The 576,716-nt window shown below is 43.9% G+C and overlaps 6 protein-coding genes and 2 long non-coding RNA genes across 13 annotated transcripts; 5 read left to right on the top strand and 3 right to left on the bottom strand.

Annotated features, from left to right (window-relative positions):
- Positions 1-94,302: 94,302 nt before the first annotated feature.
- Positions 94,303-121,467, bottom strand: GDF6 (growth differentiation factor 6). The gene is made up of 2 exons (XM_081919803.1): positions 121,027-121,467; positions 94,303-97,852 (listed from the first exon to the last, which is right to left on the bottom strand). The coding sequence occupies exons 1-2, from the start codon at positions 121,376-121,378 to the stop codon at positions 96,909-96,911; spliced, it is 1,296 nt and encodes a 431-aa protein (XP_081775929.1). The 5' UTR covers positions 121,379-121,467; the 3' UTR covers positions 94,303-96,908.
- Positions 121,468-143,155: 21,688 nt separating this feature from the next.
- Positions 143,156-149,918, bottom strand: UQCRB (ubiquinol-cytochrome c reductase binding protein). Its single transcript, XM_081919919.1, has 4 exons — positions 149,857-149,918; positions 147,568-147,639; positions 146,768-146,934; positions 143,156-143,813 (listed from the first exon to the last, which is right to left on the bottom strand). Exons 1-4 carry the CDS (start codon positions 149,873-149,875, stop codon positions 143,736-143,738), a joined length of 336 nt encoding a protein of 111 aa, XP_081776045.1. The 5' UTR covers positions 149,876-149,918; the 3' UTR covers positions 143,156-143,735.
- Positions 149,919-152,741: 2,823 nt separating this feature from the next.
- On the bottom strand, positions 152,742-167,754 carry MTERF3 (mitochondrial transcription termination factor 3). 2 transcript variants are annotated; one of them, XM_081919799.1, is made up of 8 exons: positions 167,623-167,754; positions 164,703-165,043; positions 163,277-163,429; positions 162,119-162,308; positions 156,225-156,372; positions 154,346-154,417; positions 153,299-153,460; positions 152,742-152,989 (listed from the first exon to the last, which is right to left on the bottom strand). In XM_081919799.1, the coding sequence occupies exons 2-8, from the start codon at positions 165,028-165,030 to the stop codon at positions 152,795-152,797; spliced, it is 1,248 nt and encodes a 415-aa protein (XP_081775925.1). In that variant the 5' UTR covers positions 165,031-165,043; positions 167,623-167,754; the 3' UTR covers positions 152,742-152,794. The 2 variants fall into 2 exon arrangements, with proteins under 2 accessions (XP_081775925.1, XP_081775924.1); XM_081919798.1 differs by lacking the exon at positions 167,623-167,754 and adding an exon at positions 165,605-165,986.
- A 237-nt stretch (positions 167,755-167,991) lies between these two features.
- On the top strand, positions 167,992-206,601 carry PTDSS1 (phosphatidylserine synthase 1). Its single transcript, XM_081919766.1, has 13 exons — positions 167,992-168,229; positions 175,406-175,497; positions 180,625-180,669; positions 182,038-182,162; positions 183,659-183,817; positions 186,442-186,593; positions 189,385-189,526; positions 190,702-190,814; positions 193,167-193,232; positions 197,572-197,671; positions 198,623-198,691; positions 199,632-199,701; positions 203,256-206,601. The coding sequence occupies exons 1-13, from the start codon at positions 168,051-168,053 to the stop codon at positions 203,363-203,365; spliced, it is 1,422 nt and encodes a 473-aa protein (XP_081775892.1). The 5' UTR covers positions 167,992-168,050; the 3' UTR covers positions 203,366-206,601.
- On the top strand, positions 186,600-188,147 carry LOC309374746. Its single transcript, XR_014170710.1, has 2 exons — positions 186,600-186,777; positions 187,923-188,147. It is a non-coding gene; the product is annotated as an uncharacterized lncRNA (long non-coding RNA).
- A 69,794-nt stretch (positions 206,602-276,395) lies between the features above and the next one.
- SDC2 (syndecan 2) lies at positions 276,396-341,632 on the top strand. Of its 2 annotated transcripts, none has more exons than XM_081919891.1 (5): positions 276,396-276,979; positions 334,357-334,468; positions 336,577-336,719; positions 338,374-338,515; positions 340,366-341,632. In XM_081919891.1, exons 1-5 carry the CDS (start codon positions 276,920-276,922, stop codon positions 340,527-340,529), a joined length of 621 nt encoding a protein of 206 aa, XP_081776017.1. In that variant the 5' UTR covers positions 276,396-276,919; the 3' UTR covers positions 340,530-341,632. The 2 variants fall into 2 exon arrangements, with proteins under 2 accessions (XP_081776017.1, XP_081776016.1); XM_081919890.1 differs by having other exon boundaries at positions 276,770-276,979; positions 336,577-336,701.
- Positions 341,633-355,991: 14,359 nt separating this feature from the next.
- CPQ (carboxypeptidase Q) lies at positions 355,992-517,730 on the top strand. 4 transcript variants are annotated; one of them, XM_081919788.1, is made up of 9 exons: positions 356,293-356,324; positions 380,830-380,904; positions 382,557-383,016; positions 391,296-391,503; positions 410,157-410,364; positions 453,346-453,457; positions 473,234-473,325; positions 490,011-490,212; positions 517,279-517,730. In XM_081919788.1, exons 3-9 carry the CDS (start codon positions 382,587-382,589, stop codon positions 517,437-517,439), a joined length of 1,413 nt encoding a protein of 470 aa, XP_081775914.1. In that variant the 5' UTR covers positions 356,293-356,324; positions 380,830-380,904; positions 382,557-382,586; the 3' UTR covers positions 517,440-517,730. The 4 variants fall into 4 exon arrangements, with proteins under 4 accessions (XP_081775913.1, XP_081775914.1, XP_081775915.1 ...); XM_081919787.1 differs by lacking the exon at positions 380,830-380,904 and having other exon boundaries at positions 355,992-356,324; XM_081919789.1 differs by lacking the exons at positions 356,293-356,324; positions 380,830-380,904 and adding an exon at positions 373,569-373,690.
- Positions 517,731-530,607: 12,877 nt separating this feature from the next.
- Positions 530,608-558,601, top strand: LOC309374757. Its single transcript, XR_014170716.1, has 3 exons — positions 530,608-531,117; positions 556,621-556,712; positions 557,912-558,601. It is a non-coding gene; the product is annotated as an uncharacterized lncRNA (long non-coding RNA).
- Positions 558,602-576,716: the final 18,115 nt, after the last annotated feature.

Raw genomic sequence — 576,716 nt, 5'->3', positions numbered from 1 at the left:
TCCTGGTTTCTGATTTGATCCTGGAATGTCCCACTTTTCCTTAACACGTCCCTGTTTTCATTGGAGAAATGTTGGAGAATATGGAGTTACCATACCCCCGAGTCATCTGAAGGCAATCTTGTATAGGGAAGGGTTTTTTTTAAATGTTTAATGTTTCGTTTTGTTTTTATATATGTTGGAAGCTGCCCAGAGTGGGTGGGACAACCCAGTAAGATGTGTGGGGTATAAATAGTAAAATTATCATTATGGAATGGAGCGTCTCTATTTTCATGAGAGAAATGTTGGAGGGTAGGTGAACACACATTGCTTCTGCTGTGGAAGAATGCCTGGCGCATGAAAGCACATAAACGAGTACAGGGTTTAGCTCGAAAACAGCTTGCGATAACTCAAAATCCCTATTTTTATTAACTAATTGTAGGCATCTATGTTAAGCCTTGAAACACATTTCTGGTCCCCTTGTGCCTTGTTTCCCAGATAGTAGCACCTGGAAAAACATACAGCAAGATTTTTGTAACAGATATGAGTTCAGACAGTAAGGAAAGGACTGTATTATATTACCTCCTTTTAAACTTCTGGCAATGGAAATGGAATCCAGTGGTTGGTTCTCAGGCAAAGGAATAAAAATGCCACAGTCTTAATTCAGAAGAATAAATTTCACGATAGGTACCTGTTTCCCATGATAACAAACTGGTAACCATTTGCTGAGAAACTGTAGACCATGACTATTCTCTGACCTTAAGTCTCATCTCACATTCTTGAATTTGGTTTTTCAAATCACACACACAACCACCAGTCAGCATTCTGTGGCCAATGGGCATTCTAAGGCTCATGAGGCTTAGTTTTTTTCCAGGGTTGGGCAGGAATAATGGTGGTGTCCCTCTCCTTTTTGTTGTCTAAAGGTTTTTAGTACTTCTTCAAATCTTGGGGTTCCTTCCCCAAACTAGCTGATATCTTCCTCTTGCATGTGTTGTCATTTTGGCTACATAAGCAATGACACATTCAGCAGGACCTCAGAAATAGAGGGGGGAATGTTAAGGCCACATCCACATACCATACATTTAAAGCACTTTAATGGTAATCACTTCCACCAAAGCATTATGGGAAATGTAGTTAAGAGTGCTGGCCTCGCAGAGCTACAGTTCTCAGGATGCTTTGGGGGAAGCCATGACCGTAAAAGCACTATAATAGTGTTTTAAATGCAAGGTGTGATTGTGGCCCAAATTTATTTAGCGGTAAATCTTATCCCCCCCCCCCACGGGTTTTGCTTTCATCTGTATTTTATAAAATGGTGTATATTCTTATTGATACACTTACAGGATTGTGAGAATGGAGAGAACTGCCAAATTTTTGGTTAAACAATAAAATGTTGATTTGATTCATTTTGGACTGATTGCTATAGTATTGTACGAATGATAGCCATCACCCATGAACCTGTTGAAGATTCATTCCCTGTGATTGCAGTCATGGGATTGTTGTCTATCACATGACAATGTATGTTTTGACTCCACAGAGTGGGAAGTGACGGAGACAGGATGTTTGTGTTACTGTGTTCCACGAAGTGGGACTATGGTCGTTTGTTCTCTCTCTTTGCTGTCTGATGCTAGAGAGAGAGGGAGTCATGTTGCAGTGCTACGTGTGTGTTTATATGTAAATAAAGTAGATTAGCCAAAATGCTGAGTTGCTGAGTTCTCGAACTGCAAAGACTCTGCGGATCCCTAAGTGTGCCAGTGTCTGTTAGCATCAATCGTTGTGATGTTCAGGCTGAAGAAAGCTTTTGAAGCTCCTGAACGAATGACCAGGAGGGAGAGAACATGCCAGTCGGGCATGTGTCTCTACCAGGGTCCTACTCGAGTGTAGGACGAGCTCCTGACAGAACCTGGTCTTTCCCCTTGTTCTAAGTTTACAACAAAACACTGAAAATGTGAAACACAAGAAGTTAATTCTTAAATTGTTTAATGCTAGAAAAGTTTTCTCAGATTTGACTTCCCCACAGGAACCTGGATATGTTTATTTAAGAAAGAAATGCTCAGCCAAGGTAGTTTGAAATTTTCAGGGAAATATTCTCCATATGCTCTATAATTAGCTGTTTTATGAAGCTGCTCCATGTCTGCATATTGGCATAAATTGCTAAAGTGGGGATCCCCCTCCCCCTATTCATTTATTCTTAAAGTTGTACAACATTATTTTATTTTTTCAATGTGTAAACAGCTCAGATTATAAAACTTTATAGTGGCGTACAGAAAAACCACAAATAAATATAATACCAAATATAACACCGAAAATGATACAGTTAAAACAACAGCATGAGGGCAACAGATGATCTGGGGCACCAGGTTGGGGAAGGCTGGTCTAGATTAACATGTTGGAGTAAATCACGTGCTGGTTTACTGGGTTTGGGGTGTTTGTGTGTTTTGGGTTTTTTTGCTGCCTTTCAGAAATATTTATTTATTTATCATTTTGATTTATTAGTTGCTTACCTCAAAACAGCCTCTAGATGACTTACAAAAAATTAAGGTGCAGCACAAAAACGAAAGGAATGCATTGCAGAAAACTGCCTCAAAAGTAGACCCAACAAAACTCCAGCAGCTGAAAACAGTGCTAGGATATTTGGTAAGACAAATAACCTGCCCTGGGACTACCTGGTGAAGTGTGGGGTGTAAATGCCTATAAATAAATGCACAACTCTTTTATTTATGATGCATTTCTACTTTTTTGCTGAGGAGAATTAGTGATTAACCCCTCCTGTCTGTCCACCGATTCAACTTAGTAAATTCTCACATCACCAAAATATTCTCTGGGTTGCAATGGAGATTTGGCAAGTGGGAAAAGGTTCACATACCCCTTTCCACCCAACAATTTCCCCAGCAAATGCACTCAGCATTCAATTCTATTACAATAGAAATATCCTCACCCATTAATACACAGTTCCAATCTTTACTGCCTGGGGTTAACAAAAATCTGATGCTGAAGAAATGAGTGCGGGATGTTGGGAAGGAGAGGAAGATATATGAATGATTAAAATATCAAAAATGAAAATCAGTGTTTTCGAAACCTCCAGAGCTGGAAATAATTAGAAACTGGCTGGTAACTGTCAAATATCAATAAATGAAGGATGCAATTTCTAATAACTCAAACATAAAATATGCTGATAAGTTAAGAAGGAGCCATAAGGGGAAAGAAAGAAGAGAACAGGGAACCGAAATCTGTTAGCAATTATTACTAGTGCCAGTGCAGTTCTGAAGGAGTCACGTTTAGTCTCCTCAATCGCTCCACCCATTCTAAGGACTTTGCATCCAGCTAGCTCACAAGAAGTGGTACCCACCAGTCCTACAGGCAGTCAGAGATCCTGGAACATTTTTGAAATATGTATTTATGTTGGAGAGGTTGCACAAGCCCAGGTATCACATGCAAAGCCCTTTGCAGCAGCAACTGATCACCCTAGAGACTGTGGGGCAACTTTCCCCCTAAGTAGTGACATTGCATACCCTGCAATCATCAGATGAAGGACAGTCTAGGAATACAATTAGTAAATAAACCATAGCAGCAAAATACCACAATATGCATGGAGATAAAACAGCTGTCTAAACACATGCATAGGATTAAACTACTCTGGGGTGAACTTGCACCAGGATCAATCAATTTATTGCAGTCTCTGTCACACATCTGCATTTGATGATTAATAAGATGGAGGGCACAAGGAGAAGGGGACGACAGAGGACGAGGTGGTTGGACAGTGTTCTCGAAGTTACCAGCATGAGTTTGACCAAACTGCGGGAGGCAGTGGAAGACAGGAGTGCATGGCGTGCTCTGGTCCATGGGGTCACGAAGAGTCGGACACAACTAAACAACTAAACAACAAGAAGAAGAAGAAGAAGAAGATTTGGCTTGGCAGGATGGTACAGATGGCCAAGTTATCCTAGAACAGACTTCTTTCAAATGTTGTTCGACTCCCATCAGCTCCAGTCAGCATCACCCACAGACATGGATGATGGATCGATGTCCTAAACACCTGGAGGGCACCAGGTTGGGGAATGCTACTGTAGAGTGAAGGACTGCATGAATACTGTGCATAAACTCTGACTATTGGTTTCTCGGGTGGTTGGATACGCACAAAGGTAAGCTACAACTTGGTAAACTGTTGTATATCAATTTCTGTTTTTCTCACTTCCTCTTTTTTCAAGTCTTCAGTCCAGTTCTCCAAATTTCAACATCAGTTTGCAATTTGTTAGAAAAAAAGAAGTCCCTGTGAAAATGCCCCGGCATTTTACTGCGAATTTCTCTTGATACCCTGCAATTTTGCCTAATGCACACGTTTTTGCAAATGTAGTTTCCCTAGTATAATGCATTTTGTATGTAAACTTCACGAGTACATGCATCAATAAGCTTTTAGTACACACACACAAAAACTGGAGAACTGCATTGCAAAATTCAGAGAAGTGTGAATTTCAAAGGCTGGCTGTGTTTCGGTTCGCGAATTCATTTGGAAAGTGCAAATTAAAGGTAAAGGTAAAGGGACCCCTGACCATTAGGTCCAGTTGTGACCGGCTCTGGGATTGCGGTGCTCATCTCACATTATTGGCCGAGGGAGCCGGTGTACAGCTTCCGGGTCAAGTGCAAATTAATCGCCTTTAAATGCACATTGAACCAAAGTTCTCCCCCAACCCTATCTGTAATCACTATAATGAAAAGCAGTTTCAGCCAGCAGAGGCTGGTCTATTAGGGGAAATGGGGCAGCTTCAATTTACCCTCAGCCAGACCCCACCTGCCTACCTTCTTACTTACACAACCAATCCACTGGGCAGCAGCCCCTGTCAGCTTCCTCCTCCCTAGTCTCAGTGTTGCCCTTGTGGACCTTGACAGGGAGGAGGATGGGGGCAAAACTAGAATTGGTTGGCTCTTCCTCATTGGCTATTGTTCTCCCTGCCAACTGCCCAGTGGGCACCAGCACCACTGCAGCTTGGCTGTGAAGCACATCTCTTCCATGGCAAAAGTCCCAAGTTCAGACCCCGACTTCTCCAACTGAAGAGCTCTCAGGTTGCAGTGCTGAATCCCACCCAAAATCTTGGAAACCCCTATTGGCCAGGTTAGATAGCACTGGACTGAATGGACCAGACTGATGGTGTAAAGTGGCTTTGCATTTTTACACACTGGTCACATTCACACCATCCATTTAAAGCACTTTGACACCATTTTGACCATCACAGCTTCCCCCCAAAGAATCCTGGGAACTGTAGTTTGTTAAGGGTGCTTAGAGTTGTTAGGAAGCCCCTCACAGAGCTGCAATTCCCAGCACCCAACACAAAGCTCAGTTCCCAGGATTCTTTGGGGGAAAGCCATGACTGTTAGCGTGGCTTTGATTTTTTTAAAAAAAGAGTTTTTGAATTTTTTTAAAAAATAGATGGTGTGGTTGTGAACACCATCATTTCCCTTTTTTATCCATCCCGAACTGGTGGATTTTATAAGTGTGAGGATTTTACTGCATGGAGGCTGCTTCATAATTCTCCATCTTGCCATTTTTACACATGATAAATTCCTTGATATCTGTGACTAGGCGATAATCTACCAGATCATATGATCAATTACATTTATTTTTTTGCCTCCTGACCTCCACTCTCCTACTCTGCCCCAATTCCACCGGGGCCACTTCTAACATTCCAAACTGCTGAGCAGCCTTCAAGCAGCCATCATTTAAAAACAACCGGCCACAAATTGTTTCCTCATTTCTCTGGATGTATTGAATTTTTTACTTCCATCCTCCTTCCCCCCACCCCCACATAAACTTGCACACATACACCCACACACAAATCCGTCTCCCCAAATTACACAAACCTGTGATCCAAGAGAAAAATTATCAGCAGTGACCAAATATATACAATTTAGAATTTGGAGGTTTTTACTAAGGTGGCAAGAACCTCCAAGTGCCCAAGGAAGCAAAAGGACATGCAATAATCTGCACTAGTCCTGACATGCTATCGTAATGACTCCACAACACCACCACCGTCATGTTACAATCCACACAATAATACCAGAAGACTGTAAATCAAAAGGACAGAGTAATCAGTGGGGTTATGCTAGACATACAGTTGCTATTAGGGGAGGTTCTGCAGCTCAGCAGTTGAGCACATGCTCAACGTGCAAATAGTCCCAGGTTTGATCATCTCTAGGGAGGGCTGGAACCCCAGAGAACATTTGACCCTCCAGATTCTGAAGAATTACAACTCCCATAATCCCTGACCATTGGCCATACTGCTTGAGGCTGATGGAAGTTGGAGTTGTGGGAGGGGTGACTGCGGTGGCTCTCGGCAGCTGAGGTGGGAGGAGGACTGTGGTGGGAGGGGGAAAGGTGGCAGCATGCTGAACAGAGGGGTGCCCCAGATTTGGGTGAGAAGGTGTTGGGAGGGCATGTGCTCCTACATTAGTGAGTTCCCACTTCCATACTTGATGGTGAGTGGTGGCATGCAGCCAGGTAAGGGAGCGGCCATTTTAACTTCCCACAATGCCCTGGAGCAAGGGTCACCAACCTTTTAAGGCCAATGGGAAGTTTTGGAATTTTGAAAAGCTGCCAATGGCACTAGTTGCAAAATGGTTGAGTTATGAAGAGAGAAAATGGATGCGGGGGGGGGATTAACACAAAATGGATGTCACAACGAAAAGAGTAAAAAAGAAAAGAAAAAGACAGGACCACAAAATGATGTGGGCATGTCCTCCACCAGCTACCTCATAGGGTATTTCATTTTAGGGGTGAAAAATGCTAAATTTCTTCAGTGAGGTGTCTTAAAAATATGCTTTTGGGTGTGAGGAATTCAAATCTGCTATTATTTTTGTAATCGCACAACATTTAGCTTGGTAAGTCTACATTTGATGAAGAAGCACATAAACTGCTTTCAGAAAACCAAAGAATTTTAAATTTACCTTCTTAAAATGTCAGATAATGCTAAATAATAATAAAAAATAACAATAATAAATACTAATATATAATATTAGTATATAATGTAACTGGAAGTACTTGGCGATTATATTTAGTGCTTTCTATGTAATTTTAGGGGACGCAGGTGGCGCTGTGGGTTAAAGCCTCAGCGCCTAGGACTTGCTGATCGAAAGGTCGGCGGTTCGCATCCCTGCTGCGGGGTGCGCTCCCGCTGCTCGGTCCCAGCGCCTGCCAACCTAGCAGTTCGAAAGCACCTCCGGGTGCAAGTAGATAAATAGGGACCGCTTACCAGCGGGAAGGTAAACGGCGTTTCCGTGTGCAGCTCTGGCTCGCCAGAGCAGCGATGTCACGCTGGCCACGTGACCCGGAAGTGTCTCCGGACAGCGCTGGCCCCTGGCCTCTTAAGTGAGATGGGCGCACAACCCCAGAGTCTGTCAAGACTGGCCCGTACGGGCAGGGGTACCTTTACCTTTACCTTTACCTATGTAATTTTATGGGACACAGGTGGCGCTGTGGGTTAAAGCCTCAGCGCCTAGGACTTGCTGATCGAAAGGTCGGCGGTTCGCATCCCTGCTGCGGGGTGCGCTCCCGCTGCTCGGTCCCAGCGCCTGCCAACCTAGCAGTTCGAAAGCACCTCCGGGTGCAAGTAGATAAATAGGGACCGCTTACCAGCGGGAAGGTAAACGGCGTTTCCGTGTGCGGCTCTGGCTCGCCAGAGCAGCGATGTCACGCTGGCCACGTGACCCGGAAGTGTCTCCGGACAGCGCTGGCCCCTGGCCTCTTAAGTGAGATGGGCGCACAACCCCAGAGTCTGTCAAGACTGGCCCGTACGGGCAGGGGTACCTTTACCTTTACCTTTACCTATGTAATTTTATGGGACACAGGTGGCGCTGTGGGTTAAAGCCTCAGCGCCTAGGACTTGCTGATCGAAAGGTCGGCGGTTCGCATCCCTGCTGCGGGGTGCGCTCCCGCTGCTCGGTCCCAGCGCCTGCCAACCTAGCAGTTCGAAAGCACCTCCGGGTGCAAGTAGATAAATAGGGACTGCTTACCAGCGGGAAGGTAAACGGCGTTTCCGTGTGCGGCTCTGGCTCGCCAGAGCAGCGATGTCACGCTGGCCACGTGACCCGGAAGTGTCTCCGGACAGCGCTGGCCCCTGGCCTCTTAAGTGAGATGGGCGCACAACCCCAGAGTCTGTCAAGACTGGCCCGTACGGGCAGGGGTACCTTTACCTTTTACCTTTATGTAATTTTACAAACATTTTACTTACCAAGCAAAACTAAATTTTATTAACTTAACCAAAATATATTTTGAATTCCCAAGTAATATTACAACTTTTTCGCACCTCTCATTGAAAAATTCAAACACACCATAACATATCAGCCACCATCATCCTCGCTCACAGAGAGAAGCTCTTTGTTCCACTCTCCTTTTCAGAATAAAAGGGAAGGTAGATGTCCAGTCATGGTGTCAAATGAAATGTGGGCGGGTTTAAGGGTGTGTGTTAAATGTGGGAGAGATTGAACCAGTGCAAATAGGAACTGAGCAGGAAGAACAAAATTTCTTTCATATGTTGTGAACCTTTGAGGGCATATTTGCGGAGCCATTTTGTGGGTGCCACATGGGACGTACTTGTGGACACCCTAGCTCTCATGGGAGCCAGGCTGACAACTCCAGCCTTGGAGCTACTCCAAGTTGCCTCACACAGGGAACTCAGCAGGTAGGCACCAGCACAGAAGTGGGCCCTGCTAGTGTGTCGAAGCCCCGTAAGTTGTCCTGGGAAGCCACATGTTGGAGCCCAAGTGCTGAGGTACCCATTGCACAAGTACAGGGTCCCTAGCAGAGATTCCCTTGCTGTTTTACATCAGGGTGTAGCATGAGGCTGTGGAGCATAGGAGCAATAACAAAAGCACTCCATCCCTTGCAGTCTTTAAAATTGACTTTGGGAGTTTTTCGTAAACGTGTAGGAGAATTTATATTTTGTTTGCTTTTCACTGAGCATACACAAATCTTTGGTTGGGTACACAGTGGTCTCCACACACACAAACACACACAAAGCGGAGGCGGGAGGGGGGAACCACAGTCTCCGAATGAATCTGCTATATGTCAAAGTATGATCAGCCACATTTGTTGGCTCTATGTATAACAGGAGCTGGATCATCAGCGAGATTGGCTCTGCGCCCAGGGTAGCCGAGCAAGGCTCACATATACACAGCCTTTCTCGTTAATGCTTCCCACTCGACTCCTTGTCCCCGAGTGCGGGGCCTCCAGAATAATTTAAATCAATCTTGTTTGGGATGCTAAGCTTTAAGGTGTGTGCGCTTATAAATAAGAACATATATTATGGTCATTTTAAAACCTTGTGTCTGTTCTAAGTTGAGCCCAGTCTGAAAAGCATTAGGTAGTAATACAATACAGTCTTAGCTTTCCTGGGCTCCATCACTTACTATCTTGCTGAGATGATCCCACCAAGCTGATTAAAAGGGTCTGTGGTTGATGCTGCTGATACCTTCCCACCTGAGCATATCCCTTGCACATACACACAAAAATCTGGCATGGAAAAACAGGGCTCGTCTCTAACTTTGACGAAGTGACTTGATGTTCCCAGTTGAGGAGTTCCCGTCTCAGGTTTCTTGCAAATAAACAAAGCACTCCGCCGAGCTTACGGAGTATAATGTATCGCTATCACTGCTCCATTATGAGGAGAGTGTTTTGCCCCTTTCCTACAATCATATATCCCAGACTGCAAAGCAAAATGTACACTCGTGCCGTTGCCAACAGATTAACGCATTTTGCAGTGAATATATGATTCTCTGCCAAAATATTTCCAAGAGTTCAGCACAAATACAAAACTATCATCGAAGTCTTCAGAGTCACATTCATTTACCTTCTCATGTGGTGAGCATCTGCGGCCGGCTGGCTGGCTGGCAGTACAATGTCTTTGCGATGTGGCAGGTTGCCAGCCCAGCAATACACTTGTAATTGTGTTTCCTCCTAAAAGTTAGGGTTTCTCCCCCACCTCCACTTCTCAATGTTCGTCTTAAATCTTGCTCAAGACTCCTACATTTCCTTGTTCACTCTCAATTAACTCTTAAGACCGAGGAGCAAATTCAGCCCTGGAGAGTTCTATGGCAGTGCCCTAAGTTCTTTTGCATATTTATCTTGTTCCTTGTGGCCCAACCAGGACCATCAAGGGCTTGGCTTAGATTTTTTAAAAAATAAAAAATCAGGAGACTCTGAATTTTATCTGACCCCCAACTTGGTAGCCCACAGTTAATCATTATTAGATCCAGTTTGTGGACTATTACAGCAAAAGCAAAATCCAGAATTTGAAACATGTATTAGAACAATTCTAATATTGGGTTTTATACTTTTGAATTATGGTGCTGGAGGAGACTCTTGAGAGTCCCATGGACTGCAAGAAGATCAAACCGATCCATTCTTAAGGAAATCAGCCCTGAGTGCTCACTGGAAGGACAGATCGTGAAGCTGAGGCTCCAATACTTTGGCCATCTCATGAGAAGAGAAGACTCCCTGGAAAAGTCCCTGATGTTGGGAAAGATGGAGGGCACAAGGAGAAGGGGACGACAGAGGATGAGATGGTTGGATGGTGTTCTTGAAGCTACCAGCATGAGTTTGACCAAACTGCGGGAGGCAGTGGAGGACAGAAGTGCCTGGTGTCCTCTGGTCCATGGGGTCACGAAGAGTCGGACACGACTAAACAACAACAACAAATATCGGGTTAAAAACAGAAACTTGCAGGCTGGATCCAGATGAAGTTATTTCCATTTCATACTCACTGATGTCACATTAATTGCAATGGGAGCTAAGTGCAAACGAAGTCTGAATACAAGCCTCTTTAACAGCTGCAAGGTGTTAATATTTCCATTAATATTATGTCAGCAGTTTAACAGGAGAGGTTAATGAAGACATATGGCTATTTCTGCTTCAAAACACAGATTCAAAACAGAATTTTCATAGGATTTGGGGAGGGGGAAAGAATCCCACAGTATTTTTGTTTTTGTGTGGCATAGCTTAAAAACATATTTAATTGTACACAAAAGCGTAGGTCGAGGAGATAAAACACAAGTCCATGCCCAACACCAGCTTAACCTCATGGAAACATATTGCCATGTTTCTTTAGTAAGTGTCAAAACAAATGTGTTTCACCAGGGCTCTATACAAATTTAATCAATAAATAATAATAACAACAAATGTTTGTAAAACAGCAATGGTAAAGTGGACACAGTATCTTTGCAAGGAAGGAGGGTAGGGAGAAAACTAGAAAACCTTGGACATGCTTTCATTACCTCGTTGGCCACACTTCTACAACATTTTTGGTTGTCAAACAGCCAGACTAGGTGTGCGGTCCACCAGTCACCACTGTATAGTATTGCAGCAGGAACGTTAAAGTCACAGGTCCCAAGCTAAATACCTGGTCTTGTGTTGCCCAATCTATTGAATGACATGAAAGTTCAGTACCACAAGGTTTGCTATATAGCAGTCTCAGTGAACTGTGATGTCTAATACAGCAATTCTCAGAACATTTAACTCGAAAAGAACTTGGGTAGGTTGCCAAATTAACAGATATACCTATAAAGTCTTCCGTATCTGCAGTCCACTTCAACCTCCCATCTATTCTGAATAAATCTTCCACGATGTAAGATTATTAAAAACACATAAAGAATCTGTTTAATGCAGGATCCAGAGCTGTATGTCTGGATTGTTTCCAAACGACATGTATGTGCTCTTGAAATACACCCACAGAGGATTAAGTACTTCAAAGTTCTATTGCTTGCATACTCCCTGACCAACGCAAATTGGCCCGTTGTGAATCATCTTCTATATTTCATAGTCCATAAAATTCTTTTGTAATGTACTTTCCTTCTGTGAAACATGGAAGCTACAGAAGTTCACTAAGCAGCGTAAAGAGTGAGTTCTTTAAAATGAATTTCAGGTTAGAAAGAAACAGGTTTTGCATGCGCTTCTAGATGCAATCTGTTTGTGCATACAGGTTCTTCCTCAAAAAATGATTCCAGGACCTAGAAGTATGTGCATGACCATCTTCTACTACCAAAACCACTCAACAAGTGGTTGGATGTATCTTAGAGTTTGGAAGAAGAGGAATTTGAATTTGGTATCCCGCTTTATCACTACCCTAAGGAGTCTCAAAGTGGCTAACATTCTCCTTTCCCTTCCTCCCCCACAACAAACACTCTGTGAGGTGAGTGAGGCTGAGAGACTTCAAAGAAGTGTGACTAGCCCAAGGTCACCCAGCAGCTGCATGTGGAGGAGCGGGGAATCAAACCCGGTTCACCAGATTACGGGTCCACCGCTCTTAACCACTACACCACACTGGCTCTTAACGCTGCTCATTTGCTTTTGGGGGTGAGGGTATATCAGGAGACAGACTGATTTGAAGCATCTCCTTCTGTGACCTTCTCAATAGGTGAACAGCACCGACAGTCAAAGCACATTGCCAAACATTTCTCTGGTAGGAGAGACTAGCTCTATGAAGGATGGAGGACAGTAATCAGGACCAGAGGTCTTCCTTGCATGACGCCCACCCTATGGAAAGTGAGGGGTATCAGGCCCGTTCACTGTGGCATAGAGCAAAATGGAGTTGGCAACCCCTGAGATATACCATGCAGTCCTTAGTTTTTGTTTTTAAAAAGAAAGACATTCAACATTTAATAACTAGCATGCAAAACACTCTTTAAAAGTGCCACATACATTTGCAGCACAAATAACAATATACTAAACGTGTGTGTCACATCTCTAGACGGTCACAGAGCCAGGGTTGTTTGTTGATAGCTCTCTGTAACAAAAGAGTAGATTGGCTTAAACATTGCCGTCAGTGAATTTTCATCATTTTCTTCCTTCTTTACAATAATCTTATGTAAGATATGCATGCCTGTATAATGCCCATCCTCAAGTGTCCTTTATTTCCTTAGAGACCCTAAGAGAAACTCAAAACACCCAACTGAGTCTGCGCTCTTTAAAGAGGGTGAATTCACTTTTTGCTTAATTTTGGAAAGGGCTTCATAAATATTTTGTGTAAGTAAAACTGCTGACTTTTTACAGAAAAGCATTATATGCACTTGAGTTCATGCACTCTAAGAAAGCATTTCAGAATCATAAACAACTAGGGTGAGGTCACTCCATGGTAAAATATATACTTTTTAAGTCCACAAATCCACAGAAACAGCAGAACGTTGCTATTGCTTAAAGCTGGTGCTTTAAAGTTCGCTGCATATATGGAACGGCATACAAATCTTTGACAGTAAACAGATGGAAGTGTCGAAGTGCATACACAAAAGAGCTGAACTTTCAGCTCAGACACACAGTTAATTTGAATTGTCCTCAATGGTAGCAACAATTTGTTTTGGCCTGAAAAACAATCCAATATGACTTGGAACTAGCCAAAGCTAAACATTTTAAAATCCCGATGATTTTAATGGAAGAGTATTAAGATGTAGAAGTATTAAGACCTTAACCAATGACATCATTTATAGACTTAATTTTTGCAGGATTTTGTACCTTATCTTCGTTGGCTTCTGCTTTAATCTTCTCTATGGTTGTATTCACATAGTAGTTTGTTTCATTTCCCCAGTGTAAGGTTAAAGGCACTTCCGGGAAACTAATGGGGTACAGAACATGTTTAGTCCTCATTTCTGGGTTATTTGATTCCAGAAAAAAACCCTTAAACTGAAAAATGTTGGGAGTAAAGTAGTGAAATTTTGGGGGTAATGTGGTGCATGGTGTTCTGTCCTGTTGTTTTCCTGGGGGAACGAAAACACACATGCATAGAAAAGTTTCTGGAGTAGCAAAGTTGTCCAATGGCATTCATTGCTGTGTTACACCACACCCACTGGTGTGAATGAAATTTAGAATGACATGCTGGTATATTGGTCAAAATGCCACTACAGGTCTTGTATTATGACAGGAACTCCAGAAAACAAGAAAGAAGCACTAGCATTATAATCAGGAAAACTAACGCAGTATTTGGCACATCTGAATGCACTATAAAGCCCCATAAGATACTGTCTTATACTGAGTCAAACTACCAGACCATTTAGCTCAGTGTTGTCTATACAAGCCTTATTAGCTTGGCCCCCTCAAGATGTTTTGTACTATGACTTCCATCAGACCCAGTGAGCATGGCCAATGGTCAGGGATTATGGGAGTTGTAGTCCAAAGCATCTGGAAGGCTCCTGGCAGGGGAAGGCTGATCTACACCAATGGGTGTAGATTCATACCAAGATTCAAACAGGTCACTCAAACCTCAGTCCTACCTGAAGAAGCCAGAGATTAAATTGGGAACCTTCTAAATGCAAAGGATGTGCTTTACCATTGAGCTGCGTCCCTTCCCCTCATGGCTTCTTTGCAATGATCATTTTCAGGATGGGCTCCAATAACGGGAAGTGAATACTAGGCAAAGTGGGATCCATTGCTACAAAAAGATCATACGGCACTTGTTAATATTAAAAATGAATTATGACATTTATCTTATTTAGTCTCAAGACATTCTAATTCATTGTGTTACTATCCCCAGATAGGACAGTTTGGCATTTTTAATTTGTAAAAACAAGCAAGCAAGCAAGCAAGCAAGCAAACAAACAAACCAAAAGGGTATTTCCCAAATAGTAGTAACAAGGGAGAAAGAGCCCTTTTACAGAAATCTATGATCTGCTCTCTCTTCTAGGCAGGCATGCCATAAAACAGAAGAGAACTTCCTCATGGAAATGGGATCATAAACATGGTTAAGGGTAGCTTTGAATTCACACACCTCTAGCAAATATGTTCTTGATTTATAAAATTCATAGGGGTTATTTTAACAAAGATTGCCAGATGGAATGCATCACTGAAGATTTAATACAAATTTGTTAAACATAATAGAATTTAAATACACTACTTAATGATATTTTTATTTAAGGAAGGCTGAGTGAAAAGCAGCCCTGGTTTTCCTTTTGGCAGAAGCTGCTGATAAAGCAAAAGGGAGGAGTATTCCTACACATAGCTGCCAACATTTCCCTTTTTTAAAGGGAAATTCCCTTATTCTGAATAGGATTTCTCGCAAGAAAAGGGAAAAGTTGACATCTATTTTCCTACAATGTCAAGAGTGGGGGAACTTCTCTGATGGGAAAGCAACCAGCATAGAAATCAGTCCTTTGTAGGGATGGGAAGAAATTCAGCTTGGTTAACACTGCAAGGAAAATTTACCTTATAAGCTCTTTCCAAAACAATATGTGAGCCGGAACACAGCTGTCCTTCGAAATTCACACTTCTCTGAATATTGCGTTGCTAGTTTCCAGCCACGTAATGTGTACAAAAAAGCATATACCAAAGTCAAGTGTGTCTAAAAATGTATATATTTTTGAAAATCACATAACAAACCACAGTTCCCAGGATTCTTTGGGGGGAAGGCGTATGCTTTAAATATATGGTGCGAATGTGACCCTGGAGGAAAATGGGAGCTGCCACAAAAATGCCAATCCCCCAAAGGGTAACCGATTTTGTTGACTGCCATTTTCCCCACAGAATGTGTGGAAGCGTCACTGTGTCCATGACATTCTGAGAAAATAAAGTAGAAGCCGCCTGGAGCTCATTGCCGAAGCTTTTTCTGTTCCACCAGAAGAGAAAATAGCTTCCGCCCTGCAAATGATTGATGAATGGATATGAATGGGAGGAATTGAAATGACTGTCATCACTGTTGACAGTCATTTTGTAATAAATGGAAATTGAACTGAATGGGCCACATTTGGTTCAATTTCTCATTTTCTTACACAACGAATGCACAAAAAGGTAAGAAGAAAACTTGATATCTGCACCAGAGACTGACCAGACTCTATAGCATTGGGGAGCTACTCTACAGCATTCTCCTGTTCCCTTTTCTGCCCCAGGGCTGTTGTATGTCACTGTCTATTGTATGATGGACTGTAATCCAAAAGCAGCAGGCCTGCCTGCCTGCTCCTACCCAGATCTCAAAGAGGACAGCATAGAAAGCAGGACAAAATCACACAGTAAAATTGTCCTCTTGGATATTTATTTATTTTTTTAAAAAAATAAAATTCAATTTTACACTATAAATTTGAATTCAAACATTAATGATAGTCATCAACGTTTAGGATTCCCTGAATCCTTAGATTTTCCTCCACCCCTCCATGATTTCCATTATCAAACTTTTTCTACTGCATCATATAATTTCTCCATTTTTCTTAAAAGAATCCCTTTTTACCTTAGCTTTTAATACATTACAAGTGTTACTCAAATCCTGCCAGTTTTTAGTTGTTTACAGTGTTCTCTTAAGTAACATATACTTCCCCCCATTCCTTATGAAAGTTTCTATCTTCCTGGTTTCTGATTTTCCTGGTCATTTTCGCTATTTCAGCATAGTCCATCATCTTCATCAGCCATTCGCCTCTGGTCGGGATTTATCTTCTTTCCATCTCTGGGCCAATAGTATCCGCACTGCTGTCGTCGCATACATAAATAATCGTTTCTGCTCCTTTGGTATCTCTGCATCTAAAATTCCTAGTGAAAAAGCTTCTGGTTTTTTCACGAACGTTATTTTAAACATTTTTCCCCAGCTCATTATATATCATTTCGGAGGGACACGGGTGGCGCTGTGGTCTAAACCACAGAGCCTAGGGCTTGCCGATCAGAAGGTCGGCAGTTCGAATCCCCGCAGCTCCTACCCACCTAGCAGTTTGAAAGCACATCAGAGTGCAAGTAGATAAATAGGTACCACTCTGGCGGGAAGGTAAACGGCGTTTCCGTGCACTGCTCTGGTTCGCCAGGCTTAGTCATGCTGGTCACATGCCCCAGAAGCTGTACGCCTGCTCCTTCAGCCAATAAAGTGAGATAAGCCTCGCAACCCCAGTGTCGGCCACGACTGGACCTAATGGTCAGGGGTCCCTTTACCTTTACTATATATCATTTCACAGAATGCTTTCATTATTTTGCATGTCCACCACATATGGTAGAATGTGCCTTCCTTCTCCTTACACTTCCAACATACATTTGAAGCAGTTCTATACATTTTTGCTAATTTTGTTAAATACCAACGATACATCATTTTCACATAGTCCTCTCAAATATTGTGAGCTTACGATTCATTGTGTGTCAAGGCCCCGAACCCTCCCCCATTTGTGGGAATAAAACAAGATTACACCAGTAGTTTAGGTGAATGGGCTAAAAAACCCAACAGCTTTATTGGTTACAGAATGTGAGTGGTATTGGCTTTAGGCATTGGACCTGAACCGACTATATCTGACTCCTGCCAGCTATGCAGGAAGTCTCACAAGGGTTAACCACCTGTAGGGGGAGCCCTGCTGATCCACATAAACTAGGAGCTCCCCCAGGGTCACCTCAAAGGTCATGCCATGGCAAGCCATCCCCCCCAGCCAACCGGATTGGCCGGCTGTGGCCATGACGCGACTGGGATTCCCCCTATGGTGCAGAGAACTAGCCACTCCCCCCACTGGATGCAGGAAGAGTCTGAGACCTGACCGCAACCCTGCCCACCTCAGAAGGTGACCGGCTTTCTGGCAGGGGACCAGACCATATTATTTGCGGCCAAACCCTGTTTTGAAGTAGGAACCTTCTTTGGCTGGAATCTTCTGGTGGGGGCCTATTGTTCATGTTCAACAGAAAGCTCTCGTAAAGCTTCAGTCCAGGGAACTTACTAAGAGAACTGCGTATTTCATCCAATTTTTGCATGGTGTTGTGTCTGTGCACTGAATGACAAGATTTTTTTAACCAGTTCATCATGTGGGTTTTCTGGCCATTTCAGACAGATAAATGTTCGGAGTAAAACTGCAACAAAGGTGTGTGAGAAACTGTTGTTGTTGTTGTGGCTGAAAAATCTTTCACTGATTCCATCAGCAAGAGTAGTCCATATGACCTGCCCAAACATATTTCTGTTACTTAGATCAGAGACAAAAAGAAACCCAAAACACATTGGAATTGAGAAAGATACCTAAGTTTTCCATTGCTTAATGAGAAACTTTTGGATTTTAAAAAAGAAAACTTTCTCTTTATGTTATTCATTAAACATATCGCCATTAACTGCAACATAATGGCACCAGAAATGAAATTTAATCTGCTACTCTTTTTTTTAATCATTCAGTAAATAAAACTGACCTTTCATTGTTGCTTCAGGCTTACAACAAAGTCATCTTAGCTTCAGGCTTCCAATGAGAAGAAGGGAAATCTATCTAACTGGGCAGCTGTTTGGGATCCTACATGAGTACAGCATGGTGTTATCATCACCATCACATTCGGTGATAAATACTTCAATTCCACAAAGCCACAAAACTATCCAAGAAAAAGAGATTGCCCAAAGCTTAAGGAAAGAGACATACTGTACTTGTTTTGCCTTTTGATCCTGAAACCATTTAGCAACCTGTTTGTTGAACATTTTTCATGATTTGCTGGCTCAAATCTTCTGCAGAGGTTAGATAACCAATCTTTATTGAGAATTCATTCTGATTTTTTTGGTAGGGAGGTTATACAACAGAGAGCACCAATCCTGATTTGTTTGTGACTTGCTTGTCTACTTTATTATGCACTTTTTAGTACATGCCCTTTCCTAACTGGAAAAGTTAGTTTCGTACATGTCCTTTCCTAACCCATTGTGTTTCTGAAAGTGGATTTGCTTATTTATTAAAAAAATTATATCCCGCTTTTCCCCATCTAGATTTCAAAGCAGCTTGCAACAATAAGATATGCCATATACACAATTTAAAACATAAATTAAACCTCCAAAATTTGAAGCCTCGAGAATATAAATTTGAAAAAAAATAAACATCTGAGAAGCATTCAGAGTGCAAAGGTGTCCCGTGATAAAACAGGCATTTGAACTTGAAAGGATAATCTGGGGATATTAAGTTTGCCTTATAGTCACATTTCTTTCTTATATAGCTTATAATTTAACACACGTACATACACATTGGAACGGTCCGATATCATATGGCAAAACATTTGAATAACCTCCCACAATGCTGAGTACATTAAATTTGTTGTTATTTAGAGCTTAGTCATTGCAGATGCCCGCTACGATTTCTTTTATCATCCTTCACTTTTTATTTTCAAATCTAGTGCCTACATTCAAAAAGCTGCATTTTGTTGTTTGTTTGTATTTATTTACATTAAATCTATATATCATTCTTCATCTGAAGATCACAGGGCGGCTCACAACATAATAATACATCCTGGGATCAATATGATGAAGGGCAGGTATGTATGAATACAACAAAATAAATACATGTGAAACTGGGGTCATTTTCTTTTAAAATTGAGATATATATTTTTAGTTGAGCCTAGCATCGAAACATTAAAAAGGTAAAGGTAAAGGACCCCTGACCATTTGGTCCAGTCATGACCGACCCTGGGGTTGCGGCGCTCATCTCGCTTTATTGGCTGAGGGAGCCGGCGTACAGCTTCCAGGTCATGTGGCCAGCATGACTAAGCCACTTCTGGCGAACCAGAGCACTGGAAATGCCGTTTGCCTTCCCGCCGGAGTGGTACCTATTGATCTACTTGCAGTTTGACGTGCTTTCAAACTGCTAGGTTGGCAGGAGCAGGGACCAAGCAACGGGAGCTCACCCCGTTGCAGGGATTCGCTAAGTACAAAAGCCAGTGGCTAAGTTCTGATTTGCCCTCTTGCCTGGAAGGTGTAGATCAGGTTGGTTTGTATAGGAATTGACCCAGAATGAGAAGGTATTTATTTACTTCTTTAGTTAATTGTGCCTTTCCAACATATGGTGCCCAACACTTATACATTAAAGTAGCCCCAAAAATTTTCCCAATGGAAAAACAGAGCCTGTTTCTTTCCCTGTTTTGGATGCAATAGTTTGCTCAGTGCAATCCAACCAGCATTCACTGTAAGGTTGTATAGTTCATAGTCTCGTGTGTTTCAATTTTGTGTTTTAGTGTCTCTTTTACATGCTTGCATGTCGATAAGAGATACTAAGCTCAAGAGAAAAGGTGCAGATGACAGTTTGGATCTGAATGAATACAAGTATGTTTTCTATCAGATTTTGTAGAAACCTTGTATTAATTTATCAGACTCTTTTCTGTTATCTCCCCCCCCCCTCCAAGCCAACCCAAAGCATTTGTTACTTTTAGCTATTTACAGGCGATATTTCAAATTACAAACAAAGGCTATTTCTTGCTCCAGCTCTTTGGGCAAAGATGCTTACAATTTGCTTCTGCAAGAGGGATTTTCCTGAAAGGTTAAGAAAAAAAAACTTTCAGTAGAGATAAGCATAGGAAAAAAACTCAGTTTGGAAGATAAACAGCTGAACAAGTATGAGTGTTTACATATGGATGTTAGAGTATATATTTGCACGACCAAAGGCTGGAGTAAACAAATGAAATTTATTAGCGTTGCAACTTTGCAACAGAGATTTTAAAGTGAAATTGCTATGTGGAAATGCTGATACAGGGGGTCTCAAATCTGACTAAAATAATTGGAGAAGTATTAAAGGTAAAGGTACGCCTGACCGTTAGGTCCAGTTGCAGACGACTCTGGGGTTGTGCACTATAGGCTGAGGGAGCCAGCATTTGTCCACAGACAGCTTCCGGGTCATGTGGCCAGCATGACTAAGCAGCTTCTGGTGAGCCAGAGCAGCACACGGAAATGCCGTTTACCTTCCTGCTAGAGTGGTACCTATTTATCTACTTGCACTTTGACGTGCTTTCGAACTGCTAGGTGGGCAGGAGATGGGACCGAGCAATGGGAGCTCACTCCGTCGCAGGGATTCGAACCCCCGACCTTCTGATCGGCAAGCCTTAGGCTCTGTGGTTTCCTCCACAGAGTTCCTGGGAAGAAGCATTGGTTGTTACAAACCACTTGGAGAATTTCAGGTGTCTGAAGGGAGTAGGGGTCTCCTAACAACTCACAGCGCCCTTAACAAACTACAGTTCCCAGGATTCATTGGGGAACATCATGGCTGTTAAAGTGGTATAATAGCACTTTAAATGTATGGTGATATGGCCCTTAGACTGGATATGTGGGTTTCAATTCCTGTTCGGCTACAAAGCTCACTGCAGTGATGGACTTTGGGCTTTCAAATTTCAGCAACGCCCTGTGTGATGCCAAAACTCAGTGCCCCCGTCTCTCACCCTCTGTTCTAAATCACTGTTGTGGTGCTCCCATCAGCATCCTCTTGGCTCAGCACCCAGTATAGCTGAACTGGTTGTGCTCCACTAAATCTGCCTCTGCTCACTGGGTTAGGTAAAGGTAAAGGGACCCCTGACCATTACGTCCAGTCGTGGCTGACTCTGGGTTGTGGTGCTCATCTCGCTTTATTGTTGAGGGAGCCGGCGTACAGCTTCCAGGTCATGTGGCCAGCTTGACTGAGCCACTTCTGGTGAACCAGAGCAGCGCACGGAAACGCCGTTTACCTTCCCGCCGGAGTGGTACCTATTTATCTACTTGCACTTTGACGTGCTTTCGAACTGCTAGGTTGGCAGGAGCAGGGACTGAGCAACGGGAGCTCACCCCATCGCCGGGATTCAAACCGCCAACCTTCTGATCGGCAAGTCCTAGGCTCTGTGGTTTAACCCGCAGCACCACCTGCATCCGAACTCACTGGGTTACCTGGGTCCAAAATCTGTTTCTGTCTTTCTCTCCCTCTTAACCTCATTCAAGCTCAAGGGTTAAAAAGGACAGGCCATACGTGATGTCTTCAGCTCCTTGGAAAAGGAAGAACATAATAATAATAATATTTAATACAAGAATTAAAACAAAAGATAGCTGCAGAGAGAAGCAGCCAGGGATCGGAAAACATCCTAAGGAAGGGTTGTGGTCTGCATGGAAGGTTTTTAACCAACGTGCAGCTTTCCTCGAATGATTGCAAAGATCAGTGCTGTGAACTTTTCAAAGGTCATTTAGAGATTTTGTGGAGCTTATCTGTCAAAGGCCCCTTGGTTTTCAGCCCCAGCTTGTGTTTTTCATTTATTTCCACTTTTTGTTAGCATCCAAAGTGAAGATTTTATTAGACGCAAATGTAGTGAAGCGAGGATTAGCTATTTTTAATTTGCAACAGGAAATGCATAAAGTACATTTTTTACAACAAGCCAGAGGTGCATTCTGCAGGTATTAGTATCCAGGGAGAATCTTGCATACTCGTTTCTTTGTTAATACTTTTTATTGGAGGACATTTTCATAACTTCTAATTGAAGTGGAGACAGCAGGCTGTAGATGCTCTGCATCTGTAACTTGGGAAAATTTGCCACTTAGCACATTACAGCATATATGTGAATATTTAATAGCTTGTCCTAAATTAGTCGGCGCATGCAAACTTTTGTGTACAATTACTAGGATGAGGGAGACTCCATCTTGTACTTAATATACTTTTAAATCTGGTTCCTATTACAGTTGCTACTCCATTTATTAAAGTTTACATGTCCAAACTGAGGCTGCGGAGTAAAAACAGAACAGGTCCCCCTATAAAATAGTAAGTGAGGCATTAGAGCACACGCCGCAGGAGTATTTAGATAATAAAATCATTTTAAAGAGTGTTGCATCCAGAGTAAGTAATCCGTCCTGCGTTTGAACAGTCTCAATTGAATTGCTATTGCTTGAGCACCTATCTGTTAGTAGAAATAACTTGGAACTCTTAGATCACCAGGAAGTGTTCATTTTTTAAAAAAAGCTAACATTTTACATATTAAAAGAGCATTATAAAACAAAACATCCAATATACACAGTACCAACAATATAATTTCAAACAGAAATGTTCAAACAGAAATTCAACTTCTACAAGAGCTAAATTCTTGTTCTCTAAATTTTACTGCATGAGTGCATTTTATCATAGGGTGTTGTTGTTGTTGTTTTTACAAAAACGCCCCTAAAAGAGCCAGGACAAAATGCCACATTTATGAAATTCTCCCTGGACATCCATTCTGCCTTTGATATCCTGGTAATGTCCAGGAAAATCTGGACGTATAGCACCCTATTTTATCATGAACAATTCTATAATCATACAGAAAATTTTGTGTGGGCCACCTAATGATGTATATATGGGAATAGACTCCCCCACCCCTGTACAATTCCCCCTGGGACAGATGGTGCATCATCAGACCCTAGGAGAAATTGCTCTGTGAACATTCAGGGCATGTGGCAGCAAGGAGCCCTTTATAGCAGCCATTCAGGCTGTGAGCAGCATGAGTTTTAATTTTAAAAGGGGGTGGGGGAAGAAGGCAGTGCAAAACCCTTGGACCAACTTGCAATTACCGTACTTTTATATTTATTAATTATTCTGTATTTTTAAAATATTGTGCAATTGATTTTTATGTTTTGCAAACCACTTAGAAGTTCACCTGGACATGAAGTACCAGTGGTACCTCTGGTTACGAACATAATTCGTTCCGGAGGTCCATTCTTAAGTTGAAACTGTCTTATCCTGAGGTGCGCTTTTGCTAATGGTGCCTCTTGCTGTGTGCACACCTCTGGTGTGCGACTTCCATTCACATCCCGGGGTAAAGTTCGCAACTAGGAGCAACTACTTCCGGGTTAGCGGAGCTCGTAACCCAAAGCGTGTGAAACCAGAAGCGTTCATAACTGGGGGGGGGGGTGCAGGGGACGACCACATAATGGAATCTGCCAGACAGCAGAGTCTGCAGAAGGACATTGATCCAATTAGGGTCAGGATCCACCCAGATTGGAACACTTAGGTCTACTTTGGGATTCGAGGAGGAACATTCCTCCTTCCTCCCTAGGCATGTCTCAGCATTACTTCCAAGGGCACATTCTTGGGCAAATAAAGATGGCTGCTCCCATCTGGGGACAACCATATCCCTTTCCTCACCCTGAATGCCCCAGGGGAAAATGTAACATCAAGGTGTAAGGCGGTGTTCATTTTCCCCTTCCCCCTCAGAATAATAGACCTATATTGAAATGAATGAACCTAACATGGACATTACTTTCAATGGGTCTGTTCTACGTAAAAGCACAGCTAAATGCCATTTGTGGTGTTATTTCCAGGGACATTGTGGCACAGGTAGTGCTTTTTTTTTCTATATAAAAAAAATGTTTAGGAGTTCTCTCATTTTCCTACTCAAATTGAAATACAGTGGTACCTCTGGTTACGTACTTAATTCATTCTGGAGGTCCATTCTTAACCTGAAACTGTTTTTAACCTGAAGCACCACTTTAACTAATGGGGCCTCATGCTGCTCCTGCGCCGCCGCACGATTTCTGTTCTCATCCTGAAGCAAAGTTCTTAACCCGAGGTACTATTTCTGAGTTCGCTAACCTGAAGCGTTTGTAACCCGAGGTACAACTGTATTCTATGTTTCTTCTTAAGTGCATTATACCACTCTAAATATTGACTGTTTCTATCATCAGCAAAACTGGATTGCATTAACTTAAACATTTTTTAAATGCAATATTGATTCCATATGATGTTCATAAAATACAGCTCTAGTGCCAATGGGATTAGGGGAGGAAGCTGTTTTTCACTTATACAAACGGTGAATAGAATACACAAGTAAAGAAATAAAATTATTCAGCATTAGCAAGTCTAGAAAAATTGAAAAGTCCACTGCATTGATACTAGACCTTAGCCCAAAGGCTGAGAAGTGACATGCAACAGCCCCCTCAATGTTGTGCGCAACTCAGAGCCTCTGTTTCACAGCCAGAGTACCAAGGCTGAAAGACAGTGGCTTCTGGGAGGTGATTAAAAGCTAATTCCTGCCCATCAAGCTGCTGTTAAAGGCACAAGAGCAGACTGGGTTTTTTCCCCTTGTAAGATGGCAACGTTATCTACAAGTGAAGTGGTATTCCAAACCTGACATTTAAAGGAGACCGCTATTCATTCCAGCTTGCCTTCTGATTTTGTAGGTTCTTCTAATAGTATCTCTTGTCCCAATTATCTGAATTATTTTCAAAGGGATATGTATGACCTGGTAGAGACAGAGATGTTTTCTTTCCTATGTCCCACGACCACTGTACATCACAGTTGTGCCCTTAAACATGAATCAGGACATGTGGGGTTAATTCAGCCTCTTGGATGCTTTCACCAAAGAAAAAGTGTTGTCTTTTCAGGTTCAGAAATTGATGGTGAAAAGGAAACCTACCACATGCAGCAATCTAGGATATGATATGTTTCCCTTGAAAGATACTCCAAAACAGACATAAACCAGAGACAGACACTGAGCTATGTTCTGGAATGATTCCATTAAAGTCAATGCACCTTACTCTCCAACGTGTCCCAATAAAGATTTATCAGTGAAGTAATGAGAAAAGTATCCAGATTTGGGTCACAGTAAGTACGCAGCCCTTCTAAAGCAAACTTTATTACCCAAGTCATTTTGAAGCTAAGGTAACAATGCTTGATAACCCGAGATTTGCTGCAACACTTCATAATGGATTTATTTATTGCACATTTATGTTTTAGCCTCAGATTAGCACTTTATAGCCAAGTGGGGATTTCAAAGTGGAGTTCCCACAACCAAGCTCAGCACTCAGGCTGCTACACTACACTGTTTAAGGGCCAGGAAGTTGGGTACGCTTCTTTACGGATCTCAAGAATGGCATCTGTTTGGTGGGTTTGATCATTTGGAAATGGGTTTAATCTTTATAACCAATGAAACAATTAAAAGCAGTTTTTCCAAAATATAATTCCATTTGATTGGCACCGAAACCTGCTTATAAGTTAAATACGCTTTAGGGAAAAGATGTGGAGCCTTACAATTTATTTACAAGAACGTTGTAAGCAGGTTAAAATATTAGCAGGATTTTAACCACACTTGTAAACTAACGGAAAGTATGGATAATTTTGGAAGGATAAAAACTGGATACTATTGATATGCAGTTGTTAATAATATCATTAGGACCCATGGAAGGGTTGGGGGAAAGTCAGGAGATTCAGAGTAATCTCTATATTTGGATTTTGAATTGGTTTTTGTTGTATGTTTACTTTAAAAAAAAACATTTTAAAATAAATAAATAAATAAAAAATATAAGCTAAAGTTCCAAAGTTGACTTATTCCATTCAGTTCCATGAAACCACAGAGGGATACAGGCAACATTCAACTTATACAAGGGTTACATTCCAGGGATGGCACATAAAGTGAACATTGTGGATAGTCAAAACACATTGAGTGCAATGGCAGGTGGAATTGCCAAAGCTCCCCCCACCCCTTCCTTGCCCCCTTTTTACTTTTTTGTTTTCGCCGAGCGTGAAAAGCTGAATGTGCACAAGTTAAATTGGCGTAAGTTGCGAGCTGCCTGTATAACAAAAGAGAGCTTTAGATCAGAGAAAGGAAACATATGGTCTTCCAGCTATTCTTGGTCTTCAACTCCAAACCTGATGGTCAGAGATGGACTGGGTTATAGGGCAACAACATCTGGAGAATCACAGGTTCCCTACCCTTGCCTTAGATGTGAGCCTAGGACTTGCCTATCAGAAGGTTGGCGGTTCGAATCCCCGCGACGGGGTGAGCTCCGTTTGCTCGGTCCCAGCAGTTGGAAAGTACGTCAGAGTGCAAGTAGATAAATAGGTACCGCTCCAGCGGGAAGGCAAACGGCATTTCTGTGCACTGCTCTGGTTTCGCCAGAAGTGGCTTAGTCATGCTGGCCACATGACCCGGAAAAGCTGTCTGTGGACAAACGTCGGCTTCCTCGGCCAGTAAAGCGAGATGAGCGCCGCAACCCCAGAGTCGTTCGCGACTGGACTCAACTGTCAGGTGTCCTTTACCTTTTTTTGCATTTCAAATACATCTGCCTTGAGAGAAGCATAACATAACACAAAAGCCTGAAGTCCAAATTTAAGGAAGAAAAGAACTTTGAAGCAGTCAGAATTCTGATGAAGCAGAATCAGTAAACATTTTAACTCTCCCTGTGCCCCACTTTGACCTGGTATTTTAATATCCAATAGCTGTCTCCCCCCCCCCCCTCAATGGGATCTTCAACATTTATTTAATTTCATCTTTTGGGCTGGAGGCATCTATTAGATTGTGAGCCTGTGGGTGGGGACTGCCTCAGCATCACTCAAGCAAACTCACCCTTTCCAGTATCTTAAATGATTCCCTTGCTCCACAAATTATCTATAGGCAATTCTTTCAAGTGCCAAGTGGAGGAATGTGGTTCCAAATATGCAGCTTTCATCTTCTGGCAAAATTTCCACTTGTGTTCAGTCTTGATCTGAGGATTGCCTAAATCTTGCCAGGAAGACATAGATTGTTAATGAACTAAGCTCTTCAACAGCTGCTCTAGGAATCGGCACATTTTCACGGAGGGCGGGGGGTGGATTCTGTGGTTTTTTTTCTGTTTAATGGCAGTATCAAATGAAACCAGGGGAATTTGGTCCAAAATAACTGAAATGTCCAATTCATCATTGAAGGCTTGCTCCGTGAAGATATAGCTACTTCAGATCCTGTACATATTTACTTGGAAGTCAGACTTGCTTAGCTAAAGGGGACTTACTCCGAGTATAGCACTGCAAGCCAGTCTATGCATGCTTAATCCAATCCTGGTGAGAATGGTCAGGATTACAGCCATGCATGTTTACTCAGAAGTCCAGAAGACCAAGGGTAGGGATGGGGGCAGAGTTCACCAAAGCTGGGCTTCAAAGCGCACTCCTCTAATTTAATCTGCGTGAATCTTGACTTGATCATGGGTCCACTTCAGAATCGGCAGTGCTGGTAATTTTTTTACCCGGCAATTCCAAGGCTTGCAACTCTGCCTCCATTTCTCAAAAAATAATTGTTTTAAACTTGTAACGTAGGCCATGCAGCAACCCACAGTCTGGCGCCTATGGGGGCAGCCATGTTTTTCCCCCTCAGAGGGCAACAGAACATTATCACATCCCAACACTTCTAGGGAGGCTTGCTACCTGGTGACAAAGAGGGGCACCAATGCTAAGCACCCCAGGCTATGGCTTGCTGCAGGAGTTTTCAACCCGTGTGCCGTGGCATCCTGGGGTGCCTTGAACAATAGTCAGGGGTGCTGCGGGCAACACTGGCCTCTGTCCCTCTTTCCCTCCCTCCCTCCTGATGCCCTCTTGCATCTCCCAAAGGCTTGCACAGCTGTTTGTTGCAGCAGCCCTGGCTAAAGCTCCCTAGGTGAATGGTGCCTCTGGGGCTGACCAGGGGGGTGCTTCCCAGGCCCCTGTGGGGCAGGTTGAGGAGGCACCTCTCTTTGGGCCAGGGGGCCAGCTCAGAGGCCAGGGCAGCAGCCTGGAGGACTCCCAAGGAGAGGGGAGGAGAGAGGAGGCTAAGGGAACACCCCACATGGGAGGGGGTTCAAAAAAGGGTGAGGCTGCCAGCTCTGCAGGCAAGGGGTGACATAACTGGGTTCCTGAGCCCCTCAGGGGTGTCACAGAAAGAATGTAGTTGGTCAAGGGAGCTGTGGACTCAAAAAGGTTGAAAACCTTTGGCTTGCTGCCTGACCTATTTTTAAATGTTTGAAAGAAATCTATTTTTTATAGAGGTATGGAGGCAGCGCTGTAAGCCTTGGATCACCTCATAAATACTTTATCTTTTTTAAAAATAGTGTGTTTCCATGCAGATCTTTAAAGGATTTTCAGTTATATATGCATATGACGTTTTGTTCAAATCCAAGCCCAGTGGCAGCACATGGCATCCTCTGGCAACTGCTAGGGTGTCAGCTTTTTAAAATGCAGCTAGGTTTGGGAGCACCATTTTAATTTCCCATAGAATATTCCTGGGGTATCTTGGAGAAATAAAAATGGCAACTCCCAGAGTGGCTGGGACAACCCACCCAGTTGGGTGGGGTATAAATAATAAAATTCTTATTATCCAGCACCAGTTCAGGGCACTGCCAGCAGATCTTCAGAAGTAGGAAATAAGAATGATGAAACGAAAACCAAAATAAAAGCAACAGTAGCAAAAACAAAACCATCAGAGAAAACAATTTAGCCATGCATTGAATACACCAGAAAACTCTTTCTGCCTCATGTGTTGCAATCAGGTAAAGGGGGAAACGGTAAAGGACCCCTGTATAGTTAAGTCCAGTCAAAGGTGACTATGGGGATGCAGTGCTCATCTCGCTTTCAGGCTGAGGAAGCTGGCGCTTGTCCACAGACAGCTTTCCGGGTCATGTGGCCAGCATGACTAAACCGCTTCCAACGCAACAAAATACCGTGACATAAGCCAGAGCGCATGGAAATGCCATTTACTTTCCTGCCACAGCGGTACCTATTTATCTACTTGCACCGGCATGCTTTTGAACTGCTAGGTTAGTAGGAACTGGGATAGAGCAATGGGAATTCACTCCATCACGGGGATTCGAACCGCCAAGCTTCTGATCGGCAAGCCCAAGAGGCTCAGTGGTTTAGACCACAGTGCCACAAACATCTCTGTTGCAATCAAAGGTATGTTAGTGGGTGCAAAACAACTGACCTGCATGTACAAGGCCCCTACACCCTATCACACGAGTGAGGAACCTCTGGCCCTCCAGATGTTCCTGGTCTCCAGCTCTCATCAGCCCCAGTCATTATGGTTGATGGTCAGGGTTGGTGGGAGTTGTAGCTCAGCAACATCTGGAGGGCCACAGGTTCACTGCTCCTACACCCAGCAAAAAGAAAGGGAACCTCTAGTAATGGCTATCAGTATATTCAGATGTTAGCTAATTGACTAGCATCAAAGTCCTGGTCTTATTCCCAAGTTCAGAACCTCAAACAGGGACATGTGCCAGTAGTACTCCAGAGACGTCCATTTAATTCTTGGCTGTTTACCTTGGAAATGAAAACAGAACTTTCTGAGCTGCAATGTGCTAAAAATGAGGGCATTGCTCTTTAAAACAGCTGAACCCTGCAAAAGAATGAAAACCCAGCAGGATCTGCAGGTGACTACATAGTGCTGAGCCAGCTAATAGCAACATTGGAGAGCAGCCAAGCCTTGCTGGGCTCCACTCTATTAAAAATCCATGTCACTACTCCACATATTGAGGTGTTTCTTTAACACCAGGGGCTGGAGTCTTCAACCTCTTTCTCTGGAGTTGCCTCACCGAAGTCAATGAAAATATCCCACCAGAGCCTTGTACAAGTGATGTACAAAGTGCATTGCTGGACTCTGAAAGATAAGGAGAAAATCAGGATATTCTTCTGATGGGGAATTAATGAAATTAAACCATTCTGTTTTTCCTTCTAACCTATGACCTAGGAGTGCTCATTTTCTCTATTATTATTTTTTTGTATAACTTTTGTATACCTTGTAAGATTATATAACAAAAGAGTATTGGAGAAAAGTTTAATTGAATTCAATGAGGTTTACTTCTATGAGAATTGAGGATTCCCCCCCCCATGCAAATCTATTTCCAGGAAACTTAAAAACATACACAACCTGTGCTGTTTTTCTAGAAAAAGAGGTGTTGGAGCTCACCATGAACTTCTCCCTTGTTCTCTTAGAACGTCAATGGTGATCACCTGAGAGGTGCCAGAGGTGCCACAGAATACTACGATGGGTGTGTTGTTGGTGTTAGAAATTATTTCGAAAAGGAAATAAATGCATTTTAAAATTAAGAAGAGCCTGGTGGCCCTTCTTGCCCAGCATCCTATTCCCACAATGGCCAATCAGATGCCTGTGGCAAACCTGCAGGACATTTACAGCATTAAAATCTGCTCCTAGGACATGTTTACCTGGAAAAAATATACACTAAGCTGAAGTGGATGTGCAGTCCAAAAAAAAAAAATTCCATTGAAAATTCCAATGCGCTCAATGAAATCTATCTGTTTCTTTGTTCCATGCATTTGTACTATTCCTTGCCCCTTCACACATTGGGACCAGTGTGGTGCAGTGGTTTGAGTGACAGGTTCAAATTCCCACTTCACCATGATGCTCACTGGGTCACCTTGGGCCAGTCACCAACTCTTCACCTATCCCACCTTACAAGGCTGTTGTGAGAAGAAAATGGAGGAGCAGGAGGACTATGCACACTGTCTTGACTTCCAAGTCTGCTATTTCCTCATAAGTGAATTTATTGCAGCTTTATTTCCTAGAGCTTAGGATCGCTTGCTCTGGATTTCTTTGGGTGTGTGTCATACAAGGAGGGTAAACAGATTGCTCTTTTAGTTAGTTGGCTGGGGGTATTCTTCTGCCTGTCCTCTCTCTTTGTTTTCCCCTGATTTTCTGATAAAGAACAAAATGTGAACAGCATGACACATTGAAGCAATTTTGCTTTTTTTTTATAATAAAAGGCCTGTGCAAAAGGAGAGTAACTCTTTAAACTCTCTCTAAAGGACAGCTGGTTGTGGATTGCATTTGTGAGCATGCATGTACGTGAATTTTCTGCTAGTATTGTAAATTGCCATAATCACCAGCAACAGAGACCATGACTAAAATTGCAATGCAAATGAGGACCAGCAGAGTGCATCTTGCCTTTCAGCAGCTGCTGAAAAACAGCTAAAGCTGTCAAAATCACCTCTTCCAAGAGTTGCACAAAGATTTCTGAACCCCCCCTCCAAAGTGTGCTAAAGTAGGTCACAAGGAGGGAAAGGAGACTGGATAGATGTGTGTGGATGGATGGGAAACAGGGATCGGAGAGGAATTCTATTCAATCTGCATTTCAAGATGAACTTAAAGATGAAACCACAGATTCGTGGTTTTTGAAACAATACACAAACATTTCAAACATCCTTTGAAATTCACACTTCTCCTAACACACTTCTCCAGCCAAGTGATGTGTACAAAAATACATATACTAGCATAAAGTGTGTGTGTGTAAAAATAATGCATTGTATTAAGGAAAATTGCTTTGCAAAAATGTGTACATTAGGAAAAATTGCATGCAAGAATGGGTATACTGTGAGAAATTCACACTAAAGCACTGGTGAATTTTCATGAGGGCTTTTTTCAAAAGAATTCACAAACTCAAATGTGCAGAAGTGAACTTAACAATGGAAAAATGAGAAACTGGGTAAAACCTAAATATTTGCTCATCCGTAATGGGAAATGTTTAAGGAAAGCAAATATGGCAGCGATCTCTACCCCTTCTATTTCAGATCACATGGAGAATGTTTATCTTTGGTTATTATGAAAAAGCAACCACAGCAAATGGTCTTAAAAAGGCTCATTTTTCATTGCTCATATATATCTAAGAGCAGGAAAAGGAATCTTGCTTTTCTTTCAATCCCTGCAATTTCTTTGCCTTCCCCATATAGAAATTTGAAATAGCACCTGTGGAGAGACTCTTTTAAAGATGTCTTTTAAGACATCTTAGTGGTGGGGATAGGAGAGAATTATGGTTCCTTTGGGGGGGGGGTTTAAAGCAAAACTACCTAATCCACACTTTCCGAGACAATATGCAAAGTGGAACACAGCTTTTCTGAATTTTGTGGCACAGTTCTCCAAGAAAACAGTATGTTAAAGAAAAGTGTCCATAAAAGGCATATTATTAGTGAAAATAATATAGAATGCATTCTATCAAGGATAAATTTCTGGCAAAAATGTGTATATCAGGCAAAGTTGCATACAAAAAGTGTAATATTATGAGAAGTTTACACAGAAATGCAAGTTTTCACAAGGACTTTTCTTTTAAACTTGCAAGCTGATGCAGAATTGGGGCGAATGGAGCTTGAGACTGGAAAAAATGAGAAACAGAGAGAAACAGAGCTCCAATGATGTACCTACCCCTACGGGGGGCAGGTTGCTTTCTGAGACATGGGGGCAGCCTCATCCCATGCAAGCCCAGTGTAAGCACCCAGCACACTCATGAAGACCCAATCAGCATTTGGAGTGGTGTTTTGAATTGGTAAATATTTTATTGGAAGGCAGACACCACCAAATCCCACTGGAGATGACAGAACGTAAGCCTTTAACTGTGCCATTTAGCTGTATTTATGTAGATGAAACCTAATTTCTGCTGGTCTCTGTAAGGGTGAACTGTGTAATTAACGTCACGGTGGAAGGGATGTGTTTCATTTTCGAGATGCTTGGTGGTTTGTAGTGACAGCAGCTCAAATCTATTTATGCTGTCCAGTCAAAAACATGGTCGTTTCAACTTTTTAAGAGCATGCTTTTTTAAAAAAACATAATTGGTAAATGGAAATTTTGACTTTCTGCCCAGGACACCATGACAGCTTCTCCTTTACAAAAGAAACATCAAATAATAGGATAATAAATCCCTACTTTTCCTCTCTAAACAAGTGTTGCTTCAAGTTATGCTTGCAGTTGCTTTCCTCTCACCGTCTGGCCAAGTTCCTTCAGATGATTGTATCTATTTAATGAAAGACTTTCAGCTCATCTATCTCTAGCCACACTTTACTGATTTCCATTTAAACATCATCAGCTAGCCCTCTAATGGATCGTGACTGTTTTGCCTAGCAATTGAACTGTTTTATTTTATTTTTTTCATTTTGAAAGCTCGGGTGTTTATTTGAACAGCAACGAGCTATTAGCCAGGCAGCCACACAGAAGGGAACGAGGTGTTCCAAAACTAACTCCCAGACATTTTGCATATATGCTATCCTTACAGAAACACATGCTTGTGTAAAGGAAACTAAATTTTGCTCACATTCCAAACTGGGAAAAATTTCAGAGTTTGGGAACCTGCGAGCCAGAATATTAGCAAGTACAGCGGTACCTCGGTTGTCGAACGCTTCGGAAGCTGAACATTTCAGTTTTCGAAAGCTGAAAACCCAGAATTAAATGCTTCCGTTTCTGAACGCGCCTCGGACGTCGAACAGCTTCTGAGGCACGTTTCTCAATTTTCTCAGTGGAATTTGCTGACCGCCCATTGTGCCTCGGTCAGCAAAGACGACTCAGAAGTTGAACGGTCTTCCGGAACGGATTACATTCCGACAACCAAGGTTCTACCGTACTTACCTTAATGAACATACCTCACTTGTGTTAAAAGGTCTGCCTGGCTTCTGTTTTGTTTCCAGGATTAATTCATGGTACCAGTTTCTAGTAATAAAACCATTCCTGCCCTAGGCCCAGGGTATGTATGGGAAGGGCTGCCTTTTGCCATACAAACCATAGGACATCTTTGAATGCTGACCTGCCTATGCTACCTCTGCCTTCCAAGGTCAGTAAAACAGTAGGGAAATACAAGGTATTTTTATGGAGGTGCTGTATCTTAGAAACACCCTCCTCGGGGAGGTATTTGCCTCATGCTCTTATCATTTAAGTGTTAAGAGAAGGCCATTGTATCCTGTCAGGCTTTGGGGACTTAACCCATACTTACTGTTATTTTGCTACTTCTGCTTTTTTGTACAATTAATATTTTTGCTGGTTGTTTTGGGGAGCCAGCAAGCATGTTGAGCATGATGGATGTAGAAGCAAGTTCAGCGTATCTTAGAAACTAAACATTTGACTGGATTTTCAACATTTTCGGATTAATAGTAACAAAGACGTCTAGCATTTACGTAGCATTTTGAGGTGCTCAAAGCACTTCATATAAACCATCTCAGCAAACTTTGCATCTCTCATTTGCAGCCTCATTTGTAACGGGGGATTAAACTTATTTCACCATCTCTTTGCCAGATTCTTCTTGATATACTCAGCTGGGTCAATTTTATCATGCAAAAAAGTTTTTTTTTTTAAAAAAAAATCCCTTTTAGCTTTGATACCTGCAGTAAGATTTCTTTAGGCAGACCCAGTGCCATCACTGCCTTGGGCCCCATTTTTAAAATTAAATTGCCTTTATCTGTTTTGGTGCTCTAGTGCTGAGCGGCTTCTGGCTGCCATCTTGGATTTACCTCAAAGTGATCCAGAAGTTAAATGATTCCAGAAGCCTGTGAGGAGTGGGTGGGAAAGATATCATCTGCCACACAAACATGGCACACACCATGAACTGGCCACCCCACCCCTACCCCAAAAGGGTAGGTTTGAATTTTGATTTCATTTGTTTTATTAGTGGTATTGGACTTGTTTTTGTGGTAGTGGTTTGTTTTTGTGGTAGTGGCTATCTTACACACACACACAACTCGAGTGACATCAATCTCTGGAGCTTTGGGGTACAAACATACCCACCAACATGCCCCAGAGTAAAACTGGGATGTGTGTTTTTCAAGGCCGACCTGCCACACAAGACACATCTTTCAAGGCCGCAATCTTGCAGGAACCAGGTGACTTGTGTGAGAGCACAGTGCCCCAAAATGGGATGTCCCACTTAAATTGGGACAGTTGATGAGTATGGCTGCAAATCTGAGATGGAGTAGTTCTAGGGGAAAACTAAAACATGGTTATTTTTAAAGCACTGGACCAGGCCATTGAGAGGGGTGGATGTGGTTTACCAATGAAAGGAGGACCCAAAGATGGCATTTAGCCACTGCACCCTCAGTTCTGGCCCCCTTGATCTCTGCAACATCAGCATTAACATCTTGTATCGTAATCCAGCACCATAGTAGCAGTGGGATATCCTGTCCTAAGGCTTATTTGCTGGCCCAGCTGAAGCCTCAGACAAAAAAAAAATCCCATTGTAGTATTAGCTGGTAAATTATCTCAGAAAGTTTTTGTGAACCTAGATCCTGACAAGTAGGCTCAGCCTCTCCTTTCTTGCCTCAAGTCCAAACCACCCTTCTTCTGTTTTCATCATGTAATCTACTAGACAGTCACCTAAATCTGCACTGTCAAATTTCCTTTTCCTTTCTCCTGGTTTTAAACAGGCCATTAACTAGCCTCATAGATCTATGGCATTTGCAGGATTAAAACAGGGACCACACCGGCCTTTCTCATTCCTCAAGTTCTTTGCTCTGCAAGCTGGGATTGGGGTACGGGGAAACATACCATAATGAATGTTTAAAAACTATGATTCCACTGAATGTCAGAAGCTACATAATCCATTTTAATGTGCATTATAAATGCTTGGTCTTCCTCCCCCCCTTTCCTTCTTGAGTTGTATCAGTGCATTATATAACCTTACGTTTACACTGTAATACCTAATATTTGTTCTTAACAGCAAAGGAGCCAAAGGAGCATGTTGTTATAGCTGCACATCTCTTCTGGATTTTGGTGCCAAGAACCTTTTAATCCCAGCTCCGACAGCGACTCCCCCTGTGGCCATGGATTTAGCACTTAACCTCCTGCCTGCTCATCCATCTGTAAAATGGGGGTAATAGCACTTTTGTCTTTCATTTAAAAAAGGAGAAGAAAAGTTGTGCAGATTAATTAGCCAAAACTGTGGTGATTTTTAAGCACCTTGATTTTACAACATTACAGTGGTACCTCGGGTTAAGAACTTAGTTCATTCTGGAGGTCCGTTTTTAACCTGAAACTGTTCTTAACCTGAGGTACCACTTTAGCTAATGGGGCCTCCTGCTGCCGCCATGCTGCTGCCATGTGATTTCTGTTCTCATCCTGAAGCAAAGTTCTTAACCCAAGGTACTATTTCTGGGTTAGCGGAGTCTGTAACCTGAAGCATATGTAACCTGAAGCATATGTAACCTGAGGTACCACTGTACTGAATTACTACTACTATCATCATCATCATCATCATCATCCTGCCTTTTCCCCAGACTGAGATTCAAGGCATCTTACACAAATTAAAATAACACAGATAAAATGCAAGAAAGCTAAAAATGTATAAAATATCATCATTAAAAAATAATTAAACTGGCTATTTAAAGAACATCAGAAGATTCCCACTGGATTAGGCCAGACCAAAGGTCCATCTAGTCCACATTGATAGGCTTACCAGATGCCTACAAGAAACCTCCAAGCAGAATAATGAGCCCCCAAGCCCTCTTCTTCTGTTGTTTCCCAGAGACCGGTATTCAGAGACATTCTTCCTCTGTTGCTGGAGGTAGTAGACACCCATCCTAACCAGTAGCCATTTTGATAACCTCACCCCCCACAAATAAATCTAATAATTTTTAAAAACCATATCTAAGTTGGTGGCTAATCACTATATCTTGTGGCAGTGAATTCGTTTTCGTCCATCCCGAATGATCTCTCACTATTCAGCTTCATTCGATCACTCAAGATTCTTTGTCATTTATCGTTGCTAGAATTATAACCCAGGAGATCGCAGTGCCAGGGATAAGAAAAGAAGAGTTGTTCTATTGCCTGGGAGGTCATTTCCTAGATCACATGGAGAAGCCATTTTCAATGGAGCCCAACAACAGAAGCACACAGCTGTATTGAGGCAGCACCAGGTGTTGAAATTTTGCACCCCTAACAATTTGCTCATGGGGCAACTGCCCCCGTGGCCCCTTCACACTATGCCACTGGAGCCATCCCCTGACTGGTTGTAAGTCAGAATGCAGGCAAGTGAGGGCAGGATAAGGGCAGACTGAGGTTGATGGAGCAGGGCCCCATGTGCCTTAAAGGATCATCCTCCATGCGATATGGTTTGGTAACCAACGAAGAGCGCAAAGCTGCCATCTGGACAATCTCTTAATATAAGAGAATATACTTTCTTCTAGGATAGCATTTCTCAAGTCTTGCCACCTAAACTTAGTAATATGGATCCTGGCCAAACCTGCTGGTATTAAGTCTTTGTTTAATCTCCATTACAACTGAGACCTAGTGAGAATGCTTTAACTCTCAATTCTGCAAAGCAACATAAAACCAGAAATTTGTTTTGGAAGGAGCAGCAGTTCAGAGAGAAAAGCACTGTCCACAGCTGGCAATAGAGGTTTTTCTCCGCAGTCTGAAGTAAAAAAAAAAAATGATATTATACACATACCAAAACATAAACACATTGTAAAGTGCACTTTCAGTCCAGATTCCAAACACACTGAGCACAGCATGATTTAATGGTGGATAAACTCAGAATAATGTCCCAAGGGAAGGAATTGCAAGATCCAGAATGACAGCTGCTATCATTCCAGAACAAGTAATTGTTTATAGATGAATTATTTGTCATGATTAATTATGGAGTGACATGGAAATCAAATGGCTTCCCACTGCCAAATTTGTTTTCAGTTTCATGAGGCACAGAATGGGATGTGGCACGGACAGGGACAATAATGAGAAGTTGCTGAATTGAAAGGCTCTCCCGATGCTTCTCGTATATCCTAAAATTTGTCACAGCCAATGAGGTCTTGTTTGGTCCAGTGACTTGTGAACTGAACACGCAGTTCAGGTTCTACTTCTACTATGAGTTTACGTTTTAACTCCAGCTCTGCATTTGTAAGGGAAGGAAAGATATGCTGCCCCTAAGATGTTCAAGTGAGGTGGAGAAATGCAGTAAAAGATAATAAAGGGCTTTGTTTTCAACCCCCTAGACAAAGGGCAGAACTGCAAACATTATGTGTGTGAAAAAGCAGAAAGGAGCAATGAATGGGGGTGGATGCAGAAAAGAGGCAATGGGTTGAGTTGGCCTAGCCTATTTCCTGGCCCCACCCTTCAGATGTCGCTCAGACTGAGTATAGAGATGGATGGTTCTGTCAATCTCAGTTTCTCTTAGCTTCTCATTTTTCCAATCTCAAATTCAGTTAACCCCATTTCTGATACATATGCAGAGTTATTATTTTTCTAAAGTCCACATGGAAATTCACATGCATTTCCTATTGCATCCCCCCCCCCATGCAAATTATCCTTATTTTTGTATATGATTTTGCCTAGTATATGCATCTTTACAAGTAGCTTTGCCCTAATAGAACACATTTTGGGGTATATCATTTGCATTTGGGTATGCATTCTTTGGTTGGGGAACTGCATTGCCAAATTCAGAGACGTGTGAATTTCAAAGGAGAGCTGTGCTTCAGTTCACATATTCAGTTTGCGAAGTGTGAATTTTTTAGCTACAGCAAGGGGGGCACCAGTAGGGGGAGGAAATATACATGTGTATTTCAATGTATAATTTTGCATATAATTAGCTGGGCTTTAAAAAAATAATGCATGAGCAACTCAGACAAATGTGGATACTTGATGGAAGGGGTGGCCCAATGCAGGCAAGCTTAAGTGGCTTGAAACCACTAAGTTCTGTGACTAAATCCATTTCAAATGTGCTTTTGTGTGTTTGCATCATTTACACAGCATGCTGCCCAGCATGATAGCAATATTACTGGGGGTTGCGTTTTCTCCGGGAAGGTGAAAAAATGCTTTTAGTTTCCTTTAATTATCAGGGACTTGGAGAGTAACAGTATCTAAAGAGCACAATACACACAGCTTTCCATTCCTCCCTGCTGGTCACCCTGTTAGATGACCGAAACATTTCATTTGGCCCTTCCAGGCTTCCATATAGCTTTTCATGAGACCACGTGGTCTTTTGTCCAGGCAGGTAATTGAATATTGAAAGTGATTCTCGATGCATCAGTTCAGTTCTGCAGATATGGCTACAAGAACCAACTGTCTCACACAGGGACGGAGGAAGGGGGTGTGGTGGGGCACCCCGGGTTTCACCACTGAGGGGGGTGACAAAATGCTGGGCAGGACTCACCGCAGGGCCTGCAACGCGCCCGAGCCATGCGTCTCTCCTGGGAGTGATGCGGTGGCTTGGGCGCACACAGACTCTGCGCTGACCCAAACAGTCCGCCCGCTGCCTCCCCCCCCAGCTGTAGTGGGGCTGACTGGGAGGAGGCAGGCAGTTTTCGGAGGCTCCACAGAGCATCCTGCCCTGGCTCGCCCTGCCCCATGGGCAGCTGGCTCTGCCCCGGGCATAGGGCACACGCACCGCCCCAGGTGCCCGATTGGCTTGCTCCGCCACTGGCTCAACATCCTATAATTAGGTCAGGATCCAGAGAACCAGAAGAATGGCTGTCAGCCAAGCTAAGTCCCCTCAAGTTGCCATAAAAAGAGGGAGAAAAGTGTCAGTATCTTCCCAACAAACTTTTCAAGTAGAGGTCTGAAATCCAACTCTGAAGAGATTACACTTTTGACTAGCTGTCACAAGTACAGGACCAAAATGTATTTAATGTCTTCAGTGTGGCTGTTTGACTAACGAAGACCAGAAACTGTAGGCAGGCCTCTTGTATCACTCTCTCCCTGGAGGGGGGGTGCATTGAAGATTATTTTTTGGAGGCTGGTAGTGCAGTAAGTGTATTCTGATGCTCTTATGTCACAGCTTGGTGATACATATCTCTTCACAATTCAAGCATTCACCACTTTACTAGCGTCTCTCTCTCTCTCTCTCTCTCTCTCTCTCTCTCTCTCTCTCTCTCTCTCCCCCTCCCTCTCTCTCTCTCTCCCTCCGCAGTGAAAGTTTGTACGTGATGACCCTGCCTGTCAACTTCTTTTGGATATGGTATTTGCCTCCTTTTGATGTTTCTTTCGGAGAGCCCATTTGGACGTATCATCTTGTGACGAGCGTCAGATTTAGGGAAACCTCCTGGCTTTCGCTGATAAAGGCAGTGAACCCCAAACAAACAAGCTCTCCGCCAGACTGGACTGCATGTAATATTGGGAAGGATAAAGAGAGCTTAGTTTCCTAGCATAAGTGGAAGTGAAGCGTAAAAATTGAGCGGGGCTTTTAGTCTTTTGCTGATCGATTAGATAAAGGCCTCACAAATCCCATTCGGGAGGTTTCCACCTTACAGTCTAAGAAAATGAGAAAGCGTCTTCAGATCTAGAGATAATCAGTAAGGGCTAACTTTCAAGCAAGAAGGGACTGTAAGAGAAGTAAAATGCCAACAAGTGAACTGTAATATGACAAGGGTAGATGGAATGACCACCCCACTTTAGATGCGTTCTTTATGTTTCCTTTGCTATTGAAGTTTCCTTATACTAGACATGGACCTTCATGGCCTGGTTGACCCACATTCTTCAGAGACTGCAGCCCTAGTTTGCTCAAACTCATGTGGTCTTAAGACCCCCAACATTCACAGGTGTACAGGCTCCTCTTCAGAGCTTTTCATATTTAACACAAGGGTCTGAAGAGGGTTTCTAAGTTTGCTTGGTTTAGCATGCTTGGACGCTTTTGTTTGTTTGTTTATTATTTGTTTATCAATTGAAATCAGTGCTGTCCTGAATTGCAAGTTTTACACATCATAAAGCAGAAGCAGACATTAGACTAATAAATGTAAATAATTAATATAATAATAAATGGTGTGGGCCTCCTCTCTACCCCATAGCACCGGTGCAGAGAGGCAATTCCTCTAAGCTTCAGATAATCCATTCTTCTTTCTTTGGCAATCACTCGTAGCCAAGTAACATTGTCTTCCATAAACACTGTTTTAAAAATGAGTCCGTAAGTGACTGTGGAGGCCAATTCTGGATCCACACGTCCTTCCACAGTGGGGGCATTGGTTTCCAGGCGGGAGTTGATCACAGTGTGGATTTGCCAAGCATTCCTTCCTCTTACCATGTTTCTCCCTTGTGAGTTTGAGTGTCTTCAAAGCCCATAACACCTTTGGTAAAGGCTGTTCTCCAACTGGAGCGCTCACAAGCCAGTGTTTCCCAGTTGTCAGTGTTTATACCACATTTTTTAAAGATTTGCCTTGAGACAGTCTTTGTTGACCACCAGCATTATGCTTTCCATTTTTAAGTTTGGAATAGAGTAGTTGCTTTGGAAGACAATAATCAGGCATCTGCACAACATGACCAGTCCAACGAAGTTGATGTTGAAGAATCATTGCTTCAACACTGGTGATCTTTGCTTCTTCCAGTACACTGATATTAGTTCGCCTGTCTTCCCAAGTGATGTGTACAATTTTTCGGAGACACCGTTGATGGAATCTTTCGAGGAGCTGGAGATGACGTTTATCATGTGGTCTTCTCCATACCTTGGATAGAAAGCATTTTTAAAAAGAGCCTCCTAGGAAGATCTGGGATCTTGCATTAGATGTTCTTTTCTGCCCTCCACACAGATCCCAGAGTGTTAATTTGCAAGTCTTTGTTCCAGATAGGGTAGAAATTATGGCACGTTTCACATTATCAGTCATTTAAAACAGGCAAGTCCAGTCTCTGGCTGCGGTTTAAAAATATTTATTGCAAACAACGGGGAACACTTAAGAGCCATTATTTTCAATCTAGATGACATTATGTTTAGCATCCATTTCCTCCAACTATGAAAACACGCAGCTTGTGGAATCTGTCAGCTCTCCCGGCAACCCACATGGATTTGAAACGACACCTCCCAGTAAGTAACTCAAAACGTGGAGGGGGGGTGGTAACCCAGCGCAGTATCCCAACGACCTGTTTTACATTACAAGGATTTGCTGCAGAAATCTGACATAAGAATGACAATGTAGCTTTGGGGAGGATATTAGGTTACACAGCACTGACTACAGGTCTTGTTTATAGCCACTGTCAAGACCGCACATTGTTTTGTTCTAAAGGAAAAACACCTTGAAGAAGCCAGATAGCTACCACTAAGTTATAGGCATAGGATTATCCTTTCAAATACCATTTTAAACTTCCATAACATGAATTGGCTGTGTGTGTGTGTGTGTGTTTCACAATGGCAACGAAATGAATTAAAATTTATTATTACAGTCACAGACCAGTTCTGGCTCACTTACAATATCAGGAAAATCATAAAACACAACAGGAATACAGTGGTACCTCAGGATGCAAATGGGATCAGTTCCAGAGCCCCGTTCACATCCTGAACAGAATGTAAGATGCGACAGCGCATCTGCGCGTGCACGGGTTGCATTTCGCCGCTTCCGCACATGCGCATGACATCATTTTGACTGTCTGCGCATGCACGAGTGGTGAAAGCCAGAAGTAATGTGCTCCATTACTTTTGGGTCAGTACGGAGCACAACCCAAAAATACTTATCCTGAAGCGTATTTATCCCGAGGTATGACTGTACATCGAATTGTAATTGGGTATAACAGAGACAGGGGACACAGGTGGCGCTGTGGGTTAAAGCCTCAGCGCCTAGGACTTGCCGATCGAAAGGTCGGCGGTTCGAATCCCTGCTGCGGGGTGCGCTCCCGCTGCTCGGTCCCAGCGCCTGCCAACCTAGCAGTTCGAAAGCACCTCCGGGTGCAAGTAGATAAATAGGGACCGCTTACCAGCGGGAAGGTAAACGGCGTTTCCGTGTGCAGCTCTGGCTCGCCAGAGCAGCGATGTCACGCTGGCCATGTGACCCGGAAGTGTCTCCGGACAGCGCTGGCCCCTGGCCTCTTAAGTGAGATGGGCGCACAACCCCAGAGTCTGTCAAGACTGGCCCGTACGGGCAGGGGTACCTTTACCTTTACCTTTATAACAGAGACAATACAGATATAGTGGCCGTTAAAAATATATATTAAATCTTGATCACTAAAATATTACTTAAAATTGTCATGGCAACAAAATGTGTTTTAGGCAGTGCTTTTGAATGCATGATATCCTATGATTAGGAACATTCTGTCAGATAAAACAATCAGCAAAGGCTTTCATTTCCATCAAACATCCTCTCTTGCACGATTAACCTCGGAATGCAAAGCCCGTGCAAAGGGGGAGTTGCCTGCAAATACATTTCCATTTATACAATTCCGCTTCTGTGTATGTATCAGAAATTCCTTTTCTGATGGTTAGCACATATTTAATTGTAGCAGTAGATCAGGATTGCATTTGTTGCAGTCCATGCCTTCATTCAAAGGTCCGAACAGAGTGTAGTTTGCATAGAGCATGAATGTTCTCCAGGCAGGTGACCTTTGTGCACCCCCCCCCCCGATGAAAGGGAATGCACCACCAAAAAAGAAAGCAAAATAGTCCCCAATTTCTTTTGGGAATTATAGGGACAGCACTACCTAAACTGTATAGAAATGTATTTATGTGTGCTACTACAGCAGGAATGCTACTTGCCCAAAGGTGGAAAGAGGCAGAAGTCCTGGCAAAGGAAGAATGCATACAAAAAACTTATGGAATATGCAGAAATGGCGAAACTTACTGGAAGAATAAGAAATCAAGATAGCAAACTTTTTATAAAAGAATGGAAATGGTTTATTGAATGTTTACAGATAAACTGCAAACAGATAAAAACATGAGCAGAATTATTGTAATCTGAAGTTTCATAAGAGTATATATTTGAAGTGGATAATTAAACGAGCAAATTAAATGAATGTGGATATGCAGAAGATATTAAAAAATAAATTTAAGGAACCACAGAAAGAGGGGGAAGGAAGTTGAACTTTGAAATGTTAAATTGATTGTAAAACTAATGAAATGTATAAACAAAAACTTAAAATAAAAAAGAGAGCAAAATAAAACTGAGATTTGAATAGCCTTTGCTATTGCATATATGTTGTTGTTGTTTTGTTGTTAATTCATGTCCGACTCTTCGTGACCCCATGGACCAGAGCACGCCAGGCACTCCTGTCTTCCACTGCCTCCCGCAGTTTGGTCAGACTCATGTTTGTAGCTTCGAGAACACTGTCCAACCATCTTGTCCTCTGTCATCCCCATCTCCTTGTGCCCACAATCTTTCCAGCATCAGGGTCTTTTCCAGGGAGTCTTCTCTTCTCATGAAAAGAGATGAGAAGACTGATAGATAGATGATAGATAGATGATAGATAGATAGATAGATAGATGATAGATAGATAGATGATAGATGATAGATGATAGATAGATAGATAGATGATAGATAGATAGATGATAGATAGATAGATAGATAGATAGATAGATAGATAGATAGATAGATAGATGATAGATATAGATAGATAGATAGATAGATAGATAGATAGATAGATAGATAGATAGATAGATAGATGATAGATAGATATGCAAATTCAGAAGAATGGCTGCAATGGAACTAGAAACTCAACGCATCTTACCATAGTGGGGAAGAATGCAATGTTTGCTGAATGTCTGCTCAGTCTTCTGTCCAAGTACAAACTGTTGATGGGAAGATTCCTGTTCTCCCTTCTTAGAGTTCTTGATCGTTAAAACAGACTTTGACCAGACAGTCCTTCAAAGAGAGAACAAAACACTGCTAAGTAGGACAGATGACCAGCCTATGTGTATGCATGATGAGAGACCCTGTCTACTGCAGGGTTCCCAGCTAGGAACAGAGAAAGGAACATAGGAAGCTGCCATATACTGAATCTGAGCTAATTGGTTCATCTCGCTCAGTACTGTCAACAGTAACAAGCAGTGACTCTACAGGGGTTCAGGGATGAGTTCTCTTCCAATCCTACCTAGAGATGCTGCGGATTGAACCTCGGATCTTCAGTGTGCAAAGCAGATCTTCTACAATCAAGCTACTATCCTTCCCCATGACAGTTGTGTTGACAAAGTGTCCACTCAAACATGCTGGTTATATGATGATCTACAAGTAGAATGCTTGATAATGCCGTGGCATTTGAATGAACAACACCAAACTTACAGGCAGCAGACGACTTGCTTCATCTCCCACTGAAATGAATGGGGAAATAAAATGAATGGGAATTGTGTGAATGAATCAAGGAGTTCTGAATCAGGTGTGACTGCCTATTCCTGTGTGAACCTGTTTATAGACTGTGAATTCATCTGAGGTCCTTCTTTGAGTCCTGACTCCTAAAGAAGCATGGAAGGTGGTAGAGAAAAGGCCTTCTTTGTAAAAGCCCACCATCTTTGGAGCACTCTTTTTAGAAAACACACTTGGCACCAAATTTGCTATTAATTCAGCACCAGATAAAATTGCCCCCCTTTCCTGAGCATATGGCCAGCTTTAATTATATTGTTGTGGTTACTCAATCCAAGTTTTAGTGCGTGTTTTAATAATTGTTACTGTACTGATAGTGGGCATTACTTTATTGGTTTTTATTATATTTTATTGTATTATATGTTATCTTGTAAATCACTCCCAGGCTTTTTTTGCTTTTTCGTATAAAGCAATAAACTAAATCAAGCAAATGAAAACGAATGAAAGGTGAATGAATGAATAATGAAATGCATGAATCTTTTAATAAGTCACACGTTAACAACTAAATTAGAAATAAAATTCTAATTTGGCATATTCCTGTGTGTTCCCGCTTTTGAGATGGATTGTGTTACAGGCAACATGGCAGCTTGCTGGGGAGCTGACATGTAGGTTAGATACTTTCTGAGCAGGGATTGTTTACCATGCATTTAAGGCCATCCAGCATCCTATGCTATTTTCCCCAATGGAGTATTAGATTCCACTTCTAGCAAAGGATGAAGCCCCTTTTGACTGGGTTCACCAGCCAAGATGGACACTGCTTCTCCTCATATAGGTGGTCCCCACTCTTCTGCCAAACTTCAGCAGGCAAGAAACCAACTCAATAAAGAAGAGGGAGCCAAGCAAACAAAACCTTGGGCTCCGGTTTTGAGCTTTAACTTGCGGCCTACAAATCAGACCAAAATCCAATCCATTGTGATTGCAGTGTGGGTGGCACAGCCGTCAGAGGGGGCATAAGTTATCTTGGTCCCTAACCCATCCCCATTATTTCTCATGTAAGCCACAAACTCCTTCACAAATCCATAACTTTCTCTCTCATAGAGATGTGGCTTTGCTTTAACCCACCTCACCCTCATTTTTTAAAAATCTACCCATTAAACACACACACACACACACCTTAAAACCCAGGGGTTGGGAACATGTGATCCCCCCCCCGGCAGATGATGCTGTACTCTAGCTCCCATCATCCACAGCCAGCATATCCAATAGTTAGAGGTGATGAGAATTCCAACAAAATCTGGAAAGCCAATGCAATCAACAGCTTGGCATGTCCTCAACAACCCCCAGATAGTCAGCACCCATAGGACATACCTACCCTAATAACTTCTGCTGGCAGGGTAGAGATATCTCTGGCTCAGTCCCAAAGTTACCTGGTTGCATTACTCTATTCTCTTTTCAGCAAAGGATGCCATAAGACCCCTATTCAAGGTGTCTTTTAAAAATGCCTAGTAGGGCTTTCAGTCTTCAAAATAAAGCCATTTTTAAATATGTTTAAATATTTGGCTCTAAGATGAGGACATTTAGATTTCAGTCCTCATTCTCCTTATTCCAGAAAAAGTCTTCCTGACAGCAGGACTGGTGGGTTTTTGTTGTTGTTTTTTTGGGAGGGGGTACAGATGGAAGGTTGCTAGTTTATTGAGTGTTCAGGTGTTCTGTCTCTTTTTATTTCTTTTCTCTTTTTTAATTCTGAGATTTATATATAAATTTTTAAGAAGCTTTAAACTATTATTGAGGCTCCACTTAGAGCATTATTTTGACCATAAAAATTTCACTGTGTGATCAGAAACACATGTAGGGGAGTATTTAGAAGTCAGCACACACCCTAGCATGATTTTATGGGAAACATAGGAATGCCCCTCAGAGTAATTGGAAGGCGGAATGTGGAAGTCATTTTTACAGGAGAGCAGGGGCAATGCCTCCTGTGGGCACGTCTCGGGCAGTCAAGTGAGCATAATATCAGGAAGCACTTCTGCTAATTGAAGGAATTCTCATGTCCGAAGCCTGTTCTGTTGTTTCCTCACCTTCTCCCCCTTTTTAAGTTTCAGCTCAAACTATCCATATTTCCTCAGAAAGAAGCCCCAGAGCCTAGGACTTGCCGATCAGAAGGTCGGTGGTTCGAATCCCCGTGATGGGGTGAGCTCCCGATGCTTGGACCCTGCTCCTGCCAACCTAGCAGTTCGTAAGCACGTCAAAGTGCAAGTAGATAAATAGGTACCGCTCCGGCGGGAAGGTAAACAGCATTTCCGTGCGCTGCTCTGGTTCGCCAGAAGTGGCTTAGTCATGCTGGCCACATGACCCAGAAGCTGTACGCTGGCTCCCTCGGCCAGTAAAGCGAGATGAGTGCCACAACCCCAGAATTGGTCACGACTGGACCTAATGGTCAGGGGTCCCTTTACCTTTTCCCTTTGAAGATAGCATCATTTTCATCATATATGTCAGTAGCAGATGGCACAGTGGGGTTGCACTGCTCCTCTGACCTCCCTCTGGCAGAGGGCAAGGTGGAGGTGAGGTTGGTGCAGTGCAGATGCATCAGCAGAGGCAATCTGGTGCTCCTATTGGTGCATTTTCACTGTGCTGACTTTACCATTGCCTCGCCCTCCTCCTCTTGATCCCGGTATGCTGTAGCAACCCAGCCCAGTCAAGTGAGTAGCATTGCCCTATCACACCACCCACTACCGGAACCCCTTGCTATGCCACCCTGAGTTCTTTGGAGGAAGAGTGAAAACAAGAGCAATAACAACTTGCAACAAGCAACCAGAGTTTTCTAGGGTTTCATCATGCAAGTAGATAAATAGGTACCACTGTGATGGGAAGGTAAATGGCGTTTCCATGTGCTCTGGTTTCCATCATGGTGTTCCGTTGCACCAGAAGCAGTTTAGCCATGCTGGCCACATGACCCGGAAAGCTGTCTGTGGACAAACGCTGGCTCCCTCGGCCTGAAAGCGAGATGAGCGCCGCAACCCCATAGTCGCCTAGACTGGACTTAACAGTCCGGGGTCCTTTACCTTTACCTAATACATTATTTTTGCCACTGACTTTTCTTTGTAGGGACTCATTTCCTTGTAGAGATACTTTGGTGCTGTGTAAAAAGATGAGCCAGCCCCAGCTTTTTGACTCCATTATTTCTAATATGCATGCATTAAACCTTCCTGCCAAAATGTTCAAGCAGCAATTACACTTCCCTGCCTGTTCTGCCCTGAGGTTGTTTTTCCATCTAAATGGGACACTTTGACTGACTTGCCTGTGCTTGCTTCGGGGAATTCTGTAAACCCACTAGAAGCAATTAGGCCTCCTCTTGAGACTGGGGGGTTTGGTCAGAGGCACGGTGGGCCTATTGTATTGGTTAAAATGCTGCTCTGTTTTCATAGTGTATCCCAGAAAGCAAAATCTTCAGCTTTTTTGGTCATCAGTGCATGACTGCAGAAGAGCTGGACTGGCTCTTTACCTACCACCCCTTTTTGAAGCATTTCTTTTTACATACATATTGGAGATGGGGAGGGGGGAGATAATTTGTTTCAATGCACATTTAAAGGCAAACTTACCCAATTCACACTTTCTGAAACAAAAATGCACACAGTAGGGTGAAGTATGCATAAAATGCATCCATTAGTGAAAGTAACATAAAAATGCATTATATTAGGAGAAATTGCTTTGCAAAAATTATGTCCATTGGGAAAATTGCATTAAAATGTTAACATTAGGAGAAAGTCACACCTAAGAATGAATTTTCATGAGGACGTTGTTTTCAAAGGCTGCTCTGGGCTTTCTAGAATTTTGGACTATCTTGTTAGGCTGTCTGAGTGAGGGACGGAGGAATTGGACAATTACAATTTCTCTTGGTTTTTCAATTGTTCCACTGTTACGTTTGGTTCATATTTTAGTATCAGTTTGCATTTTAAAAAAAAGTTTTTGTGCAAATCCATCAGCATTTTATGAAACGTTTATCCTAATATACACCATTTTTGTATGCAATTTTCCCTACTTTACACATTTTTCCTAAAGTAATTTTCCTGAATGTAATACCCATTTGCATGTTATTTTCATGAAAGTGTACATTTTCATGCACCTTTTTCTCTGACATGTGCATTTTTGCACATATTCTTTGCTGCACAAAATTCAGAGAAGTGTGGTTTTTCTGGGGATAGCTGCATTTCAGTTCATGCATGGTTTGGGGAACTGCAAATAAGGTAGGTTCGCATTAAAATGTGAATGAAATGAGAATCCTCCCCCATCCCCTGTGTGTGTGTGTGTGTGTGTGTGTGTAAGGGGAGCTTTCTCGGCTCTTTGATCCCAGCCACAGAGCTGTCTTTTGATCTTGCCCAGCACTGCAATATTTCACAGCTATATCCATCCAGCACAAATGCTTTGGACCGGATGTGTGGAAATGACACCATGAAAATCTATGGCTCCAAAAACCATAGAGAGTGCAAAGATCCAGCAGCATTTGGCCTGCTGACCAAGCATAACATCCAATATTGCATCCCCTGGCATAGAGATTTAGGATGGGGAGGGGAGTTTGACACCATGAAAATCCCCAGAGAAGAAACCTTTGGCAGGGTTTAGATCCAGCAACATCTGGTCACCCCCAAGGTTCACACCCAATTTTTTGTGTGTGTAAGAAAGAAAGAAAGAAAGATTAATTTCATCATGTCGATGTGTGTAATCAGATCTTTTAAAAATGGCTTCAGATCCCGGACAAAATGTTCTGTGCTAATAACTGGTCTTGCACTGCCGAGGTTCCCTTTGAAGTACCAAATACAGATACATGATCCCATTTAGTGACAGCCCTTTAAATTACAGGCTGCTTAAATCCATGAGAATGCCTCTCATCTGTTCCATATTTCTGCCCCGCTCCACTGTAAAACAAAGCCGCACCCAGCGCTGTCAGCAAAACACTGTCCCAGCCCAGCCGTTCCTCTCGGAATCTGATAATAATGGCTAACGTTACCTCGAGAGAGAGAGAGAATCTACAGGCAAACATGTCATGCAGAGCACAGCTTGACTAAGACCAGATACATGCCACTGGTCATAAAGGGTAAACACTTAAGACATTTAACCCAGCTGAGAGGTACTAAATGGAAGGCAGTGGTCATCTGGCTTTTGAATCACCTAATTGACATGTCAGAAAATAAGCACTTTATTGACAGGATGTGATTGCAAAGAAAAGTCATTTTTCATTTAAAGAGCCAGATACTTCCCCCTCCTCTTTCTTGCTGAGCCCACAGCGATTAGCGGACACTTTGTTGTGGGACTAAAATGGACCAGGCTATATATACACATTACTTGCTGAGTTGCTTCTTCTTGCTACCATTACTAGCGTTCTAACTTGCCTGCAATGAATCAAAAGACCCATCCAGGCTTCTCCTGGCTTTCTTCTGATGTTACGTGAACAATTGCGGCTCTTTTCTGCTCGCCATGGGTGCCACATTTAAGCCATGCGTGCAGGCCTGTTCCAGGCCACTGCCTTCACCACAGTGAAATGGATAAGTGTTTACTCCAGATTGGAACTATTGAAACAACTGCTTGCCTTTTAGGTGGACGGACACCTCACAGGTCTGGTATGAGAGGCACGAACTTGTGTAACAGTCATCTGAAAAAAGGTTGCAATGCTCAAAACAAAAGCTTTCCACCAAACCAGTGGTTACATTCCAAAGATCAAGGTGTTCTGCTTGGAACACTAAAACCAGGAGCCCTGCCCAGAATTGCAAAGGACTGTGCTGAAGCTGCTCAGTGCAGAAGGGCACACACTTTGCACCTTCCATTTCATTTCACTTTTAATTTGTATACCACCTTTCTAAACCCAAGGCGGTTTACAGCAACAAAATACACAACAAAGAACACACACCTTATAATGATCTGATCCAATACAGAAAGTTATAATAAAACATAACTTTTAAATGGAGTAATAGTCAATAATCTAGTAGAATATAATAGTAAAAAATAAAATTAAACCTCAAAACATCAGCAAATAATAATTAAACAGAAATTAATTGCTAAACCATGATCAATTAAAATTATAGTAACTATAAGTCACAATGCACAAAATACCACAACGCATACAAAACCATGCTCAGAGGCACACTCTTAGGTGTGTGTTTCTTTAAATATTTTCTTATCAGGCCAGTTCTCATTTATACATCTCTGTCTCAGTGGTTTCCCATGTTGTAGGGGTGCCATATTTCAAAAAGTAAAAACCAGGACACTAGGAAAGTTGAACTTTTTATTAGACAAATCCCAAAGCTGTTGAGGTGTTTTTTGTTTTTCACAAAAAACCTACATATTGTACATTTAAAGCACCCTTATACCACTTCAGCAGGTATAGAGAAACCTGGGAACTGTTGTTTGTTTCCAGGAGTCTTTGGGGAAAGCCGTGATTGGGGGAAGTGGAGTAACTGTGCTTTAAGTATAAGGTGCAGATGTGATGTGATCTTCATGCAAAGATCTCAACACAGCTGTATCTTTCACGTACTCTCAGAGAGGACCAGCAATCTCCTTTGTTGCTTGCTGTTACTTCCTATGATCTAAAGTGAGCCTTGGCATTGGAGTCAATAACCAGAACCCTCACTCCTCAGACTAAATTAGTTTATAGCTACAGTACATTCTCTGGGTTGTGTTAAAAGGGCCGAGGGAAGGGGTCATCAAGGAAACCTCTGTCAGGGAATTCCATCCATTCAGAACAAACAGAAGCAAGGGCTTTGCAGAAATCATACCACAAACTATTAGTATATTTCACCAAGCTGCAACTGCAGCATGCTGAAGAGGCCAAGGTTAGGTATGTTGCGTTCATTATGGACTACCTCTCACGAAAGGGCTGTCCATATTCCTCCACCTCCCCACCCCCCTTGTGTTGAATGGATGCATGGAAGTTGCGTTGAATGAATGAATGAATGAATGAATGAATGAATGAGTGAATGGAAACTGGATCACACCCATTCCCAACACACTCACTGGACATGCCCCTCAGCCACCACATGCCTGGCATCTGTGTGGAAGACTGTGTGCACAAATGTATATGCATGGAGTTACTCCACACAAGCATGCCGGCCCCTTTCACACTAACTCTCAATGGGCCAGACATTGGTCCAGTCCGGTGGGAGGCTCTGCCAAGAGAGATTCAGCAGGCACCTTCTGCTGTGACCTCTGCATACCTATTGAAAACCTTCCTATGCCGCCAATGAAGGCAATAGCCTTCTGCAATAGTTAGCTGAGCTCTGGTTTCAAAATGTTGATATGGTGCTTATCGTTTTATGCACTGTTGTTGTAAACTGTTCTGATATTTTTTATGCAGGTTGGCATGGTCAGGCCCACTGGCAGGAGACCTCTGGAACCTGCTTCTCCTCTTCATCTGCCTCACTCTCTCTTTCCCTCTGTCAAACAAACCACAATGGTGGTGGTGAGAAGGAGGCGGAGATGCCTGCTGATTGGCTCTGCTTGAAGAGAACAAACAGAGAAAGCAGAGAAGCAGCCAGGAAAAATACAGAAGAAATAAACAGAAAGGAAGGAAGGCTACAGAACATAAAATGAGGCTGGAAGCGGTGTGTCAGGGGCAGCTCATCCTGTTTCGCCGCCTGAGGCAAAATGGGAAAGTGCAACCCTGCACACACACACCCCGCCAATCAAAGCCTTGTTTACCAGGGTCATGTGGCTGTGGCTTCCAGCGAGATCTCATGAGTTAGCCCCAGGAGAGGTGTCATACAACCTTCCCATGACCCCCGTTAGTGACGCACTCTGGAGGCCTCGGCACAATTTTGCAGGGCTCTCACAAGATCTTGCTGGAACCCAGAGACTGCCGCCACTGGGGGCGGGCATGCCTGTGGAGGTGCCCTTGGATTCTGCTGCCACCTGAGGTGGTTGCCTCAGTTTGCCTCATGGACGGGCCAGCCCTGCTGTATGTAGTTGCCGAAATGTGATCTAAAAGATATTGACATTGTTTCTAAGTTTTGTCAGGAGAAGCTCATGCTTTGCAAGACCGAGACTCAAATTCGGCTGGATTTCATGAGAGGCAATGCTGTGCATTTATCACCTAACTGAATTGGGCAGTTTTTAATGTGTGAGATTTGTTACATTTGTGCATTTTTTTTCATATCATCATTAAATATCTTTGTGGTGCCAGGGCACATAAAGGAATATTTGGGACCACAAATGGAATATATAAGGAACATCAGCCCTCCAGAGCCTCCATTTACGGTAATTGAAAAGTTGGGTGCTCCGCTTACAGCATAATTATTATACGAAAGAAACCACAAAGAGAGCTGGCCTTCCAGTGACATGCCCGGGGGAGTCCTCCCTCTCTCGGCAAATCCAGGTGATAGAGTTTACATGGCAGCGCTTAATGCTTAGTAAAAACCATGTATGGAATGTTGATAAGAAATGAGGCTGTGAAGTCTGAACATAATTCATTGCCGACCAGTCTGTTGCCTGCAGTAAAAGATGCAGCAAGTTGACTGCGTTGATGTGCAGTTGTGGACACTTCATATATAGTGAAATCAGTGATATTGAGCTGTTTGTTTGTTTTCCACCAGAACAACACTCACACTCGGACAAATTTCCTGCATTTTTGCCCAAAGGCTATTTTAAAGAATATTCTCAGCTCTGATCATGCTTACACCCATTTAGCTACATCAGATTTGATTCTGGTTTGGGGCTGTAATCAATCAATATGGAAAACAGTAGGTGGGAGATGAAATATGTATGAAGCCAAGCAAACAAATGCTCCGATTTCTGGAGGAAATCCCCCTAGGACACTTCCCCCTCTGCAGGGTATGTGGCTTTAGTGGAGCATTCTCACGCCATTTAATCTGTTTTCTGAAGCAGGTTGGCAAAGATGTGAAGAGCATCAGCAGACCACACCAAGCCATTGTGGACCTAGGTGTAGAAGAGACAGAAGCAAGTGGGGTGCACATACAACTATGCAACATAAGACACAGAACAGCAATATAGTGGTACCTCGGGTTAAGAACTTAATTCGTTCTGGAGGTCTGTTCTTAACCTGAAACTGTTCTTAACCTCAGGTACCACTTTAGCTAATGGAGCCTCCCGCTGCCACCGTGCGATTTCTGTTCTCACCCTGAAGCAAAGTTCATAGCCTGAGATACTATTTCTGGGTTAGCAGAGTCTGTAACCTGAAGCGTCTGTAATCCGAAGTACCACTGTATTGGGATTGAATGAGACAACTTTATTGATAAACATGTCGGATGGTTTTGGCATAGGCATTGGGCATGTATCCTGAAAGCAACCAGCCTGACAGCTGGTTGATGGTTGAACGGGATCAGTAAGGGTACTGAGAGTTGTTCTGAGAGTTGTTTGGAGACTCCCATTCTTCTCACACAGCTACAATTCCCAGGGTCCTTCAACAGTCAAATCCTGCTCCCGGGAACTCTGAGAATTGTAGCACCATGAGGTGAATGGAGTGTCTCCTGGCTCTCAGCACATTTAGCAAACTACCGTTCCCTGTTTGAGGGAAACCTTGATTGTTTAACATGGCATGATGCTGCTTTAAATGTATCGTGTCAACGGAGCCAGTGTTTCAAGTGATAGCAACCCCTTCAAAGCAACCTATAAGGTTAAACTCTCTTATTTCTAAATAAGGCAGAAAGGCATTACTATATGCAAAACTGAAGCTACCACGATGTGCTTCTCACTAGTCAATCTCTATAAATGAGAGGCTTTGGTTGAGCATAGACAGTGTACAAGCACATGGCTTGACACGAAGGAATGTACTCTCTCTGCTTCCATTCCACAAGTCAGTGTACAATGATCTGCCTGCCATAATTGGAGAGGAAGGGTCACCCCAGAGGTCATAGGTTTAGAAGGGTGCTACTTCAAAGACATTTATCTCCTTTACAAGACCATTAAGCCTCTGGTAATGGTCTATTGTCTTTCATCATCTCAACCTCTTCACCTGCTTGTTTACTTTTACCCTAAGTTCAAAATACAAGGGAGGGTGGAAGCAGGTGCTTGCCAGCGCATGTCTTGAGAGGCCGGCCCTCTGTGTCGTTTCCAAGGAAATTGTTCGGGATTCTCGATCGGGAGGACTGATTTAGCGTTTGATCCCTCGGGCGACAGAAGCACCCTCGTAACTTGATTGGTGGCAAAGAGGGTTGATTTGATCATCGACATCCATGGAGTCTGGGCAGTATCAGAGCTTTCACCTGCTGCATAAGATCAGGGTGAATATCTGAATGGGTTTAGACTCAAAGCACAGGAGAGCAGTGGCTGAATGTCTGACTTGTGTGACTCGGGCTTGACTCTTACCTGCGTCATGAACTCACGCGATGGTGTTGGGCAACTGATTGTGTCTCAGCCTCCATCAGCCGCATGGGGATAATAGCACTGACCTGTCTTCCACACTGATCTCACAGGCTGATTGGAAGGATTGCAAAGGTCAAAGGCAGGCATGATGCTGGACATCTAGAAATCAGATCTCTTGCTTTCGTATATACTATTTGCCTATGGGAAGCCTACAAGCCAGGCAGGAGCACAATAACACTGAGGGGTGTTTGTGTGGGTGTGCCAGACTACTGTCAATAAGCACGTCAAGATGAACTCATTGCAAAAGGTAGGTTAGATTGAGAGACCATGACTAGGCAAGGTCACCCAGTGAGTTGTGAGACTGAGCAGGGATTTGAACCCAGATCTCTCATGGCCAGAGTGCTAACCTCAACATCAGATTGACTTGAGCTTTCCATTGAAATAAATAAATAAATAAATAAATAAATAAATAAATAAATAAAGTATTTTTTATTAAAGATTTATTGGTTTACAAAAGTATGTGCAATGTCTCTTTTTTCAAGTTATATTTTCTACAGGTCAATTTCATTTGTTGAGACGTTAGTGTTACATTAGGAAGAAAAAGCTGGGAAGAGGTGGAGAGGGCCACCGTGCGTGGGTCCATTGCAGGCTTTTGAGTTGGAAATCTTGGACACAGAATGAAGAAAAATATATATTGAAGAATGGAAATATTTTGCAAAAAAAAAAAATCATGGTTGTGTTAAAATGTATGCAGGATTTGAAGTATAGTAACAGATGAGAATTCTGGCTTAGTAATTTATAATTAACTTATTTAATGGGTAAAATAAAAGTAATGTAGCAGCTTTAAAAGGTAAGAAAAGAACACCATGGAAGGATGGATGGGAAGTCAATGGAGATGAGAGGTTTGTTCTGATGGTCGTTATAATAATTTGTAAAGTTTGGAAATTGAATTTTTAAAAATGTTTTTAAAAGGGGAAGCTTGGACACTGCACTTTTTGCTTTCATTGAGATAAGATATCTATCTTTGAACATTAAGCCGTGTGCCCAAATGCTTTTGCTGTTTGTTCCTAGGGTTGGGTTTTGAAGGGAGGTGGTTGGGTTGAAGAGGGGATGCTTAGCTCTGGAATCCAGTCCCTCCCCAACCTCAGTCCTGGCATCTCTTTTTTCTGACTCACTGTGGGAGGCATTTATTCCGTGGTATTTTATTTTTAATTGGGACTTGCAAAACATGCCCTTTGTCCCACTGGTAGGCAAAGGAGATCAGTCTAGTCTGTGTCAGTTGCTTGGCTTTTGACAACTGCTGCTAGCAACAGTTGTTCTTTTTAATTTCGATTAGCACGTCCCTAGTATCGCAGGGAGCCAAATATAAACGTAGCAAAAGACGCAAGATTATCTGGGTGGTGCTAGAGGGAGGGCAGCTTCTGGGGCCCACGGCTCCCCCTTCTGTAAGAGCAACCAGCTGTCATGGCTATCACCCCAATCACATCATTTGGGCAGCACATCTGGGGACTCTACATTCAGCTGAAGAGTATGGAGAATATCCTTAACAGGTCCAGCTGAAATGTTAGGGACACTTTCCCTGTTGCATTCCACCAGTGCAGGGATCAGAAGATAGGGAGCTGCCTTCTTCTGAGTCAGGCCCCTGATCTATCTAGTTCATACAGTGGTACCTCAGGTTACAGATGCTTCAGGTTACAGACGCTTCAGGTTACAGACTCTGCTAACCCAGAAATAGTACTCGGGTTAAGAACTTTGCTTCAGGATGAGAACAGAAATCGCACGGCGGCTACAGGAGGCCCCATTAGCTAAAGTGGCACCTCAGGTTAAGAACAGTTTCAGGTTAAGAACAGACCTCCAGAACGAATTAAGTTCTTAACCCGAGGTACAACTATATTGCGTAGCCCAGCTGACAGCAACTCTCCCTGGTTTCAGAGGGAAAACGTTCACATGCCTGCTGGGTTTTGAACCCAGGACTTTCTGTGTACAAGCAATTCCTCTACAACGGAGCTATGATCCTTGCCTAGGTGGGGAACCTTTCTCAGTCTGAGCGAAGCATTTCTTTCTGGGACCAAGTAACAGAGGTCAGTAGGGCGCAAGGCAAAAGTAGCTAGAGCCACAGATGCAGCTGGGATAGCTCAGTTTGGAAGAGCATGAGACACTTAATCTCAGAGACATGAGTTGGAGTCCCACGTTGGGCAAAAGATTCCTGCACTGCAGGGAGTTGGGCTAGATGACCCTTATGGTCTCTTCCAACTCTACAATTCTGTGGTTCAATGTGCACACCAGTCCATCCTGCATCAGCGTAAGCGAGAGGCCTTATCACAGTGCAAGGGCCCATTCCAGGGAAAGCACCTGGGGGCAGTGTTGAGCAAGGCTGGTGAGAGGTGTGGCCTGTAAAGTGGGTATGGTCACAAGGGCCAGATAAAAAGCCCTGGAGGGCCACATTTCAGCCAAAAGCCCCTCACCCCTGCACCAGGTAGGGTGGGCACATAGAAAAGGAACCAGCCAATGGCTAAAGACACACATCTTTGCAATGTTAGAATAGTCGAATAAGGGAAGCAGGACCTTTTCTGGAATTCAGGTTGTATATGCTAGAGGAGGACAGCAGGTAGACATGTTCCTTATGCTCTGAAGTCCTTCAGGCTGTTTAGCCCAGACACAGGATTCCAGCTCCCTGAAAAACTTCAGATGGGGCAGATAAAACGTAGCAAGCTATACTCAGAGAAAGACAATGCACATTTCCCCACATTTTTGGCACTAGCTTATAACCCCATTTGGAAGACACAAGCAAGCTTTTACGCATTAAAAATGCTGTGTTTCAGGACACCAGTCACTAATTAATATGTAGTGCATGCTTGGTCAGTGTTTACGTAGCCAAAGGTAAGGCAACCTTTATCTTTCGACAAATATCTTTATATATGTATGGTGTGTGTATATACTGTGTATGTAAACAGTTCGACTGAATCACAAGCTTTTTAAGCGACCGACCAAGTCATTCTCGCTGGCTCCACGGTTGAAGGAACTCTCCTACAAACAAGCTCTGGTTGACAAATCGCTGTTGTGTTTACTTTGAATAAGGCCCAGCTACATTTAGTTCCTTACTAGCAAGCTGTTTCTGCAGCTCTGAGTCAAAGACTGACATCAGGCTTGTATTCAAAGCGATAATAAATATAACATCGCAAAATGATATAAATCCATAGCTGCACACTTCTGAATGTTTGTTCAGGAACCTAGTCCTTCCAAAAAGATCTGTGTTGACTTAAGAAAAGTTGCACTGAAGAATTATTGTTGATATATGCAAGAAACATAAGCCATCTATCAATAAATGAGTCCAGTTGTATTTGTTCACAAAATACCCAAACTTGTTCATGTAATTTGTCCATCAAGGATACCTCTCATACCCCTTGGGTATTCCTTGGGTATCACTGAGTGCAAATGGGTATCATTATTCCATTTGTGTATACTTTATGAACAGCTAGCTGATTTGGTGCCCATCAGACATTTGCGGTTGGATCAAAAGAACCCTTTGACTGGCACTGCACATTCAAGGATGTTTTGGGCTTGTCTTGCTCAAAAATACTCCACCATATCAACTTGTTTGGACATTCAGAAGGAGACTGTGGTTGAAAGGTAGAAAAGCAAGGATTGCATAGGGCACAGCCAACCTTTGGGTACACTTAGAATATGTTTTTGGAGGAATTTTGGTCCAAATGCCAAGTGGTTTCTTTGAGAAAGAAGACATTGTGACCAACATGCATTACCTGCCAAGCCAAAGGAACATCTCCTTCCATTTATTTCCTCCCATCCATGTGCATTAAGATCATCAGAGCAAACTTGCCTGCAAGTTCCTCTGCCATCTAAAGTGTGGTGGGTGATCACTCCAGTTTTAGAACCAGTGGGGTTGACAGAGCGCTTTCCAGATTAGCCTTCTGGCAGCAGATGAAACCCCTTTTATTAAAAGCTTTAAATTAAATTACATTTTTAGCTGGAGTCCTTGTCCTCATTCTTTATTTTTATTTTGCAGATGGCATTTTATTACATTTTGCTCAGAGAGCCTGGCTGTGGAGCAGGACATAAATTTGATAAATATAAATACCCACTAGAGGGAATTGCTGGCACGAGTCACCTACATTTCAGAGAAAACAGATTCTGTTCTGCTCATGTCCTGGTATTTCCCAGTGGGAAATAATGTCCTTCCTCACATTTTGCAAACCCATCCATTCACCCTGCCTATTTGGCAACGAGAGCAGTACAATGCAAAGTAGAAACCAGAAGTGCATAGCACTGACCATAAAGTTTGGCTCCTGATTTGGTGATTGGACTGCCTTAGTCCAATCTGTGTCAAAGGCTGTCTGATTTTGCTCAGGGTCCAAGTCTGCTTGGGGGTAAAGGTAAAGGTCCACCACCCCTTCACTACTGGGAAATCACAAAACCAATAAAACTCCCCTCCCCCCCTTTTTTGGCAGAATTGGATGAAATTTGCAACCATAGTAGCCCCCTGGAATCTTCCAAATGACATGCAAATAATGAACATGTGTTGGAAAATTTTACATTTTTATTTTTTATTTTTTAAAAAGGAAACAGCTATAACTTTTCAATTTTTTTGTCAGCACGTATGGTAGATACTCCTGAAGGCATGTGTCCTGCCAAATTTCAGAAGGAAAGATGTAGCAGTGTTCTTGCAAGATGTAGCAGTGTTCTTGCAAGGACAGATTTTACTGATCAGGGATATATGATAAAGAGATCGCTTAATTTACTTCCGTATTTTGTGGACAATTGGTCTGAAAATAGTACAAATAAGAGAGGTAAGAAGCCTGACAGATTGCAGGCAAATAGGTCTTGTGATTATTGTGCTAGGAACCTGTTAAAGTTGATGGGGAGGTAGAAGTGAAAGGGAGTTGTTTTTCTCCCTTGGTTTATGTTTGAGGGCCCTGATCCAATGGCATTAGGATGGTGCCCCAGATAGTCCTGCGTGCAGGACAGCAGGGAAGTGTTTTGATCTGAGGAGCAGGTTGGTGTGTGTCTGGAAAATTCATGGGTAATAATAATAATAATAATAATAATAATAATTTATTCATACCCCGCCCATCTGGCTGGGTTTCCCCAGCCACTCTAGGCAGCTTCCAACAGAAATTAAAATAGAATAGTCCATCAAACATTCAAAGCTTACCTAAACAGGGCTGCCTTCAGATCTCTTCTAAAAGTCTGGTAGTTTTTTTTCTCTTTGACATCTGGTGGGAGGACGTTCCACAGGGCGGGTGCCACTACCAAGAAGGCCCTCTGCCTGGTTCCTTGTAACCTCACTTCTCACAATGAGGGAACTGCCAGAAGGTCCTTGGCACTGGATCTCAGTGTCCGGGCTGAACGATGGGGGTGGAGACGCTCCTTCAGGTATACAGGACTGAGGCCGTTTATTGAACGCACGTAATGCAGGGGGTTGCCTGTACCTAAAAATCACTTGCTGGGACACACTAAGGTGTGTGTGTGTGAAAAAGATACATGAGAGAGAGAGAGAGAGGGTTGAATAATATAAGACAGACCGTGGCTGAATGAAATCACTTTAGACAGACTAAATAAAGACTACACTGAACTTAAAGCAAACTCTTCAGACCAGAACTATTCTAAGGGGAAAGGGGCACATGACTCAAAAACAACAGCAAGATTAAATCAAAGGAATAAATTTAAAAGGACTGAAGGTTTTGAAAGGAAAGAGTGGGTGGGGGGGAGGGAGTGGGGGATGGTTTGGACTTAAGAAAGATGACAGCCTTGCTCCAAATGCTTCATCAAAAGAACTCTTTTAGCCATGTTCCTGCTCACTAAGAAGAGAACTTGCAAAGGAAGCCCCACAAAGTGTTTTATTCGGGAGAGGAGCAGTATCCCTGCCACATAGCCTAGTCTGAATACTAAGAGGAACGGCTGCCTCATGGATTTGGTGTATGCGCAAAATGGAATGTGACCTGCGCACAGAAAGGGCCACTTTGAGCCACAACAATTGCGCCAAAAATGCACTGTGTGACTCTGTCCCCCCCCCCAATCCCACTGCAGACATACAGATATATTTAAGGCTGGGCACTTGCTAACAAAGGGACCCAAGACAAGACTCAACTTGTTTAGAAATCGAATGACAAACACAGAACAGGCATCTCTTGGTCAGCTTCTTTGACAGCTATCCTGCCAGTCTGGCTTACAGCGTTTTTGAAAGGGGAGAGGGAACTAACGTTGTCTGTGGCATAAACCTGAATCAGACGTTGTTTACTGGCAGCTTATGGAACAGATGAGTTTATGGATCCAAAAATGCAGGACAATTTGCTTTTACTCACCTGGTGAGCAGATCTCTTTGTGGGTGCACACTCATGCATTTCCCTACATTAAAATCAGTGGAGGTTTCAACAACAATTCTGAAAAGGGAGCACCTAGGAAAATAAGAAAAGTCCTTCTACATCAGCCAAAGGCCCAGCTATTCCAGCATACTGCTTCCCAGGGATGCCCATGGGAACCCCACAAACAGGACATGGGGGAAATTGCCCTCTCCTGCTGCTTTTCTGCAGTGACTGGCATTCCAAATCATTGGTACCCTCATTCCTTGTGAATTTTATTATTATTTTAGATGCTTTGTATACTGCCTTTTGCACAACTCTCCCTCTATGCACACACACTTTAAAATAAGCACAATCCTGTCAAAACACATGGCAACAGATACTGAAAAACAATTACTAATATCAGCAGCAATGAGCTCTCCCCTCCAAACACCCACCCCTAAAGATATATTCTAAATAGTCAGCTAAAATATATAGGGAGATGGGGCCAGATGTCCCTCAGACATTTTACAAATGAGGAGCCACCACTTAAAGTGCTTAAACTGAATTGGTGGCCATCGCTGTAGCACCTGAGTCAATGGAGTCAAGTTACAAATCATAGCAGGTTCTTTTTGCATTCTTATGGCACCCTTGACCACAAACCAACTCTGCAAAATGAAAGTATTGCACCCAAAACAAGTCTACAGTGTGCCCCCTAAGAGCTCGTCTGCTAGTACGCACAAAATTAATATTCTACACCAAGGAAAACCAATATGGTGCTTACCAGATGTTTTGGGGCCAACTCCCAGAGCCCCTGGCCATTGATGCTGGCTGGAGCTGATGGGAGTCCTGGTTCACAACATCTGGAGGTCCTCATTCTGTGCTGCCTTTAATATATAGTACCCATATAGTACCCATGTTGGGAAAGATTGAGAGCACAAGGAGAAGGGGATGACAGAGGACGAGATGGTTGGACAGTGTTCTTGAAGCTACTAACATGAGTTTGACCAAACTGTGGGAGGCAGTGGAAGACAGGAGTGCCTGGCGTGCTCTGGTCCATGGGGTCATGAAGAGTCGGAGACGACTAGACAACTAAAGAACAACAAGAACAACCCATATAGAAACATATGACTGCGGTTGAGCAATGGACCAATAGAAGCAACCTTTAAAGAAAAAAAACTGCAAGTAAAACAACCCCAAATTTAGTTGTAGAAATACATTTTGATCCGGCAGGAATAGCTAAAGCACAAGTTTTGCAAATCAAGCCCTTTCCAGTTTGTTGTTGTAAAATAATCTCTGGCGAAGACAAAACCCAAAATGTGTTTGGCTGTGCTCATTGAATCAAGTGGCCATCTAAAATTAAAATCGGGGACAGTCTGATCTGCACAACTTTTGCTTCAGCGCTCAGCAGTCCTAATATAATCAAGTTTACTCCTGCAGACAAATCTGGGACTTTTCAATTTGCAAATTATTAGTTACAGCTTGCATATATCTAAAGACAAAAACTGAAATGTGTTTGGCAGTTCTCATTGGACAAAGTGGCCAACTAAGATTAAAAATGAGGGCTGTTTGATCTCCCTGATTTGCTTTCGTAGTTAAGCAATCCTTATACAACCACATTTCCTTCTACAGACAAATATGGGACTGTTTTATTGCAAATTATGGCTTTACAGCTCATTTATATCTGGAGAAATGTCTTTCATTAACATTATAGGTTTTATTCCATAATTTCTACTGTATATTTTATAATTTATATGGATACAGTATTAAAGAGAGTGGTTTAGATTAATGTTGTGTGTACTCCCAGATCAACCCGTATTGATGGCAGCCTTTATGAAATCACTTTCATATCAATGGAACAGATACATTTTTGTGCTTGTCTGCAAAGCTGGGATGTGTTGTTAATGTAATATTATTAAATAATTTCTGAGTAGACATGTGTAGGATTGTGCCAGCTGTTAATGGCTGCTTACACACCTACATTTAAAGCACATGACTTCCCCTAAAGGATCCTGGTAACTGTAGTTTACACCCATAGAACTACAGTTCCCAGCTTCCTTGGACTACAGTGCCACAGCACTGAAGCACTGGAAAGAGGAAGCACATAGCCTAGAAATAAATAAATATGTGGGAAGGGATAAAAAGATGTGTGGAAGTCAGGTGCTTCCTGGGATTATTTTTTCTCTCTTGAACAAGTTCGTGGGAATTAGGGGGTTGGACTAAATGACCTTTGGGGTCCCTTCCAACTCTATAGTACTATGATTCTATGAATTTACTTATTGGAAACTTTCTGAATTCACACTTCTCCGACTTTTGCAATGCAGATCTCCAGCCATAGTGTGATGAGGTGTTCATATAATTGCACATATTCATGGACGTACCATGAAATGTGCATTATATTAGTGAAGATTGTTTTTGCAAAAAATGTGTACGTTAGGAAAAATTGCACTAAAATGCTAAAGGGTTTCCACAAGGACTAAAACAAAACAAAACAAACCCTGATAATGGTAATGTGGAGAACTGAACATTTAATAACGGGGGTGGGAAAATGAGAAACTGAAATTGAAATATTAGCCCATTCTTAGACTCAACAGGTTTAAATAGAAGAGTTTTCCGCTCCATGCTAAGTTGTGTGGGTTTGGCAGCTGGTGGCGTTCTGCTTGGCCATTAGATAAGACAGCTATTTTGTGCTCTTTTGTAGACTAGTATTTGCCCAGGGCTGACCTGCATTTGACCTGCTGAGCGAACAGTGCTTTTCGCCAACCATCAGAACGTTCTCCAAATACCTGCCGGCTGCCTTGAGACAAAAGCCAAGCCGCGTTTTTGCATGGTGGGATGAAAAAGAGAATGCAGCTCATCTTTGTTAAAAGGCTCTCCTCACAGGCCGGTGCATTTCATGAGAGGAGGAGGCGGGTAAGGTAAGAAGACTGCACCTGTCATGGAAGAGTGCGGTAAGCAAACAACATTCTCCTGCGCTGTTCAATAGAATTACTCAGGTTCCTTGCATGACCCTCTTACTCAGCTCCCCAACGCTAGCTGCCTGACAGATCTTGCAAGGCTAAAAGATCAAGCTGGAAAACTGCCCTCTTAATATACCGTGCAGATGAGGTAGGTGACCCTTGACTCCCGCCCATTAAGTTAGCAGTTTGAGCTTTCGCTTTTTAATCTGGACACTTCCTCAATAGCTTTACGTGGTTCGTACATTCATTGTACGTGCAGAAAATTCACTTGAAACACTTCCTTGCTCCACACGGTCCAAAAATGCTCAACATTCATAATAATAATAATAATAATAATTTTTTATTTATTTATACCCCTTCCTTCCCTGTTCAAAAAAACCGGGCTCAGGACAGCTAACAACAAATTTAAAACACTTAATTATAAAAGCAGCATAAAATACAGTATAAAAACATGAGTAACAATAAAATTCAATTTAGGGGAAATAAGCATTAGATAATCCCCAGGGCTAGCTGGCTGAATTGGTCCTACTTGGGCCAGCGAGGAGGCCAGGGGATAATAACCTGTGGAGTCTCAGAGTGCGTGATCTTCATAAAAGGGGAGGAGGAGGGAAGGGAAGAGAAATAAAAGATCAGGCGGAATTCAAATTAAAGGCCAGGTGGAATAGCTCTGTCTTACAGGCCCGTTTGAAGGAGGTTCTTCTGCAATCTGCCCAAGGACACCACACATGGTTTCCCCCAAGTCACCGAAGACCGTGAGAATACCAGTTGAGATGCTCTTTTTTATTATACTATTTTCTTGGGATTGTTAAATTGGCTGAAGGAAAGAAAGCTGCTATCAGGTCATGGACTCAGCTTGACAACAGGCTGAACCAAGATCTGATTCTGCCATCGGTCAAATGAGCCAGAATCAGGTGAGATGGTCATGAAGGAGCTGGAGGCACCTGATACCAGATGAGGCATGCAGGAACCAGGCGTCAGAGGTAGAAGATATGGCTATGGGCAGACTGAAGGTCAAGTGCTAGATTGAGAAGACGGACAAGGGAAGCATCTGCTTTGCTAGCTCACTTGGGCTTGCCAATCGGAAAGTCAGCAGTTCGAATCCCTGCAACGGGGTGAGCTCCCATTGTTCTGTCCCAGCTCCTGCCAACCTAGCAGTTCGAAAGCACACCAATGCAAGTAGATAAATAGGTACCTCTGTGGTGGGAAGGCGTGCTCTGGTCCATGGGGTCACGAAGAGTCAGACACGACTAAACGACTAAACAACAACAATGAAATTGAAGGTGTGAGCCAGGAAGGTAAAATGCTCATAAAGTGCAACGTCGAGGCAGGGGAAAGTATGTTAACATGAGCTGAAGACACACGTTTGCATAATCAAGTGTGTGTTTTTTGTTTTTTTAAAAAAGAGAGATTGAAAGTCCTGACAAAGGTCAATGCAAAGCCTAAGGTGTAAGGAATTGCATAATATTTGCCCAGACTGTTTTGACTGGTAGTCAGATAATATGGGAAAGAACCTGTGCTCACTTGTTCTGCAGACTCCGGAGCAAGAATTGTCGATTTAGCTTTTTAGCATGCCACTCTGACGCTAAGCGATAAACACTACACCAGGAGTGAGGAGCCTGTAGCCGTCCAGATGTTGTTGGACTACAGCTGCCATTAGCCCTGGCCAGCACGGATGAAGGCCTGGGATGAAGGGCATTCTAGTCTAGCAACATCTGGAGGGCCACAAGTTCCTTCACTATATTGATGTGAAGATTGGTACTTACATGTATTCTGTCCCTGTTACATGCTAATATTTATTTGGGCTCTCTGCACATTGTATGAATCTCTTTGCAAGGCTTTTTGCTCATGACATTTCCCAAACATCGTCAGGTTTGTTATGAAAGGATGTGGAGCAATAAGACCACTGGCTTCTAAATGGTTTTCACAGCAGAATAAGGCCTGACCCCTGAATTCCAAGTGACAAGTGAAATGTACTAATGACACATTTTAAGAGTTCTACTGCAACAGATCTATCTTTCCACACATTTTAGGTCATAAGTACACACATGTAATCTTTCAAACACTGCAATCTCTAAACAAGGTCATAAATTGAGCAGGTCAATGCATACAGTGTAAAGGTGATATTGTATCTTCTGTACTGGAAGTGTGGAATAATATTATATTAAAGACATTGCTTATATTTTAAAAAAATAGCGCACAGTAATTTATGCAAGAGAATCATTTGGCGTCAAGTATTTCCTATACACTGTTAGCCTTACTCAGGACAGACCCATTAAAAATCAGGGATACTCAGTGGGTCTACTCTGAGTATAGAACAATTAGATACAACTCATAGGAAATCTGAAAGCTCTGGGAGCAACTCTATGCACAAGAATCTGGTGTGAAAGAAGCCGGTGTAAATTAAGACATCATAAAGTTACACCCTGTTCAGCTGTTCTGTCCAAGCCTGGCAGAGGGGAAACATGTCTTTAAAACAGTGTTCTATGCCAGGTTGCCAGGTCATGTGACTTAGCTGAACAGGCTTAGGATCTAGCCTAAGTTCTCTCTCTCTCTCTCTGGTCCCAAGCCTGCAGACTGCTCCCTTTTGGGGGCTCACACTGGCCTTGGATCAGCCAGCTTTGACTGAGCCCCAGCTAAGCTAGGATGAATTTACACCAGTTTATCTTCAGCTGAGCCAGAGAGCCGCTGAATCCTAAACTGCTCGTCCCCTTGGATCTTGCCATAGCTTTTCTTCCTCAGTGCTTTGGACTACAGTTGTATGCATGCTTACTTGGGGGACACATTAAACTTGGGACTTCTCCAGACTATCTTTCTTGCCACATTTCTAGGCAGAGGACTGAGCTTTAAAGTGCTTTCTTTCCTTCCTTCCTTCCTTCCTTCCTTCCTTCCTTCCTTCCTTCCTTCCTTCCTTCCTTCCTCTGCTGCTTTCCCTGTGAAAACCCACTCTTTACGGCTGAATTGGAATGAATGGCAATCTGCAGAAAACACAGATTGCTGTTTGTTCTGATTCTTCATTAAAGAGCAGGTTTTCCTAGGGAAAGTGACAAGCAAAATTTTTAAAAAGCTCTTTGACACAGAGCTGTAAAGCATGGACATATACCTAGGAAGCGTAAAGACAAAAGTAAGTGTGGATAAGCCCTCAGTGGGGATTTTTTCTGAGTAAGCAAGGACAGGATTGTACTGCAGTTTTCTTCCATGCACCAGATCCCTTTACAACACAAGACAAATGGTAAGGTTTTTAAACAGTACCCAGGAAGTTGCAGCCCTCACAAGCCACTAATAACCCATAGGTTGGAAGAATCTTGTTTTCCAGATTCTTCCTTCTAATAAATTGAATTAATCTCTTATAATCAACTCATATTTTAATTACTCATATTTTCAATATCTCATACTCTCTAATGCCCGCCTCCCAAAGAGGGAGGATAATCTTCAATTAACATTTTTGCAAATGAATTCACAATAATTTCTAAATAATGCACTAACTGATACCACTAACATGGTTAAATGGATCTGTTTTCTTTTTCTTTTGGTGATTACGCGGGTGGCAGTGTGGGTTAAACCACAGAGCCTAGGACCTGCCGATCAGAAGGTCGGCGGTTCGAATCCCCACGACGCGGTGAGCTCCCGTTGCTCGGCCCCAGCTCCTGCCAACCTAGCAGTTCGAAAGCACATCAAAGTGCAAGTAGATAAATAGGTACCGCTCCGGCGGGAAGGTAAACAGCATTTCCGTGCACTTCTCTGGTTCGCCAGAAGCGGGTTAGTCATGCTGGCCACATGACCTGGAAGCTGTACGCCAGCTCCCTCGGCCAATAAAGATGAGCGCCGCAACCCCAGAGTCGACCACGACTGGACCTAATGGTCAGGGGTCCCTTTACCTTTACTGTAATGTCACTGGGGAAGGTCTTGATAAATGGTGCTGGATTGTAAACGTGTTTATGTGTGTGTGCCTCTCTTCCCTTCCCTTGAAGAATTAGAGGCGCTTTTGCTATAGAACTATTAACCAGCCTTAGTACAAAAACTTTGTGGTACTATACTATACTTCTTTAAAATAAATAAATATATGACTGTCTTTTCTGGCCCCACAGCCCAATTCCCAGTAGCTGTGAAAGAGGCTCTGCTTAACTCTCCTTGGCACAGAGGACCTGCAAGTCTAGCTAGGGTGCTATAATAATCAAAATCCTATTGGGGGCATGGGTCAAATGAAATGCGATGTATGTGGGTGTGCCATCTTCATGGGATTTGGGTGTGAACTTTGCATACTGTTCCTGAAAAGAAAACTCCAGAGGAACAGCTGCAGATTGGCAACCAGGGGTGAGGTTCCCTTAAGTTTGGTTGTACAAATCAGACCATGTAAAGTGCCCACGTTTCACTAAGGGATAGGGACTCTTATTTGGAAGCAGATCTGGATGATCTTGGGGGGGGGGAGAATATTTAGATTCATAAATATTAATACTCCAGCCATTCCTCATGTTTAGGATGGTCGGGTGGGGTCAGGGAATGGCGACTTTGGTGCTATTTGGGGGCAGGAATGCTCAGGGAACAGAGAGGGGCAGAGACTGGGTAAGTATCTGCATCTGGGGAGTGGATCCAGCATGAGTTCCAAGCATATGCTCAGATAGAAATGGCCCACAGGCTTCTGCATTCTCCTTCCCACTAGCTAAACTATTAAAATGAGACTTTTGCTGAGGGCGATCCAGCTATGTTAAGATATTGAGCCAATCTACTGATTTGTATTTTTCCACTTGTTTCATGAACACCATTTTATGATTGGTTTGATTCCTACGCAACAACAGCAGCAAGGATACTTCTCGCGAAGCATTGGAAAACTCAGGATCTACCCACACTGGAAGAATGGCAGATGCAACTGATGGACTATATGGAACTGGCTGAGATGACCGGCAGAATCCGAGACCTGGGAGAGGAGACGGTAGAAGAAGACTGGAAAAAATTCAAGATTTAATTGCAAAAACATTGTAAACTGTATGAATGTTAAGCAGGATGCTTGATTATAAACAATTTGGCATCATCAAAATAGATGAAGTGAATTAGGAAGATAAGTTAAAATGTAAGAAAAAACAAATTTTTGGATAATTATTTGGCTAAATTTAATTTTTCAAGGAGTATAACTAAGGTATCTAAAATTTGAGATATAACATGGAAAATCAGACAGTAAGGATGGAAGTAAGGTGATAAATTGCTGATTTAATTTTATAACGTGGAAGGTAGGAGCGGGAGATGTGAGGAGGTCCTAAGGAGATAAGAAAATATGTCATGTTATGTAATAATTTTGTTTGTTTTTTATATTGTAACTTAAAAATTTCAATAAATATTATATATATATATAAAAAATATGATTGATTTGATTCCCACAAGAGGCCGTGATGGACAACATCTTGGACGGCTTTAAAAGAAGTTTGACAAGTTCACAGAGGAGAGGGCTATCGATGGTTACAAGCCACGATGGCAGCGATGCTTTTGCATGCCAGTTGCTGAAGCCACAGGAGAGAAGAGTGCTCTTGTTCTCAAATCCTGCTTTTGGGTTTGGCTTTTTCGTTCGGAACAGAAAAGGGCAGCCAAAATGATCAAGGGGCTGGAGCAAGTTTTCTTATAATGGAAGATTCCAGTGTTTGGGGGCCAGGTCATATCTACACCACACATTTAAAGCATATGGCTTTCCTCAGAGAATCCTAGGAAGTGTGGCTTACACCTTAAAGGTAAAGGGACCCCTGATCATTAGGTCCAGTCACAGACGACTCTGGAGTTGCGGCGCTCATCTCGCTTTATTGGCCGAGGGAACCGGCGTACAGCTTCCGGGTCATGTGGCCAGCATAACTAAGCCGCTTCTAGCGAACCAGAGCAGCACACGGAAATGCCATTTACCTTCCCGCCGGAGCGGTACCTATTTATCTACTTGCACTTTGACGTGCTTTCAAATTGCTAGGTTGGCAGGAGTAGGGACCGAGCAACGGGAGCTCACCCTGTTGCGGGGATTCGAAGCCGCTGACCTTCTGATCGGCAAGTCCTAGGCTCTGTGGTTTAACCCACAGCACCACCCGCATCCCTTGGCTTACATCTTACAGAGCTATAATTCCCAGGACCTTTAACAAACTACAGTTCCCAGGATTCTGTGGGGTAGGCCTGCACTTTCAATGTATTTTGTGGGTGTGACTGGAGATCTCTAAAATTATTCATGGTGTGCAGACACTTTCCCTTAATATATACACTTTTGCAAACATTGGCTGGAACATTGCAAAATTCGGACAAATGCAAATTTCAAAAGCAATCTGAGTTTTGGTTTGCATATTGTTTTGGAAAGTCCAAAATTGATAGATTATGGCATTAAATGTGTACTGGATCGGTGTTTTCTTCCATCCCCCATGGAGACCTTTCCCTGGTAGGAATGTTGGTAGGAGCTGAATTTTGTTCATTGAATTTTCATCTTGAAGTCTGGTTTTTAACTGATTTGCATTTTATGCTGTTGGAAGCGGCTTTGAGACTTTTACATTAAAAGGGACAAATAAATGCAATAACTAATAACTACAACATCCTTCTGCCCACTAAACTTCACAGACTGATTCTAGCTTTGCTTCCCTTCCCTCTCAACCCCTGCACCTTGCCAGACTTCGAACAGGCTTAATCTGAACATCTTCCACTAGATGTAAACTGTTAATGGACACCAGTATGTCAAGATAAATATTTGGCTCTCAAAATATTACTGAAGTACACCTGGTCTAAGTGGGTTTTGCATTGATTCAGCCTGTAAGAGACATCACACAGGAAGCGTTTAACTCTCCTGCTTGTCCTCTTACAGGGCTTCCAGCGATTTTATGCAACAAAATGTGCCCATTTCCAAAAAGAGAGAGGGAGAGAGACAATAGAGTACTGTAGAGTGTAATAGAAAACAACAGCTAACATTTCATGGAATCAAGTTATTTTGGGATCTGATGCTGATAATCAATTTGGGGTGCAGTCTGGCGAGTATCCGATGCAAATGTATCCAGCATTTTTTCGCCAACTGGGAGCAGTCAAGAAATGCAGATAAGTTAAAGTGCACTATCAATGAACCATTCATGAACTCAGATAGTGCCCTGCTTGTGTACAAAGTAGACACAGGCAAACCTTTCTGCCTGTCATTCTGGATTCTTTTTTTAATTAGCAGTTGTGAATCACGCTTATACGGTGTGTCAGGTACTAGGGAGGGAGCTGTGTGCCTTTTGCAAATCAACTTCAAGTCTACTTAAGAGGGGGGAAATCCCCTGAAATACAGGAAGGACTCTGGATATCATTCCATCTGCAAATAACTGAATTCCATCCAAATGATAATGTGAACCCTTCTCATAATTCAATCCATTAAAAATGGAGACATTGAAAGTCAAGCCGCTTTTGGGCTGCTATTTGAAACAGCTGCTAGAGCAATATCTCCCCTCCATGCTTTTAAAATTAATCTAAGCTTTGTGACTTGCCGGATGATGAAGGACTGGATCGCATCCAGGGTTATGCCATGACTGAAAAAGGGCCCCTTTAGAGGCAAACAGAGCAGTCCTTTGCATGACTACTCAGCTGTAAGCACCACTGAGTTCAATGGGACTTACTCCCTGGTAAGTCACTCAATGGGACACAGGTGGCGCTGTGGGTTAAAGCCTCAGTGCCTAGGACTTGCCGATCGAAAGGTCGGCGGTTCGAATCCCTGCTGCGGGGTGCGCTCCCGCTGCTCGGTCCCAGCGCCTGCCAACCTAGCAGTTCGAAAGCACCTCCGGGTGCAAGTAGATAAATAGGGACCGCTTACCAGCGGGAAGGTAAACGGCGTTTCCGTGTGCGGCTCTGGCTCGCCAGATGCAGCTTTGTCACGCTGGCCACGTGACCCGGAAGTGTCTCCGGACAGCGCTGGCCCCTGGCCTCTTAAGTGAGATGGGCGCACAACCCCAGAGTCTGTCAAGACTGGCCCGTACGGGCAGGGGTACCTTTACCTTTACCTTAAGTCACTCAAGGATTTCAGCCTAAATTGCCTGAAGATTTGGCCCTGTGCTTCTAAGCTGCAAAGAAAACCTGCTAGCAGACCAGCAGCTGAATTCATCTTAACTTATTTCTCTCTCTTTTTGTATTGTGCATGCTTTTTGGGTAAATACAATATTCAGAAGCACATGAAACAAAGGTAGCTAGATTTCTAGACCTCTTAAACTGCCATAACTGGGTTAGAGAGCTTGAGCATCAAGGCATCAATCTCATTTCAAACAGTAGGCAATACCAAATGTTTCAAGGTGAAACCTGGAAAGCACCTATATTAATGGAAGGAGCTAAACACTGTCAGTTTTTGACGATTATAGACGGAGGGGGGGAGGGTGTACTGGAAAACCTCAGAAAGCAATGCATGAGAAAAGAAGCACAAGAAAACAAGGGCCCCTCCAGACTGATATTATAATATGCATGCATTTTGTAACATGTTATTGACACAATACTAGTGTATTAGTGCTAGATTTATTCTACTTCAGTTTGTTCTGTGGTGATCACCCAATCCCACCCCTCTCCCCCATTATTGCTGTCTGGAGCGGCTAAAGCGGGACAAAAGCAGGGCAAAAATAATCCAAACCATTTGCAGAATAAAAAGTTAAGGGATTTCAGCAGGAAGTGACGAGATTTGAACTGAAGTATTGAAAGCAGGATGAGTGTGACCACCCCAGTAGCATCATAAACACAAATAATCATTAATGCACAATAAAAAGCATGTGGGGGGGGGGGCAAAATAAATAAATAAAGGTTGCTATGTACTACCCAGGCAGGGTTTGTTAAAAGTGGCAGGCCCAGTGGTTTGACCCTAACTTCCACAGCCAGTTGTGTGGGTATTGTTCTGCAATTCATTGCAAGCTCAGAAGAGAAGAAAGAAGAAGTGGTTTTATTATTTATACTCCGCCTAATGGCTGGGTTTCCCCAGCCACTATGGGCAGCTTATAGCATAATTCAATGTTCAACTGTATTAAAACAACAAATGCAAGGTTCTAGTTGTTATGATTGCACAGATAGGTTTGAAAGTGTTGGAGATACTCCCAGTCCACACATATTACAGCAGGTTGTTGTGTACTTATGGCTCCACACAGATCATGGACTAGTTTTTAAAAGAGTACAATGGTACCTTGGGTTAAGAACTTAATTCGTTCTGGAGGTCCAGTCTTAACCTGAACCTGTTCTTAACCTGAAGCACCACTTTAGCTAATGGGGCCTCCCGCTGCCGCCGCACTGCCACCGTGCGATTTCTGTTCTCATCCCGAAGCAAAGTTCTTAACCCGAGGTACTATTTCTGGGTTAGCGGAGTCTGTAACCTGAAGCTTCTGTAACCCGAGGTACCGCTGTAATGGTTATTAAAGATTTTCGTGGGTTACAAAAGTACGTGCATTGTCTCTATTTTCATTGACTATTTGAGGAGTAGAAAAAGAGGCGGAGTCTGGGTCCCTGCTCCCTCCACACGCCACCCAAAAGGAGGGCGGGAGTTATCACCTTTGATCTGAGTGACGCTGCATATGAAGGATGGGATCAGGAATTAGGCAGGTCCTGCCCTATTTTTGCATGCAGTCTCTGATCCACTCAGGGAATTCATAGAAAATGCATTGCCTATAAGAAATTACATAGCCGCATTCATGAAGCACAGTTATTTAATTATAAGAGAGGGAGGGTCTCAGCTGAACCGCAAGACCCTGTACAACAATGGAGTCCTTACTCCTCAGTCCAGAGCCCATACACACCTCTGTGCAACTGCAGAACTATTAATTTTCCATGTAATACCACTTTGGCGAGCACGAAACCAGCTGCTGAAATATGTCTATAATTATTGACACATTAGCACCTTGCGAATTAACACCATTAACACCTCCCAAATCATCTTTTTACACCCACTCGGGCAGGAAAATGTGGTCACGTTTATGTCCATTGTGTTGTGAAGCCAGCACAGTTGGGGGAAATGGTAATACTGAGGAATGTGGCAATGGCTGCAAAGGCAGAAGTTTCTTGGCCCAGAGAAGAGAACCTAAACTTACGCAATGGATGAGAAATTGATATGAATGAGGCCCATTCAAGTTAGCTTTCATTTGCTGCCATGCCATGAATAACCAAGGAGTAAGAATGGACCTGTTTTCATTGTCCCATTCATATCCATTTGTCATTCATTATTTTTTTTGTGGGGGTGGTGTCTTACTTTTTCTAGTGACAACAGCTGGTTTTGGAGCCCCCCCTTCTTGTAGCAACTATTTTATTTTCTCAGAATACCGCAGATTTTGCATCATTCTGGTACATTCGCGGGGGCAGAATAGCAGCTACCAGTGAGGGGGGGGCATCTTTTTGTGTGTAGCAGGAGGCACCCACCCCCAAACCCACCTGAATGCCCTGGAATGATGTGGTGCAAGGCATTCTGGGAAATCAACTCACCCTGATGCCACCATTATGAGCAGTGGTGAAAAAAGAGAGTAAAATCCATTAAAATTTGCTACATCTTTTATTGTGGCCAGTGTATCCTGTGATTGGTCCAGCACAATAAACCTGCCTGACTTGTTGTACTTTTGCAGGATATTCCAAACCATAATATCAGCATGTAAGAGCATCAACAAGACAGAAATCCCTCGAAAGTTCAGCTTGCAACATCACTGAAAAATGGCGCTGTGGACCAGACTGTGGCATGGGCTCAATGCTGGAAGATTCAAACTTCATCTCCAGAGTTTCCTGCCTTTCTGTGGATTGGATCAACACCAGGGCAGATAAGGAGGTTTCAAGGAGGATTGGGTACCATTCACCACTCTTCCACGACTCTCCTTGCAGGAGGAGCAGTGCAACTTGAAAGGCTATGCCCATTGTATAGACAGGCTCAGCAGCCACATGGAGCAGCAATCCTCTATCCTATACCATTGCAAAGGAATCGTGGGGACACCTCCCTCAATGCAGCTGCTTGACGAGGCGCCATATTCTGGGCTGGCCCCGATGGGGCAAGAGTTCCAGTAGACTGGATCATTTCATAACCAACCATTGTCCAATGACACTGAAGTCTGCAGAGTAAAAATCACACGAACCATGATTGAATATGGCAGCACCCTGGGGGAATGTGTCGGCCAAGGCATTTTGGAGATCCCAGTGGAAGCACAAAGGAATTTGATATCAGGAAATGGGAGCGAACTGTGTCAAGACCTATGGGGGGAGGGAATTATCAACTGATCTTAGACTGTCACTCTAGAAATGGGAAAAGGGGGAATAACTACAAGCTCTAAGTTGTTTGCTGGAACCCTAAGAGGAAAGCCATGCCAGGAGTTATTAAAACATATTATTGATAGTGACTACTTAAGCATTTGTACAGAGTGGGCTCTTTATCATTCAAAGGGATTCACACCATCCTTACAACCAGGGCTGTCTTAAGCAAATGTGGCACTGGGGTGCAAAGATCCGTCTGGCACCCCCCCCCAAGTTGCCCAATCCCTGGCTCAGCATCTCGCTGGCTTGGTTGCCCCCAAACTCGCGGCGCAGAGCTGCCCGCAGCAGAAGAGCCCACCGCAGCACTCCGACCGACAGGTGGGCTCTTCCCCAGACTCAATTCTTGGGCCCCGGACTCTCGGCCTGGCACCCCTGAGAGCCTGGCGCCCGGGTGCCCTGCACCCCTAGCACCTATGGGTAAGACGGCCCTGCTTACAACCAACTTGCAAAGCTGACCACCATTATTATTCCCATGTTGCAAATAGGATCTGAGACTTGCCTAAGCCACTCAGTGAGTTTATTTCTCATTTGATCCAGGCATTTCCCCAGCTGACACATTTATTTAGTTGTTATTTAAAAGACTGTTGTTTTCTTTCGCTTACTCTTTGGCCAACAAAAGGCTCCAGGGTGGCCTACAAACCACTTTAGAAAAAAGACCCTGCTCTCGGGCATACAATCTAAAAAGACACAGCACAAGAGGAAAGTGGATTGGGAAGGAGAAGGATATAAGCAAGCTTAGTTACAGGTTGTTCTAATGGAACCTATAAGAAGAGGCAACACCCAGAATTGCTGGTGATTCAGCCATTGCCAATGGAGTGGTTGTGTTCTCCCCTCCCCGGCCACAGCCTGATGTGATAATATTATACTTTATTTCACATGTATAGACAAGTGCCAGGAAGCCTAAAAAACCCCAATACCATCTATATTCACTGTCTTTATTCTTGCCCCATATAAAAAGTAAAAATAATCTAAAATAGCTTGGATTCAGAGTTTCCATGATAATCCACGGGTGCAGCTGCATGTCACATGCCTACAATTTTAAGCAGGTTTCCCACTCATTATAGTGATTTGGACCCTAAGTTCTCAAGAGCAGAACTTTACTGATGGAATACTCCCACTGGTGGGAGACAGAGAGGGAGACCAGATTTGCCATCTTCTTCTCCTTCCTCCTGCAGCCCCATTTACCTCCTGGAAATTGAATTGGAGGGCTGTGAGATCTGCCAAAACAGGTGGTGCGGGAGTTTGGGTGTGGGGGGTTGGTGAAAATCCTCTCTTTCCATGCCCCCTCCTTCCTACAGCAGGTGCCTTCCTTGAGTCCTAGTTCCTTCCGTGAACATTGCATTAGTCCTGACGTTCATGCAAGGGATGCCCTGGACCCAAGCCAATAAGCTTACAAGTCAACAAAAAGGGATCTCAATCAGCCTTTTTCAACCTGGCTCCCTCCACATGGGAGTTATAGTCCAAGACATCTGGAATCATAGAATCATAGAGTTGGAAGAGACCACAAGGGCCATCGAGTCCAACCCCCTGCCAAGCAGGAAACACCATCAGAGCACTCCTGACATATGGTTGTCAAGCCTCTGCTTAAAGACCTCCAAAGGAGGACACTCCACCACACTCCTTGGCAGCAAATTCCACTGTCGAACAGGTTGACAAAGGCTGGTCTCTGTTTAGCTGTCTAAAGCTGAAGACCACAGAAAGTTCCTTCTTCGTGATAACATATTACGTAGCTCCTCTTTAGTGCCTACCTAATGACCAAATTGGCACCTCGGCCAAAGCGTTTAGCACTTCACGGTCCCAGTTGTTCCAGCAAAGTTAAAGCGAAGCAACACACCAACCCCGAACACAGCACACATCACAGTTTTGTGTTGACATTGGCAGAGCTGAACTAGTCCATCAGAGGAGAGCGGAGGGGAAACTGATGACATCACTTAGCCCTCACCCTTACACAGTGACCCACATCAAAGGCATTTTAATCACTGCCCAGAGGAATGGACATTCTAGAAGGCAAAATGAATCACATTTCAAAGTCCTCTGAGGTCAGACGCAGCTTCTGGCAAATCCAGGGGAGAGACACGATGTGGACAACCTCTCTTTACAAGCAAACCCAGAGAGACTGTAATACTGACAATTCATGTGAAGGACTGCCCCAAAGGGGTTAGCCAGAGTCCTTCATGATGACTGATTAATGAGATGTGATCAATGGCTCCCCAGAGACCCCAATACATAGATTATCTTACTGTTAACATGTCTGGCAGAGGGGGAAAAATTGTTATAAAAAATTCTTAGTTTAAAAATGGCCAGGGCTGAGTTGGGAGATCAACTTGGTTGCTTGGCCAAAGAACCCATTGTGTAAGCAGACGACAATTCCATTCAGGGCCCCACCATCATTTTTTCCATGTTCCAACTGCAGCCTTCCACACTTCTCCCTGCAAACCACTCTAGGGGATCCTGTGACCCTCTAAATCTAGTTCATAGGACTGCATAAGGGATGACCCTACCTCTGCAGAAGAGCAGCTGAATTGCTGGATCCAAGTCATTGCCTTTGAAAGCTATGATATCAAAAATAGTTCCCCCTCACTATATGTCATGGTCCAGTTCACGGGCAATCGAAGTCCCGGCAGGGGACGTCAGGACCGAGGGAAAGATGGTGGGGTGGGAGCAGGAACAGGGGTCCAGAAGCCAGGAGTCAAGAAGCCAAGGGTCCGAGGATCAAGAAGCAAGGAGTCAAGAAGTCAGGGGTCCAAGAATCAAGAAGCAGGGAGTCAAGAAGCCGAGGTTCAAGGGTCAGGAAGCAAGAAGCCAAACACAGGAAGGCAGGGGGTGCATTGTTGCGGGCAAAGAGCTGAAGGAAAATGCTGACCTTATATCCCTTCCCAGCTCTTGCCACCAAGTGCTGTGAGTTACCAATCGGCCTCACCTGTGAGGCTGCGCCTTGCCTCTTCGGAACAAACTTAGGAAGGCCCCAGTCCTGCAAAGTCCTGTTGGTCACAGGGCCTGGCTGCTGCGTGCACACCTGACACTATATGTATTTGCAAAGATTATTTTATAGGAATGGTGTGTAAAGCTGCAAAAGTATTGGATTATGGAAAAAAATAGAGGGCAGAATGTGCAGCTTCGTAGGGAAATTGTAGCTTCCCTTGTGCTCCCGCTTAAAAACAAACCAACCTTAAACTTAACAGATGAAAGAAACAGTTCATAAAATAGATGTTGTTTCTGAAACTTTGGCTGACTTTGCTTGACTGAAAGGCCATCTGAGATGGTAAGGAATCTTCACAAACATTCCAGTCACTCAGACTTTGTCTAAAGGATGTTGCGTGAATGAGACTGGCATATAAGTGGAATATGTAAGTAGCGTGAATGGGGATGTACATATATGGAAATGGGGGTGCAAATGATGTCAAGCTTCGGCTGGGTAGTTTGGTGTTTAAAAATAAATGATAGAAAAAGCAGAAGATTTTATAGTCTCCACCTCAGTTGCACAACTGCAAAGGTGATTAATTGTCATAAAATTGCCCGGTCGTTTTTCAAACCCAACCATGGTGTTTGACACACCAGCTTCTTCTGGTAGCAAATTCCATGAACTGACAACACGCTGTGCAGAAGAAATTGTTCCCTGCATTTCTTTTCTCTTCATTTACTGGTCATTAATTTACAGCCTTTGGGAAATTAGAAATATGCACCATCATGTGCAAAATTCCAGTTTTATTTGTACCTTTGCCATAATATGGAACACATTTTGCTCATTTAATGAAGTCCCAGATTGGCTTGTCTTTGACAGGAGCAGCAGGAGTGACAGAGTAGTTCGGAAATCATTTGGAAGAGGAGAACAAAACGCCAGGTGTTAAATGAGCAGACGGGGATCAGAGGGGCACAGTGCGGAGTCTACCTGCCCCAGCACAAACCGAAAGGCGAATTACCCTAGATGAGGCCTCCGCAACTAGTTTGGGTTTCTAAAATATTTTTAATTAGCTCTGTCTATTAAATGGTCAGATGTCATAAATATGTCAGAAAACCAATCAGTGCATTTGAAATACTTCCTAACATCGTAAGGATTTTCGTTGTTAAAATACAATAAAGAGAATGCAGCATTCCTTAAATACATTTGTTCTTAGTCTTTTCTCTCTGCAAAAGTTTAAATAGTTTTTAAAGGCAGTTTTTCATTTAAAAAAGCACACTGGTGCAGACAAGTGAAACATCAAGCAAAATGTTGCAGTTTATCCTACCCTTCCTGCTCAGGATACTTATAATATTTATTATTATTATTAACTTACATCCCACCCAACTGGGTAGCCCCAACCACTCTGGGCAGCTTTCAACAGAATATAAAAACACAGTGAGACATCAAACATTAAAAACTTCCAAATACAGGGCTGCCTTCTGATGTCTTTGGAAAGTCATGTACAGTGGTACCTCTGGTTACGTACTTAATTCGTTCCGGAGGTCCGTTCTTAACCTGAAACTGTTCTTAACCTGAAGCACCACTTTAACTAATGGGGCCTCCCGCTGCTGCCGCGTGATTTCTGTTCTCATCCTGAAGCAAAGTTCTTAACCTGAGGTACTATTCCTGGGTTAGCGGAGTCTGTAACCTGAAGCGTCTGTAACCCAAGGTACCACTGTAATTGTTTCTTTCTTTGGCATCTGATTGGGAGGGCGTTCCACAGGGCAGGAGCCACTACTGAGAAGACCCCCTGCCTGGTTCCCTGTAACTTCTCACTGTGAGGGAACTGCAAGGAGGCCCTCAGAGCTGGACTTCAGTGTCCAGGCTGAATAATGGGGGTAGAGACGCTCCTTCAGGTATACAGGGCCAAGGCCATTTAGAGCTTTAAAAGTCAGCACCAACACTTTGAGTTGTGCTTGGAAACGTATTAGGAACCAATGTAGATCTTTTAGGATGTAACACATAACATCCCCCAAGACATTCTGGGAACTATAGTTTTCCCCTCACAGCTACAGTTCCCAGCATCCTTAGCAAACCCCATGATTTGGGGGGGGGGTATTGTGCTTTAAATGTGTGTTGGGTGTGCTTCCATCGTGAATGTGCCTAAGGTTGTGTTTTCATGCTACTCCTAATGATTTCAGTGGGCCTTGGGCAGGAGAGATCCCTGCCTTAAAATTCTAACCTTCTTTTTGAAGGGCAATCCATTCAAAGGCGCTGTCTAATTTCTTAGGAAGGGCCAGGCATTTGATGGGTAACAAATGGGAAAAGTCAACAAGGGGAGAGTAGCCGGAACTGAAAGGAGGGAATTTGAAGTGCTCTCACCGGCAATGCAAACACTTGAGAGCTCTTGCTCTTTCCATTGTGCTAATTGTTAGAGGAGGGTATGCTAAGAGATGCGTGAGTGGCTGATATTTCAAAAGCAGAATCGGGCTCTTACTGCAGGTTTCTCTAAGAATCTGCCAAAGGATATTACAGTTTCCCTTATTTCTAACTAAGTTCCACCACTTTGCTTTTCCAGCACATACTATTTTATCGCCAGCATATTTTATAGAAGACTTGGTTTGGGAGGGTTGCTTGGAATGCTTTTGCAAACAATTCTCCCGCAAAAGCATTCTGTTATTCTGGGAAATCTAACTGAGATGGCATCATCCTGTTTTAGAAACACTGCTGTGTTAAGTAAACTTGACCTGTAGCACCAAAGCATGAGTTTTTCTTTTGTGACATCAGACCATTGAAATGCATAGGGGAAGATAAATATATATATATGCCTTCCATAGCTGAAAGGAGGGGAATTAACCATTTTAGAAATAATTAGGCCATTAACTTTGCTTCCTGTCTAACAGAACAAAACTGGGACTGAAATGTAGAATCTAACAGCTTTAATGGCCTTATAAAAATGAGATTAAACTCAGAAGCTGTATGAGTTGTAAAGACTATCATGAATTACTTGTGGAGAGGGGAAACCAACTCCCACATCCCATTTAATAGGATGGTTCTTATTTTTGCAGCCCTTGCCAAATATAATCTTGGGTACTTTGTTAAAATTATGCTAAAGTTGCCACCTTTTAGGTTTTAGCAACCTACAATAGGTATCTCTGATCCAATGGTTTTTGCACGTGGTGTGGAGCGAAGTGAGGGGCAGGTGTGGCTTGTCAACCTGGGAAGATAACGCATCTAGGAGAAGGAAAATTCTGATCCTAAACCTCTGCTGCTTTGTGGGATATCTTCAGGAGAAGAAAAGGCTAAGGAGTAAGCCCTACACAAATCTGGAGTGGAGTCCCTAAGATGGTTCTTTTATCTTGGCAATGCTGCCCACCTGAGAGATGCCGGAACTGAGTTCTGGTGAGTTCCTGCTGGGAAAAAAGCCATGATTGGCTCACTCATTGCTTTTATTGTAGAGCAAAAACAGACAGTTTTCTGTTTGCAGAAAACCACACCTTTAAGAGAAAGTAGCATCCAGAAGAAGAAGAAGAAGAAGAAGAAGAAGAAGAAGAAGAAGAAGAAGAAGAAAATAATAATAATAGTAGTAGTAGTAGTAGTAGTAGTAGTAGTAGTAGTAGTTTATTCTTTATACCCTGCCCATCTGGTTGGGTTTCCCCAGCCACTCTGGGTGGCCTTCAGCATATATAAAACATAGTAAAACATCAAACATTAAAAACTTTCCAATACAGAGCTGCCTTCAGATGTATTCTAACAGTTATGTACAGTGGTACCTCGGGTTAAGAACTTAATTCGTTCTGGAGTTCTGTTCTTAACCTGAAACTGTTCTTAACCTGAGGTACCACTTTAGCTAATGGGGCTCCCGCTGCCGCCACGCTGCCAGAGCACGATTTCTGTTCTCATCCTGAAGCAAAGTTCTTAACCCGAGGTACTATTTCTGGGTTAGCAGAGTCTGTAACCTGAAGCATCAGTAACCTGAAGTGTCTGTAACCCGAGGTACTACTGTAGTTCTGTATCTCCTTGACATCTGAAGGAGACAGTCTCTCTCCCCTACTGCAAATAGGCTCAATGTGTATTTAGAGCTTCATCTGAATTGGCCTTCTGGATAATTTTGGCTCTTGCCTGTTCTTGTTTCCTTTAAAAGACAGAGAAGTCAGTGAAGATGACCCATTAGTGTCAGGGCAAAAGGATGCCTACTCACCCCCACCCTAGAGGGAACATATTTTAAAGTCCTTTTAGGTGCTACTTTAATGATCTGTAGTCTATATTTAAACACTGGGCCACTGCACCGGTACATCTCAGCTATTCTGAAGAGGAAGAAGAAAAAGTTCAACTCCTTATGCAAATCCAGCAGCTGCGCAGCAAAGTAAAGGGAAAAAAATAACAAAGAACCCAACCCAGCAACCACCACCTTAAACCCCCAAAACTATTAGCTACTGGCAGAAAGCCAACAATCCATTAATGACAGCCTGGTATCTCTCCAGGAATGTAAAATGTTGAACTGAATAAACATTAAAGCAGGAAGCATTCGGTTTCTGTCACTAAGCGAAAACTTCAGCGTGATCCTGCCCCAGAAGAGTTCAGAAGTGGGCAAGAAAACTTTGTGGAGCTGATAAAAGAGCTATTTGGTACCAGGAGAAGCCGGCGAGGTGTATTCTTACTCTGTCTTCAGAGGCATGATGTATGAGGTATGATACTTTTATTGGATCAAGCCCCTGGTGATACATAAGGAAGAGAAGAAAGAAGAACATCAGCTGAGAACGTCGGCTGAGAACTCGCAACAACAGATAATGCTTTGTAATTGCAGCACAGAATTTCCGGGCACTTTCTATTACAAGAAAAGAGCAAAGGCAGCGAGTTAGAAGACAGTAAAATAATAATAATGCAGAGCATAGAGAGTATTTCTTCCACATGAGAACTTGTACTAAAACAAACTCAGATGAAATATAAGGCTGTCAACCAATTAACAAAACTCTGAGGTGTGTTTAAATGGCCTGGATTTGATTTACATCGAAATAAATATCCATGTTGCAAAAATCTCAATAGGTGCCTTTTTGAAAGAATGAGATAATCCACAACTCGATGTACAAAAGTAGAAGTGATGCAACAACAACAACAAACAGACTATTTTGGCTAGCTCACCCAAATGCTGGTTTCTATAGGAATCCACTAAGCTTTAGCTGAGATTCCTTCATTGCAGGGGGTTTGACTAGATGACCCTTGTTGTCCCTTTCAACTTGACAGTTCTATGATTCTATTATTATTCTTCAAAACTTCTGTTCATTTCATCGTTTTCGCTTTATTTCCTAAGTTATGGTTGTTGTTGTTTTAAGATTCAGTATATTCTTAAGTAATAACTCAATCCTAACCTTTCCTATCCAGAAGTAAGTCCTGTTGAATTCAATGGGGCTTACTCAGAGACTTTGGTCTTTCAAATTTCAGCGGCACCTTGTGCAAGGCCAAAATTCACACACACACACACGCTTCTTGCTTTCCGTTCTTTGTGTGCACTGTATCATAGTTGTGATGCCCTACGGTGCACCCCTCTGCTTGGCACCTAATGCGGGGGAAATGGTCACGCTGCCCTAGATCCATGTCTGGCTAACTCCCAGGTCAGTGGGGTTAGGCTTGCAGCTTTACTCCTTAGCTGTCATTCCATTACATTTCTTTCAGTTTTGAGCAGCTAGAAAGTACAAACTGAAAGTACCTTGAACTACCAGGGCCCATCCCAAGTGGCGTTTTACGTTTCTTTGTTTTGCAGGTATATTCTGTCACATGTCGTTGATGCAATAATAATAATAATATAATAATAATTTATTATTTATACCCCGCCAATCTGGCTGGGTTTCCCCAGCCACTCTGGATGGCTTCCAGAAAAATATTAAAATACAATAATTCATCAAATATGAAAAGCTTCCCTAAACAGGGCTGTCTTCTAAAAGTCAGATAGTTGTTTATTTCCTTGACATCTGACGTGCGCTACTACCAAGAAGGCCCTCTGCCTGGTTCCCTGTAACTTCACTTCTCGCAGAGAGGGAGCCGCCAGAAGGCCCTTGGCGCTGGACCTCAGTGCTGGATGCCAGTGTATCAGTGGTGGATTTATACCGGACTGTATAAATCATTCAGCTTTATTAAACATTCTGCAGTGCTTCCCCAATGTTTCCTCATTACTGCTGAAGTGTAGGTAGGTTCCCACAAGGCAAGGCACAGTGATAAACAGCAAGAACATTTATTGAACTAACAGAATTGACAACAGGGGCAAAGCAACTGCTTATATACATTTCTGAAGGCCTGGGCCACTCCCACTCCCAACGTGATTGGCTGTCTAAACTCACAAGCTGCAAATCATGACTCAGAGTTTAAGGGCCAATGGCAGAGGCCCAAATCCTGAAAGGTTCTGTGATTGGATATCATGTATCGAATCGGAACACAGGGGGTTCAGAATCCTTAGCCCAGACTCAAGCTCAGGCAAACACAGACCGCTGAATATGTAACAACTGCCATCCAGAGAAGCAATCTTGCACTGTAAGTTGGGTGGGGGGAAGCCCACAAGATTTTAAAACCTCCACAACATTTGTGGTATGAAAAGTTATAAGATTTCAGCAGAAAGCAACAGGACATGTACTGATTGGAAAGGAAGCAGAATGTCTACCTTGAAATTTTTACAGGCACAAGCAGTGTTGAAAGCAGAATCAGAGGTGGATTTAGGGGAGAACTACTGGTTTGCCCAAACTGGGCGCTGAGCCGAGAGGGCGCTGCAGGGGGCACCACAACAATGACTTAGAACAGAAGATGAGAAGCAGGGCAAGGACAAATTTTGGCAACACACAGGGCACCGCTGAAACGTGAAATCCGCCACTGGCAGGATCACATATCACCAACCTGATACTATCGTGATCAAAAATCAACATGTATCCATAATAAGTAGGACATCTGGAGGAGCCAAGGCTAAATTAACTGCCTCCTCCTTCCAGCTCTGACAGCCTTCAAAATTCCTCACAGTAGCTTTTTCTTCATTGCTCTTCATGGGATCTATGGATATGTTCCCATCTGCAAGGAACTATAAAAAGGTAAAAGGACCCCTGACCATTAGGTCCAGTCATGGCCGACTCCGGGTTTGTGGCACTCATCTCGCTTTATTGGCCGAGGGAGCCAGCATACAGCTTCCGGCATACAGCTTCCGGCGTACAGACTCCGGGTTTGTGGCACTCATCTCGCTTTATTGGCCGAGGGAGCCGGCGTACAGCATGACCAAGCCGCTTCTGGTGAACCAGAGCAGCGCACAGAAACGCCATTTACCTTCCCGCTGGAGCGGTACCTATTTATCTAATTGCACCTTGACATGCTTTCAAACTGCTAGGTTGGCAGGAGCAGGGACTGAGCAACAGGAGCTCACCCCGTCATGGGGATTTGAACCGCCAACCTTCTGATCGGCAAGTCCTAGGCTCTGTGGTTTAACCCACAGCGCAACCCGCGTCCCTTTGCAAGGAACTATAAGCAGGAGCAAAATGTCTGTGTCAACAACCTTCATGCGAATACTTCGGGAAAAAGAAGAACCACGTAAACATAAGTGGGGTGGCCTGTACTCTGTGCTGAAGTCTTTCTATCTTTTGAGATTTCACCAGCTATCGCTCACTCACTTTCAAGCTACCCAAATAACTAGAAACTTGCTTTAAAATATGCATGCTTTTATGTGGACAAATGCTCTCAGTTATAGGGGAGAACAGGCAGCAGTAGTTTGGGCTGCACTAAGCAAGGACCAGAAAGCAAGGGAAGGGAGGACTATAGGAACAAATCTCTGAAGGAGCGAATCATCCAGACTCTGGAGGTTTAGAGAGGAAGGAAATATTTGCCATTCTAATGTACAATTGTCAATGGAATTATTGACCCAGCTGACAGAAGGCTGCTTTGGGGTCTCAGCAGAGTTTGGAGTATTATTCTGTGTGAGATTTTTAAGGCTTGGCACTAGTGCACAATTAATAGGCTTTTACTTAACCGATTAAAGAAACCTCAAAAGAGCTAAAAGTATAAAGATAGAAAATAAATATTTTCTCAGTACTGTGAAAACAATTTTCTTTAAAGAAAGAGAAAGAATAGGCAGCCAGTGGCCCTGTCTAAAATGAACAGTCATGGAACAAGTGCAGCATTATTCACCAAGAACTGCATCAAGCAATCTTTCCCTCTGTGTAAATAATATCCACACTGCTTATGCCAGTGTAAAAGCTCCTTTAAAAATATTCATTATTGGTTGTAATATTGCTTACACACTGGAATGCAACACATGCTATCAGCGACAGAGACATGCCAATGTTCATTTCAGAGATCATGCAATATGGAGCCACCTGTCTCTTCCCTCGGGTCACGCACATATTTCTGAAACCACTGCTTTCCACTGCCTTAAAAGGGAGAATCTCTCTTTGATTTTGAGGAAAGAGAGTGGAGCAATTACGCTGTGCGTGTTGTGTCAGGCTAGGTCAGGTAATGGCCCCCGCGGTATGCGCGAAAAGTCTCCAACGCTCAATGCACTGTTACAGTGTCTATAAATTGCTGTCCACCAACAGCATATGCTTGAGGAGCTGATACAATACAACACAGTGCAATCAAGATGCTCCTTCCTCAGAAGGAAATCCCAGGTACTGCCATTCCCACCTCAGAGAAGCAAATGAGAGTCAAGAACACCCACGGGGGGCGGTGGGGTTAAATGCTGAAGTGCAGGCATTCAGAATGACAACCCCATAGCTACATCCTTTCTAAAAAGGAATATAAAAAGGAATAAAAAATATTTCTTTTTACCAATGCAGACATTTACAGCATTAATACCAAGCCAACTGCGCTCTCTCTCTCTCTCTCTCTCTCTCACACACACACACACACACATATTAGGGCAAAGTGTGCATTAAAAATTACTTACTTCTTTCATTTATTTCATAACATTTATACATTTTATTTATAATTACTTATTATTTATTACTTTATTGTTTTACATTTGTAATTTTAAAACAATAGACTTATTGGCAAAAACAGCGAAAAGCAACTGCTTTTCTTTAAAAAAAATAAAAACAATGATAAACTGAAAAGAGAATACAAATTAACATTCCACATATCTAATTAGGCTTGTCTAAACAAAATGTTTTTAGCAGGTGCTGAAAAGAGTACAGTGAAGGCACCTGTCTGATGTCAACACCCCTGCACATTTTCAGCTTACACTTCTTTACAAACTAAGTCAAAGTGCTGGTTATGACCTATAAAGCCATATATGGCTTAGGCCCAGGATCTCTGAAGGACTATATTCTCCCGCAGGCTCTGAGATCTTCAGGGGGAAGCCCTTCTCTCAGGCCTGCCCACCATCACAGGTTTGCTTAGTGAGGACAGAGGAGAGGGCCTTCTTGGTGGCTGCCCCCATAAGTTGGCACTCTCTTCCTAGAGAGGCTAAACTGGCTCCTTCCTTGTTGTCCTTCCTCCAGCAGGCGAAGACAGTTTTATTCTGGCGGACTAGGGAACTGGCTAGGATTCTTTTTTAAAAGGAAGAGCTTTTAATTGTGCTGTGCTGCCTTTACTATTTGTATTTTCATAGATTTGTTTTTCTATTGATCTTCAGATGAAGGGTGGTGTACAAATAAATAACAAACCCTTAATTAGAGTTTAATTGCTTTTAAAACTTTTATCTTTTATATGTCTTTTATCTGTGTTGTTCAATTTGTGTAAGCTGCCTTCAGTCTGAGTTTGGGGAAACGGCAGGATAAGGAGGAGGAGGAAGGGAGCGAGGAGAGTTTTAGTTATAAAGGATACATACAGGTTCAGTTTATTAGAATGGGTAGGAATAAGTCTCTAGGCCTTCTATTTATGGAGAGACTTTTTTCTTTTTATTTCCTTGTTTCTGAAAACGCAAAGCCATTCAATGCATATTCATACATCTCAATGCATAATAATTGCTCTGTAAATTAAAACTTTCCAGCATTATGGCCATTCAGTACAATGGTTTCCTCCCTTTACCTAATGGGAGGGCCGGCTCTGGAACATATTTTACATCCCTAAAACAATTTATTCCACTGGGGAAACAGTTTCCCAAGTTATCACCCAGTGGTTAGGTAACAAGCCCTTCATTTCAGCACCTGGGGTACACCAAGTAACAAATTGTGAATGCCAAACCACAACATCTCGTATCTTTTGTGTGCCGTATACAGTGCCTCATGAGCACATATTTTTGTGCCCAGAGTCAACAGCTACATCTTTTCTAGGTGTGCCTCAATATTACACTTGGTTTCAAGAGGGATTTGAGTGACAAACGATCCTCAAATATCAGAAATGATCCTGCCCTCACACCGTCGTATTACTTTACCAGACAGAGAAGCCTCTCCCTTCCAAATTGAGAGCAGGCCTTCAGTTTGATGAGGTGGGGGCATGGGGAGGGAAACTGTTATTTCCTTCTAAATCATTCTATAAGCCTGTTCCATTGCATCCTATCGCAGCCCGGCTGCAGGGAACCTAACACTGCATAAAGCAAAAAGTGATCTTCTGCACTTGGGGCACCTTGGGTGACACATTTAAATGATTCTGTCTCTCTACCGACTGACCTCCCAGGTATTTCAGAGTGCCAGAGCTTGGCAACTCCTTTCTAGCCAATTTTGTCTAGCCCAGTGACATATCATCAGAGTTTTGTGTCTATGTTATTCTGCAGGGGCATAGACAATTTACAGGAGGTGGTACAGGGTGCAGAATCCAGCTTCCTAATAATCTCTGTTCTCAGTTTGTAATCTATATGAGAGAGACAGCATGGGGGTTTTTTTAGCCCTTATGGATAAACAGATGTGCTTGAAAGTGGGTAGGCTATTTCTGCTAAAATCTCAAAACCACTAAACACCCACTGGTTGGGGATGGAGTTTCAGGGTATTCCAGAGTTCTCCACTACCAACAAAACTGGAATAAAGTATGCAAAAGGGTAACATGAAATATGGGGGGCAGGGGGGAATCACTTTAAAATGTGCAGATCTGCTTAATTTGCCTAACAAATATGGGTAACATCCAGCTTCTCTTGGCACTGAATATGAATTTCCTTGGCACAGAATTTTATTGTGCAGATTGCATGCATACCTTGCTTATCGCGCCTTTTAAGGGTCTTCCTGCAAACCCCAGAATTGCTAGCACCCCCTGCCGAATTCCTAGCTTGCAGCACTTTGCTTACCCTGACCTCCGCCAGAAGCTAACGCCTGGTTCACGGAGAAGCATGGGTGCAGATCCTTCCGACGTTACACTTTTGTGTACTCGAACAAAATCAGAAAATAGCCCTGAATGCCAGGCACGCGGGCCAAGGCAGACAGAGGAGGGGAGACGTGGAGAGTATGAGCAACAGCCAAATGCTAGGTACCGTATTTTTCTCTCTATAAGATGCACCAGACCATAAGACACACCTAGTTTTTGGAGGAGGAAAACAAGAAAAAAAATATTCTGAATCCCAGAACAGCAAGAGGGATCGCTGCGCAGCGAAAGCAGCGATTCCTCTCGCTGTTCTGGCTTCTGGGATAGCTGCGCAGCCTGCATTCACTCCATAAGACGGACACACATTTCCCCTTACTTTTTAGGAGGGAAAAAGTGAGTCTTATAGAGCAAAAAATACAGTAAATGTTCAGAGCAACAGAGGTATTCAAAGGTTGGTTAGCAAGGGGCAGGTCACAAAAGCTAACCAAAGCATTGCAGGGATCAGCAAGCAGAAAGGAGGGCATAGGGGAACTAAGTTGGAAACTCAGCAAGCAGGCAGCATGCAAAAAACAAACCCAACAGGATGGTAAAGACCAGCAAGGAGGTGTAGCATGAGAGGTGGACCTGAAGCAAGGGGAGGGGGAGAATTTACATACATCTCTTTGGATATTTGGAGTTAACAACAGAGGCTGTGCCAGTTTCCTCCTTTATGCCTTTCAAATACCTACCCTTTTCTTTTGGTCTGTCCTCCTGTGGCATCTATGAGATGGACTCTGGCAAAGCCTCTCCTGTTGTTGACATTGGGGAGCCTATATCTCACCTTGCGGTGGGGGGAGAATGGAATGGCCAAACTGCAAAATAGTGTCTGAAAGGTAAATGTTAGAGGCTGGATGGGAAAACTTCAGGGACAAAATTTAACCACCTCCCTCTCTCCCTCCATCACCTAGTCCTACAGGTGCCTCCTTTAACCTGTTGGGTACCAAAGAATGAAAGGACAGCCATATTTTTTTTCTTCATGTGCCACAATGCAATTAGGCAAGTGGCAATATCCGATTTCAAGCTCAGCAGGTCTTTCGCCCTCTTCTGGCCAGCAAATGCACTGCATACGTGTTATTTCGGCATGCTCAAAAATGTTGAATTGAATGGTGTACCTGAAAGAGAAGATATATTGCTTTGCATCCCAGACAAAGAGAGAGATCCTGTTTGGGAGTTCCTCCATTAAATAAATCTATTTTAATTTATCATGTATCATAGAATGGGTTTCTGTAACATAGAATGTATACTAATAGGCTTGTAAGCTCTGTTAGTACTTAGGCTTGAAATTCCCCGGCAGGCCATCTCCTTTCCCCTCAGATATGTCAACTTATGCAATTTATTTCCTTAAAAGAAAAGCTACATTGCATTTTTTAAAATAAGAAATGAAGGTCACGATCCAGCAGATTTGAAGCACGTTTCCATTTCCCACCAAGAACATTTCCATTTAATTCACCGGGGCTTTGAAGTGCTCAGTTTGGATGTGTGGTGACAAATCTTTGCTGATTTCAGACATTAGGAACAACTTGTGCCTCCTCCCATCCACCCAGTCTAATCAGCCTTCCATCCCTGCTTATGGAATCAGGTGATTTAATGCATGAGTTGTTCTAAACTTCCACTAAATTTTGGCACAGGCAAGTTTACACTGTACTGCAGTATGCAGGTTCTACACAAGGTGGAACATGAAAAGCAACCCTTGCACCTTGTACTGTGTCAGATGATTGTCCCATCTAGCCTAGAACTATTTTTATTTTTACTCAAATTGGTGGAAATTATCCCAGCTCCTTTTCCCAGGCGCTATGGCAGATGTCCAAGATTTTGCCATGCCTCTGAGTTCAGGCCCCTCCCCACAGGCACAAACTGCCCATCAGGGATGAGGAACCTATGGTCTTCCTGATGTTACTGGTCAGGTATTCCCACCAGCTTCAGCCAGCATGGTCAATGCTCACTGCACCAACCTTGCCACCCCCTTATCCATCTCTCTCCCAGGAAGCACAGCAACACGGCTGAGAGAACAGGTGAGCTGTGTTACCCCACCCCACTGGCCAACCATCTGAAGGGCCAATGGTTCCCAATCCCATAGGTTTGACGTGAAACCAAAAGGTAGTTAGATCCCATGGACCAAAACTGCTCACATGAATGCTTGTTCATCAGCTTCGGCTCATACTAAATGTTAACTCATCAGGGCATGAATTCTAGGTTTGCACTACATAGAGAATCCAGACCACTGGGCATGAGTCAGCCCCTAGTGGTTTTATTGGTGCTCTTCTTCTTTTAAAATGTAGAGGACCCCTGACAGTTGAGTCCAGTCACAAACGACTCTGGGGTTGTGGTGCTCATCTTGCTTTAGTGGCCAAGGGAGCTGTTTCCGCAGACAGTTTTTCCGGGTCATGTGGCCAGCATGACTAAGCCACTTCTGGCAAACCAGAGCAGTGCATGGAAACGCCATTTACCTTCCCACCAGAGCATTACCTATTTATCTACTTGCATGTTGACGTGCTTTCGAACTGCTAGGTTGGCAGGAGCAGAGACCGAGCAACGGGAGCTCACCCTGTCATGGGGATTCGAACTGCTGACCTTTCGATCGGCAAGCCCTAGGCTCAGTGGTTTAGACCACAGTGCCACCTGCGTCCCTTCTTCTTTTGCACACCACCAAAGCACGCCTGGTATTTGCACAATAGGTCCAACACTAGTGTCAGAAACAGAAGAAAGTTACCTAAGTAAAGTTAGCGAGAAAAGACCTTGAAGACAAAAAATTGTGTTAAAGGGAGTGCTCATTTTTAAATTCACTTCTCTGCTCCATGTAATGAAGGCATGAACATTTAACTTCTAGTCAGTTGGAGCTGTGAAGAATGCATTGCTGAAGGGATGGAGACAAGGCTGTCACACCTTGGTACCATTCAAAATCAGCTTTTCCTGCCCACAGACCTGAATCCACATAGCTCGTGTGGAAAGGAGGAACGGTCCACAACGAATTGTCTTTCTTTGTGAGAGAAGACAAACACGTTTGCTCTCATCACATTTATAATCTAAAAGGCCTTACTTCTACGCAGCAGGTTTAACACAGAGAGCATTAGGAATGTTTAAACTCCATTGAAATTAGTAAGATTTAAATAATATTCACTTACATCTACTGCCTTCAAGTAGGATAAAGAATGGCCTACCTTCTCCATACAGAACGGCATCACAGCTACAGAAGCCCTGGTGTGGACACAACACTAAGCCACCTCCAAACACAGCTGCCTGGAGCTGTATGTGAATTGTACTCCAAAGTATCTAGAGGGCACCAGGTTGGGGGAGGAGGGTTCCATCCATTTCAAGCAAGCAAGCAAGCAGATGCATACTGTTCTTCCTACCTGTGCAAAAATGTGCTCCCTCCATTTAAAGCACTGTGGCACAAACCGTATGTAGAAGAGCACTGCAACTTTCCACCGCAAACTCAACAGTGTCTGAGTTATGGACAGTTGTGCTGCTGTTATTAATATAATGATCATTGTGAGGCAATATTTCATGATGCAGACATGTTCACCTTTCCCCTCCCCCTTTGTGCTGCATAGAATATAATGTATTTTAAAAGTATCAAACACAGCTGCCATTTATATGCTGCTTCTCCTTCTTTTCACTGGGATTACCCAACAGATGTAGCTTCCACTCTTCATGAAATCCTTCCGTATTTTCAGAAGTTACCCTTAAGAAGTTCTTGAGAATATACATTAAAAGGGGGGTTTAAATCACAAAGGTCTGTGAATGTTGTTTTTTAATTGGTGCCTCTTTCAAGTCGACTAATAGATTTTAAGAACTGTAGCCAACATCCAGATATGATTTGGGGGGTTTTTTGTTTTTAATGCACGGGTATTTAATCAAAATAGAACAGAAAAAGCAACTGGCTTCCAGGGAGGAAAGAGTTTAATAATACAGTTGTGGTTTAAGTACCATCCAGTAAAAATGTTCTGAATATTAATTTACCTTAAAGAGTGTTAGGCTCCGTACACACTTCGTAGCACAAAAGTGATATTTTTTCTCAATCAGGAACTGTTCATTCTTGTCCACAACATGTCACTTTCAAACTACTGTAGATTCTAGATCCTGCTATCCGCAAGGGTGGGTGTGGTTACCTGATAAGACATTTGAAACCCCTCCCCTTGTTTAGGCTAACCCCTCCTTTTCTTCCCTGCACATGCCCCGGGTGAACGAAGCAGGAAGTGGTGACTGGAAACTTGATAATATATGCCAACCCATAGCATCACTGAACAGGTGTAGGGATACACATCCACACCCACTGCTGGGACTGCCTACAGCTGCTTTCATCTATTTGCAAATGAGCACATTGCACAGCAATGCAGAATCCATCCGCAATGAGCTTTTATTTCCAGAACAAAGCCAGTTTCTCAAGAAGAGCTTTTCAGGGGCAAAAAAATATGCAACAGATCTAAATTGTGTGCGGACTACATGGGGAGGGGGAAGCACTGTCTCCATTGGTTCTTGAATAAAATGCCATGGGTACGCAGCCTTACGAGTTGCATATTATTTGGCGCACAACCCAGCAGAAAGTTCTCCTTCAGCTTCCCTGAAATAGGAACTGCGTAGCAGTGTGAGAACAAAGGAAGTTGCTTAATACCAATGGCCCATTTTGTTCAGTATTGTTCACAATGACTGGCTGCAACTTTCCAGGGTTTCGGACAGGAAGTCTCTCCCAGTTCCGCCCGGGGATCAAACCTGGAAACTTCTGCAGGCAAAGCTGATGCTCTACCACTAAGCTACAGGCCTTCCGCAGCAAGGCATGCAGACCTTCCCGATGGATTGTGCTCTTGCAATGTAGTGAGGTAGACAACAGAAAAAAAAAGAACTCTCCATTATTAACATGGAATTTTAACTCTTGCAATAACATTTCAAGAAGGGGAGGGGAACGATAATATTACAGACATACAGCTGAAATATTGGATTAATGCTCAACTCTGTACAGCTCAAATATAAACTTTTTTTAACCCAAAAAAAAATTAGACATTTGAGTGCATATCATGTTTTGGACATTTAGGGGGAGGGGGAGAAATGAATGTTGTTTGCCACCATTTCTGCACTTTGCAGTCTGTTTAAATAAACAAGTATTTACAGCTTCAATACGAACAACAGTGCATCCAAACCAAAGTGTGCATTAAAGAACAATTATTGCTCCTGACCGAGACTTTCCTTTATTAACATCATTATATTATTTATTTACTTATTTACTTTTTTTACACTTGTACTTCTCTCCCCCATCCCACCCCTCACCCCCCGGCCATTTTGCAGCTCTGTGAAGTCAAGATATAGTCTAACCGCTCTAGAATTCACCGGAGGAAGGAATCTCCCCATGGACTTCAGAAATACTTAGAAGTGCATTATCTTCTACGTCACGCCATTCTTCGCGGAAGGCTGGGAAAGAAGGCAAATGTTCATAGCGACGTGCTTGCTCTCGGCATCACTTTGTGCAACTGTGTAATACTGCTGTAGCTTCCTGCAAGGCACCTGCCTTCTCCTGGAACTTAATTCAGCTACCTGGCGAAACTTACCTTGAAACTAAAAGGCGTTTCCAAACCCATCTTTTTAAAAAAGGGGGGCCCATCTTGTGTGTGCTTTCTTTAAACTCCTTTCACAGCTTTTCATTACTAGGATCTAAAGCCCAACCTCACTGGTAATTACAGTTTGGCATTGCACTTTGGGGGGGGGAGGGGTGTCGAAGGCTGTTTCAGCCGGCTAAACTTGCAAAGCTACAGAAAGGAGAATACTTCCTGATGTTTCTGGAGGAACATCAAGCCAGCTCTGTTCTGCACTGGCTCTTTCCCATTTCTCCTCTTATAAAAGAAAGCCTATATCTTCAGACAACGCAAAGAATACAATCTGACACTTAACAGGAAGTATTTGGCATTTTCTGTTCCCACGGCCCCTTTCCCCACGGCAATCCCCTAGGCCTCAGCCTCCTGCATTCATAGAATTGTAGAGCTAGAAGGGACCCAGTGGATCATCTAGTCCAACCCCCTGCAATGATTTATTGCCTGCTGATCTCTCGACAGGAAGCGTCTCTGAGACAGGTGCTTTCCTATCTGCCCACCTGGGTAAAACTACAATCTGGAAAACAAAACCATCCAGGCAGTTTGTAAGCATGTGCTAAGTTACTTGTGGAGGATGGAAAGTGGAAGAGGGACGTGAGTATCCTGGGATGGGGAAGATATCAGCCACTATGAGCATCACTCATGAAAGCGGCTATCACCGTTTATCACAATACTGATCTCCAAGGCACTGCTGATCTGGATTCCCTTTCTGGTCCCCTCTGCTTCCCTGCACCCCCTACTCTGAGCATCTCTAATTTGCAGGTAAGAGGAGATCAAACTAAAGTGACCCCCATCTCTGGAAAAACTCTGCCTGACCAATACCCCTCCTAATATCAAATACAGGGGAGCAGACTGGGGCCAGCTACTCCTAGCCACAGAGCATCAGAAAGATGCCCACTCTCCTCCTAGCCTTTGCCCCCCGTTTTCAGAAGGAGAGGAGAGCTGTTCTTGCGCCTGGCTTTCCTCGCTCCTTAAACTGCCATCTGCTCCGTCTACCAAAAGGGAATCCTGAACTTGGAAAGCTGATGGGCAGCAGGGAGGGGTGGGAGCAGGCACAATTTCTAGCAGGCCTCTTCGCCTCTCCGCCCCGACGTGGCTACCCCTTGACAAGTGCACGGAGCGCTTAGGGGGAACGGGCTTAGCAGGGCGCAGGCGCGCTCCTCAATCCCACTCCTGAGGGCTTCCCAGGCCCGCGCGGCGGCGGCAACTGCAGCGGGGGCCGCCCCGTCCAGCGCCTCTTTTGCTTTCTCCTCCCTGCGCAGGGCTACCCCTAGCGAGTCCCTCGTGGGCGCGCTGGCGCTCTCTCTCCCCAAGTTCCCTGGTGCTTCTTTTTCTTCCCTCCAGGGGGAGACAGAGAAGCGCGGCGCTACCTGCACCCGCAGGACTCGACGACCATATCCTCGTACTGCTTGTAGACGACGTTGTTGCCCGCGTCCGTGTACAGGATGCTGATGGGCGTCAGTTTGGTGGGCACGCAGCAGCTGGGCGGCGTCGAGCCCGGGTCCATGGAGTTCATGAGGGTCTGGATGATGGCGTGGTTCGTGGGCTCCAGGTGCGAGCGCAGCGGGAAGTCGCACACGCCCTCGCAGTGGTACGCCTCGTACTCCAGAGGGGCGATAATCCAGTCGTCCCAGCCCAGCTCCTTGAAGTTCACGTGCAGGGCCTTTTTGCTGCACCGCAGCCGCGCTTTCTTGCCGTGCCGCTTGCCGTGGCGGTTGTGGAAAGCCGTGCGCCTCATCCGACGGCTCTGCAAGCGCAACTGCGCGGCGGCCGTCGATTCCTGGGGAGGCGCGTGCGCGCTCTGCTGCTGGGCTCCCCTTTCGTGGCGCAGCTCGGAGAAGAGGTTCTTCCGACGGGACTTGGTGAAAACCACCAGCAGAGCCTTCTCCTGCTGCGCCCGAGCGCCTCGCCCCAGACCCAGATCGCGCAGGTCCAGCAGGGGCTGCTGGGCGTGAGTTCGAGTCCCCGCGACGGCGCGCACCTCAAGGCACAGTTGCTGCGGCGGCTGCTGCTGCTTTTTCCAGGGCTGGTGAGGCTGCAGCGCCTGCCACACATCAAACACCACCCAGCCGCCCCCGGCCTGGGCCGACGCCGCCTCGTGCAGGCTCCAAGTCCTGGAGTCCAGGAGGCGGCCCGACAGGCAGGGCGAGACCTGCACATGGGCCAGGCCTGTCTGCGCCTTGGAGGAATGATCGCCAGCGGCTTTGCGAAAGAGCCGCAGCTCCGCTCCCACCAGCTCCTCTTTGTCGGAGAGAGTCGATACATCAAACAAATACTTCTGTCTCCTTAAAGCGCTGGGCGAAAGATCGTCTGCAAGATAAAACGCATAATTGCAGTCAGTTTCACCTCTGAAGCGGGAACGTGCGCGGGGTGGGGAGGAGGCGGCCCTTGCCCAGGTAGAATTGACCTCTTCCAGCAGCCTGGCTCGGCACGAGAGAGAAAGGGGAGCGCGGAGTTGCTCCTTTGCACGCTGCTGAAAGACGCCGGGCCCTAGAGGTCCCTAATGGAATCCAGGGGACTTCTTTCCTAAGGGGGGGGGGTGGGAGGGCGACGCAATGGACTGCCACTCAAACCATGGAGTTGTAGAATTGGAAGGGACCAAGAGGGCCATCTAGTGCAATCCCCTGCAATGCAACCTGGGACTTGAACCCACAACCCAGAGCTTAAAGAGCCTCACACTCTACCAACTGAGATAGGCTGCGCATGAGTTAACGCAACTGTAGATGGCATTTATCTGTATAGCCCAAAGAGGAGGGCTAGCTCCACTTTTTTGGAAGGCAATTTCTGTTGCCTCTTGACATTTCAAGGTGTTAGGGAAGCTCTTAAGTGGCTTTCCTTGCATTTCGAATCACAGTGCTTTGGTGAGTCCTCACGGCCAGTTATTGTGGTTGCTGCTTGTGGGTACCAGCTTTCTGCCACATCCACATATTGCCATCCTCGTCAAAATGCTGCCCTGTATTATTTTCCCACTTCATCCCGATTTACCATTTCCATGGAAAAAATTGTCTACTCCGGATTAGGGAGGATGGGAATGCAGGAGGCATTTGATGAGGACAGTATCCTGTGGCTGCTGCAGAAAAACTTGGCCTGAGCATTTATTGCAATTGCTGTGTAGAAGGTCCCTTATCTTTCTCTCAAAGGTCCAAGCTAACAGGATCCCCCAGGGCAGAGAGACTGGGTGGGCTGCAGTAGCTGCTAGTGGATCCCCTGCTGTTCCCCTAAAACAAAACCAGGAGGATTGAGGGTAGATCTGTAGTGCTGGGGATCTGCTCTCTGTTGTTGCCTTGCTCTCTTAAGAACCTGGGATCTTCTGCATGCAAAATAGATGCTCTACCACAAAGCCCTCTTCCTTTGTTTTATATTGTGTATATTTTAAAATCACATTTCTTTTGTTTTTCCAAAACCTGCTTATATGTGTGCACACGTGGATTACATCCACCCTGAGACAAACCTGGATTTCTTTTTTTTTACACATATTGTGTACAAAGTGTAGGCTGTGAAAAGCAAACCAGATTCAAACCTCTCCCCCCCCCCCCCCGCACCTTAGCTGCTTTCCAATAAAAAAGGTTTACAGGCCAGCAAATACAAAAAAATTCCCCCAGCCTCTGGGTTTCCCCCAAGAGCTAATAAAAATCAGTATATATTTCAACAGTAAAAGTGTCACCACACAGAGCCTGCTCTCGTGAGCTCTGCACTGCAGCTCAAGCTGGGAAAGGGAGGCTGAAAGGGCTTGCAAGAGACCCGGTTATTTATTGATCGCGAAGGTCACTACTAGTATTCCTAATCAGTGTGTTTTTACAAGCTAAAGGACCTGGTTAAAAGGTCTTGGGAAGACGGGTGGGGTGGAGAGGAGGCGCAGGAGGGTGATGGATGGGAATCAAGACCTTCCAACTTGCCCGTGACAGGAAGAATCAATTTCACATTGGCGCCCCCACCCCAAAAGAGAGAGCCATAACCCTTCCAGCTAAAATTGGCTCAGGGTTCCTGCGCTCCTTTGAGCTATGCATTTCACCCATAGGCAGGAGCTGACACGTTGTTTGGGATTGCATAGCAGAGGAATAGGGGAACCTTTTCCAGACCAAGGGCCACATTTCCTCATAGGCAGCCTTCGAGGGGCACATCCCAGTGGTAGGCAGGGCTAGAGGCAAAAAGTGGGAGGAGCTACAGAGCTGACTCTTTCCCATAGGTAGGCAAACTAAGGCCCGTGGGCCGGATGCGGCCCAATTGCCTTCTCAATCTGGTCCATGGATGGTCCGGGAATCAGCATGTTTTTACATGAGTAGAAGGTGTCCTTTTATTTAAAATGCATCTCTGGGTTATTTGTGGGCATAGGAATTCGTTCACCCTTGCCAAAAAAAATATATAGCCCAGCCCCCCACAAGGTCTGAGGGACAGTAGACAGGCCCCCTGCTGAAAAAGTTTGCTCTTTCCTTTGCGAGGGCTACATTCCACCCTAACCTACAGGTCAGAGGTTTCTGCACCCTCTCTGTGTCTCTTTTCCACAACCAGGAAAGCAAAAGGCATGATCCACAGTTCAAGGACACACTCCCATCAAGCAAAAGGCACTGAAGGAGGGATACCATACAACTAGTTAGGGGCGTGACCTGGGAAAAGGAGGGTGCCCCAGTGATGGGCATAGCTTGGAGAGTATCCTAGCTCCTGAGGTCTGGGAGGCCCTAGACCTGAGGTTCCCCACCCTTAATGTAGGATAACAAAAAGATTTGCAGCAGCGTAGATTCAAAGCATATTCACCTATTCTAGCTTTACATGCCTGGCCTGGTGCATATTTACTCAGCAGTGTGTCCAACCGAGTTCAGTGGCCCTTACTACTGAGTAACTTGGACATGGTTTCAGCCCAGTGGTATTCAGTTGTATTATTCTAAGGAGAGGATCATGGCAGCATTCTGGATGGAAGTCATCGTCCATATCATCTTAGTCCTGAGAAATCCATAAAATTCTTGGATACTCACACTAAGTCATAATCAAATGTACTTGGGCCAGGTGTGCCCTGCTGGTGGCCAAAAAGTCTGGTGTTGCAACACTGGAAGGAAAGTATATCTCACTGCATTGCTCAGTGGTCAGAAGACTTAGCATAAGAAAAAGATACTTTTAGCAAAGAGAACAAACACTTAAACATTTTGGGTCCATACTTAGAATTGTTTGCATGAAGCACATGCCCAGGAGAATAGCCTCTGCTGGAAGCTATTCACCCCAAACCTTTTGGCCCCAGCACAAAATTCTGAGAGGAGCACTGCTTGGCACAACGCCCACATGGCCCACCCTTGGGCTGGCTAAGCTGGGAGGTGGAGCTGTCAAGCTGAGAAGATGCGCGGCCACCAGCAGCCATGTGCCTCATAGGCTCCATGCCCAGTTGACCAATCCACCAGGGGGTGCAACACGTGCCCTGTTCTGGCCACCAGCAACCCACACTACACCACTGGAAGGGTGGCAGGGAGAGAGTGGGGTTTGGATAGAGATAAATACCTTGCAAACACCTTGCCTCTCGTCTATTCTTCAGCTGTGTAGTATGTGAGAAACAGAGGGTGCTGAGCCCTCAAATATTCCATAGCTCTGCCCCACAAGGTATTTCACTCCTGATACCATGAAGTGAGAGCTGGACCATAAAGAAGGCTGATCGCCGAAGAATTGACGCTTTTGAATTATGGTGCTGGAGGAGACTCTTGAGAGTCCCATGGACTGCAAGAAGATCAAACCTATCCATTCTGAAGGAAATCAGCCCTGAGTGCTCACTGGAAGGACAGATCCTGAAGCTGAGGCTGCAATACTTTGGCCACCTCATGAGAAGAGAAGACTCCCTGGAAAAGACCCTGATGTTAGGAAAGATGGAGGGCACAAGGAGAAGGGGACGACAGAGGATGAGATGGTTGGACAGTGTTCTCGAAGCTTCAAACATGAGTTTGACCAAACTGCTGGAGGCAGTGGAAGACAAAGTGCCTGGCGTGCTCTGGTCCATGGGATCACGAAGAGTCAGACACGACTAAACAACTAAACAACAACAACCATGAAGTTCAATATGTCACAAATTTAGAAGAGATATTTTGCAAACACCCATATATCATCCACTGAACTTTCTGTAACTGAAAAAGGTTGCTGATACAATTCTATTCATCTTAAAGCTACAGTAACATATATCACCATGGTTGTGGGTGTGCGTGCAAAGTGGGGGGCTGGAAAGAGCAGGAGGCATGAAAAAGGAGGGGTCTGTCTGTAAGGGAGAGTTGAGAAATGGAGGAATGAGGAGGTAAGGAAAAGGGGGTGAAGGTGATAATGTGGTATGTATTTTTATTGGGGGGTTTTTAAGATAGAGTAATATGGTATATATGTGCAAAGGCTGGCTATGCAATAGGAGAGAGAATAAGACATGGTAAATGGAGGTGATCTGTGTGCAAGGGGGTGCTGAGAAAAGAGGGAGGGTGAGAAAAGTTTGTGAAGGTGGAAATGGGAGTGCAAAGGGGGTTGCAAAAAAGGAGGCAGGAGGAGGAATGGGAATAGAGTTGAAGATGCCAGCAGAGGCATGAAGGAATATGCAGAATAGGTGGGGATGAATGCTTAGAAAGTCCCCTTGGCTTGGGGAAATGTTCAATGGGAACTACTTTCGAATAAACACGATTGCAAGTTTGACTCTTAGTCAAGAGTGGATTTGATGGCAAGGCAAAGTGCTTAGGACAGGGATGGTGGGGAACTTGTGGTCCTCCAGCATCATCTGCGACCAGTGGCCATGCTGGGCTGGGGCAGATAAGAGTCCAAAAAAACAACCACCACAGGTTCTCCATCCCTACCTTTGAAGTTCTTGTTCAGTACTGGTGGGTGGGTGTGTTGCTTCATCCATCCAAACCCAGAGTGAGCATCTAGGCAACACGCATGTTGCACTCACACAGGTAGGCATACAATCGCACACACTTAACACAGCACTCTACCTCTCTCCCCTTCTGCTTTCCCCTCAGCTCACACACCAACCTCAAGGGACTTGTGTGTCACGGTGGTAGCAATACTAGGTAAAGGTAAAGGGACCCCTGACCATTAGGTCCAGTCGTGACCGACTCTGGAGTTGCGGTGCTCATCTCGCTTTATTGGCTGAGGGAGCCGGCATACAGCTTCTGGGTCACGTGGCCAGCATGACTAAGCCGCTTCTGGTGAACCAGAGCAGCACACGGAAACACCGTTTACCTTCCCGCTGGAGCGGTACCTATTTATCTCCTTGCACTTTGACGTGCTTTCGAACTGCTAGGTTGGCAGGAGCAGGGACTGAGCAACGGGAGCTCACCCCGTCACGGGGATTTGAACTGCCAACCTTCTGATCGGCAAGTCCTAGGCTCTGTGGTTTAACCCACAGCGCCGCTGTGGTAGCAGTACTGGTGCATGGCTATTTTGAACCCCAGGCAAAGTAACTACTTGCACCCCATCCCCCTTCCACCCCAAATAGTTAACTTCAGTGTTCAGAAACAGATGTATTGTAGAAATGATTAAATTCTTCAAAATATGAAAGCAAAATGTCATATATAGCGTAAACTGACCTGTATAATGCTGTGTTCTTTAAAGGCCTCTGAGATCTGCACTCTAGGCAGCTGCAAACTTGGGTGGTAGCTAACTATCCTTCTAGTCTTCCTTTGTTAGCCCCACCCATTCATCATTGCCACGCCCCTTTTGGCCACGCCCCTTCCTTAAAGAGACATGGAGTGAAATTTAGTTGATAAAGGGAAATGCATGTACTGAGTGGCCCCATTACTTGCTCTTCTTTCTGAAAGGAAATCACTCGCCATCTCTCTCTTGCTCGCTCTCATTATAAGAAATCCTATCAAGTTAAAAGCAAAGCATACGGTCTTCATCCCTTACCACTTCTAAATCTTTTTTCACCGGTAGACATCTGCTGACTTTCTCCTCCTTGGCTTGAATAACGAAAACTCGACCAATTCATGCAGGGTAGGGCTATCGACGGTCGCTAGCCGGGACAACTAAATACAGTAAAACTTCCATGTTCAGAAGCAGTATACCTTGGGACACTCGACGCGTGGGGACCGCCACCTACACGCCCGGCTTCTGGGCTTCCCAGAGGCATCTAGTACGAACAAGATAAATCTGAGTCCGATCCAGCAGAGCGATTATTGCATCATCCCGGTATCAAGCAAGGCGATTATTACGTAATCGCCTTGATTCAACCGGCGAATTGCGTTTGTCATTAGCAACAATAAACCTCCCCTCACGCCCCCGCAAAGGCATCTGAGCTTCCCTACCTCGTTTTGAAGTGAAGCTATGCTCATTAAGATCAAATGGCAGCGGGTGGAGGAGCGTGGCTATGATAAACTGAGATTAGAGTCTAAAACGACCTAACCAGCCCCATTGCCCGGGAGGCAACACCACGCCGCTCCTCCTCCTGTCTGACGACTGCACCGACAACCATTTCCCTCCGCATCTACCACGCATCTGTCCCCAGACAGGGACAGGGGTCCCCAGATAGGGGTGGGAATATCTCTTGTCTTAAAAGCCTGGAGGGCAGCTGGCAGTCAGCTGGGTCCCCAGCAGTTGTTGGACTACAACTCCCATCGTCCCTGACCACTGGTCCTGCTAGCTAGGCATGATGGGAATTGTAGTCCAACAACAGCAGGGGACCCAAGCTTGAGAAGCACTTGTGTAAATAACACTGAGCCCAATGGGCCGATGAGTCAAGCACCTTTCTATGTCCCTGTGGATCGAGACTTCCTTCCTTCCTTCGTGGCAGCATGCGAGGGGCCAGCAAGCTGCAGGGCGCTCTGAGGTCCCAGGTTCAATCATTCCAGGTAGGGCTGGGAGAGACTTCCTGTCTGAAACCCTGGAGAGCAGCTGCCAGTCAGTGTAGACGGTATTGAGCTCCCTCGACCAATGGTCAGACTCTGCATAAAGCAACTGCCTTTTCCTTCACCTACCTCACAGGGTTGTTGTGGGGTTTAAATACGAGGTGAGGGAAAGAGAGAGAGAAAGAACCATGTAAGGCGCCTCAAGCTCCTTGGAGAAAAATAGTGGGGTAGAAATACTACACACAGAGCACAAACATACATATATGCTAGCAGAGAATCTGGCTGTAATCCGAGATTTCCTTGGGTTATCCCTCTCCGTAGCAAAGCCGCTCAGACGAGGATTGGGAAGAGCCCCGGGGCCACTGACTGAGTTCAGCAAACGTTCCCTAAGCCCCATGAATGAAAGTGGGAGTAATCCAGGGCCCAGGAGCAAGGGAGAAGAATTCGAATTTCCAGTCTCCAGACGGTGGGCACAATCGTACACACGCGCCCTCCAGATTCGCTTTGGCGCCTCTGTTGAATTGGCACTAACCGGAGGTGAGGAACTGGGCTGCAGGCGCACCATTTTCTAATGCGTTTATCGATTGGCCGGTTAAATTAGTCGATAATCCGCAAACCCCTAGAATAAAAATGGGGTCGCTTTCTTGGGGATAAATGTCATCAAAGTCCAAGGGAATTTGCACAGAATTAGGACCCAGCCGGCAAGGCGCGTTTCGATTTATTCAGACGCGAAGGCCTTTGTTTTCTGCTGTTGTTTGTTCCCATTAAAACAAGGCGACAGGATTTATCTATCATTTCAAGCCAAACCAAAGAAAATCCCAACACCCAACACATCAAATCTGCAAAAGGAAGGTCCAAAATTAATATATATTCACATACACACGATGAGATGCAAATGATGGTGGGGTCTGTCCTCCCACATCCTCCAGTTTAGTTAGAAGTCTCGTTTCAGCCTCTGTGGAAACTAGCCGTTTTGACTTCTGGCTGGCTTGGTTTGGTAATCCCTCAATCCGAATTAATCCCTTCCTCAGTGGACGGTCAAGAAAGTGCTTCATTAAAGTGAGGGAAGATTTCAAAGGCCACACCTCACCTCAGGCACATCAAGGGCTCAAAAAGCAATTAAAAAGATAAATAAATAAATTTTAGAAAAATAAATAGAACACGGCCGTAGCGAATGCCAGAACCGACGTAGCCATTTCAAAGCGCATAGCGGAGGAGTTGCTTCAGAGACGGACAAGCCAACACAGTTCCGTTCCCTTTTCATAGAACCAGAGCTGGGACTTCAAAGGTCACGTAGTCCAATATTTCACCCAATGTGAGGCTTGGACCCACAGTCCTGAGACTGAGTCCCATGCTCTACCAACTGAGCTATCCCAGGACGGATCCACAATTGAGCCAAGACTTATGTAAGATGCGCTGCAAAGCGCCATAAGAACGATTTTTTTAAAAATAAGAAGAATGAGCAAAATCTTCTCTGCCTGTTGGTTTATTGACAATCAGATACGGGGAAGAAGAAAGAGGAAGAGGTGTTTGAAACTTCAGGAGCAAACTTCAGGGTCTACACACTCCAACCCTCAACCGAGGGAATCTCTGCTTTGAAGTGAAAACCGTGCGATCCTTACCCAGCAATTTCCAAACCAGCTAATCTGAGGTTGCAGCCGCAAACCAACTCACTCACCTAGGCAGAAAGCCCTACCCAAGGGAACGGGTCTCTCTCTCTTCCCCGCTTAGGATCGGCGCTGCAGCAAACGCCGGAGTCGCGCCTCTTCAGCTCCCCGAGATTCCGGCGCCTTAAATTAAACTGGAAACGGGGGCGTTTCTAGAAAGGAAAAGTTGCTTCTTTCAGGAAAGGGTGGGGTAACCCTCCGCCCTCTCCCCGGCTCGCTGCGGTTGCTCCTAAACGGAACTAGAGCTCCGTCCTGAACTGTAATACGATCCCCGTCCGCCCTAATAAAAGAGGGGGGCGGGATCCAGACTCATTGATTCCTTGGGGGTTTTCAGGCTGAATTACGTCCCACTGATTTCAGTCGGTTTGATTTACGCAAGGAAGTAACTCAAGGGCGGCGGCCCGAAACATAGGAGATTTCTTGGGTGGATTCCTATTTAGCCTGTTTCATTATTCCCTCTCTTTCCCACATGTTCAGGCTGTGAGTGCCGCTGATTTATGGAGCCCAAACGGCACCGTCTCCGCGCGCAGGAGCTTTCAGCAGGGTCGACGAGTCCAACGCTTCGCAGAAATATATATATATTGGAGAGCGTTGGAGGGGTCCAGGAGGGGACCCCAAAACAACCCCAAAACAACCGACTGATCAAGGAATGCAACAATCGGAGAGAAGGGCGGAACACGGGCTTGCATTGGATTCTAGGCGCAACGTTATTTTTCCTAAAGTCTCGCTTGCATTGGGCAACGATGTCCGAGTTACATTCTCTCTCTGCATCCCTTCCCCCTCTGGGTTCAACTATTTTGGACGCCCCAGACCTCGTCGAATTTGTTGAGCAGTTCCTTCTGTTGGGTTCATAAAGGCGTGTCGTCTGAAGGGAGGGAGGATTTGCAGCAGATCTACTCGGAAGCAATTCCAGAAAAAGTTTCTTGTCCATCCCTATCCAGGTTTCTCAGAGACTCAGCAGCGCTTTTTACATCTGCCTAAGGTTCCTTCCTAAGCGTGGGTAGGATCGCGCCCACCATTTCTGCGCTCAGATAGCTTGGCTTCCCAAGTAAGCGTGTTTCAAAGAAATGAAGTTAAAGCTGCGAGCCATCCTTTGGGAATTAAGCGGGAAGGGATCGGAATTCTAAGCGACCGTCAGCTCGCTTGCTGCGTTTCAACCAAGTACTCTTTCAAATACGATTTAAAACCAAAAAAACACGCGATGCTGCGGCTTCAAAGCACTTACGCTCTGAACCAATTCCCTTCGCGTTTGTTTGTAGATAAGACTACACACGCGCTTCTACACCGTGTGAGCCTAACCTCTTCTGATCAGAGGAAAATCCCACTACAGTCAGTAGATTTCAGGATCCTAGGACCGCAGTTTTACGAGAGAGTAAGCCACGTAGTCTTTGGCTGGGCTTACTTCTGAGTGAACGTGCTTAGGATAGGGTTGCGCGGCTTATAATTGAGTGGACTCTTTCTATGCATCATTCATTTCAATCAAAGTTCCGGAATCTACCACTATGAGGTGAGCAGCTTGGGGCAAATTTCTAGCTCCCGGAGGATCTTGACCCTTCCTAGGAAAAAGTCTCTCGGGGTAATTCTAGACAGCTCCCTGGATTCTCAGTCTAACAAAAACGGCGCCTCCTTTTACTAGTGGAGATATGGGCGGGCAGCATTGGCCCGCGAGGCTGCTGTCTTTGAGCTGCAGTCGTCGAGGAAGCCTCGTGGGACTTCTTTGTGAGTAAGCAGACCTCTGGCTCCATGGTTAGAAGCCCTACAATTAAATCAGGTTAAACATTTTAAGCTTGCTACCTCTTTCCGTTCCGGTTGCCCCTCCCCGATTCCCTCCTGCCTCACCGCCTCCTCCTTGGCGTGTCAGGTGATTTCTCGCCCTCGAAAGGAGGTTTTTCTTTTAAAAAAAATAAAACAAAATCGAAAGGCGTGCACTGAGATGCATCTGGTGTGAAGCGGCTCGTCTCTCCGCCCCCCTCGTCTTTTCGCCGAGATTCGTGCAAGCCACCAGTATTCCCTGGAGATGGCACGCCAAGGCGCTAGTCCTCAAGGCTTTATCTTTTTCTCTTTACCAGAAGATTCGGACGACTGTCCCGTTCCTCCCGTCTGTCCCCAAGCTAGGCTGAAGCGCAAGGAGCGAGGAAAGCACCCTAGCTGTTTGGGAGGCCCATGGAAGCCCCGCTCTTCATTGGCGGCTGAAAGCCCCCGTCGAGGACCCTCCTGGTGGCTGGTCAAGAAACACCCGCAGCCTGCACAGTAACAGCCGTGACAGCCTAGTCTTGCGCCTCGGCCCGTCTGAGGCAGAGCGAAACGGGCCTTTTCGCCTTGGGTGGCATTGTTTTCCACCCGAAGGAGAGTTGTATAATATATATTACTCCAGGACGGGTTTTAATTAACGGTGCGCTCCGGTCATTTAACCGTCTTGGAAAGCGCACGTCGAAAAGGGAGGGCGCCTCGCCCTCCTAACCGAAGTCTCCACCTTCTCCAACTTGGTGGCTCCTCCGGATGTTTCAAGTGGTTGCCCAAACTAGGTTGGAGGCTGCTGTGAAGCCTTGGCACCCGGAATGGGGACTCTCCAGTAGTTGTTGGGCTCCAATTCCCATCAGCCTCAGCTGAAAGGAACACCAACAGACAAGGATGATGGGATATGTAGTCCAACCAAGGCCATGTCATACAACAGGAGCCCCCCTCTTAACTGCATTAAATACACCAGCATTCGCGAATTCTGCTGGATGCGCTTAAACTACAACTCCCATCATTCCTGACCATCTGCTGTACTGGCCGGGGCTGATGGGAACTGGAGTGCAATGCAACAGGTTGGGGAGGCTGGCATAGACTTAGGGAACATCAATCCAAGTACTGTAATCCTTCAAGCCTTGATAGATTTAGCCCGGACAGCCTAATCAGCAAGCCAGCGTCTTCGTGGAAAACCAGAATTTAAACTCAGTTAACCAGCCAGGTGTAATCGAAGGGGTGTGTGTATAATCAAACTATTCCCGTTTCGGACCGTTTCAGCACCTGAATCTTCCACGACCGAAAATATATATGCCACAAGAAGAAATTAAGGAAGAAACGGAGAATTGGGATTTTTCAAACCACAACCCGCAACAGGGTTGCATTCACTCTTGGAGTAGACAAATCGAAGTTAATGGACGTGACTAGCTTGGGTTCATTAATATCAATATGTCTACTCTGATTGGACTTAGCAATGTTTACAACCCGTATAGTGTTTTGCCAAATACCAATGCGCGGTTGAGAAAGATGGAGAGGCTGGGAGTTTAGACCGCTTTACAAAATCAGATTAAAACGATCGAGGTGGCAGTCAAGGCTGCTGCGATCAAACGGTGCTACGGAATTCCCTGGGCTTCTGGGCTTGGGACGGCGCTGCACTGCACACGAGTGAAGAACAGCAGGCCATTACCTGGCGAAGCGAGACACCTGGCCTTCCAGATGTTGAAGGATGGCGACTACCATCATCCCTGACCCCTGGACATGCAGGCTGCCGGAAGCGGAAGCTGGAGTCCAACCATTTATGGAGGTGAATGGCTCACCCAGCGCTAGATAGGTCCAATTGGCACTGTTTTCCCATTATATTAAATGGGGACGATCATATGAGAAACTGGCCACAGCCAGTTCGAAACTATTTGTTTACTCCCTGGACTATAATGGGACTGGCTCCCTAGTAAGTACGCATAACACTGCGTTTAAAGATAAGAAAGTCTCCTTTCCAGCCATTTAGCAGGGCTTCACTTTTTATTTTAATAACATGTATACAGAGCTTGATTTTAGTAAAACCTTCAAGGGGTTTACATTAAAATAATCAATAAAAGCAATTTTAACTTAATTGAAAGCATTAATGACAATTCAAATTAACGGGGTGGGGAGATTAAAGCACGTCTACGTGTTGTGCCCTGGTAAAAAGGTAAAGGGACCCCTGACCATTAGGTCCCGTCGTGGCCGACTGTGGGGTTGCGGCGCTCATCTCGCTTTATTGCGCCCTGGTAGGCTTGCCTAAATGAAAATGTTTGAAGCAGGTACCCGGAAGTGCCGAGGGAAGGCGCCTGCCTGGTGTCAACAGGCAGGGAGTTCCAATGTTTGGGTGCTCCCACACCAAAAGCAGGCTTTCTTCCAAGTGTGGTCTGAGTAGCGTTTATGTGGCGCCTCTAATTGTGCCCCTTCTGCAGATCCAGGTGGTCGAGTGGGGAGAGGCGATCCCTCAGGGAAATCCAGCGGCTTCCTCCCGCTCCTCCTTCTCCACTGCTTCACTTCAATTGCCTGAAGAAATCCCTACAATTGCTGAGCCCAGGGAACGCCTTTAAAAAGTCTCCGCAACTTTCTGGCGGGTAAAGTTGCACTTTGTCGAACTGAAAGGTTGTCAAGATAAAACGGGTCAACTTGCGTGTCACTAAAAAGAAAACTTCTCGAGTGACTAAAAGAAATAATATGTTTTCTGACGAGAGCATCCGCCACTCCTTTAGCTCCCAAATGCAACATGAGACTGCAAGCTTCCGTTGGATGTGCACGCTCTTTACTCAGAAGTAAATCCCATTATTTTCAGTGGGGCTTTCTCCCAGGCAAGAGTGTAAAGAACTGCAACCCTGAAAAAGCTGTTGAGAGTAAAAATACGAGAGAGATGGCCCACAAACTGCTGTTTTATTGTCTGCAACGTGTTCTTGGCTCAATAATCCTCCTTTAATGGTGGGTTTATTCTGCTTGATTAGACAGAATCATAGAATTGGAAGGGACCCAACAGTCCATCTAGCCCAAATACTTGCAATGCAGCTAAAGAAGTTTTTTCTGCCATGCTTCCGCAATGCTACCACCTTATTGCTGTCCGGGGGTGGGGCAGTGGGGTGCGGCGCGTCGACAGCAAGACAAAAGTGGACTTTTGGAGTGAAATGTTATAGCAGGAAGTGTTGCAGGAAATGCACTGGTGGGAAATGAAGCAGTATGACCCCCCCCCCTCAGACTTTTGCAGGAGCAAATAGCATTGAGAGGGGGATCCCGTGCAGCCGCCCCATAGAATCAGGAGCAGAGCGTCATTAATGCGCAACAAAAGACGGCTGATAACATGGGCGTAGCTAAGGGGGGGGGGTCAAGGATTATACAAATCTGAGGTTCTGAGTCCCCCCCCCCAACAAAAATCCTGGCTATTCCCATGGCTGGGAAGGCCGAGAGGGAGAATAGCTGTGTCTATTCAGCTTCCACATGTGATCACTGGAGCAGCTTTGGTTTCCCCAAGATGGTGAGAGAGCTCAGAGTCAGGCCCCTTGAACCCAGCAAACAGACCAAGGAGATTCAGCAGCGCGTGAAATAATTCCCCTTTCCCTTTTGTTACCTCTCTCTCTCCACATCCTTCCCAACACACACAAACATACTGTTGTGGCGGTGATAGGTAGGAAGAGGTGCCCGGGTTCGCCCTGGAGGTGGAAGGAGAGACGGGTCCTCCCTGCTCTCCTGCATGGAGCCACCTAAGCTAGAGTTCTAACTCAGGATCACGAGCAACCCGGAGAGGTAGGCAGCGCGGTGAAGTCTGCCTCGAAGCCCCTCGCCGTCCTAAGGAAATCCCCAGTGGGATGAGGAAGGTCGAAGTCTGACGCACACAGGAACAAGTGCATCTTTCCTGGAGCCAGATGGGTCCAGAGAGGAAGCCACTGCAGTGCCTTCCGGATGTTGTTTAACTCCCATCATCCGTCCTCCTTGGTGCTGATGGGACTTGGAGTCCAAGAACATCTGCAGCGCACCAACTTCGGATGCAGCGCTAGGCTTCGAGCGAAAAGAACCGGGTTCAAATCCCGTGCTTGGACCCAAAACATGGACTAGTTAATCATTTCTTCTTCCTCTCTCTGGGTTGTTGTAAGGCTTAAAGGGGAGGAGGGAGGAACCTAGTACAGTATAGGCACAACAGGTGCAAAATGAAAGTGTGGGTGTTGGATCACCCCTCCCCCGACTACTGGCTATCCTTGGGCTGATGTGAGCTGCCCAGCAAAATCTGGAGGGCTATAACTGTCTGGCACAAAATAATGTACACGGCCTTTCCAAAGCTAGGGAAGTGGCTAAAGCTTTGGACCAGGAATTCTCAAACAAGCATTTCTCGTCCTGACCTCCTTCAGGAAGGATATACACCTATCGCCGGCACGCGTAAAATGTGGGTCTCCAAGGGCCGCTAAGGGAGGAAGGGAGAGATAGGATAAATTCCGCTTATTCCAGCCAGTCTGAGCAGCCACTTCCCCTTGGCTGAGCCCAGGAAGCTCATCTGAGAGTGAATGGGGATATATGACACTGCAGTCCCGCATACGTGCTTATGCTTGTTTGGTTTTCTTCCTCTTGTGAACCGCCGGGGGATCTTCGGATGAAAGGCGGTGTAGAAATTTAAAATAAAAATAATACTCAGAAGTTCTATTAATGGCAGTGGGGCTTATTCCCAGGTAAGTCAGCACAGGTCTGAGGCTGAGGCAAGAAACAGCATTGTTGTTATTACATTTATTTCATTATCACAGAGTTGGAAGGGATCCCGATGATCATCTAGTCGAACCCCTGCAATGCAGAAATCGTTTTGTCCAATGTGGGTCTTTAACGCACCATCGCGAAATTAGGAGTCTCATGCCCTACCGTACCGCTTCATGCCAAAAAATAGGCTTCTGGGCGGTTTACAGAATATAGAAAGGCACTTCAACGTCGATGCAGGTGACCATATTATAATTATTATTAATTTATATTGCGCATTGTAAAAACCACTGAGGCGTGTGATCATAATACTGTATATATTTGCTTGTTGGCTTGCTGCTTCCTCCCACAACAAACTTCTTCCGTGGTTTCTGATGTATAAAAACCGGTTCCATAAACAGCAGCAGGCTACGGCAGTCCAAAGACCTCTGCAATATCAAACCACCACTCGAAAGGCGATGGACTCTCCTTCGTGGGAAGTTTTTTAACAGAGGTTGGATGGCCCTCTGCCAGGGATTCCTGCATTGCAAGGAATTGGACTAGATGACCCCTGGGGGTACTTTTCAACCCTGCGATTCTATGAAATCCCTACCTCGATCAGCATTCTGTTCCCAAGCCTATGTGCCAGCGAAACCCCCAAGTGAGACGCAGGAGATATAGCGCCCTCCCGCCAGCAAGCTCTAGGGCTCCTAGGACGGGGCTGTTTTCCTTGGGGCACCTGCGCTTCCTTTGTGGAAAGACATTTCCACGAACACACCCAGTTTACATCATAATGAGAACTCGGGAGCGAGAAATCTTCCAAACTGAGGTCCTAGGCCAATCCGAATCAAGGCCAGCTATTGCGATGCTACTGGGCAGACGGATGTTACAGTGAAGAAACGAACCTCCTCCCTGCGTAAAGTGCTGCGTTTTCGCCTCTCTTATCCTCTACGTTTCCCCGCTTCCCAGTACTGTGGTGGATTCAATCCCCAGAGCAGAATCCGAAAGGCAGGCAAAGTTTTGGATACATAAATAAGTACCACGAGCCACGTGGCTGTAGGATCCCGTTCTGCCGAGTCTACCGCGCTTCCCCCTTAAAATAAAAAAAATACAAAATCAGGTTGCCTCGGGCTTAGACTTACAAATCTCCTTCCCCGGAACAACAGGCCTGGAGTGATCCCAGACCAATACCGTCAAAGAGTAACACAGAGCAATTTGGATCCAAGCCCTCCCGATCTCACCAGAGGTGCCTGCCAAACGCCTCTAAACCCTGAAGACATTCGTTGCAAACAAGTTATTTAATTCCCCGCCCCTACACCTAACCAGATGTGTCCGCTCGCTTGCGCTTCCTTCCCAAAGAAAGGGGGGGAAAGCGTCCTACCGAGTTCAGCGAGGCTTCTTCCGAAATAAGTCTGTCTAGGGCGGCATCTTAAAGTTAGGTGCTTTCTTGGGAGTAGCACTGAACTCAGTAGGGATTACTCCGGAGCAGTGGCGTAGCGTGGGTTGTCAGCACCCGGGGCAAGGCAAGTAATTTGCGCCCCCTAACCCGTGGATTTGCGCCCCCTAACCCCCAGATGTTGCGCCCGGTGCGGCCGGCCCCCCCTGCACCCCCCACGCTACGCCACTGCTCCGGAGTAAACACGCTTAGGAGGGGGGGACACAACAGTACTGTCCTCATCCCAGGCGTTTCCTGCGTCCAGACAATATGCCTCCAACTCAGTTTAGTGCTGGCTTGCTGGGGGGGGCGGGGGGGAGAAGGACCCCCAGGCTAGTCCCCCTCCCTTCATCCCGGGTCTTCTACCTCTTTGCTGGGCCAGGGAGCGCAGATTGGAACCGTCTGCGGCGCTCCGGCGCTCCGGCCGTCTGGTCTGCATTAGCGGTTTGTTGTTTTTGTTTTGTTTTTTTATAAGGGGCTCAAACAAATCGAATACAAGGTCGCCCCATCATTAAAAGCGGTGAATTCCCTTCTTCCCCATTAAAATACTTCCCTGCTTGTATTTCATTCGCCTTTCGCCGACCACAACACAGCCCCGAAGGCGCGGCCCGGATTGCGCTTCCCTCGCCCCGGCCGGCCGGCGGATGGTCCCACCTAGAAACCCGCCGCTTTCCGTCAACACGCAGCCCGAGAGGAGCTGCCAGAGGGACCCGCATTCCTCAGCCGTGGCAGCCCAGCCCTGCTTCCCACCCCGCAGGGGTTGTTTTCGAACTGCGGGCCTCCCCGCCCCTCGAAAAACTTCCCTTCCCTCTCGCCTACCCGCAAATCCCCCCGAGGGATGTGAAAGACGCGTCTACGAAGAACGGAGGGAGATGCCCAGCTCCAGCACAGCCGCGCTTTGCGGCCTGCTTGCCTGCCTTCTCCTTCTTTTTGCAGGAAATATCGCCACTAATTTGGAAACACACACGCGAGAGAAAGAGATACACCCACCCACCTCAAGGCTTCAAAACCAGCATCTTCCTCAAGTTCCACACCAGCAGCACTGCAAAACCAGCACGTGGGCAGTGTTCACACGTGACGCTTGATGCCCCAGTCCACCTACTGAGGGGCAAGTGGGACTTACCTCCGGGTAAACGGGCAGAGGCAGGGAGTCTCCCACTGCTGCTGTTTGCTTAAACCTTAAAAAACAAACTCCATTTCCCTTCCCAGTTCTCCAACGTTCACACGCGTGTCCTCCGATTCAGAGGGAGAGGCTATAAGAGGCGTCACAGCAGGGTTACCACGGGTGGTGACCTGCAGATGCTGTTGGACTGCGACTCTCACCATTGGGCCATGAGAGTTGGAGTCTAACAGCACATGGGGGCGCCACCTTGGTGACCCCCGAGGATAAAATACTCAGGTGTAAAAGGTGGTCAAACACGCGGTCCACTTCTCTTCTGCTTTGTGCAGGGATAGGGTCTGCATGTGGGTTGTATCCAAATCCAACCCAGAGAAGACCTGGAATTAAGGAACCTAAATTGGTCAGATCTATTCACTTCAATGGGTCTACTCTGAGTAGGGCGAATATTGGACACCGTCCTTGGAACGGAAGGGGAGCCTCAAAGAAGCTGGGGTGTTTTTTTTAGTGTCCTGCTTATGAAAAGGGTTGTGCCACGCTCAGCCCTCGCTAAGTCCTCTCGGTCCCTTTGCTGAAACCTGCGGATCTTCCTGTCTCCGGCCTGGCATCCCGATCCCAGACACACGGAGGTGCCCGCGGCAGATGGACCTGCCCTGCAGCCCGTGTGAATCCTTAAGACTCTCGTCCAAGGCAAACTCAGCGAGGCAGAGAGAACCGTGCTCCAAAACGGAGATCCACGACTGTAACCAAGACAGCGCCTTGAATACGAATACAAATATGTATTGAAGTGGCATAAGCTTCCGCCAGCTAGGATGCACTCGGCCAGATGCACGGAGTGTAGCGTGCTATCGTGAGTTACAGGAATACATACACGTGGAAGGAGTGCGTTAGAAAGAGGCAACAGCGAAGTCAGAATGAAAGGAAGCGCAGAAAGCAGAGACGCAGGGAGCGTAACCACTCACAAAACTGTTGCTGCTAATCCACACGCATTGGCCAATTCACACGTGAGCAGGTTTACTTGTTTTTGAAACCACGCAGCGTGCTTTCCAGCCTTATATTCACTTGCGAGGAAATCAGTTCGACGGAACTCACGGACTTCGGCTGCGCCGTGAGAAACTAAAGTCACAGTCGCGGTTGCTTTCTTCCAAGCAAGCCTTATTTCTGATGCGCCAGGCACGTGTGAACTCCGTGGAAAGAAATGGCTTATGGATGTCGTGTCAGTGGGCATTCCCAGCACCCACGAGCTTCCACTGTTTCCAACCTGCAGCCCTGCCGCTTGTTTTTAGCATATCCCTGGTCAAGAATATACCAAGCGTTTAAGAGCCTGCCTGCCTGCCTGCACTTCCCTCGCCTTCCACAAATCCTGGGATTCCCAAGCCCTTCTTCAAACCCCTGAGCCTCACCCGCCTTTCACCTTCCTCGGGTAGTAAATCACAGCGATCACTCGCTCTCAGGCAGGCCTGCCGATTTCTCACCCCAGAGCCTGAGCTCTGAGCCCCCATAGAACTAAATGGGATTTATTTCCCCCCAAGAATGTCTAAAGAGTTCTCAAGGAAATATAATGATGATGATGATGATAAAGTGCCTTTGCGGTTCACCCCTCAATCCAGCGGCAGTTCCTAATTGTTCTGCTTTATTGTGGGGTTTCTGAACGTGGGGAGAGGGAGGGCGGCGGCGGCGGAGCGAGCCAAGCACCATCTGCGTTTTAATGAGTTTACTTCACGCGCCAACAGTAATTTTCCTACATACAGCGAGGTCCTGTCTGATCTTGCGACCATAACTGGGAGGAGTGGTGAAAGGGGATGGGGGTAACCGGGCTTTATGGTAAGGGGGGAGGAGTTAATGCTAACTATCCCCCACTTTCCCCCCTAACACGTAACAACAAAAATAATAAAGCATGTGAGCCAGTGGAGCCCTCTCCGATTAATAAACTATTCTGAAAGTTCTGCACCGAAGGAGGAGGGTTTCTTTTTTTTAGGGGGTGTTATTTTTTTAAGTAACGCCCTTCTAAAAACCACCAGCGAAGTCCTAACCGTGCCATCCTAGATCTACGCAGGTCCCATCGATTTGCAGCCGAAATCACTCTGGATTTATCCCCGTGGAAAGGATGGCTGGGGCGCGCTCCTGAGGGTGTGTATTATGACTCTCTCTGGCCCTCATGGGACGCTGCGCTGGGAGGAGAGACGAGACTTAGGATCGCTTCTCTTCGCTCCAAGCTCAGCTGAAAGCAGAGAAGAACCCCATCACTCCGCGTTACTGATAATGACTTGGGAGAAAGAGAACAGTTTCTTTAGCCAGATCCACAACAAATCACCCTAGTCTCCAGCAGAGTGAAAGAAGAAAGGTGGGTGGGATTCGTGGGAGCGTCGATTTCTATAAAAATAAAAAAGGAATCCATTCCAGCCACTCTACTGCCTTTTCGTTTAAAGTGATATTGACCAGGCGAGCCAAGACCGCGGCGATCCTTAAGGGAGGGCTTGGAGGAGAATTATTCCGCGTTAGGGAAATGGAAAGTCTGTAGCTGCGCGTCGGGCAGGAGTCCTGCAAATCTTTGGAGAGGAGTGCTCCGGAGCTGCTCCTGCTGCTGCATAAGCCCATCTCAGCAATTAACTGGAGGACGGGGGGAGCGGGGAGCCCACAGGGAGGTGGGCTTTGAAAAAGAAAAAGGGGGGAGCCCAAGCGGGGGTCGCCTGCCACTTCAGAGGAACGGAAGTTCTCTTGAAGTCCTCCCCGTCGAGGGTGCGCCATTGGCTGGCCCGCCTTCATTATGGGAGACTAGACAATCTTTGATATGTTATGACATGAACACTCAATTAGATCACTGAGTTGAACTACTCCAATCAGGGGCTTGATGCTAAGCAACCCTCAGAAGGTCCACCACGAGGTCACAGCCTGTGACACATCAAATCAAAATCAATGGGGACGGCGGGGGGGGGGACGAATACTTTCCTCCTCCTCCTCCTCCTCACCCCCGCCCCTTCACCAAACCATGGCTCCTCCTGGGGGAATTGCTCTCCCGATTGCTCTGCCACCATCGCCCGCCTTCCCTCGGAGAAAAATCTCCCAGGAGGGCAAAGTGAGATCCATCTTTGGAGTCACGTTTTCAGGGTCCTCTGTAGCCTGCAAACTGTCCCCCTTCCTATCCCTTTTGTTTAGAAGGCAGCGATTTAAACTGGAGAGGTGTGTCCCAAGTTGGCTGTGGTTTTTGAAACAAACCACATAAAAAACATCAAGGAAGGGTGGGGGCCCGTTTCCTAGCTGAGAAGCGAGATAATCTCTTTTAAAATCAGATAGCACCCTATTCTCCCCTCCTCTCCTTAGAAACCCATTCTTGGTGGGGTGGCGAGCGAGAATGGAGAATTAAGAAGCCGCTCAGGTGCCACCGACCAGCTATTTTTAACCGAGGCTGCCAGCTAAGGCCTCCTTTAGAAGAATTGCTCTCAACGAACGAGCAAACACAGTGCAAACAAATATGCCTAGCATCAATCTCTCGTTATGGTGGTGGTGGGGACCCGGCGGAGGAAGAGGCGCAAGTAGGAGCGCGCTTAACTCTTCCCGTGAACCGCAGATGAGAGTAATCTCCTGGGCTCCCCTTCCCGAGTGAAAGCTACGAATCTCTGACTCATGTTAAGCTTGCGGTCTTGCCGTGAGAATGGAAGGGAATCGCCTGGGGTTCCCTTTTCCTATTCACTTTCCGATTGCCCTTCGAAGCAATAAGGAGGCAAGAGATTTAAACCTGAAGACAGGCTGCGAGATACCTGTAAGGTAGGGAGCAACGGCTGGTAAGGAGCCGGGATTTGGGGGTGGGGGAGAGAGAAAGGAAAAATGGGGGGGGTGTAAACAGTTTAAACCCCGGGGAGGGGGGAAAGTAGTGTAAGTTAAAATCCCCCAGTAGGAAAATAAATAACGTTTTAAAAAAAACAAAAACAGAAGAAACAATTTACTCCAGGAGGATAAAGATGGCCATGGAGCATATAGGAAGACGCTGAACAATGCCTGGAAAGTGTCCATGCCTCATTAGCCGGTCTCGGGGTTGTTATGTGGGTTGAGGGGGTGTTTCAAGCCCCCCCCCCTCATTAATTGCTGGCGTCCCCATCTCCTTGGGGCAGAGACCTTTAAAGGACAGGGGAGCTACTCTGATCTTTTGAAACGAAGCGCAAGCTTTTAGTTCATTCCTTCTATTTTGCTCTTTTTTTAGCGGGAGGGAATCAGCTACCATTTGCAGCCGGCGGTTTTGATGTTTGCTCCCTCCAAGGCTCAAGAACCAGCCCCTGGCTCGGTTAGGAGGGCCCGGACGAGGCAGGCAGGGAGACCTGAACAAGGATGTGGGTCGAGACCTGACTTTGGGGAAAGAGCGTGCTAAATGGGAAGGGGTGGGGCGTGAGAGAAGGAGGGAGAAGAATGCGGGAATGACCGAATTTACAGTCATATTTTTGGATCATTTATGATCCCCAGAAGGATCCTCAGAGATTTCGGAAAGCGGGACGGGGACCATCCATTAAAGGCTTAGAGAAGCGCATCACCTACAAGGGAGTGAGGTGGGTGGGTGGTGAAGCGATCTTTATCTCCCGAGATCTAGCTCGACCTGAAGATGCTGCGGTTGTACCCAGATTTGTTTGTTTGGGTTTTTGTGGGTTTTTTTAAAAGTGGAGATGGCGGGTTTTTGTGGAAAATATACGAAGTATGTGTATGGGGCGGCGGATTCCCACGGAGGCTGCCATGCATTAGGGAGGGAGCCCTATTCAATCCGGTGGGATTTGCTCAGCAGTAACCGCGTGCCGGATGGGGTCGAAGGTCCTTTTTATTTTGCACCGGTTTTAATATTCATTGTGGCTAAATGATTCTGATTCTGTGGGAGCTGAGGCGCGCCTTCCTGGCGGTTAGAACCGAGCAAGCGCTGACCCTCGCGAAGTTTTATTGGAAACTGACCGAAAAAGAACAATTCTCCCCGCTCCTTAATTTGTTTCATACAAAATCGGGCCCGGTGGAGGATAACCCCCCCCCCCTCCACTGGCTCTGGATTTCCACAAGGAAACCGGGGGCCGCGAACACACAGACACATCCCCACCCGCCTTCGGATTACTCCGGATTCCGCTGCGCTTTTAATCCACCGAACAGAAAAATTCCCGTAGAAACGGCTTCCTAACAGAGCACCGAAAAGAAAACGCGACCCAGAACTGCAGCTCATCCCGATGGGGAAAAAAGCCTGCGAAACATTTCTGGCAGATGAGAGAGGCGCTTCCGTCGAAGTCCGGGCGCTTTAAGGTTGGATCAAGTTTGGCAGAGGCCAAGACAGCAGAAAGAAGGGAGAAAACTTGCTCCAGAAACAGAGCTCTCCTTTCCCTGTTTATTTCTGAGACACCGGCGCAACGGAGAAACCAAACGCGAGCGTTTGTCCCCAACCCAACGGCGATCCCCCGGTGGAGACCACCAGACGCCGCTTTCTCAAAGGGGCGCCCCAGCCTCTTGTGCGCCTTGGACTCTTTGGAGGGACCCACCAGAGTCGACGGGACAGACGCCCCACGAAGCGCGCAGAAAGGCGGAAGGGGTCCCACATCCAAGCAAGGCACGTGCTACTCCAGTGCAAGTGTCCCGGAGTGTGTGTGTTCACATCGAGACGCGTGTGGGACCTCCTATTCAGACTGAACTCCAGAAGGATGCTAGTGGCAGAGCACAGCTGTCAACTTTTCCCTTTTCTTGCGAGGAATCCTATTCGGAATAAGGGAATTTCCCTTTAAAAAAGGGGAAAGTTGACAGCTATGCACAGGAGCTGAGAGGGATTCGGGAGCCTGAAGGAATGACGGGGAAGCCGGGGGAGTGCGGTCGGATCGGTGCCCGTTTGGGAAGGAGGGAACGGAGGGGCTGCAGGCTGTAAGGAGAGAAGATGGTGCGGGGAGAAGAGATATTTCGGGGGGGGAGGGAGGAGGAGACGGTGGATCGGGCCCGGGAAAGTGTCAGAAGGTGGATGGGGCTCGGGGAAGGGTCAGAAGGTGGATCGGGCCCGGGGAACCCGCCCGAAGAAGCTGCCCGTCGGCTGCGCCCCGTCGGCTTACCTCGCCCCCTGTCCACGAAGCTGGTGATGGTGTTGGCGGCTTTGGAGGACTGGAAGAAGGTGGCGTTGATGCCCAGCTTCTCGGCGATGGAGTAGGTCCGGTAGAGGGAGAGCATGTACTCGTGGGGCTCTACTCGCGGCGGCGGGGCCCAGGCGGACGGTCCCTTCCGGGCGGCGGCGGCGTCTCGGAGCGCTTGGCCGTCCTGTGGGCTCCGCATGCCCTGGTGGGACTCCCGGAGAGGCTGGCTGGGCGCGTCGTCGGCGGGGATGGTGGCCTGCTGGCAACAGGGCAGATCCCCCCAGAAGAAGCAGGCGAGGAACACGGCGGAGAGCAGAGCCCGGGCCGCATTCATAGCGAGCGAGCGGCGGCCCCGGAGCCAAGCGCGCGCCCGCTCCGCCCAGGCGAGTCCCTCGCGCAGCGCGCACAGCCCAGCCCGGCGCAGCTCCCTCTGGCCGTCTGCGGCGCGGCGCTGGCTGCGAGAGAGGCCACAGCCCGGCCCGGACACGCCCCGCGACACGACACGCCCCTCCCCGCGCTGGATACGCCTCCTCCCCCGCCCGGGAGGGGTTTTGTGGGGGGGGGGTGAGTGTGGGGGGAGCCGGACGCTGCAGGAGCCGGAATCTCCTTTGCGCCACCAGCCGCCAGGACTCAGCCCCGGGGGCGAGGTGTGCCTTCCGAGCATGTGCAGAGTGCAATGGGCGTAGCCAGGATTTATGTTGCGCGCGGGGGGGGAGGAACCTCAATTAGTTAACTATTTTTATTGATTTACTTGATTGAAGGAGGGGAGCTGCCCTCCTGCCTCTCCTGAGCCCCTGGCACTGTGTGATCCTCCCGGGGGGCGGCTGCTAGGCGGGGTTGAATTCGGATTTTAGGAGCCAGAGTAGGCCGGAAAGGAGATTATCTGGCCACTTCACCGTCTCGATTAGGCGCGTTTACTAAGCCATAAAAAGGTTAGGCTGGGAGATTTGTTGTAGTGAAATAAGGAGCTGGCACTCTGCACATGCTCAAGCTCATTTCTTTGCCAGCTTTTGCTTTGTATGTTCTCCTTTGTGAGTTTTGGCTGAAACGATTTCCTGGAAAGGGGGGGGGTTTAGGAGTAGAAAACTTCTGATTGATTTTTCCACCAGCTACACAGTTGAGACAAGAGCTTGAGTGGAAATTCGGACTGAAAGAATGGCATTTCGCTGTCCGTTTAAAAAAGAAGTTGATTTTTTTTTACAATTGACATGCTCACCCATGAAGTATACCCCAAACCCTCCTTCCATATTGGAACCAAGGAGGAGCCAATGGAAGGAGAGCTGTTCTTAGTGGTTTCCAAAGTTACAGAATACATTTCTGCCCCCTCTGGACATTGGGCAGAGTCTGAGCTTGAGCCCGTTTTGAATATGCTCTTTCCCACTGGTTCCCCCTCTCCCCCAACAGACAATTCTAAAATTGCTTAGGGCCTTGGCAGATCACTTAATGATTTTTCTGCCTGCTGGAGCGATTGGAATGTGCTATGCTAAATGCTCTGTTATTTTAATTTTTTATTTATTTATGATTTATTTATTTATGTAACAAAGTTATACACCACTGTTCATAAAAAAAAATTAGAGCAGTTTCTGGTATGTAAAACCATAAAATTAAAATCATTTAACAAAGTTGAAATCAAAAATCGTGTAACTATTTTGGAAATATGTGTTCTTAATTCTTGTACAGATAGGCCTGATGGAATAGAAAAGTTTTTGGCAGGTGTTTATAAGTTGGCACAGAAGGCATATGCTGAATCTCTGTTGGCACAGTATTCCACACTTTGGCTAATGACACTGAAGCCTTGACTTCTTGTTATTGTAAAATGAGTGTCACCAATTCAGGGTACAACCCAAGTTGCTTCTTGTAAGACATTATAAAATAATTGTATTTTATTACTTTTGTTTCTTTTGCTTGCATGTTTTTGTATTGCGGTTTTAATCCCATGGACTTCAGTTTGCATGTGTGCTCCAGGGAAACACCAGAAACCATAGTTTGGGAAACCTGCCTCTAATCACCACCTGCTTGCTGGCTAGGCATTAATGTTTTCCTGTCTGCAAAACATTTGTTGTGTGTACAGATATAGCTGCACACTTCGAGCAAATTATCACATGCAGTGCTCCATATATGTTTGCTTTTCAACACATATCCTGGAATTACATAACTGGACATCTCAAGCACATGGGACAAGTGTTCAGGTCTGCCCTCATCACTGCAAAATCAGTATTTAATGTGGCTGTAATTTAGCTTATGTTGGTATATTGTTGCTTTTATGTACTCGTAAAAGATCAAAAAGGATTTTCAGTGCAACCTGCTCTGAAATTGCTCTGCGATGAAGACTGAGCTAAAAATGCTTTCAGCAAATAAAATATATAGGTTGCATGCAAAAGATGTGGTTTCCATGTATTTTATTTTATTTTTTAAAACTATGGCGCTTTTAAAGGTGCCCTAGGGGGACTTTGGGTGGCTAGGATTGGCTCATATCAGGGATCAACCATTCCTCCTATTTCTGAGAACTGGGTTCTAAGTACCGTACATTTAGCCCTCTATTCTCTTGGTAGCTTTGAGGAAAATCATGTTTGCAGAAGAAAGAAATTATAGTACTTCTTCATACTGTGCATAGTTATATGGGACTTGCTACCACAAGAAGCTAGGGACGCGGGTGGCGCTGTGGGTTAAATCAGAAGGTTGGTGGTTCGAATCCCCGTGACGGGGTGAGCTCCCGTTGCTCGGTCCCTGCTCCTGCCAACCTAGCAGTTTGAAAGCACATCAAAGTGCAAGTAGATAAATAGGTACCGCTCTGGTGGGAAGGTAAACGGTGCTTCCGTGCGCTGCTCTGGTTTGCCAGAAGCGGTTTAGTCATGCTGGCCACATGACCCGGAAGTTGTACGCCGGCTCCCTCGGCCAGTAAAGCGAGATGAGCGCCGCAACCCCAGAGTCGGTCACGACTGGACCTAATGGTCAGGGGTCCCTTTACCTTTACCTTTACCACAGGAAGCTATACAGTGGTACCTCTGGTTAAGTACTTAATACATTCCGGAGGTCCATACTTAACCTGAAACTGTTCTTAACCTGAAGCACCACTTTAGCTAATGGGGCCTCCCACTGCTGCTGCGCTGCCGGAGCACAATTTCTGTTGTCATCCTGAAGCAAAGTTCTTAACCTGAAGCACTATTTCTGGGTTAGCGGAGTCTGTAACCTGAAGCGTATGTAACCTGAAGCATATGTAACTCGAGGTACCACTGTACTTCCTCTAGGATAAACGGCAGCTTTCTAGTCACTGGGGAACAACGTTGGAATTGGGCTATTGTTCAGAAGTAATGCCATGCCTCTGCTATGAGCAGGGAGATAGTTCTTATCTATTTTCATTGCTCCCTATTCCCTACCAGTGCAGTCGGCCAACCTTTGACCACTTGTCAGTGCCTAGTTTGGTGGTGCATGCTTGCCCAACCTGCCCTCAGCGTTGGCTTTATAGATTTTTAGAAGAACAAATAATGAGTTTGGTAAGAGCACCCGTGTGTGTGTTTGTGTGTTAACCACAGCCTTGACCAACTGTCCTTTCACTAGGCAGAGAGAAACCGTCTCCCCTGAAGAAGACAGGGCTTCATGGTTGTTGTTTTTTAAAAAAAGTTTGTTTAAATTTTTATCCACTCTCTCATCCCTGAAGGCTTTGGTGTAACTAAAGTTTAAAAAGCAAAGTCAGCTCTAAACGAAGCTTTCTAGAAACAGTCCGCCTGTAATTTCAGTAAAATCACTCGTATCATGTCCCAGGCTGTTTCTGCACATTGAACTTCTGCAATGACACTAGAAAGCTGGAGATTTGGTAGGGGATACTGAACTAAGCATTTGGAGAAAATCCAATTTATTTTCTTTCCGGAAAAAAGGAGAAAGTTTCTAGTTCTCAAGGCTGAGAAAGTGCAGACAATGGTTCAGTGGGATTGGGACTGAGTGGATGAGTCCTCAGTTGCCATGCATAGATTCTTAACTCTATATAGAATGCTTATGCAACATTATTATTATTATTATTATTATTATTATTATTATTATTATTATTATTTATATACCACCCATCTGGCCCATTATCATTCATTGTAGAGTACCCCACAGTGTTGTAAAGTAATGATCTCATCAATTTTTTGTTGGGTTGAAACTCCCCTTGCACTGGAGGCTGATGTAGACAGAAACTGCTGTGTTTCCTAGACTGTCCTTTCTGACCTAACCTGTGCTGACCTTCCTTCATTTCCTACCTACTTCCTCTTTATTCTCACCTTGGGAGAAGAGACATCCTTTTGTGTCTCTCCTGCTGAAATGCAAGAGCAAGCATAGATCAGGGCATCACCACCTGAGGTAGAGAGAACTGAGATCTTTCCTGTCATTCAAGCATGTATTTCACGCAGCAAACATAGCTTTCTTATTTTCCGAAAGTCAAGAGTCTCAGTGTGATTATACCCAGGATAAAGTGTGCTCCTCCAACAGGGATCCAGCATTTACGTAAGTTCAACGTTTGCAGAGTGTTTTAACTCCAAACGCCAACGTTTTCAACATAGAGTGTTGGACTGGGACCTAGGAGACCAGAGTTCAAATTCCCACTGAGCCATGAAGGTCACTGAGTGACCTTGGGGCCAGTCATTGATCCTCAAGGCTCATCCACACTTTCCTTTTGTCCTGGGTTTTCTAAGCATAGGTCTGTGTCCCAAGTGCTTTTTATTTTTTTGCCTGGCCGTGTTCCCCAGGAAAATCTGACTTGTACAGTGGAATTGGAGCGAATTTGGGTTGGTTGAAGAGGAGCTTTTCTGCCTGGCATCTAACCTACCTCACAGATCTACCAGTGAGCTAAGCGAAAAAGACAGTCACTTAGAACAAAAGAACAGAGCTCCTCTGAATTTAGGGCTGTAGCACCCTCCCATTTACTCGACATCAAGTGCACTCCCAGCACTGGTTTGGGAAGCAATGTTCCTATAAGGTTAGCCACAATCCACATCTATCCTGGTTTTTTTTAAATGAAATATTGCATTTTTAAAAATTGTTATTAAACTTTTCTTAGTTTACAAAAATATGTGCATTGTCTCTTTTCCCAAGTTGTGCTTTCTACAGATCCATTACAGTGGTACCTCGGGTTACAAACACCTCAGGTTACAGACTCCGCTAACCCGGAAGTAGTACCTCGGGTTAAAAACTTTACCTCAGGATGAGAACAGAAATTGTGTGGTGGTGGCGTGGCGGCAGTGGGAGGCCCCATTAGCTAAAGTGGTACTTCAGCTTAAGAACGGTTTCAGGTTAAGAACGGACCTCCGGAATGAATTAAGTTTGTAACCAGAGGTACCACCGTACATTTGTTGGAAGACATTAGTATTGCATGCAGTATTCGGTTGGGAAGAAGAGGGTGAAAGTGGGGTGGCGGCAATGCTTCTATTTTTCTACTTAGTGTGTGTGTGGGGAGGTTTGTGCCAGTGTCACTTGTGTTGGTTCTCTTTCTATTTGCTTGTTATATTTCCTTGGTGGTGACCAGTGGCGTAGGAAGGGGGGGTGCAGTGGGTGCGGGTCACCCCGAGTGTCATCACTGAGGGGGGGGTGTGTGTGACAAAATGGCAAAAATATGTGCTTTTGAAAAAATAACTCCCGCGCCCACCGCACGCCCCTTCCTACGCCACTGCAGAAGCACTCTCCTCTCGAGTAATTTCCAGAAACCAGAAGCATTGCTGCCTTCAACTTTGCAGGCAGAGCACAGCTGTTATGGCTAGTAGACTTCCACAGCCCTCTCCTCCATGCGTCTGCCTAATCCAGAGGTGTAGCTAGGTGAGGTGGGGGGCACTGGGCACCACACCATGGGGCCTGCAGTGTGCCTGAGCCACATGTCTCTCATGAGGGGGAGGCAGTGGGCCTGCAAGCTCCACACTGCTTTTTTGAGCAGCGCAGGGCTTGTGTCTGCCCACTGCCTCAGCTGCCTTGGCTCGCCCCACCCCCATGGGCAGCTCGCTCCGCCCCCCAGCTGCAGGGCATGCGCGCTGCCCCAGGCACCTGTTAGAAAATTAGTAAATTTACTTGTTAGTAAATTAGTCTGGGAATTTAATTAATGTTTCCATGAGCATAGACCAGGGGACAGTAAATAGATAAAAATACTTAACTAAAAGTAGAAATTGTAGAAAGATTTTGACAGATTTTTCAGAGCACTTAGGGGGTTAAAATAAACTAATTTAAAACAACTGTTGCTGAGACATTTCATTTTGAATCTGCTAGACAGAATCAGACAGAGGATGGTGACAGATGGGTGGCCTGCCCACCCCACAACACAAATCCTGGCTATGCCCATGGATATTTCAGTTGTTACATTTCACTGGACGTTGTATTGTATTGCTAGATCTTACATTGATTGTAACCCACCCTGGAACCCTGAAGAAAATGAGAAAATGTTGCTATGCACTATTTGCACAATTTTATCACATGTATTTATATACAGAGTTTAAACTATGGTCCTGTAAAGTATTGACAGTTTATCCCTGAAAAACCTGAACTCGGGGGAAATGGCACATTCTTTCATATCCAGTTCTCCAAGAATCACTCACCTACCACTGTCCTTCCCTTGAACACATTTCAATGCAGAAAATCTCGAATGTTTGTCCTTCACATACGGTATTTATTTCATTCAGTTAACTCAGTGGATTGTTATGTAAAGCTCTAGGGACAGCGAAACGGTGACAAGAATTTCAGCTGGTAGAGTTATTTACCATGTGAACTAACAATGTTCTTGAACTCCACCCAGCGAGTCAGGACCACTTCTGAACTGGATCTCAAGACTGCATTGTTTCGGTTCCTATTTCCCAAAGGGGAGGGAAAGAAAACTTTCTTATTTGACCGTACAGTAACTGATTTTGTTCTTGTCCTGCTGCAGGTGTTTTTAAATAGCAGGAAGAGCTCTTAAAAAGCCATTTTAAAAAAGGATGGTTAGATCAGCCCACAAATCAGTTAAACCGAAGTCAAATATACACCCTTTAGCGACCATTTGGGGGCCTACAAGAACTTGGAGCTAGCCATTCTTCTGCACCTGCATTGCCCATTGAGTTCAGTGAAATGTAATTGGCACACAGCAGGGATGTTGAACTGTGGCCCTCCAGAGGTTGTCGGACTACAACTCCCATGATCCCTGACCATTGGCCATGGTGGCTGGGGCTCATGGGAGCTGGAGTCCAGCAGAGTGTACATGGAGACAAAGATTTGGGATAGTAGGTTGTATCCTGTGCTGGATTACCAAATAGGCAGAGTAGGCACCGGCCTTTGGGCCCCACGCCTCTTAGGGGCGCCGTGACAATGGATCAAAATTGGTTTATTAAAATTGTTGGCTGGTAAAATAAAAAACTTATTAGGAGATAGTTTGCGAGCCCCCCACCCCGAGATTTCGACTGCGTAGGGGCCTCTACAGGGTTAATCCGGCACTGCTGTTCCACTTGCATAGGAGACTTCTGTTTTCGCAATGACACATCCTTCCCTTGCAACCTCTGCTTCAGAGGGTTTGGGGTCCCTCCAGAGAATATTTGGGGGGCTTAGCAGAGTGAGGAGAGGAAAGGGGGTTCCTGTTGCATCAGTGGAACACAGCATTGGATGTAACCCAGTGCCTTCTCCCTGTATCTGCCATAGAAATGTCATTTTATACAAGAAATAGCCCTATTGATTGGTTTCAGGGTGAGAGATGGCTATCCGCTTTGTCGAAAACCTAAACACCGAAGCAATAAAAATAGGAAATTTCACACAGGGGATCAACAATGCTGGAAAATTATAAGCATGTGCTTACTTTGCATGGGATCTCATTTATACTTTTATTTACTAGCACTTGGGGAACAAGAGAGTGCTCCGCTGCAGTGTTTATTTACATGTACAGAGAATGTCACACTTCCCATTAATTTGTCATAATTTGTATTTCTGCTTGGAGACTCCAGCTATGTAAACTCAACCCCTGGTTTTACTATCATTTGTAATTTACCCAGCTGTTCGGCTAACTCCAGAGGCCGCCCACTCCTGCAGCCGATTCCCAAAATGAGGCATTATCTCTAAAATTATGGTGTAATCACTTCTCCTGAATCCGTTGCTGAGCCTGTGCTTCTTGATTCCTTGGGGGTTGTAAGTCTTTTAGAGCTTAACTTCGGAGCCTGTTCTCACAATCACCCCAACGTCTGGGCCCAGAGGAAGAAAGTCAAGCCGTTCTGGCGGCTTCAGTCGGTGGCAAGGCTGTTGTGTACATCTGCGGCAAAAGGGGCGAAAATATACAGTCAGTCCATCGCTGGTTTTTGGCATGCTGCTGAAGTAGATGACTCATCTACGTATGTGCCTTTGATTCTTTATTTATTTTAGTTGTTAGTCATTATCAAAATGACAAAAGGGTCTGTTAAAATGGGAAAAAAATCCATGCTTTTAACCAGTTCTATTTTATCTAGAAAAAGAGGTGCTGGAACTCACCACAAACCTCTCTCTGCCTCTCTTAGAATGGCAATGATGCCTACTTGAGAGGTGCCGGAACGCAGTTCCGGCTGAAGAAAAGCCCTGCTTTTAACAATATAAAGACATAATTAGACTCCAAGGGGCCAATTCTGGAGCAAGAGTCGCTGGGGTGAGCAGTTTAGGATGCAGCAGAGCTCCAGGTCAGCTGGGCTCTGCTGGTGGCAAATCTCCAATCTTGGCTCAGCTGAAGATAATGGCAGTGTAACTTGGGTGGAGCTGTGGGTTACACCACTGAGCCTAGGGCTTGCTGATCAGAAGGTCAGCGGTTCGAATCCCTGCGACAGGATTGAGCTCCCGTTGCTCCTGCTCCTGCCAACCTAGCAGTTCAAAAGCATGTCAAAGTGCAAGTAGATAAATAGGTACTGCTCCGGCGGGAAGGTAAACGGCGTTTCCGTGCACTGCTCTGGTTCGCCAGAAGCGGCTTAGTCATGCTGGCCACATGACCCGGAAGCTGTACGCCGGCTCCCTTGGCCACTAAAGCGAGATGAACTCCACAACCCTAGAGTCGTCTGCAACTGTACCTAATGGTCACGGGTCCCTTTACCTTTAACTTGTTCATCCCATCTCAGCAAGGGCTCTGCTGACACAGCTGAGGCCAGCGTAAGTTCCAGAAAAGGGGCAGGGTGTAGATGTTGTGGGGGCGGGATTAAGCCCATTCAGATCAGTCATGTGATCTGGCAACCTGGCACAGAACACTACAGTATTTCATTTTTCTTCGCCACACTTAGGCAGAGCAGCAGCAGCAGCCCAACTGCTGAATGGGATTTGGATCTGGTGTGACTTTATGTCCACATATGTGATATTAAGCCGCTTTGAACTCAACAGGTCTTAATTTTGAGTAGACAATATATAGCAGTATTGGCGAACCTGTGGTCCTCCGGGTGTTGCTGGGCTACAACTCCCATCATCCTGGGCCATTGGCCATGCTGGCTGGTGGAGAGCTGTAGGCTTCCCAACTCTGATATAACAAATTGGTTTGTATATGTCAGTGTTTCAGCCTGGTTGTTTATCTTCAATGAATCATGCCCATTCCAGTAGTGGAATAACTTATCAACTATATTCATATTACATTGACATTTTCTTTTGCCCTCTAACATGCATAAGATTATTAAGTTTCAAACTCTTCTACAGTCGCCAATTTAATTTCCCATTGTATTTTTCTTGGGATTTCCATTCCCCCACCCTTTTAAAAAAACAGCTGAGTTATAAGGATTCAATCCAGTGCCATAAAAAAATGATCTGCAGTATTGTCTCCTTAGTACATGCTTCTTTCATGACCATAGGGTAGGGGCCTTCTCCAAGCAAACACTGTGACAACGGCAGGCTCCAGATCAAGCTATCAACATTATAGAAAACATACAGTGGTACCTCGCAAGACGAAATTAATTTGTTCTGCGAGTTTTTTCGTCTTGCAAATTTTTCGTCTTGCGAAGCACGGATTCCCATAGGAAACAAAAAGAAAAGGAAAGGAAACAAACTTGCAAGACGTTTTCGTCTTGCAAAGCAAGCCCATAGGGAAATTCGTCTTGCAAAGCAACTCAAAAAACGAAAAACTCTTTCGTCTTGCGAGTTTTTCATCTTATGAGGCATTCGTCTTGCGAGGTACCACTGTATCTGCAAGATACAGATTTATCTTATTTTTATTTGCTAAAAAAATTCTGCACTATATTGCCAACATTAAGGGGGGAAATGTCATATGGCAGTGAACAGCATAAAATCGACAGTAAAATTGCATTCATTAAACAAGTAGAAAATGTGGCACTGGAAAACCCAAGATTTGCCCACACTGGAAGAATGGCAGATGCAACTGATAGACTATATGGAGCTAGCAGAAATGACTGGCAGAATCCGAGACCTGGGAGAAGAGGCTGTGGAGGAGGACTGGAAGAAATTTAAGGATTATTTACAAAAATATTGTAAATTGTATGAATGTTAAGAAAGATGTAAGATTATTAACAATATTATTAACAATATGGCACCATTAAGCTAGTTAAAAGGAATATGAAGATAAATGAAAATATGAGAAAAGATAAATTTTGGATAAATATTATGCTAAAATTAACCTTTAAAGTTTGGGTAAAAAGGTAAAGGTAAAGGTACCCCTGCCCGTACGGGACAGTCTTGACAGACTCTGGGGTTGTGCGCCCATCTCACATAGTTTGGGTAAAACTATCTAAAATTAGGGACACAAACTATCTAAAATTAGGGACACAATATTGGAATATTAGAATATAAGAATTGAAACAAGGTGATAAATTGCTGGGTAAAGCTCGAAAAACTTGGAACGCAGGAACGAGAGATGTGAGGAAGTCCAAGGAAGTGAAGAAAATATGGCTATTGTAAAATTATATGTCATTTTGTTTGTTTTTGCTATTGTATTGAGAAAATCTTTAATAAATATTTATTTAAAAAAAAGAAAATGTGTCACCAGTAGGAGATCAGTTTGATACATCAATGCACTACTGTACATGCTTGCTTTATGTTCACCGGGAGCACATTCCAAGGGCAGGTGCCACCACACTAAAGGCAATGTTTGGTGGCAGGGCTTTGTGAAGAATCAGCATTATGAGTTACATGCAGAGAACACACCACATGGACACATAGGACAAATATTCATTTTTTTAAATGTATGTGGATTGCATCCTATAGACAGTGGGGGGCAAAGTATACACTGGCCGATGGAACCATAGACTAACTTGTGGCTCCAGTAGCACAAGTGCATTATAGTTGTTCATGAGTCTTCATATTAATCATTTCCAAACAGGTGGACTGCATGGCGAAATTATGTCACTAGACCTCATGATTCTTGTAAAGGCATCTAAAGGCACAGTCCTAACCCTAGATCCACCTGGATGAGTTAGGATCTACTGGATCTGGTTCCCAGCTATCCCAGCAAGCCTGCCTCAGCCAGTGATATGCTGGCTTAACTCCCCCATTGCAACTGGGCTGAGCCCAACAAATTTGATGCTGAATAAGGGTCATTGCAGGGGAGTGGTGCAGGCTGGAGCAGGCAGTGAGGACTTATGGTGAATCTTAACTCTGTTCAGATGTCAGGGACCATGCTGAGGAGGGCACTGAGGAAGAATGGTGGGAGCCACCCCTCCCCCTCCCCCTGATCCTGATCCTGAATCTTCCCAGGAGCAGGAGGACAGTATAGATTTGGAACAGTGGTTTGCAGAGGGGCATAGTTCAGAAGGCAGAAGCTGGGAAATACTGGATGGGGAACAGCTAGCAGAAGAAACACTAGAAGACAGAGAGTTAACAGGTTCACAGTCTCTGGATAGCATTCACCCCCCTTCTCCAAAGTCACGGAGCGCTCAGAAAGTGTCAGAACAGAAAGCACAGCAAGTACCAGCTCAGATTACAAGACGTAGGAGTGACATAGACTAATAGGGATGGAGAGGGGAGTGTCCTTTAATTGGGAGCACCGCCATTTCTAGGAGATGTGTTCTTTGTTCTCTCACTGTGATTATTAAAGATTCTAACTGGTAAGGCGTTCCTTTCATTTGATCTCTTATCTACTTCCATGGGGGGAGGAAGCCATTCCCCGAAGCCTGACATCAGCTCAGGCTCATGGTCTGGCAATGTGGAGGAACTTAACACTGGCAAAAAGGATGGTGAAAGTTCAACCACAGAATGGAAGTCAATGGGGAGGAGAAGGGAGGTTCCTAATCCTCGGAAAGGCTCACCTTCTCATGACACCCACCCTGCTCTGAAAGCACGCTTGAGATCTGGCATAAACCCTGGCCAATCACACGGCAGCTCATCTCACATCCTGCATCCGGTGGCACAGCAGGCAAAGCAAAAGGGCTGTGTGCTTGGGAGAGGGGCACAGGGTACCTGGTAAAAGGTACAGTGGTACCTTGGGTTACAGACGCTTCAGATTACAGACTCCGCTAACCCAGAAATATTACCTCGGGTTAAGAACTTTGCTTCAGGATGAGAACAGAAGTCGTGCAGCAGCAGCAGCGCAGGGGCAGCAGGAGGCCCCATTAGCTAAAGTGGTGCTTCAGGTTAAGAACAGACCTCCAGAACGAATTAAGTTCTTAACCCGAGGTACCACTGTACTTTACACTAGAAGGACACAACCAACAAACACTAGGCACTCTTAGCAGTTCTCAAACAAGGACCGCCCACCAGAGATGGGAAGCAAATGAGACCTTTGTGGTGAGACCTCTCTCTGAAGTTTCTTTCCACAACATGAAAGCAGCAGCAGCAGCAGCAGCTGCATGTTGGAGATCCAGAAACCGCTCGCACACAGCAGCTGCCACAGAGCCTAGCAGCAAGGTTGTTATGTACTAAGCGTGGATCCTAGAACAATAGGCAAGGAGGATCCTAGAATGCAACAACTGTTTGGCTTGCAGGAAAAGACCAATCAGGCTCCAGGAGGAAGTTAATCAGCCTATTAGGCTGGTAGGATCATAGAATGCAACAACTGTTTGGCTTGCAGGAAAAGACCAATCAGGCTCCAGGAGGGAAGCAGAATCAGCCAATCAGATGGGACTCATTGTAAATAATGTATATAAAAGCCTGAGGTTTGGGGGGCAATTCAATCACTGTTTTACAAGCTGCAATAAAGAGCATGAAATCACTACAGGACTCCGAGTATATTTCAAAGGTCATGCCAGGAAGCAAGGGATCCCCAAAGAAAGGCCAATTAACATTCCCATTCACATAATGAGGGCTGGTGGCACTCACAAGCACCCCCTAAATTTGCCCCAGAGCACTATCAGGTCCTGGCATGCAGGTCCCTGTGGAGGAACACCAAGGCTACTGCCATTGCCTTCCTGGACACAGAGCAGTGGTGGGAGGGTGAACCTCCAAGGGAAGAAGGCTCAGAATGCAGGGTGGGCTGACGATGAGCGGTCAGAGGGAGAAGATTGGGAAGAGAAGGAGGTGTCGGAAGCTGAATAAGTGCCAGGTTTTAGTGAGCAGGGAGAGTCTGCGGCAGAGAGAAGTCTAGAATCAGGAGAGAAGGGAGGCAAGAGGCAGAGATGAGTCAGGCTGATGTCTGGTCTTCCAAGTTGAATAGAGGTATGAAGCAGGTGCACTAGCGAAGTCTCAGCTTGCTTGGGAAGGACCTGGGAGAGAAGGAGACTTAGGCTGCTGTGGGAAGGCAGGGTCCTTCAGCCTCCATGACTGCCTCATAGGGGCAAGACCTACCGAGAAGAGTTGCTGTGCTCATTAGGCACCACCGCTTCTGAGCAGACCTGGTTTATTCTGATAAAGAGTTAACTCCGTGTGATTTATTGCTGGCTCGCTCCTGACAGCTGCCACCACCAGCTGCCAGCCTTGAGCACTACACAATATGGAAGTGCTTAGCAGGGGATCTGCACTGTGGACACTGAGGACACACAAGGAAAGTGCCAGTTGTATGCTGCTGCAACCACTAACCCTCATTGCCATCCCCACGTCTGATTGCCTAGCAGACACATAGCTTGGAGAGGGCGGCAGCAGCATTTGCACTACTGGTGGTTATGGTCCAATACGGAGAGCCACAGTCGCAGAGTTGCACTGAGCAGAAACACAACAATCAAGCTAAAGCTAATAGCAGCATTTTGCTTTTCCCACCTCGGTGCTCGTTTTGTGTCACAAGCTCCTTGAAGTTGTGTCCCGTGTTAACACAAACATAGTGATTCACTTTCACTTTCCAGGTCTTTTTTTTAGTATTTAGTTGATGGGGAGCTCCGTTGCACAGGTCCGTTCGACTGCTGGTTCCCAGCGCTGATCAACAGTGTGCAAAGTGTGTCACATCTGGATGTACTATTTTCTCCCTTTTTATGCATTGCGCAGTAGGAAGGATATGATTTGAGACTGGTGGGTTCACAGCACCACCCTGTGGACAGCAGGGGGGAAAAAACCTCTACGGGTGCAACGGCTACAAGACTCGCCTTGCATTTGTGTCTATTGCGTTTGGAAGCAGCCCAATCTGTTTCAGATCTGCATGTTGTTGTTTCGGTTCGATTCATTATTTGGGTCCAAGTGTGATGTGCTAAACCCAAAGCTCTTGTTTCACGCCTGTTGACTACAATGGCAAATCTCCATAAACCTTTTATATTTCGTCCCCTTTCACTTAAGAGGATGAAAGCTGCGAACAAAGGCGCTTCTCCAGAGTGGATTAATCCCACCAAATTTCAGGCATATCCACCCAGGAGTTTCTGTGCAGGAAATCTTTAAAGCTATTATTATTATTATTATTATTATTATTATTATTATTATTATTATTGATGAAAAGTCTCTTAAGTTTCTGAATATTCCTCCAGAATCAGATGGAAACTGCAGGTGTGGCTGCCTCTTCCAAAGTGATTAGGCCTGCCATGTTCCCCATTTCTCACCATCCCTGACCACTGGCCACCTTGGCTGGGATTCATGGGTGTGGGTGTCCAGAGACGCTTGGAAGGCCACAGGCTGATTCCCCACCCCACAGATGAATAAACCATCTTTGGATCTCAAGCTCTGAGTGCAGTTAAAGGGGAAGGGGCTCCCTTGCAGAAGGGATATACTTGGCCCCATAAACAGGATTTTAATACTTGTCCCGCAGCTTGTTTTGTAGGTACAGTGCTGTATGCTGGTAAAAATGTTATCACCACACAGTAAAAAGGAAGCAGTAAAGAGAGACCCTGATTTGTTTCCCAAGCATTTAAAGAGCTACAGATTATTATTAATTTTTTGGGGGGGGGAAGGAGGGGAGCCACTCTTCTTCAGCCAAAGGATTTGGCAAGAGTAAAACACACAAAATGTAGGGAAGTGGCCAAAATAAGTGGGAGGGGTCATTTCCTCAACTGATAGGAAAAGGCCAAGCAATTAGCTAACCCCCTGCCTGGATAATTTAATTCAAGAGTATTTGGTGTAGTACGGAAGGGATCCAGTGCAAGGATTTTGCTTTTAAAAAGCATGTAGCATTCTCCACATCTAAAAGAAATCCTGAAATAGATTTGAATTAAAGATTCAAAAAGAAAATCTTTGCCACAAGCACATTATTGCAAAGCAATTTTCCCTGATAGACACATTTTTGCAAAGTGTTTTCCCCCTTATATAAGGCATTTTAAAGCATTATTTTCACTCATTATATGCATTTTAAATACATACTTTAGCCTAGTATATGCATTCTCTACATATTACTACTTGCCTGGAGAACAGTGTTGCAAAAATCAGGAGTGCACATGTCAAAGGGTGGTTGTTTTTCAGTTCACATATTGTTTCGAAAGGTGTGGATTAGGTCAGGTGCCTTTAAATGCAAATATAATCAAATTTCTCCCCGCATCCCTATCGCCACCATAGAGGCCTGAATAGATCTGTGCCCTTTCCTTTTCCAGAAGCAAAGCACACTTTAAAAGCAAAAATAGGTATTGAGCAGTTGGGGTTATACACATGCTGGTATTGTTCAACATTGTGCTTGTCTGCAGCATACTCTGGCAGATTACAAAGTCATTATTGGTAGAATTTCACTCATATAGTGCTAGATCATCATCTCAAGACTTCAGGATGAAGCAAGATGAAATCAAAATTAGAATTACCATTCATTTAAGAGCCATAAATCACTATGAATAAAGAGGAGCACAACAAGTAATGAGAAATGCCATTAAACCATAACAGAGATGCTAATGTGATATGCCAAAGTCTCCCTTCCCTGTAAGTATGCAAAATTAACTCTAGCCAACAATGACTAGAACAAGCGCCAAGCAACAATACTTGCATTTGCGGCACTGCCCTGATCTCTGCAAGCTCTGTTTGTTTTCAGGGTGGGCAAACCATTTCCATTGTAATGATAATCAAGAGGGCCAAATGCTGTTCTGAGAGAAGAACCTAATCCAGTATCTATAAAACAACATGAGCAAAGAATACGTTCCAAGAAAGCGAATATCAGATTAAATTCCACTTTACCTCTGTAGGTCTTGGCTCTAGAAAAAGTGTTTCAAGTTACTGCTTCCTTTAGGCAGGTCCATTGGCAAAATTCAGTGATAAAAATACAACACCCTGCAGTCATTATTCCCCGTGTTGGATTCTAACTGATGAGAAAGCTCAGTAGTGTTTGGCTGGGACACTGTCCAAAACCCAATCACCTACTCCACTGCAGCAAAAGTTTGCAAAGGGACAGCCTTTGAAACACAAAACCATCATTTTGCTTGTATTGATGTTAAACAGATAAAATTGACTGAGAAATAACACACAAGGAAATACAGCTACAAGTGAGCAAAGTAATAAAACCCAGGTCTGTGCAAGGATAAAGCTGGCCAATAGTTAATTATTATTTTTTACCCCCACTGTTTTTCAGAAAAACAGAAAAAGGCTCCCAGAGCAGCTCAAAAATACCAGTTCCTAGTAGCTCCAGCTACCATGGGCCAATGGTTTGGGATGGAGTTATAATTCCACTCCTGGAAGACGACAGGTTGCCCATCCTAGTTTTTTTAAAATGACATTGGTTCTCCACCATTTCAGGAAAGAATTATCCCCAGCCCCAGTACCTGATATAATAATAATAATAATAATAATAATAATAATAATAATAATAATAATAATAATAATTTATTATTTATACCCCGCCCATCTGGCTGGGCCCCCCCAGCCACTCTGGGCGGCTTCCATAGAAACCAGGAAACACTAAAATATCATACATTAAAAACTTCCCTGAACAGGGCTGCCTGTTCTATCTATATCTAATATCTAATTTGGCTGGCAATTCCAGGTCCTCTAAATCTGTATGCAGAGCATATAGAGTAACATGGAGCTGTTGGTCCTTCCCCTAAAAATTCTGTATCTGCTATTGCTAATACCATCAGGCACAGAGCAAACCAATTCTCACAAGCCCAACCACCTCTTGTCAGCCCGGCAGCAAAGGAGCACTTCAGGAACATAGAAAGCTGCCTTATTATACTGAGTTATATCACTAGTCCATCTAGCCCAATATTGTCTACACTGACTGGCAGCAGCCCATGATTTCTATCTACATAGAGCTTTTTCCCTTATATTTCCCAAATATCCAACACTGTGATGGGAAAGCTAGCATTTAAAAAAAATAAAATACAGCAAGCATGTTAGAACATTTAACATTTGTGTTTTAACATCTCCAGATTTTATTAGGTGTTCTTTATACAGTCATCTGGTCTGTTTAAAGATTGAGCAGTAATATAAAAGGAAATACAGCTACAAATGATTGAAGTAATAAAATCCTGAAACTAAATAGTATCTCATAATTCATTTTACACAGCATATATTAGGTTTCATTACATCAGTACATGACTTAGTAGTAAATTCCCCTCGGGGCTATAAACCTTTAAGAAGCTGTCATCTTGAAATTATATATATTTAAAAAAGAATAATTGAAGAAGTGCTTTATTGATCTATGGTACAACTCCATCTAGTGCCAGGGTGAAGAATTCTTCTAAGCTATTTTATTGTTTCCATTCCAAAACATGGCATTTCTTATTCTTACTAAACCTTAGAATGGTGGATTAGTCACAAGGCTAGTAAGCCAACACAGTCAGTATTTTGTCTTTCTGCTTATCTGAACTGATGCACATTTTGGTGCCTGCTCAAAAAACAACAACACAACAGCAAAATTCTCACACTTACCTTCCTGACATGGGAATCTAACTGAACATACAGATCTGTGACTGCATTTTGAGTATTCAGCTAAACAGCTTCGATGCAGTTTCAGATGTGTTTTAGTTAACGGTATTTCAGGAAACATGGGGAGCTGCTTTACTGTGTCAATTATTTGCACTGAGAGGCAAAGGCTGTCCAGGGTTTCAGGCAGAGAATTCCCCAGCCCTAACTGGAAATACCACGGATTGAGCCTGGACCTTTCTATATTCAAAGAACTGACTCTACTGCTGATCTACAGCCCCTCCCCTATTATTAATAGTTACTAGGGCACTTTTGTTATTATTCATTTCTGTACTGCAAACTCATGAAATCCCTCTCGAAAAGACACAATACTTGAGCTCTGCACAGATTTAGGTGCTTGAATTCAGATCTACTCTCATTAGTCAGTTTTAGAGAAAGAGGGGCCAACTCAAATCTTCTTTCTCCCATAATTTACTTCCTAGCACTTTGTCAAAAAGGAGTTTGTGTGGGAGGGAGAGAACATTCCTTACCTTTACAGACCCTGTTTTTATGCAGTTGGCACTGATATGGGTTCAAGAACACAGATGTACTGACGTCAAATCTACTTTACCATCAAAGATCAATCACCACCAGTCAAGAGTTCAATATTTCAATTAGACAAGGGATGTGGGTGGCACTGTGGTCTAAACCACTGAGCCTCTTGGGCTTGTCGATCAGGTTGGCAGTTCAAATCTGCACAATGGAGTGAGCTCCTGTTGCTCTGTCCCAGCTCCTGCCTACCTAGCAGTTCGAAAGCATGCCTGTGCAAGTAGATAAATAGGTGGGAAGGTAAACAGCATTCCCGCGCGCTCTGGCATTCATCACGGTCCTCCCTGCGCCAGTAGCGGTTTATTCATGCTGGACACATGACCTGGAAAGCTGTCTGTGGACAAACGCCAGCTCCCTCAGCCTGAAAGTGAGACAAGCACCGCAACTCCATAGTCGCCTTTGACTGGACTTAACTGTCCAGGGGTCCTTTACCTTTACCATTTCAAAACAAAAAAAATTCCTTCCAGTAGCACCTTAAAGACCAACTAAGTTAGTTCTTGGTATGAGCTTTCGTGTGCATGCACACTTCTTCAGATACACACACGAAAGCATGCACACGAAAGCTCATACTAAGAACTAACTTAGTTGGTCTTTAAGGTGCTACTGGAAGGAATTTTTTTTGTTTTGATTATGGCAGACCAACACGGCTACCTATCTGTAACTTTACCATTTCAATTAGGTATGTATTTATGTATGTATGTAGTTATGTATGAGCAGTGGTTCTGGGGAACACTTAAAAAGGAGAGGCAAATTACAGACAACCAAGGCAAACTCTTTCCATTCAGTCTATGGAGAGTTTCTTAGTTTTATTAGGGTAGAAAGGACTAGCATTTGATAGGACTAAAACTGCAAGTGATAATGGCGTATCAGGGTGTAAAAACTATGCCATCAATGAGTTTTAGAGAACACTACATGTGCACACATGTGCACACAGGATTATAAGACATTTATTTGGTGGGAGGGGGGAAGGAAACTAATCCTTTAAATTTCTTGACCACACCTATTTTTCTCCTCCAGTTGTTGTTGGGATTCCTATCAGCCCAAGTCAGTATAGTCACTAGTCAGGGATTATGGGAATTTGATTTAAACATCTGGATGGCACCAGGCTGGCTACACCTGTGCTAAAATAACCCCTGCCAAGAGAGAAAACTGGTGGCAAAGCAGAGGGAAGGGAGCTCAGGTCCTGCTTTCAGACTTCCCATAGGAATCTGGTCAGACATTGAGAGACTAAGATGCTGGACTAGATGAGTCATTGAGCTGACCCAGCAGACTCTTCTTACATTCTGAAAGGGTTGAGACCCCTCTTTCTTCCCAACCATTCTTTGCTCTAGATCTCTTTATACACTTTGTCTGAATTTGCCTCACCCAAAGTAAAGTGCTGCTACCTTTGAATTCAGTTTCGGCCAGAGTCTTTCAAGAAAGAATTAAATAAACCCACAAATTATCTTCTGCAAGTTTTATTCAATTGCTCCCATTATGCCTCACCAGATTAAGACAATGGGGTATACGGTGCTGCACTTAGTAAGATTTCCCTTAAGGGGCCTTTCTGGGGGGGAAATCTTCAATTTTACAGCAATTTTGTAATTCAACGGAATTCTGTCCTCATCATTTAGAAGTTTTCTCTTTCTGTGCTGAGGACAGAAAAGCAGTTCATTACAGAAAGGAAATGGAATCGGGGAAGCCCTTGAACTGCCCGCTGCTGGTAGGGGACAAACTTTACCTAGGAATTGCAAATTCAGATGCTCCTGTTTCTAAGGCATAAAATTGGAGCATTTGGTGAATCAGAATTAGTTTCTTCTAACTCTTGAAACATTTTGCTACAGTTACTCTGTAACTGCTATGTAGATGAGTTACTCTGTATTCTTAAGTATGTTTCAAAACATAGCCAGATTATGTGTACTGTACTTCTAGTCTTGGAAAATGGTATGTCTTTTAAAAGAGAATCTGGGTAGATTAATTTTGTATTCAGCACACGGAGGCATGTAGAGCTTATGAAAGTAATCAACAGATGGGGAACTGGAGATGTCGACAACAGCCAGCTTGCACCACAGAGCACATTTGTGCATAATCAAGAAGCAAGGAGGAGAGCCTCATTAGTCGCTTGTACCTCTGCTTTGCCAGCTTTTGCTGTAGCATCTGAAAGGAGGACTCAGTTCACTTGCTCTTTGACGGATCTATGAGCCCCAGGGACCACCTGCAGCTCAGCAATCACAAACCTCATACTTCTTTATTTCACACTAGCAATCTGATTCTCCAAAGGAGAAAAGTGCTTTCCTGTAGCTTATAGAAAAAACAGTTATATAATACAACATAGTTTATGAACTATTGCACGTGGATGTGTTTGTGTACAGTGCTTTTTTTCTAAAAAAAATATGTTTAGGGGTACTCTCATTTTCCTTCTCATATTGAAATACTGCTCCTCAATGAGGCCAAACTTAAATTCACAAAATGTTTAGGGGTATGAATACCCTTGTGTCCCCCCAGAAGAAAGCACTCTCTCTCTCTCTCTCTGTGTGTGTGTGTGTGTGTATATTATGAATGAGAGAACAAATCAATATTATTTATTTTCTGCCCATCACCAGAAGGTCCTAGGGCAAGTTACAGGAATATAAAACACAGCATTAAAACAGTTTAAAACACATCACAACTAAAGTTTTATATACATATAAAGTATCAAAGGCCAGGGTAAAGAAGCCACAACACAAGGGCTACATCCAGTGCCGGATTTACATATAAGTTAAACAAGCTATAAGCTTAGGGCCCCACTCTCTTGGGCCCCCCCAAAAAAATTTAAAGGAAAAAACACTGGATGTACATTTCCAAAATATAAGATAAAAAAAACAAATAAAATAAAACCTACATACAGCAACAGTGTTTTGTGTTGGCTCCTATGATGTAAGTAATGGGCCCCAGCTCCTAGTCTGCTCCCTAAAATATCACTGGTTTGCTCATATAAATTAGGTAACGTTAAAGGTACCCCTGACCATTAGGTCCATTCACGGATGACTCTGGGGTTGCGGTGCTCATCTCACTCTATAGGCCGAGGGAGCCTGTGTTTGTCCGCAGACAGCTTCCGGGTCATGTGGCCAGCATGACTAAGCATGGCAAACCAGAGCAGTGCACGGAAACGCCGTTTACCTTCCCGCCGGAGCGGTACCTATTTATCTACTTGCAATTACCATATAGCATATATTCAACATGAAAAACAGCGACAATTTGTTGTTGACAAAGAACAGCTGGACATATAAAAGGCCCCGTTACCTTCAGTAGCCTAGGGCCTCATCAAACGTAAATCTGGCCCTGGCTACATTTAGCAGGTGGTAAGGTGGTATACGTGCCTCCATATGTAGAGTATTGAAGGAACTTTTAGTCCAGAAGTGTGCTCAGGACTGTATACTTTAGTAATTCAGCATGGCTAAAGTATACTAGGTATGCCTTAGTAATTCAGCAAATAAATCCAAGTGACTAATTCAGGTTAAATGAGGCAATTGCTTTTATTTAAAGATTGGCAAGAAACACAAATTCCAAAAGCATCTATTAATGCAGCGTTTCATTTGTTTGGGTAGACGCGATAGGGATTACGTAATCTCTATCTAGTGTTGCTGCTGCTGAATACTTAAGTGTGTCTGCATTCCCACCTCCAGAGACAAGAGGCGATGATGGCTATATAGTCATTCTGCAGATGGGCATCCCTTTTAAGAAATGAATCAGAAGAACAGAAACAAACAGCAAAGGTTGTTGCTTATCTACCCATCCAGCTGCAGGAAACATCTGTATTATGACAAAAAGAATTACTCAAACAGCTGGAATGAAGATCACAAATCACCATGTTAGTATGCAATGAAGCTGAAAAGACTTGAACCAATTCCTTGCAATTTAGGAGAAAGGATTCCAAGTAGATTTGGTAATGTTTATTTTAGGTGGATGAATATTAAGTGAGGAAAGATTTACATGAGATTTCTCCACACCCAGATTTTCTCAGTAGACCCCTACCTGAACAAAATAATTTAAAACTTAAAAGAAAACATTTTTTCTCAAGTGCATTGCAGCAGCAGCTATTTCTTTTCCCACTCTTCTCTTTCAAGTCTTTCACGGATGACTTCTTTCAGATATGGCTCAAGATAATGTTTGTCCTAAAAAAAAAAAAAAAAAAAGAAGAGAGAGAGTTAAGGATATTGGACATTTCATACTGGCATCTTTTTGTAAGAGCAGCATCAGCAGTAACATGGATTATCTGATACTTCACCACCATTTTAGGAACAGAGCAGGCAGACCTAAATTTAAAATGCTTAATCCATAATTCACCAACTGGTCTCTCCTGCTACAATTATTACTTGTAGAGTCATTTCCCTAAATTTGTGTGATTAGTAATGCATCTGCCCTAGGAAACATCTTATCGGTTACTGAAACTGTCATACAGAATCAGTCTAACTTTTGAGTCTTGCGTTTAAACATGTTTACAATTAAGCCCTGAAATAAGTCAAACGTCTGTTAAGAAATCTTTCATCACCAAAAATCAAGAGCTTTGAGGGTGCTACTGACTCTTAACAAATTTATCATAGCACAAATTTCCATTGACTAGAAGACTAGTTCATGAAGGCTTTTGCCATAATAATTGTTAGTTTTTAAGTTGTTACTGGATTTGTGTTTGCTGCAGCTAGATTTGCAAATAACATTGATACACCTCTAGACATCTTTCACTCAGTACAGTGGTACCTCCGGTTACGTAATTAATTCGTTCCGGAGGTCCGTTCTTAACCTGAAACTGTTCTTAACCTGAAGCACCACTTTAGCTAATGGGGCCTCCTGCTGCTACACCGCCACTGCGCGATTTCTGTTCTCATCCTGAAGCAAAGTTCTTAACCCAAGGTATTATTTATGGGTTAAGGTAAAGGTACCCCTGCCCGTACGGGCCAGTCTTGACAGACTCTGGGGTTGTGCGCCCATCTCACTTAAGAGGCCAGGGGCCAGCGCTGTCCGGAGACACTTCCGGGTCACGTGGCCAGCGTGACATCGCTGCTCTGGTGAGCCAGAGCCGCACATGGAAACGCCGTTTACCTTCCCGCTGGTAAGCGGTCCCTATTTATCTACTTGCACCCGGAGGTGCTTTCGAACTGCTAGGTTGGCAGGCGCTGGGACCGAGCAGCAGGAGCGCACCCCGCCGCAGGGATTCGAACCGCCGACCTTTCGATCGGCAAGTCCTAGGCGCTGAGGCTTTAACCCACAGCGCCACCTGGGGAGTCTGTAACCTGAAGCGTACATAACCTGAAGCGTCTGTAACCTGAGGTACCACTGTATTGTACAGTGGTACCCCGGGTTACAGACGCTTCAGGTTACAGACTCCGCTAACCCAGAAATAGTACCTCGGGTTAAGAACTTTGCTTCAAGATGAGAACAGAAAACGGCAGTGGCGTGGCAGCAGTGGGAGGCCCCATTAGCTAAAGTGGTACCTCAGGTTAAGAACAGTTTCAGGTTAAGAACGGACCTCCAGAAAGAATTAAGTTATTAACCCGAAGTACCACTGTACTAGTTGTTAGCCAGCAATGATCTCCATTTCACTGTCTTCTCCTCTGTAAAGCATGCCCAAGCTGCAGGTCAAGCTGTTGGTGGCTAGGCTATGTGTCATTAAAGGTTTTGGTTACACTGCAACTTTGCCCCATATGCCGTTTTTTTTTTTTACTTTTTCTTATATAAGTAATGGGTGGCATCACTGGTAATGGGATGAAAAACTGTCTGAGGCAAGCACTGCCCTTTACCCCTGGTGATCCCAGTGCTTGGTGTGAAAAGATTTTGTCCCTTAACAACTCTAATCTATATTAGAACTACCTTACTTTGTTTTACAGATTCTTATGGGGCAGATTATGACAAAGCTTGACTTTCTCTACACAACACTGCCCTTGGATACTATATTTTGCTCATGCTCAACTATGACAGAACAGAGAACCATTAAAAATATATATATATGGAGACAGAATTATAACCCCTCCTGCAAGACTCAAGGTAGATAATACTACAAGTCATGTATAAAGTACCTGAAGGTTTATGCACTATTAAGTTTCATAAAATTACGTTTTACTGCACCAAACCTGACAAACAGCAGATTAATAATGAAACAAATATATCCTCCCAAAGCAAGACGTGATCAGGAGGGAAAACTTGATTTCTATAGATAAGTTGTTCCAACCACATTATGTTCAAAGATGCATTCAGTTATCATGATCACATGCAAGTTTCTGGCTGTGATCTAGATCTGTTGGGTCTTTTGGCAAAAAGAAGTGAGTGAAAAGTGTGAGTGTTCCCTTATCTCCTCCTCCCAGCCATGTTTTTGTGAAGAATCACAGAGTAGGTTTTCTGCAAGTTCTATTCCCCTCAAAGTTCTGAACTGAACCATGAACATTCCATCCACCCAGAAGCTAATCTACAGCCTTAGATTAGCATCACAAGAGTTAACCAATACTCAACTCAATTCATCAAAGTAATTATCAATATTATGAACAGACACCATTCAGTGGTTTAAAGTCATACTTAAGTCAGTCATGCTTTAATACAATGGAAATCAATGGGACTTAAGTCATGATAAATAACTTACTTGATTTCAATGGGACTAAATCATGACTTGGTTAAATCCAGTATCTTATGTTGTCTGACAAGGAAACAATGATGTGGGATGGAAAATTTCTCACTACTACACTTTTTCTGTGGAAAGTTTTCCATTTCTAAAAAAATGCATTATTTCATAGTTGGTTACAATGAATGGCTAGACCAGCAAAATTGGGCAGTTTCAAATTATAATTAACCCTTTTCATGTATTTATTCTCAGGAAGTGTGCATGTATAATTCTCTCTCTCTCACACACCTACTTACAAACCGAAGTGTTAATTAAAATCCAACTATACTTATTGAATATGCTAAGCTACATCCTAATTGAGTCTTTAGGGCACTGAAAGATTTGATACAAAGATTTCCAGAAAACTCCGATTAATGGGAGAACATAATATTTATGCTGAACATAATATTTATGTTAGCTTACAACCAGCCTTCCCTAGAAAACTGGGTTGACTCTTATTATATGGGTATGCAACCATACCTCTTCATATTTTATCCACTGTTCTTTCGGAAGTATTTGTTGCCTCATGGACAAGTCCAACGCTCTCTTGATGCGAAATAATCTCTCATTACGTACATCTTCAGGAAGTCTCCTTATCGCTTCTTTCACATCTTCGTTTTCATACACTGTATCATCTCGCATAAGTCCTGTAGCAGAAAGATGTTTCTCATGTTAACACAAATGAAGATCAGTAGAGATTTTTTTTAATAAAAAAAAAACTTTTTTTTGTAGGAGTAACAAGACCAATGGCATCTCTCTTCACTAGCTCTAGAAATTAATTTTTAGCAGCTTATTAGCTCCAAGTGCCTGGAAACATGTATTTTAGATGAATGTCCATAACTCACAGAACATCCCACTGATAAAGCTGCAAACTCCAAAGCAGTAAATATATACCCAAGTCAGGCCACTAACCAAGAAATGATAGCTCGACCTGCTCCAGACCATTCTGAAGCCATACATAGGCTATTGCAGGCAAGAATATTGCTGGCAGTAGCATGTGCCCTTGCTGCACTTTCAGCAGCACCCCCACCCCCTAACACCTGCCAGAAGTGCTTTTCCAGTCATCAATAATTTTATTACTCATGCTAGTTACAAATTAGGTAGCTGATAATAACAAAAATTAACACACTCAGTCACAACACCAAGAAGAAGAATTCAACGAAAGATACTAGCAGAAAGTGGACAAAATGCAAGATAATTTTCCCCCCACAACAAACAGACTCCTCTTAGTCAGGTTCCAAACCAAACAACTTCAACAGTAAAGGGCTTCCAACACCTACCAATTTTGTTGAATCCAGCTGCACTGTAATACCATTTGCGAATACTATCAAGGAGACGACCGCTGGCTGCAGCTGGAAGTATTAATGACCACTGTTAGTTCAAGAGTATAACTGGCAGAGGCATTTATTCAAACACAAAGAATCTACAGTATTTTAGTTTGTTTTTTTATAAACATGCAACACTTGTAATAAACAGAAAGTAGGAACAACAGTTTGGATGCTGTGCACTTGTCAAAGGGATGTAAAAACACAATGCTACTCAAAATATCCATGAAACAGCTATGCAACAGCAGATGAGATGAACGTTTGCTTAGTTATGAGCCCCACAACCTGCACCCACCATCTACTGTGCATTAGCAGCTATGCAACAATCAACAAATCATGAAGTAAAATCTGGCCTCAATTGCAAGCAGTGTCACTTCATGGCTTTTCTCAAAACAATAAGCATTTTAACATGTTTAGTGCCTTCAAGAATTACTACCCCTTTGATCAGGGGTCAGCAACCTTTTTCAGCCATGGGCCGGTCCACCATCCCTCAGACCATGTGGTGGGCCGGACTATATTTTTTAAAAAATATATGAATTAATTCCTATGCCCCACAAATAACCCAGAGATGCATTTCAAATAAAAGCACACATTCTACTCATGTAAAAACACCAGGCAGGCCCCACAACTAACCCAGAGATGCATTTTAAATAAAAGGACACATTCTACTCATGTAAAAACATGCTGATTCCTGTACCGTCCACGGGCCAGATTGAGAAGGCAATTGGGCCACATCCGGCCCATGGGCCTTAGGTTGCCTACCCCTGCCTTTGAAAGCTGACAGTATATGGCTAGATTCATAAATAACATTGTACTATGTGCACTACAAGCAGTGTTCGAAACTCCCATTGTTCTAGGTGCATTTTGCGACAGTGAATTTCATTAGTGCAAGCAGTTGCTGAGCTCTGGGTGCAGTACTGTGCCTGAGATTTCAGATTAAAATTGCAGAGTGGAAGGAAAGGAGAAACTTTTTCTGCCTCCCCACTTCCACCTACTCTCTGAAGACTGGAGAAGAGATGCTCTTAAGAATATTAGGGGGGGTGGGCAGGGGAAGGACTAGACCATGTGAAAAATAAATATAATATTTTAGCTGCAGTTCATTCATTTTCAGCTTTTTATTATTGTTAGTTTAAAAAGTGTGCCTAGACACTTCATTGTGGCGCCCATAACCTAGGTATATGGTGCTATTTAGCTCCTAGCTTTCTAACACTGGCTGCAAGCTGGGGAGGAGACACATCCATAAGGATGCATTGTGTTGCAATTCACAAGCTAAAGGAGAGTGACAGGTTTGCTACTTGCTGCTGTCCTAGAGGGCTGTTTGCCACATGTTTGTTTCAAGAGACAAGGGTGGCCAAAATGAAACTCCCAAATGAGCTTTTCATTCATCTACTCTTTGCTTCCCGTATATCCTTTGATTACTTAGAATGAGGGTCCTCATGGGACAATTACAAATTGCTACTGGTGCACAGCATGAAGCGTGACTATAAACAACTAAATCAAGCTTTTTGGGCAGTGAGAAGATTCACCTACTAACCTTTTGCTGGTTATGTGGATAGCAAGGGGGGCAAGGGCGATGAGGCGGACCTCAAAGCAGCACATGAATAAGGGTCCCACAAGAGGAACACCCTTCCCTACGGAAACTCTTAATATGCAACCCTATTGCCTGCGTTGAACCCGACGTGGCTTACTTCTGAGTATGCCCTTAAAGGATTACAACATGGGTAGGCAACCTAAGGCCCAATCACCTTCTAAATCCGGCCCATGGACGGTCTGGGAATCAGCGTGTTTTTACATGAGTAGAATGTGTCCTTTTATTCAAAATGCATTTCTGGGTTATTTGTGGGGCCTTCCTGGTGTTTTCACATGAGCAGAATGTGTGCTTTTATTTAAAATGTATCCCTGGGTTATTTGTGGGGCATAGGAATTCGTTCATTATTATTTTGCAAAATATAGTCCGACCCCCCCCCCAAGGTCTGAGGGACAGTGGACCGGCCCCCTGCTGAAAAAGTTTGCTGACCCCTGATTACACTGTGGTAAAAGCCACAACCGCTTGGCACGCCAAGAGTTAACAGCAAGGCGCCCCGTGTCCTCTCCGTCCCCACCAGGCAATCATAACCTCTCGCACACGCCCCAGGTATTACTGGCGGGCCCCCTCGACCATTTTCTTTCACCGGGAAGCTTCCCGCCCCCCTCCCTCCCCGCTGCAGCCCCTTCACCACCGACTCTTCCCTTCTCCTCACTCACCCGGTGCCCTCGCCGCCATCTTGACGACCTCTGAGGAAACGCGCGCCGGCCTTCGGGAAAAACCCACATTCCCCCCCCCTTTCAGATCACGTGCTCGCAACCCGCCTACTCATCCACTGCGCTCCCTGTGCTGTCACGTGGGTTGCGCGCGCCTGTGCGTCCCTACGCTGCGGCTGGACCGTAGGGAAAAAAAGCGCGGGATGTGATTTTCTGTTGCGTGGAACGGGCGCTTCCTGGTTCGTTCTGATGTGGTTTCCCCGCTTGCGATTTCAGAAAACGTGAGGGGACCCCATGGAAACAAAGCGCCGCAACTGGAGAACATCAGCCGTGGGGGCGGCAGGCTTTATTAGGCCCCAGTCCACGCCAGTCTCGCCCCCCTGCCCCATAAACCGTGGCCACCTGCCTCACACCTGGCAAGGGCAGGTGCAGATGTAGCTGGAAAGGAGCACTGGGAGCTTGAAGGTGATGGCGGAGGAAGGAAAGTTAGGTGTTGATTTGATTCTAGCCATAATTAGCCCGCATGCGCAGCTTCTTTGGAAACAGCGTATTTGGCCAACTCTGCATTTCACCTTCAAAATATTGCGCCGCAAACGACTGGTTGGAGCCCTGCCTGCAAAGAGAACCACCGACTTCCCCATAAACAGTTTCCGATAGGGCTTTGTTTTCTTAGCTGTACTTACTATGCAGCTATGTTTTTACTAAACAAAAAAACCCCAACCCAAATAAGAATCAAGCTACACTGAGAAAAGCATTTTAAAAACCAAGAATTCCAATAGCTTACTATTTTCCTGTGCTGTTGTTAAATAAAATTGGAGGAACTCCAGTAAATGATGAGGGTGGGGTGAGATTGCAGTTCCATTAATGCACTCCCAACACCAGGGGTTGAATGCTTGAAATAAGGAGTGGTGTGCTACATACCCAAAAATGTTCCTAGAATAAGCACCCAGTAAGCAGACCCATAACAAAAGCTGATGCTGGTAAAAAATTAATGAAGGAAATGAGCACACTGAAAAAGCCATTCATCCGTGGGTCTTATCCATTGCCTTTCTTCATTGCTAATATAAAAGTAAGGCCTTTGATTGGTAAATTCTCCTGTTGCATTCCAGAAGACTATTAATTCCATACCTGAATATTAACTCCTTTCCTTTTTTGGAGCTAACTTTCACAACCATATTAATAGTTATTAACTGGAACTGCTGAACCTTGTTAGGTTCAACTTACATTTCCCAACCCACTTGTAAAATGCAATGTCTCTCACCACCTTACAGTTCTCAAAAAAATATAAACATGAGAAATAGTTCAGTGTGTTTCATGTGTACCCTTGGCATCATCGAGAAAAGTGTGGAAACAAGACTTATTTTCTGAGTTGGACCTCCACTCCGTTAAATGAATATTGCCAAGTACAGAACTGACTAGCATGGCAAGGAACAGAAATTATGTACTGGTCCTTAGAATGTGCTATGCAACCAGTTTTGTGGTTATACAGCAGTACTACTGGCACACAAAAGACACAAAGCCCTGAAATAAGATTTGTAAAATAGCTGATAAATAGAAAGCCTGGCCAATTGCCATGGCATGACCTATAATTAAGATGGCCATAGTTACTGATGTTAACTACAGATTTGGGGCCATAGTAATACTAATACTGACCCATTAGCATTAGTCTGCCAAAAATCAAAAAGCCTCTTAACAAAATGTAGTTAGGGTTCCAGTTACTCCTTTTTATCCCCCTTGATTTCTACGGGCAGCTCTCACTTCTATTACTGGGAACATTTAAAAATATATTCTGGGTGTGAACTGGGACATGGCCTATCCAGACAATGAGGTGGCTCTTTCTACTTTTAAAATTAAGTTTTTATTTCTCTGGCCCCCTTTTGCAGCCACTCCTTTCCATTCCCCACTGATCTGGTTTTCATGTGGTGGTTTTTTTTTTTTTTGGCTGTCAACATTTTGTGAGCAGCTCATATTGGACTGGATAGCTCAGCTGGTTAGTGTGACGCTGATACTGCCAAGGTTGCAGTATAGGACAGCTGCATATTCCTGCATCACAGGGGGCTGGACTAGATGACCCTCAGGTCCCTTACAACTCTACGATTCTAAGACTAAGCAACACTATTACTATGGCCAAGTAGAATGAACACTGGCCTTCAAGTCAAAATTATATATGTATTTTTAAATTAGCCAGTCAATGTATTTTTTTAAAAAATGATGTGTTGTGTTTTTAACACTGCACACTGCCATGACATTTCATGATATGGCAGAATAGAAATACTTTTATAATTATCCTTCTGATTGGTTTGTGGCAATATCTACCTTTTACAAATAGTCATACCTCGGGTTACAGACGCTTCAGGTCGTGTGTTTTCAGATTGCGCACCACGCCAAACCCGGAAGTACTGGAATGGGTTACTTCCGGGTTTCGGTGCTCATGCATGTGCAGAGGCACAAAATCGATCGCGCTTTGCGCATGCGCAGAATTACCGAATCGTGACCCGCGCGTGCACAGATGCGGCACACTGCGAATGTGCCTCCCGCACGGATCACGTTCGCAACTTGAGCGTCCACTGTACTATATCTGCGCTGGGCTGAACTCTGTGCACCTATATATTAGTTGTGCCCTCTTCTAAATAAGTTTGTATTTTTTAAAGGATTTTTTATTGGGTTGTTGTTTTTTGGTTTAACCAAAACTTAACAGAAAAAACCTCCAACAAATTCCCTCCCTCTCTTTCTCACCAGCAAGTCGGTAAGTATTATTGTCTTTATTCTGGGTCTTCTTTTGGTATTTTGTCAGCAGTACAAAATATGCCTGTTTGTATATTTTTAAGATGTAGAATTAGATGTAGGTTTTCTCAACGAAGTTGTCATTTTTGCCACAAAATATGCAATTAAGAAAAACATCTTCAGATTTATTTTATTAACAAAGTTTTTTTCTTTTCTTTTACAGTGTTTTCAAGAAAATGCAGAAGTCTTCTTTTTCTGCTTTGGCAACTTCTGTGCAGAACACATCATCTGGCAGGGATACCAGTTTTTCTAAGGAGATATAATTGGGCTGTTTTGGATCATATTGTGCTCTTCCAATGAATTTAAGAAACATGTGTCTTTCTTTGATTCGTAGCAGCTTTGAATTAAAAACCTGAAATGAAAACAAGATCAATGCTAATCACGGAAATTGCCAAGACTGCCCTCCTATGTACACTTACATGCTAGTAAGACATACTGAAAACTGTAGGAGTAACCTGTTAGCTCAAACCTGCCCACATTTACTATGTGGCATTTAAGGCTAACAATCATATCAGCAAACTGATGCCATTCTACAATATATTAACCTAGGCCTTTCCATCACACAGTCTGTAGACGACAGAACTTTCCCTTCAATACAGTTCCCAGTTTTCAAACTTCTTCCTATGACTGCAGTTAACTAGGTAGCATCCAAGAGTCTCACCTGAGGAAAATGAACCATCAGGCTGTGGGGAATGCCCATGACGTTGTGCACGTAGTCAAAGATCTCCGTTAGCTTCCTTTTGCTTATACCTAAATTCTTGGGGATTCTGTGTGCAATATGCCGAATTTCATTCTTACTAAAACCAAGTTCCAGCTCATACACCTGAAAAAGAGTGATTGTGATGAATTCGGCTAATGTAGCTTAAAACACATTGGGAAAGAGGGAAATATGTTGATAAGTGATGAGACACAGGAGAGAGACTTCTTTTTATTGTATTGTAGGCTGAAAACTTGCAATAAAATTTCAGGTAAAAAAAGGAGAGGCACTTCTGTAGCAACCTGGAAGCTGCCCAGGCAGCTTATAAAAAAAGAAGAAGCAGAAGCACGAAGCCTCCATCACATTTGTGCAAACTGCCAGGCCTGAAGTATTGTCCATAGTCCCATACTTACGAGGCCACCACAATTCTTTTCCATAAAGCCTGAAGTCCTCTCTTGCACTAGAGGAACACGCATAACTACTAAATTATATTGGAAGTCTAAAATTGCCATTTTTACTCACGAAAAAGTTCTAATGATCCCTGCTTGTGCCTAAGTCTTTAAAATGCCATTTTGTCATTTGTCCCTTCAAAAACCCGAATAAAATGGCACAAGGAGTTTTGGGGGATACTTTGATGACCCTTAGGATCTCATGTCACATACGGTGAAGTAATATCGCTGAGCTGACTCATGCCTCCTCATTCCACTGATTGATGCTTTCCGTCATCAAGAGACACCCTAACTGAATCAGAGTTCCAGTGCTTGAGCAGTAGAACCAGCGGCAATCCTTCTCTAGGATTCCAGCATCCACTTCAACAACGTTTTTAAGTAGCAGATTATAAGACCAAGTTATTATTCACGCTACATTTTGCTACCTGACAAGTGTTAAGTAGTCCTGCCGCGTGTGCAATCGTATCTAGGCTGCTGTACTTCTTATATTTCCTGTTACATCTCTTAAAGCTTTTCTAAGAGCTCAAATGGGTAACTACTCTAAGATACTATCCTAACTTACCTTCAGGTTTTCTTTAATAGGCTCAAGACTGCCAGTCAGTAACCTTGGAAGACGAGTTACTACATCTCTGGTCTGTATTTTAAATACAAGGAAGGAAAAATAGTAAGGAAAGTAATGTGTATTAGATATTATCTGCTTAAGATAAAATAAATTTGTATTTGAATTTCTTTATTGGACATTTTTTAACAACACTGAATTATTCTACTTGAAAAGGCGTACATTTTCCACTGGGTGAGCAAAAGGCCCTCAATATGTGGCATTTTCCCTGCACAATAATGTGTGAAGATACTTATTTATACTAATATGATTACAGTCAAATTTCTGCTTACGTCCACCTCTGCTTGCTTTCATTTTGCCCAATGTCCACGGCAAACCTGGAAGTATCCGGCGGGGGTTGCCGCCATTCGCCCATGTGCAGAAGTGGCGATCGCCATTAACACATGCGCAGAAGTGGGCAATTGCCACCCGCACCTGCGCACAACAGCGCCTCTCCCAGCGACCTGTTTCGACCTCTGGAATGGATTATGGTCGCAGGTAGAGGTTCCACTGTACGTGCAATCTTGGGAAGGTCACTATTGGAGCAATGCTATGCACCTCTCCGCTGAAGTAAGCCCCACTCTTCAACAGGACATACTCCTGGGTGTGTACAGTATTTTAGCCTGTGTCTCAGGATCAATGAATATACAACTATCTTTCCTTCATATATATACTGTAGGGTACTGCATGCGTCAGGGGTCGCAAAGTGCCCACCTCATAGCCAGAGGGAGAAGAAGATAAGCCCTGCAGTGCTTGGTAGAAGTCTTTTTTTCTTTTTGCTTTGTTTCATGGTCTCTGACCAAGGAAAAACTGAAAGATCACCCAAGCCAGCGATGCCACTAATTAATGGAAGCCCAAATTAAGGAACAGATCCAGCCTGGGTGACTCTTTACAGAGAGTTTCACCCTTCATGCTGCCTGCAAAAATGTATCCTGAGGATCCAGCCACCACAGGGAAAGGCTTGAGTGGGGTGGAAGGAGTGCTGGTGTATTCAGACAGCTTCCCTAAGGCTGGCTCCACTTGCCTAAAAGCCTCAGCTCTGTAAGCAGAAACTCCAAAGCTACTTTCTAGAGTTCTGTTTGGGATTGTATGGTTTTTGGCTCTGCCCAGTCTTGGGTTGCTGTTGACCGCCTTCCACTGTTTGCGTTGTGGGTGGGGTATGGCAGCTTTAGGGAACATCAGGTTTCTCCTCTTTAACTAGCCACAGAAGATCCCGGCACCCTCTCAATATTCTGGGGGCTACTTTTAAGATACGTTCTGCCGCAGGCCAGCCACCTATGCTGCACCCATGATAAGTGTGTGTATTTGACAAAACAATTTCAAAAAGGCTTTCGTAGGACAAGTTCTCAACATATTGTGTAGCTCAGGCATGGCCAAACTTGGCCCTCCAGATGTTTTGGGACTACAACTCCCATCATCCCTAGCTAACAGGACCAGTGGTCAGGGATGATGGGAATTGTAGTCCCAAAACACCTGGAGGGCCAAGTTTGGCCATGCCTGCTGTAGCTGAACCTCCATTCTGTGACCTTGTTGACTGAAATTCCAAGTCAATTATTTATCTGTTAGCATAGGCATTATTCCATATAAAATTAGTATTTCAGGATAACTAGCAATGAACTTATACTGGGTGTTCCTCAAACATCTGGATGAACTAGTTTGAACTGTCCGCACAAGGTAGTATACTTTATATATGGTTCTAAGAAGATAATAGTATTTTAGAAGCAGTATTTTAGGTCCCAGTAATGCGAGAGATATTAGCTACCTGCTTGTAGAGTTTGTTTAGTTATTTTAACAATAGGCCCTCTGGCCCAATCACCATGACCCAAGTGAAAACAGAAGGCACCTTTTGTGAATTGAGTCCAAGTTCTTTTTGGAAGAAACCCAGCCTATTATCCAGTCTTTCCACAGAAAAGAGGAGTAAATATGGAGCCCCTGAGACCATCTGTGCAATTGCTTCCTTGCTGAATTTTTTTGATGTTAGATAAGCTACCCTGGAAGAAAGAAAGATCCAAATTAAAATGAAGGAAATAAGAAAGGTCATCATTTATCCAGCTCTGCCAGTTCCTCAGCGGTATGTTTCAAAATGACGGATGTTTTAATAATATTAACAAGCAAAGCTGCCAAGAAGAAGGGTGGAAAAGTCTGCAGGTATGACAAAAGCAAAATACCGTGATTTCCAATTAACGGCAAAGAAAATAAACACTCTTGGTGCAAAATATTTTACGCCTGGATTAATTTAATGATTTCCAGCTGTACTTAAACAAAAATTATGTCAAGACCAGCCCACAATCTTACTATCCAAAATGGCTTGCACTGAAAGAAATGTCCACTTTCACAATCAAAATTGGCAATTTAATGAAGGTGATCTGATGAACTAAAGGGCATCTTTAGAAGAAGAAAAAAGTAATCACAGGAACAATCCTAAACATCTACATCCTACACCGACATACAGGTGAAGGAGAGAAGCAGATCAGGTTAGCTGCCACTACTGTCAATGCTGCCTGCTAAAGACTAGGCCCTTAAAGGCTATGATATGCCTATTTATTCGGAGGGATATAATCCTAGGTTCCCTACCACAGTATACTCCTCTTAGCCATGTCTTTTTGTTTCCACTGAGAAGGTGAAGGGAGCTGAATGGAACTAGTTGTACGTTGTGAAATTCTCCCTGTAACCGGGGAGAAGGGGAGCCACAGAGGCAAGATAATCTGAGCTGAGTGGCAGAACATCTGCCTTGAACACAGAAGGTCCCAATTTCAACCCCTAGTACATCCAGGTCGAGCTGGGAGAGACTGCCTATCTGAAACCCTGGAGAGCTGCTGCCAGTCAGTACTGACAATACTGAGAGCAAGATGGATAAATGGTCTGACTCAGTTATAAGGCAGCTTCCTATGTTCCTATGACTTGTTCCCTCCGACCAGCAGGGGGCAAGCTTTTGCAGATGAAGGGCCACATTGCCTTATGGGAAACCTTCTGCAGGCTGTGCATCAGTGGTAGGAAAGGCCAGAGGCAAAAAGTGGATGCAGCAATCCATGCAACTCTTACTTGTGTATAGTAGGGTACATGATAGCTCAGTTGGTAGAGCATGAAACTCTTCATCTCAGGGCCGTGGGTTCAAGCCCCATGTTGGGCAAATGATTCCTGCATTGCAGGGGGTTGGAATAGACGACCCTTGTGGTCTTTACAATTCTAGCATTCTACGGTTATATAGTACTCTACTTTCCAGCGATCTAAAAATCAGTGGTTTGCATTTACAACTGCTGCCTCTTCATTCAGGCAAGCAAGAAATATTCCACAGTTCAAAGACACATTCCAAGCAGGGCAAAATCACTCCATGAAGAAACAGTGAGGAATGTGTCCTATGGAGAATCCCGAGGGCCAGATATAGAGAGCTCTGGAGGGCACAACCAGCCCCTAGGCCTGAGCCCCGCCCCACCTCAGACCATCTTAACATTATGCTCAGATTGTGAACCCCTTTATGGACAGAGACTGACGAAATGTATATTAGGTACCCTTACCCCATGGAATAGTGGGATACAAACCAAATCAAATAAAGTAACACCTATTAATTTAAGGGGTTTATTTCAGATAGGACAGAGCTACATATTTAAGAAATTTATACCCTGCTTTTCTCCGAATGTCTCAAAGCAGCTTACAAAAGATGCAGAATAAAGCATACAATATCTCATTGGTGGCTCAGTCACAACACTAGGAAGCCTGTGCACACCTAACTAGGAGCACAGGGTCTAGAGACATACGCTGAGTTAGGCAATGCTAAACAAATTATTTTCAGTGTAGTCTACCAGCTGTTGCTTCAGCCCAGGTTTACAAAATACCACATCCTGCTTCTATTGCATCAGCTTATGCTGCCACTACAGGAAGATACAAAACATTTGCATACTACTGCATTTACTTATCTAAAGAGCTATCTGAGTTTAGGCAAACATCATTTAGGGTCTGTTATCACAGGAGCAAGAAAGGTGCCTTTTGAAACCCTGGCACGATGGCTGTTGCCAGTCCATTTAGATAATACTGAGGTAGATGGACCAATGGTATGAGCTGGTATAAGGCAAATTCCTCTGATCCTAATTTTAACTATTAATTTGGTAGCTAACAGATATGAACACATTTTGCAGCAGCACCAGTACAACTGCACACTAGATTTTAAACCTGCTGAGATGCCCCAAATGCCTAAACCCAGCCAATTTTGAATCCTTTTTTTCCTGTTAATTGCATTCTATGTTCTGGAGAGGTATGTAGGAACTACAACAAAACAGAGCATTGTGGAGTGCTCCTCTTCAGGGTTCCACCTGTCTGCTTTAGATATACCGTATTTTTCGCCCTATAGGACGCACTTTTTCCCCTCCAAAAATGAAGGGGAAATGCGTGTGCGTCCTATGGGGCGAATGCAGGCTTTCGCTGAAGCCTGGAGAGCGAGAGGGGTCGGTGCACACCGACCCCTCTCGCTCTCCAGGCTTCAGGAGAGCCGCAGCGCCAGTGCCACAAGGTCGGGGGACAGCGGGGAGGCGGAACGCCGCCATCCCGCTGTCTCTCGATGTGGTTTGGAGGCTGACGGCGGGGAGACGCGTGCTTCTCCCGGCCGCCAGCCCCGCAAGCTCCGGGGACAGCTGGGAGGCGCAGCGCGTCCTCCCTCTGTCCTCGGACCTGATCTGCAGGCGGGCGGCGGGGAGAAGAGCGCTTCTCCCCGCTGCCTGCCCCGCAAGCTCCGGGGACAGCTGGGAGGCGCAGCGCGTCCTCCCTCTGTCCCCGGACCTGATCTGCAGGCGGGCGACGGGGAGAAGAGCGCTTCTCCCCGCTGCCTGCCCCCGCAAGCTCCGGGTACAGCTGGGAGGCGCAGCGCGTCCTCCCTCTGTCCCTGGACCTGATCTGCAGGCGGGCGGCGGGGAGAAGAGCGCTTCTCCCCGCTGCCTGCCCCCGCAAGCTCCGGGGACAGCTGGGAGGCGCAGCGCGTCCTCCCTCTGTCCCCGGACCTGATCTGCAGGTGGGCGACGGGGAGAAGAGCGCTTCTCCCCGCTGCCTGCCCCGCAAGCTCCGGGGACAGCTGGGAGGCGCAGCGCGTCCTCCCTCTGTCCCCGGACCTGATCTGCAGGCGGGCGGCGGGGAGAAGAGCGCTTCTCCCTGCTGCCTGCCCCGCAAGCTCCGGGGACAGCTGGGAGGCGCAGCGCGTCCTCCCTCTGTCCCCGGACCTGATCTGCAGGCAGGCGGCGGGGAGAAGAGCGCTTCTCCCCGCTGCCTGCCCCGCAAGCTCCGGGGACAGCTGGGAGGCGCAGCGCATCCTCCCTCTGTCCCCGGACCTGATCTGCAGGCGGGCGGCGGGGAGAAGAGCGCTTCTCCCCGCTGCCTGCCCCGCAAGCTCCGGGGACAGCTGGGAGGCGCAGCGCGTCCTCCCTCTGTCCCCGGACCTGATCTGCAGACGGGCGACGGGGAGAAGAGCGCTTCTCCCCGCTGCCTGCTCCGCAAGCTCCGGGGACAGCTGGGAGGCGCAGTGCGTCCTCCCTCTGTCCCTGGACCTGATCTGCAGGCGGGCGGCGGGGAGAAGAGCGCTTCTCCCCGCTGCCTGCCCCCGCAAGCTCCGGGGACAGCTGGGAGGCGCAGCGCGTCCTCCCTCTGTCCCCGGACCTGATCTGCAGGCGGGCGGCGGGGAGAAGAGCGCTTCTCCCCGCTGCCTGCCCCGCAAGCTCCGGGGACAGCTGGGAGGCGCAGCGCGTCCTCCCTCTGTCCCCGGACCTGATCTGCAGGCAGGCGGCGGGGAGAAGAGCGCTTCTCCCCGCTGCCTGCCCCGCAAGCTCCGGGGACAGCTGGGAGGCGCAGCGCGTCCTCCCTCTGTCCCCGGACCTGATCTGCAGGTGGGCTGCGGGGAGAAGAGCGCTTCTCCCCGCTGCCGGTCCCACAAGCGCCTGGGGGGAAATAATTTTTTTTCTTTATTTCCCCCCAAAAAACTTGGTGCGTCCTATGGGCCGGTGCGTCCTATGGGGCGAAAAATACGGTACTCCATTATATTCCCCTGACTCCTCTCCCTTCAACAGTCACCTAACATTTCATGGCCACTAAGCAGAGTAGACTCATTCCTTAGTAGGGCCTTTTCAGGGTTTCCCATCCCAGTTTTTCCTCATCCTTGAATAATTTTTCTTCTTCTGCAGATCTTGCGGTTCACCCAAGCCTGTAAACACTTGTGTCATGCACAGGTATGGTACTCTTTTGGCTACATAAAGATGCACACTTGAAAAATGTTTCATGATTAGTGTACATATTTATGAAGAGATCGTATTGATGCCTCATTCTTGAGAGCCATCATTTCACTGCTCCAGACTGTCTGAGTAAGATATTGTGTGAGGCTTATGCTGGGTCAATACAATTACTCAACCTGTCTGGTACATAAAGCTTTTTATTGCTCAGCTTTGCATTCTTTCTCTGAAGCAGATACTGGCAATTGCAAAAGTGACACTTTCACTTTAGACAAATAAGTCTATGCTCCTGTTCATTGTTTTAACTGCATTATGTTTAGGATGAAAGGACTTGGGTAGCGCTGTGGTCTAAACCACAGAGCCTAGGGCTTGCTGATCAGAAGGTTGGCGGTTCGAATCCCCGTGATGGGGTGAGCTCCTGTTGCTCGGTTCCAGCTCCTGCCAACCTAGCAGTTCAAAAGCACATCAAAGTGCAAGTAGATAAATAGGTACCACTCCGGCGGGAAGGTAAACAGCATTTCCGTGCGCTGCTCTAGTTTGCCAGAAGTGGCTTAGTCATGCTGGCCACACGACCCGGAAGCTGTCTGCGGACAAACGCCGGCTCCCTCGGCTTGTAAAGCGAGATGAGCGCCGCAACTCCAGAGTTGTCCGCGACTGGACTTAACAGTCAGGGGTCCCTTTACCTATGTTTAGGATGCGCTGGCTTAATAGGCTGAAATCTTCTGTTCATCAGACTGAACAGTGTGGGTGTCTTTCAACCAGAACCGTCAATTAATAACAAGCCTTCAAGAGGAAGGGTGAATCAGGAGAAATGCATTTCTAACCAACTTCCTACTTTCCCCATTTATTTTCTACCACTCCACCCTGCCCAACAGCCTCTAGGAATAATTCCAATGACAAAGAATGTTTGAATTTTAATTCCACTCCCACAACACTATTTTTTGTGTAGTTGCCCCTACACCTAGGTTCATGTTTACGACACAAGATTAATTCTAATCCTCCTTACTTGAGAAAGCTGTCCTTTAGCTTAGCTGGTGTCTACATAAAGCTAAACTGTTCTGACAACTGCCATGTTCAGAAGAATGTCTGTAACAAAATTCTGCAGTTATGATTCTAAATACTTTGCTATTTCTGTTGAAAACAGACCAAGTATCTCCCACGCCCAGCTTCAGAAAATGTCCCAATGAAAGCAAAACCTATGTATGAAAATGGTTTGCTCATTTTGGGACTCCATTTGGAAATAATCATTTTCAATAACGGAGTCTGACCACCTTCTGCATAGCATAATCAGCATCTGCTGATGCTGAACACATGAAATTGTGGAATAGGATCACCAGCTATCCTTCCCCTACTACAACATTTGAGTGAGAAGGACAGCTTAAGCAGACTATACAAAATCCCTAAAGCAAAGTAACATATTTCAGGAATACACACATTAAATATATGAATATTTCAGGCATGTAGAAAGATGAGAGATGATAGATAGATGAGAGAGAACAAGATAACAGATTGATGAATACAGAAGTCATTTTACCTTGTCTTTAGATCTTCCACTTCTTCTCTGAAAATATAGGGATTTCTTGTGATAAATGGTCCAAGCTGCTTATCTTCCAAGCCAACATCCTTGAGAAACAGGATGATGTTTTTTATATCTTTTTCAAAGTCCAACTTGAGAAGTAGCTGGCCTGCAGCTGAACGTTTTTCCACTTTGGACAAATCAACTCCTGCAGCACATTCAAACATAAATTTAGTGGGATGCTTAATGAAAAATTCTGGATTTCTAATAGTGTAAGAATGTACAAGTTCATGCAAAGCGTCTTTAATGCTTTTTTATGGTATGTAGCAATGTTATCTAGTGTTGCCAAAAGGAGCTATGATACAGCAGCTATGTACTACTGAGGATAATGGCAGAATGGACTCAAAGGCTGCCCTCAAGTTTTTACTTACTGGGGTTTTAAAATCTGCAACAAACAATCATAATTGTGGACTGATTGAATGGGTTGGTTTCACTCTCTAGAACAATTCTCTGTGGCTCTCCGTATGTTGTTGGACTATAATTTCCATCATTCTCAACTACTGGCCATGCTGGCTGGAGCTGATGGGATTTGGAGTCCCCGCCTGGAGAGCCATGCATTTCTCAACCCTGTTCCAGATGAAGCCATTCAGAAAACTGCTGTCATAGGCATCTTGCAATTCAACACAGTACTTTTGCAAACCTGAAGCTGCAAATCTTACGGTCCACGTAGCTAAAATGAAGCCGTTCTAAGCAAGTTCTCATTTTTCACCGATTCCTCACAGTTCACACCGACCTGCTTCCTGCCCTTGAAAAACGTGAAAGATGCTTTTGCAGTGCTTTGCATTTTCCTATCTGCACTATACCCTTCTTGCTTTGTGGTCTGTATTTTTGAATACAGGGATAGCCAACTTGGTGCTTGGACCGCAACTGCCCAAGCACTACGGTCAGTGATGATGGGAGCTGCAGGTTCAGCATCTGAAGGGGACTGCTACCTCTGCTCTATACATTCTGCTGCTATCATGCTGTGCATGCAAAACCATTTTTTGCCATTTTACTGTATCAAAAGCAAATAATTTGCACAGCAAACTTTGTATGCACAGCATCATGATCTAGGAAGAGAAGGCTGAAGAGTCTTTAGCATATCTTGAAGAACCTGCCCGGTACAGCTATGCTTACCTAAAAGCACCAGCTTCTGCAGTGTTTCTGAATGATTGACATAATCTTGAAGCGTGAATGATTCAAAAGGAAGTGGTGGCTCAGCCCTGATCTGAAGAGCCTCGTCTTCCGAAACTTCCTCAAAAGGGGATGAAGGCAAAGTGTCTTCTAATCCTGAAGGTCATTAAGGAAAAAGAATCATTGAGAAAACAACAGATATAACATTTTCTCTCTCCCTGTGTGCGGCGTTTACCTTCACAGAGGCCAGGGGGAATATAATTCTACTAATTCAGGGAAGGAAAATTGCACAATTTAAATTTAGAACTAGAGTGATCATCAGCTTTCTGACAGTGAGATCTTCTGCTATGCAACAGTTACCGAGAAAAAATGAGCATAAGAACAGAAAATAGACACTGAACTTTGAATGGGATAAGTTACTGTCACATTATTTCATTATTGTGGACAATTCACAAGTGTTCACTGATCCTATTGTTCCTGTTTGTCTGACTTTCAACAGCAACTGGTATATTACTGTTCAAAGCAACAGAAGAATAACAACAGCAGGTGGAGCCCTGGAGGCAGACAATGCATAGTTATTGAGGAGTCCTATCCTATGTATTCCAAACAGGGATGGCTGTATCTGCCATTTTTAATTTCTCTCAGTTTCTCATTTTCCAATCTTAAATTAAGTCCCCTGTATTTCTATATCAGTTTACTTTTTTTTAAAAAAATCCTCATGATAATACACATTGTTATGTACAATTATGCCTAATTATACACATTTCTGCAAAGGAATGCTGCCTAATATAACATTATTTTCTCCTATATAAGCATTTATACACACTTTGCCCTAGAATATGCACTTCTGTAAACATTATTTGACAGGAGAACTGCATTTCAAAATTTAGAGAAGGACGGTGTGAGGAAGGACTGTGTTTTGGTTCATGTATTGTTTCAGAAAGTACAAATTAATTATGTTTACCTAAATGCGAATTGAATCAAATTCCGCCCCCTCCCGTCCCCAATTCTAGAAGGGTAGCAGACTATAATTTAAAGGTGAACATATAGAATGCTGGTGTGCAAGGGACAAAAATCACAGGGACTTCACTGTTCTCTTGTTGTGCTGCCATGACCTAAGCCATGGTTGGCTTAGCATTACATTTCAAACCTGGGCCCATGGTTTGTCTCTCTCCAAGCAGGCCATAAGCCATAAACCAGGATTTGGATGCAAAGCTAAGCCAAACCATGGCTTAACTTCCAGCAGTGCAGGAAGAACTGAGCCCTTAAAGAGTTCACTTACAAACAATAATTTGGAAACGCAATCCAATAATTCCAAGCCTCTTTACAAGCAAGCAAGCAATGCATAAGAAATGAGGTTAAAAATCTAAATTTTAGATATGGTGTTAGGAGGGTCACAACCTTCATCCTTATTTTATTTGTTACATACCTTCTTCAAGCAATGCTTCAGTATATGAACTGGATATTATTTCAGTTTCTGGTCTGTTAACTAAGGATGAATTATTATCTGGACTCTGATACAGTTCAGTGCTTGAACTACAGAATCGTAAATGGTTATCAAAAAGTACAGTCTTAGAGTTCTTTGACGCTAGTTGACATGAGTATCTGTAAGGACAAAACAATGGCAATCCGGATTGTTGAAGAGGAAGTGTCCATGTTTTGACAGTTTGTTTTCTTAGCTGTTTTGCACTATTCACAACACTGTTTTTCTTTAGCAAGGGGCAACATCTGGATATCTGTCGAGTCAATGAAGCCATCTTAGTCAATATTCTGTCAAAATTGAGAAAGAAAATGGTCAAGGGAACATTCAAACCAATTTTGTATGAACAAAAGTTTACACAGGAACAATGAATGAATTCGATTAATATTTAAGCAGAACTGAAGTGCATTCAGTACCATTTTGCAAAAGTATTATTTCACTATGTCTACCATATAGCAAAGGTCTAAAGCATCCATCCCCAAACTACTGCCCTCCAGATGTTGGACTACGAGTTCCATCATCCCTAAGCATAAGTCATACTGCCTGTGACTGATGGGAGATGTAGTCTAAAACATCTGCAACATGTCAAGCTAGAGAAAGCTGATATAAAGCAATATAATATTACTGTCATGCTGCATAAGTGTAGAGTAGCAATACTTTCTTGGAGATGTTTTTGGAATACTCCAACAATCTTTGAGTCCTACACAGCAGCAGGGGTCCCACTGCCAATTCTGGAGCCTCCTGGCTGTGCTACTCTATCCAGCTACTTGCTGTCACTACCCATTTCCCTGTCCTTTCTCAGCAACAATAGGAAGGAAAAAGAATAGCAATAGCAGCCTCCACTCACTCGCCCTCCATTCCTCTGGGTAGTGATACAGATCAGCTCCAGAGTGGGTGGGAGGCAGCGGCAAGCAAACGGATACTGGCAGGAGGACATAGATCCATTCAAGAAAAAGTGCCCACTGAGGACATGAGTACCTTTAGAACTTGCCCAAACCTCCCCGCACAGAACCCCTGGAACACTGCTATACCACAAAACATAAAACAGAAGAACATGTTAGCTTAAAATACCACAATTTTACATTATTTCAGGTTTGTATATCTCCCCGTGGGGAGTAAGAATTGACTTCAGTAGTCAAGCAAAGGACACAGACACACTCTCTCTCTGGCTTGTTTATGTGCCACAAATAAATTATGAACTCTGGTGCATTTAGGCTGGCTGGCTAAGATGACTTTCTGCCTGGGGACTGCTAAAAAGAGAAGACTGCTTCCATCATAAGTCCCATCTGCACAGCCCCACTCCACAACCTTGGATTCGCAAGTATTGTGGGGGTATAACTCCCATCACCCCCCGCCCATGATTAAACTGGCTGGAGATGACTGGAAAAGTTGCACCAGGATTGTGCTAAGAGCTGCTCCCTGGCATGTATCAGGGAAGAACATGGAAAATGCTCTCTGAAAAAATCCCTAGATTTGGTTGTGATATTAATTTGAGTGTCTTTTTGTAAACTGCTGTAAGTGACTCTTGGGGTTCCAAAGAGGGGCACAACTAATCTACGTAGATAACTGCTTGCGTCAGAATTGCAGCTTTAACATCTATGTAAATACGGACAGAATTGGGCTATACATATCCTATTGTGCTCAATGACCCTTGCTCTCAAGGCAGTGTGCACAGGATCCTACCTTCATTCTCCCAGCATACTGCTACATAGCCTTATGCAGTTTATCTGGAGAAGGGCCTTAGCTCAATGGTAGAACCTTGCATGCAAAAGGCGCTAAATTCAATTGCCTGCATTCTCCAGGTGGAGCTGGGAGAGTGTAGACCAGCTGCTCTCAACTTTGAGTCCCCAGATATTGTTGGGACTATTGTCTCATGAAGTGCCTAGAGACAGATAGGTGGACTGCATGTCCACAGCATTGACCAAAGGAGAAATGACTGCTGGGAGGAGTGCAGAGAGAAGAAACCCCATGGTGTATTTGAAACTGGACGCCTTCATTTGCCCAAGCTGCAATAAAATACATCTCTCCCATATTGGTCTGGCACTGTAACTCTCAAACTGTTTGACTTTACTCTGATGGTGCACTCTTCCGTTGTCTCTCAAGACAGCTGGTTGCCAACTAAATTGCAACAACAAAAACAACAACTATTTTATTATTTATACCCTGTCCATCTGGCTGGGTTTCCCCAGCCATTCTGGGCGGCTTACAGAATATATAAACCATCATAAAGCATCAAACATAAAAAAACTTCCCAATGAAGCCTTCGGACGTCTTCTAAAAGCTGTATGATATGATAGCTCAGTTGGTAAAGTATGAGACTCAGTCTCAGGGTGGTGGGTTCGAGTCTCGGGCTAGGAGAAACATTCCTGCATTGCGGGTGTGTGGATGTGTGTGTGGACAAGTTGACCCTCAAGGTCCCTTCCAGCTCTGCAATTCCTTGATACCATTTCCATCATCCCTGACCCCTAGGTCCTGCTAGTTAGGGGATGATAGGAGTTGTAGTCCAACCACCTCTGGGAACCCAAAGTTGAGAAAGGCTGGTGTAGACAATACTGAGCTAAATGGACCCGGCAGCCTGACTCCGTACAGGGCAGCTTTCCACGTTTCTGGTTGCAAACCCCACTGAACCCAGAGCCTGGGCTTTACTTCCGAGCGAAGCATGCAAACTGACTGAGCCAGAGAACCGAATCGAGATGAACCGAATCAAGAGGCCCTTCGGGGACGCAACAATAGAAGCCGCCGTTCCAAAGGGGATTCCTCGAGGGGAAGATGAACTCAGACCGGCGCTGAGTCCGCAGGGTCCAGCCCCTCGCCCTCCCCGAGGCCCGGCTCTGACAAAGCCGTATCGAGACCTAAGCGAGGCGTTTACCTGGCGTCCCGCCGGCGCCGAGTTGCCCCTGTCAGGAAAGTCCCCGGCTCGCCCCAGCCATGCAGGCCCTCGCCTGCCCCGGCCTCGCTGCGGCGGTCGCGCTTCCCGCTCGGGCGAAGGCCTCTGACGCGCGGGAAGGAGGCGAGGCTCCCCAGCCGGCTCCTCCCCGCGGCCTGCGGCGGCCCAGCAAGGCCCGTCCCTCCGTCGCGCCTCCTCTCCCCCCGCGTCCCCTCCTGGGGCCGCCGCGGCGCCGCTGCAGCAGCCTGGCCAGCCGCCCAGCGCGCTCCCTGCCGTCTTTCCACCCCGCGCCGGCTCCTTCGGCCGCGGTCGGGCTGAGGCGGCGGGAGCGGGGCGCCCCCGCGGTGGCCGCCGGCGAGGCGAGGAGGAGGCGGAGGAAGAGGAGGAGGCGGCCGCCGGGCGGCGAGGCGATGGCGTCGTACATGGGCAGCCGGACCCTCAGCAAGGACGACGTGAACTACCGGCTTCACTTCCGCATGATCAACGAGCAGCAAGTGGAGGACATCACGCTGGAGTTCTTCTACCGGCCGCACACCATCACCCTGCTCAGCTTCACCATCCTCAGCCTCATGGCCTTCGCCTTCACCAGGTGGGGGAAAAGGGTTGGGGGGCGGGCAGCGCTGTGGGGAGCCGTGTTGCCCCGAGAGGAGAAGCTCCCTTGGGGGAGAAGAAGAAGAGGAGCCCCCTCGGGGCAAAGTAGGGGCTGCGGTGGGTGGGGATGGCGACGGTCAGCCCTGCTGAGGCGGAGAAGGGCTTGGTCCTCTTCACCACCCGAGTGAGGAAATCTCTCACGAGTCCAGGGAAGAAAGATGGGTTGCGGGTGCCATCGGTTCTTCCTATGCACGTTTATCGAGGTGTAAGTTCCACTAAGGGTGTTTTTTTTTTAACCCCTCAAAAAATTAGGCAAGCCCCCCCCCACCCGTCCGTTATCTGAGAAAACACAGAATCGCAAAAAGTACCATTTTCCTGATGAATTTGCAAATGTGTCAGAATCAATGGAAGCAGCAGAAATTCGTTTTCCTTATAACCCTGGTGTTTATTTGCTTACTTATTCCCCGCATCAATCAACAGTTCAAGTAATTGATTCTGAAAGGCATTTAAATAGGTAGCATATTCATTCATAAATGTAAATTCGTTCGTTTTCCCCAGATGCATCAACCCAATTGATGGATTCAAAAAGGTATGGAAGATGAATTTGTTTATAATAAAGAATTCATTCATTGGTTTCCCCAGTATAACTAATGATCAACCACCCAGCCAATCAAATTGAACTAAATACAAATTGATCCCCCCCCCAGTAAACTCAGTTGATGTAATCCCTAACAGAATTAAAATGAAAACTTTAATTCCTGCCAGTGTAATATATTCCTGTGTATAGAATCAGCGTTACCAGTTGCAGACTTCAATGAAATCCCTAGTCCCTAAAAGTAAAGCTTTTTATGTATGCAGTTAACTTGTTTGCAGTTTTTTATTTATATTTATTATATGTACTTATTCATCTTCTTTATAAGCCAGCGAGCGTGAGCAACAAATGCTATTCAGAACCACAGCCAGCTCCAAAAGATCTGCACACCAAATGACGAGAACACACACAACATAATTGGGCAACCCCAATCCACAGAATTTATCCCAACAAAGCACTATAAACCGCCTCCAATAATGCTAAACCTAAGGAATCTGAATGCAATTATGAATTAGGATGCAGAAATCCTGCTAATGGTCCACTGCATGGAGCCTGTTAAAATCAAATTAAGGGCCCATCAATAAGTCCTATATGTAGAAGGCCCAGAAAGCCCGGCACAATGAGTCTCTACAGACAAAGCTGGGAAGGCAAAGATAGAAAACTAATGCATTGCTATGCCTTGCTGTTGGGCTGTTCTAAATACACCAAGCACTAAGGAAGGAAAGCAAGGAAGCTTACAGGCCAAAGCAGCTGATTCACGTTCCTTCACTTTCCATGGGGTGCCAGCTCTTCAGTGACAATGTAGCACATGTGGAGATGCCACTGCAAAGAGGAGGCAGGCTGAGGAAATCAATGCTGGTTAGAGGAGCATTACTTGTGGACCCATTGCGGTAACTGTGGTCCCTGGGGATCTGCAGCCCACAGGTTGGGAACTATGGCTCCAGTAAACTAGGCGAGAAAGGCCTGAGAGTGAAATATGTGGAGCAGAATCAGAATACCAAGTTAGGCATGAGAAAGATCCTTCTAACTGGCCAGCTATCTAGAAGTTCATTTAGAATCATACGTTGTTGGACATGGTAATTTAATGTATGCTCCCTTTATGTAACTTTGCAAATATGCTGGGATAGGTTTAGTAAACAGAGAACCTTCTGAAGTTTTCATTCCCCACCCTGTTCTTGTCAAAGCATGCTTCTAGCAATTACTTTCCTCTCAAATTCATAAAGCTACTCATGGGAAAGGTTTGTTTCTTTTTTAAGTATCTTACAGCACTAGCTGGCAGGTGTTTTGAATTGTTTCCCTAGGGCAAAGTACAAGTGATACACTTTGTACAAAATTATTGGTCACTTACTGAGCTGTCGGGCTTTCTAGATAAATTATAACTCTTCATTTATTAAATTGGAGGTGGTTTTAGGGCCCTTTCAATTTCACAAAGTTTCTACATGGAGTTGCCTTTCATATTAGAATTAGTGTCAAACTGCAGCATGTAGACCATAGCACATAATAGTTTTCCATCTCTTTATGTAGCTTTGTGTGCCAATGGATCGCTGTCACAGTTTCACACTATACATAATGCAGTGAAAAAGCCATGAATGCATGTGATCTGTGCGTACACCTTTTGTACTAGTTTCAGGGCTGCTATACTATGCTAAAATGGGATGAAGTGACTATAAATAGTAGGCATCAGTTTGCAGGAGAGATGGGAGATGCTAATTAAGAACCCTAATGGATGTGCATTGCTCATATAGCACCTTTCTGAAAATAGTTGAGCTGAACTGCTTCCCCCCAAAAATACAGGAGGATATATAGACACAACTTTCAGTGCATGGTTGCGTTATGCTGGTATAGTTTGTTTCAATTAAGCATAAGTTTAAGAAGATGAATACATCACCAGGGTACATTATAGGTACAGATGATATACAGAGACTCTTTCCATGAGTCTGGCTAAGACCAGCAGCTAATTGGCTCCTCTAGTCCCAGGCTGCGAACACATATTTAAAGCACATTAGCCGCCCCCCGTATCCTGGGGACTGTAGGGTCATGGGAATTTGAGGAATGAACTAGAGTTCCCAGGATTCTTTGGAAGAAACAATGTGTTTTAAATGTATGGTGTATATACAACTCTAGAGTGTCTCAGTCAACTCCACAACTATTTTATGTGGCTGTATCATATAAAGAGATGATACTGTGAGCCCCTCTTCACTGGCCCGGCTGGGACCAGCTGCATTTATTTAATTATAAAAACTATTTATATAATGCTGTATCATAAAAAATAGCAAAGTGTTTACAACAGTATCTTCATGCAATAAAACCATGCAAAAATTTGAATTTGGAGACCGTCTATTTACTATTACAGGAATATATATTTTCTTAATTGCCTGCATAAGCTTGCTGACATAGAAAACTTCTCAGCAGGCATTTAAAGGTTAAAACAGAAGGCACTTGCTGAAGCTCTATTGGCAGAGGATTCCACAGGAATTAGCCGGCTTGGTTATTGTTGCTGTCAGATGAATCTTGCCAACTTGGGGGACCAGTGATGCTCCTGCAGATGATCTCAGTGATCAAGCTGGAGATGTAAGGGTTCAGGTTTCTTCCCTCACATAACTACTTCATTTATTTGCTTATTCCTTCCTCTCCCTTGTTGCCCTTTCCCTTTTGAAATTTCTTTAAATGCCTGTTGCTTTTCTCTGGGGAAAAAAAAATTCAAACCTTCAGAATGTTGTTGAAGACAATTCTAGTGATATCCTTTTATGCAAATGAACTTTCCAGACCATCCTCTCTTAGTGGATTTTCACCTTTCTGGTGATAATGTGTGTTCTGATTTCTTGGATTTTACTTTATTGCTGATGTTTGGATACACGGTTCCTATGTCCTTCAGAGAGACTGCCACGGCTTCGTTGTCACTACTTGTTAGTGTTAATAATAGGGGTGGCCAATTTTGGTCTGTTTTTCTTTTCTGTATGAATGAAACTGGGAAAATATTTTGCTATACCTTGATTAAGTTGGGCAGGGATCTGGTGGCACAAGTCTGAGTTTCCTACCTATGCCTAGAAGCAACTGGCTAAAGTGCTGGACTGGGTGGACCAATGGTAATACCCTGTAGGACCCTTCTTAAAAATTGTGCCCAGATCTGCCAGTCGGCTATCCCTAGAAGCTTAGATTTAGATTTGCAAAGGACCATGGATGCCATGTTGTCCAGCCCTCTGCTTAATGCTGGATTCATCTTCTTGCCTTCCCAGATGGGCAGCTGTCCAGCTGTTTAAACACCTGTGAATCAGGGCCCATTACCTCTTGAGCAAGTCTGTTCTGCTGTTGAACTGCTTGTACTGTGAGGGTGTTTTTTGACGTTTTGTCGAAATCATGTTTCTCTCCAATTTCCACCCACTAGTTCTGGTCATGTGCTTTGGTGCTACAGAGGCCAATTCTGCTCCATTGCAACAAGTTTGCCTGATGTTTATTGTTCCAACCATTTCCCTGCCCTGATGTTTATTGTTCCACGCCTGTGCCATGCACCACAGAATCCCTGGCAGAGAGGTTGCACGATTAAGGAACAACCCGAAGCACCAGGGTATTAGCCAAAGGCAGAGCTCGGAAGCAAAGATGTTTCCCCTCCTGTGTTTGCCTCATAAAGCAAATATGGAGCAGAGACGATGACGACAAATTGCTAACTTACCAGATGCATTGACATCTAATTTGTCTCTAATTTTGGAGGCTGAGAGTGCCTAGGCTGATATTTCAAGCTAATTTACATTATGCATTGTAATAGCACAAGACTACCCTTCCAGCCACACCTGTCTTGATGTGATGGTATGACCACATATCAAGATTATGCTCTGTTTTGATTCATCATCAGTTATGGAAGGGGAGCAGGGGCGAGTTGTTTTACTGTAGATCAAGATGATAATCTAAGCTGATGATTTGGCATTGAAACAGTTTGAACTGGGTTCCTCCATGCATTTCCCCATCTTCCTAAATCGCCTCATGTCCAGGTTTTTTGGTAAGCCTGAAGTTCCTGTTTAACCGTCTCCTCTGCTTCTGTGGCCCTAGAGCATATGTTGCTGAACTGCTACACCCATCATCTCTAACTGTTGGCTTTCTTGCTTCCCGGTTGGAGTGTCCTGAGGCTGCTTTCTTTTAAAACAAAGCATTAGGGAAATGTTAACCAACACCTGCGTGCAACGCTAGTTTGGCCCTGTATCACCTTTTCCGCCTCAGATTACTTACATTGGGTGCTAAACAAGGACGTGACAGAGTGAGTGTGTTAGCAGAAATTCAGAGAGGTGTTCTTAAGATGAATGCAGCCATGGTCATGACCTCTTTTTTTTAAAAAAAATTTGAAATCTTGCCTATGTCTTATGCACGTTGCTTCAAAGAGCTTAAATATGTGTCATTGTTCTATCTCTTAATGTAGCTGAGATGCCTGAACCTGTATCCCTTGGTTACTATTATAAGCATTTGGTGGCCTTCATTTCTGTGAGAATTTTCAAGGCGAAACTAAGTGCTAATGTTAATAACAGTAATAGTTTTGCTTTCTTTGAAACCCTCTATATTCTTCCTTTATCACAGCTTGGAGGTGGTTTGCAAAATCATAGAACAACTATAAAGCAAAGCCAAACCTAGTGGGGAAAATATAACAACAGAAGGGGGAAAAATCGAAATAGAATAAATCTACAGGTTGAAAGCAGTCGTCTTCTATTTTTCCTTCTTTCAAGGTGTAAAACACAGATGAGAAAAGTTTTTTATTTTTATTTAAATAGAAAGCACTGGAATTCACTGCCATAGAAGATGGCATTTGGAGTGCAGTTCTTTCTGATTAAGTGTGTGAGAGCTCATAAAGATAGTCCCCATTTTTGTTATTTATTAAAAGAAATTTTATATCTTGTATACTGATTTAATGCAAAGCTGGGGTTGCTTGGAGCCACAATCATTTTCTATAGAGAAGAGCTAGGGAAGAATGTAAATTCAAGTGCTGGATTGCCCTTGCCTAACTCAATGGTAGACAGTCTTTTTGGCACATATGATGCAAATCGTCCAAAACATTATGGGGGTTGTTTATTTTACAAATTTATGAACTGCCCCATAGCCTACAAACATTGAAGCGGAGTGCAACAAGATGAAAATGATACACACACAAAATCTAAAAAACCAATAAAGCTATTTCTACAGATGTACTATTAATATTTCACAAATGACTGGGTCATACCCCAGGGAAAGCCTTCTTATCTGAAATAACTTTTGCTAGGCACTTGAACATTATGACACTTGGGTCTAATTTCAGCTGGTAATTGACTCCCGAGGGCTGGAGCTGTGATACTAAGAGCCCAGTTTCTAGTACAAACTGAGTGCACCTCTGTGGCATGTCTTAAGTCTCAGAAGTGCCCTATATGAGGAACACAGTGACCAGGCAGGAATACTCCTGGGGCGAGGCAGCCCCTTAGGTAATCTGGTCCCAAGCTGTTTAGGACTTCAAATGCTAAAAGCAAAACCTTGAATTGAACCTAGTAGCATATTAGCAGCTAGCACAGCTCCCTCAGCAGAGGTTTTACACAGTGTCAGTGTGGGTTCAGCCCAAGGCAGGCGCCACATAGAGTGCACTGCAGTCCCATAATCCAGTCTTGAGGTTACCAGTGCCAAGACCACAGAGTCCAAACTGTTTTAGTCCAGGAATAGCCATAGCTGTCTTATCAACCAAAGCTGGTGAAAAGAAGGCTTAGCCTAGACAATGACATGTCTGGGAACACCCCCAGGCTGTGTATCTGTTCTTTCAAAGGAAGTGCAACCCTGTCCAGAACAGGTAACGAAGCTTTCTGCCAGACATGGGAACCTCTTTACAACAGGGTCTCTGTCTCGCCAGGGTTTAAATTCAGTTTGCTGGTCCTCATCCAGCCCTCCTGTGTACCCAGACACTGATCCAAAGGCTTCCCAGCCAGTCCTGATTCAGATGTTACAGAGAAATGGAGAAATGTGTTATCAGTTTACTGGTGACACTTTGATCTAAATCTCCCAATGCTCCCAGCAGCTTCATATAGCTGTTAAATAGCATTGGGGACAGAATAGGCCCCAAAGGAACCCCATAATACAAATGCAAGGGCGCTAAAGGGCATTTCTCCAATGCTACTCTCGGGAACTGATCCTTCAGGTAAGAAAGGAATAGCTGTGAAACAGTGTCCCCCCCCCACAGCTTAAGCCTGCAACATATGGGGGGGGGGGACTGCACCTAAAGTCCAAATCACATATGGTCAAAACACATTACATACAATAGTGGGTGGGATTACCAAAATCTTTTTCCCAGACACCCGCCCTCTTTAATATTTTTAGATAAATATTTTTTGCCAGGCTCATAAAGCTGAATGAGCACAAGTCAAATGTGCAGAAGTTGCAGGCTTACTCTATTAGAAAATGTTTGTATTTTATGCTTTATTGCTGTGAACAACTTTGAGCTCAATTTAGTTGTTGGGAAAGTAGCATACAAAGATTAAATCAAGCCTGCTATGTTCAGTGGAATTTACTCGCAGATAAATGTGCATAGAATTGCAGCCTGAATCTCCTATGTTGTTGTTTTAATTACCAACTTTTTCGTTTTAGGGATGATTCAACCCCGGAAGACAATATTTGGAAAGGCATCCTTTGTGTGATCTTCTTCTTTCTAATCATCAGTGTTTTAGCCTTTCCGAATGGTAAGTAACTCCACAAGTATTTCTGTGCTGGTTTTTTTCTACAACTCCTTTTGCAGATAGGAGAGCAAGGTAAACACAAAGGTGCTTGGGGGCTTTTGGAGCAAACTGTTTTATGGGTACTCTGGTTTAATAGTCTATTGTTTTCTCTGAGAATGGTCCCAGTCTCTCTTAGACTTTCACCTCGATAAGGGATGGTCCCTGGAAGAGCATCTTCTGCAGTGCCAAGCTGCAAAACAAGGCAGTAACATATACTCCAGAGTATACTCTTGAAAAGGAATGAAAGATGAGTCTAATTTCCGTGAGATACTAGTAGAACATACATTGTTGGACAACCATGCAATTGCAGTTAGTAAATAAATAAAGTCTTGCATGCTAGAGTTCTCTTGACGGACACAGCGTATGCAGTTTCAGGGTAAAAAAAGGCAGCTCCCATAGAAGAGCCTTTCCCAACCTGGTGCCTGCTATATAGCATGAGCCTCATAATTTCAGGGTTGTGGGTTTGAACCCCACGTTGGGCAAAAGATGCCTGCAGTGCAGGAGGGGTTGGACTAGGTGACCCTTGTGGTCTCTTCTAATTCTACAATATGGTTTGGACGGTAACTGCCCTAATTTATTTACTGGCTGTGGCTGATGGAGTCCCATTTGGACGACCCCAGTTTAGGGAAAGCTGAGATAGAGGCTTTTCTGTTGTCTTCTGTTGATGTGTTTTAGTTATGTTTATATGCTTTATTTTATAAATATGCAAGTGCCTCTTGATACCCTTCCCAAAAAGGGATGTTCTTGCTTTCTCCCTTCCTGTGCTGTGGGTGCTGCTTTCCTGAAGGAGAGGTGGTAGGAAACAGCTTTCTGGGTGGGGAAGGTGTTTAACAACTTTCCCCCTACTTCCCTACTACAGCAAAAGCCAGTTTGGAACAATATTTAACAGAAATAACATGCATTTTTATTGCTATCTTAAAAAGATTTCCAATTAGGGCATTTTAAAATTGAAGCAGCTTTGTTCCATCTAAAGAAAATGAGTTCAAAATTTCTAAATCTTTTGTTCTTATGATTAGTCGTGTGAAACAATGTGAGCCCTTTCTTTGACCTCTTCAGCAAAGAAAATGAATTTTTAAAAGAAAGAGGGGAAAAGGCTACACATAATTGCATGATAATCGAGGAGGTGCTCTGATATGGGGTGGTTAAATGCAAATAGAAGGTGTGATCGCACACATGCCTACCTGGATGTGAGCCTCCTTGCAAATCCATATGCCCTGCTCGAAATAAATATGTTTAGCTCAGAGCAAAACAATTGTGTTGTTTCATTTTCTTGTATAATGTGGGGGTAACTCCTTATGCTGAATCAGGTCAATGGTCCATCTAAATTAATAGCAGCATTTCTCCCAAGATTTCCAACAGAATTCCTTTCTGCACCTATTGGCACTTTAGCTGGAAATGCCAGGGATTAAAACTGGGATCATTTTATATGCAAAGCATGTACACTACTGTTGAGCTGTGGCAACTTCTGAGTTGAAACTGAAGAAGCTCAAGGCAGCTTCCTATTAGCCTTGAGACACTAACAGCTTGATTTTTTAATGCATGCTTACTCAGAAGTGAATCTCACTAAATTCCATGAGGACTGCAGCCTGAGATATTCTTATCAGTTTCCTTTTTCTACTGGACAGTGATTGATCAGCCCTTGCCCCCATGTAAATGTATCCCTCAAGATGCCACTTATTTTAGTGGCAAAAACAAAAAAGGGAGGGGAATAATAAAGTAGATACAGCACTGGGGTGGGCAGAGAGGTTTACACCTCTCTTCCCAACAAAGGACCCTAATGGGGAATGGAGTTGTAAAACACCCCTCCCTGGTTGTTGGATCAATTGTTCAGAAAGCAGAGAGGGAATGATTACCTGGATTAGCTGAGCTGGGGCAGAGAACACCTGTGCAAAAGTGTGGGATTGGGCGCACCCCCTTTTGGCCACCTCTGTGTCTGGTATGCAGCCCCAGAAGGTTCTTCAAGTGTAAATGTGACCTTTGGGCCAAATAGAGGTTAGCCACCTCTGGACTAGGCTAACTTGCTATGCAGTTCATCCCACAAGCATGGTATTTTTAAATTTGAGACCTGGGTTCACATCAGAAGGTCCATACTGCAACTGTTATCCCTGTTTATCAACACTCGATTAAAAGAGGGTGGTTTGTACCTAGGTAAACTGCTGAGAGAGGAAAGGGAAGTGGCATCCCATAAATCTTGCTTAACTGAAACCCAGTATTCAGTTTTTCAATACCTTGCGTCTGCCTCTCTTACTGGAAACATTAGAGTGATCTCATTGTGTCTGGTATGGGAATAGATAGTAGCCGTGGTCATTATCTGCAGCAGATGGTGACTGGCTTTCTTCCAGTAAAAGCAACTGTGTATAGTAACTGTTTGGTGTGAGTAAAGTTGATTGCGCTCTCTGACCGAAGCTATAGCTGAATTCAGTCCTGGGCATTTTTGGCAAGAGGCAGAATATCAGGGAATGCTTGCACAGGGAGATGGAGCTGCTGCTAAGAGGACTTGTTCCCGCTCCTCTGCGACTGGCTCAGTTCCCTTGCCCTGATTGTCAGTACTGCCTTGGTTACCAGGTTACAAGAGAAGCATTTAGCAGCAGCCAGAATACCTTCCCAGTGTGGCGCTGTTGCTGGGGGGTTTCAGAGAAGCATCCACTCCATCATCTGAACTGCTGATTTATCAAACGATGTCTGATACCCTCTAGGAATAATTGGGATTGCACTGGGCTACATTTTTACACAGAGGGCACTGAGCTATAAGTTACAAAGCCAGGCACCTGATCAATGCAGACATAAATAACTCTAATGCAAAGACTGCAAAGTTGAGCAGATGTGTGCCTTCGGACACCTCACGTTAAGCTGCTTTGAGCCATATAATCTGGATTTGTATTTGATCTCAGTAGCGTCTCTAAAAGGTATTGATTTCAGTGGTGTAGCCAAGAGGAACGATTTTCCACCCGAATTCAACCTGTGTGCATGGCACTTGATATCCTTTGTGGTATCTAATGACTGGCTTGCTGGAAGTTTTAAGTGGCCTGCCCGGCGTGCCCTTCCTCCAGTTTTGCCAGTCACCTAGTTCCTTTGCTACATGAATTCACACTATTTTCATTCAAGCTCCTGTGTACCCTATTTGGAACAAACCGCAGAATAGGAAAACTAGCTTTTTACAAAGTGACTTGAAAGTAAACCTCAGAAACAGAGAAGATAAAATGTGAGGGCTCAGGACTAAAGTACTGTCAGTCTTACAGCACAATCCCAAGCATATTTACTCATAAGTAAGTCTCATTGTGTTAACAGGGACTTAACTCCTAAGTAATTGTGTTTAGATTTGCAGCTTTAAAATAGTACATATATTCTGTGATTGGGCCTCCAGGCTTTCATGGGGATCCTAGATTAGTAATCTGCTTTGAACTGTATCACAATCTTGTGCTACATACAGTCTTGTTCCTTCTCTCCATTTCTTAGCAGATTCCAATAATCTTAGTTGGTTGGCTAAATAAGTCCCTAAAATTTGATAGGTTGATTAAAGTCGTTGCACTTAGATTTGTTCCAAGCAGTGGGGTTTTTTTTTTTGTAAAAAAGGAGGCACTGGTACTCCAGCCTTGTTACAAGTGTCATGGGTGCCAGCACAAAATGGCTGCCATAGGCAGCAAAACAACAAAAGGTGACAGTACTCCATACTGATGAGTATGGTTGCAAAAGGAGAACTAGTTCCAAGGCTTGTTAAACATCTGGAGATGCAAAAAGGGGTTCTCCTTGGACAAGCCTTGAGCAAGCAGTTGTAGATGGGGGACTCCTTATTGAGTGACCCATGGCTTTTAGTTGCTTTCCCTATGGGATGAATTCCTGGTTAGATTCCAGGAATCTAACCTTAAGTCCTTAACCACAAGTTTCAAGATGTTGGAAATAATTGCTTTGGATCCCAAGATAAGTTAACTCAAGGAAGTTCACAGAAGGAAACTTTCCTGTCCCCTTTTCTCCCTTGCAATCAGCTGCAATCAAGGGCAGCCTCCTTGAACAATGAGGGATGAGGGACAGGGTCTGCTGAGAGAGCTCTGAATTATCCATACTATGCACTGGTCTGCCCAGTTTGGGGCAATTCTTCCTTCTCCTAGCAGCTCCCTACACCAGGAAGACTGGAAGCTTTCATTCTGCTCTGCGAACTTCATTGAGTTACTGGCTTGGATCCTAAAATAATGGAGCTATATGCCCCAGTGTTCCTTAAGCAGCCTCCATAATATATGTAAAAACAGTTTCCTAGATACACTCACATTGGACAAAGAAATGGAGCTCCCGCTGAAAATGCAGGCAGGCAGGGGCAAGCTCAGTACTTCATTCCATGGGTCAAAGTATATGTTGGCCACAGCTGGGGATGCGACTTGAATGGGAAGGACGCAAAATCTGAACATGGAAAGTACGGTAAATGAAAGGATGGCAACCCCTGGCCACATTCCCAACTCTGGAAATCCTGGCTTTCTTGACAAGGGCCTCTGTAGTGGTGTATATAATGCATCTCTGCGCATAGAGTACACAAAGACATGCAGTGTGTGTATTTGTGTGTGCTGGTACGCACACAGTCCTCACAATATCTCCCTTCCTCCTCGACAGAACCATCACACACTCAAACATTTCACTTGTAAATTCATAATTTTCAGGCCCGCACATTCACTTCTGCCTTTCCCAATTGCTAATGTATCCCAATTCCCTGATGTGCCAGCACTAATGTTCCCACTACCTGGGAATTCCTGGTGGCAAGCATTGATCTTCCTGCAGATCCTCATCTGCTTTTGGGTATGAAGTTGGGCACTTACTTTTCTGTTACTGTTTTCACAACATAGAGAGCCTTGTTTTTTGGATACCGTGGTAATTTCTACAGTGTCGCCAACAACAAGTTCTTGAGGATCTGTGTCTTTATCCAGATATTAGTCTCAGTAGTTCCTTTAATGGCTTTAAATAGAAAACTTGATTTGTTATAAAGCTTGCTCAGGATTGATCCTTGGTTGGCATGGTTGCATTTCCTTCAGATTATGTTTAGATGACCTGTTGCAATTCTTTCTGATCCATCAGTTTGCTGTTATTGAAAAACATTTTTTTCTACAGGGCCTTTCACTCGTCCACACCCTGCAATATGGCGTATGGTTTTTGGTAAGTTATTTTTAAAGATGTGCTTTCATGCTATTCCAGAGCATCAAAAAATAGTAATTCATTACCTGAAAATAATACTGTATTTTTCCTGCCATTCTGCTAAGAGCAGCAAGAACAAAACATGTTACACATAAAACCAGCAGCAGTAGAACTAAGTGGTATGCATTAAATGCCTGTTGCAACAGAAGTGATTTCAGTTTCTGGCGAAAGAGTGAGCTCAACAAATAAATAATTAGGAAAACATTCCCGAGTCAAAGAATCACTACAGAAGAAGGCTCCCATCTCTAGTGCTTACTCACCAAATCTCCCGAGATGGCACTAAGATCAAGCCCTCTGATGTTGATCAGAATTCCTGTGACTGCAAATTTAATTGGTATTGCAAAGGACACTTGGTCATGAAAACTCAGTTTCGACTTAATTGTATCTGCATGCAAATACACTGGAGTTTTGGAAAGGGAAATTGAGAATGGAACAATGGCGGGAGAGCAAGATGCAAAGATTCATTGGTACCCAATCACTTCTCCCCTTGGGGTGGGGTATAAATAATAAATCATCATTATCATGGCAGTTTCTAGTGCTCTCAGGAATGGGGTGGTTGGAAGGTACAGCAAGTCTCCCTTCTTTCAGCATCTTAATGAACATTTCACAACCATGTTAATATTTAATGTATGGAAAGATTTGGAGACAGTTCTCAAGTGTTCCAGAATTGCTTTGGAAAATGGGACTCTGCCTCCTAAGGCACTGAGCAGTATTCTCAAAAATGACACCCTGTACAACTATAATCTGTTGACATGTGGAGCAGCTGTAGCTATTATGATTACAGCTGAATTTCCAACATGAATAGTTTGGATGCCCTTCAAAAACCTACCCAAGGTTGCATCTGCTTTATGACTGATGGATTAATAAACCTCTTGGCTGCCACGGGATGCTTAAATTCCTCTTTGAGTGTGACCTGTTTAACCATGACGGTGGGGTTAGAATGAAGTAACAACTTATCAAGAACTGCCACATTCTGGAGGGTTGTGAATAAACTATGGTGGATAAGTTATATGAAGAATCTGGGTTGTACCTCATGGTCCAATACTCATTTGTCTTGCTCCTTTTTCTTTACATGTGAATGCAACATTTCACATTTTCACACATGTACCTCACAGGTGGGGGGGGGGGAGATTTCCAGCCATATGGAATTGTATGAGAAGAATCTTCCGGAAGCTGCTTAATTATGAATACTTCATTATCATTCTTTTGTTTTGATTTTATTGATCTAAATTATTCCATTGGCATTGATATAACATGGTTTGTTTGTGTGATTTTAGTTATTGCTCTTCAAACAAACATTTTGTACATCTGACTTTGGTTTTCCTACAGGTTTGAGTGTTCTCTATTTTCTGTTTCTGGCATTCCTGCTCTTCCTTAACTTTGAGCAGGTGAAATCCGTGATGTACTGGCTCGATCCCAATCTCCGATACGCGACAAGGGAAGCAGACATCATGGTGTGTATTGATGGTGTTGCAAGAAAATATATTCGTTCCAGAGTGGATATAGTGCTACCATATTGCTGTGTTAGAATAGCATGCATTATCCCTTTGAAAAGGGATAGGAATTCTCCAATCCTCTCTGTAAGAAAGTTCAAATATCATGCAATAATATACTAGTATCACAGAGTTGGAAGGGACCCAAATGTCATCTAGTCCAGTCCCCTGCAATGCAAGAATTTCAACACGTCCCCCATCCAATTTGAAACCATACTGGACTCTGCTTAGCTTTGCAAATGGGCTAGCAGTTTTGTTGCTGCACCACTAAAAGATACTGGATATGGTTGGGAGGTTGAAGCATCTTCTCTAACAGGAAGGTTAAAGTTTTGAGGCCTTTTTAGCAGGGATGTGGCATATGAGAGGGTGCACCGTACAGACATTTCTTTCTCCTTGCAAAATGCATCTCTCTTGGGGAGGAGGACTTCTCCCCGCTTTCCAAATTGGGAGAGAGTCGCAAAGAAATGGCATAACCTGCCTGCCACGTTTTTGCGCAGTGGTGTGAATTTTCATTTATGAGTCTCTTCACGGCCTTCTTGGCTGCAGCTTGAGTACAGTTTTTTGTTTGAAAAACAGCCCTTCTTCCTGAGAACAGTGACATCAATGTGCAGTCCGTTCGATTTGGCTGTGTGACTATGGGTGGTATTGAGCGAAGTCCTACTTTGACCCAATTTAGTCATGTTCATTATTTTCAGAGGGTTCACTTTGCATAAAATGTAGTTGACTATCACTCCATGTCACTGAGGGCAAACAAAACTTGTTCGGACCAAAGGGGTATTTATAGGTGTTCTGTATTGCTCCTTGAGTAAATAAAGCAGAGCAGGTAAATGCATGCTTATTTGTTTAATTTACTTAGGTTGCAGAATTTGCCCCCCTTTTTTGGTTAAAACATAGAATATTCCATATCTGGCAGTAATTATCCCTAATGATGTAGAAAACAGAATTTTTATTATGTTTCATTCAGTCATGTACTGTGATGAGGACCAGTAGAATAATAAAAAATATTAGGCTGCAATACTATTTAGACTTATCTGGGAGTAAGTCCAGTTGAACTCAATGGGGATTAATTCTGAGTAAACATGTACAGAGTTACATTGTTAGCCATTCTCGAAGGATCATCATGTTCATTATTACAATCCAGCATTATAAAAGCGTACACTTACCTTTTGTTCACTTGTGTATTTTAATTAAAGGATATTTATGTTTTAATGTGTGTGCAATTTGTTTTTATACTGCAGCCTGCATAGAAACCTATTTTGGCATTAAATGGTATATAAACTAATGATAATACAAAGCTAAGCTATAGCGGACCATAAGACAAATAAATAACATTCTCTGATAGTCTCTGATATTGTAGTCTGAAGTTTTATTTCTTCTGAAAATGTTTCCAGAATAGACTTGTAACTTCTGCTTCTCTCTCTCACACACACCTTCTTCTTTCTCCAAATCAACAACAGGAATATGCTGTGAACTGCCATGTTATTACTTGGGAGCGAATCCTCAGCCATTTTGACATATTTGCTTTTGGACATTTCTGGGGCTGGGCAATGAAGGCTTTGTTAATCCGTAGCTATGGGCTGTGCTGGACTATTAGCATCACCTGGGAGCTAACTGAGGTAGGTTGTGTCTTCTCAGTGAAGAGTTTTTTATATCCTTGGGGTGGGGAATGACTGATGTGGCTTTCCTAGCAGCTTGTCCACATTGCAAACATAACACAAGTTTATTGTCTGCTCCTTAAATTTGACACACATGCTAGATGTGAAGCTTTCCTCTTGCACACAAGTGTCTGGAATCGCCAAATCAGATTTATTTCATGTTTAAGTCAGTCTATCTGAGTAAGTTATTTACTCAATTACTTTGAAATATACTGGATGAATACAGTGGTGCCCCGCAAGACGAATGCCTCGCAAGACGAAAAACCCGCAAGACGAAAGGGTTTTTCGGGTTTTGCGACGCTTCGCTAGACGATTTTCCCTATGGGCTTGCATCGCAAGACGAAAGCCCATAGGGAAATCTCGGGGACCTTTTTTTAAATGCTGGCGGTGGGGAGCAAAGCCTTTTTCCCCCCTCCGGACTTCAGAAGAGGTCCAGGAAGGCCGGCGGGGGCGAAAGGCTTTGCTCCCCACCGCCAGCATTTTAAAAGCGGTCCGGGATAGCAGGGAAGCGCTTCCCGCTATCCCGGACGGCTTTTGAAGGCAGGCAGGGGGGGCAAAGACTTTTGCCCCCCCGCCCGCCTTGGGAAGAGGTCCTGGACCTCTTCCCAAGGCGGGCGGGGGGCAAAAGTCTTTGCCCCCCCTGCCTGCCTAACCGGGGGCTTTTAAATCGCCCCGGGACTGTCCGGGGCGATTTAAAAGCCCCCGGACGGCTTTTGAAGCCTCCCCCCGCCGCCCGGCATCGGGGCATCGTCCCGATGCCGGGCGGCGGGGCAGGAACGCCTCCCCCCACCGCCTGGCATCGGAACCATGTCCCGATGCCGGGCGACGGGGCGGGAAAGCCTCCCCCCGCCGCCCAGCATCGGAACCATGTCCCGATGCCGGGTGACGGGGCGGGAAAGCCTCCCCTCGCCGCCCGGCATCGGAACCATGTCCCGATGCCGGGCGACGGGGCGGGAAAGCCTCCCCCCGCCGCCCGGCATCGGAACCATGTCCCGATGCCGGGCGACGGGGCGGGAAAGCCTCCCCCCGCCGCCCGGCATCGGAACCATGTCCCGATGCCGGGCGACGGGGCGGGAAAGCCTCCCCCCGCCGCCCGGCATCGGAACCATGTCCCGATGCCGGGCGACGGGGCGGGAAAGCCTCCCCCCGCCGCCCGGCATCGGAACCATGTCCCGATGCCGGGCGACGGGGCGGGAAAGCCTCCCCTCGCCGCCCGGCATCGGAACCATGTCCCGATGCCGGGCGGTGGGGCAGGAACGCCTCCCCCAGCCGCCCGGCATCGGAACGATGTCCCGAAGCCGGGCGGCCGGGCGGGAAAGCCTCCCCCCGCCGCCCGGCTTCGGGGCATCGTCCCGATGCCGGGCGGTGGGGCAGGAACGCCTCCCCCAGCCGCCCGGCTTCGGGGCATCGTCCCGATGCCGGGCGGTGGGGCAGGAACGCCTCCCCCCGCCGCCCGGCTTCGGGGCATCGTCCCGATGCCGGGCGGTGGGGCAGGAACGCCTCCCCCAGCCGCCCGGCTTCGGGGCATCGTCCCGATGCCGGGCGGTGGGGCAGGAACGCCTCCCCCAGCCGCCCGGCTTCGGGGCATCGTCCCGATGCCGGGCGGTGGGGCAGGAACGCCTCCCCCCTGCGCCCGGCTTCGGGGCATCGTCCCGATGCCGGGCGGTGGGGCAGGAACGCCTCCCCCAGCCGCCCGGCTTCGGGGCATCGTCCCGATGCCGGGCGGTGGGGCAGGAACGCCTCCCCCAGCCGCCCGGCTTCGGGGCATCGTCCCGATGCCGGGCGGTGGGGCAGGAACGCCTCCCCCCACCGCCCGGCATCGGAACGATGTCCCGAAGCCGGGCGGCAGGGCGAGAAAGCCTCCCCCCGCCGCCCGGCATCGGAACGATGTCCCGAAGCCGAGCGGCGGGGCGAGAAAGCCTTTGTCCCCCCTGCCTGCCTTCCCAGGGGCTTTTAAATCGCCCCGGACAGCGGAGAAGTCCTCCGCTGTCCCGGGCGATTTTAAAATGCCGCCCGCCAGAAGAGGTCGGGGGAAGGCGTTTTCCATAGGAACGCATTAATTGATTTTCAATGCATTCCTATGGAAAACCGTGCATCGCAAGACGAAAAACTCGCAAGACGAAGAGACTTGCGGAACGAATTAATTTCGTCTTGCGAGGCACCACTGTATAGACTTCAGTATTACTATATAGTATGTGCAGCTTGTCTCAGTTATGTTCCCTAAATTAAAACCAGTAGTGTAGTACTTCCTCCTAAAATTTGTGTCTCCTGTAATATTAAATCTTCTAGTGGAAAGGCAATATTTGCAGCACTGATTTTACAGTGCAACCCTATGCATGTCTCCTCAGTAAGCTTTTGGAAACACACAGCTGTCACTTTAAAGGGAAAGCATAATAATGCTTTTTCACCAAGAAGCCATCTGAAGCTGTAGGTTTATAGACTTTGGTCAGATTCACCTGTCGTATGAAAAATATTTCCTGTAATTTCAGCACCTGTAACTTATGTAAAAGTCACATTCTTATGTTAATGAGATACGTTTGTCTGAATGAATTTCTTACCCAGAATCTTTTTGCTGTATTCTGCAGCTGTTCTTCATGCATCTGCTGCCTAATTTTGCTGAATGCTGGTGGGATCAAGTCATTTTGGACATCCTGCTATGTAACGGGGGTGGCATCTGGTTGGGCATGGTAGTTTGTCGTTGGTTGGAGATGAGGACCTATCACTGGGCGAGCTTCAAGTAGGTCTCAAGTACAAGCAAATAACCATTGTATTAACGATACTGCAGTATGAAAACTCTGAAATAAAATGTAATGTTTGGTAGATTGTGAATTGTGGAGGTTGTCCCATTGCAGGCTGCTAAAATATATTTATGTTGATAATTCTGAATCCCTAAGTTGGAAATGCTAAATACTTCCTTGATTGTGAAAATTTGTAATACAGGGCTATCCCAAATCTAAAACCTCATGTTAGATTTAATTTTGTAGCCGGGAAATCACAAGGCATGTGGCGCTATAGACCCAGGACTCAGCTATATTGGCATGTGCATTGTACATGCATTATAACACCATGACACCAGGTGGCGCTGTGGAGTTCTGTTTTTGCCAACCTGATTCCTCATACAAAGTTTACAATGCGTTTAACTGAAACGCTTCTTTGATGTGTCTGGATCCAGCCCCAGTGTATTAGAGGCGGCATGCGTCTGCATAGCACTTGCTGGGGAACATGAGTGTGGAGAGTGCTGTTGCATCGCATAGGCCTCTGGTTGGCCACTGTGAGAACAGGAAGCTGGACTAGATGGGCCTTTGGTCTCATCCAGCAAGGCTGCTTTCGTGTTCTATGTTCACTGTCTTGGGTGATTCCTAAATTGGTATTGGTGCTGCGATTTATTTTTAAATCCATTTCCTTGGCAATGTTGGTGGATCATGACATTATGAATGTGTTACAATGTTATTTCCATTAATAAGCAAGGGGAGAGTCTGTGATTGTTCATGGTCCCTTGCGTTCACATTTGATTTCCATCAGCCTCTGATTTTACCTCTAATGGTGCAATCCTGTGTACATTTACCTGGAAATAAGCCTTACTGAACACAGTGGGCGTTACTTCTGAGTAAGCATTTGTAGGATTGCATTGTTACTCGTGTAACCAAAATATATGGTTCAACTCTCCAAAGCGACACCCATATAAGTATGGAACATACACCTTACTTCTATTGTCTTACTCAATTGATAAAGTCCAAGTAAACCTCTCCCATGGTTTTTAATAATATATAGTTAATATTTCAGAACTGGAGCGTGAGGGCCAAACTTCTGAACAGTAAACCATTTCCTGATACTTCTTTTTATAATGCAGTAGATGAAAACTGTATTTTAAAGGCCTCCCATTTCACCCGCTTGTTTTCCTTATGAAACTTTTGCCAAGAGCATATTCCTAAAACGATTTTCTTTCTGTAGACCTCTCTGAGAAAAGAGCCTCCATTCTAAATTTTGATCCTGTACTCCTTAGGAGTGGGGATTAGGAATGTTGTAGTTTTGCACTTAGCCATGTGATTCGGACCTTTAATCTAAGCTGACCTTTCTGCATGCCTTACATACTTAGCACTGCTGTTTTTGCTGAAGATAAAGGAAATAAAACCCACTATCATTGCTGACAGTACCGTATTGGCCTGACTATAAGCCGCACCTTTGAAATTCAAGGCTTATTTGCGGGTGCGGCCTGCCTCCTGGCGCTACCGGTGCTGGTGCTCGGCTCTGAATATAAGCCGCACTTTAACTTTGCAGAGTCGGAATTTGGGGGGGGGGGGAAGTGTGGCTTATATTCGGGCCAATATGGTAATTAAATCCACTGGGTTTGTTGCTAGAAGCCAGCATCAAAGAACCCCATTCATGCACAGTTAGGTTTCCTGTTCCCCATTAGCTGCACCTCTTACTGTTTGCCACACACCATGGCCAGTAACGACCAAAATGTTAAATAAAAGCATAAAGTGAAAGAAAAGTAGGACTGTTTTTTTCAGTTGCACCTCACTACCTGTGACCCAGATATTGTTGGACTTAGCTGGCTGAGTCTGATGGAAACTGGAGTCCTACAATAGACAGAGGGCCACAGGTTCCTCATCCCTGATACACACTCATGGATTCATTTATCCAGCTAACAGTTGATTAATCAATAATCTAAATTAATTTGATGATGTTTTGATTTTACCAGAACATTGGAAGTCACTTTCTGTGTTACTTCCCGGTTATTATTTTGAAATGAGTACAACATTACGATTCCTTTTTTTGTTGTTAATTTGATTTGTGTTCAGCTCTAGCTGTGAGGGAGAGATTTACTCTGAACATCATGGGATATGGGGCAACTCAGGAAGTTGTGAGGGGTGTTTCTAAGCTTCTTAATCTGGTGCTTCTGAGAGCCTTACGCTTTCTTTCACCTCATGGGCTGCTACCCCAGAGGGTCTCCCAACCTTCAGGAACACTGTAAATACCAAAATAAAATAAAATTGTTTGGCTGGTTCTGGTTAGTAAAAGTTGTGCTTTTATGCTTATTTGCCCTTAATTAGAAGCATGATAATTAAATTATTAACATTAAATAGGGAGGTCTTGGCTCTCAGATCTTTCAGACACTTTTCCTCAAAGAAGTGGTTTTTTGTTTGCTTTTTTGCTTTTTTGAAAGCTTGGTATTTTGATAGCATTGGAAATTAAGGGATGTTTCCTACTAAGTTATTCTCCAAGCAGACTCTTAAGTTATCCATGTCGATTAATTTAAATGGGTCTACTCTATGCCTAACATAGGCTATAACCCCCAGTTCTCAGCTTTGTTGCATTTGAGGAGCAAATCACGCATGTGGAAAAGTTTGCTTCTTCTGATCGCAAACGTTTGTTTGCTTAATTACAATAGGTCTGCTTCTTAAATGCACCTTTCTTGTTACAAACCCCAGTATGATAGAGCTGTGTTATTTTACACCATTTGATACATAGCAATGCAATGTTGATTTCCTTCTCTTTTTTTTACTGTTGTCCTTCTCTGCTTTCAGGGACATTCACACCACCACAGGTAAAATCAAGAGAGCTGTGTTACAGTTCACTCCAGCAAGCTGGACCTACGTTCGCTGGTTTGATCCCAAGTCTTCATTTCAAAGAGTGGCTGGAGTATACCTTTTCATGATTATCTGGCAGGTAAAAACAACAACAGCAAACCTATTGAAAAGAAAGCCCAGGGAATCTCAGCTTGGGTTGACTGGATCAGGCTGTTTCCTTCTTGCATTAGTTTCACCTGTGTTCATTCACAAATCTATCCCTTCTCCTTTCTGCAGCAATGCGTTGTTGTTTTTTTAAAAAATCCATATGAAAATATGGATTTGAATTTTTATTTTAACACAATTCATTATCATCAATTGCACTTATTAATTGCTTACTTATGAAAGGTAACTCAAAACGGCTTACAAAAAAAGTAGCACATAAAGTAAAACCAGCATGAAACCTAAACAGTAAAAACTAAAAAAATCCAATGTTTATAAAAAAAGCACTGAACAAAGCCAGATTTTTTTTAAAAAAACTTTCCGAATTTTAGCTGTTGACATGCTGGCTTAAGCTTATGGAATTTGGAATCTAACAATATTTGGAGGGTCACAAGTTCCCTATACCTGTGTTAAGAGTGTAATACCAAGACTAGAGAGAACCAGGTTACAAACTCCCACTCAGCCATGAAGCTCACTGGGTCACTCTGGATCAGTCACTGTCTCCCAGCCCAATCCATTCCACAGAACTGTTATGGAGATAACATGGGTGGAAAGAACTGTTTGTGCTGCCCTTAGCTTCCTTGAGGGAGAGTAGCATAAAAAATGTTGTAATCAAACTATATGATATGACAAAACTGCCTGGGGCCTGACACAGAAAATCCAGATGTAGTCCTCAGGGTGGTAAAAATAAAGACAAATCAATTTAATCATTTACAAGTGTGATACTTTTTATTGGTACTACAAAATCTGCTTTCTCATGCTATATAAAGGTAGGCCGGATGCAATTAAAGGATACTTTTGCAAAGAGAAGTAAATTGACTCCATAGTTGTACACACAGAGAGAAAAGTGAAGCAGTACGTTTTATCTAGCTCCCCAACACAGGCATTTAAATGTGTTGATTACTTTCCCAAAGAATTTAATTCTTTTTGTGGAGTTCATAATTTACTGTTCCTTATGGGGACAACAATTCTCCGCAGGCCACCAGGAGTGCCATATGTTTATTGTCCTGGAGCAGAACGTAAGCAGTTGCTAAGAAGTTGCATCTGTCTTATTTGTCCAGGATATCAAATGTTCCCAGCTTATTTTCTTCTTTCTGTTTCTTCTTCTTTTAGTTGACTGAGCTGAACACATTTTTCTTGAAACATATCTTTGTTTTCCATGCAAGTCACCCCTTAAGCTGGGGTAGGATCCTCTTCATTGGAATTATCACAGCGCCCACTGTGAGGTACATTTTGTTCATTTAATCTTCCTCACTGTAAAATTGCTGGGCAGCAGCTGGGGACCTCGAAAAGCCTAGCTCAGAGATGGGGAGCCAGTGAGGCCCTACAGATGTTGCTCACCAAGCCAGCTGTGGTTGGTCGGAGTTGGAATCCAACAACATCTGGGTGGTCACAGGTTCCTTGCTTTTGCTCCAGCCCACTTACTTTTGGAGATTTAAAAAAACTGGTTTGGACGTAAAGCTAAACCATAATTTGGTGTTACACACATGAGCAGCAACAAGCCTCGTGTTCATGTCTTCCCTCCCGAATGAGAGAGAGATTGGAAACATCTGCCTCTGCTTTTAAACTAACCAGGGTGTTCCATTATGTCCAAACCAGGGAACTCTGCTTAGCTTAAAACAAGCCACTGTTTGATCTTGACTTGTTTGAAAAAGCCTCTCCTCCTTACAGAGGGGAGGAGTTGTGAGCAGGAGCCGTTTCCCACGTTGGCAGGGGGCATTGCAGCCCCTTGCCCAGCTGGCCTGGCTGCCGCCCCACGCCCCCAGGTAGCCAACCAACCAGGTGGAGGCTTGGGGGTGGGGTTTTGCCGCTCAAACGTGGCCACAGCAGCACTTCCCTTTCATTCCGCTGCTGGTTTTCGTCGGATCACCCACCCACCCTCCCTTTAGTTCACTGCTTGGTTCTTGACCCTGCTATGGACCTGTGGTTGGTCGCCTTGTTTGGCCAAGGGGCCTGGTAGGAATTTTTATCCAACTGGCCCCTTGGCACTAGACACTTGGTTTTTCACCTACCTCGTAGCAAATCATCACAACTTTTAGGTATTGGCGGTTAGGCATTGGAATATGTTTGTGTATTGGAGGGCAGGGTGTGGCCATCGCCTACCCCTCTACTTTATGGGTATTCCGGTAAAGGAATCCGGCAGTCGTGGATCCTGTCTGACGCCCTTGCTGGTGGCTAGGGCCATGGCACGACCCCCGGTGACATCAGGGGGAGCTTTCAGTTGTATTTGCATCAACAGGCTCCCCCTACTGGTGGTTAACCCTTGATAGACTCACCCCTCCCCAAGGGGGTGGAGTCATGCTCTGTTGTTTTATCCAATGCCTAAGCCAATACCTCTCACATGCTGTAATCAATAAAGTTGTGGCCTTTTTTTAGCCCATTAACCTAATATACTGTGTCCATGTGTCTTTCTTATCCCCAAGCGGGTGACGGGTCCTTGAATCACAAACTTGATCTTGACTTGTTTGAAAAAAGCCATAGCTCAAACTAACCAGAGTCTGGAAAAAAGAAGCAGAGCTTTTGATCTCCTTCTCACAGCTTTGCCAAAGGAGAAACGGAGAGCCCATGAGCCCCAGATTCACTGCTGTTAAGGTTTAGGGCAACCTTCCTCAACCCGGTACTCTCTCAGGGATTGGACTATGAGTTCCATCAGTCTGTCAGAATCGGCAGTGGTCAGAAGTGGTGGCACTTGCAGTCCAAAGTCCCTAGAGAGCATTTGGTTGGGGAAACCTGGCTTGGTATGTCCAAAAAGGGCCATAGGGCATTCCACCCAATTGCTCACTTAGACACTAATACAATTAAATAACAACAAGCATGTCAGGGAATGTAAAATCACCTGTAAAACAGCAGGTGAGATGACAGCAAGTGTGTTAGGCAAATGTATATTCCAGATGTTCAATAATTCCTCGCCCCCCTGGCTACAAGCCTGAAAAGCTTTTAACACAATTCTGTTTCCCATTCAACAGATTTCCATGCAGTGCAGTTTTTTGTTGGAAGTAAAACACATTTTTATTCAGTGGGGCTTACTCTCTGGGTAAAGGTGCAAAGGATTACAAGTCTTAGTTCCCATTGTGTCCTGAATCGCTTCTTAATTTCTAAACTCTGATTCCTTCTTTCCTCAGCCAAATCTCACAGGAGCTCAATTTCAAAAGGAAAAAAGTAGGAGAAACAACTTACAATATTAAAATAGAGACAGTTGGCAGAAAATGCAGACATGTCAATCTAAGCTTAGGGCTGTGGCTGCTTTGTGCTCCTTTGTGTGGCTTCATTCAGGCAAACAGACATTCCACTGACATGCTAGCTGACTTTTCTGCCCCCTTTCTCATCCTCAGTTGTATATAGCTGACCAAGTTTCAGTCATTGGTTTACAATTGTTGCATTTACTTGATCTCCAAGATAGCAGTAGAGAAGTTTGAGGTAGTTCTCGAATATGGCTGAGCCTTTACCGTGTTCCAAGTAATTGAGCTGCTTTCTCCAAAAATTGAATATCAGCCCCCGCCCTGTTGTTTTTGCTAACTATAACCTACATGTGCAACTATCTGTTTCATTGAAATTTTCTCCTCTGTTTTTACTTCTAGGCAATACTATGCTTATCTCACAGACACACAGTGCAAAAGGGTAGGAACTCAGTGCTGGGTGTTTGGGTAAGTTTTTGTTGCAGTTGAAAACATTGAGACTGTTGTAGTGTTGACTCAATGAAAAGAACAACTTTGCATCCCGAAAGCTTTTAATTACACACTCCGTGGGGGGAATTTATTTGTTGTTCTTATATGCTCTCTGTGTAACTCAGGGTGGCAGATATAGGGATGCAAGGTAGATTACTATCCTGGCACTGACCAAGCCTGCTTGACTTCATCCAAGTTGCTGCCCCACAGCTGCATCCCTTGGCAGCTCTGCCAGCACATCAGCCACATTTTGGGGGACTGCTAAACATGTAGAGGCTGTCCTGGGGACCAGGAACCCTGGCCATTCATGCTAGCATTTTAGTAATATTTCAATAATGGGACGAGGGTGGCGCTGTGGGTTAAACCACAGAGCCTAGGACTTGCCAATCAGAAGGTCAGTGGTTCGAATCCCCGCGACGGGGTGAGCTCCCATTGCTCGGTCCCTGCTCCTGCCCACCTAGCAGTTCAAAAGCACGTCAAAGTGCAAGTAGACAAATAGGTACTGCTCCAGCGGGAAGGTAAACGGCGTTTCCGTGTGCTGCTCTGGTTCGCCAGAAGCGGCTCAGTCATGCTGGCCACATGACCTGGAAGCTGTCCACCGGCTCCCTCGGCCAATAAAGCGAGATGAGCGCCGCAACCCCAGAGTCGGTCATGCCTGGACCTAATGGTCAGGGGTCCCTTTATCTTTACCTTATTTAATATAAAAACGTAACATAACTCTGGGGGGGGAGGCAGTCTCTCTCAAAGCTCTATAGATATTAAAATTCCCAAAGCCCTAACAGAGCTGAGCATTCCCAGCACCCTTAAGAAACTACAGTTCCCAGAATTCTATGGAGGAAGTCCTGTGCTTTAAATGTGCCTTAAATGGACAGTGAGCACACAGACTCTGTTGGTTCTGTTTGTGGCACTCTGTAACATGAATTCGGGGGGGGGGGGATGAGGCGGAGCATATTGACGTGTGAAGAAATCTGGTTTGGTATGAACTAGACAACCCCCAGGCTATTTCCAGCTTTCTGTGATCCTCTGGAACCGATTGTTTTCTCTCCTGCACACAACATAAGAGAAAAGGAAACAAATTGGTGTAGAACATCCAAGCCTTTCAAAGGAAGGTTTTCAGCTCATGAGGTTACAAAAATAGCAGCGTTCAGATCAGCATAGTCTGCCCTTGTTAAGAAGGTCACGCTGAGCTAATAGGCCCTGAGGGACTTCTAAACTGCTGCTTTGTGCCCTTGGCAAATTTAAACGGGCTAATTTAATCAGTTGACTTGGCCATGCCTAGGAACATTCCCATGTCATCACTTACTTCATGCCAGATCCATCCTCCAAGTCTCATTCGTAATTTTGCTCCACTTTTGGCAAAGAAGAAGAAGCCTGCTTTCCTAAGTACTATTTGTTGAACAACACCACCGGCATTAAAATTAAACAGAAAAGGGGAGGCAGGGGTTGCCTTCTACAAAGTTTAGTGGGCTCTCAGAGTGGAGACATCAAATTCTCTTCTGTTTGTTTATTTATTTTACTTAAATAGCTCTTTAAACCACCTTTTTAGGGTCATTACCTTTCCAACGCAGTCCAACATAATAACGAAAACCATATTACTAAAATCACATGAAAGAAACACAGCCAAAATCAGAGCAGCAGATAAAAGAGTTATTAAAACACAGCACCAAAATAAAAAATCATCCAAACGCTGACCGGAACAGAAAAGTTTTTATTGGCCCCAGACTCTGGGGTATTAAGAGCTATTACCAGCCCCTTACATTGGACCTGGAAATACATAGGCAGCCAAAGTTACTAGTGTAACATAGGTGAAATTGAAGCGTCCAGCCCCTCGAATTGTTTTTGCTGCTGCATGTTGCACCGTTTGAAACTTCCAGACCGGGTAAAGCAGAAACCCCACATACAGTGAACGCTTGTGTTGCAAACGTGATCTGTGCAGGATGCACGTTTGCAACCGCAGCGTTCACAACCCACAGCGGTGCATCTGCACACGCGCGGGTTGCGATTCAGTGCTTCTGCGCATGCGTGACCCCCAAAACCCGGAAGTAACCCATTCCTGTACTTCGGGGTTTCGGTGGGTCCATAACCTGAAAAAATGCAACCTGAAGCGTCTAAAACCCGAGGTATGACTGTAGAGTGTGTTACAGTAATCCAGACTTCATACAGCTAACGCGCAGGGGACTGAAGCAAGGTGCGACTAAGTCAAATGCAGGAAACATCCATTCTGCTGCAAGTGCCTTAGACAAATTCTGAGCTAAGGGCTGAGAACCACCTGTGCTACATAACTTGCTTTTACTTGGCAGTATTCTGTGCTTATTTTGGGCCAGCTCACTCATTTCTAAGTTGAAAGATAGACTGTAGTATATCTAGACTAAGGTTTGCTTTGTTGTCATTTTAGAATGTTTTGAATGGAGCCTGATAGTATATTGCTGTAGTTGTATTCTCAGAGTTCTGTTGAGTACAGTGGGACCTTCAGGTAGTCTATAAGGATTACAGCCATAACATTTAGAGAAGAAGTGGAAGAAATAACTTGGCACCTGGATTTGGGGGCAAGTCTTCCACCCGTTTCTTTATTACTTTAACACCTTCACTGTATGTGCCCCTTGATATGTTAATAGAAGGTTGGTGGGAATGGGACAGATCCCTACCCCAAAGGTCTAAATTTTGGCATTGGTGTGAGGAAGACAACAAAGGGAGGGGAGGGAATGAAAGCAATTGGCAAAAGTTTTTAAAAAAAAAAACCAGACAAGAGGAAAGAGAATGTAAGAAAGGTCTGAATTAAGAGGTCTGTCTTATTTCTAAATAATGGCTGTTGAATTTCCAAAAACGTAAAGATGCACAAGTAAGATGCACCCGTGAATACTTGCGCAATACTTAGTAGAAGTAAATAGGACTAGAGTTCCCATTTTTTACTTTTGGCCATAGCTCTTTGATTGCCTAATGCTCTCTGTTACAAAGCAGGGGCAGGGAGTTGGATTTTAATCCTGCATCAGTTCAGATCGTCTCTTGGTTCAAGGAGCTCAAGACACAAATAAACAGTTAATGTAACAGACAACTTACTGGTATCTCACTTGGTTTTTCTTTTAATGTGGTAAACTGAATTTTCATCTATCTGGCAAAAGCTGCTTAGTGTCTTGCCAGAAGGATTAGGCTCCCTTCCTTAATCGTAATCTTAAACCGTAAGTTAAATGAACTTGCTCATCCAGTGAAATCCTTGTAAAATACACTTAAGGGAGAAAAAGAAAGCTCTAAGAGAAATAATGGCCATTATGCATGTGTGCACACAGTATGCTTAAAAAAGAAAGAGAGAGAGAGAGAGAAAGAAATGAAATTCCATAATTTAAATTCTTTATTAAGAAAACCTGGTTTTTGAAACCCATATAATCATGCAAATTTCTCCTGTTTTGCATAATTTTATTCTGCCACTTGTACTAGATCATCACAGAGAGAAGCAAGGATCTGTACAAGACCTCCATCGCTAGAAACTTTATTCAGATACCCCTCTGGGTTTTGAAATCATCATAAACATGAGAATTAGAAACATGTTCATTCTTTTTAAAACATTAAAACAGGGGTAGGGAATCTGTGGTCCTCCAGAAGTTGTTGAAGTGTTTATTTGTTTATTTATTGAATTTATATACTGCCCTGTACCCGGAGTTCTCCCATCACCCCTGCCATTGGCCGTGCTAACTGGAGCCACAGGTTCTCCATCCCTATTATAGGCTCTGTGGTTTAGACCACAGTGCCACCCACGTCCCATATAATGGGGCATACTAGGAATTAAACCTAGGACTCCCTGCATGCATAGTATGTGCTCTACCACTGAACTGTGATGCCACCAGATACTACTTTTATTGACTTGACAGAAGCTAGTCTCTTCTCTCATGGCATGTTCACACATCCACAACATACTATTATGTTGCCACCCACCTGCTGATAATACAGAAATGGAGGCACATGTAATGCAAATTACCATTCTAGCCCATGTACATTTTTTACATTTGCATTACAAAGCAGCTCTGACAAAGATATAAAAATGCTCTAAGGGGTTGTTTATTAAGGGGAGCAAAGTTGTTACCAAAAAATGGAAGGAGTTTTTGTTAAAGGGGGACGGAGCCTGACCCAAGGTATAGGATTTTAAAGGCTTTCAAAAGTGAGCTGTATTATGGATGGTCCTCAAAGCTTATTTAGCCCCCCATAACATGAGAGCAATTTATAAACTAGCTCACAAAATCATGCAAACACCCCCGCCCCCCACTGAAGATATCAAAGCATGCTCTTAAATTAAAAACAGCCTGTACTTCTTTTGTCATTCCCTCAGAGTTATTGGTTTCCTGGAAGCTATTGTGTGCATCAAATTTGGTCAAGACCTCTTCTCCAAAACACAGATATTATATGTTGTGTTTTGGCTCCTTTGTGTGGTAAGTGGCTCTTTATTTTGCACAATGCTTTGCTCCTTAGGTCTTCCTCTTTGGTACGGCAACCATGTTAGTTGCCATCTCTCTTTGGTCATTGGCTAAATGTAAGCCACAATCTACCCATTAACACAACTTTGTGACCAGGGCTGCAATGTTTAACCTAGACGCATTGCTTAAAAATAATAATAGAAATGGCGGATTCTTCCACCAAGAAATCTATCCCTGGCTGCTGCTCTGCTGGCGTAGTGAAGCTTCTGCCAAATTCTATAGCCAGGGATGGATTTTTTATTTCAACCCAAGTGTCTCACGCTCTTCTGGGCAGCCTTTCGGGGACCACGCGCCAATGGTGTGTGGGGCCAGAGGAAAAATGGACAGAGCATTCAATGTGAATTTTACCATTACCCAGTAAGCTCTATCCTCTCTATCCTCCATCCAGACAAGAAAAAAAGCATTCACAGATTAGAGTACATATTCCAGCCAGGCCAAAACACTGAAGGGTGGTGTACAAAGCAGGACTGGGGAGAGGTGTGTCGCTTGAGGAGAGTCCCAAAGGGAGGCCTGGAGAAGTTCCTCCTTTACCTCACAGGCCAGAGATTCCTAATATTTGCTATCTCCTCTTAAGCAGCAGGCCTCCGGTGTAGAATTCAACCCTAAAATTCATATGCATAGTTGTGTTTTGGTTTGTTTTTTTTAATTGGGTGATAGCCCTCCCTGTTCATAGTGGTAGTGTAAAATAAAAATGTTTGTAGTATAAATAGGTACTTATGTATACACTAGGAAGAGAGGCTCAGTGTTCATCAACATTGCTCACCTCCAACGATGCATTATAAGTCATCCTGAGGCAACTTGTTGAAAGATGGGGTGCAATGCCCTGAAATAATAAAGGAATTAATGTAGAAGCTGGTAGGTTTTGACTCTTCTCCCTCCTTTTCATCCCTTTTCCCAATGTTGTAGGCCGTTACTACTTTCCTTTGTTTATATGGAATGGTTTGGTATGCGGACCACTACGGACAGCGAGAAAAGGTAATGCTTAACTGGGCACAAGGCACATTTTGAAAGATGCTTGTGTGGAAGCCATGTTAAAAGTCTATTTTGCCGGAGCTTGGTGAGGGTAAGGTGTCAAGATTCTAAGGTCCGTTCTTGGACATAGAGAAGAAATTACCCCCCAAAAAGCATTTTATTATAAGAGCATTGATTTTGGTTATTTCTAATGGGTTGGGTCCAGATTTTGCCTTCTGCAGACTGAAAGTCCTTCAGTCTTTAGAAGGCTTTTGGTCCAGTGGACTCAGGATGCTGAACTCAGTGGTCCTTTCGGCTTGATGCAGCAGGGTTCTTGAGCTCTGAATTGTAGATCTAGCCAGTCTTATTACTGAATAGTAACTTGATTTTGCAACACCTTCCCTCCTCACTAAACGGGTGCTCTTACCTCATGATTTTATGCACCTCAATAAATCCTACGCCACATAGATGTGGGTGCTCTGTTACCAAAAAGGATGGAAATGATCCCTTCTATCATATCCCTGCTGACTTGGTACTGAGCACCATGTAAATGGGGAAAAACATGGCATTTGTTCATGCATAAATTTAAGAAGCCCGCTCTTTGCAGGAAGACTTGCATTGCTTAAGCAGAAGTCAGACCCAACTAACTCCCTACTGTGTAGTCATCCCTATCATTCCAGTCTTACAGCTGGAAAAGCAATTTTTTAAATTGTCATTGCACCTGGGCGGAAGGGCAGATGGGAATGCCAAGCAGCAGGAGGAGGTTTGGGTTACATAACAACCCTCACCTGTATAGCCCGGTGTGTACGTTAGGAAGAAGGCGCGCGAGGAAAATGCACCGTGTATAGTGTTTGACCAGTCATCTCTGCAGTTTTCAGAAAGCACGTTTAATAGAGTTTGGAGGCAGTAAGTGTAGATGATTGCAAAGGTGGAAACCCCACGATGATCCTCTTTGTCTCCACAGACGCTGTCAGAAAGTGAAGACAGCTCATACATCCCAGATGCTTCCTGGCTTAACTCTAAGTTTACTAGAGGTACTGGTGGTTTGTATGGTACATTCTGTCCCAGCCAAATAGTCCTTGGAGATATATGGGTGTGGGTGTCCACTCTCTCTCACACACAGACATACAAACATCTCCCTCCCCACCCACCCTAGTTGTTTCCTTTTCAGCAGCTTTATTGGCTGAATTCTCAAGTTGGTTTTTTAATGGCCCTCAGATAGATAGATAGATAGATAGATAGATAGATAGATAGATAGATAGATAGATTTAGTTTAATAGACCACCTTTCAGCAGCATGCCAGTACACAATAAAGATGATGCCTAGGAAAATGGGTACCCCAAGTGGCGTGAAGCAGCAACTGGGCTTCGCAGGTCTAGCATTAGCCTTAAGATTCCAGGGCACTTAGTTCTAGGGCACTGAAGATTCTGGGGCACTCAGTGCTTTTTGTAGCCTTCTCCCTGGTTCTAGGGTACGTAGGTGGCATTTCCAGCCTACAAGGGCCAAGGAGCTGTGACGGGAGGCTTCACCACAGCAAGGACAGGCCTCATCACCATGGCACTGATGAAGTGGCAGCGAGGGAGGGGTCACGTGCCAGAGATGCTCTGAGGGCGTGTGCCCTTATACTAACGCCGGCACTTATAAGCCACCTCAAAGACACGCAGGCAAAGGATTGTGAACGATGGCCTTGCGTTTAACATTAGAAATAATTCACGCTGGAAACGGTAGCGCAAAAGAGAATAGATGAACAAAGGGAACATCACACTTGCCTTGAGTCTGCATTGATCTCTTAATGCCTGCTTACGCGTTGAGGCTTGCTCTCTCTTCTGAATCAGAGGGATGGAGCACCTGTGACGCTCCACTTTTTGCTGGACGGCTCCAGCCATCGTGGTCCACGATGAGGGACAATGAAAGCTGTAGTCCTCTGAGGGCCCACACAATCCCCATCCCAGCTGTATTGTTAAATTGGCTGGGATCGAAGGAGCTTCTTCAGATGCTCTCCAACGTTCATGCCCAATGGAAGTTTGTCTTTCTTCTTTGAAGAAATACGTCCTCATCCCATTTTGTGAGTTGGGATGCTACAGGGTAGGGCTGCCATTTGAGAAACCCAAGTTCAAGCCCTCTTTGGTATGCAGATCCATTTGTCTGGTTCCTTGGATCTAGGCCCCTCCGTCCTTATGTCAATATGGAGTGGGGGATGAAACAAAATTACTGTTAAGCATTTTAATAGCCCGCACTTTATATAGCGGTTGTTCTTTGTCATGAATTGAAATTTTAGTGTAAATGAAACACTTGTTTCTATATACATATAAAGAGAGAATTTTTATTAACACAGATTTTTCCTTCTGATTTTCAACATGCTTTTTAAAGCTCTATGTAATCTTTTTTTTATATACTCGTGTTTCTTCTACGTCATATGAAAACACATTTTTCTGTACTATGATCTCTTAATACAATTTCCTAGCAATTCCTTTCCCCCATCTTTTAAAAACTTTCTTGAAATCTATAAAAATTCTAAACAAAAACTTTTCTTACAAAATATTACAGTGCTGAAAACATTTTTTTTTCTTTATATTTTTCAGCTTTAGTGGCATATTCCATTTTGGCAAGTGGTTATATAAATTAATAAATGATGATAATTGGTATATTTTATTTAGGTTTTTGAAACATACCAGCATGTTTCTTTCTTGTGTTCAGTTGTTAAGGGGATCAAATTAAAATTGTCTAAAACTGAATCGTACATGCTAACGGGCATCTCAGCTCTCTGACTCGCAGCTGAAGTAGCACCACTGACACAAAAGGGACAGATTTGGGGGAACCACAAAATTTGCAAAAGTTCAAGAAATATTTTTGAGGTGTGAGGGAACTCTAAAGAGGAGAAGCTCTCCAAAAAGCAGCCCAGGGAGGGCTGAACATGCTTAGTGGCCACAGAATGCTTTTCCTTTTCCTTTTCTCTCCTTCTCCCCCCGCCATTTAAAAAAATGTATTTGTGCCCCAAATACTATTCTGACACTCCATCCAAGGTATATTAAACATGTTGCCTGGATGTTGGGGATAAGTTTTTTTTGTTGAGTTTCTTTCCTTTTCCACTTTTGGCTCCAGTGTTCCTTTTCCTTGTTCCCTAATTTTTCCAGCATCATCTGTGTTAAATTGTGTTGTTTTATCTTTTACACTTTTCTGTCAGATAATGCCACCATCTACTTCTTCCTTGTTTTCCGTTGCCATTCTTTAATCTTAATAAACGGTTGGATTAAACTAACAGACCCTCACTTGCAGAAGCTTGCTCAAGGAATTCTGCTGGTGCAGCGGGGCTCCCCTTCCTCTCCTTCACCCCCCCAAAAAAAATTGGCTTTGGGGCTGTTAGAAGAATCTCCAGAACAGTGTGCAGGGAGGAGCAGGGAAATTGCTCTTGCCACTGGAGCAATTTTAGCTCTGCGGTTGAATTCCTCCCAAAGCTTCTAAATGTTAAAGCTTCTAAATTTGGAACCTGGGGTTTGATCGGCTGCTTTGGAAGCCCAAGGCGAAAGTCTCGCCTTCAGAACTGGCCGCCTCCTTATGCTACACACTGCAGGGTGACAAAAAACAAAACAAAACACACACACACACAGGTTGAATGCTGTCATGTGTTGAGAAAGAGGTCCCAGCTGATTGTCATCCCATGTAGGCACTTCTCACCCAGGAGAAGTGGCCAAAAAAACTGTGGCCTCATGATGGCCAGAGTTCTCCATTCAGGGGTCCAGGTAGGCACGGTCAACTGCATGACAAATGTGTCCTGTTAGTGTGGTTTCCTTTGCAGCTGTGGATAAATGTGGAATCACACAACTAGAATTCTACTGCTTGATTCCCCTGCAAAGAAGCTCGCCGCAGTTCCTGGGGGTTTGGCTGAGTAAAGAGTTTGTTCTGCTTGCTTTCTTCTCAACCTTTCTCTTTATCTCTTCCCCATCCCACCAACAGCAGTGTCCCATCTGCTTACAGTTGTGCATTGCTCTCATCTCCTACCCCTCACTCTTGAAGATCCTCAAAGTTCACATGCACACCCACTAGATTTTCATAGGGTTTGGGAAGCAGAGTATGGAGACCAGGATCTCACCCACAGCTTCTGCCTTGCAAACCTATAGATTGTTGTTTCCCAAACTTGGTCTCCACCTGTTTTTGGACTACAACTCCCATCATCCCTAGCTAGCAAGACCAGTGGGCAGGGGAAATGGGAATTGAAGTCCAAAAAAAGCGGGATACCAAAGTTTGTGAAACACTGGTCTATAGAGTTATCCTGCTCCAGAGTCCTGCTCCAGTACCTAGTGTTTTCATGTGCTAGCTAGCTTGATATCAAGACTGAAGAAAGAGTTGAGACAACTATATTACATTGTAGGTAAACGGTTTTCTTAACAGATGATATAATTTGGGGGACATAATTTGGGAGTTAAGCCACTAGATGGCATACCGGTTTCAACTAAAATGACTCAGGATGCATTAATAAATCCAGAGATTTACATTTGCCAGTAAGAAAAGATGCTCTTTAAAATAACCACATCTCACTTGTATAAATGTGTGTGTGTGTGTGTGTGTGTGTATGTGACTTGCTTGTTAGGAACGGAAGACAGTCCGCCCAAACACTCCAGCAACAGCGAGAGCCATTCATCTAGGAGGAGGAATCGCCATTCGAAAACAAAAGTAACCAATGGAATTGGCAAGAGATAGAGAGACAGACAAGAGAGAAGGAGAAAGAGAGAGAATCAGTTTCTAGATTTGTTCCAGAAGTGTGCCTCTGAGAGCAAAGAAGCAAAACTGGGCCTGGTTCTGAACTCCCTGCTGGAAGGTCGACAAGAGAATAGGCGGAGGAGACAGGGGGACAACATCTTCAGCAACCAGAGTCCTTGGACCTTGTTAACATGGAGCTCATCCGTGTATCGCAAATCATTCGCTGCCGTCACTTGCCATCCATTGGCTCAGATCTTCTGCACTTGACACTCAAAACCGTAGTAATATGTTTAAAGGCAAAATAGTTGCTTGCTCCTGAAGGGTTCCTGTGATAGTCTTTGTTCAAGTAGTGTGTGGGTGCCTTCTGAAGGCCTTTCTTTAATTGAGGACGATAACTCCAAGTTAACTGGCAACCAGTTGTTGTTTTTTGTTCGTTTTTCAGTTGTGGGCTTTTTACATTCTTGTTCGTTTTCAACAGAACCTTTTTGACTGAAAGATGCTCTGGCACCTAAGTTTTTCTGTGCTGTTAGATTTTTTTCAGGAAATCAACAGTTCCATATTTCAGTCAGCAGGGTGCTAAGTATTAGAAAGTACGTTCATGATTTTTGTTCAGGTCATTTTTATAATTGCTAAATGTTCAATGTGTTCATGACATTCGGTTACACAATCAGGGCTGTGTCGGCCCTTGGCAAGAAGACAGGCCCAGAGCCATTGGCACATACATATATATATATATTGTTTATTTTCTAACATCTCCAGTTTCCTGTATGTTTATCATCACTTCAGCTACACCGTTCTTTTCTCTTTAAAGGCCTAAGCTCCCAACAGCAGCAAATTATCCAAATTATAAACCAAAATTCATGCTTAAAGCTTTGCAAATCTCTACCTGGCCTAACACAGCAGCTTCCCCATGGGTGATACAATGCTCTTTGTATTATTGTGGTCTAACATTAAAAAAACCAACCCACATTTATACAAACTAACTCCACTTCTTCCAGGGGTCAGTTTTACAGAATGCTTCAGCAGTTTTTGTTCCCTGGTGTTTTTTTTTAATCCCCCTACCCATTGGAAAATTGGTCTCACGGCATCATTCCCAAGAAATGAAATAATCATAATAATGAAGTATTGAACCCCCAGATCTTAAGCTGTTGGGATTAGGCCAGTTTTGCATAGATTCTGCTTTCTGTGTTTAGTTGGTCTTGATTTGTGTGTGCCAATCACGTTGTGGGGCTACTTACTCCAAAAGACATGGCTAAGGTGACTGGTTAAGTGAGAACCCACATCCTTTCCATCACACTTCAGCTGGGAAGAGCTGCTTGCTGTGATAATGTCATGGGATATGCACTGCAAGATATGAAGCAAAGTGACTGTAAATAGAAAAAAGACCACCATAATCCATGACTTCTTATGTGCCACAAAGGATCAGCTTTTTGAATGCGCTCACTATGCAGCTGCTAATCCATGGAAAGCTCTGTTTTTCTTTTCAATCATGAATGTGCAAACTCTTGCATCAAAAGCTGCTATATCCTATTTGCTGCAACTGTGCTAAATGTTACTGGCCTGGGGGAAAATGTACATGTCTGGAACTTTCCCCGTTGACAAATGTTGGGTTTCTTGATCATATTTTGAAATATGTGTACTTTTACATCTGTGTATTCTTAGCATGCTGCATAATTTCCAAATGGGTTGTTTTTTGGTTTGGTTTTGGTTGATGCTCAAGGTCACTTAGTTTTCTGTCTTAATCCCTTTAGAGTCAGTTACTCAAGAGAGACCAATGTGTATGTGTGTGTTTTTCTATTTATGCAAGACCAAAGTCAGAAAATGTTAGGGCTCTTCCGAATGAACATTTCACACTGTTCAGTTTAGTGTTAATAATGCCCATTCTTCCAAAGAGCCTGTCCTGTTTTGCAGAGCCTGCAACACATAGAAATATGACTGCTGGAGTCAGTAATAAAATTCCCACTCACACTGGTAGAGATGTGGCCCTAGTTATAATACAGTGCTGCCAAAAGCCATGTTTGTCAGCTGAAACTAGTGCTCACATGCACAGTTAATTATATGCATAGATAGAGCGCACATGCAGATCTTTGGCAAAATCAGTGTTAATATTTTACTGTGGCTGGAAGACAATGCACCTTGTGTTCACTGGGGCTTTTCAGCCTCTCTCTTCCAGCAGTAACTCCCTGATACACCCTTAGCACCCCCCCTTCCCGAAATGCAGGTCCGAAAGGTGCAGGGACCATGTGGAGGCTGGACTGCTGCTGGAAGGGGAAGCCAACATCATCAACATAATCTGTGTGCACACAGATGTACTTTAGACACACACTTTGAATCCTGGTCTGTGTACTTTTTCCATTGAGGAATTTAAAAATACCTTGCATGAGTGAACTCAGAAGGTGGACAGTCTTTAATCCCCATAGAAAGGAAAGCATCCTATAGGAATGTTTCCATATTGGTAAATATCATCTGTGTAAAAGTCTTCAAGTATTGCGTGAAATGCAGGATTTTCTGTAGAGCCATCACTTATCCTATCTCAAAGTGGCACGTACACGCTCAGTTCAGAGTGACGTGTGTGCTCTATGCTTTCTGTGGAAATGGAACCTGGACCACTAGAAAAACGCAGGTTTTCATCAGGTCCCAATATGCGATGTGGTCAGACTCAAATGTTTTGTCCCATAACCACTGAGCTCCACACCGGGGCTGTAGCACTCTCACCCTTGAGTTGGGAATTCTGGAAGGAATGTATTTGCTCCCATTTATATGCTTTGAGACTTGCTTTCTGCCTTCTTCATGTCCCCCTCATCCCACCGTTCTCACTCCCCCAGTTGTGTACACTCCAGTTTGTGGTGGCTGTTTTTAAATTAATCATTTACTGTGTGCTTATTGAAAAAAGAGATAGGTTGACCTGGTTCTGCTGGAGACTGTGCTGTATTTTCAGTCAATGATGGGGGAGCCCTAACTTTCTGTGGCACAGCCCAAACAGTGGCAACCGGTTTATAGCATTTGCAAAAAAAGCTCTGATGCGAAGAAGCTTATACACACACACACACTCGAGGCCAAGAGTACAGAAAAGTTACCCACCCAAAGTAAATCTATTGCTAGCTGCCAGTATTAAACCAGGGTGGAGCACTGTTATGTATAAAACGACAGTATCTAATGAACACATGGAATCTGGTTTCAACTCTGCTTTTGGTTACTCGCCTGTGAAAAATAAAGCCCCGAATACCTGGGATTAATTTGGTGCTGGTGTTTTTTTTTTAAATTAAAGCTGTGATTGTGTGTTTTTCTTCTGACTACAATCTTCAAGCAGAAAAGGCTATGTTGTGTGAATTATCATTGTCCCTACCGGAAGTGGACATGGTTCATCCCTTTGTGCCCCTCACAGTAAAAAGGAAATCTGAATCTCTAGTACTGCAGGCTTGATAATGATGAAAATGAAAATTTGACCCAAAAAAGACTTCTTGCTTCTAATGTACTCCCACGGTTGGCTAGTTCAAATTTCTTCTTGAAGTTTGGGGTGCCGTTGGCTGCTTTGCTCACACAAGGGGGAGCTCTTTAGCTCATTCTGTATCCAAGAATCAGGTTGATGTTCTGGTATAAGGCTGTAATCCTTAGCTTTTCACTTTGGGAAAACAAATGCATGGGAAGGAATGAAAATTATAAACACTGCATTCCTGTTATCAACTAGTATCGAAGTACCAAGTACTGCAATGTCCATATGGAATTAATGCATTATGAAAAGTAATTTTTTTGCATAAGATTGCAGATGAAAGCAGGATACTCTGTAGCTTCAAGTGTGTGTTTATGCGACATAGAAAATCCTTAATGTGGTGTTATTTGGAAAATGATGTTAAATGAGATGACAGAATTTTTTTAAAAAATAAGAATTGTAGCTGAGGAGTAAATGTAAAGGGACCCCTGACCATTAGGTCCAGTTGTGGCCGACTCTGGGGTTGCGGCACTCATCTGGCTTTATTGGCCGAGGGAGCCAGCGTACAGCTTCCAGGTCATGTGGCCAGCATGACTAAGCCGCTTCTGGCGAACCAGAGCAGCTCACAGAAACGTCGTTTACCTTCCCGCCAGAGTGGTACCTATTTATCTACTTGCACTTTGATATGCTTTCGAACAGCTAGGATGGCAGGAGCAGGGACCGAGCAACAGGAGCTCACCCCGTTGCAGGGATTTGAACCGCTGACCTTCTGATTGGCAAGCCCTAGGCTCAGTGGTTTAACCCACAGCACCACCCGTGTCCCTAGCTGAGGAGTAGAACACCAAAAAAGACTAAATTTTCACCAAAACAGTTTTATTCAGAACAAAATAGTTGAACAGAAAAAATCAAAGTAGCAGACCTATAATTGTTGTTTCAGAGGTCTCCCTGAAATCTGGATATGGGAAGGAAACTTGAGGAACAAACTCCCGAGTTCCCATCAGTCCCAGCATGCATTGCCAATGATCAAGTATGATGGGAGTTGTAGTTCACCAAGATCTGGAGGGCCACAGGCTCCCTATCCCTGTGTGACAGACTGCTTGCTATCTGTAATTGGTTGTTTTTTAGTATAAAATCCATGCAATTCTGCGAAAATAGATTCTGCTTGTCAACAGAATTCTGCCACTTCCTGTTTTGTCTCTTGATAGAAGGTCTGGTCCGTTTGACCGAACAGGATCGGTTCTAACCCTTTGCCTGTAGACCGGACAATACAATTCAGAAAAATACTCCTGGATGTAGTATTTTAAAACTGATTTTGTTTCTCCTTGTTTTAAATACAAAATCAATGTTGGAGCAATAATGGGTTCCTACCATAAAACATAAGGGGTGCAGTTTTCTGCACATTTTCTGTGTTGCACTGTCTTTGTGAGTTTGTATTTAATACTTGCCCGTAATGGGCATTTGATTTCTATTCGCAGTTAATGGAGGCAAATTACCTGAAGCATCTGATTTGGAATAGGAAGGGCTTTGGACTGAGCCAAGTGTCTGACAAGCTGTACTAAACAGTTCTTGAGTTGCTTGGACAAGAATCCATTGGCTTGACGTAGCCACAGCAGCATTAAGTACATACAGAGAGCAGATTGGATTATTGTTTTTTTGGGGGGGGAGGGATTAATAAGAGGAAAAACAAGAAACTAAAAGCAGGAAGAGTCCTGCTGGATCATTTAGCCCAGCAGTTTCTTTCAATTGACAATATTAAATTGCATTTGGGGTCGGGAGTGGACTTAAAACGATGTTGAAACTGAAATCAATACAAGCATGAGAGTTAGTTTCAGCTTTAATGCAGTGATTCATTGGTGGCTGCTTTGAGATGCAGAAAGCCCACCTCTCTTCCCCGTTTAAGAGGGAATGCTTTGGGACGGAGTCTCGTGTTAAGAGTTTAAGTCACGTGTGCAGAATCAGACCCATCATTATGGCTACTTCAAATTTCCATGCACACAAAAGGTCTCTATCCAAGATGTCCCAAGGCATTTTGTATGGAAGTATGCAATGTACAGCCCACATTACAGTACAGACCGTTATTGCGGCTCATAATAGCTGCCATTAGGCTGTGAGTTAATTCCTGCTACTGCAGAGTGCTCCTTCCTTGCCTTATTCTGTTATCACCCTTTCCCAATCCGGTGCCCTCCGGGTATTTTGAACTATGACCCCTGATAGCATGTGAATGCAAACACTTGCAAGGGGAAGCAAGTTGGATACTGCAATTTTCTGAAGTAACATCAAACACTGGCAGAAATGTTTATTGTACCTTTTCCTGCACTCGGTGTCCTACTGCAGCGCTGACAGTCTCACTTGGGATTGTCTGTCCCAGTGACAGCTGACTCATAAGGGTAAGTGTGGCATCGTGCCCATTTTTCAAAATGTCTTGGTGACCTTGCTTGACAAGAAAAGACATTACACACTGTTGGCAGCTCCCCCTGACTTAAACAAAAAACAAAATGCAGGAAAATGAAAAGAAGGGAAAGTACCACTGCAGTCAGAAATAAAAGTTAAAGAAACCCCTGGGGAAAGTTGTCAGTGAAGGCGTTTCCTCCATAGCTGGGCTAGAGATCAGAGTCAGATCAGTGGGAAAACACACACACAAGCTTTTTAAAAAAAGAAACTGGAGAGGACACTCAACAGAATACTGCAGTGGGAAGTGCTGCTGTTCAGAATACCAGCCAGTCAGCTTTCCCCCCTTTTCAGGATACTCCATTTCATTCCTGCTCACCCTCCAACAGTCAAGCTAGCATTTTTTGGCAACTGGAAAAAGAAAAGAAAAAACTCAAGAGAAATGTACAGTGGTACTTTGGGTTAGTAACTTAATTCATTCTGGAGGTCCGTTCTTAACCTGAAACTCTTCTTTACCTGAAGCACCACTTTAGCTAATGGGGCCTCCCGCTGCCGCCGTGCGATTTCTGTTCTTATCCTGAAGCAAAGTTCTTAACCCAAGATACTATTTCTGGGTTAGCGGAGTCTGTAACCTGAAGCGTCTGTAACCCGGGGTACCACCGTAAGTGGTTGTTCCCACCTACACCCACCTGTTTTGCACAACCCTGTTAGGTAGGTTAGGCCGAGAGAGAATGATGTTTAACTAGTCCAAATCAAACCTATCCATTCTTAAGGAAATCAGCCCTGAGTGCTCACTGGAAGGACAGATCCTGAAGCTGAGGCTCCAATGCTTTGGCCACCTCGTAAGAAGAGAAGACTCCCTGGAAAAGACCCTGATGTTGGGAAAGATGGAGGGCACAAGGAGAAGGGGACAACAGAGGACGAGATGGTTGGACAGTGTTCTTGAAGCTACCAGCTTGAGTTTGACCAAACTGTGGGAGGCAGTGGAAGACAGGAGTGCCTGGCGCGCTCTGGTCCATGGGGTCACGAAGAGTCGGACACGACTAAATGACGAAACAACAACAACTAGTCCAAGGCCACCTAGTGAGGGGTTGAACCTGTCCAATCTTGGGTTTAGTCCATCGCTCTCTTGTTACAATCACGTTTACAGTGCACTGAGTGGCCCCCAGACTATGAGTTCATTTATATGCTGCTTTTCCACATTGGGCTGTGCCCAAAGCACCTTATGACATCCCCTTATTATCTAATGCAAAACACTGTTCCCCGCAAAGAGGGATTGCTTCTTAAAACCCTCTGGGGAATGAAGGTATCCTAGCAACTCTTGGCATCCCTCAACAAACTACAGCTCCCAGAATTCTTGGGAGTGGGAGGAGAGCCGCAGCTCTTTAAAGTGCCATCATGGTGCTTTAAATTTATGGTATAAAGGTAAAGGGACCCCCATCTCGCTTTATTGGCCAAGGGAGCCAGCGTACAGCTTCCGGGTCATGTGGCCAGCATGAGAAACCAGAGCAGTGCACGGAAATGCCGTTTACCTTCCCGCCAGAGTGGTACCTATTTATCTACTTGCACTTTGACATGCTTTCGAACTGCTAGGTTGGCAGGAGCAGGGACAGGGCAGCGGGAGCTCACCCCATCGCGGGGATTCGAACCTCCGACCTTCTGATTGGCAAGTCCTAGGCTCTGTGGTTTAACCCACAGTGCCACCCACGTCCCATAAATTTATGGTATGGATGCAGCCTAATAACAGCTGTAGGGCAATGCTGAGGAGGGCAATGGGGGTGAACCCTCTTCTGCAGCCAGAAGCTTCCAGAATTCCCGTCTGCTAGTTCACAGGTCTTCTGAGCTCCATACCTGCCTGTGAATGGATGGCAGGAAGGGTGTACTATGAATTACAGATGCACCTGTGAGCATATTCCTGCAGTAGCAAAACTGTTCAGTGGCGCTAGTTGGTGTTAGGGCTGCAGGCCACACAATAACTTCCCCATCTGGCACGAACACTGTGGCCTGTGCTTGAACTGTCCTTAAGTTCGTCAATGCTCCCTTTGTACTATCTATGTTATGATTTGGGTGTTTTTTTTCTGCTGCATGTGCTGTAAAAGCAGGCGTCGTCAGAAGGTGCGGAAACTCTGCCAGGGAAGGAAACATTGTAGGTTCATAATTCATACTTGCACATCGGAGCTTGTTTTGCCACATCTGGAATGTGCTGGGACCAGCGCATTCCCTTAGACCGCGTGTGCAATAATCCCCACTCCCACCCATCTCTAAAGTATCGGGAAAAGGAAGGGAGCGACGGGAAAAGGGATGGAAATATTGTGAAAGTGTCCAAAGTGTCCAGGTAACTTTGTGGTTTAGAGCAGACACTGCTGCAGTCTACAGCTGCATACATACCAAGAATCCTGGGAGCTGTAGTTTTAAGGGCACTGGGAACTGTAGCTTTGTAAAATGTAAATATCTCTACAGGCGCAACAACAAAACCTTCCTGTCTCCTGTGTCTTTGAAATAAGGTCCTTTTTGCATCTCCAGCAAATTTCAGCCACCCTGAAATGTCCTGCATTTCATCAGCACACCAGACACTGGAATGAAGGAAAAAGGAGCCTTGCTTTCCAGTTAGAATCTCATGGGTTTTCTGGGCAGTCCCATTGTGCTATAATGAAATAACATTTTAAAGCACACTTCACTGGGCACTTTCACTGAAGGATCTTAAAGCACTTCTGCAAACGATGAATTACGTTGCGTAGACTGGCACCATTTGGCAAGCCGGCTTTGGAGGTCTGCCTTGAAAACGAACATGCATTAGCTTTGGGATGAGCGCAAAGCCATGCAGAGCATAAAAACAGAATCCAAAGGTAAACGCTAATGTGATTTGTTTTCCCTGCTGCAGCTGCACCAATCTCCTCCGTCTTGCCCTGCTGACATGAAAGAAGATTCAGCTAGTATTAATAGACCTGCCTTGGCTCCCCCAGAGCTAAAATTCCCAGCACTCTTCACAAACTACAACCCCCAGGATTCTTTGTGTGTGGAGGGGGTGCTTTAAATGCAGGGTTTGCACACAGTCCCTGTCTGCACTTCCCAATAGAGAATCCACAGCTTAAATCCTGGAGAACTACTGCTGGTTAGTGTTAGACAAACCTCCTGCAACCTGGCACCCTCCAGATGTTTTGAACTACAGTTCCCATTAGCCCCAGCCAACACAGGAACAGGAGCTAATACTAAGGCGAACCAGCAGGGCCTAAGCCTGGCAGCAAATAGGCTGTGTAGGTTCTGAGTGCTGCCATTTGTCCCTGGCCAATTGGAAGTGGCCATTTACAATACTAGGAAGGGGCCTTTGGGTTGGGCACAGGCGGTTTAAGGATGGCATGACCCTTGCAGTCACACTGGGTGCCAAGCAGCAGAGGGTGCCAAAACAATGCTTTAGAACGGACTGTGAGAGACAGGAGGGCGCAGAATTTCAGCGTCACACAGGGCACAGATGAAATTTGAGAACCCAAAGTCTGCCACTGGGTTGCATGCTTATCATTTTCTCGGTGCTTTTTTTCTAGAAAAAATACCGTAATGTTTAGGGGTACTCTCATTTTCCTACTCATATTGAAATACTGCCCCGTTTAGGGGTATGCGTACCCCTGCGTCTCCCCCAGAAAAAAGCGCTGCATTTTCTACAGATCAGTTTCATTTGCTGTGAGACATTAGGGTTACACTAGAAAGAAAAGGGGGAAAGAGGTGGAGGGGGGAATGGTGAGTGGGGTGGGGTCGGGTGGCAATGCTTCTTTTCTACTTAGTGTATGTGTGGGGTTTTGTGTCAGTGTCACTTGTGTGGGTTCTCTTTACTATTCGCTTGTATTCATTTGGTGGTGAGAGAGGTTGTGGCCCTAGGGTGATTGTCTTTGATTGGCTGTAGTGAACTTTCCTTTTCGTTTTGAGCAACAAGACTGTGGCTGCGAGTTGTGAAGTGTTTCCTGTCATCACACAAAATCTGTGTACATACATTTAAAGCACAATTACCTTCACCCCGCCAAGAAATCCTAGGAACTTCAGTTTGTTAAGAGTGCTGGAAACTAGAGTTCTGCAATGGGTCAAGTCAGTGGCGTAGCGTGGGGGGTGCAGGGGGGGCCGGCCGCACCGGGCGCAACATCTGGGGGTTAGGGTTAGGGGGCGCAAATCGACGGGTTAGGGAGCGCAAATTACTTGCCTTGCCCCGGGTGCTGACAACCCACGCTACGCCACTGGGTCAAGTACAGTTTCTAGGATTCTCTGTGTGTGCACTTTAAATGTACGGTACATGTGCTGCCTGGCTCTTTGAAATGACTCCAGCATTGGGATGTAAGGCAAAAAGGAAACAGCTCCCATCTTGGCAGAGGGCAACCCAGTACTCCCTGCCTTTAGGCTGGAAAAGTTTCCTTAGCCTGATGTAGAGTAGAAGTATGCCACTTTAGGATTATAACAGAGCTCCTGGGTATTATTTCTCAGCCCCGGAGCTTCCAAGCTGAGCTGATTCCCATTCTTGCAAAGAATGCAAGATCTCAGATTATTTTTACCCTCTCAATGAAAAGAAAATGAGCACAGGAGGAGAGAAGGAAGAAGGAGAAGCCCATCCGATTGAGTACCAGAAACAATCAGCTGTATTGTCAAGTTGCGCCAGCTTTCTTTCCCTCCCTAGCTACAGCATACGGAGGATGAGCTGCTGGTTAGAATTAATAAATATTTTTCTTGAAGTTCATTGCCAGCTTGAATTCCGAAGCAGGGAGCGAGGTATTGGGCTCTGTAGGAAAAAGGTGGGGAACATCCGGCTAGGGCCTGAATGTGGCCCTCGAGGCTTCTTTACTTGGCCCTTGGAACTCTGCACAGGTCACACACCCTCATTGGCTCTGCTGTATGCCCTCTTCAAGTGCATTTCCTGGATTGGAATGTGCTACTGAACTTGATGGTGCTTCTTGCTTGGCTGAATGGCTTGTATGCAGTTGGACTTTAGCATACTGTACAAATGCAGGACTCACACCTGTTGCCCCGCCCTCTTTTTCCTCTGTCCCCGCCCCTTTTGCTTCTGGTCCCACCCAGCACTCCCATGCAGCCCCTTGAATTTGCCCACGGGGTGCAGCCCTTGCCTTGCCCTAGGAGAGCAGGGGGCAGGGAATGGTTGCATCTTCAGTCTAGCTGCCTGCAAGAAGAGGGCGAGGGCAACACTCTGTTAGAGTAGGTGTTACCCATGGGACTTTATGCAAAATTCAGCCCATGTCCCACACCAGCACGGACCTTCCATGTGGTGCGTTTCTGCAAATGCAACTCTCACCTACCTGCAGGAGCCAATCATTGTTGCAGAAGCAGAGAAACCCGCATTCAGCCCATGCATGAGAGCACACACAATGCTTCTTCAGCCACCAAACGGATGATTGGCGGCATGTATTCTTCTAATAATGTTCTTTTGTGTGATTACATTATTTAGAACATGAAGCATGAAAGAATTTTAGAGATTTCTGACTTTGTGATTAGAAACCTTTGTGATGCAAATGGTCCTTTGCACAGCTTCTCATTTGGAATGTGATAAGAGCCTTTTCCCTGCTCTGAGCGCCAGTATTTCAGCTGACAGTTCTGGTAGGTCACAGTCATGTGGAGACCACAATTCAAGAATGCGCTGGCCTGTGGCCACTGTACTTTAGCAGCAGCATGAATTATTCCCTTTCTGCAACTAACTTAATACTGTTGCACATAAGTGGCTCTCTCGCAAACTGAATTATCGCTGCTCCTTACAAGCACAGGGCACATTTCCTCTTGGCATCTGCTTACGGTAAACTTTTGCATCTGTCTGCAATTTGCCTGTTGTCCTGCCTTGCCATAGATACAAATAATTCAAGCTCCTCTTGTTTCTGTGTTTTTTTAAATGTTGGCCAAGCGCTCCTTATGCACACCAGATGATTTCCTCCGGTGTCCTTCTGTTTGAACTGAATTTGCAAGTAAACAAGAACCAAGTGACTTTTCTCCAAGGTCAAAATGTTTACTGGAATGCAGAACAAGAAATTACTTTTTCTCGCAGTGAGGGAACCGCCAGAAGGCCCTCGGCGCTGGACCTCAGTGTCCGAGCTGAATGAAGGGGGTGGAGACACTCCTTCAGGTACACTGGGCCGAGGCCGTCCTATGCATGTCTACTCAGCAGCAAGCCCCACTAAGTTCCTGAGGCTTACTCCCAGGTCAATGTGCACAGAATTGCAGTCTGACATTCCTATACATGTCTGCTCACAAGTAAGCCATATTGAGTTTAGCAAATTTGCTGCCAGTAGTTTTTAGGATAGCAGCCTGAGTCTAGACATTCCAAGCGCCCCTGTTTTACAGGAGCCATTCCTGTTTCTGATATTATCCCGTAATGTCTTGCTTTTTCTCAGGACACCCCTATTTTCATCAGAGAAATGCTTGAGGTTTGTGCACAGAATGTTATTGGTTTATTGAACCCATGACATCAGCTTTCTGGTTGTAAATGCTACAAGCTGAGTTTCTGCTAAGGACAGTTTAGTAGTGCTGTGTGTTTCACCTGTGTCTGTTTTGAGAGTTAATTTCCAGCAAAACCAGCAAATAAATGCATATGCTCATTTATTTTCTGAAACCGAAAAGGGGGAAATAATTTGTCTTCATTGGGCTCTTGACAATTTCAGACGAAGAAATGTGTTAAACCTTCTTGCTCAAAAGCAAAGAACTTTATCACTGCCGAACAGGATTAACGGTTGTATAATCCCTTTACAACACCTACTAATCTTCTAACTTCAGTGCACATAAATTTTAAAAAAAGAAAGAGAGGAAGGGATCAATGTTTTTCTTCTAATTCTAGAGCAGCCACATTAACTCATTAAAACGCTCATCTTAAAAGATGCATAGAACAAAGACAAGCGGAAGATGTATAATTAACCAATGTTAACTACATCACCATGCTTATATTTGTTAGTTTCCCCAGAGTGGCTTTCCTAGTGCCCTTTGTTTGTTTTTTTAAATGTTGTTACTGCATAGATAAACCTATGAAAGGAAGCTGAAAGAGAATATTTTGTATATTTCTCCCCATTTATGAATCACTTCCCATGAAGCATCTCAGAGGAACCAAACAATAAAAACATTAAAAAATTGTGTATTAAAAGAATTTGATTTTCAATACAGTTACAGACTGGGATAAAAATTTCCACATAAGATGCTTGTTGGACAACGAAGGTCTTCAATGAGCACTGAAAATAGACCTATGGTGGCATGAGCCGTCGCCATCTTGAAAATGGCAGAGGGAGAAGACCAAAGCACGTGTCTCTCTGTAAAACAGACAACTACAGGATCATAAACATGACCAACAAATAGGAAAGGATCTCATCCAATCTGAAAGGAGAACAAAAGTACCAGGACCCAGAAAACCCCGTTTCAAATATTGCTGAAGCAATGAACTTGCTAGGCTGTCTTTGAGAAGCCATTCATCAGGGGTTTGGGGATAATACTACTGGTCTGCCTTACAGGGTTATTTTAAACACTATATAGAAAAGCTTATGGAAAACAGTCCTCTCATAGTTTAGATAAACTATGAGATGATGGTAGTGATTTTGTTGTGTTTATTTAAAATATTTATATCCCATCTTTCTGCTTCCAAGATGGCTGACAACACATGACAATTAATACACAATAGGCAGTGGTGGGTTGTGATGGCTCTGAGGGGAAACAATGATGGAAAAGCTTTATTCCTCAGGCTTCAGATAGATATGGGGAATCTGTGACCTTCCACTGGCCACAGCCTGCAATGCCCACTGGTCCAGGATGATGGGAGTTATATTCCACTAACAACTGGAGGGGCATGGGTCCCTGGTCCCCCAGGGACAACAAGTTCCATTATCCTTGGCTATTGGCCATGCTGGCTGAAACTGGTGGGAGTTGTAGTTCAGCAACAACTAGAGGGTCACATGTGCCCCATCCCTGGTTTATTCTGGCAGGTAGTAGCTCTGCAAAGTCTCAGGCAGAGACCTGGCTAAGCTATAATATCTCTTTCCGATGCTGTATCCACTGAAATCAGGACGGGTGGGTGGAGATAATTAATAATAGACATGGTCAGTTGTCTGTCTGTCTTAATCATACGGAACTGTATGTTGTTTCCCATCCACCGCCCCCCTTTGAAGGAGTTCTTGAAGGCTGCTGTTAACAAGCTGTTTTGCTGTGTATTTGCTTCTCTCACAGCCAGTAGCTCTGGAAAACCTTTCTTGAGCCTCCTGATCAAACACTACAGCAGAACAAAGCAGGCAGGAGTCACGGGTGGGCCGGGTGGGCTCTTTGATTTGTGCCATTTAATAAATAAAATAGTTCCTTATCCGAGAAGGAGCTAACCCAATTGCAGTAGTATAAATAATGATCTGCATTTGGGGGGGGGGCACAACATCCTCAATCAAGTTGTAGTTGCGTGTACAAGCAGACTCATGTAGCAGGTAGTCTCTCAAGATGAAGATTGTAAATGATAAACCATAAAATAAATAAATGTTACCAGTGGTCAGTGTTTTGCTCTCCTGTCTGAACCCCTTAAACTAGCCTGCTGTCCTCCAATTTAGTTCCCACAAGAACCGTGTGAGGTAGGTTAGCCTGAGAGATACGCAATGGCCCCAAACCACCCAGTGAGCTTCGTGGGCAAGTGAGGATTTGAATCTGAGTCTTCATCTGACACTAACCACTACATCCCCTCTTTCGTTTCCTCGGAAGGGTGGCTATTTTTTCCAGAGTGTGCTTTTTTCAGTGTGTGTTTTTCAGAGTGGTGGTCTTACCACAGTTTCATTTTTCCCTCCAAAACTAAATGCCTGGCCCATCATAAAGGCAGTGAATGCTCCATCGCCTCTGTCATAGATTTAGCTCAATCTGATCCAGATGCTTATTTCAGCTTGCTTCTTACATACCTTTGAGGTCTTTCTATTTAACTTTCTAAAAACAAATGAATTTGCTTATTGGCTGATATTCCTTCAAGGGGAAGAAATTGCCTCTCTGATCGATAGGGTTTCCTTACCACAACAAGTTCTACTACCATATTGCCATTCTTTTAAAACTATATTGCTGGACTTCGAAGCTGAGCCAGTTGTTCAAAGAGTTTACCTTGGTTCTTGGCTTAGCACATGCATATTAAATTTATCATGATTATTGGATTTGCAATATGCATGGCTCCTCTCATGACTTTTGCTTAAACTATAGCTGAATGTTATTGAAATGTCAGTATTACTTCCAGTTTCCATCTGCGCATGGGTGATGCATTGAAGGTGGGATTGGATGCATTCGTGGGGAACCGTCTAGTCTAGAGGTGACAAATTGCTGGCCTGAAGGCCTGATCCAGACCTCAAACCCCTTTTTGTTTTGCCAATGGCACTGGCAGCAGGAGAAAAAGAACTAATGGCTATAACGGCTTGCTAGTATCAGTGGCAGAGCCAATCCAATGCAGTGGGATATGGTGGGGATCATGTAGGTGGCAAAGGATTAAAACCCACTGTCAGAGGCTCAGGAGGAGAGGCACAGGGAAGAGAGGAGATGGAGAGCGAAGGGGAAGAATCCGAGGGGAGCGTAGGAGAATATGACAGTGGCCCAAGGGATTCCATGAGTCTCTCCAGCGAATCGGAAGATTCGCAGAAGGGGGCGCCAGTGGCCAGGGGTAGAGGGTTCCCAAGGGGAACGCCCCAGGAGCAAGGGGGGAGCAGGGACTCCCAGAGCAGCAGTTGGAAATCAGGACCAGCTTCCCCACCAGAGCATAGTGAGGGGGAAAAGTCCCAAGTATCAGGGCCAGTGGATTCCCCACCAGGGGGAGAAGATGAGGCAGGGCTGACCACGCCTCCATCGGAGAGTCGGACAACGGAGGGGAGGTCAGATCCGGCCAGTATTCCGGAAGAGGGAAGCAGTGACAGGAGTAGTGTAACGGTTAGGAGGAAGGTCACTGGTTTGGCGCGAGAAGCAAGTTCAAATGTACAGGAGCGCGGGACCTCAGAGGAGGAGGATTGGGAGCCGGGTCCCAAAGCTCGCCGGAGGCAGGGGGAGGAGCTAAGCGACTCAGCGTCAGAGGAGTCTAGAAAGGGGAATGCACCAACGGGCAGAAGGACCCAGAGGAGGAGAGAGCAGCGGAAAAGGTGGAGCAGGGCTAGGATATTAAACTGGTGTCAGAGGGGAGGAGACTCAGACGGGACTTCGCCGGTCTAGGGTTTAGGACGTAGAGCTGCGCGCTGCGGCTTTGAAATGGAAATTGAACTTCAATAAAGACCTTTGTACATAAACACAGCCTGGCGTTGGTCCTCTGTGAGCTGGGACCGAGGGGCAGCTCTGACACCCACTTTCCCCAATATCACAGTTTTGACCCAGCTTGCTCCTTAAATATCTCGCACACCAGGGCTAAAGAGGTCAAGAACAAAAACATGTTTAGTTTGGCCTAAAGTTGATGCAACTTGGGTTTAATTGCTCACCAGATGACCCAAACTTATCATATTCCCTCAGCCACCCTACCTGATATTGTTCTGAGGTTAAAACAAGGGGTACCTACACAGCATCTGGAATAAAAGATGGGATAAAAATGTGAAAATACGGATGTAGCCTGATGGAAGCAATTTTAATCAACAAGTTGTATGAGCCTTGATGGACTAACTAATCGATTGATTAAATCTGCATATAGTTAAGGGAAACACAATAGTTTGGAAGCAAAAAAACAACACATACATTTTTGTGTTTAGGCGATCCACATGTGTATTCTGGAGGAGACATTTCTTTGTGTCAGGGATTAGGGAGTATGCCTCTTGCAAGAAGCTACTTTCATCTGTAGATTTTAGACTTGTTTGCATTAAAACAATTTCTTTCTTTAAAAAAATACAGTGGTACCTCAGGTTACATACACTTCAGGTTACATACGCTTCAGGTTACAGACTCCGCTAACCCAGAAATAGTACCTCAGGTTAAGAACTTTGCTTCAGGATGAGAACAGAAATTGTGTGGCGGTGGCACGGCAGCAGTGGGAGGCCCCATTAGCTAAAGTGGTGCTTCAGGTTAAGAACAGTTTCAGGTTAAGAACGGACCTCCAGAATGAATTAAGTACTTCACCCGAGGTACCACTGTTACCTGGGGACATCTTCTCAGGCAATGGGCAAAACAATCTGAGAGGGTGGGAGAGGAAGAATTGAAAGCAGACAACCTGCCTAAGTTTATTCTGTGAACCGCCCTGAGATTTTATGATGAAGGGTTCTATATGAATCTAATTAATCATCATCATCTAAAGTCCTGGTGAGCGTGTGCTGGCATGATGGACATTTGGGAAGGCACATTATTCCTTTTTTTAACCATCAGTTCTGTATTGCAATTTCCCCTCCCATTGATCCCAAGGTTTATCCAGCAGATCAAAAGCCATCCCCAATCTTTCTCTGACCCACACCAAAATGCCCGCCTCTGCCCTTTCCAACGGAGCACTGGCAGTGGAGGATCAATGGCCACAGAGGTGCAGCTGGCAAAAGGATGCCTCCATGGGTAGATTTCCTGCTTTCCCATGGATCTCTTTCTCCACCCACAAGAGGGAGAGCCATCATATCCTGTTGCCCCTGGAATGCCCTATCGGGAACCACTTGGCCATGATGCTCTGCAGGTAACCTTGGGGCCAGTAACTGGGTTGTTGTGGGGATTAAATGAGGAGGGGGGAGAATCATCTACACTGCCTTGCGCTCCTTGGAGAAAAGTGTGGATATGAATGAAATATATAAATAAATAAAATAATTAAAAACTGATGCTGAAATGTGGAGAATTGAACTTCAGTCTGGAAAGTAAGAAATTAACAGATCCGTCTGTTTCTACTCCACTCAGTGAATAAAATTGGGATTGTAACTTGGCTGGGCTGTCTTCATTCTATATCTCTTTCGCTGGACTGCATTGTTTCCCAATTGTGTAATCAAATTTTCAGAAACTAAAAACTAAGAAAGAGCCTATTAATGTCCTATTAATCCCTTGCCGTCTACCCACACACATCCGTTTCTCAAGACCCGTTTTGTAAGTTTCATTTGGTCTTGTTTTCTGAATGGTTCAGAGTGTGGCTTGACTTTTATTTCACTGGGAAGCATGACAAACGAAAGGAGTGACCAAAGCCACTTTAATCACAAAATGACCTCACCATACTAGGAAATGTGAGAACAGTACATGACCACTCAGACCCAAACAGTTTGCCTTTGTAAGATAGCATGCTTGCCAATGTGGCAAAGGTAATGTTGTCCTTAGGATCTTTCAAGGCTCGAGTACTTAATGTACTTAATGCAGCCGCAGCCCCAGATCATTGGACTAAGCGGAATGCAGCAAACACCTCTAGCAGCAAAGTGATTTTGTTTGTGACTCCAGCAGCGCATGTATAATGTGTGAGCGTTTCAGAAAAGAACAGCAATTTTTCTCAGCCAGCCTGGGCTCTTTCCAACGTCTTGCTCAGTGGGGCAGACCAGCAAGAATCACAAGCCAGCAGTGGCATTGCTGCTGCATACAGGGACGTGGAAAATTTAGGCAACACCACTTCTTGTGCCTGACAGGGATGCTGCTTGTGCCCAGCAGAGATCTTGCTGGGAGGTCCTTGTTCTGGCTCTGCCCCACCAGGTGAGCCACTCCTGATTTTACTGTATTTTTCGCTCCATAAGATGCACCTGACCATAAGACGCACCTAGTTTTTAGAGGGGGAATGTAGGAAGAAAAAATTCTTTAAAGGGAGTGCTGAGCAGAACCTGTATGCATCCTCAGGGAAAAGCCCCCAAGCGCTGCACACATGCTCCACGCGGCTCTTTAAAGGGAGCGCGGCTCTTGGGAGCTTTTCCGGGAGGTGAGGGAAGGGACAGAGTGCAACTAAGCCAGAAGCTAGAACAGTGAGAGGGAGCACAGCGATCCCTCTCGCTGTTCTGGCTTCTGGGACAGTTGCAAAGCCTCTTCAGGGCAGCAGGATGAAGGCTCCCCATTGCCCTGAAGAAGCTGCACCCAGCTAAGCCAGAAGCTAGAACAGCGAGAGGGAGCGCTGTACAACAATCCCTCTCGCTGCTCTGGCTTCTGGGATAGCTGCGCAGCCTGCATTCGCTCCATAAGATGCACACACATTCCCCCTTACTTTTTAGGAGGGAAAAGTGCGTCTTATATAGCGAAAAATACAGTACCTCTTGCATACGCATGTTCCACCGAGAATCTGCTTCTCCCAATCCAAGAACTCTGCAGATGTATGAGGTGGAATGCCTCCATTACTGTGTTCTGTGGTGGAGCAGGGCCACACTTGTTCATTTCTTGCCATTTTTGGCCACTCAACCCCGCAAGCGCAATTAAAAAGCAAAAGGAGCTTGTTTGAGGCACGATACAACTCAGGAACACAAGGAAACTATCCAGAGCACTGTTTGCCTTGTAGTTTGAGGTACGCACAGATCCAATGCACACTCCTAATAACTACCCAAGAGTGAGGCCCGTTGTGTATATGCCGACACCTGAGGGGACACAGCAGAGACTTTGCTAGCTTTTCACTCCTTATCAGAATGACTTAAGAAGCTGCAGGAGCTGCAAGGTAAATCTCAATCTCAGGATGTTTCTGTCTCCCCTACCACAAGGCAATGTGAATGTATGGAGCTGCCTAATATTGAGCCAGCCCATCCCTCACTCACTATTATCTATTCTGACCGGCAGCAAATCTCCAGGGTGTTGGCCAGAGGTCTCCCCACAACATCTGCTACCTGAACCATTTAACTGGAGATGCTCTGCATGCAAAGTATATATTCTATATCATTGTACTGTGGTCCCTCCCTCTGTGTGTACACTGCCTGGATTGTTTGGCTTGGACATGGAAAAAGCCAAGTTCAAGGCCCTGCTAAAATCTGAAGCCAAAGGGAGCCTTGAGTAGCTCCTGCCATTTGGACTAGAAGTGCTATCCTTTATCCACATGACTTTAGAAGACCATTAGACAAATTCATGGTGTAGTAGCGACGATGGCCATTGTCAGGGTCTGCCACAAGGAGCCTGTCATGTGGGTATCTGGTTGTGCCCTTTCAGATTTCTGTGGCCGGGGCAGCTGCCCCGGAGGGCCCCTCCTATGCTACACCACTGTGTTGTGCTCATCTCTAGCTTGCAGGCTTCCCAAAGGCATCTTGTTGGCCAAGTAAAGACCAGGATACGGCCTGGGTGGGACAGTCTGATTCAGCAGGCTTGTCTAAGGTTCCTAGTTCTGCCTCTGGTGTAACACAGCCTTTGTGACAAATTGTCCCCTCCTAATTCCCCTTTATGAGTCAATTCCTGTCCCTCTGGTGATGGGCTTTAATTATTCACTTCCTCTTTTTCTTTTTCATGTCTTGTAATATGGTACTATAAAAATGGGAGGAAACAAGCAATTCAACCTACCCAGAGGGGAACAGAAACCGACTAATTCATTACTAGTGCCACGCCACACTGAACGGGAAGCAATTAGAGGCAGAAGATGCAATGATGATGCTGTTAATTAAATGCGATAGCAACCTATGCGGAACCAGACCTGCTTCTGAGTAAACATTATAAAAGCATCTAGGTCCTAGGAGCAGGCATGCCTACATTAAGTGCAACGTGAAACTAGGATTTTAATTCTGTTTAAGCTGATTCTGTTAAAGAAAAGCCTCAGTGACACAACAGAGCCATCATGTGAAGAAAGCAACTTCACAAGGTGTTGAGTCTAAAGTGTGACTCTAAAGTCCCCAAAGAATCCTAGGAGATATAGGAGAGTTGTTAGAAGGCCACTTAACAAACTATCTATATCTATTGATATCGATATATTTATTAATATCGATATCGATATATACTGTATGTATATTTGGAGGGAGAGCCATAACCGTTAAAGTGACATGAGTACTTGAAATGTATGCTGTGGGTACAAATTAAGTTAGCTAGTACAATGTTGCAATTGCAACCTCCAACAAAATGTTCCCTGTTCTAGATACCTGTCACTGGATTCCACAACAACAACAACAACAATTTATTGTTTGTACCCCGCCCATCTGGCTGGGTTTCTCCAGCCACTCTGGGTGGCTTCCAACAAAGATTAAAAATACATTAAAATGTCACACATTAAAAAGTTCCCTGAACAGGGCTGCCTTCAGATGCTTTCTAAATGTCAGGTAGTTGTTTATCTCTTTGACATCTGATGGGAGGGCGTTCCACCACTACTGAGAAGGCCCTCTGCCTGATTCCCTGTAGTTTTGCTTCTTGCAATGAGGGAACCGCCAGAGGGCCCTTGGCGCTGGACCTCAGCATCCGGGCAGAACAATGGAGGTGGAGACGCTCCTTCAGGTATACTGGGCCGAGGCCGTTTAGGGCTTTAAAGGTCAACATTCCATTGCCCCTCTCCTCCAGTTTTCCATTTCTCCCAAGTCACTCAGCGTTTTGTGGCTACTGAGTGCACACTTTAGTCTTCATTGGGCAGTTTTTAAGAGTGTTCCCCCCCACTGGGGTAGGATTGCTGATTAAAACATATTTTTTTGGTACTTCTGCAAACCTTGCGGTTCCCTTACACCTCTTAAAACCTCTCCGCTGTGTATGCATGCTGCCATTTTGGATGCAAAAGGACTGGCACACATAGCCTGAACACTGGAAATAGAAGGAATGACCACTAGCTGTGCTATTCTGCCCCCCCCAAAAAAAACCCTTTATGCGCAAGCAGATAAGTCTTTAGTCCCAACTGATTTAAACTGAAAATTAGCCCAAACTTTCTCCTATTAATATATATACAGTATCTTTTGAATGTAGTCTAGGGAGAGAATTGTGCCCCTCCCCACCCGAATGGTGACAGTTTTGCAGTAGGAATGATTTATGCTAACCACTGAATGCTCTCATCTGTGTCATGCGGAGCACTTGGAATAATAAGTGGCAGACATTAGTATGAAGCTTGATTGCTTCGGAATCTTCAAGTGATTGAAAAGTTGTTTTTGTTGTCTCTGTATGTGTGCTTTTATTCCTGTTACTGATGGCAATGAATTAGAGGTACATTACAAGCCCAGAGTGTAGGTATCTTGTTTGGAAAGAGGAAAAAAAAGAAGTCTGGGAGACCACAGGAGATTGCTTGGTCTGAAATAAATGGAGCTATTATCAAAATCTAAAATCTTCTAAGATGAATTACCTGCTTTCAGAGTGTTTTTCCCTTTCTTCTTCTTAAAACCCACTGCCCTTTTCAAAGAGGGGCTGACGTTCTTTGCCAAGCCTCTAATAACCAAGCCCAGAGGGCTTTGATGGAGCCTATGGACTTTGATAAAAGTTGTGTTGACTTTCTGGAGATCTGCTGCCAAACTGAAGTGGCTGTCCCACACAGCCACCCCCCACCTCTCTAATGCAAAAATGATGGATGTTTTCACGAGTGACACTTAAATAGCTTTTCCTCGTTTAGTTTCTTCCTTTGTCTTTTTTGCTTCTGTAACAGACATCTTCTAGATTGTGTACAGTCAGCCTGAAAAGGAATTTCCCCCACCTTAATTACGGTACACAACACAAGTAGTGCAATAGAAGCTCAGTATCGTATTCCATGGTGTGGATGAAGTGCCCTTTGACATGGCTTACAGCTACTGATTGGATCGTCTTGGATGCATTTGCTTTCTATTGAGCCAGGCCATTAGTCCATCTAACTCATTACAGTGGAACCTCAGCTTTCGAACGCCAAAAACCCAGAAGGAACTGCTTTGATTTTCGAATGATTTTTGGAAGCCAGACATGCTACATGGCTTCCATTTTGAGTTTCCCTATTGTGGAGAGGCTTCCATATTGAGTTTTCAGTTTTCAAACATTTTGGAAGTCTAACGGTCTTCAGGAACGGATTACGTTCAAAAACCGAGGTTCCACTGTATTTGAAAGCAGTGAATTGACCTAAAACTATCACTTTGCTCCTATAGCACCATCAGGGCTTTTCCCCCCAGCCGGAACTCAATTCTGACACCTCTCAGGTGGGCACCATTGCCAAGCGAAGCGTTTGTCGTGAGTTCCAGCACCTCTTTTTCCAGAAAAATAGCATTGAGCACCGTAAAAACACTAACAAATATATTATGGCATAAACATTTGTGCCAGTGCGTTTTCTTGCATCGCTTGCAACTGATGAAGCTTTGCCAAAATAAATTTGTTTCTGTTTCAGAAACTACATAGATTCTTTGTTGTTTTTGCTCTGGAAGTTGTTAATTGACCTAATAAACGAAAGCATCAAGGGACTAATTGTCTGGCATTCATTATTAACAAGTTTCCTACTTTTGAGATCCAGGCACCAGAAAAAATAATCCAACAAAGGGAGACAGATAATTGCATGATCATTGGGGGTGGGGGAAGAACAGCCCCTAAAGACAACATTGGAGAACAAATTCCTTGGAGACAAAGATAAGAACCTTCTAAGCCTCTCAATTGCTATTTTAAAACCTCTTTTAAAGGAAAAGATTATGCTGCTTTGGAAACAGTACGCTCCATTAAAATGTAAAATGGCTGCGAAGATATGCCATAATATGTTAATTTTTTTTTGTTTTAAGGCTAGAGAGCACCTGCTTTTTCAAAACGAGTGTCAGTTTTTGCTTTCAAAGTGTGAGTTATTCAAATCAGCTAAACAAAAAGGAATCAAAGGCTAATGTGTGATAATTACATTTAATGCTTTCCCACTCTGGTACCTAACAAACATTTACAGCTCTTGGATAGTGTGTGTTTGTGTGTGTTGGGAGATTAGGCATTTAAATTGGCAGATCTCTTTTGTCCATGGCCACAGGAAGTCAGATTTCATTCCCAAGTGCCTGGGTTTATCATGCTATGTCTCATGTGTAATACTGAGCTAGTAGTGAGCAGGCTTGTTTGAAACTTCCTGCACTCTTAATGCTAGCCTTGATGCACTCTTGATGTTAGGACGTGGGTGACATTGTGGTCTAAACCACTGAGCCTCTTGGGCTTGCCGATCAGAAGGTCAGTGGTTTGAATCCCCTCGACGGGATGAGCTCCCATTGCACTGTCCCAGTTCCTGCCAACCTAGCAGTTCAAAAGCACACCTGGGCAAGTAGATAAATAGGTACCGCTGTGGCAGAAAGGTAAACGGCGTTTCCATAATGGTTTCTGTAATGGTGTCTCGTTGTGCCAGAAGCGGTTTAGTCATGCTCGCCACATGACCCAGAAAGCTGTCTGTGGGCAAACTCCAGCTCCCTTGGCCTGAAAGCGAGATGAACGCCGCAACCCCATAGTCACCTTTGACTGGACTTTACCTTTTACCTTTTATTCAGATGTTCAGGAGGGAGTGTGCTGAAGTTCTCCACTCAGCTAGATTGAGTTTACACACGTATTGGGGAGGGTGCCACACTTTTTTGCATGTGTATTCGATTCCCTGAAAATAGGGATGGAGAACCTCATGTCTTGGGGACTAAATACAGCCCTCCAGACCTACATACCTGGCCCTTTGAACCCTACATAGGCCACCTCTCACACTGGCCCAACTTTGCATCCCAAATATTTTTTCCTGGCTGCAGTGTGCCCTTGAACTCTGATCATGCTTCTTGCTCATCAGAATGGAAGGGGTGTGAGAGTCTGTGCAGAAACCAGCCCACCATATTTTCCTGGGATTGCCACTGTTCAGGAGGAATTTTAAAACATTCCAGTTTAGCCAGGCATTTGATGGCTGAAAGATGGCTGGCAACCCTGAAATCATTGGCTGAGAGGATGTTTTTAACTGTTTCTTGAATACTTTTAAGATAATAATAATAATAATAATAATAATAATAATAATAATAATAATGATTTTTATTTATATCCCGCCCTCCCCAGCCGAAGCCGGGCTCAGGGTGGCTAACAACAATAAAATAATACAACATTATAAAATTAATTCAAATCAAATTGATGGCAACCATTAGGCTAGAGTTCTGGGAAGATTGCCAAAGGAGGGAGTCAGGCTGTGCCCTGGCCAAAGGCCTGGTGGAACAGCTCTGTCTTGCCGGCCCTGCGGAAAGATGTCAAGTCCCGCAGGGCCCTAGTCTCTTGTGACAGAGCATTACACACACACACACACACACACACACACACACACACACAACTTTATGTGTTTGCTCCTTTGGGAGGAAGAGCAGGATATAAATTGAATGCATGCATGACTAGAATTGGTGCCCTCCAGACGTTTGGGAAAAGCCTGGCCATGCCGTCCGTGGCTGCTGGGAGCTGTAGTTTGCTGAAGGCTGTTCCAAAAGGAGCTATTTAATAACAGGGACAAAGAATTCTATGTGCTGTATCAGAAGACAGTTTTAAAAGACCACATCTTTGTCTACACGTGCAACAATAATCTGATGCGATGGAAGAAAGTGCTCTTCAGGCGGTTGTTTTTATTTTTGAAAACAAAGAGGAGGGGAGTTGCCAAATGTGTGACTCTCCCAAGCCGGAGAAGCTATTGCTCTGTTTCAGTATGGATATATTTTGGTCATCTTATTCTCATTGTCTCAAAAGGGGAGGACTGTCAGTTTTTGCTCCTTGCACATACAGAGGTTGTGTCAGAAGGAAGTTTGGTAAACAAGTGGGTGGACTTTTTTTTTTTAATTCTTTGTCACATGAAAGATCGGTTTCTCTCTGGGATTCAATAATACTCTCTCAAGTTCTGGAAAAATATATTCTTCCTGGATATCTTGATTACGTCCCCCGAGTCGGCATCAGCTGTTGTCCAGATGTTGCAACCCTTCCTAAACTGCCCTCTCTCGCTGCAGATGAGATGAGATCGGATTGGGAATAAGGAATGTTACCCTACCAGCCAGAGAGCTCTGAGTTCCCGGGAACTGTTTGTTTTTGTAGCTTAAATGCATGAATTTCATTAAAAGTAAAACTGGGACAGATGCATTGAAAACCTCTTTTGTGCACAGGGCTGCTTTCATTAGCTCTCCTGACGCTTGAGAGCTGCCAGCACACCCATTATGCAGCTACATGTTTTCAGAGTTTTGCATTTTGGGTATGAAACAGCATATTGGGCCCAAACTTCAGCCTGCACCAAGCGAGCTCTGCAGTGCCCTCAAATAACCTCTCTTGAATAAGGCAGGACTGAGCAAAAGCTCTCCAAACCAGTCCTTCATATTACTTAACATTTGCACTGTGTGTTCAAACTGCTTCAGACGCATTATCTGCAATAACCCTGTAAGGTAGGACAGTGTTATTTTTGTCCTTATTCCCACCCATACTGTTGTGTTATTATTCCCCTCCATGTTACTGATAGGTGAAGAGATGCTGAGAGATGCTGGAGATCATTTCATCTGAGTTCTTGGGAGAGATGAAACTCTGAGCAGAGGCTTCCTGGTTCATATCTCTCTACTGCACCAGTCCATGAGAGAAGCCTTTGATCTGGTCTGGAATGTGGGCAGATTCACAAAAGCTCGTATCACCTTCTGGTTCAAGGTGGGATGATTCATCTTTCTTGGAAAGAACTGCAGTTTTGATATTGCTATAGCCAGCACTGATGATGCGCGATGGTGGTTAGCAATAGGCATGGATAGCGATGGGCAAATTTTGATTTCTCCCAATTTCTCATGTTTTAGTTCTGGCACTACTCAGGTAAACACCATTGCCATTCTAGGAGAACAGGGAAGGCGTTCATGGTGAGTTCCACCACCTCTTTTTCTAGAAAAATAGCACTGATCACACCAGTTCCTGTCACTGGGTTGTATCCGAAGCTGTGCCAGCAGACTTCTGCTGACACAACAGGACTCCCTCTGTATATTTCCAAAATCTGCTCCAGAGTGTCCCCCAACCCTGAGGAACAGATTTTGAGGCTGGAGGGGTCAGGAGAGGAAGTCTGGGACACCAGTGGAGCTTCAGCATTCAATACATCTGTATGTATGTATGTATGTATGTATTATAGTCTTCTAATGAAGCAAGAATGAACATTGCCTGAAGGGGTATTAATGTTAAGTAGAATATGCAGAACCAGGAGAGACACTTATTTAATTAATATATTTAGATCCAGCTTTTCTCTCAAATTCTACTACATGACAGATATTTGAAGACCACCAGCATGTCCTGTTCCCCCCACCCCCACATCTTCTGTTCTCCAGGTTAAAGATATCCAGCTCCTTCCACACAAGACTTGGACGGCATCGGCACCATACATTTAAAGCACTCTTATACAACTATAGACAGCCATGGCTTCCCCTCAAAGAATCCTGGGAGCTGTAGTTTGTTAAGGGTGCTGAGAGTTGTTAGAAGGCCCCCAATCCCCTCACACAGCTACAACTCCCAGAGTTCCCTGGGAAGAGGCATAGACTGTTAAACCACTCTGCGAGGGAAATCGAGGGCTTTTAACAACTCTCAGAGCCCTTATCAATCTTCAGTTCATAGGATTGAAGCCATGACGGTTAAAAAGGGGCATAATAACACTTTCAGTGCCTGGTGCAAATGCGGCCTTGGTTTCTGCCTTCACAATCTTTGTTGTCCACCTTTGAATATCCTCCAATTTGTCAGTGGTGTCCTGAAGTGGGCACCTGATGTGTATCCTTATCTGGTGCCCTTTTGAGCTTTATTTGTAGTGTCAAAACCAGGTGAGGTTGCTTTTGCCACCCCTCACTTTCAAGCTGTGTCTAGCTAGGGCGAGACCCAGCTCTACCCTGGCAGCAGCTCTCTGTGTCTGCTTGTTACCCTGAGGAATGACCTCTGAGGAGAAATTTTTGCCTTGGAATCCACAGCTATTAGGCCTGCAACTTGTACGAAGGGTTGCATGTGCGCTATATTATGGCATCTGCGTTCTATTATAGCTGGAGGGGAACTCCCTTGTGCTTTTTGGCTGGCTTATTAAAGCCTCCTCAGTGTAATGAATTACACTGGTTGGGCATTCCTCCCTTTAGCTGTAAAATTGTTTTTCAAATCAGCATGATGGTTTTATGAAGCGTTTGGTTTTCATACAGAGATGGATTATTTTTATGAGCCAGAGGCCAACTTGGTTAGGTGGCTTATTTTTATTTTATTTTTTGCTTCATGCCAGGCTGGGGGTAACAGAGGGTTTCATTCAATGCTTGCTTTGATTTGGGGGAGAACCGTTGCCTCTGCACCAAAGCCAGGTGGTATGATAAATCTGTGCTAAGACGGTTTGGGGGCCTCAGGGGGGTGCGCTCAGAGAAAAGGATGCACACTAGATGAAAACAGGCAAGGCTGGATTCAGGGGCAGGTTGAAGGATGCCCAGCTCAGAATCTGTCTTGGACTCATGATGAGACTATCCCTGAAACAAAAAGCACAAATAGTTCAAATGGCAGAAAGAAGGAACACATATTTTCAGATCCAAGCTTGGGAAATGTTTCCCTGGCTTACGGGGTAGAAATCCAAAACACATGCAAATTGAGGGTGGAAATCATGAAATGGGCTACCAAAGCAATTTTAAAAAGGTATTTATTATTTGTTCATCTGGGAAAATGGAATTCCTGCTGCCTACAAAGGAGGTGTATATGGGTGGTAGGCTCGCCTAACAGTTTCAGGGCATATATCTCAGAAGACGTCTAAAGAGACACCACTATATCTGAGCTCACAAAGGTTACCTAGTGCTTTGAAGATGGAGTCCTTGAGTCAATAGTGCTCAAAGCTACCCACGATATCTGTTTGTACCGTTTGTTTGGGCTCTTGGACCAGGGATCTGAAGAATATGTTCAATATCTGAAATTTAGAGGAAGAAGTCCAGGCCATTCAACAACATATCACATCTCTCTCTCTCTTCCTCTTTATTGGGGGAGCACCCCCACAGACAGACAGACATACAGACAGACATAAATAAATAAATAAATAAATATCTGCAGCCCTGTTTCTCCATACAAGATTGTCAGTCAGCATTCATAAAAATTGGATCCCTAACTGATTTGTTCGCCGCCTCGTTCACCATACTGGAAACAACAGAGATCTGGCTTGATAAAGGGCTGGTCCACACTTCTGCTCATCCTGTGCTTAGAAAGCATGGGTCCTGGGGGTTTCCCCACTTGTCCCATGCTTTCTGCTGCTGCTGCTTGCGTGAGTGTTGGGAAGACCGCTCCCTCTCCTGCCAACTCCATCCGGCCTAGGGGGCGGGGCCTGCACTCACCGCCACAGCATAAGAGGCCTGAGAGAGGCCTCCGGGACACGACTGCTGCTGCTGCTGCTTGCCTGAGTGTTGGGAGGACCGCTCCCTCTCCTGCCAACTCCATCCGGCCTAGGGGGCGGGGCCTGCACTACCACTACAGTTTAGAGGCCTGAGCAGCTACCGGCAGCAATGGACAAAATGGTTTTAAATGTTTTAATCGCTTTTAATTTGCAGCATCTTAAATGGTGGTTGTTGTTTTTTAGAATATTATATTATTTCATTATTTTATTTTTGCTTGGGGTGGGAGAAGCACTGAGTCAGCACTATTGTTCCTTGCTTTGTTTTGTTTTGTTCTGTTTTGTTTTATTATTATTATTATTCTGTTAAATTATTATATAGTTTGTATTTTGCCTTTTAAGGGGAGGGGTCATGGCTGCCTGGGAGTGGGCCTCAGCCAATAGATTGGGTGGGGCAGGTTCCACAGGGGGGGGGTGTATTGGGACACCCGATCTCAGTGATCACGGGCAGGAGGAGGAGTTATGCTAAGACCAGACCATGTCATTACCGAGGAGGCAGGTTTAGTCGTTGTTTGAGGACTATCCCTGCCTCCAGGTCTGGTCCTGACCGGAAGGATACAGTAATCAGCAAGGGAAACCCACATGACCTGAAAGTGTTGCTGTGCAATGCCAGGTCAATGATGAATAAAACCACTGCCATCCACGACCTGATTGTGGATGGAGGATTTGACCTGGCATGTGTGACAGAGACCTGGTTGGATGAAGCAGATGGGCCTGTCCTTGCCGCTGCTTGCCCACCAGGTTTCTCTTACGCACAGCAACCCAGGTCATGTGGGCGGGGAGGGGGGGGGTTGCAGTGATTTTTAGGAAGTCATTAGTCTGCACCAGGTGTCCTATTGGGAAGACCCAGTTTTCTGAGTGCATGTTCTGGAAGTTGGGCAATAGGGGCAGTACAGGATTCCTACTGGTGTACCGACCTCCCCGCTGCACCAAGGATTCCCTGCCCGAGCTGCTTCAGGTCGTGGCGGATATGCTCCTGGAGACACCTAGCTTGGTTGTCCTGGGGGATTTTAACATCCATGCCGACACGACCTTACAAGGAGCCGCTCGGGACTTCGTGGAAAGCATGGCCTCCATGGGGCTGTCCCTGAATAAGTCTGGCCCAACTCATAGCCACGGACATGCCTTAGACTTGGTGTTTACCTCTACGGATGTTGGTGATCTGACATTAACTAAAAGCGAAACAAAAGAAGTGCCATGGTCAGATCACTTCCTGGTGCAACTGGACTTCTCCGCAACCCTTCCCCTCCGCAGGGAGGTGGGACCGATTTGGATGGTCCGCCCCCGCCACTTAATGGATCCAATTGGCTTCCAGAGAGTGGTAGGGGATGCTTTATCCCAAGTTGATGGCCTTTCAGCTGATTCCCTGGTGGCCCGCTGGAATGCGGAGTTAACCAGGGCAATTGACTGTCTGGCTCCGAAGCGCCCTCTCCGATTGCATGGAGCCCGGACAGCCCCGTGGTTTTCCCCGGAGCTGAGGGTGATGAAACAATCGTTGAGACGGCTAGAGCGCCGGTGGTGGAAAACTCATTCTGAATCAGACCGGACACGGGTTAGAGCTCAACGTCGAGCCTACCAAGTGGCAATGGCGATGGCGAAGAGGGCCTTCTTCGCCGCCTCCATTGCATCTGCAGAAAACAGCAGCAGGAGACTTTTTCAGGTGGTTCGCAGTTTATCGGAACCACCTGTACCACCGGGGCCTGGTAGGGACCCCAAGATCTCCTGCAATGCTTTTGCAAAGTTTTTTGCAGATAAAATCGCTCAGATTCAGAAGGAGGTAGACTCCACTGTGGGAGCAGGGCCAGGGCGGGAGAGTGCTAGAGTTCTGTCTGGTCCTGTTATATGGGATCAATTCCAATCTGTTACCTCCGAGGATGTGGACAGGCTGCTTGGACGAGTGAAACTGACCACCTGTCTCCTTGATCCTTGCCCATCCTGGCTGATAAAAGCGAGCCGGGAAGCGCTGGGCGATGGGCTCTGCGGGGTGGTGAATGCTTCCCTCTGTGAGGGAGCCTTCCCAGACCCGCTGAAAGAGGCGGTCATTAAACCGCTTCTTAAAAAAACATCTTTAGACCCGGCCAATTTGGCCAACTATCGCCCAGTCTCAAATCTGCCATTCTTGGGCAAGGTGATTGAGCGGGTGGTTGCTGAACAACTCCAAGCACGCCTGGAGGAAACGGACCATTTGGATCCCTTCCAATCGGGATTCAGGCCTCACCATGGGACTGAAACTGCCTTGGTCGCGCTGGTTGATGATCTCCGGCGGGCTAGGGACAAAGGTGAGAGCTGTTTCCTAGTTCTGCTGGATCTCTCAGCGGCCTTTGACACCATCGACCATAACATCCTTCTGGACCGTCTAGAGGGGCTGGGAGCTGGGGGCACTGTCATACAGTGGTTCCGCTCCTTCCTCCTGGGCCGTGTCCAGAAAGTGGTGGGGGGGTGAGTGTTCAGACCCCTGGGCTCTCACTTGTGGGGTGCCTCAGGGTTCTGTCCTCTCCCCCATGCTTTTTAATATCTATATGAAGCCGCTGGGAGAGATCATCAGGGGGTTTGGACTGGGTGTTCATCAGTATGCAGATGACACCCAGCTCTACCTCTCCTTTAAATCAGAACCAGTGAAGGCGGTGAAGGTCCTGTGTGAGTGCCTGGAGGCGGTTGGAGGTTGAATGGCGGCTAACAGATTGAGGTTGAATCCTGACAAGACAGAAGTACTGTTTTTGGGGGACAGGAGGCGGGCAGGTGGGGAGGATTCCCTGGTCCTGAATGGGGTAACTGTGCCCCTGAAGGACCAGGTGCGCAGCCTGGGAGTCATTTTGGACTCACAGCTGTCCATGGAGGCGCAGGTTAACTCTGTGTCCAGGGCAGCTGTCTACCAGCTCCACCTGGTACGCAGGCTAAGACCCTACCTCCCCGCGGACTGTCTCGCCAGAGTGGTGCATGCTCTAGTTATCTCACGCTTGGACTACTGCAACGCGCTCTACGTGGGGCTACCTTTGAAGGTGACCCGGAAACTGCAATTAATCCAGAATGCGGCAGCTAGACTGGTGACTGGGAGTGGCCGCCGGGACCACATAACACCGGTTCTGAGAGATCTGCACTGGCTCCCAGTACGTTTCCAAGCACGATTCAAAGTGTTGGTGCTGACCTTTAAAGCCCTAAACGGCCTCGGTCCTGTATACCTGAAGGAGCGTCTCCACCCCCATCGTTCAGCCCGGACACTGAGATCCAGTGCCGAGGGCCTTCTGGCGGTTCCGTCATTGCGAGAAGTGAGGCTACAGGGAACCAGACAGAGGGCCTTCTCGGTAGTGGCGCCCGCCCTGTGGAACGCCCTCCCATCAGATGTCAAAGAGATAAAGAATTACCTGACATTCAGAAAACATCTTAAGGCAGCCCTGTTCAGGGAAGTTTTTAATATGTAATGCGGTACTGTTTTTAACACTGATTGGGAGCCGCCCAGAGTGGCTGGGGAAACTCAGCCAGATGGGCGGGGTATAAATAATAAATTATTATTATTATTATTATTATTATTATTATTATTATTATTATTATTATTATTATTATTATTATTCTAGGCATGGGCCCCACCACTTTCCCCAGGAAAATGTGCTCTTTAGCGCTGAATCAGAACAAACATCAATCCGTGGAAAGCCCAGTTAACATTAGCTCCCATTTAGCAGTAAACTTTGGGTTTTCCTGGGGGAAAGTGGCAGAACAAACAGAAGTCTGGAGGAGCCCTTAGTCCCTAAAAGCTGTAAAGCCACTGCCCAGTTAGTGGGAAGAGCTCTCCATATGTTCTCTATATAGTCATGTGATCTCTAGCCACAAAAATTTCAGACATTTGTTTCACACCTTTTTCAGGGCGATGGCTGCCCTTCACCATGTCAGTGTCAGAGGCCTTGTCTGAAAGCAGTGGCAGACCTGGGAAACTCAAAGTTCAATGGCAGCCTGCGCAACACCCAAATTCAGTGCCCTCTCGCCTCCCATTCTACTTCATAGTTACAGCACCCCCAAGGCTCCAGGCCCACTGAGACCAAACTGGTCACGTTCCCCTAAATCTGCCTCTGCTGTCAGCTCTGTCAACTTTAACCCATAAATCATATTTGTCAAGCTTGCTTTTTAGGTCCCATGATCTCCACAGCATGACCTTTCAGGAGGCAGTCCTTGTAAGAAACACGTTCAGAATTTTAACATTCACTGGGTTTCATTCAGTGTTTGCCAAACTCAGAGCAGACCCACTGAAATTAATGGACATGACTAACTTAGGTTTGTGAATTTCAACCAGTCCACTCTAGGAGAACATAGTTGGATACATTAGGTTGCCATATTTCAAAAAGTGAACAAACAAACAAACAAACAAACACAAAAGTTGTTGAGATTTTTTTTGGGGGGGGGGACCAAGATGTTGAGATCTTTTTAGACTTCTGACATGGGTTGTGCTATACGTCTGGTTTTCCCCGGACATTTCAGCGATTTCCACCCGGACACTGTTTGTGATTGCAACCCAATAGGTGCATTCAGTAAATGTTGGCAACATTTCTGAGATCCAGTTGCCATTTTCAAATAAATATTCCAAATACAGATAGCCAAATACAAGCAAACACTTCCCATGCGCAAACAACACTAACAGCAGTGAGAGACAGTCATTGCTTATGTTTTAACTGCTTACTGGTAGCAAATCCTAGATAGGACCTCAATATCTTTTGGTTCCAGAAAATCCAAATGGCACCCTTTCAATGCACCAAACAAGGGCATCAAGAATCACAAAGTTCCTGTTCATTTCAGTGGAGCTCACTCAGGAGAACCTCTCAGTCTTTTTTGCCCCAAGAGTTAGCTTCGTCTATCTCTAACCTTATAATCCACGCAGTGCCCTAAATCTGTTGCCCAACAAGGCAGCCATGTCATCTTGGTTCACAGCAAGGCTGCTTCTGGGGGGTGTTGTCAGTGACACTACCGTGTAATAAATCCAGTTGTTGGGAAATATTGGCCAAATACTCACAGCCCCTACCAGATCTTTAATGTTTGGAATAGGATTTCGTAATTCCCTTTCTCAGTTTGCAGCCCAGTTTAGGCTCTCCTTTCAATCAACAGCTGAAATGCACCAAATCAAATAACAACAATGGATATCCAGGGCTTTCTATCATAAAATTGCTGCTGTGATGCATATTAGAGGCATCTACGCCACTAAGAGCTCTCCAGCTGTACCATAACTTCTCATCACTTACACTGGATCCCTCGGGTAGCGTCGCACACAAACCATGATAGTAGTTGTTGACGTTAATGCTTAACACAGGTCAAAACAATCTAACCCGACTTTTTTTTTTGGCCAAAACAGGCTTAATAATTATTAACTGCACTCTGAGTTATGAAGGAACGAACATTAACTAATAACCTTGAGCTACTTTAGCAAACATTTATTTAATATCTCTTTTGTAAATGTCTGTTATGAGTGCTGTTTTATTTGCTTAGGAATCCATCACGGATTCCCAGTTGAGTTGTGCCTACATAGGATAGCAGAAGGGCACAATGATAAGCTGTATCTAGAGTCTTTCTCCACAACCCCATGTCTTTTGGCTATTTTTGTGCTATATATAGAAATGGACATGCTCTGAGTCATAGAGCAAAGGCTCTGTATCATGGAGGTCATTCTGTTCCCTAGATGGAGGTGAGGTTTGCCTATGTGGCTCTCTAGATATTGTTGGACTCCAAATCCCATCAGCTCCAGCTAGAATGGCCAATGGTCAGGTATGATGGGAGTTGTAGGCCACATTCACACCATATGTCACCACTTTGAGCAGTCACAGCTTCTCCCGAATAATTCTGGGAGCTGTAGTTTGTTAAGGGTGCTGAGACTTGTTAGGAAACCCCCATTCCCCTCACAGAGCTACAATTCCCAGAGTTCCCTGGGAAGAGGGATTGACTGTTGAACCACTTTTGAGAATAGTTTGACACAATGCCCTCCGGAAGTTGTGGACTGCAGCTCCCATTATCCCTGACCATTGGCCATGCCAGCTGGAGTCCACGGCAGTTGTAGTCCACGACTTCTCAAAGGCACCATGTTGACTATCCCTGAATTAAAAAATGCCTGCCCAAGGAAAGACATCTTAAGAACTCAATTACATGTGAACAAAGAAGGGGCCAGATGGACTTCCCTTGGAGGTTCTGCTACTCATGTCCTCATCAACAGCACCTGGCTGGAAAACAACAACAAGGACCTCAAGAACAGAGCGAAGATCTCATATAGGTTCATATGGGAGGAGGTGATAGGCTGGCCATGTGTCCAACTTGGCAGAGGACCATCCTCTATTCTAAGGGCTGTCCAGTCCAAGCCCTATTTATAGATGTAGAACCATAAGATGGGAATGTAGGAGGAGCCTTGAAGTTGCACCTGTACCTGCTGGACAGCAGGCTGGGAAAACACCTGGTCACAGTCTTCCCTGCTATGGAATTACATTTCTCTTCAAATTGTACTTATGATTTCTAAAGTTTCATCAATAATATTTGCATATGCAACTTTTATGCAAACCTGCCTCCTCTTTCTTCATATATATATATATATATTGGGGGGTTGGGGGTAGGGGAGGTTAATGCATTTGTTACCCTTTTTTTGATCCATTTGTAAGTGGCCACCCTAGGGTGGGGGGTGATTTTTCTCAGATGCCCTCAGGAATTTGTTTGCATGCTTTTGCTCTGTTGGATTTGGTGTTTCCGTTTGGAATCCACCTCAGGGGCTATGCCAAGAAGCGAGACAATACAATAAAACCTGCTGCTCTGAGCTCCTTGGAAGAATGGTGGGTGATACAAATGTGATAGACAGATTACCAAAAGCATGGGCAGTGGCCATCTGGCTGCATCCTTTGCCTTCAAATCTGAAGCATAATGTAAATTACAGCCGTTTCTTCTTGGCACAGAAGATGCGGTTTGCAGTTCTAAGTTATGTTTTGTCTGTCTCTAACCAAAGCCAGGCCGTGGAGTGTTCAAAATAAGCAGCAATTACATCAGTGTTCAGGAACAACATGACTTTTGAACAAAGCAAGCATTTGAAATAATATCTTTTAGCCCTTGTAGTTTGTTCTTTATTTGCGTTTGATCCATCTGTTGCTTAAAATAGGTCTGCTGTGAGATGTAAGGAGTTATGAATAGCAAAAATTAAAGAGAGAGCAAGAAGACCCTTTGCTTCCGAGTGCCAGAGTCAACCAAGAACACGAGCTATTCTCCTTTCAAAGGAGAATTCATTTTGCTGTTTTCCTGATAGTTACTTGTGCTGCCTGGGAACTTCAGGAGTCTTGAGTGAGATGGCTGCCTCAGGGGGCAGATGCTAGAGGGTATTTGGCTCTCTGATGAACATCCATCATACTGCAAAGGAAAAATCAATTTGCAGGGGAGAAGCAGTAATGCAGGAACTGCTTAACCATTGCCTTTGCACTGCCATTTTCCCAGGAGCTTTGCTTCCAGCTGTCTTCTTCTTCTTCTTTAGTGATCCCTCATAGCCGAGTAAGATTGTCTTCCATAAACACAGTTTTAACAGTGACTGTGGAGGCCAGTTCTGAATCCACACGTCCTTCCACAGTGGGGACATAGGTTTCCAGGAGGGAGTTGATCCTGGTGAGGGTTTGCCAAGCATGCCTTCCTCTTAGCACGTTTCTCCCTTTTGTCCTGACTTCGAGCATCTTCAAAGCCCATGACCCCTTTGGTAGAGGCTGTTCTCCAACTGGAGCACTCACAGGCCAGTGTTTCCTGGTTGTCAGTGTTTATATTCCATTTTAAAGATTTGCCTTGAGAGAGTCTTTGAACCTCTTTTGTTGACCACCAGCATTACACGTACCATTTTTAAGTTTAGAATAGAGTAGTTGCTTTGGAAGACGATAATCAGGCATCCACAAAACATGACCAGTCCAATGAAGTTGATGCTGAAGAATCATTGCTTTGACACTGGTGATCTTTACTTCTTCCAGTACACTGGCATTAGTTCACCTGACTTCCCAGGTGATGTGTAAAAATTTTCAGAGACACCTTTGATGGGATCTTTTGAGGAGCTGGAGATGGCATTTGTAAGTGGTCCATGTTTCACAAACATACAGTAAGGTTGGTAGTACAATAGCTTTGTAAACAAGCATTTTGGTTTCCCTGCAAATATCCCGGTCCTCAAACACTTTGCACTTCAATCAAACAGCTAGGTGCCCTAGCTAGGGAAACAGGGGTGCAGGGAAGAAATGATGGGGATGTAAGGTTGAGGCACTCCATCTACTTCAGCCATCATTTCCCCACTAATTTGATGTTTGAGGGAACCATTTTGACTGTACCCAGCAAAGGAAAAACAAGTCTTGAGTTTTTGGAACTGTCTGGAAAAAGCTGTTGTTGCATTGAGGGAACAGACAAGTTATGGAAGAAGAAGGAGGAGGAGGAGAAGGAGAAGGAGAAGAAGAAGAAGAAGGGCAGGCTGGATGTTTCTTTAGGCTGAGGCTCAACTTGTGCAATAAAAATGTATGACATAAACACCACAAGCTTCCAGTACTTTTCTCCTCACGGGGAAATGGATAATGTAACAGGCTACCTTGGACCTTTTACCACTTAAGAAATCCGGGAACATCAACTGGTAGTTGCCTCATTCTGCTCAAACAGGGCTGTCTAATATTGACCAAGTTCTGGCTATTTAAACAGTGGTGAAGCTGTGAGCCAAAACAGCCATCGCTGGAAATAAAAGTATTACATGTTGTTCCCAGTCTCCAGGCCAAATGACCACAACTACTGTTCCTTCATCACTGAACTCGTGGGCATTGTAGTGCCAAGTGTGTTGTAATTTCCAGCTCCAATGTGAGAGGCAATTGGTCCATGAGTTTGTGGAAAGGGAACTTGGAATAAGGGGACATGATGCTTTCTTCAATTCATCTGTGTGTCACTGTTCAACAGGTGAACCAACTCCACTGAAAAGCATTGCATTGGAGGTGACTTTGGATGATACAAAATCTCTGTCTCTGGTTAAATTTGTGATAGCTTTTTCACACATTCAAGTTAATGCTTGATGTTGCTGTCTTCAAGTGATGAATATGCTTAGCTGAGTCAGCCCAGTGTCTCTATTAAAAACAAAGCCAACTTCTCCACCAATAACTATAGCCCCGATCAGTTGCACAAAATTCATTGCTCAAATTGAATTGAAATCAATGAGGTCTAAGTTAGTCACAATCACCTTGCCCCTTGATTTCTGAATGGGACTCAAACGTTACAAACATTCCCAGATCAGGGACATTTTTGTCTTATATTCTTAAGAGAATTTTCACAAGCAGTGCTAAGAGCGTCTTTCGAGTTTGGTTTGGCACTCTTGGCAATAGTGCCGAAGAATTGATGCTTTTGAATTCTGGTGCTGGAGGAGACTCTCGAGAGTCCCATGGACTGCAAGAAGATCAAACCGATCCATTCTGAAGGAAATCAGCCCTGAGTGCTCACTGGAAGGACAGATCCTGAAGCTGAGGCTCTAATACTTTGGCCACCTCATGAGAAGAGAAGACTCCCTAGAAAAGACCCTGATGTTGGGAAAGATTGAGGGCACAAGGAGAAGGGGACAACAGAGGACAAGATGGTTGGACAATGTTCTTGAAGCTACCAACATGAGTTTGACCAAACTGCAGGAGGCAGTGGAAGACAGGAGTGCCTGGTGTGCTCTGGTCCATAGGGTCACGAAGAGTCGGAAACGACTAAACAACAACACGAAATAAGAAAGGAGAAATAAGAAACCAAATATGCATTCCAGTGGATCTTCATGTTAATGGTGTTTTCATTGTTACAGACTTGTAATAATTTCTATCAAAATTCTGGAATGTGTTATTGATGCCTCTGGCCCCCTTTCTGTCTCAATATTTCTAACCTGCTTTCTGTGGTGATTTTGTTTATGCTTGATTTCCCATTTAACAGCAAAAGAAATGTATTCTAGTCAAGGCAGGTTTCCCCACTTTGCAGATCTGTTAATACTGCAAACATGGTTTAGCAGTCACATGTGAAAATGGAGCTGACCAGATTTCCACTTGCCTTTCCGCATCACCTCCCACTCTCCAAATGCTCTTTTTCTTTTCTTAAGTTTTGCTTTCATAAGAGTTCAGTTAAGAGCAGTTAGCAGCTTATTATTCTATTTATTTCCTTGTGCCATTTAGTAGCTGCTTCAAAATTGGTCCTACCCCAACAGAGCTATTTGCAGAAAAGAGCAACATGGCTTCTCGCCTGGACACGCTTCAAGTGTTGACCTCGCGAGGTCAAGTCATCCTGGACAAGCTCCCATTAGGCAGCAATACCTTTTTCTAGATCTGGACACTTGCTGAGGAAAGGATACACAGTCCAGAAGTTTCCATGAGGTCTGGCAAAAAAGAGAGAAGTTGGCCCAGTAATCTTAGATAGAATCCCTTAAAACAGGACTCAAGAATCCATTGACCTCCAGATATTGTTGGACTACAGATCCCATCACCCCTGACCATTAGCGTTTCTGCTTGGGGCTGATGGGAGTTGGAGTTCAGCAAGTTACATGTGCCCAATTAGGTGCATGTTAGGTGCACCTGATGAGACGATCAAGGCCTGATTGAGAATTAAACAGGAGTCAAACGTCCAACTCCTTTATTGAGTTGCTTCATTTCTGAAGCCACAGTTCTCTTCAAGCTACAGATTTCAGCTCAGAGCCATTCCTGAACTGGGGAGGCTGACCCCTAGTTGGCAAAGACCATATGCTCTTGAAATTAAAGGTAAAGGTAAAGGTACCCCTGCCCGTATGGGCCAGTCGTGTCCGACTCTAGGTTTGTGCGCCCATCTCACTTAAGAGGCCGGGGGCCAGCGCTGTCCAGAGACACTTCCAGGACACATGGCCAGCGTGATGAAGCTGCTCTGGCGAGCCAGCACCAGCGCAGCACATGGAAACGCCGTTTACCTTCCCACTATAAAGCGGTACCTATTTATCTACTAGGGGTGCTTTCGAACTGCTAGGTGGGCAGGAGCTGGGACCGAAAGATGGGAGCTCACCCTGCCGTGGGGATTCGAACCGCTGACCATGCGATCGGCAAGCCCTAGGCGCTGAGGTTTTACCCACAGCGCCACCCGCGTCCCATGCTCTTGAAATTACAGACATGCAAACAGAGAACCTTTCCAAGCAAACAATTCATCCTGCAGAAAAACTGTTCTTGGCATGTAGCACTTTCAACTACAGGCAGCAACCATTTCATGCGGGGGTTCCACCCTGGCCCCCACGCATGTTGGTAGAGCACGTATAAGTGCACCCCACCCCATTCTGCCCCATTCTGCCTTGCACCCCCATTCTGCCTTCTTCCAGGTCCTAAAGGACCCACACATCAGTGATCATGTGTCAATTGGCTATGTGTAAAATGTCCATCGCTTGTATGTTATCGTGTGCTCCCCCAGGGATGGTGCCAGGGAGAAGAGGGAGAAACATAGAAAAGCAGCAAAGCTAGTCTAGCCCAGAACTCTTTCCCCTTTACACCTGGCTTCCAAAATGCTGAGAGTATCATCATCAGCACCACCACTGCCACTGGGAGAGTATTACATCCTGAGTTTAAGTGCTGGGAGGACTGTGGAAATGTTGCCTTTTAAGGAGCAGGCAAGGTTTATCTGCAATCTTAGTGTTATGATCACATATAAAAGATCCTCCAGTCTGTGATTTAGACAAATTCATTTGCAAAACACAATGAATAGAATACTGCATATGGATCAATCTTCAGGTTGGGACAGCCTTGTGCTGCGAAACTATTATGGTACATTAGAAGAAACACCAGACATATTTCTAATTGGGAAGAATTGAGGAGTGTCATGGGTTTAATTCAGACAACAAGTATGTTTCATTTTGGCACCGCACATTCCTATAATCAAATTGTCTGAGGACTGCTGTTCACGGCAGACATATAATGTGAATAAATATTCTTTGTTTCCTTTCAGGGGGATTATGTTGACGGTAATATTCTGCTTTAAACCTGATCATACATTCTCCCTCTTATTATGCAAGCTCTCAAGGGCATCCTAGAGTCATGAATTAAAGCAAGAGGCCTAATTAGATCCTATTGTGGCAACTAAATATTATTTGATCTGCAGCAACAACACAGAGAATGCAACTCTCCAGCTTGTTCTGTCTGGCTTTATTAAATCTTCTTTTTTCCAGAAATAGGCATAGTTTACGCTTAATGTTTTTGAGTTAGCACCTGAATAAAGTAAAAGAAACCAATCTATACTTTATGGTAGCAAAACTGAAAGGAAAGAACACAGCATATTACACTATATCTGTACAGTTAATATTTTCTTCCTTCCGTGTGTAAATCTATCACACATGTCTGCCTGCAATCACATCCAGCTGGTTAAATAGTAAACAAAGGCTATATTTTTTAATAAAAGTACAGAGTTCCATTTGCTGTGAGTGAAGGTTTTGCAAGTGTTTGAACAACTGCATATGACTTGTGGCAGTGTGGGTTTTTATCTGAAGTACATTTCAATTGTTTCTGTAGCAGATGTGAATTTACTGGTTGATAGTGTCTCTGGGCAATTTTCGACTTTAAAATGTTTGTCATCTAATCGGGGGATGACATTATTTAGATAACAGATCCTCTGTGATGCATCCACACAGCCGGCAGCAAAACATAGCTGAGAAAGGAATGTTAGCTGAACATGTCCCATGTGATGGGAAATTATCCACATCTTCCAAGACAGGGCTCACCGTGTTTTGGGAACACAGGAAGCTGCCATATGCCAAGTCAGATTGTTGGTCCTTATAGGCCATTATTGTGTACAATGGCTGGCAGCTGCTTGTCAGGGATGTGCCTGAATCGAACGCCTGGGAAGAGTCTGACTCTGGAGATGAAGAAATGCAAGTACAGAGGGAGCCAGAGTCTGATTCTGGAGATGAGGGATTGCAGCCACAAACAGAGCAGGAGTGGGTTAGTTCCCCCCCCCCCTTCATCAAGAGTTCCCAGACTCAGATAGAGCAGCAGACTCGGGAAGCTCACAGGCAGATGGAGGGGAGGAGATAGATGACATTGAGGGGGTCGCTATGCAACCAGGAGGGAGGCAGTGTTTGGAAGGATCTTTGTTTGATAGCTGGGGGGGGGGGAGTTCACCCACCTTATCTCCAAACCAGAAGAGCTTAAAATGCAATGGAAGTACAAGAGAGGAAGGACTGGACTTTGGCGTCCTTCGTTCTGCGAAAGGGGTGCAGACTCAGAGTGACCAACTCGTAGCAAAGTGCGGTAGGCTCAGAGCCATGCGATGGATGTTTATTGTAAATAAACGTACCATAAAAGTGCCAAAGACTCATTCATTCTTATTGGGGCTTGCTTGCCTGCCTGAGATCATTAAACTGCTCCACAGAGTTTCAGACGGAAGTCCTTCCCATTCGTACCTGGAGATGCTGGGAGCTGCACCTGGGCCCTTTTGCATGCTAAGTATGTGAACTGAATTATGCCCTTTCCTCTTTTAGCCCTGGAACCTGCTTTTATTGCCAGGGGACTCAGACCAAGCCCATGAATGTAAAAACAGTTTTATGCAGGCCCAAAGTCCAGGTCACCTCTGTTGATATATCCTCAGTACGGCTGCAGCAAATGTCTGCTGCATCAACAGAAGTATAGTGTCCGGATCAAGGGAAATAATAGCCCTGTTCTATTCTGCCTTGGTCAGACCACACCTGGAGTCTTGGACCCAGCTCTTGGCACCACGATTTAAGAAGGATATTGGCAAGCTGGAATGTGTGCAGAGGAGCGCAACCAAGACTGTCAAGGGTCTGGAAAGCAAGACTTGTGAGGAACGATTGAAGGAGCTGGGTATGTTTAGTCTGGAAAAGAGAAGTCTGAGAGCAGATATGATGGCCATCTTCAAATATCTTAAAGGCTGTCACATGGAAGATGGAGCAAGCTTGTTTTCTCCTGCTCTGGAGGCTAGTCCCCAAACCAATGCATTCAAGTTACAATAAAGACGATCTCAATCCAACACCAGGAAGAACTTTCTGAGAGTAAGAGCTGTTTGACAGGGGAACAGACTCCCACAAGAGGTGGTAGATTCTTCTCCCCTGGAGATTTTAAAGTAGAGGTTGGATGGCCATCTGTCGTGGATGCTTTAGTTGAGATTCCTGCATTGCAGGGGGTTGAGCTAGATGACCCTTGGGTCCCTTCCAACTCTATGATTCTATTAATTAATTTTTTTATTATTTTAAAACCCTTCCTTTCTTCTGATGCAGGACCCAAGCTGGCTCAAAATTTTAAACCGATACAAATAAACATGCACAATAATAGAAATACAGTGGTACCTCAGGTTAAGTACTTAATTCGTTCTGGAGGTCCGCACTTAACCTGAAACTGTTCTTAACCTGAAGCACCACTTTAGCTAATGGGGCCTCCTGCTGACGCCTCGCTGCCGGAGCACGATTTCTGTTCTCATCCTGAAGCAAAGTTCTTAACCTGAAGCACTATTTCTGGATTAGAGGAGTCTGTAACCTGAAGCGTATGTAACCTGTTACCTGAGGTACCACTGTAATTTTTAAAATTAGATAAATAAGTAACCCCATTAAAAATAGCACTTAAAACACTTGCAAATATTTAAAAGCACACGAAAAGTGGTGTGGAGAACAACACCCACTCTTAGAAGATTCTGCCACAACGGCCAGTTGGACTAAAAAGGGCCTACCCCTCCTGACAGCACATAAACTATCCAAAACCAGACAAGTGGCAATTTGTCAAGAAACCTATAAATCTATTTTGGCCATTCTTAGCCCATTCAGATAGAATCTTTGCCATTCTCTCTCATTTCAGGATGCTGTTCTAAGATAATGTCACTGTCGGTGAGCTGTTGGAAGTAATTTTCTTCCTAATTTTAGGCCACAGAGGTAATAATGAATGAATTAACTGGATTATTAATATTTGGAGGCCTTGCCTCCTCCTTTAGCTGCATAAGTGAATTCAAGCATAGCCCAATTCCATTTAGTTCCAAAGTATCTCATCCGCCTTTGTTTTCCAGTAACAATGATGATTTATTGGCGCCATGCTCTAGATCTTTCAAAGCGCAGGTCGCTAAGCAAATTTGCCCAGTTTGGGATGATCCAGTCTTCAGTCACTTTGGCTCACTTGGGGGCAGAGTGGTTGGGTGGCACTTTATATGCTACTGGAGTAAGGTGAGTAGCAATCAACACAGGGCCTTTTGAGTAGTGGCACGCCAGTTACGGAATAAATATGTGCAGATAGGGGCTCATTTCATTCAGTTAACTGAATAGGCTGACATCAGAAGTGTGGACAGAGGGGCACACTGAGTTTTGGGGTGTGGACAGCTAGTGCAGCCTTGCTCCCCTTTCATGCATGCAGTGAACACACAAGAATTGGGGTTGGATTCTGAGCAGGGCTTTCTTCTCCTTCAGCTGTACTTTTCTGACACTTTGCTTCCTAGGGTGACTGCTCTAAGTAGGAGTTCACTGCATCAGGGGTATCAAAGATCTAAGAAGAGAGAAGGTGTCTTAAGAAACAGCATGGATGTGAATTGTCTTGTCCTAGGGGAACTTGAAATACATGTCTAAACATAATACGCTGTTGCACACCACCTCAATCTCCGAGCAGTGTGAAATTCCTGGACTTCTAGGCCCTGGGTCTGTGTTTCCTTTTGGAAATGAGGCACAGGGGAGAGTGTGGCGTCTTTATGATATATGGTTTATTTACGCATATCTACAACCTGAGCCTACAATGGAGGAATTTGCAGCATCAGCACCCCCAAAGGATCTTGTTTCTCCCATAGCTGTAGCCAGAGGTGCCAGCTTCTCAAGTTTATTGAAGGGGCCCAGCTCCTAATGTCCTGACGATGTCCTGTGAACATTGAGGGGCCCCGGCCCCCTCAAAAGAAATATTCAGGGGAGTGGAAGTGCTTCGGGCCCCAGGAGTTGGTGCCTATGGCCATAGCCTTGGATTCAAACAGAAACATTGCTCTGTCTCTCCCTCCAGCTTGCTGCTTTATGTCTAGGTCACATTACTCCCACTTTCAGCTCTAAACTCAGGCTTTGTCCTCCTAACTACCTCTGAGCTGAGGGAGAGCCCCCACCCATTTTTCATTTCAAGCAGAACCTCCTTTCCTTTGTTCCCCTTAATGGCCCATCACCCAGGCTATTACCTCCAGACAGAAAGCTAGCGTGGATTATATTTTAACACTTGCTGGATCCAGGGATTGGAAGGATCTCACATACAGCTTTCTTCCTCCCCCTCTGCCCCCCACCCCAACTCATAACAATACATTCCACCTTAGCAAATGAAGGGAGGGTGGGAATGCTACTTTCTCTTGCAAACTCAGCTAAAATAATTTTTCCTAACACTGTTTGAACAAGTGTGATTTTTATAATTTCAATGTTTGCTTTGTACTGCCGTTCTGGTGGTGGTGGTGGGGAATGGGGCGAGGGGTTGTGGTTCACATGTATTTTGAATAGCAAAACAGAAGCGAGTTATTTACTTTTCTGATTAGGTTAACAGCTTTTTGTGGAAAGTGCTTACCAAACCTAAAACAAGTTAACATGAGTGCAGTGCACAGATGGCCAATCATTTGGGGTTCTTGGAAGAGAAGGAGGAGAAGCCGGTGGGTGAACATCCTGTTTTGTTTTTGCCATGAAAGGGGAGAGGGAGGAAATGACAGGCATATAAGGCGTTCAGATATCAAAGATTCTCCTCATCAGATAAATAAATAAACCCACAGAGCAGCCTGCAAGAAACCTTGCGTTTGTACACGCAATGTTTCAAAGTAAGTTGTATATGTTGCTAGGCATGAGGAACTGTTGCAGCAGAGCACACAGCAAACTGGGAAGAGCAGTACGGTGGTACCTCAGGTTACAGATGCTTCAGTTACAGATGCTTCAGGTTACAGACTCCGTTAACCCAGAAATAGTATCTCGGGTTAAGAATTTTACCTCAGGATGAGAACAGAAATTGTGTGGTAGTGGCGCGTTGGCAACGGGAGGCCCCATTAGCTAAAGTGGTACCTCAGGTTAAGAACAAATTCAGGTTAAGAAAGGACTTCCAGAACAAATTAAGTTCTTAACCTGAGGTATCACTGTAGTTGTGGAAGAGGCATGGGCCATACTCAAAGCACTATAATGTCGCTTTAGAAGAAGAAGAGGAGTTTGGATTTGATATCCCGCTTTATCACTACCCTAAGGAGTCTTAAAGTGGCTAACAATCTCTTTTCCCTTCCTCCCCCACAACAAACACTCTGTGAGGTGAGTGGGGCTGAGAGACTTCAAAGAAGTGTGACTGGCCCAAGGTCACCCAGCAGCTGCAGGTGGAGGAGAGGAGACGCGAACCCAGTTCACCAGATTACAAGTCCACCACTGTTAACCACCACACCATGCTGGCTTTAAGCAGTCATGGCTTCCTACAGAGAACCCTGGGTTCTGGAGGTTGTTAAGGGTGGTGAGAGCTGTTCAGAGTCCCCTTTTGACGTCCCAGAGCTGCCAGGTGCGCCATCTTGGGCCCCAGACTCTGAGTGCCCAGCAACACACGATGTGATATCACGTTATTACGTCACTTTACATGCGCACTGTTTGGCTTCCATGTGCTGCTGCTGTTCTCCAGCACCGCCGTGGGGCCAAGGTCTGCCTCCACCACAGGGCCTCTGTTGGGGCCTGCCACTGCTGCAGCCACACCCTAGAAGCACGTCTATGGGTGCAGCAGGCCCAGCAGAAGCCCCACAGAGGAGGTGGAAACCCCACTTTAGTCACCGCAGCGGTGCTGGAGAGTTGGAGGTAAGGCAGCAGTCAGGGGTGATGGAGGCCAGGCACCCACAGTGAAAATTTTTTGGGTGCCCAGGCACCCAGGGCCCCCTGAAATTGGCGCCAATGAGAGCTGCAATTACCTGAGTTCCCTGTGAAGAGGGATGGCTTGTTCAACCATTCTGAGAATCGTAGCGCTGTGAAGGGAATAATTGTAATAATTTTGGTATATGCACTTTGATACAGCTTCATTAATATATTCAAAGGTTTATCTGAACTTTTACTGTTGTTCTATTTTAATTTGATTTTAATTTTTTGTAGCATTAGAGCATGTTCTACGTTAAACATTTGAAAGTATGAAAATGAGTAAAAACTATGTTACACACACCCCCCGCCCGAAAAAGGGTATAAATATGTTCAGGTGTACTGTCTCTCCATGGCATGTTTTATTCTTCAAAGGAAAATTATTGAGTTGAAATATATAGAAAATTTGAAGTATAGTATATTAAATAGTCTGTAGCAGATTCCATCAGGGGAATCATATCATTAAGCATTTTCTTCTTTTTACCATCTCCTTCATCTGGGAAAGTAATCTGTATTTTCATTTTTCTTTCTTTTTCTAAAAAATATGGTAATTAAAGTTGTACTCCCACCGGAGATCCTTTTTAAGCAATAGGACAATGGATTTGAGACATGTAAAGCACCCCATTATAAAAGACCCTGAAATCAAATGGCCTGAAGACAGGTTTTTAAAGCTCCTTTTCCATGTTATTCCCATGCAAAAGGACAACCAGAATTAGGGGGGGGGGACCCTTGTACATTGCCAAAGAGGAACAAAAGAGGGCACCAACCTGCGTAAAATTTGTATATGCTAACTGATATGCGTAGATGTAACTCTGAAAACTATAATTGTGATTTTAATAGAAATAAACAGCAGCATTCTGGGGGGGGGGGGATGGAGCAGCACTAGTAATGTTGGCATCGCTGCTTACCTGGATGGCACTAGGGTAGGATGGAGTAGTGGTGAGGTTGGGGGCTGCATGGATACAGTGGTGGTGCATCAATAGAGCCTCCATCTTCCTGCTACTTTGCCCTGTCCAGGTAAACTGCCATGATGCCGCTGTCAGAAGGGCTTTTCTGCAGCTCCACCTCACCTTACTACACCTCACTACAACACCATTACTAGAGACACAGCTGGACCATAAAGAAGACTAATCGCCGAAGAATTGATGCTTTTGAATTCTGGTGCTGGAGGAGACTCTTGAGAGTCCCATGGACTGCAAGAAGATCAAACCTCTCCATTCTTAAGGAAATCAGCCCTGAGTGCTCACTGGAAGGACAGATTGTGAAGCTGAGGCGCCAATACTTCGGCCACCTCATGAGAAGAGAAGACTGATGTTGGGAAAGATTGAGGGCACAAGGAGAAGGGGACGACAGAGGACGAGATGGTTGGACAGTGTTCTCGAAGCTACTAGCATGAGTTTGACCAAACTGTGGGAAGCAGTGGAAGACAGGAGTGCCTGGCGTGCTCTGGTCCATGGGGTCATGAAGAGTCGGACACGACTAAACGCCTAAACAACAACATCTCACCATAGCAGGGAAGTCTGCAGGCAGGTGACCTGTGTGTCTGCTCTTAACTATTATTTCTGTTTGGGGGAGCTGTGGCTCATCTTCAAAGTGCTAAACCATGGTTTAGTGTTACATGTGAATTCAGCTGTTGTACAGCAGCAGAAAAAGAGAGAAGAAACTGACATGAACACTATGGATATTCTATGAGTCCTAACTGTTATTAGGCTGCATCCATACCATAAATTTATGGGACGTGGGTGGCACTGTGGGTTAAACCACAGAGCCTAGGACTTGCTGATCAGAAGGTCAGCGGTTTGAATCCCCGCGACGGGGTGAGCTCCTGTTGCTCGGTCCCTGCTCCTGCCAACCTAGCAGTTCAAAAGCACGTCAGAGTGCAAGTAGATAAATAGGTACCGCTCTGGCAGGAAGGTAAGCGGCGTTTCTGTGTGCTGCTCTGGTTCACTAGAAGCGGCCTAGTCATGCTGGCCACATAACCCGCCAGCTGTACGCCGGCTTCCTCGGGCAGTAAAGTGAGATGAGCGCCGCAACCCCAGAGTCGGCCATGACTGGACCTAATGGTCAGGGGTCCCTTACCTTTAACTTAAATGTATAAATTAATACACCCAGTCCGCAAGTCCAAATTTCATATCTAAATGAGATCAACAGCAAGGACCAACTTTGGTCTGTCAAATTTCAGTAGCGCCCTGTGCAAGTCAAAAATGCAGCACACCCCCTCACTTCTTGCCTTCTGTTCTGCTTAATTAACTACATCATAGTTGTGACGTCCTGCAGAGCCTCCTAGACTCAGCGCCCAGTATGGCACAACTGGTTGCGCTGCCCTAAATCTGCCGTTGTCAGTAACTAAAACCCATGTGTTCAGATGTAAGAAAGGATAGTGAGTACCCCCAGACATCATAAGGATGTCACAAAAAAGGGGACAGAATGTGGTAGAGCAGGAACAGAGGGGAACAGTCTTATGCGCACTCTACATGCGCATGCAGGTGTCCGGATTGTAAACCCCGCTCAAAACTAGGATGGCCTGTATGTGAACACTGCCCAGTGTGTTTTAATTATAAACATTCCTAAGGAGGATAATGGATCTTCATGTTTCTTACATTTGTGCATCACTTGTCGTTTTCACCAGGACTCATGAAGACCCTTCACCTCTGAGGAGGGAATTCTTGTCAAGATTGCAGCACTGGGCAATCTTCATATCACAAGCAACTACTTCCAGGCACCAGCTTCAGGCCTTCCTCTTCCTTCGCTCACCCAGTGTCTGCTAGGCAATTCATCGGAGAATAAGCTTGTGTGTTTTTCTGCTCAATGCCTTCCTTGCTTCCTTTGTTGACAACCAGCCTGATGCTGTTGTGGCTGGCTGCCAAACCTAACAGTATATACCTGTCTGCATGCTGGTTTTATTTCCTAGGCAGGTAGACAGATAGGTCATCACTAAGGAAGATGTCCTCCTTGACTGCCTTCAACTATATCTTTTGATTGGGCTATGAGACGGCGCTAGGGAGCCTTGGGTACCTAACCCAAGGTTACCCAGTGAGATTCATGGCCAAGTGTGGATTGAATCCTTGTCTCCCAGGTCCTAGTCCCACACTCCAACCACTACACCACACTGTCTCCCTGTCAGGCCATTGGTTCTTTTGCTGTTCGCTTTCCTCCCTTGCTAACGTTGGGAGAGAAAGGGGGGGTAGCTGTGCTTTGAAACAGCTCCACAATGGAGCTTGTGCAAATGGCTGGGGTGTTAAGACACGACGTAAGTGCAAAATGGTGCTATTAATGCCGGTACTGCATTTCATTGTCGCTGGGGTAGGAACCTTGGAATGTAGGAAATGCAATTAAATCTCTCGCAAACACTAGTTCAGATTTCATTAAAAGATAACAGTTTGCAATGTTATTTTGTAAAGAAGAATAAGAGCCAAGGGAATTTAGCCCAGCCCAACCAGCTCCAATTCTCCAGATCCCCACTTAAGGGGGTGTAAATATCCATATAAAAAGCTATTTATGGGGCAGGTCCGCTGAGAATAACCACAGATGTGGTGCTTTGAGCTAGTTCTGTTCCCAATACTAGTTTACTGTTTTTTAGAGGTGATAGAATCCTGCAGAGGGCTCTTTGCTGGCTTGCCTTATTTAGAGCTTTATTATTTATGAGGATTTGTAGAAAAAATTACACTTTCTTTGAAGTTATTGCTCCAAAACTGTTTCCCCTTTACTTTTTGAAAAGCGTTTCCATTGTTGCCCCAAATGGAAGAGATTAGGATTTGAGGAGGTGCAGAAGAGGGCAACCCAAAATTATTCCTTATGGAGGAAAGGCTAAAAAGCTTTGGACTTTGTGTAGGAAAAAAAGAACTCGCTGGGCACGGCAGAGATTTATAAAATCATACATTGTGTGGAGCACCTTTGCCTGACCTGATGGCTTCCAGATGTTACGAACGACATCCCATCAGACCCAGCCAGCTGAAAGGCCATAGCTGAGTTACCACTGAGCAACCACCTTGCATGCAGAAGGTCACAGGTTCAATCCCCAGAATCTCCCCATAACAGAGGCAGGAACTTTGTCTGAAGAGCTGCTGCTGAAGAGCTGTAGACAGTACTGAGCCAGACTGAACAATTGTTTGGCACAGTATAACACAGCTTTCCCTGTTTTGAATCTCTTTTCTATATGTATGCGTGTGAATTTTGGTTGTCCCATTCCAGCAAGTGAGATCCATGCACGTAAGCAGGTCTTCTGCATGATACATTGCTGATGTGGAAGCATGTCTGGGTACACATTCCCCATCTGCACTGTGATGCACAATGCGCCAGCATTATCCTCTTTTAAAAATGAAAATAGTGTCGCTGGCTTGTTCCTGTAATCACGGCTGCCCGGAGCTGTGCAACGTCACTGGGACATACACACAAACTGTGGGGTGCACACACAATATCATCATGCCCCCTGGTGTGCGTGTGTGACATCACCACACCCCTCAGTGTGCCTATGTCAGTTGCACATGTGGCATGGCGACGTCATAATGACATTGTGCGCATGCTCCCCGTGGCATCCATGTGCGGCCGCCACCACACTTTGTGGGTGCCTGGCCCCCTCATTTAAAATGTTGTGGGAGCCATGGCACCCAGGAACCCTGGGAGCTGGCCCCTATGGGAGCGCGCATCTGTACCCAGGGCCACTGGTTGTGACTTGTGATTAAATGACCACAGGTGGACCTGTATCTTATTTATTTTTTGGTTAAAGGTGGGAAGAGACTGAAAAAAGACTGAAGAGAGAAAAACTGAGGCATCTGATCAAGGCCTGTATTTTTAAATGAGCTTAAATGTTTTTATGCCAGGCAGAAAACCAGCTGGCTAAGGACTTTGGCAGATGTTTATCCTCCTGGACAAGGGCCCCCCTGATTTATAGTAGGAGCCAAAATTCTCAAAGTTGTAAAAGGGAATTATAGGCTGGGAGCAAAAAGGTTACACTGACCCCACATATTACAGAATACAATCAAGCTGCAAAAACACTAATTAAGAGTTAGTAAATAGTAGAATTTATTGTTTAACAGAAAATAATACCATGTGCCTCCCATTAGAGACTTTAGCCACATTTTCCTAAGGTTAAAGGGCAAGAGCTAATGGGAAAAGCAGCTGGCCAGGAAAGGAGGGTGTAAATTGAAGAGGTTTTACTTTGAAAAGGATCTATGTTAATGTATGAGATTTGTTGGCTTATATGTAATGATGCAAAGGATTTAGAAAGTAAGAAATGTTAGATTCTTATTTCATTGATGGTGTGTGAGAATGTGAACCCAAGATCTCTGTTTAAGACAAAATGTAAGACAGAATGAGCATCAGTTTTAGCCATCTATTTTGGAATGGAGGGGCAACAAGGGCAAAAGGTGATCTGGTAATTAAGGTGCCTTGTTGAGGCAAATGTAAGATATATGTCTACTTGTCTGCCATTTATAGATAGAAGGAAATATAGCTCTTTGTCTCCCATAAAAGGTAATAGGAAATGGGTGTATCTTTTATGATTGGTTCTAGCAAACAGCCAATAGGAATTTCAACCAGGCTGATTGGACAGAGGCAGCCAAAGGAGGAGCAAGGGGGCTGGGTTGAGGAAATATAAGTGCTGGCCATCAGGGCTGGAGCATGGGCAGAGCTTTGGTAACCATATACCACTGTGCCTATCATTTATTTGTCTGACAAATAAATTCTTATTTTAATTTCTCTATTGCTGCATTGAATATTTCATTCCAGCTAAGCGTTAACCACAAGCAGGGTGCTACAAAACAACTACCAGACTTTTAGAAGACATCTGAAGCCAGCCCTGTTTAGGGAAGCTTTTAATGTTTAATAGGTTATTGTATTTTAATATTCTGTTGGAAGCTGCCCAGAGTGGCTGGGTAAACCCAATCAGATGGGCGGGGTATAAATAATAAGTTGTTGTTGTTGTTGTTGTTGTTGTTGTTAAGAAAAGCAGCACTGTCTGATTAAGCAATGCCTTGCCTTTGTAGGCCTAATAAAAGACAGATACACTCAAAATACATACCCTTCAACATTCCTCAGATGAAAACAGGAATATTTCTCATTCCCCTCAACTGATCCTTCTCAACACCCCTCCCCCATTTTTGTGACCCTCCCCCAGCAGAGCATTTCCTGTCAGAAAAAGGGTGGGTGCCACAGAGCACAAACACCTGTGCTGCTGCCAACTCTCCTCTCGTTCTCTGCAGCCAGGTCAGACATGACCTGGCAATGGAGCTGCTGTGGTCAGGTGCGCCTTGCCACTGCTGAGGAGGGCCGCTCTCTGCCGCCGCTGCTGGGCGCGGGGTGTGCCGTTCACTCGCCTGCCATTTTGTCACCCCCCCTTAGTCATGACACCCACGGTGGGCCACACCCACTGCACCCCCTTCCTACGCCTCTGCCACCACCGTCCCGAGAAAACCCCTTTATCCTGATTTGATTCTTTATATATACAAGAAGAAAAATGTACACCAATATATATATGTGTGTATACACACACATACACACAGTGGTACCTCGGGTTAAGAACTTAATTCGTTCCGGAGGTCCGTTCTTAACCTGAAACTGTTCTTAACCTGAGGTACCACTTTGCTAATGGGACCTCCTGCTGCTATTCAAAAAAGTGCCAGTTCCTCCTCCCGCACAAGCTTGGTGCCAGCAGGGGAAATGGGGACTTTCCAGGATCAAATCAGAAGCTGCTGTGGCTTTTGTAATTCCGGGACTGTCCCTGGAACATCGGGACACTTGGAAGGTATGAAAATACCTGTTTTCACCCCATACATTTAAAGCACATAGTTTCCCCCAGGAGCCCTGGGAACTGTAGTTTAACCATCACAGAGCTATTCCCAACACCCTTAATAAACCACATTTGCAAGAATTCTTTGAGGGAAGCTATGTGCTTTAAATGTATGGTGCAGTTGTGACCATAGTAATCTATTTGCTTTTGTAGGTTGCCTTAGAGAAGCCTGTGTTGTTGCCATATTTCCATTTAAAAGCAGGGAAGCATGTACACATACACCCACACCCACACCAATATGCAATGTTTAGATGGATAAGCACTGAGTATCTTAAACCCTAATCCCTTAGAGTGTTAACACTTAATGGAAAACTATTCACAAATTAGCCCAGGGGTGCTCTAACCTAGATAGATAATCACTGGTAAAATTATGTTTTCCTGTACTGAGACAAATGAAATGTACATGGTGGCTCCTTGGAACAAGTAAAAACAAAACAGCAAGATCAAGTCTTGGCATATATATTTTTTTGCTCTTCAAGAAAAGAGATTCTGGAGATAGTAACAATTGGCGATTTGTTTTGCAGGGGAGGATGGGTTGAGGAAAGAGTAGCATCTCTGTTTAGAAAGTGAGAGACTGAGCTGTGACAGATGGTGTTATTCTGGAAAAGAAATTCAGTTTTAATTAAGGTTTTAATAGTGTGAACCAGATGTTCATCCTGTACTTTATCTTTGAAAAGAGTTGGGAGAATGCCAGGAAGATACATGTGTGCATCACAGATCTAGCATCACAGGTTTCGCCTCAACTAGGAACCTCTCCTGTCCTTTGTCATTTATGTGAATGAAAATAAACTCTCCAGCAATGTAAAATATCAAGTTAGCTGGGCACCTGGATTTTCCGCTGTCAGAAAGTAGACTGGCTTTGTGATCCAAGATTCTTCTGCAGAATTTGATGATAAAGCCAAGTCCGCTGGATCCCTCCTAGGGGTGGCAGGTGAATTTCAGGTAGAGACATTAAGAAGGTTTATGATCAGCTAAATTTGACCATTAAGAAACACAGGAAGCTGCCTTATGCTGAATAGCACCTCAGTGCAGTGAGAGATTTTACTTTCTTGGGCTCCATGATCACTGCAGATGGTGACAGCAGCCACAAAATTAAAAGATGCCTGCTTCTTGGGAGAAAAGCAATGACAAACCTAGACAGCATCTTAAAAAGCAGAGACATCACCTTGCCAATAAAGGTCCGTATAGTTAAAGCTATGGTTTTCCCAGCAGTGATGTATGGAAGTGAGAGCTGGACCATAAAGAAGGCTGATTGCCAAAGAATTGATGCTTTTGAATTATGGTGCTGGAGGAGACTCTTGAGAGTCCCATGAACTGCAAGAAGATCAAACCTCTCCATTCTGAAGGAAATCAGCCCTGAGTGCTCACTGGAAGGACAGATCGTGAAGCTGAGGCGCCAATACTTTGGCCACCTCATGAGAAGAGAAGTCTCCCTGGAAAAGACCCTGATGTTGGGAAAGATTGAGGGCACAAGGAGAAGGGGACAACAGAGGACGAGATGGTTGGACAATGTTCTTGAAGCTACCAGCATGAGTTTGACCAAACTGCGGGAGGCAGTGGAAGACAGGAGTGCCTGGCGTGCTCTGGTCCATGGGGTCACGAAGAGTCGGACACGACTAAACTACTAAACAACAACAACTGGAACTCAATGGGTAACTTTGACCCAATCGCCTTCTCTTAACCTAGCCCACCTTACAGAGTTATTATGATGCTGAAGTAGAGAAAGGGGGAAAACATATACTGAGCTCCTTGTAGGGCACTATAAGCAAATAATGAACAGTGTTTGAAACACAGAGCATGGAGCATATGATTTGGATACATATAAGCAAACACATATGCACTAGGGACTGATGCCCCTACTTGCACCACTTCTCAACCCCATCTACCCAACAACCCTTTGCCAATCCTCCTTCCCTCACACCTGGCCAACTCCTCTTCTTCTCTGCTCCTGCTCCTCTGCTCCACCTCTCCTCACAATGTGACCCAACACCCTGCTCCACTGCTTGGTTGCTTGCTGGAGGCCATGTGAACTACAGCATGACTGCAGCCTTACAATTTCATTATATAGCAAGAGATATTCATATAGCACATTGTTGCCCTACGGAATTTGCTACTGCAAGATGTGGTGATGGCCACCAACACGAATGGCTCTAAATGGGGATTAAACAGATTTGTAGAAGATAAGGCTATCCATTGCTCCCAGATTTTTTCGATGAGCTTAAATTCAATTCTGCCCACTTTGAACATACTTCTAGGGAGTGGGGGCTTCCATGGTGAGTGAATAACTTAACACACAAGTCCTTTGATCTGTTATTTGTTCCTTCTAGTGTACTGCTATGTTCTGTGAGATAGGCTTGAGGGGGAAAGGACAAGGACCTTGATTTTGGGGAAACCACATCTTTATCTCTGCAATTCCTGAATCATAAATTTACCTTAAAAGAGACTTTCATTGCCTGTGTGAAGTCTGGTTCCCACTTACAGGAAGGTGATAATTAAGTATTTCTTGTAAATAAAAAGATAAGCATGCTAATCTTTTCTGCAACTATTAGAGCCAGGATGTTAATTATTCTTTCCAGGACATGTCTGAGACAAGAGCTTGTGCCATGGTCTCAGGTAGTTCACGAGGGGCATCTTTTACAGTATATTAAACTTATGCCAGCTGTGCTGATGCCATGATCCATTGAAATAAATCATATAAACAGCCCAGACATGTAAAAACCATGTAAAAAACCCAGACCATGTAAAAATGCATCATTATTCCCTCTCCTCCTGCATGTGACATAACGTTTGCCATTTTAAAAGGGTTTTTAAAAAAGTGCTTAGTATGCCAACTGCTTCTCTGTTCTGTTACATATATATCCAAAGCACCGTAAATGAAAATTGTGGCTGCAAGGCTGCTCCCTCTCCTACAACAATTCTCTCCCAATTGAGAACATTGTGTCTGCTTAAAGAGCTCCACTATAAAACAAACAAACAAACAAGCAGTATATATTTGGAGGAAGGGATTCAAGCACATACTGGGAATTTAGCTTTGCACAGTTCCTCCTCCAGCATGGTGTGGTGGTTAAGAGCGGTGGACTCGTAATCTGGGGAACCGGGTTTGCGTCTCCGCTCCTCCACATGCAGCTGCTGGGTGACCTTGGGCTAGTCACACTTCTCTGAAGTCTCTCAGCCTCACTCACCTCACAGAATGTTTGTTGTGGGGGAGGAAGGGAAAGGAGATTGTTGGCCACTTTGAGACTCCTTTGGGTAGTGGGTCTCAACCTGCGGGTCCCCGGATGTTGTTGAACTACAACTCCCATCACCCCTATCTAGCATGGCCAGAGAAGATGATGGGAGTTGTAGTCCAACAACATCTGGGGACCCACAGGTTGAGACCTACTGCCTTAAGGGGAGTGAAAGGCGGGATATCAAATCCAAACTCCTCCTCTTCTTCTTCCTCTTCCTCTTCCTCTCCTCCTCCGCCTCCTCTTTCGTAACCTCGTCCTGAGCTGTAGAGGGACTTATATGTTAGTACCAACATCTTGAACTTGGCTCAGATCTACCCGTAAATCCCCATGCAATGTTAACAAAATGCAGGCTCTCTTCTCATGTGTATCTCATGCATGGGGTTCTAATGGATGGAGGACAGAGTGGGGTGCACCTTCTGGCCCCTGCCCTCAACATCCTGTGCCCCATGCACAGGTGGTTGCCAACCAAGGCTGAGCCTAACCTTTCCCAAAAGGAGTTTAGGAAGAGAACAGGTAGTTGGTCTTCATCTGCTGCTGTCTTCAAATTTGTTGTCATTGTTTCCAAAACGCAGGTAGTCATTTGCTTTATTGTGTATAATTCTGCAAGCGTCTTGGTGTTTATGTGGACAGAAAAGCTGCAGAGAGGGGGAATAAAAAAGTCAAACTGAAGAAATGTTTGAGAATGGCTGAAGGGAAAGCTTAGCAAGGAGCTCCATTCTCTCCTATTGAATCTGGTTATGTGTTTCCACCACCCCTATATTTTTAAAGCACATGGTTTCCCCCAAGGATTGCTGGGGAACCATAGTTTAAGGGTGCTGGGAATGGCAGCTCGGGGGGGGGGGGAGCTACAGTTTCCAGGATTCTTTAGGGAAAGCCAGGTGCAACAAATAGTATGGATGCGATCTTCGTTAAATGAAGCAGCATTTACCATACTGAAATGGAGTCTTATTCGGAGACCTTAGAACTGTTTTGGTTCTATCTTTCAGGGATTCCGCCCCCTTCAGTGGAACAAATGATTTGCTTTAAAAACAGCAGAAACAACAAACACAAACACAAGCAATCCTTTCTCACCACTTTGCAGAAACTGTTTTCGGAGGTAGCAAGGGGGGCAGGGGGGAACTGACCAGGAAATCACAGGAGCCAATGCTCCGTGAGTCATCCTGAAGCTTCTGTCCTGCTCCCTTTTCCTTCTGCCAGCCAAAATCAATATATTTAACATTTGCATTTCATTACACGAGGCTGGAAAGGTCAGTGTTTCAGGGTTGAAGGTTTCTTCTATCTTAGAAAAGATTGTGGCTAGTTTGGAATCTGACTTATGGTCTGGGAGAGGGTTCATTGCACCCTCCTTACCTGGGGAGAAATGAGAGAAGGTGGGAGCAAAAGCTTCTTCTCTGCTTCCCACTATCCAATGCAAACAACACACCAACAGATGATAAGATTCCTATTCTTTTGTAGCATAGTCACAAGGCACCAGAGATGTACAATAACATGCAACATGTTTATGCAGATCCAGCCAAGAAAATCTTAACAAAAGACTTAAAAGCTTTTAAACAGTATTGTGAGCTCAGGAAAAAGCCGGTGTTTGAACACTATCAGTTTTGGCAACTCCAGTTGGATGAAACCGAAGAAATGGATCGTTTTGTTATGCTATTAAGGTGCAGAGCTCATGAGTGTGAGTTTGGAACATCAGAGGATGTAATGATAAGGTATAAAATTGTTTTCAGTGTCCCTGATTACAGGTCAAAAGAGAATCGTGGAATCGTAGAGTTGGAAGCAATCCACAGAGCAATCTTATCCAACTCCCTGCAATGCAGGAATTACAACTAAAGGTTCCCTGACAGATGACCAGCTAAACTCTGTTTAAAAATCTCAGGTGAAGTAGAGTCTACCACCTTCCAAAACTTCTTTAGTACACTGATTTCATCACACGTGCTCAACCAATAGACGTTTGTGGACTTCAGCCAGTGGCGTAGCGTGGGGGTGCAGGGGGGGCCAGCTGCACCGGGTGCAACATCTGGGGGGGCGCGCTCGCACTCGCAGATCTCTGCCCCTACCTGGCTCACTCACTCTCTCTCACTGCAGTGCTGGCTGTGCGAATCCGATGCGAGCCGCCGGGTCGCCGCCCACTGTGGAGGGGGTGGGTGCCAGGCGTGCGGTGCAGAGAGAGAGCGAGGGACTATCTGGGGGAGGGACAGTGCAGCGGCTGCCCAGCGCAGCGCTGAGCGCGGGAGAGAACCACACCAGCCCAGCCCAGGCATCAGCAAGAAGAAGCTGGCAGCGGTGGCAGGTTAGGGGTTAGGGGGCGCAAATTACTTGCCTTGCCCCGGTTAGGGGGCGCAAATTACTTGCCTTGCCCCGGGTGCTGACAACCCATGCTATGCCACTGACTTCAGCTCATGCATACCCTGCCCCTTGCAATGGCTCAAGAGTCTCCAGTCTCTGTCCACAGTCAGCCAAAGGAGCATACAAATTCATCCATTGCATCAGCCAGCAAGGTCATCTGCAATGTCAGCAGTTTGGCACCAGTATTAATGGAGTAATAGGAGAACCTTTGTTATTGAGAAGATGCAACGTGACAGTGGGAGGGACTAGTCCACTAGTGAGGTACAAAACCCCCTGCAGGGCTGTGTCCTGAAAAACAAGTGGCGTGTGCATGGCAGTTGATTGGTGGTTTTCTAATATGTCTACCGCTAGAGAGCTCTTTCTCTGTAGACTTCAATGCAGAGGACCTGCTGTGTTCTGGAGAGATTCTGAGGGCATGTGTTAGGGTGCTGGTCCGCTCACACGGGATGTTAGGCAGGGCTTTTGAGCCTCGTCATTGTACTGCATGAACTGAGAGCGCACCAGAGGAATACTTCCAAGAACAAAGAAACAGGAGAAGCTTCCTTATAATGAGTGAGACCATTGGACACCTAGCTCAGCGTTGTCTGCAAAAATCGGGCAGAGACTTTCCAGGGTTTAAGAAAGGGGACCTTTCCAACTCCACCTGGAGATCGAACATTGAACCTTCTGCTCTCCCACTGAGCTATGCTCCTCCCTCCCAAATAGTAGTAAGTGTGGAGGACAAAGTAGGGGAGGTCAGTTGTGATGGGGAAACTGTCTTGCAGGTAAGCTTGTCCACCAGGGCGAAACTTTTCATTGAGGCACCCTGGACTTCCCCAGAACACAGTTTGAGAACGCCTGGCTTAGACAAAGCTTACGATCAAAAAGAAAGGCAAAAGAGAAGCGTGTCCAGCCCCTCTTTCATGTCTCAGGAGATCTTCCTCACTCCATCCTCAGAGACTGTCATCTTCTTTCCCCACCCCCAGAACTGCTGCTTCTTCTTTTATCGTTATCCTCCCATTTCCTTCCGCAATTACAAAGCTCTGCAAAGATCAAAGTCCTTGTGACCCTGAGTTTGCACAGTCTTTCTCTTTTGTCACTGGATGGTGGCCAGCTGGAGCGTGTTAAAAAAAAACCCCACACATCACTGGAATATGCTCCAAGTTCAGACTTTTAATAAAATGCTGGAATAGATGCTGATGCTGATTGGCTGATACCCAGTGATGGAACCCTGCAAAAGGGAAGTCATCACTTTGATGTTAGCAGCTGCATCGTTTTTGTACATAATCATTCTTTTCCCCCATCTCCCCTGCCCTGTGGTCCATTTATTGAGGATGCAGCATCTAGCCCTGTGCTGAGGGACCTTTGAGAGTTGTCTCCCTCAATTTATTAGCATGTTTGTTGAAACTTGCAGATGTGGGGCCCCCACCCAGCCCAGCATCCTATTCTCACCGTGGCTAACCAAATGCATAATTAATTTCATTTGAAGATCACAGGGTGGTTTGCAGCACAAAACTACAAAATGAAAACATGATTGTGTGAATAGGCCAATGGCCCACTAGTAAGTTTCTTTAGGATCAGAAACCCTAAGGCCAGATTGCATGCCGTCCTTGGATAGGGATAGTCCCATGACAAAATCGGCCTTCCAATTTATGGAAAATTTTCTTCCCCAGTGAAACAGGCTTCTGTTTTTCCGCCACATTTGCAGAGCACTTTGGAATTTATTTAGAATTTCTTCATTGTTCCAGGAGATGTGGGGTTCAGTTTACCTTATCCTAGGAAATAGCTGAGGGTGGCGTATATGGGTTTTTCTTCCCCTTTCTCCAGTGATCTGTAGTTTCTGTTCCCTGCGCTTCCTGAGCTGGAAAAAAACCAAAACAACCTGTGGAAGAAGTAACCTCATGACATCTTTCCCTCAGTTTTAGATCAAGTGCAGGAAGGCTGGCTGCTGAGCGGCTGAGCTTGGTGTGCTCACTGGTTGTGTTTTTAAAGGAAAACCTTCATTTTACCTTTAAAAGAAAAGAATAGAAAATCATTCCACACTGATTTATTTAATAGTAAAAAAAAAAAAAGCTTCAGTTTGGGGGGGGAATGACTGCCACATATCAGTGCAACGGAACTGGGGGTGGAGACAGGAGATGGAACTAGGCTTATGCCTTGGCACATACCATCACGACATTCAGGTGAGAAGAAACAAAAGAATTTGACAGCTAGCATTGTTCATCACAGGTGGCTCTGCTTGGAGACAAAGTTAACGACAAGTGGACTCAGGAAAATAATTGTTACTTGAATGACTGATTTGTGTTTGTGGGTGTCATGCACTTGAGGGGGGCAGGAGTGCAGATATTTGCCCCTTGCGGGCAAAATTTCTAGATCTGGCACTGCTGTTTTCATCCAAGAGTCACAGCTGCACAGGACATTATAATAGGCTTCTTTTATCTGTATGCCTTTCAATTCCCCCCAGCTTCACAGAAAAGCCTCACTTTTCTTTTCCCGAGATCCCCCACTGTTGATAAATATCACCGGCTATTTATCTCTCCTTTGCTGTTTGATTCATTGCATTCGCAAATTTGGAGCTAATTCCTTGTATGACAGGGCAGCTAATGAGTTTGTCTCCAAGACTTGGAATAGAATTTTAAATCCTTTCCATGGACTCTTAAATCCTTTACAGCCATTAATGTCTTATCAGTGAGAGTCTCATTGAACAAAAGGTATAATTCTTAGCTCATGCTGTGTTAACACCAACTGAATTCAGCTCAGTTGCTTCTGCTACACAAAACGCAGGAGAGGGAGCCTGTTCTGCAGGTCATCACTGCTGAATATTACACTTTGAAGTATTTTTTCTTCATTCAATTAAGAACATTGGCTTATAGGGAAATCTGAATCTCAAAATGCAGCTATCCCTACTGCCTTTTCATCATCAGACTGGATTTAACAGTCATTCATTCTTTGAGGACCCAGGTTGGAATTCAATGTACTGCTAAGTTAAAGTCCCTTGGCAATGTCCTAGTTGCGCTACTAAAATGGGTTTTGCAAGAGGAGGCACAGGAAGCCAGCATAGTTTTCATGGCTGCTTGTGCAACAGATTTTTGTAGTGCTGATACTTCCTGTTGCACAACCAGTTGCACAATAAGCTTCCACTAATGCAGCTGTTGCACAGGGCTTCATATTGCACAGCCATTATTCTCACCCTTATGCTTGTGGAACAATCCTTACCCTGACAATGCATGCTAAATTATTGCAGATATTAATATTATGCAGCATGAAGCAATTGGATGCATTAAATTTGACTCCTTTCAAAATAAAAAAAAACCCTGTCCAGACCCATGATTATGATTCAGACCTTTACTAACCAGAACTTCTTCAAAACAGGTATAAAAGCATTATTGATACACCCAAATAATTCCATAAAGGATAAGCTTATTCAAGCATAGGTTCTTCTTCTTAAATATATAACGTAATTACGATCAGGCTATGCAGCTCCTAGAGAGGCTTCATTATCACACCCTTCTCTCACTGTACCTGGGAAATAAGACAAAGGCAACTCACCTTCAAAATGGCGAATTTGCAATTGAATACCTTAATCATGTGCTATAAGGTTAAACACTCACATGTAAGCTAGCAGAGAACACCAACAGTTAATTATCAACTCAGTTAAAAGCTTAGAGAGAGCTTCAGTATAGCCTGGGTTACAATTCTTAAATTATCTTACTGTTGCTCTGTATGCAGCAGCCATTTCTCATTTTGCCACCTGAGGCGAAACAGGATTGTGCTGTGTCACTGCAGCCTTTACTGCAGCATCTGTTGCCCAAGATAGCTGCCTCTTCCCACCTCATGAAGAGGCCTAGCCCGGCAGTAGCTGGCAACCACCTCAAGCATTCTGTGCATCCAGGTCAGGGCTCTGTTCCTCCCTGAAATCTATTGAAAGTGCCACGGCTCTTGTGCTTTTGAAGCCTCAGTTTCATTGACTGCTCACTGATACTTTAGAGGTGTCACTCCTAACTCCCTTCCTTGTGTGACGGCTTCACCCTGTGACCGTTTGCAAAACTACTGCCTAATGCCGGAGAGAAAATGAACTTAACAAGGACAGCGAATATTGCAGTTCTTTAAAGCAGCGCAGGCAGACAATCTCATCTCAGAGCTTCGAGTCATACTTCAAACTTTTTGATTACTCACAGGATGCACAATCAGAGGGTAATAAAAATGCATACGGCTATATCGCTGACATATTTATTTATACACATGTGCACACAGAGGAGGCAGATGCAATGCAAATGGATACAGATACAAAAACAACACAAAAAGCTGGAAACCTTGAAAGAGACTAGTGGTCCCTCGGTAATGGAAAGCGTGTCTGAGTGGAAGAATCCTGCTAAAGAATATATTTAACTCAAGCAGGGAGAAAATACTCCACCTACACAGTATATACAAAAAAGTTATGAAATGCAAATGCGGCTTATATAGAACATAACAACCTACATTTTTTCACTTGTAAAAGGAGTACACCAAAGGACACCAGCAGGCCTGCAGGAACAGTCTTTGCAAAAGAAAGTTTTGTCAACTCTGACCACTAACGTTCTAGGAATAGGGGCATGGGCTCTGGCTGTCAATTTGCTAACAGGCCAAGTTAAAGGCATTTCTGTTAGTATATAAACACCTGAACAACTTGGGACATGGTTATTTGATAAACCACCTTCTCCCATATTGCCCTATTTGGTCACTGAAGTCACTGGAAGAGGCTTTCAAGGTTTGGTACAGGGGATAGAGAGTGGTGATTAATCAAACACCGCCTGGTGCTTTTGCTGCTTTCTGCAGGGAACCTCTGGGCTGTGGACCAAATTAAACCCAGTTTGACCTGAAAGGCCATTTCCCCCAAACTATGTCTGCCTGTCCCACACCTGACATCATATATGACCTCAGGTGTTGGACAGGTGGAGATGTTACAGGATCAGCTGCATGACCAAGTTCCCTGTGGGGAACTTGATTTCCACAAGCAGAAGATACCAGTCATCAGCTGATGGTTGATGATTCGATGCCCATTGGATCAGTTGTGTGACCAATTCCCTTTAAGGAACAGAGCTCAACCTCCATGTTCTGCTCTGATGTTTGCTCTCTCTTCCCCCGTCATCCCACCTGGCTTTATGGCATTACAATGAGCTCAGAAGCATTACTTTTGCTTTCAGCAGATGCTTGTGTGCCTCATTTTTTGGGTGCATTGATAATCAAGGTGTCTTCAAGTACCTTGTGCCATCTTGTAGAGATCTCAGCTTTCCTCTGACAAGCCCCATGCTTTGCCTTGGGATTTGGAATTCATCCAGATCTGATCCATACCCCTAAAAACTCTGCAGAAAGGCTTTGGCACCAGCCCGTTTTGCTTTGGGCAAAATCTGCTTCACTCCAAGGTAGGCTGCTCCGTACCAAAAAACAAGCAAAGCAACTCAAAAACAATGAGGAAACTCATCTGCTATATAGATAGTGGGTTTTTTTTAAAGGCATGTTTAAACTTTCAGTTTTCCAGGATCACCTCTAGCTAATCCTACCTGACTCCAAATTGCCTACAAGAAAATAAATGGAGGAAGCTACTATTTAGAACAATCCCACGAGCAATTTTGTCTTCTCCAGTTAATCCTTTCTTTCCACACCTGCTAATTCAATTTCAAATGCTCACATTTCTGTTCTTTTTAAAGCCCAGAGAACATTGCTGTTCTGGAATATTTTTAGAGTTAAATGTTTGCATGGAACAGACAGGCGGCAGTTGAAATGTTGCAATACAGACGTCTGTTCTAATAATTTTGGGACATTCTAACCTGTTTTCTAATACAGTGTTCCAGTTTCGTCTTGCTGCAGAACTCACAAAGACCAGTGCAATAATAATAATAATAACAACAACAACAACAATAATTTTTATTATTTATACCCCGCCCATCTGGCTGGGTTTCCCATTAATGCATTTCAGATAATTAATTACCCCATCAGCTAAAAAATTAACCCAGCACTTTGTTCTGTTCCTCTTATTCTTTGCAAAAGTTATGAAAGGAAACTGACAACCTCTTAATTTCTTTTAATGTGGTTCCAACTCCAGCTCTTTTCCATTCCCAGCGGAAGGAAAACCACTGGTGGTACAACAAATGTTGACTAGTGCCAAATACATTTGCACTGCCTCTTTTATTGCTGTTGCAAGGCACTTAGATCTGCTCTTTACACATCTCCAGATGCTGCTGGCCAAGAAATCTCAAGGCTGGTTCATGGATTGAAATAGAAATTTCCTCAATTGACCTTTTGTTTCCTGTTCTGGCTTAGGGCTTATCCACACTTACCTTTCCTTTGTGCTTTCCAGTCTGTGCTCAGCATCCTAGCACCCTCCCACACTTTTTTTTGCTCTGGAGCTTTCACTGTGAAAACCCGCTCTTTAAAGCTGAATCGGAGCAATCGGCTATTCAGTTTTCAGCGGATTACTGTTTGCTCCAATTCAGCTTTTAAAGAGCAGGTTTTCGCCAAGAAAGCTCTGGAGCAAAAAGAAGGGGCGATTGGACATGGAGCTTTAAAGTGTGGGCTTGTGTTTGAGTGAGGCAATAGGTAAGTGTAGGTAAGTCCTTAGATTAGGATTTCTCAAACTTGGGTATTCTGCTGTTTTTGGACCACAACTCCCATCATCCCTAGCTAGCAGGACCAGTGGTCAGGGATGATGGGAATTATGGTTCAGATACAGCTAAATACCCAGGTTTGAGAAACCCTGCCTTAGATATTCCACCTTTCCTTTCCTTTTGTATCACATGCTCCCTTAGAATGTAAATCCTGCAGAGTTGAATGGGGTTTACCCCCAAGTAAATAGGTAGTTATTTACAGTGGACCCATTGCAGTTTCAAAGGTAGGCCGAGCATCAGTCTGAAGCATCCTCATCTGGAGGCCAGGGCCTCTATATCCCAGGACGGTCCATAAACACACCTTTTAAATTTAATTTTTATTTTTGATGGGTCTGGAAGCTACCATGAGCCCTGTGCAGATGTTGTGGAGAGGGTGGTTAGAGGATGATGTGGAATGGAAGAGCAGGAGTCGAACCTGGGGGAAGGTCCTATCGAGTTGGGGGATGGGGATCCAGAACCCTGAGAAGTGCCAGACTCTGGGGAGGATCCCAGCGGCTTAAGAGTGGAGACCTGGGTCCAGGGGAAAGGGCTGATCAGGTTGTCATGAGAACTTCCATGTCATCAAGTTCAAGTGCAATGTCCCCACTTGCCAAGGTGGTGCAGGCAAGGGAGAGCCAGTGTTGTGTAGCGGTTAGAGTGTCAGACTAAGATCTGGGAGACCTAGTGTGGCGTTTGCCCTCCTATGTGTGTGACATCATCCTGGGTTCATAGGGAAAGGGCTAACTAATTGTAAAATTAGTTTCCGAGCACAATTCAAAGTGTTGGTGCTGACCTTTAAAGCCCTAAACGGCCTCGGTCCAGTATATCTGAAGGAGCGTCTCCTCCCCCATCGTTCTACCCGGACACTGAGGTCCAGCTCCAAGGGCCTTCTGGCGGTTCCCTCACTGCGAGAGGCCAAGTTACAGGGAACCAGGCAGAGGGCCTTCTCGGTAGTGGCGCCCGCCCTGTGGAACGCCCTCCCATCAGATGTCAAAGCGATAAACATCTACCTGACATTCAGAAGACATCTGAAGGCAGCCCTGTTCAGGGAAGTTTTTAATATGTGACATTTTAGTGTATCTTTCATCTTTGTTGGAAGCCGCCCAGAGTGGCTGGGGAAACCCAGCCAGATGGGCGGGGTACAAATAATATATTATTATTATTATTATTATTATTATTATTATTATTAAATGACTAACCAATGGGAACCCAGGGGGCAGAGTTAAGGGTGTATAAGTTTAAGCACAGAGGTTTTTAGTGAGTTAGAATTGTTGAGGAGACAGTCTGGAGTTAGGAGAGACAGAGAAGATAAGTCTGTGGGTTGGGCTAGTCTGGTGTGAGAGAGTGAGAGAATTTGTTAAGAGGAGTCAGTCAAACAGTTGAGATAATCAGTCAGAAGGTATTAGGAAGGTATAGGCCGGTAAAGAAACTAAAGTTAAGATACTGACAGGAATATTATCTGAGAAACCGTAAACTTGTTAATGTTTGTAAAATAAACTTGTTTTATTTGGTTCACTTTTAACAACTGACTGGACTCAGTGTTTTACCAGAGAGTAACTGGTTAGTGGCAGCGGGGAAACGAGCACAGTGGTGGCACAGGGATCAATAGACCGTTAAACGTCCGGGGACCCTGTGTGATCGCCACACCTAGGTTCAAATCCCTAGGTTGTGGGAATTAAATGGGGGGGGGGGGAGAACCATGTGACCACTTTGAGCTCCTTGGGAGGAAAAGGTGTGGTAGAAATATGATACAATGCAATAAGGACCAAGTGCTGCCAATGTTCAAACTTGAATGGGTTTGCGCACATAGTAATGTCAAGGCGGGAGTCGTGCGCAGGTTGGCAATAGCTCACAAGATGCCAGTGAAGTTAACTCTTTATTCAAAGAAACAGAACAGTGCAGCCCTAGTGAGAACAGCACCTCTTCCTAGTAGGTCTTGCCCCAATGAAGCAATTGCAAGGACTGAAGGTCTTTCTCACAACTCTCTATTTCCCCCCACCCCTGGTCCTTCCCAAACAACCTGAGACTTCTTTGCCTTGGTTGTCTTTGCTTTGCTTTCTTCATACTTCTGTGGGTTCTGGGAGACCAGGGAGAGGGGAGCTGGTCGCAACAGGAGGGGAAAACTCCCTGGCTTCTTCAGCAGCCTGTCTGATCTCTGCCTCTTGGCCCCACTCTTCTACAGCCTCTGCTTCTGCACTGCTCTCTGCCACAGCTTCTTCCTGCTCACTAAACCCTGTTGCCTCTTCAGCTTCCGACACTTCCTCAGCACAGTCTGCTCCCTCTGACCACGCATCACGATCCCACCACCAATCCCCTGGCTCTAAGCCTTCTTCCCTTGGGGCTTCCTCAGCTGGTTCCTCCCACCACTTCTCTGTATCCAGCCCGTCCATGACAAGTAAGTACATTTAAACATGACTGGCTGCATATGTGTAAGGACTTTCACAGGCCCTGCCATGTTTAAATCCATCCTTTGTCTATGCAAAAAAGAAAAGAAAAGCGAGGACCACAGACCTTGCTCTTTGTGGTGCTTCTAGCTGTGCTTCCTTCCCTGATCCTGCCAGTCTGTTCCCTGGCTTTCTGCCCCTGCCAGTTCTGCTTCCTGCTCCTCTCTGCACACCCGTCTTTCACCTCTCCAAGCTGCCTCCTGGGAGCTGACCTCGGCCTGCCTCTCTGACCGATGAGTTTGCCTTGCAGTTCAGATTCATGTCTTGTCTGGACCTGCAGGGTAAAAGGGCACAGGATGCCTCTGGTACATGACAGCAGTTGCCCTGCTGAATTCTCAACATACACAATATGCTTTAATACAAGAAGCTGCCTTTTGTCTAATTAAATCAGACCACTCTAATCATCCAAACCTGTGATTGCCAAACACTGCAGGGCTGATAAGAGAGACAGAAAGAGATAACAGAGTGAGGAATGAAGGAGTGTTTTTATTTTTAATATAGACAAGAGCAGCACAGTGATTAATGGCTGAGTGTCTGGATCACGAACACCCTAGGCAGACCTCCTGCTTTGTCTTGGCAACACGGCTGTGTCACCAGCCTCTGATTAACCAGCCACTGTTGCTCTTGTTGCACATTTTTGTTTACTCCTTTGTGCTGCATCTTCCCCAGGCCTCCATCCTATAAAATTCAGGCAATGGCAGGAACAAGTGGCAGCAGCTGAGAGCCGCCATTTTGATGTCCCATAAACTCCAGCCAACATGGCTAATTGTCAGGACTGATGGAAGTTGGAGTCCAGCAACTTCTGAAGGACACAGGTTCCCCATCTCTGATGCAGGTTGTCAGTTACAGTTTGCACATCTTTACTTGGGACATAAACATTGTTCTACCAGTATTCAACACACATTAAAGAGGGGTTTTAAAAAATTATTTCCTCTACTGTGCACATACCTGTGCACCATTTTCAGTTGGTGTCCTCTTTTCCTCCCCCAAAATCTCTTTAACACACACACACAGTGTTCCGAGATTACACCACAGTTTGGTGTGACTAAGAAGAACCTAGATGGAGCAGGTTTAGGTTTTAATGTTTGCCAGAGAAGAGGTTTAGCCTCAAGTGCACTTCCATAAGAATGAATGGTTGCCATTTTCCTATGAAGAAAGCAAAACTGCTGTATTTTGGAGAATATCTCTTGGGCCGGTTGGTGGGAGAGGTCATAGTGTCTCACTGGCCAGCTTCCACCAGCCTTAAGTTGGGCATCGCCTGGTCAATAAAGTGTTGACCTGCCATTGTCTGCCTGCTTCAATGGGCGCTTGGAGCTCTGAGTATCACCCAACAAGTGGACCGATCTACTGCACCAGGCAAAAAAGAAAAAAAAGAAATAAACCTTCTTGCATCTAGCAAGCTGGAACATCAGGACCATGTGTCCTGGCTTGTCCACCAAACTTCTAGTCAACAGCTCATGGAATACGACCAGTGCTTTTTATCTGGGGGGGACGCAGGGGTATGCATACCCCTAAACATTTTGTGAATCTAAGTTTGGTCTCATTCAGAGGCAGTATTTCAATATGAGTAGGAAAATGAGAGTACCCCTAAACATTTTTTTTAAGAAGAAAAAAAGCACTGAATACGACCATCATCGACCGTGAACTGAAAATGCTCAACACTGATGTTGCCACTCTACAGGAGACAGGCTCACTTTGAATGGCAACCTCCAAGAAAAGAACGACACCTTTTTCTGGCAAGGAGAGCAGCCAGAAGGACCACATATTCAAGGTGTAGACTTCGCAGTGAGGAACTCCTTTCTGTCTGTGATAGAACTGCTGACTGAGAGCTCAGAACACTTGCTTTCCCAACCACCTCCAATCTGGTTGACATCTTGAGGGCCTCCAGTCTGGTCCTGATGATCCCACAAACCAATGACCAGTACCTCTTATCTGCTGTAGACAAACTACAAACCAATCTCCTATGCTTATTTCTAACCCAATCCCTTCCTTGGTTCAGAATTTTAACTGTGGGACCTATTAGAAAACAAATATATATTATTTTCTTGATTTTTCTTTGTTTCACTTCCACCAAATATAGGAATGATCCAATTTCCAGCAAAGATTGTTTGTAACAAAAACCAGTGTCCAATGCCATTAGTGCAGCAATATAATGGATTTTTTTTCATAGATTTAAAAACACTGAAAAAGAGGTATTAAAAATAAAACTCCAGTCATCTTATTGTAAATTCCAATGCCTTTACATCTTTCAAATCCTACAAAATTTAATAATACTTTGTAAGTAATCCTTTAATTCTAATAATTTGCCAGTCATTTTTCAACAGAGATTAATGTCCATCATTTGTTGAAGTAAGCTTTATCTTAAATGGAACTATTGAAAAAAGGGAGCGAACTTTTCCATTTAAAATGCACACTTCTGAATAAATAAGAGTTGTTCAAATTCAGAAAAAAAACTGCTGGGATTGTACCATTTTAGAATGCAAATGGGTTATCACATGATTCAATGCATGTGCGCACACACAGCCTTAAAAAGCCCTATGCATGAAAAAGGAAAGTGGTATGTTAAGGAGAAGTCTAGGAGGAAATAACCATTCTACCTGAGAGAGGGACGCGGGTAGCGCTGTGGTCTAAATCACTGAGCCTCTTGGATTTGCTGACTGGAAGGGTGAGCTCCCGTTGCTCTGTTTCTGCCAACCTAGCTGTTCGAAAGCACACCAGTGCAAGTAGATAAATAGGTACCGCTGTAAGGCAAACGGTATTTCTGTGTACTTTGGCACCCATCACGGTGTCCTGTTGCACCAGAATCAGTTTAGTCATGCTGGCCACATGACCCGGAAAGCTGTCTGTGGACAAACGCCGGCTCCCTCAGCCTGAAAGCAAGATGAGCGCCACACCCCATAGCTGTCTTTGAGTGGACTTAATCATCCAGGGGTTCTTTACCTTTACCTACCTTTCTACCTGAGGGGTTCTCACAGTGGCAACCAGATGCCTATGGGAAACCAGCAAACCTGACCACAAGACCACAAGTGCTCACCACTGCCGCCTGTGGGCGCAAGTTCCATAGAACAGTGCGCAGCGTGAAAAAGGTAATTGGCATCTTCCTGGGGACAACACGACTCCAAAATAGCCTATCCTGCTCATCACCTGTTGAAGGTGAGGCTCTCAGAGGAGGACCTTATTAAATGATTATAATCATTGAGCAGGTTTAGCTGGACGGTCCTTCAGGCTAGAACCCTTAGATAGGAGGAAGTTTTATCCTTTGGGGAAGTCAACTAGGTGTTGCAGCCAGTGGTGGGTGGAGCCAGAACCCTAAGTGGGAGGAGTTTGAAACAAAGCATGGATCTCCCTCTCACTCCATTAACACAAGTCTGAACTGATTGCTCACAGAGGGCCACATGCAATGGGGCTAAGGGCCAAATGCAGCTGGGAATAAGAACCATTAGACTCAACGGATATACTGTGGTACCTCGGGTTAAGAATTTAAATCGTTCTGGAGGTCCGTTCTTAACCTAAAACTGTTCTTAACCTGAGGTACCTCTTTAGCTAATGGGGACTCCCACTGCCGCTGCACCACTGCTGCTCAATTCTGTTCTCATCCTGAAGCAAAGTTCTTAACCCAAGGTACTATTTCTGGGTTGTTGTTGTTGTTTAGTCGTTTAGTCATGACTGACTCTTCGTGACCCCATGGACCAGAGCACGCCAGGCACTTCTGTCTTCCACTGCCTCCCGCAGTTTAGTCTGGGTTAGCGGAGTCTTTAACCTAAAGCGTCTGTAACCCGAGGTACCACTGTACATGCAACGGAATTGTGCTTTTATACACCCAGTTCCCAACCCCTGTAAGGCCATATAATTATGAATATGCACTTTGCTTGATTTCTGGTAGATAAATACTGTAGCAACGTGCAAGACATCTTACTGCTTTGCCTCAGGTGGTGAAACGGGCTGGGCTGGTGCTACAGTAAGCTGAGGCTTCCAGGTTCCAGCTATCTTGCAAGATCTCGCCAGAGCCTGGGAGCCACCACCACCATTTCTCTGGCAGCGAGGTGCCTCAGATTCTGCCGCCCAAGTCAGCTGCCTCAATCTGCTACATGATAGGCCAGCCCTGTGTAGCCCAAGCAAGTTTCCTGAGACCAGAACTTAATAGCTGTACAATATCCCAAGGCCAAGGTAAAAGGTAAAGGGACCCCTGACCATTAGGTCCAGTCGTAGCCGACTCTGGGGTTGCGGTGCTCATCTCGCTTTATTGGCCGAGGGAGCAGGCGTACAGCTTCCGGGTCATGTGGCCAGCATGACTAAGCCGCTTCTGGCGAACCAGAGCAGCGCACGGAAATGCCGTTTACCTTCCCGCTGGAGCGGTACCTATTTATCTACTTGCACTTTGACATGCTTTCGAACTGCTAGGTTGGCAGGAAGGGCCAAGGTACCTGTTCATAAATTTCAGGAACAAGTGGCAACCTGAGGATTTGCACTGCACTGCTTCCTTCTCTCTCTCCAGGGGTGCCAACTTGAATAAAATATCTTTTTTGCGGGGGGGGGGGGACGAGAACCAGGTGAGCCCCACCCAGCATAATCGATCGCATGACGTGGCGCGCACACATTATTTTGAACGGCAATGCCCATCAAATATTTTATTGCTGGGGAGTGGGCTTCTCGCGCGCGCGCGCCTGAGCTCGTTTCTCCCGTCTGCACGACGCTACTCAGTAAAGGAAGACAGGAATCCGAGGCGGGTTGGACGAGGGGCGCTGGAGAGTGCGCGCGCGCGTGTGTGGAGAGAGCGGTACGTGGTCAGGGGGCGGCGGCTCTGAGGGGGGGATTAGCTTGGCTTTGCGAGGGACCAAGCAGCGCCGGGGTTGCCGCCGCGGGGCCAGCGCGCCTCCCCTCCCCTCCTTCCCACTGGTTGCGCGACCTGCCAATCCGCGCCGTAATCCTGCAGGAATTTCCCTCAGGCTTCAACTAGGAGTCGCGCTCGCACAGCCCTGGGAAAGGAAAGCCGAGCGGAAAAACGGCGAGTTAAGAGCGCGGCTTGCGACGACGACCGCCGAGGCTCCGCTCCCTTCTCCCCGCGGACAACTCCGGCGCCTCGGCCAAACTTTGTGGCGTTGCCCTGCGCGCCTCTCTTGGCCGGACCCGGCGCGAGGGAGAGAAAGAGGGACGGGCTTGAGTCCGACGAAGCGGCGGGGAGGCGAAGGCGAGCGAGCGGCGTCGGCAGTCCGGAGCAGCCCACCAGCCCAGCCCCTTCCCCTTCTGCTCCCCACAAGCCAGCCAACTCCTCCCTGAAGCGAGCGAGGAGGAGCGGCGTCTGCAGGAGCAGAGACCAGGGAAGAGGGGGAGCCCGCGAGCCCGTCGCTTCTGCCGGCGAGGAGGGGGGAGGAGGAGGAGGAGGAGGATTACTCGCAGGACCTGCCTGGGAATCTCTCCTCTCCAGCGCGCACTCTCCTTTTTTTGTGGAGGGGGGGACGGGTCCTTCGAAGCCGCCGCTTGCAACCCCGGGAATAATGTGGAACGTGTGGATACTGCTTGCTTTCGCCTCGGCGGCCTGCGTCTCGGCAGAGACGGTACGTCCCTTCTTCTTCTTCTTCTTCTTCTTGCAAAAAAGATTTGTTTTTGAGGAGTGGGCGGGAGGGAGAAGCGGAGCAACCGTGGGTCGAATCGATACTGGCCCCCTTCGCTTTCAGTCGCATTCCATGCAGCCGGCCACCCCGCAAGCCTTGCAGCCAACCCCGATGCCCCCTAACTGCTGCATTTTGGTCAACTGGTTCCGATAAACAACAGCCCCCCTCCCGCTTCGTGCAGGCAGCGAAGCCCCGCTTGCTATTTCAGCGCCTGCAGAAACTTCGCTTCACTTTCCCCGCTGCGCTCGAGGATTCTTTTTCCTGCCCTCCCCGCTCCGCTAGTTAGTGCTGGCAGCCAACAGCACGGAATGTCACGCTGGCCCCATCTGAGATGGGGGGGTGTCTATTTTGGAAAAAGCCCCCCCTTCTCGATTCTAGAAGCCCAGGGGTCGGCCCCGATTTGGGGAGGGAAGGGGTGGGGGCGACGGCTCAATCGGGAGGAAGGATGAGACGCCCCCGCTGTTCCCACATCTGCTGCGCAGAAGTTTTGCTGAGGTCATTCGCAAAAGATCAAAACTTTTCGAGCAGAAAAGGGGCACTTTGGTCTTTCGGCTCCTCGGTGGTGATATGCGAGACTGGGGTTGGCGGGTGGGAGGAAAGGAGAGAGGGCAGCCCATTGTATGTCACCAAGCAGTGATTTTCCTGGAATTGGGGCCAGGCTGTTGCATTGAAGGATGTTCGTCCTGAAGAGGCATTTGACAAAACCTTGTGCTGCATTTCTGATGCTCAGTTTGGGTGGTGGTGCCTCCTTTTGTTTTTTTTAATAAAGTACCAAAAAAATTGTCCGAATATAATGGTTTAAACCGAAGTGCAGATATGGGAAAGCTTTATAAATGCACCATAAAAAGGCATCCCTTTTTTTAAAAAGTGGGTGCATGAGACAGGAGTGTGACTGCTTTTTTAGCACTGTAGAAAAAAAGTTTGTAATTGATTCAGACCTCCGATGCTGCGGCTTCAGTTTGTTCACTTTGCCTGGAAGACTCAGGAGAACATGATATGATGGTGATTCAAATTGTGATCATTGTTTTTTTGCGGGGGGGGGGCAGGGGTGAGAATCCCAGAGACAATCTTTAAGTTCAGCTTGATGGATCGGAAATGAAATGTGGATTTGGTCAGAAGCTCGCTATATGATAGCTTCTCCCTACCCAACAAAAAATAAATAAATTATAAGCAGACTTAAGAGTTACATCCATCCCCAGCAAAGCTTTCTGGTTGGACCTGTGGGATTGATAAGTTGCATAGATCGTTAGAATGGAATTGGGGAAATGTTTTCCCTTTTGAGGTTTGTTTTGCAGTTGACTAACAGGCTCTCTTTAAGTTTAGAAACCAGCCAGGGATTCCTCTGGGCTGTAGCTATGGTGCTTACCCAGGGTGCCTGGAAAAGGCTGGTTGTTTCTGTTCTTGCCTTCTGCCTCTGACATATAGTGGAGTTTAATTGTTGACGATAAGACATTTAAGAATCGAATGCCTTTCTGGTCCTCGTGCAATCAAAAACTCTTCTTTCCACCCCCTTGCATGGAAAAGTGAGGAAAAATCTTTTACTCTTTGCAAAATAGCTCGAATCCCTACAGGATTCTCTTGCTGAAAGTGCTTGTATCCCTCGAGAACTGGGAGGTTCAGCTGCAGATCTTGAACAATATATGTTGTGGTCTCTTCCCTCATCACTTCAGCATATCTGAAACTCCTCATGTAAAAAGATCTTGGGCTCTTTTCTGGCTGTGTTACATCCTCTTCCCCGCTCCTCTCTTTCTGGTGTTCAAGGTTAGAAGTACTTCAGCATACCTTGAATTTATGGAATTTGCAGTTAGCACAGAGTTTCCCTATGGAGTAGCTTGTTTGCATTTCCTATTCCCCTTATGCATAATACAGGCTTCAAAACTACTGAATAATAATGGTGAAGCCAAGCTGAAATCTGATAATAATATGAGATTTCCCCCTCTCCTAAGGATTTTGGTGTGGGTTTAGTATCTTGTTCTCTGCTCACACAGGGTCTCTCTCTCTCTCTCTCTCTCTCTCTCTCTCTCTCTCTCTCTCTGCTTGCTTGCTAGGGTACTGTTAATGAGGGGCGGGGGGGGGGGGTCCTGCCTCTGCTTGGCTTAGTATCATTGAGAAGCATTCCAGGCAATCCTGTATCCTTTCAGAAGTTACAGTGAGGATAAAATAAGCACGTCTCTGTGGTTAGAAAGTGTATATAGGAACTAATTGTGGAGATTGCTGATTTCTCCCTCCTTCCTCTTTAAAATGTTTTGGATGTCTTTGAGCTGCTCGACTTTGCTGTCATGCGTTTCCAAAACCGGTAGCCTGATAACGAATATTCACATAAGTTTTCTGGAGTTAAATAGGACCTTACAGCCAACTCCAAATTAAATGTGCATGGGATTGCAGCCCTAGGAATACCTCCACCAATACATATGACACAGCCTGGACCAACCACATGATGGAGTGAGTGTGCATAGGATTGCAATTGGACAGCATGCCTACTTTGTGGGTTAGCCCAGTAAACTTGGTGGAATTTACATTAAGGAAACTCACTTAAGAGCCGACTAAATGTGTTTATTACTGCATTGCGCCCGTCTCCTGGCCTGCATGCAATGATCTGATCATCTTAATTGGCGACGTCTTTCAGTGTTTGTTTTCTTCATAAAATGGGCATGGTATTAATTGGTAGTAGTTGCTCCACCCCCCCCCCCCATTTGATCAATGGCAGTACAGTGGTACCTCAGGTTACATACGTTTCAGGTTACATACGCTTCAGGTTACAGACTCCGCTTACCCAGAAATAGTGCTTCAGGTTAAGAACTTTGCTTCAGGATGAGAACAGAAATCGTGTTCTGGCAGCGTGGCGGCAGCAGGAGTCCCCATTAGCTAAAGTGGTGCTTCAGGTTAAGAACAGTTTCAGGTTAAGAACGGACCTCCGGAACGAATTAAGTACTTAACCCGAGGTACCACTGTATAAGAACAATTGTTTAAATGTTTGTACATTAGGATTTCTTCACCACACTGTTCAAATAAAATCTAAACCTTCATAAAACCTTCATTTTCCAGTTAATGCACCTGCTAATGGTGTCATTATCTTGGGTTTCTCTGACAAAAGGTATTCATGAAAGAGCCACTGCAATTGGCAGTACTTTCATATTTTATTTTATTTTTTGCATTAAGTTCTAAGTGGCTGAGATGGTAGTCGTGCTGCTTTTGTCTGGATGCAGTAAGACTGATAGAGAAGGATGGTGTTGAACCCCATCGTATTGAAAATCCGTGAAGGCTATAAAGAAAGGAGGTCCAACCCCACCATTGATAAAGAGGCATAGGCATGCATATATCCACAAAGTGCCTTCATTACATTAATTGGGAAGGATAGCTCAGCAGCACAGCTCAAATCTAGTCTTGGACTTACTGAACTGTGAATGTTAAGGAAGAGTTTGCATTGCCCCTGTCAGTCATCTCGGCGAGTCCTTGGCTAGCTGGTTCTACTTTTCTTGATGAACTAAAGGCTGCACGCATTAAGCATATTTACATAGAAGTCTCGTTGAGATGAATGATGCTTCTTCAGAGTAAATGGATGTAGAATTGATGGTGCAAGTGAACAACCCACTCTGCATGGTCTTCTTCTACCCAGCACAAGCACTTTACAATTTTCTCTGGAGCTTTTTAGGCTGAAAACAGCACCATGTGGATTTTCTGCAGAGACTACATCTGAGCTGACTGTACACATGCAGCGTTGATTCAGCGATGCTATAGCTGCAGTGTTAGTTCTTGTTTCCAAATGTGTAAATAGATCATACCATTTCCAGCTCAGATGTGTGCTTTCCAAATCCATCTGATACAATGCAATGCAATGGCTAGAGTGTTAGACTAGACCAGGGAGACGAGGGTGAAAATTCTCAGCTGGCCATGAATCTTTCTGGGTGACCTTGGTTCCATCACAGTCTCTCAGCCTAACCTACCTTCTCAAAGGGTTGTTGGGGTGATAAATGGAGGTGTGAGGGGACGGACCCATGAGCCATGTATGCCGTCTTGAGCTCCTTGCAGCAATGGAAGGATATAAACGTGATAACAATTCAACAAGTCATAGAATTGTAGAGTTGGGAGCAATCTTGTACATCTCATACAACCCCCAGCAATGCAGGAAACACAGCTAAGGAATCCCCAGCAGATGGCCACCCAACCTCTGCTTAAAAGTCCCCAATGAAGAGCTCACAGCCTCCTGTGGAAGTCCGTTCCACTGTTGAACAGCTCTTACCACCAGAAAATTATTCCTAATGTTTAGTCCTTTCTTGTAACTTGAATCCATTGATCCAGGTCCTACCCTCCAGAGCAGGAGAAAACAAGCTTGCTCCATCTTCCATGTGACATCCCTTTATATATTTCTCTCTCTGCCCTTTAATTGTTTCTTTTCGGAGAGGTAAGTTCTCATCAACAGTTTCCTGGAAAGAAAAAAAAGGTGGTAGAAGTAGAGATGTTTTATTTTATTTTTGCTGTCCCCCCCCCCAAAAAAAAGACATGAGGAATTATAGACACTGTGGTATGTTAAATGAAGGGGGCACGTTTCACAAGGAAAACTGCATAAGGTTTTTAGTAAACAACAAAGCCATCAATTGTGGTGACCCAGTTGTGGCTCCTGGCATCTTACCCTTAAACTATGTTTGGATGTCTTGAAAACATTCCACGTTGCCACCACAGATCATTTGCTCCAGTTGCACAGTAGTCCCAGCAGGTAATAAGGTGATTTTGTCAGCCATAAATATATAGTGCAGTGATGATGTAGCTGTTCTACTGATGGATGAAGATTCTTAGAACTTATTCTTAGAACTCTCACCTGGGTACCAGAGATCGTTTTTTGTCTCCTCTTTATGGTCAGCGCAGCTAGAGTTATGAAGGGCTTAGACTTCCCCCAGATATTCCAGAAGAAGGGCAATAAACAAACATGGAATTACAATTCAGCAGATGTTCTTACCTGCAGGACCTTCTTTTTATCTAGTTCTAATAGAGGTTCAGAAGCGGACGACAGAGGATGAGATGGTTGGACAGTGTTCTCGAAGCTACCAGCATGAGTTTGACCAAACTGTGGGAGGCAGTGGAAGACAGGAGTGCCTGGCGTGCTCTGGTCCATGGGGTCACGAAGAGTCGGACATGACTAAACGACTAAACAACAACAACAACAACAATAATAGAGGTTCATGGGACGTGAGTGGCACTGTGGGTTAAACCACAGAGCCTAGGACTTGCCAATCAGAAGGTTGGTGATTTGAATCCCCACGACGGGGTGAGCTCCCGTTGCTCGGTCCCTGCTCCTGCCAACTTAGCAGTTTGAAAGCATGTCAAAGTGCAAGTAGATAAATAGGTACGACTGCGGCGGGAAGGTAAACGGCGTTTCCGTACACTGCTCTGGTTTGCCAGAACCTACTTAGTCATGCTGGCCACATGACCCAGAAGCTGTATGCCGGCTCCCTCAGCCAATAAAGCGAGATGAGTGCCGCAACCCCAGAGTCAGTCACGACTGGACCTAATGGTCAGGGGTCCCTTTACCTTACCTTTAATAGAGGTTCAGTGCAGATCAGCAAGATGTGCAAGATTCAGGCTGAAGACAATTGCATCATAGACCAAACTAAGCCTCCTGATGTATATTTTGCACTAGGAGGCTTAGTTTGGTCAGAATCAAGTATGCACTTTCAGAGTTAACGCTGAATACAGTACTTGTGACAAGTGAGCCACTGCTAGCGGGCTTTGAAAATTTGTGTCCCAGGCCTTTTAGACGAGGGACGCATTGGTCTCAAAATGTGATTTTGATTTTTCCAGCTCTCCTACAGGAAAATGGGAAGAAGGAATGGACTGGAGTAGGCTAGAAGATGGTATGACTAGCCGCAAGCCTGAATAGGAGCATTCTATGCTGCAAAAATTTGTTGCAAGTCCCACTTGAACCAAATGGAGATGCCCTAACTGTAGATTTCCTTTAACCAATAGGGGTTTGGACTAGGTAGGCAAATAGACCCATCCAACTCTGACTCCTTTTCCGAGCTAAGAGGAGAGGCCTTGTTGGTCTTTAGAAACAGTGATGTGACCTAGTCGTCTGTAAAAATTATCTTGGATTGTATATGTAATGTGTGCACTAGCAACAAAGCACGGAGAAAGACTAGTATTTATGGGATTCCATGGTGGTGTATCAGTTGCCTTGAATGTGGTATAATGAAGAATATAAACATTTTAAATAAGCAAAGTAAATAGTGTCTCGTTAATAGCATTTCTTGCACTTTCTCCCTTTTTTTCTGTGAGAGTTTGCAAAGAAGAACAGCCACCAGGCTATGCTTATTTTATTTAAGGTTAACTTCACTGCAGCACGCCTATAATGAGTTATTAATTAAATTATTATATTTAAACGGCTATTTAATTACCCTGGAAAATGAGTTAACTTTTCCTGGTCACCAGTTCAAATGTTTTCCTTATGGCGAATAATTATGTTGTTGTGATCCGGAGACTGAATAAAAGAGCACTTGTGTAGCTGCTGAAAAGCACTCTGTCATCTTATTAGATGTGACTGTTTCTTTTAAACAGGGTTGTGTTGTTCTTTGAAGATGGAGAGGTTGTTTTAAGTCCCCTGTAAGGCACTGCTTGCATGGAAGTCATAAAGAACCCCCTTTTTAAATGTTTGCGTCTCATCTTCAGCCGCAGCAAATAATGAGTGAGCAATTTGGGTTTGGTTCAAGACACATTGCTAAAGTGGTATAACATGGTTTCCTGTTGTAGCTAGTATGGGAGAATTACTTCAGGCTGTTCTGCAAACAAAACCTTGCCTAGTTGTGTCCTTAGTTCACAAGGCAAGCGAGGAGTTTGCGTCTGTAGCGCTGGTAATTTATTCCTAGACCTACATTGCACAACATAGTCTTCCTTGTTGACAGCGAAACACATTTTGCACCCCTTTTGAGCAAAGAGAGATTAATCCTTGATGATGTAATGATAGTTACGGTTGCTTTCTGAATTCTATAGTCCTGAGGAACAATAACATAATACAGCAATACTCAAAATGACACAGGTTCTCCGAAGCGACCCTGGGGAGAATGACTGTGCAGAGAGTTAAACCTTAAGGGATCTGCTTCCAACAAGCAGTGTGAATTATTTTTGTCTGGTTCTGAGTTTGCTTGGGGTGAAATAAGATGATGAGCAATATATGCATAATATTGCACAAGCAATCTGTAAAGAACAAACTGCACATCAAATAAATAAAACAAAAATATGGTTTTCTTAAAACACTTGTAAGTACATTAACCCAATTGTTTCCAACCAAAAGTGAATTAATTTTGGATGGCATTATTAACATTGTGTTGGACTTCCTTGTTGAACACAAATACACAACACTGCATTCTTTTCTTCCTTCCTGCTCAAAACAATTCTGTGGTGTCTTGGAAGATCTGTAATACTGAAGGTGGCTATAAAATAAAAGATTTATTAACATGTGCACAGTAGGATGGTTAATATCTTTTCATTTATATCAGGGATAGGGAAAATTGTTCTGAGGGCCGCATAATGTTTTGGGGGCCACATGGCAGTGGTGGGTGGGGCCAGGGGCGAAAGTGGGTGGAGCAACCAAACAAGCGTCATTATCAGAGTTCAGGGACACATCCCAACCAGGCAGAAACTCTCAAGGTGTGTGAGAAGCAACACTGGTGAGGGGGTGCCACCTGGAAATAGTCCCATGGGCCATATTTCGAGACCCAGAAGGGCAGCATTTGAACCCTGGAGCTGTGTTCCCCTCGATTTACATGAACCTTCACCATTGCATCCCTATGGCAGATACTCAATATTATGTTGCAAAATAAACAGTAGTGTTTAATGATCTAACTGACTTGTATTCACGGATTCTCATCGGTATGCTTTCTCCTCACACCATCTCACAAACAATTGGTCCTGGCACTTGGGTTGCTGAAAAGGACAGGAAGCATGTTCTTCATCCTGGGTATGTTGCAGTCTGTGTGTGGGCTTGGCTACCTCTTCCGACGAAGCATGATATTCAGTCATGTAATTCTCTGGAGAGCTTTTTTTAAAAAAAGAAAAAGAAAAAAGAGCCACATGGATGGCCATATTGGAGAAGGGAAGGTGCTCTTTCTATCAGCTGTTTGGCTCAAAATCCTTCCTTTCCCACTCCACCCACAGCAGGTTAAAGTACACGGTCCACAGTATGTATGTAGTTGAGCCCTTCCTTTCACAGTTTTTAATCTCAGCACTGGAGGTAAGGCATCCAGATTGGAGGCAATGATATCAGAGTACAGTGGTACCTCGGTTTAAGAACAGCTTAGTTCAGGCCTCCTCATCCTCGGCCCTCCAGATTTTTTTTGGCCTACAACTTCCCTGATCCCTAGCTAGCAGAACCAGTGGTCAGGGATGATGGGAACTGTAGTCTGAAAACATCTGGAGGGCCGAGGTTGAGGAAGCCTGGCTTAGTTTATGAACAACTTGGATTAAGAACTCTGCAAACCGGGAAGTAGGTGTTTTGGTTTGTGAACTTTGCCTTGGAATAAGAACATGCTTCGCTTCCTGTTGAGTGTGTTCCATTTGTAACTTGAGTTGCTATGGGAAAGCACGCCTTGGTTTAAGAACGGACCTCTGGAATGGATTAAGTTCGCAAACCAAGGTACCACTGTAGTTTGCAGTGCTAGGACTTCACGGTGTTGAGTGTGTGGGCCAGAGGGGTGGGACGAATGAGGAAGCTATTAGCCATCCCTTCCTGCTCTCCACCTTCCTAAGTTCTGCAGAATCGGAATCAATAATAATACTCTATCTTTACCTGTAATGACTCTCTTTTAATTTCGGTATTCATCATGAAAAGATTGTGTGTCTCACTCTCTGTGTTAGTAAGATTCAAAGGCATAATTTCTGAATGGTTCTGACATTTAGGGCCATGATGTCCCTGCTGCTATTGGAACCTTTGCTTCTTGAGGCAAACTTTACATAGTACGTTTCTCATACACATATTTTTTGTAAAACGCTTAGAGGTTTTTTCTACAATCAAGCAGTATATAAATTTTAGGAAATAAATAGGTTTTGGTCATCTCCAGGTATTTGCTCTTCAGATGTAGGTAGAGTTTATACAAACATAAAAGCAAGAGCTACTCTACTCTGCTGTTGAACACTGTGTTGACTTTTTCATTGGGCTCTACACAGTGAAATTAAGATTTCCTTCTGGTCAATCACTATCAGCTCAGACACCATCCATGTATATGCATAGTTAGGTATTTCAGTCCCAATGTACCGTATTTTACATTTACATTGAACAGCATTTGCCAATTAGTGTCAATTCTTCTGGAGCTCTTTGCAAACCCTTGCATTTTTATTACCCTGAATAAATTGCTTTCCTATACTAACGTTAATAAGTTACCTTATTGCTCATTCTTAACTTTGGATAATTTACATATCTTTTAGAGATAGCAGCGGGGAGAAATTCAGTTTGTTTTGCCCAAATTCGCATTTCCCACAACAGTACACAAATTGAAATGCATATTAGGGAAAGTATTGGTGAAAATAATACACAAAATGCTTTGTATCGGGTGAAATTGCATTCAAAAATTTGTATGCTAGGAGAAATGCACACAGTTTAACAAGAATTGTTTTCTTAAAAAAGCAAATGTGACACAGAAATGTGATGAACTGAATTTAAGGTTAGAAAAATGAGGAACTAAGAGAAACCAGATTAGACAGATTATCAATCCTTTTGGGGATATCCCACTGTTTACATTCTTCCCTTAAATTGTGAGAGTTATCCATTTATTCCTACTCTCCGCTTCCTGTTCATTAACCACTTACATAGGGCATTCCACACGACTGCTAAGTTTGCCTAGGAGCCTTTGGTGAGAGACTTTGTCAAAAGTCCAAGAGCACAACACTTAACGGATCAGCTTTATCCACATGCTTCTTGTTGTTGTTGTTGATGATGATGATAATAATAATATTTTTATCTATATGCATTTACACACACACACACTTTACCCTCCAATATGCATTTCTGTACACATTATTTGGCTGGAACACTGCATTACAAAACCCAGAGAAGTGAGGATTTTGAAATATGGCAGCTCTTCAGATCGCGTATTGTTTCCGAAAGTGTGAATTGGTTAGATTTGCCTCTAAATGCAAACTGAATCTTAATTTCTCCCCCACCCCAGTGTGCACACATCACAACTTATTTCTTTGGCTATAGCAGAACACTTATTTCCATCCTATTTTCAGCTGGGGTGGGGACCCTGAAGGTGCCAGGGAAGGCCTGCGGGTACCATGTTGGCAACTCCTACTCCATGGTTCCCAGAGCATGCTTATTAGGTTTCTTATTTGGACGTAAAAGTGGAACGGAGCTGTTTTAAAAACAAAATGTAGCACTGGGTGTTCAACCATTTTGGAGAGAAGCACGTTCATGGGCTTCAGGTCTCTTGCTGTGTATCCTGGACTAGGATTTGGAAACATTTTGTTACTGAGTCCTGATGACAGAACGATGGCTGTGACGGAAACATCTTAATGTCTGTGACAGCATTTTTATCCTGCGTGCTCTTTAAACACTTCTGCGTTGTGCCGCGTTTGAATTCGTGGAGAGAGAATGGAATCACCACCCCGAGGCAGAAAGTTTGAAGTAACATTGCTGCTGCTTTTATTAGCTCAATGAAAATTTCATATGTATCCCCCTGCACTCAAATACTGTACACAGCTTCCAGTCTTTGATGGCTTTGTTTATAATTTCTCCGGCGTAGACTCTTTGATTATTTCTTAGCTGTGAGGCTTGGCATTTCAACTGTAATGTGCCGCTTTAGAGAAAGGAATCGCGCGAAACATGCTGGAGACTGAATGTCTGTGGAGCCCTTATTTGGCGGAGCATATTACGTTTGCTGAGCTTGGCATTAGCTTTATGTTTACACTCCGGCTTTCATTTCAGGCAGCCTGTGAATCCACAATCCAGTGAAGCTGAGGGATGGGGATTTGAACTGATTGACAATCTGGTCCTGCTCATGTTTCCTTTCGGTGCTCAAGCCCAAAAGTAGTGGGCCCTTCTCTGTTGTGGCGCCTTGGTGGTGGAACTCTCATTGCTCCCTAGATGGGATTCATGTCAGGAGTTTTGCCCATTATGGCGTAAGTGTCACGGAATCACAAAATATTATTATATTTCCCAATTCTGAAAATGTGGCCAACCCGGTCCAGCATTCCTTAAGACACATTAACACTCTTCTGTGAAAGGGGGTACAGTTTAGGGGTAGCCAATTTAGCAGCCTCCATCAGCCCCAGTCAACATGACCAGTGGTCATGGATGATGGAAGCTGTAGTCTTAACAATATTTGGTCACAGGTCCTCTCTACCCTTCTGTTACGTTCTTACCTGGATTACAGTGCAAACATCTTGTTCCTTGTCACAAAATATTCCACAACACAAATCCTTCCCTCAGTGGTAGTCCAGGTCTAGAAAAAGTGTCCTTGTCTACTGAGTCCTTGTCCAGGACAACTTGACAATCTTTAAATTGAGGAAAGTGTAGGTGAAGCACGAATTTCATCTGGCTTTTGAAAACTTGGTTACGTTTTTGTTGTTGTCCGCTGGTTTTTTATGACGAGGGCCTGCTCGCCATAGGAAATAAATCAGTCTCACACCAATGATATATTGAATAGGCCTAGCCAGCAACAACTGAGCTGAACCGAGCTGATCAGGCCCTGAGCATGCTCAAACTGCTGCGGCCTAGCATTTTATTATTTCACAGAACATTGTATCAACTCAACAGTAACAGACAATACCATATAAGGAAAATCACACCACTATCAGGGTATGCTGTATAAACCAATCACAGGCTAGCATGAGGTGTCCACACGCTGATCATGCCTAACACAGCCTGCCCTGCCAAAAGGTCAGGCTGCAGTAAATTTCCACCCATGTGCCCATTTTCCCTATAGGTAAAACCAACCATATTCCCACATTTTTGTGTTGGTTTCTTTAGAGACTTTGATTGGGTCAGTAGGCCCAAATGTCTTTATCTAATCCATGGCAGTGAGTTATATAGTGGTACATCCAGTTGGTGACGGGATCCATTCCAGAGCTCTGGTTGGATCCCGAGGTTTCTGCAACCGGAGGGACTGCTTCTGTGCATGCGCGCAGTGCGGTAGAGCGCTTCTGCGCATGTGCGCGTGGTGAAACACTTCCAGGTTTGCCGTTTTCGCAACCCGAAGTTTACGTTACCCGAGGGTAACATAAGGCGAGGTGCTACTGTATTCAGATTTGTTTGGTCCCAAGGGAGGCTTGGAACGGTAGGGATGAATTGTAGTCACTTGCTTGCTTCTAGTTAGCAATACCTTTTAAAGAGCTAAACTATACTTGGACTATTTAAGTCATACATCTAAATTGAAAGGCAGCATTCTCAAGCAAATGCTTGTTTTGTGAGAATTTAGGCCACAATGCAAAAGTGAGTGCTTAAGGATATTGAAACCTATTACAGCATAAGGCCTTCTCTTTTGGATTTGGGCTGCTTTGCACAATGCATTTTTGCTCAACAAGTGCACTTTTTATAGGCGGGAAATAGTGTTGCGGAGCAGAAAATTCAGCACAATTGAAACTCTGGTGCTTTTTCCGCAGCAGGAGCAGCAAAACCATAGCTGGAGTAGTATTTGCCAGTGTTGTAAGCTTGTGAAGTAGGGGGACAAATTTGGTTTGGTGCATGATTGCTTGGGTAGGTTAGACTCAGACAGTGACAGACCCATGATCACCCAGTTAATTGCATGGCTGTTGACAGATGTTAATCCAGGCCTCCAAAAGGCTCACGATTCTGTGACTGCTGAAGTGGTTGGGGGCACTGCTTCACCTGACCTCCCATCACTGCAGAGGTGAGATCAGTATGATACAAAAGCAACAGTAGAGTAGCCTGGCGTTCCTGCTGGTGTGTTTGCACCACGCAAACTTCTCTGCTGCTTTGCCCTCTAGGTATGCTACGGTGGTGGCAGGGGGTCAGTTAAGTAGCCCTACCAACTGTGCAATTGTCAGGATGTCCTAATAAAATGCTGCTTTTTCAATATTGCAGACTGTGCTATGTACTATAGGTGGTGTTGCATGGAGATTATTTCACCTGTTCAAGCATTTCTGCTTGACTGATGGAATGATTTTGCTTTCGTTGTAGAACAATGCATCCCTTATAAGTAGGGAAGGAATGAAAATGGGGTGTTCTTATGTTCTTATTTGGCTTATTGTAATAGATTTGAGAACATGGACCGTGTATGACTGGTGCAATTATTGTGAAACTTAAGTTATAGGGTTTTTTCCACTGTATCATTAAAATATCAATTTTAAAGTGCTTGCTTTGCCAGAATCTTCTTTGAGGGGAAAATAATAATCCGAAAAGTCATGAACAAATACCACAATGATCTGATGTAGGGGTGGGCTAAAATTAGATCAGGGTGTGCTGGTACCGGTAAATCTCTGGGTTATTTGCAGTAGGTTAGCAAGGGTTTCTGAGCCCAAAACATTTTAATAAACCAGCATACATGGCTTTTCCACCTAAACCAAGCTGCTAAAATGAAGAAAGGTAACCAGCAGTAAACTTTGATGCGAAGGAACAGTGAGTTCAGTTCAGTTCTGTACTGCAAAGAAATTCCTGGACTCAGAATGTGTTCAGAGACACCCTGTTCAATTCTAATAGGTTGTCATTTGCACCTGACTCTGGTTGATAGATCAAAGAAGCCCTGATAAGCCCAAAGACTGCTCATGCCTAATCTAAAGAATACAAAGCTGGACTCATTTAAAAGCATATTCTATACCTTTCCTGGGCAAGCCTTCATGGAATGGATGGAAGTTTGCAAAAACAATGCAGAACTCCCATTCGTTTTCCTGGGCCTTGCTTATGAGGTGTGCCTGGAGGCAGTGTTAGAAGCTCAGATATCTAAGCTAGGGGCCAAATGGCTCCTTAAACCAAGGTTTCAGTCACCAAAACAGAATGTCTAGTTGCCATTTTGAGGCAAGACAGCTCTAAAGTCTTATTTTTCAAATGATGGACTGACTGTGATTGATTCTCAGTTAAACATCTGGCTAGTTCAGAGGACAACCTTGGGCTAGGTTAAGAACTTATGAGAACTTGAAGAAAGGTGACTAGATCCAGGGACAGTCCATATATCTGTTGGCCCTATTCCTACCTCTTTTTCTTAATGGTGGCATGGACTATTCATAAAATTCAGAATATTATTCAGGGCAGTGGGGTGCGGTAAGTGTAGAGAAGCTACAACAGTTAACTATAGCGTTGTTTGCTGCTCCTGCTCAGTCTGCACAGAAAAAGCATTTTGGTTCTTGAATTTCATTCTGATTATGCAGATAAAATATAACTGATAGAATTCTACAGGATGGGGTATTAGTGTGTGAAAACAGTCCAGATCCCCAGACATGCACCTCTAGATGGTGGAGATGTCAGGTGCTATCCTGGCCCCCAAGCATCTTCACTTGGTAGCAAGTGGCCGATAGCCAGCTGCAAAATGCGCCTGGCTCCTGGCTAATTTCGAACACTGCCTGAAGGGTTATGCCCAGTTAGTATGAAAACATTTTTCTGTTTGTATATTTTGAAAGAAAGAAAGAAAGAAAGAAAGAAAGAAAGAAAGAGCACTTAAATGAAAGAATGCTTACCATCAGCTGTGTTCACATGGCAGTTTATTCAGTTTTTATGGCTTTCCCCTAACAATTCATGTTGTGCAAGTCTAGTGCTCATTTCTGTGTTCGCTTCCTTGCTTCGCATTTGTAAGAAATCAATATTTTATTGTGGTGGCAATTAACACTGTGGAACTCCCTGCTTGTTTACATAAGGAAGCTGTGTTTGCTGTACTCGTGTGTGTGTGTGTGTGTGTGTGTCTGCTTACAACATTTTTGCTTAGGCAAGCCCATCCAGACATGTACATGATGACAAGTGTTTTAACCTGGTTTTTAGCTTATAGTTGATTTTAATTATTATTTTTAAAATGATTTCAGTAGGGGTTTTTTATTTAAAAAACTTTTAAAAACACAGATATTATTGTGTTCAAGATTTCGTTACAGTCAAGTAGTGTATAAATCTTGCAAAATAAATAAATAGGGTGGAAGCAACATCAAACTTCCAGCCTCTTACTTTGAGGGATGGAGAGGTTCTGCGTACCATTTAAGAAGCAAGCCACAACCTCTTGTTCTGGTGATAATTAGTACTATATGAATTTACCTCTTAATGCTGTTGCTTCTAATCCAATGAAAGGCATTTGATCTGCATTCTGGGCACAGCCTTCCAATGGAGCCATTCAGGGAAGTCCTGACCTACTTTCTCTGAGGAAAGTGGGCAAGTCGGCCTTGCCCTTCTAATTTGTCGGGGAAGGTTTTGAGGTAAATTCTTCCCGGCTTAAACGCTCACGCACAGAAAAACTTTGCTGTAGAGCATCATTCACAGGCGGCAGCCCCTTGCTAGGCTAAGCGTTAAATATAGCATGAAGCTTAACAGAACTTACCTGCAATTAAGTAGTGGCAGTCTCTCATTTGGCGCTCCGCAGTTGTCAATTAGCCTTTATTACGAGAGATTTGTTTGCTAGAGGCTTTTGTGAATGGAGGCTGTGCCCTAACTGTGGTTCTTGCTCACAACCTGATTTATTTATTTTTAAGGATGTAAATTTGTGTGTGCCATTGCAGGGATGCTTATTTTAAAGTTGCACTCTTTCTTTCTTTTTCTTTTTCAAAAAAAGAGCCCCCCCCCACATCCCTGCAAGACAGCGACTAGATTCTAAATTCCTCTCCCCTGTATTAGTAAAGTGGAGGTCCCTCATTCAGATCATAGAATCATAGAGTTGTAAGAGATCCGCAGCCTGCAATGCAGGAATCTCAGCTAAAGCATCCATGACAGATGGCCAACTTCTGCCATCCAACCAGATGTGCTTGTCTAAGTAGGCAGAAGGAGAGAGGGGGAATGAGTCCCATGTGGTGGTTGGATCTAGGGGAAGTGGTGCCTGGTTCATCAAGGTAAATGGGGTACTGCTTCACCACCAACCCCATTCTGCCTCCAGCCAGTCCCCACCCATCTACCTTCTTCCTTACATCCAGGGCAGGGACTACCACTGGCTATTAGCTAATAGCTAATATTCTGCTAATAGTCCCAGTGCTGCCCCATGTAGAACTTAGCAGGGAGGATGTAGAAGTAGAGTTGGTTGACTCCAATTGTTGTTGCTCCGCCTATCAATGGCTCTGGCTCCACCTCCTTTTGGCATCCCTGTCTTCTGCCCCACTAGTCTCAGTAGACGCTGGTCATCATTGCCTGGGGGCACTGTAAATTTTGGAAAGGAAAAAACCTTGCATTGCTTAAAAAAAACACACCCAAGAATAGAAGACATTGTGGAATTGTAGGCTTTGGAGAATGAGCTGCAGCAGTTGAGGGCAGACCACTTCACAGATAAGGATGGGTACACACACTAAGTGGAACGGGAGTGAAGTGAGCTACATGTCTCACCACATGTCAGAGAAGGATACGCTTGTATTGCTCCTCAGACAAAACCCTGCCTCTTTTTGTCTTGTCCTTCAGTCCTGGCTTGTCCTTCGGTTTTGACTTCTGGCTTGTCGCATGGCTTCTGATTCCCAGCTCCTGGTTCAGTTCAACCTGCTGCCCATGGCCCAGCTCTGGAAGGCAATGACTCTTCAAGTCAAGGATGGGGAGCTTGTGGCCCTCCAGATCTTAACTCCAGATCTCAACTCCCATCAGCTCCAGTTAGCATGGGCAGTGGTGATTGGGATGATGAGTATTATAGTTGAACAATATATGAAGGGCCACAGATTCTCCATGCTACCTGAGATGCCATGGATTGGACCTGGGACCTCATCTCTCTTATACAACCTGCTACAGTGTATGTTTAAGCCCTCTGAGCACTGAGATGTGTCACCTACATATGGTTTAGATATGCAGCTTTCATTTTCAAGTTTGGATAAGCTGCATATTGGCTAGCATGGGATTGAAGTGGAAAACATATGCTTCTACTTGTTTAAATATTGGTATGGATTTTGGGCAACTTGAGTCTGCTGATGAGTAATAGCAATAAAGAGTACTTAAATAACAAGATTAAAGTCATCATCTGGAAGCCGTATGCAGCAGATGACCCCAAACCTTTTGAACTCAACTGGTAATCATCATCATCACCACATTGTTATTCACATTCTTGAGTGTGACTCAGCCATACGTTTCTCTGTGTTACTGATTGGACATATTCATATTGTATTTATGTGGATTTGTATTGTCCACTGCTCAGATATTTTTAGGATTGAGTTGTACATAAGTTTCTAAGTAAATTAATAAATATGGTGGACTCAAGCTGTATAGGGATTTGTAAGTTAAAGCAAGCGTTTTGATTTGTGATGCTTAGTCATGCAGAATAGATTGCTGCTTCCATGTCTCCAACTGAAAATTGCATCATTCTAGACCAGGTGGAAATTCCAGAAGTCTTCAAAAGCAGTTCTACATTGCGTATAGGTGGGCAGTGCACTCAAAGTTACAAAGGCACCCGTTGATTTCAGCTGTTTTGTTCATAGAATCATAGAGTTGGAAGAGACCACAAGGGCCATCGAGTCCAACCCCCTGCCATGCAGTTAGTTAACCTCTCTCCTTAAAACAAAAGGACTTGCCAAGAGGTCAAATTTTCCTGCATCTTTCCCATGTTTTTATTAAGAAACTACAAATACCCAAGCATTCTATTCAAAATGCTGGCATATAAGCTGGGTATAAGAGTAAGGTGGCAATATTGAGAAATCAAAAGTTGTGCATTCATCCTGAGGGCCAGATTAGAAGGGAGCTCTGTTGGGACCAAACTACATGTTTCACATTACTGAAATGTGGGTTCCTGTTTGCTTGTTGCAGTGGCCCTGGGATTCCAGTTAGGAAAGTGGTATGGCAGAGAAGAAGTTCATTATGAACAAAGCACTTTCATTCACAGATGCAATGAAAATAAATGTCGGTTCCACCTGCTTGCTTTATCCTCTTGTCAGATGTTTGACTTTTTAATACCTCAGTCAAGGTACATTGGGTGGTCCTGATAGCACTGTGGTATCTGCCATTCAACACTGAAAGATATAAAAGAATGCTCTGTGTGTGTGTGTGTGTGTGTGTGGCGCACGCAATGTGCAGTAGAACAAACCACCCAAATCCTGGCTTCTGCTGAGTCAGTTGCACACCAGTCACAGGCACGTAATGTGTCTGGAACATACGGTCCAACCAACTCGGGCCTCCTGCCAAGCTGTCTCGCTAGGCAAGGGAGAAGAGAGTCTCCGTGGCACAACTCTTGACGGATTATCTCCAGATCAGCAGCTGCTGTCTGAGAGCTTGCTTATGCACACCCTGCATCATGAACAACTTATTAACCCTCTGGACCCACTGAAGGCATTGACACTTACCTATAAATAGTCTTCCTTGCTTTCCCCCCCTTGCCTTTCAGTAGACGAATTAGAGCAAATAAAAAGGTTGCAATTCAAGGATTTCTCCAAGGCAGGATTGACCTACATATTCAGCACTCCTGGTTTTCTTTTCCTTAAAGAAGTTTATATGTTTGCAAGGTCCACAAGTAAGTTTGAATAAATATGTCAGCTTGCTGTGAGTCAGACTTCACTTTATAGGCATGAGCTACACAGAGTTGTGCAAAACTGCCAGTTGAGTGAAAGAGAACTGAACATATATTCCGTTGAATCAGGAACCGCAAAAGAAAATTGGATGCACACCTGAGTGTTAATGCCATCTATCTGCACTGAGTTGCTTTTCAGTAGGCTGTACAGTCAAATCTGTTGCTCAGTCTATGTTCTGGTGCAACTAGGAATGTATAAATAGTGCCTTTTTTAAAAGTATGACTGCATCCAAGTCAGGGTGTTTTGAGTTCTCACACCAAGTTCCTTGTTGAGTTTGCTGATTTTGTTGCTATAATTTTAGTTTGTCATGGTTTTTATTTTGTGGTCTATATATGGTTGATATTGCTGTTCATTTCGATGTAGTTGATATAAGGCAGTCTTGTGTAATACTTGCTTATTCAGTAGGTATGATGTAAATGTCATATCTCATTCTTTTAATGCTGAAAAAAAAATCCCAGTGCCTAGGATGCTGGCTGAGGCTGCTGGGAGTTGAAATTCAGCAACATATGCAGTGGCAGAGATTTCCCATCCCTAGGTTAAGATCAAAGTTCAGTTTTGGGTGTTTTCCCTCTCCTCCAGCAACCCTGTCCCACATTATTCAGTAGCGCTGCTGACCCCTCCAGAGGAGCTTTTCAGTAGATGCATTTGGCTTCCTGAGCAAGGACAGAACAGGAAACGCTCCTTCCGTGAACCTCTTCCAGTTAACTTATCTTGGGATCCAAAAAGTGCACTGTATCTCTAGTTTTGGTCCAGCATTGCTGGACGCCTTCTTAGTACTTTTGTTTAGATTTCTTTTCAAGGCTGTCCAGAGGACTTGGGATGGGTTTACACAGGGGATGCTATCAACTGTACAGACATCTGTGTTACATAGGTTAAATGTCATAGCTTCCCAGAAGAGCCCTGAGAATTTTTGAGCTGTGATCCAGAACACTCCCATGAGAGCTACAGTTTTTCCTGTTTCCTGAACTGAGGAATGGGAGTCAAGCCAGTTTAAGACTGGCTCATATTACGTGGTGTGCCCTTCTGTTTCACAACAACTCTCTTAGGATGAGTGATAGCAAAACATCCTAGGACTAAGCTATGAAATTTGTTGCTGGAAAGCCACTTCAGATGGTACCTTTTTCTTTATGAAATGTATTTTCGCTTGAAATATAGGACAGGGATGGGCCTTCTAGAAATTTTCGGCCTATCCAGCGATGATGTGAGTTTGAATCCAATAACGTCTGGAAGGCTCCGTCCCCGATACAGCACAAAACTATTTGCTTTATTGTAAATTGCCTAGAAACATAGCCTCTTCCTTTACTTATGCTCACTGCGTCTTGGGAAGGCTGTGTCTCCAATTTGCGTGTGTTGTTTAAAAATGCATTTTTTATATTGCTTCATTTACTTAAAAAAACATAGTCTGGTCCCGTTCCCTCCCAGTTTGCACAACTAGACCCTAGTCAAAGATCCATCATGGTTGGGAAAACAACTTAACATTGTCATGAATCAACTTGCATTCTTAGTTATGTGAATAGTGTGAAATAGTTGTTTTTTGAGGAAACTGTGCAACTTTGTTAATCAAGGGCAGGAGGAAAAGCCATCAGTGCTCATTAATAAACAGAAGAAAAACAGCCAAGTTTTCCAACACAGGATTCAAATTAACACATAGCAGGTCCAAGTACGAAGTGAAGATCAGCTGGGTCCTGGCTCTTAGCCACAAGACCAACAGCCACTCCCACCCCGGCAGAGAATGCCCTAACACAGCCTTTCTCAACCTGTGGGTCCCCAGATGTTGTTGAACTACAACTCCCATCACCCCTAGCTAGCAAGGCCAGCTACAACTCAGGGATGATGGGAGTTGTAGTCCAACAAGATCTGGGGACCCATAGGTTGAGAACCGCTGCCCGGGGGCTTTTAACCTCAGGGCCATGTGTCTGAGCCCCACGTTGGGCAAAAAGATTCCTGCATTGCTGGACTTGATGACCTTTGGGGTAACCTTACAATTCTGTGGTTCTATGGAAGTTGCTCTACTCCCACCCAGCGATAAAATTTTGAAACTGCTTACTGAGTCTCTGCTGTAGTGCCCAGCCTATTTAGAGGATACCTATGGAATATATTAAGTTTTTTTTAAAAAAAGCCACTGCCCTTATCTTTTAATGATAAAATTATAACTATCTGTATCTCAGAGAGAGAGTCCTAATATATAACATACCTTTCACATATTATTTATTAAATCTTTTTATATTACCTTTGTAAGTACAGTAGAGCATATATTTAGGGAAAGTGGAAGAACCGAACTGGAACTTGCTGAAAAAAGTGAACTGGAACTTGCCGTTTCAAAGGATCTCGCTTTTCGAACTGAAGATGGAAAGACACAAACAGGTCAACACGTTGCACCTTTTGTCCGGATGCACCGCTGCTCCCGTTCCATATAGAACCCTCGTTCTGTTTATTTATGGAGTGTTCAGATTGCCAGGGCACCCAACCTGAAGACTGTGAAAGCGGTGCAAGGCCTGCCAAGTGGTTATCGCGAGCCCTTGTGGTTGGCAGGGAGAGGAGGGAGGCGTGCGTAATCCTTGTTAATGCTGTTAACGTGCAGTAGGTCACTGCTTTAGGGAGCTTTGCTCAGCTTGCTTACTTGGGAGTCTTGGCTTCTCTTGGGAGATGTTAACCTCCTCCTTAGAGAAAAGGAAGAAAGAACAAAGAGATCAAAGAGGAGAACAGTCGAAATTGATTTTTTTAAATAAAAACCTTCTTTTGGGGGGGGGACATGCTCGGGAAGTCGCAGTGGTAAAAGCATTCTGCATGTTGGCAGATCAGAAGGTGCTTTTCATAATACATCAACTAAAGAGGAGCAGGCGTCCTGGGAGAGCTGTGTTGCGTTCTTGGTCAAACATTTAACATAACATGTATAAATATTTTTCTCCCCAGATAGACAGCAGAGTGTTGGTTTCTCATTCCCCCCCCCCCCCCGCCAATGCCTGCTTTCAAGTAGGATGCTTGTTACTCCCTTTCCCACATACAGAGAGAGCGAGAGAGAGCGCTTTAGGGGATAATCATTCAAAGAAACTATGTGGTAGCAAAATCTGAAGCATGTTATTGTTACCCTTATTATGCTTATAATATGTGAAGTTTGGAAGACAGCACTCTTGCATGGTACTTACACACGATACATTTAAAGCACATTTAAATGCACCTCCCACCAAATCCTGGGGACTATAGGGTGTAGGGACTTGTGAAGGGCAAAGCGGGGGGGGAGAGGTCCCCCTTTGCCCACGCCCTCTCTGCGCAGTAGGCTCACGCGCAGAGAGGGGTGGCATAGGATGGGGGTAAAAAAACTGCTCTCCTGGGGAAAGTTTAAGGACCGCCCACTCCCAGATTCTGCTAGCAACTGAGCAGACATGGAATTGAGTCGGTCTGCATTGTGAACATTTTGGACAAATAATAAAGCCTTGAAAAGACCAACGGGGAGTCTTGCCTGTTTGCTCTCGAGCAACCATGCCGGCAATTATAACAATATGTAAGCAGCCTATGTCAAAGTGAACAAGGTTTTTGTGGGGTGGCTAGCAGTCATGGTGGTGGTGGGCAGGTTGGTGTTTCTCTTGAGAGCATAATTTACCAGGCAGTATTAGAATAGTTCAATCTTTTGAGATCACTTGTAGCTGCATGGTCCTCTAGCCCAGTAGGGAATGCTGCCCATCAGGCTCTGTTATCAAAGGGGCTTCTACGACGGGGCAATGCAGTCTGTTCCACTTTCAAAGACAGCTTCTACTCCCAAGAGGTTGTTGCTAATGTTTCTGGAAATTTGAACAAGCAATTTTGGGGCTTACCCCCTGGAACCACAGGAAAAAAAATTGCTCCATTGGTGGCCAAAATACTTGACCAGCTGGACTGTTTGTGAGGAGCCAGAATACCATGGTTATTGAATCAACCATTGAATCCTTGGAAGTGGCTGGGTATACTGCTTTAAATGTCTACTGCAGATGGTTCCTAGGTCTGTGTTCTCCAATGTGTATACATGGGTATATATTATCCAGAGTGTGTTTTTTCTGTTTAGAGGTGCTGATGTATTCTGCAGTGAGCACTGAGTGCCTTGAGCTGCCTTTAAATTGCAGGCCTGTTGATACAAGATAGATTTTATGAAGGAAAGCAGTATATGGACTTCCTACTTTTTATAGCTTCTGTGTTGAGTAGCTAGTAGATTTCATCTAATTGTTTACATTTCCTTGGTTTTTAATTTGTTTTGAAGAACATTACATTAGCTTTATAGTAAAATAACATTGATCGGTTCCAGAAAAACTTGTAGAGTGTTACACGCTTACGTCAATCACATCTGAGGGGGGAGGGGAATTGAGTGGGGACACTGTCAATTAACTGAATCATTGAATAGACACCACCAAGGCTTCAGCTGTGGCATAACCTCTCCATAACTGAGCATGAGCAACAGGAGTCTTACATTATAAAGTCATTTATATTTGCATAGTTGACATATGGCAAGAGCGTCCAACAGGTAGATTGTGATCTACCTGTAGATCAGTGGATGTTCTGTGGTAGATCACAGGTAGATCAGTGGCTCCCCCCAAAGAAGCTCAATGACCTGAACCCCCCAAAACAGGGATTTCCCTCCTAAAAAAAGTTCAGTAACTTTGACCTGAACCCCTAAAAAATGGGCCTTCTTCCTTCCTTTAAAAAAAGGCTCAACAACTTTGACCTGAACCCAGCACTGGGGGGCAGATCAGTGCCAGTTTTTAACTCTGTAAGTAGATCACAGTCTCTTGGGAGTTGGCAACCCCTGATATATGGGAACTATATCTTATCAAAATGATCATGCTTAGTTTAGCATCTTCACAACGTTCATGTTACATTATATGTTTGGAAAGAGCCAGATCCCAAACTTTTCCTTGCCAATCCCTGAATGTGCAGTGGTAAAACAGCATTGCAGTTATATCCTTACATATAAGGGGAAGGTCTAGAATAGTGTGTGGTGACAGAAGGGCCAGAGCTGGGTTATTATTGGAAACAACATAAAAAAACGCTTTGCTCCAAACCCAAGGTTTTAAACAGGAAAGAGTGCATCTATGTGCCCTTTTCTGTGTAAATGTACAATACACACTATTTGTGTTATTTAGCCTGAGGTTGGAGTGTTCTTTGTTGTTTTTGACATGCCCGTAGCCAACAAGTGCTCCGTCGGTCAAGGACAAGTCTTTCAGTATGTGAATTCAGTGGCTTTTCAATGGAGATTGAAAAGGTTCATTCCCTGAGACAATAAAATAGTTTTTCTTAGACTGGGTTCTTGTGTTACCTTGGTGGTATGAGAACCACAGCCGCAGTGATCTTACCTTCGCCAACAATGTAATGCAAGTCATTATGGGCAATGCTGACAAGTTAACATAATAACGCAGTGTCTTAGTCTTCTTATGTAAGTCTTCTTTTATTTCTGCATTAAATGCTAGGATGGCTTAGTAGTATTTTACCTTTAAAAAAAACGTTTCAGGTTTAGTTTAGGTGGTTGTTGAAAGAAAGAAAAGACCAAGGAGCAGGAAAAAAACGGTGAACTAGCATACTCTGATAGCAAAGCATTCTGCAAATAATAAACCATGCATTTAAATCACACGACTCCCCCCCAAATAATCTTGCAAGCTGTATTTTAATGGCATTGTACTTCTGTGAGGTTTAAACTACAGTTCCCAGGATAATTTGAAAAAGACCATGAGCTTTAAATGTAGGGAGTGTGTGCAGCCCAAACTGGGCCAGAAACACCGTTAATACTGCAAATCTCAGTTGCAGAGTGATTTTTAAAAATGGAATAGGATTCCAGATGTGGTGATCAACTTCTTCTGTATATTTCATCTCAACCTTCATCTCAAAAGAGCATTTGAGCCTGGTGGGAATATGTTCCTGATCTCATTAGCCATGTTTAGACACTTAAGAGCAAACAATTCATTTAGTCTACAGGTGGAGGCACTGAGGGTCACCAGCTTACAAAGTCATGTCAGGGACCCCAGCTTAGTCCACGAGGCCATTTCTCCCAAGCCCCACACCTGAGATTATATGATGTCGGACATGAGACAGCTATATTCCTGGCTGCAAAGGGACAGTCAGGGGTGTGACAGTGTGCTTCTGATTGTTCCTCATTAACTATGGCTTGTATTCAGCACCTTTTCAGTTTGGGCACCAAATACAAGCCTTGTTGGGATTGGTTTGTTTGAGAGCTGTTGAGTTCAGCCAGCTTGCTTTTGGCGCCCAGTTCTGGATCTGGTCAGCAGACCTTTGCACCTATTAATGTGCTCCTTCCCCTTTCCACTTCCATGGTTTGCTCCAATCATAACACGGGTTTTATTTGTAACTGGGATTTAAATTGAGTTTCCAGACTCTGGTGACAAGGGTAACCTAGGTTCTTGACATCAACCATAGTTGTTTATATCAGCTGCTGTTACTTTTATCCCACTGTTCTTCCAACCTAGGTTCTTGACATCAACCATAGTTGTTAATAGCAGCTGCTGTTACTTCTATCCCACCAGCCTGCCCTCTCCTTTCGTTTTGCCCCCCTCCCAACAACCCTGTTATGTAGTTTAGACCATGAGAGAGTGACAGGCCCAAGATCACCCAGTGAGTTCCATGGCTGGGTAGGCATTTGGATCTCCCTAACTCTAGTGGAGTGCTCTAACTGCTACACCATGCTGACTTAGTTTTAGCAGCAATGCAGAATGCAAGGCAGCACTGTGGTAAAAGGAGATAATGGAAAGTGAGTGAAAGGGGTCTCAAAGGAGAGGGGAGAAAGGTATGGTGGAAGGATCATCAACCATTGCTAGGACTTGGTGCACTTACTCAGTTGTTACTGGAGTTTGACTTAGACAAATCACTTACCCTGTCATTATCTGTAATAAGTGGTGTGTTGTTCCGCCCCCCATTTTTTTAAATAGGTTTTCCACATTTATGACAAAAAAGACATTACAAAACACATAACAAAGAAAAACACTTTACAATACAATAAACTAAACACAAAAAAATTATTTCTTCAGATATCTTATTCTCATAGCATTAATAACTTGACTTCCTCGCATCCCATTATATCACCTGTATGACAGTTCTCCAAATTCATATTTCTAATAAAATTGACTCCTAACATTTACTAAGTCCTTCTCCTTTATTAATAAGTGGTGTGTTGGGTTACAAATATATTTTTAGATTTCTTTGAATTCTGCCGTTCAAATGATTGAATGGAGTAGCTTGCAAGACGAGAGGGGACTGCTTTCAATAAGCAGTTACTTTTGTGCTCTTTCTCCTCGTTCACAATTTTTTTGGGAAGGTGTGTGTGTGTGTGTGTGTGTGTGTGTGTGTGGAATGTGCAGTCACATAGCAAAGAAAAACATAACCTGGAGGTATGCTCCCTCCTACCCCTTCTCTGAATATAGGACTCTGTTTCGAACATGAGAGGAGACATTTTAAAGGTTCTGTTGGGTTGCTATGTGTGGAATGTAATAGTTCATGCATCAAAGACTCTGAAATGGATCCAGGTGCATGACCGGCCGTTGCTTTTTCTAAAACGAAGTACTGTGAGCAAGAAGTTGGGAGCGACAGAAAAGCATACAAAATGAGCAACTGGAAATTTAAACAGCCCATGCTTTAATCTTAAAAACTTCCTTACTTCTGTCAGCCTGTGTACCTGTCAGTCTTAAGCTTTTGTAGTACAAAGCTGTCTTGTGGTTGCATGGGGGCTAATTCGACCTTTTGCTCATTGTCGTGTTTAGCTTTCATTTAGAATTTTGTCTTTGCTCTTAATTTTTTTAATGCACCCAGATCCTTCCCAGAGTACAAGGACTGAAAATGTGCTGGTTTAGCCTCAGACACCAAAAGTCATAGAATCATAGAGTTGGAAGAGACCACAAGGGCCATTGAGTCCAACCCCCTGGTCAGCACATGCAAAAAGAGCTTGCTTTTGGACAGTCTTCTCTGCACCCAATTGGTTCCCTCCAAATGTTGTGGGACTTCCAACTCCCAGCACGATGAGGCGGTGGCACTCACCTGGCTTCCTTACATCACTACTGCTTACTATGAGGCAGAGGAGGAGACGCTGTCAAGGTCAGCACGGTGCGAACACACCATCAGAGACCTGGGTTGGCTCCCACCATTCCTTTGCATCCAACCAGTCCCTGACACATGGCCACTTCTGATCATGGGTACCCTGCACATTTCTGCATATTTTAATGAAGTATTAAATGTCTTATTTATTGCTGAAATATTCTAGAAGGCTATAGGAAGCAGGGTGCTTTACTTCAGAGTGAAAAGTAGGTTCTGGTGCTGAGATTTGTGTTTAAACTTGCTTAAAATATACCAGCTACCTATGTTGTCTGTGTGCTTGAAAACATGACTTTTAAAAAAAATAAAACTGGAGAGAAGTTTATTTAGAAATACTGCTAGTTTCTTGGTCTTTTGTCTTGGAATGGCAGTCTGTGTGAGTTTACAAACTTGAAAAGAAAATCTGCATAATTGGCCAATAAAATCATCCCATGTGATAATTAAAAACAATCCAATAAACACTTAAACAGAAGCAGTATGCAAGAGGCTGGATGTAGCAATGGACTGGAAGAGGGCCAATAAACTGAGACTCAGTGCAGACAACTGCTGGCGTGTAGTACTCTTGGTGGATGTTTCAATGTCCCAGCCAAATGTCATTCTGTCTGTTCCGGAGGGAACTGTTCACACCATAAAGCAGGGGTGGCCACCTCCCAAGAGACTGTGATCTACTCACAGAGTTAAAACTGGCAGTGATCTACCCCATTTTGGGGGCTTCAGGTCAAAGTTGTTGAGCTATTTTTTAGGGAGGAGGAAGGCCCATTTTTTAGGGGTTCAGGTCAAAGTTATTGAACATTTTTTAGGAGGGAAAGCCCTGTTTTGCGGGGTTCAGATAAAGGTTGTTGAGCTTCTTTGAGGGGAGCCACTGATCTATCACAGAACGTCCACTGATCTACTGGTAGATCACGATCTACCCGTTGGACATGACTGCCATAAAGGACCAGCGTCACAGTTTTGGGATACTCATTGACCCAAAGTATTCTGTCTGCTTGCTAATGTGTCTTGCTTTGGACTTGTTTGCATGTTGTTTTGTGAGGGCATAATTCTTAAGGCAACTGAAAATTAATTCAGTAAATGAACTAATAACATAGTCCATGGAGCAAGACCTCATCTAATGATCTAATGGTGCTAGGGTGTTAACTGAGATCTCCAGAATCTTTGGGCCTGATATAGCATGATTCTGTAGCTTTGCAGAGGAGGGCACATACCCCCAGAGCCAACTCTGCAATGTGGCACAGAGCGAAGCAACCTAGTTCTAGTGGCACCTGGAGCTAGAGAGATAGATGAAGGCAAGAACTGTTTTCGAAGTGCAAAAATATCCCTCCTGCATCAACCCAAAGGCTCATCTACTCCAGCATCTTGTTCTCTTGATGGCCAGCCAGATGCAAGCAGGACCTGAATCCAGCAGCACTCTCCCCGTCTTCGATTCCCAACATTGGTCGCCATTGAATGCCTCACCTTCCTGCATGAATTTGACTAATCCTCTTTTAAAGTCATCCAAGTTAACGGACATCTTCTGGACTGTAGTGGGATGTGGTGAATGGCACAGCAAGGTTTTTTATGAAATGTTGGGCCTGGGAGTGGATGGGCACCTTTTCGGTTCCTCTTCAGTCAGCAAAATGTCTTAGGCCACAACTTGCATGCGCCAGGCACCTTCCACTGGAGCCCTTCAAGGGACCTTCTGTAGCAAGATGGACCCTTTGGAACAAAGGACTGAAATCAGAAAGCAAAACGCACACACATCTTTATTCGTGTTCAGTAAACAGATTTACTCACACACACAACTCTACAGATCCTGACCACAAGTTTTACACGGTTCCTCCCCTTAGCACGTGGCCTTGCAGAATGTGCAAGTACTTTCGTGTTGCAAAACTGCAGTCCTGCCTTGGCAACACCATTATTGCACCTAAACTATGTATGCCCTAACTCCAGTTCTTCCTGCCTGAGAAAAACAACAACTAATATTAGCCACAATCAAAATTTGCCAGGAAAGTAAGTAAAGGTTTTGAACATCAACAGGAGAGAAGATTTGTCTTACCACTTTTATGGGGTTAAAAAGCATTTCCTGATAACCCAGACAGTATATACATATATATTTTTAATCTCAAAAGGTTTAGTAAACTTTTCGGAGATATCTGAAGGCAGCCTTGTATTGGGAGGTTTCTAATGCTTTATGACTGTATTATATTTTTAGATATACTGTAAGCCGCACAGAGTGGCTGTATAGGTGGGGTGTAAATAATAAAATTATTATTATTATTATTATTATTATTATTATTATTATTAGGTGGTATATTTTGTGTAAGAGTTAGTTGTGATGTTACAATGCAGTCTTGCATCATGTGGGTACTGATATGTGTGCAGTGCAATGCAGTGTAATTATAAAAAATATTTTACTAGTTTTCTTTTATTAAAATCTAGTTGAAGCTTTTGAGTGGAATTCATTGTGTTCTGTGAAGCCACTTGGTCACTGTTCTAGAAGGATTATTGGGGATGGGAGGAATTGCCTTAGGCAATAGATGGTGTGTTGGAGGAAATAGATGCTGTATTTCCTCCAGGTAATATTAGATTGTAAACCTTTTTGTTTGTGTCTGCATGCCTCTGGGCATTGTATGGTAAGCTCATCTGTCTCATGTTTTGTTCCCTGATCTAATGCACCCTGCCTATTATCCCCCGTTTTTTTGACCTGTGTACAGTCTGAATGATGCAAATCATAAGTGCTTCTATTGCAGCCTGATTCTCAACAAGACAAAAACCCAACTGACTTTAAGTAGGACTTGTTTCCTAGCAATTATGTTTAGAATTGCAATCAAAATACTGAGCTGAAATTGGGAGAAAATGCCATTGAACACAGAGGGACTTATTAAGTAAACCTCTAAAGCAGGGTTTCCCAAACTTGGGTCTTCATCTGTTTTTTGTCTAGAATTCCCATCATCTCTGACCACTGGTCCTGCTAGCTGGGGATGATGGGAGTTGTAGTCCAAAAACAGGGCAAAATGGGGGGGGGGATTATGATTAGTAAGAAGTGATGGGTCTTCTGCAGGTGAGGCCAAACTTAAAAGTGGTGTGAAAGAAATGTGTGCATTTAGTACTTCTGCACATTGCCAGAATCAGAAATGCATTGCGTCGCCATCCTCTCCATATAGCAGAATCCAGAGAATCCATATAGCAGGAATCCAGAGACAGGGTGTATGGCAAGCTGGTATTCCAATGCTGCAGATGTAATGTGATGCTGGTTACATATTACTCCCCCCACCCCCTATGAGCGTGTTTTGTGTGTCCAACATAACACTTCCTTAAAAAAGAAAAAGAACTTGAGAAATGTTGTTCCTGGGCCAACATATAGTTCTGCTACAGAAACCTTAATAGGGCTTAATAGATGAAAAATGCATCACAGTATGTGAGCTGAGTCTAGCTTCAGATATCTGTGGTTTTGGAGACTGAACTCCCTGTAACATTAGAGCATCCAGTCCACATGTTGTGTATTCCAGTTCTCTAGAATCTGGAGCAGTACCACCAGTCCAGGTTTACACAAAGCTCAGAAACTGTAGAGATCAGGGCCCTGAGGAAGATGCAAGGGAATCGATTTCTGGTGGACTTTTCTCATGGTGCAATATGTGTTTGAATCTGTTCTGAACAAGGTGTTTTGGTCACCAGCCTTTGCGCAGAGTATGTCGTGGATACCCCTCCCAATTTGGATCAATGCCGTATCACTTTTACTGTTCTTGTTTGATTTGAGTTGATTTAATATGTGTATTCCTGTTTTCCAACAACAAAAGTTGAGCTGAAAGCAGCTCACAATAGCATGAAAAACAATACCAAACACAATAGCATATAAAGCAAACAACAACAGATTCATCAAAACAATTACTACAACTCAATATTAAGTCATAGCAACTGATGGTATTGTCAGGATACTACATAATACCATGGGACCTTATTCCAGTTGTGGGTTATCAAATGTGTTCTTCACCATGAGGTTGTAGTTGTGAGAGGGGAAGAATGGGGATACATTTGCAAGTCCCACCTTTTCTGAAGCTGTTCTCCATGTTTTGGAGAGTTTCTACAAGCACAGCACTTTCTTTGCTGCAGCACCTCTGACAGGGTGGTTGAGGTGGCTCACATATCCTCTCCTCCCCCCCCCCCCAAGCTTGCATGATGAAAAAGATGCCTAAAGAGGGACTGACTTGGTGTGATGTTAATTGCACTGAATTGTGCAGAACTTTCAGGCAGAAGTGATGGTGAGTTATGAACAAAAGGAGAGCACTGCACATTTCAAGGGATGCGGGTGGCGCTGTGGGTTAAACCTCAGAGCCTAGGATTTGCCGATAAGAAGGTCGGCAGTTCGAATCCCCATGACGGGGTGAGCTCCCGTTGCTCGGTCCCTGCTCCTGCCAACCTAGCAGTTCGAAAGCATGTCAAAGTGCAAGTAGATAAATAGGTACCGCTTTACAGCGGGAAGGTAAATGCATTTCCGTGTGCTGCTATGGTTCTCCAGAAGCGGCTTAGTCATGCTGGCCACATGACCCGGAAGCTGTACGCCGGCTCCCTCGGCCTATAGAGCGAGATGAGTGCCGCAACCCTAGAGTCGGTCACGACTGGACCTAATGGTCAGGGGTCCCTTTACCCTTTTTACACATTTCAAACCCACACATTATGTTTGCTAATAAGTCATAGTGAAGATGCTGTAAGGCTGTTAAAGGGTGCTTATTCATGTCTGTGTATTTGTGGTTTTTATCTGAACCACATCCATGAGTTAAGTGTTTGAACGCTTGTGGGCACAGCAGGATGGGGCAGTAAATAATGACTGCGAAATCATTATTTTAAGTGCAGAGTATGATCTGCATGAACATTTTAAATTAAGGATGAACGATTCAGTCTGTTTCTGCATATATCTGAGAATACATTTTTTTAAAATTCCCATGAACATTTGCATTTAAATGGATAGTTGAATACTTCTAAAGCATTTTTTTTCTTTTAAAAAAAGTATTTTAAAATGCATTTTTGATGCACGTTTAAACCCAATAACAGTTTTTGAACATGTGGGAGGTGAGAGTATCAACTGATAGTGCAAATGCCAACCCACACAAATGCATTTAAATGCAAAACTACCCAATTCACACTGTCCAAAACAAAATGAGAATTGAAACACAGGGTCCTTCAAAATTTGCACTTACCCGAATTTTGCAATGTAGTTCCCCAGCCAGCAGTGTGTACAAAATTCATATACTAGGGTAAAGTGTGCATAAAAATGTATATGTTCGTGAAAATAACATTAAAATGCATTGTATTTAGGGAAATCACTTTGCAACAATGGGTTTACTAGGCAAGATTGTATAGCAACATATTACGATATATTTGCTGATGGATTTTCATGAGGACTTCTTTCTTTAAAATAACAATCACAAAATGATTTGGAAATGTGGAGAACTGAATTTAGGAATGCAGGAGGGGGGCCAATAAGAAATTGAGAGGAAGCAAAATGGACAGATTCACCCATCCCTATCTTTGGCCATGCTGGATGGGACAGAGGCCATAATCTCTGGGAGACATCAGGTTGGGCTATGTTGATATGGACAATACTGAACTAGATGAGCTACTGATATGACTCTCTGCAAGGCAGCCTCTCTCATGGGTTAACTGAGTCTTGCCATCTGGATCTGTAGAGGTTGTGCCCTGGAAAATTATATTACTTTAAGTGCATATTCGAGGAAATGAGGGAAATGTTTCAACCTAGTATTGAAGAATGACTGATTGCCTTCTTACTTCCAATCATGGAGTATATTTCAGCTTGCACAAAATGTTGCTGCTGATGATTAATATGACTTAGATGTTAAGAGTCCATGCCTCTCTGCAGCTGAACCCTTAAATTTTCAAGCCTTATGTAGGTCTTGCAGTCTGCCATGGTCTCAAAACAGTAGTTAGAAGGACATTTTGCTGGCTTTTGAGAAGAACTGGTAGCAGCAAGTTGTTAAACCAAATTAGTTCCAAGAAGAAATGGGATTTGGCCTTCCTGCAAATTTCCTTAGAAACTTTTGTGTTTTCTAAAGTGTTTTTAGGACACTGGAACAATAAACCAAAGTTGAATCATGTGCTGGATTTCATTGTTGGCAGCTGAAGGGTTTGGTTGCTTTTGAATGCTTCTGGTTGGGGGTAGTGCAGAATGAAAGGCTTTATGATAAAGAACTAGGAATGTCCTAAAATAAATAGATGGATAATTCTAAAATACGTTAGGCTCCAAGTTGGCTTTTATTAATTATTCTGAAAGACAAGGCAATGCAAAGCAAAGCAAAATATTTTGTATGAGTTAGACCCTATTAAAAGTGTTAAGGAAGTGTTAGAAGAGATAGAGCAATTTGGACAAGTGGCCGGATTCAAATTAAATAAGACTAAAACGAAAATAATGGTTAAAAACATGGACCAAGAGATAATAGAAAGAATTCAGCAACAAACAGATATGGAAGTGGTTAAGAAAGTTAAATATCTTGGGATTATATTAACTCCCAAATGTGTTGATCTTTTTCAAAATAATTATGTACCAGTTTGGAACAAGATGGGGAAGAATGAAGTTGTCATTTTGGGGAAGAATTGCATGTGCTAAAAATGAATGTGCTACCAAAAATGTTGTTTTTATTTCAATCAATACCAGTAATTAAAGGTGTTACGATATTTAAAGAATGGCAAAGAGTATTATCGAGATACGTCTGGCAGGGCAAGAAGCCTAGAATAAAATTTAAGATTTTAACGGATGCAAAAGATAGAGGAGGCTTTGCCCTGCCAGACCTAAAATTATATTTTGAGGCTGCATGTCTTTGCTGGGTGAAAGAATGGATAAAGTTGGAAAACTCAGAACTTTTGGATTTAGAAGGCTATGATAATAGATTTGGTTGGCACGCATATTTATGGTATGAGAAAAAAAGAGTGCATAAAGGTTTTGAAAATCACATTTTATTTTCCGAGGCTCGCTGATTGAAGTATGGAATAGGTACAAAAAATTATTAGAGTTTAAAACTCCATTCTGGCTGTCGCCATTGGAGGTAATGAGTGTTAAGAAGATCAGTATGACGGGGAGTTGGATTACATATGAGAAATTAATTATAAAAGAAGGAAATAAATGGAAATTGAAGCCATACGATGAAGTTAAAGAATATGTGTTCGATTGGTTACACTACAGTACTTCCAAGTGAATTCAATGTTTAAAAAAGAGATGCTGGAAAGAGGTTTTCAAGATGAAAAATCTAGATTTCAAAAGGAAATTGTGAATAATGATGTTAAAATTTTATCAAAAAAATGTATAAATTATTACTTGAGTGGCATACTAAGGATGAAGAGGTGAAAGTTGCAATGATTCAATGGGCCAAAGACTTTGGTTATAATATTCAATTTGATGATTGGATAAAATTGTGGAAAGAAGGAATGAAATTTACTGCGTGTACTACAATAAAAGAAAATGTTATGAAAATGTTATATAGATGGTATGTTTCACCAGTAAAACTTGGAAAGATGTATAAAGTGAGTAATAAATGTTGGAAATGCCAGGAGAAAGAAGGAACATTCTATCATATGTGGTGGGAATGTAAAAAAATGAAAGGTTTCTGGGAAATGATTTATAATGAATTGAAAAAAAATGTTGAAATATACCTTTGTTAAGAGACCAGAAACGTTTCTGTTAGGAATACTAAGAAATGACATAAAAGAGAAGGATGAGAAGTTGTTTTTATATGCAGTAACAGCAACAAGAATTTTGGTGGCACAAAAATGGAAACAGGAAGAAATCCCGACGAAAGAAGAATGGAGAATGAAGTTGATGGAATACGCAGAATTAGACAAGCTAACGGGGAGAATTCGGAACCGGCGAGACCAGAGATTTACCGAAGACTGGAATAAATTTACAGAGTATATTAAAAATATATGTGAAGGCCAATTAACGTTTGTAGGTTTTCAAGAAGCTCTGTGATAATAATGGGAAGAAATATTGTTTTATAATAATTGTTAAGATTAATTTGGTTAAAAAAAAATACAGATGGAAGAAATGTGAATAATTGTGATAACATGAAAAAATTCCAGATAGACTGAAGGAAGTATGAAAGTGGAAAGATTAGAATTGGATGTATATTTGGAATGGAATGTTTTTTCTTTATTGTTATATTTGAAAATTTTACAAATAATAATAAAAAAGAAATGTTCTAAAATATATATATATATTTTGTATGAGTTATCTGTTTCATTATACATTTGTTGCCATGCAGACACCTATGACTCTGCTTTTGGGGGATGTTTGGGGGGGCTGCTGTTATAGAGGGGGGGACATCGGGGTTGCTGGCTTTGCGTTAGACTGTATAGCTCTACACTGCCACAGAGTGGTGATTTGTCAAAGGCCCCATTGCAGTGGAACCATGGAGTGGGTTGGGCATGGGGGGAAGGGGTGAAACTGGTGGCCCAAGGAGAGTAAGGAGACATTTGATTGTTTACAACTGATATGGAAGAACACTCTTCACTCTTGGGAGATCTTGCCTCACTGCTTGGTGTTGAATTATTACTATTATTTCATTTACTAATCACTTATTGTGAGGCATCCAGAAGCGATATACACTATAATACAGTGGTAAGTTAAGTACTTAATTCGTTCTGGAGGTCCGTACTTAACCTGAAACTGTTCTTAACCTGAAGCACCACTTTAGCTAATGGGGCCTCCTGCCACCACGCCGCCAGAGCCTGATTTCTGTTCTTATCCTGAAGCAAAGTTCTTAACCTGAAGCACTATTTCTGGCTTAGTGGAGTGTGTAACCTGAAGCGTATGTAACCCAAGGTACCACTGTACTATGGAAAGCAGTGCAGATATGAAAACAGTTAAAACAGTATCGAAAACAACAACAGCATAAAGTCAGTTCAAATCCATGCGGATACCAACTGAGATATAGGTCTCTGTTTAGATGGTTTGTTGAAAGAAGAATGCCTGTATGGTTTACAGTGGGAGGGAGTTCTGAAGGATAAGTGTTTCCACACTAAAGGCCCAATTCTGGTGTTGTGCAGAATGGACCTCTTGATATGATATCAAATAGAGGATTCCCTCTTCCGCAGAATGCAGTGATCAGTTGTTTTTTGTTGTTTTTTTAAGGTATCCTAATCCTAAGCTTGAACCTAGCCCTAGGTTGTTTCAAACCTAAAATTCAGGTGACAATGCATGTCTTGTTGAATGATGCAGTTTCATTGATCCAGTTTTCAGCGATGTTGGGAAGTTTTGAGAAAATAGTGGAATCTAGTGTTTTGTTTCGTTAAACAATTTTAAATAATGGTGGTTTAGATAATTGGGTGGTTTTTTTTGAATTTTCATGAGATTGTGTGAGATTGTATGCTGCTTTTATGACATGTTTCGGCTACGTTTTGCTCCATACCTGCTTAGGCAGTATATAATTTCCCACTGTGATGAATGATAAGCAATTTAAAGCTTTGTTTGTTTGTTTAATGCCTTTGTACTCCACCTTTTGGGGCACATTGCCCTTGCAAGACGGCTTACTATTTATTATTATTAAATCATATAAAACATCACAACACAGCAATACTTTTAAGTACCGTTTCAAAGTTAAACCTTAGCAGCTGTGAACAATTTTCCAGCCCAGCAAATTAATTAGCTACAGATCAGAACAAAAATATAATTCAAAATTAAAAGCCCGTAGCCGTTTTTTTCTCCCCAGCACAGCAAATTAATTAAATGTGGAGTCACAATATTTTCAAAGTTCTTTTAAAAACCAGCAATGCTAAAGCCATATGTGCCTCCCTGGGGAGGGAGTGACAGAAATAATCATAGCATTTAATTTGATTTTGGGTAGTTTTAGCCAACCCTTAAATACATGCCCATGTCCATTTTTGACTCTCGTAAGTGGCATTATGCTTTGAATATATGTCTGCGCTGTACATTCTCTGTGGACTTTGAGGATTTCTCCAGGCAAGGCTTTGAGTTCCAAGATGGAGGCCATGTTTCATCAATACCAACTGCATCTTACTCGATGACTACTAATGCCAATAGCCATGCTCTACCTCCATTGCTTTGGAATACCAGTTGCTGGAAACCACAGGAGGGGAAAGTGCTGCTGTGCTCACGTCCTGCATGTGGGCTTCCCAGAGGCACCTGGTTGGCCATTGTAAGAAAAGGATGGTGGACTAGATGGGCCCGACTCTTAGGAAGTTCCGAATGCCCATCTCTAACAAGATTTTACTGTGCAATTCCATTTCTGCAAAACTGGACGAATCTATGCAGTAAACATAATGTTGTTGTTGTTGTTTAGTCATATCTGACTCTTTGTGACCCCATGGACCAGAGCACGCCAGGCACTCCTGTCTTCCACTGCCTCCCGCAGTTTGGTCAAACTCATGCTGGTAGCTTCGAGAACACTGTCCAACCATCTCATCCTCTGTCGTCCCCTTCTCCTTGTGCCCTCCATCTTTCCCAACATCAGGGTCTTTTCCAAGGAGTCTTCTCTTCTCATGAGGTGGCCAAAGTATTGGAGCCTCAGCTTCAGGATATGTCCTTCCAGTGAGCACTCAGGGCTGCTTTCCTTAAGAATGGAGAGGTTTGATCTTCTTGCAGTCCATGGGACTCTCCAGAGTCTCCTCCAGCACCATAATTCAAAAGCATCAATTCTTTGGGGATCAGCCTTCTTCATGGTCCAGCTCTCACTTCCATAAAAAACATAACGTTACTAAGAACAAATAGTTGTGACTTTCTCCTGCCTCACTGATGGAATTCTGTGGTTTGAATTTCTAGCACATGATCTATTCAGGGATTCATCTTACGCTGAATGAGGTTTGTTTTTTTTAAAAAAACTAACTTGTTCAACAAACTAGAACAAATATTGAACAAGACTCACGTGGATTTGAGGTTACCTCTAATTCGCTTTGTGGTTATGCTGAATCTACCCTAGTTCAAATGACATACATATTAATAAGAAACTACTGAAAGGAAACTTTTGAGGCATTTATGATCAGTCACCCTATAATAAATTTGTGGCAGTGGGACAATGATGTGATGGACAAAAATGGCCAGTTGTCCATCTTGTTGCCGGCTTATGCTGAGATCATGGATGTGGTTTGTCTGGTGATCATGGAATTTACTTGGCATATTACAGTCTCTGCAGCTTTCTCCATTTATGAATGTTGGGGAGCAGATATGGCTATCAAATATGGCTATCCCCAGGGATAACAGACAATCCTAATAATTGCACATTGCATTAAGCTGCTGCATCCTGCTGCTATTCACACTTCAGCATGCGAAAGTTCCCTTACAAGCAATGTAAACCTTGGAACTGTCCTAAATCCTAAATATAAACAGCAAATATTTTAGGAACTGACACATGGAATGATGTTGGAGACAGAGAAGATTGTGTTGTACAGAAGGCAGCTGTTGTGTTGGTTCTTATCTGCAGCTGAACAGGGGTCTCTAAGGTGCTTGATTTCATGTCTGCAAACTCAACCAGTTTTTTCTTTTTCTTTGAAAAGGGATACAAGGGAAGTAATGAAAATGATACCATAAATCAGACAATTGCCACTGAGTCATTGTTGACTCAAAGACATCTTGCTTTGGGACCCATTTGGATCCCTCAAAAATCCTTACTCAAGAGTGATTTCTTCATTGTGTTTTGACTTTTTATTATGGAAATACAGCTGTTCTGTTCCCTGCCTAGAAACAGTGACCCAAAAAAGAAAAATAGATTGCTTCATAGATCAACCAGTGAATATGAACCCAGCTCTGCACAAGTTACTTCTTTGGGTTGTTGCCCATCTTTGCCAAACATTTGCAGGCATTTGGTGTGATCCAGACGGACTCCCATCTAATTAATCTTGTTTTCCATGGTGGCCAGCCAGAAGCCTCCATGGAAAACCCACAGGCACAAAATTCGGGGAATGCTTATTTATTTAAAAAAATATTTATAGTCCACTTTTCTGCTTGAAAACAGGCCTCCAACGTGGTTGGCCGTAAGTGAAAATGAATACAGTATGATCGCATCTTACACACATTTAACTTGTGAGGTTTCAACCATGCATGGTTGAAGTCTGGCTGGTTAAAATTCTGCAGGTTAAATGCAAGTAAGGTGGGCAGCTTAAATGTTATCATCATGTGGGATTTTGCAGTGTAGAAAGAGCTTTCAGGCTCTGTCTTGCTTTGGGAGGAAGTCCCATGGAGTGCGTGGGCGGTGAAATACTCCTGTGAGATCTCACAGGGCCATCCAAGTTCCCATGAGCACCCCATGACTCCCAGAGCCAGTGGGTTGAGTGGGGCTTGCCTGGTAAGCAAGGCAAAGAGCTTAAAAGCTCTCTGCCCTACTTGTGGGGCCAAGGCCCTTTTGGTGTGCTGGCTCCAGAAGACTAGAGATGCTTGCATGTGGCCAGTTCCATGGGGGCAGGTAGAGTATGCATATTTTCAGGTGTACACAGATCCCTTGGAACTGAACGCCTGCATAAGAGATGGCTTGTACTGCCTATTACACATAAGATTTGTTTAAAAGGCAGTGTTGACTTACAAAATCTCTGCAGGGACAATGAAGGAAAATGTACTCTCTCCTGGAAGTTGCTACTGTTCTGACCTTTTCGGTTGCTGGTGTGCTGGTCCCAGGGGGAAGGTTACCGTTGGCGTAGTCAAAGTCCGGTCCTGGGTCACTAGCCTGGAAACAGTTCACAAGGAGCGGGGCGAGGTCCGAAGCAGGAAGCCAGGCGGGGACAGGAACACTGGAGGGTCAGGTCTGGGTCCGGGCAGGAACAGGTACTCAACAATGACGTTGCTCCCACAACCTGGGACCGGGCTGACTGGCCTTTATCTTTTCTGAGGCCAGGGGTGGTCCCGGCCCCCAGGAGACCCGCCTCTCCTGGCCTTAAGGCGAGCACTCCTCCTGGGAGAAACCAGTTCCCTTCGCCTCTCTGCCCTGAGCCTCTGCAGTTCAGGAGAGGCTGAAGGCTTACTGGGCCCAGGGGAAGACTCACCTGTAGGCACTGAGTCCTCAACCACCTCTGGAGCCAGAGTGGATTCACCTGGTGCCTGCTCCTGAGGATCCGGCACAGGTGCAGGCGCTTCAGAATCAAGGCCCTGCCCCAGTTCAGCTGACCCTGGAGGCGGGGACTCCTGTGCAGGCTGGGATTCCTCCGGTTCAGCCTCTGAATCGGATTCCCAGGCCATCACAGCTGGTCTTCAAAAGTTCCATGGAGACAATAGGAGAGTGTCACCCCCTCAAAAAAAACACGTGTTCTACTTAGCAAAATGGTGTTGCACCAAGTGCTTTAGTCCCTGGGTGACAATCTCCCCTTTGCTTCCGTGGAATTGGTATTCAGAAGCATGCAACATCTGAAGCTGGAGATAGCATATGACTAGTGAGTCACTGCTACCCTATTTCTCCATGAATTTATCTAACAATATTTTAAAGCCAAAGCTGTCTTCAAGATTCACAGGTCCTTGAGATGGCCCTGTTCAACCTTCCCTTGATAGAGTGCCTTCCTTCCTTCCTTCCTTCCTTCCTTCCTTCCTTCCTTCCTTCCTTCCATCCATCCTCCCACCCTCTCTTCTTTTCAAAAAGTTGAAAAGCATATAGCAGTGGTCACCAACCTCTTCAATATATGGGACTCTACTAGCAGCTGAAAAGGCAGCACACCAGAGGTTCCCCAATGCTATTTTACAGGGTCGAGTTTTTGTGATGAGAACACTAGAGACCATTTGCTGCCTTTTGCAATGAACAGTTCATTAGAAATGAACAGGTTGAGTCCATCAGGAGGAAGCAAGCATGCGGGTGGTACTAGCAACACCAGTCCTACTCCTTAGTATATTTCTGAGCTGAAGCTACTTCTGGCAGCCAGTAACCACTCAGCAACTTCTTCTAGCAAGCTTCAAACTCAAGCCTGTGTTCCTTTATTTTCTTTTTTTTCCCTGGCCAAGCTCAGGACTGTAAGAAATTGTTCCTTCTGCCCCCAGGCAAGTAAGGTGTGACATAAATTCTAATGCCTTCGTTATCACAGGATATCAGAAGCTATTAATCAGGACCACATTGTGCTCCATAACCTGCCAAGCTCTACAAACACTTAACAGAGGAAAGCAGGGCTGTTTTGCATAGCCAAATAATATGCTTTCAGCAATACATTAAACTTTCTAGGGATTAAATTACAGCTTGGAGTTAGACCCAGTTTCTTCTCTTGTGCTGCCTGGTGGGCTGTTTATCTCTCCCCCCACCCACCCACCTGCACCTGAATTGCAATGCTAACAAAGATTTCACATATCTCTTTTTTTCTAGTTGCAGTCCACAACAATAGCAAATACGTTTCATTCGAATGCATGTGCAATCCCCTTCCCTCCCTTTCGAACCAGCAGAAATTAGCCCTGGCTGTTTACACATCAAGCCCTTAGGAGGTTAATGTACCGCATAAATACTGCATTTATCACAATTTTGCCTCCTGTCTGGTAATAAGTGTGAAATATCTTCCTTCAGGAGTTGCAGTCATTCCCCATCCCCCGTTGTGTACACAGCCAGATGCCACCTCTCTATCCAATTTTACTTCTGTAAAATATTTCAAGGTGGGCTTTTTGGACAAGGAGTGGTGAGTCTTGATAGTTCAGCCCATCCATTTCCTTTATTTATAAGGAATTGCTCCCACACTTTAAGTTTTGTGATGTGTATTCAGTGTTCGCAATAATCTAAAGAAGATAGGACTCTCACAGAGAAGGTATGGAACTTGTTCTTCTAGCTCAGTGTTTCCCAAACTTTTTTGGGCAACGGCACACCTGTTTACTGAAAAAAAATCTCACGGCACACCACCATTAAAGCCCCGCCCCGTGACGTCAGCGCGCAGCGTCACGCCGGGAGGGACACACGAAAGTGAAAGTTTTTTCCCTCCCCCTTGCCGGGGAACCTCCAAGCTTTGGGGGTGGGAGGAGGCAGCAGAGCGAGGGACTGAGGGACGGCGGCAACTGAGGCGGCGGCGGCTGTTGTGGTGGTGGTGGCGATAGCGGGCGGAGGAGGGGGCGGCGGCGGGGCTTGAGGAGCCGTCGCCGGGAGTTGCTGCTGCTGTTGTTGCTGCTGCTGCCCGGACATGCCGGCCTCCTCCTCCTCCGCTGTCTCGCGCTCCTCCCTTTTGCACGCACTGCCCCGCCGCTCGGCACCACCACCGCGGAGCCGCCCCCGGCTCGACGCGGATCCTCGCCGCCGCCGCCTCTCACCGCCCGACTCGCCCGCCTCCCTCCCACGGCACACCAGCCAATGTCTGACGGCACAGTAGTGTGCCGCGGAACACCGGTTGGGAAACACTGTTCTAGCTAATGGCCATCTTGATTATTTGAAAGTGCCAGCATGGCGGCCTGCTTTTTCTTGTTACTCCTTGCCCATTATTTTGTCTTGGACGAATCTAGTTTTGACACCAGATTCTTTGAGCCCTCCTCCTTGTTTCTGATACTTTAATCAGGAAGGATGCTGTGATTCCTTCTCTGTCCTGAGGAAAGTAATCTGGTATCTGTAACTTCATCTGGTGGGCCTTTAACTCTTTTTAATCTTTCATCTGTGGATTGAATTTGTTGGAATTTGGGACTAAACTGGCTTCTCCATAGTCACATTCTCATGTAACAACAAAAGAAAGCTTTTGGATTATTGTGGTTTACCATGCCTAAGTAGGGTGCTAGTGCAACTTCCCAATTGCTTGGCTTCTCTGTTGTATCCGAATCGGTCATTGTTGATTTGCTGTTTTCTAACAAACTATCATTCCTAGCCAACGATAGGCAAGGATTTGTTGTTGGTTTATGGGCCATGGCTTGTTTGGAAGAAAACAACAACAATCCTTGGCTCAGACATAATGGGTAGCCAAGGTTTCCTTGTTTGTTAGTTCTGCTAGTGGCAGGGGGGGAGTGAAGTGGAAATGATCAACCTCCATGCAGCTCATTCATGGTCAACCATGACAGTGAGCCAGAATCATGCAAACGTGGCCTGTATGTTAACCTGTTTTTTTGTAAAGTCTACAACAGAGCTCAGTGAAAGCCCTGGAGCTTTGACTGCCTAGTTTCACAGTCCTACATCATTCCACTGGACCTAGGATTGTTCTGTACACTGCCAATCCCCTCCCAATAACAGCAACCTTTATGCTAACATCCTTAAAAAACAACAACACAATTTAGTGCTGATGACTTTGAGGTTGAATCTGAATTCGTACCTTCTGCTACTTGTTTGACATCGTCCAAGAGGTGGTGTCAGGTTTAGAAACAGCATCACATCCTTTAATAGACAATTCATATTGTGGTTTTCTTCAATTTCCAGCTTCCACTGGTAGGAATTAATGTGATGGCGTTTTGCAAAACAAAAAATGAAGGAAGTGTTCCTGTTCTCACTTTCCTTTGTGCTTTTTACTTACCAGCTTGTAGCTTTGCTTAGGAATGTGGGAAGCTAACTTACAGAAAGTCAGATAATTGGTTCTTTTATCTTAGTATCGTCTACACCTGTTTTCTACAACCTGGCACTTTCCAGGTATTTTTGGCCCCTTCTCCTATCAGCCCCAGCCAGTGTGTCCAACGGTCAGGGATGATGGCAGTGTACCAGGACGTGCACTGACTGGCCAGTTCTCCAAGTGTGTTTCCTAGCTCTTCCTGGAGATGCCTGGAATTGAATTCAGGATGTTATCGCTGGTGCTCTCCCACTGAGCTATGCCTCCTCCAGAATTGCAATGCCTTCCTAACCATGTCTACTCAGAAGTACTATTGAATTCAGAGGAACCTAGGAAGCAGCCTTCTACTGAGTCAGAACTTTGGTCCTGCTGGCTCAGTATTGTCTACATTGATTAGCAGCTCTCTGGGGCATTCAGTCTTTCCCAACCCTACCTGGAGATGCTGGGGATTGAACCTGGGACCTTCTGCAGATGCCTTTCCACTGAGCTCCACCTTTAGGTAAAGGTAAAGGGACCCCTGACCATTAGGTCCAGTCGTGGCCGACTCTGGGGTTGCGGCGCTCATCTCGCTTTATTGGCCGAGGGAGCCAGCGTACAGCTTCCAGGTCATGTGGCCAGCATGACTAAGCCGCTTCTGGCGAACCAGAGCAACAAACAGAAACACCATTTACCTTCCCGCCAGAGTGGTACCTATTTATCTACTTGCACTTTGATGTGCTTTCGAACTTCTAGGTGGGCAGGAGCTCGGACCGAGCAACGGGAGCTCACTCCGTCGCAGGGATTCGAACCGCCAACCTTCTGATCGGCAAGTCCTAGGCTCTGTGGTTTAACCCACAGCGCCACCCGCGTCTCCTGAGCTCCACCTTTACTCACAGATAAATGCAGTTAGGATTGCAGCCTAAGATTTGACAATCAGCTTAATTTTCAAATAATGCTAGAGTTTGTGTTTAATGAAAACTGATCCAGAAATGATTTTTCTCTTATAAGCCTAACTTGGACATCAAGCTTTAAATATATGCACAGATCGAACAACCACGTTGCCAGCCTGCTTCTGTTTAAGCAGCTGCAGAAACTGCATTCACATCTTTGTGAAAATAGTTTGCATAGACTTTTCTCTGCAACAAAGCAGCATTCCCCACCCAAAGCTCATGCTTTATACTAAACGACCCTTTTCACTATTCACTATTCACCCTTGACACTTTCACTATTAATGAAACTTCCTAAGGATTGGTTACTTTATCAACTCCATTTTTCATATTTGCTGCTTTATTGAACTTTATATTCCCCCCTAATGTTCTTCCACTGTTGTGAGATGCTGAATGAACATTCCTCCTGTTTCTTGAAGCATCTTGTCTTTGTTAAAGGATAGTGTTTCTTCATTTCATTAAGCTTATAAGAGTTTCTTAGTACTGAATGAAAAGAATTGTAGGTATTTCAGGAATCTAGGAATAGCTATTTCATAATAAAGGACTTAAAAGGAAGGTTTTTCTCTCTCTTTATACTCTGATCACCCGCTTTCAAAAAACAGAGAAAAACTCCCCCCTTCTAAGATACAGCACGGAGCTCTTACTATTCCGTGCTAACATTTGATATTCTGGTTTTACAAGCTCTAAAGCTAATTGTCTTCACTGAGAGGTTGAAATGGTAGAAATGCATTTATTTATTTTTTGGTCTGCCATAACCCTTTGCAGACTTCAAATTAACTTTGGAGAAGTTCAGTTTAACATGAAGTGGTTGCCTTTTTTTGTACTGTTGCAAAGTACTGGAATTCTAATTGAAGGTGCATGTTGTGCTATATAGATAAGGAGATGGAGATGACACTTGCAGCTTTATCTAAACCCATAGATAAAACATATAAAATGTTCCTTTAAACAGACTAGTAAGATTAATGTCTTGACTTCTTCAAAGTGCTCCAGATAAGAAATTATACAAATAATTTCATCAAAATGTGACTGATTTTGCAGAAATCTCTTATGCTGATGTATTGAACCAGAGAGCAGACATTATTATTGGTATTAGTATTAGTATTATTTGTAAACCACCCTATACTCGTAGGTCTCAGGGTGGTTCACAACACAAAGTTACAGTATACAAAGCACAAAATACAGAATAAAAATAATCAAAACATATAGACAGTAAAACATGGCTTTTCACTTGGCGAGCTAACGCCTTCTCCTGCTCCTATTCCGAGTCATCCTCCAGAGAACTCCATATGGCTTTTCACTGCTGATTCTTGCACCGCCCATATCTTCTGTGACCATCAGTTGTCCATTTGGCGAAAGGATCTCATCTCTTAAGTGAACCTTTCCACATTTCCATGCTAGTCTGTTTTTCTTCTCCTTACCCTGGCAGAGGAAGTGCGCTGAGACCTACACATGGAGTTGGTATTTCCAGGAGGCCAGAAAAGACATTTACTATCACTGCCCTTCCCGACATTTCCCTTTTGCTCCTTTCAGCCTTCTCTGGAAAAGGTTCCCCATCCCTGACTTAGATACTACAGGGTTATTTTTGTTTGTAGGTACAGAAGTCTCCCTGCTTTAATAAAAAAAAATACTAAAAAATCCCACAGGTGTGTATTGGTTCATATGCAGTGGCAAACTATGGCTTGCATTAGGTGCTGGGCTGCCATACAAACTATAGCTGGTGCATTCCCCCTTTGCCCCTCACCTTCCCTGAGAATTTCCAGGTGTTGTCCCAACAGTGGCCTCTGAGTGCAGAAGAACATCGTACTCTGTGCTTTTAGAGGTGGGGTGGAAGTCCAAACCACAATTGGCCAAACTTTACAGTTTACAAACAGTTTACAGTTACAGTTTACAAACTATCTTCAAACATTATTGGTTTCAGATCCTGGTTTGGTAACCTCTCAGAAACCACAGATTTTTCAGTTTATCAAATGGTGTAAGCTCAGACAGTGTGGTTTGGCATTAGATCAACGTCGTGAGTGAAAAGGCTACTGATGTTATACAAATCGTTCCCTGCAGTGGCAGAGCACAACTTGTAAACATGGCAAGACGTTCAATAAGCAGCGAGTGCTGTTCAAAAGTTGAGGTTTTTGGTTTTTTGCAAGTATCTTCATTTGTACTTCTCCAAACTTATTTTGTCAGTCTTGCAGCAACAACAACAAAATCAACAAAAGTTCCTAACCTATAAGATTCCCATTGGCTTGGAGGAAGGGAGCGGGGCAGTGATTGTCACTGATCTCCCTGCAAGCGCCTGAAAATCTGCACTGCAGGGTTGGTGGATTCTTATGAGCAACATGAGAGTAGCACTAAGAGTTGCAGGAAGAGGGAGAAATCAGCCACAAAATAATCACCTCTCCTGGAAATGTGATCAAATCGACCCTTTCTTTTCCCTTTACATTCATATCAAAGCAGTTTTGTAAAATAAATAAATTGTTCCATAGGACACAGGAGACAGAATATACTGAAGGGGGAACAATCTGCAATTCAGGGAACAAAGCATTCAAAAAAAGGAAAATCGGGACTGCTCTTAGTAGTACATCGTTAATAGCTCAGTAGTGCAATTTGCTTTTTTATTTTTTAGAAAGGAACTGCAGTGAGAATCTTGTTTCCTGTAAATAGCTGCTTTGGTCCTTCTGTGAGATTATTTTTTGTTTTGGGCAGCCTCCTTGCTTAAACAACTTTTTGAAAATAATTTGAATGAACAACCCTGGAGCTCTTGCTGCACTAATGTTTTATTTGATTGGAACATTGTCCCTGAGTTGGACATTCATAGCAACTGTCAACAGAGAATACACAAAAAAGTGGTGGGTTGAGAAATGATTCCAGATGTGGGTGATGAGATCCTTTTTTCCATGCTTTGATCCAACGCTAATTGTTAACTAAGTTGGACATCTCTGTGTCTGTCTGTGTGTCTGTTTGTCTCTCTCTTTCTCTCTGTATGTATGTACTTTCACTGCAGCTCTGTTGAGTGTCAGTGTGCTACACAATTGAATTAGTCACAGCTATTCTGCGTCCAGTCAAACAGCCAGCAATATTATTCGTCTTAGAAGTTCTATTGTTGCATCTAATGGTGCCTTCTCCCCTCAGCAACGTAGGAGCCCATTCCACTTTGTTGGTGAACCACATAATCCAGCACTACTTAACTATAGCATTACATATGAAACAGATTTGTAATTGATGGTTACATGATAGCTAAAATATAATTCTACGTTCTTATGGGTTTGTATTTTTAGGTACTACTTGTGTCAGCACTGACTACAGAGAGTTCTTTCTTTTTTTTTCTTTCTTTTTTAAATATATTTTTATTAGTTTTACATATTGTATAAGAACAGATAGAAAAACAAGTAAGAAAAGAAAGAAGAAAAAAAGAAATATAAATTTTTCATTTTTCATGATCCTTTTTTTCATAACTACTGGACTTCCCCACATCCTCCCGACCCTGCATTATTTATAGTACAAACTTCAGCAATATGTTAACTTATTTTCGAACTTAATGTAACTTTCATTTATCATGTTACCTCATATCCTATATCCTATAACCCAATTTTTGTATACTCTAATTTTAACACAATAAAGTTGTTTCATTTTCTGTCTCTGACTCCTTGCGCCTTAATTTCCATTTCATTAATTTACTATTTCTGAAGCTGTACTTTCTTAAAGAAAATGCATTTTAACATTCATACAACTTATAGTATTTTTGCAAATAGTCCTTGAATTTTTTCCAGTCCTCCTCAGTTGTTTCTTCGCCCATGTCTCGGATTCTGCCAGTCATCTCGGCCAGTTCCATATAGTCCATCAACTGTGTCTGCCATTCCTCCAGCGTGGGTAAATCTTGTGTCTTCCAATGCTTTGCAATCAATATCCTTGCTGCTGCAGTAGCATACATAAAGAAAGTCCTATCCTTCTTTAACACTCTCTGGTCCACAATGCCCAGGAGAAAGGCCTCCGGTTTCTTGGGTAAGGTACAGAGAGTTCTTTCTTTCCACCCCCCCAGCCTTATACATTGATCACCAAGGGTGTTACTATGTACTTAAAATACTCAGGACACAGGTCTCTGTCACAAATTTGTTATACATATGGATACAGATTTAGGCCCCTCATCAAATTACGATTGTCAGCGGCTACTGTCCTAATGGCACTCCACACATTTTGCAGCATATCTTGCCATCCTATAAGCAAAATTCTGTTTTAAAATGTTTTAAAAGGAAGGGGAAAAGCAGGAGGTGTGGTGCCCAATGCAGAAAAACCTAGAAGTCATAGTTCCATTTTAAATGTCTGTGTTGGTCTTCAATTTTCAGCTTTGGGGTGGGGGCTGTGGTGAGAGGACTGCCATTATCAAGTTCCCGGCTTCTCGCCTTTTGCGTTTTAAGTTCTAACAAATATAAATTACCTGGCAGTGTCATGATCGAGACGTTAAGGGGAAGAAGAGGGCATAAACAGCTTAAATGCTTTAAATTATAGAAGCACAGCAAGATGAATGTTGTTTTCTCTTCAGAGCCAGTGATATGATTAGAAAATTAGAACGTTTGTTTGCTAACTGCCAACTCTTGCATGCCTTGTGCGATAAGCATTGCACCTGAGAGTAGCAAGGCTTAAATGTTTAAGCATTTTGCTTTTGAAGTGTAGTGAGTTAGTGTTCTACTTAGAAACGGCTCTGTTTTGCTTTGGTGGCACAGGATAGATTCTTGGTACTCTTTCAGTTGCTTACATTGCATGAAGACCAGGCCTGGGAAGGAGTTCAACATAGGCAAGTTTCTTATCACTAAATATTTGGTAAAACTGGAAAGCTGGATCTGCTGACTATATGATGATTCAGTAACCAAGCATGTTAGAACCCAGTTTTGCATATATAGTCAAGCGTCACTATCACATGTGACTTTCTCCTGGCCTTAGTAAGAATGAGCCTGCCATGTAGGTCAGGGATGGGGAACATGGAGCCCTCCAGATAGGAAACTACATGACCGACTACATAATCCATTGATGACCCAGGCTGTGATTTATGGAAGTTGAAGTCCAACAGTATCTGGACTGCCACAGAGGTTCCTTTATCCAAGGCATCTCTTTCAGTCTCCAATCCAACTTGAAAAACTTAACAAAGCAGAACTCTGTGTGATCTCAGACTAGAACAACAGATCTCTTAATGCCATTAGCTATGTTTGTAATATATGCAACTGTGGTTATAGAAATAAAGGTGAATTTCTATAGCTGTTTTCTGTGGCATTTTAGAAACATTCACATAGAAGCTTAATAGAAGTTGTGTTGTTTTGTGACATCTGTAATAGCCACTGATTAAGATGGTGCTTTTCAAAAGTAATTCAATTCATTAGCTATGCAATTGCCTGCTTTTCTTCAGAATACATAACTGCTAAACATGCTGCATCTCTTACACTTGTTTCTCCATGTATTTTTCCATCAGCTGGAAAGGTTTGACAGTGGTGGATTTGTTTTTATATATGTATGTATGTATTTTTGCAGAACCTTCCCCACTCCATCTCCAGTGCCTATTGATTAGCAGCTGCTTGCATAAGTGCCCGGGGTTGTTTGAGAAAAGAACAAACTGTGTGCTTTAAAAAACAACATTCCTTGGTGTGAGCTTCTGCAAGTTTCCAGGGGGGCTGCTTTGCAATTTGACCACTTGGAGAGATTGCAATTAATTGCTGCTAGGCTGGGGCAGTGAGGCAAGAGGGAAGGTTGTGATGTGAAGAGTTATCGGCATGCATGCCAGCAAGGTTACCCTGACAGCTTTAATCATTCAATTGCATTCTCTGGAGCTGGAAACGAAGGTCCTCTGGAAGGTAGAAAATGGATCTGAGAGTCAAAAGACAGAGAAATGCTTCCTTAGCCTTTAATAGCAATTAATTACAGGGAAATGCATTCATAAGAGGTATGTATGTATGTATGTATGTATGTATGTATGTGGAAAGGATGTTGTCCTCAATGGTACCAGCATCTCACTGCATGAAAAGGATTAAGTTTGGCACCTGGGTCTTCATTAACAGATCGTTCTCTGAATTTACCTTTATGTGTAAAACACAGGCTGATGTTACAGTGGGTGAAAAATGCACACCCACATTTTGAACTATAATGGAGAATTAGCCGTGCATGCTTCCTTCTATTTGGGACTGAGACTGATGACTGCGCTTTTCTTTTTTTTTCTTTTTTCTTTGTAAAACATGCAGAATTGCTATGCTAATTGAGGTAAATCCATCTGTGGTTTGGCTGGCTGGCTGGCTGGCTGGCTGCCTTACTGCTGCTACAGTTAGAAGAACAGCTTATCTATTTAAAAACTTAAACGTGGAGTGGCACTTCAGGGTTTGAACTGGAGATAGCTTCTCGGAAGCAGCTATTCTGACGTCTTCAGAGCTGAGTGCTCCCACTCCATCCACGTTGGAGGCTGAGCTGAGAGCATAATAAATATGGTGGCAGCAAAAGACCCCAGTCTTCATATCCAGGATTAGGGTGTTGCTTTTCACAGTGAAGCTGAATTCCCCCCCCCCCATCTTTTTTGAATTCTGATGTTGGTTATATTGTGCAGATGGGAGTCTTTGTTGAGATTTCCAGAAATGCATGCTGTGCCTCAAATGCCTAGGCATGCACCAGATATAGTAGACAACTCAAAGGATGAAGGGTGTTTGATTATTATTTTGTTTGGTGGTGGGATTTAAGCAATTAAAATTGTGCTACTTAACAAGGTAAAACACACAACAAGAAATGGTTTAGGAATGGAATTTAGCTGCCTCAATTAAAAAAAATAATTCAGTGCCTATATTTATTTTTATATTTTTTAAATTTCTATACCGCCCTTCCTCCGAGGATCACAGGAAAAGGAATGTTTTTGATAAAACTGTTACTTCTACATGACAGGAGGTGGCTTCCAGAGATGGTACTGCTTGGATATCTACCATATTTTTCGCTCCATAAGACGCACATTTTTCCTCTTAAAATCTAAGGGGAAATGTCTGTGTGTCTTATGGAGCGAATGTGTGGTCCCTGGGGCTGGGGGAGCAACCCGGGCTTCCCCCGCCAGCCCGGCCAAGCTCGGGGAGCAGTGGGAAGGCTGCACGCAGCCTTGCCGCTGCTCCCTGACATGCGCTTTGGGGCTGGCGGTGGGGAAAAGCCTAGCTTCCCCCACTGCCAACCCCACAAGCTCGGGGAGCAGCGGTAAGGCTGCTCCTTTTGCCTCTCCTTTTGCTGAAGCCAGGAGAGTCCTGCTCTCCTGGCTTTGGCAAAAGGAACCTGAAGCCTCCGGAGCGCAGCGGGAACTCCCGCCACGCTCCGGAGGCTTGGGGTTGCCTTCACTGACGGCGAAGGCAATGTGGGAGAGGGAGAGTTGTGCAGCGCCCCTTCAGCGAAGCGGGAGGAGAAATGGAAGGGGCTCCGTTTCTCCTGCCGTTTCGCTGAAGGGGCGCTGCGCAGAGAGGGGGAGAATTTTTTTTTTGTTCTCCCCCTCTAAAACAAGGTGCCTCCTATGGTTGGGTGCGTCCTATAGAGCAAAAAATACGGTAATTGCTGGTGGAGCCTTTAGCAGGGGATTAGACAAATTAATGGAGTGCTAATGACCATTAGTCATGAGGGCAATATGGAACCGAAGAATACCAGTTGCTGAGGAGCAACACCATGGAATGATTAGTGCTTTTGGAAATTGCTTGTGGGTATCCCAGAGACATCTGGCTCTCCACTGTGGGGAACTGGATAGTGGACTAGGTGGTTTGCTCAAGCAGTGTTCTTCTTTTGTTCTCCTGGGAAAATCTGCATGTGTGCTTGAGATTTCTCTGCTTCGAACTGTAATCAAGAACTTTCTCTATGTTTATTTAGAGCATGAGACTCTTAATCTCATGGTCATGGGTTCGATCTCCACATTGGGCAAAAGATTCCTACATCTTGCAGGGTTCGGGACCACTTGCATTCTACAGTTCTGCTATTCAAATTGTATATGGCTAAACCGGTTAATATGTCTCCGTAGGAACCTATTCCTGTTTAAGAATCTTTCTCTTTTGTGTGCAACAGAGACAATTTCCTGTAATTTCAGTTATCTGGGTCTTTCCGTACTCTCAGTGGCTGAAGACAGTCAAGCCAGTTCTTTCCTTTCTTTCTTTTAATCTGCAATGAAAGTTCAGAGCCTCCAGCTATGTTTCTTTTTTTATTATTTTATTATATATACACACAGAGAGTTGGGAAGAAATTCTTCATTAGATACAAAGAGCGTGAATAATCTTTCTGGCATCTACTCTGAATGTTATAGTAACTGCACTGGTAAGCCAAGCAAGGCTGCAGTCCAGAGCACAGTTTTCATCTCCAAGGCTGCGCTCTCATTGCCACAGGCGGATGCCAGAGTTTGGAATCAACTGCAGATGCACATTACAAATGCTGACTTAGTATTGTTTCGTGCTTACATAAGGAAGATCTGCAAATGTCCTTCAATACTATAAAGCATTTTTATATAAGCCGTGTGTCATTTTAAATTACAATAAACCCTCCTGTCTAAGGGGTGGGGGGAGGACTAAAACAAGGTGTCCTGTTCAGTTCAGCACAGCAGTGCACTGCAAAACCCCACATTCGTTGTCATTGCAGCTAGAGTTATTCAAACAGAACTTCATAGGCCATATTGCCCCTTTGCAGTGTTGGCAGGGAGGTTGACTGAGTTACGAGGCTCTGCGCAGGCAGGCAGACCACAGAAAGAGGCCTTCCAAAATCTTCCCCTCTGGGTATTGTTAAACTCCAGCTCCCATCTGCCCCAGACTCCATGGTTAATAGCCAGGGATGATGGGAGTTGTAGTCCCAAACATCTGGAGAAAACTGGATTGTACTAAGACTTCTGATGCTACTGGCTTTATCCCCCATTTCACATATTCTGGACCTAGCCTAAAGCTTTATATATGTGGGCATGGACTTGTACATAATAATAGAGCAGGGTAGCTCTCTGTGTTAAAACGTCTTCTGCTCCTTGAGTTGCAGCCCTACAAGCGAACTTGGCCACTTTTATTTTTTTTTTAAGGGATGTGTGTTTCTTTGAAAGTATCCACAGAAAAGCTCTCTTGTTTCCTCTGGGTCAATAAAACTTCCTCCTTGTTGCTTTCTGCCGTAGCTTTGCTGAAATAAGATATCACTATGGAGTCCTGCGAAATAAGTTTGTATCTATTCCATTGCCTTGTCAAGAGAGAAAATGTCTTTGAGCACCATGAGATTCACTAAGCCTCTTTAGCCAAAGGGCATCACTCATCCTCCATTAGAGCAGAGAAGTTTTTTTAGTGCGGGCAAGAGCTCTGTTGTGTCAGGCACCATCTAAAACACATTAACAGATGCAACTCATGTCTTAAAGACCTCTGCAATCTCCCTCCCTCTCTCTCCCCTAGGTTCATTTGGGTACCAGGAAAAGCATGGGAGCGGAAGCAATGAATTTTTAACTTGCTTTCTGAGGACCATTCAGCACCCTCAGAGGAGCGGTTTTTTTCAGGCAGATGTTCTGGGTTGTTCTCTTCCCCTCCTGTCTCACTTATTGGAAAGAGTGCTAGGCAGAGCACACAGAATCTGGAGCCAAATTCTTAGTAGGAAACCATCCATTGTGGAAGGTTACTCCCCTGGCTTTGGAGAGGCCAAGACACATGCTAACTAACAGAAGGACGATGAGGCTCATTGTTTAGAGATGTACATACTTCAGTGCAGTCTTCTAAACATTGGAGGCTGGTGCCTATTGGGATTACTGGGGTGGAAGGCAGGGAGGCCAACAGTAAGTGGAGCCAGAGCCAAAGACTGGCAGAAGCCACTAATTCTAGTTTTGTCCCCATCCTCCTCCTTGGTAAGCTCTGTAATGGTAACACTGACATTATGGAGAAGGAAGCAAGTAGACAGAGCTACTTCCTGGTCTGGTCGTAAGTAAAAAGACAGGTGAGGACCGTCTGAAGTTGGTTGAGCAGTTCCCCATTTGTGTTAGTGGACCAGCCTCCACTACTTCTAAATAGATCCTGCTAGAAACCAGGTTTTATCAGCATTCATTCATTGAATTTTATGTATTATTTCATACATATGTGTGTATGGAACGCTAAAGCCCCAAATCAAGATATTATCCTTAAGAATACATGTCGTGGCATACAGTTACTGTTTAGGTAGCAGGAATTGACTTTGGGAATCATGGTGGACCAGTGAGAAAGCAAATTGGATTGGATTTGGTAGGCACAGTTTTTTATTATTATTATTATTATTATTATTATTATTATTATTATTATTATTATTATTATTTTAAGAGGGCCCCTTCCTTTGGTGATTTTGTATTGTACTTGATAAGCCTTTACCTCACTCTGAACTGACTCTGTTTGACCTTCATGACTTAATTACATAGCAAAATCAGGCTGGCTATGTAATGGTGTGATGTCACGGATTCAGGAAGGAATTGCATCACCGTGTAGCCAATTTAGACAGGATATGCCATGTTGCGGCATCATGACAGTCACCACACGCTCCCTGATTGGGTGGCACTGCCAATGTGACTAACCTGGGGGGTGGGGTGGGAAATAGGATTTTGTAAGTTAAAATTAAAAAGCCGCATAACCAGCAGATAAGAGGAAACAATGGCAGAGAACAATGGCAGAGTTATTTTTTAAAAATAACTTATTGACTTTATACCAATTTTAAACAGTGGTGACTTTTTGACACAGACTCCTGAGCATTCTAATCCTAATAAGGATTGTGTGAATTTCTCTAGCTTCTTTCACGGAACTAGGCTCCCTAGTAAAACAAAACAGCTATGTGTCTCTGAAACATAATATATATCTTTACAGGGTTGTCCTCAGTAGGTTGACCCACCGTGGGGTTTATTCTACGGTCAGTACACACAGTGGTGGTTTTTTGGTTAAAAATAAATAAATTGAGGTGCTCATATCATATGTTGATAAAAGTCCCTTTTGTGACAGTAAAATAATGGTTCCCGTGGGCAGCAAATGAAGAGGTGGCAGCACTCTGAGAGCACACATACGATGCCACCTTTAAACTATATAAGGCTGCCTGCTGAAGATTTGAAAGGCGCATGAGTGCTATGCCACTGATTATGTAGCCCTAAAGGAATCAGTGGTTCTGCAGTATAAGTGCTTCCTATATTTGCTTATCATAGTCTTTCCCCAGCTGTTATGAAATGGTGATTGGGATGCTTTTATTTAGATACACATGCAAGATGAACCGGGCGCAACATCTGGGGGTTAGGGTTAGGGGGCACAAATCCATGGGTTAGGGGGCACAAATTACTTGCCTTGCCCCGGGTGCTGACAACCCACGCTACGCCACTGCTCTGATACACCTATTCCCTTCTCCCTTTATATCTGTGGTCAGAGAAGATGCCTTTACCTTGACTGTGGGTCTAGGGTGACACCATTTCTGTAAAACTACTTTAATTTTTTAATTTTGTTGATGACTTGTAAACAGCTAACGACTCCCAGATGTGCAATCTAAACTCAGCACATATTTGAGAGGAGAAGCAACCTGTATTTAGTGCTTAGTGGACATTAATCTGCTTCGCATCCCCTAGATTTAGATTTATTCCTGTTTATTCAGTAACCAGACTGGGCTCCAATGATCATTGGCTTGTAATATGTGAAGAATTTAGGTCAGAGGATTTTCCAGCATTATACTCTTAAGAATATCAATGTAAGTGGGATAATAATTGATGGACGGGAATGCAATCCCTGTCTGAGTATACTGAACAGAGTTTCTGTGGCTCTTGCACGGGGCCTGCGCTCACTGCCCGACGCTAAAATCATACACAGTAAGCCTGCAACTTACACGAGGGTTACGTTCCGGAGACCACACCTCAAGCAAAAATAGCATGTAGATGCAATGGTGGATGGGATTGCCGAAGTCTCTCTCTCCTCCCCCCCCCGAATCCCACCCCCTTTTAAGTATTTTTGCCATGCACGTTCAGCTGAATGCACACAATGAAATGCATTTAGATTGCGATCTAACAGTTCACACATAGGTGGGAGTAAGTTCCTCTGATCCCAGTGGGAACTTATTTATAGTAGGCATGCATAGAATATTGCTCATAAGTTCTTGTCTGGATCTTTGATGTTTAATAAGCTTAGTCCATCATGTTGTTTTTATGTGTTAGAATATGAAAGTCCATTTCCAGTGATCAAGAGCTGTTGCTTATTCTGACTTGACCAGGGAGCACTAGCCAGTATTTCTCAGTTTTTGTCCCTTTTCTCATTTTTCTAAAACCATTTTTTCTTGCACAAGTGCATGTTCAAGTTGCCCATATGAGATTCCACCTAAACTGCCTGTCAACCTCCTGTTTCAGGTTGTAATATATGAATGGGCCTGCTGGTTTTTAAATGATTCAAAGTTAATAACTGGGAGCTTTGTCAGTTCATTTTGAGGGAGGATGTATAATACCTCTGCCTATCAGAAAGTATGTGTTTGACTGCTGATCTTGTCATTGGTTGTGTTTATGCTATTTTTAGCGAGGTGGTGTTGGGTGTGAATTTGTTGGCTGCCTTGGAATGAGATCTGAAAAATGAGTGGTAGGCTCTCTACCCTTGGTCCTCAGTAACTGGAAGCGGCAAACATAAATATTTCCCGAAAACAGTTTGGGAATAACTCACTTTATACTGAGCTCTGTTATAACTGCAATTAGATCCTGTGGTACCATTATAAGCACTATGGAGACAGATCATTCCCTCACTAACCCTGGAGCATCCAAATCCCTATATCCTTGAGCCCCCAAATTATCTCCACTAACTAACCCACCTTGGAGCTGCCAAAAATGATTCTTGCAGCTGCTTACCTGGTTCTTGTTTGGAGACTGGATTGAATGAGAGACATCTTTCTCCTGGAGTATTGTTGTAACAGCAGCCCAAAGGTTGGTAGCCCTGGGAAATGTTATTTTCCCATGGCTACTCATGTTCAGAAAAAACAGGGGGAGGAAGTAGTTTAGCTGAAAAGAGATTTTGGGAGTCATAATGCTTGCCTTTTATTTAATGCAAGCATAACAAGTCCTTGTGTTTCATATTTCAAGCCAAGAAAGTACAGACTTTGACAACATGTCTAATAAGATCAGTTTAAATTAATAAATCTTGGCTAATGGAAACGGGAGGACATAGCCTCCATGTTTACCTCATCTTTCGTTAAACCCAGTTCAACAATGGCCGTGAAGGATATTCTTATGGCACTTGTTTTAACACTGTTTCCCACTACTATTTATTTTGACGTTTGCTCCCTCCGTTCATTTAATGATATACTGGGATGAAATTACATTAGAAGTTGTGCTTGTGTTTCATGAAACAAAGAACTAACCATGCATTTCGCCATCATTTCCAGAGAGCAGCATTGACCTCCGATAAAGACCTGTACCTTGACAACAGCTCCATTGAAGAAGCATCAGGAGTCTATCCAATTGACGACGATGATTATACTTCGGGTTCAGGCTCAGGTAAAGCAATGTTGCATAATAATAAATGTGTTAGGACCGGACATGGCCTTTGTCCTACAGTTCCATTGTACAGCACACACTTCACATGCAAAATGTGCCAGGTTCAATCCCTGGCTTCTTAAGAATGAAATAAAATCAGGTAGCGAGCAATGGGAAGCAGAGTAGTCATTACTGGACTAGAAGAGTCTGACCATGTTCTCTTCCTGTGTTCCCTATGTTGGTCTCCACATGTTGGGTTGATACACTCAGGTCAGCTGATATGTGTGAAGCGGGCCCTTGATCAACAAGAACATGAAAAAACCTAATCTGAAAAAACCTAATCTGTAGAGTACAGAAAATTCAGTACAGTGGTACCTCTGGATATGAATGGGATCCGTTCCGGAGCCCCATTCGCATCCAGAAGCAAACGTAACTAGCAATGGCACATCTGCGCACACATGCGTCACTTTTCGCCACTTCTGCGCATGCGTGTGATGTCATTTTGAGCGTCTGTGCAAGCGGCGAAACGCTCTCCGTTACTTCCGGGTTGCTGTGGAGCGCAACTCGGAACGCGCTCAACCCGAAGCACATTCAACCCGAGGTATGACTGTACAGGCAGCTCCCAAATTATGCAGATGTTACGTTCCAAGGCACCATGCATTTAAGTGAAACTGTGTATATTTGAAACACCCTTGAAAAAGCCTTCAAATACCCCCTTCCGCCCCTTTTGGTGACTTTTTGGGTCACTTTTGGCTTCGGCGCAATGCACGTGTACACAATCACACATATATTGGATGTGCCTAAAACAGTCGTTGTTGACTACCTGCTGAATCTGTGATGCTGTTTATGATGAAGATTAGAATCCCCATGTTGTGTCTGTATCATTTAGTAGGATGACCTTGGTGACACGCTGCATTTAAAGGCCACGGAGAATGTTTGGGCAACAAAGAAGTAATTGTGGCTCAGATGACACCAATTTTTGCCACAAGCAAGAGCATTGCATCTCATTAGCATATATCAGTTAAAGAGTATTTTTTATGGAGAGCATAATGTTGTTGATGGGCTTGGGGGCGGGGCTACCTAGAGTGATGGAGATATTGAGTGTGTGGCAGGGAACAACAAACAGCTTTCAGTAGCTACCCTTTCCATGCTCCCTCCTGGATTGTGAAATTTCATGTGCATTTCTATAGTTATACAGTAATCCTGAACTTTTCTGAAGCTTCCTGTTGGTTGAATTGTGCATTTATGTTTTCCGGAGTTGAGATATCCAGTTTTAAACGCTGATATCCAGTTGGATTTATTACATGTAAATAAGGGATAAGACAAAAAATGGGATTTGGTTCTAGATTAGACACCGAGGAATTAAAAAAGTGGTTGCACCAGGCTGCTTGATTAATATAATTCTTTCCCCCTGCCCCAGTTGAATGTACTGAAGTAATGGAAAATTAAACTAAGGAAGCCAAATACTACCGAGCAAATCTCGATGAATTAAATCAGTTAGGTAGATAAAAGAAAATGTCACGAGTGTTTGGATTTCAGTGCAAAGTAGTTGCTACATAATCGGTCAGATAACTATCCGGTTCTTTTTACAGCTGAATAAATTACACAGTAAATGTTTAGGACCTTTTTGATTAGCCAGCTGCTGAATATGTAAGGGCTGGTCCCCACAAACACCAGATTACATTCTTAAACTGTTCCTGGGAGGGGGGGTGTCACATGCTTGAATGCTTTCCTATGACAACAAACCCTCCTGCAGATCAGGGACATGGAGAAATGTGGCTGGACAGTATGGCCCAGTATGGTCAATGGTCAAATCTGGAGGGCCATGGGTTCCCCTTCACTGCTGTAGATAGGAAACCAGCATGTTGTGAAGAGTTCAAGTCATCTTACAACAGGGTTGTTGTAAGGACAAAATGGTTGGGGTGAGGGGAGAACTATATGCTACCCTGGAGCTCCTTGGAGGAGAAGCGCCAATATTTATTTTACATTTTACTGCGATGTTGATTTTTTTTAGAAAAGTGTTTTTTTTTAAAAAAAAAGAGAAATGTAAACAATCTTTAGGGCAGCACACAAATATCGGCAATAAACTAGAGCAGAGTGTTTCCATTCATATTCTTCTTATACTTCAGGGGCTGAAGAAGAAGAAGAAGGCGATAACACGCCAATAGTGGTACCATCAAGAACTCTTCCAAAGATGCCACCAACTAGCGATGCTCCCAGAACTGAGAAAACCACGCTGAAAATGCAGACCAAGGTACCTACGCAAACAAAGGTGTGTGCAGGGGAGGAGCCTCTTGCTGGTTTTTAAAGCTGCCGTGATAATAATTTAACCTTAAATGCCATCTGATGTATGCTTTAAGAGGATTTACTAGGTTTAGTGCAAAGCTGTGGATTAACCATAAAGACAACTCCCTTGGATATCATATCAGTCTATTAGGAGAAACGCAGAGCTTTGGTCTTCTGTGCTGAAACGTGTGTACCCCTCCTCTATATCTGAGAATATATTGGATGCTACTCTCTCGTAGAAGGCGCCCGGTGCCCACAGTTTGGCAGGGTTCTTCCCCAGTGCTACATTTTCCTCCTTGAGCATCCTCAGGCTCCCCAATGTGTTAGTGCCTACAGCTCAAATGGGGAAGCTTGGTGACAAGTGTAGAATCCCCAGCCTTGCATTTTCTGCTGCTGTGCAAAGTAGCAAGGAGAAAGGGAGTGGGCAGGAGACTCTGTGCTTAAGCCTTGCTCTGCCCACTGCTTCCCCTCTTTTAACCCTTAACCCTATTCCAACCAGCTTCTCCCCCCCCCCCCGTTTTTTAGTGTGGAAGGGAGACAGGTGTGTAAGGAAAGCAAAGGTTAGGGTAGGGTTAAGTACTGCAAAGTTATGATTCTGAGTTTCATCATAAGAGATACTTTCGAAGGCCTGAAACTTGCAAAAAAAAAAAAACCATAGTGGAGAGTTTTCAGTAACTACCAAAGAGTAGGGCAAGCTGCTGTAGTTTCCTGCATCCGGGGCACCCAGTTAGCATCACCGAGCAGTTGGCTATTCCTCTTATGGACCGTGAATCCTATCAGAATGTGATTGTTTCTTCCCTTACGAATTCTGACACTCAAAAGGGTTTTACACAGGGCAGCCAAAATATAAAATATCAAAAGGAACCGATGGCCGCTAAAAGCTTTGTTGTAGGGCTATTGGCACACTGGGCTTTGTACAGAGTTCCCTCGAATTAACAGTGGAAATGTTTTTGGGTGCGGCTTAAATTGTGGGGAATAGGCTCCTTGTTTTCAAATTATAGGAACAAGAGTATGGGAAGTTGCCTCTTACCAAGTTAGATCATTGGTCCACCTAGTTACAATATGCTGTCTACACCAACCTTATTTTCCAACTTGGTGTCCTCCAGCTGGGGCTGATAGGAGTTGTAGTCTAAAACAGCTGGATCACACTAACTGGCAGTGGCTCCTCAGGTTTGAGAGAGGGGACTTTCCAACCTTACCTGGAGATGTTTGGGATTGAACCTGGGACCTTTCGTATACAAAGAACATGGTCTTCCACTGAGCTACAGGCCACATTATGTTACACAGTTAAAGGATATTTAAACAATTAGACTACATTCATTGCACCATGTAGCAACAAATCTATTTGATTTTATTCTTATTTCATAAGCAAATCTATATAAGCACACATTGATTCGTAGGAGTTATTTTGAGAAAGGGGTCTGAGGCTTCTAGTTAGAAATTTAGGAGGCAAATTCTGCCCCCTCCCCCTTTCAGGTTCTCAAGAGAGTTGAGCTAAAGGTGTCAAGTGAGTAGGAAATGTATATATTACAGAATTTGAATGCATAAAGGGTAATGGTTTCTGTTACTGCTGCTGCGGGTTGTTGTTCCTCCCTCTGAACTGACTCTGTGCCATCGTTTTCCCACATCTTGTGCTACAGTCACCTGAAGAGATTGATAAAAAGAGGATTCTCCAGCCTGACACTGAAAACAAAAACGCTAAGAACGAACCAGGTGAAGACACCGACGTATTCACCCAAAAACACTCAGAAAACCTTTTCCAGAGAACAGAAGTATTGGCAGGTGGGTGCCATATGTTCATAAGCTGCAGAATAAGGAGCTTCCTGCTCTAGTTTGAAGCCAAGGTATTCACTGTCTCTGCAGCTACTCACATAGCTGTTAGGAGTATTGGAGGACTGTTGCTTTGAGCACTTCCTTCCCACCCTGCGGTATGATGCAATCTCCCCACTATTTTTCTCTTTTGCTTTTTTTTAAATAATTTTTTTATTAGTTTTCCAACACAAATAAAGAACAAAACAATACACACACAAAAACAGACCCAAAACATATAAACATGTATAATTTCAAAAAACTTATTTTCATAACCTTACTTCTCGGACTTCCCCTTACCTCCCCTTTTCTGCATCTCTGTTTTAAAAATTTTTCAGCAACTCTTCACACCAATTAATTAATTGCTTATTTTCTCTTATTTCTTCTAACCCTTAATCGGTTACAGCTGCAATTCTATATTTTCCTTTCCCTTGACATTTTAGCATTCATCAATTTTACAACAGTTTTTCAGATATACTTTAAATTTCATCCAATCTTCTTCCACCGTCTCTTTTTCTTGGTCACGGATTCTGCTGGTCATCTCCGCTAGTCCCATGTAGTCAGTCACCTTTGTCTGCCATTCTTCCAGTGTGGGTTATTTTTCTCTTTTGCAACCCAGGAACTGTTTCCATTTTATTGCTCTTTTCCTCTCAATACCTTGCTGCCCTTTCCTTAGCATCTCAATAATGTTTACACCAGGACATTCACCTCCTCCTCAAGGGATGAAAGAAAAAACAAATCTCTTTCACCTGATGGGGTTTTTTTGCAAAGGGGATGGGGCTGCTAGAAGCATTTGAGCTTTGCGAATTCGGATACAAACGAACCCTAACCTGCACCTCACACAGACAAATGTGAGGATCTGAACACTGCCAGCCCTTTGGGTTTCACACTTCCTCAAATTTTGCAATGCAGTTTTTGGTTCAAAGCCTATAGAATTGTGTTTAATGGTGGCACGTGTTTTCAGATAATGTTCAGAAACGGGCATTTTGAGAGAATGTGTGTTGAAAATACATATTGAGCACCGTCCCTAGAACACCCCTTTCTTGGCCACTGGTGCACCAGTGGAGGGGAAATGGCCGCAGTCCTTTCCACAAGTGGTGGATCTCCCTCCCAGATGGTGGGCCTCTGAGCTACTCTCTCTGGGACCAGAGAGTTGCACCCTTCATGCCTTGCTTGTCTAGTTTGACTCCAGGGCTGCAATTCACACATGCTAAGAAGCAAATCCTTTCGCATTTTGCAGCCAAGTAAATATATTTTGGGCTGGGCTTGTCAAGCCTTCAGGAACATTTTAGAACGTCCCTTCCAGAACCTTAACAGTTATTCGGCTATAAAATAATCTGGGTGGCTCTTAAGAACCTGGATGGGTTATAAACACGAATTACATATTTAAACTAAACTGAATTAAAATGTTACAATGGCAGTGCTCCAAGGAGCCATAGTTGGCAGTGCCAGAAGCAAAAGTAGGGGGAGCAACATTTTTGTTAACCCTTTGTACAGTAGAATGGTTTCTTCGCACACTTGCACACTCCTCCCTCTTCAGGCAAGCAAACTGCATCATTCAGGGATGCATTTCAGCCAAGCAGAACCCTCATGGAAACTGCAGAGCAGGACCAGTGAGGGGCGTGGCCTGGGAAGAGGAGGTGTGGCAAGGGTAGGAAACCTCTCCACTTGGTTCCCAGGCTTGAGACCTGTTGCTTTGAAATGCCATTTTGAAAGGTTGGGATACTCAGTAAATGATGGTGGTTGTTTTTTCTCTTGAGAGGGGACAACTTGGAGGCAATACACTGCTCCTGGTGAAACTGCTGTTCTTTTCCCTTCCATAGCTGTTATCGCCGGTGGAGTTATTGGTTTTCTCTTTGCAATCTTCCTTATCTTGCTTTTGGTATATCGCATGAGAAAGAAGGATGAAGGCAGCTACGACCTTGGAGAACGCAAACCATCCAGCGCCGCCTACCAGAAGGCACCTACTAAGGAGTTTTATGCATAAAACTCTTAACTTAAGTGTCTCTGTTTAAGAGATCACTGAACTTTTTAAATAAAGCTTTTTTTTTTTTTGCATAGAATAATGAAGAAACCTTTTTTTTTCATTAAAGAGCCTTTATGGCACCTTTATGATAAAAAAAATCCCATTGTATTTAAAACTTTTCATGTATTCCTTTTAAGAAAATGTAAAGTAAAATCTTAACATTTTGCAGTGTTCTGTGAATAACAGTGGCAAAACATTATTTTATACAGCCATTGATGTTCACTGAATCATTTAAAAACTTTATGCATAAATGAAAATGATTGTTTTTATCCTATGGTTCAATGAAAGTTGTTTAATTTTTGTCAGCATGTCTGATTGATCTTACAAGTTAGTTTTTATTTCATTAATTTATCTGTTTCCAAAAAAATAAATAAAAATAAAATGCCTTTTTGTAGTTGTCATGGTGCAATTTGTCTTCGGATAACTCAGATAATGGTAACTCTTAGTGTAAATGTATTTTTTCAGCTATGTAAACTTTAACCTCCACTTTGTATAAATTTTAGTGTCAGAAAATCCATTTTACACCTTGCTTTGTTTCTCAGTGTTCCTGTAGCTTCATTGAAACTTACAGCAGCAAATTAATGTGTAAAATTGGACTATTACTGCAAACGATGTAGTCGTACCCGTACAAAAACAAATCTTCTTTATGGGAGATTTTGCAGTAAGCTACTGACAAGCCTATACAAACCCAAAGACTCTTAACAGTATTCCAAGATGTTGCTGCAAATTTCTATGGCCACTGTTGGTTAATTTTTTGCAATTTGAAGGTACGAGTAGGAATTGAAAAAGAATCCTTTTTTTTAATTGTTCTTTAAAAAATGCATTTAAGTTGTAAACGTCTTTTAAAGCCTTTGAAGTGCCTATGATTCTATGTAACTTGTTGCAGACTGGTGTTAATGAGTATATAACAGTAAAGAGAGAGAGAGAGAGAGAAAAGAAAATGTTGGTATTTTATAAGCACAGACAATTCTAATGGTAACTTTTGTAGTCTTACATGGATAGACATAAATTGTAATTTGGGAACATAAACACTACTGAATAAATCATGTGGCCTAATACTGAAATATTTCATTGTGGACTTTATTTTGTTCTCTTTCGTATAATGGCGACTTCATGCGCCATGCTACTAATTGCATCTGTTATATGATAAAAGGATATGTTGGAAACAAAGGTCCCCAAAGGTTGCTAACAAGAGTTTCACGGGAGAAATAGCTCTGTTTATAGCCTCATTAAAATGAAAATGTACCTGCAGTTGTTAATTTTTTTCACATTGGTGAAATGTTAAGTGCTAATCAATATGGGCTACTTCTTTAGTGCTCAAATTCACATGAATATAAAGTTTCAGTTCTCCATGTGCTCAAATGATTCCTCCCATCCATGTCTTGCCCTTGAAATAAGCAATATGGATATGTTTGCGTGCCTTGAAAAGTAACAGAATTATTCCACATCATTATCTCTGTGGTGGGGGTTGAGAATAGCTGGCCAGAACTGTATGTTCAGCGGCCACCATTTCTCCAAAGAAAAGGATGCAAGGAGAGGGAAGAAATAGCAGGTGGGAAGGGGGATGTTTGCATCCTTCCTTTTCTACAAAGGTGAGTCAGGAAACTAGACCCTCTCCTTTTGCCTGCTGGTGCTTCCCTGGAAATCTGTGCAACCACACAACTCTTTGCATGGGAGAAGTGGCCTCCAGGCGCCTGAGTCCCACTGAATGTGCTTTGGACATCATGCCAAATGTGGTGCTGCAGAGACCACACAGAAGTGCCACGTCCTACACAGTCTGTATAAGATGGACAAGAACAAGGAGGCATGATAGGGCTTAGTGAAGGGACAGTAAGGATGAGGAACTTGTGGCCCTCCAGATGCTGGGCCCCAGCTCCCAACAGTCCCTACCCATCATGGCCAATGGTCAGGGCAGGTGGGAGGATGTTTTCCATCAATATCTAGAGGTCTACCCTGTCCCCAATTCCAGGGGTAGGGAGAAAGTTAACCTGCAGTAGATAGCACAGAACTGCTGAAGTTAATGTGCACCGAATAATGATGTTAGTCCTGATCATAGGTCTCAAATATGACAAGCTGGAATGGTGTTTGCTCTTTTTAAGGTGCAAAAATTATGTTTTGCATCCTATAGCAGAGAGACTGAATGCCGCAATAGCAAGGAGGAGCTTCAAAAACAGATTTAATAAGGAAGTGGAGCACTGCAGCCTTAAAAGCCAAGCGCTTTGAGGTTCATGTGGAAAGTGGGTGACCAAGCCAACATATAGACTAGGAGAAGATAAGGAGAAGAGGGTATGTCAAAGAGGCAAGAGGGTTTCATGAGACGCAAAGATCTGACAGAAGAGGGGAGGATGTAACCTGAATAAGGAAGTCCAGTGAAGAGAAGAGTGCAGTAATCTGGGCAAGAGAAAAAACCAAAGTACCACACACACACAAAACCCCCCTATCCTCTTTACAACTTGTACATTCAACGTAGGGCTTTGAGTCTCTCTGGATTGGCTTCTTTTGCTGGTACAGTGTGTAACAAATCATTGATGGAATAGAAGAGAAATGGTGTTCGATTTATGCAGGACCATCCACACATTGTTCTGCTTTATTAGTTGTTCTGCAATGCTTTCCTGTTATTAACACGTTGTATTTTGCATCTGGAGTGGAATTCTTGCTCTATAGCACAACAAAAGCAGGATAGGGAAAAACAACCCCAGGACATGGGTGGTCTGAAAAGTTGCAATGTTTTGACAGCAAGCCAAGGAACATTCCCTGGTTGGAAATGAAGTGGTATGTACAATCTCAACTTTCTGCAGTCCCAAGCAGTATTGGAAGCGTGATTGCGTAGAATCAGCTGGATACCGTCACGAGCGCAAATTACAATGGATGCACAACAGAAAGGGTGCATGGAGGGGCATGATGTCCCTTGGAAGGGTGTGATATTAGGAACTCGTGTGGCAGGAGATTAAATTTCATTTTACTTTGCATAATGGAGTAGCTAGTCCCATAAAATCTCACCATTTGGCCTAGCAAATAACACTACGCTTGGTTGTTTGCAAGAGACCGAGTGGCAGCCTTCCTGCTATAGAAAATTATTTAATAAGTTTCTTGAAAGCTAACTGAAATACTTTGCACGCTTCTTTTGATTTGCCACAAGCTGAGCCGCTTGAAAATGGTGTTCAGCAAGTGTTCATTAATTGCACAAAATGTAGTGAAGCGAAGCTCACGAAACAACAGCTGCTGGAAATAACGGCACCAAGATGAAATTTTGGCAAAAAGCCTTTGCTGCTACCCAAATGCCAACATTAAGTCTACTATACCCAAACATAGTTATTTCATTTGCATGGTCTGATGTAAAGTCTTCTGCATAATTCCAGGCTGTTTACAGGTTGAATAGGCCAAATATTAAATGGGGAGTATTGCACAGTCAGAACTAAAGCATCTACTTCTGCAATCTACCCCCACCACATTTGCAATGGGAGACGGGTAGACTGGATGAAGGGACAGCATCACTCTTCCTGTGCTGAACAGGTGAGCAGAATAGCCAATGGAAACCCCCCAAAATGAGGCATTTGGGGTGTGGGTGGGGAAGAGCTAAACCAATCTGGGATCTGCTGCCTCTCTGACTGGCATGTGGAGCAGAACTGTGGATGCAGAAATGGCCCCAACAGAAAGTGGCTGGGGTGCAAGGATAACGGTTGCATCCTAAATATTCAACCTCCTGTTTTGAATTTTCAACTTTTTAATACTTCAAATAATGCAAAAGATGTCTTTTCCCAGTATGGACTATGCTTCTAAAGGCAATTTTACTGGAATGAATCTTCCCTGTGAGTTGGATCCAAAAGTGCCTTGTGCAAGCAGAGGGGTGATTCCTCTGGGCCCCATTCCATACCATTCCAGGAGTTCCACTGACCCATCAGCAGATTTTCAGAGTCAGAGGAAGGCATGCAGTGCTTCTCTAAAGCCAACCCTACATGCTTCCTACAGGCCAAGTTTTGTTGTCATGGTGAAGAATTTTATACTCTTGATCTTCAGTCTGCTTACTAGTAGACGCTTCACAACTCTGCTGCTAAAATACATATACAGTGGTACCTCTGGTTAAGTACTTAATTCGTTCCGGAGGTCTGTTCTTAACCTGAAACTGTTCTTAACCTGAAGCACCACTTTAGCTAATGGGGCCACCTGCTGCCGCTGCACCGCCAGAGCACGATTTCTGTTCTCATCCTGAAGCAAAGTTCTTAACCTGAAGCACTATTTCTGGGTTAGCGGAGTCTGTAACCTGAAGTGTATGTAACCTGAAGCGTATGTAACCTGAGGTACCACTGTAATTCCGGATCCAGAGAACTCTCTCATTTTGGTTCAATACTGTATCTGAAACGATGCATGAGGGGAAATACTCCTTTGTGTGCTCCGTAAGTGATTCTTTGTAAGTGGGAGTGCCTTTGTTAAGTTACTCAAGCCATTGTATAGATTAACTCAATAAATAAATTTAAATGGCAATAGTATGCCATAGAAAGGGCCCTACCCTGGATGAGGACTCTTGTCTATTAAATTTAGATCCCCCTTGTTCTCTTTTTACATGCCCAAGGCAGCAAACAGGATGAAAACAAAGAATATTAAGATAAAAGCACATCAATAAAAACAGTGAAAGCCATCAGCACCGCATCACACTTTCTTGTCCCAGTGAAGACAGCAGGATAGCAAAGAAACACAGAGTGTGGGGTCTCCACTGTACTGAGTGATACAATAGTCTTGTCTGGATTCAGTTTCAGGAAATTCTCTTGGATCTTGGGCCAAGCTGTGACTTTGAGTCAGAAGAAAGGACAAAACATGGTTGCCTTCTGTTCTTCCCACCCATCTTGCAGTGTAGTCATTGTTTTGTACTGGATTCAAGTAAGCTGACTGAAGCTGAATCAAGTGACAATTAAAATGATGATGAACCCACTGAATCTTTCAGGGAGCATGGATTAATTATTGTTCTTGCCAAAATGACAACAACTTAACTTTCCAAGTATAATTCTTGGTAGGCTTAAATTAATATTTAACCATTCTGCTCCTGTTGCTTATTACTCTCAAATTCGTTGCAGAGCTACGTAATTTAATAGAAAGTGGGTGGGCGATACAATAAAAGAACAAAGTACAGTTAAATTGAGGCAGTTTCCTGCGATGCAGAAAAACATATTGTTGGATGGTTTTTAGATAGTAACACATATTGAACACGCCTTTCAGTGGACTGCTTGGTCATTTTTACATTGTATTTTTACAAAACAAGTTTTATTACTTTCTGTGGTAGACACTATATTTTCTTACACATATGCTTCCAAATCCATGTCGTGCTCACCTTTTGAATAATGTGGACAGTTCCAATTGCTCGTTCTCAAAAAGGATATTGTAAAGCTGGGGAAAGTTGCAGGAAAAGGGGAAAGAAAATGATCAGGGGGCTGGAACAATTCCTCTGTGGGGAAAAGCTATAAATAAAACCTTTGAAGGTTTTTATTTTAGCTGAAAAGATGACTAAAGCAGGGGGTTATAATAGGTTATACCATTATGCATGTTGTGAAGATTTTCTTTCTTTCTTGTCAGTCACAATACCAGATCTCAGGTCATCCAATCAATCAGATTGCAAACCAATTCAGGACAGACAAAATAAATAAATAAATAAATAAATAAATAAATAAATAAATAAATAAATAAATATTAAAAAATTGTCCAGTAGCACCGAGACCAACTAAGTTTGTTCTGGGTATAAGCTTTCTTTCTTCAGACAAAAGAAAGTACAGTGGTACCTCGGGTTACAGACGCTTCAGGTTACAGACTCTGCTAACCCAGAAATAGTACCTCAGGTTAAGAACTTTGCTTCAGGATGAGAACAGAAATTGCGCGGTGGCAGTGCAACAGCAGCGGGAGGCCCCATTAGCTAAAGTGGTACCTCAGGTTAAGAACAGTTTCAGGTTAAGAACGGACCTCCAGAACGAATTAAGTTCTTAACGCGAGGTACCACTGAAATTCTTCACCAAACAACTAAGCTATGGACAGGGTTGGCCCAAACATTTTGGCAGCTGAGGCGAACCACAAAATGGCGTGAGGAGTGAAGATCTACCTCAGGAACACTGGTGGGAAGAGAGCAGCAGCACCTCCTATTCGCTAGGAGGAGGTGGCAGCTCTGGCATTTGTTAGTTGCTTTATGCAGAAAGCTCTCAAAGCAACTTAGCAAGATAAACTAGATAAACTTCAATATACCTACCTCTACTATAGCTTCTTAGGAGTTGGTAGCCATTTCCCCTGTTGGAACGGTACATACTTGTTAATTTGGACCATGATCTTGTCATAAATTCTTAGCAAAACACTTTCCATTGAAAATGTCAATATCTTTCTTACAGAAACTTACTTTTCAGTATAAACAGACTTTTTTTTTTAAAAAAGTATCTATTTATGCATGAGTTATTAAGACCATAGGGATAGGGTTAGAAAAATACTCCTGTCAAATCGAAGTAACCAGCCCAAGAAGACGTTATCCATTCTGTTGTGTGCATGTGAGTAGGAGTGAGAAGAGCAATCATTATCTAGACTTTTTAATGACTCAAATTGGAAACTATTTTTCATGGGAGATCTCGTGGATCTGGTGTGAGAAATCGGCAACATTGAACAGCAAAACACTACATACATTTGGTCACAGTTTAAGGAATCAAAGTTACCATATAACTGCCATTAGCATTAAAAAGAACAGGCCGAGCTTTTCCACAAGCTTCCTTCAGCTTATAACTGTGACTCTGGAAATTGTCACTTCCATTTTTCAAGGAACCACAGCTTGCAATGTTGTCCAAACCCTGCCTGTTGCGAAAAACATACGGTGCAAATTATATATTTATATAAAAGTCTAGTGATTAACAGATGCCTCTCTTCTCTTGGCAGATCATATCTCTCAATCCAGATGGAAACTAAGGACATCTGGATGGTGAAAGAAGGACAGTAACTTGTTAAACTATTCCCTTCAGGAACTATTTACTTACTGGTACTGGGCATGTGTTTAGCATCATCCATGCCCTAACTGTGCATGCCCTAGAGTTTCCATAACCTTTCCTTCAGTTCTTTCTTTTCTGGAGACAAGAGTGATTCAGCCTTATACTGTGTTTTAGGGAGATTGCATGTAGCTTGATCCAATGCTATTTTGTTCCTAAAGGGAATAAAATCCAGGGAATCTAGGTTGAATTGGGCAAGCTTCTCTAGAATGGTAATTCACAAGGTACTGGCGTACTAGGTCAGGTAACTTTATAGTGTAGCCTGACATTAAATATCTTAATTAAAAAAATCAACAGCACACTCTTTATATCTGCCTACTTTCAACCGTTACTTTAATATGATGCATTTTCAATAACAGAATCCCACACAGCCTTCAGGTTTTAAAACAATACAATGAACAAAGTCCCAACACCATCTCTGTAAACTGACTAATAACAATATTTCATTGTTATCTTAAAATTCGGAATGCAAAAATCTGGAGTGAAGTTTGGCCAGATAAAATCATTAAAAATCATTTTGTGTGTGTAATATGGTCCCTGGATTCATGGGCAAAAAACAGTGCGTTAGAACAGATACAGGATGGATTCAGTTCAGAAGAGTCAATTTGGTTTAACCGCTATAAAAGGTCATCCCAGTTTATTGGGAAATTGGTTAGTTGTAGCTTTTTTGTCCCAGTTGTGCAGTTGTGATATTTGCTGCTGCCAGGAAGAAAATCTGGAAATCCTTTCCTGGATTTCCTTTACTGAGTAAAGCCATTGCACAACACATCTTCTCTTCATGAGAGACTTGTTCCCACAATGAATCCTCTGACAGGATTCCCATGACATCAGATTCCTGAAGAGTAGCCTTGTGAGCTGCAAAAATGCATAAAGTGATGCTGCACGTCAGAATTTAGCAGATTTATTGCAGCAGGAGAGTTCAGAGGTAACACGAGTAGGAGGTGGTGCACAAAACCTAAGTTTGGATTCTGTTTGCGTTTGACAGCAAGCCTGCCCAATTCAATATGCAAAATGAAACACCCTAGAAATTCACACTTCTCTTAATTTTGCAAGGTAGTTCTCTCCCTACATATGTAGTATCCATGGCTGAAGTATCTTTGACAGATGCCCACTCAACCTCTGCTCAAAAACCTCCGATGAATCTTCATCCCTGCCTTGTTGCTGATGTAGATCTTTACTTCCCCTTCTTGGCAGGGAGGGGACAACCTTACTGTGGTTTGCCTCAGATGCCAAAGTATTTTGGTCCAGCCCTGGTTTGGTCCCCCAGATGGAAGCAGAGGATAGGTTATTATGCAGAGGATGGAAGCAGAGGATAGGTTATGGACTCTCCTTGCTCCAGCAAGTGGCTGAGAGGATGAGGCTTTCAGTTTTACTGTTGTTTTGAAAACAAAACGATCCAGGGGATGGAGAAATTAGGAAAGGTTACAACATTTGGGACCTCTTGGTTTAGAAAACAAGGCAAGTAATGGGAGACATGACAAAGGTGTCTAAAGTTATACACGGTGTAGAGAAAAGAGAAAAGTTCTTCTCCTTCTCTCAAAATATTTGGGACATCGACTTGGCCACCAACCTGGATGGTTTCAAAAGAGGATTAGACAAATCCAAGGAGGATAAAACCATCAGTGTCTGCTAGTTACAATGGCAATGTTTTGATCCCAGCATCAATAGTAGTAGTAATAATAATAATAATTTATTATTTATACCCCGCCCATCTGGCTGAATTTCCCCAGCCACTCTGGGTGGCTCCCAATCAAATGTTAAAAACAGTACAGCATTAAATATTAAAAACTTCCCTGAACGGGGCTGCTTTCAGATGTCTTTTAAAGATAAGATAGCTGCTTATTTCCTTCACATCTGAAGGGAGGGTGTTCCACAGGGTGGGCGCCACTACTGAGAAGACCCTCTGTCTGGTTCCCTGTAACCTCATTTCTTGCAATGAGGGAACTGCCAGAAGGCCCTCGGCGCTGGATCTTAGTGTCCGGGCTGAACGATGGGGGTGGAGACACTCCTTCAGGTATACACGACTGAGGCCGTTTAGGGCTTTAAAGGTCAGCACCAACACTTTGAATTGTGCTCGGAAACGTACTGGGAGCCAATGCAGATCTCTCAGGACTGGTGTTATGTGGTCCTGGCGGTCAGTCCCAGTCACCAGTCTAAGAGCTGCCGCATTCTGGATTAATTGTAGTTTCCGGGTTACCTTCAAAGGTAGCCCCACACAGAGCGCATTGCAGTAATCCAAGCGGGAGATAACCAAAGCATGCACCACTCTGGCGAGACAGTCCGCGGGGAGGTAGGGTCTCAGCCTGCGTACCAGATGGCGCTGGTAGACGGCCGCCCTGTACACAGAATTAACCTGCGCCTCCAAGAGACTGTATGGCTCTGAATATCACTTACAGTGAATCACAGGGGGGAAGAGCGCTGTTGGGCTCATGTCCTGCTTGTGGACTTCCCATAGGCATCTGATTTGCCTCTGTGAGAACAGGATGCTGGACTAAATGGGTCATTGGACTGATCCACCAGGCTCTTCTAACGTTCTCATTAGCATAGAGAAAGAGTAGTTTACTAATCCATGGCTGTCATTTAACCCTTACACAAAATGGGTTAATAGGGCTCTTTGTATTTTTGCACTCTCCTTGGGAGTTGTGGCTATGGGGCTGTCAAGATGCGCTTCAAAATTTACCACTCTAACACTGGTCCAACTACATTGTCTAAAGGAATGACTAGCGCTGAATGCGTTTATCTTCTGCATTTTCAACAAAATGGTTCTTCTATCACCTTTTTCTTGGAGGAACATCACCGGCCAAAGAACTCATTAGTTGAGGCTGTTGACTGCACACTGCTCCAATACTTGCAGCACGGGCGAGTTCCCAACTGGAATTCTGAATGACGGCTTGGGCTTTCCTGACACAAATGCCTTCTCAAATGTTCATAGCATGCTACAGCTTCAATACTCTAAAGAACCATGGAACTGTCAAGTACAAGAGAGAATAGCACAACTGTGTGGCATAGATTGTTCTTGGCAGCTGGTCTGCAGCTGTAGAATTTATTCCTGAAACCTATCACTGTGATATCTGAACATCTGGTGATTCTCCCTCATCGCTCCCTTGCCCCTAAAACCCAGCAAACATCACATCGCTTAAGCTATCTCATATGTCTTAAGTTCCTCTTCCTTCCTGCCTCTGTGGAGGTTTTCATATTTAATTGATGGAAAGTGAAATGAACAATGCAAAGAATTTGGAGGAAAAGCAGCAACTCCTGCCTCCGAATAACAGCACCCAAGACAATAGGATTTCACTGATGCAACATAAAGCCCTACCTTGTTGTTGCATTTTTTAAAAAATTGCTGATACGGTAGGCAGAAGAGTCATTGCATGGAGAGATGAACGATCTCATCTGCTATGCAAGCTCACTAGAGACACTGAGATGAATCCCTGTTTTATCTGGACTTCCAGTGACTTGAAACATTCAAACTCCCTTTTATTCTTTCCAGGGCAGGTAATTTTGTACACAGGAACAAACCTGTGAAATTAAGAGCTTGCACAAAGGAATGGCGTGAGTTTCCTTAATGGAAGATTTGTTGCACCTTCCATTTGAACGTGAAGCAATGGGCAGCTCAACTGGAAAGCTAGATAAAGCTAGATAATAATAATTTAAAAAATAAAAATAGCCACTTAGTTCAGAACTCATAGAAAAACCGTTACTAGCTTAACAGGGTCTCTGTTTCCAGTTTGTAAAGCAGGAATAATATTAACCTACTTCACAGAGGCACTGACAGGACAAAGGAGTGGAAGATTATGATGTCCTAAATGCAAACAACAGACATTGAAATACAATTGCTGTCATGAACTGGCAGGACAACAGGGAGGAGGCAGAGGATCCCAGCGAGGGGTGTAGCCAGGACTGGGACACACTGGGGCAAGCAAGGGATGGGGAAGGAGAGGAGGTTGGTATATGAAGTACTCACAGGGTGATGGAGGATGATGGGGGTCAGCACACAGAAACCAGAGCAGCAAGAACCATCACCAGAGCCAGAGGGGCCCACAAGGCGGGTTCTGAGACCTAGGGAGCAGCAGGTGGGATGCTCCAGGAAGCTGAGGCAGGCTAGGGCCCAAAGCCCAGCTCTCTAGCTGGCCAGGTGGGGGCTCACTAGCTCTGGAAGGAGGTGTGTGATTCCTCAGCTGGAGTGGGCTCAGAACAGGTGAGGGCCACATGCCTCATCAAGCCCAGGTGCTAGAATCAGCATGCAAAGTGCAAAAGGGAAGCAGAGCTGAGGTGCTGTGTCTGCTCAACTGCCCATGTTGGTGGACCTCAGCTTGGATGCTCCTGGACCTCCACAGGACTGTACTTTGGGTTTGATTCTGGACTGTATCCTGACTGCTGGCCTTCGGACTTGAATTTACCCTGAACCTTTGGACTTCACTTGTGTGGACTGACCTCAAATTTTGGACTTGGCATCCTGACTTACTGCCAGGTAGGCCAGGGGTTCAGGAAAATTGTGCTCTAAGAAATGTGAATCACCAAAGCTGCTCTTCTCTGGCCTACTGTTATGGCCTGTGGCTCTTCTGGATGTGGTTGAACTCCAATTCCCATCAGCCCCAGCCAACATGGCCAAAGATCAGGAGTGATTAGAGTTGTAGTCCAACAACTTCTAGGTGACACTTATACTGCTTTATCAACTGCCATTCCCCTTAAAAGAATCTTGGTGACTACAGTTCCCATGATTCTTTGGGGGGAAGCCATGGCTGCTAAAGTGGTGTAAGAGTGCTTATACCTGCTTTAGTGACTAGGAACTGCACCACTTTTCAGAAACTGAAGTGCAGTGTCAGCACGTTTTCTTGATACTTCCCATTTTCCTACACTAAAACTGCAAAGGTTGAGTCACTGAATCAGAGGGAACCTTAATCTGAATGGTTCACTGAATTCATTATGGTGCTGACTGTATCGCAATATACCTGCTGATGTATGAAAAACACACAAGAGACCAACATCTGGGGAGGAAAACGGGTGAGTGCGTCTTAATGTCACTGACAGATATACCAAGGAAGTCTTCTGGTAATTTCATTAAGTTTTTCAGGATAAATACATATCAGTTAAAGTCTAAATCTGGGTGGAGCAGTTCATGAGGACTGAGTTTTAGGAGCATTTCCTAAGCAGAAGCTTTCTTTTCTTTCACTTTTGGAAAAATGTGGTGCTCCAAAAGAAATGACACAGAAATTCAAAGGAATGGTGGTGGCAGAGTAGGAAAATTTGCCTGCATAAAAAGCAACCCAAAACAAGTTCAAAATGGTGCTACTGTAAACCTTCCAGTCCTACGTTAATTCAAGTGACCCCAACTTGGTGCCCTCCAGATGTTTGGGACTACAGCAGTGGTGCTGATGGGAGTCCAAAATTTCTGAAGGGGGTCAGATTTGGGTATTGTATTTTTTAAGCTTATCTGCAGATATTGAACCTGGCAGCTTTGTGTATATTCCAACATCCTTTTTGGTTCCTTTTTCTTTTCTCTGCTCCATGTTCTAATCCCCCAAGTAGTAAATGATTTACTAGCAAATTATTATGCCAGAGATTTACTATTTTAAGTTAATTATTTCTATTTTGAGTGCCAGGAGGCCCCAAGCCTAACGAGTTAAACACTACAAAACATGTACCGGTACATGATACCATTTCCAGAATCCAGGTGTCTTGGGAAGAGACTCAGCTGTCTGGACTACCGCCAGCTAAATAAACAAATAACAAAAGTGGACATCATGAGGTGCCCAGAACTTTATCGCTTCTGAACTGTCCGATACATTAAGGGAAGGAAATTCCCATTCACCTCCCCCTCAAGGGTGAAATGTGGAGGGGAAATACACTGTTACAAAAGCCATTATAAGCTGAATCCAGTCTTTCTGCCTATTGTCAAGTACAGAAGCAAATCCATCAGCTTGATTTGGGATTGGGACCAGCAAATTGAGAGGTTTTCTTTAAAGATGACAAAACGGCCACCCCTGAAACTAATCCCCAAATTCTAATATTGCTGACTTTCCCAATAGGGCACAATTGCTTCCCTCAGCTCTGCTGTGAGCCGTTTTTTCTCTGGCCTTCTGCACTTTGTGATACCAGCAGCAACTGAGAAGTCTCAATGGAGGCCTAAATTCCCCGTCCTAGTGCTTTGAATGCTCTGTCTCATGTGCCAAGGATTCTGGGAAACATCATTTCCCAGGGTACCTGGCATCCATACTAAGGACAAAGGTGTCCTAGAAAATTTGCTTTCCCAGGTGACCTGGCATTTAATGGACTAGGGGGAGAGGGAGGCATTCAATGTACAATCTAAGATGAATAACTTCTTTGTAGGAAATGCTCCTCAACTGGTGAGGCTGCTGAATATTACAAATAGGGCAAGTTTGTATTCCAAGACAGGTATAACTACATTCTTTGATGACTTTACTGGAAGAAATCTAGGGGGTGGGGAAGAAATCTAGGCAAAGCATTTGCAATGTCCCCTTTTCACAGATAAGCAGATGCTGCAGGAGAGCAAAATCCTAACCTCCTTTGTGACTTTATTTGTGTGCACATAATTCTTTTTTAGTTTTAAGCTTGCCCAATATCAACATACCTATGTCTGAAAGCTTGTAGGTTTGTAGCATATATTATTTGGCAAAGCCACACAAGGAGTCTCTGCCTGGCAGTTGACTAGGGAAAGAAAGGTGAGGTTCACTGAAACAAAACTTTTGTGTGATGCTTTGAAAACAAAAAACAAAAATGATCATCAGTGAGCTAGATTGTTTTAAAGAGCTGAATGTAACACTGTCTCTGCGACCATCAAATGTAGTTATGTTTTCCACCATTCAAAAGAGAGAAGTTTGTAAACAAAAAGAAATACAACAACAAAAATGACAGATGGCCAGATTATGACTCTCCTCTTAATGAGACAGGGAGGTAAAATCAAAGGTACCAAAGGAGAGTGCAAGGAAAAAGTGTGAGGTGGAGGAAAGAATTGACAGATATGTTTTCTAGGGCCCCTCAATGAGCCCAACACAAGGGCAGTTTTTTTTCTATTATTACTGCAAATGAAAGCTCTGTCACCAGACCCAAAGGGAAAGAAACAGAAGCGAATAGATGTGAACATATTACAGTCACGAAGAACTGAGAATGTGTTTTCTGAGTGACAGTGAGTCATTCAATCATCTCTGTACTTTATCGCCTTACGGATAGATGCTCTGTGACATCTTTATAAACTGCGAGTAATAGGAACTCAGGCTTGAACATAAGAGGATCCTGCCAATGTCCCATCTAGTGTAGTCTTGCACCCTGTTCCCATAGTGGCCAGATGCCATGGGGAAGCCCCAAAGCCCAAGAGCACTCAGCTGCCTTGATGTGCATAGCCAGAAATGATGTTGGGAGGGCAGGCTTCATACTGGGGGGTGGGGTGGGTGAATCTCCTTCTTAGGGGGGGCAGAACCTCAGTTAAGTATTTTTATTGATTTACTTGATTTAGGGAGGCAGCTGCCCCCCCCCACTACCCCTATGCCTAGCATTAGTTTCAGATCAGATTACATGCAACCACCGCAGTGGCGCATCTCATGGCCTGCAAGTCTGTCAGAGCCACATGTCTGGTGCCAGTGTTGCACCAGCAGGACTTGGCGCAAGGATGAGCGGGAGATGGCCACTGAATGCCAAATGTATGTACTTCAGCCCACATATTGTTCCTTACCTGCTTCTATTTCCAGTGGCGTAGCGTGGGGGTGCAGGGGGGGGGCCGGCCGCACCGGGCGCAACATCTGGGGGTGGCGCGCTCGCACTCGCAGCTTTCTGCCCCTACCTGGCTCACTCACTCTAGGGGGCGCAAATTACTTGCCTTGCCCCGGGTGCTGACAACCCACACTACGCCACTGTCTATTTCTAGTCCTAAGCAATTCAACCTTTTCTTTGGATGACTAGTTGGCCGGTGTGACCAAAGCTACTGATTAGTGTTTCCCAACCTTCGGTCTCCAGCTGTTTTTGCACTACAACTCCCATCATCCCTAGCTAGCAAGACCAGTGGTCCGGTATGATGGGAACTGTAGTCTGAAAACAACTGGAGACCCAAGGTTGGGAAACACTGAACAGTGGTACCTCGGATTAAGAACTTAATTCATTCTGGAGGTGCGTTCTTCACCTGAAACTGTTCTTAACCTGAGGTACCACTTTAGCTAATGGGGCCTCCTGCTGCCGCCGCACGATTTCTGTTCTCATCCTGAAGCAAAGTTCTTAACCCGCGGTAATATTTCTGGGTTAGCAGAGTCTGTAACCTGAAGCATCTGTAACCTGAGGTACCACTGTAGTTGCTTCGCAAATACGCTGCATGGGAGATGTTGCAATGAACTGCTTTATCCGAGCTACCTTGCCGTCTTATGTAACCTTGCCAGCTCCTTTTTTTTTTTAGTTTATAACTTCCTTCTCCCAAGACTCCCGCCCGGGGCCTCGCACAAGCTCTGCACAGGCCTGGTCTTGATGCCTTTGGTGCTGGGATCATTAAAAAAGAGAGAGCTTGGTTTGTTTTCTCCTGGCAACACCCCACTGAGGCGAGGGGCTCCCTGGTCCTCCTCGCCGGACTGTGACCAAAGAGCCTCTCCGCAGCGCACGAGGCTGACGTCTGTACCCGCTGGAGAGGCAAATGCTCCTGCTCAGGCAGGGCGAAAAGCGCCTCTCCGGTTCATTCAGCTGCTGCTGCTGCGCAGGGGACGTGGCCTCGAGCTCTCCTCTCCGCCACCCGCTCGCTCGCTCGCTCCAGAGGAAGGTTGGTGAGCAGCCCCGCTCCTCCCCCGCGTTTTCCACGGCAGGAGGCCGCTCGGGAGCCGTTTTAAGGCCGGAGAAAGTAGCGTGGTTGGCAGCCCGGCTGCGCACGCTTGCGCGCAGGGAGGGCCGGCGCTTCTTGAAGCGCCCCTGCAGAAACTAAAAAAATGTGTCCTGAAGTCAAGGGAGCGGATATTCTCACGGGGGCGGCTCGTGGTTCCTTGAACCAGGCGGAAGCTCCGTATAGGATTTCTCCCCTTGCTCACAATTCAGCCCACAAAACGGGAAGGAGGGGAAACCTTACCTTACCTTCTTCTGCAACTTATTATTTGTCTAAAGGGAAAGGGACCCCTGACCATTAGGTCCAGTCGTGGCCGACTCTAGGGTTGCTGCGCTCATCTTGCTTTATTGGCCAAGGGAGCCGGTGTACAGCTTCCGGGTCATGTGGCCAGCATGACTTAAGAGCAGCGCACAGAAACGCCGTTTACCTTCCCGCTGGAGCGGTACCTATTTATCTCCTTGCACTTTGACGTGCTTTCAAACTGCTAGGTTGGCAGGAGCAGGGACCGAGCAACGGGAGCTCACCCTGTCGCTGGGATTCGAACCGCTGACATTCTGATCGGAAAGTCCTAGGCTCTGTGGTTTAACCCACAGCACCACCCGTCCCATAACTTATTTGCCTAGTAGGAAGGGGTAGCGGCGGAGACTATGGAGGGTGTGACTGTGCAGTTGAATGGATAGATTGTATTGACGACTTGCTTTTCACCTTCCAGAGGAGCTTATTGATTATCTTTAAGCATTGTGTGTAGTGGAGAGACGAGGAGGAGGGGTGATGTTTGCAGCTTCCTGGTCCAGCTCCGTGTCACGCATTTCCCTTCCTAGGATGAGTTGCGCTTGCCATACCTTGCATGGTCAGTTTAATTCTGCTGCTGTGTTTTTAATTAAAGCCAATTACTGAACCTGACAGGTGCGGGTGGGGGACAACCCAAGGGAACAGCAAATTGCAGCCAGTATTCTGATGACTGCTGGGAGATCTACCTCTAGATATTCAGCACGATTAAAAGCATTTCATTAAAATGTACAGCGTTCGTTTGGGCCACTTTGAGGAGCTGGCGCTGTCAGTGGCAGGAGATGATGAGTGAGACAACGTTTTAGGTACTCTTCCACCATTCTTGGCCCCACTTTCCAGCTACTGCTCATTGCTAACGGCCGGGACCTCTGGAGTCACTGTCCAATAACCAGGGCTTCCTTCCTGCAAGTATCGGAAGCAGAACAGGAACCACAGATGACAGTTCTTGGGAGGAATCTAGCATTTCTGGTAAAGTTGCTACCGCTTATTCCTGATTCTGCTCCTCTAATAGTAGTTTGGTACAGAAATTTCATGGAGTTTCCCCCACTATTTATTTCCACCCACTGTCAGTAGGGCAACAATCCGGTGCACACTTGTTTGGAAGTAAACTCCACTGAACTGAGTACGTTTCTGTTCTCAGTAAAGTATACCTTGCATTGTGTTGTGGGCATACCAGGGTTTGTCTATGTGACTGTGTGCTTTGTATGGGCTGAGCGAACAGGACTACCAGTTTAATAATAATAATAATAATAATAATAATAATAATAATAATATAATTCTGGGCAACTCCCAATCGAGTGTTAAAAACAATGCAGCATTAAATATTAACAAACTTCCCTGAACAGGGCTGCCTTCAGATGTCTTTTAAAGACAGGATACCTGCTTATTTCCTTCACATCTGAAGGGAGGGTGTTCCACAGTGCGGGTGCCACTACCGAGAAGGCCCTCTGTCTGGTTCCCTGTAACTTCACTTCTTGCAATGAGGGAACCGCCAGAAGGTCCTTGGCACTGGATCTCAGTGTCCGGGTTGAATGACGGGGGTGGAGACGCTCCTTCAGGTATACAGTTTTTTTCTTGGCAGGCTACATTATTATTATTATTAGTAGTAGTAGTATACTGCCCTATACCCAGAGGTCTCAGAGCGGTTCACAGAAAACACAGCCTTTAACAACTGCATGCAAAACTAAACAACTGCATGCAAAACTAATATTCACTAGGGAAAGTTTTCCAACACTGCCTCTATATCAGAGATGAGGATCCCATGGCTCCCTACATGTCACTGGACTACAACTCCCACCATCCCTTGCTGGTGGAGGGATATGTACACTTAGGGATACAGCAACATTTGCAGGGAACACGGAAGGTCTCTGTGCTGGGCAAACTTACCTGAGCAATGTTACCTGTGAGTCTCGAATCTGCCCAAAGGCAGGGAAATGTTGGCGCCCCTATCTCGTATTTGACAGATATTCCTCTAATACACATATATAGTAGATTGGGTGGACTTAACCAAGTTCTGGGTTGCACATAGGCTAATTTTTATCTGCATCAGTTATAACTTGCATGTATGAATCGGCTCCAAAGCCAAAGAGATCTCACATCAACCTCAAACAGCAAGAGTTTAGTGGCATACTAATTTTGGCACAAGCCTTTATGGGCCAAACTCTGCTCCATCAGATGATGATTTTATTTGAACTTGTTAGTTACTTCCTACACAGAAAGCTCTCTCAGTGACTTACTATATATCTAAGAACATAAGCATAGGTAAAGCTACCATGGTGCAAGGGGCTTCCCTTCATCTGCAAATTCTGATCCAGAGGGTCCTTTAACCATCTGTGACTATTTTGAGGGTGCAGGGAGGGCTTCGTGGGTGGGGGAGAAGAGGAAAGGGAAGTTCTGTTGCACAAGTGGAAGTCTGTTGCGCAGGCAGAAGGGCAGGGTTGGATATTATTCAGTACTGTATATTAAGAACACATTTACACAAACCGCATGCAATTCATAAAGCAACCCCAATAATAGCAGCAGATAGATTCAGCAGTATAACTAATACTTGAAACATTATCCTCCCTCCCTCCCCCCCCCCCATAAATGCAGTCACACATATATGGCTGGGCTGTGAGAAGACTTGTTATTGTAAAGTAAAGCCGGAAGAGCCAGCCATGCAGGCGAGATGTGTGTCACATGCAGAGCCCACATGAAAATTAGATTCAGTCGCATAACAAAAGGAGTCAATCTTTTCATCCAACTGGGTGTTGGCTTTTCCCAACTGTTAATGAATTGGCAAACCAAGATGAACAGCGTACATAATGAATGCATTTTTGCAGTGAGCTAGGCACTCCCAGCCGATACTAAACCCAACAATGCCAAATTCTGCAGATTATTCCAATTTAACAGTTTCCCACTGGGGTTTCCTTTTGGTGCCCCATTCTTTTTTGAGGGGGGGGAGATAAAGTATGAGCATAGCCAGAATGTATTGAGAGACTGAAATGTCCCCTCACCAGTTATCATTTCTAATGCCCATTTATTATGTTTACTCTGCAGTGGGATAAGTCCTTGATGTTAGGCTGATGTCATTAGGTTCTGTTGCAGTGTCTTTCTTACTAGCTGTGGGGGCAGAACTAGCACCAGGTTGGGGGGGTATCTGTAAGGATGGGCAGTACAGTGGTACCTTGGGTTAAGAACTTAATTCGTTCTGGAGGTCCGTTCTTAACATGAAACTGTTTTTAACTTGAGGTACCACTTTAGCTAATGGGGCTGCCTGCTGCCGCCATGCAAATTCTGTTCTCATCCTGAAGCAAAGTTCTTAACCCGAGGTACTATTTCTGGGTTAGCGGAGTCTGTAACCTGAAGCATCTGTAACCCGAGGTACCACTGTAATTCTACCTACAGCCTGTTTAAGGGAAGGCTCACCAGGATAGCCTGTAGATCCACAGAGGGGAATGTGTGGCCCTCCAGATGTTCTTGGACTACTACAACTTCCGTCATCCTGGAACATTAGCCCTGCTGGATCGAGCAGGTGGGAGCTGAAGCCTTGCATTGCAGGGGGTTGGACTAAATGACACTTCCAACTCTGATTCTGTGAACATGTGGAGCACACAGGTTCCCAATTCCTGCTGTAGATCTGTGATGATGCAGTGGAGAGGCATTAGCCTGGAGGGACCTGAAACTATTCAGCAAACAGATCTGGGGGTTGAAGCTGACAGCTCCATGGCAATTTGATGTGCAGCAGTAGTGAAACTGATTGGCAGTAGAATCTGGACACAAGAAAATACTTCACACAATGTGTACTAAAGGTATGCAGATCACTGCCCCTGTGTGTGGTGATGCTGGCTGTTGGCTTCGGTGGCTTCAAAGGGAGTTAGATTCATGAGGGATAGCCATTATACCTAAGGAGACCCAAACAGGAAGGCTTTGGCCTCTGTGATAAGCTTCAAAGCTTTCTAGAAGCATCTATTTGTCCATGGTATACTAGACTAAATGGACTCTTGGTTGGATTCCTCATGGCACTCTTAAATGGTGTTCTTAGGGTTGGTCCAAACACACGTCTCTCTACAATTCACATCATAACAGTGTGCAAATAAAGCAAACTTTGGGCTTTATTCAACTAAATGATTGTGCAAGCAGAATGACTTCCACTTGTGCAGTGGGGACTCCCCACCTCACGGCTCACACGTCACGTGTTAGAACAGATTTAGGAGTGGGGAGGAGGAGAGCGGTGAGGTCCCATTGCACAAGGGCAAGTCATTATGCTTGCACAATTATTTAGTTGACTACTCGGATTTTTCTCTCATTTTCCTGCTCAAGAAAAATTACATGATCAGGAATGCGCGCGCGCACACACACACACGCACACACTTTAGAATGCAGCTTCCATGTCAGCTAAACAAATCTAGAGACTCTTAATAATTAGACAAACTGCCTTCTTTCCATGCAAATGGTGCTGAGCTGGTTTTCCATTTTTTTCACATTCCTTGCCTGAATTGCCCTTGCTGAAAAGGTCGGTACATCCGATGTCGCAATTTGTACAGGAAAGAACAAAAATACAAATTCTTTGCTTCCCAAGCTTATTGAAAATCAATGGCTTAAATTTTGCAGAGGAAGGAACATAGCTGGAGGCAGAGATGTCTTAGTAAATTATACATGGGGAGAGGGAAGAAAACAAATAGCAGGATATTGGTGGGTTGTTTTTTTTTAAAAAAATACTCCCAGTGTCTGCCCTCCTGGCCTGTCCTTTGACCTGTTGTGTTGACAAGAGCACTGCATTCTCTTGCACACTGAGCTCCACTATCCTCTTGTCCTGGGATCAAGGGCATCTTTCCGTCTGACCTTTCTCACATTTGTCATTGGTGGCGAATGTACCAGCAGAAAACCACAAGTATCTCATTATTAATGCATTAATATAAGCATTCTGACGGATTTCCAGGTTTTATTTTGAAACTCTGGGTTATTTTTGAAATGGAACTTGGCTGCTGGCGCCATGGGAATAAAATAACTGGCAAGTCACTCCAAAGGCCCTGTTTTGGATCAAGATTTTATTTTCCCCCTGAAATATTCACAGCACTGGCGGTATGCTGATGAGCACTGGTGTCGTGCAGCAGGGCAGGGTTCATAGAGAAAATGTGTGAACTCCTAGGCTGAAAAGGTTTGCCTGAGAACTGGTAGAAGTTGAAACAGAAAGCTGTGGTTGCAAGCAGAGGATTTGGTGTGGTTGATTTTGTGGAGACATGACCGAAGCTCTGAAAATGTCACTGTACGCTGTGCATTTAGCGAATCAAAGCTAAGGGATGGGAAAGTTGTGTAAAATTCATGGTCTATTCAGCTGTTTAGGATATAGTGCATTGAAGAATTAACAGGGTCTTCAGTAGGGCTGGGCGATATAGCAATATATTGTTTCTCTGTGTGTGTGTGCTATGCAAAACTCACAATGTGGGGAAAACCGTGAAACCAGCCAATGCCTCTACAGAGCTCCATTATTATTTCAGACATTGTGATATATAGGTATATTAAAACATTTAGCTGGTGATGTGTCACGATGTTGAAAACCAGATATTACCCATCCCTAATCTTTGGTTAGAACAAAATGCTGCTGCTAGGTTACTCATTGGGGCTGGCTTTAGGGAATATATCTCACCAGTACATAAACAGATACAATGGTTACCATCTGTTTCCAATGCTGGTCATTGTCTATAAAGCCCTAAACAGCTTTGGACGTAGCTGTCTGGAGGATTGCTCCTACTGAATTAGCCTGGTGGAACTTTACAGTCGCAATTGGAGCCCCTCCTCCAAGTCAGGTAGATGGAGACCAGAGAGAGAGAGAGAGAGAGAGAGAGAGAGATGACTTTTCTCATTTGTTGGGTTGCCCGCCCTTTCAAAAAAGAGGAGAGGAAATGCTTAACTCCCTAAAAGAACCCAGATTGGCATAGCATGTGCATATCTCATTTAGATGCATTGCTGAAGCTATAGAATTAAACAGAAATATTTAAGCAGAAATATAACATGTGACTATACAGTGGTACCTTGCGTTACAGACACTTCAGGTTACAGAAGCTTCAGGTTACAGATTCCGCTAACCCAGAAATAGTACCTCGGGTTAAGAACTTTGCTTCAGGATGAGAACAGAAATCGCACAGCAGCGGCGCAGTGGCAGCAGGAGGCCCCATTAGCTAAAGTGGTGCTTCAGGTTAATAACAGTTTCAGGTTAAGAACAGACCTCCAGAACGTATTAAGTTCTTAACCCGAAGTACCACTGTAGAGGGAAAGGCTATATGACCAGAAGACCTGTGTTTCTGCTCAGTCTGCTGTCCGAGTGCTAAATGTTGGTGGGAAGACTTCAAGGAACCTGCTCTCCTCCTTTATTTTTGTACAGTTCTTCATCTTTAAACTGGATACCAGGCAGATCTTGAAATGGGACTTCTTAAAATAGAGGACTGCTCTCTATAAAGTAGGACACAAGGCCACACTCCTGGACATGGAAACAAAGTCACTCCTCTCAGGGGGACACTCATGGCTCCCAGTTCTCTGCATATTCACTCAGATGTAAGTTCTTCTGAAATAAAAAGGAATTCATTGGGTGTAGGAGTATATCCTTATGGAAGTTTTCTTACCACCTTCCATGGGGCCTGCTGGCCTGCCCATAAAGTGGGGGTGAGGTGATTGCCTCAGGCAGCAGATCTGTACACTGCCATTGACTCAGGCTGGCCTTGTTTTTCCTTGCATAGGGACTACGATTAGCAGCTCTGAAACCATGCTTCCAGTGTGTGATGTTTTGCGTGTACAGACCCAGAAACCTCCCCCTAAATAAATTCACACTTGACTCAAAATTTTGGTTTGGTTTTTGGCAGAATTTCGGCCACAACTTTATTGATTACAGAAAGTGGCTGGTTGCATAGGCTCTGGTTCGCCTAGCTCCCTGCCATGCAGGTAGCGCTGAGCCAGGGCACCAGCATAGGTCAGCCTAGGGAGGACATCTGGATAAGCGGAGAGCCAGGAACAGGCTAACTCCACCACCCAAATGTCTCCCTGGACTCGGGCATGGGCACAACCCTCTCACAGGGGTTGACCAAACCATCGCGTCCCTGGATTCCTTTAACGGAATACCATTCACATAGGGATGGCGAGAGCGTTCTCCCATCCCTATCCCCGAACCAGAGCCTATCTGCAACCTTACAAGTTGTGACGATTTGCTACACAGCAGGCGAAACCCAAATGGCAACAGCCAATCAGCCAAGTGGGGAAAATTCCTTCCATGCCCCTGTCCCAACAACAGACGACACACGACGGCATAGCAAGGTCAAGCGCAACAAGCCCTAAAAGTAGGGAGAGGTGGGCAGGTGTTCCGAATGCATGCGCTGAAAGAGGAAGCTCTGGGTCATGTGCATGGGCATAAATAGGTCCCTCGAACTGTTTAGACTGCGTCCCATTGGCCAGATTGCACCCAGCTTCGAGGGACCTACCAATCAGGTGTTGTGGCTGACCAATGTACCCACTCACAACACAGGGTGTCGGTTGTCCAGGTCTCACCGCAATACGTGCCCTCTTTAAGGGAGGATCCGATTTCACCTAACATTTTAAGTAATAATATATTTCCTTTTCCTTTTTACAAACCACCCCTTTCTTTGTCTCCTTTGAAATAATTCCCACCCCATCCCACTTATTTCTGGGAAAGCAGTATTTTACAGATGCTACTCCCTTTAGTGTGAAATTAAACAAACCGGAATTCTAGTTTCTGAAATGCCAGAACGTGCATCATGCATGATGTCAGGCACACTTGAGAGCAGGGCAGATATTTCTTAGAACAGTAATTTTGATTTATTCTGGCAATTTACAAAGACTGTGTTTGCACCTGCACCATAACTTTGAAAATACTGCCGCCGTCCTAGACATATTAATGTTTGCATGGAAAAACATGCTTTGGAAGTTTATCACGAGCTAAAACGTCCCTACTAAGTGAGTTCTCCATTGTTCTCATGAAGAAAGCGCTGAAAAATGGCTGGCTTGGCCTACGTGTGAGTAATAGGGGAGCCTGGTCTAAAGTGAATTAATTGTTGGTGTGCAAAGTGCAGTTATATATGTGCAGCTGAATTCTCTCGGCTGTCCAGATAGCCACAAGCAACTAATTTAAGCTTCCACCCTCTGTTGATGAATAACTGCTTGTTTTTGTACAAAGCAAAGCTTTTGGGTCTGTATCAGGTGAGGGAAGCGAATTTCAGTATTCAGAGCTCTCCTGTTGAATATTCATGGCTGAATAACGTAGAGTCGTTTCAGCCGCTAGACCAGCACCTTGCTCAAGCTAAACAAGTCTGAGGTGGGTCATTGCCTGGATTCAGTGGCAGATGTGATGGAACTGCTACGAGGTCACAGAAGCATGCCCAAGTTGTTCCGGTTTTCTCTGCATCTTGCAAAGATATTACCTAAACTTAGGTATTGTGGTTTAGCATGCAGTTTGCATATCACTAACACTGAAAAGTGTCTGTGGTTCAGAAGGAGTCCCTGCTGTTAGTTTTTAATGACTCCATGCCACTGTGCATTCCTCAGAAGTAAGCCCCTGATTTCCATGGGGCTTGCTCCCCGTTAACTATGTGCAGGATTGCAGCCTGACTCGGCTAGTCTGAAAGGTGTCACACGGGACCGTTAACAAGAGACCCCACAAAATTCCAGAGCTGTGGCATTATGCTTTTGCTGAGAGGCAGTGGGCACAGCCTCCCAGTCACCCTTTGTACCCCAGTTGATGGCAAAGTCTAGATAGCAGTTGGAGCTAAGTGTACTTTCTTGACTCTGTTTAGGTTCACGTCATCCTTACAGCCTGTGGCGTTTGTGGTTGACTTTCTTTTTCGTCTATCTGAGCTTCCCTCCCATCTGCGGTTTGCTGAGGCAGCTGTGTGATTGCCAGGTGTACGTTTTGGGCTGTGTTTCTTTCTGGTGGCGGAATAATTCAATGCAAATGAAGTATCTTGAGAATTAGATTTGGAAACGTTCCCTTGACAAAATACACTTTTGGAAACACTATTTCATTAAAGCTTTGGTTTAACTCCAGAAAGGGCATTAAAGGCGTAAATCTGCTCCGTCGATTAAGAGAGCCAAATATACAGGGAGAGGAAAAATGGTTTCTCTGCTCTTACACGTTCCTTTTCCTATTAAACTTGGAAGCTTCAGGGCAGGGGTAGCTGGTGTGGTGCCTACAGATGTTTTGGACTACAACTCCCATCATTCCTGTCCATTGACCTTGCTGGATGGGGCTGATGGGAGTTGAGGTCTTTAACATATGGAGGGCACCACATTGGCTACCTCTTTAGGGAGTGCACATTATGGACACAATTTGAGGGGGGAAATTGTTTGGGGGGAGTGAAGGGATGATAAGGACCATTATTTAAAGGACCAAGTACTGTAGACCTCCCTCCAAGTGTCCCTATTTTCTAGGGACAGTCCCAGATTAACAAAAGCCATCTAGGTTTCTGTTTTGATCCCAGAATGTCCCAGTCTTCCTTGGGATGTCCCTATTTTGATCAGAGAAATGTTGGAGGGTATGGAATAGGATGTCCCTACCAGCAAGGAGGTCTAGGTAACCACTGTTCTCTTCTTCCATGGGGCTGTTCCATGACAGATCACCACACCCTTACAACATCTGTGCTACTGACTTTCAGACTTTGGGATTGTTGAAATACACACAACAACAAAATGAATAAATTTGTCTCAAATCAATGCAACTCAAATTAGGTTTACTAGGCCCAATTTTGAAGCAATGTGGACTAAAGTCTCTTCTAGGGCCCCTCTGGGATTAGGGGCCCTAGAGCTTAAGCTCCATTAGTTTCATTGTAGCTCCACCCCTATGACTGGCCCCTGAGACTCCCAAGGTCATAGGTAGGCAAACTAAGGCCCGGGGGCCAGATGCGGCCCAATCGCCTTCTAAATCTGGCCCGTGGATGGTCCGGGAATCAGTGTGTTTTTAGGTGAGTAGAATGTGTCCTTTTATTTAAAATGCATCTCTGGGTTATTTGTGGGGCATAGGAACTCGTTCATTTTCCCCCTTCAAAATATAGTCTGGCCCCCCACAAGGTCTGAGGGACAGTGGACCGGCCCCCTGCTGAAAAAGTTTGCTGACCCCTGCCCAAGATCATAATCCCCACAGACAACACTTTCCACCAATCCTGTTCCATGCGTTCCTCAAGGGCTTTTTGCCTGGCTGAAATGCGCCCTTGAATGGCGGCAATGCCTCATGCTTGCTTGGAAAGAAGATGGGAAGGTTTTTGTGCCTCTGGCTTTTTTGCACAGTTGGAATATAGCAAAGTTAAGAGTCACTCTCCCTTGTTTTGCTCACCTTGGCTTCTGGCCCCTCCATGCAGCCCTCTCAGGCTGGGAAAAAAAACGTTATCCACCCCTTCTGTGCAGAATGTAAATTGTGTCTGAAAGCTGGGGGAGCAGATGTGGTAATGGGAAATATTGTGTGGTGGGGACCTGCCACTAGCCCCCAGAGTTATTTCTTGCGTTTCATGTACCAGAATCCAGGTTCCTCACCATTTGTTTACATCTTCGCAACAAAAGGACAAATCTGGCATGTCTTTGGAACATGAGGAGATGGCTCTATCTGGCCTGCTACCTGTCTCTGCCAGATGGCCCATGCAAGCCTTGGTCAGGTGTTCCTGCCTCAAAGCGAAACCACCCTCGGAGATTTATGGCTTGAATACAGCATCAGCAGCCGTTGCAGCGCACAGCTCAAGAGTCCTGAACTGAGGCCACTGGGACATAAACAGGGAAGCAAATGGCATGGCTTCGTAGTCTGGCAGCCAGAAGGAGGAACAATTTATACTTTATAGGACACATTGTGATTCAATACCTTTATTTTCTAAAATAAACATTTTCTTGTTTCAAAAAATGAGAATGTGGCTGCTAGTATTCTAAGTGGGAGCATATTTATCTGCTTATTTCATTTGTATCCCGTACGTTCAATGTAAATGTATGTTCCCAGGGTAGAAACAAAAAAGCACAATGTATTATTATTATTATTATTATTATTATTATTATTATTATTATTATTTAGTAATCAATAAAATATAAAACATGCAGTTGACAAAATAATAATAAACATTTGCAAACTAACCCAGCAAATTAAAACAGCAAATGGCAGCAGCCCATTCAGACAGAACTGGGGTCCCCACTGTGGTGCCTGTGGGCATTGTGGCACCTTCAAGTGCCCCCCTTGTGCCTGCCAAGCCCCCCCCCCCGGTCTCTCCTTTTATTTTTTTGATTAATTACATTTTTATGACTTCAGATAGGGGTAGCTTACTTTTTTGCCTGTGTTTTGTTTTGGATTGGAAATAGGTGTTTGACCTGTTGTGGGGGGGCGGGGCGGGCAAGGAAGGGTAGTCCTGAGCATCATTTGATTCCCCCCCCCCCCGTGAACTGTATTTTGTGGCGCCTGTGACAGTTTCTTGTTGGTGGCATCCATCTGTCTCAAGAGACAATGGAGTGTGCCTCCGGGGGTGAAGTCAACGGCACCAAAGTTACCAAAAAGATCACTCGGTTTGCCTGTGTCCCCTTACCAGTCTTTTGTATACTATTGCCTCTATGGTTTGGAAAGAGGTTGAGACTATGGCATAGAACTAAAATATGAAAAACAGTCCCTGGTATGCCATCCTGAGGATAATTCTGAAGTCCTCCAGCTGACGAAGAGCTTTAAGTCAGAATGAACTTTCTCAGAGTTGAACTGCAGTGCTGGCAGTGTAATGGAAGAGTCAATGACTAATTCATTCATCTACAGATAGGTAGCCATGTTGGTCTGCCATAGTCAAAACAAAAAAAATTCCTTCCAGTAGCACCTTAAAGACCAACTAAGTTAGTTCTTGGTATGAGCTTTCGTGTACATGCACACTTCTTCAGATACCTCTTCAGATACCACTTCTTCAGATACCAGGTATCTGAAGAAGTGTGCACACGAAAGCTCATACCAAGAACTAACTTAGTTGGTCTTTAAGGTGCTACTGGAAGGAATTCATTCATCGTTATGAGTGCCTTCTGCTGCGCTTCCTCTACCTTACTCAAAAAGGGTCCTCTGCCGTGCTAAAATGGGGTGTTTTCGCAGGAATTAAAATGAGCTAGAATCGGCACTTTAAAAAAATGAAAGTGCTTTTTGAAACAATGAAGAAAACCACGCTTTTAACGTCAGTTGTGACTAGCTGAGGTAGACTGTGGCACAATACCCTCTGGAAAAAATCAGAATGGGTTGAAAGCATGCATAGAAAATGTGGTGACAATGATCACTGAGAACCTGATGGGTTGAGTCCAATGGGATTTAGCATTGCAAACTGCTGAAATTTTTAAAGTAAATTGGTATCCTTGATAACAAGGACAAAAGGATCCTTAAAAAAAGTGAGTAAATGGCTTTTCTGATGGAGTGGAGGGCTGGGGGAGGGGGCTCCTCCGTGGCAGAAAACAAACATTGGGCCAAATGAGGCATTTCGGAACTGGGCCAGAAGTGGGACGTTGTTGCACAGTGGGCTGCCCAAGAGTGAGCATTGTTGCTGCTTACTGATAGAGATGAGTTGTGTAGGGTTGCCATATTCCCAAAAGTGAAAATCTGGACTAAGTTGTTGACCATTTTTGGAAACATCTCTCCCCCCCCAAAAAAAACCCCCACAAGTGTTTGGGCTTTTTTGGATTTTAAAAGCATTTTTCTTTAAAAGATTGCCCTAGTTGCCCTAAGTCCAGTTTTTCCAGGACATTTTGCCGATTTGGCAAAAATCCAGATGTATGGCAGCCCTAGAATGGTGGGAAAGTCAGTATGGTGTGGGCCCGGTGACAGGAATGTCTGCTTGACGCCACCCCCACGCCAACTGCGCCTCCTGTGTCTCACCTCCTTTTGTTAAATGACAGCGACACTCAGATTTGGGAAGCCAGGTGTGTGATGCTGCCGCTCACGCAAAAATTATAAAATTAATGTTGTATGTGACTTGGTTGCTCAATTTGGACTTTTTGCATTTTTTTAAAATTAAAAAGTATTGCGACTTGCTGTTGTTTTTATTGATTATAGACAAGTAATGATTTCTTGTAGCTGTTGGGAGTGAATTTCCGCATATTATTTGCTGATGTAATGTGTAATATTATATTCAAAATGGAGCACTGAATGTTAATTTATCCAAGTTGTTTCTTTTAAAGTCATTTTTTTTTATTATGGCTTATTTGCATTGCATTGGATAGTTAATAAGATAATAGAATTTGGGGTTCGAAGGGACCATAGCATAAGGTTACCAGATTTTTTTTCAATGAATTGGGGGACACTTTTCAACTTCAATGAATTTTGTATGGGGACTGATTTGTAAATCCGGGGACTGTCCCCGGGAAACGGGGACATCTGGTAACCTTACCACAGCAGGTCATCTGTTCCAGCTCCCTGCAGTGCAGGAATCTTTTGTCCAACGTTTGGCTCGACCCTGAGAGATGTGTGATCCTTGCTATGTATTTTCCTGTTTATTCGCCTTGTAAGCACCTTGTGTATAAAGGTAAAGGGACCCCTGACCATTAGGTCCAGTCGTGGCCGAGTGTTCATCTCGCTTTATTGGCCGAGGGAGCCAGCGTACATGTGGCCAGCATGACTAAGCTGCTTCTGGCGAACCAGAGCAGTGCACGGAAAGGCCGTTTACCTTCCCGCCGGAGTGGTACCTATTTATCTACTTGCACTTTGACGTGCTTTCGAGCTGCTAGGTTAGCAGGAGCAGGGACCGAGCAACAGGAGCTCACCCCGTCACAGGGATTTGAACCGCCGACCTTCTGATCGGCAAGCCCTAGGCTCTGTGGTTCAACCCACAGCGCCACCCACGTCCCATCTTCAAAGGGAAGATGAGAGCAAATTCGAAAGCACATCAAAGTGCAAGTAGATAAATAGGTACCGCTCCGGCGGGAAGGTAAACAGCGTTTCCATGCTCTGCTCTGGTTTGCCAGAAGCGGCTTAGTCATGCTGGCCACATGACCCGGAAGCTGTACGTAGGCTCCCTTGGCTGATAAAGCGAGATGAGCGCCGCAACCCCAGAGTCGGTCACAACTGGACCTAATGGTCAGGGGTCCCTTTACCCTTTACCTTACTTTGATGTGCTTTTGAACTGCTAGGTGGGCAGGAGCAGGGACCGAGCAACGGGAGCTCACCCCGTCGCTGGGATTCGAACTGCTGACCTTCTGATTGGCAAGTTCTAGGCTCTGTGGTTTAACCCACAGTGCCACCTGCGTTCCCACCTTGTGTATAGCGGTACACAAAAGCGGCATACAAATTCAAAGTGAAATGAGACGAAACAATGCTCTTGTCATGCCCCACCCTCTGCCAGGCAATGCTCTCCACTTGTGGAGGGGCAACTGTATTCCATTCTATGCCCACATCTCCAGCTATCTACTGTGGTAAGGGTGTGTGTGTGTAGGATTGTGTTCTTATTCGTTTTCCACCTTTTTACTTCAACCCAATCTTTTCTCCGGCCTTAATTTCTTCATCCTTCAGCCACAGCAGAGCATCTGCAGTTGTTGACCCTGCCTTAAGTTTAAGCTTTGATTTTTCTCAAGCTCCTGGGAAGGGGTAAGTTATTAATTTATGTGTCTGACTGGTAGACAGAGGCACTTATGCCCAAATAACCCCCAGGGTCCATTGGTCACAAGAAGGTTCTGCATGGGGCTATAAAAGAAGAGGAATGTGGGTCTGAGGATTAGGGACAGTCTATAAATTCATTGCAAAATAGCCAGCTTGTCCGCTTCTGGCATCAGCACATCTGAATGGCCTGTTAGTTGATAATAAATCACAGCTACCGACAGCTATTCTGAATGCAAGGTCCACATGGTTGAAATAAAATACCTTTTAGTCCCAGTGCTTAGCCTAAAGAGCATATTGCTTCTGTGCCAATGGAAAGGGAGAAAGGATCCCCTCCCCATTACAATAGAATGCAATTCAAATTATGTCACTCCATAACTTCAGACAGCTGGCAATTGTCAGTCCACCATGTGTCTGGAGGAATTCAAAAAGGGTCGTTCATATCTGATAGCCTGGAAAAGCTACCCAGCTTCTCAGCAATATCACCCAATGAAAACTGGCAGAATTTCAGCTGCACACAGTTAATAGATGGAGTAGCAATTGTATATATTTGTGTGTTTATATATATATAAACAGGAATAGAAGAATTAACATTGCAGACCTTACCAATGAGGATGGTAGTTGAGGAAACTTTGCTTCAAATGACAGATTCCTATCCCATCCCCTGGAAGTGCATACACTTAACAGAAAGCTTACTTTGCTTAAACAAACATTAATTCCTCCCACAACATTCACTGGGCATTCAGACTGATTTAGCATCACTTATCCAACAGGACAGGAAACAAGCCGAGATGTGGGCTCTGAGGCTTCTGCTGTTGGATGGCAGGCTTTGATCCACAGAGGAAACTGAGCATGCTTTCCTCCAGACAAGCAGACTAATTGAAACGTAGTTTTTACACCTTTGAAATACGGGGTTTGTCTTATCAAAGTGGCACACCTTAAAAAGCCAGCTAATTCCCATCACAAATGTTGATTCCTTTGTTCACATCCCTCTAGCTCTGGTGGCAATATCCATGCCACTAATGTTACATTAGGGACGTGGGTAGCTCTGTGGGTCAAACCACAGAGCCTAGGACTTGCCGATCAGAAGGTCGGTGGTTCGAATCCCCACAATGGGGTGAGCTTCTGTTTCACAGTCCCAGCTCCTGCCAACCTAGCAGTTCAACAGCACGTCAAAGTGCAAGTAGATAAATAGGTACCGCTCCGACAGGAAGGTAAAACAGCGTTTCTGTGTGCTGCTCTGGTTCGCCAGAAGCGGCTTAGTCATGCTGGCCACATGACCTGGAAGCTGTACACCGGCTCCCTCGGCCAGTAAAGCGAGATGAGCGCCGCAACCCCAGAGTTGGCCACGACTGGACCTAATGGTCAGGGGTCCCTTTACCTCTTTAATGTTACATTTGGTTTATATGATTTTTACGCCTTATGGTGCGGTTGCCAATGTACCCCCAGGTACCCACTGAGACCTTCTCCCTCCCCACCCCAAAGGGGTTGCAGACTTGATGTTATACAGAAGTAGGAAAATGAAGTAACCTGCTTTCCTGACTTTTGCGGAAATATTAACCAGCTCCCTCACAATTTTGTTCTCCAAGGAATATTCAAGTTCCAGGAATGGTCTGACAGAGGATCATGACTTCCACAATTATAGCCCTGTGTGGCCTTGTTGCATAAATCTAACATGGGCACAGCCCTTAAACTCTTGTTACATCTTAAGTAGTTTTTAAACCCAGGAGTGATGTCTGGGAAGACAGCCATGTCCCAAAAACAGAATGCGTAAATCAGGCCAAGTATTTTCCCCATCTCCTTGGAGATACACAACAGGGTATATTTAATTTTAAAAAAAATCATGTTACTTAAACCAGCATATCGAGTCAAAATACTTCCAAACTGACCCTTTTTAAAAAAAGCCTTGTTGTTTAACACTGTTGTTCTGAATTCACCTGAAATCAACAGAAATTACCTGTCCTGAACAATGTGCGGCTTGTTATTTACAGCGTCTGGTATCAGGTTTGCTCCAGTGAGTATATGGATAAGTATTAAAAAAATAAAACTATCTGGCAGCATCTTACAAATGGTAGTTATCCCACTGTTTTCCAGCTCAGAGGAGAAACCTAAGTAGAAGTTATTCATCCATTCTACTGGCAAATTAAAAGAGGAAAAAACCCGGCAAATTGCATTAAAAGAGGTGTTTTGCCATTTCTAGGAAAGCTTCCCAGCAATGTTCAGAGTTCATTATCTGCAGCGGAACTGCACAGGGAATGCTGCTTGAGGGTGCCCGAGAAATGCCTTTGTAACTGCTGTTTGATTTGACAGTCTGATTGTATTCGGTTTCCCTAATTCCACAGGGCTGGCCAAGCTGCCGGTGCAAGAGCTGACAGATAGTGACAGCTCCATGCTCACTGCTGTTTCGAGAAACTTAGGGAGATCGCATTACAACTTTTGACTCCAGAAACTTGCATTTTCCAGGGTAGATTGGGGTTGAGAAGCTATGCTTCTTGATAGAGAAGGCTGCTTGCTGCGCTGCTCCGTTTTAGTATTCACTTGACAAGCAGAAGGGTTGCATGTTGATATTTTGCAACCGTTGCTTTCTTCGCTCCAGGCCTGAGAGTGGACATCTCCAAGAGTAAGCAGGAAAATAAACAAACAAGGTTTTTAAGACAACCATATTTGTACATCTCTTGTTCTAGGTCAATTCATTTTTTATTTCTTTCATCACTGTCCTAAGTAGGGCTGGGCTTTATTTTGATAAATCGTCCAAAACCTGTCTCAAGTCATATTGTGATATTGGTTTCAAGGTTTTTGACCTGTCAATATATTGCAAATTGTTATTTGTGTGTGCTACGAAAAACTCACAACGTGTGAAAAACCATGAAGCCAACCAATGCCTATACATAACTCGATCCTTATTTCAGACATGGTGATATATCAGTATACAGTGGTACCTCGGGTTAAGAACTTAATTTGTTCCGTTCTTAACCTGAAACTGTTCTTAACCTGAGGTACCACTTTAGTTAATGGGGCCTCCCGCTGCCGCCGCATCGCTGCGCTGGTGCACAATTTCTGTTCTCATCCTGAGGTAAAGTTCTTAACCCGAGGTACTGTTCCTGGGTTAGTGGAGTCTGTAACCTGAAGCGTCTGTAACCTGAAGTGTCTGTAACCCGAGGTACCACTGTATTGCAATGTTTAGCTGGTGATATATCGTGATGTTGAAAACCACATATCACCCAGCTCTAGTCCTAAGCATGTGCTTGGTTAGGAGCCAGGAGCAAGGCCGACCAGTTCCCCCATTGAGATGGGCCCAAATCTGACCCTCCAAGCCCCCACCCAGCCGTACCCCTTCTTTGCTCTGCTGTGGGCCTCCCCAAGTGTTATTACAATGTGTTCATAACTACAACTATGGGGAGGTGTAACAGAGAGGGAGAGGTGTTGCAGAAAGTGGTTTGCCAAACTGCTCTCTGAAACGCGTCCCATCCTCCTTTAAAAGAGGCTGAGCGTGGGGCGGGGTAAAGGGAAACAGGTTGTTCAGGTGTAAAGAGATGAGGGGTCAACCAGGTGTGGGGAAAGCAGGGTTGGCAGGTAAGTGGGATTGGCAAACAGGGGTGGCAGCCCCATATTTGTGTGTGTGTGTAAACGTGTAGACGTGTACACACACACACACACACAAATCAGCTTTGGGAGTTTCCGTGAGGCAAAGCTGACCAGTTCAAAATCCATTGAAATGTATAGCAGAACACAACTCTGAGCCCCAAACACAAAGAGATAACTCTTATTGAACAAGTATGAGCAGGCTTTCAGAAATACCTCAATTTCTTCCGTTTTCAGCCTTTGCTGCTCTATTTCCATCACAGGAAACAACCCCATAACTTAAAAACAACAACGCCATAATTCCTCTTATATTGCACATTCAGCTAACCTCTGAGCCAACTTTTTCCACAGCTGTCATAACAAGCTGACTGTTAGATGCTACTAACTGTACCAGACGCCCCCGTGTACCATGCAAGTTTCTTTCCTTTGCCCCAGGGCTTTAAAAGTCTAATCCGATGTTATCCAAGCCACCTCATGTACTCCCAGGTATATGATTTCCTGTATCCCTTGGAGGAGAATCAAACGGAAAACATCGTTAGGAAATTATTAGATTATTCACAGATTTAGGAGACCTTTCTAGCAATTAAGTGGATATCAACCTGAGCCTATTGTTTCTTTTCCACATTTCCTATTCGGCATCATGAATTAGCTTCTTTTGATCTGCAAACGTCAACAAGGATTTCTAGAAATTCTGTATAAAAATAGAAGCATTGCTCAAGCTTTCTTCATTTAGACTGTCTCCCCCCCTCTCTCGCTCTCTGCGCCTCTGTCTCTTTCCATTTAGCCCATGGTTGATGAAGAAGCTCCTAGGTAATTATTTTGATGCTTTGATGTCATTTTTGTGTTCTGACACTTAAGCTCACATGCTTAAATTTTGTTTTATTTATTATTATTTTTTTAAAAAGTTATGGGCACCATAGTTTAAGAAGGATATTGACAAGCTGAAAGGTGTGCAGAAGAAGGCGACCAAGATGATCAAGGAAGGGTCTGGAAACCAAGCCAGTTGAGGAACAGTCAAGGGAAAATTGTTGTTTGGCACATGTTTGCAGCCTTTATGCGACACCGGTTTATGCTAATTCATTTCCTCCAAGGTCTGATTTCGACATTTCGCGTAACCCTGTTAATGTTTTTCTCTTGTTCAAATGTTTTTTGTCTCAAAGTTCGCTTCCCTATCTTAATGTGTGTGGTTAAGCATGTTATCTCCCTATCTTGTATAAACTATGGAAATGACAGGTTTCATGACTCAGACTGGGCTGCAGAGTGGGTGTGGCAGGAGGACGGTCCTGAGAAGCTTCGTCCACCTGCTGCACTATGGTTAAGAGTTCAACCAAGGCTACCAACCAGTGTGGTTTGGGCTTTATTACTCAGGAAGTCTGGGGTAGCTCAGCTGATAAATCATGAAGAAGAAGAAGAGTTTGGATTTGATATCCCGCTTTATCACTACCTGAAGGAGTCTCAAAGCGGCTAACATTCTCCTTTCCCTTCCTCCTCCACAACAAACACTCTGTGAGGTGAGTGGGGCTGAGAGACTTCAGAGAAGTGTGACTGGCCCAAGGTCACCCGGCAGCTGCATGTGGAGGAGCGGAGATGCGAACCTGGTTCCCCAGATTACGTGACTACCACTCTTAACCACTACACCACGCTGGCTCATGAGGCTCTTAATCTCAGGATTGTGAGTTCGAGCCCCAAGTTGGGCAAAAGATTGCAGGGCATTGCAGAGGGTTGGGTGACCCTTGTGGTCCTTTCCAACTCTGATTCTAAGAAAGCCATAAACCAGAGATGGGGGAGGTTTACCATTCCCAAAGGCCACATGTGCATCTGGGTGGCATTTCAGGGCCACATGCCTGTGATGAGCAGGCTGGAAAGTGGACAGAGCAACGCATGGTATACAGTTCACGAGTTTCTACATGGCATGTCCCTCCTCATCCTGCAGGCAAGAGCCCTTATCAGAGATCAAGAACTCATTTTGGACAGGCAAAACAGCACAGGGAGGGCTGGTGAGAGGTGCTGGGGGAAGTCCCAAGACAGAGAGGTCTGGAGGGCTGTGTGTTTGCCCTCTCCACAGGTATGAGCTTCCTTATCTGCACAAAACCTTGGGCTGGGTTGCTGGGCTCCCCTTTCAGTGTAGTAGCAGGAGCAGTAACAGCTAACAGGTGTCAGCTGACGCATGCCACTTCTGCTCCCCCACAATGCATTGCCAGTTGGGGGCACTGTGTGTGTGGAACGGCAGGCGGTAGCTAGCTAGGGGACCATTAAGAATACAGTGGTACCTCGGGTTACATACGCTTCAGGTTACAGACTCCGCTAACCCAGAAATAGTGCTTCAGGTTAAGAACTTTGATTCAGAATGAGAACAGAAATCGTGCTCCGGTGGCGCAGTGGCAGCAGGAGGCCCCATTGGCTAAAGTGGTGCCTCAGGTTAAGAACAGACCTTAACTTGAGGTACCACTGTATAACAAGAAGAGCTTGCTGCATCAGGCCAGTGGCCCATCTGGTCCAGCATCTTGTTCTCATAGTGGCTGGTCTGTGAGAGACTCTGGTGCAAAAAAAAAAAAAAAGCCATCCCTCCACATTGACAGCTTGGAGTAGGCTTGGGAGTTGTGGGTGGGTGCTGCATGTCACCCCCTCAGCGATGACACTTGGGGTGGTCCGCCCCCTTCCTATGCCTCTGTGCCCCTGCCCCCGCGACTCCTAAGTACCCTGAGCCGTTGGGGGAAGGGAGGAGCTATGCCGCTTTGCCAGGGCACTGGCATAGTGGCACAGCTCGTCATCTGGGGCACTGGCAAAGCGGGAGCTGCTTACGGCGAGCCAGGGAGGGAGGCTGGGAAGGGGCCCCTGGCTCACCATAAGTGGCTCTTGCCGGCGGTGGAGGCATCCCACCACCGTCCGTACGGCGCTCCAGTGGCGCTGGTGGCAAACCGTTATGTACAGCGCATGTTCAGCGTCGCTATGTACAGCACATGCGTGCGACACCACACATGCATTGTATGTAGCGGTTTGCCACTGGCGCTGCTCGAACGCTGTACAGATGGTGACGGGATCCTTTGTTCGCGGCTGCAGCCTCAAACGGAAGATCCTCCACATGTGGCTGTGGCCACACGATGGCTGTTTGCGCTACTGCGCTGGGGCAGCAGGGCAAGCAACCCACAGAGTGCCTTCTTTTCACCCCCAAAGACATGGAACCCGGGGCGCACCCCCCCCCGCAACGCCACTGGCAGGAAGCAAGCACAGCAGCACTCTCAACAGCTGCTGTTCGGAAGCGCTTCTACCTGTGGAGGCTGACTATTGTCACTAGGGGTGGTCAGATACCTTACTTTAGAGAAGACAGTCTTTGGTTTAAAGTAGAGCTGTGCTAAATAATAATAGTTATCCCCCATGTGTTTCATTAGTATTCTCCATCAGGTAATGAGAAAAGGAATTACACCAGTAAATTATTAAAGGAGGAAGTAATTTTTGGTGAAAATTCTCATGGGGTGCAGTGCAGGGTTTTGTTGTCCTCGTCGTGCTTTCAAGGTAGTCAGGAGTGAGTGTCTTTTCATCCCATAAATCAGTTCTTTGCCTGAACTCTTCAGCCTTGCTTTTCCAGAAGATCCCATGGTGCCCAGTGTTGGGTTCTTCTGTTAGCACAAGAAAGTGGGGTGGAGTGGGTGGGGATTGTTATTTAATTGAATTTGTATACCACCTTTCACCCGTAGATCTCATGTCAGCTCACAGCATAAAAATGCAATATAAAAGCACTAAATACTTAAGGAGAACAAGAGCAGAAACAAAACAAAGAAGTAATTAAATTCATCCAAGGATCACAGGGTGGTTTACAATATAAAAACGCAAAAATACATAGCGTGGTAACAAACAGTACCAATACCCCTTGCCGCCGCCTACTCTGTGCCTGACCGGTGCTGGCTCTAATTTGTTTTAAGTGAAGCTTTTTTATTTTTAAATATTTTTTTAAGATGCATTGCAGGAGGTTGGACTAGATGTTCCTCTGGGTCACGTCTAACACTACAATTCTATGATTCCATGATGCTATGTGAGCTCCTATGGACCTTTTTCAGGTTGGGAAGTGTAGGCAGCCTGGAGGCAGCAAGGTTTTGAAGAAATGTTTACTGGAAGGGGAGCTAGGAGACACACCACCTATGGCAACCAAAATTCTGAAGAAATTCTAAAGCACCCGGAGAATGAGGCAGAAAAAGAGAAGTCTCTTGTTCAGGGGAAGGTAATTTTTTGAGAAACGGGGGCCAGGTTTCAACATAGCACTAGTTTGAAGGCTGTCTGGCCCAAGTCCAGTTTATAGATAAATAATAAAAAGAAGGGAGAGCAAGGGACTAAGCAGGCAACCAGGCCGTATTTATGTTTGAATTATGGTAGTTATTCTTACATGTAAATAGACATATGCAAGTTTTCTGCAAGTCTGCCTTTAGAGAGATGTGTTTCCTCTATTTGAATTACAGCAATTTCTACATGCCTGTGGGTGATTAGCTATCCCTGTTTCGCAATGTGTAAGTAGCACTGTAGCAAAACACAAATGAGCAGAAATGTCATCCTGCCAAGTTAGAGAGGTGGTTGTGCAGCTGTTGGCAGCGGGTTGATGGGAGGCCTAATTCTCCCTTGGGTTACATGGCAGGCATTGGGTCTCCAGTAGCTACCTAAAGACGCCTATGATGCTGGCCCTGCCAAGAGCATCTTGGTTTGCATTTCCTGTTCTGTATCCTTTTGTGATGGACATCTATGGGTAGCACCTGTTCAGATTCTCCCCTCTTTTTTAATGCTATGAGACTTGACAGGTAGACGAAGGCTCCATGTTCAGAGTCAGTATAGCGATGAAGATCAGATGTTTGCTGGGACAAGCGGTGGTGGAAATCTGTTTGCTTTTGCGCTCTGCTTTTAAGCTTCCTAGAAGCATTTGGCTAGCCAGTTTTGAAAACAGAATGATGGACCAGATGGCTCTTTGGTCCATCAGAGCTCTTCATATGTTGCTATTTTCTTTCTCTCTCGAGGCTGTGGATGAGCTAGCAGGGCTTGCCCTTACGGAGCAAACGGAACTGTGTGTGGGGGGAAGTACTCCCTGACCTTGAGACAACTGCTATGCTGGCGATCTGAATCAAATTGTCAGCTGTCGACACAGTATTATCCATGTTGCATTCAATCACAGTGCACTGCTTCCAGCCGTTCTCCCTCCTTCTCTCCAGCCTTGGCCTAGTTCATGGGTGGCCAGTGCAGTCGCCTCCAGATGTTGCTGGACTCCAACTCCCATCGGTCCCAGCCAGCATGGCCAATAGTTGGGGATGATAGGTATTGCAGTCCAGCCGCATCTGGAAGGCATCACTCTGGCCTAGTTAAAGGCCTTCTGCAGGCCGGTGTATAAAGCCTGGCCAGGGAGCTGTGGGTTAACCCTGTTAATAGCCCAGTTAAACTGCAGACAACACCATCTAGCTCAAAGGCCATCAAACGAGAGAAATGGTTGTGAACACCACCACCACGCTGGAGGCCCCTTAATGTAAGGGTTAATTTTTCCTCCATGCTTGTAGACTCCAGATAGATTGTCCAGTCACAACAATTAGTGTCTGGGGGGAATTAACTTCCCCTGGGTGCAATGCACACCCCAAAATTGTCCCCACGTTGCAGTGGCGGGGACTCTTCTGCTGTAGCCCTCTATCTGTCAAGTCTAATTTCAGTGAGGAGATGGAGCCTTTCAGGTGATAGCAGAGGCTGCTGCAGGTTAATGTGTGCCCGCAGGCACTGCATTGGCGACCCCTGAATTAGCTACTCCTTTTCACCATTCTGGTGGCACAATCTTTCCTGTAGAGCTGTGTTTCTGTTTTCCCCATTCGTTTCTATGCAGCATACCCTTCAAGTGTCCCGATTTCCCCAGGACATCCCGGAATTGCAGAAGCCATACTGGCTTCTGGTTTGATCCTAGAGTGTCCCATTCCCCCCTCCTCCAGTGCCACGGCCACCAAACTCAGGGAGGATAAGCTTGCAGTGGGGCTGTGCTCTCGCTTCAGATCTGTCTCTTGTGAGAGTGAAGCACCAAAAGACATGTGTCCCAAATTCAGCAGAGGAGCGTTGGAGGGTATGATACAGCTTGTGCAGAAAGTAAGAAATACTTCCAGTGGATTGTGTCCTGTAGTCCGTTAAAGGGGGGGGGGGGAGAGAATCACAAAACATACAGAAGAAAGTCCTTCCAACCTGTGCAATTTCAAAGCACTTAAAAAATAATAATACATGAACTAATTAGCAGTCCGCCCCTGCACGGAACAACTTGATGCTGAGAATATTCTTCTTTGTAGAATAAAGTTCAATTTTGCATCTGGGATTAGTTCTTTAAAGATAAGTCTGCTTTATTCTTATGACAATTATAATTAGCTCTTAATAAGGGTTATGAAGTTTTAAAAAACTGAAACGGGGACTGGGTTTTAACTTTTTTTTTTGGCAGAAAATAAAGTATTCCAGTGTGAGGTCCTATTGTTACAAAGCCTGTTAAATGTCAGTTTAGATACATCTATAGGTTTCTTTTATCTCTCCCCTACCATTCGACGCATAAGAGTGTAATATTTAGCATTCTAATTGCAGCTTGGTTAATTTTAAAAGGAACGGATAATGGTTGTGTGTCCCCTTTTATGTATAGCAATAACGAGTATTTGATATGCATTCTGCATCTTAATTCTTTGCCATGTTTTTTTTTCCTCTTAGGAAAAGACCCTTAGAAGCATTTCAAAGACTTCTAGATCCCAACAGTTCTTACTTGTCAGTTTACTTAAATAATAATACTGACATATTATTGAGAGAGGATTGAGAATGTAGAGGACATAACTGAATGTGAAGCTTTAAAACAAGAGGTTGCAAAGGAGAGGCTGGCTGCCCTTACTCAGCTTGATCTGAAATGTTTCTGGAGAAATGGATTACCCTCAAGAGTAGTACCACCTGGATCCTTGGCATGCAGCATGGCACCCGCTTCTAAGACGACATCCACCAGGGGGCAGAGCTTAGTAGTAAAGGGTTTGACCTCATGCACTGCTGGCCAGAGCCAATGAGTGAAGGTGCAAAGCTCTTCCACCTGTGGATGGAACCCATAGAAAAAGCTGTGTCAAGGCGCACTGCTTTCTCATGTGCTAAAAGTTCCCGGCCATCAAGCAAGACATCCACACAGGATACTCACTAGACAGCAATGCTGCATTCCATAGGTAGTCTTTTAAGCTGAACTAAAGTGAGTGAGGGACGTGGGTGGCGCTGTGGGTTAAACCACAGAGCCTAGGACTTGCCAATCAGAAGGTCAGCGATTCAAATCCCTGTGATGGAATGAGCTCCTGTTGCTTGGTCCCTGCTCCTGCCAACCTAGCAGTTCGAAAGCATGTCAAGTAGATAAATAGGTACCGCTCCAGCGGGAGGGTAAACGGCATTTCCGTGCGCTGCTCTTGTTTGCAAGAAGTGGCTTAGTCCTGCTGGCCACATGACCCGGAAGCTGTACACCGGCTCCCTCGGCCAGTAAAGCGAGATGAGCGCCGTAACCCCAGAGTCGGTCACGACTGGACCTAATGGTCAGGGGTCCCTTTACCTTTACCTTAAAGTGAGTGTTGGTGTCTTCAGTTGTTCTCATTTAGCTTTAAAGATGACCACCCACAAACTGGCCTTGCCTTTCTGCAACTTCGCAACGTTCACTTCACAACTTTCGCACGCTCCCAAACTGGAGCAGCCCTTGAACAGCTTTATGACTGCCTGTTATCTTTCCCCCCCTCTCCCTCCTACAGATTGACCCATAAAATTTAGAGCGGAGAAAAATGAAGCTTTTGTATTTAATAGCTCTCATTTGCCTGTTTCCTCAAAGTGAAGAGAATCCATTAAGCAGTGACAATTCCGGCCCCCGAAGATCATTCGAAGACATTAAGAGGGAAATAGCTGGCTATTCAGATGTTGCTAAGAAGATTATCAACCTTGCCATCCATGGCAAGGCTCAGAACAGATCCTATGAAAGGCTTGCATTCTTTGTGGACACTTTCGGGCCGAGAGTGAGTGGTTCCAGAAATCTAGAACTAGCTATCCAGTACATGCACAAAGTCTTGAAGGAAGATGGCCTGGAAAATGTCCACCTGGAGCCAGCAAAAATCCCCCACTGGGAAAGGGGGGAAGAGTCAGCAATGATGGTGAAACCACGGAACTACAGCATTGCCCTTTTAGGGCTTGGTGGCAGCATTGGGACTCCTCCAGAAGGTAATGTCTGAGTTTAATTATTTTAGGGTATATGTACACTTCCCCACCAAGCGAGATATAACAAATCAATAAAATACAAAATTAAAATTCCAAGAGTTGAAATGCATTAAAACAGCATCAAAACAGCAAGAGAATGTTGTGGGAAACATCGGTTGTAACAAACACCTTTGTTAGAGTCAATGAATAATTTTTTTCTCTTTCCACGGCCAAAAATAAGTAATTGCAATGAGACTTCTGTTTGCTGCATGAGCAGTGGAGCACTGGAGGAATTGATTTCAGGTTCCCATTTGCTCCAGTCTTAAGTTCAGTTTCCAGTATTCTTGCATCTGCATTTTAGTGTATGTTTCTCCTAATCTACACATTTTTGTATGCAGCTTCAGCCAATATTGACATTTTCCAAGCAGTTTCCCCGAAAGTTCATTTTTGTATGTTCTTTTCATTAATATAGCCGCTCTTATACACACTTTACTCCTAATATACACATTTTTTGTGCACACAAAACTTGGAGAGAAGTGTGAATTTTGAAGGATGAGTGTGTTTCTGTTTGCATATTGTTTTAGGAGGTGTGAATTTGGTAGGTTTGCATTAAAATGCAAACTGAAATAAACTCCCCTTCCTATCACAAACTTACGGCTGCTCTTTGCCTGGTGTGTCAAAATGATCTTTTGCATAATCAGTTGCATATTTGGAAGTCACTGTGAACACCTTGGTGTGGAAAACATGAAGTGGGTGTTTGTGTTTATTAGGGCTTTCTGTCAATGTACATTAGGCTATGAAATATTTGAGGCATTTCCCCTACCAGTTGACCCTCAACATATCATATTCCCCAGCCCCCTGGTGACTAACCATTCCCCCCCTGCTTTGACCATCAAGAGAAATGGGGGGAGCACATCATGGAAAACATAGTCCTGGAAAGAAATACAAAGTTAGAAAAGAAATCATTTTCCTTGATACGCATTGGCTTCCTCCCATCTTAGTGGAAACTTCTATAGGTATCGGAGCCAATTCCAACAAAATGATTTTCCTCTGTGGAAGAATACTTGTGAAACTTTGTTGGGCTGCAAAATCCATATTTTTCTGGTGAGATCCGTGAGCAGTAGCAGACCTGAGTTAATTCCCTGCTCTCAGATCTCTCTTGCAGAATCCGCTTGGACTCGTCATCCTGATGTAGTGTTGGAACCTTGCCTCAGCCATGACTGTTAATCTGCAACCCTAAGCAGATCCTGCAGGAAATAAGTCCCCGCAAATCTACTGGGATGTTCTTCTGAGCAAACCTGCTTAGGGTAGTGCTACCTGGAGCCTGGCATGCTCTGGTCCATGGGGTCATGAAGAGTTGGACACGACTAAACGACTAAACAACAACAACTTGGAGCCTTCGCCACCACAGGGCACCAGAAAAAAAGTAGCTTGCCAAAGGGCCAAATTAGATGAGATGGTAAATGTGTTTAACATGTCTTAGTTGTTATTTAAACAGTGGGGCAAGGAATAATAATAATAAGAGGAGGAGTTTGGATTTGATATCCCGCTTTATCACTACAAAGTGGCTAACAATCTCCTTTCCCTTCCTCCCTCACCACAAATATTTTGTTAGGTGAGTGGGGCTTAGAGACTTCAGAGAAGTGTGACTAGCCCAAGATCACCCAGCAGCTGCATGTGGAGGAGCAAAGATGCGAACCCGGTTCACCAGAGTCTACCACTCTTAACCACTACACCACAGTGGTGTACCATGGTGCCTGGGAAGAGGGCTTTAATCCCACTCACCCCATCCCTGGTTCTGCAGTTAGTGATGTAAGAAGGCGTCATATACTGTAGTGTCCTGTATTCATCACATCCGCCACTGTTTCCATTTTACTGCAGTTCATCTTCACCAAAATGGATGCGTTTTGTATCTGTATATGCTGTCCACACTCCCATCATCATAGGAGTGCTCTTGCAAACTCACTTGACTCTCCCTGTTTTTTAAAATGTATTTTTTTTTAAAAAAATAATGAGTGGACATGTTTCCTACGTTTTCTGTTCTTAGAAAACTCAGCATAGCATTTTTTTAAAAAAATCAACTTTGGGCAATTCTATGAGGCTTGCACAGGCTGTGAAAGGGAGGGAGCATCTCGAGGCCTCCCTAGCAGGTGACATATTTCATTAATGCAGCAAGGAGCTGTCAGGAATAGCTCCTGTTCTTCCTCGCCTTGATGAACAATCATGAGCACATGTTATGTTTTCATCGCTTGATGCGGTGTGTAAATGGAGAACTGGGATGAATTACCTGGCGCCAATTCTGCTCATCTGTTACCGAGGCGGATATGTCGTGTAGATTGCAGTGCCAGCCAGCACAGACCTCAATCCCCCCCTTTTCTTTTCCTACTGGAAAATGAAAATCTGCAGATCCCTGGCTTCATTTTCGCCGGCTCTTTGGATGATCCTGTCCCTGAGACATTTCTTAGGTACACGGCTGCCCTCTTCATTAGAAACTGCTGCAGCCTATCAGTTCACCTCATTTGGATGCCAAGCAAAACAGCAGTAGATTTCTCACTCAGTACTCAGATTTGGCATGCTTGGCACTTGGCGGGGGACGGTTTGGGGAGGGGGAGTTCGGAAGCCCAGACAGCCTGCCAAGTTAGATTTTTCTCACCTTTCTTATCTATTCCTAGAATCAAACTTCAAGGTCTGCCCACAACCTTTCTTAATTTATTTTCCCCCTAGTTGTAGGCAGAAGCAGCATATTTTTGATGTGTAATGAATTTTCAATAGGAAACCAGTTTTGTGTGACCTGGTCTGAGCTGCAGAAAGAGAGGTTCTGGAACTCACCATGAACTCCTCCCTCTTTCTCTTAGCATGGCAATGGCACCCACCTGAGAGCTGCTGGAACTGAGTTCCAGTGAGTTCCCCCTGAAGAAAATGTCCTGGACGCTTGGTGTCTCGCTGCCCACGCCACAGTATCTCCCCGCCGTTATTGTTTCAGTCCTGCCTGGATTGGATTTCAGCCCTCTTGCCCACACGCAGTGCCCCTCCAGCACCTTCCTCTATTTGGATTAAAAACAAAACAAAACTTGAATAGAGAGCAACTGGACAGCATCAGCACACTGGCAGCACTGAACTTCCTGCTTCCTGGTTGTTTATAAGCTTGTCCTTTGGTCTTGCATCAGATCAAACGCAGTGGGAGCAACTAAAGGAGCTCTGAAGGATAGGGATGCTTGTGGATTTAATTCAGTCCGTGTTTCTACATGAACCCAACCAGGTTCGCGCTTCCTGTGCTGGTTCACAGAGTGGAATGCGAAGAACTCCCAAAGGATCTTTGCCGACTGGGTGAGCGGGCATTAAAATGACAAATGTGATTCAATGTGAGCAAATGTATAGTGGTCCACATATGGGCAAAATCATCATCATCATCATCATCATCAACTTTGCATAGAATTGTAGAGTTGGAAGGGACTCCAAGGGTCATCTAATCCAATCCCCTGCAATGCAGGAATACCTTGATGAAGATGTCAACCTAGGGTGTGGGGGGAAGGCAAATTCCATGTTGGGGGTCATTAGAAAAAGAATTGAAAATAACATTGCCAATACCGTAACACCATTACAGAAATCTATGGAGAGATTTATGGCATGCGGTTCTGGTCGCCTCACTGAAAAAGGAGCTGTGAGGTTACGTTTGGAGATTTTTAGTTTACAAAAAAGTCAAGTCGGTGGGGTGCATGGAATGTGCATAGATTTTTCTGTCTCTCCTAACAGTAGAACCCATAGGTATCCGATGAAGCAGCATCTTGGAAGATTCCTGACAGACAAAAGAAAGCACTTTACACACTGTGTAGTTAACCTGCAGGACTTGGTACTACAAGATGGCGACCGACATGGATGGCTTTGAAAGGGGTTTAGACAAGATCAAGGAAGACCAGTGTCTACTAATAGTGATGGCTGTGCACTACCTCCAGCATCAGAGGGAAGGCGCTGAATGCCAGTTACCAGGGGTGGGAGTGGGGCTCAAATGAGAAGATTGCTGTTGTCCTCATGTCCTGCTTGTGGGATTCCCATTGGCTGCTGCAAGGACAGGATGCTGGGACTAGATGGCCTTTTGTCTTGATCCAGTAGCTCTCATGATATCTTTTTATGTCACATCAAAGCCATCCAAGTTGGTCGCCATCTTGCAGTAGCAAATCCTGCAGGTTAACTCCTCACATGTTGAGGGGGTGTTTCTGTCAGAGCTTCAGATAGTACATCTTTATATAGCAGCTAGGAAACGGGCAGCGGTTTGCTGTTGAAACCTTCTTTAGTGCAAGCATCTAGATAAGACTACAGTGGAACCTCTGCTTACAACCATAATCGGTTCCGGAGGTCCAGTGATAACTAGAAATGTACATAAGTAGAGGCGCACTTTTCCATAGAAAGCAATGGAAAAGTGAATTGATCCGTTCTAGACGATGAAAACCACCCCCCTAAAACAGCAATTTATCATGGATTCTACTGTCTAACAAGACCATAGATCCATAAAATGAAGGCAATAATTAATGTGCTGTGCTATAAAATAAATAAGACAGTATTGTAGATAAGAAAATAAATTTTTTTTTCTTACGTGCACTGAGGGTGGGTGGGCTTACCTGGCTACAAGCTGGGGGTGGGGCAAGGGTCAGTAAAGAGCTGATTCACTTTGGCTAGGGTCCCTTTTTTTCTTGTCAGGCCAGGTTCTTCTCTGGACTTCCTCAGGTTAGTTCCTCGGTGGGGTTTGGGGCTGCAGTGCGCCCTGCTGTGCCTCTTGTAGGCGGCACCTCTTCCACAGCTTCGGGGGTGGGATGGGGGACCCTCTCCCTGGCAGCAGAGGCCTCAGTGCTGCTCCGCAGCCAACTGGGCAAGCTCCGGGCTGCTGGCAAGGCCTCTGTTCGTATCTAGAGGAAAGTTCGTAAGTCGAAGCACCTACTGAATGTTGTAACTGGAATTGTACATAAGTAGAGCCGTACGTAAGTTGAGGTTCCACTGTAATTACAATTTACAGTTACAAATTGAAGAACAGAAAGGAGACTATAAATGCTTTTTCATTCTTTCCTGTGGCCTTGGCACAAACCGAGTGTGTGTGTTGGGGGGTTTGACATTTGTTCCAGCATTTAGCTTTTACTGACGTGTTTTGCGGCTTCTAGGTGAAATGCACAGTGGTGGAATTCCAGGCATCCATTACGACTTCTATATTTAGCAGCCGAGCCTTGCTCTTGTTGTTGAACAGTTTCCACTTACTTCTGTAACTCGTCTGCAAGATTGGAGCTTGAGCATTGTGGTCATCTTGCAAACGATTTTGTAAAAACCATGAAACGTGGTTCCCAAATGTACGCTCAGTGAAAATATATGTAGTATGAGCACACACACAAAACCATCCCATCTGGTTACCACTGTTACCTATAAACATTTATTTGTTCTCTCAGGCAAGGCCACAGAGTAGGCAGAGAGGAAATGTTTATAGTGGGTGTTTTTTGTTTCATTTTTACTTTTTGCTTAAGAGTTTATTTGTACTAGAAATTCAGAAACTGCAGATCTTTGGGGTTTTTTGCTTTTTGTTTTTAAAGAGAAGAAGCAAAGCCTACTGAGAGGAATTACTTCAGGCCGGCCACTGCTTTTGTGTTTTTATAAATCACTTTCACAACCACCCATGGGTTAAAAAATATCTGTATATGAAAAGCATTGGTTTCATTTCAAAGAGGACTTCATAAAAGAGAATTTCCTGGCAGATTCTGCCCTTTATAATAATGTTTCATGTTACTCAGCAACCAAGCAAAACAATGGTCAGATTGTATCAATACTTTGAAGCTGTGTGGTGTGTTTAAAATGGAAATAATTGAAGCCCTGCAAATCTATATTCCTGACAGGAGACATAATGTCTTTGTCCCTTGTTTTATTTTATTGAATTCTAGCGTATTGCAGGAATGATAAAAGGCACACGTGTGTAATCTTGGAAATATGGGAGTGTTACTGTGCTGGGAACTGCTATCCCCTAAGGCCTATGGGTCAGCTTGCCCTCTGTCATATGGCTGGCCATCCCAGGTTAAGACTCCTCTGATGCAGCCACCTTTTCTCTTCCTTAGAAATGTACACATTGCTGTCAACTTTCATATCCATGCACAGGGCTGGTCCTCCCATTAGGTAGGGTGAGGCAGGCGTCACAGGCAGCTTATTTGGGAGTTGCTTGCAGACCACCTGTTTATTGCACATGAGTCTTGATTGGCTTGCAAAAAGTATGCAGGGAGGTTAGACACTCTGATTTAGGGGACTTCAATTACGTTGCATCAACAAATGTCCCATACTTCTCAGTGTGTTTTCCCATCACTAACCTTATCACAACAAGTCCAGTTTTTTGGGGAGGAACAGGATTTGTTGCTTCAAATCAACTTGAATTGAACAACCTGAACTTGACAGTACGTGACTGAATCCCATTTGAAGAGCCTTGGGTGACATGAAAGAGGAGCAAATTGTTAGGTATTTAACTTATTGCTACCATAAGTGGAAGGGGCGCGGGTGGCGCTGTGGGTTAAACCACAGAGGCTAGGACTTGCTGATCAGAAGGTCAGTGGTTCGAATCCCCGCGACGGGGTGAGCTCCAGTTGCTTGGGCCCTGCTCCTGTCAACCGAGCAGTTTGAAAGCTCGTCAAAGTGCAAGTAGATAAATAGGTACCACTCCGGCGGGAAGGTAAATGGCGTTTCTGTGTGCTGCTCTGGTTCGCCAGAAGTGGCTTAATCATGCTGGCCACCTGACCTGGAAGCTGTACGCCGGCTCCCTCGGCCAGTAAAGCGAGATGAGCACCGCAACCCCAGAGTCGGCCACTACTGGACCTAATGGTCAGGGGTCCCTTTACCTTTACCATAAGGGGAAGAATAGATCCCTGTGGGTACTATATGCCTTGACATGTGGGGACGGGGGCACTATTTCCTGCTTCATCTAAGTTAGCAAAGTGTCTGGCTCTGCCCCACTACCATGGGAGCTGCCTCAAGTTGGGGTGTTTGGGTGCCATTATTGGCAGAAGAGTGGAAGACAGAACAGATCTGACCCTTGAGCCAACAGTGTATTTATGCAAGAAAGTAAGAGAAGTCTGCTGGATCAGGCCAATGGCCCATCTGGTCCTGCATGCTGTTCTCACAGTGGCCCACCAGATGCCAGTGCAGGATGTGTACCAAAGCTCTTCCTGGTACCTTGTGTCCCATCTTGATTAATGGGAGGTAGGGATGGTGAAGAAATTTGGCCCAGTTCACATTTTAATGAATTCCTAATTCGAGAAACAGTATACATCTGAAACGCAACTGTCCTTCAAAATTTGCACGCAGTTCTTGAACCAAAAAATGTGTACAAAAATGCATATAGCTGGAGGGAATGTGCATACCAATGCATATATTAGTGAAAATAACATACCCAAAAGCATTTGGTTAAGGGGAAGTGCTTGCAAAAATGTGTGTAGTCGGAGGAATCCGCACTAAAATGCTGATGGATTGGCATAGCAATGTTCCTTTTACTATAGAAATTGCAAACAGATGCAATATTGTAGAGAACTTAAGACTGGAATATGAGAATCAGAGGGAAATGGGACAGATGTGGCCCTCCCTGGTAGGAGCAGGTGCCATTTAGATTTTTTCAGGCAGTGAAATGTCTTTGGTCCTGCCCTAAAGTGAAGGCCTTTTGGGAAATGATATATAATGAGTTAAAAAAGGTATTTAAGTATACCTTCACCAAGAAACCAGAGGCCTTCCTTCTGGGCATGGTCGGCCAGAACGTGTTAAAGAAGGATAGAACATTTTTAATGTACGCTACAACGGCGGCAAGGATACTTATTGCTAAGAGCTGGAAAACCCAAGATCTACCAACACTGGAAGAATGGCAGATGCAGCTGATGGACTATATGCAACTGGCTGAGATGACTGGCAGAATCCGCGACCTGGGAGAGGAGAGGGTTGAAGAAGACTGGAAGAAATTTAAGATTTATTTACAAAAGTACTGTAATTTGGTTGAATCCTAACAAGGAAGCCAGAGCAGAAATAACTGTCTACCATTAAATTATAATTTTTTATTTGAGTTTAACCTAAATATTGCACTTAAGAGTATAAACAAGATGATAATTTGCTTGGAAAATTCGTTTTTAATGATGAGAGTGGAAGCGGGAGACGTGAGGGAGTCCGCAATAGAATGAAAAGATGTTATGAAACCTATTTTGTTTGTTAAATATGTATCTGTAAAAAATCTTAATAAAAATTTTTATAAAAAAAAAAAAAAGAAATGTCTTTGGTCCATAACTGTCCCAATTTTTCATTTTCAGGCATTACGGCTGAAGTCTTAGTGGTGACTTCCTTTGACGACCTGCACAAAAAAGCCCAGGAAGCCCATGGAAAGATCATTGTTTACAACCAGCAGTTTGTCAACTATGGTGAAACAGTCCTGTACAGAGTTCGAGGAGCAGTGGAAGCAGCTAAAGTGGGAGCGAAGGCATCTCTTATCAAGTCTATTACTCCGTTTTCCATCCATAGGTAAGGGCTTGTTGCTTGGTGTGAATCAGACTTCACCTCTTCTTTCATCTGGGGGTGGGGCAATCCTATGGCAAGATCTGCTGGGATGAGCAGCTCAGGATGCAGTGGATCTCTGGCAGCTGGCTGATTCGTGGCTCAGGTAGCATTAATCCTCAACCCTAGCACTTACACTGATGTAACTTGCTCATCCTGGCTCAGCTGAGCAAAAGCTGGCGCGAGTCCCCAAAAAGGGGCATTCTGGGGGTGTACAGGTGGTAGGGGGATGCGGGTGGCTCTGTGGGTTAAACCACTGAGCCTAGGACTTGCCAATCAGAAGATCAGCGGTTCAGATCCCCGTGACAGGGTGAGCTCCCGTTGCTCGGTCCCTGCTCTTGCCAACCTAGCAGTTCAAAAGCACATCAAAAAGTGCAAGTAGATAAATAGGTACCGCTCCGGCGGGAAGGTAAACAGTGTTTCCGTGCACTGCTCTGGTTCGCCAGAAGCGACTTAGTCATGCTGGCCACATGACCCGGAAGCTGTCTGCGGACAAACACCGGCTCCCTCAGCCAATAAAGCGAGATGAGCGCAGCAACCCCAGAGTCGGTCACTACTGGACCTAATGGTCAGGAGTCCCTTCACCTTTAGAGGTGGTAGGACTAGAGAGAGTAGACTTAGACTGGATTCATGACCTGGAAACCTGGCATGGAATGCGATTTTAAAGGTTTGTTTTCCCTCTGCCAGGTGTAGGCAGAGCAGCAGCAGCCGCTCCTCTCCTGAACGGTGTTTGGATCAGGTATAACTTGATGCCTACTTAGCTTGCACTGGCCTGCTTTATGCCTGCTTCATGTACACAGGATCACTCCCTTAGTGTTTCATATTGCCTCCATGCTCTGAGGCAGGTTTGCTCCCAATAAAGAAAGGATATTTGGATTGGAACTATTTGCTGTGTATATTATATTGTTATTCTTCTACTGGTAGTTCAGGTTTGGAATTTGACCTCCAAAGACTCTCGATAGCTGGAGCCCCAGGCGTTATTTGTGAAATTCCTGGCTATGTGATGAGAATGTTGAATGTCATCCTTTTAAACGCATTTAGCACAAGTTATGGCACATAGTTGAGAGAGTAGAGCATGAGACTCTTAATCTGAGGATCGTGGGTTTGAGCCCCACTTTGGGCAAAAGATCCCTTTAAATTTTTTTTTTTTAATTTTCAGTTTTCAAAATAACAACATTTTTACTTTTGTAAATACATTTTTGTTGTTGTTTAGTCATGTCCGCCTCTTCGTGACCCCCTGGACCAGAGCAGAGCACGCCAGGCACTCCTGTCTTCCACTGCCTCCCGCAGTTTGGTCAAACTCATGCTGGTAGCTTCGAGAACACTGTCCAACCATCTCGTCCCCTGTCGTCCCCTTCTCCTTGTGCCCTCCATCTTTCCCAACATCAGGGTCTTTTCCAGGGAGTTTTCTCTTCTCATGAGGTGGCCAAAGTCTTGGAGTCCCAGCTTCAGGATCTGTCCTTCCAGTGAGCACTCAGGGCTGATTTCCTTAAGAATGGAGAGGTTTGATCTTCTTGCAGTCCATGGGACTCTCAAGAGTCTCCTCCAGCACCATAATTCAAAAGCATCACTTCTTCGGCGATCAGTGGATCTCTGGCAGCTGGCTGTAAATACATATCCAATTCAAATTTGCCTTTAAATGGCTCCCCTTCTCCCTGTTTTCCATTTTTTCCCTTTTTATTCTCCTTGCATATAATTATATTTCTCTAATTAATTTCAACTTCTTTTCTCTTCCTAATTCTGTTATTAGTTCATAAACGTTACATCAAACCTGCTAATGTTTTAACGTTTTTACAGTGTTCTTTAAAGTAATCTATAAAGTTTTCCCATTATTGATTGAATTTTTTCCCCATCTTGGTGCCTGATCTTCACGGCAAGTTTAGCCATTTCAGTGTAGTCTATCATCTTAGTCATCCATTCTTCTGTCGTTGGGACATTTTCTTCTTTCTACTTCTGGGCAAGAAACATTCTAGCCACTGTAGTCGCATACATAAACAGTCTCTTTTGCTTCCTCGGCACTTCTCCTTTTACCCCTAGTAAAAAAGCACCTGGTTTTTAAACAAATGTACTCTTAAACATTTTTTGAGTTTCCTTGTATATCATTTCCCAGAAGCCCTTTATATTTTTACATGTCCGCCACATATCAGGAAATGTACCTACTTTCTCCTTACATTTCCAGCATAATTTTGAAGAATTTTTATACACTTTAGCAAGCTTTACTGGAGTCAAATACCATCGGTACATCATTTTCATATTATTTTCTTTCAGTGAGCTATAGACCGTGAATTTTAAATTCTCTTCTCCAAAGCTTTCCCCCTGATTCAAGTGGTATATTGTAACCTATGTCTTGGGGCAAAAGATTCCTGTATTCCAGGGGTTTGGACTAGACGGCTCTCTCGGTTCCTTCCAACTCTATCATTCTATGACTAACTTTTGCTTTGGAGTAATACCAATGACCCCAATAGCATTGAGAGGAGAAGCAGTCCAAATCAAATGTAAACCATTGGAGAAGGGGGTGGGGAAAAATGAAGGCCTGCCCAACTTACTGTATTTTTCTATGTATAAGATGCCACCATGTATAAGACGACCCCTGGTTTTTTTAGCCCAAAATTAAGAAATACAGTGGTACCGCTGGTCACGAACGTAATTCGTTCTGGAGGTCCGTTCTTAACCTGAAACCATTCTTAACCTGAGGTACCACTTTTGCCTGGCGTGCTCTGGTCCATGGGGTCACAAAGAGTCGGACACAACTAAACGACTAAACAACAACAACAACCACTTTAGCTAATGGGGCCTCCGGCTGCCGCCTCCGCGCGATTTCTGTTCTCATCCTGAAGCAAAGTTCTTAACCCAAGGTACTATTTCTGGGTTAGTGGAGTCTCTAACTCGAGGTGTTTGTAACCTGAGGTACCACTGTAAATAATTGCAACATTCCGTGCATAAGACAACCCCCAATTTTAAACTTAAAAAAATTGGGGGGAAATATACAGTGGTACCTCAGGTTAAGAACTTAATTCGGTTTGGAGGTCCATTCTTAACCTGAAACTGTTCTTAACCTGAGGTACCACTTTAGCTAATGGGGCTTCCCGCTGCTGCCGCGCCACCAGAACATGATTTCTGTTCTTATCCTGAAGCAAAATTCTTAACCTGAGGTACTATTTCTGAGTTAGCGGAGTCTTTATGCTGAAGCATCTGTAACCTGAGGTACCACTGTAGTCTTATACACTGAAAAATCTAGAACATTCTTTAAAATGCCTACTGGAACAGATGCCTCTCCATGCCTACAGATGCAAGGCTGGCTCATTTTAACTGCCTGAAGTGAAGTAGCAAATATGTATTTATAAAAGTATATACCACCCTCTCATAAGATATTGGGGCATGAATGCGAATGTACACACAAGTCAAGGTGCAGAATGCCCAAGGGCAGCAAGTTATTGTGACACCAGAGGCAGAAAATAAACCAAGCCGTCTCTCACCCTTGCAGTGAAAATATATCAACAAGAAATCAAAAAGGTCTTAAATTAGTTTTAGTTTCCATAAGCTATTATTATTATTATTATTATTTTGGTAGAAATAGTGATATTATTCCTTATTAGCTGTTCCTAAGTTGAGGTGCTTCTAGTGTTTACATTTTTTATAATGTTTATTTCTTAGAAAACATTTTTTATCACAAAGAAATGTTTGTTAAGGGACATTTCTCCTATCTCTGTTTTACAGAGTGGAGAGTTGAGAGGTAGTAATTTGCTCAAGGCCATCCCAGGGGCTGCAATTTGAATTCAAGTGTCCTAGTTTCAAGTAAGAGTCTGATGGTCAATGTGGTCCCTCCTGTTTGTTACTTGAAGAAATTATTTTCATTGTTCCCAAATTCAACATTGCCTAGAATCAAAATTGACAGCTTTTTGCATACAGGTTCTATGATACTAGGATATTTCCAAACATCCACCAAAATTTATTTTTATTGACTAAAACTAGGCATATGTGAAACCTCCTCTGAGAGGTTATTGGTAGCATTATTGACTCTTTTGGCTTCTCTCAAGAAATAACAAGCACATTCATTACAAATTTTGCTTTAGACCAAAGACTAGTGTTAACTGAAACAAGGACACGTTTTGTTTTGACTGTATGTTTTTTATATTTTTTTTCCAACCCAGAGGAGTCCATTCTTGGAGGCATCATCATGAAGACTGGCCCTATCATTAGACAGTGGGGTGACTGCCTTAGGTAGAACATGCTAAAGGGTGATGTTGAGGGAGCAAAGACAGAGATCTTTGTGCCAGGCGACTGGCCCTGCGTTCCATGAGCTACTTAGTGGAGGATGTTGACCCATTACCAGTGTTCCAGATTCAGTTGCCACTCCAGTTGGCTTTTGTATGTGGAATTAGTAGGGAGGGCATATTGTCTTTTAGCTCAGGCAGCAGAACATCTTGGGTCTGATCACTTTGGCAAATGTAAGGTGTACTTCGGCCTTTTCACTGTAAAGAAATGAAGCAATTGCTTATTCTCACCCCGCAGCATATGAAAATTGAATCATGGCATTTCAGAAATGAGCTCTATCTAACATTTATGATATGCAAGTGGATTGTAAAAACAGTAGTGAGGGTCTTTTGAGACAGCCTGTCTGCAGTCCTGGCTATTAAAACGGGTTGAGCTTCAGACTATTGGTCCTGATTTCTGAAAACCAGGGGTTTTGCAGGGAAAGTGTAGACTTTACTAAAAAAACACCCAACAGGACCAAAAGAAAAAGTCTGCTATTGTGAGTCTGCTATTACTGGTCAGTCTGTCAGTCTGTCTGTCATGGTAGTGTCTACTAAAACTGGCAGTGGCCCTCCAAGTTCTTTGGCAGAAGCCTTGAGTCTTGCCAATTATACTGAAGTGTTGAACTGTGGGGTCTTGTGTGTGTGTGTGTGTGTGTGTGTGTGTGTGTGTGTGTATGTGTGTGTGTGTGTGTGTTTCAAGTTTACAAATTTAATACACAATACTTATTTTCCAATTAATATTCATTTATCATTTAACTTCCCCTCCACCCCTCCATGGTTTCCCCATATTTTCTAATATTGCTGTTTATTATAATTACCGAATACCCCATCCTTTCTGCTTGTTCTCAGATACACGTTTTACTGCAGTTCTTCATTCATATCCTATTTGTGTTTTTACATGTTTACAATAGCTCTTTAGATACTCTACAAAAGGTTACCAATCCTCCTGAACTATGGGATCTTAGACATGCAAAGCCTCTGCTCTGTCTTTTATGGGACTTCTCAGAAAAGAGTAGCTGTGGCAGCCATCTTTAAAAAGCAGCCATGCTTGATAGGCCTGTGGGTTTTTCTTCTAGAGCATTTGGTCATAGTAGAAAAAAGTTGCAAGACTAGTTCATACCTTGGCTGCATTCACAAGGCCAATTAATTCCATCTCCCCAACATTACCCTGTTAATTTCACATGAAATTTGAACTTTCACACAACGTAAAATCCAAAAATCTAGCAGAATATAGTGGAAGTTTAGTGCTCATTTCCATGTTAATCACTTTCAGAAAAATATGCATTTGCAGCCCCATTAACCCAGAAAATTGCAGGAACAAAGTGGTAAAATTTAGGGTGGCATACTTTCATACAGTTCTTTCCTGTCATTCTCATGGGTCAATCATGAGGGAAAGGGTGGGGAAGTACAGAGCTGGCTCACCCATGAGGCAAGGCAAGATGACCACCTCACGCGGCAGAATCCACAGAGGGAGAGGATCTGGCCTTCAAGGAATGCATCTGCTGCTGCTGCTACTGCTGGGGCAACAACAGCTGTGGTGTGCTCCTTGGAGGCTGGATTTGCCCTTTTCTCAGCAGGCCCCCCAACCATGCCCCTGTTAGAATTCCTGCTCCATGATTGCAGTCATGGGATTGTTGTCTGTCACATGATGGTGTGTGTTTTGACTCCACGGAGTGGGAAGTGACGGAGACAGGATGTTTGTGTTACTGTGTTCCGTGAAGTGGGACTATTGTCCTTTGTTCTTTCTCTTTGCTGTCTGATGCTAGGGAGAGAGAGAGCCATGTTGCAGTGCTCCGTGTGTGTTTATATGTAAATAAATGTAGATTAGCCAAAATGCTGAGTTGCTGAGTTCTGTCACGCAAGCTGCGAAGACTCTGAGGATCACTAAGTGTGCCGATGTCTTTTGGCATCGGTGGCTGTGATGTTCAGGCAAAAGAAAGCTTCTGAAGCTCCCGAACAGTCGACCAGGAGGAAGAGGACATGCCAGTTGGGCATGTGTCTCTGCCAGGGTCTTACTCGAGTGTAGGACAGCTCCTGACAGCCCCCTCTACAGCAGCCTCTTGGTGAATAGGTGACACTGTTGTTTTCCTCCCAACCCGAGGGAAGAAATGGCTCTCTGGGATCTCCTGGGATCTGTACTTGTCTGGCATGATTCAGAGCACACACATACCCATAAAGGTTTTTGATTCTCTCCTTGTTCGTTCCCTCACCCCTTGTTCCTAACGTCAGCAAGGGAGGACTGGAGGGAACTAATGTTGGTTGAACAGCCCTGGACTTGCCCCGTGAATGTGTGGTACACATTAAGCATCCAAGCTGAATGCTTGGGAACCCTCAAAGGTGGGCGTTGAACATCACCTTAACCCTTGAAAGGTCCAACACCAGGCATCCTCCATTTGCAACTTCATCCTCTGTCTTCCCTCAAGCCCCTAGATTGATTTTGGATGGAGGTCCCAAGTGATAAAGCAATGGTTCTCAGCCTGGTTGTCTCGCCAGTCCTCTGCGTTATACATGATTTCCTAAGGAAAAAAGGCCAAATGCACTGCTTGAAGAAATATAGTTATGCTGTGTGATAGAGCAGCTGGAACCAAATGAGCACACTGAGAGTTGTAATGAGAATGATGAAACCCAAACCTTGTTCACAAAAAGCGGTTAAAGGATGTGTTCTGTTTAATAATGGATCGTGAATAATGAACACAAATGAAACAGAACTCTTGAATTAAAACAAAAACAAAGGAAAGTCCTTTGGTTTACAAAAAGCAGTCAAGGCTCTTGCACATTTATTAATGCACCAAAAAGCAAGGACATTTTTCATGAGGTAAGCAGTATTGTATTGTTGCCGTGTATAACCTAGGCTGCTTCCAGACTAGAAATTTATTGTGGAATAGACACACTTTGTTCACTCGCTTTCTCTGGGGTATCTGCATGAGCTTGTGAACACAGGAACCTGTTCCTGTGTTTTCCTGTTCATTTCCCTCTCCCACATCCCAAGTTCAGAAAATTGACTTCAAAAGCATAATGGAACAAATTCATAATGACTTATTGCACAGCAGTTCAGTAGGTTTGGAGGCCAGTTATGGCTTGTATGGATTGGTCTAGCCATTTCATTCTCTATGGTCCATACTTCTCTCTAGAAATAAGTTATATTAGTTTAATTTTTAACCGTTCCAAGTAGCATTGTCTTTATATGTGCTGCTTTTCTCTCTGTTGCCCCTTCCCCACATTGCAGTGGGGAGTTAGGAATCATGATAAGAAGAGCCGTGAGGGAGGATTTAACCCAGGCCTAGGCAAACTCGGCCTTCCAGATGTTTTGGGACTACAACTCCCATCATCCCTGACCACTGGTCCTGTTAGCTTGGAATGATGGGAGTTGTAGTCCCAAAACATCTAGAGGGCCGAGTTTGCCTTTGCCTGATTTTAACCCTTTACCTCACACTTTGGTCCTAATGAAAACTGTCCATCTTGGGGCAATATGGACTAGAATCCTGTCTGCAAAATGTCAGCCGGGAGCAGAGTTGCTATTCCACTTGCAGCTTAGAGAAGAACAGCAATGATTGGGTACTGCTAAGTTGCCCATGTCTGGAAATATCCTTATGCTGGCACGCAGAGATCACCCTGAGTTTATGAACTCTTTTTATTTGTGATTTATAAAATAGTTTGTGTTGGCAACCTTGGATTGAAGAAAGAAAAATACTTGTCTTTTGCATCCAGTTGCTTATGTGCTAATGTCTGGGATTCCTTGCCATGGCTTCTGACGTCATGCAGTGATTTTTAAAAGTTCCTGCTATGACACATAGACAGGATTTTCCCCTTAAAACAAATAACTTTTAGTTCATTTGTACTCTACAAAAATGTATTCACCCCACCCCATAACACACCGCACAACATTTGGGGCCAGAGGTGGAAATATACATTTCAGTGCCAGTTTTAAAAGACAGTGAAAAGTCTGAAAATAAGGTATGTGGGTTGAATCTGCCAAAGCTTGCTGCTCTGGTGTCAGTAGGTAATGGCAGTGGGTTTTTCTTATTTTTCTTTTTTAATGAATAAAAAAATCAGTTGAAATGAACGGAGAGATTAAATGGGGTGCCAAGCATCCATTTCATCTTACTCTTAGGTGGAAAGAGTTGTGTGTCATTCTCAGATGCTACTGCAACATTAGAGGTCACCCAAAAACTATCTAATACAAAAGAACCAAGTTTGCGCTCTCCCTCCCTCTCTCTCTCTCCTTCTCTCACTGTCTCCTCCAAAAAAGTAACATGGATGACATACAGGCCTAATGTCACTGCTGCCACTCCACGGTGACAAAGCCTGTCCTTCATGTCTGCAGGCGACAAGGGACAATGTCCTAGCCAGCAGAGATTGTCTGCCTCGAACGCCTCCTCTTAACCACCTGTTGTGCCTTTCCTTCTCTGTCCGCCCTGACAAACGGCACTGAGTAGGGCTCAGCTGGACACAGAGCCCTTTGTCAGTCAGCATCAGGAGGCATTGTCAGCTCACGTTGCACGGCTTTCTGAACATTTTTATTTTAAGACGGGTGGACTGGAAGTGCTGCTTCCACCTGACCACTTCATTGGATGTATAGAGACTGCATCCAGAGGCCTGCTGGGCCACAGGAAGAAAAAGCTGGCACCCGATTTCTCAGTAATGGAGCTGCAGCCAAAAACATATGTTTTTCCCTTCTATACTAAGGCCCTTTCTACAGCTATGAAGCTGTATTGTGCCACTTTGAACAGCTGTGGCTTCCCCCAGAGAATTCTGGGAGCTGCTAAGGGTGCTGAGAGTTGTTAGGAAACTCTTGCTCCCCTCACAGAGCTTCAGTTTCAAGAACGGTTAGCAAACAATCCCTTTTCACAGGGAACTCTGGCAATTGTACCCATGGCTTCCCTCAAAGAATTAAGGGAGCTGTAGTTTAAGGGTGCTGGGAGTTGTTAGGAGATCCCTATTCCCGTCACAGAGCTACAATTGTCTGAGCTCCCTGTGAAGACCCAGTGTACTTGGATCATCTTGAGGAAGCCACATATTAACCCCCCACTTCTTTGTTGGGGCCAAATCTTGGCCCTACTGAAATGAAGGGAGTTTTGCAGTTGACTTTGACGAGGTTCCCACTTAGTCCTACCAGAGAGTCTCCACAGTTTATAGGAAATTATGCTGGTTGAAAAACAAACATTGAATCTCCCTGTTAAGCAATCCACATTTTCTCCCAGGAGCAGCTTTTGGCACCAAGTTGTCAACATTTCAGAAGACTCCGAAATGATGCCCTCTTGGGCCAAGAGCAATAGAATCTTGGCAAAAATAAAACCTTAAAAAGCAAACATTGACTTAAAAATCATTAAACAGAATTTCAAATATTTAGTCTTCTATCCAAGCATTTGAATGCATGGTATTGATTTGCTTTTGCCCCCCTCCCCAAGGTAGAATGTAATTATTACAATAAAGTTGGAAATAGGATTGCGCTGCCTTCCCAATTTAATATTACTATGTCTATCCAGAAGAAACTCCTACTGAGTTCAGTAGGACCTACCTGAGAGGGATTGTGCAGCATAAGTTATGTTTTGGTCACAGAAATTGATTAAAAATGGATGTGTAGATGATCAGAATATTGAGCACTTAATCTAGATATTAAGGGTAATGTGCCAGCTCAGGCTTTCTCAACCTTGGGTCCCCATATGTTGTTCCACGTCCCATCATCCATATATAGCAGGGGCAACAGTCACGGATGATGGGAGCTGTAGTCCAACAACATCTGGGGGCCCAAGGTTGAGAAAGGCTTCATTAGCTTAAATCAGGGTAGCCAGTGTGATGCCTTCCAGATGTTTTGAACTACAGCACCAGTCTTCAGTCATGCAGATAGGGGTGCTTGTAGCAAACTGGATTTCCTTCTAATATCAACTCCCATTTGCAGTGGTGAAGCTAGCCGCTCGGGCACCCAGAGCAGCACACATACCGTGCACCTGGGGGTGGGTCGATCCCAGGGGCTGTTTGGCATGAGGACGATCAACATGGTGGCGATCTGCCCAGGGGGGATTTTGTCACCCCACTCTGGAATGACACTCGGGGCAGACCATCTTCACCTTCCTACGCCCCTACCCGTTTGGTAGATACAAAACCACAGGCTTATTGGGTGCCCATGGACATCATCCAAGCCAACCCCTCCAATCCTATAGCAAGATAGTTCCCCAGTCTCTGAGCGGTGCGAGATTGCAGAGGTTCCAGACGCTCACCCAGGATCTGTTTCCTGTTGGGAATGGGGCACAGCGGAGACTGGTGTCTTTATTATACATAGTTTATTTACATATACAGTTGTACCTTGGAAGCCCTGTCCAACATTCAGCTTCCAAAAATAGTTCGCAAACCAGAATAGTCACTTCCGAGTTTGCAGCTTTCAGGAGCCAAAACATTTGAGAACTAAGCTGTTTGAAAACCAAGGTATGACTGTACCTACAACCTGAGCCTGCGATGGAGAGGGTCACAACATCAGCACCCCAAAAGGGCCTTGTTTCTCCCATAGCTGCAGCCCTGAATTCAAACAGACGTAAAACCTAATTCTCTGCTTCTCTCGCTTTACAGCTTACTGCCTTTACCAGTCTGCAACTGGTTTTCTCTCCCTCACATCACACAAAACTCTGCCCTAAAAGTTCAGAGTTTTTGTCCTTCTAACCATCTAAGAGCTGGGGCAGGGATTCTGCTTCTGGAGCAGAGGTCCCTTCGCTCTGTTCTCATACTGACCCATCACCTTTCCTTTGTTTCCCTTAATGGCGTATGGCCCAGGTGATCACCTCATGAAGCTAGCCTGGCTTATATTCTAACACTCGCTAGGATTCTAAGGATTAGAACTTTGGCACCCACAAACTCATAGCAGTGTGCTCTCCTAGCAGAAACACCCAAACCACAATAATAGCCAGGGGAGAAATAACTAACATGGTAACATTGACAACCACTCTCATAAAACGCCCAATAAATCCATTACTCACCATTCTCACAGTTGTTCCCAATGGTGCAGCTCCATTAGTCATGATGGAAAGGCACCAGTCAACATATGGGAGGAGTGGGAATGCCATGATGACGTCATGTAATTTGTTCTGTACTCCGGCTGTGTACACACTGTACACTTTTAAGCACATGACCTCTCCCAAAGAACCCTGAGAAGAAGAAGAAGAAGAAGAAGAAGAAGAAGAAGAAGAAGAAGAAGAAGAAAGGAGGAGGAGTTGGAGTTTGGATTTGATATCCCACTTTATCACTACCCAAAGGAGTCTCAAAGCAGCTAACATTCTCCTTTCTCTTCCTCCCCCACAACAAACACTCTGTGAGGTGAGTGGGGCTGAGAGACTTCAGAGAAGTGTGACTAGCCCAAGATCACCCAGCAGCTGCATGTGGAGGAGCGGGGAAGCGAACCCAGTTCACCAGATTACTAGTCTACCGCTCTTAACCACTGCTGCACCCTGGAGAGATGTAGTTTGTTAAGGTCTTGGGAATTATAGCTCTGTGAGGGGTAAGCTACAGTTCCCTGAATTCTTTGGGGGAAGGTCATGTGGTTTAAATGCATGGTGTGTACGCAAACAAGGTATAAGCCCGCTTCCAGGGAGACCACAGCACTTTCTCCAGCACAGCCAGTGTCATATTTCAGGGTTTTGGAAGAGCCATACCACAAGGATCCCTCAGGCAGGGGTTCAGATTCCTTGACAGCTCAAACACAGGTCCCAGAACAACCCTTTTGCATGAGAAGCAGGTTCAAAGGGAAGGGAAGGGACAGGTGTCATTACAGTCTCAACAACCAAGCTGCAGTAGAGCCCAGCAGCTGAGAGGAAGCCTTCAGATAGAACCTATAGGCAACAAGCCTCTTTGAGAGCAGGAATCCTACACAGGCAATGTTGCAAGCAGTATTCCTGTGTGTACAGTGTACAGAGCATGCTATTTGTGAGGGAGAGAGGATAGAGCCAATAGGAAGAATGGAACTCAATGGGAAACTCAATGGGAAAGAGCACTGCAATCAGAAATGGGGAGAGCGGGAGAGGAGATTGAGACAGTCCATACCAGGGAGAAGGGGATGCAACATCCACCAGGCAAATGTGATTTGGGGGGACCTGGTGGGCAAGGACAATTGGGCTTCCAAGTAAACCTGCATGGGATTCGACCACACATCCTGTTTCTTGCATCACGTTCAGAAACCACCTGACTCCTGTGTTCCACACCTATGGCTGCCAGCCTGTTGTGTCTTAATGAGAACTCTATGCAATGAATTCCTGGTCGGACCTGTGAAACGCAAGACCCTGGAAGCAGTTTGCATTCAAAGGTCCTATTGGGAGCCAATTGTGTGTGTGTGTGTGTGTGTGTATGGCAGTGCCTGGAAGTCATTTCCACATAAATGCATCCTAGGAGAGAGTCGTGGGAATAATCCTGTGTCTGAAGAACATAGTGTGAAAAATGAGTTCTCTTTGCTGTACATTCTGATGCTGGTTAGCTCAAGCTTCCCTGAAATGTACAATTTGAAACCTAATCATGAATGCAGATTTGTTTAGATTTGTAATAATTAATGAAGAGGTAAATAAACCAGAATTTAGCAAGCCCAGAATGAGACATCAATGCTGTCACTTTCTTCAGTAACTGCCATCTGTTATAGTGTACCATTTGTCATCCAAGCTGTTGTTCCACTGAATCATAGTTTTCCCAGGGCATTTAAATTTAACCAAGAGTTTGCTGTGTAGCTGACACCTGTTGGAAAGAGGGGGGGAAAGTATAAGCCTCAAAATAAAGCAAAAGAGAATATCAATTCATCTTCCAGCCCTTTTCCTTGAATGCCTGCTGCTCCCGGTATTAACACAAGCTGTTTACAATGCAAGAGGAATTTTAAGGCCCACAGGAAGGGATATGCAGACAAATGTTGAAAATGTCAGCTGAGTAGGTTTGTTCAGAAGTCGGTGGCAAAACAATGACTCCAATGTAGCCGACTCTCTCAAATAATATTAGCTCAACATTAGATGGTCTCTTTGGGTTCTATAAATCCCCCCTCTATTGGGAATATGTTTGCTGCTGCTTTTCTATAAGATGGGTGCAAACCTTTTGTGAAATCAGGAAGCAAGTAAACCCTACTAAATTGGGAAGCACAAAGCAAACGGCGAAATCTCAAACACGTTAATCATCCCATGCCTTAATTCATCCTTGTGTGATTATTGAACGTTTTGGGTATGTGTGATGTGATATAGCCATATATAAAGTGTACAGGACACTACAGCTGAAATTTAGTCCATTTCAAATAGCAAACAAATGACTCTTCATGGTAGTACACCTGTCCCTAAGTCCCTGCCAACTGTTGCCATTTTTATGATTAATCTGTTTTGTTTTGCTGGGTTTCTATCTTGTTTTGTTCACATGGCAACAGTGGAAATCAGACAGTAGGGAAGTCATGAGGCTAATCATGCCCAAGCACCACACAGTACATGCAACCTTAGCTACAATGTCCTTAGTCATCTTTTATAACAAAACAGAAGCCAAAGCCATTTTCTAATTAATGTACTTTTGTTGTCGTTTAGCTTCAAACATTTGCAGATTAAATATTTAGCTTGATCTTCAAAGGCCTCTTCAGGCAAAGGGTCTGAGGAATGAAGGAGAATCATGTTCTGAGTATGTGTAGCATGTCTTTGAGTTGCCAGCTAGTTCAAGGTCTCGGGTCCTTGTTTCTGTTAATTGAGCTTCTTAAAAATCTGTGACTTTTAGATGCTTTGTTAAATTAACAAGCGCTGCAGTGCAATTTAATATGGCTCCATGTGCAGATCCCACCTTTGCTAGCTCTTAAACAAGGGCGCAATGGCAGACTGTGGAAGTGATGGGAGTGAATTGTGTCATTGAACACAAAGAAAAGGCCCATTCAACACATGCTGTTTGGCTGTTCCACAATATATTTCCAGCCTCCTAAAAGTACCAAATTGGGAGTCCAAGAAGATCCTATGTGGATCTGCAACTATTTGTAGACAGCATCGTGGTAGTCAAAACACATTGGTTGCAATGGCAGGTGGGATTGATGAAGTCTTTTTCCCCAGATGCCCCTTCTTTCCACCCACTTTTTACTCATTTCTTAATTTTGCCAAGTTAAATGTGTGTAAGTTGTGGTCTTATGGTACTTACTCCACATCTTAACCTTTAATACAGATTTCTTCAACCTTAAGTCCCCAGATCAAAAAGGCCAAGTTGCTTCCTTTTCTGTTTGAATAAATATTATTGTTACAGAACACGTTTCCCTTAGTACACCCCTTTGCTGTTAAATAATTTTTGTCTACTTCTACAGAGAAAGTAGAGGAAATGATTTATTGCTAAGTTGATATCTGATGCATTTGAAACATGCAAGTTCTTTCTTGGGGCAAAAAGAAAACAGCCTTCCAGTTTGATTTGTTCTCTTCCAAATTGCTCCAAAGTAGATAGGGCTTATTTGATAATAGAGCCTATATGAAAACAGCTTTCTCTTCCGATCAGCTGTTCATAGAGAAGCTATGTTACCTCCAAGCTTTGCTAAGGATTGAACTATGATTGCTTCCTGCAGCATTAAAATTCTGTGAAAGGCTATCCTGCATTATATAATCATGTAATTTTGCTCACTTTATCCAGGCGAGCTTTATATCCTGTTTCCAACTGGTATCATTGATTGACTCCAGACATGTCTTTCATTTGTTGAAGCATCACAATCTGAGTCAGGTTTTTGCAAGAAAACAGTCTAAGATCAGTATCCTGAGCGTCATTAAATTTTCCTATATATATTGCAGTGGCTGCAAAATAAATGAAAAAGACAGAGCTAGATAGACAACATTGCTGTAAATTGTTTTGGTGCCTCTGATGTTTAATCTGAAGTTGAGCTAGCTGATGGCACTTCTGATTTTTCTTATTTCATATTGCTGATGGTTATTATTACTATGTTTGTGTATAGGTATATTTTAATCTAATTGTTGTGTCCTTCGGCTAGCACAATAAACTTATTGAACGGGGCATGCAGGAGGAATCTTTTAAAAAAGAAAGATAATACCAAACTCCATATGCTTGCTAAACTTGTTCTCTGAGCATAGCTTTTAAAAATCTGGATCTGTACCTTGACAATAGCAAAGGAGATTTTGAGAGGCTCTTGGAAGTGATTGTAGGATTGAGGGCTCATCCTCAAGGACCACCTCTTTCCATATGAACCTATCTGGACCTTGAGATCATCTTCTGAGGCCCTTCTTCATGTGCCTCCTCCATGAGAGGTCGAGAGGGTGGCAACACGAGAACTGCCTTTTGTAGAAAGCTCTCCCCAGGGAGGTTCTCCTGGCACCTTCATTATATACACCTTTAGGTGCCAGGCAAGAACACCCCTATTAAAATGTGTTGGAGGGGTGCTATTGGGTTGTTTTTGTTTTTATTTTGTATTATGTGTATTGTGTTTTTATGTTCTGATTTTATGTTGTAATTTCCCTGAGACCTGTGGGAATAGGGCAGTATACAAATTTATTAAATAATACAGTAATTAAAAAAAGCACACTTACCTTTTGCCTCACACTTTCTAGGCACAGCTCTGCATTTTCCCAGTCTGTGTCAAAACACATTCCTCCTTCCCCATTGATTTCCCCCAGAAAACCTTTATCAGAAAACCTTTATCACTGAATCAGAGCAAAAGGCAATTTGGATTTGCCATTTTCTCAGATCTGGTAAAGATCTGGTTTTCATGGGGAAAGTGCAGGGGCAAAGAACACACCCAGCACTCAGACACAGACCTGGAAAGTCCCAACCTGTGCCTAGAAATGTGGAGCTTAGATAAGTGTGGATGAGCCCTGACTTCCCCTTTCCCCCAGAAGATAGTGTTGGCCCAGGTAGGATGAGTTAAGTAAACTCCTTTCATAGATTTAGACTGTAACCCATTGAACAACATTCTGATTTGACTTAATACTTGTATGCCACTTTCCCAACAATCAAAGCAGCTCACAAGAATAAAAGAATCAACAAATAATAACAATGCTCCCTGGCTTTGTAAAATAAAGAAATATTTGAGGGAGGTACAACGAACACAATAAAGGAATCCAAGCAACAGAGCACAGGAAAAGCATATTGAGTTGCCTTCTACTATGCAAGGCCATTGGTCCATCAAGCGTAGTATTGTCTACACTGACTGGCAGCAGCTCCCCAGGGTTTCAGGCCGGTTCTCTCCCAGAACTAGCTGGAGATTCTGGAGGTTGCACCTGGGACCTTCAGCATGTAAGGCAGATGCCCCACTACTGAGATGCATCCCTTGCCCATATATTAAGCAACACAGAACAATAGACTTACAGTACAAGCCTATTCTTGTTGACTCATCATATGCAAGTCCCTGCTTGCTGGCTGGCTGGCAGGTAGAGGGAAGCGGGGGCAGGAGGAGGTGATTTGGTATTTAAAACACCTGCACCCTCCCCCAGTTTCTAAAACTGGAATAAAAGAATAAATGAGCAAGCAAGAACAGAAAGGAATGGGGGAAAATCCGGGCTGCCACCGCATTCCAGACTACAGACCAATGTTTTATCTAGATGTTGTTCGGTTTCCGTGGTTGGCCAGTGATAAAGGCACAGCTGGGTAGCTATACCAACCTGTTCTGGCTTTGTTTTAAGTTGTAGTGTTACATTAACTATATCATGCTGAAAACATACTGCTTATCTCTTAATTATCACCCCCAAGATTTAAGTTTTGTTTTGTTCCGTGAACTATTTGATAAGCAGGCGGTAAGCAAATGATGAAATGGCACCTTTTATCGGTCCCTGCAGAATATGCTATTTGTTGGAATGAGGAAGTAGATAGCCTTGCTGAATTTCAGGTCACAAAGGGCTATGTTAGCTGGGAGCAGAGATATCACAGAGCACAGGTAGGAGTTGTAGATCCCTGGTACCTCTGTTTACGTAGCTCCCCTGGCCTGCCTTTGCCAAGCATGGCTATTGCTAGCCTTCATCATGTTACCACGTTTGGAGACTGGGTCCCAGTCAGTTATTTCTCATAACACCCAAGCTTCTTGCCAAGCCCACACATTTCTCTGTGGTTTTTTTTCTTCTGGCAGTAATTTTGCACATGCTTACCAAGGAATATGGCCGCATTCACATTTCACCACTTTAAACAGTCATGGCTTCTCCCAGATAATTCTGGGGGCTGTAGTTGGTTAAGGGTGCTCTCAAAGCTATAGCTGCCAAAGTTCCCTGTGAAGAATAATTTATGGTTAATTTATGGCTCTGGGTTCTGTAGTTCTGTGAGGGAAATAGAGGTCTCCTAACAGTTATTGGCACCTTTAACAAACTACAGCTCCCAGAATTTTTTGGGGGAACCAGCGACTCTTTAAAGTGGTATCATAGTGCTTTAAATGTGTTGTGTACTGAGGTTCTCACCCTGGGCCAGCAGGGGGATACTGTAGATAGTTTTCACTCAGGTCCACATATGCAAATAAGGAATTGAAAGTGACGTTCAGTGATTGGATAGTTACAGAAAGTTGTTACTGTTGCATTGTAGTGGAGCTCTTTATAAGCAGGTTGGCTGAACCCTTCAGCTCAGTTCTGTTCTGGCCTGTGAATAAACAAGAGCTGTCTGAAGAATTGCTGTGTCGTCTGATATGTTCACCCACAACTTAACAAAATGTATGGTGTGAATGTGACTCAAGCCCTTTTGAACTCAGTGGGGCTTACCTTCTGAGTAGACAGGTGTAGGATTGCACTGTTAGGGTCTGTGAATTGTTAGTGTCCAGACAGGGGCTGTTCCTTCCATTAGGCAAAAGGAGGCAGCTGCCTCAGGCAGCAGCAAGGTGTACATGGGCCCCATGCCCCGGCCTACACTCCCTTAAGCTGCCACAGGTATATTGGAGGGTGATGCCTTGTCACGAGTGTTGAAGTATTTTATTTTATTTATTTTTTGAATTTATATACTGCCCTATATTCAGAGGTCTCAAGGTGGGTCACAGAATAACATCAAAACATAAAAGAACAAAAGACACAATAAAAACAAAACCGAATACCCGCCCCCAAAACCCCACATTTTAAAAGGGCATAAGATTCAACAGCCAGTCCAGTCAGTCCTTGAGCCTGGAATGGAGAGAGGGCACCATCTTGCGCTTTACCTCAGGGGTGCCCATAAGTATATAAATGTATTAAGAACAGCTAGTTTTCAGCATATATATAATGAAAATCTTCTTCAAATAACACCCCTGTCTTTAAGCACTGGGCCATGTTGTCCTAGTAGCTGAAGGGATGTTTTCCTCAGGAGCTGTTAAAAATAACAAGGCTGATAGCGATCTTGAAAAATCCATCAGGATGGGTGGGCAGAGCTGGACAGATTTCGGAGCACTATTGTTTGGATAGTGTCATTATGTACTGTATAACATGTTTAATTTTTGTACTTTCCATAAAGCCCACACACTGGGATGCAAGAATACCAGTCTGATGTACCCAAGATTCCCACTGCCTGCATTTCAGTGGAAGATGCTGAAATGATGAGCCGGATGTCTTCCCGAGGCACCAAGATTGTTGTGACCCTGAAGATGGGAGCCAAAACCTACCCCGATGCTGATTCCTTTAACACGGTTGCAGAGATCGTTGGGAGCACGTACCCCGAGCAGGTGGGTGACACTATGTTAGGGAACAAATGAAGCACACCACTAAGATGATCCTATCTCATGCTTTCAAATTCACCGTAAACACACTGAGATCCGGTGTCAACATTTAAAGCGGGGATTGCCAACCTTTTTGAGCCAGTGGGCATGTTAAAAAATTTGGGGAAGCCCTGTGGGAGCCAGTCACAAAATGGCTGTTGTAGGGGCATGCCGTAACCAAAATGGCTGTGGTGGGGGCATGGTATAAAAGAGATGACCACGAGATGGTGCAGGCGCCATCATTAGCAGCTCTGTCATTGGGTGAAAATGTGCCTACAACCACCAGCGCCAGGCTCACTCACAGAGACAAACTCTCTCTACATCTCCACATTTCTATATTTCTTATAGACAGGGCCAGTCGTACCATTAGGCAAAAAGTGGTGACAAAGCATTGGAGGGCAGAGTTGTGTGTCCCACTGTCTTCCTCGGGGGCAGAGAAGGATGCTGTCCTATCACTAGTGCTGAAGGAAGACTTTTATATGTGAAATTCAGGCTACCATCTTGTCCTTCACCTCAGATAGCAAAATGCCCACAGAATAATTCTTTCTCAAAGTGATGTGGCAATTCCTTACTCTCATTTTCAGCAGAGTTTCTGTTAACAAAAGTAAAGGTTTCACCCCCCCCAACTATTATTTTTTAAAAATATGGCTGAAGTATGAATTCTCCCTTTTAAAAGAAAACAATGCTTTTAAAATGGAGAATTTTAATAAGATAACTTCATTACTTGTAGCTGCTAACTGCGTTGTAACTCCTTTACCATAAGATCAGAGCTAATAGGTTTTCCAAATGTGCGTTTAATATCCAATGAAGATATATATTACAATGCATGACATTACATCATCTAATAAATATAGACCTGCTTTATTCCCTCAATACCCACCTGGCTCTCAGATCTGCTGAGGCTGGTGTTTCAGGGACCCCTGTTCCCTATCCAAGGTGGATGGTTTAAGAGCTGTTAATAGATATGCCACCCACTTCGGATTTCTTGCCAAAGATTTAGAAGGCCAAATCTGCTATTATTGTGCTTCTGAATTTCAGGTTAGATTACTTGTCTCGTAAAAAAAGAAACAGCTGCTTTCTTTTTTCCCCCTTCAGGTTTGCAGGCTGTAGCACAAAGTGAGTCACAGTGGCCGAATCTGGCACTGCTTTCTGTTGCAACCCTGCCTCTGATAAAGTGTGAGAGTAGCACAGGGCTTAGTCTCAGCAAGGGCTTCACTCTGCCGCTTGTTTTCAATGTCAGAGCTCAGCCATGTACCTTAGGAGACACCCTGAGCATGTATACAGTTTCAGTTTCCTCATTTTGAATAACTGGAGCCAGCCTTCATACAACTGGGATTAGGGAGTGGTGTTTCTGAAGAGGCGGGTTCCGGACAAGTTTTGTTTTTCACAGATGACACTGAGATAGAAATTGGAAAGTAAATCCTAAAGAGGAATGAATGCTAAAGAAGTTCCTCTCTCCTTTTCTTTTATATACGCTCAGCGACAGTGTCAAAACCCTAGCCACACAACTGTTCACACAACCTGGTAAGCTGGATCTCTGTTTCTTTGCTTTAAAAAGTTAGAGGATTTGTCAAACATGGGCTACAACTATTTGCAGGCCCTAGGAGCGGAACCAGGAAGGCTATGATTTCAGACACTGTGAAGTGAGCATTGTTCCACAAAGCAGCGTGCTAGTTCCCAACATGTAGCTAAAAAACCCCCCATCCAGCATAAGATGAGAGGTAGCTATACAGTGGTACCTCTGGTTAAGTACTTAATTCGTTCCGGAGGTCCATTCTTAACCTGAAACTGTTCTTAACCTGAAGCACCACTTTAGCTAATGGGGCCTCCTGCTGCTGCCGCGCCGCTGGAGCACAATTTCTATTCTCATCCTGAAGCAAAGTTCTTAACCTGAGGTACTATTTCTGGGTTAGCGGAGTCTGTAACCTGAAGCGTATGTAACCCGAGGTACCACTGTACAGTAATTGAAGGCAATAATTACTCCGTGCCACTAGGTGGTTAAGTCCAACCAAATGAATGCATTAGCTCCTCCTTGACTGAGCTGATGGAGATGGCCTTGGATATGGTGACACAAAGGAGGTTCACATGATCCTTCTCACACTCTGAAAGCATGCATGGGGGCATTGTCCTGGGCAGCCCCACCCAGCCCATCAGCATGTGCACAGGCCATGTGTTTGGCAGCTATGCGAATGAGTTAGTTGTACTGTACACACATTTGTAGCATAATCTTGCTACAAGGAGATCTACCGCATGTGCACACATTTCACAGCCACTGAATGTGGATCTGGCAGGGTGTGTGGCCACCACACACGTTGGTGACAATGGACAGGGATACCTGGCTTTCATTTATTTTTATTTATTAGATCCTACTCTCTTGTAGTTTCAGTGTATGCAAGTACTTGTTTTAAACTCCATAAGGTCTCCCAGGCTTAGTGTTCTTTCGACACTTGTTTGTGGGTGGGTTTGATGTTGCATCAAGTTTGGTTTTTATTGTAGTCTATGTTGAAAACTAGGGACGCAGGTGGCGCTGTGGGTTAAAGCCTCAGCGCCTAGGACTTGCCGATCGAAAGGTCGGCGGTTCGAATCCCTGCGGCGGGGTGCGCTCCCGCTGCTCGGTCCCAGCGCCTGCCAACCTAGCAGTTCGAAAGCACCTCCGGGTGCAAGTAGATAAATAGGGACCGCTTACCAGCGGGAAGGTAAACGGTGTTTCCGTGTGCGGCTCTGGCTCGTCAGAGCAGCAATGTCACGTTGGCCACGTGACCCGGAAGTGTCTCCGGACAGCGCTGGCCCCTGGCCTCTTAAGTGAGATGGGCGCACAACCCCAGAGTCTGTCAAGACTGGCCTGTACGGGCAGGGGTACCTTTACCTTTACCTTTATGTTGAAAACGTGCAATAAAAATTCATATATATATATACATATACATATATGCAGGTTTTGGTGTCCTCGGGTGTCTTCCCGTGTAAAAGTTGGGGTGTCTAGGCGACGTTTCGACGAGGTCTCACTCGTCATCTTCAAGCTGTGGTTTTGTGGCCTGTGTCAGCCAGATCTGTGTAGGGATTGCAGGGGGGTGCAGCATCCGGAGGTGCCACCATGGTTTGGCTACTGGATGGTGTCTGTAATTTAACCACAGCTCGCCCCTATACACGAAGCCAAGCCAGAGCACAACTAAGTGCAGTACAGCCATCTTCTCAGAAAAACTCTTCACAAAGTTCAAGAGGTCAAGACACAAAGACTTTAGCAACTAATCCACACCTAATGACCCACCTAAGTGGTACTCAGGATATCACTCAAGAAATCACTCAAGATATCCCTCAAGTAATTAAGGAACAAAAGAAGAAAAGGCACACTAGCCTGGGAACTTCCTCTCTGCCCAGAACATTGGAGGCTATACACCACACCCCCTCAACAGTATTTATAGGAACTCAAACACTGAGATCCTGCTCTGTTCCAGTAATAAGAAGCCGAAAGCACCAGCCTGAAGATGACGAGTGAGACCTCGTCGAAACGTCGCCTAGACACCCCAACTTTTACACGGGAAGACACCCGAGGACACCAAAACCTGCATTCCTGTACCCGTGAAAATCTACGAAAGCATATATATATATATATATATATATATATATATATATATATATATATATAGTTGTTGCATCAAGCCCATGTTCCTCCACCCTGCCAGTGTCTTTTCCCATCACTTTCCTTATTGCAAAAATTACAGTGTGCATGAAAAATGGTTATGTGGCAAAAGAGCACAATTTAATTGCACAACTTGCATTTACCAGTGTGCACTTGAATCCTACTCCAAAATAGCAACAGTCTGGAACAGCCTTTCTCAACCTTGGGTCCCCAGATGTTGTTGGACTACAGCTCCCATCATTCCTAGCTAGTATGGCCAGTGGTCAGCGATGATGGGATTTGTAGTTCGATAACCTCTGGGGACTCAAGGTTGAGAGAGGCTTGTCTGGAAGGACCCAGTGATGAAGAAAGGGAAAACGAGCAGCAGGGTGGTTTGCAAAGATCTTGCGCAGGGAGTCTCTGCAGTCTCCACAGCTTGAAAGCCAGAACAGCTCAGGACCATCCCAGGCTGTGTGCAAGATTGTTCCCTTCACACTCCTGCTGCAAGATTGCCCCCTTCCAATACAAAGGCAATCCAGAGCACTAAATATGCAAAAATAAAAATGCAAGATGAGGTGGAAAGAGGAACACAACTAGCCAGGGGTTAGATGAATAGTGTACTCATGTGCTGCGCCAGTTTATGGGCTCAGACAGAAGGCTTTCCAGCAGTCCTCTTGGGGAGAGGAGGAGGTCAGGGGTTGTATTTTCTGAAGCCCCCTTTCCCCAGTAGAGCGTTTATGACAGTCTTTTAAATTCCCCTTCAAAGTTAAATTGCACACACATTTTCAACTATGTATATAATTTGGAAATGATAAATAGCTTTTTAGCAGTATTTCTGCCACTGCTCAGATGACATCATTCCCTTTATAAACTTATATAACCCCAAAAAAGGCACTCTTCCATGTGATTAGCTCAGCAGAAAAAGCCTTGTCCCATTTACTGCCAACCTTTCTACCACCACATGTATGTTTTGGATTGCTAAAAGACTGGGTAATGTTGTAAATGCTCACAAAAACACAGTAAAAGTGGAAAGAATGTTGAAATGGTCGGTTTCTGTTTTTTGAAGCAAAATTTGAAACCATGCGCCCCAATGCTTCACAGGACCCTAATATGCACATTGATCTTCAGCTTCGAGGTGGGCAGACTTTAGGGTTAGAGTTGGGTCTACTTCTTGTTCTTTCTTTACCAGAACCCCAAGATCCACCAAACCGAGCCAGATGCAAAAGACATACAGTCGGAATTAAAGAGCAGGGTGGTTCTGAGCACATTCCGAGCCTATCACCATCATGATTATTACCGTTATTAAATTTGTTTTGTTCTCTTCACCAGCAGGTCCCTGGGCGGGTAACAACAATTTTATAATTCAGAATTAAAAACAAGTAAAATGTGAAAGTTATCTGATTTCAGTGCCAGAACTGTACTGAGATTTCAGCTTTTTCATGCAAACGCCCTCCTCCCAATTTGTTTTCTTTATTTTGGAAGCCTAATTTAGGTGGGAAAAGGTGTTTTGCTGTTGCTAAACAACTGAGGTTCAGAAACTGTTGCTGATCCACTTCAAATGAGCCAGAGATCTGCTAGGCTAAAAGATCCCAATCTACCTTGCCCACCCTTCTGCAAGCATGTGCATCCTCTATACTTGTGTGTAATCCACAAAACTATCACTGGCACTGGTCAACAGAAAAGCCTTTACACCTTTGGTAGTTTGTAAGCGTGTGTTGCAACCCTTGTCTGAACAAGATGGGGCAGCAGGGTATAATACAGAGAATAGCTGAATGTTCCTGGGGGAAAATGGTGGGCAATTAATCTATGTGAACAAAATCTTTATTGGAAGATCTAATAAACTGAAAACCTGATTCATAGATCTGTCTACTTTTAGGTATCATCTCTTTCATAATTCTGTATTGACCTATTTCTGCATTAATCAGGTGATTTTTTTAAAAAAATGCACATGAGAACTGATAGCTACATATTTGAATATGTATTTAAATAATTTATCTCCATTCACACATTTCTAGATGCATTTTATCCTAAAATACGCACCTTCAGCACATTTTTTGGTACATTATTTGAACAATCTTGCAAAATTCAGAGAAGGATGAACTCCAAAGGATCGTTGCATTCCGATTCGCATGTTCGTCTGGTAGATGTGGACAAGGTCGGTTTGCATCAGAACTGACAAAAACAAATTCCTATGTGTGTGGCACAGATCTTACGATTCAGAAGGAAATGCCAGTATTGTGGTGTTGTGTCCTCTGTTATTTGGCCTTCTGGTTAAAGCAAATAGATCAGTAAAAGTTGAGCCAGAGGTAGTAGACCCTGCTGCCCACCCTGTTCTGTTCTGAAGTTTATTTTTCTTCCTTTCTTCCTTTATTTCTTCTGCAAATAATGCATTGTCCAGGGCAGCAGTAAGTAGAAGTCAAACCTTCATCAGGATTTCTAACAGCTAGTCTGTTCCCAGTAGGTTTTCAATTTGCAGTAAGAGTTTTCACCTGCCAGATACCAGAGGACTGTAGGAGTACAGCAGAGAAGTTAACCACATGTCTTCATAAAGTGAAGACTTGTGGGCATGTCTGCACTGCTAAGGGACTGCAGATTCAGTGCCAGATTGTAGCCGACCTGCTGCGTCTTCGTTGGAAGCCTCTCAAAACCATAAGAAGCGCAGTAGGAATGTTATGCCATTGCCCCTCAAATTACCTCAGGGAATGGTCTGAGCTATAACATTGTTAAAGTTCAGAAGGCCTCAGCCTGGTCAGCCCTGAAAATCCAATCTAGGTTCCAGTGTAGTGGCAGATGTGTGTGGCAAAAATGAAGGAAAGAGCAGTCAAGGCAGTTTCCGGTGTGGCCTGAGATCTTACATACCCCTGCATGGTCCAAAGTAATTAGAGCTGCACTCCAATACATACACACTGATCTGGCAGTAAGACCTATAAGCCAATGAGGCTTATTTCTGGGTAGAGGCTTCATCATCATCATTTAATAACATAAGACGTCTGCTTCTTGGGAGAAGGGCAATGACAGGCCTAGACAGCATCTTGAGAAGTAGAGACATCACCTTGCCAACAAAGGTTTGTATAGTTAAAGCTATGGTTTTCCCAGTAGTGATGTATGGAAGTGAGAGCTGGACCATAAAGAAGGCTGATCGCCGAAGAATTGATGCTTTTGAATTATGGTGCTGGAGGAGACTCTTGAGAGTCCCATGGACTGCAAGAAGATCCAACCAATCCATTCTTAAGGAAATCAATTCTTAAGGAAATATATCGCTTGATTGTAGGAAACCTCAAAGCAGTTTACAAAATAAAATGTACATGACATCACTTCATTCATTCTATCCACTTCTCCAAGCTAAGCAGCTCCACATCAAAAACGCAGTGAGCTCCTGGTGATGTGCCCCAGTTGATGGTTGCCCAGTCCTGGCCACATGCTCCTGCTCCTGCCCCACCTTCCACCCTATTTCTTGGCCATCTATAAACTCCTTCCACTCCCTCTGGGAGCCCAATTGTTCTCTTTTCTGCCGCTCTCATCCTTGGGGAATTCTACTCTTCCCAGCGGGTTGCAAGGCTATGGTGGCTGGATCCAGAAGGGCACCAGAACTCAGGAATTCTCTATGTGATTTCTCTTTTCCATTCTCCTGGCACTGAAGATGATGCACAAATGTGGGTGGCCGCATTGTGGCTGTGATCCTGCACCTCGCTGTTAGTTGTTACACATTCACAGAACGTTTCTGTACTATTTCAGTACAGCTCCTTTGCCCCAAGTGTTGAGCAGTACGGGTTCTAAACTCCCATCACTGTGTCACGAGCTGATTTGTATTTCCTTAAGCGATGCAATTTGCTGCCCTTATAATGGAATTCCCTTAACATTTTACAACTGCATCAATAACATTTATGTGCTGTAAAGGGTGCCTTATGCATGTCTGTGTATAATGCACAGCTGCTTATATGGGTGTAATAATACGAAACAGCATCCACTTTGGGGTGATTTGTCTCATGTTTCAGGAATCTGGCAGAGGAACATTATCTGAATGTTTGCTGTGGCGATGACCGCCCTGAGAAGTTGCTCTGTTCAGGCACTCAGCTCTGTGTGGGGCACACAGGGTGTCTACAGGCCTCTGTGTGTTTTATGCTGCCGAAGAGGAAATATGTATATGCTAAGCTAGCAGCTGTGTCTTATTTAGGTGCAACATTACTTTGGGAGCACTGTGAGCAAAGTGGGAAGCTGTCATAAGTCCCGGGGTTTCACTGGGGTCAAGAGTGGAGTGGCAGGCTAAGACACATGAAGAGGGAGAACTGTTATGGATTGGTTGGATATAGAGGAATAGTGGGAGAAACCAGCCAGGGAACCCCAAGGGGAGAAGGCTCAGAGCCCGGGAACTGGTGGCGGGACAATGATGAGTAAAAGGTAAAGGGACCCCTGATCATTAGGTCCAGTCGTGGCTGACTCTGGGGTTGCGGCGCTTATCTCGCTTTATTGGCCAAGGGAGCCAGCTTCCGGGTCACGTGGCCAGCATGACTAAATAGCATGACTAAGCAGCTTCTGGCAAACCAGAGCAGCACACGGAAACGCCGTTTACCTTCCCGCTGGAGCGGTACCTATTTATCTACTTGCACTTTACATGCTTTCGAAGTGCTAGGTTGGCAGGAGCAGGGACCGAGCAACGGGAGCTGACCCAGTCGAAGGGATTCGAACCGTCGACCTTCTGATCGGCAAGTCCTAGCCTCTGTGGTTTAACCCACAGCGCCACCCGCGCCCCACAATGATGAGTAGTCAGAGGGAAAAGGAGAAGACTGGAAAGAGGAGGTGGCATAAGCTGGAGAAGTTCTGCTGTCTTTTATCATGATGCATTTCCTGTTTTTTGGTGAGGCGGAAGTAGCCACACTGTTGGGAAGTGAATTACTGGGTTATATCCATCTAAGTATTACTCAGAGTAGACCCATTAAATTAGCAGAATTAAATTGCTCATGTTTATTAATTTCAGGGGTTCTGCTCTGGGTGACACTAACATTGGGTACAACTCCTTGTTCCATAGTATAAAATATTCGATTTTTAGCTTTAAATCCCATCAAATATTATGGGATTTAATCTCCTTTTATTCTGAGCCAAGTTTTTCAAATGAGTAGATCTGCTTTTCCCAGCCTAGTGAGTCCTTGTGTTTTGTACTACATTCTGGCTGAGGCTGATGGGAACTGTAGTTCAAAGCATCTGGGGGAAATATTGGAAGTGATGTGAAGTGTAATGTTGCTAAGATCCTAGAACATGAAGTTCTTTTCCTCGTCAGTGATTGATTTAGCAGGTTCTTTGTGACAAAGGAAATGGGAGCATATCTGCTTATCCTTTACAATTCTCATTTCTTCTGACGGGGAAAGAATCCTCTTTTGGAATTTGTGTTTGGCAGAAGCTCTGTTGAATAACAAAAAACATGGAAATTCTAGGTCCTGGTTGTCATTAATGGAAAGACCCATAAATGGACAGGGAAGATAATTCAATATGTGCATTGCATTTATTTATTTAATTTGTTCATCCAAAGATCACAGGACAGTTTACTACATAGAAATACAAAATGAGAACACAGAATACATAATAAAACAAAAACAAACCAATAACCCCCTCCCACACACAAATTTAAAAGGCCATAGAGTGTTAATCAGCCAAAGGTTTGGTTATTGAGGAATGTTTTCACCTGGCACCTAAATATATGTAATGAAGGTGCTCCCTGGGGAGCCACCACTGAAAAGGCGCGTTCTCATGTTCCCACCCTCTGGACCTCTTGTGGAGGGGAGCACAAGGAGAAGGGCCTTAGATGATGAGTGCAGGGTCTGGGTTGGTTCTTGAGGGGAGATCTGGTGCTTGAGGTTTGGTGGTGCTGAGCCATTTAAGGCTTTGTAGATCAATTTTATAGGTCAACCCCCCCCCTTTTTAAAAAAAGACAAGTTTAGGGTTGCCATATTTCAAACAGTGAAAATCTGGACAGAAAAGTTGCTGCATTTTCCTGGACATTTTGTTGATTTCCGCCCGGACACTGCTACCAACTGTAGTATTCCGGATATGTCTGGGAAATTCCGGACCTATGACAACCCTACACAAGGTAAATAGCAGTTAAAATAATTTCAAACATTTTAAACAATTAGGACAAGAATAGGAGCAGCAACAGCCTTCCCTGCCACAACCCCCCTAAACAACTCCCCAACCCCACCGGTTATGCAGTGGGGGGGAGGGAGAAGCTTTTCTTGGATTTGGCATGAGCTCAACCTGAAGACAAATGTCTGTCTCCCCCCAACTCCCACCCCGCTTTGGTGTATTTTTTTAGTAGTCTATCAAACCAGACTAACGCATGTGTGTAGCAAATACAGGAACAATGATGTTTTTAAATATGGTACAACTGAAGATTGCTAATTTCAGCGTTGTGTTTTGCTTTGTTTTGAAGCCGTACTGATAGTGCTGGAGACCTGATCCTGTAGAAACAGAATACAGTGGTACCTCCAGTTGTGGATGGGATCTGTTCTGGAGCTCCGGTCAGATCCTGAGGTTTTCTCTACCGGAGGTGCCTATTCTGCAGATGCACACAGCACAGTAGAGTGCTTCTGTGCATGAGCGCGGGGCGAAACCCGGAAAAATATTTCCAGGTTTGCCACGTTCTCATCCTGAAGTTTACGTAACCAGAGGGTTATGTAATGCGAGGTACTACTGTATATGCTCTTTCCTCCACAGACAACAATGCTTTCAAAACTTTCACTGCAGCCTTAAAATCAGAAAGGGTTGCTGAGAACGGGCAGCCAGTTTGATTGAAAGGAGCCGAGATTTAAATTAGGTAGCATTGTCACGAACTATTATTATGATATTTGCAGTTGTGTGCGATTTTATGGAAATAACCAGAAACACTGTATTTTATTTGTGCGGGAGCGTGTGTGTGTTATAATTAAAGCAATAATTATGGTTCTTTGGGGTAGGGGGAACACATCTTAATTACCACGGTGAGAGTGGCTGCTTTTAGATATCATATTTTCTTTGTGGGAAATAAGCAGTAAAGAACCTTGTGGTGCTCCAACAACTCCTGTTCAGATGTTTCTTTAACTTAGCAGTAACAATGTGGTCCTTTGCTGCTGAGGATTTTTCCACCCACATATGCATTCCCAGATGATGCTTCAGAAGAGGTGCCACATTTCCCTAGGAATATAAGAGGAAGAACTTGAACCAGTTCCTCACTGTTAGGTTTTGTCCACTTCTTAGCTGTACTGAATCAAGCTATGGTTGCAAGCAAAGAATCCTAAACTCCTAGGCTGTGATTTAACATGCAGTTAAAGTGAAATGAGTGCCGCAACCCCAGAGTCGGCCACGACTGGACCTAATGGTCAGGGGTCCCTTTACCTTTTTAAATGTTTAGGACACGGGTGGCGCTGTGGGTTAAACCACAGAGCCTAGGACTTGCTGATCAGAAGGTTGGTGGTTCGAATCCCCGTGACAGGTGAGCTCCCGTTGCTCAGTCCCTGTTCCTGCCAACCTAGCAGTTCGAAAGCACGTCAAAGTGCAAGTAGATAAATAGGTACCGCTCCAGCAGGAAGGTAAACGGCGTTTCTGTGCACTTTCAAAGTTAACAAATTTCGAGAGGGGTAGCCATGTTAGTCTTTTGCAGCAAAAGAGCTTTGTACAGACAAAGTCAATGATGTGACTAATGACCCATCACAATAACATCTATGACTGTAAACCTAACAGTCTTCTCAGAAGTGAGTCCCACTGACTTCACTGGGGCTTACTCACAGGTAAGTGGGATTAGGATCACAGCCATTCTTGCAACCTTGATTTCACAATGAAATTAAAATTTAATTTTACTTTTAAAATGAAGGTTTAGGATGGTCAGAAATGAGCAGTCAAATCCACGTGGTTCTCCTCACCTAATTAATGGGGAAGCACAGATAGCAAGAAACAAGTAGCAAGAAAGATCACTTCTTTATGCATGAAAATAATAATAATAATGAGCACTGCATTATGTTAGTTTCTTAAATTCAGAAAAAAGGCAGTTTAATGCTGAAATCCTAACTCTACTTACCTTGGAGTACATTTCAGTAAAGTCAGTGGGATTTACTCCTGAGTAAACATTGTTAGAATTGCAGTCTTAGTTCATATTGGTTGCCTTTGACACAAACAATAAGAAACAATAAGAAAAGCAAAATGAAATCTTTATACATAAATTTATTTTAGTTCACAAATTTTATATGCTGTTTGGTTGTAGGGGGGGAAAACTTTAAAGCAGTTTACAAAAAATAGAAAATTACAACCAAAATTTAAAACATACAGAAGGTTTAAACCACAATAAAATAGACTTAAATTAAAACTCACACAAACTTTCTAAATATCTGGGTAGATTTGTCTAGATAAGAATGTATTCAGCAGTGAAAAGAATGCAGTGAAGCGGTCTGGATGCTATCAATAGGCAGGGAGTTCCAACGTGTCAGTTCTGCCACACTAAACAATTGAGCTCTTACAGATGCAGTGCGAATATTATGTGGCACTTGTAAAAGTGACCATTCCACTATTTAAAGAGGTCAAGTGGGCACATATGGGGTAAGGGAATGTCATAGGTAAGTTGGTCCGAAGATGTTAAGGGCTTTATATACTAATAGTTAACCCCTTGAACTTGGCCTTGCAGATCAGTAACTAGTGTGACTTTCTCACACCTTGGCAGCCCCTCCCTCAACTGAAAACAAATACTTTGCATTATTCTCTTCCTTGTGTTTTGTCTTTCAAAGTAAATGAAGCTAATGGGCCATCAGTCAGCCATCTCTCCACAGGGTTCTAAACCTCTGTTGAGCTTCACGATAACAGCATTAGGAAATGTCAAACAACGTGACATGTCAAAAAATTATATATAATATGCGGACTTAAATTCATTCCTGAACGCTGAGCGAACATGCAAATAGAGGGAATTTCTGTATTTGGGCCTGTTTAGAGTGTAATTACCCAGCATCCCTATCTCCTAGTGCTTTCTCCCCTCCATGACTTGGGAATTTGGCGAATATCCAGAGACACAAAAATATTTTATTTTATTTTTAAAAGGAGTAGGATTTTAAAGCAGTAATTTAAAAGAACTAAGGAGACTACAATTACTAACTTACGCAGAGCCAAATGCTTGCTGGAATAGGCAGATTTTGTTGTTCTCCATCACTGGAGTTCTTCAAGCAGAGACTTGACAGCCATTTGTTGAGGAAGGTTGAACTCTGAATTTTCTCCTTCCATTAAGCTGGGGACAGGACTAGATTGGCTGCAAGGTCTCCTCCAACTCTATGATTCTGAGGCAAGAAGTGAAACAAGCTTGAAACAGTAGAACATACTGGAATGGTTGGGGTGGGGAATGAGTTAACTTTATATAAAACAAGCTTCTTTTATTTTTATGGGCACAAAAATCCTTAGACTAGACATTTGCGATGGAAATGTCAAATCGGTCCAAGTTATTATACATTAAAATATTCCAGGCGCTGCTGCTCTCCAACTTCAGTTAATCCACAGTTCACTCTTATATGTGTCTACTCAGAAGCAACGTCTGTTGAGCTAAATGAGTTTTACATCTAGGTAAGTGTGCCAACCTAGCAGTTCGAAAGTACGTCAAAGTGCAAGTAGATAAACAGGTACCGCTCCGGCGGGAAGGTAAACGGTGTTTCCGTGCGCTGCTCTGGTTTGCCAGAAGCAGCTTAGTCATGCTGGACACATGACCTGGAAGCTGTACGCCAGCTCCCTCAGCCAGTAAAGCGAGATGAGCGCCGCAAACCCAGAGTCGGTCACGACGGGACCTAATGGTCAGGGGTCCCTTTACCTTTACTTTTAAGTGTGCATTTGGATTGCTGCCATAGAGTAGCTTGCTTGTGCAAAAGGATAGTGTATGTGTGGCTTGTTGTTGTTGTTGTCGTCACAATCTTCTACACAGTCTTTGATGGGCCCAAGTCACAATGGATTCATGTCATGAAATATCTTCAATCATGAAGCATTATGCGTACCTAGTTAAACAAGATCAGTGGACTTTTGTTCCTCTAACTATCACTGCAAAAAATAATCAGCAGCTGTTCAAACTGAGCAACTCTTTAATGTCACTTTATGTTGGACTTGGCCACCCAAATATGGAAGATCCTAGCTTTTCCTTGTACTTTATCTGTCTAGAAATGGAAGATCAGAGTGAGAATTCTAGCAGCCAAATGTGTAGCACTTTAAGAAAGACTATCCCTTCCCCATAGATTCCATTATAGGATTTGCAGTACAAATAAAGAATGTATTTTCCCAGGATGTCTTGTAAATATAAAAATAGCTCAGATCTTGTAACTGTGCAGCAACAATCCTTTCCTCTTGCTTTAACAGGATTATAAAGAATCCTGTGGTCGGGATTGTTGGCAGTTCACGTGCCCCATAGCTACTGGTCTTAATGCATCCAGTTTTCATGGGAGGGAACAACTTTAGAATCGAAACTTTGAGAAAACTGAGCTTTACCATCTTAATATCCCCTGAGTCAGACATTTGTAGCTAATATATAATTAAAACTGCAGTTCTGTGCACACCTACCTGACAGCACACCCCACTGAACACAATGGGTCCCACTTCGGAGTGTAAATGGGTGAATAAATCAATTTTGGTTTCTTTCATTTTTCCAATCTTAAGTTCAGTTCTCCACTTTTCCACATCTGTTTGCAATTTTTTTAAAAAATATAAAAGGTCCTCGTGAAAATTCATCAACATTTTGGTGCAAATTTCTCCTAATATATACATTTGTGTATGCAATCTTGCCTAACATACACATTTTGACAACACAATTTCCCATAACATAATGCATTTTTTTTTACATCATTTTCATTAAAGTATGTATTTATATGTACAATTTACACTGGTATGAGCATTTTCCAAAGGATGCAAATTCTGAAGGACAAATGTGCTTTGGTTTGCATATATTTTCAGAAAGTGTAAATAAGGTAGATTTGCCTTTCAATGCAAACTGAATTGAATTTTGCGGGGGAGAGGCATCCCAACTTCTCCGTAAATACACATAGTGTTTTATTGTAAGTGTGGAACTGACAACAATTACAAGCATTTCCTATAATGCAGACAGCTTAGTGATTGGTTGGTTGGTTGGTTGATTGCAGAGCACCACACACATACTATAGGTCATAGAATCATAGAATCATAGAGTTGGAAGAGACCACAAGGGCCATCGAGTCCAACCCCCTGCCAAGCAGGAAACACCATCAGAGCACTCCTGACATATGGTTGTCAAGCCTCTGCTTAAAGACCTCCAAAAAAGGAGACTCCACCACACTCCTTGGCAGCAAATTCCACTGTCGAACAGCTCTTACTGTCAGGAAGTTCTTCCTAATGTTTAGGTGGAATCTTCTTTCTTGTAGTTTGGATCCATTGCTCCGTGTCCGCTTCTCTGGAGCAGCAGAAAACAACCTTTCTCCCTCCTCTATGTGACATCCTTTTTTATATTTGAACATGACTATCATACCACCCCTTAACCTCCTCTTCTCCAGGCTAAACATGCCCAGCTCCCTTAGCCGTTCCTCATAAGGCATCGTTTCCAGGCCTTTGACCATTTTGGTTGCCCTCCTCTGGACACGTTCCAGTTTGTCAGTGTCCTTCTTGAACTGTGGTGCCCAGAACTGGACACAGTACTCCAGGTGAGGTCTGACCAGAGCAGAATACAGTGGCACTATTACTTCCCTTGATCTAGATGCTATACTCCTATTGATGCAGCCCAGAATTGCATTGGCTTTTTTAGCTGCCACGTCACACTGTTGGCTCATGTCAAGTTTGTGGTCAACCAAGACTCCTAGATCCTTTTCACATGTACTGCTCTCGAGCCAGGTGTCGCCCATCTTTTATTTGTGCCTCTCATTCTTTTGCCCAAGTGCAATACTTTACATTTCTCCCTGTTAAAATTCATCTTGTTTGTTTTGGCCCAGTTCTCTAATCTGTCAAGGTCATTTTGAAGTGTGATCCTGTCCTCTGGGGTGTTAGCCACCCCTCCCAGTTTGGTGTCATCTGCAAATTTGATCAGGATGCCCTTGAGTCCATCACCCAAGTCGTTGATAAAGATGTTGAATAAGACCGGGCCCAAGACAGAACCCTGTGGCACCACACTAGTCACTCTTCTCCAGGATGAAGAGGAACCATTGATGAGCACCCTTTGGGTTCGGTCAGTCAGCCAGTTACAAATCCACTGAGTGGTAGCATAGTCAAGACCGCATTTTACCAGCTTCTTTACAAGAATATCATGGGGCACCTTGTCAAATGCCTTGCTGAAATCAAGGTAGGCTACATCCACTGCGTTCCCTTCATCTACCAGGCTTTTAATTCTGTCAAAAAACGAGATCAGGTTAGTCTGACATGACTTATTTTTCAGAAATCCATGCTGATTATTGGTGATCACAGCATTCCTTTCTAAGTGCTCACAGACTGTTTGCTTAATGATCTGCTCCAGAATCTTCCCTGGTATTGATGTAGACTGACTGGGCGGTAATTATTTGGGTCCTCTCTTTCCCCCTTTTTGAAAATAGGGACAACATTTGCCCTCCTCCAGTCTGCCGGGACTTCGCCTGTTCTCCAGGAATTCTCAAAGATGACTGCCAGTGGTTCTGAGATCACATCTGCCAGTTCTTTTAATACTCTTGGATGCAGTTCATCTGGCCCTGGAGACTTGAATACATCTAGACTAGCCAAGTATTCTTGTACTATCTCCTTAGTTATTCTGGGCTGTGTTTCCTCTGCTGAATCATTTGCTCCAAATTCTTCAGGTTGGGCATTGTTTTCTTTATCGGAGAAGACTGAGGCAAAGAAGGCATTCTGTGTCCCCTGTTTGCATTTCACCATCTTCTCCTCTGAGTGACCCCACTGTTTCTTTGTTCTTCCTTTTGCTACGAACATACCCATAAAAGCCTTTTTTGTTGCTTTTAACCTCTCTAGCAAGCCTGAGTTCATTCTGTGATTCAGCTTTTCTGACTTTGTGTCTACACGTGCTGGCTATTTGTTTGAATTCCTCTTTGGTGGTTTCCCCCCTTTTCCATTTTTTGTACACATCCTTTTTTAATCTTAACTCAGTTAAAAGTTCTTTAGATAGCCACTCTGGCTTCTTTAGGCACCTTCCATGTTTCCGTCTCATTGGTATTGCCTGAAGTTGTGCTTTTACTATCTCCCTCTTAACAAACTCCCAGCCATCAGGAACTCCCTTTCCTTTTAGTATTACTGTCCATGGGATCTCACCCAGCACTTCCCTAAGTTTTATGAAGTCGGCTTTCTTAAAGTCAAGAAATTGAGTCCTAGTATGCTTGGCTGCTCCTTTCCGCTGTATAGTAAACTTCAGAAGAGCATGATCACTCGCGCCTAATGATCCTTCCACTTCTACCCCACTAACCAGGTCATCAACATTGGTTAGCACCAGATCTAAAATGGCTGTTCCTCTTGTTGCTTCTCCCACTTTCTGGACAATGAAGTTGTCTGCAAGGCCAGTGAGGAATCTGTTTGACCTTATGCTCTTGGCTGAGTTCGACATCCAACAAATATCCGGGTAATTGAAGTCCCCCATTACTACTATCTCCCTTCCTTTTGCATGCTTGGCCATCTGTTCCAGGAAGGCATCATCTATGCCCTCCGTTTGGCTTGGGGATCTATAGTAAACTCCCACAATGAGGTCCCTGTTATTCTTCTCTCCCTTAATTTTGACCCAAATGCTCTCAATTTGGCTTTGAGGTTCTAAATCTTGGATCTCTTCACAGGTATACACATCCCTGACATATAACGCCACTCCTCCTCCTTTCTTATCTGGTCTATTTCTCTGAAATAGATTGTATCCCTCCATTATTACATTCCAACCGTGGGACTTATCCCACCAGGTTTCAGTGATGCCTGTTATGTCATATTTAGTTTGCTGTACCAAGAGCTCAAGCTCATCTTGCTTATTTCCCAGGTCCTGCTGTTGCTTTCCATAATTCATGGAGAATTTTTGTTATGCAAGTAGCTTTAACATTCCAAATTATATTTGGCCTCGCAAGAGCACTGTCAGCTAAGTCAGCTAGGTCACTATTATTTACATTTTGTAGTGGAGGAATTGAAACTGAAACATGAGGAGTTGCCCCATGGCTACATCAGGGAAGAGATGGGGCTGGAACCCATATCTCCCATTTCAAGGCCATCTCACTCTCCTGGACTACTTATCATAAGGCTTTCGCTTTGTAGCCACCCATATCTCAGTGATTGGGTCTTTTCTACCACTCCAGAATAGTATATATGTTGGTTAGGTCAGCATTCTGGCTCTTCCAGTTTCCTTTCTGCTTCAGAGGCATGATGTAGTTGTGAGATTTTGACCAGCTTCGGCCCATCTGAAGCTGATACAGGCTCGTCTTATCTTGAGCCCAAGCAGAGTAGTCCACACAGCAGAAGGATAAGCAGTATGTGCCACATTCTTAACTTTATTTCCACTCTATGCTGAGAGAATACAAACATGCATCTTGCCTCTGTGAGAGCAGAGAAGCAACTGTCTCTCTAACAAAGAAACCGAGAGAACAGGAAACCAGTGTACGTCACATCCAGTCTCCCATTCCCGTGGGAATCCAACAGTAACTTGGACTGTGGAATGCAAAACAATGTCTTGTGACTGCAGTTGCTGCTCAGTGAGGGAAATAGAAACCAACATCAGTGAGCATCTTTGTGGTCCTGGGAAGTGAGAAAGAAACTTGATTCATAATCTCTCCCCTCTTTTCTCTTCTCTTCTTGTTCCCAATTGTGAGGCTGATCTTTACAGCTCATTCATGGGGACTGTACAGTCAGACCTCCTGCAATTTTCTTGATAGGCTGCCTATGGTGGAAATCCTGTGATGTATCTTGATGCATATTTCAAAGATGAGCTGCAAAGCTGGTCTGGAATGCTGGGTTCCATTCCTCAGCTCAGGTGTGAGATAAAAAAAGAATATTTAGATAGTTGTCACAGCCCTAGTCAGGTGTTTAGCCGAATGTATAAAAGGGAGCACAAACTATAAGAGAGTGTAGAGCTTTTTTGATTCAAAGCACAAATTAGACTATAATAAACAGATTTGTTTGAATCTTGTAGGTCTCCTCACCTTCCTTCCTTCCTTCCTTCCTTCCTTCCTTCCTTCCTTCCTTCCTTCCTTATCTAAGGTGTAGTCACTTTTAAATTTTACTCTCACGGTTGTGCCTTTGTCCTGTCCATTTCCCCTCACACCATCTATTTCTACACACTATGTTGCAAGATTGTTTTAGCGACTCTTCAAAGACACAAAAGAGCCCTGCAAGATCATTATCTTTACTGTTTCCCTGTTTCTGTTTATTTTGCAAAATTATACAATATTTTTTTTTTCGTCATTGCAACTTTCAGGGTGTCTAAGGATTTGTCAGTAGTGCTGCAGACATAAAAGCATCACATTAAATTATGGTGGCTTTAAAACAGCCTGAAATATTTGTCCTGAATCAATAAGCAGTAGACGTGAATGCAATGTGTGTGTTTGTGTGTGTTTGTTTTAAAAATATTGCCTGAAAGCTGTCAGAGAGTATAGACACATTTGAATTCCTCTATTATTAGTGCTAGTCAAATGGCAGATTATTATGAACATAGATGCTTACGGATGGGCAAAGCACTCCAGAGGTTTTATGCTTATGTAATAATAAATATTCAGAAAAGGGTCCAGAATAATTGTGGTTCTGCTTAACTTCTAACCAATTTATGTCAATGTATTTGTATTTAAGCTAGCTTTGACGGGATGGGCTATGGATTAGGCAGGCTGCTAGTGATTACTGGTTTGCTTTCCAGCTAGGATTAATATAAAATATCATAGGAAATAGAATGCAAGGTCCAAATGCAGAGAGTCCAACTTGAACCATGAAGCTTCCTGGACAGCCTTAGGCAAGTTAAGTCACTGTTTCTCAACTTAATTATATTATAGGCAGGGACTGGCTGGATGATGAGGAGTGGTGGGAGGCTGCAGCCTGAGAACCCCGTAGGGAATCCTCAGAGGAGGAAGGATCAGAGCCAGGGGAGTGGTGGTGGGACAGTGAAGACAGGTCAGAGGCTGAAGGTGGGGCAAAATGATTGGATGCTGAACAAGCAACAGGCTTGAGTGAGAGAGATGAACCAGAGACAGAAAGCACTGCAGATGCAGGACAGGCAGCTGAGGAGAGAACAGAGGCTGCAGCAACTTCATAGAAAGTTGTATTATGCTTGCCTCCTCCCTTGTCTCCAAGGACACAGAGGGCCTTGCATGTAGCAGAGCAAAGAGCACAGAGAACACAGGGCCCCTCTCCTCAATGGAGTTTAAAGCTGCTTGGAAAACATCCAGCCAAGGAGGAGATGTAGAGAGAAGTCGGAGGCACAGATCATCCATTTTGCTAACTGCTTTACCGGGAGCCAGTCTTACCCATAGGTTTCTCTGTTTGTATTCTGTTTCCCTGAGTAAAGAATTACCTTTAGGGCCTGTCCCTGAGTCTCCATGCCAACTTGCAGTTGAACTAACCCTGACACTGTCTTATTATGAGTCAGGCCGTTGGTCCATTTCGCTCAGGGTTGTCTGCCCTGACCACCAGTGGTTCTCGAGCGTTCTAGACAGGGGACATTCCCAACCTTACCTAGAGATGCCCTAGGGATTACCCTTGGGACTTTCTGCTTGCAAAGCAGACACTGTGCTCCTGACCTACCACCCTTCTCCAATCGCACAGGATTGTTGTGAAAATATTATTTGATCTGTCCCATATAAAAACGTAATCTCAGTATTAGTAATGGAGATAGTGCTTCACATAACCCCCACCTATGCTTGCACCTAACCATCCACACTCCAAACTTAACCTTGAGGTATATGGGACTCAATTTGTTTTTCTGGGTTTAGTAAAATGAGGAGGACTTGGTTGGATTCATCTCCCTTAATTGCAGATATGTGGGGACTTTGCAGGAGTTTCTCTGGAATACACTCCTGAATATTGAAAGTAGAGAAGCTGAACCTTACCCTGGAAATCACTGGTTCAGGTTTAAATTATTCTGTTGCATTATTTAATTGTGTGCATTTTGTAGTGGAGGACAAATAGCCCTTGAGGGATTTTCAGTCAGCTCCACTGCCTGTCAGGTTGAAACCCTCATGGATAATTCAATTAAGGGTTGACTCAAACAATGTCACGATACCTCCTGAGCAAATCTCTGGCGTTGAACTGAAGATGAAACAGCAAGAGCATGGCTGGAGTGACCTTGGTGGAAGACCAATCTAGAGCCCTTCTGAAGGCCTACTTTCTAGCAGTGAGGACAGCAAAGGAATGATACGCAGAGAAGGGCTGTAGCCCCTGCCTAAAACCCTGGAGAGCGACTTCTGGTCAGAAAAGACTAGGAGTGGGGGATTGACCTCAAAGGCTGCATTTCCTCATGGACCATATGTGAGTGGTGGGTTGGGTCAGAGGCAGAGGTGGGTGGACAAGGCAGGTATGGTTGCCTTCCATTCATACAGTAAAAACCAGAGGTTTTATACACACACCAACTCCACATACTTTCTCTCCATCCAGGAATTATTATCCAAGAGGCATTATTATCAGAATTCATGGAAACATTTCAGTCAAGCAAAAGCCCTCAAGAAGCATGAGATGTGTCTTGAGCACCTGGGAGAAAGACCTGGAAGGCCTAATCTGGCCCTCAGGGCTGAGGTTCCCACCCATGGAGTAGACAACATTGTGCAGGGTGGACCCATAGGAACAAGGCAGCTTCCTGTGTTCCTATCATTGCCTTAGTTCTTGGCAGCAGAATAACCTCTGAAATCTGAGAAACCTAATTTCTTGGAAAAGCTGGTTTGTTGTGACATGTAGAACATGAGGCATTCTCCTCCTCTGCCTCGCCAGACTTTAAATAATTGACAATAGGAATCCCAGTGCAGCTCTTTTGTGAGTGAAGGTAGTCAGAAATGCTGGAAACGTACACTTGCATCTTGCCGTGCTTTTCAGAAGCATCTTGTGATGGGTGGCCGATTCTGCTTGTGCCCTTTTAGTTCACATGCATCACAGATTTTCATTCAGGAAACTTCTTGCTTTTTTGGTTAATTTCCCCATGCCCTTTTCTTATATGCTGCTTGATGTTCTCTGAGCGCATTTTATATGCCAAAGTGCTCCGAGGAGCTTCTCATTGTAACTGACACTGCATTTGGAAGATGTGTTTCTTTATAGTTTCCTTTGCATGCGCTCGTGTGTGTGTGTGTGTGTGTGTGTGTGTCTTTCTGTGTCTTTCTCCCCTTCTCCCCATGTCTGCAGCAATAAATCTGCACATAAATATAGGCTGCAGTTTCTAACAAGGTCTTGGAAGGAATCCAGAGATGGAATATTGTTCTGTGCATTGGGTCAGGTTTTTTATGTTTTTTATACGTAGAAATAATTGAGTATGTTCACACACAACAGCAAGTTTGCTTTTTTATATATATAAAAATTGGTGCAGTATAGAATTTTTTTATGTTGAATGTAACACTTTATGGGAGATAAATGTGCGTTCTCAATGGCATGCACACACACATGGCAGGAAACCTAACCAATTTATGTGTCTTATACATGTGGTGCATGTATGAGCAGTATGCCTGTCTTTCAAAACATGCTTTATTTTCTCCCTCACACATTGCATTTGTTTAGCATACACTGCATTTGCACCCAAAATATGTACATGAGACTCAGCGAGTGCTTCCCCTCTTTTAGCAAATTTGTGAGGCAGAACTGAAAGCATCTGCTTTTCCTTTTAAGCTGACTGTAGTTACCCATTCCATAGCATCTTGGAGAACTAAGGTTAATGCAAACCATGTCCTGTTCAAACATGCCAGAATCAAGCCATGGTTTATGATCCTGATTAGTTTGGTAACCATAATTTAAACAGACCATAGTTCCTTATGGATGCACAGTGGTACCGCAGGTTAAGTACTTAATTCGTTCCGGAGGTCTGTTCTTAACCTGAAACTGTTCTTAACCTGAAGCACCACTTTAGCTAATGGGGCCTCCTGCTGCCGCCGCGCCTCCAGAGCACGATTTCATCCTGAAGCAAAGTTCTTAACCCGGGGTAATATTTCTGGGTTAGCGGAGTCTGTAACCTGAAGCGTATGTAACCCGAGGTACCATTGTAATGGAAAAGCAAAAGAAAAGGAAGTTTTTTTAAAAAAAACCCCAGATACTTCCAATCTCCTCCTCACAGCCATGTTTGAAGAGCAGAAATAAGTTTGTGAGTCTATGGTTTGTGCACACAATGCTAAACTGTGGTTTAAACATTATATATGAACAGATCCAGTGTATGAAGCAGCCTTAAAATGGTTTTTGTTTCTTCTACACAAGGACTTCCAGAGTCACTGTGTCATAGGATTGTTGTTGGTCAGAGCTTTTTGAAGAGGCCCAGCACACGTAGGGTTCGGCAACTACTTTACTATCCACATTGTAGTATACTCTAACTTGCTGAATGGACGATGTCCGCAGGGGCTTAGTATGCAGGCCTATCCATTCATCATCTTTACAGCTGCTCATATGTTGTATTTCTGGAGCTGTGGACATAATAATAAGAGAGCCTAACATGTACAGTATTTATCCATCTATTCTGCAATGTCAGAATTGAGAGTTCACCAAATCTCAATCAGTCCCGCCTTGAGCTTTAACAGTATGGTTGGAGGAGGCCGCCGAGTTATTTCCTTGACTCCTTAGACAGTTTCAAAGTGTGCTGCTATGATTTTGGTTTTGGTTTGATGTTGTTTCATGTGGTATAGTAGCTTTAGTTTTACACAATGATGAATAGCCTGGCTGTCATTAATTTGCCAGGTTAAATGGTTGGCACTCCTGTCCTTTCAGATAACTCAGATCTTTCCACATGCATACTGTGGCGAATGCGAAAACAGGGGGAGGGGGGATAGATACCTGAACCTGCACTATGTTACAGAAAGGCATGCCTCCCACAGAGCATATTCCACATCTTAACTTTGAGCCCATTTGCTATTTTTTGTTATAAAGTTCCATTTACGCCTGACAACTGAAGTGATTTGTAAGGGCCATTACCCTAAATTGCAGCTGACTGAACCATACTGATCTCCCTTTGCAATATTCAGCCATAGGGCGAGGTTGGGTGCCATCAATTGACACAGGGTAAGTGACAGGCCCAAACCCATGCTATGCACGAACTGAGATCAGGGTGTGTCCTAAGGTGGTCTCTGTATTGCACAAGGATTCTACAGCATATAAGTTGATGTAGAAAAGGGGATTCCTGAAGAGGAAAATGGAAATTTTGAAAACCATGGAATATGAAAGCAACTAACATGATTGCAATCATGGTTTTGCACTGGGGGCATAAGAGAAGTGAGTGTAGTGGTTCTTCACCCATTTTTGAAAAATGTAGCAGAAAATGTTCCAGGGACTAACTGACTTATAATGTTCATTTACATTACTGTAATCTCTAAGTGACACCACTAAAGTCAATGCAGTTCGACTACTGTCACTTTGCATTACCTGCAAAAAGAATTATCTTTCTTCTTGCACTTCACCTGCTGTAGTCCTGAAGGCACTTGGAAGTAATTATCTAAAGAGGACACAACTTGTTCACTCTTCTTTTGTTTGTTTTGTTTTTTGGTAGGAACTGTGAATGTGGAATCCTTTAAAATGATGTGTTTTTATTTTATTTTTTTAAATGCAGGAAGCCATTCTGTTCCAAAAGACAGAGCTATCCAGATAGCACTGGCAGAGGAAGAGGAGTGCGGGGGGAGCGTACCGCCCCTGGCAGTGCGATCCCAGCAGGGTGCCATCACGGCTGCCCCCTGCCCATGCTGGGTGCCCTGCCCCCAGAACACGCAGCGTGCCCTGCCCCCAGGATGCATGCCAGCCCCGCCCCCACCTGCTCTCCTCCCCCCGGTGTCAGAGTATGAAGCTCCGCCACTGCCGGATAGAATCAATATTGTAATAATTTTCAGAGAACCAACTAAAAAGAACAAAATAGCATTCTAGCTTTCAGGTTAACAGAACTGTCCATATTAAATAAAGGAGGAGAGGAAAGGGAAAGGGAAAAGATAGTCTTTTATATTGTATTGCTTGCAGAATCTTAGAGACAGGATTCAGTATGGAAAAGAGGATTACTGAAGATGATAATGGAAAGTTTGAAAATCACTGTTTTGGGTGGAATATGAATACAACTATCAGCGCAACCATGATTTTGCACAGGGGACATAAAAGAAGTGAGTGTTGTGTGGTTCTTTCCCCATGTTGAAAAGCGCAGAGGAAAATTTTCCCGGGAACAGTTAGTCAAACTGGTAGCAAGGGATGAGCACTTGTATCCATTTCGTTTTCTCTCGGTTTCGTATTCTTCTGATTTTGTTTCATTCTCCACATTTCAACATTGGTTTTAGTCATCATGAAAATCCATTAGCATTTTAGTACAATTTCCTCTTGCTATATGCGTTTTTGCGTGTAAGTTTGCCTAACAGACACATTTAAATTCAATTTTCTCTTAACAGCATGCATTCTGAATGTTATTTTCTCCAATATATGCCAATGTAGATCTTTTAGGACCTGTGTTATATGGTCCTAGTGGCTTCTCCCAGTCACCAGTCTTGATTATTAGCTATACTGACTGGAGCTGGGAGCCTCAAAACCATATGGCTGGAGCTTTTGAGAATTGAGAACCTCAGCATCATATAGAGGAGCACATGTCCCCCACCCCTGCAATACACTCTTATCTGAAAGTAAGTCTTATTGAACTCATTGGACCTTTGTTTTTTTTAGACGCTAAGAAAGCATTTGACAACGTTTCCTGGGGTTTTATGTTTAAAGTTTTAGAATTCAAAGTGTTGGTGCTGACCTTTAAAGCCCTAAACGGCCTCAGTCCTGTATACCTGAAGGAGCGTCTTCACCCCCATCGTTCAGCCCAGACACAGAGATCCAGCGTCGAGGGCCTTCTGGCAGTTCCCTTATTGCGAGAAGTGAGGTTACAGGGAACCAGACAGAGGGCCTTCTCGGTAGTGGCGCCCACCCTGTGGAACACCCTCCCTTCAGATGTGAAGGAAATAAGCAGCTATCCTATCTTTAAAAGACATCTGAAGGCAGCCCTGTTCAGGGACGTTTTTAATATTTAACACTGTACTGTTTTTAAAACTTGATTGGGAGCTGCCCAGAGTGGCTGGGGAAGCTCAGCCAGATGGGCGGGGTATAAATTATTATTATTATTATTATTATTATTATTATTATTATGCAAGTTGTGGAGACACTTTCATAAAAGGAGTCAGAGCAATATATATGCTGACCACTGCATTTCAGATTTGCTTTTCTGGACAGTGACTGAAGCAATAAAAATAATGATTCTCTCAACAGACAGAGATGCAAACTGTATCTCCGTTGCAGAGCAGCTGCTTAGCTAATTGGACCTTAATTCTGAATAGACATGTATAGGATGCTGCTGAGAGTGACAAAGCATCATCAATGCTGTAGATGGATTGGCTGCACCCCACCTGCCATAGTGGGATGTCACTACAACCTCTTTGAAGGTTATCATGGGTCTGTGAACTGGATTTGATTTTGTTCCTTTTTAATCCACATTCAGGTGAGAGGAACATGTTGGAACAGGCTGCATGGGTGAACTACTTTTCAGAGCTATTTTCACACATGTATTCATAAGGATACATTAAACAGTCATCCTGTGAATGAAAAATGCACACCTCTGAAAATATGGTTTGCATTTTTTAAATTGCCTTTTTAAAGGGCCACATAGACATGTCTTAAAAATGGATCTAAGGCAATTAAAGCACCATCCAATAGCTATTTACTTCATCCCTTGAAACACAAGAGTAAGGATACTTCAGGGTAATTGCGCATATAATTGCATCCTTTTTAAATGATCAGGGAAGAAAAGGCACTGCTGATTTCTTTCTTGAATTAAAAGACAGAAACTTCAACCTGTAAGTGTTTGAAGGGCACTAAAAATCTATATAAAAATGCTACTTATATTTCTCCACTCACATGACTATGCCTGGCAATTCCTTTGACTCAACCACTTTATGCAGAAGATTTAAAATGCAAGCATTTCTCAAGCTTCCGATTCTGGGTGATGCTTTGGGGATGTCCTCTTGACCTGCCCAATTTTGGTTTCATTAAATTAAATGGGTTCTCTGGCAAACTCCCCAACTTCAAAGAGGATCAACAGTTCTTGAAGCCAGTTATCAATTTTAATCTACTCTGATAGAATTGGAGGAGAGCCTTAAAGGATGAAAGAGAATAGGTTGCAGGTGACGTGCAGAACACATTTCGTGTTTAAAAAGAGATAGTCAAGTTTGAGTTTATAGCAGGTAGGATATTCTCGAGAAGGGAAAGAGCTCAGCTTTATATATATATATCTGCCTTAAGTGAATTCCTAAATGTTGCAGCCAAAGCAGATTTATGACAAACATTAATCACATTCATTCGATTTATTGTATATCATTTGCAAAGGATATTGCATAACATGTGGGGGAGGTGAGCAAGAAGTGATTATACCCACATGCTGCAAGGCCATTAAAATCTATGAACTCAGCACACCATTCCAATGTTTGCAGATAATTCTGCGTGGTATAATCAGATGCACAGGACCCTTGAGGGGAAAGGATTTAAAATGTTATTCAATGCAATTTCTGTGACTGTAATGTACTCGCTGAGCTGTATAGAATGATGAATTGCAGGTATAGTGACACATTGATAATTTTCTCTCTCTCTGTAAAAATGTAAATGATGCCGTGCATTCTGGTTTTCCCAAGTGTTAACAATTAGTAAGGCAGGTTTTATGGCTTTATTAATCTCATAAGCATTTGTTGTTGTTTTTGAATGAGATGCTGTCTGCATAGGCATTTTATAAAACAAACAATGACTTTAGCTGAAGCAGCATTAACTACAAATTGAGAGTGATCTATTGTCTTATCAAGTGTTGTAGGACAAGCCAGCTTGCCATCAGCGCCAAAACCCAAAGTCTTATTATTAATACATATATCTCTGCCACATTTATTTGTTTCTCCATACACAACCACACGAAGTGCATATTTCTAAAGTAGCATAGTTGCCTATACAGAGTAGCAGCTTATACAGAAGTGTACATGATAGTTTGATCACATATGAACTTGCTCACATACTCGAGTCATCATAATTTCCTTTAAATCTTCTTTGATTTCTGTCTTTAGATCTTTTTTCAATTGTGCTGTCTGAATTGCAAAAGGTTCTCTTCTTCTAAAAGACTACAGTTTAGAGACAGCAATTTTCATAATAGGGTAAAATGTTCCAGCACTTCAATATCATTTCCACCATTCTTATGGGTTCTTCTTTGTCCAAATCTCAGTTTTTAACAATTGAAACCACTGTGCTGGAAGAGATCCATGAGAGGTCTTCTTCATCAACCCCGCATCTTAAAGCTGCAATCCTAGTTCAGCTTGCACATCAGTTTTTGGGATCAGGTGACAAGGAAAAATACCATACCCTCTACCATCCCGCTAATCAAAACCGGGATGCTTGTTTTTTGGTCCCACGCTCTCCTGGGAATCTGCTGATTCACACAAGAGTCAAAGACCCCCCCCCCCAAAAAAGAGCGTCTTTTAGTCTGGTGCGAGCCAGCTGACTCACACTAGAACACCAGACCAAAAAATGAGACATTCCAGGATCCAATCAGTAGCTTCTGTAATTCCAGGATGTCCTGCTGAAATCGAGATGGTTGTGGGATATGAAGTACCATAGCGACCTTTGCACTTGTTAGGGGCAAATATCACATTAACTTGAGTAGCTTAGCTCATCCCTTCCAACTGTATATAAAGGGTGTTCGGGAGATTTGATTTACAGCATCAATATATTCTTGCAGAACTTCTGTGTGATTAAAAACCTCAAGTAAAACCTAATACTGTAAACATATGATCAGGTTTGGGTATTTGAGAATCTATTCTACTGTTTCTTTTTTACGTGTACATGTCATCTCACCTTTTAGACAGTTCAGTATAACAGATCCTCAGCCCATTCCATCTATAGGCCGACAGTCATCCTTTCTTTGTCCTTTGCATCATCACACTGGGCCCCTTCAGACATCACCTTTACTGTGCATGAGAATTTGTGCTCATGACGGTATTGCGATTGTTCTACATGATCCTGCTTTCAGTATTGTTCACACCTGCAGAAGTTTTATGTGCATGTCCCTGTGCATAGCTTCCAGCTGAAATCCTGTAACTTTTCATACCACAAATGTTCAAGGTTTGGGGTGGGGGTTGTCTCACTTTTGTTCCATTATAACATCTGAGTGAACTTCCAGCGACAGCAATAATGGGGTAACGCTGTGGAAGCATCAGAGAACAAATAATACTGAGGAATGATGTGTGAATGATCCAGTATAAATCCCCGACCAATGTTTTATAGAAAATTTGTAGGTATTCAGTAGACAGGTAGCGAAAGCTTCTTCATCAGCTCTGGCAAGCCGCAAATGCAGGAATGCAGTCTAGCAGGTCTTTTGAGGTAATAGACCTCAATAAGCAAGAAAAGGAGAAAGCAGGAGCACTTAAATCAGAGAATGCAAGCTGTGCAACTGTTGCTTTAGAGAATAATTTGTGCACCTAAATCAGTGGTGTATGTGTTTTACTGTTGGCTGAAATCCCATTGATTTAGCAAGCGAATCAACATGGCAGTAGGTTTAAGGAACAGCATTAACCAATTAGATGAGGACACAACCCAAGAATTTATTGTACTCCTTTAAAAAAAAAAATGTTCACCATCTTTTCATTGATCCAAGTACAAGATATGCACTTGAGAATTAGAATAGACAGCAAACTGAATCGTAACGTTAAGATCCAGAACATGAACATGAAGCACAGTGTGGTGTAATGGTTTGAGTGTTGGGCTAGCACTTGGAAGATCTAGGTTAAAATTTCCCTTGAGTACTAGTTGCTGGGAATCACAGGCGGGCAGACTGCTTTTGCAGGCTTCCCCCAGGAATCTGGTCAGCCACAATGAGAACAGGATCCTGGACTAGATGGGCCATTGGCCTCATCTTATGTTCATGGAGTTCACTGGGTGTTCTTGGGTGGCTCATCAGCTTACCTCACAGGGTTGTTCTGAGGAGAAAATGCATGGGCCAGAATCATGTATGCTGCCTTGAGCTCCTTGGAAGACAGGCAGGATATGAAACATGTCAAATAATGTAATCTTGCGGCACCAAAAACAAACAAACCATTGTCATTTTAGCTTGAATCAATTTGTTGTTGTTTAGTCGTTTAGTCGTGTCCGACTCTTCGTGACCCCATGGACCAGAGAACGCCAGGCACCTCTGTCCTCTACTGCCTCCCGCAGTTTGGTCAAACTCATGCTGGTAGCCTCGAAAACACTATCCAACCATCTCGTCCTCTGTCGCCCCCTTCTCCTTGTGCCCTCCATCTTTCCCAACATCAGGGTCTTCTCCAGGGAGTCTTCTCTTCTCATGAGGTGGCCAAAGTACTGGAGCCTCAGCTTCACAATCTGTCCTTCCAGTGAGCACTCAGGGTTGATTTCCTTCAGTATGGAGAGGTTTGATCTTCTTGCAGTCCATGGGACTCTCAAGAGTCTCCTCCAGCACCATAATTCAAAAGCATCAATTCTTCGGCGATCAGCCTTCTTTATGGTCCAGCTCTCACTTCCATACATCACTACTGGGAAAACCATAGCTTTAACTATACGAACCTTTGTTGGCAAGGTGATGTCTCTACTTCTCAAGATGCTGTCTAGGCCTGTCATTGCCCTTCTCCCAAGAAGCAGGCGTCTTTTAATTTCGTGGCTGCTGTCACCATCTGCAGTGATCATTGAGCCCAAGAAAGTAAAATCTCTCACTACCTCCATTTCTTCCCCTTCTATTTGCCAGGAGGTGATGGGACCAGTGGCCAAGATCTTCGTTTTTTTGATGTTGAGCTTCAGACCATATTTTGCGCTCTCCTCTTTCACCCTCATTAAAAGGTTCTTTAATTCCTCCTCACTTTCTGCCATCAAGGTTGTGTCATCTGCATATCTGAGGTTGTTGATATTTCTTCCGGCAATCTTAATTCCGGCTAGGGATTCATCCAGCCCAGCCTTTCGCATGATGAATTCTGCATATAAGTTAAATAAGCAGGGAGACAAAATACAGCCTTGTCGTACTCCTTTCCCAATTTTGAACCAATCAGTTGTTCCATATCCAGTTCTAACTGTAGCTTCTTGTCCCACATAGAGATTTCTCAGGAGACAGATGAGGTGATCTGGCACTCCCATTTCTTTAAGAACTTGCCATAGTTTGCCGTGGTCGACACAGTCAAAGGCTTTTGCATAGTCAATGAAGCAGAAGTAGATGTCTTTCTGGAACTCTCTAGCTTTCTCCATAATCCAGCGCATGTTTGCAATTTGGTCTCTGGTTCCTCTGCCTCTTCTAAATCCAGCTTGCACTTCTGGGAGTTCTCGGTCCACATACTGGCTTGAATCAATAGGAGCATGCTATTTTGTTAGCCGCCCTGAGCCCGGCTTTGGCTGGGGAGGGCGGGATATAAATAAAATTTTTTATTATTATTATTATTATTATTATTATTATTATTATTATTTGGACTTGGTAAACTAATACATATCACTCTTGCACTTTGATTAGTGGTTCAATTCTGGGTCTCGTCATTTTACTCTTTAAGCATAAAACGAAACAGCTCTCTGTCAGCAATTTTGGGGCACCTTGTTTAACAGCAGTGGATTCTACGCACAACTGACAGTCACATGCGTATCAATAGTTAGCAGATAAATGAAAAGGGAAATTCTGAAACATCTTTTATTACTTAAGTATCACCATGTTGACATGTCCCTCAGCAACCAGGTGTGTTCAGATTTATGCAGATTATCAGCTTATAATTGTAGTTCAATTCAAGGCATCTACAAAACAAGGTGATGTGCTGAACTCTGCCTGAGAAAAATCTCAGGGCTTGTCAAAATGGTTTAATATACCTCGTTCTGGCCTGCTAAGAAAAACCTCCATTTTGCTTTAGTAGAAATGATGGATTGGCCGGGACATTCAGGCCACCAGCAACACCCCAAATTAAAAACAATAGTTTTAATGAAAGAAGGCTTTCCTTGAAAACCTCTGGAACTTCTTTCTGAAAGAAAAACTCCCCTGATTTGCTTCAGATTTCACTTCTGGAGACATTTCTGTGGCAACATTATGGCTTCGTATTGAATTCAAAATGAGAAATTTCAGGATCTCCCCTGTAAGTGATGGCTGAATGCTTCGGCATAAATGGCAGGAGCTGAAACAAGTGTGTGAATTCCAAATTTCCTGCTGTTAGATTGTGGATGTGTCAAAAACAAATTTCTCCTTAAGCTGTTGTGTGCAGTTGTAGCAGATGTACTTTTGAAAGCACACAACATTAAAATAAAGAGTTATACTGAGGCAACTCCCTGGGCTACTTCCCCCTCCCCCTTTTCTTTTCCCCCCTTTTCGTTTTTGGTCAGATGAAAAAAAAGGGGCCCCCTTAATCAAGCCTTCGCTATTTGGGATATTCAGAGCAAGCAAACATGGTCCGTGCAGTTTACTTCTGTGCTCAGCAGTTCCGGAACAGAAACCAAACAGCCATATCTGTTTAGACTGCACCCATTCTGCCTGCCCTTTGTAGCGGTTCCAGAGCTCTCCACATCACTGACTTGAGGCTTGCCGTTAAAAACAGAGCCCGCTTCACTTTGTTCATGCGCCTGAAAGCTGTTCACAAGATGGGATGCCAGCTCCAAAATTCTTTCAAGATTGGGCATGGGGGTGGGGGAAGGGAGAGGGAGGGAGAGAGGGAATTATAGTCCGTCAGTGAAAGCTGTCAAGAAAATGAATCGAAGGAAAGTATTTGTTTTGACTTCTCTGTGATTTGTTTGTTTCAGCATTATGTTCCCCGTCAGTAAGCCTTGGGGGAGGGGGGGGAGTGTCATGAAACTGTAATTTTAAAATACCGGCTCACAAAGCAGATGCTTTGCTTCTTCAGTTGCGTTGGCTTTCTAAGCAGCTAATGAAAGATCAGTAAACTATGAAAAAATAATGAGGATGCAAAGGGTAATCTGGCTTTGTTCTGAAGCCGAAATGCAAAGGAAAAGAAAAGTTGGGGAGAGAAGAGTCCAGATAAAGCCAATTTTTTTTTGGAAATTGGGGACCAAGGCTTAATTTGAGCCAAAGGTTATGCAGACTTAGCTTCTAGAGCTCCTTTCAATGGCAAGCAAATTCAGTGCCGAAAACCAACCAAGGCTCTTATTTTTGGTTGCTTCAGTTTAAGCTGTTGGCTGCTGCTGCATTGCACATTTTGTTCCCAAGTCCAGGGAGAGGAGAATCTATATAGATTGCTACCAGGACACTGGATTCATCCCAGATGTGAGGAGCATCAGATGGTGTTGGAGATTTTTGTTTGTTTGTAAGCTAAAGGTAAAGGGTAAACCCCTGGCGATTAGGTCCAGTCGTGGCCGACTCTGGGGTTGTGGCACTCATCTCGCTTTATTGGCCGAGAGAGCCAGTGTACAGCTTCCGGGTCATGTGGCCAGCATGACTAAGCCACTTCTGGCGAACCAGAGCAGCACACAGAAATGCCGTTTACCTTCCCACCAGAGCGGTACCTATTTATCTACTTGCACTTTCAAACTGCTAGGTTGGCAGGAGCTGGGGCAGAGCAACAGGAGCTCACCCCGTCACGGGGATTCAAACCGCCAACCTTCTGATCGGCAAGTCCTAGGCTCTGTGTTTTAACCCACGGTGCCACCCGTGTCCCTTGTTTGTAAGCTACTTTGAGTACATTCCATATACGTGGAACCTGCAACAACGGTGCCAGTCAGCCCTGCCCTCTATTAGAATATGCCATTCCATTCCACCTGCAATGACAACTGGCATTTCAGGCTCACGGAGAATATTCAGTCCCTATTGGACTGTTTTTCATTACCTTCACCCCCTTTTTATAAAAAACCCCACAACTTGTGCAAACCTTGGGGTCGTCGTCCCCCAAGCCCTTTGATACCTCCCTTTTGTGTGCAGATGGTCTTGCCTTGGTTAGTTAAGGATCTGCACTCAGAAATCTGAGAATTGATTGCAATTTTATCTCTCTCTATCTGACTCTGTGCATGCCCACAAGTGCACACACACAAATATATATCTATAAGCACACACACATATACATAAACAAAGTAAAATAAATTGCCACTACTGGATATCGGAGGTACATTACTGGAGATCAATAACAGTGACCATTCTTTGTCCTGTAAGGAAGTCTCTTAAGACCCAGGATTGAGCTCCACCCTGATCCTCCTGTTGTGCATATGTGCTGAGCAGGATTCACAGTATGCCCTCATTGGCCATTTGAGGTATTCCCATAGCTCAGTGGGAGAGAACATGCAAAAGGTGGCTCCAGTTTCAGTGCAGTTATAACAAGTCTCAAGGTTTGGGAGAGATCTCCACACCAGGGACCTTGGAGAGCTATCACTAGGCCGATCTCATACCCTCCATATACTTTGGCTGGGTTAGAGAGCTGATGGGAGTTGTTTTATGAAACATTTGAAAGGTTCCAGGTTGGGGGAGTTTGGAACAGACAATATTGGGCTATATAGACCACAATAAGCACAGGGCAATTCAGTGGTTCTTTATCCTGGTCATGGCTAGCCAGAAAGGCAGACTAAATTATGAAAACTAAGTAAATGTATGCACACCTGGATAATAAATAAAAGCCATACTCCCAACATTAGTGGTATAATGACTGAAAATTTAGAATTGTAGAGTTGGAAGAAATCCCAACGACCATCTAGTCCAATCCGATGAAATGTAGGAATCATGGCTGAATCCCTGGCAGATGGCCATCCAACCTCTGTTTAAAAACATCCAATGAAAGAGAGCACACCATCTTCCAAGGTAGTCCATTCCACTGCTGGAACAGCCCTTACCATTAGAAAGTTCTGACTAATGTTTAGTTGGAGCAACAGGAAAAAAGCTTGTTCCATTTCCCATGTGACAGCCCTTCAGATATTTGAAGATGGCTATCATATCACCTCTCAGTCTCCTCCTCTGTAGGCTAAACATACACAACTCCCTCAACCGTTCCTCACAAGGTTTAATTTCCAGACCCTTGATCATCTTGGTGGCGTCCTCTGCACATGTTCCAGCATGTCAGTATCCAATTTCTTCCTAGGCAGTTGTGAAGCATTTGGATACACATGCACACACTTCTGCGTTTCAATCCATGCGGATCCGCAGTACATTTTTTCCAGCCCTGGTTTACGTCTTCATGAATTTCGAGGAGCGACTTGTCACGGGGACTCAATCCATGAGCTGCTGGATGTGTTCCCCTGGTGTGTTCTTCAGTGGCAAGTTCCTTAAAGCAGGCTTTGTATGGTCATTCAGTCTGCTTCGCATTTTGTCTGCCGGCAGGGTGATCCAGGATTCAGTCTTTTAACGGGGGCAGCCAGGGTGTGCATGGCAGGGTTTGGGGGAGCATCTATTTTGCTTTTTTATGTCTTGGAAGTAAAGTGTCTGGTTTCCTTGTGACCTCTCAGAGGCTGAAAGGAAGAGCACTAATGGGATATAAAGGCACATCCTCTTTGTCGCTCCCCGCCACTAGTCAGAGAATACCCTCATGCCTGCTAATTGGCCACATGGAATGTAGATAATGAAAGAGACCTCGGAGAGCATAGCACTCTTAACTTTAGTGTGGCGAAGAAAACACAATGAAGTCTGTTTCGACACACCACCTGAATTGGCCGACCCAGGCTGTACGCTTGCTCTGCTCTACCTCCCAGATGTCTTTTGTTTCTCAGGGAACTAATTGCTCCTCACCCCAGTTAGCCTGTTTGCTGTTGGTCATCGATTTCGCTCTTCATTAGTCCTATAGAAGTATCAAAACCAGACTTAATGTAGCTCTTTAAAAAGATGTGCCCTCTTCCTCCTGAGAAATCTCATTCTACACACACACACACACACACACAGAGAGAGAGAGAGAGAGAGAGAGAGAGAGAGAGAGAGAGAGAGAGAGAGATCTTGTTTAGGAAACCAACAGACACCACTTTAACCACACATCCTATCATACTTTTGCATCTGATAAATATTCCACGATCAGCTTCTCTTTACAGAATTCTGACCACCAAGCTACTGTGGGATAAGGGCACAGCCATCTCCATCCCTAGGCAGAGTGAAGCAGTTGCCTCAGGTGACTGATGCTGGAGGCAGCAGCCTCCCACCTGTTCCTCCTGAACCTTCTCTTGGCTGGAGGACAAAGCTGCGAATTCTGCATGCCATGCCCTGGGACCCTCAAAGTAGCCTGCTACCTCAGTCGTGGTGGACTGCACTGTCCCATTGTCAGCGTTGAAGTAAGATTCGTAGAATCGTAGAGCTGGCAAACAGCACGTGAACAACATTCTCCATAAGAAGCAGAGGAAATTCCTTCTACTCAGTGGGATAGCATATGCAGGGTGAAGGCGTCACAGTCTGCTTCTGTGTATATCAGTGAGAATACATTAAAAACAATTGACAGATGGTATTATACCCCCGTGAGATTGGCACACAAGCTGGTTGCAATGGCCCCAGAACTTTTGTGGGACTGTAGTCAGCAGTGCCCATAGGTAGTGAGATTTTGGGATGGGGTGCTCAAGGAGATCAACACTGCAACTGGGCAAGCAGCTGTTATAACACCCAAAAAAAATTAAATGAATGCATTTTTCACTCTTTGACTCAGAAGCTTGCATTTAAGGGCTTGTTTTGATTCATATTAGTTGCAGCCAGACCTGAGATAACAGAACTGTGGAAGAGTGACAGGACTCTTGCCATAAATCTCTGGTACAGTAAACTGTGGGGAACGGTCATTTCGGAGAAGCTTTGGCATGAAATCCATGTCCTGAAAGGGCAATCATAGCAGGATGCCTTTTTTTGCAGAGTGGAGTCATTTTATTTGGGCTGGACGTATCCTTGTACTGACATTACGAGGATGCTTCCAGTGCAATATGTGACAATTAATGATTCAAGTGTCTGAAGAATTATAATCAGCTCCTGTTGTTTATGATGCCTTAAGTCCTTCTGTCTGACCAATCTGAGAACAATTGTCTTCTTCTACAGTAGATATTCTGTTTGCTCAGCTGTCAGGCCATTGTAGTTGTCGGGCCTTTTCTCTGTCCCGGAATTTTATTTGTACATTGGTGTTTCTGTTTGATATTTGTATCAAATAAAGAAAAAACGAAAGGGGAAGAAAACTGGGGTAAGCAGCACATGAACAACATTCAGCATAAGAAGAGCTTTTCTGTGGTGCTTTGTCAAAAATTGTGTTTTTTTTTTATTAGAATTGTAGAGTTAGAAGGGACCGCAAGGATCATCTAGTCCAGGGGTCAGCAAATTTTTTCAGCAGGGGGCCGGACTATATTTTGGAGAGAGAAAATGAATGAATTCCTATGCCCCACAAATAACCCAGAGATGCATTTTGGTTAAACAGTCCACAGGCAGGTAGGATCTCAGCCATCGTACCAGGTGGAGCTGTACCGAATTGTGTGGGCCCCCCTCCAATACTTAGGAGAAGCTGGAGCCTCTGCCCTAACATACTGCAGCAATGGGGCAGGCTAAAAATTATACTAGGGGGTTATTTGGCAAGCAACCATGAAGATGTTCAGGACAAAGGAAGAACAATAGCTGAAAATTATCACTGTGAACAGAAATCGGATGCTGGCAGTTCTTGTAATGGTAGCAGCTGACAGAAAGCCCCAAAACAGGGTATTTCAGTGACTGGTGACTTTGGATCTGCTGCCTCCAAAAGACCCACAGTTCTCTTGACAGGCCCAATCTCCTGCCCTTGTTTTAGTTTAGGTCTTCCCTACCCCCCATTTTAATGAGGTTGACTGGAGAGCGAAAGGTATATTAGTGACAGGTGGTGCATAATCATAATATTTCTACACTTGTTTTTAGGTTCGCGGTTAGCTAGGGAGGAAAAAGATGTGTTCTCTAACTCTGTAAAAACAGGAATATTGTTAGCAAGAAATGAATGATAAATGTTACTAATTAGGAGCTGTTAAATGATAAGCAACTTGCAATAAAGAAACAACAACATGGTGAGAAAACTGATTCAAGTGTAAGTTGAAAGATTCAACTTTGCAGTCTTTCTTTTTTGTGTGTGTGCATGTAGCTTTACAACCTCTTTGCAAAGCATATGTCCATATTTCCTAGATTTTAAAGTTTTATGGTACTAGGTCCCAGCTTAGCAATTATCGAAATCATGAAGCTTATTAAACAGGAGAAAAGGAGAGTCCTGTGCTCATGCTCTCACATCTTGCCACAGGAAAAAAGAAAACCGGAGAGCATTTTTTTAAAAAAAAAACACAACAACCCCCAAATCAAATGCCAAAGTTAATGGGTGGAATTAAACATCACTTTCTTCCAGTCCTTTACACTATGTGTGTTTTTAAAGTACACTGCAGCCATGAGGTGGGGGAAGGATGGGGAGCCCACCCCCCAACAGCTGCTCTTTGCAGTGGGAGAAAAGTTCCCATTGATGCCAATGGGGCCTTTCCTCCCAATGCAAATAGCAGCCATGGGAGGGGGCAATCTAGATCAGGACTGTAGAAGGTACAAAGAGTTAAATCCTCTCTCCACATGTCCTTGATCCAGACTGAGACACCGTATGGATGCCATTTACTTTAAAACAGACAAGGAGCTCATCACATCTAGTTTGCTTCTTTGTTAGTGACACTTTCATTTTGGGTCCTCACCCTCTCAGGTAGTTCAGCATCATCAAACCAGATTTTTACAATCAAGAGGAGACCACAGTAAACCTATAGTTATCCACTCCCTCTGCAAGATTTCCCATCATGGAGAGGATAGCACAATGAGATGTCACCCTGTCATGTACTACTGCTAACTTCCCCAACCTCGTGCCCTCCATCTGTTGCTGGATGCATCTCCCATCATCCCTGATCATTGGCTATGCTAGCTTGGGCTGATAGAAGCTGGTCCAACAGCATCTATCCTCACGGACAGGATAGCGCAATGAAATGTTACTGTGCAGGAGTGTTGCATGAAGGGGGAAATGCAATGACTGCCATGCATCAGCTGCCTTTAAGGGAAGACTCCTTTGAAAATGTGAATTTTAGGCCAGGAAATCTTTCCTTCAGATGGGCCACACAACAGACCTGTTTGCTGAAAGGTCAGCATGCAAGAGCCATAAGGAACCTATTGTACTGGATTCAGAACCTATTGAAAGAAAGCATAAGGGCTGCTACACAAGCAGATTGTCCTGTAGTAGAATACTATGATGTTTTGCACACTCTTGTAATAGACTTGAGAATAAGAAGAAACGTGGAGTGGGAGATTGCTTTGGGAGAAGTTAGGGCATCCTGACTTTTTTTTCCCAAAAAAGAAGCAACTCCCTAATATGGCTGTGCATATGTGAGTGGGAGGACAAAGAACCCCCTCGGCCTGGTTTCCTCGTTTTTATTAAAAACAGCTTGTCCTGGTGAGAACACAGCACATGACTGACAAGTGCTGGATAATCGTCATAGTGCTGGCCTGCCAGGAAACTGAATTAGTCATCGTGCATCTGAAATGTACCCAGCATTTAATTTCTCTTCTGCTATTATCCTCGATAAGGATTCGGGGACAAAAAGGCAATGCTTTAGCTGTGAAACTGTAGTAAACCCCAGGCTCACATGGACGGGTTGCTTAGAAATAGCCCTAATCCTTAAATACCTTTCTGAAACAGGCAAAACATGATCCTGAATGCACATGTTGATGCTTCCTCAGTATATTAAACATAAATAAAATGGTACGCCTGTATCAGGGAAGCTTCATTGCTCTTGCAAATCACGTCGGAAGGCATGGGATATGTTGTTGTTCTTCTTGGTTGTGAACTAGCAAACAAGAAGGAAAGTGAGGGATATACCTGTGTTTGTGCCTTGCCTGTTCAAGGGAGATGTGGTCACCCTCTCTAACTCTGAATTAGAAACAAATGTTGTGGAAGATGAACTCTTACGATATGAGCTTATAAATATGTAATAGTATGCTATATTTCCACAGAAAGTATGTAGGGCGTTTTGCCTTGGAAAGAATCCATTGCTTTGTCTACTAGGTAGTGGTGCCATCAGGATGGGACTTTGGGGGCAGAAGTCCAAGGCCCCACTCAGCAGAGCAGGTAAAGGGACTCCTGACCATTAGGTCCAGTTGTGGACGACTCTGGGGTTGCAGCGCTCATCCCACTTTATTGGCCAAGGGAGCTGGCGTACAGCTTCCGAGTCATGTGGCCAGCATGACTAAGCCGCTTCTGGTGGACCAGAGCAGCGCACGGAAATGCCGTTTACCTTCCCGCCGGAGTGGTACCTATTTATCTACTTGCACTTTGATGTGCTTTCAAACTGCTAGGTTGGCAGGGACCGAGCAATGGGAGCTCACCCAGTCACGAGGATTCGAACCGCCGACCATCTGATCGGCAAGCCCTAGGCTCTGTGGTTTAACCCACAGCGCCACCCGCGTCCCAGAGCAGAGCAGGAGACCCCCCTAAAGCAGCAGGATGGACTTACCACAATATACTCTTCCAATTAAAGAGACCGTCAGCCCCATTAAAACCTTTGGAGGCTCCTCCATATATCTTTTTTTTATTGTGCACATTTGTGATGGTTTGTGTTCATGATTCTATCAGGGTGGTCACACACAACCCTGTTTTTAATACAATTTGGTCCTGCAAAGATTTTGGTGCAGTCTTATTACTGCTTTACCTTTGATCCATAAATATGCTGTAACGTCTTGCTGAAATCCTATAACTTTTCATACTACAGGTGTTCTGAGGAGAAATACCCCAGGAGAGTTGGATTAGTGGTACACCATATATTTGGCATAATGAAGGTTCCAGGTTAAATCACTGCAATCTCCAGGCTTCAGTTAATGTAAAGGTCTGAAACTCTGGAGGGTTACTGCTAGTCAGAGTACACATTATTGGCTAGATGGTCAAAGAGTCTGACCTGGTAAAAGGCAGCTTCCTGTGTTCTTTCTGAACCTACTTGAATAGCAGCCTCTCTTTATCTAACATTCTGAAATTTGCTCGTACACTTTTATGCCACCAATTTCTGCTCCCATGACAGATTACACCACTTTCGGATTCAAAGATGCCTGCTGTTGTAATGCGAGTTCTTTCACAGGAACAAAAAGTAATTCTCCATCAGGTCTATTCGCAAATCTATGGTTGCCAGGGAACATCTCACCATATTAGCAGGGTAGTCCTTCACTGCTATGGGAAAGGCATCACTTCTGGTGTAAATTCAGGTTTTCAATTCACTTATAAACTAGGCCATAATTCACTTCCAGGCATAGGTGCATTTTCGTCATCCAGTGTTTGATGAAAACAGCTCACCCAATTGACAGTCATGCCAGCATACTCTTTCTGATGGTTAACATCTCCTTCTGTTCACATGCCAGCTACTTAAAAACTTGTCTTGGTGGATCTCCGATATTCTGTTGTGTACAGCATCCCATTTATTGTTTTTGCTTTTCTTCCTTTCCTGTCACCTTGTGGCAAATATGAGAGGGCCTGCTGAAATATTTACTGTGTGAGCCAATATCTGTGTCTAGGTATCTTAAAGTGCATTTACTTGCTTGCTTGCAAATCATTGGTTTGATTCTGCACTCCAAACAGTTGCTCTACCACTGCACTCCAAACAGTTGCTCTACCACTGAGTTACAGCACTTACTGGAATACTCAAGGCTATGTGTAAACAGTTCACTTGAAGGGTCACCTTAGCGCCCCGCCCCCATATATACTCACTCGGACGCTTCATAAGAACATAAGTCCAGCATCCTATTTGTGATTCCTAGCAACTAGGTTTCCCAGCAAACTTGTGGCGGTGAGATTCCGTGGCAGAGCTACCACCACTTCCTAAGTCTTGCCAGCTCCCATTGTTCCCACTGGGAACTAACTACCGTATGTCAGCTCCAGGCAAAAGGGGCTTGTGGTGAGCACAAGGGGGCTTGCTTTTGTTTCAAAAAGCAAAGAAGTTATTGTTAAAGAATGGGTTTTACATTAATTTTCACAGCAGTAAACAAATCTAAGTTTAGCTGGGGAATGAATAGTTGGGCTTTTGAAAAGGGCAAATATGCATCTGAAGAACCCCGGGGGACATCTTGGGGATACTTGAGTGGAAAAACAGCTGACAGGCAAGGGGTCTTTCTCCCAAACTGCTCTTCCAATCAAAATTGCAGGCTCTTGATGCTGCTTTTCATTTTAAACGATTTTGGCTTTGTTACAAGGATTTTTGTATAGCATGCAGTTTAGCCCCTCAATGACTCCTGTTGTTGTTGTTTAGTCGTTTAGTCGTGTCTGACTCTTCGTGACCCCATGGACCAGAGCACGCCAGGCACTCCTGTCTTCCACTGCCTCCCGCAGTTTGACAAAACTCATGCTGGTAGCTTTGAGAACACTGTCCAACCATCTCGTCCTCTGTCGTCCCCTTCTCCTTGTGCCCTCCATCTTTCCCAACATCAGGGTCTTTTCCAGGGAGTCTTCTCTTCTCATGAGGTGGCCAAAGTACTGGAGTCTCAGCTTCAGGATCTGTCCTTCCAGTGAGCACTCAGGGCTGATTTCCTTGAGAATAGATACGTTTGATCTTCTTGCAGTCCATGGGACTCTCAAGAGTCTCCTCCAGCACCATAATTCAAAAGCATCAATTCTTCGGCGATCAGCCTTCTTTATGATCCAGCTCTCACTTCCATACATCACTACTAGCTTTAACTATACGGACCTTTGTCGGCAAGGTGATGTCTCTGCTATGATATTAGTGCATCATATTATAACAGTCTAAGACAGCCTTCCCTAACCTGGTGCTCTCTGGATGCTTTGGACTACAACTCCCATCATCCTAGGCTAGCATGGCTAATGGGCAAGGGTAATGGGATCTGTATTCCAAAACATCTGGATGGGAGCCAGGTTGGGAAGAGGTTGATCTGTGGCAGTATTTCCATTGGGTCTCCAGCTGTTTTTTGAACTACAATTCCCATTATCCATGACCACTGGTCCTGCTAGCTAGGGGTGATGAGAGTTGTAGTCTAAAAACAGCTGGAGACCCAAGTTTGGGAAACCCTGATCTATGGTATTTAAAGCCTAGCAACAAAGATTACTGACATAAGCTTGCAGTTGCATGTTGAAATGATCAGCCCAGCAACTTGACCATTTATACAAATAGAAAATCATTTTATATCACTTCCCATTGGGACAGAACTAATTGCAATGCCATCATTAGACTTAAGAACATATTTGTGCAGTCATGGTTCAAGCTACAGGAATTAAATCCTCTGAATGGGTAAAACGATTGAAGGGTCATTGGAGAGTATGATTGTTCCAGTACAGAACTTTTGTGTAATTATCCTTTCTGTGTTGTATTTTTAGGTCGTCCTGGTCAGTGGACATCTGGACAGCTGGGATGTAGGGCAAGGAGCCATGGATGACGGTGGTGGAGCATTTATATCATGGGAAGCATTATCGCTCATTAAAGATCTTGGTAAATATTTACCTTTTAAAAAATTATCTAACGAGTAAAGAATGACAACGCTGCTTAAAATAAGTGATAGCAAGCGCATTTTCCTGAATCCCTGGCCATTTGCAACACAATTATTTCTCAGAGTTTCCCCTCCTAATAGTAGCAACATTGTGGCAAGACTTTCATATTTTTTCAGATCTGTGATCTTACAGAGACTGAAGTCTCTTTGTGTCTTGAAAGCCAAAATAAGGAAACAGCTGTATTGACCATAGTGTTGCTGTATTCATGAAAACACTATATGAGCCATATTGTATACACCTGAGATCTCTTTTATCTGGATCCATTATGTGGTCCATGGTGATATCCATCACGATGCTCTACTCTGCTTTTATAGAATAAATCTATTTGTTTGTTATGTGCCACAGTTATATTCCTTGAAGGAACTCAGGGCCAAGTGCAGATGGTTGGCCAGTTTTATCATTACTGTGTGAGGCAGAATCAACTGAGAGAGTGCGCACTTTGTCCAAGACCACCCAACAAGATCTATGGTTAAGCAGGGATGTCAATCCAGATATCCTCAACGCCAGCCCAACATTCTGTCCACTACAACATACTGGCTTCCATGCTTAGCATCAGTAGCATTCAAAGTTCAAAATAATCCTTATAAAGGCCCTATAAGGCAGATCTGTATGACCCCCGTTTTGCAGGGGCTGGAAAAAATGGCTTGCCTTTGGCTTGCAACTCCCACTCTTATTCCCTAGGATTAAATAGAGTGAGGGGGTGTTTTGTATGTAAATTAAAGCATCCATCCCATGCTTTCAGGTTTTTGTGGCCTCCCCAATTCACCCAACCCCAGTTGAAAGTGGCTGATCTTGACAAGTACAGTGGTACCTCAGGTTAAGTACTTAATTTGTTCCGGAGGTCCGTACTTAACCTGAAACTGTTCTTAACCTGAAGCACTACTTTAGCTAATGGGGCCTCCTGCTGCCGCCGCGCCGCCAAAGCACGATTTCTGTTCTCATCCTGAAGCAAAGTTCTTAACCTGAAGCACTATTTCTGGGTTAGCGGAGTCTGTAACCTGAAGCGTATGTAACCTGAGGTACCACTGTACCGACCATTGAGTGAGTTCACCTGCTTGGCCCTCTCCCCAGCACTAAATGAAAGAGGCCCCCAGATGAAACAATCACTTGCACATTTGCCCCTGAAAAGAGGAATTGCATCACCCGAAAGAGAGTAAGAAAAGGAACACCGATTTGCATAAAATTAGCATGTGATAATTCAGATACATAAATTCCAAATTTAGACATAGTTGCTATAATTTACCTATATACAGGACATCTCACCATAGTGGGAAAGACTGTAACTGAGAGACTTGTGTGCCTCCTCAGATTGCTGTCCACAGTTCTTTATGCTGGACTTGGCCTAGACAACCCTTCTCTGACAGCCTTCCAAACTGAGGATCTTGAGCATCTTCTAATCCTGCATGGGGTGTCTGCCAAGTCAGAAGTGTCATTTGATGTGGTGCATGGTAGCACACGGGGTTCCGTCTCTCACTTATTAGGTCCCCCAAAGTATCGAGTAGCCTAGAAGTCTCTTGGGCAGAGTCAAAGCATTGCTTTGAACCATGTAAGCTGCCTTTGCTGGCAAAGCAGGCTTTCTATGAAAAATGGGAAGATGCTTTCGAGACCTCTGTGATATCACAGAGACCTCTGAGTCATCCTCTCATTTACTTCTGGTAAGAAAATCTGTGGCAAAATCAATTCAGTTAAAGGCAGCCCCGCTTTCAGGCTCCCCTCCCCTTTCCGTCCCCTTTCCCATCCCATTAGTTATCCCCTCTCTCAGTGCTGAGAAGAAAGCAGAGTCTTCTGCTCAGTTGCTAGAGCTTCTGCAATATCCACTCTTCTGCCTGGGTGGCTGGACCCTTCCTTGCCAATGTGCATGAAAGCAATGAGTGATGATCATCCCTCACCCCCTTGAGCAGCTCAGTTGAGGATACATCCCCTAAGGATGAAGAGACTGACCGTTGAAATATTGTTTGAAAATAACCCTACAGAAGATGCTACGCTACAACGAGTTAAGCACCATATGGAATCTTGGGGACTCAGCTGTTTATTCAGCTTCAGTCTCAAGGGAAACGTATTCGCAGTTCAGTCTCGTCTATTGCTTATTCTTTCCATACCATAAAAGGACTCCATAACAATTTATCTGAACAAATTTGTGAAGTTACTCATCTCGTTTTTAAGAAGCTCAGCCACAAGTCTCTTCCTTCCTCCTGATTTTGGTTACATCACAGCTTCTTTATATAGTAAGTCGTGCTCATCAGGATCACTTTGCATAATGTCATACATTCCATAAGCCAAATATATATACAGTGTAGGGGGCACTCTATTGTCCCTTACCCAGGAAATTTAAGAAGCTGACTTACCTCAGGCCACACTGTTTCTCCATCCATTGGGGGGGTCTTCTCTAGGGTCTTTCCTTTCACCCCTGACTCTTTCCTGATTTTCCTTTCCTGATTCTTTAGCTGGAGATGCTGAGGTTTTTATTTACTTATTTATCAAATGATTTGTGTACTACTAGGGCTCATCCACACTTCCACTGATCTCATGCCTAGACAGCATGAGTACGAGCAGTTTTCTGCTTCCCCCAAACTTTCTAGGCTCAGGTCTATGTAGTTTTGCCTTTGGCACTCCACTTTATCCCGGAAAACCTACCTTTAGCGATAAATCAGAACAAACTGCAATCCGTAGAAAACCTGAATGCCATTTGTTTCAATTCCGCGCAAAAGAGTGGGTTTCGCTGGGGGAAAGAGATGAGGCAAACAGAGGTGTGGATAAAGCCATACTGAAAGATGTTTTCTAGGTGTTTAAATGTTAAAACAAAGGTGCCTGCTGAATCGCTATTAGCAGAGCGTTCCACCATACTGGGCCAACAACACTACAGGCTCAGTTTCTTCATCCTATCAGATGAGTCTCGCCAACTTGGAGAATGACCAATGGTTGAGCTGGGATATAAGGGCTTAGGTGGTCCCTAAGGAGTGGCTCTGAAATATGAGAGACCCCAACAGCATTTGGCATTCTGTTGGCTCTTGAGGACACAGCTGTTTAGGCAAGCATTTCCCTGAATTTGAACTTACTGATCTAATTGTTTTGATTGCTTTTTAAACTGTTTTAATTGCTATGCTTTTTAACTTGTTTTATTGTCTTATTTTAATTCTGGATATTTTAATGCTTTTATGGAATTATTTTATTGTGTGCTTTAGCTACGTAATGATTGTATAATGGATTGTATACTTGTAAACCTCTTAGAAGCTTCTTTGGGCATGTAGGAAGTGTATAAATTAATTGATGGTGATGATAATGATGGTTTTCATACCATACCAGTAAGATCACAAAAACTGTCGTGGCAGCATAGATGCTAAGAAAATAATCCACTGGAAGTTCTTTTGCACAGTAAACCATAGCAGAGGCACCATTCTGAGGGAGAATGGGCAATGTTGCATGTGTGATGTTGAGCACGAGATTGGGTGTGTGACATCAGGACATCAGAAGGAGCCATGCGGTGGAATTAAACATGGCGGCAGGGTGGCTTCAATGGCCATCAGCTCCTCCTCCTTTTACCACCACTGGCAGAGGGCTGCTTCCTCGCTCCTTCCCCTCTGTGGCAGGAAGAGGAGGAGCCAGCCATTGCAACCATGCTGTGATGGGCTCCATGCTTGGCCTCCGCTGCCGTCTTTGAATATTGGGTGGCTCCCCCTCCCAAAAATATGGGGGAGGGAGAAAGGGCTTGGCCTCTAGGAGTTGGCACTCCAGTCCAGTAGAAATGATTGGCTAGTGGTTTGCTTCAACAGGCGCACAAAGTTGTCTAAAAAGAGGGTAGTTGTGTATTCTGGGATTACAGAGTTCTACAAGATAAATAGTTAGATTTTGAAAGCTAAAGTTAATGGACACACAAACTAAATCCTCTTTGCTGAGGTATGAATACAATGCCTAATCTGAATATGTACTGCAGCATTAAACGTCAATACTAAGGAATCGATGGAGGACGGCATGTGAATTCAATGAATATCCCAAAAGGAGACAATTGAATTTGACAATCAAAAGAATTGCTGGAGAAATGCAGTCAAATTTGTTAATGATTTCCATTTCTGCACCCATCGACTCTCATTGTATCCCAAATGCTGAAAAGTGTTCCAGCCTTAGATATATGTCCCAGAAGATTGAACTGCTCTTCTAATTTTCACTAGTTGCAATATTGGTGATATCTGCTAAAGCAGATGAAGAGTGGGTGTATTTTTAAAAAACACACAAATGTCTTAGTTCATACTAAAAATGAATACCTTTTAACAGCTTTAAATTAACAAAACCTCCCTTTGAATTATACGCCATATTTTTAACATGCATATTATATTATTTAATATAATGCATTTTGCTGGCTATTTTGACTAGCATATTCATTTTTACACATGTGTTTACCTATTGCATGCATTTTTGCCAACATTGCTTGGTTGGAGGACTGCGTTGGAAAATTCAGATGCATGCAAATTTCAAAAGACGGATGTGTTTCAGTTCTCTATTTTTTGGGAGGGTGGGGGGAGTGCGACTTCAATAAATTTGGCTTTAAGCGTGAACTGAAGCGAATTTCTTCCTTGCCCTTGTGGCAACTACATTATAGCTTTCTTGCTATTTTAAAAGTTTCCCAGATAGTGCTAACTATTTAGACTTGAAAACTCCTAATGACAGGACATGATTGTTTCTAGGTCAGGCTCTGCTGTACAGCAAACTATCTATTGCTCTCACTGTTTCGTCTTTCTCTTTTTTTTCTTTTCTTTTTTTGCCTTCCTGCTGTGTTCGCCCTATTCTTGTTCCTAAATCTATTTGCTTTGACTACTCCTTGTAAGTGATTCAAGGCAGGCACCTATACTTAGCACCATTTCTCCTCTCTTCCAATTATGCACCAGCCTAGTCAGCTGCTATTGCATCCTCTTTTCTGTAGCCTATTTTCCCCCTGTGGACCATAGGGACCACCCTGTGCTTTCTGGTATATAATCCAGAAATTAACCAATAGGCCGAAGACGAACCACTACTTTATTCTAGCCAAAAGCTGCCTCAGCTATAATTGCTAGAAAAATATTCAGTGCTTTACTGATTATTTACATTGTGAGATCAGAAAGCACCCCAAGTCTACTTTTTGGAACACTGTGCCCTGAATTTGATTGTGGCAGAATTTGAGCATGTTACATCTTAAAACCAAATATCTACCGGCATTCGGAGTACATTCCCTTCTGCCACCGATATTATTTTTTGCCTAAATTCTTAAATCAATGAGGTTTTATGTTAATTATTTGCAGAGAAGGGGTGGCCAGGGAGAGGGAGGGGAGACAAGTCTTATGGAATAGGGAATGAAGATATGTTATGTCTTTCAGTATACACTATGTAGTCCTCTGATATTATGGTAAAATCCCTGCTTCTGGTTCTGCCAGATGGGTTTTAAAACAGTACACACCTCATTTAATTCAATTTACTTCTTAATTGATAGTGTTATGAGTTGAGGGGTGCAAGACGCCCTAAATTCTGGATCAAGCTAGTGTTAGAATTGGCTTGCTAGACTTGTGTGTTAAAACTGGTTGCTAGACCCATGTGTGTATTTGAGCCCGTGTGTGGCACTTCTAGCCCTCTGGAATTATGTGTCAAAAGCTAATTAAGCCAAGCTGGTGCTTCTTGTGATGGGTCCAAAGCTAATTAAGACAGGACTAGCCTCTTTCATAAGCCGATAGCCTGGGAGTAATGAGTGATTAGGACAACAAAGAATCAAGGGCAAATGCAAAAGAGTGGGCTCCCTCCCTCAACTGAGAGTTACTTTGAAAGACAATGCCAGTTGTTAGGTTAGGGTTTAGGATTACAGTTAGGCATTATGCAGCAGAAACAGTAAGCAGTGGGCTGGAGAGAAAATGAGAGCAATTTTTGAGAACAATGGTTGGGGTTTGCTTAAGTCCGAGGCTGCTGTGGCTATGGGAAAAGTCAGAACCTCTTGCGATGTTAACGCTGTGAACCGTTCCACCATAGGCTCAGGCTGTATAGATGTGTAAATAAGCCATATATCATAAAGACACCACAGTCTCCGTTGTGCCTCATTCCAAAGGAAACATGAACCCAGGGTCAGTGCCTGTAATCTCACCCTGCTCAGAGACTGGGGTGGCATGTATTTCCACAGAAACGACAAAACATACAACAGAAACCTTATCATTGCCGCCTTAGAACAATTCAAAATAAAACTAAAGACAAACCATTAACAAGATTAAAGAATCCCTTTGAGATGTAATACTAAGAGGCTATATCAAGATGATAACAGCAACAAATCAGAGTGACATTTCTCTAAGTTGCAGTGTGTCATTAAATTTATTTATTTATTTATTTGTTGTTGTTAATTGCTCGACAATTGTAATATTTTTGGTAAACTCACTAGCTAATCTGTGCCGTATGTTGAACGCTTGTAGTACAGAAATAGCCTCCAGGAACTATTCAAGAATTGCAAGATGCCAGCAAACAAAGGAAAGGAAGAAATGGAATTTATAGGCAATGGTGCAGCATGGACACCATTATCAAACACGGAATAGCCAGCTCATTTTAGTGTTAATGAAAATGACTTGTTTATCACCACCCCACCCCAGAGCATGCATGTGAAAGGTTATATAAGAATGATTCCCAGCAAATAAGGCCAGATGTGTTTGGGACTGATCCTCAGAGACTGAACAGTTTTGCTTTTCCTTGGATATGAAAGCGAGATGGAAAATATACAAGACACCAGTCTCCCTTCTGTGTTCAAGTCACTCAAGGGGTTTCCCCTCCCTTTGCCCTCATTCCAACCACATTACTTCTGCTGCCTGAGTCCAGGCATAAGTTCCTTTGACCACCGTCTTTTTGAGTTGTTGGTAGACCATCATGGGGGTGGGCAGAAGAAAGCACGGTTTGAGTTTGGGTTGCAATGTCTGTGGCTGAAAAGCTCTTAATTACTGAGATCATGAGGTCCCTCGCCGCTTATTCTGGGAGGAGGACAATGCCAGCTAACTACAGGGCCAGTCTTCTGAAGGCCAGAGCAAATGCCCTGGCATGAGGAATCAGTCTTGGGAGGTCCTGCAGATCCTCCCTGCTTCTTGTGTTGGAGAGCTGTGTGTTTAATTCATTGAGGTTGTTTGGGAAACTAGGCATCTTTCAGAGCTCAAGTTGGCCACTGGCACTGTTGCTTCCTCACCCAAAAGGTCACCTGTGTGGTGAGCGAGTCCTTTTGGAAATAGCCAAGGCAGTGCTGAATGCCTCCTGTGCAAAAGTCAGCAGCCTAGGGGTTTTCTTTTATTTCTTATTCAAACTACATTCCTTGTGCTGCCTGCAGCCAGGTGGGTGTTCCTTTCCCTTTACCACCCTTGCTTTGGGAACAGGTCAGAAGAATCCATGCTTTGAATCTGGGCTGTGCTTCCAATTCCTTAATTACAGAGATGGGATATTTACTTCCAAGGGTGGCCGTGAAAGAGATTAATAGCTACTGGACAGATAGTATATTTAAAGACCCATTTCTTGGTGACTAGGTCAATGGAGACTATCCAAACATATCGTAGTGCATCCTTAGTTTTAGTATATACAGAATAGTTATAGGGTGAGTATGACTTTAGGACTTCAGGACGCGGGTGGCGCTGTGGGTTAAACCACAGAACCTAGGACTTCCCAATCAGAAGGTTGGCGGTTCGAATCCCCATGATGGGGTGAGCTCCCGTTACTCGGTCCCTGCTCCTGCCAACCTAGCAGTTTGAAAGCACGTCAAAGTGCAAGTAGATAAATAGGTACAGCTCCAGCGGGAAGGTAAACGGTGTTTCCATGCGCTGCTCTGGTTCGCCAGAAGCGGCTTAGTCATGCTGGCTACATGACCTGGAAGCTCTACGCCGGCTCCCTCGGCCAATAAAGCGACCACAACCCCAGAGTCGACCATGGCTGGACCTAATAGTCAGGGGTCCCTTTACCCCTTTACCTTTTATGACTTTTCTTAAGGATGCAGTTTATCATTGATTTGGGCCTTTAGAATTTCTTTTGCTTCTCTTCAGATGTCAATGTTTTGTACTCTACTGTTTTGAATTGGCTAGTGGCAGACTGAAGACACTTTTTTTGCATCAGAGGAGGGCCCTGCTGGGCTAGGCCAAAGGCTCATCTGGTCCAGGAACCTGTTATCACAGTGGCAACCTTGTACCTATGGGAAGCCCTCAAGCTGGATCTGGGCACAGCAACACTCTCCTCACCTCTGATTGCCAGCAATTGGTATTCAGAGACACACTGCTTCTGACCGAGATCCCCGAGTTCCCCAGTCATAATCTGGATGGGAACAAAATTTCTTAAATGTTAGGCTTGGGACTACATGGTTTGTGTCTTTTGTGGCCACAAGTTATAGGAAGGGTGCTAAGAGGCAAGATAGCTGAGATGATGGATTCCTGATTGGAAGGGAAGCACAGGGCATTAGAGATAGGGATATTGGACTGTGAATCAGATCAGGGGAACCTTCCACAGACCTATTTTGAACCACAACTCCCACCAGCCCAAGCAATCTGGTGGGCTGATGGGAAGTGTGATCCGAAACATCTGGGAGGTCCCAGGTTGGGGAATGTTGCTCTACTCACAATTGCAGCCTCCTATTTCTGCTTTTGGTTTAAAGGTGGGTGAAGCATAAGGAAAGCATGTCAGTACCTCTCAGCTAGTTTTGTTCCAGATCCCATTTGGAGTTATTTCCATGAAAATGTAGTCTCTTGCAGTTCTTGGGAAATGGTTACATTGGCATTAATGCTTCCAGTGGACAAAGATCAGAGATAACAGTTTCCCCCTTGAAAACAGAGAACCCAGATGCACCCAAACAGGCCATGGAATATGCTCTTTTTGCTGTTTCCATAGTAACTGAAATGAAAGATGGCTCCTGTGACCGAGAAGTGTCTGTTCAGACTGTTGTCCCATTTTTTCCTCATCCAACTGGTATATATCCACAAACCTGTCAAAGCAGTCATGCAATCAAACATGAAGAACTTTAGTAACTAGTTCCCTGTAGGGTATAAAGAAGTAATGTCTATATGGTGGTATCCAGATTTTCAATTACTGGAACTATAAAAGGATTGTAAGAGGAAGGCCTGTAAACAATTTCAGAGCTAATTCTGCTATCGAACCTCATTTGTAAATGAAGACTTTGTCAAATTAAATTGAAAGCAGGTAGTAACTATGAAGTGCTCTCTGTACTCTAATAATTTAGAAGTTTTGGATAGTGTAACTATCCAGTTTCCTTTTAAAACATGTTTAAAGAGAGAGAAACCCTTCCCATTAAGTGATGTTGAGTCAGAGAATTGAAAGTCACCTGTTATACCAAATGAGCCCCAAACAAGTTGTAACCTACTGAGCAAAACTCCATTCACAATTCCACCACACCTCTTGCAGTCACAAAGAGATCAATTGCATCTTGCAGTTGTAGGCATATAGAATAGATAAGAACAGGAGATTACATTGAAAGCATTTGTATATCACCCTGATAAATCTACACATGTCTATTTTACCATGTGTATATGCTGTGGGAATCTAATGCACGGCCAAACAGATTTCACTGCATGGAAAGTACATGCAGATTTTCTATAGGATGTGATATCCATGCCAGAAAATGTTGCACATACAGGAGCCCTAAGAAGGTCCCAATTATATGGTTTGGGCTCACATCTTAGGATCTTGGCTATTAGGGGAACAGGATGCACAGATGACTTATTTTCCTGTTTTGGTGCTTCCATGCAGCCACTTCATTGGAAAGATAGTCAAGACCTCCATTTTGGATGTTATGAAGGACAGGAAATAGGAAGTATGAATCACGTGTGCTTCCTATCATCTCTCCTCTTGAAGCTCGAAAACATACGCATTTGTAGCCACTGCACATGCTTTCATCATATTACTTGGGAGATGTCTCACAGTGAAATTGGGCCTAGATTTACCACCATCAAAATAAAGATTATCAGTTATGGCTTGGTGCTGGTGAATTTCAAGTTCTTCATAAAGCTGTGCACCACCAGAATGCATGGGCCTATTGAGAATGAGTCCTTACAGCAATTTTATATGGAATTATTATATCTGAATGGAATGGGATGAAAATTGTTAAGATTTTGAAACGCAGAAAAAATGTAGAAGAATGAAGACTCAAATCTAGCACGCTGGGAGGCCAGTTTGATAAAATCATATAATTTGACATATGAATAATTGGCATTAATAATTGTATTACTTGGATAAAATTGGTATTTTAGCCAATTAATGAGGCTGATAGTGGAACGGTGTTGGAAAATCAATAAAAACAGAGAGAGAGAGAGAGAGAGAGAGAGAGAGAGAGAGAGAGAGAGAGAGAGAATATGAGTCCTCTGCCTTCTCTTTGCAGTCGGTTTATTGTAAATTAATATTATATCGTTAGAATGTGCCATGCATCCTGGGGACAGACAAGTCCCATGTCATTGAGATGGGGAGAAAATGACAAGGGTTATAAATCCAGTATTCAATCTCTTTACTTCACTTGGAAAAACACAGAAGCAAAATGTCAATGGCATGGCTTGGTTGAGTTCAAAGGCCAAAACAAATTTTATGATTCTCTGTCAATGAGATTGAGGGGACATGACGTCTTTCTGGTCTGGAACACTCTCCTTTTGCATCTATGGACTCTAAATAACCCAGGGCTGGGAATGAGCAGGAAAGCAATCAATCTGTTTTTATAAAGAAAGGAATTATATAGAACAGCAGTGGCCAACTCCAAGGGGTGGGCATAATGCACAGTGTCAGAAGCTCCAGAGAAGGGACCATTACTTAGTGGTAAAGCATATGCCTTGCATGTAGAAGGTCCCTGGCTCAAAGCCAGCCATCCTTAGTCTTTTTTTAAAAAACCAGATTAGGTGGCACCCGATTGGAAAGACTTCTGCCTGAGATCTTGAGGAACTGCTGTCAGTCATAAGATGAAGCCAAGCTCTCCTCACTGTGATGTTCCCTTTTTCTTCCACAATAGTCTCCTGGGGCCAGCGCTAGTTTGAGATCCTCTGGAAGGTCTCATCTTCCTAGTGGGCTTATCTGGCAGTGGGTTGCAGTCCTCAGAGCAAAAAGGAGCTTCTGGCTGCCATTTTAAGCTCCTGCACAATGTATCGTTGCTCTAGGGTGTTGTGGGAAATAAAAATGGCATCTAGACCTAGCCACTCACACAATGGGGAGCCCAGGGCAGGCATTAGTGGTGAACTCTGCTAGGATTGCAGCAGCTGTCCAAGGATGCCGGCCCTGCATTGTCCCCATGGGTCCAGTGGCAGGGAAAAAAATTGTGTCAGAGTCTGAATGCTGCCTGTGAGATGCCACTGCTATAGAAGGATGATGACAGCAGACAGAAAAGAATAATTACTGCTGCAAAGAGCTAAAGCCTGGTACATATGATTTGCATGGGGTTTTTTAGCTGATTCCCTCCCCACCCACCCACACTTGTGGTAGCACTCTCAGCATGTCAGATGTGACTTTCTGGCCTTTTCACCACATTAAAACTTTCTACAAGCACAGCAGGGAGCAACCTCAGCACACACAGAAGAGGGGGAAATGGCTGACAATAGCACAGTAGTCATGTGTCTTAGCCTTGAGGTGGTTGCACTAGAGGTTTTTTGTGTGTGTTTTAGCTGACTTGAAAACCAAGCAAGCAACGTTCAGGAAACTGACATAAGTTTGCTTTGTTTGCAATCTAAACCTTAGGTTAGTTTTCCTGGAAAAGCGGCACATCCTGGAAAAGAGCTGGGATGTGATGCTATCACAGAAAGGATGTTGTCTAGATAGTGGAGGAGGTTACTCTTAGGGTGTTTAGCATTGGGAGTTCAGCAAATGATATGATTAGTATTTGCACTCATACATTTTGACAGGCCATCATTGAGTTTCATCACACATTAGGTCAGAATGGAAGCTTCAGTAACTTGGGGTGCATGTCTTAAAGATGAGGTGAGCATTATGATCACTGAGTTCTTCTCCACTTCAGGTTTTGTTGTGGGGTATAGAAGGTCTTGAATGCCACACCGCTTCTTTTGCGTGTGCTTTTTCTGGAGTCATTGGAGCTTTTTCTCACCAGAGTTTGGTGTACCAGCCCAGATTCTGTAATGTGAATAGTTTCTGTTTCTCCTCCGTTCACTACTGTAGGGATATCGCAGAGTGGGCAGTGGGGTCCGGAGGGAGCACACTCCCCACCAGCAGGCAGTCACAGTCTGCCTGCACGCGTGACCCTGGGGTGCAGGGCACATCCCCCCCCAGACAAGCCACAGCTGTCTGTACATCGTTCGCTCTGTCTGACCTTTTGTGGTCTGTAACCTTTGTCCCTGAGACCTTTTGTCTCCTTCGTCATACACTGTGCAAGGGGAAAATGACGCTGTGGAAACAGGTGCCAAAATAACTTTGTACCACCCCAAGATCTCGGGACAGAAGATGTGTAAAGGTCACAGGCCAAAATGTATTTGCCTGGCTTGCATATTTGTCTCAATAAAAGGAGGCTCCACAGGCCTAGCGAGCAGCTCGCTTCAGCTCACCTGTGCGCAGCTCACTGATGATCACCCCCAGTCTTGTGCCTACTTGTCCACTAACTCAGTCATGGTGGATCATGAAAAGTACTGGATGACATCAGAATGCTGCATCTCCAATTAGAATTGAACATGTGTTGATGTCACTGAGGGCAATGTAAATAAATCAGCAAACTTTTTTCTTGAGAAGTGCTGCAACATTTCTGAAAAGGGGAAAACTGTGAATAATTTTAGTCTGGCTCCAGTGCTATTTTAGATTTTTTTTTTTTAAATTGCATTACCAGCTCTGCAGATCCTACAACCTTAGGTGAAAATTCAGTGACCTGGTTGCTCATCAGTATGCCGCTGGTGTGAATCTGACCCTTTCAAAAGTACCTATGCAACCTTCACTTTTTGACATCCTTCTCTAAAGCGAGTTCTCCCTAGAACATTATCATTTTGACATTTGTTCCTTCTTTTCTCCCCTTCATAGCTCAGCTATTACCTCAGCTCAGATTACTCACAGATGCACTTCTAATCCTTGTCCAGCCTTGTGTCTGTTACTGTATATTTCATCTTTAATTGGCCTATTACTTCACTAAAGGGAAGATGTCCAACACTGAACTTTTTTGTGCTTGTTGCCTCTTAGCACACTTCCTTTCCCCTTTATCTGTTATGTTCTCTGTCGGATTTATCTTTGAAATTGTAACCGGAATCACCTGAGCCCTCGGCCTTTTGAGATCTCTCCATCTTCTCAGTGCCCTTTCCCCTCCACATAATGCTTATCAAACAGAATTTCTTCTTCATCCCTAATAGTAGTTTTTTTTTCTTTCTGTGGGTTCCTACTCCTGAAAATCAAAGTACATCTCATGCCATAGCACCTTTATTGTGGCCTCCACTGACAAGCCAGTTCAAGACTCCATGTCCTGACAAAAAAGCCCTGCCAGAACCTACTGATGACTTGGGAGCCCTGTTGTTGTTGTTGCTGCTGCTCCTAGTTATGAACTCCTACCTGTTCATTTGTCCTTCCTCTTTCTCTGGAACAAATCCCAGCCATCAGACAGAGAGGGCTGCTGAGCCGCTCTTGTGCTTCCTCATCCATTTACTCTCTACCTCATTGTGGGATGGCACTAGGGACAGACAGATCAGTCTATTTCAAGTCAGTTTCACATATGTTAGGAGGTCCCAGATTCAATTTCTGGCATCTCCAGGTAGTGATAGGCATGTCCCTAGTCTGAAATTATGCCAGTCAATGTTGACAGTACTAAACTAGACGAACCAATGGTCTGACTCAGGGCTTGTCTAGAAAGCCTAGAAAGCACAGGGCTGAGCAGTTTCTGTTAGCCCTGTGACTTTCCTCAGGAAAACCCGCTCTTTAGTGCGGAATTGGAGCAAATGTCAATCAGAGGAAAACTTCAGGTTTTCCTGGGGGAAAGCAGCAGAGCAAGCTGAAGTTTGGGTTAGCCCTCAGTGTAAGAAAATTCCCTGTTTATTCATCATCACCATCATAAATTTTATTTATACCCTGCCTTCCCTGGCAAAAACCAGGTTCAGAGCGGCTAACATCAAATATATGACACATTACCATAAAATCAAGCAATCAGTTAAAATGCATCTTAAAATCAAATTAGAATCAAAGTGAAGCCCAATCAGATGGCAATCCTCAAAGTAGGAATGAGGACCTTAAATGCTCATAAGTATTCCATTTTGTTTCTGCATCAATCAGCACATCTTTTAAAACAGCATGCGATGATTCACATTTTTTATGTATCTATTTTTTCACAAAGCGTACACTATTGTATGCAATTTTCCCTAAAAATTTGATTCTTGTTACCCATTTTAGCCCGAAATGAACATTTTAAAAAATGCCTTTAACCTAGAATACACATTTCACACACCTGTGTTATATTTATGAACCAAAAACTGAATTACAAAGTTCAGAAAATGTGAAAAGTGAGGAATAACTGCATTCTGATTAGCATCTTTGTCTAGGAAGTTGTGGCTAATGTGGACCAAATGAAATCCTCAGACAATTGGAACACTTTCTATACTGCTGCAGTGCAGCAGATCTTCTTTTTTCTCCCTGACAGTGGATAGTCTGCCTAGCCACACCACACTTTCCAGTTTCCCAGCCTCCGCTCCCACAGTCCACCTCCTTACCATCCGTGTTTCTAGGGAGAGAGTGTGGGAAACAGGCAGCCAATCCTAGTGAGTAGTAGTAGCTGCCACCCACTTGTCATGTGGGAGGAGTCAGTGCACAGTGGGAGTGGACAGCTAAGCCCCTCCCTCTAACCTGGAGTTGGCACTAAGCTGCTGTTCAGACACTAGTTTTTATTTCAGCTCATTGGTCTTATACCAAGTCAACCCATTGGTCTATCTAGCTCAGTATTGTCTACACCAATGTCTACCAACTTGGTGCTGGCTAGGGCTGATGGGATTTGTAGTCCGAACTATTGTAAGGGGCACCAAATCTACACTAACCAACAGCAGTGCCCCAGGCTTTCAGCCAGAGGTCTTTTTTTTTTTAACCTAGAGATGCCAGAGATTGATATCTTCTGCATGCAAAGTAAGTCCCACTGAGCTACAGCCCTTCAAAATTCATTGTTTTATACCAGGGGAGGCAATCTACATGACATAGTTCACACAGGCTCAGATATTGCTGTTTACCGGCTCGTCCATAGACTGGTTGTTTTGGAGAAGAAGATAATTTTATGAAGAGAGAAGCTTAATGGGGCCAGTAAAGCCCTAAACGGCCTCAATCCTGTATAGCTGAAGGAGCGTCTCCACCCCCATTGTTCAGCCCGGACACTGAGATCCAGCACCGAGGGCCTTCTGGCGGTTCCCTCATTGCGAGAAGTGAGGTTACAGGGAACCAGACAGAGGGCCTTCTCGGTATTGGCACCCGCCCTGTGGAACGCCCTCCCTTCAGATGTGAAGGAAATAAGCAGCTATCTTCTCTTTAAAAGACATCTGAAGGCAACCCTGTTTAGGGAAGTTTTTAATATTTAATGCTGTATTGTTTTTAACACTTGATTGGGAGCTGCCAATGGCTGGGGAAACTCAGCCATATGGGCAGGGTATAAATAATAATTATTATTATTATTATTATTATTATTATTATTATTATTATTATTCAGGAGCAGACCCTTGGCATTGCATTGCCTGTGCTTCACTTAATGCATGTTTAAATAGATCACAAAAAATGATTAAATGCTTCATGGTTCTGAATCCAATAGATGGTTCTGAGCACTCTGATGTGGTTATTGTTTTGAAATCGGATCATTGGATCTAAGCCCCACCCCCACCCCCTATTTCAAGGATTTAGCTTTCTAGTACATGAAAAAAGATGAGGATAGAGGCAGGTCCTTTCACCCTTCTAGTAAAATTCTTCTTGGGACTCCATTGAACTTGATGGATCTGGGCTGGGGAATCTGTGGCCCTTTGCGTGCTGTTGGCTTGCAACTTTCATCAGCTCCAGATAACAGGCCCAATGGTCAGCAACATCTGGAGGTTTCCCTCTCTTGCCCTAAACTGTAGAAAACAATGGATTAAAATACTGTAAGGAAATTGTTGCTCAATTGATTTGAATGGAGTGATTCCTCACTAGGTCAAATTACACAATGAATTGAAACACCATTGTATTACTTTTTTTAAAATGCAGACCATGGTGGGAAAGCAAATTCAGTACCTTGTTTTATTTATAGAAAACGGCGCTGAGCCATGCTTGGGATTGTATCTTAGTCATGCATTTGACACATGAATCTACGGCTGCTGTAATGAAATATGTAGCTAAATCTGTAGCCATTGTGCATGTTTTCTGTATCCAAGTTATAGATAGTCTGTTGTATTGTCATCGGGTGCTGTTTAAAAGGTGTTGAGTAAGTTTCCACTCAGACTGTTAAATACCGGTGGCATTCAGGGAATCTCTTATGCCTCGTGAAATCAGATCTTCCCCCTTCCCTTCCCCTGGAATGGAAAAGCTGGGAGGCGCTGCCAAAAATGAATAAGCATCCATAATGAAACATGTCATAAACATCCTGCTTGTGTTATATTTCAGCTCTGCAAAAAGAAAGTAATATATTATTTAAAAATCTAAAGTAATTCACTTTGCTAAACCTCTCAATCCAATATCAATGCAACAGTTACTTTCATGACATATGTAACTTGCACCTCCATTTAAAATCCCAACCAGCTAAAGAGGAAAGTCATGTGGATTTTGAAAGACCTTGTTCAATACACTGCTTGCTTATTATAGCTTACAGATTTAAAGCTACAACTATTCGGGCAGGAGTTTGGTTTTTATTTTTACTTTCCTTTTTGCATGAAAAGTGGGTTCATAAGGAGCTCTGGTGTTTCTCCTCTCAAGTAGCCAATGAAAGAGTCAAATTGCCGTGCCCAAATTTATCAATGGGTGCCACTGGCTACAGAGTGCCTACTGAAGCCAGAAGGTTTCTAATAGATTGCAATTCATTTTAAGACTCCACCTTCACAACCAGAAGGCGGAATGCCCTACTCTTCTTAAAGTGCCACTTTTGCAAGCAAAGAAAGCTACATGCCATAGGGATCCTCTGGTACAGCAGGTAGACAAACATCATGCTTGCAGAATTGGCTTTGTTTACCACTAGAACACCAAGGTTCACTAACCAAAGCCTGGTTCAAGTCATTGCTATGGGGGTGGAGCCGGATGTGAGGCATGGTTTTGGGGCACAGCCAGATACTTCTTGCACCCCATGCAACTTGGGTTAACTTGCATATTCTAAAGCAAATCTGCACCTGAGTTACTGCAGACCAGGCATTCCAACACAAAACACTTGAAGTGACCAGTCCAAGGCAACTGATCAATTTTCCTATATTGAGGCACAGAACAGTGCAGCTTGAGAACTAAGAAATTAGCAGAGCAAGCAGTCTAGACATCCCTGAGAATGCCTTGCCTCACAAACATGACATGAGCACCACAGCGTGCTTCTCGCTAGGGTTCCTCAGCAACTGACATCAGAAGCACACCACCTCTGATCCAGGAAATAACATATAGCCACTGTGATGGCAAGCTATTGATAGCCTTCTTCTCCATAAATATGTCTAACCCCCTTCTAAAGACACCCCAGTTGAGGGCCACCAACATATCTTGTGGTAGCAAATACCTTTGGTTAGCTGCAGGGTGTAAAGAAGTACTTTCAGAACAGACAATAGCATTCAGCTTCATTTTTGACACTGGTTCTAGTAGTAAGAGAAAGGGATAAAAACATCTTTCTTCACATCATGCATAATTTCCTACATCTCTATCATGTGCCCCCTTACTCGAAACCCCACCTTGCAGTGCATTATGCAGCACATCATTTGGTGCCAGATGCCCAAGAAGGTGGAAAATCATTTTCCAGCCCTGTCATATATATATTTTTGCACCCATTTATATATACACATACATATTATACAATCTAATCCCTCCCTGGCATTTAGTGCCTATTATCAGTAATCCCCCTAGTTCTTCTGAAACATGCTGCCCCCATTTGCTGAGCCAAACTTGCATTATTCTGCATCTGAAATGTTACCAACATCCGGTACATCTTATGGCCAGTAACCCAAAAAGCACAGAATTTTAGGCTTCTCTGCAGACTTTTAAAAGATCACACAAAAACTAAACACCTGACCTGAGGCTGACCAGAGACCACATGTGATGGCTTTAATGTGACTACTGTTTTTATTATCTTAATATGACATCATTGGCCATCTGGCTGGTTTGAAAGGGAAAGGAAGCTCTAATCCTGTGCTGTAATAGTAACTAAGAAGCGCACGAGTAAATCTCTTGGATTTTTTTTTACGTTTTGCTCTTGAAACTAACAGACCCGTTCTGCTTGTAGTCATAAAATGCTATTTTTGTAGCTCTGTGCCTCCCAGTTTATCTTGCTACATTACACACCCATTGTAATATTTTGCATGATTTTGGTTCAGTTTATCCACTTATTTTTGGTTTGCACCTTTGATGCACAACACACACAAAGTAGCCTTCACTAACCAGGTACCTTCCAGATGTTTTGAACTACAGTTCCCATCAGCCCCAGCAAGCATGGCCGATGGTCAAGGATGATGGGAAATGTAGTCCAGAGCATCTAGAGGACACTGGGTTGGCACAGACTGAAATAAAGCAACCAGTGATTATGGACTGCTAGGCTATACTGTACTCACTTACCTGGAAGTAATACCCATTGAACTCTTTAACGTAAATTGCACAGAAGATGTAGGAGATGGCTTAAATAAAGAAACTATATGTACATAGTTTTCAAATGGACTTTTCTAGTTAATGTTAATGGTCCTAACAGTGCATTGGCTCAAACCACAGTTTACCATTTTGTGGATGAACTTCAGGATAATGGACCTGGGAGTGCAGGGAGAGGTACAAACAACCAAACTTAGGAAACAGCCTCATAACATATGAGACCCTTTGGTCCATCTAGCTCAGTATTGTCTACACTGACTGCCAGCAGTTCTCCATGGCTCCAAGCAGGGTTCTCTCCCAGTCCTACCTGGAGATAGAAACCTGGACCTTCTGCATGCCAATCAAAACTGCCCAACCTTGGTTCTGGAGATGCTCTACCCTTGAGCTACAGCCCTTCTCTGTGCACTATCGAAAAGGAAAGAGAAAAGGGTGGTAACTGAAAGACATGTGGCAGTGATGGGTCGCAGATATGAAGATGCTGACCTGTGGTGATGTGGACATAGGAACGTAGAGCATAGGAAACATCTAGGAAGCTGGGACGCTGCCTTACACCAAGTCCATCTAGGACTGACTGAGAATGGCTCTCCCAGCCCTGCCTAGAGATGAACCAGGGACTTCCTGCATACAGAACATGCGCTGCAGCCCTTGCCCTGTGGAGAAGAGAGAGAGTGTGCTACAGGGTGCAAAGACATCGGACAAACAGACAGAGAGGTTCAGAGAGACCTGTGGAGGTGCAGACAGAGGAAAGCGGGATGCAGAAGGGGAAAGGTGGTTAACAGGAAATGCATTTGAAAGAAAACATTTACAATCCTGACCAAAGTGCTTCTCTCCTCCTCACATACTCATGCAGCCCTCTTGTGGTAATAAAAATGCAAAAGTGGCCCTCATCTCAGATGTGATGCGAGTGGTCCACTCCTAGTTTAGGGTTATCTCATAAATGCTTAGAAGAAGAAGCAAATTCAAATAGAGCTCTTTTTTAAAAAAATTGCTCACTTAATTCCCCCTCTTTTTCTTTTTAAAAATAACTTAGGGCTCCGTCCCAAGAGAACTCTGCGTCTACTGCTTTGGACTGGAGAAGAACAAGGCGGAATAGGAGCTGAACAATACTACAAGATGCATAAAGTAAGCAGACTGGTGGAGCAATATGTATTTCATGACAGTAGCCATTCCTTTTGCAGTTTGATTTATTTAATTTCTTACTTCAGATGTATGGGATGAAGGGAAGCAATGAAGCTATGAAATGGTTTTGGCCTAGAGACTAAGCCCAGTTTTTATGAGGGAAAATTAGGATCCCCATTAGGATGTAGGAAACAAACAAGGCATATTATCCAGATAAGTATCAGAAACAAACGCCATCATCCGAGAAGCTAGGGCAAAGAGAGGGTTAGATAAAACGTTTGCACTAAGCATAACTTAGATTCCAAACCATTGTTTCATTTCAGACATATAGGCAAACCATGATTTGAGAAGTTCTTTTCCTTGCCTCCCCTGAGAATCCCTCCAGCAGCCTCCAAGGGTGGAGCAACACCCCAAACCATAGCTTGTCCTTGCTGAATGGGGACTGATGGGGGCAGAGGCCCAGAAATACCCAGAGGGCACCAGTTGGGGGTGGCTGCCCTACACATTGACAAACTGCTAACTTGATTTTCCACAAAGCAAAATTTAAAGCGAATTTGGAGTTTCCTCGACAAGAGAAATTTTGAAGAAAGCTGAAGCTCTTTCAGTTGAAGTAACATTTCCCAGGGAGGTTTTTTCACATTCTTGCGTGTGATAGACCCAACAGTCACCCTTCTTTGCATCACTTGCAGTCACACCAACCTGTTTGTTCTTGATTTTAATTACAGGAGTGTACATCTTCTCTTCTCATGAGGTGGCCAAAGTATTGGAGCCTCAGCTTCAGGATCTGTCCTGAGTGCTCACTAGAAGGACAGATCCTGAAGCTGAGGCTTCAATACTTTGGCCACCTCATGAGAAGAGAAGAGTCCCTGGAAAAGACCCTGATGTTGGGAAAGATGGAAGGCACAAGGAGAAGGGGATGACAGAGGACAAGATGGTTGGACAGTGTTCTCGAAGCTACCAGCATGAGTTTGACCAAACTGTGAGAGGCAGTGGAAGACAGGAGTGCCTAGCGTGCTCTGGTCCATGGGGTCATGAAGAGTCGGACACGACTAAATGACTAAACAACAACACCACATTTTTATCAGCACTGCAGTAGATGGGGGGGGGAGGTTAACCCTTTACTTTCCCACTCTGATATTGATTAAAATCTCCACAGATTGAGGTCAAGCTTGGGGTAGGAGGAAGCTCCCATTAGCATCATGGGATCTTTTGTCCTTAGCTGAACTGCAACACTAGAGGAGGGGGGTGTTCATTGAGAGTGCAGTGGGGGAGGAAAGGGTTAAACCACCCCTCACTGTGCACTGCATTCCTGATATTAAAAAAAAATCCCCCCTCTCTGGCTGCCTGCAATTAAATAAAGTAAAACCAATGATGTGGCTGCAAGTCATACAGGTATAGTCAAATGTAGTTAGGCCCTTAGGATCATGATTTGTGAGGCTTTCCTACAAACTGCAGCAGAGTGTCTTTCAGTTTAGATTGCTGACTCTGATATCTTTGTGCCTTGCAAGCTGGGGGTGACAATGTTTTCCTTTCATGGCTTACTACGTGCCGAGTTGCGCATATGCTCTGCATTTGTCCCGCCTTGCAAAATCATTTTAAAAATATATTCCGCCATGACTAGATCTTATGGATATCATCAGTGGTTTTCAGAAATAATTGACTGTTTGCGATTTGGGCTGGAAGAAAAGAGGAGCAAAAGAGGTTATGCTATGTGCCTCGTTTATTTTAACGGTGTACTTTATGACAAGAAGTTGGACTCAGATCAAGAAGGATGCTTCTACGACAGCTTCAGAATGTGATTTTTTTTTTGCCAGTTAGTGTTAGCCATATAGAATGAAACATGTTCAGAAAATCGCCGACATTTTTTGTGGCGCCTTATAACTTTTTAAACAATCCTTTTAAAATTAAAAATTCGGCTGAATGTAACATGCAACAGCATTTCCATGTTTTTTGTGGGATTTGTTTGCAATTGTCTCTTCAAAGGATGGTATGAAATGAGGGATAACTTGATAAAATTGTCTCTGAGCCAATGTGATCATTGTATAAACATGTCATTGCTAACCTAGTTATAATAATAATAATAATAATAATAATAATAATAATAATAATAATAATAATAATTTATTATTTATACCCCGCCCATCTGGCTGGGCCTCCCCAGCCACTCTGGGCGGCTTCCATAAAAACCAAAAATACAATAAAATATCACACGTTAAAAACTTCCCTGAACAGGGCTTCCCTGAATCCATATGACTTCTTATAATTACTTCCTCAAAAATTAAGAAGTAAACTTTATGTAGAAGCCACCAATTGCAAACTATATAGGTATATGTGTATGCATATATATGTTCATATACATGTTTGTGTTTATACACACACACAAGAGAGAGAGAGAGAGAGAGAGACAGAAACACGGGCATACACATGGATGGTGGAGTTGCTAGGTTCATCAATGGAGGAAGTGTGGCTGAGCCATGAGACCCCAACAACCCCCCTGGACTATGGGGGAGAGGACTTACTTGAACCCCCATGGTGGTTAGAAGTCTAGTAATGGGTCTACATGTGTGGTTCACTAGCAACCTTCTCTTATGTGGTCCTGCTGAAATAAATATAATTGTGTTCACCTAGGGCAGAACTGAACACTGCAAACAAATTACCGTATTTTTTGCTCCATAAAATGCACCTAGTTTTTAGAAGGGGAATGCAAGAAAAAAAAATATTCTTTAAAGGGAGTGCTGAGCCGAGCCTGTATGCATCCCAGGCTCGGCTCAGCGCTCCCTTTCACGAGCCGCGTGGAGCATGTGTGCGGCGCATGCAGGCTTTTCCCCGAGGAGGGAGAAGGGCTCTGTGCGGCTCTTTAAAGGGAGCCCGGCTCTTGGGGGCTTTTCCAGGAGGTGGGGGAAGGGACTGAGAGGCTAAGCCAGAAGGTAGAACAGCAAGAGGGAGCACTGCGCAGCGATCCCTCTCGCTGTTCTGGCTTCTGGGATAGCTGTGCAGCCTGCATTCACTCCATAAGACGCACACACATTTCCCCTTACTTTTTAGGAGGGAAAAAGTGAGTCTTATAGAGCAAAAAATATGGTATTTGTATATTCCCTTCCCTTCCCTTCACCATAATGTCCTAGAGTAGCAATACTCTATACAATTATGAAAACATAAAATTGATACAATTATAAGACAGGTAAAACCATTCCAAATGGAACCTGTTGTGTTTTTTACATGTGGAATCCATTTTTATTACAGAGATGTGGCATTTTGAAGAAATGGCAAGGAGGGGATTAAACCTTTCCCCCCTTTTCTGTGCAACTCCCCTCCCTGTAGAGTTCTAAATTTAAGTTTATGAGTTAAATGAGTTTATTGGGGGAGGGGGAAGAACCGTGGGAAAAGTGGTAGGTCTGTGAAGGCGAAATATACACACACAACTTCAAACTGCCCCCTCTCGAAGCAGCTTCTCTCTAACAAGAAGATGACAGAGTTTTGTCACATCCATGCATGTATAATGCTTATTCTACCCTGGGTTTTCTCCCTCAGCATCACTTTCCGATATAGACTCACGCTCCCTTGCTTTGTGCTGCTGCTAATCTTATTTATTGAAAATCTTGACAGGGAAATGTTATAAATAATTCCATTTAATATTCTAAGCATGAAAGATTTATCTAAATAATGGGGGGGGGTAGAAAAGAGACCCTGAGCATTACTGAATTATACCCAACTATTTTATACCATCTAGATGGGGGAAACTGCTTTTTATGAGGATGGGAAGAAATCAGAAAGATAAAATGTGATTTTGAAGGCTTCCCCCCACCCATCCCTTTTCTATTCAACCTGTTCTGTCTGCTGTAATTGTATGTTTGGTATGTATCTATCGACAGGGAAGTCTAATTAGCATGAGGTGGCAAATATAAACTGATTAATACTGTAAATAATGCCTTTTTTGCACAAAAAAACATCTTAACCTTTCGCAGAGTTGCCGCACACATTTGCAAGAAATGGATTGTGAAAATATGAACATCTCTTGTCGATCGTAATTATTCACAGACAAATATGATCCATCATTTAAACTTTCCATCTTTTTAAGTTTTAAAGGTTACTTTTTAAAAGATGATTGGATAATTCATTTAAGAGGATGGATTTATTATGCGACTGGCTGATTGCAAAGGAGAACATAATTAAACCTTTTCAATTAAGAGAATAATTATTAGCAAGAGGCAAATACGGTGACAAAACAGATATCCTCATAGCATTAATTTATACCACATGCATTCATAATCATAGAGTGCTGCTTTGGAGCACAGCAGAATAATAATAGAATACATACTTTGGTAACTGTCAGAAACGCCATGAATATTGGAGGCCCTTTGGAAACATTGTAAGTGTCTGACATTTACAAAGTTCCATTGTCAAATAATCAATTTTATCCCTGTTTTTCCAAGGCAGGCTCATAACTGTCCAAAATAAGCCTCTTTATACAACCATGTTACTTTCCAAGACATCTCAAGAGCCACCAACTGCTCTTTTCAACAAATGGCCCCACATTAAATATGATTTGTGTCAGCTTTTGACAAGCAAGGCTAGGACACATCTAAGACTGAGATAAAATGAATGCTTTCGTTGATGTTTTCTTTAGGAACTATACTAACAAATCAATTCATTCAAACGCACCAATCAGCAGCAGCAGCAACAATCATTGCAACGGATGTTTTCATACCCCATCCCCATCTATAGCAATATTGTTGTTGTTGTTGTTTAGTTGTTTAGTCGTGTCCGACTCTTTGTGACCCCATGGACCAGAGCACGCCAGTCACTTCTGTCCTCCACTGCCTCCCACAGTTTGGTCAAACTCATGCTGGTAGCTTCGAGAATACTGTCCAACCATCTCGTCCTCTGTCGTCCCCTTCTCCTTGTGCCCTCCATCTTTCCCAACATCAGGGTCTTTTCCAGGGAGTCTTCTCTTCTCATGAGGTGGCCAGTGTATTGGAGCTTCAGGATCTATAGCAATATAGAATACTGTAAAATGTAAGACAGTCATAGTAATAAATTAAAATATAACAAAACACAGAGCAGTACACTGATTACTGTGCAGGCCAGAGAGATAGATATATAGATGATAGATGATTAGATAGATAGATAGATGATAGATAGATAGATGATAGATAGATAGATGATAGATAGATAGATAGATAGAGATAGATAGATGATAGATGATGATAGATAGATAGATAGATAGATAGATAGATAGATAGATAGATAGATAGATGATAGATAGATAGATGATAGATAGATAGATAGATAGATGATAGATAGATGATAGATAGATAGATAGATAGATAGATAGATAGATAGATAGATGATAGGCGGTAAAGGCAGGAGGTAAAGGACATTTCTGTGCGCTCTAGATTCCGTCACGGTGTTCTGTTGCGCCAGAAGTGGTTCAGTCATGCTGGCCACATGACCCAGAAAAACTATTTGTGGACAAATGCCGACTCCCTCGGCCAGTAAAGCGAGATGAGTCCCGAACCCCAGAGTCGTTCGCGACTGGACTTAACTGTCAAGGGTCCTTTACCTTTAACCTTCCAAAGGTCCTTTACCTTTACCTTTATGCCAGGGTGAGCAGGCAAACAGCAATTTGCAAACTGATACATGGGCCAGTACATCACAAGGAGTCCACGGTGTTTCATGTAGCAAACAAATATGATTTTCAGCTTGGGGGGGGGGACTAGTAAAAGGTAAAGGTAAAGGACCCCTGGACGGTTAAATCCAGTCAAAGGCTACTATGTGGTGTGAATGAGTTTATTGCAGTGTCTTACTGCGAATTAGGACTATAGAACGGAGACTTAATAGCGAACCTGTTATGTTGCAGCTTCTCGTGAAGCTTGTTTGTATGCATGGACAAGTGTTGGTATGTGTGTGTTTTAAGCGAAGATAGCAGGAATTTTTCATCACACAAAAGCAAGTATGGTGTTTCCACCCCCTTCATGTCAGCACTGTTATATGTTTTTAAGAGGTGTGCAGTCAGGGAGAAGGAAATAGTGCAGAGGGTCATGAAAAGGAGGGGAGATAAGAATAGATGCAGGCAACGGACGCCTGGGGCAGAGAATCTATTTGCTTTCTCAGAGTTTCTTCTGGAGATGCTTTGGCCTCTATACTACTTGCATTGGCCTAATTCTTCAGGCAGTAACATCAGCTGGAGGTGTGGGGGGGGTCTAGGGAGAGAACAACCTGATAACCCCATTCTTGTGGTATTTGTCCACCAGTGCTAAAATGGGTGGAGGCACAGCATTTAAGAAGTCATAGCAAGTGTAATCTTAAAAGAGCTTTTTGTTTCTACAGCATTTTTTCCATCCCTTTCAAATGCATTCTTTACACATTTAGCAACGCTGTAAGTCAAATGTGGAGAGCCAGTGTGGTGTAGTGGTTAAGAGCGGTGAACTCGTAATCTGGTGAACCGGGTTTGCGTCTCCGCTCCTCCACATGCAGCTGCTGGGTGACCTTGGGCTAGTCACACTTCTCTGAAGTCTCTCAGCCCCACTCACATCACAGAGTGTTTGTTGTGGGGGAGGAAGGGAAAGGAGAATGTTAGCCGCTTTGAGACTCCTTAAAGGGAGTGAAAGGCGGAATATCAAATCCAAACTACTACTACTACTACTACTACTACTACTTCTTCTTCTTCTTCTTCTTCTTCTTCTTCTTCTTCTTCTTCTTCTTCTTCTTCTTCTTCTTCTTCTTCTTCTTCTTCTTCTTCTTCTCAGTTTCTTTGGGCTATTTTTAGATATTGTGTTCTTGTGTACCACTTTTTTTTGATCTGCAATGCAGTTTATATCAAAACAACATGTACCGACAGGAGTCATACAGAAAAAGATACAATTAGAATACAATTAGAAACTCAAAATCATTTTAATCCTATAAGAATATCTAGATTGCATTTCATCCTCGTTTCTTTTCAAGCTACAAAACTTGCAGATCTGCATATTTTATTAGAAACCTGAGCAAGGTGATTATCATTTCACTACACACAAACAGAAGGAGAGGTGAGAAAAGCTACTGCAATGCTATAATTAGCTGCAGAACTTCTAGACTTCCATGGTGACGCACAAGTGTAGGTATTACTGCTGGCATACTAGTAGAAAACTTAACAAAGGTGATCAGTATTTTTTTTTTGTCTTATGTACTGAGGAGACTAGCAAACAAACCAATTGCAATATTTAGCGACATATCTTGAAGGTAGGAAATACATCAATGAAAAAGGGTACCAGAAAAAGGCAAAGATTTGCTTAAAATTATATATGCTAATTTATACATATAGATGAAATTTAGAAATAACTACTATGATTTATGTGGAAAAGTAGTACATCTCACCATGGTGGGGAAATCAGTGACTAGATTATGTTGGTGCCAGCTCCATCTGCTGCCTAGGTGCAAACTGTCAATGGGTAACACCAATATCTCTTTCCCTTCTTAGGTCCCCGTCCCCATTTATATTTAAATGGGAGTAGAAATGATACCATTTAAGGCAGGGGTGGGCAATCTTTTCCACAGCCAGATGCCACTGAATTACAAGTCGCATCAGCCTCAGCAAGCATGGTCAGTGTCCAGGGATGGTGGAAGTCATACTTCAACAACATCAGGGGCAGAGATTCTCCAACTCTGCTTTAAAGAGAGGTTGCCTTCAAACAGAGAACTATTCTCTGACAGCCCATTAAACATGGCTAACCCAAATGGCATGGTGAAGAGCACACCCCCAAATGATGGAGATATTCTGATTGAAGGTAATATTCTCCTTATATTTACATTGGGAAACCAGGTGCATGTGACTTGTTCATGCTCAGCTTGGCCTCGATTTCTGTGGCTAGCCCGGTTATGACACTTTCTTGAGTTTTAAAGGCTACAGGCAGGGTGGCAGTCAGCGAAACAGGAAGATGCCAACCTGCACTGGCATCATACGCTTCCACCCCCTTTCCACCCCCGTACTGGAGTCGCATGGCTTCTGAGTCCTGGCGAGATCTTGCGAGAGGTCTGCAAGATCCCACGGAGGTCTGTGGGGCTCTTGCAAAATTTCACTGGGACCCAGAAGCCACTGTCTCACTTCTCTGGCAGCTATGGTGGGGTACACCCGCAGAGGCGCCCCTTGGATTCTGCCGCCTAAGGCAGCTGCCACAGTCTGATCACGGATGGGTTGACCCTGCCTACCAGATAGATGTCGAAAGCACGAGAGAGCTGCTTACCTTCTAAATCTAAAGCTGCTTACCTGCCAAATCTAAGCCTTTAAAGTTGCATGAGTTGTAAATGAGTTGTGTTACTGAGAGCTTTTTGTATGCTGATCTTAGACTTGCAGTACTACTGTCAGTGGTAATGACAGTATTGATCAAGCATTGCATTTCAGGCAGAGGGGGTCAAAAGTGATTTAAGATATACAGCAAATCTGTCCAGATGCTTCTGCTTGGATAAACCCAAGATGTAAAAATACAGTAGTTAAAATGCACGCATTGTAATCATGTGTTGTGTTTTATTAATACTTCATAATAGCGACAGCATTTAGCACAAATTGCTTTCAGGGACATATCCAGTCCGTGAGCTGCCTGTTAGTCACCCCCATATTAGACTAATAAAAAAATCACTCATATGGGAGAGGTTTTGGGTGGAGAGAAAAGTGAGCAGCCAGAATTGGTATTGTACATGGACGCATTTCCACTTTGAATTCTTAGGATGCTTTCAAATGACCTGTTTAAAATGCATGTCAGGTTCTAATATTAACAAAAACTCACTTCAGATCTGAACAAAAAAAGGCCAAAAGTCGAATTCAGCCATATCAAAGCCATGGAGGTTCATGGCTTCCTGGGAGCTGAGAAATAATAATGCATAACAAAAGTGCCAGTTCATGAATTTTAACGACCTGCTAATTACCCTTTTTCTATACCTTGCTTCATGGCTTCCTGGGGCTAGGAGACAGCTGTTCTCTACATTTGCAACACAGGAAGACCACACCTTGTTGCTTTCCAATCTATAGAACTTATGGAAAGCATAATAATAATAATACACTTCTTTTACAAACATGTACCACCAGACTCCACCATTAGCACTTCTATATTCCTGCATTTATTTTGTACATTTATATCCCAGTGTTCTTTTAACTCAAGGAGGCATCGATAGGTGGACTTCCATTTATGCAGACCCAGACTTGCTTAAATTCAGGAGGGCAACTCCTTCATTTGTCCTAGATGACCCTTCCAACTCTACAATTCTATGATTCTATGGTTATGTTCTACCTTCATTGCCGGAGGCAATATGCTTCTGAACACCAGTTGCTGGGAATCAGACGTGAGGAGAGTGCTGTTAATCTCATGCCTGCTAGCAGACTTCCCATAGGCATCAGATTGACCACTGTGAGAACAGGATGCTGGACTAGATAGCCCTTGGAGCCATCTTTGGGCATAAAAAGTACTACAGGTATGCAACATCAGCACCAGCCTCTGTGTTGGCCAGAACTGGTGAACCATCCCTTTGAGGGAGGGCCATAGCTCAGCCATTGAGCACCTGCTTTGCAAGCGGAAGGTCCCAATATCATTCCCCATGATCTCCAGGTAGGGCTGGGAGAGACTTCTGCCCAAAACCTTGGAAAGCTTCTGCAAGTCAGACAAAATGGAGCCAGATGAATCAGTTGGTCTGTAAGGCAGCTTCCTATGTCCTGCCTTTGTACGGTCGGCAGAATTGTGCCTTCAGCTTGCTGTCCTCCATTTTACCAGATGATGCTGCCAATCTTGGGGCCTTCGAGTGGAGAATGTGCCCTCCAGATTTGGATGTGGCTGCAATGCCCACAACCCCATCCTGGCCCTGTCAGCAGGCATGCAGAGAGTTAAGTAAGCTATACCCTTTGACAAAATGTGTTGACTTATTTCCCCCACCCTGCTGTCATGTACTGTGGTGAGAGTGTCACATTGTACAGTCAGAGGCAGGAGCTCAGATCGTTGTCTGACGAAAGTGATTATCTCAGTGGACTGATATTTTAATGAGCTTGCATATTTGAATGAGTCCTCCAATATGAGGAGAGACGGAGGAAACAGCTGAGCCCACAGTTAATCTTTGGCTCATACAGGCACTCTTGACTTAAATTACCTAGGAGAATATAGCCTGATCGGAGCTTGTTTTGACAAACTGCAGTTATTTTTTCGCCGTCTGACAGGAAACGAAGGGCAGCACAATTCATACAAATATACACTCTTCATACATTTCTAAAGTGTTTGCGGCCTCTGAGCTAGCAGAAGCAAAAATGCTTTCTGAAGGGGTTTGCGTTGCCTCACTCCCCCCCCCCGCCAGCAGACTTCTTATACCTCACAGTTATTCATTCTGCTGAAATAAACTCTTAAAGGATGGTCTTCAGGAGGCAATGAACCCACTTTTCACATCTGAGATCTGTTTTGCTTTGTGTGTGTTTCCCCCCCATACTGGTTTCTCTCTGCAGAAAAGTTCTGTTTTTAAGGCATCTCCCAACATATGCTCAAAATTAACGGTTACAGTAATACATGAGGAATGATGGAGGGATGGGGTGGGTGAGGGGTGTAGCCATATCATGTGCTAAGGGTGGTTCATGTTCTTGGTTTCATATTAGAAACATATGCAAAGCATTACAAAAATGGATAACAATGAACTGATGCCGTGTTGCCAATAGCTTTCAAAAATCTACCATAATAAAACATTCTCTCTCTCTCTCTCTCTCTCTCTCTCTCTCTCTCTCTCTCTCTCTCTCTCTCTCTCTCTTTCTCATAATCTGCCCTGCTAAGTTAATATTAGCACTGTGAGATCCTTGGTTGCTTCTCCCACCATTGTGAGAGGGAAACATATTTGTTTCATGCAACTCTCATCACCCAGGCTCAAATTGGCCCCTAAAAGACATCTTGCTTCCCTTATTCAGTTCCTGTTTTCATGATTTATATGCAGAGATAATGTTTTAAAGTTGTGCTTTACAAGCACCCCTAATAGCAACAACATGAGCCAGCTCCTCAGACTCTCATGACAGTGAGTAACTTTGCGAGCCATGTGTGGTGCTGTATACACCATTAAAAAGCAGGCTTTTCCTGACAGCACTCACCAAATGGTAACAGGGTTTTTTGCTAAACCCACAAATACATTACTGTGGCACGTAAGGTTGCTTTAAAAAAAATATCAGAGTAGTTGCTCAGTTTTGTGTGTGTAAAAGCCTGAATTTTGGTACTGGTTGCCCGATTTATCACTTCAGTAAAACTGGTAAGGGGAATTGTAATAGATGTCGGTAGCATAATTTTCATATGCTTGAAGCGTGTAACCCCCACAAGACACACACACACACATACATACACACACACACACACACAGAGAGAGCACACTAAGAGGTTAGGTTGTCCAGGTCAATTTCCCAAATATTATCCAGCATTCATAGAGAGCTACAATTTCTTCAGCTGCCATTCCACACACTAAGGTCCAGCTCCAAAGGCCTGGCGATTCCCTCACTGCGATGAGTGAGGTTACAGGGAACCAGGCAGAGGGTCTTCTCGGTAGTGGGGCCTGCCCTGTGGAACGCCCTCCCATCAGATGTCAAGGAAATAAACAACTATCTGACTTTTAGAAGACAGCCCTTTTTAGGGAAGCTTTTAATGTTTGATGTTTTATCACGTTTTTAATATTCTGTTGGGAGCTGCCCAGAGTGGCTGGGGAAACCCAGCTAAATGGGTGGGGTATAAATAATAAATTGTTGTTGTTGTTATATAATGAAGGCATGTGTCGGAGGGCCAGGATCAAGGCCAGCTAAGTCATGTTGAACTGAGACATTCATCTCAGGTGGCATGTATGCTACTGCTGGCCTTGACCAACAGAAGCCTCCTAGGAAGAGCAACATCCTGCTGCAACCATGTGATGCTCCTTCTCCTCCATTCTGCCACAAGGTGGACCCTTCTTCAGAGCAGTGCATTCTGGGTGAAGCAACTGAGAGACTGCCTGTGCTGCCACTGCTTTGCCACAGTGGCTAAAAATTTTGTTTAAGCATAGGCAAAAATGAAGTTTGAACAAAACGTCTAGCCATTGTGGCAGCACAGGCGGTCTCTCAGCTGCCTGGCCCAGAATGCAACACTCTTGAGGGAGGACTCTACCTTGCCTATTTCTTAGACCATGGAATGGAGGAGAAGGAAAGATGGTTTCTGCCCTTGCAGTGGCAAAAGGGGGGGGGGACGAGGCAGGATGTGCGGCGGCACTACTAACCACTAACATCCAGGGATTGAGGAAGACGAGGCAGAAACAGCAGGAGAATAGATAAGGAGGAGGAAGGGGTAGTGAGGGCAGCCGCCACCACCTCAGCCAGCACAGATTCCCACCACAAGATTGGCAGGGTATAAATAATAAATTATTATTATTATAACAGATATCCATTGGAACATCTGTATGAGGTCCCTTTGCATGTAACTTCTTACAGTCATTCTCACAAACATGTGTGGGTTGGGGGCAGAGATTGCGCCACCTCTCATTGTCATCATGCTGTGTAAATGGACAACGAAGCAGGACTCTGATGTAGCAAAGTTGCTAAGGGACTGAGCTACAAACTAGGAAGTCCCACTTCAGTTTCATTTCAGCCATGAATGATGAATGTGGGCAAGCAGGGAGGTAGTATTCAGTCCCTAAATTAACATTTGGGTAGTCCCTAAATTAACAAGTGGGGTAAATAAAAAAAGGTTGAAAATCCACCTTAAATCGTACCAGTTTGCATTCTGTCTTGATTACTGAGGTAATGCACATACTGCTCTGAAGTCTCTAATGCACATACGGATGCTAAGTATGACTGTCATCTGCCAGTCAGATGTTACACCCACACCCAGTGCTTTTCTTCTAGAAAAGGAGGTGCCAGTACTGTGTATCCTTCAGTACCCCCCAGGGGGAAAAAACACTGCCCACACCTCACATTTAAAGCACTCTTATGCCACTTTAACAGCCATGCTTCTCCCCTAAGCATCATGGGAACTGTAGTTTGTTAAGGGTGCTGATCTCAAAGACCTACAATTCCCAGCACCCTTCACAAACTGCAGTTCCCAGGATTCTCCATGACGGTTAAAGTTGTGTTAGTGCTTCGAATGTATGATGTGGATGTAGCCAGAGTTGTTGCAGTGTAGCTCTCTCTCTATATAGCACCCTGGTTTATATGCATTTCAGATTTATCGTGATGTTTGGAATGCACCCCTAGCGTTTAGAGAAAAAGAGATTATGCTACACAGTTCAAACCTAGATTCTTAAGATTCCATGCTTCTTGGAAGGGGATCATTGCTAATTCTGTGGCCTTCTGTAGAATGGCACTTATTTCCTGGCCACTAGGAACACACACACACACACAAAAGTATTATAACTTTGGAACTGTATATGACTTCTTCTGTCATCGATAAACAATAGCATTTTTGCAGCACACTGATGGAACAAAAGCTAGATGTAGCAAGTGACATGTCCACAATTCTTTGAAATTGAGTGGCCTACTTCACAAAGGATGGACTTCTATTTGGAGGAATCCTCTGTTTGAATGGCTGTCTGGTCCTTTAAAGATAAAGAACCATAGGAGCAGATAACAGGTCCTTGAAATTGCCCATCTACAATTAGCACCTGGGCATCAGGCTTTTCACAGTCTTCCCCCCATTATGGTGAGATGCATTGTAGTTCTATTAAAATTATTTCTAAATTTGCACCTCTACATATCAGTCAGCATTTTATGCAAATGTTAGCCCTCTCTTTTGGGGATGTGTTTCCTCTTTTTCAGTCATATGTACAAGTGGCCACCATACTTTGGAAGGTCTTAAGCTGCACAGCCATTTGCTGGGATCCAGCTAAGGCTCACACCATTGCCTAAGGGCTGTGATCCACTAGGAGAATGGAACAGAGCTCACTTGCCAGGAGCACTCTTCAAGAAGCACACATGCACCCCACTCTCCTTGTTGGAAATAATAATTGAGGAAACTTGCCTCATTGTCATAGAGGCATCAGCAACCCACTTTCACTCTGACCCAGCCAGAGTTCATCCCTACCTTCCAAAGGATCTTAAACAATGGCTGCTGAAATGCCAGTTTGGAGGTGACAAATTTGGGTGCTTGTGCCATAGCAAACGGTGGTGTTAATTTTTTTTTTAAAAAACCCAACCCAAACACCTCCTTATGCTGTTAAGAGAGATAAGTTCTATGTCTCCTTAACCATGTCTGATTTATGGCTACTACAGTGCAGGGGCGCACAGAACGGCTAATTGCCTACCTTCCTTTTCGAAACTGAATATACCTGCTTGGGTGGTCAGAAAGGAAAGAATGAAAGAAAATGAAACACCTAAAGCCAGTCTTCAAATTAACCTCTCAAGGGGTCCGCAGATTTCAGCAGAGTATATTCTTCCGTGATGAAGTCACTCGATTTGGTAATAACTACTTGCCTCAGAATATTATTGCAAGGCTGATTTTAATGAATGTTTGTGTAGAAGTTGGAGGAGATATGTGTGAAGTACTTAATTATATCTCAGTGACTGTTTAATAAGTGATGCCAGAAATATTGTGCATCGCCCAGAAAAGCAAAGGGGTGCTCATCATTTATTTTACCCGGTGCAATCTTCAAACTGCTTCACAATGTCGTTCCTTCTGCCCTTTTCTGGGTTACAGCCTTCCTGTCTGATCTGAAAGCACAGACGTGCAACTTGTCAATGTTATTTAGAGACATTCCCTATCAGTAGCTCCCCACAGTCAGCCCGACTGTGACTTTCAGATTACCCTAAATTAAGAAAGAGAAAAAGAAAAAGAAATTGGAGATTTGTCAATGGTGTAAGAAAGCAAAGCTGCCTCCAGAAGTAGGAACATGTTTTTTAAACACAAAGAGGGCATTTTTGGTGTTGTCACCTTGGCTGTGAAATTCTCTCCCTAGAGATGCTCACTTGGTGACTGCTTCGGGGGCATTTCAGTGCCAGGCAAATGCTTCTTTACATTGTCTTAAGGACTTTTAAGGCGTACCTCAACCTTACACCCTCCAGATGTTGGGCTACAACTTGCATCAGCCCCAACCAGGCACCAGGTTGTGGGAGGCTGTTTAAAATATTATCACACACCACCCCAATCTCTGAGCAGTGCAAGATTCCAGGGGTTCCAGGTACTTACCCCATATTTGGTTTCCTCGAAAGGAGAGACAGCGGGGACTGTGTTGTCTTTATGATATATGGTTTATTGACATATATATACAATCTGTCCCTATGGTGCAGGGGCTCACAGCATTAACACCCCAAAGAGGGTCTTGCTTCTCCCACAGCCACAGCTTTGGATTTCACCCAAAATCAGGCATGGCTCTGTTTCTCAGCTGCCCAGCCTGCAGCCTGCAGCCTCTACAATCAAAGCTCACATATATAACTCAGACTTTTGTGTTTATAACTAATAGAGAGTTCAATGGGAGGAGCACCCATTTGTCCTCTGGCACCAAACCACTTCCTTTGTTACCTTAACAGCCTATACATAGGCCATTACCTCACCAGGAAGATAGCCTGGCTATTCCAAGAATTGAATCCATTCCAGAAACTGAATGCATGCTGGATCCAGGAATTGGAAGGGACTCAAGCATGTAGTCTACCCCTCCCAACTCACAACAATATTTTAAATTATTCTTCAGATCTGCTCTTGTATTGTTTTACAGTTGAGTTTTGCATCATGAAATTTTATTGATTCTGCAAGGCTTTTACAGTACAAGCCTCCCAGAGAATGTTCTCTGTAAATAAGTATGCAAGTAAATAATAAAGCAAGTTTCTCTTTTTGCAGCTTTTATGCCAGAACCTCACACTGCTGTTTAAACTCTGAGGCTTTTCAAAAGCCACTTTGCAAGTTCAATAACACTGCTCAATAGGCTGATCTCTCATAACAACTATGTCACACTGGCTGAGCTCTTCTTCATTGCATCCATTGTGCTCTCTTACTCGTAACACCTTATTCAAAGCACCACACATTGTAATCCACACATAAACCCAATAAAATAGGTTGTTTATTATCCTTGTATGGCAGATGCAGGGTGGACACTATGAAGCACGGGTTGCCCAATGAATTCACAGCTATGGGAAGCAGCCAATCAAGACACAAGTTTAAAGGAGCAACAAGCAGTTTGCCAGGACACTGTCTCCTCACAGGCAACCAAAATGATTAAGCGGTTGGAGCAACTCCATTGTAAGGAAAGGTCTGGCGAGTAGCAGACATGATCAATGTGTATAAAATGATGCATTGTGTGAAGAGAGCTTTTTTCCCTCCCTCTCTCTTAAAATATGAGCACTAGGGACATGCAATGAAGCTGAATGATTAAAGATTGAGAAGTTTTTCCTTCACACAGTGCATAGATAAACTATGGCATTCGCTCCCACAAGGAAGTAGCGATGGCCACCAATTTGGATGGTCTTCCTTGAAGACAGATGGGTAAGATGCAGAGGGGATGAGAAAGGAGGGAGCACTTCAGTTAGTCTCTCGTCCATATTCCAACAAGGCCCAATTCGTTGGAGCGGCAGTGCTACATCTGAACCGAGCCTTAGCCATTACAATGTTGTCATTCTCCACTCAAAATTTCTGGTTCACACACATTTCCTGTCTAACTGCATGGCAGGTAATGCAGGAAGTGAAACGGTTACCAGAACAATGTCCTCCTTAAAATTGGCCTTTGCAGACCCAAGGTTTTCACTTTATGTCTTTCAGGAGAACATCTCCAACTTTGACATGGTGATGGAGTCTGATGAGGGAACATTCATGCCCACTGGCCTGGCTTTCACAGGCAGTGATAAAGCTCGTGACATCATGAAGGAGATCATGAAGTTGCTGAAGCCCATCAATGTTACTGATGTCTTTGAAAACGGTGAAGGAACAGACATTAATTACTGGATACGTGATGGAATACCAGGTGAGATTCCTGAGTGAGTTGTGGAAATTGCTCAGTTGTTCCTACTGCTTTCCTCTCTTCTTTCATTTGTCTGCTTTTGTGGCAACCCCAGGTTTTGACAATGACTTTTCTTGAACAGCTCCGTACCAGAAATGAAACATGTATACATATCCCAGAGCTAACCTACAGAAGCTTGGGTATAACGTGCGCTTGATCTTCTCTTTGGAAAAGTTATAGATGATGTGTGGGCAGTCTGCCTACAATCTTCTTTTAGGCTTTAGGCTTTATAATAATCTTTCCTAGAGCAGTGGACTAAAAATAGCAGAGCATTCCCTCTGCTTAAATGTAAGTGGGGGCAGACACACAAACCAAAAATAATGCATTGAAATACAGTCTGTGTTTCCTCCTTTATTTGCTTTAATAGTTGGCTGGAAGGAGGGTGCACACTCCCCATTGGGCGCAAGCCACTCCTGTACTTCCAGTTATAATCATAAGCTTTATTTACAAACATACAACAGAGCATGAATGGAGGGAAGGAGGTATTCTTTCAGAAGAGGGGCTCCTCCATAGAGTCATGGGACAATCTCTGAATGGATCCCAATTTCAGCTAACTCCGTTTAGATGTTCTCAGCATTCTCTTTCACTCAAACCACCAACCACTGTTTCTAACATCTACACCCATCTACCCTCTCCCAAAAGCCCCTCTTCAGATGTTCAGCCTCGTGGAATGAAGGGAGAGCAGGAACAAGCCATTGGCTCACCCGCTCCATCACATCCCCACCATTGACCATCACCTTCCACATGTTGAGGAGATGAACTTCTGCAGCAAGGAGCTTTCCTTACTCTTGGAGGTTTGCTGCTTGGTTTAGAATGTCAGAAGATCAGGGTTCTAAGTTGCACATGGAGTCTCCATGAGTATAGAAGACTTCCCACTGCAAACATTCGGCCCTCCAAGTAATGGAAGGCAGCAGGGCCAGACACAGGGGTGATCAGGACTAGCCATCCCACTCTCCCTTATGAAAGTCTAATCACATGGAGGTTGCGAATGCCTGAACAGGGCTTGGGAGTCTCATTACAAAACAAAACCAGAGCTATCAGAAGGCCATCTCCAAAAAAATCAGCTCCTGTTGATAAAACACCATTTGACCATCCCACCCTCACCTACTCAGTGGTTTTACGCAAACCTTTTCTACTGCATTATGTCTTTAGCTGTTACAAAAGGGTTCTCTGTTACAATCATTTTGTCATTTTTCTTCTGCTGCTTTTATCTCGAATCCAGCCCACAATTTCATTTGACTGTAATATTTTTTTTAGATAGTCCACAAAAGGCCTCTGTTCTCCATAAAAAAGTTCATCATTTTGACCTCTTAATTTCGCTTTCAGCTTCGCCATTTCCACATAGTCCATTACTTTCAAAAGCCATTCCTCCTTCATTGGAACCTTCTTTTCTTTCCATTTCTGTGCATATAATATTCTAGCCAATGTTGTCACATACATAAATGACCATCCTGAACTATTTACCTGCAGATGAAAGTTTTGTTGTTGTTTAGTCTTTTAGTCGTGTCCGACTCTTCATGACCCCATAGACCAGAGCATGCCAGGCACTCCTGCATTCCACTGCCTCCCGCAGTTTGGTCAAACTCATGCTGGTTGCTTCGAGAACACTGTCCAACCATCTTGTCCTCTGTCGTCCCCTTCTCCTTGTGCCTTCCATCTTTCCCAACATCAGGGTCTTTTCCAGGGAGTCTTCTCTTCTCATGAGGTGGCCAAAGTATTGGAGTCTCAGCTTCAGGATCTCTCCTTCCAGTGAGCACTCAGGGCTGATTTCCTTAAGAATGGAGAGGTTTGATCTTCTTGGAGTCCATGGGACTCTCAAGAGTCTCCTCCAGCACCATAATTCAAAAGCATCAATTCTTCAGCGATCAGCCTTCTTTATAGTCCAGCTCTCACTTCCATACATCACTGCGAAAGTTTACCAGCCAGCAATTTTAACAGCCTTTTTCCTTCTCCCACTAGCCCTGAAGCCTTTCCATGCGAGCTCAGCTGCACCAAGCAGCATGGTTGGGCAGCTGCCATGGTCCCTTCTTCTCCTGTTCAACTTTGATGCTACTTTTTGCCATACTTGTTCAGGGTATCACCACTGCCTTCTCTCCATGCCCAGTGTGTGCTGCAGGGAGGTCTCACTTGTCTGCTGGTCCACTGGTAGTGTAGATGTATAAGATGCAGTTTGGGAAGATGAAAGAAGAGCCACAGCTTCCCAGCACAATGGGGAATCCCACAGGCAGGATAGGGGTGGGGGTGTGCCAAGGACGCACATCAAACGTAGAGCTACCTCAATTAGAGCCGCCTCTTCCCTCTCTAATTCCACAATACACAGTAAGTGTTGGAACAATGCATGGAGTGACTGCTTTGTTTGTCTGGCAGACCCTCCTCAAAGGGCTCATGTTGCTTCAAATTGCACCATGCATATTCTTGTCCAAGAGAAAAAGCTTTGAACGTCTTGGCGCAGTTCACATGCCGCTCAGCTGCGAACAGGCCAGGGGAATACTTATGGTATGTAATACCACAGCAGCTAATTGTACGTATTCTAACAGCTTGCAGGATTGCATCCAATTTAAGCATGCCGTGAAATGTCGACACTTCATCATTTCCATTTAAATATATTCCTGAAAATTCGCTCTACTACTTCGATGAAAGTCATTTTTTCCCCTTTTCTTCCCTGTTCTTCTTTTTAATCTTACGGAATAGTCTTGCTATCAACAAGAGCTATTTTGGTCACAAATTCAATCACAGGAATTTAGATCTCTTATAATTGACTAATTAGCTGTGTTAGGGTCATGCAGCTTCTGCTCCCAGTTTTGAAATCTACCTCCTCCTCTTTTGGCACAGGCAATTCATCTTTCCCTCTTTTCAGAGTTATCAGACCTGCAAACCAAATATATATATTAGCCATGGCTCTCTTTTGCCTATTTTCCTAAGCCTTGGACACTATTTTGCATTATGCATTACTCAATATTTTGTGTGAACTGATATAGGATGGATTATACAGGTGAATTGATGTAGGATGGATTATACAGGTTTCAAGAAATGCCCAGAGCGGCTGGGGTAACCCAGTCAGATGGGCTGCATATAAATAATTTATTATTATTATTATTATTATTATTATTATTATTATTATTATTAAAATAATAATAATATTGGTGCACAAATACAGTGGTACCTCAGGTTACATACGATTCAGGTTACATACGCTTCAGGTTACAGACTCCACTAACCCAGAAATAGTACCTTGGGTTAAGAACTTTGCTTCAGGATAAGAACAGAAATCGTGCTCCGGCAGAATGGCAGCAGCAGGAGGCCCCATTAGCTAAAGTGGTGTTTCAGTTAAGAACAGTTTCAGGTTAAGAACGGACCTCCGGAACGAATTAAGTACTTAACCCGACGTACCACTGTATAATCAATGTTTAAATTTGTTGGTTGTTGTTGTTGATTAAATTTCTGTGCTGCCCTTCATCTGAGAATCCTAGGGTGGTTTACAATATAAAAACACAAAAAATGCATAGCATAGTAACAAAAAAAACCCAATACCCCCTCACACAGTTTAAAAAGTTATATTACATTTATAATCCATCTTTCCTGCAAGGAGCTCAAGGTGGTATTCATCATAGTTGCCAAGTCTTGGGGGCTGGGGGCCCTTGCTTGTGGTGCAGTGAGGGGGCAGCAGTGGAGGGCGGATTAGGTCGAGCCCACCCCCAATGTTTTGTTCAAGATGGCACCACTGGTATGCATGTTTCTGCCCCTCCACATTTTATCCACAGCGCAACGCCCTGTGAGGGAGGTTAGGCTGACAGACTGTGACTGGCCCTAGTGAGCTGCATGCCTAAGTGGGGATTCGGACCCTGGTCTCCCAGATCCTAGTCCAGCACTCTGACTACAACACCATTGTCATCCTTGCATCTTACTCACGGGCAGCATTTCAGTCCTCAAACCACTTAATCTGGGGTATCTGACCTAACAATACACTAGAGATATATGCAGCTATTTTGCTCCGTAAACAAACATCTTCAGGCTAGATTGTTCAGCCACATTATGAATCAAGTGTCATTCTCCAGAAGAAGAAAAGAAGTTGATATTTTGAACATGGGTGGGTCATCAGCAATATAGAAATGTAGAAATATATATTTTTTATTAAAAAAAAACCCCACACACATTCTTTCCAGGGTGCTTGAGGTTTCAAGACATCAGGGGACCTGGGAACTGCATATCTCATGGTTCCTTGCTCCATGAATCCTCATGACATCATTAAAGGTGCACTGAGTCCTGGAATATGTAGCTTCCAGAGCAGTGGTATCCCTACTAAGTCCTCAAATGCCTTGAGAAACCATATCATTCTCAGAACTGGGATGCTGCAGCTGCAAAGTCCTGGGTACCAGGGATGAATGGAAGATTTGCAGAGAGACCTCTTGGTCATTGCTGCTGTCCATGAGATGATGTTTCAGTCAAAGGAAGAGGCTTTAGGGCTTGAGAGTGGTCGGCATGTTCATGGGGACTGAAGATGGATTCAGGCCAGGTTCAACAGGACCCCCAGATTGGTCGGAGGGGGATGCTATTTTTAGATATTTTGGAGAAGCAGCTTGGTATACCAAAGCCAGCTCCAAATTGAACCCAGGCACATATGCCCATCAAGAGAATTCACTCAAACCTAAATAAGACTGCTCAACAGTAAACACACAGAGAAACACTTTCAGTGGACCAGGTCTTTTTGGATTGCTGAAGACGACCTCATTATAAATCAAACGCTCTTTCTGTAAAAGTACAAAAAAATATATATTCTGTTCTTAATTTTAAGTGCTTTGTAATATGTGTATATGGGTGGTCTTTTCCTTTCCAGCAAATGCAAACCAAATGCCATTGCATTAAATAAAATCATTTAAAACTGATGGCCTTTTGATTTGTGCAGAACATCAGCCTCATGAGACATAGCTTCATTACAGGGAAATCTACCTCAATCAATGGCCTTCGATTTGTTTTTTATTTCTGAACTTTGGTTGGGTCTGGAGGGAAAGTTATTACCTTCCCTGCGGACCCAACCAAAGTTCAGAAAAAGATAGAACTCCATATATGTTCTAACCAACCGGCACAGCTCATCGCTTGCAATGAGAATGTGATGTTGTGCATGTAAAACAGTCTTGCTTGTTCAGGGTTCTTGGTAGGAAAAAGCATGCTGGGACCCCAGCTAGACAAATAGTCTAATATTTACAGCAAGCAAACAAGGCATTAGATGTGAGAAAAGGAAGCCTGTTCCCTTTAGTGTGATCAAAAGAGTCCTGGAGCAAGGTGTAACTTGATGAACCAAGAAGATTACAGGCTATTGACTACAACTTCCAGATCTTGGTCAGATAGGTAATGACTCAAAATGCTGCAGGGAAGCTAGTAATGTTAAAGGTGAACAGTTCACTGTGCTATGAACAAGGCTATTAATGTTGAACATCTCCTCCTTCCACAAGGAAACTTCTCCAGCAGAAAGGCACAATAACCTCGTGACCTTTTATTCATCCGATAGGCCTTTCTGCTGAGACCACAGTCTAGTGCTGTTGAAATGGTTACATCCCTCCTCAGAGGAAAGAAGAGATAAAGCAGCTAATTCCCTGTCTCTTAAGTGACAGGTACTGCTAACAGATAAAAGGGAATTAGGGTTCTATGGAAGGAATTACTACGACTTCTCACAGTGATGTTTATTTACATATCGCATTTTTATCCCATCCTTCCTCTAAGGGCAGGAGTGGGGAACCTTTGGCCTCCTAGGTATTGCTGAACTACAACTTCCATCAGCCATAGCAAGCTGATTGGACAATCCCATAGTATCCTATTGGACAAGGATGATGGGAGCTGGAGTTCAGCAGCATTTGGAAGGCCACAGATTCCCACAGCTGAGGTAAGAGTTGCGTTCTAACCTTGAGTACTATGTCTGCCAATGGTGGTCTTTCCAATAGGGAAAGGATGGCTAACTTGTGAGAAACATCTGGCCACACGAAGTGATCCACCTGCCTCAAAGCTTTATCTGGGAGCAGACTCTGCCTGCTCTTTAGCTATCTTCTCTAAAGAGCAGGCACAGGGATCTTTTATATCCAATCCTAGCGCTGAGATCAGGGATAAAGTCCCTTGCCTGCTCTTTGAGAGTAGCTATCTCATCCCATCACTACAGTGCAAGAGGCTGGAAATGCTGGTGGGTGGGTGCTTCTGTATGTGTGCATGAGTGTGTGTGTGTGTGTGAGAGAGAGAGAGAGAGAGAGAGAGAGAGAGAGAGAGAGAGAATGCTGCATGTCTGGTGAGTGTGTGTAGCGTTGGTGTATTCCTCTGTTGTGACAAGGGGGGCTGTTGCTCTCCATCTCTGGGTTCCAGAGCCCGTCCTTCAGTCATGTAATGGAACTTTGCAACCTGTTTCAGAAGCTCAGCCAGCCAGGTTCTTTTCCAGTTTAGGGAAACACTGTTTTGTCAACTCTTGGAAGCCATGATTCGGACCTCTCTCTCTCTTCTCAGGGGTTTGACCGTACAATGTTCACGTACAATGGTGTGTACAATTGGACTAGGGGTTCTAGGCTAGTCTCCTAGCCAGCGTGGTGTAGTGGTAAGAGTAGTAGACTTGTAATCTGGTGAACCAGCTTCGCTTCCCTGCTCCTCCACATGCAGCTGCTGGGTGACCTTGGGCCAGTCACACTTCTTTGAAGTCTCTCAGCCCCACTCACCTCACAGAGTGTTTGATATGGGGAAGGAAGGGAAAGGAGATTGTTAGCCGCTTTGAGACTCCTCAAGGGGAGTGAAAGATGGGATATCATGTCCAAACTCTTCTTCGTCTTCTTCTTCCTACATGTTCCTTGTAAATTAGGGGGAAGCTTCTGACCGGCTTGGAGAGCATGATGGTCATATGTGAGGTTGGCACCCTCCCCCCCACAATTGCCCTTGCAAGCTTGAGCCTCTGGCTCTAATTGTTCTACAAAAAAATTTCACCGCACACCACTGCCACAGAACCCTTTAGGCTTCCAGGGCTCTCCCAGGCATTCAGGGCCCGTCTCTTGGTGCCCACCTGTACCACCAGCAGCTGTGTTTGAAGGCATGCACTGACTTTACATTACCTTAGTACTAAGAGACCTGCTCCCCTTTCTGAATGATTCTAATCCCTCTGTGCAATGTGGCTTTGCACCTCTTCACTCTTGTTTGGGGTGTAGGTGGGGACAGTTCCCACTGGATTTTAATCCCAGGGGGCAGAGTGTAGTGAATGTCAGCAAAAAGAACCCTCAAGTCTATAATGCTGTGCTTAAAACACAGTGCCCCAGCAATATGCTGAAGTTGCATCATTCACAGAAGGATCGACATGCTCTTTGCAAGTACTTGACGAGCAGCAACTGAAGTCCAAGGCCAGTTTATTTAAACAAGGACATCAAATAGTTGTTGAAAAACATGAATGTTCTCCATGCAAGTTCTTGCCCATGACTGAGGGTAAAATGTTCTAGGGCAGATAATCAAAGCCTGGCTCAGCCTTGACATTTTCAGTTCTTTTTCTATAAAATCACTATAGTTAAAATACAACCTTTATACTTCACTTTTATAGAACTAAATTATTATTATTGGAAAAAAACACCCAGAACGATCCATACAATGGCAAGGCATGCCAACATGTCTGTGTTGCTGGTGTTCTCCATTTTTAAAATAAGGTCAGTTTGAACTTCAGGTCAGCATTTTAGTGACACAGGGCTTTTAAGAATGGAAAAATAACAGGCAAGTTTTGAAAAGTTCCCCTAAATAGCACTCATTTCCCCCTGGCACTCATCATCACAATGGTTTTGCTAGCTAGGGGGTCAAAATGTTCTGGCATGTGTGCCTCTTAAAAATGTAAACTCAAGTGTCTGGTGAAAGGGGTTGCATTATGCACAACCCATGAGCAGCTGGATTTTCTTGGGGGGGAAACGGGTCATTGGGAAAGGCCGAGATAATTATTATTTATTATAGCATCTTTCTAAACCAGGCCAAAATCAAGCGAGCTGCTCACAACCACTTAGTTATCAGTGCTGAGCAGCATTTGAATCAGGGCCCCATCTGAGTTGGGCTGACCCTCATTTTGTCCTCATCTTAAGCCAGGCATTGCTAGTACGACTAGTAACCATGCCTTAAAATATAAATAAATACCAAGCATTGGGGTGGGGTGGGGGCAATTTTAATCAGGACTGCAGAACACGAGGAGGAGAAGTTTAACCCTTCTCTCCCCAGCTGCACTGGAAAACCTCCATGCACAACACTTAGCCTTAAAACTGTCTTTGGTGCCAATGTGATTTCCTCCCTCTCGGGCTAATTACCTTGCGGTGATGGGGTTTGTGAGTGCAACCAAAATTGTGATGGTGAAGACAGGGCCAGTCACTGTGACCCCCACTTTTCGCCCATATGATTGTTAATTGCAGGAGGGGGGAGCGCCTAGGGGGGCTTTAGATGTACTTCAGTTAGGCCTGATTTTGGCATTCATATAACTCTAAGTAATATAATTAATGATACAGGGCTTCTCATCTTCTTTTGTTAGATGACGACATGATCCAGAAGTATTCACAATGCTAATTTTTACTTTGAAAGACAAAAAATATTTACCTAGAAAACCTCACCTTAATAGGAAGGTTCTAATTTTAAGAATCAGATTTCCACATTGCATTTCGCAGCTATTAATTTGGTTTTGGGTTTCTAACTTGGAAAGAAAGCTACATTTTTCTAGTATCTTGAAAGTGAAGGATTTTGCGGTGAGGTGATGTCTGTTCCAGCAGACTGCAGGTCTGTATCGTTCTCCAAAGCAGCTTCCTCAAGAATTTGTGTATGTATGCGTAAGGAGCCTATGTTAACCTCGGAGATTATAAATTCAACCTTTCATCTAGTACAGCTGTCCAATATAGTTTTCTGCAGTGCTGATAGAACCTCACCTCCCGTTCCCTAAACAAACTCAGTCACATGGGTTACGGGAAGAGCAGTTTTATTTCCAGACACTGTTTACTGAAAAAACTTGGTCGTTTTTTGGACTTTGTTGTCTTACGGACAAAATAAACTAGCCTGTACCAAACAGTTTTGTGAAAGTTTAAACAAGAATCTTGTGTAACTTATGGCCACCCTTTGAAAAAATGTGTTATAATTCCAATAGCAGCAACATAAATAGCACTGAATGAATCAATCATTACCATTTATGAATGGAAATGCTCATAACCACATAGGTTTTGAAATTATTCTGAAGGGAATTAGTTTTGAAAGTAGCAAGCATGCAACTTTGGACCATCATTATAGTCTAAGTAGTCTAGCTAAGGTCTAATGAACAATAAATCTGCAGTCTTCACATTTCCATATCAGTTTGCATTTACTTTAGTAAAAAAGTTAATTAGCATTTTATCATGAATTTTTCCTGTTGTACCCAATTTTGTAAGCTAATTGGCCTAATATACTATAATGCATTTTTTTGCATCATGCAACATACAGTGAGGGAGGAAATTTGATCCCCTGCTAAATTTGCCCGTTTGCCCTCTGATGAAGAAATGACCAGTCCATAATTTTAAAGGTAGGTTTCTTGTAGCCATGAGAGACAGAATAACAAGAGGAAAACCCACAGAAACCCAGAAAACAAAAGTCAGAGATTGATGTGCATTATAATGAGTGAAATAAGTATTTGATCCCTTTGCAAAAGATGACTTAGTACTTGGTGACAAAACCCTTGCTGGCAATTGCAGAGGTCAGACATTTTACAGACCAGCCCTCCGCGCCAGCCTGTTGTTGTTTAGTCATTTAGTCATGTCCGACTCTTCGTGACCCCATGGACCAGAGCACGCCAGGCACTCCTGTCTTCCACTGCCTCCCACAGTTTGGTCAAACTCATGCTGGTAGCTTCGAGAACACTGTCCAACCATCTCGTCCTCTGTCGTCCCCTTCTCCTTGTGCCCTCCATCTTTCCCAACATCAGGGTCTTTTCCAGGGAGTCTTTTCTTCTCATGAGGTGGCCAGAGTATTGGAGCCTGAGCTTCACAATCTGTCCTTCCAGTGAGCACTCAGGGCTGATTTCCTGAAGAATGGATAGGTTGGATCTTCTTGCAGTCCATGGGACTCTCAAGAGTCTCCTCCAGCACCATAATTCAAAAACATCAATTCTTTGGCGATCAGCCTTCTTTATGGGTGCAGCTCTCACTTCCATACATCACTACTGAGAAAACCATAGCTTTGACTAGACCTTCGTTGGCAAGGTCTAATGAACAGCCTGACGTGGAGCAAAATTTCAAGCCGGGAGCATGAGCCTAAGCTCGTGCTTTGCATCATTGGCGGGGGGGGGGCGCTGGCCATCCCATAAAGTTGCCGCACCCCTAAAAGGGGGTAAGCAGACATGTGAGCAAAACCTACCCAAAAGGAGTTGCTGTGCTCATTAAGCCTGGCCCCCCTGTGCAGATCCTGTGGCTGTTTCGTTTTTTCTATTTTTAAAAACAGAGTTTAACTCCACCTACTCCCTGTGATTTACTGCTGGCTTGCTCCTGACAGTAGTTTCATCTGTAAAGGTGAACTGCTTCTAGTTTATCTCCCATCCCAAGTGAAAAGACGGACTAGCAGAATTCCGCCTGTGTTGCCGTAGATTCAAACCAGTGTTTACGGCCAACACATTTGGTTAGAAGAAGCTAGATGGGTAAATACCTATTTAAGTGAACTGTACTATGAATAAGTAGGGTACATCTGGAATGCTGAAGTTGGCAGCAGTGTCTGGGTGGAAATCGGGAAAGTGTCTGGGAAAATCCAAACGTATGGCAGCCCATGTCGGCAGTGCCATTTCTGCCGTTTCCCCATAAAAATAGCTCAAAAACAGCTTTTCTTTTGAGATTTTGCCCAAAATGCTCAACACCTTTGCCGGGGGAGCTCAACAACCTTTCTGTCCAGATTTTCACTGTTTGAAATATGGCAACCCTAGAATAAGTGTGCCGCTTTGAAGTCGTACCAACCGCTGCCTTTTAGTGCTCATTTATATAATTAGTCTTGTCTGAGCAGCTGACGAGTTGGTGCTGCGGTGCCCATCAGCTTCTTGTTTTAGAAACAGCAATTCAGTAAACACAGCAATCCCACCGCTTTCCACCTCAGCCCATTCTCTACATACCCCCCTAAAAGTGTAACATAAGTACCTTCTGTTAGCCCAAGGAGCAGACGCTAAAAATACGGCTTGATTCTTTTACGGTATATTTGAAAGGAACTGTTTACACGTGAAGGAACTTCCCTGAAATTCATTAGGCAAGTAAATCCCATAAGCAATTTCTTTTTTAATGACCTACCCAATCTAGTTTATGAATTGGCCAGTTGAATTCTGAATGATTGGAAGCTTTACATGGACTTAGTAAATCATTGGAAAGCCAAGATCTCCTACAAAGTGCATATTGAGTGTAGAAGCTGCCTGTGTACTGTGGTGAATATGCCTGGAAAGGATTGGAGCCTTCCTGGAAAGGCTGAGCCTTGTTGGGTTGCTGTCATTAGCTGCCAGCTGAGGGCTACTCTACACAATCTGCTATCCCAGGCAGATTCAACGAGCGTCTTCTTCTCCACAGTGCTACCGCTGTAGCATGTGGCACTGTGCATAACAGTCTTCAGAACCACAAGTAAGGTGGGTTTTTTAAATTGGTTCTTTGCAGCAGCATCCAAGACTCACAGGAGTCTCAACAGATCTTGGGCTTTCTTGGAGGGGGGGGGCTACATCAGCAAGTGTAGCTCTCATCCCTTTTGAGCCAGAGATAGACCAGGGTAACTCTTTCCCCTAGCTCAGCTGGCATAATCTAAAATGGCATAATTTAGGCTAGCATATATTTCCAAAAAGAGGTGTTCCAGGGGAGTGTTCTTTCTTCTTCTTTGGCAATCACTCGCAGCCAAGTAAGATTGTCTTCCATGAACATGTCTTAACAGTGAGTCCGTAAGTGACTGTGGAGGCCAATTCTGGATCCACACGTCCTTCCACAGTGGGGACATAGGTTTCCAGGCGAGAGTTGATATGGCGAGAGTTTGCCAAGCGTGCCTTCCTCTTAGCACATTTCTCCCTTTCGTCCTGAGTTCAAGCGTCTTCAAAGTCCATGACCCGTTTGGTAAAGGCTGTTCTTCAATTGGAGCGCTCGCAGGCTAGTGTTTCCCAGTTGTCGGTGTTTATACTACATTTTTTAAAGATTTGCCTTGAGAGAGTCGTTAAATCTCTTTTGTTGATCACCGCATTATGCTTTCCATTTTTAAGATCGGAATAGAGTAGTTGCTTTGGAAGACGATAATCAGGCATCTGCACAACATGACCAGTTCAGGGGGGTTGTGGTGGTGTGGTGTGGCAGGGATGGGACAGAGAAAGGAGAGACTTACACCTGTGGCAAACTCTGTTCAGCTCAGTCATGTGGCCTTTGGCCCAATCCTGAAAAATCTGGTCCACACCCCTCTTCCAGCTTGGCTGGCAATAGCTCATCCTAGAGGCTCCTGAGCAGAGTTTGGAATGAGAATAATGTGTATTCCAGTGTTAGCTGCTTCCCAATCCTCTGCAAAAAGCAGGCTGAACAAATTCCACCTCCAACCCTAGCTTCAGAGCTGAGTGAGGATTTGAACCCAGGTCTTCCTGATTCCATGTACAGAACTAAACCACTTTGCACCATATTATTCTGAGCCCTGCAGCACAGATTGCCAAGCCAAATCTGAGAAAACATACCTAGATGTGTGGATACAGTGTTAGGAACCTAGCTGTTTTTGTTCTGTGACAGGTATGTGTATTTTCTTTAGCACTCAATCAGCTTCTATGAGCCATCCAGTCTCCCATAAAATTATCTTGTCCTAGAGGAAGACAAGGATAAAAGGAGTGTGCTTTTGACCAGCTAGGAGCTATTAAGTTGAAGCACCATGCCAAGAGACCAATTTTAATTGCTTGGCACTTGGAGAACCAACCGCAAATGTTAAATCCATTACTCTTTAAAGAAAAAACAACAACTATTGGCTGCATGACAAGAGAGAGTGTTAACCTGTAACACCATCTTTTGTGAGCGCTTAATTTAATGCTAATAGGCTTTGAAAAAATTGAAATTGCTCCTTAAAGAGAGTCTTGTCAGTTCTCCCCGTGCAGAACGGAGAAAATACAGCATTTCCTTTCTGCCCATTCAGTGAAAACTGCATCACACTCTCATCGATTCCCTCTTTTACTTCTCTTCCCTGGTGTTCTAACACTGCAACCCCCACTGCCCCACAACTGCCACCAAGAACTATATGTCTGTCTTGTTATCCAGACTATGTGATACCCCTTACGTATATCCATGCATTGGGTCTGCTACTGCATCCAGCACACAATGCTCAGTCATTCCTTCAAAGTCCTCCATGGCCAAATTAAATTAAATTAAAAGTCCCCCATGGCGCCTCTCTCTCTCTCTCTCTCTCTCTCTCTCTCTCTCTCTCTCTCTCTCTCTCTCTTTCATTTCTCGGCCCACATATCCTGATATATCCCTGCCTCTGCCTGTGACCATTACTCTTTCAGCTCCTTCTCAGCTATCTGAAGTAAGGCTGAGGGAAAACCTCTTTCTCTGGCACTCTATCTCTGTTATGACCATGATGGCTACTAGTCCCAATGGCTATGCTGTTGCCTCCACAGGTAGGGAGCGGGTGGCGCTGTTGTCTAAACCACTGAGCCTTTTTGGCTTGCTGATCAGAAGATTGGCAGTTTGAATCCGCCCGACGGGTGAGCTCCCATTGGTCTGTCCCAGCTTCTGCCAACCTAGCTGTTCGAAAGCACACCAGTGCAAGTAGATAAATAGGTACTGCTGCGGCAAGAAGGTAAACAGTGTTTCTGTGTGCTCTGGCTTCCGTCCGGTGTCCTGTTGTGCCAGAAGCAGTTTAGTCATGCTGGCCACATGACCTAGAAATCTGTCTGTAGACAAACGCCGGTTCCCTCGGCCTGAAGCGAGATAACCCACACCTCATAGTTACCTTTGACTAGACTTAACCATCTAGGGGTTCTTTACCTTTTTTACCTCACCCCCCTGCCTCCACAGAAGGGGACAGTAATGTTTCTGAATACCAGCTACTGGAGGTCACAGGAAGAGAGAGTGCGCTCCCATGCTTGGGCCTTTTTGAGGGTTTCCCACAGACATCTGGTTAGCAACTGTGAGAACAGGGTGCTGGACTAGATTGGCCATAAGAGTCAGCTACTAGGGGCCAAGGTCCCTTTGGCCCCTCCGATGAAATATTTGAGAGGGCCAGGCCTCCCCCAAAGTTGATGGGCATTGCCATTCAAATGGTCTGTGGGGCTTTCCTGGGCCCCCACAATATTTTATTCAAGTTGGCGCCACTGAAATGGGCCATTGTTCTCGTTCTCTCTCACCCACACCCACACAAACACAAAACACCCCAACAGAGGACCATTGATTTCACCACAAAGATAGAGGGGAAATTGGCAATTTTTGAATGTGTGTGTGAATTCTCTGAACTATGGTGAGTGGGCAGGCTTAAAGACAAAGTTGCCAAGCATTTTTTTTAATAGGAAAAAACTGCTGCCATTTCAAGTACAGTGGTACCTCAGGTTAAGAACTTTATTCGTTCTGGAGGTCATTCTTAACCTGAAACTGTTCTTAACCTGAGGTACCACATTAGCCAATGGGGCCTCCTGCTGCCGTCGTGCCACCGTGGCGCGATTTCTGTTCTCATCCTGAAGCAAAGTTCTTAACCCGAGGTACTATTTCTGGGTTAGCGGAATCTGTAACCTGAAGCGTCTGCAACCCGAGGTACCACTGTAGAGCTAGCCTGCCCTCAGCAACCCAGCAGCATTCCTTTTTCAATTGAAGGACAATGCCCTCTGGGAACTTTTATTCTCTGAAGAAGTCAGTAAAAATTATAATTTAAAACTGATATTTTTTGCTAGGGTGGCACAGTGCTTTAATCCACTTTAATTGTGCAGGCCTAAATTTACAGCAGGTGCTTGACAGCCTGGAGTCAACCATGGTTAACATCTTCTTATGACTTTTTATCATGGTCAGTGTACTGGTTTTCGCTTGCTCATCTTACCGCTTGACTACACAGGTGTGTCTGCACATGCATTAGGGTCCTGATTTCAGCATCTTGCTATTCTCAAAAGTGATGTCCAATTGTACTTTTAATCACAGGTGTGGGGACAACTTTGTCTTTTGGAAATACAAACTTCAGCATATGGTGAGACCAGGTGGGAAAATGAAATTTGCAAATGATGGACTTTATTGTTTTGTTGCTCTTAAGCTGTGAAAGCATTGATGACCTCATTTAACTCAAGTCTGAATTCATTCAAGTAGAATTATGTAAAAGATGGTGGACAGAATGCATTGACAGGCATGCATAAATTTCTACACTCAGCATTGAAGGCTTTTGCCACAAAATACTGAGGAAACAAACAAGTCCCCAAAGAAAACAACACCAAACAGATCCAAGGAGATTCTGTATCTTCCCAGTTCTCACAAGAAGGCACCAATAAATTAGATTCTGAAGTGCTTTCATGTAGTGCTGCTATCTTCAAACACTGCAATGCCTGTGACAAACGCCTTTATTAATTACTTCATAGACTTTCAAACATTCGTGGATGTGGGGACATTTCAGTGCTGATGAACTGGCTGGTCCAGTCTCCTGAAAGGGAGCCTAGCTTTTTATTCTGCTAAACAGAACTTTTATTCCTTTGCGTTACAGAACATACAAATTGCCTTGGGATATATTTATGTGGAAGGAGAATCACAACTTATTAATAATACATTTCTGAAAATATGGATTCACTGCTTTACCCCCCACCCCCACCACCAAAAAGAAAGAAAGAGAATGTTTTATAATACAGAAATAACTTTAAGACATTGTTGGGTAACTCTTGGAACGGAACCCTGATTGTGAAAGGAAACGAACATCTAATTTAGATATTCAGAGGAAATTTTTCATGCATTCCAGCCCCTCATAAAACTCATCAGCATGTTAGTACAAATTTTTCCTAAGATACACATGTTCGTAAGCGGTTTTGCCTAGTATAATGCATTTTATGTGTTATTATTGCTAATGTATGCATTTATATGCACATTTTATCCTAGTATATGCATTTTGGTATGTATTACTTGGCTGGAGAAGCACATTGCAAAATTCAGAGAAGTGTGAATTTTGAAGGCAGGCCGTGTTTTGGTTTGGGTACTGTTTCAGAAAGTGTGGATTAAGTAGATTCTCCTTCAAATGAGAATGGAATTTGATTTCAATTTGGGAGGAATGATAGGAGCTGCCACACTCACGCACATCCATATCTGAAAACACATCCGGGCATTTGTGCATGTCTTAGAAGCAGCTTATTGCAAACGCTTTCCATTGTAAACTTGAGAATATCGCCAATATCACTATTGGCAGTACAGTGGTACCTCGGGTTACATACGCTTCAGGTTACAGACTCCGCTAACCCAGAAATAGTACCTCGGGTTAAGAACTTTGCTTCAGGATGAGAACAGAAATTGTGCGGCAGCGGCGCGGCGGCAGCAGGAGGCCCCATTAGCTAAAGTGGTGCTTCAGGTTAAGAACAGTTTCAGGTTAAGAACGGACCTCCGGAACGAATTAAGTACTTAACCAGAGGTAACATTGTAGTAGTAATAGGCAGGATTGAGCAATTGTGTCACATACAGTTTTAATGCTGCAGTAGAAAATGTGGGCTGACCAAAAATGTTGCACTTCAACTGATGCAACCGCAGAATCCACCACGGAGAGATGCAAAGTACAGGAATGAAATGGTGGCAGAACATGTTGTTTGCAAACCGTGAAAAGGGAATTTTATGTACCTCTTTACAAAGAAACCCAGGTGACTCCTGTGGGGGATGGGCTCTAGATATCCAGATGTGCTGTAATATTATGAGGCTCTCACTGTAACACAGGATCAATTTGTCACTCTGAGGACCAAGCTTTAATGATGTGATTAGCCACCAGATTGCGGTATTTTGAAAAATAAAAGAACAAGTGAGGGGGGTGGGGTTTGCCATCAGCACTGTAGCATGTTGATGGGGGGGTGGTTTAAGCCTCTCCCCACCCTCCAGCCATGATCTTGGGGAACACCGTGCTGCAATTAGCAGTAAGAAAAACCTTACCTAACGCTTAAGTGAGGGAAAGATTTTTATCAAGACTTTTGTTGAAGTGGGAAAGTTTAAACCTCTCCTCCCTGTACACTGTGGTGCTGATAATCACCTCTCACCCGTCCTTGGCATTTTATTTTCATATAAACCACAACAGGATTGCTAATTGCATGATTAACATATTGTGCAGGCAGGCCCTCAGCTGCAGGAGAAAGATGCAAGTTTGGTACTTTTCCGCACTATTGGCAGAGTACGGGCTGGGCTGAACCCCTCTATATGTTTCATCCACCTTGCACATAATTTATACTAATCCATTAAGGTGGGGTGCAGCCTGATGGTCTAATTAAACCCGGCGTGGGTCATACATTCATAGAATTGTAGAGTTGGAAGGGCTCTCGAGGGTAGTCTAGTCCATGGGCAGGCAAACTAAGGCCCGGGGGCCGGATCCGGCCCAATCACCATCTAAATCTGGCCCACGGACGGTCCAGGAATCAGCATGTTTTTACATGAGTAGAATGTGTCCTTTTATTTAAAATGCATCTCTGGGTTATTTGTGGGGCATAGGAATTCATTCATTGGTGTGTGTGTGTGTTTTCAAAATACAGACCCCACAAGGTCTGAGGGACAGTGGACTGGCCCCTGGCTGAAAATGTTGGCTGACCAACCCCCTGCCATGCATGAATCTTTTTGCTCAAAGTGGGGCCCGAACCCACAACCTTGAGATTAAGAGTCTCCTGCTCTACCGACTGAGCTGTCCTCCAGTTCTCCCCGAAACCATGCTCAGGTGCCCTACACCTGATGTCACAAGTGAAGTGCAGTGCATGTAGAGATGCGGCAGCTCATGTGCAATTGGTAGCCTTAAAGTATGCTGCTGGTTGTGCAGCGGCAAGAGAGGCAGGCTGTTACCATTGATGATTGACAGTTAGAATGAGCCTGTTGGGATTGACTGTGCTACTGAGTACTCCACGGAGGACTCAGCCAACCCCTGTCCAAAGCAGGACATGAGGACCTCCGGCAGGCTTGAATTCACCCCACAACTCCAGGACTCACTTGCCTTGGGGTTTTCTTTTGCAATGTGGTTTGTCATCCTATCCAAGAAAAAATGATCACCTGGTGTCATATTGAAGCCAGGTGATTGACAGGTGGCCAACATCCCACAATCCTGTCAAAGTGGCCACTGGGGTTGCCAGAACTCAGGATGCTGTCTGCCGGTTGGATCCACAACAAGCCTAATCCGGTGGGAGAATTGGAATTTTAATTGCATATAAATTATTCCAGTGCAATGTGTTTTTTTCTTATTTGAAGCCTGCTGAAAGAAAAATAAGCACTTTACAATCCAGGGATATTTGGAGATTCCATTCTTTACAGCCTAGCTGGGGTTTTTTTCCCCAGCTGATGAGCAGAAGGCAACATTTTTATTTTTAAAGTATTTTTACCCCTCTCTTCAGTTGGAAAAAAGGTTCCCATAGCACAGTGGCTTAGAAATATCAGTAATATGACAGTCCTTGACCTCGGACTCACAGTCTAAAAGACACAACAAGAGGGGAGAATAGATTAGGGGCAAAAGTCAGACATATGAACATAAGAAGAGTCTGCTGGAAAAGTCCAAAGGCCCATCTAGTCTAGTGAAAAACCAGCAAGCGTGTTTCAAACACAAGGGCATTCTCCTCTGCTTTGGTTTCCAGCAACTGATAGTCAGAAGCATTGCTGCATTGTTTTCAGTAGCCTTCAATAGTATTCCTCTCCTCCTAATGAGGAAACGTGTTTGAAATGCTATGATCCTGCTTCAGTGCAGATGGGGCCTTAATTGCTTAGGTATTATATATCTGGTTCTTCCCTAACAAAGATATACTCCGACTATAGATTTGAGAGTGGTTTTCCCCTTATGGGGACGCAGGTGGCGCTGTGGGTTAAAGCCTCAGCGCCTAGGACTTGCCGATCGAAAGGTCGGCGGTTCGAATCCCTGCGGCGGGGTGCGCTCCCGCTGCTCGGTCCCAGCGCCTGCCAACCTAGCAGTTCGAAAGCACCTCCAGGTGCAAGTAGATAAATAGGGACCGCTTACCAGCGGGAAGGTAAACGGCGTTTCCGTGTGCGGCTCTGGCTCGCCAGAGCAGCGATGTCACACTGGCCACGTGACCCGGAAGTGTCTCCGGACAGCGCTGGCCCCTGGCCTCTTAAGTGAGATGGGCGCACAACCCCAGAGTCTGTCAAGACTGGCCCGTACGGGCAGGGGTACCTTTACCTTTACCTTTCCCCTTATGGGCCAACATTATTATCTTTCCTTTGAGCCTTTTCTTGGGCTCTACTGTTAAAAAAAAAAAGATGAAAATACTGATTATGGGATGTTGCTGGTGGTGAGTGGGTGGAATCTAACAGTCCTGTCAATCTGTGTTTGCCAGTTATCGGTTGTTGGTAATGCTTAAAAGCAGAAATCTGCTTGTGTAATGCTTGGGAGCAGCTGGGTGGGAGTGTTTTTACAAAAGCCACCAGAGTGTTTTCACAAAACAAAGGCTATATCGGTTTTGGTTTAACTTGGGAGCACTTTAGGAGAAGTTATTTTTGATTCCCGTCAGCTTTTGTGCCGCAGAGTGGAACCCCGACCTGATTTCGCTCCGTCTTTTATGCAAGCCTCGTTTCCCTCTCCAGCTGCCACTAATGCTCTGCGGCGATGAGCGAAAGGTTAATGTGCTGCAAAAGTAACTGTGATAATCCTGGGCTGTAATTTACCCTATTTACTGTATCAATACGAATTAATACTCAGATGAGTTAAACAGAACAGGAAATGACTGGATGAGCAGCATATATTTCTCTCTCTGTGTGTGTCTCTCGTCTCTCCTTCCCTCCCATCAACAGACCCTCGTTTAATTAGCAGCTGTAGGAGGTGCTTCCCTTTTGCCATTTTGTGCAAACCTTGATTTTTTATTATTTTTTTAAAAAGCTTTAGAGAGCAGTGATTCAGGAGGTAAAAACAGCAGGACTTTGGGTGTTATTTATAAACTCTGTGCCGGAAACTATTTCAAGGTCTGCAGCAGGGTAACTCAAGCACCATTTACTTTACCCAGTAATTTCAAGCGCAGAGGCTCAGTGACAGAGCTAATGGCACCGTTGCCCCACTGGAACCACATTAACTTCTTGATCATTTTGGCTCAAATTGACAAAAAAAACCCCAAAATGAAACAAAAATTCTAAGTGTTGTCTGCCGCCAAAGGCACCAATTGGCTCACTTAATCCTGCGGAATGGTGCTAGCTTTAGATGTTGCGGTATCTGAAGCGAAAAATTGAAATGACACACACATTCCACACACATTTGCCCTTAAAAAATAATAATTGGTGGTGAGCCATAACTCTTCCAATAAATAAATAAATAAATAAATAAATAAATAAATAAATAAGCAAGCAAGCAAGCCACTTTTCCAGGTCTCTGTCCAACTAAGGGATATTCTAAGGAGATCTGCCAAAATTAAGTCCATTAGGTGGTTTCAATTCAGACCTACTCAGAGTAGACCCATTGAAATTAATGGCTCTAAGTTAGGATATGGCCACACTCTTGTTTTTCTGAGCACCAACTGCATTTCTAGTGCTGAGTTTTTACTCCCTGTTCATGTGATGTTATCCAAAAAGCATACGTATCCTGTACTTTGTTATGAAATACTACTACAGTCAAACCTCAGTTGTCAAACATAATCCATTCTGGAAGACCGTTCGACTTCCGAAATGTTCAACAACTGAAAACTGAAAGCAGAAGCCTCAATACAATAGGGAAACTCAAAACGGAAGTCGCATAGCACGTTCAGATTCCAAAAATCGTTCAAAAACTGGAGCAGTTACTTCTAGGTTTTTTGGCATTTGGGAGCCGAAACATTCCAAAACAGAGGTGTTGGGGAACTGAGGTTTGACTGTATTTGATGCCTTGTTTCTCCAACCAGCTTCACATCTGTGAGAGTCCTTAAACCATTCCTAATTCATCTCTAGCCAAGGTGTGAACACCTTCGCACAGAGTAAAGGCATCCCAGCCAGGGGAAGTTGGGCAGCTACTGACAAGACAAGATTTCCTTGCTATCTTGTGGCCCCAACTCCTTGGAACCTCTTATTGCAAAGAGTTAAAAGGAATTTGAGAGATGGAGGCAGATAGAGGGACGGGTGGGGGTAGGGTTCACAAAATGATCCACTGGTCCAATTATTCTTGGCCTTTCTCTAATTAGTATGGTAGTTTAGCTAGATGTGCTCAAAGATAAATGCCAAGCACTTTATAGCTCTCTGCCCTGCTGGAATGCTATTGATGGAGATGGAGTATAAGGAGTTCAGAGTAAGCCAAGTAGGGAATACTCTGTACAACCTGTGGGTCTCGTGAAGCAATGACTTTTTTTGAATACAAGCAAGTTTCTACTTCATTAGGGGTGCAAGAGAAATTCAACTGAGTGTGTTTATTTTGTCAAATTCACCTTATCCTAAACAATATGAGAACATTATCTGATTGGAGAACTGCCTCACAAAATTCTGATAAGTGAAAATAAAAACAGATACTTGACATGCCATAGAATGATGAAATTGGAGAATTGTAGAGTTGAAAGGGACCCTAAGGATTACGGTATGTAGTCCAACCCCCTGCAATGCAGGAATATGCAGTTGTCCCATACAGGGATCGAACCTGCAACCTTGGCATTATCAGCACAACACACTAACCAACACAGCTATCCTAGAAGGATATGAATATGCACTTCCCTGGAGATCCAGAGTGCACTTGTTTGTTATACTTAAAACTTGCTCTTCATTGCAGATGCCCTTTGCTTCATTGAGATGATGAAGCTTTGATTTATTAATGGATGCTCTGTATCTCTCCTCTCTAGGGTGTGTGTGTGTGTGTGTGTGTGTGTGTGTGTGTGTCATTCCATGCCTAGCCTACTAATCCTGTGCTTGTAGTGCTGCCTTAAAATGTAAGTGCAAAACAATGATGAGAAAGGGCAAGCCAGTTCTTTTGCACTTTAAAAAGGGCTCCTAAATATATCCTTTAGAGTAGAGTTGTCAATGACTGTTCCCTTTAAAGTGGAGGGGGCGTATTGTATACCTTGCTTTGTAACTAAAAAAAGAAAGAGCACTCTCCTCCAACTTCACAAACCTAGTGGGCACCCTCTGGCCTCTGCCATCAATGGTGGGAGCAAGGGCCTCTGGAAAGCTGTTCCCTTGCCTACGACAATGAATATCAGGGCAGCCTATGGCCATCCACTGGCTAGGTTAAGAGCAGCAGCGTCAATGTTTGCTTTCCTCTACCCTCCCCAATCAATTTTCCTTTTGCATTGTGTCTATTCAATTGTGAGCCTGGGGGCAGGGACTGTCTTCTCTTTTCAATATCTGTAAAGCACTTATAATGTAATCTCCAACATGGGAATGGGTGGGCTGCAAAGGCACAGATCCACTCAGTCCCTTCACCACCAGCTCGATGGGCAGGAGGCTTGGCAGTGCTAGGAACACAGCAAGGTGATGGTGAGTGGGTGAAGCCCCCATTTCCTCTACTGCCAGTCTTCTTGGTTTCTGTGCCAGCTGCACAGGAGGGAGTTCCAGCTCCTGTTCTGTCCAGTTTCAGAATACAGTGGGCTGCTAGAGAAGGAATAGGGGCTTCTGCATTTATAACAATAATGTCTCTACTGGAAGCCTGCTTGATTTCTGCACTGGAAAGAAAGAGGAGTCTTCCCCCTCCTTCCCATGCAGCAGAAACCCAAGCGCTCCATCCTTTCCACCAGAAGCCTGCTTTGTTTCTGTACTAGGCAGGAAACAGTCGAAGCACTGCACTCCCATCAGCACTAGCGGCTGCCCCCATCAGCAATACCCAGTGCTAGCTGGGGCTGGTGGGAGCTGTACTCCAAAGCAAGTCTTTTGAAGGCTATACAGTGGTACCTCAGGTTAAGTACTTAATTCATTCTGGAGGTCCTTTCTTAACCTGAAACTGTTCTTAACCTGAGGTACCACTTTAGCTAATGGGGCCTCCCGCTACCGCCGCGCGATTTCTGTTCTTTGAAGCAAAGTTTTTAACCCAAGGTACTAATTCTGGGTTAGCAGAGTCTGTAACCTGAAGCGTCTGTAACCCGAGGTACCACTGTACTAGGTACTGGACCTAAGAGCCTGCTATATCAGGCCAATGCCCCCTCTATCCCCCTGTGGCTTCCAGCAACGGCTCTTCAGAAACATTGCTTTCTCCGACCATGGGGGCAGAGCATAGCCATCAAGGCTTGCAGCAATTAACAGACTTATCTTCCAGGATTTTGTCCCATCTTCTTTTCAAGCCATCCAAGTTGGTGTCCATCCTTGCTTCCTGCGGGAGTGAGTTCCATAGTTAAAAGTCTTGTGCGAAGAACTGCTTACTTTTATCCCACCTGAATTTTCCAGCATGAGCTTCCTGGAGAGCTTCTGTCAGTCAGTGTAGTAGACTTTCCTGAGCCAGAGGGACAAGGAATCTGAGAGCGCTTCCAGTCTGTTACCGTTATTGTCGGGTATGCAAGCACATCCTGGCATAATGAATTTGTACAATTAGACTTCATTTGGAGTTCTTGCATAACAAGCCCTGCTTCCTCAAAATACCAGACTTTCTGCAATAAGCAAGGCAATGGAAAAACACAGTAGAAAGTGTGGAATAACACTTGCCTTGAGGCACATAATCTAGCTTCTCCCAAGCAAATCAGGAAAGATGCTTGTTAAATAGCCAACGTAGTCTGATCCATAGCTGTCAACCTTCCCTTTTTTTTGCGGGAAATTCCGTAATTCCAGCGCCGTTTCTCGCTGCTTCCCGCTGCTATCCCAGATTGTTAAATATCCCATAGACTGTCCCCAGGACAGGTGAGGCCGCTGATCCCTTATTTTCGAGGCTGCTGATCCCTTATTTTCAAATCTGATAGCTAAGGTCTGATCTTCCTGCAAACAAATCAGGACAAATGCTCAATAAACAGGTTGTTTGGAAGTGCCCTGCCTTAGTATAAGGCAGCTTCCTGTATTTTGATGTTCCTATGTTTCTCCAATTCCCAGGTGCTATAAATGCTTAATAAACAATACATATTATTGTTATAAAGTATGAGGCTTGACCCTGTTTCATTCCCATGTTTGCACTTGAAGATGACTCTGACTGCTTTCCATCTGTTTGAAACTCATCTTCTGATTAAAGAGGCACTTTAAAGAGAGTCTCTTTTAATTCCCTCCCTGGCATTTCCTCCTCCTTTGAAGCTGATAAATGTCTAATTTCCCAGTCTTGCAGATGCGCTTAAGCTATGGAACCTTTAAGCTCCCATAAGGCTGTGGGGAGCTTATGCAACCTTTGGTCCTGACCACAATGTCATCCGCGAGACATGCCAAGTATTTCTTGGGTAGAAGCAAATTACGAACTGTTCTGTTTACTTATAGTAAGGAATGAATGCATTCCCCTGCCTCTTTCGGGTTCCATGAATTGAAACGTTTTTTCCCCATAGATGGAAGTATTTTGTCCAGCAATTGTATTGTATTGATGGGGAAGCCACAACATCCCCATCACAAGAATGTATGTCGGTATATGAGCCATATACTCAATTTTCGTCATAATTGTGAGAAAGACATGGAGAGTAATTTACACTATGAAAACCGCATCCTTGGAAATGATTTCAATTACTCCAGTGGGACAATTGTGAGTCGCTAGCTCTCGCATCAGGATAGACTGTGTATTTGTTGCCCAAATACGCAGTTGAAGCACTTTGAACCCAATCCATCACAGAACAGAGTGCTTCCATGCATGGAGGAAAGATCTGGTGGCAGCCCCTTGTACTTCGTGGGATATGGCTCTGGAAGATGCCCTGTCCAAGGGGGGGAGGGCGACTTTGGGGGGAGTGTAGCTGCCACATGGAGGAAGAGTTTAAAATCTTCTGTACCCAAGCAGAAGACCACCCACAGTGTTTTGCAACCCACGTCTTAATTTTTTCAGGGTATACTTTAAATCTATTAACCTATACAGCACAAAAACTTTTAATGGAGTGATCCATTACAAGAAAAAAAAGTTGAGCACATTCTTTGAATTAATTAAAGTTTAAATGTTATTTTATACACAAACATAATTATTCTTAGGAGGAGAACACCTGGCCAGCAGTTTGTTTGTGTAATTAAGCTGTGCCGTGGGTTTTCATAAAAGATGGGCTTTAAAAAGATTTTCTGCAACTGCTTGACTGAACATGTATGTGTGGAATAGCACTTTAAGCAAAGATTTCAGGAGAACTTGTACGATGGATTTGAAGCTTTATTTTGGAAGGAAACCCATGTAATCACCAGCAGCGATCAGAAAACTCTGTAGCTGGTTCCAGTGCTGATACCCGGGGCCTATGCTGCTCAACAGAGTCCAATTAAGCGCATGGATTGTATGTTGCCAACATGTGGGAGAAAATCTCCCTGCACAGATGCAAACAGGAGATGCAAGTTCATTAATCACAAATGTACTGGGCAACAAAATATGGCTGCATCCCATAATCATTGGGCTCCTCTTCCCTTCCTTGTGCAGTCAACTGAAATAGTTAGTTTAGTTCATTGGATTTACGAATGGCTCCCCACAACAGAATGCCCCAAAGCAATTTGTAAGAATAAAATACAGTGATACAGTAGATCTGTATACACTAGGGGCTGCCCCCCTCCATGCCTGCACTGCTTGCCACCCCTATCCACTCCTTTGCCAACCACCCTTTCCCCACTACTCCCCCTCTTCACCCTACAGCTGTTCCCCGATTGCTTGCCATTTGTCACGCTGCAGCTAGGGTGGCCGCTGCACTACAAAGCGTGATTACAGCCTTACAGTTTTATGTATATAGGAAGATAGACACAATGGAAAACAAAATAAGAGTCAAAACATCCAATCATCGGTGCTGCCCAGAGGCCTAGGAAAACAAAACAAAACTGCCTGGCATTGGAACAAGAAAACGCTGGTGCCAAGTGGGCCTTCTTGGGGCCTCCGCAGGCAAGGAACGACGACAGAATTCTCTCATTATCATTCATTCATTCTCATCCTCAGTCTGTTGAATGAAAAACGATGAATGGATGGAGAATATAATACTGGGGGATTTTAAGCTTTCAGGCAGGGGTGGTTAACATTTTCACAGCCCAATGGCAACAATGGTGGCCACCCTTATCAAGACCACATGCCAGTAGTGGATGTGGTCAGCTATGCACACGCATACTTCCCTCATGCAGACCATGTGCCTGTACTTGGTTTCATTGTACTCACATGTACAATGCAAAAATGCACACATACAGCACATACACAGCATGCAGGCGCATGCTATCTCTCTCATGCAAATGCACGCACAATGCATTCACAAGCATGCGCAATGGCAGCAAGTAAAACAATTTAAAATAGGAGGTTGGCATTAGGAGAACAAATTGCCCCTCCTACATTGGTCCCCTGTACCATACTCCACATTCTTCAGGAGGGTCCCCAAGACACTAGACAGGCTTTTCAGGGGCCACAGGTGGCTACAGGGGGAATTAAGAAAATTTCCTTAATTTGTCTTAGTATCCGAGCCATTATTTCGAATATGTGCATATGAAACAAAAGCAGAACCAGCCCGCCTTCTTTGCCGAAGAACCATCTCACTGATCAGAACGTAAGTAAGCATTGTGTTAGAGGCAGAATGTAAAGTGTCAAGCTTTTACTGATTTCGTGAGAAAGGCAATAAAAAGGACAGAAATTCAGTGGGGGGCTTTGCAATCTAATGTTTGTTGTATAACGTTTCATTTGTGCTACAAATAATTGAAAACAGAAGCCTTCATTTTTGCTGTCTCATTTACTCCTACAAGTTTGAGAAAACTATGGGAAGTGTATTTAATAGGGAAGTCATGAAAAACCCAGACACTTTGGCTTAAAAGTTGTTTCATGCACCATACATTGTGTGTTAGTAGCTCACCTGGATTCAGTCAAAGCCAAGGTACAAGAAAATGTCAAAATGATAAAATTCTCATAATAACAAAGTGACTTTTTCCCTCTTCACAGCTGCCAGCTTGCGTGATGATCTCACTAGGTACTTTTGGTTTCATCATTCCCAAGGGGACACAATGACAGTTCAGGATCCTATCCAGATGAATCTCTGTGCTGCTCTTTGGACTGTGGTGTCCTATGTAATTGCTGACATGGATGAGAAGATACCAATGTAATTAAAAAGAAGGAGGAGGGGAAAAATTGATCTTTTCCAGAGCAGACAAGGAATGCACGTGGCCTATTGCTGTGATGAAATCCTGTTTTTCCTTTAAAAGCTTGTATCAAAGATGTTCTTTTAATTATGCAGCCCTGCTTCAATTTCCTGATGATTGTTTCCTGCTACGTATATTAAATTCTGTGATTTTTCTAGAGCTGCTCTGCTGTGCCACTCACAGCAGCTTTCGGTAAAACAGGAGAACCCGTTACCTCCTGAGTACTTTAAATAAATGTGTTACATACAATTCCGACACACTTTCTGCTTAATATGCACTTTGGGGGGACTGAGAGAGAAGGAAGAAAAATAAAGATGTTCAAAGAATCTTGAAGAGTTCTCAGACTTGGATCTAGTTATCCGGGGGAGAGGGGGAGGGGCCAGAGGCAAAAGTGGGTGGAGCAATGGATTCAAATATACTATAGGCTAATTCCTACATGCACACCTCTCTGCCCTCCATTCAGGCCAGCAAGAGGCACGTTCAGAGTTCAAGGCCACATTCCAGCTAGGCAAGAATACTTGGGGTGTGAAGCAGGAATTCTCCTGGGGAGAAATCCTAGGGCCAGAGACAGAGAGAGAGAGGGCTGGGGGGCACATTTGGTGGTGAATACTTTGATTCAGGACTTCACACTCTGAAGATATCCCCTTGAGGCATTCTAAATGGAGATGAACATCCGAGCTCTACACACCCCTTGCTATTCCTATTGTCCTTTGTGAGTTGGTGGGCAGCCGTCTGAAGTAGAGAGCCTTCTGTACTCATGGAGATTCCTTGCAGATTTGAGGATTCAGAGTGGAACACTGATGTGGTGGAACTAGTGCATTTGTCCCCAGTAGCAGTGGGCATGGCGGGGCAGCAGTACTCACCTGACCTCCTGACACCAGAGTCACGGTTACATAAAGGGAAAAAGAAAAGTAGAGGTGGAACAGTCAGTGCAGCGTGAGCCTGCGTCATTGCATTGCTCAGACCTCCCCACCACCTCTCCTCTCTCCTTCCTGTAAGTAGCAGCAGCTAAGCTCTCTAGAGGATCCAGTGGTGTAGCGTGGGTTGCCAGTGCCCAGGGCCACACAGAGGGGGTGGGAGGGAAATGGGTGGAGTACGCATGTTCATTCAACTGCCTGACAGCATCCACATCACCCAGGAGATCACAGCCACAGAGATAAGAAAAGAAGAGTCATTCTGTTCTATGAAGAGGTCACTTCTTGGTTCACATGGAGAACCTGTTTTCAAAAGAGTCCAGCGATGAAAGCACACACCTATATTGAAGCAGTACTGGGTGTCGGCAATTTGCACCCCTAACCAATTTTGCACCCGGCGCAACTGTCCCACACACACACTTTCTGAAACTGTTTGTCCCACACATTTGCTCACTTCACTCACATTGAGAATGTTTAACGAGGGCTTAAGCATCAGAGCAAAACCTGACCCACTCACCTGTCAGCCAGTCAACAAAAGACCAATTATTTTCCTGAAGCAACTTCAGCTTATTGAAACAGGCGCAGCGTTCCCACTTGAAGCAAATCTGCAGTGTTCCAAGATGAGGGAACAGGTCAGGCGGGGAGGGAGCATGCTGGTAACTAAAAGTGGTAATTGGCTTCCCTCAGGAGCAGGTGACAATAGCAAACCCCTAAGAGAAGGAGAAGCACTTGGGTCATGCTGGAGAGAAAAGCGCTCTGCCCAGTCCATTATCAACCACTCACCCCTGCAACACAAATGACTGGAAAATACAGTAGGAAGAATGCATTAAGGTTTCAAGTTTAACTGCTAAGCAGGCTTGGGATTTGCAGCATCGAATGCCAGCCTGGCACACAGTTAGACCAGCATCTCAGCTCAACTGTTAGCCTTGTTTTATGCTAACCAAACCATGGTTTCCTGAATAATTTGCTAATGTACCCCTTGCTACTATATTGGTGGCCTTGGGTCTTGCTTATGCAGGCTTTGGATATAGCATGCTAGCTACCCTAAATGAACTGAGTTTCCTATAGCAGAGAGAGAACACTAGAAAATGGCGGGATCTGTTTAACAGCCCATTTACAAATGCACAGAACAGACAAGCACAGAGCCAGTCAATTACAGTTCTCTGCACTGACTACAGCCATTTGCTCTAAAGGGTCTTGGAACTGTTGCCAGTTCTAGGGTTGAGAGGGTCCTTAGCTGATAGGGGTGAGAGGCAGTTGCGCGACAACAGAAGCCCAAACAATGCCTGGCAATTGGATCTAGCCTTCATTAAGCTCCCCACGATGCTCCTGGGCATTATGGGAAATTTAAATGGCAGATAAGCCTAGTTGCTCATGGGCACTTGGAACATCAGGTTGGAATCTTTTGGAAGGGAGAACCAAAGCAGGTGTCAACAGTGGCCCCTGCCAACATGTTGAGGGCCTTGGCCACTCCCCAGGAATACCAGCTGTTGGGCCAGCCTCACTTGGAAAACAGAGAGTATAGACTCAGAGAAAACTGGCTTCAGAGCCACACTGACAGGGAAAGAGCGATGATCTTCATTTTAGCCAACTGGAACAACCAACTGCCCATGGTCCACCATCAATGACAAGGCTATAACTAAAGCCTAAAGAGAGTTTCAGTTTGCACAACTAAAAGGCATGTTTCACAACAGTATACACCTGATCAGGTCATATAACAAAAGTGATCTTCTACATCAGTTTCTTGCCTGCATATTAAACTGTGCCGAAGGAGAAATGGGTCGAATCAGCTTAACTTGCACATGTGCAACCAATTACACTTGTCTAAGGCACCATACTGGATTGTGGTCTGTAACTACCTTTAGTTCAAAGGCTCTTTACTTACTGTATTCTCTCTCTCCTTCTCCCCATAAAAGAATATCATTCTGTATTAGAGCTATCTGAATTTGAAACCATTTGAACACTGGCCATTTTGCATAATGATAAAATTGCATAATGGCAGGATGAGCTGTGGCCCAGGGCTGAGGGCTGCAAGAGTGAATCACATGCATCAATGGGACAGGCACTTACACAGCAGAAATCCCGGGCCGTGTATTTATTTATGCTTCATTCATAAAGATCTGAACCGCTTCCATTTACTACCAGTGAATATCAAAGTGGATCTCAACATCTATATTCGCCTCATGAAATATACATCCCCTTCAACAGTACCCAAATGACTAATTTTCTGCTCTTTATTGATTAGCATAATAAAAATCTCATGACAACACAAGATAGAAATGTTACCATTAATCGCTGGTTGAAGTGAGCAGAGTTTCCCGCATAGAAATTAACGAAGCGCACGTCTCAATTCTCTCCCATGTATTGGAGGCATTCAAGGCATTTCTTGAATCAGAAAGTGTTCCTGATGTGTTTGCAATCATTCCCTTCTAGAAGAATAAAATAAATTCCATTAAGATCGGTCGGGAACTGCTGCTGGCGAGTGGGGGGCATCCCTTGTGTTGAACGCAAATTGAACCCAGCCAGTGTCTCACTCCCAGGTTATTAAATATACATCAGCCCTGTGGAAATATTTTCCCCTATCATTAAGAACAGGGGAAAGTGCTTAAAGCAGGAGTGTTGTTAAGAGGGAGCCCAGGGGAGCTGAGTCTGAGTCTTCGTGATGGGCCCTCAATCTCCGGTCACTTCTTCCACTTTTAAAAAACTTAAGCAGGTACAGTATATATATTGTTTTTTCACTTTGTTTACAAAGTTACAAAGGCTGGCTGAGCACACAAGAAAGTGGTGGTGGGCAAATTAAAACACCAGATGGTTGGGGGTCTTACTGCACTGTGCTTTGGAGTTTCACCTCACCTAGCAAGTGGGGTCTTAACAGTGCCCAGCCCCCCTGTAAGACAAGTAATGGGGTCGTTTGATTCAGTTCACACTGGAAGGCAAACTTACTGAATTCCCACTTTCTGAATGTGGAAAATACATTTGTCCTCCAAACATTGCCTTTCTTTGAATTTTAAATGTAGTTCCTCAGTAATGTGTAAGCAAAGGCATATACAGGTATACTCGGGTAAAGTGTTCATATGAATGTACAGTAGTGCAGACCAGAGAGGAATGGCAGACCAAGTTGGTGGAATATGCAGAAATGGCGAGACTGACAGGAAGGATCAGATCAAGTATTTTTAAAAGATTGGAACAATTTCTTAATTTGTTTAAAAGACCACTGCAGACAGTTAAAATCACTGGCAGGGATACAATGACACTTGTAAAGTGAAATAAAATTTGGTAACTATGATTATATAAAAGATGCAGGAAAAATGAAAAAGAATAATTATTATTTTAAATGGAACCCGTGGAGGGAAGGAAGGAGTCTGAAAGTTCGAAAGAACCCTTTTATTGTTATGTTTTGGAATGGTTAAAGTTATTGTGTATAAATTTATGTAAAACCAATAAAAAAATTAAAAAGAAAGAAAGAATGTACATAGTGAAAACAACATAGAAAAGCACTTTATATTAGGGGAGCTGCTTTGCAAAAATGTGTAGATTTCACAAAAATGCATACAATTAAATCAGTATTGTGCTAAGCAGGTCACACAATCAACACAAGCATTCTGCTTGCCTCAAGGCACAATCTGCCCTTCCCCGCCCATGATGTTCCAAGGATTCTCTCGAAACTGCCCTTCAGGGCCAATTGGGAGGTTCTAGGGCACATGGGGGGGGGGACATGGGTGGCGTTGTGGGTTAAACCACAGAGCCTAGGACTTGCCAATCCGAAGGCCAACGGTTCGCATCCCCGCGACGGAGTGAGCTCCCATTGCTCGGTCCCTGCTCCTGCCAACCTAGCAGTTCAAAAGCACGTCAAAGTGCAAGTAGATAAATAGGTACCGTTCTGGCAGGAAGGTAAACGGCGTTTCCGTGCACTGCTCTGGTTCGCCAGAAGCGGCTTAGTCATGCTGGCCACATGACCCGGAAGCTGTACGCCGGCTCCCTCGGCCAGTAAAGCGAGATGAGCGCCGCAACCCCAGAGTTGTCCGCGACTGGACCTAATGATCAGGAGTCCCTTTACCTTTAGGGCACATGGGACAGGAGAGGGGGGGGAAAGCCCTATTGTCCTCACAGAAGACCTTGTGTGGGCTTCCACTTGTGGGATTCATTAGTTGAAACCAACTATCTGTGTATATTAGAAGAAATTCACAGTGAAATGCTGGTGAATTTTCACGAGGTCTTCCCCCCCCCCAAAAAAATTCTCAAACTGTTGTGGAAATGTTGAAGAACCAAACTTAAGAATGGAAAATTAGAAACTGATTCACCCATCTTAATCTGAAAGCAAAGCCAATGATTGGTAGGATAAAAGGGGGTGTGGAAAGTGTAGGGGGCAAGAGGGAAAGGAGTGGCCATGGGGTTGGGGAAAGCAGCACAGAAATGGGGCAGGAGTATTCACAGTGGGGAAGCATGCTGTGTGATGGGGGACTGGTCACTCCCTTGCAGCCTAGTCTACCTCATAGATTTGTTTTGAGGATAGAAGGGGCACAGGGGAAACTCATGAGCCACCCTGAACTCCAGAAAGGGGCAGGACAAGAATGCAAGGAAATAAAGAAATAATTTGGCGCTGGAAAGTTAACGTTGGTTTCCTTTCCCTGCGGTTTGTCCCGACCATCCAAAACTTGGAAAGAGAGGAGTCAGTTAATGACATGATCTTTCAGTCTTTCTTTTTTCTCAAATCTTTAGAAGAAGAATTTTATTATTACGGTTACAGACCAGTTCCGGCTCACTTACAATATCAGGAAAATCATAAAACGCAACAAGAATACATTGAATTGCAATTAGGTACAGATCTTTATATCTCTAAGTGGTATGTGCCCGCCTCTTAACACTGGCAGATGTTTTCTGGAAAGTACGCCTAATTCCTTGATGACATAATGCACATTGTGTGCATAGCTTTCTTATTTGCTCTGCACATTGGGCCTTTCCAGGCTGCATGGGTGTGGTCATGCAACCACTCCTCTCGGGACTGTGAAATAAGCAATCATTTTATTAGCCCTTGCAAACTAGCCCAAATCACGTGTAACAGTTAAGGCTTCCACCGCCCAATGAATTACCTGAGCTGGTTTGGTGGAAGAGAACTGACTCGTATTACAGAGGCTTCAACTCACGATTTTTTAGTCCTAAAACTAATACCTTAACTTGGATAAATTGCAGAGAGACTTGGGTGAAAGTCAAATGCTGTGGGGAACTATGGTATTATACCACTTTTGCCATAACTTGGGGGAAATGTATTTGTAGCCTGAATTTGTGGGGAAGTGTTTGTTAAGTTGTGGGTGAACATATCAGACGACACAGCGATTCTTCAAACAGCTCTTGTTTATTCACAGGCCAGAACAGAAAGGAACTGAAGGGTTCAGCCAGCCTGCTTATATAGAGCTCCACTAGAACACAACAGTAACCATTTTCTGTAACTATCCAATCACTGAACGTCACTTTCGATTGCTTATTTGCATATGTGGACCTGAACTATCTACAGTATCCCCCTGCTGGCCCAGGGTGAGAACTTCAGTACATAACAGTGTTCAAGTGGCTTTGTCTTCACAGTGTATTTTGCATTTTCTTCCAGGGAATATTTTAAACTTATTTATCTTCATGGCGATTTCTTTTTTTTCTTTTTTTGGCAGGGATGAGGAGTGGAGAATTTCCATAGGCAGGCTTATATTTTGGTCAGATTCCAACTATACAACATCATAGTGTGTGGGAAGTTTTTACTAGTTCCAGTAGTGTGTGACCATTATCAGTCAGACCTCAGTTGAAGTGTCTGGTTCGGAAAGCAGTTCTGAGAGTAATGCTAAGAATAATAGCAACTTTTGTAGAACTTTTGATGGGTGACATTCATCTCTGCAACAGTCCTGTGAGATAGGTTACTGTTACACTCATTCTGCAGCTGCAGAACTGAAAGTGAGAAATAGCTGCATTATGTGAGCAAAGGTGCCCAGGGAGTCCTTGGCAGAGGCGAGACTTGGATGGAGGTTAATGTCAAATGCCCTAAGTCATCAAGGCACAGCTTCCTGCAGATGCAAATTTCTGCATGACTGGAATGTGCATTTGGATAAATGTTTGCATCACCTGGGACCCACTGCACCTTTTGATACAGGTGAGATTATACTGCCCCAGTGGAGTTCATTAGATGGATGCACAATAAATTGACCAGAGATGGGTCTCTTTCAGCCTTCTAGAGCTGCTTTTGGGGGAAGAAATAGACATCACACAAAGGACAGGGGCAGCTTGCAAGTTTGCTGGCCAAGTTACAAATCCAACATTATAAAATCAGCAGAAAGCTCTTTGTTATTGCAAGGTTTCCAAATACCTTCAAATCTAAACTTACAGTAGTGCAAGGTGGTCTTTTAAATAGATTTCTTCTTTGTTTTCTTTGACTTCCTTAGAGATAACAGCCTCACCGAAAGGCTAGGGAGCATGTCTCCTGAGGCATGACTTCAAACTTAGTCTGGCAAGGTCCCCGTAAATGGTGCTCCGTAATTATGCAATGTTCCCAAGGGCTGTAAGGGGTGGGGAGATTATAGCCTCCACATGGAGGAGGCATCTTTCTTCTCATACAGCCCTTGGAAACACCATCCAGACAAGCAAGAAGTAGAGTTCAAGGTGATCTTCCAGCTAGGGGTAAACACTCAAGGAGCAGGAAAAGCCAGACCAGTTAGGGGAATGGCCTGGGAAAATTGGGGGGGGGCTGCAGAAAGTTCTGTGGGGCAGATACAGAAACCTGGACAGCCACATTTGAGCCCTCTCTGCAGACTGAGGTTGCTCATCCCTGACCTACACATTCATGGCAGCCATTTTCATTGGTGGGCAAGTGAACTTACTGGTTGGGGCCTGAGTTTAAAGGGAGAGTGAATTTTTTCCAGAACTTTTTTTTTTTAAAGAGGTTTCTGCTGTTTCTTAAAGGCAGGTTTTTAACTGGGCTGACAGCTTTTAAGCAGCTTTGCTCAGATGTGTAAGATTTGCCAGCCCTTGAGGACGGGCACAGCTTGTCTCATAACACCTGGCAGTTGGAATCGCATGCCATTAATAATTACCCCACTTGGATACCTTTCAAAATTGGAGATGCCGTCAGGATTCAATTTACGATGTTGTCACCACATTGTGAAACCACCGAAATCAAATGCTTTTCATGTTTCATATCGCTGCATTTCAGAACTGCATCCAAAGCAAGCTGGAGCAGCGGTAGATTTCACCAGAGCTCTTGACAATGCCTTCAAAGTGAGGGAGCTGCTTAAACATTTACTTTATGGTCTGTATTAGGTGTCAATGGAAGTTTTCTTCATCTCTGCCATTAATCTTTCACAATGCTTCTGAATCTGTTTAAGATTAAATAGTTGGCAAACTTTGGAGAGGGTGCTTCAATTGCACAGTAACATCCCCCACCCCACCCCCTGGTATTTTATAGCCTTAGCATTGTTTACTGACATCTAGGGGAAGAATATTTTCCACTGACAGGAATAAAGCTCTTGTACCCATTTCTGAAGTTCTCTCAACTGAATTTTCAAAGGTCTTTCTTCAGGTGAACGCAGACTGCTTACTGTATGCACAAACCATGTGGGAATCCAGTGGTCCATAGGCCTTGATCCAGATATAGTCGCACACAATAATGGCTGGGGATACATATTCCTGTCTGCATAGCAACACATATGAAACTGTTACAGTGGTACCTTGGGTTACAGACGCTTCAGGTTACAGACTCCACTAACCCAGAAATAGTACCTCGGGTTAAGAACTTTGCTTCAGGATGAGAACAGAAATCATGCAGCAGCGGCATGGCGGCAGCAGGAGGCCCCATTAGCTAAAGTGGTACCTCAGGTTAAGAACAGTTTCAGGTTAAGAACGGACATCCAAAACAAATTAAGTTCTTAACCCGAGGTACCACTGTACTGCAGTCTCCCATCTGTACCACATAGGGCAGGGATGTATACGGGATATCTCAGAATTATACCTAAAGTCCAAGGGCTCAATTCTAAGCCCTGGAGGGCAGCAGCAGGGGCCCTGAAGCTCATACCAGTCAGGGTAGAAGTGCAATGAGCAGGGGTAAGAAAAAACTTCATGTTTGTGCCAGCTCCAGGCTGGTGGAACAGATAGGCCTGGATTTGGCCACTTGTTGGTAGCTGGACCAGCTTAAAATCCAGCAGATCTTTGGTCGACTGAGCATCTTTTCTCTCCCCTGAAATGGCCCATTTATGCTTCTGCCCACACAAGCTTTCAGAGGGCAGAGCAAAGTTCTCCACAGCCGTGGAACCTCCTCACTGGCAGAGACATGCATGTCTGCGCAAGAGCCAGAAAACTTTTGCCTCATCCAAACCCCTCCAGCATGGCGAGTTGGGAGTTCGGATTACTCTGCCCACTGGTAACATTTAAGGATGTTTTTAAGGTTCGTGGCCCGGTTTATTTTCTCTCATTCACTCTCTCTGGGGGAAAAACACACTCCATAAGCTTTCTTTTAAAAGACTCATGGGATGAAAACTAAAATTTAAGATAAAGAAAGCATATTTTGGAATCACTTAACTGTGAGAAATATGCAACCAGGATGTCATCTCAAGATAAGCATCAGTCAGATTTATTGCAAAGTTTTGTTTAAGAACCAAAAACAAAAGCGAAGTGACAATGTTCAATATGCCTTGTTGCATTTTATTTTCATCTTAACTTCTTACTCTTTTTTATTATTTAAGGAGAGGAATGCAAAGCAAACAAGGAGGGAAAGCAGAATGAATGCTAAAAAGGTTTTTTTAAAAAAGAGTGGCATTTTTGACAACTGTGAGTGAATTATTTTCTTGTTCAAGTCAGAAGGTATGATCTGCTCTTGACATTTTCATAAAAATAAAAGATCACATTCAAAGAAAATAAGCGATTGTTCAAATCTTTGGTCGTGTTTCTTTTACAAGTAGTCTTTAATTCTGTTTGGTTTCTTTGAACCAAATCAAAAGTAAAAGAACAACAGGGCAATCCTAAGGTCTGTTGCAGGAGAATTGAGGTGGGATCACTCCAGTGATCTCCTAGTATGCTTACAGAAAGCTCTATGGGTGTAGAACTGTGGGGGGAATTCCCACTGGCTATAGCATCTGAATTAGGGCATTTCAGGGATGCAAAACCACCCACCCACCCACACACACACACACACACACACTTCCAAGCCGAGTCCTGGATTAGGTCCCACACCTATTCAAATGCCTCTCTCTCATACACACACCCTGTCTCCTGTCTAAACAATTCACAGTACAGTCCTAGGTAATGTCTTCCTCTGGCTGAATGCACATAGGACTGCGGCCTAAACCATTTTATGTACAATGAAACCCTCAAGTACTTACCAAGGACACCACGACTATGTCACAACAGGGTAAAGGCTTTTTGCAAGAAATAAATACACTCTTTATAATAAGGGAGGGGGGAATCCTGCATATATAACACACAAAGGCATGGGAAATGTACAGCTACGAAAAGTAGGGACATTCATTCATGCCATAGATGAAGAGCATTGTTCATCATACAGGATCTATTTAAAATGAATTCATGGGGTCCTTCTCACATATCTTACTGGTAACGCGGGTGTCACCCATCTTACATTTCTGCTTAACTGTAGAACCATACATTTGTCCCTGTTGAAATTCATTTTGTTAGTTTTGGCCCAGTTCTCGGATCTGTTATGGCCATTTTGAGTGTCTGTCTTCAACCGCATTGCCTACCCCATCCAAGTTTGGTGTCATCTTCCATTTGATGAGCATCTCCTCAATACCTTCATCCAAGTTGTTTATAAACATGTTGAACAACAATGGGACCAGGATAGAACCTTGTAAAACTTGCCACTTTTTTCTAGGACGAGAAGGAACTGTTAGTGAGCACTCGTTGGTCAGTCAACCAGCTAGAAATCCATGCAACAGTTACTTTATCCAGTCCACATTTTATCAGCTTTTCCACAAGAATATCATGGGAGACTTTGTCAAAAGCCTACCCCGCTCCCAACAAATGAGTAAAAAAAACTGCACATGGCATTATAAACAGATTATCTGGGAAAGCCTGGATTCAACCATTCCTAGTTTTTCTTTCTTTTGATTTCAGAGTCGTCTTCTTCTTCTTGTTGTTGTTGTTTAGTCATTTAGTCGTGTCCGACTCTTCGTGACCCCATGGACCAGAGCACGCCAGGCACTCCTATCTTCCACTGCCTCCCGCAGTTTGGTCAGACTCATGTTTGTAGCTTCGAGAACACTGTCCAACCATCTCGTCCTCTGTCGTCCCCTTCTCCTTGTGCCCTCCATCTTTCCCAACATCAGGGTCTTTTCCAGGGAGTCTTCTCTTCTCATGAGGTGGCCAAAGTATTGGAGTCTCAGCTTCAGGATCTGTCCTTCCAGTGAGCACTCAGGGCTGATTTCCTTAAGAATAGATAGGTTTGATCTTCTTGCAGTCCATGGGACTCTCAAGAGTCTCCTCCAGCACCATAATTCAAAAGCATCAATTCTTCGGCGATCAGCCTTCTTTATGGTCCAGCTCTCACTTCCATACATCACTACTGGGAAAACCATAGCTTTAACTATACGGACCTTTGTTGGCAAGGTGATGTCTCTGCTTTTTCAGAGTCTTACACACACTTATTTGAGGGTTTCCTCTTATATCCTATTCTTATCACAAACATGTCCCTTTAATATCATTTTTAACTGAGCAAAATTCATGTCAGTGAGGTCTCTTTTTGCAGAGTTCTAAATTAACGCTGAAAAGTTTGAAGAGCTATGTAACGATTTTTCCAATAACTAGCAATTCAGTCTTCCAAATCCATCAGTTACCTGCCTTCACACATGTCAGCTCCCAGCCTTAGATTTGATAAATGGTTTTAATTGTATCCTGTCACTAAGCGGAATCCCATCAGAACCTGGCAACAGGAAATTGTACGTATTTGCAGTTAGAGATGAAGCTCATGCTACACCTTTAAAATGAACCATCACCCTCCGTGATTGTTTTCTCAAATGTGTTTTTAGGAATCGGTCTTTGTCAAGACTGCAGGAAAGTAGGAATCAACATACTTATCTCCCCAAGGTGAGCTTTCACACCTTTCAATTTTAAAACAATGGATTGAATCATAAAGTAGCTTGCTTCCAGGAAAAAAGCAACAACCAGATTGCCTCCTTGAAACAGATCCGGTCCCTGTAATCTCGAGCCCCACATGTGCTCCAGAGCACACACAGAACTCTTGCATGACCGAATTTTCCCATTCACTTCCATGGAAGAGGGCAACTGTGCATGCACAGCACTGAAAGGAAAGGATCGCTAGCCCTAACCATCAGACAACAGATTGTTATTTTAATTTAGGAATGGGAACATGTGATCCTCCAGATGTTTCTGGATTTCAACTTGCATCAGCACCAGCCAGCGATGTCAAAGGTAGAGGTGTTCACAGTCCAACAACGTCTGGAGAACCACAAATTCCCCATCCCTAAATTAAAACAATGATTTATTCCCTAATGGCAGTACCAGCTATTCCCATTCAATGTTTTACATCAGGCATCCCCAAACTCTGCCCTCCAGATGCTTTGGGACTACAACTCCCATCATCCCTAGCTAACAGGACCAGTGGTCAGGGATGATGGGAATTGTAGTCCCAAAACATTTGGAGGGCAGAGTTTGGGGGGTGCCTGTTTTACATGCATAGTTTTTTGTTTTTTGAACTCTACTCAGGGTAGGTGAGTCTTACCCTTATGCTTGCTCTTACTCCAAGAGCAAACATTTCTGCAAATAAGTTAGAATGCGAACAGAAGTTCATGGTGGGCAGAGACATATTGTGACGCTAATTCCAAACTTTGGGCCGCTGTTGTTGAAAGCTTGTTTCGCAGCATCAGGGGGTCCTGTATTGCTTCCAGAGCCTCGGTCCTCTTTTTTCAGTGCAAGCACTGCTGGCAGCATCTGCCTCGATTCCATGGGAAAGTATTTGGCCAATCACATGCTGACATGTTTATCTTTTTAGCTGTCAGGATGAGTAAGTATGCAGGCTGAATACTATCATTCAGCTTGAATGGAGAAATAGCTACCACTCGTGAAATCTGACAGAATAAATATACTTTCAAACAAGATCTGTCAGATTCCTATTAATCTTTTGGCTTAGATCCCATTGCAATTGATCTTAAATGGGGTCAAACTGATGAGCAACTAACACTGTGGTGTTTTCCTTTCCTTCACTGAGTCTAGGCAGCCGTACGAGACAGTGGCTGCCCGTCGATCGGTGCAGGCGTTCCTCCGCTTTCTTCGCACTTGCCTGCGCATTTGTGTGTCTTTCAACGTCTAATTACAAGGATGAACCCCAAAGACAGCTTATTGTTGGGGCTTCAACGCTAATCCAATGAAAAAGAGGCACAGCCTCTTCAAGGCAATGACAGCATCTGCCCTTCCCCAGCTACCTTTCAAAGCAGTCAGTTCGTGAGCAGCCTCGAAGCCAAGTGAGAAAAATAGCAAACACGTTCAGCCTCATTCCTCCGGGTACAAACTGTGCTCAAAAGAACTCGGAGTTTCAGAGCTGCCCAGAATGTCAGCACATCACTTCCTGCTTGATCTAAGCCGGACTGACCCTAGGCAGAGTTTGATAGCATCCTGATCCGTTGTTTTCCCATGATCAAGAGCGGAGCTCGTCTCGCCCACTCGGACCACATAGACATTTCCATCTGCACCGATGTCAAAGCATCTCATCCACATCAGAAAGCATCCAGGTCTGGCTCACTTCCTTTCTGGTATTTACATAGGACAGTGGAGGGGGGAGGAGAGACTGAATTGAAGCCCTTGCGGTCCTTTTGGCTCCCCCCTCCCTTGCGTTTGCTTAAGTGTTGGCATCTTGTTTATGCAGCAGAGGCTTGCGAAACTCCCAAGATGGAGAGATAGAGAGAAGGGGTTTTTTTTGCCAAAGTTTGGTTTTTATGGATTTCTGGGCAAAATGTGTGCAGGTCTAAGCCAGGTCCTTGGCATCCAGGTGGCCACCTGGGCATTTCCAAAACAGAAGAGGGCACATATTTGCGTTAAAATTGCAATATATATATATGAATATCGCAATGTGCCAATATAGAAATCATGACTGTGAAATGAAAATGCCGCACATCTTTCCACAGTATGGATGACTGTGACCAGGTGACCTGTGTCAATCTTGCTGTCCAGGTGTTTTCAAGACAACTTCAAGGCCCTTGCCGCGCGCTCTCTCTTCTTGGGGTTCTTTGCCTTTGAACTGGGCTTGGACCAGTCAACCTTGTAAAAGCAGAGGATGCTCTCAAACAGAGGGCTGGCAGCCCTTTGAACAGAAGATTGCCCTCTGTAAAATAGGACAGGGGACCACCCTATTTAAATGCCAGGCTTCACTTCCAGGCAGACTGGTTACCTTCAGCCGAAACAATGGGGATACGAATTAGAGAGCTCACCAGTGGTAAAGAATCAAAACATCAGAAATCTGAGACTCTTGTAGATCCCTGAAGAAATGAGCGAGCTTACTACTATGTTTGTCTAAGGAAGGCTAAGTGGAGAGAACAAAACCAGCCATGTACTAGGGGACATCATTTCAGTTTTAGGTAAAGAGGGACAAAGAGCTTTTTGTGGTTTCACTGCAAAGTCTGAAAGCCAACTCTTGGCTACTGAATCGCCTAGCCCCTAGTTAAGAGCATTCATTTTAGTTATTTCATTGTTTATATCACATATACATCCCCGCCACCCCAGCTTTTATGAAAGAGGTTCGTGCCTTTAGCACACAGGTTTGGCAAATGTTCCTCTCAAAAATAACAAAAAGGAGGCTTCCCACAGGCATCTGGAAAAATGTTGGACTAAATAGGCCTTTGGTCTGATCATGCAGGGTTCTTATGTGGCAAAATCTGAAAATGGTGCTCAAATATTCAAACATCATTGTGGAGTGTAATATATATGTTGCAAGGTTGTTGCTGTTTTTAAGCCTTTTTTGTGTTTGTCAAGAGCTGTGCTCAAATCTTTCTGAATACGCTTTTTGAGATAGGAGGAATCTGTGGTTTTTCTTCTTCTTGCCCCAGAAAAGAAGGCAACCTCGCAGAATCTCCACTGTGTTTTGTAGTGTCCATCATTTCCACACACACACACACATCATGGCCTGGAATGATGGTAGGTCCAGGGCATTGTGGAGGACACAGCTGCTGCTGCTGCTGCTGCTCCTGCTTTTACTGGCAGCAGAAAAAAACAGAAAAGAACATAGGAGCATAGAAACAGTGAAAAACAAAGCTGGAAGCATGGTTCAGGGGAGAACATGGGCAACCATTTGTGGAGGTGTGCTATGAATCTTTCCCAAGTATTATGTCCACATAGTTTAGCCACAAGATGTTAGGCAAAGCCTTTCAACTTCCTTTCCCTTTCAATATGTCAATATTGTGTGGCAAACATATCCCTACATTAGCCTATATTCTGGAATTACAATATGTTATGCTGTAAACACCATGCAAGGGTCATGTTCTACAAGTGCTTCCAAATGGGGACTTAATACCGTTAAACAGGTCACTGAGATATCACAAATGGCCCAGTGGCAGGAAATTTCAATTCATATTTCCCCTGGAAAGTAAGTTACTCCTTTATTTTATTTCACATCCTGTGCCTTTGATCCCAGAAAAGACAGCTAGGACAACTAAAGATATGCCTCTCTCAATTGCTTCTGTACGTTCAAAACAGTCCAAGTGGAACTCCTTGCCGCTGGTTCCTTCTGGGCCAGTTTGGCAATATCTGAAAGTATTCAATCACTCACTGAACAAATCATCTTTCCCGCATTAAGACAGAGTGGGGGGAAATAGACACATCCTTTCTTTAGTAGGGTGTACAGTGATGCATCCTACTTCCTCCTCTTTGCAGTCTCCCAGTAGTTTGTTCAGGTAATGATTTGTAAGGCTCATCACAACCTGTAATTCTCCATCACTCCAGCCACTTTTCATCTTGTACGACATCAATACCAGGCACACTGTGTACGGCACTTAATGGACTGATGGTGGGAAATAGGTGGCCTGAATTATGTTAGTCATCCTAGGGCTTGTCAGTCAGAAGGGAACTTGAATGAAAGAACATGGTGTGCTAGAGTCAAGGCAGCAGAATAGAGACGACTGACATCTGCACCCACACCTGCAGGAAAATGCAAAGCTCAAAGTCTTTCATGAAGAACTTCAGAACCAAGATGTTTTTCTCAAGTAAGTTGAATGTTCCATTTCTTTGAAGGAAAATCAAAACGTTAAACTCCCATTTGGTTGCAACAGGTAGAAGCTCAAATGTTTAAGAGATAGACTTTACACAAGTTGATGTAGAAGTAAACAGCACCGAGTTCGATGAGGCTGTTTGTTGAGGAAGTGTGGAGCAGCTACATAGGAAGGGCTGTAGCATTCTGCTTTGTGCTCAGAAAGTCCCAGGCTCAGTCCCAGGCATCTCCAAGAAGGACTGGGAATGTCAGGAATCCTGGAGAGCCACTGCTACTCAGTGTAGATGGATAAAGAGCCACACAGACCATTAGTGTGACTCAGTATGAGATAGCTTCCTATGTACATGGGCAGTTTCCAGCTAGCACGATGGAGGATGTCTGGTGGAAAAAACATTGTCTCACCAGCATACCTCCATCTTTGCTGCCAGACTGGCACCTACATCACATCCTGAAGCCCCTCAATTGGATTTACAGTAAGTATAGGACCGCACCGAAATTGTAAGGCCAGAAAATAAAGACTAGGCATTTCTCTTTTTAAACTGGCTACCATACTAAGGGTTCACTGCAAAAAGCTCTATAACATATTTGAATTATGCAAGTGTGCAGAAATCAAGACTGCTGATTTTTCTTTTACCTTGCAGGAAAAATTATGACTCCTAATGGAGTAATTTGGGGTTGGTACATGACACTTGCTTAGTAAGCTGTATTTGGCCTTAGAAGTGAAGGTAAACCAATCAGAAGATCCTATTCCATCGGCAGCTATGAAATTACATCTCCACATTGTCAACAAAAATCTCCCAGCAAACCAAAAAGGGAAAAAAGAAGAAGCTGTTTGTGGTTTTTCCCGTTCCAAGTTGCATAGACACCATAATTTTTAAGCATAGTTGCAAGTTTTATAGTTTTCTTTACATATAACAAACACAGTTTGTGGCAGCTTGTATGTGATAGTCAGAGAAACCTCCCATTTTATTTTTAGAAAAGACAAGCGCATTACGTGAGAAAACGTTGTCCTTCTAGAGAAATTATGCATAGGAAAAATTCTAAAATACTCTGATGGATTGTAGCCCCTTTCTTAGAAGTAGGAATTGCTGCCACCTTTTTCATACCTTAAGGCACGTGGCTTTTGAACTTTTCAAACTGACATGCTGTGCCAGACCATCAGAGTAGAGCAGCTCCTTTTTCTGAGGGGTCCACAGGCAAAATGCATTCAGTGGCACCCCTCCCTGAGCGGGTCCACCTTCTCCTCGCCCACTAACACAGCTATCCATTCTGAGCGGCAATCACTTGAGTGCCAACAGAGCCAGTGGCAAAAGTGGACAAAGCAATGGACATAACGCTTAACTGTAAGTTATATTCAAGCTACACAAAGGGCAGTGGTTTTGACCTACACCTACCCACCCACCCACATGTCTCCACCCTGCCAAGTGAGATGCATTAGCACAGTTCAAGGATGCTGTCCTGAACCCCTGGCCTACCTGGCAGCAAGGCAGTACGCCAAGTCCAAAGTTCTAAGTCTGATGATCAAGCCACACAAGCAAAGTCCAAAGGTCAGGATACAGTCCAGAGTCAAACCCAAAGTACAGTCCCGTGGAGGTCCAGGAGCATCCAACTCATGGTCCACCAACATGGGCAGTTGAGCAGACACAGCACCTCAGCTCTGCTTCCCTTTTGCACTTTGCTTGCTGATTGCAGCACCTGGGCTTGATGAGGCATGTGGCCCTCACCTGTTCTGAGCCCACTCCAGCTGAGGAATCACACACCTCCTTCCAGAGCTAGCGAGCCCCACCTGGCCAGCTAGAGAGCTGGGCTGTGGATCTTTGCCTGCCTCAGCCTCCTAGAGTGCAGCTCCCGCTGCTCCCTACAGCTCAGAGCCTACTGTGTTCATGGAGACAGTGGCCCCTCTGATTCCCCTTGTGTGTACTTCCTTCCCCATACCCTGCTTGCCCCTGTGTGTCCCAGTCCCAGCTACATCCTTCACCAGGATACTTTCCCTCCTCTTACTCCTCCCCATCATCCTGGCAGTTCATGGCAGACACATTCCCAGCCAGGCAAAAGTGCTTGAGGGGGGCATGGTGGTGGAGACAGGCTGTGGCCTGGGGAATAGTCCTGAGGCCCAAATAGAGGCCTGGTGAGCTGCATTCAACCCCTTGGCTCTGATGTTCCCAACCTCTGGCTTATCTAAACATGGCTTCCCACAAACCCGATTCAATCAGCACCATATTGCTGAATCAAGAGCATGGGAACTGGGCATGAGGGAAACCATTCCTGCAGATTGTGCAGCCCATGCCAGCCACACTGCAGTCTCCAAATCAGGAATTAGTGTCTGCTGATAACTGAGACTATGTGGGAGGAATGCAAGATTTTTAATGTCCTCAAGCCCTACAATGAGCGCAAATTTAAAATTAATAAGCGTTTATCAGCCATTAAGCTTTCAGAAAACAAGCTCTTCCTTTGACTTCCTCACAGTGGGATTTTTCTTACAAAACAACTGCAAAACATCACACTCCGTAAAAGCTTTCACAATTCCTCTGCTGATTACACACAGTTCAAAATCCCTCGCAGTGTCAAAACTAAAATGTTACACCTACTGTCCTCAATAAACTTTTTTTTAAAAGATCTTGTTTTTAAAGCTTCACTTGCTTTGCCAGATATACTCATTCCAGATAACAGGAAACATACGGGCATTTTTAAGAGGGCCGAAAAGGCAAGGCACCTTCTCACCCAAGGTAATCTGAAAAGGCAAGCCACGTTTTAAATGGAAGAGCAGCTGATGATTTGAATAAACCTTCTCTAACAATTTCAAAAAGTGTTTTCTACCTTACCTATAATTGTCAATCCTTAGGCCCAGAATTATTAAACTGCAGTTAAAATGTGCAGACAAAAGCTTTCAATTTGTTTTTCTAGTAATTACATAAGCCACCGAAAATGTCACATTCCCCCACCCTGGCTTTTTCAAACATTTTATTGTAGAAAGAAACAAACGTAAAAGAAAACACCAGTTTAGGATGAGAAAGAAATGAAAGCCAAGTCCTAGGGAAGAGGAAGAGGGATTTTGGTTAAGTTGCTTTGTCTGTTTTTCTTTCCATGATGTCAGGCCCTGGAGGCAAAAAAAACCTCTCAGACAATACATTTAAGAGAAGAAAAGGTGGGGATGGCTTGAAATGAGCCATTTGTTTCAGACTGAGCAAGGACCAAATAAAGGCAAAATCACTACAGGTCAGATCTGCAAAGCCCTCTGGAATAAAAATTTTAAAAAAGAGTGACAGAAAAGACACATTTATTTCTTGTAGACATTTCTCCATTAAATTTAACCAACTTCATGCTATGTCCATTAACTGGAAGATAGTAAAACCAAATAAAACTTATTCCCAACAGAAAGGGAAACATCACCTGGCCCCTTGGTGGAACTTGGTGCTAGCTGCTGCTTACTGGAACAATCTCGCTATCCCCCAAAGGCAGAACACATCCCTGAAAATATTTGACATGACACCTGAGCTGAAAAACAAGAAATAATGGTCACTCCTAAGAAAAAACATATAACAATTCCACTCTCTAAAGAACCACCAGACTATTGTGAACTAGGGAAGAAATGTCCCAAGTCAGAAAGAACTGAAGCTTTAGCTCAAGATGCCAGGCGAAAGCTATCTGATAATGCACAGTTTTAGGAAGGGTCTCTTCAGTTTTCATAATGTAAGGGAAAGAAAGAACTATCATCTTACCCTAAGGACGTATTATTTGCATCACAGACTTAGCCTAGTTTAATAGTGATTCTCTTTACACAAATCCCAGCACTATCATGGAGAGGCTTCGAGGACACATCAACCAGCAGGCTAAACAAAAACTTTGCTGCTCTCCAACAATGGACCAAAGTAGACACAGAGGGTGTGGGGGAAGGAGTTATTGGTTTGGGATTTTGTTTTGTTTTGGGTTCTATTTTGTGTTTTACATAGTATTTTTAGGTTGCTAACTGCCCTCAGATCTGTGGATAAAGGATGGTATACAAATTTAATAAATAAAGAATAATACCCAAATATAAATCCAGTGCCACCTAGTGACTAAACTGTATGACAGCATTATCCAGACAGGACTATAGCTTTGAGTGTGGTCCTGGAGATCTCTTACAGACTGTTCAGCACCCTAAATAAACTATAGTTTCTGGAATGGTTGTGAGAAGGCCATGAAAGTTAAAGGGCTATAAAATGGATATAAGCCTGTAGACTAGATTTCTCAATCAATCCTTTATTAGGCATAGCAACCACACATTATAAAACAAACACCGTATACAGATTGTGGAAAATACAAATTCAGCATAACAATTTGCATAAATAATACAGTCTAACACTAGATATGCCCTTTGTTATATTTCATGAGAAGATTTTTTCCCCCTTCAGAATATGCAAAATATCCCCTCGCAGAGCAACAATTTTCAGAATTCTCTGGGAAGAGAGGTCAACCATTAAACCACTCTGAGAATGGTACCTTCGGGAAAGGAATAGGGGCCTCTTAACAACTCTTCTCACCCTTAATGAACTATAGTCCTGAGGAGTTATGGGAGAAGCCATGGCTGTTGAAAGTGGTATGATACTGCTTCAAATGTATAGTGCTGATGGGGCCCAGATGTTGCTGGACTACAACTGCCATAAGCCCCAGGCAGCAAGGGTAATGGTGAGGGATGATGGGAATTGTAGTCCAACAAACATATTGAGTGCTATAGGGCTCTCTTAGGCCACACAAGAAAAACAGATGACTATGGCTTGGAATCAGCAGGGGTCTCCAGATGTAATCTCACCTCACTTTTAAGTGAAGGGACCATAGCTCTGTCACAGCACATGCTTTGGATTCAGAAGGTCAAAGGTTCAATACCTGGCATCTCCAGTTTTTAAAAAGGGTCATGCTGCAGGTGATGGGAAAGACCTCAGTCTGAGATCAGCGAAAGCTGCAGCCAGCACTGGCCTAGAGGGAGAAATAGCTCTGATCTCCTGTAAGACAGCTTCCACTGGTCCAATTAAGGAACCATACTGGCTCACAGGGCCAAACTAAGCAATGTTCAGGAGCCATGTTAAAAGGCTCCTGGTGGGCTTTTGTTTTCCCTCTGCTGGTTTTTAAACTGGAAAGCAGTATCAGAGACTGCACGCAGGAGCAAAAACCAAAACAAAACAAAAAAGTGGGATGGAAGATCTTCTTAATTATTGCACTTCACACCATTTTCACACAGCAGCACCCCCAAGCTACTTTCCCAGCCCTGAGGGGCTGGGACAGATTATGGGACTTGTCTTCTGGTAAAAGAAAAGCAGCTAGAGGGTAGGAAACAAATATCAAGTGAGGGAAAGGGTTAAGCCACACACAAACACACACACACACACATTCCTCTGCTGAATATTCCTCCAGCCGCCTGCATATTAGCTGGTATGGGTCCAAGAACTTTGCTTATCTCAAAAAGTCCAGGCAACAATTAGCCACACTCATGCAGACTTTAATATAATGTTGGAAATAGATAGGGAGGCTGTTGCCCAGTGGGAAAGGTTTTAAAGGAGTGCATTTGGGAATAAGACTTTTCCTGTATTTATGGATAAGATATAAGCATTGATCAAGCATCCCTTGGACTCTCTGCTTTGTTTCCTTTTTGAGTTGAAAGCAAGATGGTTGATGAGAAGACCTATATCATGTGTGGAATGAGATAAAATATTAAAAGAATTCCCAATCAGCCTCATAGAATTGTTCGACATTCACAAGTCTATTTGAATATGTGGTTTCTTCTCCCAGTCTTCCATTATGTGACAACAATCCATCAGAATCATAGTGTCTGTTTTTCAAGTATAGCCAGGCCCAGTATAAAAGCAGCCCTATAAACATATTTTTGCATTATGCAGCCTGGTAAATTATTGATTTTTTCTCTCTCTTTGGCCCCTTGAGAAGTCATTTGCTCCCCTACCCCTAATCCCACTCTCCATACAAGAGTGGCACTCTACAAGAGGCTAACTTCAGAAAAATAATTTGGTCCAGAATGCAGCCGCATTCATGGGTGCTTGATGATGTCACACCAATCTTGGTTACCAATCTTCTGGGCACAATTGAAAGTGCTGATGACTGGGAACTTCTGGAAGGAAAGATGGCTGACTAGTCATCTACTACTGACAGTCTACCAACAGAGATAATTATGTGGTGATTAACTGTATTTTCCCAGTCTTAAAGTCAACTCTACACATTTCTTCACCAGCATTCAAATTTTCTTTTGAAAAGTCCCCATGAAAATTCATCAGCATTCTAATGTGCGCTTCCCCGATATAACCCATTATGTATGCAATTTTGCTTTTGCAAGCAATTTTCTTCTGATATAGTAATTTTTGCATTGGATCGTTTTGGTTGGAGAACTGCATTGGGTGTGGAGAAGTGAACATTTCTTGGAGTTGAATTTCTTAGGAGTTCCTGAATTTCTACCAGGAAAGGCATTTTTATACAGCAAACCTGTTTTTTGTTTGTTTGTTTGTTTTTGTTTTTACATTTTCTCTATAGATCTGATTCTCAGCACTTCAAAACACTCTCTCTCTCTCTCTCTCTCTCTCTCTCTCTCTATATATATATATATATATATATATATATATATAGAAGCTGGCATACGCTGTCCAGCCCAAGATGTATGCCTCTTCCATGCTTTGAAACTGCACAATCTGACATTTGCAAACTCCAGGATCTCTGGTGATATTGCAGTTGATAGGGCACAGCTCCCAGAACATATTCAGTTTGGCAGGTCCTGAAAGTTAAACCTCAGGCTTTACTGCAGTGCTACAAAGGATACCTTGACTGACAGAATCCCCAAGCTGCTCCTTCTGCAGTCAGGGCAGTGCTTCAACGCAAACATAGTTATTCAACAAGGAACCAAAGAACTAAAAGCTAGTAAATATATCCATCTATAAGGCACAGACAGATGAAATCTGATTGCAGAAAAGCAGCCACGACAGAATCACTTTGCATGCTGCCTCAACAGGAAGGAGAGGGAAGAGGCTGCACAAAAAAATTGGTGTTTCTCACTCCCCAACCCTCATCATTTCCACAACATATGCAAAGCTATCATTTGGGCCACAGCTCAGTGTAACAGTACCAGTGGCGTATGGTGAAATTTTTCATAGGGGAGTAGTTAGGGCCAGAATTGCCTCCTTTTAGGCACCCTACTAAAATCTAAGCTGTGTACCCACATAGTCTTTGAAATGCACAGGGGTCATTTTTTTCACAATGCACTTTTGTGAGTAGCCATTCTACACACCTTCCTGCAATAAAGCCATCTAAACTGGCAGCTACTGTCTGTGTTGTCTGCACACACAGGTGGGCATGTAATCCACCTAGTACACAGTGGTGTTCTCTATTCCTCTCCCATCAATTAGTAGTCCTACAGACATACAGAGATAGATAAATAGATGATAGATAGATAGATAGATAGATAGATAGATAGATAGAGATAGATAGATAGATAGATAGATAGATAGATAGATAGATAGATAGATAGATAGATAGATAGATGATAGATAGATAGATAGATAGATAGAGATGATAGATAGATAGATAGATAGATAGATAGATAGATAGATAGAGATGATAGATAGATAGATGATAGATAGATAGATAGATGATAGATGATGATAGATAGATGATTGATAGATAGATAGATAGATAGATAGATAGATAGATAGATAGATAGATAGATGATAGATAGATAGATAGATAGATAGATAGAGAGATAGATGATAGAGATAGATAGATAGATAGATAGATAGATAGATAGATAGATAGATAGATAGATAGATAGATATAGATAGATAGATGATAGATAGATGATTGATAGATAGATAGATAGATAGATAGATAGATAGATGATAGATAGATAGAGAGATAGATGATAGAGATAGATAGATAGATAGATAGATAGATAGATAGATAGATAGATAGATAGATAGATAGATAGATGATAGATAGATATAGATAGATAGATAGATGATAGATAGATAGATGATAGATAGATAGATAGATGATAGATATAGATAGATGATAGATGATAGATAGATGATAGATAGATATAGATAGATGATAGATAGATATAGATAGATAGATAGATGATAGATAGATAGATGATAGATAGATAGATGATAGATATAGATAGATGATAGATGATAGATAGATGATAGATAGATATAGATAGATGATAGATAGATAGATAGATAGATGATAGATAGATAGATGATAGATAGATAGATAGATGATGGATAGATAGATGATAGATGATAGATAGATAGATAGATAGATAGATAGATAGATAGATGATAGATAGATAGATAGATAGATAGATAGATAGATAGATAGATAGATAGATGATAGATAGATAGATATAGATAGATAGATGATAGATAGATAGATATTTGCAGGATAAGGACACCATGGGGTTGATATCTTCTCAATACCTGAGCCAAATTCCACCTATATCTGTAATCAATAAAGTTGTGGCCATTTTTAATCCAAATCATTCTCTGCTTGAGTTTATTTCATCACTCCTTACTTTAGCCACTGCCTAGGGGTGGGTGGAGTTGCAACTTAGACTACAACTTTTGTACAGCACCTGCATCCAGCACTGAATGAACATTATCGCACAATGCGTACACATCCTGATTTATCTGGGGCATAAATTATGGACACTTGGCTTGAGCATTGTGGAACCTGAAACTACTGAAACAAGTTGTGTTTTAAATTTGGAAAAACAACTTCTAAACTGAAGTCAGATTATATAAGGTATTTCAGATTTACAGAATATCTTGTTTCTGGGGTGACGACCTTAATAAAGTTTTGACTTTTGGCCTTCCACATCTGAAACTTCAATTCCATTTTTTTAACAACTGTGACATCTGTTTAAACATGTGTCTCAAGGGTCAAATAAAATGGAACCTTAAGCCCTGGTGCCATTGTAAAAATCATCATTATCATCTTGGTTCAAAATGTTTGAGCCAAAATTTCAAACATTGGTACTGTTTTTGTCCTGACATTTTCTGAGGAAGTTTCTATCAGTGTTTAATTTTTAGCATCCTATGATAAAACTAGAATATTTATTAGTGGCATGTGCCCTAAGTGTCACTTTTCAAATATCCCCCCTTGCCTTGCCTGCCCCAGGATACAGCAAGGAAACACCAAAACAGAGTTTCACAAAGTCAACACGGAAGAGTCACAGTTCATTATATTCAGAACCAGAAGGTCTAGTCTGTTTCCCACATTACATGGTAGGAAATGTTTGTGTGCCATACTGTGTGTCATAATACCCAGAACAAAAACAGGAGAAAGGGGTGAACTGCGAGAATAAGAATAACCTGAAATGGATTGATGGACCAGTCATATTTTTTCAAGAGAGATTGATTCAGAATACTAAGGAATGTCGGCATGGATGGATTTTAGAACATCTTCAGATGTGGACTGTAGACCTTGATTAGCATAACTGCATTCACCTTTCAGCTTTTGCTCTTGTTTGTTGTATGTTCACAACATTATAATGTGCTTTTGGGGAACTTTTGTGAAAATATAACACTATTGGTTATTGCTATTTCATGGTTGGTTTTGCCATTGCGGGTCCTTTTTTTGCCTTCTGTTCTCCGTCTTAGAGGGAGTAATGGCCAAACTTGACTCCTTTCTATACCCAACATGCTTTTCCATGTTGCCATCATACTTTGACACTTCTAGGGAATATTGTGCACATGCACCAAAAAAGAAGGGAGAAATACTTAAACTTTTATAGACTTATAGTTCAGCTGTAGAGCCCGTGCTTAGCATGCAGGAGATCCCAGGTTCAGTCCTGGCCATCGCCAGTTAAAAGGATTAGGAAGTTGGTAATGTGAAGGGGAAAAAATCTAGCCTTCCTATAGTTAGCATGGATCAAGTCCTACCACTATCATTACCTTACTACCCCTAGCCAGGCGTTCAATCTACTTGAATCAAAAGAAATATATGAGACAGAGTAGAGGTGTACTCCCAATCCCTACACCTTCTGCCATGTTGCCTGGAGGGCAAAATCAAGGCTCTAAATTGGGTCTCCAAGAATAGAGAAGGCTCCCTACTTTACACCTTTGTCCTCAAACTCATTGAGGGCTCTAAAGGATAGAGATGTACTGCAGGAAGGGATGTGACATGCTAGCCTGCCCCTGCTCCCACTCACCTATTTGCTTTAATGAAAGTAAAAGGAACACCCAAATACAGCTGTTATGTGGCTATTAACTACAGTATCACTTAGTCTGAACTATCCTGAGCTAGCAAGAGAAACCTAAGTGCAAGCATAGCTGGCTTATCTGCTGCCAAGGTGCTTTAACTGCAGACACACACACCATATATTTAAAGTACTTCCCGCAAAGAATTCTGAGGGCTGTATTTTACCACTTGCAAAGCTGCAATTCCCAGCGCCCTCAACAAACTACAGTTCCCAGGATTTTTTGGGGGGGAAAGTCATGTGCTTTTTTCTGGGGGTATGCATACCCCCTGAACATTTTGTGAATCTAAGTTCGACCTCATTGAGGGGCAGTATTTCAGTATGAGTAGGAAAATGAGAGTACCCCTAAACATTTTTTAGGGGGGGAGCACTGTTTAAATCTATGGCGTGTGTGCAGCCAGAGGATTTGTGGGGTGTCTCGCTCACTTTCCAGTTTTCACTTGCCTACATCGCAATAGATTGCATGAAGGTGCCATTTATGAGTCTGGACCAGGGAATAGTTAGTAATGAGATGCTTGCCTTGGCAGTGGTTAGATGCATCCTTCTTCCTATAGACTTTATTGGGTTTCCAGCACCCTCTTCAAAAAGAGCAAAATCCCCGGCTTCCAACGTTAATGTCACTACTAGTCATCTGTAACCTTGTAAAACATGGTACAGAAAAAAACATTGTCTGTTTCTTCCTGATTTCAATCATTCCCTCCCTCCTTTCCTACACACACACATACACACACCCTTTCCTGGCTTTTAACTTTCTCCTTTGAAATGTTCTCACAGGGTAATGCAGCTTGTTAACTGGCTGCCAGTCTGATTTTTCACAAGTTTGCCACGTTGCAGTGACAGGACCGTAGCGAGACCCAGATGCTGCAGAGTAAATAAATAGCACATCTGGGATTTGGAAGTGGGCTGGCTCCACATTATGGAAAAAGCCGACGCAGGGACATATCCAAAAAACACACAGCTGGAAACCATTAATGTTGGAAGAAGAAAGGGAGAAGGGGGCAGAGGACTGGAATGGGGGGAATTACTGGCGGTCGCAAGCCTGAGAGTTGTGAGCGTCAATAGAAACTCCATTTATACAGCCGCTGAATTTACTGCATTCCTGAGAAGCGAATGGTGGTTTATAATAACTGACCTCAAGTAACACAAATACGGATCAGGCAGGGGTGGGAAAGCTGGCTGGGAGGCTGAAAACATTTGGAGGGAAATGGTGAGAGGATCCTGATGGCCGTGGATTTTGTAGCAGCAGGAATCACCCTTCCGAAACTTGCTTTGAAGAGAGGCACAGCCATTTCCTAAGCCTAGAGTGCCACATGCAGATTCAAGCCTGTGCAGACTGAGACAAAATGCACAGTTCGTCATTCATAACAGGAGAGGCATGTGTGTGATTCAGTGATGACTGCCAAGTGGGTTGTGGTGGATTGTAGAGACTTCTAGGTTACTTTTGTTGTGAGTGGTGAGAGACAGGATATGGGGGAACTGGAACAGAGGAGAGGAAACTAAGACCCAGATGAAATTTCTCAGAATTTTCAGACAATGTTTGGCTGAGTATGCAGACCCAATGAATGAAGAGAAGCAATGAAAGAGAGGAGAAATGGGCAGGGACAAGGAGGGAAGCAAGCGCCCAGGCAGGAGATGTGTGGTAAAATAGAAGCGCCAGAGCCTGGGCTCCACTGTACCAGTTTACAGGGGTTCTGTATGCTGGTTACACATAATTCTTCTGTCTGAGCCTTAAGGGTTTCTGCACCAGCTCATAAATGATTAGGCTATCAGAACTAGTGATGGATGAATCATTTCTCTTTTGTCCGGTTCTTGGTTCAGTTCTCCACATTTCCACTTCAATTTGCAATTTTTAAAAAAGTTCTCATGAAAATACATCAGCTTTTTAGTGTGAATTTCTCCTAATTGACACATTTTTGCAAAGCAATTTCCCCTAATATATTGCATATTTGGATGTTATGGCCACAAATATGTGCATTTTTGTGCACACTACTAGGCTGAAGAGCTCCATTGCAAAATTCAGAGAATTTGGAAAAATGGTTGTGTTTTGGTTTGCCAATTGTCCACAAAGTGCAAATTTGGCAGGTTCACCTTTAAATGTGAACTGAATCTAATCTGATATGGCAAATGGAGATCTTATCATCCTTGCATGATCTGCTGAAATTATATTTTACACTACGGTATAGATCAACCCCATCCTCTTTAGCAACTGGGTTGAACTAAATACAGATGGACAGAAAACGTATGGACAGAAAACTCAATTCCACAGCAACCTTTAATTGGGATTCCATTTGCAGTCCATTTCTGCTGTGCTGTGGCTCATAATAAAAAACATTCATACTGCAACCTACCGTAGCCTAGGAATTTGTTACCTGAACCCTATTCAGACAACCTGTGTCCATGGATCACTCTTCGTAATTCATCTCTCTCTCTCTTTCTTATGAAGGCTTTTGTTAGCACAGACCTCCTGAGCAGCCCCTTCAGTCATTGCTCCTCATAGTCCATTCTCTTTGCCAATGTACTAACAGGTGGTTGAAAAGATTCCAAGAGTGGGGTCAGCTGAGGCCTCTGACAATAGCTTCACAGTTTCCTTCTCAGGAGTGTGCTCTAGCAGACTTCCTGGCTGATGGAGAACATGCTTGATATTTTACAGTCTTTCTCACATAATCCTTTAAGTTGCAAAAACTGGCTGCACATCAGGCTTGATGGTTGGAGAGTCAGTACCTAGAAAGCACAGAGGAGCTGTTTAGCTTTCAGAAGGACAACACACCAAACCATCAGAACAACTGTGCAATAAGCCAAAAAATAATAATAAATAAATCTATGCTTCCCCCCCAGAGTTTAACCCAACAACCTTTCGGCTAAAGAAACTGGTTTTGAACCAGTAAATCTGTCTTATACTGAGTCAGATCACTGATGGAGCCAGTCAAAGGAACACAGGAAGCTATTTTATACAGAGTCAGACCACTGGTGCATCTCATTCAGTATTGTCTATACAAGGAGTAGGGAACTGGATCCAGCCAGTGGGTCAGAGCCTTATCTCCCCTGCTCTCCTGTCTGTAGGCCAGATTTGGCTGTTGGGTGGGGTTCACCCTACTTTTAATCACCAGGTGTCACAATGATGTCAAGTGACATGGTGCTTTGAAGTCCCAACAATCAGCTGATCATAGGGACTCCAAATTGCCACCCTGGGGCTTGCAAAGAGACTGGTGTGGTGCTTTGAAGCCCCAAAGGTCAGCTGATTATCAGGACTTTAAAGTGCAGCACGAGGCTATTTTCAAAGGGAGTTGCAAACAGCCTTGCACTGCACTTTGAAGTCCCACTAATAGGAGCTAAGTATGCAGTGCTTCTGAAGTCCATTTCTGCCCTGCATTGTTGTTGTTGTTGTTGTTGTTGTTGTTATTCAGTCCTTCATTCAAAGATCCCAGGGCAGTTCACAACAGAAAAATGCAAAATAAGAAAACATAATATTTTGTATTTCTTTCTACGTGCCTATGCATCAGGTGATGGGCAGGTAAGCATGGCTTAGCCAAAATGGCTTGGCAGAACAAATAAGGATGCCTGGCAGGTTTGGACTGAATGAGTTAAAATGAATGACACCTCCAGTGTCTTCCCTGACACTTTTTTTTTTTAATCACCCACCTTTTTTATCACCGGGTAGATTTAAATCATTTATAAAGCAATACCATAGGGGATTTTTATACAGGTCCTGATCCAATATCAAATAAGATTTTTTTTTAAAAAAAAATGACAATATTAGACACACATGGATGCAATTTAATCAGCGATGTTTTATTTTTATGTCAGTGATGAAACAACAAGCAACCAGACTTTTAATAGTATTTGAAAACTATTAAACAAAAATCATTTACCATTTTTCATGGCCAAAGTGGTTGGAGCACCAGCTGATTTCTTCATCGTCTTCTTAATCATCTCTTCTTTAAAAAGAGAAGTCTCTTTCATAGCATTAGTCCCTTTCTGCCACAAGGGAAAACTGGAGGAAGCAATGTATTCAATTCTTTAGTTTAAAAAAAGAAGAAGAAGAAGAAAACAACAAGTAATTGAGAACTGTGAATTTATTATGCGTTTATTTCTCATATTTTTGAGAGCCTTATGACTACTTCACTGGGGCAAAAGATGCTGGCATGAAATCTCCACTGGCGAAGCAGGACTTGGCATCCAACATCTTGATGCAAATTGTATTAGTTGCCAGCAAGCAGAATATGTGTTTAGCTACAGCAGGTGTCTCAGGATGTAGCATTTTGAAACACTCTCCCATGTTTCTACCAGTAGGCTACCTCGTGTCCCAGTTTTACACCCTAGATGCCCTCCCCACCTGCATGGAATACACTCTCCACCTGTATAGGATGGAGTACAGATTGGGTGGGGACTGTTCCCTGCTTATTGAGCTTTCCAGAGACATCTGATGGTCCACAAGCAGAATACTCAGCTAAATAATCACTCAGTGATCCAGAAGGCCATTCTGTAAGGCAGCCTTCCCCAGTGTAATGCCCCTCTGGGTTTGAGGGGGTTTTTGGGGGGGGACTACAACTCCCATGAGCCCCAATCAGCATTGCTATTGGTCAAGGATGATGGGAGCTGGAGTTCAACATGTGGAGTGCACTAGGCTGGGGCATGCCGCTGTATGATTTTGATAGATGGCTCATCTTGCCGTTCCCATTACTCCTTGCATTGCTGTTCTACTGGAATCGCTGTGCCATATGTGGTTCTATTTTAATAATATTAACTGTTAAAGCTCCCTGGTTGTTTTTGTGATGTTTGTCTTGTTTTGATTTGATGTTAGTATTTTAACTAACTGTTCATTTCTTGTGAGGCACTCTAGGGTCCCAGGGGGTCAAAGGATGTCAGATAATCTAATGATAAACATGTTTATATTTTTCTGTTCCTAAGTGCCAATTTCACCAAGTACTGAGATTCAAACTGACAGTGGTATTTTGCCCTGGTCTAGTTCAGTGGAGATTAATGCTGTTCCACTGTCCAATTTATACATAACCTTTTTCCAACCAATACCTGGCAGGATTTTAGTCTTGCAACAGGCCTGTAAATTAAGTTAATGAATGGTCCAGATGCAGAAATATAGGAAATTGCCTTTTACCAGGAAAGGCTATTAGTCTGCTTAGTTCAGTACTACTCTGTGTTCAGTACATACTACTTAGTTCAGTACATACTCTGTACTGTCTACTCTGACTGGTAGAGATTCCCCAGGGTCTTCAGAAGAGACTTCCCCCCTTCTAACTGAGCCTTTAACTGAAGGTGTTGAGGATTGGACCTGGAAACGTTTACATACAAAGCATGTCATCTGCTACCAAAATGGGGCATGAAATCAAGGATTCCCCAAGAAAGAAATGTGGCAGTACTTTGTGACAATTCCCTTCACACGGATGGGATAAATGCAAGCTTGAGTTATGACAAAAAGGTTAAATTTCTAGATACCCTAAATTCCGTACTGCAGAATAGTTGGTTATGAAACCAACCAGAGGGGAGAAGACCCTTAATTTTAAGTGGCACCCAGGATGTGCTGTTGAACTGACTTGGGAAAGTGACAACAGTGCTACCAGTTTTAATATATATGCAAGCGGGCATTTACCAATAAAGTTCAACATACTCACATTTGAATTCAGAACGAAGCTTCTCAAAAATGAGGAGATTGTTGTCAAGGTAGTTGAAAGAGAAAGTGAAGAGGGTCAAATCTCTCCAGAATGCTTCAAGGTTATTCAAAACCACAATAATAGCTCAGCTAAAACAAAGAGTGTCTTCTTCTTCTTCTTTGGCGAACGCTCATAGCCAAGTAAGATTGTCTTCCATAAGCATGGTTTAACAATGAGTCCATAAGTGACTGTGGAGGCTAATTCTGGATCCATACGTCCTTCCACAGTGGGAACATTGGTTTCCGGGTGGGAGTTGATCGTGCTGAGGGTTTGCCAAGCGTGCCTTCCGCTTAGCATGTTTCTCCCTTGCATCCTGAGTTTGAGCATCTTCAAAGCCCATGACACCTTTGGTAAAGGCTGTTCTCCAATTGGAGCACTCGCAGGCAAGTGTTTCCCAATTGTTGGTGTTTATACTACATTTTTTAAAAAAAAACTGCCTTGAGACAGTCTTTAAACCTCTTTTGTTGACCACCAGCATTATACTTTCCATTTTTAAGTTCGGAATAGAGTTGTTGGAAGACGCATCCGCACAACATGACCAGCCCAACAAAGTTGATGTTGAAGAATCATCACTTCAACACTGGTGATCTTTGCTTCTTCCAGTACACTGGTATTAGTTCGCCTGTACCACAAATCAGGAAAGGTACTACCAAGACTAAGAGGATGTCAGCAAGGTTAACTAGCAGAGTCATGTTTAACAAACTATTAGATGCAAGAAAGCTATCTTCAGAAAATGAAAGTTTTGTCCAAATAAGGAGAAGAAAAGGAATACAAACTCTGGCAAATAAAATGCAAGCAGACACGAACAGATGGGGAAAGCAAGAAAGAATTTGAGGAACACTTACCTAAAAAACATTAAGACCAACAATGAAAAAATACTTAAAATCATTAGAAAGGGAAACCTGCAAAAGGCTGACCTTTGGCCAACAAGGGAGTCAAAGGTGAGCTAAAGGGCAAAAATGAGATTGCATAGAAACTGAATGAATTATTTGCCTCTGTCTTTACTGACAGAGTTGAAGGGCAAATCCCTGTGCCTAACTTAAGTTTCTTAGGAAGTGACTATGAGGAAATGAGGCAAATGACAAGGTATGGAGTTCTAGGCCATATTGACAAATTAAAAATCAACAAATCATTGGGTCTAGATGCCATTCATCTGAGAGTTCTTAAAGAACTCAAATATAAAATTTCTGATCTTCTAACAAAAATATTCATTCACGAGGACCAGAAAGTGCCCAATGTAACCAAATTTTGAAAAGGGATGTAGGGGGGATCTGATAAATTACAGTCTAATTGGTTTAACATATGTTCCAGTAAAACTGCTGGAAAGTGTTATTAAAGATAAAATTATTAAACATATAGAAGAACAAGTCTTGCTGAAAAAGAACGAGCATGGCTTCCATAAGGGTAAGACCCATCAGATGTTTGGCAGTGTAGTCCTATGAAGGACTGTAGTTCAGTGGTCAACAATCTCCTTTGCATGCAGAAGGTCCCAGCTTCTATCCCCATCATCTCCAGGTACTGCTGAGAAAGACTCCTGCCAGAACCCAGGCGAGACACTGCCAGCTGATGTAGGCAATTGTGTGCTAGATGAACCGGTGGTCTAAAATATAATAAGGCACCTTCCTATGCTCCAATACATGTTTGTTGTTGTTGTTGTTGTTTAGTCGTTTGGTCGTATCCGACTCTTCGTGACCCCATGGACCAGAGCACGCCAGGCACTTCTGTCTTCCACTGCCTCCCGCAGTTTGGTCAAACTCATGTTGGTAGTTTCAAGAACACTGTCCAACCATCTCGTCCTCTGTCGTCCCCTTGTGCCCTCCATCTTTCCCAACATCAGGGTCTTTTCCAGGGAGTCTTCTCTTCTCATGAGGTGGCCAAAGTATTGGAGCCTCAGCTTCACAATCTGTCCTTCCAGTGAGCACTCAGGGCTGATTTCCTTAAGAATGGATAGGTTTGATCTTCTTGCAGTCCATGGGAGTCTCCTCTAGCACCATAATTCAAAAGCATCAATTATTTGGCGATCAGCCTTCTTTATGGTCCAGCACTGACTTCCATACATCACTACTGGGAAAACCATAGCTTTTACTATACGGAGCTTTTTTGGCAAGGTTGTGCAGAGGTAAGTCAGTGAGCCATACTCCCTACTGTGTGTACTCAAGGTTACAGCCCATGAGCCTTTGGGAAGAACTAAATGTTATTAAAGCAACAAGAACAGAAAATAGAATGTCTCACATGACTTAGACTATATTCTACCACCCTCAATTTATGGACTTTCCAGCACCAGCAATTGCTGCCCAAAGCACCATTGTGGGTGCAAGAAAACACAAAAGATCCGTGACGTCAAGATTTGGGATAACAAAATATGCTATTGTCTTTTCTGATGCCTATGAAACATCTTTCTTTCACAACAAGCGTTTTAAGCAGAGATTTTTATACCAGTCTGCGCCTGTATTGGATTTGAAATTGTTTTTATATAAGAAATCGCTTTGTACTTGTTTGTTACAGTTGAAGCTTTTGTTGCTAAATCACTACAAGGTGTTTCATAGGAAGCAATTCGTTTTTTTAAAAAAATGTTACATGTTATTGGGAGAAGGTGGTTTCTGGCACCATTGAGAGCTGTCCTTTCTCACAGCACAAAAAGAATTAGCTAGTTTTGAATGCTGAGATAAAAGGGTTCAGGAAACAACTGGCGAACTCAAGCTTAGCTGTCAATATTTAAGCTTAATATTTGCAAACTGCTAACATTTTTTGAAAGATAAATGTTGCACTCCAGCTATGCCAGCCTCTGAATTCCTTGTTGCCTTTCCTTTTCACCTAATCTTTCATAATTGTTACTGGTTTTCAGGATCATATTCCCTACCGGCAACCTGACCCTTCTGCTTATGGGTGACATTCACCATATTGATTCAGCTTGGTCTCATCAAGCAGCAATTTGTACTAATGGGATAACACTTGGTGACAGCACGCAACAGCAAGCATTTGGAGCAAAACATCCTTTTCTTTTGGCCCATTTCTGCAACAGTTGTTAACTCGTTAATCACCATTTCCTTAAAAACACATTTCCTTGCATAGCAAAATATTCTGTGGACATTTAGGAGCCAATTCATATCCTCTCTTTTATTATCCCCCAGCACAGAAGTCAACACAAAAAATTAAAAATAAATAAATCTGTAATGAATCTCCAAGTGGCATACAAAAATATAGTATAAACACAATAGAAGAGTCTCATAAAACAGATTCAAATATAAAAAACCCTACACAATAGTTCAAATATAAAAAACCCTACACAATAGTTCAAAAAAAATTGGCATGCTGCCATTTTTATTTCCTTTTTTGATAGGTACCCAATAAAAAAAATGATACCCTCCCACTGCACTCCCAGCACTAGCTTCCTAAATACAGCTAGGAAATTAAAGCAGCCATGGACAAGTAGAGCAAAATGGCTGCTATAACTTACATGTAAGAAAAAAAACAAACTCACATGCTCATCTTCTTCATGTTGTGAAGGAAAATTCTGGACTACTCTTTGTCACAGACTCTCCCTGCTCACTAAGCCCTGTTTCCTCTTCAGCTTCCGACACCTCTCTTCGCAGTCTTCTCCCTCTGACCATTCATTGTGGTCCAACCACCATTCCCCTGGCTCTGAGTCTTCTTCCCTTGGAGATTCCTCAGCTGGTTTCTCCCACCATTCTTCTGCATCTAACCAGTCCCTGACATCAACCTGCTGCTTCTTCAACTGATTTCTCTCACATTTGGAAAGTTGGCACAACTCAGTCAAGATATCCTCCCTAACACATAGTGCTATCAGAAATCATCTTGGTTTCTTGTGGCGCTATCAGAGAATGCAACACATCTGAACAATAAACCGGCACTCGTGGCTCTATAATCTAGTTGTGAATTATTTTCACGGTCTTTGCTCTTTTTTTACCTAAAGACTAAGTTAAAATGAATCTATAATCCACCAAGATATACAGTGATTTTCGTTTTCAAAAAAGATAATGACAAGGATGGCTTGGTGGGCAACAAGGCATATTTAAAATTGTAGGAGATTTGATCAAATTCAATGAGAGAAACTCTTCTGACTGATGAGGAGGCTGGAGAAACAAGAATTTTTTGTTAAAGGAAATTATGACTGAAAGAGCTATTTCAGTCAAAGAGTAATAAGCATGAGGAATAAATTATTACTAGAAGAAATCAATAAAGCAAGTAGTAGAAATAAATTTAAAAGCCAACTAGTTACCCTGTTGCAGAGAGAAAGAAATAGCATGTGTTTCACATTCATAGATCTGAAGAATCTTCAGAGGTATCCAGACTTTTATATGACCTCTCGACCTCTGTTCCTTCGCCAGTGTGTCAGCACTAATATGTTCAGTGCCTCAGTGTCCTTCGCTATACAACCCTGATGGAAAATTCCACAGGAAGCATGAAGCATATAAACAATGTTCAAGAAAAACATGGAAAACTAGGAAAGAGGTGAAGTATAAGGACAATAAAGGATCCTTTATGACAGCCTTCTCTATCTGAAGTCATCTGGGTGTTGCCGGACTCAAACTCTGCAAGAGTCACAACTTTACCTGCCACACACTTAAAATCACATATGGCAGGTGACTGTGGTTTGGCACAATCTGTCTCATGGGCCAAATGGGGCTGAAGGTCCCCCACCAACGATTTCATGTTTTGAGATTGAGGTATGGCAAACTTTGGTGCTTCCCCAACTTCTTATCCACATCTACAGTAAAAGAAGGAGATTGAAAACTTACGCTGCTAGTTTTGAAGAGTCAAACCATGGTTTCGAATCATGGTTTGTTAACTAACTACAGTCAAATAATCTACAGTTTCCCAAGTTTGAATGTAACAGGAAACTGTGGTTTATTCAAAATGAAAAAGCGCAAACTTTTGAACTCATCCCAATCTGCAGAAAGGAGAAGACATGTGACCAAGGCTCATTGCAGCGGATTCTCATTATCCTGAACCATAGTTTAACACTATGCCTCAGCAGGGCTGTTGTCACTTAAAACTAGTGAAATTCCCTGAAAAGTTATCTCCATGTTTTGCTGAATGAACAAAGAACACACATGAAGTTATCTGCTCGATATGTAAACTGCTGGCTAGGCCCTTGGGGTCTGTCAGGAATCCAGTCACAAAAATTGTTCGTTCACACAAGCCTCTCTCTTGTGTATTCAGAGCCCAGGAGCGTCTTGGGGGAGTCAGCCTGTGCCCATTAAAGACACACAGAAGGCAGCCTTAAGGCTAAACAATGTGTGAGATATCCCTGTGTGTGAACTTCTGTAATCTGTGAGAAAAATGGCAAGAAAGAAAGAACAGAGTCTGCTTTTGGCCACATGGGGACATTCCAAATGGCACAGCTGTGCGAAAACAAACCTGCGATTCCAGCCTGAGGGCAGAGGACATTAAATGCTGCTCCTCAGAATATTTTTCTTCTACTTTAGCTGGCTTGTCTGAAAGACTTTCTTCTTTTTCTTTTTTTACTGAGTCTGGTTACAGGCTTTAAAAAAAAAGAAAGAAAGCAGGAGGAGAAAATATATACTCGATATTTTTTAAAATAATAAAAAATTAAGGCTTTGAACAGTAGGTGAGGGTTTGTTTCTCAAACAAGTGCAGACTTGGGCCACCCAGGTCTCCTGAAAAGGGAGCCAGGAAACAGATGCTTTCTAAGAGAGAGAGAGAGGGAATGTTTAAGTCTGAAAATAAGTCACCGTTCAGGGAAAGCTAAACATTAGAGGGTTGAATTAGAACAGGAGACCTTAAACACAGAATGGCTGGCATCTCAGTTGGCTTCCAAATGACATCAGCAAGTGTGGAATTGGAGGGGGGGGGGACACACACCAAAATAATTATTTCCATAGATCACATCTGCACTATACATTTAAAGCGCTATGAGGCCACTTTAACAGTCATGGCTTTCCTCAAAGAATTCTGGGAACTGTAGGGTGCTGAGAGTTGTTAGGAGAGTTGTTTGAAGCCCAAGCTGGCTCGCATGGGAACACAGCATCGAAAGATGTGTGTCCCGATTTAATCAGCAGAATGTTGGAGGGCATGGTGTTATCAATGTTCAAGGACATGTTGCAGTCATTCAAAGACAGTTGGGTGCAAGTAGTCTGGGGAGAGATGGTGCAGCCTGCAAAGGGTTTCAAGGGCAAGACAGAGAGTCCTAGAAGGCTTCATTATGCCCTGGGGCCTGAGATTGCCCACCTCTTTCTTGGTGAAAAAGGCAGGTGCTTATGGTATGTGTTTATAATCTCAGGATCCCTGTGCTACCCTCTTTTTTGTTCTCTGGGACAGTGTTCCCCAAACTTGGGTCTCCAGCTGTTTTTGGACTACAACTCCCATCATCCCTTGCTAACGAGACCAGTGGTCAGGGATGATGGGAATTGCAGTCCGAAAACAGCTGGAGACCCAAGGTTGGGGAACACTGCTCTAGGAGATCAGAATTCGTCTAGGCTGTTATTTTCATTTATAGGAAGGCAATGGCACCAGCTAATGAGCCAATTGATATTTGCACCTAATTATACATCTCAAGTGTCTCTGATTGTAAGGAATGTCATTGACTTATATTAGAATTTTTAAACTCGTCCTCCATCCCTGCATGAAATGCTCCCCAATTTTCATGCTGACCGCGCCCCCAAGCCCCACTGTTTCTCAGGAGTGAAAGTCCTTGGAGTAGATTGAGGGGGGTAGAACTGTATCAGCCATATCAAGTGCTCCACACTTAGGGCTCTCTTCAGGAACTTGTTTTTTTAACTTTCCTTTTAGTCTAGATGGTAGATTTGTCAGATAAGTACATCTTGAAATCAGTTAAGATGGTTTCCCCAACAGTGAACTAGTTTTACTTTATTGTCAAGTAAATGTCAAGTGATAGTAATCCAAACATTATCATTACTTATTTTAATCAGTTAAAGCAAAGCAGCTAATCAATTAAGGGCATCTTTGAATAACTTCACATCCCTAAAACACATCCAAAATGTCATCTGTAATGATAAACTATGGCATTTATTTTAATTGGTTTAATTAATCACTTAAAATCACGATAGTCAAGTGATTAAAAAAAATTAATCAGAGGACAATCTTTAAAATGTTTATTTCAAATGTTATCAATCATTGATGTCTCTTCCGATAGGCGAGATACTTCAGAACAGAAAATACTGATGTGAGTATATGCATGTCTGCTCAAAAGTAAGTTCCATTGAGTCCGATGGTGCTTACTCCTAGGTAAGTGTGTATAGGATTGCAGCCTGCTTTTGTTTGCTCCACTGTGCAATTTTCAGTGACACCAATGTGGAATCTTGAAATACTGTGTGTTTGTATCTGTCATGTTTATTTCCCAGAAAATACTTCCTCTTTTTTCCATTTACAGCTGTTGTGTGTTTCCTGAGCAAGAGTTTCATGATGACTAGTGTCCTAGGCTCCAGTCTGCAAATGTTTCCAGTGGTTGCTGGCTAGCACAGCCTGGTCTGTAAGGCAAACTGTGTGCTGGCAAGCCTGCAGGCATATGCGTTGTGTAATGAGTCCCATGTTATAATGGATCTAGTGTTAGAGAAAATTATGGGTGGCACCCACTGAGAACATTTCCTATGCAAGTTCCATCGGAAAAGACCAGGAGCTGTACAAGAGTTCACATTCATTTCCAAATTCATTGTGACTTGCGCAGGAAGACATTTCCTAGCGGTCTGTGCCTTAACTTCACACAGATGAGGTGTTGCTGCTGTTCTTGATTTTGGCAATAGCAAATGGCCACCTTCCAATTTGCAAGAGGTGTAGGACATCCAACTCCAGCTGCTGTCTTAGTCAATGCACCTTCATAACATATCTTTAGGTGCCGGGCAAAAACATTCCTCTTCTCCCAGGTCTTTGGGTAATTAAACAATCTAGGGCCTTTTAAACTGGGGTGGGTGGATTTTGTTTGAGATATATTTTTATGTATTTATATTGCAAACTGTCCTGTGATCCTGAGATGAAGGGCAGTATAGCAGCAACAACAACAACAACGGTTTTCATATCCATCAATGGAAAAGTGCACTTTGGTGGCCACTGTAATTTAGCAACTTTTGAGGATTGTGAACTTTAAAAGCTTGCATCTGGAACCAGCAGATTAAGAGATGCCCTGCTAGATGCCTAACATTTCATTCCCTCACATCTGTGGTAGGTTAAATTTAGACAAATCGCTAAACATTTCAGTGTTTATCCAAATTGAAACTCCAGGCTTTTGAGGTTCCCTCATCAATGGCTAAATAAGATTTGCCTGACTTCATTTAGAATAAATACAGAACCTAAACACAAAGCCCAGGGGAGTTTTTGATACATAGCCTGCCTAACCTCGGACTGGTGGAGTTGGGATTTTTCATAAATGAACGTGGGCAACTAAGTCAAACAAAACTTAAAAATAAAGTGTTTTCTTTTTAATCTTCCAGAGCCTCTTTGAAAAAAACGGATTGTCCTTTCATTTAGCATCTCCTCCCCCATCGTTCAGTCTTCCTCTGAGTGGCTTCTGCTGGTTCCCTCACTGTGAGAAGCAAAGTTACAAGGAACCAGGCAGAGGGCCTTCTCAGTAGTGGTGCTCTCCCTGTGGAACGCCCTCCCTTCAGATGTCAAGGAAAGAAACAACTAATTGACTTTTAGTAGACATCTGAAGGCAGCCCTGTTTAGGGAAGTTTTTTAATGTTTGATGTTTTATCATGTTTTTACTATTCTGCTGGGAGCTGCCCAGAGTAGTTGGGAAACCTCTTCCAGAATGGAGGGGTATAAATAATAAAATTGTTTGGAGGTTCTAGCAGGAGAGCGCAGCTATCGTATACCCTTGACTGAAGAACGGTACACGCCTTCTATCTGGGATGGTCGTCCTCTTCCACCGAGCGTGCAGCATTGGGAGGGACGCACATGGAGCAGTGAGGAAGGAAGGGGACACCCGCCTAGCCAGCCAGATCAGCCGAATCAACCCTGGCGATCAATGGGGTGACAGATGTCGCAGCCAGATCGCCCTCACAACTAAAGAATCATGGCAAGAAAAATTGATGGACTATGCAGAACTGGCAAAAGTGACATACAAGCTACGGGACAAGGATAACTGTGACTTTAAAGATGAATGGGAACCCTTTACAAAGTATTTGCATTGTTTTTTCTCTCCTTTGTTTTTTCTTCTTGTCTTTGTTTTTCTCTTTCTTTCTTTGTAAGCTTTAAAAGTAAATAAAGAATATTTTTTTAAAAAAAACAAAGTATTTGAAGACGCAACAAAGCGAACTAGACTCCTTGGCTGATTTTGAATAAACATTCACAAACTTTTTATTGATAATAATCAGTTAAATAGTTTGAGGATCTATACAACTGTGTAATATGCAGAAAACAAAATTTTTAGAGAAATCAAAGACTGGAACTGAGGGAAGTCGGGGGGTGGGGGTGGGTGGGTTCTGTGGGGGGAGGGAGGGGGATGGAGGAAAAATGGGGGGAAATAAGGATGATATATTTCTGGATAATATGTTTTGTTTTAATTCTGAATAAAAAGTTATTAAAAAGAAAGAAAAAATAATAATAAAATTGTTGTTTTGTTGTATCTGGATTTAAATATTAATGTAAAAAAGGTGGGACATTCAAGAGAAATTACTTACTATTTTTTAAAAAAATAGTAAATCAGGAGCATATTTGGAGATTGGGGTGGGTGGGAGCTCCAACACCATGGAACAAAAGAGAGTGTTGCCACACCCATAACATTACCTTGGGGAGATCCACACCATACATTTAAAGCTCATTCGGCACACATTTAAAACGCATAAATCCCCTCACAGAATCCTGAGAACTGTAGTTTGTTTATGGTTCTAGGAATTGTAGTCATATGAGGAGGGAACACTACAGTTCCCAGGAAGTCTTGTGCTTTAAATGTGTGTTGAATATGATTTAAAGGTATGGTGTGGCAGTGTTTTCAGTCTCTCAGTTTCAGCCAGTAACCAGTCTTCACCATGAGGCAAGGATGGATTGCCTTCAGTTTGGGGTCCTGAACCAGTCACTGACATAACATATGAGCAGTTGCCCCAGTGCAAGTATTTAAGAGATCGCTCTGTGACACAGATAAAGAGTTGTTGCTGTTTTGTCACAGCAATAAATGTCAGCTGACGAATAGTAGTGAATATGGTGATGCTTCCCATTCTATTGTAACTATTATTACAAGGGGCACTTAATCAGGCTTCCTGGAAAGAAAGACTGCTCTCATTCCTTTTCTGGGTGGTATCTTGGGAGAAATGTGTTCTTTGAAGCCTCCTACGCGTATCGCCAATATTGCTTCCAGATGAAATAAGGATCTGAGAGAAAACTAGGGAAAGGGGCTTTGGTTCATTTCTTGGACCAGTGAGTCCTCTTCCTTCCAGGGCTTTTAAGGAAGTAGTTCTATTTATTCCCTAGATTTCACAGCCAAACCAAATTTGAATACTTCAGTCAGAAATTCTTGACCAGAACCAAAAGGACAGGTTAGAAATCTAGGCTGACTTAGTGATGCTTCACTGCAACTGAGCATGAATCACGTGATCCTGCACATATTTACTTGGAACTAAGTCTTCAGAGGGCTTAATCCCAAGTAAACTGTGCATTACATATGGCCTCTAATCCATATCAACCTTCAACAAAGCCTTAGCGTAAACAAGGTTTTAGGTCTGCAGTGTAGTCAGGCACGCACAGTGAATTAATACCCTTAAGCACAACCGAGTCTCCAGACTCCCACTTCTCTCTCTTCTTCCCTCAGACTACAAGAAAATGATGCCAGCTTTTGTTAAGAGCCCTGCCAGGGAGCTGTAGAAATCCCTGTTAATAAACCAGTTACGTTACCTGATTTCCATATCTAAGGTTCAACAGGCAGTACTAATTCTATGAACTAAGGAGGGGTGTGGTCAGGGAGGGGGGTATGACCTAAGGAGGGCCTGATAGAAAGGTATGGAGGACCATATGCAGTCCATGGCCATGAGGGCAAGCCAGAGGACTCAGGGGGAAAAACAGTTTGTAAATAAGGCCTTGACACATTAGGAGTTCGTTAATCCTCTTCACACATCCCTCAAATGTGTTGGAAAAATATCATGGAAACTTGTAGAGTGGACTTACTGTCGTCAAACTAACTTTGGCAAAGCAACCTAGTTCTGCCAGAGGAAGGCCACAATAAACTCCAGTGCAGCTGAGAAGAAATTATTAAAAGCAGCAACCAAGATGTTTGTTTATTTTGAACTTTTTTGCCTCACCAGCCCTGCAAACAAGGAGTGCTTTGACTGCTTTCCACCTCTGACGGTTCCTGTTCCACACATGTCCCCACATTTACTTAAAAACAAAACAAGTGGAAATGGCATAAAACTCACCCGTCCATAAAGCTCCTCTTTTCCCACTGCCAGTTCTTTGCCTTCCACATTGGACTGGGTGGAGATAAATAAGCTAGTGTTACCTATATTTAACAAGGTGAAGGTGACCTTGAGGGATCCAGGATTATTGCAGTTTCTGGTCAGCACCTTTCATGAGCTTAGGTTTCTGACATTCCCAGTGCATTTTTCCCCATCTCAAATAAGCTGTATTTGTATATAGAGCTAGTAGTAACAGCAAACATACAGTAGTCATTTTGACTGTGCAAGGAAACACGTATCTAGTTGGCACTTGCTTTGTACAAACCCTTAGGCTGTGTATACAAGCCAAGTTACAGCGCAAATATTTGTTGGGATCCTAGCTTTCATTGCATAAACACTCTTGATTTGCAAACCTTCCCTGAAGGGCTAGTCCAAAATATTTTAAGAGAGCATACAAAGTTCTGACATACTGAAAAACTCTATACCGATGGAAGAATCCATAATAAGTGTAGAAAAGTGAATTCTGTTTAAGTAGCATTAGCATTAGGACGTGGGTGGCACTGTGGGTTAAACCACAGAGCCTAGGGCTTGCCAATCAGAAGGTCAGCGGTTCGAATCCCCGCGATGGGGTGAGCTCCCTTTGCTCGGTCCCTGCTCCTGCCAACCTAGCAGTTCAAAAACACGTCAAAGTGCAAGTAGATAAATAGGTACCACTCCGGCAGGAAAGTAAACGGTGTTTCTGTGCACTGCTCTGGTTCGCCAGAAGCGGCTTAGTCATGCTGGCCACATGACCCAGAAGCTGTACGCCGGCTCCCTCGGCCAGTAAAGCAAGATGAGCGCCGCAACCCCAGAGTTGGTCACGATTGGACCTAATGGTCAGGGGTCCCCTTACCTTTACCTTTAGCATTAGGGGAGGGATGTGGTATTTGGGGAAATTTGCCAGGAAATGGCAATGCTTACGTCATGGAGACTAATAATCCTCTGTGTTGGAACTGTACACCCAAGGCACAGTTTATGGGGCCCTGGAAGTGGTCTGAATTCCACAGTTGCTCTTCAGCATTTCATAGATGGACTCAGAGATGCTTCTATCAAAAAGACATATCTATTTTCCCATATTGGGTTTTGACAATAAGTTATTGGCTTGTCTCCAACCAGGTTTTACTCAGAGTAAACCTATTGAAATTAATGGAACTAAGGTCATCATGTTAATTAATTTAAATGGACCTATTATTGAGTACAACTAGCATTGGCTACAACCTATTAACATAATCTGAACCTGAAGATGATAACATACAACATACCGTCCCCAAGCCTTCATTTCTGTTTTCTCTAATCCATCTAAGTGAAATATTGTCTTTTCATTATATAGACTTTATTTCCAGAAGACATTAATCCAGAATTTAACCTGAGCTACCAGATACATATATGGCGCAGGCCTTATCTGTATGCATCACAAATAGATACCACGTGGCTGTGAATAAATCAGTTTCATTTGTTTATTTTTATCTATTTATTTAATTCCATTTATGAATCGCTTCTCAAAATGTATATCTCAAGGTGATTTAAAAACAGAAGCGTCAACAATAAAAACAATTTCATATATAAGAACAATTTCAAATCTAATATACAGGCACAGACATTTTAGCATATTGTATGTGAGCTGCCAAGGAAGAAGGTTAAAGCTATTTTGATAACAATTCTTTTATCATGCATTGTGCTACTAAAATTTCTGCCACATAGTTCATTATATCAGTTCATTCCCATGTGGTTTCATTCCCTGCTATGTGTTTTTATACCTACATCTTGCCCCACCCCCAAGAACTGTTTTAGTTTCCACAATATTGCTGTGGGGTTGGGGAATTTGTTCCAGTATTCTAATAATATTGTGAAGCTGCTAGCTACACCGTGATTTTATGCACTGCTGTCTCCATTCTTTCCTCACTTGAGAAATCTGGCTGAGTTTACAGACCGTTGCAAGAAATCCTGGCAACAGAACCATCCTCTAACTTACAGCTTGATGTCATTACAGCATTGTAGGTAGGCAGAATTTTGACATTTCAGGAAGATCCTTGTTTATGTGCTGGCTCTGGCAGCCGTTAGGAAGAGAATGGTGCCTGTGGTGGTAATCCTCAAAATGTAGTCCTCCCTTCTTCAATTTCTTTTGCTGGGGAAGTTCCCCACCCCACCTACACTTACAGAGAAAGAGAAAAAGCCCGTTTCCCCAGTGCCAGAAACATTAAGAAAGAGCCTAATAGCCATGACATTGGTGGGAGATCTCAGAAATACCTCAGGGCATCGTGGGAATTGTGGTTTTCAAAAGTGGGTTGCTAGTGGGACAGAGCCACTACATCAGCTTCTCAGCAGGTGGGTTTGCTGCTGCATGCCAACAACAGTCTGTATAGTCAAAGCTATGGTTTTCCCAGTAGTGATGTATGGAAGTGAGAGCTGGACCATAAAGAAGGCTAATTGCCGAAGAATTGATGCTTTTGAATTATGGTGCTGGAGGAGACTCTTGAGAGTCCCATGGACTGCAAGAAGATCAAATCTATCCATTCTTAAGGAACTCAGCCCTGAGTGCTCACTGGAAGGACAGATCCTGAAGCTGAGGCTCCAATACTTTGGCCACTTCATGAGAAGAGAAGACTCCTTGGAAAAGACCCTGATGTTGGGAAAGATGGAGGGCACAAAGAGAAGGGGATGACAGAGGAAGAGATTGTGGGACAGTGTTCTCGAAGCTACCAGCATGAGTTTTATCAAACTGCGGGAGGCAGTGGAAGACAGGAGTGCCTGGCGTGCTCTGGTCCATGGGGTCACGAAGAGTCGGACACGACTGAATGACTAAACAACAACAACAACCAAGAGTGAAAGGGTGAGGTGTTGGGGAGGGTGGCACGATGCCAATGCACTGGCAGAGCCAATCTGATGCCAACTTCCCTGCTGCATTGCCCCTTTCCCTTCTGGTAGGCAACAGCAACTCACCATCCAGGAAGCGAGTATAGCATCTCTGCAAAGCAAGATGCTTTTGGTCGCTTATTTAGATACCAGTTGGGGCTATACTCTAAAGGGCATTCAGATATCTTTAGGGTGCATTTTAATTTGTGATACGCAGTGCTAAGCCCGCATGAAAAAACGCTCGCCCAAACGCTCCCTGCTGTTATTGTGCAATAAAGCCGTAGCGTGAATTAGAATTGCTCACTCTAGCAGAAGAAATAAAAGTCTTCTAATCTGTGCTCTCCCATTCATTTAAAATATATGCATATTTAAAACTATCGTGGAACCCAGCAACTGCATGTGGTGGGTAGGAGGGGGCAGCAGAGGAGGAGACAGCAACTCAGTTTGTCAGCTTAGATGACAACCGAAGTGTGAAATTTTATCTATATATAATTTGCTCTTTCTGTAGGAATAAACCTTAGGCTGGAATCCAGGGTGCTTCCTTGGAAGTAAGCAGTTGGACCGCAAAGGAAGGCTTACAGCCAATCTGATGCATGTCACAAATATGTAAAACTGCACTTATTTCCCCCAAAAATGGCTGATGTAGGCATCTTTCCCCAAGTGATGGGGATGGGCCAAGTCCATGCTGTGCTGTGGCCCTGTCTCTTTTTCTTCTATTTCTGAAGTGGCAGCCATTTTGTATTACACCATGCCCTCATGGCAACCATTTTCTGACTGGCGCCCACATCACTTGCTCAAAATTCCAGATGTGCCCACTGGCCCAAAACAGGCTGGCAACCCAGGTTTAGAGCTTTGGAGGTGAAAAACAGCACTTCCAATTGGGGGCCCCATTCAGACTTCTGAGTAAACATGCTTAGGATTGCACTGCTAATTCTGAATAAACATGCATGGGGTTGGGCTGTGGAAGAAACCAGGGGGAAGGAGATCTGGTTCTACTTAGTTCAGGGATTTCCATGACTTCATGCTGTGCTTGCCCTCTGCGGCCCACTCCAAGTGATAAAGATGATATCGTGGCATGGAATCATAAATACATTTTTTTCCTGAGGTTTATTGAGAGTGTCTCTCTCTCTCTCTCTCTCTCTCTCTCTCTCTCTCTCTCTCTCTCTCTCTCTGTTTAAACAAGAACCTGCAAAGGCAGACACATATAGTGTGTACGGCAAGTGGAGGTGAGTAATGAACTGTCAAAAAGGGAAGATTAGAGAAGCACTTCACCTCAGCTGTGCTCTTGTCAAACAAGCCAACCAATCTACCTCAACTTTTCTTCTGGAATTTTATAGAGAGCCCCACAGGGTAATCACAGCCATCCAAACAACTTGGATCTCCTAATCCGCTTGTATTATGCTTTCCAGCTTCCAGATGCATTTAGAATTAAAAGCATATTTTCAACATTCTCCTCTTGAACCAGGTTTTTCCCTCATCCTCACATCTCTCCTTCAGCTTTTTTTATTATACTTCTTAAGAGTTTGCATTTTGCACTTTCCACAGCTAAAGAGCTGTAGATGATAACAAGAAACAAGGATGGCTTTTTATTGAATATTAAGCAATATTTTATTATCAGCTCTGAAAAATAAACAAACATACAAATAAATATAATTTAATGTATTTTTTTTAGGATTTTATTTGCTTTAAGTTCCAATTTGTGTTACGTGCTTTTAAGCCCTATGGATAATAGATATTATTCATGCTGGTCAAAGTGATTCAATTATATTTCAACTTTGATTATGCCTACGGATTAAAGTAAAAGCAGGTTGGTTAAGTGCATAAGATTCTTATCTCATTATACATGATAAAGCTATTTTTAGCCATCTCCCCCCTTGCTTTTTCCTGTTAGACCAATTGCAGTCGTTAACAGTCGTCAACAGGTTTACCCATTCCCACCACCCTTCTCAGTAATAACCCTCCCACCCTCTCACTATATATAAGGGCCTGGTGACTCCTGTTTCAGTGTGTCTGAAGAAGTGTGCATGCGCACGAAAGCTCATACCAATAACAAACTTAGTTGGTCTCTAAGATGTAAGCTTCTTCCTTTTGACAAGATGGCCCCTACCACCAGGTGCATAAAACATACAGTTATTAGTCTGCGTTTTGCAAGGAACTCGCACAGCCTGGACTTTCGTAAGTGGTGAGGCAATGAAAATGACCAAATGTACTACTGACTAAAAACTTATCTAAACCTTTCACCTTGGAGGGTGCCCCCAAAAGAAAATAATTGTGGGGGGGGCCAAGGGATCCCAGCCCCCAGTGCTTGTGATACACATAAACAAACAACATAAGAAGCTGCTTATCCCAGTGAAGGGTGACTTTATCTGGCAATACATATGTCATACTGTTTGACTGATTAGTCACACATCGGATGTCCCCTTCATTCAACCCTGATGGTGTTCTTCCCTTTCATTTATTGCCATATGCCTCAATCTTTGGTGCTTACCTTGGTTTCCTGCAAAGCCATATTGATGTTGTTTCTTTCTTTAGTGTAATGTTATTGTTATTACGGTTTACTAGTGCTGTTGTCCTTTTGAAGTCTTAATAGTAGGTAAAGGTAAAGAGACCCCTGACCATTAGGTCCAGTCGTGGCCGACTCTGGGGTTGTGGCACTCATCTCGCTTTACTGGCCAAAGGAGCCGGCGTACAGCTTCCGGGTCATGTGGCCAGCATGACTAAGCCGCTTCTGGCGAACCAGAGCAGCGCACAGAAACGCCATTTATCTTCCCGCTGGAGCGGTACCTATTTATCTACTTGCACTTTGACGTGCTTTCGAACTGCTAGGTTGGCAGGAGCTGGGACTGGGCAACAGGAGCTCACCCTGTCGCAGGGATTCGAACCACCGACCTTCTGATTGGGAAGTCCTAGGCTCTGTGGTTTAACCCACAGTGCCACCCATGTCCCTAATAATAAAATATATTAAAAATTAAAACTGAATACCAGATGCTGGAAACTATAGAATGTGAGAGCGCTCAGACCTGCTTGCGGGTTCCCCACAGGTATCTGGTTGGCATAGCTGCCAACTTTTCCCTTTTCTTGTGAGGAATCCTATTCAGAATAAGGGAATTTCCCTTAAAAAAAGGACACTGTTGACAGCTATACTGGTTGGTCACTGTGAGAACAGGATGTTGGACCAGATGGGCCACTGGCCTGGTCCAAGAGGCTCTTCTTAATGCCATAATAGTTAACTATAAATAGATTTGTGGATTTTCTAAATCCAGTGGGCGCTTGCTCTATCTGTCAGGCACTGGGCAGAGGAGGAATGGCGAGCCTTAAAAGTAGAAGAGCAAAGAGCTCAAAGACAGAGGGCAAGTACCAGTAGTGGGGGAGAAGGGGGGTGAAGATTCACTCGGGACAACGCCATTATCCAAGAGGCTGGGTTATATAGCCTCTCTCTGTAATATTGAAATAAAAAAGGACGGTAATAAACTTTCCTTTGTCTTTATAATTTCCTGGGCAACCAGCCGGGAGCCACAGACAGCATCCTGACAATCTGTTTTGAAGTGTTCAGAGAGTGGGTTCCACTGTTCCCCATGACTTGTAATTCCTTTTTCACTTCATTTTTGTTCTGCTATGATGTCTCACGTGGTTCTTCTGTCCTTGCTCTTTGTCCTTGCCTTCCATCACTCTTTGTGAGAAAACATTTGTTAAAAATAAATAAAGAAACTCATTTTACAGATTTCAGATGCAGAGATTTTATTTCCACATATAAAACAGTGCAGTGGGGCTGTACAACCATAACAATCTTCTCCAGACTTGGTGATGAACACAGCTTTGAAGAACACTTACTTTCTCAAGCAGTGTGATCTTTCAGCTAAGTCGGTTTCCTCCATGTGCCACGGCAAAGTGGTGGGAGGTCCAGGCTTTGTGGGATTTTCATGTTTATTGGGTGTTTGACAGCAGATGGTGAAAAGCATTTCAATTTGGATCAGCTTTATACTCAAAGATTAATTCAGGTGAAAAACAGAGCCATCCTAATTGCATCACAATGATGCTCTACATTACTCAAAGATAGTATTCATCATCATAAATTCTAAGGTCAGCTGCTAATGTATCTCATGATTGCAATTGCCTTTTTAGACCATGCTTTCAATTACTTTAAATGGGTAACCTAATTAAATTGGCATTTGCTGTTTGTTACATGCAGCTTGTTTTGTAACTGGGGCTATCACTGGGATAAGTTAGCCAGGTTGTCTGCCTAGATTCCTATCTTAGAATACAGAAGACTGTGACACAGTGCTGGATACTAGCTTGCTGCATTATTTCTTGTCACAAGTTGGCGTTTGAGCATAGAAAGCTGCAATTGGTCCATTTAACTCAGTGTTGTCAGTATTGTCTACTCTGATTTGCGGAAGCCTCTCCAAGGTTTTAGACAGGAGGGTTTATCCCAACTCTACCTGAATCTTAGAAACATAGAATTGTAGAGCTGGAAGGAACCGCAAGGATCATCTAGTCTAACCTGCTGCAATGCAGGAATCTTTTTGCTCAAAACATCTGGGTTTGGATCTAGGGTCTCCTGCATGCAGAATGTGTGCTCACCTACACAGGACTCATCTGATACTTATTTAGAAATATTTAAGAGACAGTGGAAAGACAGAAATAATACATAAGCCCCTCAAGCTCATCATATTGAACAGTTGGGACAAAAATAGTAAGATATCATGGAACACCCATGCTCCATGCCTGGTCTGACGATCAATATTCACTGTTGTTCTAAGTCCACAAAGGTTGTTCCCCTCCCTCGATTTGCATTGTGTTTCTGTGGCACTGTAAGGAATGGTGTAGAACAGTGTAATTAGTTACACAATTAGTTGTGTAAAATTCTGCCACAGCAAATAGCAAGGCAACTTATGTTGTTTTTGTCTGAAGTCCGTTCACCTTTTACCAGGTGTACGGTGTTGCAGCCAGTCAGCTGAGCCTCAACAGCCTTCCGGTGTTAGGGGAGGTACTTGCCTTCCCTCTCACATCACTGCCGGCCGCGTCATTGATGCTGGGGACACTCCCAGCCAATCTGCTGTGGGGGGGTGGTGGCCACGAGCCATTTAATTATGCTGCGGCCGGCCGGTTCATTTTTCTCTGCCTTTGCTTCAGATCACCCTACCCACCCACCCTTGTTCATGCGTTGCTCTGATATGACCTTGCTATGTCAGTTGTCAGTTGCCTTGTTGTGGGGGCCAGCTAGGGATTTTTTCCACTTGGCAAATTGGCACCAGCCGTCTGGTTTTTGCCTACCTAGTAGCAATCACCATAACTTTTGTGAGGTTAAGCATTGGGTAAGCATTTGTTTGGTCAGAGCGGAGGTTGTGGCCTTGCCTGCCCCTCCTCAGTAAGGGTATCCTGTTAAAAGGATCCTGGGTGTGAAGACTATCGAAGCCTGGGCATGGGCTAGGGCCATGTCACAGCCCCTATGGGGGACCCCAAGGGGAGCCACTATCTGATGTATATTATCGGGCGCCCTCTATCGGTGGTTTACCCTTCAGGGACTCCCTGCAGATGAACAGGAGTCAATATATAGCCTGGCTTCACCCCAATACATAAGCCAAACCGCTCACATCTGTAACCAATAAAAGTTGTGGCCTATTTGAACCCATAAACCAAATATTCAGCGTCAGTGTGACTTACTTTGTTCCTGGGATCTTTGGGGCTCAGGTGCCTTGGAATGCAAGCAGAACTGCAGCAGAGCAGAAGCATCACCACATGTGATGAACACATGTCAGAATGTTAATCAATGCCTTCTGGTGGTGGCAGAAAAGGCGTGTTGGGGAGGTGTGAGGGCAGGTCGTGCAGGTACAGGATCCCAAGCTTCCTTGTTCTTCTCAGTCTGCCCGCAAAATGGCTCTGGACTTCAACCAGCCCTGGAGTTGGTGTAGTAAATTCCCTTCAATAGGAAGGGGAAGGGTAAATTAATAATACAGCTGCTCTCCACCTCCCTCACTCACTATAGTGAGCCAACGGGCATAGATGCTGGCTCCCTGGGGCCCTGGGTGCCCAAGCACCCACAAAATTCCCCATGAAGGGGCCCAGGCACCCACAAATTTTGGCACCAGGGCCATGCACACTGCATGGCACCCACGGCCCCGGGCACCCACAGTCATGGAGCCAAGCTGGCACTGCTGTCAACTGACTATCAATGTGGCATTTGCTCCATCTCAGACCTACTCCACCATCGCTATAGGACTGCTCCAGTTGGCCCCCTGGAATATTCTATTTTTCTTCCTATTTGTGCTTAAAGAATATCAAGATACTGTCATTTCTTCAAATGCTTTCCTTGTCCTCGAGAATCGAGTGTTTCCTTCAGGCATTTGTTTCTTCTTGGAGGCTGCTGCGTTTACGAAGCAAGCACTGCACACCCTGGGTGCACACTCCACTCAAAAAGCAAAGCTGAATTCAGTCAGACGTGTTCGTATTCAAAAATGCCTGTGTTCTAAGGAGAGGAGGATGCGCATTCTTTTGGAGTGCTTTTCGGCGAAAATTTTAAGCCTGGTGATAAATAAATAACTAGATGCATCTTTGGAAGAAGAAGAAGAAGAAAAACCTTCCATATATTTCTGTATTCAACAAGCAGCATACATAATCACAAAGGTACATTTGCATATAAAAATGTTACACATACCCTGTGCATGGATTTAGAAATAATATGTCTAAGTGGGTATTTGAGAGGATAAGCATTTACCATCAATGATTCGTTCCTTTCAGTTTCACTGAACGACCAAGGCTCTCCAGATGTCCATGTTATTGTGCATTCATGACCGTTGGTGCTCATGATGGTATCAGGGTGCTTATATACCCAAACAAAGAAGTGCTATCCCAAATCCATATTCCCTGCATGTTCACACTCCTGTCCCACCAACATCTATGCTGGCTTCATTATGTCCACAGAATGGAAGATGGCAGGACATGATCTATGGGGAACTGACTTCCGGCACCAGGCCAATTGGCAGACTAACTCTGTGTAGCAAAGATTGCTGCAAACATGACAAGGAGGCTGGCATCATCAACACTGCCGTGTGGAAATCCCTTGCAGACAACCACAGTACCTGGAGACAGGCAGTCAGGTTGTGTACCCACAGCAGTGACCAGAGGAGGAATGACCGCTGGGAGGAACGCAGAGAGAAGAAACGCCATGGTGCATCTGCAGCAGCACAACCGGACACCTTCATCCGCCCCCCCAGCTGCAACAAAACATGTCTCTCCCACATCTCTACAGCCACAGCTGGTGGTGCAACCATTCCAACAGCCTGACCTCACCTCGAAAGGCACACCCCTCCATTGTCTCCTGAGACAGATAGATGCCAACCCATACACAACCACACTCTTAATACCATTTGTAGCTGCCTCTTTTTCAATCAGTGCATGCCCTGTAACTTCCCGCTGAAATCCTGACACTTTTCAGACCGCAAATGTTCCAGTTTATTTGTTGTCCCGCTTTTGTTGCACTCTAGTGAGGAGTGCCCCTCTAGATTGCAATAATGTGAAAGTATTAGGGAGGCATCACAGAACAACCAAAAAGGCAGAACCTTGTGCGGACTGTCCAGTATGAATCATCCTCTATTATTGCATTGGTGACATGTTGCAGAATAAACCCACACACACACCAGTCTTGAGGGCTCTCAAGTAGTATCATGGCTTATGAAAATGGCCTTAATGCAGACTTCATCAACCTTGTGCCCTCTAGACATTTGGGGCTACAGATCCCATAGTCAGCATATATTCTTGTGTTATAAACTATCTACACTGCTACAAGATACACCACTGTACACACAACCACTGTGTGTATTGTGTAACATTGTTCCTTCTCTCTCCCTTTATTGTGTTGACTGTTCTCCACCATCTGTTTTCTTACTGGTCCTCTTTCTCCCACTCCCTCTTATTCATTGCCTTCTTCCCCTCTCACTTAAGCTCACACATCTATTCTTCCAGACAAAGAGAATTAGAGCACTATATCTAGTATCCCAAGACCACCAAACTATGTAAATCCTGCCGAGAAGACCCCCACTAAACTCGAGAAAAGGGGAGAGAATTACAATGCCAGGGATAGGAACATTAATTGTGTGCGACTGAATACGCTTTCTCTTTTCCTCCCCAAGGAAACCAAAGTCCTGAAAGGAGATCTTCCGCTGGCAGTTAAAAGTCCATTTTAGTTACATTACCAGATATCTGGCACTGAAGCAAGCAGCATAAAATATGTACTAAATGGCTTTCTTCAGTATCGAGCCATTAGAATCCGTGCGATTATTCTGTCTGCATGCCGAGAGCTGTGTTGGGAAAAGGCCTTCCACGATGAATAATCTTTTTCGGTTTTCTGCTTGCCTTTTGCAAATGACACAAATTATTATTATTATTATTATTATTGCATTTTCTTAAATTTGTGATGTAATATGCATATCTCTGGCCCGAAAGCTCTGTGCAAGTACCTTTTTGGAATCGTACGTCCGCTAACTGCATTTTTGCAGGAACTGCGTGCATTTTTCTTCCAGCGGAAGCCTTGTGACCTGACCTGAAGATGAGAAGAATTGCAATACAAATGGAGCACCATCTCTAGGCCTGGGTGGTGTGGTGTTGCCATTCGCTCCCCTGCCCCATATTATTGGCTTATGGTCGTCAAGCGAGGCAAGATTTTTCACTGGTAGGGCCAGTGTTATGGAATTCACTGTCCTGCTGATATGTGAGATGTGACAGCCTCCATCTGTGTTGGCATCCCATCATCTTTGGAAGACATGCCTGTTTACATAGGCATCTCTTTGATCTCTCAACACAAGTCTCCTGTTAGTTGCTGCATTGTTTTAATTATATTGTTTTATTGCAGATTTTAATTATGGATGTTTTATATCTTAATGTTCATGAAACTGTTTCTTTTATACTTGGCAAATCAACTCAAAGGCTATTCTGGCATGAACAAACCTTCTAAAGTGGAATTTTATCACCCCAGTCACTAACTGGATTCATGCAAATGGTCTCAATTTCCTATATATGTAATTGCTTTTATATATGCTATCGTTTCATATATGGCTTTTGCTGTATTGTGAAATCACTTTAAGATTAATTAAAAAAAACAATAAACTGTATCCAAACTTATTTATTTATTTCAAAGCAATTGTGAACAGTTTAAAATTTCAAACATCCCTAAGTGGCATGCAGTCTAAGAAGCAAACAACGTATCATTAAAAAAGAAACACCACCTAAAGCAAACTAAACAGCAATATGAAAACATATAAAAGTGTATAAAAGTTAGTGAAACAGAAATCCAGAGGATTTAAACATGTAAAACAGGGTCCAATCTTATGAGTCAGGGAGCGGCTGAGCAAAAAGATATGGCGCTTAAATTCCTAACTTAATTCTGAGTTAGGAATGTAGAAAACCCAATTGTAGACCATCCCTATATCACCCATTATCAAACCCTACTCATAGGGTCTGTTAGCTCCTTACTCCTCCTTAAAGGTAAAGAGACCCCTGACTGTTAGGTCCAGTCGCAGATGACTCTGGGGTTGCGGTGCTCATCTCGCTTTATTGGCCGAGGGAGCGGATGTACAGCTTCCGGGTCATGTGGCCAGCATGACTAAGCCGCTTCTGGCGAACCAGAGCAGCACACGGAAACGCCGTTTACCTTCCCGCCAGAGTGGCACCTATTTATCTACTTGCACCTTGACGTGCTTTTGAACTGCTAGGTTGGCAGGAGCTCACCCCATCGTGGGGATTCGAACCACCAACCTTCTGATCGGCAAGCAAAATATACTATCTGAAGCCATTGTTCTTCATAGCTTCTTTGTAGAGCAGTACATGCAGGAAGTTACATTTCTATCAGATTGGTGACAATGAGCAATCTTTCCACAAAGAGGGCTACTGCTATCGACATCCCACTGCAATGAACTGTACCAGGGAGTATTTACATTCTCATTCTATGTGTGACAATCACAAAGTCTCATTGGTGCTCCATGTAGACTTATCAGTGGTGGTGCAGGACACTTAGCAGAATCCTCTGGGAATGGCAAAGTCTGGTTGGTGCGCAATGAACACTAATAGGCAATGGCACACCACAGAACACTTGATAGATTCCTCTGCAGCACTCATTTGCCTATGCTTGTTTATGCAGAAGCAAGAGTTTTGAGGTATGCATGTATAGCATTGCAGCTGTTCTCTGAGGACAGGAAGTTTGAAAAGCAAATCTCTAAATGACCATCTAAATTATTTTGAATGTTTATAGCCTACCTTTCAAACCATAAGAAAGTCAATTTCTTTCAAGCGCAAGCACATCAGGATGGGAGATATTCAAGATGTTTCCCAATAGCAAATATCAGAGGGAGAGTGCTTATTTGAAAATATTGCTAGTACTGCGCATGTTATTCGCAGCCTTAGTTAGCAGTTTACCAGTAGTTAATATATTGTATCCATTTATTGGTTAATTGTTTGTTCTTTTTATGTATCTTCATACTATCTGTGTACGATTATCTCTTTTCTCATATGTATATCCCTTGAATGCATTTTTAAAGCCCTAAGGAACCCCAGAATGGCCAATAAAAATAAAATCAGAATGCACATTTAAACAGCAAGGGAAAGCATTTAAAAGTTTGAACATAGCAACAGCAGAGACCCGGCAGCATTATACAACGTAGGCACTAGTTATCAGTGCCCCTTTGAAAAAAGCAAGGGTTGGTTGTACTTCTTACCTGAAGGCAAGCAATGATGGCGCCAAATTAGCCCCCCTCAGAAGGAAATAACATAATAGAAAAGATAAGTTTCATTGCCAACAATAAAGGTCATTACTTTCTCAATTTCTATCTGCTGTTAGCTGCTCCCTGTTAACAAAGAGCCTGACAGAAGGGATTCTAAATCCAGGTTATATATGAGTCAACCATGGGAAACCTTTCAAGTTTCATGTTGCTATCATATACATATAACCCCGTTAAACCAGACTCCATTTCCTTGAATATAAGCAATGCTCTGAGGACCTTACCTCCAATAATAGCAGGAATCAGATTTTGCTGCCATCACTTATTGTGGAAGGGCCATGGCTCAGAGGTTGAGTGTTTGTTTTGCACACAGGTTCAAAGGTCAAAGGTCAAAGGTCCCAGGTTCAACCCCTGGTGTCTCTAAGTGGGACTGGGTCCTTTCCCTAACTGTCAAGGTTCTTGGCATCTGTCTTTCTGGAGAGACAATGGAGTGCACCTCTGGGGTGAAGTCAAACCACTGCATTAGCAACACAGAAGTGACCTCCTCAGGGCACAAGCCTGGGCAGTGTGTATGGAGGTCCTGGGCTGCCCAGACAACACGGCTCTTCTCTCAGCTGATGTGGTCCAAAGGAAAACAGAGCAATACATCTGGCACCAGCTTGGCTGCAGGAGTTACTGGAAGAAGGCATACAAGTAGTGTTGACAGATGTGGCCCTGAGGCATGAAGATACTAGGTAGACATGCAATTCATTGGCCCACCGCATGAGGCAGCTGCATAAAACACCAATGCTCCCAGGTAGAGTCTTGCCAGTTCCTGACCCCCACACTCAATGTATACACTTTGTTTACATGAAGACTATATAGGCTGATGCCATTGGATTCAATTTGTTCAGCCATCTAACTAAAAATAAATTAAGGCTTATAAATCATCAAAACAGATTGGGTCAAACATATTTTGCTTTACAAATTTATAAGCATGAATTCAACTAATTAACCTAAAATTGCACGGGTGAAAATAATTTCAAAGAGATAATGAGTGCACCCCAAAGATATTTATGAGCTATTGTAAAGCTGCAAGACAAAAGGCCAGAATCACAGTAGAATTGTCTATGTCAACAAGAGCTGCAATTAGTAGCAAGATTGAAATCACCTAATATAATTTAAACTTGAGCCTCATATTTTATGGTTGTGACTAGGTCACCAAGGCACTCAGAAATGTTTGTTCTAATTGCTTGTTTGCACATTTGAGTTATTGTTATTATCATGGGGCTTATTAGACCCCAGAATGAATCTAATGCATATTTTGAACTTCACACTTGAACTAAATTCAGTTCCCTCACAATCAATGTTCAATTCATAGCATTAAGCAGTCCAAACTAATCTGCTAGTTTCTGCTTCTTTGTAAGAATAGAATTGCCTAACTAGTTTCTGTCTAGTCTAGCGCTGCATCTACAATAATATGGCCAACCACATGTTCCTGGGAAGCTCACAAGTGGGGTTTGATGGCAATCATCACCCATTGTCAAGGGTTCCCAGAACTGGAAGAATAGTGTCTCAGAATAGGGACATTCCATTTTGGACTGTTAATGCCTAAGTTAGTTGCACCTATTGAAATCAATGAGACAGGTCATGACTAATGTGTCCCACTGTTTTCAGGACAAAACACAACCAGCTATGAAGACTTATGTGATGAAAACATCCATTTTACACTGAAAAGGGGGACTCGGTGTAAGGGTTGAAAACTTATGCAGAACATGATGCACAAGGACATATTGTTAGCACACGTGTGGTGTACATTGGATACACACACACCTTCTTGCTTATTCCATGGTAGTAGCAATGTACAATAGTCCACAAAGCCCTTCTAGGGTGGTACCTTAGTATTAATAGTAGTGGTGGTGGTGGTGGTGGTGGTATAGAGTAGGGCTGTGCACCAGATTCACTCTTATTTGGGGAGGATCCAGGCTTGGGCCAAATCTGGTTTAGACAGCCCTGAATTGCCCCAGGTCAGGTCAGGACACTCAGAGCAATCCAGGACTGTCAAGGGATAAGGCATTGGATGGAAGCCTGCAGAGGTCTTCTTCAACAGCATGTTCCCCCGCAGGGAGCACACTAAAGTAGCAGACTCCAGCAAGATTGAATACTCCACTCACTAGTTAATGAGCTGAGAACTGGGCTTAGCTTTTCCAACTTCCAATTTTTCAGTTCAAACCCATTAGGAACTATAGCTGCAGACTTGAAGCAGCTTGCAGTAGAGTCATTGTTGCAATTGATTTTAGTTGGTTGCCCTGAGGTTGGTAGATTTAGGC

This window comes from Podarcis melisellensis, assembly GCF_964234715.1.
Source record: "Podarcis melisellensis genome assembly, chromosome: 7".
NCBI lineage: Eukaryota > Metazoa > Chordata > Lepidosauria > Squamata > Lacertidae > Podarcis > Podarcis melisellensis.
Note: the sequence above shows the minus strand (reverse complement) of the source record. Positions and strands in the feature narration are given on the sequence as shown.

Bases quoted from the DNA above. Each gene is read 5' to 3' on its own strand.
- GDF6 (XM_081919803.1), bottom strand. From the start codon at position 121,378: ATGAATGCGGCCCGGGCTCTGCTCTCCGCCGTGTTCCTCGCCTGCTTC. The intron at 97,853-121,026 runs GTAAGCCGACGG...TTTATCTTGCAG, and splicing joins CTTCGTGGACAGGGGGCGAG to ACGATCTTTCGCCCAGCGCT.
- UQCRB (XM_081919919.1), bottom strand. The intron at 146,935-147,567 runs GTAGGTGTTGGA...TTTCTGCTACAG, and splicing joins AGCTGGATTCAACAAAATTG to GACTTATGCGAGATGATACA. The intron at 143,814-146,767 runs GTATGGTTGCAT...TTTTTTTTTTAG, and splicing joins AGTGGATAAAATATGAAGAG to GACAAACATTATCTTGAGCC.
- MTERF3 (XM_081919798.1), bottom strand. From the start codon at position 165,690: ATGTCCTCCTGCCAGTATCCGTTTGCTTGCCGCTGCCTCCCACCCACT. The intron at 165,044-165,604 runs GCGAGTGAGTGG...CAATTTTGACAG, and splicing joins ACTACCCAGAGGAATGGAGG to AATATTGACTAAGATGGCTT. The intron at 163,430-164,702 runs GTATGTAACAAA...AATGACCTTCAG, and splicing joins TGAAGCATTGCTTGAAGAAG to GATTAGAAGACACTTTGCCT.
- PTDSS1 (XM_081919766.1), top strand. From the start codon at position 168,051: ATGGCGTCGTACATGGGCAGCCGGACCCTCAGCAAGGACGACGTGAAC. The intron at 183,818-186,441 runs GTAGGTTGTGTC...TGTATTCTGCAG, and splicing joins TCACCTGGGAGCTAACTGAG to CTGTTCTTCATGCATCTGCT. The intron at 189,527-190,701 runs GTAAAAACAACA...TTCTTCTTTTAG, and splicing joins TTTTCATGATTATCTGGCAG to TTGACTGAGCTGAACACATT.
- SDC2 (XM_081919891.1), top strand. From the start codon at position 276,920: ATGTGGAACGTGTGGATACTGCTTGCTTTCGCCTCGGCGGCCTGCGTC. The intron at 276,980-334,356 runs GTACGTCCCTTC...CATCATTTCCAG, and splicing joins CCTGCGTCTCGGCAGAGACG to AGAGCAGCATTGACCTCCGA. The intron at 334,469-336,576 runs GTAAAGCAATGT...CTTATACTTCAG, and splicing joins TACTTCGGGTTCAGGCTCAG to GGGCTGAAGAAGAAGAAGAA.
- CPQ (XM_081919787.1), top strand. From the start codon at position 382,587: ATGAAGCTTTTGTATTTAATAGCTCTCATTTGCCTGTTTCCTCAAAGT. The intron at 391,504-410,156 runs GTAAGGGCTTGT...CTTTCCATAAAG, and splicing joins ACTCCGTTTTCCATCCATAG to CCCACACACTGGGATGCAAG. The intron at 453,458-473,233 runs GTAAATATTTAC...AAAATAACTTAG, and splicing joins ATCGCTCATTAAAGATCTTG to GGCTCCGTCCCAAGAGAACT.